Source organism: Cyrtonyx montezumae, unplaced genomic scaffold (assembly GCF_038088225.1).
Source record: "Cyrtonyx montezumae isolate F1298 unplaced genomic scaffold, pur_monq_1.0 scaffold_43, whole genome shotgun sequence".
Classification (NCBI taxonomy): domain Eukaryota; kingdom Metazoa; phylum Chordata; class Aves; order Galliformes; family Odontophoridae; genus Cyrtonyx; species Cyrtonyx montezumae.
The window spans coordinates 97,581-674,296 of record NW_027072049.1 but is presented as its reverse complement, the minus strand read 5'-3'; the positions used below and the strand labels follow the sequence as shown (position 1 = coordinate 674,296).

The 576,716-nt window shown below is 46.2% G+C and overlaps 2 protein-coding genes across 2 annotated transcripts; one reads left to right on the top strand and one right to left on the bottom strand.

Annotated features, from left to right (window-relative positions):
- Positions 1–29,561: 29,561 nt before the first annotated feature.
- LOC136055492 (corticotropin-releasing factor receptor 1) lies at positions 29,562–36,477 on the bottom strand. Its single transcript, XM_065747278.1, has 9 exons — positions 36,396–36,477; positions 35,897–36,017; positions 35,474–35,627; positions 35,122–35,182; positions 34,166–34,238; positions 32,982–33,067; positions 31,945–32,080; positions 31,719–31,760; positions 29,562–30,210 (listed from the first exon to the last, which is right to left on the bottom strand). The coding sequence occupies exons 1-9, from the start codon at positions 36,422–36,424 to the stop codon at positions 30,070–30,072; spliced, it is 843 nt and encodes a 280-aa protein (XP_065603350.1). The 5' UTR covers positions 36,425–36,477; the 3' UTR covers positions 29,562–30,069.
- A 71,181-nt stretch (positions 36,478–107,658) lies between these two features.
- LOC136055478 (acid-sensing ion channel 2) lies at positions 107,659–533,209 on the top strand. The gene is made up of 10 exons (XM_065747252.1): positions 107,659–108,237; positions 494,071–494,221; positions 516,863–516,990; positions 526,831–526,981; positions 527,413–527,469; positions 528,151–528,304; positions 528,814–528,905; positions 529,507–529,586; positions 532,123–532,191; positions 532,321–533,209. Exons 1-10 carry the CDS (start codon positions 107,674–107,676, stop codon positions 532,420–532,422), a joined length of 1,548 nt encoding a protein of 515 aa, XP_065603324.1. The 5' UTR covers positions 107,659–107,673; the 3' UTR covers positions 532,423–533,209.
- Positions 533,210–576,716: the final 43,507 nt, after the last annotated feature.

The following is a 576,716-nucleotide window of genomic DNA, read 5'->3' as shown; positions in this document are numbered from 1 at the left end:
GCCCACAGTAATTATAATTTCATCTTGAATAGGTATTATTTTAATTGCAACTGCCTTTGCAGCACTAATTGGAGAAGTCACAAAGGACCAGCCAAGCAGGAAAGCTCCTGATGGCTCTGGCCTGTTCACACACCCTGCAGACTCCCACATTGGCCAGCTTCACCATGGCTTTCTGCAGTGCAAAGCAAACCACATGGTGCCAGAACAATCAATCCTTAAGCAAGCAAGCAAAGAAACCAAACCTTTTTGTGCCCAGGACAACTGCAACCCTCAGAAAATCTGTCTCAAGACACACTCCCACTGCCTGACCCTGCAGATAGGCATCACAACCTTGGTAAGTGCTGTATCGTGGTCCTTCCCCATAGTTGGGCTTGCCCATACTGGGCTCTGCTCTGTGCCCCATGACCATTTATGCCCTCACTGATGCAAAGGAGGAGGGATCAGGAATAACAGATAGCTGTTTACTTTCCAGTGAAAGCAACCATATCACTTTGAGTGCCTTAATTCCCATTGTTTGATAGTTTCATTTCCAGCCTACAGCCTTTGGGCTGCAAATTATGCTGATTTGCTTGCTTGCTTTTCTGTGGGCACAGACAACCATTTCTCACCACCATTCCAGGGACCAGCAGCCTGCTCCCACCCTTCTCTCCATACACTCCAACTCTGTTCTTCTGAAGCTGTTCAGACCTTCCACATGTCCCTGCCTGCTGTCATCTGTCCTCTCTAATTTATTATCTTCTAAATCATAGTGCTCCAAAGTGGACACACTTCAGCCAGCAATGAGCAAAGCACTCTAATTATCTCCTGCATCTTGGCTATGAGAGTAAGGATGTCTGTTTGGAGAAGAAGGAACAGACCCAAGTTGACAGTGGTCTTTTTTTGGACTTGAAATAAATGCTACATAGAATTACACAGGAGTACTTTTAATTAATTGCCTTACACTGACAGCAGCTGGCAAGACGTCCCTTTGCCCATCAGCACTCAGACAATTAGTTTGCTCCGTGCTCCACCTGAGATGGTAGAGTGGCTCTATATTTATCCAGCTCCTGGTTCAGCTCAAAGTGAATCACTTCCATGAGCGATTTTCCACAGAGGGAAAGCTTTACATTTCATTTCTTCAAAGATCACATCCCCTCAGCTTGGGGATCAGTGTCAGGGGGACTCTGCCCTCTCAGGAGGGCTCCCTGTGGCTCCTGCCTAAAGGTACCAGGTGTGCTCAATACAGGGAATGTGGGGGCTTCTTTCTGCACTGATGCTCCCAGCTTGCTAGGTTTTCATGCTCTGGGGTGGGACATGTTGCATGAAGCATAGGAAAGCACTCTTTCCTCGCTTTGGTCATGGGTGAGTTGTGATTAAGCCCATTTTGCACCACATCGTCAGCAGAAATAGTGTGATTATCTAATTAGATCTTTGCCTGCAGGCTGCTTGCCACATGTGCACAGCTGGATCCAGCATACAGCTGGATGCAGAGAATTAACACAAGGGTGGCACCGAGGCATCTATCCATCCATCAGACCAGGCAGCTTTAACAAGAAAATCCCAAAAGCAGGGCTGGCTGAAGGCTGAGATTACACCAGCAGGCAGAGGAGTGGTGTTCAGCATTGAACTTACACTTACCTTGAAAGAGGAAGAATATTACATACAGTCTGTCACAAGCAGCAGGTATTTGCTTAGAATTGTGTTCTTCAGAAAAGCCTCTAGTGAAATCGTGCATCAAGTGGTGATGAGATTTGTTTGGGGATTGGTTTTATTGATCAATCTCTGCTGGAATTATGGAAATACAAGTCCAGGATATGGGAATGTAACAGTCAAGTAAATCTGCATGGCTTATTTTACAGCATGCCAACAGCAAAATAAACAGCACAAGCAATAGCACTGTTCAATTCAGCAGTGTGCTGTCATCTTAAGTGTGTGGGCAGACACACAAAACAAATACACTGGGAAAATAAAATAAACTAGCTTTAAACACAGCAACCAGGGAAGAGCTGGCTGTACTTAAGCAGGTAAAAGCTTGAAGACTTGTGGCTTAAGCATGTGTGTTTGAAACCTAGAAAGGAACGTAATGCATAATCTTATAATTGAATTGAGGTGGACCTAACTTTGGAAGCCATAAGTTAATGCTGTGGTGCATGATTGGAAGCAATATGTACGAGTAGCAGGAGTTTGGGCCTGCAGAATCAGAATATAATTTTAATTGACTGCTGGTTTAAGCTGGATTAAGCTAAAGCAAGTCTATGATTATAAAGCAAATAAGGATCCAGTGGATCTCAAGTATAGATGAGATCAGTCAAACCAGAACAGCATGATTTCAACTTAAATTTCTTAAGGAACTGTAACTTAAGATTATCAGTTAATAAACTCCAGAGAAGAAGAGTAAAAATACTCTTAATTAAAACCTTAATATAACCAGAAATTCCTACAGTGAATAGAGACTCTGCTGTCGATAAGTGATGCAAGAAGCATTGAGATACAGGTGTCCAAAACAATAAATGAATGGGCAGGAGCACACAGGTCTTGAGCAGCCAAGGGGAGAAGAGCCCGGAGACAAGAGTAAGGAGAAAAGGGGAGGTGAAGGAATGGGGGTGGGGGTAAAAGGAGGAGATCTGGAGAAAGATGAAGCACAGGGAGAAGGTATAATGTCACATCTTACAGCACATCCCTTCCACACAGGGTGCCTGGAAGGGCTCCATCTTTGCCCAGAGGTGGACAAGCAGAGCACAGACCACTAGAGAGCTATGTGCAGGGTCAGCAAAAATCCCTTCTCAGGTACAGGAGAACAGCCAGCTCCTCACTGTGCCTTCAGGCACCAGGCACTGTCCTCCCCTCCCACCCACATGCACTTCTCCAAGCAGCATCATATGCTAATCAAAAATCAGAGTTTTGTTTTTCCTCCTTTAAACACGTCCCAGGGTATGGAGGCAGCGAGGCAGTCCAGGGGGGCTCTCATGTTGCTCAGCAGGATTGGCTCCTCCGGCACAAATGGCTGCTTCTGAGGGTTGTGAGTTGCCCCGTTACTGGAGCTGCCATACAGCATCTCCAGAACATGTCTTGCATCCAGGAGGGCCACCTAATGAGACATCCCAGCAGTGGTCCTGCTGGCACTGAGGAAGGGAGCTGGGCTTCAAAGGATGCCACCCACTCTCTTTTGTGCAGAGGAATTATCCCCACATTTTAAAATCCCACCAATTCCTAAGTCTGTGGAGCACAGGGCTGGAAAAGCAGCCCTGCCCAGAGGGGCTCATGGCAGGGATCGATGCTGCACTGTGGGGCTTTCACATTGCCCCTATATCCTCATGGACACACGATGGTCCCTTGGTCCTCTCAGGTTCCAACAAGGGCTCTGTCCTAGCAGGGAATGCTCTGGTGCAGGAGAGCATCAGCAATCACTGCCAGCAACTAGCGGTTGTCATGGATACCGACGTGCAACTGAGGGTCCAATCCTGCTCTGCTCATCTCTGCCCCTTCAGTTGGGTGACAGCAACAAAAAGTAAAGGTGACAGGAAGGCAGAAGCTTTGCTCTGGGCTGGGTGGGGCTGAGACATCCAGAAGGTTTTACAAACACAGGCAGGTTTCACCAGGCTATTTCCAGAGAGAAACATCTCCCCAGACATAAAGCTGAGGGGTGGAGGTTTTGGATTTCCCATTTGCAGTCACTGTTTCCATTTATCTTACACTTGTCCTGGCTTTCCTTCTGGACAATGTTTTCCGTTGAGCCAATCAGTGTTGTACTTGAACTTTGTCAGAAAATAAGTTCTTGACCAGAGTATTTTCCTTTAAAAATTGGTAGTTAAAGAAGGAACTTCGAGAGATTAAACTTTGTTTCCCAGCTTACTTCTGAAAAGCTTCCCATACATGCACAGAATTGCCCTGATTTAATGTAAGACCTTTTAGGATACAGCAAAGCTGAAATCTACCACAAATAGGAATATTTTCAAGATATTGCTTGCAAACATAACATAATTAGTTATAACAATCTGGTCAAATAGCAGCGTGGGCTGATGATTACAAATGATTACACTGCTGCCATTTACTGCCTTACCACCCCACATTGACAATCCCTTTGGTTTTCCAGAAACCCAGTGACCTCTTTCTCTTAAATCTCAGTCCAGGGAAGCACCTACACGAGTGCTGACACAAACATCCTCACGTGTTGAGAATACCATGGGTGCTAAGAGACTTCAGTCTTACATGTAGTGCAGAAGCAGCATATTTTCCATGTTCCCGTGGAGAATCAGTCCCAGGATGGCAGTGAGACATGAGACTGAAGCACTGCAGAAACCCAACAGAATGGGCTTTTGACCAATCCCAGGACAGAGCATGCAAGCCAGACCTCTGTGCTTGGTGCTTGTGTGCTTGCAGCTGAACCCAAACTCCCTCCACGGGGAACTCTTTGAGTCTTGCTGAAGGAGCTGGACCTTGGCACAAGGAATTTTGCTCCCACTCTTCTTGCCCTCGATTGCAGGGTCAGCCCATCTCAAGAGGCAACTTCCCCCACTACTAGGCAACTGTGACTCCCACCCCCAGCCCACACCACAGACCTGCTAATTATGCTCATCTCAAGTTTAGTCAGAGGACATTTGTTCCCTCCAAGCTGGGCTGTGGAGCTAAGTTGGACAGAAGCAACTGCTGCCTTCTCATCCGTGACCGTGCCAAGGCAGCAACCTCCTTACATGTTGCTGGATGTTTCTGACATGTACATAGCAGCCAGTGGGCATTAGTGTTGCCTCATTAACTTGATTGTGTTTTGGACTGCAACCCTGAGGGTTCATTGGAAACAAGACTGCAAATTCTTTTAGGGTTTTGCAGAGGGAAGAAACTGAGTGTCTGTGGTGGTTGAACACGTCCAGACTCTAAGACCTTCAGTGGTCTCCAGACCCCTTGACTTAGGCAGCCACACACAGCCTTTCCCAGCACCTGCAGCCTGGCAGAGCAGCCTGTTCCCACCACCTCCTCCAGCTTTACTTCAGGTTCCTGCTCTCCCTGCCTTGCAGTCCATCACTCCTATGACTTGTTTTTTTTTCCCTTCCTTCAGCATGCTGACACTCAAGTTGTGTTCAGTCCCATAAAGGATCCTAAGAGCTGGAAAAGGGTCAAGAGGGGAACGCTGTTGAGCTTTACAGCTGACCAGTGGCCCTCCTGCCTGCACCTCTCAGCTGAATACTGTCAGCCTCTGCCCTGCAGACATCATATACACATGTGCTCTATTCTGCCTCTTTGCCCATGGGGCTTTTCTCCCCATTCTCATCTCTAAGGAAGTATTTGACATCCCTTTCCAAGGACTGCTGGGCTAACAGGTCTGCTGGCAGTGGAGCATACTTTCTGCTGAAGAAGTTTCTTGGGAAGGCTTAGTGCCCTGAAACTACTGTACAAAACACAAGACCTGGAGTGGAACCAATGCCACTGCTCCGAGTCTGATTCTCATACTCCAAGCAGCAGAGTCAGCCCCTTCTCTTGCTTGGTTTTTGAATCCAGAGCTCATTTTTATTAAAAATCATCCATTGCTGGAGTGATGCCTCTTGCACTGCATTGCTGCCCTCTCCTGGAGTCACCAACAGCTGCTGGGCTCAGGAAAGTTTTTAACTAATGATGATCTCTTCTCCGAGGCCAAGAAGCTGGGAATCCTTGCAAAAGACCTGTGCCACCTGCATGCCAAGGCTGGCTTTGAAAATGAAGAGATCTCAGGCTGAGCTTTCTCCTGTTTTAAGCCATGTAACCTTGGTCCCAGCAAATGATTGGGATTTCACAAGGGGTAAAGGGAAGCTTTGTAACCTCCAGGTTTCTCTGCATCTGGTATATCCAGTGCTGAAGAGAGATGCTAATAAGAGCCAGTATTTATAGCAAAGTGGACAGTTGTAATCAGAGTGATTTGGGAAGACAAATTCAAAGAAGAGAAATGTGTCCCTCTTCTTCATTGCTGGTACTTCAGCCTGTGTGGAGTGGGTGGAGACACAATCAAAAAGCTGTAAGTATGTTCTCCCTCAATGCTGTTGAGGCCCTTGTTTGTGGAAGGAATCTCTAAAATTGCCCATTTTGTCCTCCAGTTTCAGCACAGTGTGTGTGTCACCACTCACAGCAGCAAGGGTTGGGGTCTCGGGAGGGGAGAGCTCTCCATACATGTGCTTCTCCTCACCCTCCTGAGATGTGTCAGTGTCTCTGGTGTCACTGAGAGCTTCAGCAGAAGAGCCAGCCTTGGGGCTCTGCCTGGGGACCCCACAAAACTTGGTCACTGTCTCCATCGCCTTGGTGATTCCTGCCATCTTGGAAGTTGTTGCTGATGACAGCTGGTACTCTCATTGGAACCAGTAGCAAGAGACACTACAAAAAGACAGATCCAGAGTGATGCCATCCTGTAGCTCATATTGTAGGTTCCCACGGAGTATGATGAGCACTCCCTGTTTGTAGGAGGGCTGAACATCCCTGGTGGGCATGCAGCTGAGGAGAAGACAGATAGAAAGTTCTTTCTGAGCAGCATCACCAGCTGCTTGATACAGATAATACTCAACCAAGAGTCCAAAAACCAAGCCCTGGTGATTTATGGCTTGGAATTACCCCTTATGGCACATTCCCCAAGCTCAGTGTGCGTAGAATGACCACTGAGGACCCAGAAACACAGAGTTCTGCAGGGAATTTTTCCTGCCTCTTTCTTGCCTCATGGTAGCAGAGCCCATTGTCACTGAGGAGATAGAGGACCTTGCCTGGCCCTCACTCACTTGTAGGTGGGATTGGTCACCTCCATTTCAGTTGTATTGCAGGGCAGTGAATACAGGCTGCTGTCTGTGTGGGTGAAGATATCACCTAAGCCAGAGAAAGAGAAGCAAGAGCTGGGGCATGCTTCAGGTATTTCAGGGCACTGAGAAGAAAAGAACATGGGATGAGAAGAGAGGAGGATATGAAATCCTTTGAGAACCTGTGTGAGATCTGAGTGGACCCAACCCCACTGAGGTCCATCCTGGGGGGAGACCTGACTGTGGGCTTAGAGCAGATGGAGAAGACAGAGCCAGGCTGGGCCTGGGAAGAAGCCCCCTGGAGGGGGGCAGGGAAGTACTGCATTTGGAGATCTCACCCCTGTGGTACTCCCAGCTGGAGGTGGCATGTGGGTCCCCAGGCAGGAATGCTAACTGTCCTAGGAGTGAACAGAGGGGGTAGCACACAGCACAGGAGGTTCTCACCTCATTATGTTCTCCTCTCCAATGAGTCAGAGCAGAATACATCCACCTCCACAGCATTCATTTTCCTGAGCAGCTCCAAAGGACCAAGCTCAGGATCTCCATGGTCCCCAGCAGCCCATGTCCCCCAAAGTCTGGCCAGGAGCAAGGAGCACAGAGCATCCTGCCTGTCTACTCAGTCAGGGCATCTTGTTACCACGACAACGGAAAATCCGCCGCATCCCCCATCACCTTAGCAATGGTTCAGAGGCATGGCAGCAGGAGGTCTCCTGCCCACATTGATGACATTCTCTGTGCTTGGGATGTGTGGGGAACGTGGACCTTCTTGGGATCACCACTGAGCAAGGATCACCTGAAGAAGTACAGCTGGGAACATTCTAGGAGAAGGGTTTTCAGAGATGATCAGAGGGAAGGAGGGGATAGAAGATGAGAGTGCCATGCAAAGCTTTATTATTATTATTATTGTGTGGAAATCCTGTAAGAACAGAGGCAAGTATGACCCAGAAAGCCTAGATTGGAGTTTGTGCTGTAACTCAAGGCAATCTCTTGGTTCAGAACTGAATGCCTTGAAAGGGGTGTGTTTCCTTAATGTTCCTGTTTGTCTTGGGAATGAGATTTAATTTCCTATGATTGTACTCTGAGAACTAAAATGAGCTGTTAAACAATATGGACAGACAGAAACTAGGGAAAAATAGGGCTCAAATCTCCCATTTACTTGCAGCAGAGTTTCTGAGGGTTAAGGAGAGAAGTGTTGTTGTTGGGGAGAGAAGTGATTTTGGAAATATGTTCAGTTATTCTACTAATGTCTGAAGAAAATTGTGTTTGAGAAAACAGAAAGAGTTAAAAAAAAAAAAAAGAGAAATCAGAAACCTGAACCTCCCACTTCAGCTATGGCACAATAGAAGTACGGAGCACTCATCAATTTAAAAGCAGCAAGGAGCACTGATAATTATTATTGAGGAAAATCATGACAAGCAAAGGCAGCCCTTCCTCCCAGTCCTCCCAGAATGATGAAATCGTGAGAAAATCCTCATCCTTCCCTCCCTGTGGTTTGAGGGGTGGGGGCCAGAGCAGAGCCAAAGGGAAGGGCAGGGCTGAGTGATAGAAGCTGCTCATTTCCAGGCTGTGCCGATGGAGAAATCTGCACCCTGGCGAATAATGAGATGAATGACTCCTTAGTGTTCCTATAAAAATAAAAAATAATAAAAAAGAAAATAAAATCTTCCTACACCCCAGATCTCAACTCTCTCTGACAGTTTTAGCATAAATAAAGTCTGGCCTGAAGTCACTTGGGATAAAACCATGTCCTTGTGCAAGCAGCGGGACGAGACGAGGGAAGCTGCTTCTCCACATATGGGCCCTCGTGGCTGGGCTGAGTTGAAGCACAGCACTTCTCTCCCCCACCACATCTCCTTGGAAAACACATGAGAGCCCTCCACTGTGTCACACTGGAGCGACACTTGTGTTGTGAAGTTCTTACGAAGAGGGCAAGCAGCCAAGCCAAGCTCAGATCTTCTCTATATCTCATTTCCTGAGGAAACCAGGCTAGAAGTATGCATGATCTGAGGCAGGTGTGACATTTCTGAAATGTTCCTACTGTTTTTTTGCATTGCTCAGCTCACTGTGGGCTCTGTTTGTGAGTTCTCAGGAAACATGAATAGCAATCACAGTGGCATCAGGAGATGGGACTCATTTCTTCCATAGCAAAGAGCTTTGCTCCCTGATTGAAATGCAAAATTCAGGCTCACGGATGAATCTGAGCCTGGGTCAGACAAAAAAAAATGTCGTGAATACCACTTCCATGGGCCCTTGGAATATCCTTCCCTGCATTGTTCTGACTTAGAATTAACTCCCTCCAAAATAGAAGTACAGGACAGCCTGAGTAATTTCTGCATCCTTGCAAGGCTGGAAGAAAAGGAGCTGAGATTTGAGGGCATTTTGTATCAAGGAGCAAAAAACCCCCTTGGTTCACATGAACTGCAGCAGCACCCAGGGCTGGAGAAACATCCTACCTAGCTCTGGGATCCTTTCCTCTCTCCCTGTGTGACCCCTGCTGGCAGATTTCACAGGACCTCACTGTCTGCATGGCCCTACATCGGTCCCCTCAATTAGCTTTGCTTGGCTTGGGAGACCTGCATTACTAGGAATTAATTAAAGCTCACTAATCGTAGATCATTAAGGTTGGAAAAGACCCCTCAGATCCCCAAGTTCAACTCCAACCCACCCCCACCACACCCACCAGCCACATCCCTCAGTGCCACATCTATATCTCCATGTTCCATGAACACCTCCCCACCTCCTGAGCAGCCTGTGCTGATGCATCACCACTCTTTTGGAGAAGTTGTTTTTCCTAACCTCCAACCAGATTAAGGCTGGGAACATCCAAGTCTTAGATCCACAGAGAGAGGTGCCCAGCTTTTAACTTTGGCTGAAGATTTGGGTGAAGTCACCATCTGTAGCACTTCATGAGGAGCCCTTGTTCCCTGGGGACTCTACAGGGACAGCCAGGGAACCACAACTTTTATGATCCTGTCTGGCTTCCACTGTGCTGTTTAGCATAAAGAGAGCATGCATCTTTCTGCTGCCACTGAGGGCCTATGAAAACCAGAGCTGGATCTCTTGAACTGCCTTCTAAAAAGACACTTTGGGATCCCAGAGCATCACCTAGACATGTCACCATCCCCTTCCCATGGCACCATAGATGCTCACTTGGTGCCCTGGTTTCAGACCCGTGCTTCAGTGAGTCTTCTGCTCCAGGAATGCTGGCTTCTAAGGGTGGTGACACTGATTATTGTAGCCAATTATCTGTGTTAGCAATGCAGGGTCACATCCATCTCTCTCTGAAGCTTCTGAAATACAGCGATGCACATCTACCCAGAGGAGAACAGCATGGCTCTGCAGCTGTGGTGAGAGAAAGGAGCTCTGCACTTTAGATCTTACCTGGAGTCAGTTGAACGTGGCTCATTAGGAAGAAATTATGCCCCCACCTCTCCCTGTAATAAACAGTGTTTGTGGTGATAAATATTCAACATGGGCACCAAAGCAACACAGCTAGCATTCATCTCTTGGCTTGTTTTCTTCTGTGAAGGGTCAGGGGTTGATAATAAAGGCAGAGGCTTCTCTGATGCTACTTCTGAATTAACCCTGGTGGTGCCAGGCTGTTCTCTGAGACTTGCAGAAGGGTTTCAGTGCTTGGCAGGTCAGAGCCAAGCTCTCCCCTGAGTTCTTCCTAATCTGTGAGCAATGCAGAGAGAGGAATGGCCCAAGCTTAGGGGCAGGGGCAAAGGCAGAAAGGGCAGTGTGAAAAGCAGGCTGGGAAGTGGAGGGAAGCTCAGCTGCTGTGTGCACGAAGCTGATGATATTTGAGAGGAGGGGTTGGGGAGGCTGGGGGAGCAGAGAGATGGGGTGGGCAGCAGGCTCAACCTGAGGACACCTGGGCAGGCTCAGCATCTCCTGATGGGAAGGATAATGGTTTCTCTCTGCCACATAGAGCAGACATAAAGAAAAGGCGAAAATAGCGTTGGCTTCTGCTGGAAGGAGGTGATATAGCAGGAAGAGAACAGCAGAGGGTAGCAAATACCTGGCTTCATCTCCTGGCTCTATTTCCTGGCCTCAGGGGGCTGGGGTGAGCCATCGGCATGCTGGGTGGAGAAGATTGGCACAGGTTTTGTTTAAAAATATGACAGAGAGCAAAGCGTTTTGATAAGGTGGCTATGCTCTTATCGCAAAAGCTTGTTGTAAAAGACATTTCCTTTAGAAATTTCCTTCTGAGATATCCAGGGTGACCCCATCACCACCAGGGAGAAGGCAAGGCAGAACGAACTGCTTTGATCATGATCAGAATGGAAGGCTCCGACCAAATGAAAAGAATCTTCTCTGTGTGGGGATTTTACTTGCAAGGAGCAGGAGCATCCTTGCAACTCAGTTGCTCTTTCAGTAGGTTCTTCCTTGTTTTTCAGCTCTCAGCTTTGCCCAGCTCTGCCTTGGTATCATGTTGTGGTCATAAGGTCAGAGATCTCCAACTCCCAGCCCTGGGTGTCCTCCAAAGGCCACCTCTGTTCCCACTGGTTCAGAAGGGCATCAGGCTCTCCTCTGTGCTTGTACATATCAAGCCAAATGCAAATATCCTTTTAGAAACAATTCCCTGTGCCTGGATCCTGCTCACACTCCTGCAAACCAGCACACCTTGGTGCGTCAGGATCTTCTGCTCTAAGTATCATTAGCACTGAAGGCTAATTAGCTGGGCAAACTGTCTCCTTCTTTGCCTGCAAATGCTGATGATGTCTTATTTTCTGTACCAAAATCAGTGCCTTGATCTGCCCTTAAAGCAGCTGGAAGGCTGCCCCAGCTGCTACCCCCTGTCATCGCATCAAATGGGGTCATTTATTTTCATGAGAGAGCTGGGCTGAGAGGGCCACATGTGTCAGGCCACTCCCAGGCCCTGGCTTGGAGATGGAAGATGATGTTTAGATGATGGAGAAGGGCACAGAGCCCCGGCTGCTAGGAGAGGACATGGCCACAGTGCCTGGTATGTTGAACTCAAGGAGAAGCAAAGAAGAAACTGATAGGAAAACAGCTGGGAGATACACTTTGATCTGACAGCATCCCACTGACTCCATAACCCATTTAGACTGGAGGTTTACCACTCTGCCCTTCTTGTACAGGACCCCACAAGCCACATTCATGCCCCCCTTACCACAGGGGTTATCTTTCTTTCTTCTGCCCAAATGGAAATATGGCAGCTTGAAACACCCACCAGTGCAGGAAAATAACAGTGTGCAGGTGATCTTCAGACCTGATTTGTCTGTTCTATTGATTTACACACTGCCTTTTACACCCCTTTGTTCTGAATAACAGTACCAATTCATAGGGTGGCAGTGCCAGGATTGGGACCAGATCCTCAGGATTATTTTCTCTGCAGTTTTTATTCTGAATACCATCCAAGACTGCAGAGCTTTCAGTTCTATTTTAGAAGAGGATACATCTCTTTTTCTCCCTTGAACAAAGGAAGAGGTTTTCCCCTTAGTTTTATATTTCTGAGTCATTCCACCTTACAACAAATTTCTGGCAGAGTTGCTGTTATGGCTAAATGGTTACTTTAAACTCAGTCTCTTTTCCAACAGCTTTTTACTTTTTAAAGAAAACAATTGCTTTTCTGGGATGAAGATTTCTCTTCACTTGGTCTCATCCTGAAGTCCAGAACATGGAAAGAAAATCAGTCCAAAGCCCTGGACATGACTGATGTCACTTCGGTCCTTTCCAGCTTATTTTCCCTATTGTGAGGGTTGAAGAAACCATACTTCCTCTAATCTGAATTGTAAGTAGGGATAATGTGGCCTCTCTGAAAGCAAGAGCAAACAAAACCACAGGAGCTGGCAAACGGAGTGGGGTGTTGGATCTGCAGTGCTGGAAAGCCTGGTTTTGTATTTCTGCTTGAGAAGATCTGGATGAGTCCAGCCAAGTCCCTTCTCCTGCATTTGCATCCTTCTTCCATATGACAGGGATAAGGACAGTGACCTCTCCCAAAGCCACACACCAGATGTTGTCCTCAACATCAGTATGCCCTGTAGCAACCCCTAGGGAGCATGGGAAGAGGGAGACTTTGACCCCAGCGCGGCATGGGAGCAGTGTGACCTCTACCCATCTCAGCAGCATTGCAGTGAAGCTTTCTTCTCTTCTGCTGCTCTTTGGGAAGGAAAGCTGGCAGTGAAAGCAAAGGGCACCTTCTCTTCCACTGCTCACTGCAGACACATCAGTCAAGAGCTCAGCTCTCTCTGGGCACTGGGGCTTTCCTTCCACAAAGCTTTTTCACATCTGGTGGTGCCCAACCACTGCCAGCCTTCATGCTGCCCACCTCAGGATGGATGGTTTAATCCATCCTGTTCTTAATATTCTGGAAAAGGCTTTGGATTTTTTTCTGGCTCCCAACAGGTATCTTGCCCCAGGAGCTCTGGCTCTCCTTTACTCTCTTTCTCTTTTGTTATCCATCCCCCGATAACACCCACAGTGTCAGAGGAAGGGTGATGCCAATCTGCTTCACTAATCTTCAGACACCCGGTGACAGAGTTGGTTGCAGTCAACAGCAGCATGGTGCCCATATAACCCTCTGTGATGCAGGGGCTGAGCATCCCTCTTTCCTTCCCATATAATTCAAACAGCCCTGGGAAAAAAACAATCTGGCAGGGCCATGACAGCAACAATGGAAGGAAGGCAAGCAGCACACAGCTGCTGGGGAAATGGGTCTAATAATTTCCTTAGTGATACCCAGAGTTCTACAAGAAAATGTAGTGAAAGGTAGAGGTGGGGAGGCAGGAGAGATCTGTCTCAGCTGGTGCATGATTGCACCCTGGAGGGAATTCACTCAGATCTTCTTCAGTGTAATTCTGAGCATCCCCAAATGATGGAGCTTCCACCTCACCTACACTCAGGAGGCCAATTTCACAGGCAGATACTTCTCTATAGTGCTCATCCTGGATCATATCATCCCTGTTTTCATCTCCCACCTCTTCCACCATAAATATTTCCTTCCTTGTCCCCAATATCACTCAATATTTGTGGCTTGCAATTGCCTCCCTGAAACAAGCATACAAAGCTAGCTGGCTCTGCCTTGCCTCAGCTCCCTCCACCTCTCTGAAATTTCCCCCTGCTCTAAACTAACACTTTTCCTCAAAACAAATACATGGATGATTTTAAAACATTGCCAAATGTCACCTCAAAGGCAGAAATAGATGGTGGAGCCATCCACTCCTGGGAAAGGCTTGAATTTAGAGAGAGTAATACCACGCGTTGGAAAAACAGGCAGGGATAAGGCTGAAGAAGGGAGAGGTGGGCACCAACCCCAGCAGGTATCTGACCCCTATGTGAGAGCTACGGCATTTCTCTGGGATTGATTGGCCTTGAGCTTACAGTAGAAGTGCTGCTAATTTTCCTTCCTGTTTCATTATTGACTGAGGGGATGTTTATTACTGATCCCCAGGAAAGCATAAAGTGCAAGGTGAGTAACACTGCTGTTCAAAAAAGCCAGATGGGGTTGTGCAGCGAGCCAAAGCAAAGCAGAGAAGAAAAACAAGCCAAGGTGCTCAGTCCCATCCATTTCAGTTTCCATCCTTCCTTACACAAACTCATCTCAAATACCAGTGTCCATCTCAGGGGCTGGGCTGACAACTGGACATGGATGGCAGTGGCAGACCGAGGCAGACCTTGGGGTTCTTCTTACCATGCCCTACTGTGATGTTTGGGACCAGGTGTGCTCACAGCAGATGCCAGGTTTGTTGCTTCTGGCAAGAGTTTTTGGATAATTAACCTCAAGGTTGGCATAATTTTCATACCACAGAGGTACTCCCAGATGTTACACATTTACAAGGGATTGTCAGTTCTTTTAACTGACATAGTGATGAACACAGAGCAAGGAGTGGAGCTTGTACCTGGGACAAAGCAATCATGTATGGGCTGGACCACAGCTAGATTCCACTGGGCAACAGCAAAATGTGATGCGACTTACCCCTGCACAGTTCCTGGTGCAGTATGGGTCAGCAGGTCACAGCAAGCCACTGATGATAATGCCTTCAAGCTCTGCTACAAGGCATGACTTCCACTTCTCACTGTTCCTTCTCTGTACTCCATGAGAAAAACTTTTCAGATGCTGCTATTTTCACCTTTGCAGATGCTCCTCCACTGTATGCAAGTCACCTCTTTGTCTTCAGTGACAACTAAATTGTCTAAATGACAAAGCCTGGAACCAAAGCACTTCTGTTCACAGCACCACTTATGGAGCCATCACTCTCTGAACCTGACGAGCTCTCCCAGGGACAAGCTCTTGACAGCAGCATCATGATGTACTGGATCTGTACCTTAACCCACAGCCCTGGCTTTGCAGTCTCCCTGGGGTCTGGAAGGTCACTCAGCCCAGGCAGAACTGGTCAAACTGGGGCAGAGGAACCCTCTGTCCAATTTACTCCACTCACCTGCTAATACAGTAAAAGTCAAACAAAATATAGTATTTTCTGAACTTGGAGCGTTTTCTTGTTGTCAGTAGTTGTTACTGTATTAAGAGTGTGACCATGACAAGGAAACTAGTGTCAGACCATCATTACATTGGTCATCACTACAATGAGTAGCTCTGCTTTACTTAGTATCTGCAGACAGCTCCTCTGTCAGGCAGCACAGATTGGTAAAGGTACCTATTTTTCAGGAAAACTCCTGGTCTGTGGCTGCCAATGGTCTGTATGGGATGGATTCTTCTTGCCCATGCTGGCATCCCTAAATACAACCCAGTGCCCCTGGGCCCCCTGCAGGTGGAGGAGGTACAATTAGTGGGGTACACTCATTCCCCAGGATTTTTCCTCCACGGTAAACAGTGTTGGAGAAATCTCTTCCAGCACAAAATCACTATGGACCACAGACTGACTGTGATGGGATGAGGGGACACTGCACTGAAACTCTGAGGATCAGAGACATGCTATTTCCTCAAATCACCTTCCTTTGGCTACAGGGAAAACTTAAAGCAATGCTTTCTGCTCATCGTGATGATCCAAGGACTGCTGTGCACAGAACAGAGCCAGCTGTCAGGGCCAGGAAACACCAATAAATCAAAGCCGTGCACTGGAGGAGAGCCCAGCACCATCCATCCACCAGCATGCTCTCAGTCAATCTGCCACAGGTAGCACCCGTCAGTCCCACTGCGGGGACAGGTTGGTTGTGAATGGGATATTTTTAGCCTGCAGACACAGGATGGCACAGCTGGTGGGATGGGGAAGAAAACTTTTCTTAAACTTTGCATTTATGTTTTTCAATCATGGAATCAATAGAGGCAGGGAAAGAGAGGCCTTGTTATTAAAGAAAGCCTTGCCTAATCTCAGGTCATTTCCAGGGCATTTTTATAACCCTTTCCCGTAAATAATTGAACCAGCTTTGGTTCAGGAGGTGGTACAACAATCCACCAGTGAGAAGAAAAGAAACCAATGAACACCAAAGGAGAGAAACTGAAATCTGGAGGAGCCTAAAACTATCATTATAAGTACACTTGATCCATCCTTATGGCTACATCTTTATGGCCAATCCCCATCCTTGGTGGTTTCCTAAAACCATCACTGTACATACAATTGTCCATCCTTGTGCCTACACGCTTGTGGAAGCTCCCCAGCGTAATGCTGTAACACAATGGAAAGCACAGCAGTGACAGCAGGCAAGCAAAGACCTAGGCTACAGCAAGTGGGGACGTACTCAAATACAAGAGCTGTGGGCCTAGGAACATAAGAACCTGCTTACCTTCAGAAAGCTTCAAGCACACAAGGATCTCCAACCAAACAACCTTGCCTCCACTGCCAACCCTTAAATGAGGTATGGGGAAAAGTCGATCTTAGCTCCAGCCCTTCTGGTCACTCAGGTGCATCACATGCACCTGAGCTCCCCTGGGTTGGCCTTCCCACCAGGTGCTCAATCACTGCTTCAAGCTGTGAGTTAGCATTTCCACTACACCAGCCTTGGTGGTTCCCTAAAACCATCATAATACATACAATGGTCCATCCTTGTACCTACATACTTATGGAGGTTCCCCAATCTTGGCAATTTTTTTAAATCCTGACCCCCAAACAGAAGTGCTTGGGGGCAATTCCCCATTTCTCTCTCCTTTCCCCTCTCTGTGACTGCACGGGATCCCATCCAACTTTTTCTGTGTGCTGCGACACTTCCAACAAACACTGCTCTGCAGATGCTGGGCATCACCACACTGCCAGCAGTGGCTGTGTTCCCCCCCGGCCACTCATCCTGGTTATTGTCTGGCGGTGCAGAAGCACTGAAATCTAGATGAAGGTTTACAATCACAGCAGTGCTCAGGAGCTGATTGCATCAGTGTATTTGGTAGTGAAGAGGTACTTTGGCTCTGAGCAAGTGGTTTTTTTGTAATGAGGTGAAATATTCCTGTTAGATGTGACTTCCCTTGCTGCATACGGCTGCAGAGATCTCTGCAATCAAATGTATAGGAGAGCTCCCTGCTGTAGTTTTTGTTTGATCACCTTCAGTGTGTCCTTGCTCTGAGAAGCTGGAGAAGTTATTCTTGATGCGCACCACAAAAATCACTTTTCCCAGTAAATTCTGCCTTGATTGGATAATTGCGTCCTTCGGCAGAGGTATATTTTTGTGTTTTGTGCTGTGGAGGCAAATGCATGGGACAGGACAGATCCATAGCTGATGTGATCAGCCTTGCACCATTGGCAGTTCCTGGGAAACACTGATTTATCACCTGCAAGCTGGTGAAGTTAGAGCATTGCAAAGAGGAAAGCACACATGTAAAAATAAAGATAGGCAAATGCTGCACTTCTAACGAGAAACTGCTGCTGAACTGCTGCTGCTGAACAACCTCCAGACTTTATTGCCAAGGCAGGCAAATAAAACACAGCCTTATGGCATAAAGAGCTCAATGCTGGTCATCCATCCGTCTGTTGTAAGCAGCTCTGGGTCCGCAGGAGGGTGTTTACATCTAAATGACTCTTAGATGGAGATTGAAGATCCTGCAGCCACAAGATTTCAGTGAAGTCTTGCTTTTTCTCCTGTTGAATCAGAAGGGATGTGTTTGTTGGAAGCAGCAGGGTGAAGAGGGGCTGCAGGCAGAGGGTCAGCAGAGAGCAGTGAGGTGCAAGGTAGTGGCTGATCCCATGGGGCATGGGAAACCCTCTTCCTTCTTCCAGTACAGGCTTTGCTTGAAGCCTCTTCGCCTCTTCACTCCCTGCAGGGGAAGGATGAAACACAGCTTACAGCAAAAACAGCTGCAATCTCTCCTACGTCACCAGTGGGCTCCTTAGTGCCTCACTGCCCCCAGGACACCCACAACACAAGCCTGGGAAAGTTCTGAACAAACATCTGCCAGCATTTGTTGACACCTTTCAGGAAACATCTCTCTAGCCAAGCTGTGCATCTCCTCCTGGCTGTGATAATGCATTCGCTAGACAAGCCATTTTTAGAGACCATTATTTTGAGTACAACGTTCCCAGAAGGCAATTTCAAGAGGGTTTGGAGCACGTCGATTTCCTTGTCTTTTCATAAAGAAAATACATTTTTCTGCCTCAGTTTCCAGTGCCACCTCGGGCAGCTCCTCAAGTCACCCATGTGTCTCTGCAGAGCTGGGGATGAGAACGGTGTCACTGAGCTTTCTCCATTCAGAGCATCCCCAGAGAACTCCAGGTTTGAATCAGGTGCATTTGCTCACTTCATCCTTAGAGTCTGTTTGCTCTCTCAGGGTGTCCAGCATGATTCAGACACAACTCATTAGGCAGCCAGGAGGAGAAGCTAATTACTGTTCATTAGCATGGTACCTCCCTCTGTGCATCTCGAGCAGCATTTGGGTTTGGGTTGGCAGCGCAGTACTGGGCAGGATGCATGGATTCTATGGGTCACCAATGTACCTCACCTCTGGGGAGGATTGGGCAGTGGTTTTGGGCTGCTTCTCACAATCACACAGCTGAATTGCTTGGCTTGTGATTCATGAGCATCTCCTCCCTGCAGCTTTGTTACTACCACTGAACTATTTTCACGCATATTTGATTGATGTCAGACACAGGCTAGGGATCTTCCTGTTCCTTCTCCCCACCATTTCCAGCCACAGAAGATTGATCCTGTCTGCCTGAGTTATCACCCTGATGCCCGAAGGACTGTTAAGATCAGGAGAAGGATGCTGCTGTCGTCTGCAAGTCTAAACACAGCTGCTGGAGATGCTTCTGCACGGCATTCCTCCAGCTAACCCATGCTACTTCTCACGCTGAGCCATGAGCTCTGGTCCCTGTGTAGCAGCTGTGCTCTTGCCCAGCCTGAGAGCATCCCAATGGGTTGCACACGGGGTCCTCACTATGTAGCATGATGATGGAAACCAAAAGCAAGAGCTAGGGAAAGAGCAGGACAAGCACATAAAGGTGTGTTTTCGGTTTATGAGACAGAGGTGTGACCTTCTCTGTGTAATAACTCTCCAGATTTCCCTTCCATGAGGTTACTGAGTCCCACAACTGCAAATGAAGCTCCTTGTCACAAGCACCAAGTCCTTCCTGGCCTCACCAGCACCAAGAGACTGCTGGGACACAGCCATTGCTAGGTAAGCCCGGGCTTAACCTCTCTGCAAGCATTGGCTTTGGCCTGGGGTCCAGATAATCCCTAATATTACACCAATTCTGAGTGATGAGAATGGGAAGCAGCAGCTGCCTCCAAGCAGCAACTACCTCTATAGTGATTCAAGTGGGACAGCACTGAAGAACTTCACCCAAGAAGCACTGCAGGACTTGCAGAGCATTAGCACATACGTGTAACCACATGCTGTGAACCAGTGTGTATTTACTGCTGCAGGATCCCTCACTAAACCTTTGGGAGTTTCTCATAGCTCTGATTACACTTGTGGAATCGATTCCAATTTAATGCAATTTGTTAGCAGCTGGTGGGCTCCTTTTAGCACTAGTGGGAAAGAAACAAAAAAAAAAGGATAATAGTGGAAAAGTTAGGTAGGAGCCATGATTGCTATAGAGTAATTAACTATAGCCAGTGAAGCACAGTGATAACAGAGTAAAGATAAATTGAATCTCTGGAACCTGCTGCTGCTGATCACCTGCAGAAAAATGCAGTGCATTCAGCATTTTTGGTTCCCTTCACCTACCCCCCCCCCCTCCCCTAAGTTAATGACTGTGAACAAGGAACCCCAGGGAGATAAAACACCCATGAAAGAACATGTCACAAGAAGTTCTTGGTTGAGTCTAAATCATTTCTTGTGATGGGGAACCACTGCAATGGCCACTGTGTCTACTCTTCCTTCCTGTGTTAAAGTCTGCTTGCACAGCCCAGTGTGAGATGTTTTGAAGATAGATTAAATCTGTAAGAAATGGAGAATGAGGAATTGAAAATGAGCAGGGGTCGTGAGCTAATATACTCAGAATTACAAAGGAAGCTAGATTTAGTAGTAATATGTCCTTAGGATGATGCTGCACGTGCTGAGTCTGGCTTTCCACTCCAGCTCCTATGTATCACCTGTCCAGGAGGTGTTTTAGTGCTCTGCCATGCTCACCTGTGTATCCATACTCCCATATACCATAATTTCTAAGTGGATTTTCACAGATTTTGAGCAATGGTGTGCTTGGATTTACAGCTCTTTGCACTTTTCTTACATTTAACCTGCTGCTAGAGAGAGGAGAGACCAACAAGAACGATTCTGACAATCAACATGACACTGTCCCTCTGCAAACAACAGGACAGCTGACTGCAGTGGCGATGTCTCCAGGCTGTCAGCGAAGTTGTCACCATTCCCCTGCTGCACCCATCACTGGTGGAGTGACAAGACAATCTCTCCCTCCTTCTTGCTGCTTGTAGCCTTGCATCCCAAAGCATCCTCGGCACTGTGGTAGCTCAGGGGGATATGGATTGCTCTGCACATGATTCTGGTTTTCATACTGCAGCATTTAGCATCCCCCTGGCTTGGCAGAAAGATGTGATTCACACTCAGTGCTCAGAATCCAGCGATCATGTCTAATCCCAACTGGGAGGGAGCATGGTTGGGTTTGTCTGACAGCTTGGGGAGGTGATGTAGCAGCTTCAGCCTGGAGGTCATAGAATTCTGCCTGCCAAACCCCTGCTACTCCTGGGGAGGAAGATGGGTGGGTACAACCTCAACATATTTGCAAGTGACAACTGTGCCTGGGGTGGTGGGGTTCCCACTCTGCCCCCATCTCATCCTTCCTGAAGTCATGCCGGGGGCCCTGAAGTCATTGGTGACCTCCAAGGGCCACTGGTGGGAGCACACCCCATTGCCTGCTCTGATGTTGCTGGGCTGTGTGGAGGATTTTACACTGCATCGGACTGCTCACAGATGGAAGCATCCACATCCCCCAGCACTTGGAATTAACACGATGCCTTTAATCTTGCAGGTGTGCAAGCACAGATCCCCCAGGAGAGTGCTGCAGAGCAGGAGAGAGTTCATAGAGATTAACTTTGCATGTTAATGAAACTAGAAACCCTGATTATTCCACATGGAGTTAATGAGCTACCAGGATAAAAGCGTGGCTGGTTGCAATCCTGGTGGGAATTTCCATCTGATGCTACCTCCAGCTCTCTGCAAATCTTTTTGGCACCTCTATCCCTTCAGTGGGATGGGATTACAGTGAGAGGAAAGCCATCAGCCCACTGTACTGCTGCTCTTCTCACCCCAAACCATGGGGAGAGGCTCTGGGAGCTGCCTGAGCTCACTGAGATGTGGTGATCTGTGCAGTGGTCAGAAGAATCGAGGTCTCACTGGGCTGGCCACTCAGTCTCTCCACTGTCACTTTAAGCCCTCTGCCAGCTCTGCGGGGCTCTGACACCCAGAGGACTCCTGGCTGCAGTGAAAAGGAGTGGGAGGGAGATTTCCTGGGGCATTATTAGCAAGCAGGTAGGAATGGGAGGTGGTATAAGAAGAAAATATTTTGTTGGAATTTGATAGAAAACAGAGAAACAAATGAAAAAAAATCCACACCACCCTACAAGAGAAAACTCCTTTATGGAGAGTGATGCTTTTAGAAGTCCCTTGCATTCCAAGTTCAATAAGGACTATGAAAGCAAAGCTCACCTCTCCTCTCCTTTTCATTTTCATTAAATGAGGAGAAAAACACCAGCAAAGGTGTCATTAGTTTTCAGTTTGGGTGCATTTAAGCTCTCAGTGCTGCATGTGGAGGTGCTGAGCACGTTGAGGTGCTGGAAGATCTGGTTTCCAACCATCACCTTCTTGTTGCAGAGAAGAACTGGAGGCATGAGGATCTGGGGAAGAAAGTGTTTAAACTAAATCTCTCTTCAAAGGGAAATGGGCAGCTCTGCAGGTTTCTTTCATTCTCAGGAGTGAATGAGGTGAAGAAGGAAAGAGGATCCAGATGTGACCACAAGATCCAAGACTTCAAAGCATCTTCAGCAGCCAGGGGAAAGGCAGAAGATCCTCAGGTCTCTGCATTTCTCTCTTGTTATTTCATTCTTTGGGGATTATTTTTCACTGATGCTGCAGAGAGATTCCAAGTTGAAAGCCACTTCCTCTGACACATCACTGCTACCCAGCATGGTGCCTTGCCAATGTGTCCCACCCTGTGCTCTCTTCTTGGGCGTAGGGACACTGAATTGCCCCCAGAAGGGATTGTGCAGAAGGAATCAGGGACAGGAGAGAGATTCTGGGGGTTCTCAGCCCCAGTCCTGCTGTGGCCACGAGCACAGAGAAGGACTCAACCTGAATACAGAAATGGCAGATGTGCAGCACCTCCAGGATCACATCTGTCCCAGAGATTGTTAAAAATAGGACTTTTCCACTTGGTAAATTTCAGCCTATACAACCACAAGCAGTTTTAAGGTTTTTAAAATGTTTCTTGGAAAGGCTTCTGTGATTTTGGTTCCAGGCCAAAGTATCTTAGGTTTTCGGCAACAGCAAGCAGAAAGCTTTGCCAATAAAACAACATTTGGGGTTTCTATCTTCCAGTGGGAGAGAAAAACAAGAAAGAAATAGGTACTTTATTAAAGAAGAAAACAGCAATCAATCCTCAAATGCTTCTCAAGGAAAAAAAAACACAAAGTTTTGGACTGAGGATTTCATGAGACTTTGCTGTAGGGAGGAAATGGCAGAGAAAAGAGAGAAAGACTCTCAGCCCAGTCAGGGCATCAAAGGATATTGTGTGTATTTATATTGTACATGAATATTATTGAGCTGCTGAAAAAAAAACCCAAAATACCCACTCCTCTGGGTGAAGTAAATGGTGTAGAGGTTTTTAAAGTGCATCTCTTTGGAAACAGGAATAGCTATTGACTGGAGGGGGGAGAACACATGGAGCTGTGAGTATTAAGGACAGACACAGAGAACATCAGCCCAGCTCCGAAATCCCCATTAATAAAAGCTCATACATAAATAAGGATGACAGATATTGATTTTCCTTTGCAAGCAGCGTGCTCTGCCCTGGGTAATGAAATGCAGCCCCTTCTTCGGAGAGGTGTCAGCATGGCGTGGTCACAAAGGCTGTGACTGGGAGGGAAAATGAATGATGTTCCACTGAGAGGGAACCACGGCCGCTCTGCTCAGGCTGTGCCTGCTGGAAAAAAGGCTGCTTGGGGCTGGAAATAAGAAAGCAGAGGAAAGAATGTTGAGTTATGAACAGCGCTGGCATGGAGTGGGTTGCGTGGGGCTGCTGGAGGAATTTGTCAAACTCCCCTCAAATCCAGAATGATTTTCTCCTTCAAACCTGAAATATTTTACTGAGCTATTTCAGACGTACATGTTGAGGAACCCTCCCAAGATGCATTTGTATGGAAATCTGCTTCCAAAGCCTTTCTTTACATTCTTTTATTATTATTATAATTGTTTTTTGGTGTGTTCTAAAAGCTCAAATTGTGTTTATCACTGGGATTTGGGGCTGAAGGTGAAATTATCAGTTCTTCACCCAATTTTTCCTTTCCATCCCAAGCGTATTTCACTTTCCCAAATACTTTGCATCCAGCACGGTGTCAAAGGGGCAGAGTAATGAGTATCTGTGTTGTTTCTGTTGGCTAATGGCTATGTCTAACCATGCAAAAAGCACTTTCTGACCAATTGTAGGGTGCTACAGGAGGCTAAGCATGTTCAAACTCACCTAAATCCTAAAAGGACAGCTCATTTTCTCAAGGCTAGATTTGACACCTGGCATCTCAGCACCCAGCCCTCCTATTTCCCACCACTATTGCTGCTGGTTTGTCAACATCATCAAGTCAAAAGGCACTAATTACCTTCCAGTGAGAGGGCACAGAGCCCTTGGGAAGGAGCCTGCGTGACTGCCCTGCTTGCTGCCTGCTTAGCACTGGGCTGTGATGCTCCTGGGAAGAGGATGCGTTGTTGGGGCTGTGTGACGTTTCCAGCTCAGTTTTCATGCACCAGAGCTGGAGGATCTGAGGGATGGGTATTAGCGAGGTGCTGTGAAGTGTGGGGCCAGACGTCAGGAAGGGGAACACATCAAGAGCAAAGCTTGATGTTGGGGTAGTCCTGTGGCTCTTGAGCATCCTCTGAGCAAAGTTAGTGCTTTCCCGAAATACTCTGTGCTCCTTCCAGGCAGGAATAACCCATTCCCTGCCTTTTTATGGGGCATATCCAGGGTGGTATTATTACCTTTGTCCATTCCCAGGGTGCTAGTGGCCCTGTACTGCTGCTGCTGGATACAAGCAGCACCCTTCCTTATGAGTGCTCTTGGACACATGGTCAGAGATGACCCCATGTTAGTATTTCCAGGTGTGTGAGGACAGCTAAACACATCTTCTTGCTATTGCCACAGGGTTAACCTACCCCAGGAAGACCCAGGGAGCTATTCCTGCTGGGGGAATCGCTGTCTGCAATCACAGCAGTTATTTGCTGTGGGGCTGCCAGCAAGGTGCTCCCCAAACGGTGCTAAGACAGACAGGTGTGTGCTGAGCCCAGTGTTGTGTCAGATAATTAGCTCCCATTTTTATCTGCTAGGTGTGCAATTAGTCTCCTATTAATGCAATTAACGCCGTGGCATTAGCTTAAGTATGTAATTGGCACAGAAGGTAGCTGCAGCTCAGCTGCTGAACGTGGCGTGGCATCTACTGTGTGGTTTCTCCAAGGATGGTGAGGAAGGATGTGTGGTGGTCAGCTCCCTAAGCCAGTGAGAGGTTTTTTGATGTGGATTCCTGCAGAGTGTGAGCCTGACTGTGCACTCACTTTATCGAATCATAAAATCACAGAATATTCAGTCAGAAGGGACCCATGAGGATCTTCGCTTCAGCTGCCAAGTGAAGCAGTTCTCCATTCTTCCTCTACCTTAAAATCCCCCAGAAATGTATAGAGGAGCTCATGAGATGGAGCCCAGCCCCTTCTGAGTGCTGTGGGACTCGGGGAGATGGGGTTTGTCCTTTTAGAATGTCAGAGGGCCAGGTCTGACCTTGACAGGATGCAGGTCCTGTCCTGAAATCAGTGTGGTTCACTCCCGCCCTCCCTGGGACTATGTAGACGTCAGCAGCGCTGGTCCATCTGGCTGCCATTCCAGGGAGTGAGGAGTGATGGGGGGGAAGAAATAACACCTCCATCCTCCCTGAGCCGTTCCTGGCACCCGGCCCCTCCTGGCAGCTCTCAGACAATAAGGTCTGACAAGCACCGCGGCACAGACGGCGGACACAGTTGGCCTTTCAGGATGTCAGGGATGGAGAAGGACTGTGGGGATGGGGAGGGTTGGAGTCTTTGCTGCATCCCACCCTAATGGAAAAATCATTGCCCACGTGTCCTGCTGCCCTTTGAGTGCATGGACAAGCTGCTCGCTTTCAGACGGTGTCAGTGGTTAACGGCAGAGCAGAGTGTGGGGTCACTCCAAGCCTGGCCCCAGTGAGGGTGTTTGGCTTGGGGAAAGCTTCTGACAATCTTGATTAACAGCCTCTTCATCTGCTCACGGCGGCCGTAAGCCATGGGAGATCTGGGCTGTTGCAGCTCTATAATCAAGAGGGTTTGAACGAAGCAATTTTCTCCTCTTGCAACCCAGTTGATCCTCATTTAATTGCTGCTCATTCTGCATAGATTTCCCTGAATTGCCACAGCACTGTCTGCACTTCATCTTCTCCAGTGCTTGACTCTTTTGTTTTGCCAGGCTGGGGTGTGTGATGCTCTGGGGTCTTGAATTCTCTCCATACAGTTTTGGCACAATGCACCTGAGATGCAGCAGCTCTGAAAACTTAAAATCTCTGCGGATGGGGTCATGCTTTGCTCAATGCTATCATACAGTGTGTTGGGGAAAAAAAAAAAAGAAAGAGAAAAGCATGGAAATCAGATGCTGAAAACCTACTGTGCAGAGAGCAGGTCCCTGCTGGCCCACTTCATCTCACTGTCAGTGTCACAGTCTCTGCTCAGCGTTGGCTTGACAGGTTTTGTTGCTGGGGATGGGATGAGTTTCCCTTAGCATCGCCTTGCACAGAGGAGGAGGCCAGAAGCATCCCTGTATACACAGCCCTACAGAACACGCTGCCAATCAGGGAAAAGAAGGGTTATTTCTTATCTGCTGAGCCTGTCTGTAGGCTCTGAGCACTTCTTTAACCACATTAATGCATTAAAATATAGCTTCCCTTAGCCACCCAGATCATTTTCATCAGACTCATAAGCATTTCTATTACTCTGCCTTTGGCTTAGTGATGTATTACTGGTCAAACTTCAACATGGACATCATCATTCCAGCTTATCACACAACACTTGTCCTGTATATCTCAACCTATTTTCCTCTCTGTCCAGTAGACAAAGTCACTCTGCTTTTTTCTGACTTGTACCAAGCTCTTAGCACTGCCCTTAGAGTGCATTTCATTCACACATGCTCTCAGACTGAGGTTTCCTTCCTTGTCCAGGTCTCCTGCTTTTGCTGTGCCAACACTTCTGCAGCTGCAAATGCTACAAATGCAGCTCTAGAGGAACTCATTGGGACCATCCAGTTGCCCCACCCCAGCGGTGTTCCTGCAAGTAGACCTGCATGACAGCAAGAAAATCAGCTAGGGGGCAGGGGAGAAGGAGAGCTTAGGGTCTTGAGCAGTTGTCCCCAGTTGCTGCTTAGGGCAGTGAATCCCACAGGCATGGTGCTGAGACCCTTCCCCTGGCACACCTAAATTAGGGTCTCCCCCCCTTGTTGTATCTGCGAGCAGCTGAAAATAGATGCTCCTGTTGAGGCAGAAGGGGACGACTGTGTTTGAGGAATCATTGGTTGGGTCAGGATGGGCAGCTATTACTGCTGCTGCTTCCTCTGGGCAGAAGGATGTTGCAGGATGCTGAGTAGGGTACCAACCCCCATCACACTGCTGCTTCTTTGCCTGCTGGATGCAGGAGCAATGCAGCAGAGATTTCTGTGGGATGGCACTCAGCAGAGCCCAGCATCTGTTTTTGTGACACTGCAATCTGTGCCTCAGTGTCCCCTATGGCAGAAGGTCCAGGGTCCAGCTGGGGAAGCCCAAAAGCAGTAACTTCCCATGGAAACAATGACCCAAAGCCCCACATTTCTGGAGTTCTGTGCAGGCAGGCTCTCCGAAGGGATCAGAAGGAGCTGTGTTTGCACTGCTGCTCCTCAGATTTCCTCCAAACTGGAAAAATACAAATGAAAATGTCACGAGGTTGGGGGAGTGCTGCCTGTCTCTACCTGCCATGTGTGCTTGAGAGCCATTTCACTGGGGCTGCGGTGACAAATGTCAGCAGGAGGCTGAGCAGAGGGTGAGAGGGCATCAGAATTGAATTATTGATCAATTATTGATGGGGTTTTGGCAGCGTGAGAAGGACTGCACATCACAGAGGAGAAACATCCAGGGTGGGTGGCCACATTTTGCCCAGTTTCTCCCAGGCTAACATGAAGGGTTAATGCAGCATTATCTGAAGAGGCTGCAACCTTGTCAAGAGCACAGGAGACAGCAATTGGCAGGTCATTCATCTTGGAATTACTTGATAAGTTCAAATACAATCATGTAATCAGCAGGAACGTGTAATTATTATTTATGTGCATGATGCTTACCAAATTACAGCTCTCTCCAAGGCTCAGTGTGATGAGCAAATTAATTCTGCAGCAGGAGAGCTTGACCAGAAAAGAGGAGTTTGTGTCTCAATTTCACTAGTAAACACTGATGTATGAAATGAACTTGGGGTTTAATTGCACGTTACCTTTATTCTCAGCTCAGCTGTGAGAAGGAGTTGCATGGAAAATTTGGAGGGGTGTTTGGTTCTTCTAAGCATGGTGGTATTAGCGTGGGAGACCCATAGTGGTGCTCCTCACCTTCTTTAATGGGATGGAGCAGTATCCTCATGGAAAGCTGCATCCCACCTCTGTGCTATGGGACAGATGTGGGGAAACAAGAAGCCCCCAGATGGGAACTGAGGAGGGGCTGTGCTGGGGGTGCCTTCTCCAAACTATAAACATGCCCTCAAAGTCCTTGAGAGAGGAATCAAAGTCATTTTAATCAAAGAAGGCTGAGAACACACACACCACTCCGTATGGAAAGCAAAGTCATGTTGGTCGGAGCAAACCGAGAGAAAGGAAAAGCAGCGACGCAAACGCAGACACAGGTTTGGGTTTCTCTTTGCTCTTTTCAGTTTGCAGCTTCTTTCCCACCAGAAATGGCTGCTTTAAAGGAACCCCAAGGGGACCTGTAGCACACCACTTGTTGAAATACCTTCTGTATGTACAAATAAAATGCACTTCTTGGGGGGGGGGGTTTGGATGGCCAGGTTCTCCCTTCTCTGAATCGCCAGCAGCTCTGAGCTAGCAAAGCGCCCACCAATGTGCCCAACAGAACACAGGGAGACCCATGGGAGGTCTGTTCCTGCAGGATGTCACCCTCTGTCACTGGGCAGGGGCCTGGGATGGGCTCTGGCTGTGCCATAAGCAGGACTTTCTCAGCAGTTTCCTTGGGGTTTGCCCCATTTTTGCACATCTGCCCATATGGGATATAAAGCTGGGGCTTGCTGGTTTTCCTGTTGTGTAATTCCAGGGTGTGTTTTAACCTCACCCACAATTGGGATGAGGGGCAATTTCTGCTGGTGATGGGTGAACTTTGTTGCAAGGAGCAGCATCCGCCACACCTGCGGGGAACTGTCCCAGTGCTCAGCAGGTAACACTGGGAGCTGCTCTCCCTGCATGGTACTGGGAGCATTTCTAGGTTGGGCTACATAGTAGACATGCAAGTGGGAAATCTCTGAGGGAAAAAGAGAAATTGAAAGGATTTACTTCAAACTGTTGAATTTCATAAACGCGTAAGGAAAGATCCTGGAAGTTTTAGCCTTCCTGGTTCCCCCCCCTCCTCCCCTCTTTTCTTTAAAGTAAAAGAGATTGTGTTCCTTTCTGGTGGTGCACCTTGAGGAAATCACATCCTACAAATTCTACAGTGCTTAAACCTCCCCAGGATGGGAAATACTTACAGCTGTTCTTTACAGGGGGGAAACCGAGGCACAGAAGTGTGAAGTGACTCCTAGCAAAGCCTGTGAGACCTTGGAGGCAATGCTCCTGAGATGCAGAGAGCAGCCTAAGCCCACAGCCCCTCTGCTCAAGCATCCCATGGGGGGGGGGGAGGGGGGAGAACTTGACTCTGAGGTCAGAGCCAAATCCTCTAATGCGCACAGAGCTGCATTCTGTGACCAGGTGAAATGGGACACTGAGGATAGACCAGGGACAGGGCAGAGCCCGGGAGCTGGTGTGGGGATGGAGGCTGCCACTCCTCCAAGGCACTTAATCCCAGTGTGGGAGGGATTCGGCCCCGGTCTCTGTACAAGGGCAGGGAGCAGCTTTGGCACAGAGCTTGGGACAAGGGTGAGAGCAGGGCAGAAAGGGACAGAGCCACACACATCTCCATGGGGCTGCTCTTCCTCTCCTTTCCCCGATCAAGGACTCAGGGTCAGGCTGAGGTCCCAGGGCTCTGACTTCGTGTCCTGACCCCCTGCCCTCTGTCTTACATGGAGGGATGAGCTGACAAGAGTGGGGCTCCAATAACCCCAGTGCTTTAAAAACACAGCAGTGTAAAGCAAAGTCCACAGTCAGCCCTGGGCTCTCTGCCACCTTCATCAACTCAGAGGCTTTTGCCCACCCTGAGCAGCATTTCTAGTCACAGGATTAATCCCTGGGGTGTCCCCGCCTTGGTGTCACCTCAGAGAAGTGACAAACTTAGGCAGAGTTGGAACACACGGCATGGTACTGAGATGGATGCAGACAGAGCAGCTGCCGCAGCCTCTCCAGATTCCTCCTGCCACCCCACAGCAGGTCACACCACAGCCAAGCAGGCAATGCATCTCAGATGTCCCACATCCTACAGGTCTGTCCTGTCCGTACAGGAGCTTCTGCAGAGTTTCCCATTGCCCACTGCAAGTTTGCGCATCGTCTGCGAGCAGCACCCCGCTCCTGTACCCACACAGCAGGGTCCCATCGGGCAGCTGCCTCCTCCTGCCTCACACTGCTGAGGACTGTTTGATGCTGTGGAAGCTGACCCGGGTTGGGGAGGTGGGGATGGACATGGCTCGAGCCACACGAGCACGGATGGAATGCTTGTCCTGCCATCGGTGCCACCGCTTCCGCACAGCCGAGCGCACCTGGGGGGTGACACAGAGGAGGGGACAGTTAGTGGTTCATAGGTTCATAAGGTTGGAAAGGACCTACAAGATCATCTAGTCCAACCATCCTCCTATCACTAGCCCTACCCAACTACTAAATCAAATCCCTTAGCACCTCATCTGAACGCACCTCATCTAAAGTGTCCATCTACCCTGCGAGCACTGAGCTGTGCATGCTGCAGAGGGATTATCTGAGCTCTGCTTGCAAAGGCAAAGGGGGGTTGTGTAATTTTTCTAAAGGGGAAAACAGAGACCTCCCGATTCCTTTCATTTTCCTGGTCCTGCTATTGAAGGTTGAACAGCAAACAGGGCTCTGAAAACTGTTCAAAGACACAAAGATATCCTCGTGGAAGGACTGAGAGAGATGAGAGTGACAACTGGGGACTTCTGTGGCTTGTCTGGTCCCCACCTGGGATGGAAGCCATGGCAAGACCAAATGCTGCATAACATGAGATGCTCACCAGTGAGTCCTCATCCGATCCCTTTTTTTCTTGCATAAAATACATCAGTACCAGTGAGTTACTTAGCACATCAGATCCCGTTATGTCAGGATGCTGCCAGCTGCCTTTTGCTGCTGAAAAGCAGTTTGAAAAATAACCCACAGAGGGATCTGTGTCTTCTCTGGAGCTTTAAAATACTCATGTTGCTCTTCCCTGGGGCTTCACTGGTTGCTTTTGTGCTCAGCTGCTGCATCACAGCCAGCCAAGGTGTGAGAGCATTTAGGAGGAGAAGGAAAGGATCAGCCCCCCTGCTCTTGCCTCCTTTACTTGCTGCTGAATTTTAGTTTGGAGCCTGAGAAGTGCCACTTTTCACATTCACATGGGAATGAGGTCCTGGGCTCTCCTGCTGCACCAAATCACATGAATGCACCCCCAGAGTATCCATTCTCAGTGGTGTATTTTCCTTCCCCAAATAGGAGGAAATAGCAAGTGACTGATATTTCCTATGAGATGTTTTGTTTCAACTGAAATTCCTCCCCAGAGCTGCTGCATGTGAGATAGGCAGCAAAAATTCTCAGTTTCTCATCTTTTTTGGAGGCTGAGCATCTCTGTTAAATCCAGCACAGCGCCCAAACAAGCCACAACAAACACAAAGCCTGGGAGGAAGAATTTGTAAAGGCTGAAGACAGTCTTCCAAACAGCAAAGCCCTGGAAGCTGTCAGTTGTGTTTGATTTGCATAAGGTGCTCATGGGCAATTCTCACTGAAAACAAATTAAAAAAACAAAAAACCCACAGAACCACAGCAAACAAAACCAGAAGGAGCTGAAACGTTTTCTATTCCCTGTGTGAAGCAATTCCCATTTCCTGCCAGATCCCCCTGGCAGGACAGAGCACAGAGCCAGAGAATATCCTGTTCCCTGTCTGGGCACAACGTGGTCTATTTTAGAGGCTGTGGATGTGCCTGCAACTGGGGGTAACTGATCTTGAACCCATTCTCAAGGACAGACTCAGACCCCTCCCAATAAATACCTCAGCCTTCAGCTCACCTCACTGTTCAGGAAGCAGTAGAAGACGGAGACAAAGAAGCCCTGCAAGGAGACAAGTGCATAGTCACAGTGGAGTTACCCCAAGGCTGAGCATCCCTGAAGCAACCTCAAGGTTTGGAGAGGTCAGTTTTTGGGATGGGGAAGGAGTGGGATGAGACATCAGCCACACCACATGCTCTTCCACATCCCTTGGTGTGGGCATTGGGATGGCAGCTGAGAGTAGTACCTGGAAGGACTCCAGGAAGGAGTTGAAGTAGATGAAGACGATCCTGGAGATCTCATCCTCCCCCGGGTTGACAAAGAACAGCATGTATGTGATTCCCAGCAAGGGCAGCAGCACCAGTGTGGCCTTGACTGCTTTTCTGGAGAGAAACCATGGAGCTGAGCTGCTACAACACAACACTGAGCATAGGGACTGTCCCCATCCCACTCCCAGAACCATCCTGAGCAGAGCTGGGCTGTTTCCTAAAGCAATCCCCAAATAATTGGGCTGGTATGAGCACTTTGTTTGGCTTCTTGACTGGAATGGGTGGTGGATAACAGAGACCTGACCTTGAGCTGCTGCTAAACAACTGCTTGGCTGAGCTAGGGCTTCGTTAAAAAGGAATTAAGGAGGGTAAGATAATTTACACCCATCGAGATGGGTTTATGAAAAACTTATCTCAGCTAATTAATTTGATATCTTTTATTGATGAGATTACAAGTGCAGCTTGTAAAAAGTGATTGTGCTGATGCAAGAGAGCATGGGAAGGATAGGGGCTCACTATCTCGTTTGTTTCGATTAGGAAATGAGCCCAGTGCCAAGCTGTGTTTTTTTCTCCTGAAAAATCCTGTTGACAGATTCCACCAGTAACTTAATGCCAGAAAAGCCATCCCTGGTGGGTCTGGGCTGGGATCTGCAGGAGAGCCCCAGCCACCAGTGCAAGCTGGCACGAATGCGCTGGCAATAGCTGTGGTGCTTCATCTGGCAAACAGGAATATAGCAAAAAAACCCCACAAATTTGAGTTGAAAGCTAAAGGACACAACCTGCTCTGATTTAGCTTCCCCAAGGCAGCAGCCATGGCAATGGAGGACCCATGCTCTTTTCCTCTTCCTTTGAACAACCACAGATGTAACATCCACACGTCTTCAAAAAGCATTTGAGGTTCTCTTAGGAATGTCCATGCTCCTGTCCCCTTGTTGCTTGGCAGGTGAGGCTGTTTCTGTCCCCACTCCATTATGCTAAGGCTGTTCCTAGGTCTGCTTTTCACTCCTGCTCTTACCTGTACTGGATTGTCTCTGATGTGGTTGATGCACGGAGCTTGGTCATGAGAATTCGAACGATGTTGAACAGAAAGATGAAGTTGATCTGAAAGGCAAAAGGCAGCTGATCAGTGTCTGCTCCTCCATGTTTTCCTCTATTCCCACAGCAGATGAAATGTGCCAAGGGAACCGAGAACACCTCATGAACCTGAGCCAAACCTGGGGTGAGCCACAAAACTGAAAAGCAATGGATGCAGTGTGTGTGGACTCCGTTTCTCATGAGGATCTCCACTGCCTTCCTTACACTGGAAAAGGGCATCTATGTATATACTTTAGCAATAAGATTTAGGAGCTTATTTGCAGATCAGGAACTGAAGGGTGCACCAGAAGATGAGTGAAGAAGAGGTGTGAGTAAAAAGTGGATGGAGAGGAGGATTGTAAAGCAAACGGGGATGTGGGGAGACTGGCTGCCATCATAGCAAGGAGCTGCTCTCTTGGCTGCCAACTGCTAATGAAACCAGGGGGTGGTGCTGGGGCTGAGCACAATTGACACAGATTAGAAGTGGCCAGGCTACCTGATGGGCTGGGAAATGAAAGCAGCTCAATTATTCAGCGAAGTGCAGGGAACGCTGCTTGGTGCCAGTGATTAATGCCCCCTTGGGTTTTCCCAGCATTGGGCAGGGAAGGAGGAGAAGCTGCAGAGACCTTGTGCACAGCTTTTGACCTGCAAATGCCGATCAGACGCTGGCACTGCTACTTGGGACCTGCTAACTCTGCTCCTATTTGTCCCTTCCAGAGAAAGTGAAGTCCCAGTAAATTGTTTGACCTCCAGATCAAGCGTTGCTGCTCAGGCAGAGGCCAGGAGCAAACCACCGTAGATCAATGAATGAGGCTGAGACAGCTCCTGATGTTTAGCTGAGCACAAACCTGCACCCAAACAGTGTTTCAGCAGGGATGGGGAGACTGACCATCGCTTATGGGATTCTGCTAATGGAAGCATCCCAATGAGAATCCCTTTCCAGCCCAACTCAAGTCATCAGGATTCATACATGATGTTCTTCATCTTGGGCTGGGTGCTGTGTTAGTGGAGGGGGCCAGGCTTGCAAGGCACTGCTGCCATGGGACAGCACAGCTGGTGAGACCCAGGTCCAAGTGCAGATGGGAAGGACACGATAGAAAGCAAGCAAGGTCACTTTGTCCTTACCAGAAGCACCAGAATCATGGGACCTTGATAGATGTAGTCAGTATAAACTCCTGCTCGCTTCCCAAACCAGCACCTGCAAGGCAAAGGCAGGCAGCGTTGGAAACATGTGGTGTCAGAGACAGGAGGTGTCAGAGACAAGCCTGCAGCACAAGTGACCTGGGTTGACTATTGCATTGCCCTTACACAATGTCCACGTCATAGCACAAAGGCAGTAAGATTTAAGCCACTGTAGCTGGGAGCAGCTGCTACAAAATAGCTTGTCCTGCCCACCAGACTATGGAGGAAGGTATATACTGGTCCCAGGTGGGCATGGGAACTGGTTTTTGTGAGGCAAGGAAAGAAAGCCTTACACAGATAGGTCTAGGATGGCTCTTTCCCCAGCAAACCCCATCAGAGCTAACAGTAGTATCAGTGTCCTGAGAGCACCTGGCTGGATTTAATCATTCCTCCTCCTGTGAGCAATAAGGATACTCAAGTCATGAGGCAAAACTAGTGCTGCAAAACAAAGCGAGCTGCATTCATTGGAGCAGGCTCCTTTCTGTTCCACCATCCCCGTGATGAACTCATCAGGTTCCTGTTAAGTCCTCCATTAGCAAGTCTCTGTGAAAATGGCTCAGGTGGTGCTAGTTTATATCTCTACTGGTAGATTAAATCCCAGCTCCACTTAGCAAACACTTTGTAGGAGCTGTGGCTTAATCTAGCCTTTTCCCTTCTTAAAAATCTCACTTGCAGTTTGAAAGGAAACATGCAGCAGCAGGCAGGGCTTGTGCTGCAGTGAGCCTAAAGGTGAGATAAAAGAAAGAATGGAAGAATATCATTTTTCCTCACACCCTTTCCATGTCCCCCACCCCATGAGAACCCCTACAGGCACACCCATGGATGCTGTGTGCTGGGTCCTGGCATGACCAGAGAATCGGAACAGAGGAGGAAGGGGGAAGGAGAGTAGCAAGGCTCACTTCTCATTGTCGTAGTACAGCTTCCCAATGGCCCAGGCAACAATGATGGGAAAGGGGATACCTGCAGATGAACACACAGAGAGGTCTCAGGAGAGTAATACTGCAACCAAGTGATGTAATGAAGGCTTTCTTGCACAGGGCAAGCTGATATGGGCATGCAGCTACTGTTCTTCTGCAGCTGTTTAGAATCATAGAATCATTAAGGTTGGTAAAGACCTCCAAGATCATCTAGTCAGCCCAGTCCAGCCCCACCATGCCCACTAAACACATCCTTAAGTGCCACTTAGGTGCAGAGAGCAGAGGATAGGGGTGAGCATCACTCACTTCATGGAGGGGTGGCCCTGGTACTTACACCAGCCAATGCAGATGAACATCCACTTGCGAAGCTTGTCAGTGGAATAGGTGAGGACGATGGCTGTGTGCAGGTAGCAGCCCTCACCGAACATCCAGAAGAAGTTGGTGACATGGAAGTAATTGTAGGCAGCAGTGACCAAGCGGCACCAGACCTGACGAGGGTTTAGAGAAGACAGTGAAGAGCCAAACTACTTCAGAGACAAAAGACGGGTCACTATGGCTGCTGCTTCTTGATGCCACAGTAAAAGGTTAACATTACCTCTGTGCTACAGTGGGGAAACTGAGGCACAGAGTGACACAGACCCCAGCAGAGCAACTGAGCCAAAAGCCTTGACTGTTCTCCAGCCACCAAGCAGAATTTTTTGATCTCTCAAGTAGCTTTTGTGGCCTTGTCTCTAAGATCCTTGAGCTTTCCACCTACCACGTTGCTCTCGTGCACCTCCGGGTTCATTGTGAACTGCACCACAAACCACGTGGCATTGCGTAGGATGAAGGCTGTGATCAGGTTCCAGTGGATGATGTTCCTCAGACACCGGATGCTCCTGCAGAATTTGGGGACAAGGGACCATTAGAGTATGATTGGTGTCTGAGGACAGAGCCCAGGTGGGCTGCAGGGGAGGACAGGGCTCTTAGTGGAGTTGACTGTTTTCAAAGGGACCCAAAGCTCAACGGTGAGGGCTGTGTCCTGGGTGATATGGCCAGGGGATGGAGGGCATCAAGTAGGACCCTCTGCCTCTGTAAACCATTGCTTTAAAAAGCAGAGGGAATAAAATAACCCTGAGACACGCATTCAGACTGGAGAGGAGCTGGAGAAAAACAGCCATGGAAGGGACATGGCAAAGCACCAGGACTCCAGGCCTGTCCCCTTTGCAAGGGACCTCTGTGAGCTCATTACCCCAGCAGCAGGTCAAATCTCTCACCGCAGACGCATGAAGAGGACGAAGGCCATGAGGAGGGCCCCCAGCGAGACACAGTGCCCCAGGTAGTTGATGATGACAGCGATGTGGTAGTGCAACTTGCTCTTCTTCTATAGAGGAGGAGACAGAGAGGGTTAAGTGGAAGCCCAAACCCACCTCCTCCACCACCACATCATCTCCCAGAGCCCACCTGGTGGAGAAGCTGCTGGAAAACACAGATAGGGCTACTTCAGACAGGAGATGCACAAACTTGTCCAGGCAACAGGCTCAGGCACTTCACATCTTGCTCCTACCTCAGCCCTGCTCAGCACTGGGACATCCCTGACCCATCACCTAGGGGAAGCCCTGCTGTAACTCAGCCAAGCTTGCTAGCAGCATGGTGCCTAATGTCTCTGTTCATTCCCTTTAGCCCTGGGGGCAGTTGAGAGGCTGGGATGAATTTGGGCAATGAGAATAGGGGGATCACAGGAAGGCATGAGTGATAATTAAATTAATTGATTGCTCCTGCTGTCAGGCACTCATCCAACCTGTGAATTAGCAATTAACTGAGTGAGAAAACCATTCCTGGCAAAAGATATCAGCATCCTGAATACCAGAGGTGGTTATCAACTGTAAATGAGCAGCCTATATCTCTTCTCTTTTGCTCTGAGGGGCAGTTTGACCTACACAGGGGCTTGTAATTTTTGGTATTCCTTCCTCTCAGCTTCCTTAATTTTTCCTTCATTTCGTTGCCAGGAGAGAGGTATGGAGTTTGTGCTGCACTGTCTTTATGGTAAGGAGCTGCAGAAGCAGAAGAGTATAATAGATGTGGAGGACATGTTGATCTGCACGATGCAGCCTGGTACCAGGAGACCTCACACTGCAAGCCCTCTTGGCCTTTTAACATTGAAAGAATCAGAAATCATTTTACTTTTGCAAAGGAATGAAAATGTATGTCAAGAACAGGGTCACATATATTACCAGCAGTCTTACATAGACATAGATGCTGGTGCACAACCCAGCCCCAGAGCTCCCTTGGGCTTCTTCTGAACCTGGATATTGTTACCCTTTAAAATTCCATTATCTATCCCTTACCTTCCTGCCTGGAGCCCAAGGCACTACCAACGTCCTACCTCCTCACTGAGGATCTCCTGGCACTGGGAGTAGTTGACCCGTGCTGCCCAACTCCCGTTAGCGAGGCACTCCCTGTAGCCATTGTCTGAAAGAGAAGGTGCATATGGAGGGGTTAACAGTGCCTGGAGATGGGCATGAGCCCATGGATGTGATCTGATGATCGTCAGTGAGCAGGGGTCTCTGATACCAATTCAGAGGCATCTTTCTCTTTGAAGTTGCCTCAGATGTTGGTAGATAACACAGGATCAGGTTCCTGGGGTGCTAATCCTGCTTTATAAAGCTTGACAGAGAGAAAACAAAGGGTAGGAGTCTTTTCCAGAAAGCATCAAGGCTTAGGGAAGTGCTTTCAAGATTATCCAACTTTGGAGATCCTGCCCCAAGCACTCATGGAACCAAAATGTAATATGGTAAGGTTTAGGAGCCCATCCTCATTCTTCCAGACCTGGGCTGAACTGTTTTGGAAAGAGCCCCTTTCTCCTCATTTCAGCAATCAGGAGTAAATACAGCTTAAACCTACATGGAAATGATTCAGACCTGCTTAAGGGCTTTGGGTCTGCACCAGTGCTGTCCCTTAGTGCCCACCAAGCAATGTGAGTCCAACTCCCCCACCTGCCCCAGCAATCAACTGCAAAAGCAGTGTGGAGTTGGCTGCATTAGGAGCATTCTTTGCCTCTCACAGGGGATGGCGAGGGGAAAGGCTAATCAGGAAGGCATGGCTATGCCAGCCCTGGAGCAGCCTCCAATTAGCATCAGCACGGGGCAGTGCTGGGTTTCTGATGTTAACAAGAGAGACCACGAGCCTCATCAGGGCAATAGGATGACACAGGGATGGGATGGCTCTTGGGCAGGCATGAGTGGGAATTAATGCAAAGAGACTCCTGCAAGGAGGCACTGTGAAGCAGGACCTGTATACATGCAGTCTTCTGCAATGATAAAAAGGTGTGGGATAGAAAAATCGATGCTTTCTGCATGGAGCAAGATTTTTCTTTCACCAGAAATAGTGCTCAGGTGGTCAGAAACTCAGCTGTGTGCTACAGATTGCTCTGGGGGTTTTCCAGATGCCCTCACTTCATCCCCTCTTCCCAGCACATCATTGGCAGTGACAACTCAGCCACCTGTGCTGGAAGGAGATAACAGAGGGCTATAGACCAGCATGCCACCTCCAGCAGCAGGACAGCTCACCCTTCACTCTCTGTCACCTAGATGGGGCCCCCTTCTCCTTCCCAAGTATTCAGGAGCACATGCTTATACAACCATCTTCTCCAAAATGCAAGATGACAGATTCATTCCTTTTTAGATGACATGTCCAACAGAATGCTCAATCAAGCTCTGTACCCACTGATGTTTTGTCACTTGTGCCCCATCTACTATTCATCCCATCCCAACTGGTGCTGCTCAGCTTACTTGTGGTGTTGTACCGCACTCCGTAGAAATACTCAGGGCAGGGCCGAGCCACCAGTTGTCCCACTGCACTGCGGGGCCAGCATGTGCCGATCAAATCCACTGAGGCATTGCACTGAGGCCCTGGTGGGGAGAAGGACAGAGGTTTAGTGGAGGTCTCTGGGTAACCAAGGGCCTTCTCCAGGATCTCAAAGGTTTGTGGTCCCAGTGGAGCTGTTGGCTCCTGCTCTGCTCCTAGGAAAGCTTCAAGGCAGTCACTAAATAATTTCTGCACTGAGATTCTGAAAGAACTGGTTGATCCATCCTATTCATGGCCACTGCTCTGCACACTCAGATTAAGCTGGCAGCTCCTGGCTTCCTGACTCAGTCTTCCACCTGAGCCTGGGGTCCCCTGCTTTGGTTCTCCAAAAATGGAAGCATCTCACATTCCACATTTTGGAGGAGGTGAAGAAGGGGGTCCTTTCCTGAGCCATGACCTTGGCATCTGGACCCACAACAGCCATATTTTCCCATTATCAGTGCTAGCAGGATTCTCCTCAGAGCCCCTCCAAGCCCCTCACATCTCCTGGCTCCAACATCTCCTTCTCGACCATCCCATTTGGTCTGTTCCAGCCTTTCCCAAGAACAAAGCTCCAAATTTCAAGCAGGACTTATGTGCTTTTCCCAGCTACAAAAGTGTGCTAACGTAGACATTAGGTAGGCCAGATTGCAGGCTTTTTTATGTATAATTTGTGTATATTTAGAACAACATGTACTGTAGCTAAATATGTCCTAGCTCCATTTCAAAGCGAGGTAGGAAGTGCAGTGACTGCAATATCAACACAATGCCACCCCCACCAGGCAGCAGACGGGTGATGGGCAGCAGACCCTGGCAGAGCAGAGTTCAGTGCCAACCACTCCTGGGAATCAGAGCTGTTTGTGCTGCCAGTGCAGAATCAGACATCACCATTCCCTAAGGCAAGCTCCTCCAATTAGAAGCTTATTGGGTGTAAGAACACACTTTCCTCTCAAGCAGGGCTTGACACAATGCAGGCTGCTGTTTGGAAACCTTTCCCATGGATGGATAGAGCTGCCTAAAAAGCAACATAACGAAACAGCAAAGCATGGCATTATGATTGTGATAAAAGTATTATTTTTATGGAGGAATATTTTCTTCCATTGCTTATCTGAAGAATTGACTCTGTGGCTTCTTGGGACATTATCAGTGTAAAATTGTAGCATGAAGGAAAGGAGGGTTGTCTTCATTTCTCTTAGCTAGAGAAAGAAATTTCCTAGTGTGTGAGTTGTGAAGCATCCGAGCGTGGTGAGCACTGCCTTCTGCCTTCCATAGCTGGTAGTGAGAAATTAATTTTAACACTGACCTTTGCTTTTAGCTTTCTTCATGTGTACGGTTGCTGTAGCAACCTTTACTTTCTGTTAACTGTTTTAATGTAGCTTCTCTTAGGAAAAAAAGAAGCATTTAATCACACATGTAGAATGCATGTCTGTCTCATCTGCATCCATTAGGAACTGTTGTGCTCTTTAGGTGTTTTGACCCAAACATGACAGATAAATAGAGGGTCACAGGCAATGAAATCTTTATTTAAAATTTTATGATAATACATATCCAGATAGAGAAAAGAGAACTGGTAATTGCTTCCACTGAGGACGAAGTTAAATTGTGAGTGCTCTCCCTGTTAGTCAACTGGGAATTAACCCAAGTGAGAAGGCACACGAATACCTGGAGCAAGAAAGATGATTTTGGAATGACCCAGCATGGGAAAATGGAACTTGTACAGTGGTGATGGCAAGAATTCTCTCTGGGACCAGCAGGGCTACATACAAGTGCCATTTTCTCTTGGTCTCGTGTGCCTCAATTTCCCTTCCTGCATCTCAGGCACTGTGATGTGGCACAGGCAGCTCACAGGGCTGAACAAGGCTCAGCAATTACAAATCAGCAGAGCCAGAGGCTGGCAGCAATGTATTCCACTCAGAAAAGCAAAACCACTGCAGTACCATCAATAACAAAACCCATGACACACTCATGGAAATTACATGGTCAGACAAAAGTGGCATTGTTTGGTTACACTTTTGCTCAAGTTTGGATGTAATGCCTTCACTTTTCTCCAGAGCACTTGATTCAATGCTGCTTGTCACTCCACTTAAAGTGGGAGGCTATGATCTCTCTCCCACTTTCTGAATCTCAGAGATGCTGTTCTCTCCAGCACATAGGGAAGAAAAACTCTCAGGCTGGGGAAGGGTTAAGCGGTAAGAAGGGTGCCATGGGGGCTGTGCTGTCCCCTTTGGCCATCACACTGCTCCAGCTGTTCCCCAGCAGCACAGGACTCCCAGCATTCAGAGCACTGCTTAGCATGGAAATGATATGCATCAGTGCTAAAGGCATTCAGATTTGCTTTGCAGCCCGTCCTGTTTGCAGGGGATTATTCTCCCAGGTTCTGCCTGCTCCAGCTTCCTCAGTATTGTTGGCTTTGGTCTTTGCAGCAAAAAAAAAGGTCAATAAATATCCTATTTGCATCCAATTCCCCCCATTTGGCTCCCTTTCTTTGTATAGAAATGCAGTGTCTAGGGTAAGAGGGAGCTGGTCCTGCTTTGAGACAGAGAATGTGGCACTGGGGAAGCCACTTAAATCCCTTCACATCCTAGTTCCTTAAGGGTTTTGCTGCTTTGAAGCAGTGTAAAGCATTTTTGAAGAAAGAAGAGCTTGTCCAGGGACTTACACTGAGATGACTACTTCACAATAACTGCATCAGGATAACTATAGCAATATCCTTGCTGCTTCTGTAGAACATAGCAATATCGCTGCCTGCACTGCTCACAGAAGCCTGAGATAGCTCCAAGATAGAGCCGTGAAGACGTATGAAGCCTGGCAGCTAATCTGTCAAAAGATTTGGAACAAATGTAAAGAGGGCAAAGCACATCTACCCTGTGCCAGCACCACCAGACGCGTGGCTGCAGTGCTACAAGCCAGTGCCAGGAGGTTTGGAACAGGTTTCTACCATCAAATTATTGCTTTGCTCAAAGATGGTGCTGATAGAGTCGTGTTAGGGAACACATCCCCATCTTACACCCCAGCAAAGCTTTGCAGCCATGCAGTGCCTCAGCTTGCTGTCCCTACAGCTGCTCTGCAGATGAAGCCTTTTTCAGTTCATGCAGTGCCAAAGGGGCAGGAGAGACGATGGGAAGCTGAATCACACACTTGTCCTTATGTTGAGTGATGCAGTTATTTATCTAAGGTATCTCAGGGGGCTGAGTAAGAGCTGAGATGCGTTAACTCATCTCTCTACCAGTCTGGAAATGTTACTCAACAACAGCTATCTCTCTCCATCCCTGATGGCTTCAGTGACTGTTTCTCATGCAGGCTGAAGCCCTGAGCTCCTCAGGGATGTTTCTTCTGCAGCACTTGTATTTAGCAACCAGGGATCCATGTCCACATCTAACTGGAATGCACTCACTGCAGCCAGTATCTAGGAGTACACAGCACGATGAAGCTACACTCATCCCTCCCCAGCAGCTCCACTGTGCTGGTGCAACAGAAGGAGCAGTTCTACACTTTACTGCCTGCAAAGAAAGAGCCTTGGTGGGAATGCTCTTATTTTGCTCTGACATGTCCTTGATGGGTGGGTACCAAACGCTGGAGGCAGTGAGGGACACAGCAGTTTACTTCATTTTGCCCACTTACTGGTGGGCAATTTACTTTAACACAGGGCTGAAATCAGGGTGGTGGAGTTATGTGCCTTCCCTTTGAGTTGAGGATAAATAGCTAACCAGGCTGGGACCACTGAAATGGTCTAAAAATAACCTGATCCTTACTCACACTCTACCTCCAGCACCGACTTGGGTGGTGTTGGATGTTTCTATTTATTTCTGTAAGCATCCAGTCCTTCAAAAAAAAAAAAAATCAAAAACAAAATATCCCCAGAAATCCTCCCAAGCATTCAAGTTCCACGATCCTCAATGAAAAATAATTAACCAGGCTAATTAAGTGTTATGTTAGTAAAGTGTCTTTGTAATAAATTTTCAGCTTGTTGCTATTCATGCTCACTGACCATCCCCTTGGGTCTTTGCTGTTATTCTGGAGAAGGATAAACAGAAGGCATCACACGCAGCTTCTGCCATTGATAGGATGTATCTATGCTATGTCAGCACCTGAGACAGCTCCAATTTAAACATGCAGACTGCATGTATCTTTAATGCATAGCGGATTGAGATCATATATATATATATGGAACATGTAACACAGTGGGCTGGTTTGGGCCATATCTTTTTCTGATATGACACATGGTGTGGTTCATATCGTGTTACTTCCAAGGGTAACAGCCAGTGCTTTATTCCCTGGTATCCCTGGGCTTTTTTTGCTGGGTGAGCAAGGAAGCACAACCCCACACTGGCAGAGGTTTCCTCTGTAACATGGCTAAAATAGAGCAGAGCAGTTGGCAGGGATGTTACAGCATCCAGTCCAAAGTGCAGTTTAACTGCACTGAGATGTGCTAACACACTGCTTCCTACCAGAAAACCTCAAACTGTCACCATCTTCCCACTTCCACAATGACAAACATATGAATAAAAGCAAGTTTCTATCGACATTCCCATTTCCCAGATGATGGAGCAGAATGGCTTTATCAATACTCGCATACACTTAAAACAATGTGATTTTTCCATATAGGGGAGTACAAAATTTTCAGCTCCAGCATCGCTGCTCTCCATCAGTACTGAGTCCCTGCCAGGACTCACTGCTGCCTCTTTAGCCCTTTTATTAGTATTTCTGCATCAGTAGGAGAGATGCCAACCAGGCTGAAGGGAGAAGAGGTGCTGATGTTGTTAATTTGACCTTTATGAATTAAAATTCCAGTCTCTTCCCCTGGGGAGGCAGAGAGTGAATAGAAGAACTGCAGCGGGGCAGGGATGGCTGTCGCAGTGCTGGCAGTGTGGGGCTGAAGCAGGTGGAAGGCTCCTGGTCACACTGTCACCCACTGCAAAACTTGTCCCCATACCTGTCCCACAAAGCACACACAATGAAACGTTCACATTGCTTGCTGCTCTCCTGTGCTTCTCAGTCCCAGGCTTTTGCTAGATCTGCTCCAGCCCAATTTGTTTTATTTGAATGCAAAGCTATGCTCCTTTCTACCCTCGAAGAATGCTCAAGTATTTTAAAAACAAACAAACACACATTTTCATTCAGCTGTGCCTAGCCTTGGTGTCATTTCCTTTTGCTTTAGGTGAATGTGCAGTGGCCCAAATCACTTCTTTCCTGGAAGGAATAGCAGTGTTTCTTGCTCTCTTCTGGGCACGCACAGGGGATTAAGGATAACAATTTATTGTGATAACAATTTAACAGCTTGAAGAAGTGAATTGTGCAGCCAGAAGCACCAGAGCTATTAGCAATTGGGTGCCAACTCCTCGGGCTGATCCAAGCCTGAATGCTATGAAAGGCAAAATAACCCCTCAAGCACACACTTTTCTTGAGTGCTTTCTGCTGGACTGCTCTGGAAAATCCTCACCTATTAGTTAGGAATAAGCCTTCCCATCTACTCAGATTCCAAATTCCTTCCCAGGGAAATAGCTACAGTGAGAAGCATTCTTTTGACAGTGGGATGCTTCATCCCTGTGGGCAAAATGACCTCAACCCTCTGCAAAAGCTTTGTGGGAAGGAGAGCTGTGTACAGACTCCAGGGAACAGAAATCAGGAAGATTATTTGCTGTCTGCAGCAATCTGAAGGCTGTGAGCCCTTGGGACAGGCACCTTTCCACCCTGAACAAGGTTGATTCTCTTTGATAAAGTTTAATTAAGCTTATTTTTTTTGGCTTCCAGGTGTTTGGAGGTACAAGCTGACCTGGCTTCTAATACACCTTCTTGATCTCAAGTCCAGCTTGATACAATCTGTGCTTGAAGGAGCAAATAGACAAACAGCCTTGGCAATAGAGCAGCCAATCTGAGTGCATGGATACCCACTGAGAGGCACTGCAGATGCCAGCAGCACTAGGTTGGATCATCATGCCTATGCAGGAGCCTGTCTGAAGCTGAACACTAAGGGACATTGCCTGGTGAGCATCACCTGCATCTCTCCATACCACTTTTCTCTGAGCAGAGATCTTTCTAGCTCAGTGCATGCACCCTGGAGCACCCAGCAATAGATCTACCCATTCTTGCATCTTAAGAAGTGTGAAATTAAGTAATGAAGGTATTGGCAGTGTGAGAAAGGGGAGAACCTGGGCTGGGATGATTTCAGGAGTGATGCCACAGCAGGGCTCCTCTTTGCATCCAGCTGATGCCCAATGTGCTGCATGCTGGAGGAACCTTGGGCTCGTGTTGTCAGCATGTGCTGTTTCCCAAGGGTTATGCAGGCATAACAAATTAAGTCTTGTAGCCTTGCTGCAATTCCCATTAGCATCATCTTAACAAGTCCCCGCTTCAAATAGCCTCAAAACAAAGTTGCCAGTTTTGTGAACATCTTTTCCTCACAATTGCTGCCTAAATCAGGCAGGGCTTAAAGAGACCCCAAGGATGAGGGCTGATGCTGAGCTCCACTTATCAAACAACAGGCATAGGACATTTAGCTTCAGCTCTTGCTCTAAGCACCCTCCCTGAGCTGGGAGCAACTCTCATGTGCACCATCCCCATCCCAAATCAATGGAGTTACCCATGCATGACAGGTAGGATGGCAGTGATTTTGCAGATCTAAAGCCTGGTTTGTTGTGCTCTCCATCCCAGAGTGATGGGTGCCAAGGTACACTTGCTCCTGAATGGCTTTGCACTGGTAAATCCCAACGGAATGAAGTCCAGTGCCTGCCAAAAGCAGTGCCTGCTGCTCAGAAATGCTCCCTGCTCTCTGACCTGTGCTCAGGAGGTGACAGTAGCCACGAGCTAAGCACGAGGAGACTCTGTGCCTTGTGCCATGGACCAGCTCCTCCATCACAGGAAGGTCTGGTGGTGCTCCCCACAATGCGTGGGTCAGAGCCAGGCACACATTGCACCAAGAGAGATGAGAAAGAAGAAACACGACACCATTTATCACTGCTTAATGCAGCCAAGGACAAACACCTTGCCAGGCTGAGTAATGAAACCTTCAGGGAGAAAAGCCCATGAGCAATGGCCAGGCTTCTCCTCTGCATAGCCCCCAGGACAGAGACATGCAGACACTTCCAATTCTGCCACCAGTCTCTCGTTATCCTTAGCTTTCTACCCCCATGTCTCAGGTTGGGGATGCTCCTTGCCACAGTGCCCTGGGCTCTGCCAAACATCCAGGCACTGGAATCAGCTGGTGCCCAGCTGGAATTGTTTAAAAAGGACTTTTTAATGCTGTTGCTAATGGGAGCGGGGTGGCAGGGAGCCATCCATCACCCTGATGGAAAGATGCTCTGCTGAGCAGGGACCAGGGCAAGCTGGGCAATTGCTTGGTGCGTGCTCTGTCCTCTGTCAATTACAGGAAAATGAGTTCTGAAGCAACCCTGAACCAGGGAGGACCTTCCTCCTGCTGCCTGGAAGCTCCTCTCCTCTTGCTCAGCCACTGTTCCTCTCTTCAGATGCGTCACCAACTTGGAGCTGTCACTGCTAAGGTGACATCTAAATTGCATCTTTAATGTAGGACAAAACACAATGTTTTGTGGGCCTGACCTAGTTGGGCACAAACCCTTGCAGGGGTGTTGGATAAGAATGAGGTACCCACGACCCTGCTGGCATCACCCAGCTTGGCTGAGCCAGCCCCAGCCATGTCCCCAAGAGCTGCTTCCATGTCCCCAACACTGCTCAGTGGCACAAAATAGGGAACACTGGAGACAGAAGGCAGCTGAGCCCTGAACACATCATGGCCATGCTGCCCTGGACACACTGTGGTCGTGCTGCTTTGGTGATGTGGTATCTGCAGAAAGCCACATCCTCCCATTGTCACCCTTACACAATAGTGGTAAAGGGGTGCAGACACAGGGGACAGCAGTCCTTGGTTAGCAGAGGGCAATGCTGAGGACCACTTTGGCTCCTGATGTCCTTGGGTGCAGTAGGGAAGGGGCAGCATAGCAGCAGGCACAGGGCAGGTGTCTTTTTGCCCACCTCTCCTCCAGCCCAAAGCATATTTATTTTCCCTATTTTTAGCTCTCCCGAGCTCTGCATCTTCCACCTGCCTCAACTGACACTCTGCAAAATGCTGATGCAGTGTTCAAAGTGCTGCAGCCTCAGCACTTTCCCATCCTCAGAAAGGGGTTGGAGACATCCCTCACCTGTCCACTCCTGCCACCAGGTGCCCCGAGCATGTGCTGGGGACACAGAGCACTCACCTGTGTGGTTGGATGTGGGCAGCAGGCTCTCACAGTACTGTTCCTGGATGGAGGCTGCAACGGGGCTATCCCAGAGGAGAAACACCTGCATGGGGAGAGAGTAGATGGGAACAGCTTTACACATGCAACATGCAGCTTCCCCACACCTCTGTTCCTTCCTGGATGTGGCAGCAGGTGGACCAATCTGAGCTTGTCTTGATGGGTGTCATCCCCAAATCTGCACGCACACAGGACTGCTGTTTCCAGCCTTGGGGACTTGTATTATTTGCTCTTCTTCCCACCCATTGTTCTTCCCCAAATACTCCCCCAGCAACCCACGCTGCAGCCCTCCACGGCCCCTGCTGAGCTTCAGTTTCTCCTGTTTAGCATTTTAATCACCACTTTTAGCATCTTCGCATCCCAAGAGCAGGGAGAGGAAACATGATGAGCCTGACACCATGCTCAGATTTGTGATACCTTATTAAGATCACAGCCTTATAAGCTGTCAGCAGGAAACACATCCTTAAGGGGATCTGATCCACAGAGGCTGAATGAAGCCTTCTTTAGGAGAAGGGCTTGTCTGCAAGCATTGCCATTCCCCTTACATGGGGAAGCACTGACCACAAACAAACCCATTGGCAAGAGCTTCTCCAGAACAGCTCCTGGGTGGCTCTGCAGCTCCTCTGGAAGTGAGAACCACTGACTCCATCTGCCTGGGGAGCTATTTTGGAAAAGCTGCAGCTGAAGGATGGTTCCTGGCAGAGATTGCAATGACCTCTTCAGCCCTGCATGACAGGAGCAATGAAGTGACTCCATCTGCGATGAATGGATGGGATGAATGAGGGATGGCAGGGGCCAGGTCCTGTGCTTGGAGGATGGCCACTAGCAGTGGGTGAGGCTGAGTACCCTCCTTCCCCACGGCCAGGCTGCTCTCCAGTGTCTGATCTCCCTTCCTGAGTGCCTTTTACCTTCAAAACCACCCTGGGTAGGGAAGACAGTCTTCCCCATGTCCTGTAGTGTTGGCATGCCCAGAAATCCCCTGCACCCTACTGAAAGATCCATTCAGATGAGGAGACGAGCTCCGCACCCACTTGCTCTTTTTCAAACAACTATTTACTGCCTTGGGAAGCTGGTTTTGACAGCAAGTGAGATGTCAGGCAGACGTACAAACAGAGCTGAGAATAGCTCTCTTGTTATGACTGCTCCAGATGGCACATGGGATCCAGCAGCACAACTCTGCCCCTAATGCATGCACTGTAAGTGCTCCCATTGCTCTGCTCCCACAGTATCCCATCACCCCCAGTGATGCTCCGGGTGAAGATGAACTCTGGGATCAGTGTTGGTGAATCACGGCCCCAAATACGAGAGCTCCCAAGCTTCAAAATAGGGTGATTCTGCCTTGGTGCCTGCCAGAACCGTGGCTCACTGCATGGGCAGCTGGGACTCAAGGTTTCTTTCCAAAAGGGGCTGGGATGGTTTGTTCATCTGAACAGGCCTGCAAGTGTTAATTGGATGTGATGGTGCTGATTGCAGCCTGCTCAGCCTGGCACTGCCCATCCTCCTTTCAGACACAGGGAGAGATCTTGGCACTGGGATGCAGCATGGGCTGAGCTACAGCTCGAGAGGTGAGGATGGAGCAATGGAGCACAGGTGCCAGCTCTGGACAAGCTTTGAAAGTAGGGTAAAATGACAAATAAAAAGAACAAAAAAAATCAAGAAAACAAAAATCCTTCAAATAAAACAAAATAAGCAAACAACATTTTCTTTTTTCTACCTGCTCCCATCAATCATGCTGCTGGCATGGTTAAGGTGGTGACTCCAGGTGTACTTGCACAAGCCAAAAGCATCCTGGTACCCTGCTGGTCAGGCTCTCATGTGTGCTTTGTCCCCTGCAGGTTGCTTTAACCCCTCTACATGCTTTGCAGAAGGAATAGGTCAGAGCTCTGTCCTTGTTCAACTCTCCCTGCCATTGCATCCCCACTGTCAGCTGCCACATGGCACCCAGCAGGTCCCAGCCTGGCAGAGCCAGAGCCACACACACCCCAACGTCCCCTTCCCTCTGCCCTCCAGGTATTGCTTTGACACAGAATACAGCCAAACTTGCTCTGCAGCAAAGAAAAAACATTGTGATCTCTCCTAGGCTGCCAAAATCACAGAGCACTTCAGCTGAGTGTTCAGCTGTGCAGGGGAAGGTAAGCAATCTGCTTCTGCAGGAGATGTTGCTCTGCACAGAGGTCCTGCTCTGCCAGGGTGTGCTCCTGTGAGCACAGTGCTCTGCTGTTGTTGGAGCAACTTCTCTTTCAGCTGCAGCCATCATTGCTTGACCACTGCTCCCTCAGCCTGTGCTAATGTCTCTGTTTCACACACCTGGAGGCATCACAGCTGATGCTGAGGATACTTGGTTAAGCTTGGAGCTTGCAGGACACAGCTGAGACACCAAAAGGTGACACTGCTCCAGCATTTCCTGCCCTTGATGCATCACAAACTCTTGCTGTGGTCAGTGCATCACTCCCAACATATCCATGGGTTTTTTGGAGCCTTGGCCTGAGGATGCTCAATGCTGATATGGGTGTGAGGAGCAAATTCTGATACACACACACACGCATATGCACAGGGCATCTGTCTCTCTGACCTGCCTCTGACCTAGCAGCAAAATTCAATTAACAACAATTAGGAATTAATGTTCCCCTGCAGTGCTTTCTCTCTCCAAAGCAATCCACAGATATTAATTAATACGTTAACATCTGAGTCAAACATCACTCCCCCATCCCATATTACCCAGGGACAGGCTTGTTCCCCCTCGAGATCTCATTGCCTTAAACAAGATCGGATCTGCATGGCAGAAGGGCTGACAGACAGCTCGTAGCAGCGAGAGAGATGGTACGGAGCCTAATTAGCAATCTAAGACGGGGCTTGGGTTTTCCGTGGCTGACAGAGCTGTAATTGGAGAGCAGAGCGATTAGCAGGATGAGAGCCAGAGGCTCTAAACAGAGAGGTCAGCGAGACCAATGGATGAGTGGTGATGGCCTCCGGGACCCCTGAGAAGTCTAGAGGGTGTTTTGCAAGCAAAAAGGAGAGGAAATGGTTTGATTGTTTTGGTCAATACAGGAAATCCCTCTGGATGAGGGTGGCTGGATGGAGGGGGTGTGGAGGGTCGCATTTTCCTGTGTCTATCACTTAGAGACAGGAGCTGGGCTGGAGGGACCCCCCCCTCTGGAGACACTTTTTATGGTCTCAGCTCCTGGTCAGGTACCTCCAAAACTTGGTTTCAAGCTGCTTTGCAGGCTTCCCTCCCCCCAGAGATGTGCCCATGGTTGCTCACCCTGCAGGTGTTCCTGCTGCAGGAGCCCTTTCCACCCCCAGCACTGCTCCCCAGCACAGCTGGGCTCACTGCCAGGCTGCAGCTACAGTTCACACTCTTCAGATAATGTGGAAGAAGAAAATCCCTCCTGGAAGAATCCCTATGTACGGACAGACTGAGGCTCAAAGCAAGAACCCCAGGAGGGGTTTTCCTATGGCTGATGTTACTGCGCTAACATTTTCAACTGGCATTAAAATATGTGAATTGATGAGTTTAGCCGTGCTAAAGGGCCAGCCCCTGTCACCGTGCAGACAGAAGCATCGATGGGAGTTATTTATTACATTTGGAGTCCCCCTGAGCATGCTGGATGCAGAACTTAACAAAAGAATATCAATCAGGGTTAAGTGAGTTCCCCTAAAACCTAATTTATGGGAAACTAAAGATTTTCCCGGATTAAACTCAGGTATCTTGCTTCATGTAAATAATTCCAGCTTGGTTTATCTGTCACAGAGGACACAGATTTTTGGGGGGCAGGTGAAAAAAATAAAACCCTTCAGATGTTGGAAGCTAAAGACATAAGTAGGCTGGTGTAGGGGACACTGGGAATCAAAGCAGCTCCTAAGACATCTGAATGGGCCAGAGAAAAGGCTGCTAAAGGAGGTGGGCAGACATACACAACTGCTTTTCTAAAGTGCTTGCATCCAACTCTCCTACAGACTTTAAATAGGGGAACTCTGTGCATTCAAATATTTTCACTTTGGGGGCTGGAGACTTCTTGCTCTCAGCTGCCTCCCATGATCCAGATCCCATCTGTCCTCCCTTAACTTTTTGAGGGCCATACCCTGGGCTGAGCATCTGCCATTTAACTCACCTATAATTTTACATGTTTATCCCTGTTCACAGCTGAGGAAACCCCCAACCACATCAAAACATTCGACAAACTTCTCAGCCAGCCCTGTGCAGGATTTCTGGTGAGCAGGGCTGTATTTTGGGGCAGGATTGAGCACTCTGTGCAGGATATGCTCACTATGTTTCTACATATTCATTCTATGGCAATAGAGCAGCTATTCTGGGAACAAGCTGTGCAATTTCCGTTCAGTTTTCCATTGAAGATGTGAAACCACAGGGGTGAGCTCACACACACTATATCACTTACAGCATTTAAAGAAAGCAAGGTCCAAAGGAGATTCCCAGGGTTAGCAGCACATCCTAAAGGATGGGAAAGGGTGGGAAATTGGCTTATTGCTGCTGAAGAGGGTCAAGGAAGAGGGGAAACCACTGCCACCATCACACGTTGGCTTTCCATTATTATCAGAACCAGTAATGCTGTCTGTTCCCAAAACCAATGCAGGTGAACTCATTCTTCTCAACCACCTGTTTGGTTTGTTTAAATGATGTGCTGGATACCACAGAGTATTCTGAAGTGATTCTGGCTGCCTGTGCCATTGTCTGTCCATCACCCTTGCACAGCAAGATGGACAAATCAATCAATCATAGATTAGTTTGGGTTGGAAGGGACCTCAGTTTCCAAACCTCTTGCCACATTCAGGATTGCCAGCCACTAGAACAAGTATAGATCAGACTGCTCAGGGCCACATCCACCCTGGTCCTGAATACCTTCAAGGATGATGTAACACCCACAAGATCTCTGAGCAACCTCTTCCACCACCTCACCACCTTCTCAGTGGGGAAAAAAAAAACAACTTTCTTTAATATCTAATCTAAATCTCTTCCCTCTTTTAGTTTAAAACCATTCCCCCTCATCCTATCACTATCTACCTGTGTAAAAAGTTGATTTTCCTCGTGTTTGTAAATTCCCTTTAAATAATGGAAGGCCACAATGAGGTCTCCCTGCAGCTTTCTCTTCTCCAGGCTGCTTTTTGTGATCTCAAACTTTGGAAGGGTTTGGAGGACTCAACCCAACAAGACCAAACTCAGGGAACAAGCAGGAGCAGCTAGAGAGGCCCTTGAGCCTGGGAGGCTCTAGGAAGGCACAGAAGCCTCATCCCAATACCTTTGGGCTGGTTTGTGACATCTTTGCTTCATATTCCCCTTCTCAGACCCTTCCCCTATCAAAGCAGGGCAGTGGCTTTGCCAACACTATCACACTGGACCGAGATATGTGGGATGGGAAGAGCTCCTGCTCTATCCTGCTTTCATTACTTCTATCAGAGCCAAGCAAAACCTGCACCAGGCAACACAACTGCAGAAAGAGCTCTTATAAAACAGGATTGTGGCCATGCACTTAAAGGAGCAAGGAGCTTTGCAACACAGCAGCAGCTTGGCGGGGCACTCAGCAGGCACAGATCAGCTCTTCTCACCCAGGTGAGAACTTTTTATCCCAAAGATGCAGCTAAATTTACACGGTGAGAAACCAATCCACGGGTACAAGCTGCAGTGGTGCTAATGGGGAGAGCTGACTCTCTGTGTTTGCTGTCCTTTTAACTCTGCAGTCGCAACTGGGCCACTGAGACAGCATTCTGCAGAGAGCAAGGCACATTCATTCGTTTTTTAACCCACTTGACACAGAGGTTTAACCATAACTGTGGTCATCATGTTTAACCACCCGGTCAGGATATGACTGGAAACCTTTCCCATTTCTCATTCCCCGGGATCTGGGGTCTAACCACGCTTTGGGCTGGGAGCATTTGCTTAACAGATGAGCCCTCAGGGAGGAAAGAATATTGTTTCTGACAAAGCATTTGCATTTTGTGCAGAGCTGCAAAATTAGCAGTGGCTCCAGTTCCACAGCAAGCAATTCAGAGAGGAAAGTCTTCTGCTTTGCAGGTGGGGGGTTGGGGAGAAAGGAGCGGTTTCTTTAGGAAATCAATAAAAGAGAGGGAAGAATGAAGCTTTGCACTTGTGCTGTCCGCATCCATCACACCCCCAGCACAGCCGCCCTCTCCCAAAGGCAAAAGGAAACTGGTGGCACTGGGAACACCCGGTGCGGGTGGAACCTGGTGGCGAACCCCCGGCTCCAGCCCTCCCCCCACCGTGAGCTCCCGCAGAGAGCCCACGCTGGGCTGGGGAACCCCCAGGGGTCGTTGCGCTGCCTTTTCCCCTTTGACTTTTCCTTCAGAGAAAGGGAAAAGTCAGAGACAACAGAGTGGGTCAGGGTGCGAGGGGAGGAGGGCAGAAAGCTCCTTTCGGGATAAGGGTCAGGCGAGCACCTTACCTGCAGGAGGAGGAAGAGCGGGAGGGCAGGACGCGAGCTGGGCATCATCATCCTTAGCTCCCTCCGCTCCCAGAGACCCGGAGCATGGCCGGCTCCGCTCCCGCTGCCGTCGGGGCTCCAAATTCTCGGGCTCAGGTACCTTCGCTGTGCCCTGCTCTCCGCTCACTGCCTTTTATAACCTCCTTGCGAGCCGCACCGGCTGCCTGCCCACCCCGCAGCTCGCCCGCCGATGGGCTGCACCCCTCCCCACCGCCTCCCACTCCCCCTTCCGTCCTCCTTCTCTTCCTCCTCCCCTTTTCTTTCCTCCACCTCCCTTCAGCATCCCCCCAGGACCACGGTCACCCCTTTCTCTCCCCACCGAAGCCAGAATTCGGGGTGCTGCTGCGGGCTCTCCTGCGGAAGCTGCGGGCACCCGTGCAGAGGGGCTCGGGCTGCAGTTTGCAGAAGGGCTGATGCATTCGTAGGATTTTGTTCTGGCACACGGGTAGGGGAAAGGGAGGCTTCCCCTTCTGTCACTGCCACAGTCTGCAGTCTCTGTGCAAAGTGGTTGGTGAATCAGCCCCGTTCCCGTAGGGATGCGGGGAATGGGCTTCAGACCCTCTTTGCGATGGAGATGCTGTATGGCTGTGCTGGGGACAATTGAGTGTAACAGGAGAAACTGAGTCAAAAGGGAGAGTGCCTCCTGAGGGCGGTGTTCTGCATAGGGTGGGTGGTGGAAGGGGCAGAGGTAATGGGGCAGGAGCTGTGGGGCTTGAACAGCCAACAGGGGAATGCTGGTTTGAGGGACACATCCTGGGGAGTGGGGAAGCAGTGAGCTGATGCGAGGGAACCTGAACGAAGTTCCTGGGGCTAACAACACCCTCCAGCATAAGCCACAGTTGTGAAGGGGTCTCTGCCTTGACCCCTCTGACAGCCTCCAACCTGAGCTTCTGGAGTGATGTGTCCCCATCTTTTGGGATCCAGCTGGATCAATCTCTGTGTGGGTGAAGCTGGGACAGATTCTGGGCATCCCTTCTGCACCCACCTGGGGCCTAGGGCAGCCGTGGCCATTTTAATACCCTGGGACCTGGCAGCAGAAAGCCTGGCAGTAAGTTATGGTTTCTTCTTTCCTTGAGGGAATAACAGTGTACTGCTGGGAAGAGGACAACAGGAAACATCATTGTCAGGGTGATCATCCTTGGGGGACTAGAGACATTTCCCATTCCTGACATTGGTGAAATCTGCCTATAGCAGGACTGTGCTCCCCTCTTTCTTCCAGTCACAGCCTCCAACCCCAGCTCATCACAGGCAGATCAATAGGAGAGCAGCATCCTCTGATGGATTCACTGCCAAAGCCTGCATCCATCTTGCCTCAGCCACTTTCTGTCTCTGAATTGTGGGAGAGGGTTGGGGGGTGAACAAGGTCCTTCCTGCATCCACCAGACCACAGTGAGTGTCCAGCCAGAGCTGAGCCCTGGATCCCAAAGGGTGAATCCTTCCAGCCCAGTCATTAACGGGAATAAACAACACATGCATACGTCTTCCGGCATTAGCTGGATTTAATCAAGTGTGTCACTGCTTTGCCAAAGATGTTTGAAAATATGTAAAGCTCTGATAAACGGAGGAAACTCTTTGTCTCTTTGGTCTCTTGATGTTCTTACCCCTGACAGTGACAGGAGTAGACAAACTCCAGAGCTACCTCTGCATTACCTTTCCTTTCTAGAAGGGGCTTGAGAAAGATCCCACAGTGTGGTGGGGAGAGACAGAGCATGATCTGGAGGACAATGCAGGTTTTGAGCTGGGGCATCCACAAGAAGGAGAGCTCAGCCCTTCACTGAGAGCATTGTGGGGCTGGGGTACAGCTCCACACTTTACTTCTGGGGTCTCTTTGGGGTTTTGTGAGGCACAGGGCATACTTTGCTGGCAGGAGCACCAGGCACCATTTCTACACCAAGCTCCAAGTCAGTTCAGCTTAGGAGAAAGCACTATTTCCAGCCTCCTCAAGCCCTGGGCTAGTCCTTGTCCATCTTAGCTTGCCTAAGGCCCAGACATGTGCCATATTCACTGTGTTCTCAGGTCCCCAAAGTATAGGGCGAGAGACGAAAGGAACGTCAACTATTTTTAGTTAAGGAATTGGTTGCCAGGGACATGAAGATAATTCCTTCCCCATATATCAGGGAAATGACTGTGGTGCTGTTTTAGAGGCCTAATTGAGGGGATTTATAGTAAAATGCAACATGTCAGATGTAGTGAAGGAAAAATAAAACAGTCCCTGAGACAAGGAAATCAGTCTATTCGTCATGGTTAATCTCAAACTCCTCGGTACAGCACAGAGACAAAAGTGGGAGATGGGTATTAGGGATGGGAAGATGAAGAGAAATATCGGATCTCCGGGAAGGAGGAAGAGGAGCGATTTAGCCTGACTTTATCTGCCTTTGGTGTGTTATTATTTTATGTAACTGCACATGGTTTAACACTTCTGTTTCTAAGCTGCTCTGGGGCAGCTGCCTTTTGGGGCTGTTTGTGTGAGTTTATACGACTGCAGCACTCCTCTGTCACTCTGCAGCCACCTCTCACCCTGACTGGGGCTGCTCTACATGTCCATCCTGCATGGCAAGGCCAACAGAAATGAGACCAGGGCTGGGAAACCTGGCATGCTTGTCCCCCACTTGCTCATGGGACATTGCTTCCGAATGGGATGTAACAGTTCCTTGTGGCACAGAGATACAGGTCGAGCTGGTAGAACAGTGAAGTCTGGTTTCTTGATTGCACACAGAGCCAAGATTGGCAATGTGCCTCTGTTTCCCTTCTGCTGAGCTGGGGATGTGTTTTTCCTGTGTCAATCAAGCAAAACAAGATAGTTATAGCATGGTGCTCAGGGAAGGAAGGGCTGTCAGAGTACAGAGCTGCTTTAAAATCCAATTGCAGGCTCTGTCTCCTGTTTCTGACCCATTTTCCTCCTTCTGGAGCTGCTGTGAGGGCAAGAAGATGTCCTCAAATTCTATCTGACCAAAAAAAAAGTGGTTTCTGACACCACACTCTCCTCATTCCAAGTCACCACAATGTGCAGTTATGCCATAGATTTAAGTAGCCTTGTTTTGGGTAGCATGTTTTGTTCCTGCAAGCCTTATGGCTGCTTTACAAGGAAGAGCATCAAGCCTAACCCACAGACCTGCTGAATATGTTGCAGGAAGGGAGGGCAGTGGCTCTTTGCTCAACCAACAACATCCTTTAGTGCTTATTGCCTTAGATCTGTGATGGCAGAGAGGTTTGTTTGTCCTAAAGACCTCAATAAAGCCTTGGGTGACCTCCAGGCACTCCAGATCCTGCTCATTCCATCCATCTGGAAGAGATGCTGGAGTTGTCCATACAGTCATGCAGAGAGAGAAACAAGCATCCTACTGGGAGAAGGAAACCCAAGCAGCACACATGCTGCTCTGACTCACTCTCCATGCAGCAAAAGACTGACCCTTTCAGCACATAGATAATTTCCTCCCATGCTTTCTTTTCCTTCTCCCAGTACATCATGCTAACAAGAACCCTGAAACAGTGTCTGCAAATTAAAGCAAGTGAACTCGAAGAAGCTGGGAAACCCACGAAGGTCTGGGATCTGACTGAACATCTCATTTGATTTCTGAGTTTCTTAAAATAGCTTGTCATATTTTTCAAATTGCTTTCGGGAGGAAGTGTCAGTTTTGAATAGAACAGGAACAGAAAAGCTTTTGTTTTACAGCTAATTAAACCTCAAGGCAGAGCTCTAAACTAATCACAGTAATAGTCATAATTATTATTTTCCTTAATCAAAATGCTTTTAGTGAAGTCAACCCAAATTTGCCAATTGCCGTGTTGGCATTTCCCATTTGACAAAATGCCACCGTTTGAGATCAGGATAAAATCCCCAGTTTTATTCCAGATTCTGATCCCATCAACCCAGCAGACCGAAGAGTTCTGCCTTTGTGAGCTGTGGCTGTGTCCCCATTAGCAAAGTTGTGTAGCACTGATGGATGTGGTAGTGTTGCCCAGGTGCACATGATGCTGGAGATGCTCTGCGGACACAGGGATCTGCCTGTGTCCCCAAGGGACCTGCCAGGCATGGATGCATGACATCACAGGCAGGGATGTGCCATTGGTGATGGAAATGTCCTGTAGAGATCACAGTGAGGACTGTGGTTTCCTTGTGGTATAAATCCCTCCCTCTTCTCCAGCCCCATAAATGCCACTCAAGGCAAGTCTTTCAAATCCAGCTATTTATTCCCCTTACATTTGATGAAATATTAATCTTCTCCTCTCCAAAAGGCAATCAAATGAAACCCAGAAGGGGTGACACACAGGGCCTCTATGCAGAGAGCAAAAAGCAGCAAAATAGAAATAAAATATAAATCTAAACAGCATGTAAAATTCAATAAAAGGCATCATTATGGGGGCATGAAGCCCAGTGCCCTTGGGGGCAAGGCCAGGCCAGGAGAGTATGGGAACAACTCAAATCTTAAAATTGCTTGGGGACATGTTGGGATCCCAATGGGATTTCTTTGCAGGTGAAGTGCTGATCAGCTTTGTACCCTCTCCATCCATTCTTTTCTGTGTCTTTAGGAATGGTGGCACATCTTTTCCTTTCAATAACCTCACAAGCAATATCCTGATATTTGATGGGCCCCCATGAGTTTCCACCTTCTCTGGTTCTTCAGCCATGGCCCATGGACAGATGAGGTGGTTATTATGGGAGGTGATGGGAGAGCCCATCAGATGTGGTGATACGATAATTTGGTCACACAGGTAAGAATCTTTTTCTCATCTGAATTTTTCTCTTGGAATGTGATAACTGTGATGCTGAATTTCCCCACTGGGAAAATACAAGAAAGGCCTGTCATTTACTGGGTATTTCTTCTGGTCTGCTCTTCTGTTTTATAAAATATGTCAGTCCCTCAGGAGCATAGAGAGTACTAATACACCTCTAATGCTCCATTCATAGAGTCTAAGGTCTTAGCAGCTTGTTAACTTTATTCCTTATGAATGTTTTTATCCATCATTGCTCAACTAGGAATTTGTCTCCATTAAGTAAAATTAACTGCTGAATGGGGGTCAACCAAAGGACTGCAATCTATTTTAGGGGAAAGAAATCACAAAGGAGGTCTGCAGAAAGGGATGCAGATTGGAGAGGTGCTGCATTTCTTTCTCTGGCATCTGTTCTAGAATGTCTTTCTGGTGGACATGTTGTGTGAATGGGAAAGTTTTGTGTGGCAGCCCCCTCCTCCTTCATGCACACGGAGCATTGCTGTGGCAACTGCAGCAATTGCTTCTGCGGAGCTGTTAATAACAGGGCAAAGCTGCCTTTGGAGAAGTGCATCGCCATTTTCTGTATGCAGAAGGAAAAAAATAGAATGGAATGGAATAGAATAGGAGTAGAATCACTCACTTCACTTTTCCTCCTTCCTCACCCTTCTGCAAAGCAGTAGGCACCACATGCAGAGGATTTCTGTCACTCATAACCTCCTCCACGTCTCTGTGCATGTCCCCAGGCTGTCCAGGATGGGGCTATGTATGAAGTTGGAGGCATCCTTCACATTCAGGCTTCTTCATGGGCAGTTTTGGACCTCAAATAGCCTGCTCCCACATGTCTACTACCTGTGGTTTTGTTGCATCCTGGGATGGCTCAACCCAAACCTCTGCATTCCCATTAACTTTTGTATATGTGGCCAGATTGAATTTGTTTTGCAAGTTTTGGCTCCAGCTTCGTACCTTAGTGCACCAGTGTGCTCAGAGCTGTCTGCTGCTGGTGTCTAGTAAGACACAAGATACAATTTTTGCTCTGTTTAAGGCTGCGTGCTGCTGTCTTTGGAGGCACTCTGTGCTTCAAAGGTTTTGCTGCCACTCAGAAGCTCATTGTGGAGTTCATGAATTCCTGCCCCAGTTCTTGCTGGGAAGGTTTTATTGGCATTCCCGAAATCCAGGTCTGTGTTCAGACTCCAGCTCCTCAACCTGAAGGAGTGGTCACCTCCTGTTCAAATAGAGAAAGTAGGAAATGATGGCTAAAACTGCAGACCCCAAAGCACCAAACATAGAAGGGTACAAACCCCATTGTGATTCTTTTTTTTTTAATAAACCACCTGGAAATTTGAGCTATTTAACAGCTGAGCCCTTACAAGCAGTGCAGGTGCCTCCTTCAACACCAAGTAGGGTGCACAGCAATGCCCAGAAATGCCTTTCAGTAAGTTTGGGCAGTATTTTTCCCTGATGCTCCCAGGGCAGATCACAGGCACTGTGGCTGTGTCATGGGAAGGTAACACTTCTGCTGCCCTCAGAATCTCTCTGATATTTCCCTCTGGAAAGCTATAGGGAGGAGAGCTTCTTACAGAGCGCCTTGAGCATGCTGCAGGCTTGGCAGGCACTGAAATCCCTTTAACCTCAAATGAGCAGAGAAGCAGCAGGGAGGGGAGTGGGTCAGTCTGGGGGTGCAGTGTCTGGGGGCTGGTTCTGCTGGTGGTTTTCCTCCATTTCTGGGGTTCTTAGCACTGATTTCTCTCTCTTAGTAGCTACTGCCTGCCTAAAAGTGCACCAGAGTGCCCTATCTCCTCCACCCAATCACAGTTTCATTGATTTATTAAGGGAATAGCTCCTGATCCACAGGCACCACAGGTCAGAGTGTCCTCCACTGACTCCTTTTGCTCCTACGGACTGTGCCATGGTCATAGGGATCAGTTGAAAGAGCCACTGGGCATCTGCAGCAGAGGGGAGCATGCTCCAGCCTGAGGGAGATGCTCTAAAGCCCCGAGGAGGAAAAAGGACCAAGAAATGCCTGAGCAAGATAAAATTTCTAAAAGAACAGAGATGTGTCCTTGTCCTTGACCGATATATGGCTTCGATGTGGCTGCATCCCCAGTAAGAGGTCAGAGCTAAAGGCATCACCGATTTGTCACTGCCTCCTGGAAGCACTCGGACGTTCATTATCCCATGCGGTGCACCCAGAGGGACTGGCAATCCCTCCACTCCCCGCAGGGGGAGCGGTGCCGGTGATGTATGGGATGCTGCAAACCGCTGAGCCGGCGTTGCACCCCATCCCTTCCTGTGCATCCCCAGCAAATCTGCACGTGTGCTCTGAGGGAGGACATCTAGGACAACCTCCTGCTTTCTAGCAAGGCAATGTAGGTCACAACTTCTCCAAGGCACCTCCATCCTTTCGATAGGGCAGAGATGAGCTGAGCCATGCTGTCTGCTCCCTGACATGCAAGCACAGGATCGTAATGGTTGCTGTTACCAAACTGGAGACCCAAAGTTCTGCTCACCACCCTCCCTCCTCCAGAGCAGAGACGACGAAGCCCATGACTATTTCTAGGGTCATGCAATGTGACATTGGTGTGTTTAATGCAGCAGATGTTTGCTTCAAGGGTCTTAATTTGCCTATGATCGGTCCAAAAGCCAATCCCTACATCATGAGAGGGTCCTGGACCAGCATCACCCCAGGCAACTTTGTCCATATCTGCTGAAGATCAGGGGCCGTTGGGAAAGCAGGACATTTTCCAGTGTTTTTCATACTTGGGATCAATCTCCTTGGATCTACACCTTTGGGTAACTCAGTGCTCCTTTGTCAGTGCTTACCTCACCCATATTGCAAATGGAATGTAACCCCCCCGCTTTGTAAAGGATGTCCCAGAGACAAAGCAGAGTGTATAAATGTGAATCATTAAGCAGGATCTCAATGTGATATTCATGCAGCCATTCACAGGGTGTCTCCACAAGAAGATGCAAGCATCAGGGGAGGGGCAAAGTTTGGCCGGAGCTGATGGGGGTGTCAGTAATCCAGAAAATGAAGTCTGATGGTTTCACAGAGCTTTCACTGCAAAAACAACTCCAAACCCAGAGAGAAGAATTGTGTGGGATTTCAGAAAACGGCCCCCCAAGGAAATGCTGGGGACCGTCACGGCACAGTCTGTAGATGCCACCTAGGGGACACACACAAGACCTCACTTCTCTGCCTTCTTGTTTGCATGAGAACTGGGGGGGGGGAGGGGGGAATAAATAAATAAATATCACAGCTAGCTCAAAATAGAAGGGGCAGAAGCAATCGATGCTTCCCCTGCCATCGATCGGTTCCTGGCTGTTGGAGGAGTTACTTGCTGCTCCATGGGTCTTTCGACGAGTTTTCTTTGTTTCAGCTCAGAATGCTGCTGGGCAGGTTTCATCTGGGCTGGTTGACTGGGGCATGGTGCTGCCATGGGGTTGTGCTGCACTGAGGGGGTGGAGGAGGGCAAAGAGACTGGGGAGCAAATAGCCCCACACGAAAACTCTGATTTGACCTTGGGATGCACTGAAAAATGTTAAAATGTACAAACACTTCCTGAGTTGTAAGAATTGCCTAAACCAGAGAGGTTTGGATGTGCTGTGTTGTTTTTTTTTCCCAGCCTTCAATGTCTTTTTTCCCCTGTTCTCACTCTGTTGTCGTCATTAAACATGCTCCATTGGCCTGGCTTCGCTTGGTGGGAAGAAGGAACCTGAGCATCTTGTTAGGGATTAGCCCTTCTTTCTTGTGACTCCATCAGATGCTGGGTTTGCTCTGGTCCCTTCAAACTGCTTTTTTCTCAAGTGCATCCTGTGAGAGCTTGGTTATGACCTAGGTTTTATTCTAACACAACCTTTATTAAGGCTGCAGTTCCCATCATGGGAAACCCCACTGATGTGCACCAGGGTTTGGCCATGGGATGCCGAGCCTCTAGCGATGTCTCAGCCACATTTCCATCCCTAAATCCAATGTCTGGAAGCTGAAATCAACCCCAGCCTCTTTTGATCTTCTTTCCCAATAGCAGGATGAGCCCAGAGCCTGGATTTCACTGGGGTGGGGGAAGGAGGGGGATGCAGCTTCACCTCAAACCCCAGGAATATAGGTGCAGATTTCAGGTGATTTCTGCTCCTTAATGCCATCCCAGCCTTCTCATACTGCCGTGATGAAGGTGTGTGGGGAGCTGGAGCCACAAAAGTAATCACTGTGAAAGAAGTTTGTGTGATTAACCTCGTTATTCCAGCCAAAGGACCTGGATCAGCCCCCAGTCAGCTTAATGGCAGCGCTGCGGATATTACCCAGCCCATACATCTTCCCTGTAATCACCACACTGTGGGATGAGGCAGGCTGATCTATGGGTGTCTGCCTGCCATCTCACCAGCCCTGCGATGGCAACTGGGATTACTTAATGCAAAATGAGTCGGCGGTTGGGCTGGGAAACACTGCTTGATAGAAAAAGGCCTAAGGGCATCCCGGTGTTGGGCCTGGGAGATGCTTTAAGACTCTGAAATATACCATAAAGTAAAACCATTTCTTTCACCTTTTTCTTTCTGTTCATCTCATTTTAGCCTTAATTCGACTTGGTGGGGATGATGCTCATCTGTCATCGCAAGAGGTCTCCACACCAGGGCTGCTCACCTTAAGTTCCCTTCTTCCCACCAACATGAGACATCAGCATTAGGTCAGGTGAACTGAGCCTTCAGCAAGATAAAGCTCAAAGAGGGAAGAAAGCCATCAGATACGGGAAGATTTCAGCTCAAGACATGCATCAAAATCATCTGGTGAGGGACCAGCCTGGCTGTGTCACAGCTCTGTAAAGCAAGTCAGAGCTATTTTCTGTGTCTTGTACAACATATAGCAAAAATTCTTAAAATATTCCCAGAAAGTGAGATGTAGTTCAGCCGATGGAAGGGAATAATCCAGAGATACCCTGCTAATGTGTTGTGACAAGCTCTCTGCTGCAATGCATTAGGTCTACGTTTAAATGCAGCAGCACAGAGAGAGCGTCACAGAGAGAGTGAGAGCCACAGAAAGGTTTCCTGTGTTCAGCTGTGACACAAACAAACCTCAGAGAAGGAATAAAACAACCAGAGACGGGCTAGACCCAGGGCAGGAGGCAGCCTGGCCATGCAGGTAAATACTCTGGGGCAGCTGCTCTTGACTGGGGAGTTCGAGCCACCTTGGCTGGCTGGACTTGTGTGAAATGAGACTTGGGGAGAGGGTTAGAGAACCCAAGAAGTGACTGAAGACAGCTTCACTCGTGACAGTGCTTACACACAAGGCAGAATCCACTCTATCTCTTAGAACAGGAGAAGGCTTGGTATGTCCCATCCCTCCACACATCAGAAGTGTTGCTGGTGCAGCAGGAGAGGTCAGGGCAGGTACTCATCACTGTTTTTAGCATTTAAAGTAGTATGTGGGATTTCCAAGAACTGGACCCCACTTTCAACCTGCCAAACCCTCCCAATGATGATGGGACACCACGCTGTCCTCAGGAGGTCTGAGGCTGGATAGGCTGGAAGGCTGACCCTTCCATTCAACTGATTCAACTGGCAATCAACTTTTTACTCAGCTAGACAGTGATAAGACAAGGGGGAATGGTTTTAAGCTCAAGGAGGGAAGGTTTAGATTAGATGTCAGGGGAAAGTTCTTCACAGAGAGAGCAGTGAGGTGCTGGAGCAGGCTGCCCAGAGGGGTTGTGGATGCCCCATTCATGGAGGTGTTCAAAACCAGGTTGGATGGGGCCCTGGACAACCTGGTCTGGTACCAGATCTGGGGGGTGGTGGCCCTGCCTGTGACAGGGGGGTTGGAACTTGATAATCCTTGGGGTCCCTTCCAATCCAAGCTATTCTATGATTCTGTTATATGATTCAGCTGTGGCTGCCTTGCAAGCAGTGTGGAGCTCGCTCATCTCAGCTGTGCTGACAGCACAGCCGCTGTGCAGAGGGAATTGCCAGAGGCGAAGAGCAGATCTAAAGGATCAGCTTGAAAACCCTGAGCGGTGTCAGGGTGCAGGCAGAGTGCCCGGTCCAGGTCTGCAGAGTCCTGCCTGCCTGCGGCTCTGATAAATGCTCTGCTCCACAGGGAACTGCCTGCGGGGACCTTCTCTGGATCAGAAAGCGGAGCAATGCAGCGCCTAATTGCCTTGACAAAAACACTGCAGTGCCAGAGGACATGAGAATCCCAGGTGTAGGAGAGTGAGTGCCATCACCCCTGTGCTGCTGCTGAGCTGTCCCACACCTCCTTGCTCCAGGCAGCATTTCCAGCTGAATAATTCCTGATGGCAGCGTATGCATGGTCAGTCTGTTCACACATGCTGTCTTTCTTTGGCTTTTTGAAAAGGATGTGTGGGTTAGCACAGTGCCAGCACTAACGCTGTTCCCTCTGTTCGAGCACTTGGGGAGGGAAGCAGAGCTCTGCTCGCTGCACCCCGCTGGCACCTCCATCCATGGACCACTGCATCACCACTGATTTAAGATGCCCTCTGCTGAACACAGTGGAAACCAATACAGCAGGTTCATAACCCAGCTCTCATTATAGGAGTGGAAATATTTGCTTTAATTCATAGCAGACCCTTATGAAGCAAAAGGTCAGGATTTATTCATACACAGGTCCTCCTCCAGCACCAGTACACTCACTTCTGGGCATGAGTGAGCTGGTGTAACATCCAGCTACATAATAAGAATGACACTCCTGTAAGAATTTGGCTGCAAGCATTAAGCTAGGGCTACCACAGAATAGTTTAAGTCAGAATGAGTCTTTCACTAACTTCTAGGGCACATCTCATCTTGTCCTAGGGCTGGTGCCTGAGACAAAGCAAGAGTTCAGGCCTCCCCATCAAGAGTAATGCCTGGGGACACCCACGCTGCCCCCACTCAGCCCAGACAGAGCTGGGGTTGGGTTCATCAGCTCAACGTGCATCATGCCACCAGCAGCTGAGCAAGGAGGTCACCCCAATGTCCCCTGTGGAAAAGCCACCCTGCAGTTGCCTGCTCCCCAGCTGGAGCTGGCCCTGTCAAACCTTTGACTCTGGCTGTCTCCTCCATCCAAAAGGTCAAGGCTTCTCCTACTGCCTTTGGATTTCTATTTCTTTTCTTACTACATTGCATTTCATCTTCAAAACCTTTAGAAATTGTATTACAAGCATTTTGGAGCTTCAGTCCTCTCTTTTTCATTGCAGTCCGGTCATTTGCTATTCACACTTTGTGAAGATCTAATCTCATTGTCTCCTGACAACTTCCATTTTCACTTGCGCCAGTACAGAGCTCCGGTGAGGCTCATGCTTCAGCTTCAGACACGTTTCTGAAAAGCTCTTTCAATTGGAGGCAGATTCCTGGCTTTGCTGCCGTTTCAGATGTATTTGGAGATGAAATAAAACAGGCTTCTTTTCAGGGAGAAGTGCCAAAGGGCTGCAACTGGTTAGGGCCAAGTCCTGAAAGTTGGGAGCATGTGTTCTGAGGGAAGAAGTGAAGAAGGTATTCTGGGAAGGGGGTATAGAGAGAAAGGGAATAAGAAGGGAGAAAAAAGACATTGATATAGGAAGGTGAGAGAAAGCAGCATGCGGCAGTGCTGCCCTTCCTTCCATCTCTGTTCAGGAACCGTGGGGATGTGGCACAGAGGGACAGGATCAGTGGGCATAGTGGGATGGGTTGGAGTTGGACTTGGGGACCTTAGTGGTCTTCTCCAGCTCTCATGATCCTGTGATTCTGTGATCTCACCCTGACTGCAAGCCTGCCGAGAGCTTCCAATTTATTATTCCTTCAGACAGCATCTTCCGAATCAAGAATCAATTGCAATACATTGGAAAGGAGCAGAAATGAAAATAACCCAGGATGTGACATGGCTTGGAAGCTGCTGGAGTCTCTTGGCCCCTGCAAAGGCACCTCCATGGTTTGCATTTTGCAGGGCAGCTCTGATATCCCGTGCTCTAATGACTGTGTGTTGGGTTATAATTGCTGCTTTTGTCTTCTGCACTTTTCATGCTTTTTTCTGAACTAGACATGTAGAGCAGACAGGAGCAGCTGTAAAATAATTAAAAATAATAATAATAAAGGAAAAAGATAAAGTGCTAGAGGCAGTCCCAGCATTGTCAAAGCCCCACTGGCCTAAGTGCAGCAATTAATTATAAAACTCACTAGTATATGTATGTATATAGTGCATGTAACAGGGCTGGGATGAAGGAGAAAAGCAGCGCTGCATCCGATCTGCACATCTGAGAGTGTGACCATAAAAAACAATAAACATAAAAATATAAACAACAGATTTTGAGCCATGCACACTGCAGCCAAGAACAAAACACGTCTTATTGCCACTGACCGCAGCCCCAGCCCCAGTAGTGCCTCTCAGTGGTGAGGGCAGCTGAGTCTCCCAGCTCCTGTCAGGCATACAGAGGCTTGCGGATGTCATTTGCAGAGAAGATGAGTATCTATTACATGTTCTAGCCAGATCCTTCGTAGTGATTCTACAACTTCAGAGCAATCAATACAAATTTCTGCAGCTTTCCAAGCACAGTGTCAGTCAAATCTAAGAAAGTTCCTCCTCCTGACTCCCCCCAAGTGTCAGGCTGAAGTCTTCCTCCCATGGGGATCTATTAAATCTTAATATTATAAGCTACGCTCGGTTAATAATGTTCCTACTTCCTCATTATGCCTTATATGCATGGAAGAGAGAGAATGGCAGCACAAAGCTTCTGTTAGTGCAAATATATTGGCAGTTGTGCTCTGTGTGTGCTGGATGTGTGGGAGCAGGAGTGCATGGGGTGCATGAAGGCAGATGGGGAAGAAGCCATGTGCTTTCCAGAGAGACTGTAATCAGAATTAAATTATATTTGGTCTACTACGATTAGCTATGTGAGGCAGGCCAAGTGATGGTGCTCACGGGAGCGCCTCCTTCAGTCCCTTCTCCATGTTATTTAAGCCATCTTCAGGCTTCATTCCTTATCATTGACATACTGGACATGTCTTCCACCAGCACAAGTGTGGAAGAATGTTTCCTTAAGCCATCCCTGCACCAGAGGCAGGTTTCACTGAAGGAAGTTGTCTGGATGCAGAACAACAGCATCTCTTTATAGTTTTATTACACAAACAAAGTTCCTCAGAGGCCAAAGGGTTTCTCACCACACTGAACTTGCAGTAATGCAACACTAAAACAATCATTTTGAATCCTGAGGGAATGAACTCTTAAATAATTCAGTCAGGGAGAAAAACGATTCCAGGATGTTTATGAGATGGATGAAGGGATTTTAATTAGTTGGCAAGCTTTCATTTAAACTCCACAGCACTCCAGAAGGGGGTATATTAGCTCCTTTATGAAGTTTTTTGCTGTTCCTAGCAAACACCTGGTGAACTTGAATTCAGTGAAGGAGGGGCATTGGGCTTTTTGGGGAATGCTCAGCACTAGGAGAGGTTGTTGGGTGGTTCCTGGTGATCAGGGCAGTGCTGGGGAGCCATGGTTTCCCAGAACCACAGAGTCTGGAGCTTCCTGGGGTCAGTCCTGGACACAGGCTGCAGGAATCTTTCCATCACCATAAGTGCTGCTTGCCATGAAGCGAAGCCAGCCCTGCCCAAGGAGGGCTTCCATTCCTGCTATTTCCAATCTGGCCCACTTTTCCTTTCCATGAACGGCTGAGAAAGGTGTAAAGTTGTGCCTGATTCATATCATCCCCCAGCTCCAGGGGCTTCACATTGCTTGCTGCCTTTGGACCTGAACCCCCTGTTCCTGCACTGAGTCATTTCCCCATGCCACGCACTCAGCACGTTCTCCCACTCAGGCTGAGTCACAGTACGGTGCTGCATTCCCCTCCAGGATGGCACTCACTCAGCGGGAGTTAACATGGTGTGTGTATTATTTGAGGGGAAATCTGGGAATACAGTTGTGCTTCGGATGAGACAAAACTAATTGGCCTTCTGCTCTCTTCAAGGGGCAGATTCATTGTAGTTTTGGAGTAGGTGCACATATCTAAGTCTGCTTCTCTGTACCTGGACCTTCACAGGTCAGGCAGCCAAATCTATCACCCCTGGAGGAAAATAAAAGCACAAGCCAACCTTTTGGTTTTCCAATATTTTAAATTTTCTGCAGAAAGCCCACGTTTGGACAAAGCACGTGTACGGAGGTCCTGCCTTTCTGATGGACATACTCCAGCTCTGCGCTGCTCCATGGGCACATCCCCATAGCAGAGCCCATGATTTTCAGCCCTCCTGCTGCTGCAGAACCTGTTACATATACACCATTTGATTTTCATGTCATGAACCTGATTATTTCCACTGGATGCAGCCGATGTGCTGGAAAGGCATCCAGCCCCGCTCTGGGAATAACAGGATTGCAGTGCCTTGTTGCATGGATTAGTCATGGTCGTTGCAAATAAAATTTGTGCCTCATTTCCAATGCAAAGCTGCCTAGGTTCTGATCCTCACCACTGATTCCTTCTCCTCTATATTCAAGAGCACTTGAGTACCTTCTATTTTCTCTGCAGGGAAACACTTATTCCTTGTGATCAAATCACCTCTCAAACTGTTTCTTCTACTCCACTTCTGATCAGCTAACCAGATGGAGCTCTTTAAATCTCCCATGATACCTTGAAGCCTCCAATCACACCTGATCTTTGTTCTCAGTCTCTCCTGACTTTTTACCTTCTCTCATGGACAGGAGATATACCAACACCTGAGCTGCCCATGCGGGCACTCTGGTGGAACTGGGTAGAACAAATCTATTTGTCAGCCATTTCTGGTTGTAACATAGGCATGCACTGCCTGCAGTGTTTGCAGCCAGCCTGGTGGTCAGTACTCATGTAACCTGGTCCATTTGCTTCCAAATGTCAGGATACAAACCCCCATGGGTGAGTCTGCTTTGTTTCTGGGAAGAGCTGAAAGGAAGGAAGGGCTACAAACGTATGGATTGAAACAGGCTTGCCCAGTTAACTAGATCCTGTAATCAATTTCCCCATTATTTTGACTGTGATTGATATCCATGTAGTGAATGTGTTGTGCCCTGTGAGATCCTACTTGTTCTCTCTGCACAGTGCTCCATTAACTTCTGCAATTTCCTCCATAAGGAGATTACTCATTAGCATTTAATGTCAGGATGCTTGAGAGCCCCTTGGCCAGATTTTGGAGGAATCCTAAAGGAAAATCATCCAGGATCACCTATTTGAAATTATATAAACATCATTCTATTCACACCATACACTGCTTAACAATCTCTTTAGTTGATAATGGACTGAAAAGTATTTAATTTCTCTCAGGTCATATGGCCAAAGATATTTTTCTGCTCCTTCACGAATATGGAAAACAAATATTACTGGAGATCTTTTTAGGGCTTTCAGTATCTGTTCCTCAGATATGTACAGCAGAATGGAACCTTATCACTGAACAGGCCTGGAAATAACCCTGCTATTGTTCTTAGGGGGGGAAAAATGACCACTGTTTCTGTAAGGGAGAAAACAATTCCTTAAAAGACATCAGAAGAAAAAAACAAAGGCACCCTCTGACTCATGCTTTGTAGATAATACAATTACACAGAGTGCATTAAAGCCTCAAGAGATCCTTTGCAGTGGACAATGTGAGGACCTGAAACATCCAGGGAGAGTAAAATGCAAAGGGAGAAGGGAACAGAAGTGATGGAGTCCCCCCAGTGCTCAGGGACACAGCACCTCACAGACACCCTCCATCTGAGCTGGTGGATGGGAGCATTCCTCACATCCAAGGCTGCCAAAATAATCTCTGTGCCTGGGGACTGTGGCTCTCACTTCCTCCCTGAAAGATTTTTCTGGCAAAAATGCTGTTTGAAATAGGAACCTGAGCTGCCCCATGCACCTCAGAGCTTTCCTCCCTGCCCCTGCTGCTGACTTGGGTCAGACTGAAGGGTTGAGGGCGAGATTTGAGGGAGAGATTACAAATTCCTCTTCCCTTGCCCCTCTGCTGCCTTCTTCTCCTCTCCACTGCCCCGCTGACATCCCATCCCCATCCCCTTCTCTTCCTCCCACCTCTCCACCCTGAGCAGTGCTCCTTCATCAAGCACACACTTTGGAGCCTGGTTAGAGGAGGAAGGATGAGGGATGCACATAGTGGGGTGGGGAGGTTGGAACACAGAGGGACCTTGCACAGAGTGTGGGTTCTGGTGCACAGAGAGAGGGAGGGTAGAGACCATGCCCCTTCCTAAAATACACACACATATGGGCACAGGAATGAAACAGCTCTAAAACAAAATGGAATTTTGCCACCCAAAAAAGTGCAGCATGATGTTTCGTGGCAGGATGTCCCCTTCCAGTTCTGTAAGTTCTGACTGATTTCCACATCTGTGCAAAAAAAAAAAACCCAAACTTTTCTCCCTGTCAATGACTGCAAATGCAGTCATGGGAAGAAAGGTGCTGTTCAGAAACCCTAGGTGATGGGCACAGACATTCCCTGACCCTGCAGGTCTGCAGTGGGGAGCCCCCAGACTCACGTCCTGCTCTGTCATTGCCTGTTTTCTCCTAGACTTCTTACACACAATGATGGAATTGGGCAACAAAATGACATCTGTGTTACTTCTATTCGCAGTCCTTGGTGGTCCCACCCAAAAACAATCAGGGATGGTGCTGAAAATCCAGTTAGAGTTTAAAAGAGGGAGCTAGGATTTGTGCTTTTGGTTACAGTTTGAAATCTCTACTTTTCCAGGCTCAGAAAATTAAGAAGTAGGTTGAAAAGACACCCAGAGTTGATTACCATTTCCAAATGTTGTGATGTAAATCAGACATGTTGATTTGATGGAGCAGGTGGAGAGAGGAAGGACAAATCCCCGTTTCTCAGCTGGATGGGGGAAGGGTTCTCCTGCACTTAAGGAAACCAAAATGAGACAAGAAAGAGGTTGCATCTTTGTGAGACACGGAGCTCAGCCAATCTCTGAGTAAACTGCATCCATACATAATCCTTATTACATATTCCACAAACAACTTTCCACTCTGCATCCAGACAGCCGCCTACCAGCCACTGAGTATGAGGATGTTGCTCGCATGACAACCACCACATTTGACAGCTCAGAAGCTGTACAGCACAAACCAAAAGGACCGTGGTCACTCTGCTGGCACCTCACCTAAAGGATGCCTGAGCGTGAGGTCAGGGCATCACTGCAGATGAGGAATATGCACCCAGAACCAGGGCAATGGGTTTTGACATGCCACAGTTTGAGGTTGGGAGGGTTCCAGTTATAGAATTAGATATCTGGAAGAAAATCAAAGTACTCCAGCAAAAGCTTCAGTTGTTTTGGGTCAAGAATGCTGTCCTGGTGCCAAATGGCTTCAGTAGAGGTTGCCTAAAATAGACACCTTGAGTTCCTTTCAGCTGCCCAAACACAGGCATCTAATGCTGTCTGAGATGCTCCAAGCTATCTGCAAGGTTCCTGACACTGGAAAACAAGACAGAGTCGTAGAATCATAAAGGATGGAAAGACCTCTGAGATCCCCAAGTCCAACCCCAACTCACTCTCACCATGCCCACTAACCATGTCCCTTGGTGCCACATCTCCATGGTTCTTGAACACCTCCAGGAATGGTGAACATTACAGTCTTCAAAAGAGACAACCCAAGGGTGACAAACACCCTGTTGCATCTACTATGGGACTAAACACCTTCGTTAAGGCAACCACAAGCTGCTGTGGCTGGTGAGCTCACTCACTCCTTTTGTTCCATTCACTTTCTGCCTTTCTGCTGCTGATGGCACCAACCCCACATGTGAACATAAGCATCTTGTGCCAGCAATTGCTGTTGGGCCTGCAGTGAACGTGCCTTCTGCAGTAGGTTGCAGGAGGTATAAATATCACCAGCATCTCACTGGACAAAATCCCTTGGTGTGAGTTTGGCAGCCAAGAGGAGGATGACTCGGGTTTTCAAGTGCTTGAATTTGTGACATGAGCAAATGCAGCAAAACACAATGGGATGGAGGTCCTCGTGATCAACTGCTTTGAAATCGGCATAGCCGGAGCTGCAGAGGCTGATTGAGGTACAGGGCGGGTTTTTGGGAGGTTCCTGTCTCTCGGGATTGGAGTGAGAGTGGCCAGACCCTTAGGCTGTTGCCAAGGTTTCAGTGCCCTCGCCCACACCCCTCAGTTGAACAGGGCTCAGGGAGGGCAGCGAAGTGTCACTACCCACTGTTTGTTTGTTTGTGTTTATTTTATATATACATCTTTAATTATTATTATTTATTTATTTTTAAGTTATTGCAATTCATATCTATATATATATTATTATTAGAAACTATTATTTATTTATTTATTTACTTTCAATTTTTCATTTACTTGTTTTTATTCTTTTTTATGCCATGGTCTCTACTAGACAGAGGGCTTGCCTTAAAAAGGCTGTGACGACCCAGACAGAAGGTCTGCCTAGAACGTGGCTACACAGGTCTCTGGTTGCAAGGAGTGCCAGAGCCTGCTGCTGCTGGATGAGGGTGCTAAGCAGTTCTCCTGTGCAAGGTGTGAGCATCTTATTATCTTTACATCTGATGAGCTCTGAACATTGGGCGGTGCTACTCCCTGTGCATGAAAACTCCCTTTGCCTCATCTTCTTCCCTTAATCAGGCACCTGCAAGATAAAGAAATGGATAAGAACTCCTGCTTATCAAACCAGGACATCTTCTCATCAGGCATACTTGTCCTCGGAAAGCGAAGTCCCATACATGGACTGCAATTCCAATAGATTAATATTTACCCCTTCCTGTCCCACCTTCCTCCCACCAGAGAGCTGAAAGAGACAACCAGAAACATTTCAGGCGTGGAGAGATCAAGCAGGGAAGTTACAACGCTGTACCTAGGTGTGCTCAGATTTGCACTCGTCAAGAAACCGAAGGAGCAGCTGCCACAGGGCTCAGCTCCTGCCCACAGATGTACACCTGTAAGACTTGAGTACAAACAAAATTCTATTTCGTCTATTTGGTGAGAAGAAAAAATAAAAGAAGGACAAATAATATATAAATAAATAAATATATATATTTTTTACCTGCAAAGGAATTTCCCTGTAAACCTTCACCAGTTTCCAAAAATACCTTGATATGTTATTTTCTTTTCTCCTATTGATTCTTCCAGCTGTCACTTTGACAGACTGAGGAAAGTACTCTGCAAACACCCTTCTCCACAGAGAAATCTTTCAGCTGCCTTTTAATTTTGTGTTTAATTTTTATTTTCATACCTTCAATGTCTTTTTGGTACCGCTGCTTCAATTGAGAAGAGGGGATCATTAATCTTAAGCCTCAATCTCTGACTGTCTGATTTTCTCATTATTGTACATTTCTTAATTCTTCCCTCATATTACTCTTGAAGCAGTTTTCAACCTGAGGATTAGGTACTGAAAGCTAATAATGGGTGTTCAGAAATTAATTGTCCTCCTTCTCAGCTGAAAATAAATAAATGAATAAAACTTGCTGCTGTGCTACCAAAACATTCACATGACATATCAGCACTTGTCTGAAAGCCTGCCTGGTGAGACAGCTGTTCTGTGAGCTGCTCACATAGCTTGTAGAGGTAATTTGTCAGGTTTGCTCCATATCTCTGTTTATACACAACAGTAGAGCATGTTTCCTGAGCATCACTCACCCATCTGCAATTGGGTAAGCATGCCTATGATCCAATTGCAGAATGATCCTTGGTTTTATCTTTTAGCTCTGAAAGCTGCTTGATGCCTCTAAGTCCAAGCAATAGATGTCATGTCTGAGATGGTTGTGATTTGGGGTGCTTCACTTCAAGCCCAGAATGACAGATATTGAATACAAGCTGTGAGGAGCGCAGCAAAGAGAAGGGATGAACTGGGTGGTGGGGGCTGGCAGCATGATCCGGTGTTGATTTATTGTCTGTGTGACTGCAGCTGTTGAAGGGAACTGGATAAATTCACATGCATAGGATGAATGAGTATCATAGATGTCTTGGATGTCCTGGTTAACAGTTTGTGTCCTGTGGACTTGATCCAATGTGTGCTACAAAATGAACTGGTTTTCATTCTGGGAATAACTGCAGTTTCAGTTATATAAACTAGCAGCTTTCCTCCTTCTGTTAAGAGATAGCAGTCAGCCATTCATCCCCTCTTTACCATCCCAAAAGAGAAATAGAGTTGGCTCCTTTAGCCTCTCTTCATGGCTACTTGTGATCAGGCACTAAAGCTCCGCTGATGGCCTGTTAATGTTCTAATTTAGCTTAATTCAGTCTGGGTGAAAGACCATTCCCCTGCCTCAGCCTCAGCCCTTCTCCCCACGGAGAAGGATCCAAAAGGCAGAGTGATGGCATGGGGAGGGGTGAGAGTTGGCCATGGAGATGTCTAGAAGTGGATGGAACAGGAACAGGGCAACACACCACTGAGGCCATTCATGGCCATAAGATGCCAATGTATGTTCTTCTGGGAGCCATCCCTCAAACCAAGGATGTCCTCTAGCATCTCTCTGTCTTCTTTCCTGCAGAGCCACGCTGAATGCAGGGTAGTTCTATAAGCACAGTAAATGGAATTCTGAGGGACAGGAAAACAACAGCAATTTTGGAGATGTCAAAATATTTTAGTGTGCTTTGAGTGACACGAAAGATCTCAGCATTGTTGGAATGGAAACATCTCTTCTGTGCTCATCACAAGACCACTAAGTGTTGTTTCACCTCAGCTCAGAGGAGTAAGAACTACAAGATGACAGGTCTAGTAAGGATATTAAGGAAGAGAAATGGTTTATTACATGGGATTCTGAAATCCTCTGGATTATAATGGGGGAATACAGTGGGGGTTTAAAGAAACAGTAACTGTGGGAATTCTTTGCTGCTGCATCTTTGCACAGACTGGTCACGGTGGCCTCCAGATCACAGCTATCCAACTTGTTCTACTTTTCGCAACCATGCAAGAAAGACAGCTTTCAGAAACTGCGCCTCTGACCTTTCTGAAGCTCACTGGGTAATTGCAGAGGAGCCTAAAGGGCTCACTCAGGAACCAATGGCAAGAGCATTTGCCATGGGAAGATTTTCTGAGTGGGTTTCTTGCAGCAGATGCTTTCATGTCTGAAAGGAGATTGAGATGCTCTCCCTGCTGCCGTGCCTGTCTCTGAGAGCTCTGCAATGTAATAACCAACAAATTACAATGCACTGTCTTGGGCAGTGTGGATGTGGTGTCCTGGCACCAGCCCATGTGCTCATCCTGGTTTCAGCCCAAGAGAGAGCCTTGGAAAGCTAGACAGAGGAACCAGGAAAAATGCTGACAGCAGGAGGTGCCTATTGCTTGCGAATAAAACCAGGCAGATGGCCTGCTGAATTTCAGTCCTTAATTAAAAGTTCTTTATTCTCTAAGCTAATTATAGTATAATCTCTGCTGTGGGAGGGGCTCCTTTAACATGGAGAGGATGGTAATAACAGCTCTGTCTGCCTTCTCATCCGCCCTTTGTCTGCTGCTTTGTGGGTAAGATATCCCTGGTATTAGCTGTGAGGTGGGCCCTGCAAAGAGGAATAAAAGGAAAGAATATGAAGTTTCAGGTAGCCCTGGTGTAATGGAACAGGATCTCTGCTGTGTCTACCACAGCATGGACAACCCAGTGTCCCCATGGCAAACTGGACCTCAGATCAGTTTGTGAAGAGCAGTGAGAGCTCTGCTAAAGCAGATACATTTCCTCCATGTGTTTTCCCTGGGGTAAAACCAGTCTCTAGATTTTTTACATGATCAACATAAGTTTCAAAAAGAGGTTTCAGCCAGTGTTGTGCTTCTTTTCTTCAGGACATACACCATAAAGTAGCCCCAGCCTCCCCACATCAGGTGGGGATGGATGCAACCTCACCACACTCCCCACTGCTCCCTCCATGAGACCCTGGAGATGTCTGACTCCTGCTCCATTTGTGGACATTAGGATCCCAGTGTGACACGTGTAGAATCTCTGAGTGAGGATGGAGGCACCTTTGCATCCATATGGTCCACACACTGTTCAAGCAGGGTCACCTAGAGCCACATACCCAAGACCACACTCATGCTACTTTTTAATATCTCCAAGGAAGAGACTCACAGTCTCTCTGGGTACTCTGCTCCAGGGCTCATTCACATGCACAGCTCAGAAGTGCCTCCTGGTGCTGAGAAAGCCTCCTGTGCTCCAGCTGTGCCTGTTGCCTCTTGTAAACTCCTTGTGACCTCTTTGTCCCAGGGAGATAGCTTCTGCTGGTGACTCCTGTCTCCAATCTCATCATCCATCACTGCAATGGCTCTACTAAGCACTGAAATATACAGCAGGCTTCTGCCCTCCTTCCTCATCTGTCTCTTGTGACCCTGCCTAAAATGCAAGGCAGAGAAGTTCACCTCATCCCCTCGCATCCTTTGCTGAACACTAATTCTCCTGGACAGCCTTTGTGATTTCCCCAGGTCTTTGGGTTTATTGTCCTATCTCCAGCTCAGCTTTGCAATTAAAGAAAGAAAAAGCTGGTGCCTACAGTGTGGTGCTTGACCCCATGTGAGCATCTTGGGCTGCCTTTGGTTATCACTGCAAAAGTGGGAATTATCGGGGAGCGTCAGCAGCTCTGTGCCTTGCAGGCAGAGTTCAGGGAATGGAAATGCTGTCGATCTCTATCTGCCTGGCATTTCTCTCTCTTTTCTCCTTCCAAATCAACGTGAGGGATCTTTTCAGCCCCTCTCCAGGTTGAGGGAGACGGGGGCAGTTGGGATGGATGGAAAAATACTCAGCAGATGAGAAACTTTTCATGCGATTTCTGCTGCCCACAGCTGCTATATATAGGTTTAATTAGAAGATGAAAGGTGCCTCAGGATTATGCCGTGAGATTTGTTTCCTTAGCCCTGTAACTAATGCCCTGTGGTTTCAATAATGCTGCCTGGACTTCGTTAGCTCCCAAGCAAATATCTGCCTACGGAAACTGCAGAACTCTCCCAGGTCTGTCCGGGCTGAGAGCACCACGTGAGCTCAGGAGTGGTGGAGGCACTGCTTTAAATGCTCTCTAATTATCTCCAGCCCAGGTTATGGAGGAAGCAGTTTGGCACCTGTGAATTGAATTCTTGAGAGAGAGCATCTTGAAATGAGTTTCTTTGCCTGAGACTGGAAAGTTTTGTCTCCTGCTCCCCACAACCCTCCATGGTGGAGGCAGATTAACTCCTTCTCATCTGCCTGGAAAGTGCCTGAGCCTCTTCTGATGGGTGTGGAGGGGTTGCCAAATTATCCAGCTTCATTCTTGCTTGCTTTGCCTCTTTGTATTTGAATAATGCTAAAAAAGGGGACAGTCCCGGAGCTCAGAGCTGCTGATTGGAGGAGAGCTATCAATGCCTGCCCAGGGAGGTTCCCAGATTGCACAGTACAGCCCACAGCACACTGCCAGGGGTCCTAGAAACATGCATGGGGCTGATGCTGGGCTGAAATCCTTGCACAGGAGCCACATGTCACTGAGGCTTTCTGCCCTGCATGGCACCAAACTGTGGTCAGGCAGCATGGAGGTGGGCAGGGCTGAGCTCCCTTGCTGACATTGAGCGTGTGATGCCACTCACCAGGAAATGGGTTGGCATCTCTGGTTCTGCTGCTTGACCTCGAGGATGCTCCCTGTCACCTGCTCCAGCACTATGCATACAGATGGATGCTAGATCTAAAAGTGGGGAGGCCTTGCAAAAGACAACCAGCTCAAGGAACACAAAAAGAGCCCTCCAAGAAGGCCTTCAAGGACAAAGATATTTCAAGCTAAAACCGAACTATACTATTTTCTTTTTTGTTATTGTTTTCAAACTACAAAAGAGACCAAAATGTGAACATCACACCGTGTTACTGAGGCTTTCTGCAGTGCACTCCTGGGAGAGACAGACTTAGTTTGCATGTTTTACCAGGGAATCCTCAGAGTTTGATTCCTACCCCTACACCTTCTCAATTACTATAATCAAAACAGCGCTTTGCAGAGAGCAGGATGGGGGGAAAGAACAAAGCACATCCAGGCTGTTCCCTCCGTCAGAAAAGCACTTAGGAAAGCTTTTGGTGGAGCAGACGAGTGCACACCGCATTTCTTCCACTCCCCACCATGTTCCATTTACAGGAGCAAGCTGACAAAATTGCTGCAGCAGCTTTTTTCTCCTGTCTCCCAGGATTATTATTATTATTATTTTTTACTGCCGTTATTATTAAGGGCACAACAAGATTTATTTTCTGTAAAACAAGCCATGTTATTATGAAGACAGATTTAGAGGACTGGATTAGGAAGCAGCATTACAATACATTTTGCATGAAAATGAAATATCATGAGCAGCTTCTTGGCAGACCTAATGTCTTTCAGGGCTTCTCTTTGGGAACAGCAGTCCCAGGCAGGGACTCCGGAAAAAATACAGTGTGGTGGTATAATGAGAGACGGTATCGGGATGGATATGCATGAGCAGAGCAGATTAATATTTAATGAACTCTGAAGTCTGCGATCCCCTAAATATCGAGTGCCTGGGATTTGCAAAGTGGCTAATTTTAAAGTATTTTGTAGGAAATTATTCATGCTTTAAAAACGACATGACTCTCTTGCAGTCTATGTCACTGAAATGGAATTAAACTCAATGAAATTTAGTCATCAAGATGTCAGGCTGAGACAACAGCAGTGCAACAAGGATGTAGGTGTCTTTAAGGGACCAAATGAAGGCTGGAAAAGACAGGCTTTGGGCACACAGCTGTCACGCAGGGCGGTGATGGTCTCATCCCAACAGGGAACATTCCCAATGGGAACACATCCCTCTTTCATCTTTTCAAAGCAGGGAGGAGCCAGCAGCAGAGCAGGGCTAGCAAGGGCTAAATGGGAAGAAGATCACTTATAGGGATGAAATCAGCACAGGACTGCTGGTAGTGGGACAGGAACAAAGCTGGGTCCAAACCAATGGCCTCAGTTGAGAAGTAGTGGTGACACCACTGTCATTGTGTTGATTTTTATTTATATTTTATCTAGAAGGATTAATTCATGCCTACTTGCTGACCTGGAGTCTAATGAGACTTTACTTTGGCCTGAAGAAGTGTTTTTTGGACCTCAGCTCAGACAATTCTTCTGGCCACTCTTTCAGTCTTTTCCCCAGTTATTTCTGATAAAAACCCATGTTCCAAAGAAAATGCTGTCTTTCCTTGGAAAATTATTTTTTTTAATTGGGGGGTGGAGAGGAAAAGTTTTCTTCCCTGGCATCTTCTCCATCCCATTTCAAAGGTTTCCACTCCATCTTGCTAGACAGCAGTTCATGCAGTTAATTCGCCTTCTTGAAAGTCACTGCATGACCCAACCTCATGCTTTGTGCAAAAAGGCAGAGGAGAATGGTTTTTCACCTCACAGTCTATGAACATAATAGGATCACTGACTTAATGAGAGGAGATAAAAGAAACCAAGTTAAAAGCGTTTACAGCTATTAGAAAGCTACTAATTATGCCAAAGAGTGTTGCAGGAGAACAGTGAGAGAAAAATATGACAATAACCATAAGGGAAAGGCAGAGGAGGGAAGGGCAGAACAGCAGAAGATCCATTTTCTTCTTGTGTGCCTGCACATTTCTTCATATAGGAGATCTATGTTATCAGTGCAAACAATAATTATGACGCTGTCTCATTAGGAAGGTACAAGTAAACACCACAATCAAAATGGGAAAGTCACACCTACCTTAGCTGTGACCCTTGAAGCAAAGTGACACTTGTTAATGACGAAGGAGGAGTGCAGGATGTGTGTGTGCAGCTTCTCACTGGATCTGCACGGAAACAGTTGGAGCGTTTTATTTTGTTATTTTTGGAGCAGAATGTTGACTCAGAAATCAATTTATCCTTTCTCTGGGTAAATTAAAACAAAAGGTGAGCCTGGAAATGAGAAGATGTGCATCAGCTTGAGGAAAATGCTTTAACCAACCTAAAGTAAGCAGATTTTTTGTTGTTGCTGTTTGTTGTCTTGTGAACTGAAGAAGGATTTGGCACAGGACCTGTCCAAAGATAATTTCCTCCTTCCTCAACTTATTTGTTTGATCCCTGAAAAGATCCATTATTTGCACAGCAATTACTGTAAGTACATCTAGAGAAAGCTGTGTTAAGCCCTGGTTTGAATATTAAGCATAATTAAAAGGCTTTTCTACATTGTGAAGTGTTCTCTGATCTGAATGCCAATAAATGTCAATGTATCGGTGATCACATAATCTCAGATGTAGTAAATAGCCTTTTTTCCCAATGCCTTTTTTTAGGCAGTAGGAAAAGAAACACAGCAGATGATGCCCACGTTGCCATGCTATAAAGTTTCCAGTACAGATTTGCTTCAGCTTCAGTCAAAAAGCCAGTTCCTTCTTGCCAGCTGATTATTTCTATGTTAAAGCTAGCTATGCTATCTAGAGGCAGAAACAAGGAGAAGTTTATTTTAAAAGTTTTTATTAAACTCCAAGCCAGAAGAAGATTGGGATCAATAGTCCCTCTTCCTTTGGACAGATGGAGAGGTGGGGAGGTGGAAATGCCCCATGTTCTAGTGACATGTAGGAAAGGTTAAAATGAGCACTTGTTTGCTGCTAGATTCTTCCCTTCTTGTTCTTGACCAAAGTCTTTGGGAACACCAAACCCATCACAGCTTTCCAATTCAGAGGGCTCTTGCTCCTTGTGACTGACTTCAATGGGCTTTGCACATCATTATCAGATTGACAGCCATTTGTTATTTATTTCTTTGATTTGATTTAAAACCCAACTCTGTGGTTGACAGCTTTCTATTAGCAGTGGGTGATAGCTTTCTATTAGCATCTAAGCAATGGGATGGAAATGCCACATGCATGTTCAGTGGTTGCAACATGAGGTTTTTTGGGGGGAAAGCTGCTTCAAGAACCCAAATGCACACATTTAAAGAAGCTGAACACAAGCATGAACACTGGAATAATAATAGTAATGTAACAAGAACAATGTAATTATAATAAAGTCTTAAAGACCAAAAACTGGTGATCTAAAAAAGGGAAGAGAAAAAATAAAAGTATATGTGATTTCACTCTCCCTCAATGACATTCAAAGACGGTTTTGGGAAAACTGAACTTCAGTGTTCTTGAAAATTTGGGACAAAATATGCAAATGTTGGATCTGAGCATTGCTGTGAACCACTTGGGGACCTACGAACCTGCACAGTTTAGTTGTGCAAGATATTTACCTGGCAAGACAATTTCCCATGTAAGCAAAGGAGAGCCTTCCTCTGCTTTCCAAAGGAGTTCCTTCTTAATTTATACTGCTGGCTAAAGGCCCCCACCTGTTCAGCTTTCTAGCTGAAAATAAGGATTTAAAGAAACTAATTGACTGATCCAGAATTGACTGATCTTGTCAAGAAAAATACTGAAGTGGGAATTGAAGCCTTTCCTTCTGATTATATAAAATTCATGTGGAGAGCCGAATAGCAGCCGCTGGAATGGACCCAGCTGACCACGCTGAAGTGAAGCAGTTGAAGGTTTGTCAATACTTGTGACATTTCCCAGAATCTTCATTTACAGAGAAATTTTCTCTTGTCCTCAACACTGGAAGATTACTAGATGTGTTACAGGAGGTGTGAGCACCTGATAAAGCAGCAACCAGGATCTGAGTGAGCAGAGCTGTGCCCACAACTTGAGGTCCCCCCAGGATGATATGGTCTATCCTTTCCTCATCCCAAAAGCATTCATTGTTTTTCTTCCCTTATCCTCACATCTGTCTACTCATGTCACTGTCTTAGAATCAATAAAATTGGAAAAACACCTTTTAAGATCTCCAAGTCCAACCCCAACCCACCCCCACCATGCCCACTAAATGTGTCCCCAAGTGCCACATCTCCAGTAACGCCTTGAATACCTCCAGGGATGGTGACTCTACCACCTCCTTGGGCAGCCTGTGCTGATGCATCACCACTCTGTGAGAAGAGCTCTCCACAGATGTGGAGCTCCAGAAGAGATGGAAGTTGAGGGCTGTTCCATTGCCATGGGGCAGGGCACAGTAAGACCGTGCCAGCAGCAAAGACCTCCTCTGCTGCCTGTCCTGCAGAGCCTGCCTGCTCTCCTTCCCACCTGCCAGAGCATCTCCTCAGGAATCTGGTTCTGCACTGTCTCAGTGCTGCTGTTAGCCTGGCAGAAGCAACAAAATCACCAGGTTAATTAAAAACGTAAGAACACAATGGCAATTAAATCCAAACAAACTGCTGAATCAGTATAGCAAACAGCCTGGAGATTGGGGGAAAGGCTAGTTTGCTCATTTATTTATTTATTTATTATCATTAAGGCTGATGAGGCACAGAGCAGCCAAGCAAACCTTGCAATGTGAGACGCACCAACGGCAAAATCATTTATGCTGCTGAATAAAAGATAAAGCCGGGACTGGGAACAACGAGGCTGCTCCAGCCAATTTAGGTTGGTTTCATTCACAAGAAATCCCAGGACTCTGCACTCAGCAAACATCTTTCTGACTTGGCTGGAAAGCCTCCCTGGCTGCGGTCAGCCCAATGATGTACCCCACTCCAGGCTCCTCAGTTTGGTAATGAAAATGCACAGGGAGCAGTCTGATGGGCAATGCAACCCCACAGTTCTCACCAAAATCCACTTCAGGACAGCATTCCCAAGAGATCTACACAGAGAATGCATAATTTCATAGAAAAATAGAATCGTTGAAGTGGGAAAGGACCCTTCAAGGTCATCTCGTCCATCTGAACTTCAAGGAGAAGCTCATGGGCACATCAAGGACCACCTGAAAACGAACCCTGGAGCATCACAGTACCAGCAGTACCAACTCTAGGGTCAGTGGAGAAAGTTTTGCACCTTCCCACCTCCACTAGCTGATTTCTGCAATACTTCTTCACAGCAAGCCCATTTATTATAATCATTCTAGGGCTGTGTTGTGTTGTGCTGCTTCAGCATACCCCACTAAAGCATGAAGTTAGGCAAAGCCAGTGAATTATAGGGTCCCTGACTGTAGGACTCAGCAAGCAGGCTGCTGTTAATCTTTTCTTTGCTACTCTTTGTTCTGCTCATAATAAATCCCCACAACCTTTGCTCTTGAAATCACAGCCTTGCTACTAAAAAAAAAGGAAAAAAATCACCAGAGATGGCCACGTGCAGGAATAAAATAAGGGATTCAAGTCTTGGCTTGGACTGTACATTTGCATGTCAAGGTCTCAGCCCTTGTGCATGCACCTGATGTTCAATGTAATGCTAGAGGAACTCATGCTGGGCCACAGCAGATTGGAAAAGTTGTTGGATTAACGCAAGAAATAGGGTCCACAGTTCCGAGCATGGCAGAAGGGGCAGCAAGAGACACAATGCTGTGATGTTCCTCTCAGCTCTGGAGTTTGTAGATGGCCTTTCCCTAAATGCCAGCTCTATGGATTTAAAGATACTTGTGGGAAAAGGTCAGTTATGATGAATTGGCTATTGATAATAACAACTGGGAAAAAAAAAAAGGAGTTTCTGAAATTACTATTTGCTTTTATATGATTAAAATAGTAACTTCCATTTTGGTTCAAAATTAATGTCATGAATTTACATAGAATAAAAGTTAAAAGATATATTTAAAAATAATAATTAGAGAATTGATAGCACTCAAATTTCTGACATTTTTTGCAGGTTCTTTTTGGGTGAAGAATGTTTGCGTTTTGACAGTTTACATCAAACTGAAGCAGGAAAATGAGAAAGTATGGCCAAAAGTCACTGGAATCTATTGCAAACTCATGCTACATAGAAGAGCTGCAGTGGATCTGATGGTACAAAAAGCTGAAGCTTGGTGACAGCCCAAGCCATCCCAGTGTCCCTCCTGGTGGCACTGCTCACAAGCTGCTGAGTTTCATTTCCTGTGGCTCAACAAATCCGTAATCCCAGAGCAGATTTCATGGTCAGGGGTTTAGTTAACACGTAGCCCTGATTCCTGTTGTCAACAAGATAGTTTTATATTATTTGTCAGGCAGGGTGAATTGAAGAGGGTGCAAATTCGTATTGGCTTCCAGGCAAAAGCTGTGTAAGGTTGCCTTTGTGTTGCTAAGAATTGTATCTCTGTGGAGCAGTTGCTGGGCAGTGCACATGCCTATGATTTGGTACAGGCAGTCTCTCATAGTGAGACCACAAACACTGCGACAAAGGTGGAGTATGTAGAAAGGGGTAAAATCTTTAACTGGACCAACAAATAAAGTTAGAAAATAGAAGAACTCTTGGCACACACCCACTTCTTTGTGTCTATAAAAGTTATATAACTCTTTACAGACATATAAAGTCAAGAGAAAGGAGCAAATGCCAAGACACCACCACCCAGCAAAGCATCCAGCAAGGCTTTCACCCTCTGGGCACACCTGAAGAACTTAAGACCCCAACAGTTCTGGATTTCATAGAGCATCACAGGATGGAATCCACACACCTGGATCTGGAAAATTCCCATCAGAATTGGTGTAAAATGAGATTCTCAATGCCATGCTTTCTGTCTCGTTGTGAAACCCCAAGACCTACTTGCGTCACCACCCCGAGTGGCCCCCAAGGGGGTCATCAAATCATTTTCTCTGAGGACACCTCTGTTTTTGATCATTCATGCCTGCAAAAGCTGTGCATTGGTCTGAAAAAACCTCAAGTTTTGGAGAAGCCCGAGTAGGTTGGTTTTCACATGTTGAACTTTTCTGGAGTGAAAAACTAATTCTTTTTTGAGCATTTATACTGTTTAGCTCACAGCAGATGAGAAGTCACAATGAACTAGCCTTGAGTAGGAGTTGAATATGAAAAACAGGCTCTTGCAGAGGATGGAAAGACGTGAACTCAGTGCTTCAGTCATATAATACTGAGCAAGAGAGCAATGTCATTGCTTTGGTGACAGCTGCACTGCTGTTCCCAAATATTTTTTTTCTCATTCTAACTACACTAGCTAATCTAATAAAATATATGAATTTGCTCCCCAGAGTCTTCCCAGTTGATGACACACAAATGCAAAATTATTTTCTTCACTAAATAGAAAAATTAACTGGAATTACCCCCACTTGCAAGTGTAAATCTGTTGGAAATATTTTATAGTAACACAACGTAGCATGGGGGAAGAAGCTGAAAAAATTGTGTAGACTTTCTCCCACCAAACTGTGAAAATCCTCACCCTCTGTGTTCCGTTTACATTTTTACACTGTTTTATTGATGTTGGTATTTCAGGTACATTTTGTAGGAGGCACCAAAGTGCGTTTTAATATACTCAGATATTTGAGAGCTCTGAGGGCTTTTTTCTTCTTCTTTACTTAAACCTTTACCTTTAGATATTATTAAAACAAAACAATACAATATTGCTGAAGTAAATGCCAGGAATTATAGAATTGCAGAAATGTAATTTCAATTTAGAGTGAAAAGTCAGGGCAGAGACTTGAGACTTCTGAATGGAAGACATCTCTACTCTGAGCGTGAGCATAGGAACTGACCACAATGTCATAAGGGCACTCCTGGTAGATCACGTTGCAGGCCCATTTAGAAGCCAACATGGCACTTTCCTCCACTTCTTCCAAATGTTTGCATCTTCCCTGTATCTCAGGGATTGCTTTGGGGTCATTTTCATAAAGAGGAAGGAAACAGACTGCATTAAAGCATCAACTGCGTTGTTATGGATGCTCAGACTCTGAGGAATGTTTACACCCATTTACTGCTCAGAAAAATTCCTGCCAGTACAAACTCTGGTCTTTTCCAGATCTTCCCAGATATTTGTTTTTGGGATTCCCTCCCAGATACTTCTCTGCGGGCCAGGAAGGATACCAGGCACAGACCCACACTTCTGCCATTCATCTGTGGAGCAGCACACAAGGGTAAAATGGACAGTTTGCAAAGAGAACTGATATTTGGCAATATTATTAATTTCTGTCCTCACTGGAGGCCTCAGGGCTACAGCTGATAACAAAGTGTTGAGAAGCAGAAACTTTTTAAACTGAGTTTCAGCATTTACAGAAACAAAAAAAAGGTCATGTGGGGTGACTGGGATCCCTTTGTAAGGAAACATAGGGGAAATTTGGAAAGAAGACAATAAAATACTCTTTTCCAAGTGAATTATTAATGCTGATGTAGGAGGGGATATTTCCTGGGAATTTAGCTTTGCTGAAGCAAGTCTTGTCTCTTCTATCACCCCATGCCACAGCTCTCAGACAGGAGGGCTTGGACTGACAGGCAGCAATATCTGCTGTTGGACAGTGACTCCAGAGCAATATAGTTCACAATTTACAAGAGAATTTCTCCTTTGATCAGCTCCCAGGTCCAAAAAAACTCAGCCTGAGCTGACAGAGTCCATCTACTCTCTTCCTTTATGAGAAACAAAGGTTCATGCTGCCCTGCATGACAGCACCAATGCCCCTGAATGTTCAGCAGGGGATGAATGCCTGTATCTGAGTTTTCTGTAATTGCATTTGGAGTACACACCAGCACAGCCCAAGGGCTGCTGCTGGCCAACGCCAGCTGCATTTTTTCCACCCACAGCTCTGCTTCGAGCCCTTTCACACAAGGGGAAATCACTCTTTCCACCCAAAAATTCCCAAATTCCTGCACCGGCTCCATGAGGACCCAAAGGAGAGGCAATACAGCTCTAGATATGAGTCAAGCATTACCTTTTCAACACTTACTCCCTTGTAAAAGCTCTGCATTTCATACCACCAAGTCCGCTGGGAGCAGGAAAAACTTTCTTCTGCATCCCAGCCATCAGGCAGAGCATTTCCAGGGCAATCCAGCAGACTTTCCAAATGCATGCAAGACCAGCAAGAGTCTGCACAGATCTCCAGAGAACACACAGGATGGATTTTCACCTCCATCAGATGCTCAGAGGACTTGGTTGTGACAGTCTCCAGGTGAAAGTGCCAGGGGACTTGGCACTCTACAAAGCTGCCTTCCAACTCCTCCCTTCCTACTGCAACGCAGCCAAGCTAGATCACCAACGCAGAGCTGGTGATCTACCAGGCAAAGAAACCAGCAGGACATAGGGGAGACTCATGCCTTAATGCTGAAGGACTGTAGAAACCTTTGCTCACCAGATCCCTGCACCACAACCACAACCACATCACCACTTACATCCACCCCACCTGCCCTGCCTGTCATTGTAACACCTGCTTTGCCTTTCACTACCTGCTCTTATTCCATTAGCAGCACCTTGCAAAATGGAGCTTGGAGGGTCTGTTTAAATCGAGGGTTGATCTGTCTGTCCTCCAGGATTGTCAGCAGCAGCACGATCACATCCCATGGGGAGGTACCTCCCACACCTTCCTTTCCCATTCATGCAGTGAAGCTGATGCTCCTGAGTGCTTTCTGAAGACGTCGTAGGTGTTCTGCTGAAAAGTGCATACTTTGGTTTAGGAATGGTTATTCTGTATTTGTTTATTGCTTTGCAGGGGGAAATGTTTTGCTAGAAGGTTTCTTTTGCCTTCTCCCTAGATACACAGTGCCATTTGCTTTCTGAAAGCTGACAAATTTTTCTATAGCAGTGCAGGATCAGAAGGAGCCAAACCCCATCCCCTTGCTCACTGCAGGAACATGCCTCTCTTGCACACCTCAGATTAAATTTGGGGTAAGGACCTGGAAGTGCAAAGATGTGCTGCTTAGTGCTGAGCATCTTAGAGCTCCTCTGAGGTTTTTTCTTTGTATGCACCACCATCTAGTGCAGCACACTGGAACTTCATGTTTTCCCTGTGATTTTATTCTGCAATTGCACTCAATCATTGGTGCTGGTGGAGTAATTAGTGCTTAATAAAGTCCCCACACCACTAGGAAGCTATTTATCCTTCTTAATCATTGCAAGCTGCTCTCAGACTGGGCATGGTTCCTATACTCATGGTGATGGGAATCTCGCTGCTGGATTCAGCATCTAAAAGGGGATGTGCAAAGTGACAATGTTCACTTCCCTGGAAGGAAGGGACTATTCTGGCTCATGGAGCAGCAGGACAGCATGACCCAGATAGGATCCACTGAGAAAGGGAAGAGAAAGCCAACACCTCGGGAGGTTAATGGCTGAACCACTCTCCAGGCAAGTCAAGAGCTTGGGCATTTCTCAACAGTCTCAAGAGCATCAAATGGAAGGTGCCTTGGATCAAAGCCTTTTGCTGGGACAAGTCACTTGCGTGGGGTGGCCCTTCATCCCTGGTGGCTGCTCACAGATGAAGTCTCAAAACAGTGGAAATAAAATGACATTATTCCAGGCAGAGCTGATTTCATGAAAAATGTATCGTCTTTCTGTAGCTTCAACAAAAATGTATTGGTTTCTGCCAGATTTAATTAGAAGCCATCTATCCTCAAAACCTGGGAAGAAAAGACACGAGGGGAGGAGAGAACACAAAAGGTTTTAAATACTTCAGCTCTACATCACCAACTGAACTACCTGACTTTAACCCTTTGCTTGCAAATGAAAATAGAGCTGTTCCTTCCTCCTGAAAGCACGTTGGAAAATGACCATACAGAAACAGTTAAATGTTCATTTCTTCCTGATCTGAGTTCAAGAACTGCTGCTTTGCTGTGTTTTTGCTTTGAATGTGTTTTTGTCCTGAAGGGTGAAGCAAAGCTGTTGTTTTTGTAGAATTTATGATTAAAACTATTAACCCCATCTAAAAGAATTGCAGTGAGTCCAATAGGAAGTCACATTCAACAAATTGAAATGTTTCAGTTGAAGGCCCTTCAAATCTTGTGGATTATTTTTTTTTTGGTCATTTTTATTCGTTTTGTTTTGTGTTTCCCTGCAGTATTGTGTCGTGTCAGTCTTTGAGATGAAAGCCCTGCAATGGGTGAGCAAGATGTTTAATTTTCTAACTGTCAAGATGAACAGTTTCAACTATTCCTAAACCTTTGTCCCTGCTTTACTTTGAGCTGAACTCAGCAAATCCATTTGGCCAAGTCTGAAAAAAAAAAAAGATGGGGATTTCAGAAAGCAGTTGACTTCTCTTTTCTATTCTTCTTTCAGGAGAGAACTAAAGCCTAGAGCTCAGTTCGCACTGGGCCTGCTTTGGAAGTCATTCCCCATGCTGATGTGTTTTGGTTCAGTTGCTGAGCACACAAACAGAATTTCATTCCTATTAAGACAAGCAGGAAATTTGCTACAGGAAAAGTGCTCTTGTGAACCAAAAGAAGGAGATGCAGTTTTTAAGTCATGCTGAAGACACGCTTATCTTGTTGGCTTGCCCCCAGACCCCAGTGCTTTGGGTTCTTCTCCACTACCTTGACTCCTGCTTAAGGGATCTGAGTACCAGCCCATTCCTGGCCAGCAGCAAACATCCCTTTACCTGTCACTTGGCCCAGATCCAGTCCAGTCTGAGCCGTAGCACTGAAACTGTCTGTGCCTGCTTTGCCATTCCATTAGAAGTTGATTTGTTGCTGTATTAAAATGTGAATAACCAAGGAAGCAAGTGTTGGACTTCATTTCTTACTCGCTGTTATTAAAACTCTAAATCAGGTTGCACACTGAACCATCTCTGTTACCTTCGTAAATGAAAGCAGGGAATTGGCTCCTTTTGTATTTGACCTTGTATGCAAGCAATACTAACAGTGCACCTAGATTTTTCTGAGCCTGTTGTGTGCAGTTGCATTGCTAGAATAAACAGGATCCTGTAGGAAAAGGGCTTAGAGACTCCTCTCCTTAAGAGCATCTCCGCTGCCATTCAAGCTGCAGGGAAGGCAATGGGCAGGCAATTGTGCTGTGCATAGCCTTCCTGTGCTGCCCAGATCTCACCTAACTGTAAATCAAGTGAGGTAGATGATGATATTGTTATTAAAGAAACTTTCATCCAGATGGGCTTTCTCTATCCATAAAACCCTAATCCAGTAACGTTGCACTAGCTGGGACATGGCTGGAAGGAAGGCAGAGAAGACAGTGGGGAAAATGAGATCTTAATCTTCTGTTACATTCAAACTGATCTAATTCTCATTATTTGTCTCAAAATAATAATCCTGAAGTTTTGTTGTTGATTGGACTTTGTGGTGCTATTACACTAGGTTTATGTTTTCTGTTGCTTTATTTTTATTTGATTCTTTTGGCAGACTTTTTTGCCCAGATATCACTCACCAACAACACTACAAATAGCTCTGTCTGACCTGAAAATGCATTTTCACTGATCAGATAATTCATCTTAAATGCTCTGCCAAGTGAGAGCAGTGAGTCACTTGCATCTACAGACCTGGGAACAGCCTGCTCACCAGCCAGGACAGCAAACTCACATCCCACAGAGGGCTCAGCAACTTTTATTTTATCCATGATGCCACTAACCAGGAAAAAAACAACTCCTCTTTCATCTTCTGGAATGAACTTTCTGTCCCTCCTGCAGACAAAAGGCCAGCAAAGACACCAGGGTTGAAGCCAGAGGGTAGTAAAATGAGAATAATAAGCAGAGCATGTAGTCAGAATAACATGCCAACAACAGGCTCATCGAGGCAAGCTGATGAGCAATGCTGTCTGCTTGGGTCAGAGTAAACTGGCAAGGCCTTCTGCTGCTGGGTCATAAGCTGAGATTGCACAAGTGGAGTTATTAATAACTGACGGTAGAGGGAGTCTTTTTTCACTTTGGGATGACTGAGAAAACAGAACGATTAACTGCAGATGGAATAGAGCAAATTAGTTTAAGTCATGGGTCTTTCCCCATCTGGTTTTGCTTTGTGGCTTTATATCTTAATTTATTTTGTGAATTTGGTCATAGTGTTTGACAAGACAGAGATGAGCTTGGAAAAAAAAAAGCTATTGAGACCAGTCTGCAATAGTTTCCCTCACTGAAAACAGCTCCTAGCTATTCTGAGCCCTTCTCTGCACAATATTGCACACCACTTCAGGGAACCTCCTTGCCTTTCCATAGAAAAGGGAATGGAGAAAAACAAGCACAGTGAATGCTGAAGCTTCTCCTCAGTCACATCCCAGAGGCCATTATGTCAGTGGCCATGATGTGGTTCATCAGGTTCCATGTAGCCCTTTTCAACAGTGCTGTACGATTATGCCAACAGAAGATGAGGAATGCAAGCGCATATGATTCTTCACTGCTCTCCAGCCAACCACAACTTCTTAGCTTAAAAATTTCCTTAGGTGGATTCTGGGTATTCAGCATCCTTCAGCAGGTCTTTGTAGCACAAGCTTTTTCCATGTCCTGAATGCCCACAAACCCTCATACAATCCCAAAGGGACTCTCCCTTCGCTCATCACAGATGGAGGTCACAGTACTCACTGGGTGAACACAGCTTCCATGGTGAAGAGTTGTAGCCCCGTTTGGTGGAAGCTCAAGGTGACTTGCAATGCTCTACACTTCAGTCAGCTTACCTTTTGGTTTGCTAGCACCAGATGTTGCAACCCCAAGAAATTTCACACATGAGAGGATTTCTTCAAGGACTGTACAGAAAGCAGTGCACTGCAGTGATAGGTCTCCAAAGGAGAAAACAGATCAAGGTGAAGCCCTTTTCTATCTGTTGTGGTGTTGCGGTGTTGATGCCGGTATTCCACATCAGAGCATCACGCAGCAGTGAAGGAGTTAATGCTGTGGGAGCAGCACAGGGGCGGAGCTCCGCACCGGATGCCCCATAGCCGCCCCATAGCCGCCCCATAGATGCCAGGCGGCGCTCTGCCTGGGCGCGTTGCCCTGGGCTGCCGTGGAGGTTCAGCGCGTGTGCTTCCCCTGCAGTTCCGCCTTAACGTCAGCTCACGGCTTTTGGTTTGGAAACTTTCTCTCCCTCTCAGTTGTTCCATTTGATTCGATTTAGTAAAGTTCCCGTTCCTTCTCAGATCGTGCCGTTGTTTTTGTAGACTCATCCCTTCTCGCTGTTTTCCCCCCGGAGCGCGGCTCTGCTCGAGCGGCCACTGACGCAGTTTCTTTTTTCTCTCCTCTTTCCCTTCTCGGTTTCCCTTGGGTCACTGTCACGGATAACACCTTGACACTAATCATATACAGCATACCTGAAGGGAGTCTGAGAAGCCCCACAGAGCAGTAAAGCCTGTGCTGCTCAATTCCGCAAAGGGAAACAGTTACTGCCGCATCACTTTGCACTAACTTAAATTATATTCAAGAGTAATAAGGAAATTGCATGTGTTCTTCCCCCTTAGAAAGGGCAAGGATTTAGGATGAGAATTCTTCTGTTAGTACAGAAACAGCTCCTCTCTGGAGTGGAAATAATCTTGATGAAGAGTAAATACCATAATCTGGTGTAGTTCCTGTCCCCACTGATGCTCCGGCCTTTGAATAAGCACTAACTAAACAGCACCCCTGGGAAGATTAAGAATTAGGCCAATTCAGCACACTGGGGGCCAGAAGCAAATTAAATGACATATGTGCAAGCAGCAGCTTCAGAGCTGGGAATCAGCCACCTCGAGCAGACTTTGCCTCTTCTTAATTCCACTGCTCTGATTTCCATGATGAAGGGTTTTCTGATGCTACAGACACAGCCTGAGTGTACAAATCTGTCCGCACAAAGCACAGAGCTTTTTTAATTCACATAAACTGTGCCCTTCAAAACCCTATGTTTAACATCTCCTCTGATCTGTGGAAAAGGAACAACTTCTGCCAAATGTACTTGAAGCAGGCTGAAAACAGAACAGCCCAAGGCTGGCATGATCTCAGGCTCACACTGTCCTCCAGTGCACCACAAGTGCACCTAATCCAGGCTCCAGAACCCTCAGGAGAGTCAAAGACTCAACAAAACTCATAGCATATCCTTGGCTCAGATCCTGGCTTTGCATCCACTGAAACCAAGCATCTCTGCTAATGGTACATCAGCACAGGGAAAGTGCACTGGGTGTCTCCACTCCCTCTGCAGCCCTTGGTGATTCGGTTGACCTAGCCACAGAAGCCCACATAACAAAGCAGCTCATTCCAAAGCAGGTCCTTATGGGAGCCTCTGTGGTGTCTGTTGGGGGAGAGGACCCCCCAGACTGGTTGGGAGCTTCACACTTGGGAATGCAGTGCTGATGTACCAATACATCTTTTCAACCTATGTGTGCAAGCCAGCCTTATGCAACAGGGTTTATAACCCTTCCTTATGGGAGCTAGAAAATTCTTTCTTAAGGTGCTGAGGTTGAATAGGGATGGCACAAAGAGGTGTCACCCCACAGAGCTCCAAGGATGGGCTGTCCCAGCTCATATCACAGCTCTGCTCCTTTGGCAGCAGGACAGCAATTACTTTTTAAATTGTTTTTCTCATTTTCGCAGTTCAGCCACTTGAGGAAAAACAATCAGTGTTGCCATAGCAATGAAGGGCTGGCTTCTTAATTTGTGGGATTCTTTGTCTTAATTGTTCATGGAATTATATTCCTGTGAAAACTGCCTTCTTGGGAGAGTTTGAGTTGGGAGCCATACTAGTAATGATGGAAAAGTTAAAAGCAGGGAAAAAATAGCAAAGACATTTTTGGGTAAAGAATTAAAAGATTTATATTTCAGTGAGTTCATCCTAGCCTGTTTCATGTGCTGGCAGGAGTAAGTGCCTGCTGTTACCCAGAGAGAAGGGCCTGGAATAGGCCCTAAACTTCAATTATTTATGAATAATTCAAGGTACTTCCCTAGGCTTTCCAGTGAACAAGAGTATCAGGCAAGAACTGACACACACACAAATCAAATTAAAATTGTGTTAAGTTTAGCAGGGAACAAGTACGCTTTCAGGGTCTATTTAAAAGGGGAGGCACCAGAGGAAAAAGCTCTTCTTATATCACATTTTTCATTACCAAATCTCCTAAGACCAAGGGACACAATGGAAGCAGCATCATTTGCATTTGACATACAATGAAAAAAATGTACTGGATTGCTCAGGGTCACTCAGCACAGCAGTGGCACACAGGGCTGGAGCTGGAGGCTCTGCTACCCCCCCAGCTCACTCAGCTCACCCACTTGGAGCATCCTTAATGGGAACACCTTCAAATATCAGCTGATAACACAGCCCCAGAGAGAGGGCAGATAAATCTGAGTTATTACAGAGATGCTGGGAATGTCAGAGCAAGTGGGACAGGCTCTGACTGCAGAAAAACACTACTGCAAATCCAATACTCCCGTTCTGTAATAAAATGTGTGCATGTAACGCACTTGGTCTGCAAGCTCAGGGCAGGTTTGGACTGGGACTGATCTCTGTGCTATGGGGAAGCTTCCTCCCTTGTTGCCAGAAGATAAAATCTGCCAGGACAGGGGAGGAGGAGGAATAGGAGGAAGATAGCCCAGGAGGTCCTGTTGTTGCAGGCGATTTTCAAGGAGAGGCTGGATCAGAACCTGGGCAACCTAATCAAGCTGTGGATGTCCCTGTTCACTGCAGGAGAGATGGAACAGACGACTGTTATGGGTCCCTTACAACTGTAAGGATCCTACGATTGTATACCAGGCACAGCTACTGGAAAAATCTTCTTTTCAGAATGGTGCTTCAAAATGTTGATTCAACAGCATCTCTGTGAATATGATGTTGTTATCACCACCTTATCTGGGGCAGGGGTATTGCAGAATACAGTGTCTGAGACACGGACTCAGATGTGGACGATCCAAATCATTCATTACAGGTTTTAACATCCCTTATATACTTTCACAAGTTTTCTCTTGTAACTTTCCCACCCGCCTTTATATGTCAATAAAATACTCCCCAAAACAGTCCTTAACTGTGCATACAGGTGCTAATCCAATCAGCGTGAGTTGTTCCAAACCACACACTCTTCCTCCAATTGAGATCTGCCATCACACAGCTTACTTGAACTTGTTTGCCTTCTCTTCTGGAAGTGTCTTTTGTTCTCAGCCTTCCTTTCTCATTCTGTTTATCCAATGCTTCCACTCTAAATATACTCTCTTGTATTCCCACAGCAGAATCACACTGAATCTCTAAATAACAGGGGCTGAAAGAGGCACCTGGAGGATATCAAGTCCAACCTCCAACTAAAATAAGGTCCATAGGGTAGGTTGCACAAGGAAGTGTGAGCAAACAACCTGCTGTGATGAAATCAGTTGGTGAGAAAGACTGCTGTAAGATGAGTGCTCGGGATAGAAAGCAAGACCGACATAGACTCTGCCATCAAATTGTTCCAAAAATAAGCAGGAAAAACAAAGATGTCTGTCTAAGTTACATAAAGTGTCAACAGATTCCAGAAGATAGGTCGTTGTGGAGATGATAGTAAATGTGCAATTTTTATTTTGCCAAATCAATCAGAGAGAAAGAAGGAAGGTGACATAGGCCCAGGCAGGTGTCCAATTCCAAGCAGCCATGAACTGTGAGGTCCCCGACCAAGGAACGGGTACGGTGAAGACGGCACGGGAACCTCCACTGCTGGGATGAACAGCAAAAGTGGAAAGCTCGGGACTTGTGTGCGGTTTTATCTTTCCCTCTGAGAGGACAGCGGGAATGCAAAGTCCTCCGGAGTACGGAGTTCTTCTTCTCCTCTGAGAGCCAGGTACCCACAAATCCATCAGTTCACAGACTTAGAGCAATAACTCTTAACTCCCGGTGCCACACATGACTTTATGATACGGAATACCGACAGTAGAAATCATAAAACCATGACACCAGATCAACGCAGACCATGAAGTTAGACTGAATTGTTCCTTGCTGAAGATTTAGCAAAAGGAGCAGCTGTTTGCTGTCCCTTCTCCTCTGCAATGTAAACAACCCTGCTCCTTCCACCTTCTTCACCTCCTTCCTCATGCCACACCTAGCAGTGTGAATGCAAAACGGAACGTGGGACAACATCACAGGTGGCCCCCAAAAGACAGGTAAGATCTTCAGATGTTGCTGTGAACAGCTCTGACGGCACTGCCGTGGCAGAGGGGGAACTGCCACAAACCCAGCGATTCCTCCAGGGCCATGGGGTGAGCAGGCTCTGGCCAGGACCGCTTCTTCACACGGATGTGGCATAGCAGCACCGTAACCTCCAGCACACTGTGTTTTCATTCAAACCACGTCAGGAATCAAAGAATCGAGAAATCTCAGGGGTCAGAAGAAACCTCTGCAGACCATCCAGTCCAGCCCTCTGCTACAACAATCCCAGGGTTTTCTGCTGCCCATAGGGTTTCATGCAGTCCTGCCTACAGCTATTGGCTGGACAGAAGGTGGTTCCCCCAGTCACCTCACAAAGGAAGGCAGATGGACAGTGAAGAGTGGCTTTCCCAGCGATTCCCACAGCTATGGACTTCAACTTGGGCACGTTTCATCTCTTACATACAGACTGCTGTCAAAATAATAAAAATTATCAACTAAACAGCTGTGTCATAATTAAAACCCGCACCTCAGCACCAAAAAACTGAGGTAATTTTTCCCATTTTTCTTCAGTGTCCCAAGAGCTCCTGACCCAGATGCTCTGAAAGCACCAGAGCCGTCGAGACACTGATGAAGACCAACCTGCGTGTACCAGAAAACTGACTAATAAATACCGATAGAATAAATTAAACACCGATAACAAGAATCATAAAACCACGACAGCAGATCAACAGAGAACATGAAGCTAGTCTGATCTGCACATCATCCGGTCCAGCCCTCTGCTAAAACAATCTCGTAGAGTAGGTTGCACAGGAAAGTGCCAGCAAAGAACCTGCTGTGATATGTGTTCTTGGGATAGAAAGCAAGCCTGACGTACACCCTGCCATCAAACTGCTCCACATCCAAAAATGAACAGGCAAAACAAAGATGTCTGTCTAAGTTACGTAAAGTGTCAAGAGATTCCAGAAGATAGGTCGTTGTGGAGATGACAGTAAAAGTGCAATTTTTATTTTCCCAAATCTATCACCATTGCAAAGAAAAACACTGAAGGAGTGAGGTTGACATAGGCCCAGGCAGGTGTCCAATTACATGCAGCCATGAACTGTGAGGTCACCGACCAAGGAAGGGATTGTGACATCAGCGAGAGACCACTGTGACCTCCGTGACGTCACAGACGTCTCCGTGACCAGGAGAGTGCAGCGTGGACTCGTGTCTGGAACCCGGTCGAGCTAGTTTACGAGACTTGGAGCACCGTACGAGGACTTTGTTGGGTCGTGCTGTGGAGCTGCCGGCAGCACTTCTGTGTGCCCAGCCCACAGCATCACCAGCGTTTCCCCGGCCCTGCGTGGCTCAGGCAGCCGGGGCTCTGCCAAGTGCGCTCGTGGCAGCAGAGGTGAGCAGTGCAGGGACACGGCCCTAGGATGGCCAGCGAGGAGCAGGGGCTGGGAGGGTTTGCAGCTCAGGGACCCGGGCATCACTGCTGCCTGCCTAGGGGACTAAGAGTGACCGCGGCCTCTCTCTCTCACTCTTTTTCAGTTTGTAAAACCTTCTGCCCTTGCTGCAGCGTCAGTGAGGGGAGCAGCCTCCTGACCTTGGCTTTCCCCAGCCCAAAGCACAGTCCAGGGCCATGGAGATGCCATTGCCATTGGTCTGCACCATCTGTGGGCAGGACTGGGAGGATGTGGCCTACGTGAACCCCAGTCTACATCAGCTCTGCTTTGGCTGTCCAGTCTGGTGGGCCAAGAAAAAACCAAGCTGTGCTACATGCGGGCATGAGATCAGGACCATCCGGTTCTCCGAGAGGTCAGACAATGATTACCTCGAGTATCCCATCCTACAGCCCACAGCACGCTCAGCGTCTGGCCAGCAGGAGGAACAGGAGCCTGTAGAGTACGCACTCGTCGCCCCAGAGAACAACTTCCCTCCTGAGGTCTGGGCTCATTTCTTCCATGAGCATGCTGACCTCAGCCCACTGCTTGAGTGGATCCATTTTGAGGTCGCGGGCCGTTTTGAGAACAGGTGGTGGGAGTTGCTCTGCAGTCGAGACAGTGTTCTGGTCTGCCTTTGCACGTATGGGCTGGACGAGGCAGTCTTGGTGCAAAAGCTGCAGCCATTTCTATTGAACCGCACCAAGACCTTTGTGGGGAGGCTCATTACTGTCGCTGCGGCAACGTATGGCCCAGAACTCCGCCAGCAGCTGGACCTCAACAGCCGTGCTGCTGCTGGGGAGGAAGAGAGACCTGCAGCCACCCCCAGCCCCATTGCTGCCCAGCAGGGGCCTCCTGCCTCTGGCCCAGGCCGCTCCACCAGCCCTGCAGGCCCCAGCACTGAGGAGCTCCCTGCTGACCTCTGCGGGGGTCCCGGGCACCGCACCACCAACACTGCGCCCTCAGAGGAGGAAGCGGAGCAGGCGGCGGCAGAGGGCCCCTACACCCAGGGCAGTGACCTCTCTCCTGGGGGACCCCAGCGGCCCCCGAAGAGGAAGGCCAGCAGCAGCCCCCAGAAATTCCTCCCACCCCGCAAGAGGCAGCCCCGACGGCGACGGCGGTGATAGGCCGGGATCCCACCGGCCAGAACACGGCTCAGAGCGCTGGGAGGCCAACATCTGCCTCTCAGTCTGCGTCTGAGAAAAAACATATAGAATATTAGATAGAATATTATATACTATTATATGTATTATTAAAGAATAATAATAATAAAAAAATGTAGTTGGTGAGTTGTGGTTGCTGTCCCTCCCCATGCTGGTTTTCTCTTTTCTGGTCCCAGGGAAGGCCACAGAATCACACGTTTATCTCCACAATCAGAAAACAGCCGGTCATGACAGAGCCAATCAAACTAGTGTCGGCCCCAGCCCACACTACATGGACCTCAACGTTCTTCTAATAATAATCCAGTCCTCGGCTTCCTCTCGTACTGTGAGCTCCAGGACACTTAACAATTATCTGCTTAAAAGATTCAATCTTTGTTCTTGCTGCTGCATTTGTTGCTGTTATGATACCAGATGTCAACCGTTTACAGGCTGGTTCGGCCCAGTTCCGTGTCTAATAGGAGGCGGACCCAGGGACCCATGCCCCGGGAATGGAGAAATGGGAGAGGGCAGGGAGATGGGCCTAAAAGCAAAGCAGCAGCAAGGATCTGACAAGGAAAACTAGTTCGCTAAAGAAGAGATCAGAATGCAAAATAACACAATATAATTGGAATTGAAGTAACACATCAAATGAGAGAAAGGCAGTGTTCAAAACTGAAGGCTTAACGCTATAGCTGAAGGCGAGACGGCACGGGAGCCTCCACTGCTGGGATGAACAGCAAAAGTGGAAAGCTCGGGACTTGTGTGCGGTTTTATCTTTCCCTCTGAGAGGACAACGGGAACGCAAAGTCCTCCGGAGTACGGAGTTCTTCTTCTCCTCTGAGAGCCAGGTACCCACAAATCCATCAGTTCACAGACTTAGAGCAATAACTCTTAACTCCCGGTGCCACACATGACTTTATGATACGGAATACCGACAGTAGAAATCATAAAACCATGACACCAGATCAACGCAGACCATGAAGTTAGACTGAATTGTTCCTTGCTGAAGATTTAGCAAAAGGAGCAGCTGTTTGCTGTCCCTTCTCCTCTGCAATGTAAACAACCCTGCTCCTTCCACCTTCTTCACCTCCTTCCTCATGCCACACCTAGCAGTGTGAATGCAAAACGGAACGTGGGACAACATCACAGGTGGCCCCCAAAAGACAGGTAAAATCTTCAGACGTTGCTGTGAACAGCTCTGACGGCCCTGCCGTGGCAGAGGGGGAACTGCCACAAACCCAGCGATTCCTCCAGGGCCATGGGGTGAGCAGGCTCTGGCCAGGACCGCTTCTTCACACGGATGTGGCATAGCAGCACCGTAACCTCCAGCACACTGTGTTTTCATTCAAACCACGTCAGGAATCAAAGAACTGAGAAATCTCAGGGGTCAGAAGAAACCTCTGCAGACCATCCAGTCCAGCCCTCTGCTACAACAATCCCAGGGTTTTCTGCTGCCCATAGGGTTTCATGCAGTCCTGCCTACAGCTATTGGCTGGACAGAAGGTGGTTCCCCCAGTCACCTCACAAAGGAAGGCAGATGGACAGTGAAGAGTGGCTTTCCCAGCGATTCCCACAGCTGTGGACTTCAACTTGGGCACGTTTCATCCCTTACACACAGACTGCTGTCAAAATAATAAAAATTATCAACTAAACAGCTGTGTCATAATTAAAACCCGCACCTCAGCACCAAAAAACTGAGGTAATTTTTCCCATTTTTCTTCAGTGTCCCAAGAGCTCCTGGCCCAGATGCTCTGAAAGCACCAGAGCCATCGAGACACTCTGATGAAGACCAACCTGCGTGTACCAGAAAACCGACTAAACTAAATTCCGATAGAATAAATTAAACACCGATAACAAGAATCATAAAACCACGACAGCAGATCAACAGAGAACATGAAGCTAGTCTGATCTGCACATCATCCGGTCCAGCCCTCTGCTAAAACAATCTCGTAGAGTAGGTGGCACAGGAAAGCGCCAGCAAACAACCGGCTGTGATATGTGTTCTTGGGATAGAAAGCAAGCCTGACGTACACCCTGCCATCAAACTGCTCCACATCCAAAAATGAATAGGCAAAACAAAGATGTCTGTCTAAGTTACGTAAAGTGTCAAGAGATTCCAGAAGATAGGTCGTTGTGGAGATGACAGTAAAAGTGCAATTTTTATTTTCCCAAATCTATCACCATTGCAAAGAAAAACACTGAAGGAGTGAGGTTGACATAGGCCCAGGCAGGTGTCCAATTACATGCAGCCATGAACTGTGAGGTCACCGACCAAGGAAGGGATTGTGACATTAGCGAGAGACCACTGTGACCTCCGTGACGTCACTGTGACCTCCGTGACGTCACAGACGTCTCCGTTACCGGGAGAGTGCAGCGTGTGGAACCCGGTCGAGCTAGTTGGCGAGACTTGGAGCACCATACGAGGACTTTGTTGGGTCATGCTGTGGAGCTGCCGGCAGCACTTCTGTGTGCCCAGCCCATAGCATCGCCAGTGTTTTCCCGGCCCTGCGTGGCTCAGGCAGCCAGGGCTCTGCCAAGTGCGCTTGTGGCAGCAGAGGTGAGCAGTGCAGGGACACGGCCCTAGGACGGCCAGTGAGGAGCAGGGGCTGGGAGGGTTTGCAGCTCAGGGACCCCGACATCACTGCTGCCTGCCTAGGGGACTAAGAGTGACCACGGTCTCTCTCTCACTAGTGCTTTTTCAGTTTGTAAAACCTTCTGCCCTTGCTGCAGCGCCTGTGAGGGGAGCAGCCTCCTGACCTCGGCTCTCCCCAGCCCAAAGCACAGCTCAGGGCCATGGAGGTACCATCGCCATCGGTCCGGCCCATCTGTGGGCAGGGCTGGGACCATGTTGCCCACGTGACCCCCTGTGTACTCTGCTTTGGCTGTGCAATTTGGTGGGCCAAGAAAAAACCAAGCTGTGTTATATGCGGGCATGAGATCAGGACCATCAGGTTCTCGGTGAGGTCAGACAATGATTGCCATGAGTGGGCCATCCCGCAGCCTGCAGCACACTTAGCTTCTGGCCAGCAGGATGAGCAGGGGCCTGCAGAGCCAGTGTTTATCAGCCCGGAAAACAAATTCCCTCCTGAGGTCTGGGCTTCCTTCTTCCGTGAGCAACGAGACCTCAGACTCCTGTTCCAGTGGGTCAATGTGGAGCTCAGGGCCATGTATGAACACAGGTGGTGGCAGTTGCAGTTCTTTCAGAGCTTCGTTCTCCTCTGCCTCTGCACGCATGGGCTGGACGAGGCAGTCTTGGTGCAAAAGCTGCAGCCAAGTCTGAGGAGCAATACGAAAAGATTTGTGAGGAGGCTCATTACCACCACTGCAGCACTGTACGGCCCAGTTCTCTGCTGGCAGCTGGACCTCAACAGCCGTGCTGCTGCTGGGGAGGAAGAGAGACCTGCAGCCGCCCCCAGCCCCACCGCTGCCCAGCAGGGTCCTCCTGCCTCTGGCCCAGGCCGCTCCACCAGCCCTGCAGGCCCCAGCACTGACGAGCTCCCTGCTGACCTCCGCGTGGGTCCCGGGCACCGCACCACCAACACTGCGCCCTCAGAGGGGGAAGTGGGGCAGGCGGCGGCAGCGGGCCCCTCCACCCAGGGCAGTGACCACTCTCCTGCGGGGCCCCGGCGGCCCCTGAAGAGGAAGGCCAGCAGCAGCCCCCAGGAATTCCTCCCACCCCGCAAGAGGCGGCACTGATGGCAGCGATAGGCTGAGATCCACCACCGGCCAGAACACGGCTCAGAGCAGTGGGAGGCCAATATCTGCCCCTCAGTCTGCTCCTGAGAAGGAACATATACAAATTATTAGTATACAATATAATATATTCTTTTATTATACAATAAAAATAATTAAAGAAATTTAGTTACCTGGTCAGTTGTGGTTGCTGTCCCTCCCCATGCTGGTTTCTCCCTTTTATAGTCCCAGGGAAGGCCATAGAATTGGTAAGCATCAGAGCCATCAAGTCACTTGACCACCAACCTATGCTTACTAGAAAATTAAGACTTCATTACAACTTCCTGAGAAAGCAATAACAGCTCAGTTTCTACCAACATATGATATATTGATATTATTCTTTGATGGATGAGCCCTGCACATATTCCAATCATATCTGCTGACAACATTATCTTTTTTTTTACCTGTCAACACCACGAAGGCAACAGCTCGGGAGCCACCATGTCCTCAGCCTCAGGCACTCACAGCACTCGTGTCAGCAAGTTTCTAATCCTGGAGCATTTATTGCTAGGGCTGGGGCAGGAGAAGCAGCACAGCCTGATTCATTAGCTACCATTTGTTCAGTGCTCTGAAGGCTCCAAAGGGTTACTACTATTGTTTTTCTGATGATTTCTGAAGGGATGAGTTTCCCTTGCTGGTGGTTAGAAAAACTTAGTCATGTAATTGAACAATTCCAAATGGAATAGCAAAAATGCTCAGAGAAGGGACATGCTGGCATTCTCTCATACGCTTGCATTCCCAACCCTGCAGGCAGTTACGAAAATTGACTTCTCCCTCTCCAGATCTGTGCTGAGCCAGAGGTCGCCATCTTCTCTGCGCGTTCCTGGCCTTTCTGTGCCACTGTCCGACACAGGAGTACAAATGGAGGTGCCCACTCCTTACAACAATGCCTGCAGCAAAAGAACATATCAAAGCTCCCCCAAGGGACAATTCAGTGTAGCTGCAGCTTCCCCAAGCTGTCAGTCAGTTTGATACCTGGTGGCTGAACTGACAAGTTGATGCTTCTCATCTGTTGTATCATACAGCCTGGTACAGAAAAATTGCAAAGGTCCTTCCTAGAGGACATATCACTGTTCAGATCCGTACCCCAAGAACCCAGTGATGGGTCTAAATCTAACAAAGAGTAAATGAAGCATCAGCAAACCAGCTCTGGTACCCCACCAAAGCAGCGTGGCATCACCACGAGCTGCTGTGCCCTGAGGTCCTCAGGTCTGGCTGCAGCACCTTACACGCAGTGTACAGGTGGCAAACAGCCTGAGGAAGGAAAGATCTCTGTCCCCCCCTTACCAGCCCTGATGACTCACAAGTCCATTGTCCAAAAGATTAAACAGAATTGACAAAACCTGGTAGCACATTCAAAATATAAGTAGCTGTGGCTCTGGCACATGCAGAGCTCACAGCCTGTGTGCTGCTTTGACTTCTCAGGGTTGGTAGCAAACATGGGCAGTGTCACTGATCACATCCATCTCCTCCTATCTCTGTTCTGCCTGCAGAGTTCAGAGTTTGGTCTGTGCACCGCTAACGCTAGTGGGGACCTGGGCTTCCTTTTCTTCCCACAAAGCTCTCATCTGAGTCCCAGGATGAGACTGCAGCTGCCAGCTTTTGCTGGTTCATGGTAAATCTACTTTTCTTTTCTAGCTTTCTTGATGCTCATCTGCCAAATTATGATTCGGTCCTTGAATTCATGTAAAATTTAAATGAGCAGAGCCCAACACACTTGCGTGCTAAAATGCTCCAAGTTAATTTGATCAGACTTCTGGGTACAGAGTCCCAACAGACCAGCATAGATAGACCAGGGCTCATTTATATTCATGTGCTTCATATGGAAATAAAACAAAAATAGTACTTTGGTCCAGTAGAAGGGGCCAACAAAACCAGAATATTTGAAATATTTCCACATCTCCACAGCAGCCTGCTGAGCCCTGCCTGGCTGCAGTGGGGCTCTGGGTTGCTGGCCTAGGAAGTTGCTACACAAAGATAGAGGGCTGCAGCCCCACCACTTCCCATCAAGGAAGGGCTCCTCTTACAGCTCTGTTGCTCTTCTCTAGATATGCTCTGGGGCCTCGATGTCTTTCTTGTATTGAAGGGTCCAGAACTGAACACAGCACTGAAGTACAGCCTCACCAGGGCTGAGTACAGAGGGTCACTTCCTGCTCCTGCTGGCTGCACTACTGCTGACACAAGCCTGGATGCCGTTGGCCTTCTTGGCCTCCTGGGCACACTACTGGCTCACGTGCAGCCAAGCATTGACCAGAACCACCAGATCCTTATCCCCCATGCAGCTTTCTAGCCACTTCATTCAGCCATTTAAATATTTCATGTTTTCTTTCAGGGAGAGTTTTTATGCTCTTTAATTGCTTTCATTTTATAATCTATTAAATATCCAAACGTAATATTAAATACATCAAAATCCAATCATTTTTTTAAATTTTCTATATATATAAAAAAGCCTTTTAGCCCAGCCAAAGCTACCTTGTAACGGATCAAATTTAATTTCAGGGGAAACATCAGCATTCCACATTATGTTCCTGTTTGGAAAGGAAAGCTTGTTTAATTAGCCAAGGTCTCTCAGCTAAGTGAAGCTGTGTGTTCCCAGTAGCTTGGAGCTATTGGCAATATGCTGTTAACTGATAAGAGGGTCCAGAAAGTTTGAAGAAAGACTGAGGAACAGAGTGAGACTTAGAGGACCATGATCACTTCAAGCAAAGCCCCTGTTCCAGGTGTTATTTTGGGCCTAGAGCAGTTCAGGCTTTGACAATGCAAACTACTCACTTCAGACATCCCATAGGCTGGGACCCACACTCTGCCTCTTTTACTTCCCCCAATATAGCCCACTTCCCATGTGTTTCACGACTGGCATTGCTCTGAGCACTGCAACACGTGCTTGAGACACAAGAGGGCAGGCACAGGCTGTGCAGTGAGCCAAGGGTCAGGCTCTGTTCTCTGTGTCCCTTGTCAACCTGTCCCTGCTATCATTGTCACCACATCTCTGCAGTCTCAACTCCCCTTGCCATTCCTCCAAACTTGTGTCCTCAGCTCTGCTGGTGTCCAACCCCCCCCCCCCCCCCCATGCACAGCCCCAGGTGGGGTCAGAGCTGCCTTTCCCAGCCCTGGGGACACCTTGGCCACTGTGGTGACAACCAGACTACAGGCTGTCCACATGGCACTGCTGGGCAGCATTTGTCTCCATGCTCCATCTCCAGTCCCAGTACAGAAAGCCATGAGCAGTGCTGGTGCTATGCAGCACTGCTGGGCACGATGCTTCCTCCTCCAGACTGCACCCGCAGCATTCTGCATGGTTAACTAATAAGAGGCAGCAGATGGTATATAGTATGAATTACAGAAAACAGCACTGTAAAGGCGGAGTGCATGGTGAATAAATGAAAGCACTAATGCATCAGGCCAAACAGCACAGGCGGTGGGAGAGGAGACAGATTTGGAGCTGGGATGGTGATGGCTGGGAAAGGGAGCCTATTTCTGCCAGGCAGTTTTAGGAGGGGAAATGGCTTTATCTCTGCTCTGGAGAAGTGTTGAGTGCAGGGGGAGGCACTCATTGCTCTGGAGCTGCAAGCACTCTGCCCTGAGCTGCTTTCATTCTGGTTCAAACCTTCTTTGGCTCTGATTAGTGCTGTCCACCCCATCTGGAAAGCACAGGACAAGATGCAGGAGGCTTCTAAGGTGTCAGTGTCAGCAGCCCAGAGACCAAGTGGTGTCTTCAGCTCATGGCTGCAGTACAGACTGTTTGGGTGACTGCTCATTCGTCCTTTGGCCTTTCTTTGCTTCAGTTTCCCTGGTAGAATGGAGATAGAAGCACTACATGGCCATAGAAGTGCTGAGTTGAGTAGTTCAGCCCGAGAGATATTCCCATAGGATGCTGTAGGCTGGGGATGGCATGCTTGGATAACAGTACAAGACAAAAATCAGGCTTAGTTTGACCAAGATAATCTTCGGATCTGTTCTCAAGGTAACTTCTCAGGAGGCTGATTGTCTGTGGGCATCACACCACAGACTGTGACAGCCTGTGGCTGTTCCTTGAGCCTCTTCTCTCAGCTGACTGTCACATCCATGGTGCCACCATGGCCCCAGGGACCCTCACCTGTCATAGTGCTCTATGGAGACAGAAAGTATTTTTTCCTTCTGCATCCGTGATAAAACAGATAAAAATACTGCTGTGCACAGAGTCAGTGTGGAGGGGAGCTACCCCGGACCCCTCTCAGACCCAGGACTACACCCTTCTCATTCCTACCTCCTGCAGCATGCGGTAAAGATGCTGTCACATCTGGAGGCTTTGGTCTGCAGGATTTTGCAACACCTCTTGGCTAGGAAACCGTTCCCAGTTCACCTCCCCAACATCCCCACTCCTCCAAACCTCCCGTCTCAATGCGCAGCTGGGAGCACCTTCCCTGAACGCATCCATCGCAGCTGCCTTCCAGCGGCACCGAGCACCTGGCAGTGCTGCTCTCGCCCGCCGCGGGGCTCGGATCGATGAGTGACTCACGGCTCTCGGTGCTTTGCTTGCCAGAGTCCTGAAGTGCAGGGAGGCTGAGACAGACAGAAGGAAGGAGAGATGATGCAGCCCCTCTCCTGCTCCATCCTTTGCTGTCTGATTTTTTTTATTTTTATTTTTTGCTCCTGAGATGCTACATGGGAGAGAGGCTTCATGCTGTTGCTTTCAATGCATGGATGTGCATGCCTGGAGCTGAGAGGCTTTTTTCCTCCCTTTTCATTTTTTTTTTTCCCTCTCTTTTCCCTCCCTTCCTTTTTTCTTCCTTACTTCTCTTGCACTTTCCTGCTGGATTAGCTGCCCAGCTTTTCCTGGGAGAAACTCTTGCAAAATAACACCGGTGGAGGTTTGGGGAGGGAGCTATTTCCTAAAGCCCTGCCCAAACGAGGAGGGTGGGGAGGAGAAGAGATGCCTAAATCCAGCAGCACCTTTAGAGCACGGGAAGAATGAGTCTGGAAGCCCCACCGCCAGCCATCAGCTCTGTATAGCAGCATCCTTGGCTTCACGCACTAGTTAACAGGCTGCGAGCTGCTCCGCTTGTTTTAAGCTCTCCCTCTTGCTTAATCTCATCTCGCTCAGCCTGTGTGTGTGTGTGTGTGTGTGTGTGTGTGTGTGAGTGCATGTGTGCGTGTGTAGGGGGAGGACTTTATTTCCATTGGCTCGGCTTTTGCTTCCCACCCACATCTCTTCCACATCACCTTGGTGTCTCCCTAAATAAAACCAGCCCTTCTTATCACACCGAGGAAATCAAGAGCTAGAGTTTGAATGGATGTTTGTATAAATATTTACCCCTACGAAGCTATTGCTGAGCTGGTGGGATAAGCTTGCGGCAGCTGATCTGTGACTCATCTCTCTCTCTTCCCTAAAAGGCTCTAATTACTTTGCAGAGGGGAGGGGAGGGATCCCAGTTCCGGCTACAATCTGACCCAAAAAGCAGTGCCAGGATTTCACCAACTACTCCCAATGGATCTGAAGGACAGCACCAGCGAGGGCAGCATGGGGAGCCTGCAGCCTTCCAGCATCCAGATTTTTGCAAACACCTCCACTCTCCACGGGATCCGTCATGTCTTCGTCTACGGGCCAGTGACCATCCGGCGCCTGCTCTGGACCTTGGCCTTTGTGGGCTCTCTGGGGCTCCTCCTGGTGGAGAGCTCGGACCGGGTGGCTTTCTATTTCTCCTACCAGCACGTCACCAAAGTGGACGAGGTGGTGGCGAACAGCCTGGTGTTCCCTGCTGTCACCATCTGTAACCTCAATGAATTCCGCTTTTCCCGGCTGACCACCAATGACCTGTACCATGCTGGGGAGCTGCTGGCTCTGCTCGATGTCAACCTGCAGATCCCCAACCCTCACCTGGCTGACCCAGCCGTCTTGGCCATCCTTCAAGAGAAGGCCAACTTTAAGCAGTATAAACCTAAAGTTTTCAACATGCAGGAGTTCCTGGCACGGGTTGGCCATGACCTGAAGGATATGATGCTGTACTGCAAATTCAAAGGCCAAGAGTGCAACCATGAGGACTTCAAAACTGTGAGTATGAGCAGATGCTCTGCTTTTCTCTACTCTGGGCATGTGGATGGTGGTGGTGCAGAACCAGGACAGTCCTGGATGTCACTGTGCTGTGTGGGCAAGGTGTGAGGAGCACAGGTTGTGACTTGGCTGAGAAAAGCAGGCAGCCTGTTGAGTTTAAGTTTGCTTTCTGGAGCCCTTCCTGTATTACTTCCCAGCATGGTGTGAGATGATGTGGGGGCTGAGCAAAGGGCTGGCAGCAAGTCCAGCACCCACCCTGAATGAGGCTCCTGGAGGGTGCTTGCTGCCAGACCAAGTTGAGCAAAGGAGGGGGACCTGGGGGTCTTTTGCTACAGTCAGTGAATTTTAGCCAGCTGAAGGAAGAAGACAGGGCTGGAGAAAGGCCAGTGCAAATGCACGCATTTGGGGATGGTCTGAGCAATGTCCATCAGTCGGTTGTATCTCCCTGGGTGTTAGTAGCATTGATGAAATCGTGGCTTCTGATCAAACAGAATGGAGATTTTTCTGCTTGTTCCTGGTGGTTGTGGCTCACAAATCCTAGTTTGCTGTGTAGTGTGGTCAGCAGCTGGGTTTCTTTGTGGTGTTGTGTTAGGGGAAAGGAAAAAATAAATATAGAAGAGAGAGAGAAATGAGGCTGTGTTCTGATGCTGACAGGGAGCAGGAGCGAGCTGGGCAGCCTGAGGATTCTGTAGGAGCAGACGCTGCTCAGCTCATGGCTCCTGGCTGCCACCCCAATGGCAGCTTGGCTGGCAGACAGCATCAGTGTTAAACAGAATCAAAAAGTAGATTGCTGGAAGAAGGGATGGCACCCATGCACTGCTGGGTGATGAAGGGCTGCAAAGGGGCTAGTGACTGGAGTGCTGCCTGGGCAGAGCTGCGAGCACATGAGTTGGTATGGGGCTTAGCTGCACTTTGCTCTCAGGCCATCCTGGCACATCCCTTTCCACCAATCTGCCACCAGTCTGCTCTGGTTGGGGGCTCAGCAGCCCTGCAGTCAGCCATGCTGACAGCTCCCGGGCAGCTGTCTGTCAGAGCAGTGCTGCTCGTTCTGCAATAGGCTGGGGCTGAAGCAGACTTTGTGACGGTTTGGTTTGCCAGCAGGTTTGGGGTCTGTTTTCAGGAGTATTCTGTGCCTCTGCTGCTTGTGGGTCTCCCAGCAAATGGGTCCAACTGACTCATTCCCCATAGCCATTTCCAAAACATGGACTGTGCTCTCTTTAAATGTCTAAGCAGGAAAGTTGCATTTCATGTCAGTTGTTGCCTGTGACTGTTTTGGACTGGATACCAAGCAGACTGTTCCTTTCCTTCTACTCAGGTGAGCAGACCTGAGCAGAGGCTGTTGTAAGTTTTAGGAGCATATCAAGAAAGTAGATAGAGGAAGAGAGAACTAAAGCAGAACAGTGTGTGAGGAAGTATGGAGAATGGGATGGAAAAGAAGCAAAAGATGCTAAAATCCAGAGGGAAAGACAGGTTTGCTAATAATGCAATAAACACTTGTGAAAAGCAGAAGCACCAAAACAGCAGCTTTTGTTGTCAGGTGAATAGGGAAATCCCTGGGACATGGGGGTGTCCACTCCATGGCCTCTTTTTCTATGTAGTTTCTGGACAGACAAAACTTTCACTGACTGCTAAATAAATCCTTGCTCTCTTAAATCAAGTTGGGGCCAGCTAGAAACAGATAGGGTACTACAGGCTGACAGCACTTCTTGGTAAACACCATAGAGATTCAGAAATGGGGCAGTTAAATGCTTCAGTCAGTTATGCAGAGCAGATGCAGGTGATCCAGGAGACAGCATCTTCCCAGTGTTGCCTTCTGCTCCTAACACATAGAAATAAATCAGAGGAGGTGCTAGAGGCACAGGCAGGCGGTTCAGTATCACCAACTCCAGGCAGTCCCTCAGGATACAGAAATCTGGGCAGCAGAACTCAGAAGGGACTCAGAAGCTTTGTTTTCCTTCCAGATTTTACCTCTAGAGACAAAAGGCAGCAAAAAGTGCCTGCTTAAATGCTGAGTAGGTCTTTCCACAGGGAGCATGCTGTAAAGGTCTGTGAGATGCCTCCAGGCAGAATCAGAACCTGCAGTTCTGGAGGAATGTTGTGTTTAATCATCAGCGACCTGTTGCAGCTTTACACACAGGCTCAGTGACAGCTCGTCCATTCTGCTGCATTACCAGCTGGAAAAAGAGAAGTGTTGTCATTGAAAACTGATTTCCTCTCTCTCAGGAAGCAGAGGTGTAAATCCCAGAGCAGTTCTGTAATGCGTCATCCTGACGAAGAATTCCAGTTCTCTCTGTGCTCCTCACTCTCATGCACCTGGGAGCAGTTTTGCAGTAGGAAGCTGCATCAGTGCAGTAGAATGCAAAAAGATGCTGAAGAAGGTTGTGCAGCTGTCCTCTGGGGGTAATGTGTGTGTTGTGTGGAGTGCACCCCCCGAATAAAGCTGCTTGTACCATGTGGGAAAGCAGCAGCAGGCAGGGCAGTGTCCTGACACACTGAATACTTGACTATACCTTCTCTCCTCCTCCTCCACTTTTCCTTGCTTTATTAACAGGATTTGAACTGTGCTTCCTTGCACTCTATGTTCCTTCTCCATGGGATAATGTTGCTGTATTATGGTCCCTAAGCTATTCTGCACGGATTCATCCAGAAGAAACAGCAAAGTCTGAGTAGAATACGTGCTGATTCCTCAGCTGGCCTTGCAATGCACTGAGCAGCAGATAATGCCGACCTGTGCTGTAGGCGAGGTAATGAAGAATAGCAAATTGGCAGAACATGCTTTAGCAAACCCATTCCTTTAGAGTATTTGGAGGAGGGAAACCTGATAACAGCAGCAGAGGAAATCCTTTCCTTTTTTGTGCATCACTCCTCCCAGGAGGTCTTGCTTGAAAACGACCTCACAGATGGCATCTTTCTGGAGGAGCTGCACTCCTGCTGCTCAACATGACAGTAAGGTCTTCCCATCCTATGGCTGCTGAGCATGGAAAAGCTGTGGCTTGTAAGCCCTAAATACACTGCTGTGGTTTTTTGGGTATCTCTATGGGTGTGCTAGAGCAAAGCTCCCTCCCAAACCTGGAGCCATGGTTCATGGTCCTTGGCTGCTCCAGAATAAATGAACAGAACAGTGATAAGGAGCCTTGCAGGAGTTCTTTGTGTGTGGCACAGTAAATACCTGGAGTAACAGGGAAGGCAAGTCTCTGAGAATCATCTCAACCCATCAGACAAATATGAATGAGAACAACTGATGCGTGATGTGGGTGTAGATACCTACAATATAAGCAGAATAGGAACAGGATATCAGAGTCCCACCTTGCTGAGAAGTAACTCCAGTAGCCAAGATGAAATATTCAAGGTGTGGCAGTGGGTGCATGTTCTGCTGTCATGTCATTTGTTAATGGGAATGTGTTACATGTTTTTCCCCACATAACCAGTTAATTTCCAAGGTAACACAATAACATAGATTTTGCCTGCTCTGCTTTGGTTGCTGGATGTCTATTTACATATTTTTAGTGGCTGTGACAATCAAAGGATATAACTCATTTATTTTCAATACACATTTTTGCTGGTAGACAGTGTCCGCATAATGGAGTGCATCTCATGTGAATATTTCTATTTTGAGACACAAGTTTCTGTCAATCTATCTGCCTTTACCTATGCATATATTTTCTGCCATTCTTTCTAGTGCGCCCCAGAGGCCACTATTTGGTAAATAGCTTTTGCTTCTTGGACTGATTAGTCCATTCTCATCTCTTATTGTACAACTTCCACTTTCCTCCCCCCCAAAAAAGTAATAATCGTGATGTTAGCTGCTGGATTCAGAAATATACAGCCTCTATTTCATCATTTTTCTGGAACTCATGATTTTTTTCAAAGTTTGCTTCAGAATCTGTGAAATTTACCATAATGGGATCTACCATTTCATGCTAACTTTTGCACAAATAGGTTTCAGAGACAGTGTTCTATGATTTCCTTGCTATCTGTAGTGGACAAAGGGTAAAATCATGGGAAGCATTCATATGTGTCTGTGCTCTTTCTACATGAACCAGATTTTAACCTAGTCATGCCTTAAACTCTAAGTGAAGGAACCTACAAAAAACAATCCAACACAAACCCACAAAAATAATACCCAAAAAAGACCACCACCAATGAAGAAACATGCACATACAAAAACAAAACATGGTTTCCTCCTGGAGTGGCAAAATTGGAGCCATATAGCTTGTCCTGACCTACATCCGTACACCTCATGCAAATCGTCCTTCAAGACTTCCCAGTAAATAGAATCATAGAATCATTAAGGTTGGAAATGATCTTTGAGATCCCCAAGTCCAACCCCAACCCGTGACCATGTCCTTCAGTGCCACATCTCCACTTTCCTTGAACACCTTCAGTGACAGTGAGTCCATCACCCCTCTGGGCAGCCTGTGCCAAAGCATCCCCACTCAGAAGAAATGTTCCCTAATATCCAACCTGAGCAGAATAATAAGTAATTTCTCAGATATTCCCTTTTGCAGAGTCTTTGTGGTTATTTAACCAAGAGCAGTGATGCCATGCTAAAAAGCATATCATGGTGCTGTGAAACCATGCTGTGTGCTTATTCACAATACTCATAGCAAGGTGCCAGTGGTTATAGTTCAGTGTCTGCAATCCCTATTGAAGGCAATGGGCAAAGTGAAACTGGTGGTCATGAACTGAGGCAGGAGAAGGACTAGAAGAGAAAGCAGGTCTGACTTCAGCATGGGCTGGCTGGCCCCTTGAGGTACCTTACAACCTGAATTACTTCAGTATAAATACTACAGTATTTCAATAACTCTTTCAACTGCATAAAGTGTTCAAAAGAAATATCAAGTGGTTTGTATAATTCCATTCATCTTTCTTTTAGGATTGATGCAATATCTTATGTGGCTTTCCATAGGAAAAGCTCTTTGGGAAAACACATCCATGAAAAGCTTTCTTGCCCAAAAGCAAGCACAGCTCTGTGAGAGATGGCAATAGGCACACAGGTCCTCTCTGGCTTCAGAGGGAGGAAGGCATGAACTGTGGCTATATTTGTAGGTTGCAAATATCTGCTGATAAAAAACCCCACAATATCCCTAAATGTATTTCCTGTATTGAGGGACAAGAATAACCTGAAAAATCTTCTAAAAGCTCTTTGGGATTTCTGTACATGCAAATAGCCATGAGTAAACCACAGAAGGCTCTCAAACTCAACAGCTAGGATGTAAAATGAGTTAGATGAGGTGGACAGAGCTGCCTCCACCTCCCAGGGATCAATCCATGAGACCAGCAGCAGAAAGAAAGATTGTCCGTAGGAGGTGAAAGAGATTGCGTTGTTTAAACAGATTGACACCAGTGTGCTCAGAGCCCATCAAGAAACAATATTAATCCAGCCAATAATATTATAATGGAAGCACATTCAAAAACAAAACAACAACAAAAACAAAAACAAAAAACACAAATTGTTTTGAACATTTGTTGTCGTTGCCATTGAGGAAAGGATTTATCCTGTGTGTTAAGACTGGGAGCGTGAAGGAAAGAAGGGAGTAGTAATGGAAAATGCACATGTATTTGTCAAGGGTGGGATAGATGAAAGGTTTAATCTGCACTTGGTTAAATTTCCAGAGAGGAGCCCAGTGCAGAGGGACTTGGCCCACAGGAGTGTGTTCACATACAACAGAAGTTGCTCATTTACTGCTCTCATCACATGAGCCAGTTCTGCACAGAAATTTCCTTCCTCCTCCACAGCTGCTCAGAGAAATTTGAAAAGAAAATTAGAACCGAAAAAGGCTGAGTCAAACTCAACCTACTCACCAGGTTCTTCTACAGATCAGTTGGTCCTGAGCACAGGAAGACTCCAGGCAGAGTGAGCTTCAAGGCCAGCCCTTGGTCTTTCCCACCAGTCATGCAGGACATGCTCCGATCCAGCTTCCAGGCTTTGTCAAGAGATAGAGCTTGTCCAGAGGGAAACTGAGAGGTCTGAGTTTGTCCATGTTGCACATCTGGTTAGGAAAAAAAACCAAAAAAGCAATTGAAGGTCAAAAATTTTAGAGGTATGAAGTTTTAGTTGCTTTTAAGAAATTTAAATCTTCATAATGTAATTTCAAGGATATTAAAAACCTGGAAATATGAATGAAAGTAATAGAAATATAGGCATGAAATTAGAATATCTAAAAAAACGTGTTTGCCTTTTCAAAGCTTTTGAAAGTATTGGGGGAAGAAAGACAAAACTTAGACACTGTCTTATTTCATGTTCCATCCTGTTGCTCTCTCCAGGCTTTCTTAAATCCCACTCTCATGGTGGAGGACAGTCAGGCACTTCACCACTTCACCAGACAGCTGAATCCCACAGAAGAGATCCAAACCGTTTGTGAGCCTGAATGTTTAAGGGAAATTAATCTTGGTCCAGGAGATGAGAATAAATAAACTCAAGCAAATGCTCTCTAGTGACTTAGCTGCATGTACTGTGAACGGCATAATTTAAGGGCTCCAATTTCAGCCAGTGTGAAGAGTGTCTTACTTTTCCAGCTCAAGTAGATAAAGATGAGCTGAAACTCTGGTGCAGCAGAGGAGCAAATAACTGTCAATCATCAGGATAACTCAATGGCAGGCAAGAAAACATCTTTACAGTATGTCATGGCTTGGCAGTAAAGGCTAAATCCACTCAGGTGATTGCAGAAGAGAACTAATGAACAATGGAAAGAATTAATGGAAGCTTAACCCTTAAGTCACTGAATTTTTGAAGATGATGCTCTACTGCTCCCAAGCACCAAAATGGAGGGGATAGGTAGAGCAGCCCATTAAGCCTCTGTATTTCATCCACTGCCACCTGCTATGCTTTGGGAGAGCAGCATGTGCGATCCATCTTTGCCTACCATGCATGAAATAGCAGTGTTCGCAGCACTGTGAGCTCATCAGCAGTTTTCCAGTGATGGAGAAACCTGTGACAGCTGAACAAGCATATCCAACTTCAGTTCAACCACAAATGGGGGGCAGCATTATGTCTGGGGAGGTGGGAGGGACTCTAGGCCATCTGGAAAGTGATGATTTACATGAGGAAGTCTTGGATTAGAACAGAATTTTGCTGTTGACCTGCTTTTTTCCTGTGAAAATATGAAACAGAAATGTTATAGTGAAGTTCGCTGAGAACTGCAGTTCCAGCTCATCCTCCTTTAGACACACAGGTTGGACTGTATCTCCTAGAACATAACAAAGCCTCCTCTTTTGCTAGGGAGCTGGTGACTGGTTACAGCAGTTGTACTGTCCTGATGTATTAATGTGTTTTCTTTGAAGCACTTCATGTGTGTGGATTTTTTCCTTTTACACTGAAAAGGTACCAAACTTTTCCAGCAAAGCTTTTTGTGAAAGCTGCTACCAAGCTTGCTTCTCCAGCAATACTCCTAACAAAATTAATCTTAATGTAAAACATGGAGCCAGTTTTCATAAGCAGGATGGCCAGAGAGGATGTGGATAGCACGTTCTTGTTAGGAGAAAGAGTTGTGCCAGATGTTAGACTTCACACTTGTTGATTGAAAAACATTTTTTTTTGTACTCCACCCTGGTAATGAATCCCACTGCCACCATCCCTTCTTTAGATGCTTCAGGAACACTCTAAGTGGCCATTAACTAAGGCTAAATTATGATGGAGCATCTCCTGGAGTACATGTGACATCCACATGAATAACAAATGAATTCATTCCTGTCAAGGCAATGACAACGGACTGCAGCTGTACTAACATGAGTGCCGGTTGCTGCTCTATACCAACTGCAGCGAGTTCCTTGTAGGTTGCATGTCATTACAGGGACACACGCGATGTGACGCAGAGGGCCATCAGTGTGAAGATGCAGCACCATGGACAGCTATACTGTCAAACCAATCCAACTTCTGTTGAACCCGAGCGGAGTTTGCTTCCTAAGGATATTAGAGAGAGTGAGGTTGGTGCAATGAAAACCGAATTCAGACCAGAAGCCAGCACAGGGTTTTGAAACAGGCTGGAACAGGCTGGCAAGCCTGGAGTTGGTTAGGTTATCTCCTAACAAAATTTTCATTAGAAGATGCTCTCTGAATGAAACCAAACCAAACCAGACCAAACCAAACCAAACCAAACCAAACCAAACCAAACCAAACCAAACCAGACCAAACCAAACCAAACCAAACCAAACCAAACCAAACCAGACCAAACCAAACCAAACCAGACCAAACCAAACCAAACCAAACCAAACAAACAAACAAACAAAAAAAAACCCCTGCTTTCCTGAAGTTGCATTGACTGGAATGAGATTTCCCAGGAGAAAAATAAAGCATTTCTATTTTCCATGAAAATAATTAAAAATATATATCTCAGAGCACAACCAAATCTTGAAAGCCTGGGATGCTTCATTAAATGGAAGTTCAGATTTCCAGCTAGTTCTGAATTAAGTGATGGAAAAAGTCCCACCCCAGTGGGGGATTTGTTGCCACCTGGAGCAAAACCTGGTATCACCTGGAATTAGTGAAGGATTATGTCTGCCTTTCCCCGAAGAAGAGGATTTCAAACACTACATTCAAATGAGCCCCTATTTCAAGGGGCAGGTTTCAATGCAGGATGCCTTCTGATAGACCATTCTCTGAGCTTTCAGGAGATGGCTCACCTGTAGCCTTATTTCCTGATAGGAGAAGCTTTCAGAAAACTGAAAATTGGCTAATTCTGCCTCTATTTGAAAGACCCAGGGAATTCTCAGAGACGTTAGGTTTCTACAAGCTTCATGAAAACTGGCAGCTGCGAGAGACCCAAACTCACGTCCACTGAGGAAAATCAGGGCCACCGATGACATTATGCATTTTGTCTGACAGCAACCAGCTGTCCAACAAGCATATGTGCCCCACTTTCTCCAAAAGCAGCCTGGTAATGACAAGACAGCTTACACTTCTCTGACAGTACAGACAGCGTAACGAACTAAAAAATTAGTATACATAGGTCTGTGCTACCCACGGGACAAAGAGAAACAACCCAGAGGTAGATGTGTGAAGGTTGGTACATGGATAAGGATGTTAGCTGCTCCTGGATTACTCTGATTTTCTTGGTGGGAGTCCATAGGGGCAGAGCAGGGAGAAGTTAGAAAACAAAATACCAGCATCCTCTTGAAAGCAGGCTTCATTAATTCCACTGTTTCAAAGACAGTGATTTTGTCTTTCTTTCTCTTTCTTTCTTTTTCCCCTCCCTCCCTCCCTCCCTCCTTCCCTCCCTCCCTCCCTCCCTCCCTCCCTCCCTCCCTCCCTCCCTCCCTCCCTCCCTCCCTCCCTCCCTCCCTCCCTCCCTCCCTAACTTCTTCCTTCCTTCCTTCCTCCCTTCCTTCCTTCCTCCCTTCCTTCCTTCCTCCCTCCCTCCCTCCCTCCCTCCCTCCCTCCCTCCCTCCCTCCCTCCCTCCCTCCCTCCCTCCCTCCCTCCCTCCCTCCCTCCCTCCCTTCCTTCCTTCCTTCCTTCCTTCCTTCCTTCCTTCCTTCCTTCCTTCCTTCCTTCCTTCCTTCCTTCCTTCCTTCCTTCCTTCCTTCCTTCCTTCCTTCCTTCCTTCCTTCCTTCCTTCCTTCCTTCCTTCCTTCCTTCCTTCCTTCCTTCCTTCCTTCCTTCCTTCCTTCCTTCCTTCCTTCCTTCCTTCCTTCCTTCCTTCCTCCCTCCCTCCCTCCCTCCCTCCCTCCCTCCCTCCCTCCCTCCCTCCCTCCCTCCCTAACTTCTTCCTTCCTCCCTTCCTTCCTTCCTCCCTTCCTTCCTTCCTCCCTCCCTTCCTTCCTCCCTCCCTTCCTCCCTCCCTCCCTCCCTCCCTCCCTCCCTCCCTCCCTCCCTCCCTCCCTCCCTCCCTCTAGCCCTGGGTGTGCTACAAAGGCAGATACACCACAGCTTCACACTTGTTGAGATGTTCTTCTGCTGACGTGTGGGTAATTGAACATTAACCCTAACCCTAACCTATACACACATGTATTGACCAGAGGGGTGGCTGCTGCTGCAGTTCCTGCAGGGAGCAGCAGTCCTGCATCCTCATTTTTAGCACCCGTATTGCCCAGAAAGTCAGCAGAATTTGTATTGCTTTATTATTGTAACATGGTGTTGCACGGCTTATAGTGTCATATATATAGTATGAGCTATACTAGGGAGGACTGGTGGTAGATCAGAGCCTTGTGGTTTTGGAAGCTTTATGCAATAAATGCTCACACCTTGGTTCCTCAAAAAGAATGTGGAAGAGGGACAAGGAAAGTGGAGATATTCTTTAGTTTATAAGTGGAAGCCCAGACAAATGGTGTAGATCTTATTCCTCCTTCCCAAGCTTGGGAAAAGACATGGAGAGTGTGAGTTTTATCCTCTTCTTGCAGGGCTTTGTAACTCTGATTAGTCCACTATTCTGGTATGACTTCTTTTGCACTTTGAGTCTCACGGCTCTCCCAAAGAGAAGGGAAAAGGCAAAGAGCTCTGCTCAGAGCCCTCCAGCTTTACCATGGCTTCTTTTCCACCCACTGTACAGAAGACTGTGAGCAGAAATACTGCTGTTTCTCTTCGACTCCCTGCTTACCCACATGGTCTAATTGCATCCACAGTGCTTAGCTCTTGGGCTCCAACCTGAAGTGAGCTAGCAGCTAATGGCACAAAGCATGGGCACTGATGTATTGCCCTGCAGCATGCACAGATGGGATGGATGAGAGTTGTCCTGCATCACTTCTCCCAGGGACCAGAGCACCACCACGGGCAGGATGCATAGGACCAGCCCACCTCTAAGCCTCTGAAATTTGGTGTCAGCACAGCATTCAGATTGATGATAACGTTTGTCAGCTCCTTGGGGCAAGGACTGTCTTCCTGGTTTATGTTTATTATTAAGCATTTATTTCTAATATTGATTAAAATTTAAATATGGAGGGGATTTGTTTCAGCTTGCCTCAGAGAATGGCGTGGGCTGTGATTTTACGCAGAGACAGAAGAATATCTATCGCTCCCATTTGGAAGGCATTAAAACCAAATGCATTTTTTCTCCAAATGTCATCACTCAAAAACCATTTTGAAAGCCTGGCTTGCTATATTTGCAAGTCAGGTACGCAGTGTACCTGAGCATCCACAGCTATTCCCAGCTCTGCAAACCCCAGATAGCTTCTGCAAGAGCCTGCAGGCTAAACAGCATCCCTAAGTAAAACGCCGCCTCCCTTCCATTTTGGAGCTCTGTGAAACGTGCAGGGGTATTGCTGAGCCTAAAATTATACCTCCATTTAGTGTGCTGTTGGCTGTTTGTTGGTACAATTAATTGCAGCATATTTTCCTCCCATGTTTCTGAGCAATCTGTAATGGTCCCCCCTTGCAGGGGGTTAAAACACAGCACAGGTAAATTCACGTGGCAAACTATTTCTAGAGCTGAAGCAAGGACAATTTAGTTACCAGGGATAGGGGAATGAGGTCTACACTTATTTTGTTGCAAATCAGATAGGTATTTACACAGGCCCTATTCGCAACGTAATCGAGGAAGCTGGGAAGAGGTGGCAGTGAACTGTTTGCACTGTTACTGTTTGTTCCTTTGGCTTGTGTATTCCAGTCCTCCTGTGTTTTTCCTCTATCAAAAGGATGACTGTCTGAATTGGGAATGTTCTTGTAATCACGCTTGTCCTCCAAAAAAGGTTCTCACACATCTGTTCCATCAAACAATAAAAACAGAAAACTGAACATGTCATCTTTGGGAAGAAAACCTCCAGCCCGACTCTCCTCTCAGCTGTATGCCCATCTCACTGCAGCAGTTCTTGGTCCCACTTAGAAACACAGAATAGAACATCCCAAGTCAGAAGGGACCCTGTGTGCAGGTCCTGGGCTTAACCCAAATAGAAAATGTAGATTCCTCCTCTCCACTCAATAAAAACAAGACTCAGTGCAGCAGCATCCATATCAAGCCTTTTCTTCAGCTACCACATGTTCCTTGGATGCAGGAACATTACCCCAAATGCAGCACCACATGAATGCACCTAGACTGCTTTGAGATTCCAGGTTCTTCTCTTTCTGTGCCAGCTCGATTTGGAGTCTGTGCAAACCATATCTCATTGTGCAGCACAGGTGGCCATAGAAAAGCAAGAGCAGGAGTGTGCCTGATAGTAACAGCTCTCAGAGCTATTCTCCCATCCTCAAGGCCAGCTGCTGCTCTCCTGCCTGTGTGATCCCTCATTAGGAATACACAATTATCTTACTGCTTCTTGAAAATACTGGATAGTAGATAATTTATTTACTCTTCTTCAAAACTCTGCTTCAATGCAGAAACAAATATTCATTTCTTTTAAGGAAACCATCTCTTTGCCTTTTCACTTTGAGCTCCACCATGGATGTTGCCTTGCAATGGCAATGTTGTGGGAAAGGAGGTTAAGTGCTGAGGTTAAAACAGGTTCAAGCATAATCCAGAGTGCTCCTGGCAAAAACTGAAGTGTTACCAGGATTCATTGCCCGCCTGCTTAAAATGCTGGAGTGGATTACTATTGTTTTTATATAGTTGTGAGAGATCCAAGAGTCAAAGAGAAGTACCACATTTTTCCCCCCTCAACCCACACTCAATGGAGAACAATGACATGTAAGACCTCAGACTGTGTAGCAAAAGGTTTCCTCTGCAAAAACTGAGTTCTGCTCCATGAGCAGATCAGGCTCAGCTGTTGGCTACAGGGGTACATACCTCCATCGAAGCATTTTGGAGTTTTCACAGAAACACTGCTTGCCTCTAAGCCAACTGGTGGCTCTGGAGAGCCCCAGCTACAATGTTCTGCTGTTAATCCTATTTGCCTTTCCTCCAGCCTCCCTCACAATGGGATTGCTGCCCCAATTTCAGCACTGAGTACCAATATACCCCATCAATTTTCACCTTGTCTCAATACTTTCACACCTGGCAAGGTGTCATAGAATCACAGAATTGCTCAGGTTGGAAAAGACTTTCAAGACAATCAAGTCCAACAGCAACCAAACCACACTACCCCAACTCTAACAACCCACTGCTACGTCCCTTAGGACCACATCCAAATGGATTTAAAACACCTGTAGGGATGGTGACTCAACCACCTCCCTGGGAGCCTATTCCGTGGCTTAACAACCATTTCTGTAAAGAATTTTTTCCTTATATCCAGGTTGAACCTCCCCTGGTACAACTGGAGGCCATGTCCCCTTGTCCTGTCACTGTCACCAGTAAGAAGAGTCCAACCCTGCTCTCACTGCAGCTACACCTTTCAAGTATGTGTCAGGGAATGGCTGCCAAACCAGGACATTTCCATGGCCTCCTCCAGCAGCATGAAATTCCCAGACTACAAAATAACCCAACACATTTTTAGAAACCACCTCTAGGAAGCAATTTAACCACCACGGGTGCAAGGAAGATGTTGCAAGTATTGGTTATACATTATGGGAAGGAATGAGCTGCCAGGATCAAGGCAAAGGAGTTTGGTCAGCATTATGTATTTTCAGACCTGTCCTGCAGTGCCATCCCTGTCTGCAGTTGCACATCCCTATGCTGCCAAAGGTCTCTCCTAGGAGTGAAGGGTTGAGTAAACCTTTGGTGCACTCTGCAATGCAAGGAGAGGTCACACAACCATGGAGCAGTCCAATAATAGAGACCTGAAGTATCACAGGTCTCAAATATCATAGAGGAAAGACCTTCCTGCTCCGTTCTTGCCTACCCGTGTTGCTCCCACAGATACATGCAGCAGCTCAGAGTAGTCCATAGCTGTCACCTTTTGTGCAGGTTTGTGCAGAATCTTAATGCTGAAGTCCCGACTATATTTTTATATTAAGTCCTGCTTTAACTTTGTTCATCTTGCCAAGGATCTTTACAAAGCTGTTACCTGCTTCCTGTAGCCAACAGATGTTAATGCCATTGGAGAAAGCAGATAGTGTAGGGTGAACAGTTCCAGATGTTAAAAAGCAGCTGAACCCAAACTGGATCAGGTGAAGAGAGACACTACAGGGAGGATTAAAGAAAAATACCTGTTCTAGGAGGAAAGATTATGAGAATTTAGCTTGTTTAAGCTAGCAAGGCAAAGGCTGTACAGAGGGATGCAATTACCCTGTAGAAAATATGTCAAGGGGATAAGCGCCGAGTGCGAAATGGAGCTATTTCAACTAAATGGTGATACTGGCTTTGGAGCAAATGGTATATATTGGTCATGCTAGAAGTTGGAGGAGATTTTTTTTTCTTAATGCTTGAAGGAATAAAATCCTGAAGTAACTGCTCAGTAGGAATAATGGGGGGAAATAGCCTAGCAGGTTTTCAAACAGAATCATCACTTGCAGACGGGATTACATGATGTGGTTTCTGGTGACAGGAGGACGAGCTCATGGACCAGTTCAGTGCACAGCAGATCTCTCCCTTTACTGAAGAGGAATGGATTGGTTGTACACCTGCATCACGGGTGTTATCTGGTCTGGGTTCAGTGAGCCTTGCTCACTTATGTGCTAATGCCAGGATGAGGACAGTTGTATTGAAATAACAGCTGTGAGTATTGCTGCATTAGATTTTGTATAAAAATGGATTGGAATGATGGTCTCTACTCTCTATTGCTTAAAATAATGTAATGTTCTCTCTGATTTAAAGGATCTCTGAATAGCAAGGGGGAAAAAGGGGAGAAAACAGTGGGTAGACTGATCCTAGCCTGTGTAGCTTTTCGTCACTCACAGTGCAAGGGGGATAGAGAAATGGAAACCCTGTTTGAAAAGGCAATAACACAGTCCATCAACAGAAATGAGTTAGTTGGTCTTGACTTTATTCCCACCTGGGAACTCTGATTATCATCTCGTGAAACAAAGCACCTGGTCTGTTACCCCATAAATAAGTGAGAGCAAATGCACACTATTTTCATTACAAAGCATGGCTTCCCTGCAGGGCTGCTGCGTGTACTGAAATATGCTGCAGTAGAATGAAATTTGGAAATCTGCCCTAAGGTTTCCTAGAGAGAGAAGGCTGTAGTAGCAGTTAGAGAAAATTCTCACTCTGCCCACCAGGGTTCCCCACCCACGGCTAGAAAGTGATTGTTGTTGCTGTTAATTAGAGCTGTATGGAAACATTCACAGGCAAACCTGGAGCCACATCAGACGTGCTTCTTGGGGCTGCATTACAGGCTCAAACTGCAAATTAGCTCCCCTGAAAGGGGCACTGAGATGCCTGAAGGGTGTGGGTGAGTTCAGCTCTGGCATCAAATGCCATGGGAATAAGTTCAGGACAAACCAAGGTCCGTATGGGCACTAATTAAGACTCATTTTCTGATGACTTGGGGGATGTTATTTAGCAAATCTAGGAGTGCTGAAGGTGCAGCTCAACCTCATTTCTTCTTGATTTTAATGTCGGCACTGGGATATTGTACTGAGTCCATTTTGTCCCCTTTGGAATACTGTGCTCAAAAGATCTACCCAAAGTGAGAGACTGCCTTTGGTGCAACAGTCTGACCTTGTAGGATTGAAACCCTTTGGTTCTTTGCAAGACATAAAGGGGATGCTATGGATCAGACCGATTAGATCTCACCTGGAACTACTGCAAAAGGAAGGATGCGCTGCTCAATCAATGCATTTGATAAGAAGAGACTGAAAAGTAAATCCTTTCCTATTGCTCAGTGCAAAGTCCAATGAAGCTATTCACACGGGGGGAGGTGGCTTTGCTGGAGCTCTCTGTGATGTTGAAATCAGCTCTTGTGGTCAGCAGTAACAAAGTCATGCAGGTGAATATGCAGGAGGAGGGAAGCGTGAAGGATCTGCCCCACCCAACTGCTCAGTATCACCCCTGATACATGTCAGATTGGGATGTGAGAGTTTCCATCTCTCTCTGCTGTGTTCCAGATCATTTGTTTTGGCTGTGTGCGTATGTTGTTAATTCACCAGCACCTCTATGCAGTCAGTTGCAATCCACATTTTGCTGTATTTTTTAATGAACATTTGTTCACTGGAGCATTTTCCGTGGAGTTTGCATGGTATGCAGAGCCAGCACACAACCCACAGCCTTCAACACAATCCAAGGTGAGGAGCCAAGCTTGGAAATAAATCAAGAATATATTATGTGACACATGCCACCTGTGGTTTCAGAGGGGGACTCTGTGAATGGAGTCTTGCAAGGAAGTCCTAGCAGACACGTGGATTAAATTCTTGCCCATGCAGTGGAAAATCCCAGGGAGAAGCATGGCCAGCCGAGTCACCTGAAAAGTCAAACACAACCTCAGCTGCCACTGTACTAAAGCACCTCAAGGTTGTTATCCAAAATGTTCCAGATCCCCGGATCTTTGGAAAGAATTGAGAAACAGAAAGGATGAAGACAGAGCCAGGACTGATTGTGTAGCTTTTAAAGCTCTAAAACTCATGGAAAAATAAAAAGATGCTCATGGGCTAGGTGAATCAAATCCATAGCTACTGGAGATAAGTATGTTCAGGTTAATGACTTCTCCTCGTTGATGGCTGTGCAAATGATGCAGTGACTGTGAGACTGCTTTCCTTTCTGTGCTGCAAAAGCCAAGTCTGAAGCACATGCTTGGGAAGGACATGGCAGGAAAGCCAGGGAGCAGATAGAGGAGTGGATGTCAGCATCAGGTGGCTTTGAATCCTTCTGGGACACGAGCCTGTGGCCAAGACACTGGGCTCAGACTGCAAAGTTTTACTTCCATCTCTTTGCCCTCAGATGCCCTGGATGGACAAAATCTTGGACTTCAAGTAGGTAAGATGCTCCAGAGAGGAAGAAGTACAGGTCAGTATGACACTGCTCCACACAGCAGCTTTTAGGGGGGTTGCTCTCCATTTACTGATCCATGTGATTTAGACAGTGGGTGCAACAGAAATGCTGCATCCAGCTGGGTCAGATGGGTCACAACCACCTGTAGAGATGGACTAGAGCAGAGATGAGGACACTGCAGGAGAAACATGGGAGCAGAAGCCCAGCATCTCAAGGTACTTCTGAAAAAAAAAAAAGGACTTGGAGAAGCACCAGGGTCCCAAGCACCTTTTGAACAGATTAGGGGTCTCAAAATCTGTCTTGACCACTCATATTGAAGCATCTCATGAAGCAATCTCAGGTTTTTGGGGAGTGCTCTTTCAGCAATTCCATCTGAACTATTTTAGCAGCAGGAAAGCATCCTGGATGCTCCTTTTAGGTCTCACACACTGATTTAGTGGTTTAGAGACTGAACTGCTCATTAGCATTTTGGGAAGCAGCAAAGCTGCATCAGTGAATCACCATTTCAGGCACTTGCTCAGCACCTGTGAGCTTTGGATCCTGTTAACAGCCATAGGGAGATTCAAACCTGTTTCCAGTGAAGTATTTCCATTAGCCTAGAGAGAAATTCACAGCTTGTCTCCTGTGGTTCCCCAGCAGCCAAATGCTTCTGCTTCACTTTCCTGGGAGGGGGCAGTCCCAGGCAGCACGGCTGCTGAGCTGCAGTTTGCCGTTTGTGATGTGCTCTGAAATCATTTCGTTTAGCACATTAAGCCAAACTGTTTCCCAAACCCAGCTGCAACTGCAGTCCTCTGGGGGAGCCTGGCAACACTGCTGAGCCTGTGGACCTCAAGCAGACTTCTGGGGATGGCAGCAAAGAGGGGTGAGAGGAGGAAGAGGGGAGAAGCAGAGCAGCACAGCACCTCCAAGCTACTTACTTTCCCTTCTCCCATAGCCTCTTACCATTCAACAGAAACACAAAAGAGAATAGAAAAATAATATTTACTGACTCTCTGATGAATGCACGTCAGAGGCAAGCTCCGTGTGAGGGATCTCTGCATTATTTATGGCCCTCTGTGCTGTTTGCTATCCCTGGATGAGCAAGTTTTCTTGTTCAGAGAGATGCTTTTAACCGACAGCCACGTTTAACCCAAATCCCTCTATTCCCCACTGAGCTGGGACTGTAGGACACAAAAGCATCACTGCTTTTGCTTCATCTCCCCAGGTGAAAGCAGCCAAAAGCATTTGTCAGAGCTCCTGTTGGTGGGATGTGGTCCCAGGAGCCAGTGGAGCACATCTCACCCAGGCAGGGTTTTCTGCTGGTACCCTCATCAGCTAAATTAGAGGCAGCAGAGCAGTGCTAAGCCAGGCAGCAATTAGATCTGCATCATCTCGGTCTAGACAGATCTTGGAAATGGTGCTTCTAAGCTGAGACCTTCCAGCTGGGGAGGTTGGATTCACAGCTTCCCTGGATGGTTTCCCTTGGAAATGGTGCTGCTTCTTGATGGGCTTCTGTCCTGCTGGATCACAGCCCAGACAGACCTGTTTGTCAAAGTGTGCCAATTGATGTTTTTTTCTTTTCTCCTTGATGCAATCCATTTGTCATGAAAGCCACAGCATCAGGGCTGCTGTGATATCTGCTTCTCCCACTCTCACACCCCACATGGATCTGGGCACTCCTTCCTGCTCATCAGCAAATAGAAGAGATTGAGCGATGCTCCAGGTGAAGCCTCTGCATGGTCTGGGATGGACAGACAGATCCCCTCCAAGCAGATCTGCATCTTCCTCTTCCTGGTCCTCAGTTAAAGAGATCAGAGCAAAAATCAGAGCAATTTGACCGTGGTAACTGGAACACATACTTCCTACACTGACGTGGGTTTATTTGAGTTTTACTTCTATAATAGCATGAAATATGAAACTGTATTCTAGCATTAGTTTTTTATATTGTGTCATGCTAGGCTTCATATATTATTAAAAGTTTATGTTAAATATGATATTAAATAGCTTCCTTATGCCCATTTATTAAGTGGATATTTAGTATATATTCGATGTTTCTGTAATTACAGAATGCCATCAATATTTCAGTATTTTAAAAATAAAAGGGATTAAAGCTCTGAATTGGAGCAGTCTGTTTTACCTCCCTAAAATATAATACCTCAGCACTGCTGAAACTAAACAAGAAAGCCCATATGACTCATTCAGACCTCTGTCCTGAAGCATCAATTTGACATTTTGATGTGAAATTCTCCAGGGCTCACCTGTGTACAGCAGAGATCCCTGTGGCTCCTGAATGGAGCTGTAGTAGCTGGCAGCCACCTGAGCCTCCTGATGCACAGCCACCACCAACCATGCCATGAAATACCCAAACGTACACATGGACCCCATGGCATTAGTGGTTCTCTTTTGGGTCACATCCCCGTGCTGGAAATGGGATTCTTTGTTGTTGTTTTGAAGAGCAGAGTTTTCAACTGAATGGATCCCACTCCCAGCTGCATGTGCACATGGGGCTGGGTGAGGCTGTTCCTGCATGGAAGGCATTATATGGAGCTGGGAAGGATGTAGTAGCACTTTTTGGTCCTTAATCAGCGGACCATACACCTTCCCTTTGGTGGACTATTTTTTTTTATTATCAGTGAGGAAAGCATGACAGAGATTTCTCGGGGCTCTGCAAGTGATCTGTGATCAAACAAACTGTCCTCACATCCCAGCCTGGTTGTTTAACCATGGGGAGATCCCCTGGTAGCAGCTGCCCTAGGGATGCACAACCAGAGGGACCACTGCAGCGTGAAGCACAGACAAATGCTGGCTCAGCTGCATGGCAGGGCTCATGGGAGAGGTAGGCAGGTGTCAGATCTGAGTACCTCGAAGGTTCACTCTCCTGAACCTCTTGAGGTTCCTCAAACACAGGTGCCCCCTGGGCTTTGGGGCTGTGGATGAGTTCATTTTCCCAGGGGCATTCTGGAGGTTGGTGGCTCGAGGGGTTGGAACTTGATGATCCTTAGGGTCCCTTCCAACCCAAGCCACTCTGTGTTTTATTAAGGGCTCAGAGGCTGGTAAGAAAAGCACTGGGGATTTGTCAGCACAGCCTTGGGAAAACATAGGAAAACACAGTTCCTCCTCTCCCTCTAAGGATCCCACACTTTTAATTCTCCCTGCATCCACACAAGCCAAGGCTCAGACTTGTGGCAAAGAACACCTTCCCCATCCCTCCTAGGAGGAGCTCAGGGAGGAAGATGCACCATAAATAACCCTTCCACTCACAGCTGTGGGTTTATGTTCTGGGCTGAAGAGATTAACTGGCTCCCTGCTCACAAAAGAGAGCGTTTGTAGCAGTTATTTCCACCCCTCTCCCCACACACACCCACCTTCCTGGACAAATAAGAGGTTGTAATTCTCAGGGAGGCACGATTTATGGGAAGCAATGCATTTTACTGTCCAAGCAGCTAAATATTATGTAGAGGTGCAGTTGATATGAGGTCTGGGCAGTATATTCTTTGGCAGACTAGCCACAGTTTTCCAATTCACTGAGCTAATATGGGATGATTAAGATAAGTCTCCTATACTGGCTACTACTCTAATTTCTCCCCTGCACCATGTAATTGTTTCTCCATTTATTTTTGCACAAATTAGTCTGTTTCTTCTCTTTTCCCCATAAGCCTCCAGTTTAGATTTTCTTCCCCTTGGGCACCTACAGAAGAGGCTCAGGGGACACACTCCCATGTGTCTCAGCTCTGATCCAGTTCACTGCTCTCAAAACTGGGAAACCTGAAGAATGCAGTCCCCTGGGACTATCATTCTGTGAGGCCATTCCTGCACCACAGCACAGACTGTCCATAGGAACAAAGCCCCCAGTAACCAACACCCATTTCTTGCTTAATATTGAAGACAGCCATAATCAGTGACTGAGCTGCCCACACGGTGCTTTTAAAAAGATAAATATGCAAGTTGCATCAGAACTATGGCTCTGCACTGTTAATGCTGTTTTAAACAGTTGGATTTATTGTTTAGCTCCTCCTGCATCCTCATGCAATCTCTGCTGATCCTGGCATTTAGCTAGCTGATATTGTCGTGACATAACTTGAACACTGTCCTGCAGCTATCAGGTGATATATGCCTGTTTTGCAGTGCAGATGGAGTCCTTCTTTGGCCCTAGGAGATTACAGCTCCTGCAGGCAACACACAGCAGCCCATTCAAAAATGTACTGATGCCTTCACACTCCCTTGCTGGTGTTACTGGTATCGCCAACCCAGCACGAGCTGGCTACAGTTTTGCTTCTGGTCTCAGCAAGGCACAAGGAGCACAGTGGGACTGTATGCATATCAAAGAACAGGGAATCTGTTGTTATGATTTTATTTTATTTTATTTTTGCTCATGGGGCAGAAAGCGTTAGAGGTACTGCACTGCACTCCCAGAAAATTAAGATTAACATGGTTACTTTCTGCTGTACTTTGAAGCACAGCATCATTTAATCACATACCTTGGTTCACCTCTAGTTTTTATTCAGTGTTTACTAGAGATGCAGAGTGCAAATAACTGAAAGGGCAGGCTATGTACACAGTGTAAATTGATATGAGAGCGTAGGTCTAGGTATGAATTCCCTCTGTACTACAGGAGTAGGTTAATATTCCACACCAGTGGTAATGGTAGCTACATAACAACTGAGATATACAGCACCATATTACCAGTATAAACCTGATGACTATCACTGAATTTAGAGATTGCATTATCCTCTTCATTTGTATTTTATGACTGTGCTTACGTTAATGTTATTTCCACTATGTGATGAGAAAACATTGGTTAGAAAAGAAGAAACAGGAGCTATCACTGGCCTGGGGACAAGGGTAGGATGCTTCTTGTGATTGAACCAGGGTAAGGGCAAAGGTAGAGCAAGGTAAAACATTTCAAACAGGGATAGCAGAATAATAATGCACTCCTATACTGAGAAATTCTGGTAATGTGAACAAGAAAACACAGAGGCAGTGGATTTCCCTTGACCTTCCCTCGTCCAGAGAACATAAAATTGAGAGGAGAGGAAAAGAGTCTGAAAATGCATCAGGATGCCTCTGGAGAGAGGAAAGAGATGGTATGAATCCATAGCTGCAGTGATAGAAATCATCGCAGGAACAAGACTGAGACTCTGTGTTGGGAAAAGCAATGGAAACACATGGATGAAGCACTTCAGTAAGGTGTCTGGGAGCCTAGGAATGGAGCATCACCAGATGCCTTTAAGAACAGGGGAAGTAATGTTGGTGGAACTGACTGAAACAGAAAACTGGTCAGAAATCCCCCTGTAGGCCCTCCCATTACAGCTTGCTAACTCCCATCTAAACAAATGAGAAGCTTCTATCAGGTGCTTGCAGTAGCAGGGTCTTAGATTTGAAGTTTCCTTCATTCCTCCTTTATTTTTCCAATCTTGGTGGTGCAGGAGTACATCTGCAAACACCCAAAATACACTGCCCTGACAGCAGCAGTAAATCCTCAGCGACTGCAATGCAACACAGGCAAACAAGTTGACCACTTTTCATGGTAGCGATGGCTTTACCACGAATGGATCCGACCCAATGGCTCCTTCACACGGGCAGCTGCTGCACAGCACACTGGCCAAAACCAAAGTTTGGATGGGAAGGGAAACAGAAAAGTCAGGACAGTCCTTGAGCCTGTCTGGGGAGCTCCCAGCAGTGCTCACAAAACATCTCTGACCATTCTTTGCCCCCGATGGGTGGGAGTTCAGATGATGGATGGCAGTTCATGCAGATCCCAGATTTTGAAGAGTTTCCTCAAGGGACATCAAGCAGGGCCCTGGCAGCCATCCCATGCAATAAATGGTCATGACAACCTATCACCTAGTGATTTTGCTTCAAGGCCTTAGCTGATATTGAGGCAATTTATCTTTGCTATATACTGTTCTTGTAAATAGAGGGTCATCAACCCCTGTTATAAGTGTGAGAGTGAAGACAGGATCTCTTCAACCAAGGCCTTAAATCCAGAGAGGAGCCAAATCATACCCTGGCCTCCTGGCAGTAATTAATTTTGCTGTAGGCTGTTCTGTGTACTTGGCTCTGGGGATGCAAATTGCACCTGTTCAAGGTATTTGTAGCTCTGCCTCCTTGCAAGTCCCCAGGTACACGCATCACTCATCGCTATTTATCAGTGCACTGAAGCTTTCTCCACTTCAAAGGCATTAGACAGACTGCAGGTCTGCAATCAAAGCATTTTGTGATGGGAGATGAAGCTTGGGCTGGAGCTTCAGGAGGAAGGCTCAGTGTTTCTGTTTCCCATTTACAGTTAATCCTCTTCCACAGCACAGTGCCACAGGCCCACAGCTGCTGAATACCAGCAAGTGTTTTGGTCTGCAGTTCACAAAGGGTGCAAGGTGAGGCTTCAGCCCCTTGCTAGGGTTAAAACTTTAAAGAGAGCACATGTGAAACCTATTAAATCAGTGCAAAGGAATCCATTGCAATGGAAAAATGAAATACACAAAAGAAAGCATACCTAGCTTCCTGTAGAATAAAGAGAACTGCTGAATTTTTGCCAGTATCATGGTGGGAGAGCTAGGTGGCTCATTTCTGTCAGCTAGAAGCCATGAGAAAGCAGAGGGAGCAGGATGAAAAGGGACAACAAACCACTGGCGTAGGTTAAAAAAAAAAAGGGAGAAAAGCATCTTCTGTCCTTGGTGTCGTGCCATGTTAACAGCATCATAGCCTTAATAGGATTCAGAAAGGTATAGATAAAGATAACAGAAGAAATGAATCCCAGCCAAGACAGGACTATGATCATTAAGGGAATTTTAACTTAGCCTGAAGGGATGCACTGCAAACATCTTAAAACATAACCTCTCCATGACCTTGGAAAATATTTCTCCCTGTTTGAAAATAACATTCAGAAGGGGAGAAAGGAGAAAACTGATAGAATAAGCACTCCAGACTTTAAACACAGACATTATTGAATCCAGCTTGTGTAAAGCTTTCTCAGCCACTGCTGCATTTTCTTATGAGAAAGCTCACACATTGTTTAATGTTATTTGCATTTGAGAGAGTGACAGTTGATTAGGGGCACTTGATTAAGCACCAAGGTTTGCCATCCTTGATACAGGCAGAATGAAAAGGAGGCCTAGGATTAGGGGCTCTGCTGCTCCTTGTTTGTAATGTGGGTGCATACAATGCATTTCTTGCCAACACCTCCAAGCTAAAAATAGAAGTGTAACTTTCACAGCTGGCACGCAGGAAGAATCTTGGTCTGTGAGCAAGGACATGATGACATTTCATGGGAAAATATCATATGGCCAGTTGTACATGACCAACCAATATCAATGACAGAAGCAATGAGCAGCATCTACTACCTTGGATTGGAATGAAGAACGGTGTCGGCACAGAGTCTAGGGATATCAAGATCCAAGAGGACAAGCTGAACCTCAGAGCACAGCATCAGGCAGAAAGCACACAGTCTCTGCCACAAGGCACTGATTTCAGTTAAAACCTTGGGCAGGGTCCCTTGCAGTGTCTCCTGTTGGGAAACTCCATGGTGGCTCCAGCTGGTGGGGTCACAGAGCTGATCATCAGTCATTAGACCACTGTCTATAGACGACCAGAAGATATTAATACCACTCACCCAAGTCACTTGCTATGACCAAACATGGAAAAGGACAGATTTTGTTTTAGGGTAAGTACATGACAAGCCTCCCTGAAGAGAGGTATCCTGGGGAGGGCAAAGGGATTCCCACCCATGTGGATTAGTATAGAAAAGGGATGGTAACAAATACTAAAACCAACTTCTATCATTTATTTCACGAACAGTCCATTCAGCAGGGTCAAATCACCCATTTCTAACTCTTTGGCGTAGGATCCTGTCTCTAAGTGAGGTGGTAAATGGGCTGTTATGCTCTTGAGACAAAACTGTCTGCTCGGCATTGATAGCCACTGGCATCTAGACTGCCCTCCAACTTCCTCCGTCTCATTGCTGATGGCCACGTCAACATCTGAATCACTTTGTCTCCATCAGAGAAGAATGTTTAAGTTTCTGCACACAATCTGGAGTCTTTCATACTCTTTGGGACCTTGGCTGCCTAACAACAAACTGGATGATGTCTGCAACCCATCAGGAAGAGCAGGAAGGCAGTTTCCCCACTCCTGAAGCTAACAAGACAAAGAAAAAGCACAAGTCCCCTTCAAGCTTGTGTCAATTGGCCACAAATCCTGCTCATGGCTGATGATCCGAGAGAGTTCTCATTGCTCTGCTCCTATCTTGTGCCATAGGAACTGCTAAGATAGGTGATGGGAGCATTTTAAGGGGATTGTTCTCTACGTAGTACACACTATTACCTTGTCATGTTGATTTGGGGCAAGTAATTGGTCGGGAATAAGTTCTATCCATATTTGGTTTATTTTAGGAGAGTTCTCTTCTTTCTGCATGCATGTTGGTGAGAAGTCACCACTCCTCAATGACATTTGTAAGCAGTGCGATCATGGTGAAATGCCTATTTACAGCCAGACTTACTCTTTTTTAACAGGTCCATGCAGAGCATCTTTTGCTTCTGGCAGGAACAGCCAAACACCCCCTCAGCAAATGCTAGAGCCAGTAGGCAGCCCACCTCTCCACTTCCTTCTGAAGGTTCAGCTATTCTGCAGCTTGAGTTCCATAAGTGAGGTCCTGACGCCCACTGAGGAGGTGAAAGGCAGTGTGTGCGGTAACGTATATCCTAGGAGGAGTTGAGCCTTGTTGTGCTTGATGCTTTCTCAATGGAGCATCTCAGGGGCATGGTTAAACTCTGTTCTTGATGTGGTAGCTCAGGAAGTTGTACTAGTGACAAATCACTAATAAGATCAGCCTGAATCTTTTGAATCTGTTTGCTCCAGAGGGAAAGGGGGCGGTGAGGTAGAAGAGACAGAAGGGAAAAGTGCTAAAGCTCTTTTTTTCCAAAAAGAAAGGAGATTCTGACTCTTTATCTGTGGATACCCCACCCCAAGCCAGGCAGAAGGGGATGTTGGCATGGGAGGAGGAAGGATCATGTCAGTGTCATATGTTTCCTTTCTCCACAGCTGCCACTGGATGGGAGTAACATGAATCACCAAACACCACAGCTATTTGGTGTGGCCTTGCAGGGAGAAGGAGAAGCTTTGAACCTGATACTTGTCACCACCCCAAGCGTGGACCAGCCATCCCAAAGAGGGATGTCACTATCTATACCATAGGCAATGCCCAAGAGGTGTCACCTTCTCTGTTATTGCCCATAAGAAGAGAACAGTGGTTCAGAAATGACTGCGTGAGGAGGAGTGCACCCACACCATTGAATACCTCATGGTCTTGTGGAGGAGAGAACTTTAGATCTTGTTTTGGATTTCAAAAAGCCTTTGGATGTCACCTTCCCTTATTTTCTAAAACAGATGTCTTCTTAGTTTTAAACAGTACCTAAAAAGCACAGTGTCAAAGCGAGACCTTCTCCACCTTCTTCCAGAAGAACTGTCAGCTGCACAACAAACATAAATCCTCATTTTCCCAAGCTGTTAGAGAAGTATGCAGACAAACACACCTTCATACTCCTGGCCCATGTGCTCCTGAATATACCCCTCTGTTCCTCACTTCAGTGGTTGTAGCAGGATCTCTTGCATGCCTACCATGCACCATGTTGGTAGGGTCATAGCATATATGCTTCAGGTGAAATGCATAGGGAAAAAGAAAAAATAATCGAGCTCTCATAAGATGCCTCCTTTCTTGCTCCAAGGTTGTGATATTTGACTGATGACTGCAAGATGTGCCCGATAGTTGCAGGATTATATAGTTCTCATTTGGGTTTTCCATTTCAGAGCATCCTCCAAACAGGTTTCTGTCTGGGTTGAGCATACAGCCTGCCATATTAGCTAATAAAGGTGGCTGAGAATCCTCTTCAGACATATTAGTATGCAATCTACTTTTCATTTCTGCTCAGACACCTGTGGTATGTATTAAGATGGATCAATTTACTTTCCTTTGCTTCAGTACAGAACGGGCTGAAAGATGAGAGTATTTATCTATTTATAAATCTGAATGAACACTGATGATAGTGAGAAAGGACTTCACTAAAACTTCTCTCCCAGATGATTCTTGTATTTCAACCCACCACATGTAAGCTGCTTTTTTCCCTGAGAGCAATTAACTGGTTCCCACAGCCTGTTGCCATTTTCAGCCATACTAGAAAACGAGGAGTGTGGTGCTTCTTTGGACACATAGGTGTAATGTCCACACTACATGGGTCTTCCAGAATGTTCCTCCAGCTGCCAAACACAGAACCAAAGAAGGATGCATCTTTGACAGCAGGATGGGGAAAACAGGATATTTGCCATTACCATTGCCAGTCTCTGCAAGGCCAGACCAAGGACTACACTTGCTAGAAGGTGTTGAAGAGATCTCATGTTCCCAGAGGACGGAAAGCATTACCCCAACACTCTGCACTCAACTGTGGAAGAGATACTGCTCAGTTTCACGTCCTAATGAATTCATTATTGTCACGGAACTCACATCAAATGAGATGTCCTTTCACAGCCTCCACGTTAGCTGGACCAGATCTGGGAAGTGACCCAAAAAGAGCCACCAGCTCTTGCTACCAACTTCTGGATCTTTAGTACCTGCAGCCAGGAGATGGGAGCACCACAGACTGTTGTGCTCAATGGGATGTGAGCTGTCACTCAGTCACTGAAGTGTGCTACCTTGATCCCAGTTTCGCGGCAATCTTCCCAGTGAGGCAGGTCAGCTGAGTAACAAGAACTCATTATGTGAGTTTGCAAGCCAGATTTGTTTGGTGCTCAAAGCATTGCACAGTTTCTGTGCAGCAAGCAAGAGCCTTGGAGGGAGGCAGAGGGGTCAAATTAGCAGATGGAGGCAAGAGTTAACGTCCTCAGGCAACAACCAAGATCCTACAGCCCATCTCCTCCCTGTAGGGAAAGCATGGGCCAGACAGCCCAGCAAGACTCTGGGGACAGGACTTACCAGCTCTGCTAGGGAAGACCATATTAAAGTCACACACTGAAAGCCAGCAATCCTACAACTCAGAGGAGATCACCGTGTGCCAATAGAGAGAACGAGATGAGCTATTTGGGCTTCAGAGCTGTCATCCTGCAGAGCTTTTGTTGGCAAGGTCCTCTAGCTCACAGAGCAAAGCTGGCTCAGTTTCCCAGCTCGATTAATTGTTGTTTGTTTTATTGGAACGTTGGGCTTAAATGCCATGTGTTGTTGTTTGAGAAAAGATGCCTTTAGAAATGAAGTTTCTGTCGAGTAGGGAGAGTCTATCTGCCACTGGCAAAGCACAGCTTTGGTGGGTTTGGTTTACTTGGATATTAAACAGGCTTTCTCTCTCTAGTTGAAAACAAAACAAAACATATATACATATTTTGTGCAAAACTGTACTCAAAATAAAGCATCTCAAAGTATGGCATTCCATCACAGAACTCTCTCCCTTTCTCTGTCCCCTCCCTTCCCCCTCCTTTTATTTGTTTTTGTAATTAGGGTTTGCTTTTGCTTTGTTCAAGATCAGCAAACAGATGACATGCTGGGACTTGGGGGATGACTGTAAGGTTGTTCCAGCCAAAACACAGCAACTCTGCATGCCTGGGGAGCATCCAGCCCTGCCCTCTCCTGCTCCCCTCCTCCAGAGGCTGAACCAGAGGCTGAACATTCCTTTGCAGTACAATCCAACCATCACCCGCACTGAATACACCTATAGTTCTAGATTTATTTATTCTTTTTTTTTTGACATATTTTCAGTTAAAGTCCAATTGGAGGGTGCGTTGAAATGAAAAAATCACCTCAAATTTAAAAATAACGGGGGGAAAAAATGGTAATCAAAACTTGCTTCTTTTCAAAGTGCCAGAATGACACAGAAACTAAGGACTGAATGTTTATGTTCTTATTATTTTCCAGTTCACAGCTTAAATTTACATGTACTAGTATCAAACTATTTTTTCCTTTTCCAATGGGAAAAATAATATTAAATCTCCCCTTTTCCAAAGAGATCGAGTTCTATCTCCTACTTGCTGCAACTCAAAGCACAACACAAACTTACTGCTAGAAGGTAATTGAAAGGAAGGAGCAACCAATACGTGCTGTTGGCTTTGATTAAATGAGGTATTTGCTTCACACACAGAAGATAACTTTATAAATAAACTTGAAAGTAACATTCCTTCCTGAGAAGCATCCAGAATTGAACTTCCACCCAAGGACATCACATCTCTCTTCGATGCTGCACAGGCAGCCCTCAGCAGAGCCCCTTCAGCACTTTCATCAGTGGTTATGAGGGCTCTGCAATTAGGCATTAGGGGAAACAGAACCCTGCATTCCCCTCATCCTACCCTGAAACAAAACTACTGTACCAGAGGAGCAAAAGACCAGACACACAGGGATCTCTAGCAAGATATCCTTGCCTCCACACCCAACCCTTAAATAAGGTCTGGGAAGGGTGGCTCCTGGCCCCAGCCCTTCCAGTCACTCAGGTGTACTGCATGCACCTGAGCTCCCCTGGGTTGGCCAGGTGCTCAATCACTGCTTCAAGCCACAGCTTAGTATTTCCACCACACTCCCCAAACATAGTGCCTCTGCTTCCATCCGTTTGCTGCAGATAGTGGCAATGTTCTATTTTCCAGTGATGTTGTAAAGATAGATGTAGCCTTCAAGCACACAAGAGAATTGCAAAGAGGAAGGCAGTAAAGTATTCTCCTTGTCCATTGGGGGATGAGATGAGAAATAATGGGTTTAAGTTGTAGGAAGAAAGATTTAGGTTAGACGTTAAGAAAAACTTCCTAATGGAAAGGAGGATGAAGCCCTGCAATGGGTTGCCTGGTTTTCGACAGTGTTAGATGTATATTGCAGGAGTAAAGATTGCCTGGATGAGCTCACACATCTTCTGGGCTCTGTCCTGAGGATACTGTGCCAGCAGAAGCGGAGCAAGAGGGAAACAAAACCCAAAACTGAGGATAGGGCAGAGCCTAAACAGAGCTGCTGTGACCACAGGGAACAACCAGCTAGGAAGGAGAGGGGGTTTCCTTTGCAGGAGATGCTTAATGCTTAATTGCTTATGGCAAAGGGCTGGCTGGGAAGGCAGGGAGGTGCCAGGTTCACCTCCATACAATCCTGCCACTTCTTCGAGAGCCTACAAGCAGGAAATCCTACAAGAACACCGAGATTGGCACATGTGGGTCTTCAGCACAACGCACTCATGATCTGGGTGTGGAATGTGTTCATGTGACCATGCCCTATTGCCCCAAGCACGTGCTTGCCTGCAGATCAACTTTTCAAGGCTTTTGCAATTCGAGTTTCTCTGAATTCCCAGAGATTCTGACATTAAATCCCTTCCAAAATAGGAGGTGTCTGAGAAACACTGCAGCCCAGAGGCTGTGATCTGCACATCCATGCATGCAGAGCTCACTGACCTGACCAGACAGAGACTGGCTGCTCAGGAACACAGTCAGAGGGACTGAGGCACAGCAGGGAAGCACCAAGCAGCGCTCCCTAATCAGACCAGTGTTGCTCTGGCAGTGCTGGAGGGTGGCAGGGGGCTGAACTTCCCAGCCCACCCAGGGATCAGCCCAGGGCAGAGGCTCAAGGAAAGCTCCAGTGAGCAGGTGGATGGCTATTAGCCCTTTCCCTAGCTTTGAAGGAGGAATGGGTTAAAATCCAAAGCTGAAAGATAGCTTTACAGCAGCTCCTGAAGAACAAAGGGAGGAGAGGAAGGGTTAACCCACTGCGCTGCAGAGGCTGCAGCATGCAGCTACCTGAACAAAGACATCCAGCAACCTTTCATGGATGATTTGAGCCAGAGCAAGCACACAGCACAGCATCCAGCAGAAGCAACCAGATGTTCTGCATGCCCACAGATGTTATACCAGACACATCTGGGTGCTAATGCATCCCCACAGGAGTGGAAATGCCTTTCACTGACGGTTGAGCAGTCCAGCTCTGAAGGAGTTAAGTGCTTGATACTTACATTCTGGGCTGCTGCATTTTATTTCTGTTTCCCTCCAGTGGAAACTTGTCTCAGGGATCATTTATTGGACATTGGCAGAACATTTCTTTCCCTCCTTAACATGAAAAGATTTGGGAAGTAAGGATTAATCTCACACATAAGTCACAGGTTTGGCACAAACCCTATCTAGGTAATTTTGTACTCAAAGTGCCTTTCTCAGCATTAGTCCTTGAGCTGGAAAGCAACACATAGATAGGAGTGCTAGTTTTGAGCAAGCACACGGGAAATCTCTATGGGTCTGATCCCTCCGAATTACAGCAAAGGACAGGCAGAGGCAGCACTGGGCTTCCTGATGCAGTGGTTTTGGAAAGCTCAGAAGAAAAAACGCTGCCCAGAGAAATGGCAAACTTGGTGTCTTAAGGGTTTGGAACAGAATAATTCAATCTTGGTGCGACAGCAGCTGCCAGGTAAAGAGCTACTCAGAGAATATAAACTGTGAGGCTTAGCAGGAAAAGTGTACAGGCATAGACCACCAGGGATGCAAGAAGCAGAACAGCTTCCGATCTTCCTTCCTCAGACTCCCCCTGCACCCCTCTTTGCAACTAAATCTGGACCCAACCCTCTCTGCAGCCTTTAATAGGCTGAATCCCATTACCACCTCCTCCCCATTTTGGGGAGGGATTATCAGACCTAACAGAGCTTAGCAGAATTTACAAGGCCTCGTTCCTGCCTCAGGTCCATTTTTAAGCCTTGTTAACCATTGCACAAGCAATGCAACCACCCCTAGCCGTACTAATTTGCACAGCTATGCCTCAGTCTTGCACGGGATGCTGCCAGGCCAGGCTTGCTATGTGAACGTGGCTATGGCAAGGAGGTGCTGAGCTGCTGCAGCAAAGCCCAGCTGCAGCTCCCAGCACTGTATTAACTGTAGGATGGCAAATTGAGTGTTTTGTCCCAGTGAGGCCCCAGTGTAGCAGCAGCACCCTCAGCTGTCATGCAGCTCCATTATAACAAGGGCTGCTCTCCTTGGAGCCCATATAAAGCAGTTACTGCCTTGCAGTTCTTGTGGGGTGGGGGTGGGGGAGTGCAGTGCAGTGCAGTGCAGTGCAGTGCAGTGCAGTGCAGTGCAGTGTAGTGCAGTGCAAATGCATCTCAGTGAGTCAAAGTCTCAAACCTCCTTTTTGCAACATCTCTGAAGAGAGAGATGCTATGTGTGTTTGCAGAGCCAGGACAGATCCTCTCTCTCAGCTCAGGCTTATTGCTCTGTCACAGGTCTGCTCCCCCAGACCAGCCTGGTGCCTGAAGGAATATTCATGTCTGAGCAATGCAGAGATATTAAAACCCTTTCACTCCCAAGGGAAGCAAAAGGAAAGACTTTAATTAACAGGCAAGACCAACAATGCAAATACATCTAGGTTAATGAGCATCCCACTGGCAAGCACCTTATCTGAGCAGGAAGATGTATTCCCTGTAATTGGAAAAATAAAAAATAACAAACAACCCACAAAGCTATTCAGTAGGTAAAAATCCTCTCACTAATCCTAGGAGCTTCCTTTATGAAATTAAGCTTTCACTGTGCACTGAGACCTCTTAGCCCTGCCTACTTTTCCTTCAACATTTTCCTGGTGAAGCATGCCCTGGGTATATAAGATTCAGATGGGAGTAAGTTTCATTTCTTTGAGACAGCTGATGGGTTTGGGGCTGAGGTCCAGCAGGGAGGATGCTGGCAGGGTCCATTACCTCCTGGGACTGTAGGTTCTGATTTTTCTGCACTGCCTCTTGTACTTACAAACCCAGCTACAGTTGCTTATATCTAAGCTCTTCCTTAGAATGAACATCAGATTTTTCTGAGCTAGCTATCTCTGTTTAGGGTCATTCTTGTAGTTATCTGTGTGAGACACATAACCCTCTTCTGCCATTCTAGGATGAAAAATAAAAAAATCACTTCCTGGCATCTAAAAAGCAGAGCCAGGACTCACAGCTCAGCTGAGGTGTGTGCTTTCTGTCCCCTCTGCAGTGAACCTCTTTCTTGCTCCAAAGGTGGCACTCGGTCCTGGCTGATGGCTTTGGGGTTCTGTGGAAGTGCATGAAAGCAATTGCCATATTTTGAAAAGATCTGATGCTTGTGTGGATGTGACTAGGCTTGTAAGTAAGCTCTTTAGAGAAATTGTATGTCAAACTTGGCTGGTTTGCACCTGTAAACACTGTGTTCTAGTAATGTACTCACATGGTAGCTGCTCATAGTAATATTTAAGAGTAGGTGGATTGCAGGGGAAATAAAAGCAGAATTCACCAGTTTTGCTTTTCTGTCTCACCTCTGACTGGCAGGGAAATGCTTTGCTATCTGCTGCACCCATTGCTTGTAGTCAGCTGCTAAAGCACTGAAACAAAAGTGATGGCAACACAAAACAGCCTTGACGAGACACTATTAGGTTTGATTGCAGATCTAATTATAGGTTCCCTGATATCTGCATTAAAGTGCTGTGAAGCCCTGCTGAAGGGCAGAACACAGCTGTACTAAATACGGACCACAGCAATTTCTTGCCCAGCACCTTCCAGGCTAAGGAGAGGAGGCAAGGAAAAGATGAAGACTGATTAACTGCTGCCTGCCATGTGCTGCAGGAGGAGGATATGGACAGTGGGAGCTTGGACAAGCTGCAGGGCTGTGCCATGAGCCGAAGAAACAGCCAAGGGGAAAACCCAGCTGGATGGCTGACATGGGTTTTTGTGTTCTTTCTCATCAGGAATTGTCTTGGGATGAGTTAAACTAAAACAAGAAGCAACTCCAGGCTGGTAGATGCGTTCTCCTCCACAGCTCTGGGGAACTTTGGCTGGAAAGATGACAAACTCCCCAAAATTTGTCCACAATATTTCCAGGAGTGGATCATGCCTTACTCAGTTTTGTAGGAACTGAACACCTGCCCACTTTGCACAGTAGTTGCATCCAACTGAATGCAGAGTCCATAAAGAGATAGTGTTGACATATGCAAAGGCATGCCTGCATATGCTAATGAGTGTGCACATTTGCTAATAAGTTCCATTTAGGAAGTAGTGAGCTACTTCCATCAACCAGCCCTGGAGCTCCATGCTGCAGTCAGTTATTGCCATTGCTTTATTCACTAGAAAAGCCCATTCTGCCCTGAAAGGGAAATCTGTGCTGCTGCATTACAGCCCTAACTTGCAGCCTGTAAAGCATCTTTGTCATCTTGAATCAGAGAAGTATGAAATGCTAAGTCTGGGAAGCAGCTGCAGCTGAAGTAGGGTGAAACTCAGCTGAGCATCCGAAGCAGCAAGGAGCAAGTGTTCTAAACAATTTAAAGAGGATGAGTTCAGTTTGCTTTTACTGTTGGATTTTGACATAGGCACAAAATCTGTAGTACAAGGTGTCATCCTGGGAATGAACACAAAACAGGAGAGAAAGGAACACTTGCCCCTCGTGTCCCCCTTTGCTGTCTGAAAACATGCAGATCTCTACACTCAGGTCCCAGAGCTCAGGGCTGTGTGAAAATAGGGAACCATCACAGGTACTGACCCAAGGAAAATGATGGCAGAAAAGGATGGATGCAGGGCAGAGGAGCAGAAGGAAGCTGCTAAGGGAATCCCTTTGATAAAAATCAGCACATCAAATTGTGCACCATGGGCTTCTATCTCCTTAGCACTTCAGAGCCAGCAAATATCCTATTGATTTTTTCCATCTCACTTGTCAGGGGATGGTGCTCACTGGAGATAAGGATTCCTCCCTAGGGCTGCTCACAGGGAGGCAGGGCTCTGGTGGCTAAAGGGAAGTATCCCCTGCTCAAGGCTGCAGAAAGGCACTGCAAAAACCTTCTTATCTCGGGACTTTATTTCTACCAAGCAGTATAAGAGGAAAGACTGATCTTTGTCCTGTGCATGGACAGCTGCTTATGTTGGGGTACAGGCAGGAAAGCTCTTTGCAGAATTTCATACACTGAGTTGGCTGGATTGGGATCACAGACACTGTTATTGCATCTTTGATGTAGTTGCTCACTTCTGCTGAATAAAGTCACTTTGATTCAAGATGAGAAAAGGAGAAGGGTGGGGTTTTTTTTGTTTGTTTATAGAGCTTGAAAAAAAATTGTTTTCAGTTTAAAATAAATCCTCCCCTGTGCATCAGGCACTGCCCTTGTTATGGGAAAAAAATACCCGTGGTTGGTGATGTGACATATTTTTAATAGCAAAAAATGTTGTCAAAAAAAACTGCTCTGCATTCTACATCCCTTCGGCAAGTCCTTGTCACTGTGTGGCTGTCAGCATTCCCTCCCATGGCATTTCCACTTTGGAGTGGGAAGAGCTCCATCCATGGTCCTTGGCAACCTCACAGAGAGTTACAACGGGGGGCTTGGTGCTGTTTAGGTGACTGAAGGAGGATTATCCACCCCATATATCCTGCTCGGGGTGGGGGTGGGCAGAGGGAACATTTAGAAAAGAGGGCAGAAGGAGCAGGGCTGCCCGCAGACCTTTAGTACACATCTGATGCACCTTGCAGAAATGCCTTGCTGTGGGATGCTTGCAGCAGGAAACAAATACCATCCCTGGGATGTTTGAAGGGAGAATGGGCAGTCCTCGCTTTCCCCTTCAGCAAATGTGAGACAGAAAGCTAGAAGATGTGTGCTTAGCAGAAATTGGCTTCTCTTTAATCTTCTGTGAGAAAATGCAGGAGAGGTGCACGTTAATGACATACTAAAGCAATATATAATGGGCCATGCAATAGGTGTGATGCTTTGGCCACACTCCGAGTGCTCCCCCATGACTCAGAAGTTATTTGCAACAGCATCTTGTCCTGTTATGCAAATGGATTTTTTCTCCCATGCTTGGGTGTTCACAGCATGCCATGCTGTAAGGGGTTGGCAGAAAGGCTGCCCTGTGCTGGGCCCTACACTGGAAGGCTCTGAGTAAAGGATGGGTGAAAGTCCCATGATATTCAAATGGAATAAAACCTCACTTGTGTCACTGTTCTCACGAGTCTAACACACTTTCTAATGCATGATTGAAAGCATGAGTTCTGTTTAATCCTACTGCCAGAATTACTCATATTTACATGCCTTAAGCATGCTAGGAATAGCAAACTTGCAGTCCTCTGATTTCAGCTTTTTTTGGATTAGTGACTTGTTTGTGGATTCTCTCCTGGAGCACTTGTGTGTATTTGCTAAATAATCTGGACAAACTTTAGCTTTGGTGGTGAGCTATCAGCATGACAGCTGTCTTTGCTAGCAAAAAGCACTGGAAATTTGCACTTCAGATTATATGGTTGCCAGCTCCAGTGATATTACAAATCTTGCAAAACTTAGTGCTTTCCTTAAAGCTTCTGCTCTTCTGATAAAATGTGAACTTGAGCTCTGATGTCATTACAAAGTGTGGCTCTGGGCTCAGAGTTCTGGAAGAAAGGTCACAAATGTGACTGGAAAGGCTGAAAACCCAGCTGGTAAATGAAAGGTACTCATGTACTCTAAGGCAAAATCTCTTTATTTTGTGGCTAACTAGCTACCTTGCTTAGAGTAGAGCTTCCAGAGGGGCAGCAAGTTCAGTACCTTCCCAGGTACATGCAGACATAATTTGCTCATATGCACCTACAAATGCAAGAGTGCATGGAGCCATTAGCAGGAGAGGGGTAGGGCTAGCAGGCTGCTTGACCACAAAATCCTCAGAATATGTCAAATCCTCTGCTGCTCCTCAAGCTTCCTGCTGTTCTGCTCCTTGCAAGTTGCTTGCTGAGATCAGTTGCCCCAACAAAAGCCACTTTGCAATGCCTGTGGGGCCCTAATCTCTATGATGCAATAGCCAACGTTCATCCCTAGAGATGCTGCTTGCTCAAGGCACTCTTTTCACTCTGCGCCAGAAACTTGGAGAGCCAGACAGAGTGAATGTTTAGTGGAATAAAATGCAAACAGCTGCAAAACCCACTACCCCCAACCTCTGCCAAAGCACTGCAGCCCTCTCTAAATCATCCATGACGCTATTTAGAGAAACTGTGAGGGTTGTATGAGAAGATGGGAGGATAAGTAACAATTTGTGCTTTAATGCAGGCTAGTAATCACTGGATGTCATCTGAATGTACCTTATATGTCAGCAAAGCGAGGCTCTCCTGCCCTACACTTCCCGAAGCTGCTTCCCCATGCACTTTGAGTGAGCTTTAGCAAGCAGCAAAAATGTTTAAGCGCTGTGTTTTTGATGTGTCACATCCATCACTGGTTCAATCAGGAGAGATTGTGTAGATGCTGACAAGATGTTTTGTCTGTGAAACTATTTAGATTGATTTAAAGCGCCAGGACTTGTGCTTCCAGGATGCGTGCGTGCCTGGAAACCGTTGTTATGGCAAACACAGGCAGCCAGCGGGGCTGTCAGAAGCAATGAGTGTTGGGAACAAGGGGATTTTGGGGGGGGTCCCTTCCCAGTGGCAGGTTCAGCAGGGTCAGAATCTGTCTGCTCTGGGAGAGGCGGTGTGTGGGCAGGGATGCTGCCATCCCAGCGTGGCTACAAAGGTGACGCATTGCAGGCTCTCGTGTCAAAGAAGTGCAGTGGTGCACTCAGTTCAGACCCCGAAGTTCTTCAGTCTTAGCCCAGTGATGGGATGAAGTTGAGCTGCCATGAGGTTATGGAACTAGCTGAGATAGGGGATCTCCAGCACTGGAGAACTATGGAAGTGGCTCTTGGATTTCACCTCCTGGGAGCTGGAGGCTCTTCCTGATGCAAGTTTACCCTGCACGCATCCTGAGATGGCTGCTTGAATTCAGCTGCTGCTTTAACCTGTTGCAAAGCAAATACCAAATTGGAGCCAGGGAGAGTCCTGGATCCAGTGGGCAAACGAGCAAACAGCCCATCCAAAAGGAAGAGCTGGTCAGGAGGCAATTAGCTGTTTGAGTCTCTTCTGCTGAAGGGAGGAGCAGATATTTTTAAAAGCAGATGGGTTTCCATAGAAACCCCAGGAAAGGGTCCTGTAATCACATGGGGGAAGGGTGTGATTGTATTCCATCCAAACAGCTGCCAAGAAGTTAAACGCTGCAGGTGATGCAAAATCCCCAAACCACAGCTGAGCTGAGGTTGGGAGGGGAGAGGGGATGGTGTTGCTTTTTATCTTATTTATCCTCTTGCTGCTGAATTCGAGTTACTGTGTATTCATTTGATAGTTTTAGATTGTTTTCATTGTCTCATTCCCAAAAGCAAATAACCCACAGATGCTCTGCTGTGCCTGGTGAAACAGAGTCCTATTGTGGCCTTAATGGTGTCATCACCTGTAGTTACCTGAGTCTTCCCTATTTTTGTTAAGTCACCAGCACAGACAGTTGCAAGCAATAGACTTTTTGGGGCAGAGCACAAGGAGCAGGTACAAGGATGTACCTCACCCCCTGACCCACCACCTCTCCGCCCCCAAGTGCACACTGCAGCTGTCACCAGGCAATTGCTCAGCTCCAACCAGGAATGCTCTGAACCTCCACACTCCCCTGCAGTGCCCCAGGCTTCAGTGCACACAGCCACAACCTTTCCAGGACTCGCTGTCCCTTTGCCAGAGAGCATGCTCTGCTTTCATCTCCAGTTCTAAGCATTTGAAGCTGTGATTACCAGAAGAATTTGATGCAGAGTGCATCCAGGAATATGAATCAAAGCGTTTGCTCAGGCAGGCTGAGAGCTGGTAATTACAGAGAGGGAAGCTCAGCGCTTTGCAGCAACCACAGCTGCACAGAGGGGAGCTGACCTCTGAAGACATGTGAGGAGCTTCGTTATCAGAGATGGAGGGAGATGGGACAGAGCACAGAGGGCTGGGTTGTAAACTTCAGCTGCCAAGTGAGGGAGATCCAGATGGTACTCAGCAATAATTGCTCTTAGATCTTTGTCCATCACTTTGGTGCTCTCCAGGCACAGCTTTTGGGAAGTGGAATTGGAGGAACTATTGTCATTCTTGTCATTCCAAGGTTAAAAATGAAAATGTCCAACAATATAATATTATTATTTATGGGGTTTTTTTACATTTATATTATTATGTTATTATATATTGGTTGGACTAGATGATCTCTAGAGGCCCCTTCCAACCCCTACAATTCTGTGATTACAGAAATCATGAGAGTGCTCTGGAAGTATACTTTTTCATGATTTTTCTTCTCTTTCTGTTTTTTTTTTTTTTAATGTGCAATTTATGGCATAAGAATAAAAGAATATTCCAAGAATATTCCAGTTCTGATAAATGCGACACAGAATATTTAACTTCACTGAAACGTTCTGTGAGAATCTGCTGTCCATCTTTTCCCTGTGCAACAGTACGTGACGTATCCAAACTGACAAACTTCCCAGGAAAGTGTTGATTGCAAACACAAATATGTCTTTCCTGATGGCAAAAATTTTGTTAAGATAAGGGAAGTAGAAATATTTGCCCTCTCCATTGACAGAACAATAATATGAGGATTTCCAGGAGCTGATATACTTTGGCATTTCTCCCATGTTGGAGACATGAGGGTAGTGCAGACTATCCTTGTGCTTTTGTGAGCCTTTGTACCTTCATTAACTCTAGGGAGCTCATAAACTGCAAACCACCAGCCTTGATGCCTTGAAACCCTTAGCGTCCATTAGCTAACCAGCAATTTTACCCCACTAATTGCTAAATGTAAATGTAGTTCCTGTGTGGTGCAGCCCCAGTAAACAAGAGCTTCTACTCTCCGCTGGTCAAACCACCACAACAAGGGGTCTTGCTGAAAATCAAAGGCAGACAATCAAAGAACAGATGTGCATAGACCTCCAGGATTTCTTAAGAACAGATACATGGCAGAATCAGTGATGAGGGATTGGACAGGCAGCATTCGTCAAGGTTAAGTAATTCCCAAGTTCATTGAAATGCTTCTGCTGAAGCTCAGACATAAATAAGTCACCTGCAGGCAAACCTTGATGGGGATAGTACAGAAAATTCTTATTTCCTCTAGACTGGGAGCATTCCTCACACTTGTGCTGTTTGAGGGCTATAGCTAATAGTGCTGCTTTTCAAGCAGGCCAGGCACTCCATTCAGGCTGTAATGGAAAATAGCATCAGCCCTAAAATCAGCAACATCTTTATTGCTTTGAATTCATTGCAAGCCCAATCCATTTTTGCTGTCACTGTTTAGCATCATGAAAGCAATAGCAGGGCAGGGATGGATAATCCACTGTGCTGTACTTGACCCTAATAATGCAGTTTTCTGCTTTAATGAAGCACAAGAGTCATATATTGAAGGAAAAAAATATTATAGTCAAGCTATCTTTGGTCTGGGAGGCCAGATACATAAAGTGAAACTGCCCTAAAAATGTAAAACCCATTGGCCCTACACGACCAATTACTGAGCATAAATATGTTGCACCCAAGATCAGTGCTGGACATAGGAACAGCTTCTTGTCAATATTTTTTTAGAGATTTTGAGTTATTTTTTCCCTCTTAGAGCAGACCAGAAAACGTGGAAGTCAACATTCTTCACAAAATGAAATTTCTCTTCATCCATGACAAAGCTTTTTATTTGAATCACTGTGAAGCTTTCAATTTCAAGTTGAAACGAAGAGGGAGATGGAAGGAATTGGTTCATACTCCAAGGCACCTTGATCTCAGACTGAAATTATATTTCCAAAATGCTTCACAGAAAAGTCTTTTTAAGTTCAGAATGAAATATTTGGGTTTTAAAGGGATACTGCAAACACTCTGTTTCAGTAGTTTCCACATTCCCACTTTTGTTTTCACCACAACCTCTTCGTACATGAAAATCTGTGCTCGACCACATGCTGGCCAAGTATTTCACTGCACCCCTGGACAGGTCCCATCATTGTTAAATGGCTTTATAGGGAAGGTACGTTTGCATTACAGCCCATTGCAGAGATTTAACACTGGCAATGGTGAATAAAATCCTTTAAATACTTGTTAAATCTGGGAGAATAAATGAGTTAATCTCATTTGTCTCTTTCTCTAGATGAATTTTTCATTTTCTATTCCAAGCCAATTGACGTTTGCAAAATGACTTTCTGGCATATGTTCAGTCAATAACATTTCTGATGGATTTCAAGTCACCACAAAATAATGCCTGGCATTAGACAAGTAGAGGGGTATGTGTGTGTATAGGGATATGGCAAAAATCCTTGATTTTTTTTATCTCATTTGGATACACTTTGGGTATTGTCTTTTTTTGTCTGTCATCTTCAGAGTTGTCAGCACAGTTGGGAACTGAGGCTGATGAACTGCAATTGTCACCACCTCTGGAAAAGGCAACAAAGAGCACCGTTAGAGATGTAATGAAATCTTCACCGTCCTGATAAAAAGTAAAACTCACCTCTGTTTAAACCCAGAGCCAATAATTTATGCAAAACTCGTATTTTTGAAATCACAGCCTGAGGCACAATGACCTGGATGATGTTTGGGGTGACTGGCTTCTTAATGCTCATTGAGATTTCAGAGTTTAGTTGCCATATTGTAAAAGGGAGAAAAAGTATCTGTGCCATCTCCAGCATCCTTTTGAATGGGGAAGGTACTCTCTTCTCTTTTACGCATCTCTATCAGACACCATTGGCCTGAGATGATCACTGGTTTTTCACAACACTTTGGGTTTTGTGAATTGAGTAAAGCAGTGATTTGCCAGAGAAATAAAGCTTTATATTGGCTTGTCCTGTCAGACTGTGAAATAAATTAAATTCAAGCATTGTTCTGAAGAGCACAATGCTGAGAAGAAGTAGCATTTGTCTCTGTGGACCTTGAACAGGGAACAGGGAAAGATGAGAGGGAAATGTCCTAATGACCAGCCTAAAAATTAGTAAGCATGGATCATTTTTATTGGCCTGACCCAGAGTTCTATGGAAGTCATGGAGAAGCTCATTACTGATTTCTGAGTATGTCATCTTGGGCAGAAGAGGCATAAATTGACTTCGCAAAGTCAGTGGGGATATATTGACCTGTACCACTAAATACCTGGCTCCATCTTCTTTACTGCTTCAGGATCGTGAAGCTGTGAAGTGAGCAGTCCTTAATTAAGAAGCAAGACATTTTGAAACTCTACACTTCCATCTCCCTCTTAATTAATCCCAAGATTAATTTGAAAGCTTGTTTTCCTCTTTCGAAAAGTTCTTATGCCAGAGCTGCCCTGTGCTGCAGCCAAGGAGACCCACACAACAAACTGACTGCAAAAGGCTGCTTGGAGAAAGACAGCAGGCAGCCAAGAGAACCAAGCTGAAATTTTGATTTAAAAATAAAAAAAAATTGCTAAAGAATGAAGTAAATTTTACTTCAAGTTGTCAGCCTGCAAAGTGCTGTCTCAATGTGTATGTGGAGAGTGTTCAGGTGTTTGGGAATATATCTGTAATTAGAATGAGTAAAGCTTGCCATCTGGAGAGAAAATCTGCTTTCTTCTCAACATGGCTGGGGTCGCAGGCAGTTCCACATATGTTACCAACAGAGAATGTTCTTCAGCAGCTACCACCTGCGTGGTTATCCGTGTTTATCAATGAATGAGGGCTACATTTGTGTCCTGGGCATCAACTTGATATGACTTGGGTGAGGGGCTTACTTTTGATACAAGAGAAAACGCATGGTCATTGAAGAGTATCCAGCAATGTGTTCCAGGCAATCTAATGGCAGTCCACCCCTTGTGAACTCTCATGTTTTATTGACAACTCATAGTTGGTGATTTTCTGAACGTTTTTGTGATGCGTGAGAAACACTGCTTTTTCCAACACTGAGTTTTCCACTGCCTTGGTTGCTAGGGGAGGCCTGAAACTGAGACCCAAGAATGACCTGAAAGTTCAAAAACCATCAAACAAATACAAGAAACCAAAATTCATTCAATGGTATTGTGTATTGTGTGTGGACATGACTGTTGTTTGCTGCAGGGTCATGCTCTGCCTCTTCGTGCTGTGGCCCAGAACCTTGGGAATGAGGAAAAGATGATCCAAGTACACAAGGGGCAGGAGGGCAGGAGCTGAGCTGCCCTTGCTTGGTGCAAAAGGTTCTGAGACTTGCACCCGGAGGTTGCATACATGCTGCTCCTTGCATTCCTCCCTTGGAAAAAGGAATACACTAGCTGAAGAGCTTACACTGTGGAAAAAGGAAACCTCTTTTATAGCGAGGAGTTTTCACATTCTGATCTTGAAAGAGTAATATAAACTATAATGTGGTCTCCAACTCCTCGCCAAGTTTTGGGACTTGGCGTCATCCCCTGCCGTCAATATACAACTAATGACTCAAGTCACTAAATTATCCCTGGTGCCTTTTCTTGCTGAGTAGGAGGAAAATACTTGTAATGGCCATTTTAGGGGTATGTGCCTGTTTTTCTGAAATAACTTTGAGCTTAGACACTTTAATGCTTCCAATTAAATTACACTTGAAATTACCAGGCTGAGTTGTTGGGTGGTTTCCTTCCCTGTAATTGTGTCCTTGTGGCAGAAGTAAAGCGGTTTCCTGATTTCTCTCCTTCTTCTGACCTTATTTATCACCATGTACCATCTCTGACCTGCTGGGACATAGTGTGATACTACTGGTGTCTGCAGTGAGGCTCTTACTGAAGATGTTCAAGATTGCCATGCTTGCATCTGCAATATGGATGTGCCTACCAGAGCTGTGATCCCAGAATTACATGACAAGGACTATAACCCATCCAGGAGCTAGTGTAGGTTCTTGGTCCCCATTTAACACAGCAATGTGTGACAGTGCCTTCAGCTGCTAAAACAGCAGTATATGTCAACTGAGTCAGCGTGCTTTAACTTAGGGCTGGATTCTTGTTTCCTCTGTAGAAGGGACTCTCACTCTTTTCTTGCCTTGGTTTGGTCCCAAAGAATCACTTTTCAATTGAGAAATCTATCATGAACTTCAGTCTAGTTCTCTGGCTCTGAGGTTTCTGACACTGTTTTAGACTTCATGGTCTGAATACACCCATGTGAACCTATGTGTGAATATACATGATCACGTTCATACATTCACAGCTGCATGAATACACAGAAGATGGAGGTCTCCATCACTGTTTATCTCAGCAGAGTGCTAGGTTTTGTGGAAGCCTGATTTGATAAAGATCTGAGTGTTGTAGTTTTGTCTTTTTCAAAGAATGCTTTAAGATTTCACAATTCCATTATGAGTCTACTTCTACCCTGATCTGAAGGCGATCTCACCTTTTCATTTCTACACCTATGCATCACTCTGTATCTGGTCAAATTTTGTTTTTTTATTGATCATTCCCTGATGTCTCCATTTGAAAATAAGGAGTGTCTGGTCTGCAGGGGATTTTTTTAGAGAAAAAAGGTGGAAATTTTAAGGAAAAAAATTCTTTACTTGTTTCTCTTGTGGCTTCAGGAACAACATTTGTGTTAATGTTGAAATTCCTTTGAAAGCTTCACCAGGAGACTCATTTTCTTTCTGAGACCGTCTCTAATGTCTTTTCTAAGAAGCACCCGAATAGCTAAAGAATAATCCAGATCTCATTGAAGCATTTGAAATGGGCTCTTATGGAAAAGAAGACAAGGATTTATGGCTGGTGAGTACTTGTTGCAATGAGCGTGGAGAACTGTGGCTCTAATAACAGCAAGATTTATGGCTTCCAATCCATCAGCGCCCAAGTTGCACGAGAGATTTTTATGACAAGAACTTTGTCAAGACAATGCAGGCACCTGAAGGCTAAGTCTCTATTCTCATGAATAAAAGCTACAATTGGAGGGGTTTTGTTATCAGAAAAGATTTCTGAATCATCTGAAGATTAAACATTAAAAAATAGCTCTTACAAGGGAATTTATTGGAAGGGAAGCGGAGCTGAGGGCTGCAAGGCTGGCAGGGTATAATGAAACTGAAGGATGTGCTCAAGCTGTTCCTTGCAAAAATTCTCCTTCAGGACTGACACCCCCTTTCACTGACTGCAAAGTTTGTAGAAGTGCTGTGGTAGATTGTTTGCTCTAAGACTTTATTGGCTGTCACACTGAGCCTGACAAAGGGTGCCTTTGGGTGTGACAGGTGACACCTTCCCCCACTACAGCTCAGTCTTTTTCCAATTAGTGTCATCATCACTTGCAGCAGTGGTTAGTAATAAATGTCATGAGTGGTAAAGATCTGTCCCATTGGCTCTGCCTGTAAGTCTGCTCTCTGTCCATTTAACTTACTGTCCCTCAGTCTACTCATTTACAAAGACCAGACCTATTCTTCAATTCCTACAATGTCAAGCACAATTTCATCCTGATGATTCTCTCTTTCTACCCTGGGGGCAAGCTCCATCCCTTTTTACCTTTTGGCAAGTGTGACGGCAAAAGAAGTATTTTGCAACATTCTCTTTTGCAATATTCTCTTTCTGTCTGTTTCCCCTATGTAGATCCCCATTCAGGGATCTACTGGACAAAACAGGAAGGCTTTGAAACAAATCTAATGGTCACTTATTCTGTTTGCTAGTTGGCCAAAATCAAGTGTGAATCAGCTGGCCATAGTACATGTTAATTCCTGCCAGAGAAGATAAATGGGTAGGAAAGCAGGCTATATATCTTGTTCTTATATATATGGCTTGTATTGGTAAGAGAAATAACTGATTTTTAAACTGTATGCAAGCTAGAATCCTTGCTATTTTGTTGCTGTTGTTTTTTTTCTGCAGGCTCACTATAAACCCCCTGTTCCTCCCGACTCCATACTCTATTTATTCCTAGAGCTAGAGCTCCTTCGCTGCCCTGGATTCTGCAGGTCTCCTCCCCAACTCAAATTCAGCTTATTTTTGCCTGGAGGAGCTTCAAAGCTGCTTACTGCTCAGGTTTTGTCTCTCCAATCTATACACTCTTAGTAGAGGGAGAACTTCACTTTTATTCTAACCAAAAAACAATTCCAAGAGGCAAGGCTGTCGTGTACTACTCAAAAATACCCCCTGTGCCTGTGCTGTTTGCTCCTGCAGCAGCTCAGTGTCACTAGTGGTTCTGAAGTGGGTTATCCAGTGGTGCTGTTTCCTTTCTGCTTTGATCCTGCTTTTCTCTGTCTCGAACAGACCTTTTCTTGAGTACAGGATTCATCTAATCTAGATGCAGATGTGTAAGTCTGAATGAGTCATTCTGGGCTCATTTTGGAGTTAATGAGGAAAGAGATGCTCCTGATGAGTAATTCATCTGCCCTGTCTATCTTCCATCCACTTCCCAAGAGAGACATCTCTTGTTCTTCTGGGCTTCCCTCCTCTCTCTGCTAACTACAAAGGTGGTCCCTCGGACCTAGATGCTGTTTCTTGGCTCAATCAGAGCCCCCACCTGCACAAATATCCAAAAATGCCCCAAACATATTCATGACACTGAGTAAAAGGGGCTAAGAATGTACTAGCTGAGTTCCCAGAAGTCCAGTTCAACAGTGCACTCAACTCCACATAAAAGTCAAAAGTTATCCTAAATAATTTCTTCTGGCAGCTTAATAGTGGATATTTGACTGTAATGCTTCCTTGATGACATTTGCAGTGGCCTAGTTTGCTGTCTTTATAAATAATAGTTTGTCTTAAATTTCTCTTTAAGCTGAAAAGCAAAAAGAAAAACAAACAAACAAACAAAGAAACAAAAGTGAAATCTAGACCTGATAACCTTGTTAGATATTTTATGTCAATAAATTATCTTCATGCATAGCTTAGTATTTCAGCTTCCTACTCCAGTGGATGAGGGCTCTCTAATATTTGTTAGAATAGCAGAGATAAGTGACTGCAGTCTGAAGATGGAAAACATTATTCAATGCAAAGATCTGTGGATTTTGTGATTTTATTAGGCTAGGGGAGAAAATCCTTGGATTCCCCAAGAGCCAGAGCTAAGAAAGGCTTTCTTTTCAGCCAGGATGATCTGCTCATTTGTGCCAAACGTGGCTCTAAAGAAGTAAAAATGCTGCGAGTTTGATGGCTGGGTTATGCCAGGCTGTGGATACTTCTGTCCTGTTTAAAAATTCAGGATAGGCTGAGGATTTTCTGCATTTTTTCTCCTTGGGAATCCTAATCAGAAACACCACACAGTGCTCCCAATGCAGCAGGATCTGGATGGCATTGTGGGAAAAGTGGTGGTGAAAGCTCATTTATGCTGTGAGATGGAGACCAGGTATTAAGACATATTTCAAATCAGTACTACTTGAAGCAGAATGACATGCCTCAAGAGAAAACCAGGGCTTTTAATGAGCCAGAGATGTTCATGGAACATCACCGATGTTTCTCATTGTATTATTTTCTACAGACAAATAAAAATCTTCAAAGCCACAAACTTCCTTTTACGAGACTTCAGAAAGTTCTGGCAAGGAACTAAAAAGCTTTTAATGAAAACTAAGTTTGCTGCTTTTGTTATTTTCATTCCTCTTTACAATCTTCCACGCAGGTTGGATTCTCCAGGGCCCCTTTCAGCTCAGCCGTGGCTGATGCTCTCATTTCCTAATGGAAAATTTCCATTGATCCATTGGGGAGTTACAGCAGGAGATGGGAATAGGGCTAATTCTGCAACAGAAAATTCAGAAGTATTGTCTTAAATGAGATCTATCCTTGCAAATCTCAGTACCCTGCAACCACAGCCATGGGCTCATGTTGTTTGTACTGAGGAGCTGCTCCATTTCTCCTTTCTGATAAACAGGAATGTATTCAACATTTCTAACAGTTTATTCCTCTGTCAACAAATGAGAAAATAATAATTACACCCTGCTCTGCAGGACTGGGAATTATAATCAACACCAATGCAGGATCTGTATGTAATTAGAAGTTTATTTTAGATGCTTTTTATTGCACAAGAAATTGCTGGTGTCAGCTAGTATGGTTTTAACCAGTGAATCTAAAAGTGACATGCCACTGTTACAATTGCCACTGAAGCAGCAGATAGAATGTCCACCATCTTTTTTCCAAACCAATGAAGAACAAAAGCCGTAGAACAAGCCACCATCAGCCAGAGGCAACATCCTGCTGCAGGAGGTTTTTTTTCAACCCAGTTACAAGAGATTGTCTGCAACTTGTTCTTGTAAGGTTTAAGGCTCTTTCATAGAATCGCCGAGGTTGGAAAAGACCTCCAAGATCATTCACTCAACCATCCACCTATCACCAACATTTCCCACTAAGTCTTGTCCCCCAGTACAACATCTAAATGTTTCTTGAACACTTCCAGGGGCAGTGACTCCACCTCATTGAGCTGGCCAATCCTACTTTGAGATGGCCAGCCTTTCCTCATCATAGAATCACAGGATCACCAACGGATGGAAAAGACCTCCAAGATCATGCACTCCAACCATCCACTTATTACTGATACTTCCACAGTAAACAGCTAAATGTTTCTTGAACACCTCCAGCAGTGGTGACTCCACCACCTCCCTGGACCATCCAAGGGTGGCATTGGGAGTGCCTGGAGCTGGAGCATGCCTGGGCTTCTGCATCCGCATTCATGTAAAGGCCAGAGCTACAAAGCAGCACTCCTGGGGGTTGCACACTCTGCAGCATAGAGCAGAGAAAGGATAGGAATAACTGAGATAGTGGATTACATTCTCCTGATTGAGTAGCTGTTGGAGACTGTTGTTTATATACATGGTTAAGTGAAGTTTGGACAGGTTCCCTTCTGTACCTTGGTGCTTAAAAGGGGAAAGAAAAGCTCAGGAGTCCTCTCAGGTTTATACTGCATCTCTGTGTCTATTGTACAGTGCTAAGTCTATGAAGGAGATTTGGGGCTTCCCTGGCTCTTGCCACTTCTGTTCATAAGAATTGCTCTTGCTCATGAGGTGACTTGTGGCAAAAGTTACTGAGTGTTTCATCCGTGCTGGCCAGCAGGGAATGACCTCTGATGTACATACATTGTGCCTTCTCTTGCTGTGTGATGTCTCCAAATCCTGGCATTGCAACCTCCTGTAAATCTTGGTGCTGTGGGAGGTAGCTATGCTCTAAGCAAGCTGGGCTGAAGTCTTGGTGTGCATGGGTGTGTGCTTGCACTTCCCTAACACAGCTGCTGAGCTGAAATAAAGACGTTGGAGATCAGAAGTCTGGAGGCTCACTGTTACTGGAGGTAGAAAAGTACCTGAGATGATCCCACACAATTTATTTACAAGAAAAAGAATACATGAGAGTGCCTCAGCAGCCTTCTGCGAGCTGGATACAATATTAGGACTGAGGTCTTTTCTCTCTTGGCACATCACATATCCTCTCACTGACCTCCAGTCTTAAACTGCTGTTAATTTAAAAAGCTTCCTTGTTCACCTCTGATACAGACTTGAGAGCTTTTCAGGCTGAGATGAATTGAATCCATGTAATAGCTGTAAAATGCTTTGTACAGGAGTGTTTTAACTGGCTCCTCTGGATGTTTCTATCTGTGTGTTGCTCTGCAGCTGAGACGCAGAGGACCCAGACCCTGCAGCACTGCTCATGTGGCTGTGCTGGCTTCATTAAGTTTACACACATATTAAGTTGTCTTGATTTTTGATTTTTTTTAAGCACCTGAGAAATCTAGGTGAATGTGAGATGGCAGAAAAAGGCCTTCTAAGTGCATTATGGATCCTATTTTAACTCAGGCAGTTTAAAGTACAACATCATTAAAACATTGCCTGCAAAAGTAAGATAATCCCAGCAAAGTTCAATCCTGTGTGTATTAGCATATTGTCATCTGCAGCCTTCTGAATTGCTGTACTTTTTTATATTTAAAGCAGCCTCTTTCTGCCAGAAATACAGTGGTTGCAAAGTGCATCAGTGCTGGGCCTGTTCAGCAGAGAGGGAAACACCTCCTGTTGTTGTATACTCCTGAAACTTCTCATATTGTCTTAAAGGTAAGAAAAAAGCACGTTCAAATGTTGGCAATTACAAATCAAAATGTCACATTGGAAGAAAAATCCTTGTTACATAAAATTTCTCATTTTGTATTGATTGGAAAGTTCCAGCAGGAGGAATGAAAAATGTCGTACTCAATCTCATGAGCAAAGACTTGCTTTGTTACAAGCACCAGAACAAGCCATCATGCCTACAAAACAAATGCAACTGCTTTCTGACCAGCTCTAACTCAGTCATTCCAAGAGTAATGAATTTGCTTGAGAAAATACTATACCAAGACTTCATTAGTCATAGAAAAGCACCATATATGTCGAAGAAAGTTTGAGGTAATATATCTGAGATAAATATACTCACGTATGCCAAGCAAATTCAAGAGCAAAGTGACTGAATTACCTTGCTTAGTGGCATGGTAGATGCTTACTGCAGAGAATGAAGGGAAGGATGGATGTTTCTTCGTGTCTCTAGCTGAAGAAGCAGCACAGAGTTTGCAGGGTAGACTTCTATGTCCTACATCATGCTGGAGGTCAGGCTGGATGGTGACCGTATTTCCCTCTGGCCTTAAAAAAAAGCACCTGTGGAAATAAACACATAGCTTATGGGCCACTGAAGCATCTACGTGCTCAGAAATTATTTCATTTTTAGTGGTATAAATGACATTACCTTCAAGAATGAATAAGCTGCATGTACCGGAGTCAGCACTTGAGCTCAAAAATGGGAAAAGCATGAAGAGAGAATCCCAATCTCCTTAATCACCTCACAAATCAAACATATGGGCAGTAACTCTTGTTTAGAGAAAACTCAGCTGGGAAATATGCTCCCTGCTCTCTGCAGGGGAAAGACAGCAGTTTGACACAAAGAGCACTGCTGTTGTTTTTTTTTTCTTTTTCTCAAGTGATCCAAGTGCCAGAGCTTGACTTGCCAGAGCTACTGGGGAAGGTCAAAGCTTTCCCACATTTCTGCACTTTCATGCAGGTCATGGTGTGTCTGCCAGGGAGGGCTTGAGCCCATCCGCCTTTCCCTGAGTATTTGTTTCAGTATGAGAGAAGGCATGTTTTGCTCAACCTGAATATCATGAGGCTTGCATGAATCCACTGCCTGCTGACCTGGGCAGATTCAGAGTGACAAAGAATCATAAAATCATAGAATGGCTTGGGTTGGAAGGGATCATCAAGTTCCAACCCCATTGCCACAGGCAGGGCCACCAACCTCCAGATCCGGGGTAGACCAGGTTGCCCAGGCCTCTATCCAACGTGGTCTTGAACACCTCCAGGGATGAGGCATCCACAGCCTCTCTGGGCAGCCTGCTCCAGCACCTCACCACTCTGTGAAGAACTTTCCCCTGAACATCCAATCTAAACCTTCCCTCCTTGAGCTTAAAACCATTCTCCCTTGTCCTATCACTGTAAACTGTTTACCCTTGTAAAAAGTTGATTCTCCTCCTGTTTATAATCCCCTTTTAAATACTGGAATGTTGCAGTGAGGTCTCCTTGTAGTCTTCCCCAGCTCCCTCAGTCTGTCCTTGAAGGGGAGGTGCTCCAGCCCTCTGATCACGTTCACGGCCCTCCTCTGGACCCTCTCCAGCAGCTCTGCATCTTTCCTATATTGGGAGCCCCAGACCTGTATGCAGTACTCCAGATGGGGCCTCACGAGAGCAGAGCAGAGAGGGACAATCACCTCGCTGTCCCTGCTGGCCACCCCTCTTCTGCTGGAGCCCAAGGACATGAATGACATTTTATGTCATGGTCCAGGCTTTGTAAAGAAGACTTTAAAGGTTAAGTCTGTACCAAGACAATCCTTTATACAAATATAGAGCTTAAATGCTTGCATGTGTGCAGGTTTTATGTATTATATGGACATCAAGGTTTGGTTTTGTCTTCTCTTGTCTTTGTCTCTACACTCATTTCAGAATCCATTTGTATCTGTTCAATGCTCCCATGAATGTAAGACCACACCATGATGGAAACTCAAGTGGTGCACATGCAATAATTAGTCTGCAGCTGTGGGTGGAAGCAGGAGCTCCACAGACCATGTGTATGTGTCAGCTCTCCATCCATTTTGCTGTCTCATGCCTCTTCTTTTTTTTTTTCCCCCATTCTGAGCCCCAGAGTTATTTTCCTGCTGCCAGAGAAGGAAAATGCTCTATAGCTGTCAGCACTCTGAACATGAGAACAGGCTTGTCTGATGGGCAGGACAGGGTGGATTCAGCCTGAGCCATGAGCGTGGCAGAGTGGCTGCTCCAGGACCATCATTTCTTAATTGGTGGGGCTGGCCCATCTGAACGGCACAGGCAGAGGTGAAGCTGGCTTTTGAGCAGAGGCTGGGAGGTAGCTGTGAGAGGCTAAAAGTGATGGATGGCTGCAGAGCATGAAGGACAGGACTCAAATCCCCCCAGCAAGGCGCATAGTGAAAGAGTGCCACTGCTTAGTTGGTGTTCTTTTTTTTTTTCTTTCTTTCTTATTATTATTAGAGGGATTAAGTGGAATTTAATTGGTACTTTAGCCTTGAGCTGCCCTCAGCGTGGGAGCTGCTGAGCAGACAGAGCCAGTGCTGACTGCAAAGCCACTGAACTCCGGCCTCTCACCTTCCCTGTCCTCCCAAAAGCAAACAAACAAACACTCAGCTAATTAACTGCAGCCACCCTGGCTGCAATGAGCAATGCTGGGAGACCCAGGAGAGAGAAGGCAGGAAAAGGAGGAGGATGAAAAAGTCAAAGGACCAGAATAATAAACTCCTCCCAGGTACAAGGATGCAAAATAATTCTGAGTCGTAAATTCCTCGTTCATCATCAGCCAGCCAGCGTGGGCAAGGGACAGGCTGGCAGGAAGGGCTCCTGCTTGGATTACACACAGGAGGGCTTTCCTGCATTTTTTTCTATTCCAACAACTGAGCTATGGAGTTACAAGAAACTCCCCTGGGCAAAAGGACTCCAATGTAGCCAGTGGCAGGCAGTTTTAAACTGGTCTCTGGCTTACTTTTGCACCAATTCCAGTGGGGCTTTCTCATAGAAATACCTAGTGCAGTTGGAGGAACAAAGCTCACTGTACTGTGGGGAGAAAAAGCTTCATTTTAGTGACCTGAGCTGCTGCTTGTCACCTGCCTTCAGTGTGAGAGGATGAGCTGGGACATAATGGCTTTGCTAGCACCATGTAGCCATGGAGTAGTGCAGGGTAAGGACCACTCAGTGGAGCTTTGCACAGCACTAAGAGCCAGAACATGCTTGGGTCATCCTGCCAGAGCAGCACAGAAAGTCGTTCTTCTCTGAGCATCCCTTCAGCTGAGTAATTGCTGTGTGTGAGTTTGTCTGCTGCTGCTGCATGAAGTGAGACAGGGCGAGCAGCCACTGAGGTGACTTCTGTTCCTAAATCTGCCATGTGCTGAACTCGATGGCTTGAACTGATGCCTCTATTGCTCCATCTGTGAAACTGAGATTAGTGCTATGCTCCTCTATGACTTTCCAGGAGATGCAGCCATGAAATGTGTTACATGAGAGTTGCTGTTGTCGTCTGGGCACACATTAGGCTGGGAGTCTGTTAGTCCCTGGTTCCAGGATGCAAACCATCAGAAGGTACAGCCAGGTAAAGCTCTCCTTGAGAGAGGCATATGCATGAGCTTCTTCATTTGCTGTTCTGTGCTTGTCAGCAGACTTTGTCTGTGCAGAATACTTGAAGTCCACCTAGCATAGGATACATCTCCTGCATATTAAAAGCAGGGTATGTGTATGTTCCTTTCTATGCACAGGATACAGAGAGATGCTAAAGCTATACAAGTTATGCTGAGTTCTCCCATAGAGAAACACCCCAACATGCTCTGTGAGCATGAGTTTCCCAGTTAATGTATTAATATGGGAACTCAAACATACTCTTTCATACAGGCATTTGGGTACACGTGCTTAGATTTTCTGGAACCTAGAATTGAAATAATTCCTGAGCCCTTTGCAAGACCAGCATAAGCAGCATCTGAAGCAGGCGGCCCCTGGATGCTTTTATAACATTTCTACAATTATGTCATATTTTTTTCTGCTGCTGAAGTATGTCAGCTATATAGATCCACTGAACAAAAGAGGTTTTACAGAGTACCTGATTATTAGAGCTATTATTTTTATTCCCAATTTTGCCATCATGAAATCAATTTCAAGGTCAGCGGGAGCTGATGAGAAATGTCAACTGCCATTATACCCCTCTGGGCTTATTTTCTCAATGAGACTCACATGGCACAACATTATTAAAGGAAACACCAAAGGTACAGAGACAAGTGATACATTTAAGAGACTTCACGGGAAATACAGCAGCCTTGTGTGGTCACAGAATTACAGATCAAGAAATGCAAGAGCTCGGTTGCCTGCAGTGTCACACCAGTCCTACTTTTAAGTCTTCTTCAAGTTTGCTAAATGTTAACAGAGCTGCTGAGGGTTAAAAGCCATGGAAACACTGTGCTGAGAAAGATACACAGCCCTGTGGACTGGTCACAGTGGTTCTTGAATTCAGAGTGTCTCATGAGTTGGACTAGATGATCTTGTAGGTCCTTTCCAACCTAATGTACCTATGAACCTATGAGTGAAGTCCTGTTAATGAAAGTGAGACTAAATGTGCAGCTGTCAGGGCGATGGCAGCTTCATCATTAGGATAAATAAGGACATCTTTTTCAAACATGCAGTTCTTATAGACTGTCTCTGAGTTTCTTGATGTCCTCACTATAAGAATATATCGTGCCCGTTGCTATTTTTGAATTCACTCCAAACTGCAGGGTGTTGGTTCATGCATGCTCCAAAGAAATTTTGCCTCACATTCCCATAAGTGATTCTGAAGGGGGCTTCCATCACCAGTGAAGACCTGGAAATCACTGACAGTTCCCTAGGGAGCAATGGAGAAATGGCACTGAGCTGTCAGCAGTCAATAAAACATCAGCTGAAACAAGTTACTGGCTGCAGGCCTTGAAGGGTAGGTCTGGGATTTGTGCAAATAGAAAAACAATCGAAGATTTACCTCTTGACCGCTTGCATCTCCTCTGGGTTGTATCCAGCAGTTATCCTTCAGGGGACAGATCAGACAGAGATTCAGAATTCATCTGACTTTCCTCTGCACGCTGTTACAACAGCCTATTGAGGTGACAGGGTGTTGTTTAGATGGCTCACATGGAGAGTGATTTCTTCAGCACTGAGAAGCTGTACGTGGGTTTTATCAAGAGAAGTCAACTGTTGTTGAGTTTGTAAAGAGCTCTGGACAGAGTGAAGCAGTTTTGCCAAGGTAGCAATAATCTTTCTCCCAAACGTTTATTAGAGGGCTATTGCAAATGCTATAGGTGAATTGTGGTGCAGAAGGTCAAGGGACAATTGCTTTCATCTGTCTGAAATATACTCTGAGAGCCTATTAGTACATCGTGTTTAGTGTTGTCCTGGCTCAGTTAATTCAGTCCAGCTCTGGCCAAGTGCCACTATATAAACCTCGCTGACATTTTCATTTCCATTTCCAGCAGCCTTTGCTGTCAGCAGACCCTTAGATTGCCTCCCACTCAAATTCTTAAAACTTGGAAGAATCTCTTCTTTGTTCAAAATTGATCTTCCTTCACCTCCCAGAGAAACATATTCTGGCAGGAACATCACTAAAAAAGCTGATGGTACTAACTGAAAAGTGACTTTGGGCATTTATTCTGTGTCCCCAGCACCTCCTGCAGATGGAGACCAAAGCAGCAGGAATGAGAAGTGAGCTCGTAAGAGGACTTGACTCCTTCTTTGTATAACTCCAAAGTTTGGTCACCCCAAGCTATAGGAAGGATCCTTGTATGTCTGTGGAAGCTGCTGTAATCTCTTCTCTTATACAAGTGGACCATCAGCTTCTGTCTGTGGCCCATACCACTGCTAAGTTCTCTGGAAGTCCAACTCTCTTCCTTCAGTTCTTCCCCCAGTGCAGAACACCTTCATCAGCTAGGCTTGGCTCCTATCTTCTCTTCATCTCCTATGCAAACACTGTGTCCATTCTCATTTTAATAGACTGGAAACTGAGGCAAAGAGTGGAATTTCTCTCCATTCACTTCAGGGATCTGTGATGATGATGATGTCTTTTGAAAGAGGTGTCCTCACTCTTCATGCTCTATGGTGAGAGGCAAACATTTCTTGCCTGACTGTCTAACCCATTTTCACACATTTCCCTTGCGCTGTGATGAATTGTGTTCTGTGGATGCTGTTTTTTGTCCATTAACTATTAAGGGAGGCCAGGTAGCTTGTTCAGACAGAGATGTCAACACTGAGGGCATATACATTTGGGCAAAATATATCAGTCCAGAATGTGTAAGGGGTGAGATTCATCTCATTGCATACTAGGTGTCCAGAGTATGGATGTGAACAGCTGAGCCAGGCATCTAGGCTTTTTTCTTCCTCAACAGAAACAACTCATCCTCAGATGTCAGAAACACTGGATGACTAATCTATCCTTTGGCTATAAAAGGAGTCAGTGTGGCTAGCTGAGATGTCAATACATATTTTACAGATGACTCAGGGTGGGATCTATCTGAAGTGCCTCATGCAGTTGCAGAGCCCACATACCAGCATTCAGCAGCAGTTTGTCCAGCTCTGCTCTGCTATAGTGATGCTTAAGGGAAGAAACATCATATGAGGCAGGCCCTTCAAAACTTGATGACTGCATTTCCCTAAATTCCAGCAATAGTAATACCAAAATCCATCACCTTGCTTGACTCTAATTTTCCATCAGAATAGTTTAGCAGCCAAAAGATCACTCACTTTGGGCATCAATATCTCCAGACATGCAAATAGCTTCATCAGAAAGAAATAAGCCTCCAACTATGCTGCTGGAGTGAGGAGAGACAGACCACTGAAACAGAGGGAGCTGAAGCTGACTGTTCCCTAGCAGCAATCTCCATCTAGTAAGGAATTTGAAGTAGGCAGTCTGACATTTGGCAAAAAAATGATAAAAGCTTTAATAAGTTAAACAGCAGATTAATTCTATGCTGTTACGAAAGAGAGTAGCACATAGCCACAGCTGAGCATCTCTTGTAACCAGAACCGGTGAAGCAAACCTGGTCTCCATTTCCACATGCTTAGACTTTGGCAAAGGATGTGATATGAAAAAAACAGCAATTCACTGTATTTTAAAGAAAATAGGCCTGATTTTGCACTTATATCAAACATGTTATTGTAATGTCATGGGGAATTGAGACAGTATTTCTTTCTAAAAGGAGACAGCAAGTTTTAGGAGGTAATACAATAATACCAAGATGTTATACAGCATTGTTAATCCACAGATTTCCAACCCATTAATGACACAAAAGGTGAGGCTACAATTCCACTTGCATTTCACCTAATAACTTATTTAAAATCACATTTGTGTTGGCTTGTTTTTCTCTTATTGTGTGTTTTGGTGAGGCTGAATACTAGATTGATGCCCTGGAGTTTGTATTACCCTTGAGCTTGCTCCACTGACAGTTTGTAAGAGCTCTTTTGGCTGAAGCCTTGCTAAGAAGTAATAGAAAAGGACTATACAGGTCTGCCTGCTAAAAATGCACAAGATTTATGAGATAATCTAGAGTACCATCTGTTGTTTCTCTACCTGCAATTAACTTAAAGAAAGATTTAGTTTGCAAGGCCACTTTGGAGATCCATCTGGTCTGACCTCCTGCAGAAAGTAGGACTCAAAGCAGGACCTACAGACAAGCAAAAGCTCTTGCCATAGGCATTCTTTTAAAGTTCTTCTACCTGAACCAAAGAGCTAGCAATCCCTGTTTCATTTATAACCCTGATAAAACTCTCCAAGATTTCAATAATCACTGGCAAAATAAATAAAAGCACAACTCCAGTTGGGAGAAGAAGGTTACTACCCCCTCTACTCCACCCTTGTGAGGCCCCATCTGGAGTCTATGGGGCTTCCAGTGCAGAAGGGATGCAGAGCTGCTGGAGCAGGTCCAGAGGAAGGCCACGAAGATGATTAAATGGCTGAACACCTCTCCTATGAACAAAACTGAGTGAGTTGGGCTTGGTTAGCCTGGAGATGAGGAGGGTTTGGGGAGACCTCGTGCAGCCATCCAGTACTTGAAAGGAGCTTACAAGCAAGAGAAGGATGACTTTTCACACAGTCTGACAGTGATTGGACAATCAGGAATGGCTTTAAACTGAAAGGAAGTAGACTTAGATTAAATGTTAGAAAGAAATTTTGTCCTTGGAGGATGGTGAGGTGTTGGCACAGATGCCCAGAGAGGTTGTGGATGCCTCTTCTCTGACTCATTTGCAGCCAGGTTGGATGGGATCCTGCGCAGTGTGACCTAGTGGCTGGCAGCCCTGCTCATGGCAGGGGGGGTTGGAACCTGGTGATCTTCAAGGTCCCCTCCAAACTAAGCCACGAAGTTAGGCTGTAATACCTATTTCCCTTTGCTAATCCTCAACAGAACCCAGGATAACTAGCCCACAAGCAAGGCCCTGCATTTAACAACCATTTAATGCTGTGTGTCATGGAAATGGTTTCTTGCAGGACACTTTAAACTGCCTCAAAGACTCCTGGCTCTGGAGCTGCCAGTGATAACTGTAGTGCTTCTAGGGATCAAAAGCATTGGGGCAATGTGAATAAAAATATACAAGTGAGTCAAGCTATTCCCTGACCTCCTTTCTGTTCTGCAGTTTGCAAAAGGTGAGAAGACCAAAAATCTTAAACTAGGAGCAACAGCCAGCTGCCCACCCATCTTGATTTCCTCTATGATTTCTTTGCACTGGTGGATCAGAAGCCCTTATTGGTCCTCATTCATTCACCAGTGAGGTGTGTGGCATTCCTCTCACCAGTACCCAAGCTCCAGGAAGATTATGTAATTTGTAGTAGCTGAAATATCTCATTTGTTCACAGGAAGTTTGCTTTTCCATTTAATAGTTCTTTAAGTCAAGCGTGATTTATATGCAAGGACAGAATAATATATGTTATGTTTTAATGGAAAAGTTAAATGGCAGAGCCATTCCTTGCCCACCCCATATATCCAGAAATTCCTTGGAGCTTCATCAGCTACTGATGGCAAAAGAAGGGAGGGGAGAGGCAAGGACAGCTAAATGAGGATCTCAGGATATATTCAAAGATGGCCATGTAGGGGCCTGCTTCTGCATGTCATGACTGTATGAAAGACAGAAGCTGACTGTCCAGGGACCACTGGCCACCTCCAGGCAGCTGCCTACCTTAAAGCTGGTGTTTGGGAATGCTGGTGCCTGCAGTATCTCACTTGCACAGACGAACTCTGGCCTGAATCGCTCAGTTCAGATTTACTCCTCTCATGCTATTTATGTAGCTTTCAATTTTCTGCCACAGGTCGGTGGGAAAATTCAGGCTCTCTGCTGGTATCTGCACAAAGGAGAAAAATTAGGTGAAAATCCAGATATTATAAAGATCTTGTGACATGGAAAACCTTTATAAGAGTGTCTCCAGGAAAAAAAAATAAAAAATGCCTCAGTGTAATACAGGTTTCACATTTATATAAGAATCAGAAAATTGAGACTTCTTTGCAGCAGGCAAATAGATGACTGTGTGGAGACAGATATAAAGGCAGAGATAAGCTGAAAAGAGATACATTTACTAAAAGCCTGGATCTTGTATGAGCTCTAGAGAAAGTTCCTTTGATTAAAATGAAATAATTCTTTGCAACGTTTATTCTCACTAAACCTACTCTTGGAATTAGATTTTGGTCAAAATGCCACATCTATATAATAAATATTTCAGCATTTAGGGCTTGAAGCTGAGAGGGGATAGTGATGCATTCTAAACACTCAGTGGTCCGGACTCTGTTTTCTCAATGTATCCAGGAGCAAGGATCTGAAGTGGTATCTCCCATACCCCAGCTGAGTGAGCTGAGACTGTCTGTCATTCTAGGATGGATTGATCATTTCCTGTTCTTAGTGAAACTTTACAAAAGACTCTGATTGTTCTGATGCAAAATGAAAACAAATGTGCAAATCTCCAAGAGTTTCACAATTGATCTCTTCCAGCCATGCCAAATGCTTACGATTCAAATGAGTTAGTCATTTATCTTTTCTTACTAGGGATTTGCTTCTTGCTTCCTTTCAACCTATATATCTCCTACCTTCTCCCACACTCTCCAGTGATAAATAAGAAGCAGCTCAAAGACTGTGCTTGTGATCCAACTGTGCTGCTGCTCCTTCTGGATAGGTCCTGCCTGCCTGGTTCCTGGTGATGCTTAAGGATAATTAAGGATCCTTTCCCAGACTTGTGCAGCCTCATGGCTTTCGCTATCTTGTTCCTGAAGGGCTGCAGATGCAGCTTTCTAAATAAGAAGAGGTTTCAATCCTCAGCTGGACACGACTTTTGCTCTCTATCCGTTCATCCTGCTTCATAAAGATTCATGTACTTGTCTAGTTAAAATACTATTCCAAGAGCCAAGAGGTTATTCCATATTTGCCATTATTACACGACCAGACAAAATATCCTAATGGGAATTGAAATATTCCATGTGTATTTGTGTTACTAGTACAGCTGTGGTCTTTGTCCAATAAAAGGAGAAATACAGTGGACATGAATTAAATCCATTAGCTCGGCTCCATGGTTACCAAGAAACAGAAGGATGCTGGTACACCAGTTATTTAATTCCCACATAATGAGGGGATGCTCAGACCAAGCTTCCCTTTTTTACATGGTTGTATTTCTGTATTGCAAGAGCAAGAACCTCTATTTAACCTGCACAGCCAGTAAATACTCCTCTATTTTTTCCACGCTGTGCCCTTTCAGCACAAGTTGAGATGCATCTTTGCTTATTTAATTAGTTTTTCTCTCCCTCCATTTGGTATTAAACCACATTGCCTTCAGCAGATCATGTTTTATTCTCAGTAGGAAAAAAAAATAATGGAGAGAAATTATTCTAGATGAAGCAAAAGTTCCCACCTTCTTTGCAGCTGAGCTTCAGAAAAACAGCAGCACAAGTCAAAAACAGAAGCAAAGGGAGGAATCAGATCTGGCAACTGTGTTTGCCAGCAAGGATTGAGCAGTTTTTCAGCCACTCTCTCTGCTGTGAGCACCAGTTCCATTAGGCAGCAAAGGGAGAGGAGAAGAAATCACACTGCCTTGTCCTTCTATCCCTCAGACAAGCAGCAGGAAGCATCCTTGGAGGGAAGCCTCCTGCTCCAGCTAACAGAGCTCCTTGCTGCCTCAGTCATCTCTCCCACCTGCTGGTCTTCATCTGATCCTTCTTGCTTTCAGACACATTTCTTTCTCTGTGCTGAGCCGTGGCAGGGATTTCATCCCATTCAGCTGTTAATATCTGATTCCGCCTCTAGTGAAGTGAGCACTTATTAAGTTAATTTCAGCAACAATATAAATATCAAAGGACTGAATTAGTCGTAATAGCAGTATGTGATGGGTTGGTATCAATATTTATTTATTGCTCTCGGCCGCTTCCTAAAGCTGCTGCTGTCTAGGACAGGGATGGTACTGGGGAACATTTGGTGCTGCCTTTTGACCTGACTTAGCAATTCTCTTACACCAATAATGACACCATTCATAGTAGATGTTTGCAAGACCTGGCATGAGTGCAGGGACTGACTGCCCCAAAACACATCAGCTATGGAAAATAATGGACCTGCATAAGAGTTATATTTCACCGGGTTCCTTATATCTCTCTAGGAGACAGCTCTCAGCTGCTTTGTACTCACAGGTTCAGACAAGCTCTGGAAGATCTGGGGTAATTTCAGCATACCGGGAGTCTACTGTTTCTAATGGGAAGCCATGTTGTTTTGTTTTACTTTGTTTTGCTTTCCTTTTAAAATCCATCCAATCGATTTCCATGAGAATTATCACAATAATAACAACTAGTTTGGATGTTTCATTTCTGTCCCTTTGCTGCATACTGAAATGTGCACTCCGACCTTTTGGTTTCCTCTTGTTGCTGTTTCACTGCAACCACCTACAAGGGTTCATTCTTATTTCACTGAAATGACTTGCATTCGGTTGAAGCCTGCTATTGTTAATGGTGAATGCTGCATAGTCATCACAGGTACTGACAATGGAAAGCAATACCATAATATGTAAATGTTGCCATAAGGCTTTCCTGTGTAAAAATGTTTGAAAAGAAAAACTTGTTTATGCAGCTCCTGTTCCACAGGAAATGAGAAATCTTGAATTTTCAAATTTTCAAAGCTTATTTTCATCCCAAGTTTGAACAAATATTAATTACCCCTGAAGATACTATAGTTTCTGGCCAGTCTTGTTATCTTCCCCTAAATAACAAACCTCTCTGTGCTTTCTCATGCTGCTTTTACTGGATTTCCCATTTGTTCATTTAGTGTCAATACCTGCTGCTATCCACACCTGAGCAACCATTGGTTGTTCAGATTTCCAGTAGCACTATTACTCTCTTCATTTGCACAGCAGGGCATAGGAGGACTCTGCAATTGGCAGGAGTCGGTTAATTGATTGTCTCATTTAGCTCTTTGAAGACTGAAACAATTGCACAAAGTCTGGAGTTCAGTAATAGATGAGGATTTGGAAGCCAATCAAGGTCTTTGCTTGTGTTGGGCATGACATATAGATATAAAAACCGTTGTTTTATCTCCTGTAAATATAATTACCTAGTCAGATGAGCGATTATAGCACTCATAGCCTTTGCTGTGAAATTAAAGCACTTGGAGGGCTATGAAGCATTATACGTGCTCTGGTAAATCAAATCAACCTAAAAATGACATCATGTATTATAATGCCAAGAGCAACAGGAGGCAGGGGCCCTGATTTACAAAAGATTTCAGTGGAACGTATCTCCCTTGTTGTTTTCATTGGTCTTTTCCTTGATAAGTCCCTCTCCTTGGATTTTGGTTCATTCTCATTCTTTCCAAGTTGGTATAGATTCCACGATTAGGTCCTGTGATTTGCACGGGAGAATGGTGACATAATCACTCTGCTTGGGCAACACGTTGCTCCCCTTGTTGCCTTGGTCTGATTAGATGTTAGGGATTTCTGTTCCTTGTTTCACATCTGAGATAAGGCACAACAAACAAAGAGGCAGGGAGAGTGCTGCTTTGAGCTGATAAGGTGCTTACCATTAAATTCAGTTAACACAAAGGAAGGTGGTCACCTGGGACAGAGTGATCAGGTGGATGAAGGAAGGTGTAACCACACAGTCCAACCCTCCTGTGCAACCCCTCCTTGTGATGCCACCGAGATCTAGCTCTGAGACTTGGCAACAACATCCAATTCCTCCTGCATGTTTCCCATGCTGCATACACCTCTGTTCAGGCACTGGGGATGGGAAACCACCAGTATCACCAGTCTCTGCATTGCAGAGGGGCCCCAACCTGGCTGATGTCTGTTACAGTTGTAAACTCATTACTCAAATCAAAAATCCAACTGAAGGGCAAGTTGGAGTGGGGAAAGATACTATTTACTCCCCTTTTCTTACAAATGTCTCTTTATATTTTCATTCTCCTTGAATGCATAGCAGCAATTCTTTAGAGACACTCAAAACATTGCTGGCTGCTCCAGGTATCAAGACAAGTGCTAATGCCTTACAAATGGAACTGCCTGCTTTCTTTTGCCATCTGTAGGGAATGCCAGGAAGAATGCCTGAATGAGGGGCTGACAGTGACTTGTGTATGGCTCATGTTCCCTCTATCAGGTTATTTCCATTTCAAGTCTCCTGACATTCTAACAAGCCTTCATAAAATGGTCACGCACTTGCTATAGTCATCTCTCCTGCTCATAGAACACATGTACAGAACAGCATTTTGTAATCACTGGCTTTACGGTAGACAAGCATTAAATCTCTGTTAATATGTGAACTGTTGTATTCTTGACATCTCAGAAATCCCCTAAGAATGCCTGGCTCCACTGGAAAACGCTCTGAGGCAACAGCATGAGACTGGGAACTGCACCTTGGGTCATAGTCTTCACTTAATCTGTCTTCAGTTTCTTGATGCCTCAGTTTACCCATTGGATCATTAATGTATTCCTGACAATACAATGGGATACTTTGGTTATGAAGTCCTGCACAGAAGAAGAGATGGTTTTCTTCAGTCTCTGACTAGCTAAGATCCTACAAAGCTGACCAAATCACTGCTTAATTATTTTCTCATTGCCTGAGGTGTTAGGTTTTTCTAAGGGTTTTTTGTTTGTTTTTCTGAGTGAGAGATAATACAATAAAGATGGTCGTAAAGATACATTAACTGACCCACTGTCATTAATTAAGGTCCAGCATAAGTGGAAAGTTTGTCAGCTGAATTAACTAAAGCAGGTGCCATAAAAAGCACGTATTTGATTTATTCTTCCTCCTCTTCCTTCCCATCAACTATTTAACAGCAGACAGCAGGTAAGAGTGAATGCACGCTGTTTGTCTCCGCTTTCCAAAACATGCTCGAGGCTTTTGGATGTGCTCTGAAGTGTTAATGCTGAACTTGGCTTGATAAATGAATAAGCCTTGCTAGCTGGGGGCTGCCTCCTTGTTCCCCTGATCTGGCATGGTTCCCCAGGTGCTGACTGATGGGGAAGAACGGCCCCTGTTCGTTCATGTGAGTAAGTGCTAAGCCAAGGGACCTCATCAGCACTCCCACGCTGGCACTGGGATGCTGGCTGCAGAAGAAAAGCAGTTGTCACCATGGACACCAAAACAGTGAGGACTCATCAGAAAATATCGATAGGGTAAAATGTCATTGACTCAAATCTAGACTGGGATGTGATCTTTAAAGGAGAAGAGTGAATCATCTCTTAGTTGTGATAGGTGAGGTGATCCCTGACTGCAGAGAAGCTTTGGCTCTGGGAAATTCAAAGGGTAATTTGCATATTTATTGTCATTAATAGTGGTGTTATGGTACTGGGGCAGCATCCCACTGTGTTCAGATGCTGGATAAACACAAATCAAAGAAGGCGTCAGGTCCTACCAGCATAATGGAAGTGTGCCAGGCAGGAACCAGGTGGGCTGAAAAGGCAGAGCTGAAACCCAGGACATCTGGAACCAACTGAAATTGGAACCAATTGGACACTGGAAGTGCCAAGCCCTGATGCATTCTTTGCCAACCAAAACCTGGGCAAGCGCACATCCCTGGGTCTCTCTGAGCAGTGCCTAGTTTGATGCAACAAGAGAAGGTTGCAGTTTTAGGTCCTGCCTCATGTAGTCCATGCTTACAGCACTTAATGCAAGTGTAATATTTCACCCCTGTTCAATGGAAGTTAAAACACTTGACAAGATCTCTGGCCCCTATCCACCACCATGGAACAGCTGTGATCACTATAGTTTTGGGAAGATAATACAGTCTGCTTTCCCAAAAAGCAAAGACCTTTACCCATTTATCATTCCAGAGGGCAATTTTCTCATCAGTTTTCAAATCAGACCTTCCTCAAATCCCAGAGCTAATCAGACACTGATTTACTGCTTCGTTTTGCTACGTAATTTGCAAAAATATATCCACAGGCTTGGCTGTAATGGCAGTGCCTTTGCATTCTATACTTCTCAGAGTATATCTGATTACATTAGTCAGACTACTGAAGCAGTGTCAAATGGAAAGGATGACTTCAATAGACTCAAGTTTGCTGCTTAGAGAAACTGTATTAAGAGAAAAGGAATGCCAGTAATTCAGCAGCTAATGCAATTTTAGATTGTATGTATGCCAGGCATAAATAGCTACTTTGCAAACACACTTTAATGTGTTTCTGCTTCTCTCGTAATATTTAAACGGTCTTAATTTTTTTTCAGATCATACACTGTCACAGTGAAATCTGTCTCTTATGTGACCGAGTGCCTCAGAATTGGCTTTCCTGTGACATGAGCTGTAATTGAATGGAGACAGGATCTGATGGGTTTAAAGGCCTTACCTTGGCAAGAAAGGCAGGATGTCTTTGAGGACCCTCTTAGCCCATGTGAATGAACTTGGAGGTGCAGTCAGATGCTCTCTCAGTGTGTCAGGTGTGAATGATGGGGAAGGAGCTGACTGCTAAAGTAGAGATCAGTTTTAGATCGCTTCTTCCAGAGAAAAACACACTGAAAGGATTTATCATGCCTTTGGTTGAGGACAAGAGCAGAACCTGTACATTTGTAGCACTAGGTTAGTCCCTCTTCTGAAACCTCCAGGATGAAAATAGGCATTCCTGAACTTGGAAAAGCTAAGATGTTTTGGTTGAGATTTTTATGAAGTACCAAACTTTCTGTGCAGTTCTGATGCTGTCAGGGGAGAGATGAGGGAAAGGGAAATAGCAAGGAGAGAGAGGGAATGTGAGCCATCAAATAGTTTGCCAACAGCCTCTGAGACAACTGGCCACTTAGAGACCTGTGGTGTGCAGTTTGCAACCTGACAGGCTCACTAGGCAAAGCAAACACAAAGCATTTTATTCCTCCTACGATGCTGTTTCAGTAACTTGCTGTTGCTCATTACCACACGGTTAAGAAAGTGTGGCAGACAGGATGGCTATTTATGGTTAGACACTTGTGCTAGGATTCCAAGCCATTAATGACTTCAGCTCCAATTCTTATGCAGAAAAGTTGGACATTTAATCATATTGATAGAGTTTTTTTTCTTCCCATTTACTTTAATTTGGGGAGATTTTCAGACCTGTTCTTCAAATTTATAATGTACGCATTAAAACAATAGTAATCATTCTGCCTGCCAGACAGACTCTGAAATAACCCTTGAATTGCTTTAGGATTGTTGCATTATTATTGCTGCATGTTATGAAGATTATTTTTTAGAAATAATTAAAGCAGTGAATAGGAAGTTAGTTGCCACTAGAATATAATTAATGCAGAATACATCTGACTGTAATCAGGATGTTCTGATTGCAGTCTAGTGGGATTTCTGGATGTCCTTTTTAGCTATGACATCATGCAAAGCTGATTTTGACACCATTAGGAGTGAGGAACTGAGACAGGAACTCATGTGCTACTAAGTTCAGTGCAAGAAAGCTCAAACCCATTTCAGTTCATCTCTCCAGAAATGCAGAAGTCAAGCAACTGATGAGCCATTAGGGGACAATTTCCAGACTCAGATTGCTAGTTACTGAATTTACATTAAAGGTCAGAATGAAATGTCCAAAGGGATCTGGACAGGCTTGAGAAGTGGGCCCATGCTGACCTCATCAAGTTCAACAAGACCAAGTGCGAGGTCCTGCATTTGGGTCATGGAAGTCCCAAGCACAGACATAGGCTGGGTGGAGAATGGCTTGAGAGCAGCCCTGTAGAGAAGGATCTGAAGGTTCTGGTTGATGAAAGACACAACATGAACCAGCAAAGCGTGCTTGCAGCCCAGAAGGCCAACAGTGTGTTGGGATGCAACAAGAGAAGTGTGACCAGCAGGGTGAGGGAGGTGATCCTGCCCCTCTGCTCTGCTCTTGTGAGATCCCACCTGGAGTACTGTGACTAGTTCTGGGGCCCCAATACAAGAAGGACATGGAGCTGCTGGAGTGGGTCCAGAGGAGAGCCACGAAGATGATCAGAGGGCTGAAGCACCTACCCTATGAGGACAGCTTGGGAGAGCTGGGGCTCTTCAGCCTGGAGAAGAGAAGGCCCCAGGGGGACCTTATAGCCCTTCCAGAACCTGAAAGGGGCCTACAGGAAAGCTGAGGAGGAACTTTTTAGAAGAGCATGTAGTGAGAGGACAAGGAGAAATGGTTTTAAACTGTAAGAGGGTAGGTTTAGACTAGGTACTAGTGAGGTTGTGGATTCCCGCTCCCTGGAAGCACTCGAGGCCAGGCTGGATGGGGCTGTGAGCAACCTAGCCTAGAGGAAGATGTCCCTGCCTAGGGCAGGGAGGTTGGAACTAGATGATCATAAAGATCCCTTCCAACCCAAACCATTACATGAGTCTACGAACTTTCTCTGATAGCATTTCCAGCACAGAACCCTAAGAGCCCTTGTCGGTGTCAGAAAAGTTTCACAGGTTTGGTGGACCATTCTTTGTTGCCTTAAAACTCCAAGCTTTCTCCTTTAGTGAAGCCTACGCTGAAGAGATTGCTCTAGGATGTTTCTCAAAATCTTTGTCATCAGTTCTTAACTGTTGCAAAGGAATGAAGAGTCCAAATTACTTCCAAATTACTGGTGAAATTGTTCTGAAAGACACTCCGTTTTGGCATGAAAAAAGGCAGGCTAATTAATCAACACACTGACAAGAAAATAAATGGTTGAGTTTTTTTTTAATAAATGTAGGTCTGAGCAAAAATCTAGAATGTTTATTCAAGTCTTTTCTTCAATAATCTCTCCTCTCATCTTAAAAATGTCAGCAGGTTCTCCAGTTCTTTGTTCCTGAAGGCTTTCAAAGGACTTTTCCCCTGACAGCCAACAAACACACGGATGAAACACTAACTCTGCTTTGCTCCTTTACAACAAATACTCCTGGCAGCTTAATGCACCTACACATTTTTTTGACGCGTCAACCAGCAGGACTCAGGACATAGGAGAAATCTACATTGTTGCTACAGACTTATTTCTGATGGATAGCACAGTAGTGTCTGGATAATTTTCAATACAAACTTTCCTAAAGGAGTAATACAATTGTTCCACCTAACAGCAGAGGCAGGTGCCCCAGCTATACAAACAGCAGAATTTGGTTCAGCTTTTCATTCCCATTGCCACATATTCAACCAGTTCACTTCTTCAGCCAAATCCTGGCCTCTAGTGTGAGGGAAATGAGGTGGGCAGGAGCTCAGCTTTTGCTGAAATATCATTTAGAGGCAAGTAGCCCAATTTGCCTCAAGTACAAGAAGAAATTACTCTCATGCAGTGATTGGCAATGGAATAGCAGCATAGCCATGGCAAATGGCACGTTCCTTCTCAGGATGGTGATTTATCAACCAACTCTGGGCTGCCAACTTTCCCCTCCAGGGGTGGCTGATCTGCTAATCAAAAGGTTGCAGAACTCCTGTAGCTCACAGCCCCCCCTCCTAACATCAGGTTAATACTAGGGGCTCTGAAGTGGAGGTCCAGGAGCAGCTCCCTGAACAGCTCACAGTGCTGAGAGCATTGTAAGCATGCAGTGGGGATGTGCAGCTGTAGGCTGAACCTCATCTGTCAGTATTCATGAGCCTGTGGCCCCCTACCCTGCTAAAGGAAAGCAAATCTACAAGCTAGCTCATTCCTTACGGCAAGAAAGCCACCAATATCTGCAGCAATAGCTGACAATTTCTGCCACTACTTTTCTGCTGTCTGGAGAAAAGCATTTTCCACAGGGACAGAAAGAAGGATATTTCACCTAAAGCCTCCCTCAATGACTTCAGTCCCTCAGTGATTTTTGTTTAGTCTTCGAAAAACAAGGACTGCTGCACTGACAAGGAATTCTGTCTTATGTATTGCAGCATCAGAGCATAAATGAGATATGACAGAACATCTTTGTGTTGCCTTTGGCATAGTTGTTTGTTAAATACTGCTGTAAAATGAAGGTTTTCTGCATGGCAGTGGCAGGACACACCAAGTCTACCCTCTATTTCTGTGAAGGGGACATTCTTTTTTACCAATTTGGGTTGAATTCCTTCCTGAATGTCTTCTGTTCTATTTTATTTGGAAGTGCTAAGTTAAACAAGCAAGATTTAGATGACAAGAATCCCCAGGTGCACAGATGTATCACAGAGAACCATCAAGGGTGCATAAGAACTTTGGATTCTGAGCTCCTGTGTATGTAGAGCTTTATACCATTGCTCGGACGTGTGCTCATGTTCCTGCACCGAGCAACGTGAGTTGCACCCATCTCTGGTGCACTGGCCTACTGTCACATTTGCTTATTAGGGAAAAGACTTGCTGCCATTAGAACTGTGTCATTAATGAGGTTTCCCGAGACCATGGAGGACTATCCCAATCAAGGAATTTGGCTTACGGGAAAATGAGGAATTTAGTTTCCAAACTACACCTCTCCTCAGGCAAGGCATCACAGTACAGAAAACTCACAGTACTATTATTTTGCATGCTTGATAATCTTGACATCTATATCTTTTTTTCACGTGAAGTCTCTGTGAAATGTATTAAGAATGCTGTACAAAGGCAACATCATTTAAACAAAGCTCCTGGAGTACAATGCCTTTTTTAAAAAGCAAAGACAACCATTGAGGCCACAGCTAAGAGAAGGATCTGCAACTTCTTACCAATTAACAAAGGCAATCATGTTCTTATAATAAAGACTTTTAAAAAAAAACCAAACTCTGTGGTTATAATTATAATTAGGCAATCATACACACACATTTTCGCAGCACGCTGAATTGAACTGAACACTTGCAGTAACCTTTTCTGAATGCTTATGTGCAAAATGTGTGAAATCATGTTCCCGAATAATGACAGAATTAATTTTCTTTGCTTGATTCAGTGACTTCCTTGTTGCGCAACAGACCCAAAATTTATGTCTGAAACCAGAACCTTGTAAGAAAATAAACAGAGTTTCTGATTTGACCCTGTACTGGAGGATCTGACTGCAGTGGGGAACTGCACACTCCTGTCGGAGTTCATTCACAGGTTCAAGAGTTGCTCTGAATGAGAGATCTATGTGGGGTGTTTGTGGAGGTTGCTATCTTGGGAATCATATCACTGTTGTATGGGGAGTGGCATAAGGAAAAGAACACAATGGCCACTGTTGACTCCTTTTCCACTTGCTTGAAAATGTAACTTCAAAGGAAATTGAGCTCATTTTTAGGGACAGTGTACTGCGAAAGAAAGACTCTGAACTTAGGCATTTCCAGGGAAGAAGTTCCTCCAATTGCATAGGCTGTGATTTCTTTCTATAGCTTTGACCTACACAGGTACCAAACACCCAATGGGGAACAACTCCAGCTAAGTTGGTGAGCAGAGGGATGCTCTTCAGATACCTGCATGTTTTTCCAATGGGTACTGCTTTATGTGCTTCACAGTTGTTTTTGCCATGGATGAAATCAGTCAGACAAAGCTCTGCCTGCTGCACTGCCTTCCACAGGCAATGAGCTGAAGGATTTCTTTTTCTCTCCCTGTCTCCATTTTCCCTTCCTCAGCCTCCAAGTCCCCAGGTCTCTGGCAACTTTAAGTACTGACCTGGTCTCAAAGCATCTCACCTGGTAGTATGGATGTGCCTGGGCACAATTATTGGCCTAGCTTTCTTGTATTCAAAAGGATAGTGGTATATTTCTGCAGACATCACTGCACAACAAGGATTCCCTTCAGAATCCCAAGGAAAAGGCAGAATCTCCCGGATTCACAGCAGAGGGATGAAAAGAGATGAAAAGATCTCTGGACTGAGAAGCATGCCTCACTGTCATTCCTTCTTGCTCATCTGATGGCAGGGTCACTCACTGGGCTAACCCTCTTCATCACAGCTCCGGGCTGTTGAAGGGAGAAATAAATGACAGTTGGTTTTACAGTCATCTGCCAGAGCTGGCTGTACAGAGAAGCCATGAGACTAATGAATATTCAGTAGCAGGCAGCCTTGTGAAATCCAATTCATCCTCTTCAAGTTGTCCCAGAGATGAACTTTGCTCACATTTCCAGACATCCAGGAGTGACTGCACCACAGTGAGTACATGATGAGATGGACAAACCAACTGGCTTAATTAAAAACACGTGTCATTTGAGATCTGACATGCAGGATTTATAGCTCTGATCTCAATTGTTCACATGGCATGCTGGCTTGTTGTATCCCTTGAGAAGCAAGCCTAGCACCCAGCTGCTCTGCTCCTCATAATACTTCCTTCATATCTCACCTCGGTGGCCCTTTTTAGTGCTGTTTTTTTTTTTGTTGTTGTTATTTTTTTTACCAGGTGCTGATTCTGCACTTAGATTTGTTAATTGTAATTCAAGTTATTCATTACAGTTCAGACAAAGGCAACAGATTAATCCATTAGGATGTGAGAGATCAAAGTACGTCATCCCTTGTTCACTTTGCAAGGGAAAGAGGCAACTCAGGAGCATGCCTGAAAGGCAGCAGGAGCAGCTGATTTATAGTTGGGATTTTCCTCTCTCTGGAAGCATCAGTATTTTGGCCCTTGTGAAAGGACTTGAATTTAAGAAGCCTTGTTGACTCTACCACAAAGAAAACTCTACTTAATAACCAGTTTAATTTTTTTTGTGTTTTCTTCTAAAATTGATACCTTATTACCAGATGTTCCTGCCTTGAACTCATGATCTTCTTTGGGGTGATTCGTCAGCCCTATACTGTCATGGTACAGAGAACGAAGCACATAGTAGCCATGCTGCAATTTGTGAGGTATCTGATGGATTCTGCATCAGCTCAAGAGCCCCCTGTCTATACTGTTTTGCTTCAGCTTCCTCAGACAAAAATGAGAAATGCAGCATTTCCCCTAGAAAAATGTTGAAACGCGAAAATGGAGCAAAACCACATTTTCAGACAGACATTTTTTCTCCTGGAATGCAAATCTATTTTGACACACAATCCCCATCCACTTCTAAGTACTGGACTGGAAGCTGTGGAAAAGAATCCCTCTGGTTTTAAGCAGAGCATTAATGGTCACAAGAGAGAAAAGAATTCCTTCGTATCACCACCTGTATCACCCTTATTGGAGACAGCCTCCTTACACACTGGCTGAACAGGACTCTCAGATGATTCTCAGCAAGGCTGTGGATGCCTGCACTGTAGACATGTAGTTAGATGAGTCTGTATGCAAACTCTCCAGCTGAGTGTGCTAGTGAGAAGATGCCAGACATCACTTTTGGGGGTGTCTGTGGCAAGGTTTACAGCATGACTGAACACAAGCATGCCAATCTCTAGTGCTCCTTCTAAAGGTTTACATTACTGGACTGAAATGATGTAGAATTATCTTGTCTGTCCATGAGACCACCCCTATAACTGCTTGGTCATACATGTCCTGGCAGCAGTAACACTAAGAGCCAATCCCAAGCTGCTGGGAGCAGGTGACTGTTGACAAAACAACTCCAGCAGCCCAGGAATCTGTTATTTTATTGGAATAAAACAATTGTGGCAGCAAAGTGAGCCATTTTATCATGGGCCACTGAAGCTCACCATCCCTGCCAATAAATGCCTACTTGCATGCAAGAAGGAGGGCAAATAGGAATTGGCTTTTGGCAGTATATAACACTATTTTTATCCACTGTTTGTGTAGTTTGCAGCAAGGCTGATGGTTTAACAAAGCATATGACTATAATCTATCTGTTGTGAAGCAGATTGTTTGTTCTTAGCCTCTGAATTGACTGTACCTGGCCTCAAAAAACCTTCTGAAAGGCAAAAACCATTCCCTGGAGGATCAGAGGGTGGATAAAAGTTAGATAGTTACTCTCTGTGTTTGCTTTCACTCACTTTCTTAATAGCAATATCGTGCCTTTCAGAAATATAACTGGCTAATGAAAGATGCACATGAAAATATCTGTCATAGAGGACTTTTACCACTACCCATCAAAACATCTAAGCTAACCCCACTGAAAACGAAGAGAAATATCTCCTGAACTAGATTCTGTCATCTATCCTTCCTCAGATCAGTTGAGCTCTTTGTCTCCAGCAAAAGACTAATATCACTCAGCCAGGCTGCTCTGAGCCAAGGTCAAGTAAGCACAGCTGAGGGCTGGCAGTAAGAATGATGAAAGTCTGAAAGGCTGAAATTGTGAGTCTTGGAAGACAACAAAATAAAGGAGTGCATGAAATAATCCCCACGTAAAGAAGTCAGATGAGCCACTCCTGTTTATGAAAGCTGCTCCAAAAGTAACGCTTCCTGTTTTATTATGTTGGTTCACAGCAGCAGAGGAGGATGTTGGTAGTATGGCAGCAGAGGCTGAATCTTCCCAACAATATTCTGTTACATTTTGTTGCTGTGCAACGAGAGATGGCAGCAGAGGGGCAATCCAACAAAATGGTGTCTGACATGGAAGCACAGATGAAGCAAAAGTGTGGAGCTGAATTCCTCCATGCAGAAAACATTGCACCCATTGACATTCATCAGTGCTTCCTGCGTGTTTACGAAGACCAATTGGTGGATGTGGGCACAGAGAGGGGTGGGTGGTGCATTTCAGGAGTGTCAACAGCGACAGTGTGTCACCTCTGCTGGTGCAGATTTTGCAGGTTCTAGTTCATTGCTGATCATAATGCATAGCTAGTGAGAGTGACTATATTGCAAAATTGTGTTTTGTAGCTGAGAATTTGCTCTATCAAATAGTGTTATTGTGCTCTTTGTTATTGTTTCTAAGGAAATAAATATAAGGCATTACTTTTGGAGCAACCCATATATTTTTCTGTGCTACTGGGTGGAGTTGAGAAGCACTACACCCAAAAGATCACTGTGAAATTCAAAGAAGTGGCAGGGAAGTGTTTTTTAGCCATCTTTTATCTGATGGTTGAGGAGTTTAAGGGTAAAATGTGAAAAACTAGAGAAAATACAACAAAAAAAAAGGGATGAATATTTACCTGACTCTTGAGACCATCTGGATCTACTCACACAGGTCTTATTACTTTCATGGGGATACCCATTACTGTAGTTTCACTTAAATGCCACTGTCTAGTGGCTTCCTATACACCAGATATTTCTTACTCCACTATCCTAATGCAAATTGCCACAGTAAATGTTTTCCTGCAGCTGCAACCAGGGAACAGCTTGCATGTCATGGCCTTGGAGGGCCCTGAGGACAGATGGACCCACAGTAAGCTGCTGCTGTCCTTACCATAGTGGTAACTCGTCTTCCCCTCTTCTCTGCTTCTTAAATTAAGGATTAGACCCCATAGTACAGCATGGATACCTCTGAGTTTACTTTCACTGTCACCAAAAGTGATTGGTGATTCTGGTCAGTGATATTCTTTCTTCTGAGGATAAAGACCCTTGGCAGTGAGAAGGACTGGAAATAAGGACGCTGTACCCTTGTAAGTCTATCTGCTGCATATCATCCTCACAGCTGCTTTCTGCTGCAACCTTGAATTGCTCAGCAGGCTGTTTACTGATGCTAGGCTTGCTGAGATGGGCTGCCTCATACCTTTCAGCTGGGGAATTGTGCAGGGAAGAAAAGAGGTTGCCTTGTTTCTTTGGTCTGGGAAATCTCACACTTCAGATGCCATAAGGGAATGTATATCTCTGCTTGGCTGACTCATCTGTCATCCCAGTAAAACGGCTCGACAGCACATGCCTGCGTGCAGACATGGTCACCAGATCAAGGCACAGAAGGTCATTTAGCACAGGAATATCCCAGGCTGCTTGCTGCTTCTCCCAGCAGAGCTTTACCAAAGAGCTCTTTCTTTATATTTTTTCCTTGCTTCTCTGGATTTACTTGGATATTCCTGAGAAAGGACGTGGCAAAATAAATGCACTGTCAAGACAAGTAACTGCAAAAGCAAAGCTTGGATCACTGAGACGATAGGTGAGAACTTGACAGAGGAATAAAGAAAGAAAAGGTCTCAAGGGCCAGATACTTATCCCAGTGCTGCACCAGTACAAATCTACAGCAGGTTCCTCAGCTCCAAATGATGTGCAATACATCTCTCAGCAAATCAAGTGGGCTGGAGAACTGCTGCTCTACCAGCAGCCTAGTGCTGGCAATGCACATCCAGTGAGCAAGACTGCTCACAAGGGAGAGAGAGGCAGAGAAGGTTTGGGGGTGAACTGGGTCCTCACCATTGCACAGGATGGTAACAGGCAGAAAGTGAAGGTAATAATGTTCCTTTTTTTTGGACTTTTTTTTAAACCTAAGTGAAGACCGCTGAGTGTATTGGCCCTGAGATACAAAATGTAGCAGCAAGCAAACTTCAGTTCATCTAGCTGGACATTTGATTAATCTTTATATACTGACCACATAATTTCACTAGTCAACTAACCAAGTGGGGAGGGGAGGAAGAATAATAAAGCATTGCATTTTTGTGCCTGAAGAAAAGGCAATCCCATGTCTCTAAGAGATGTTAATGACAGCATTCTGTCTGGGGAAGGCTCCTGCAGTGAAGCCTCCTCAAGTGCTTCAATTACTCTCTTCCTTGCCTTGTCCATCACACCAGCCTTTATCAGGTACTTAATTGGCTCTCTCACAAAGTGACAGGTGTCTCTCACCACAAGTTCAGCGTTTTCAAGTTTTTAAGAGTCCCTGGACTTGGGTGCACTGCTAATTTTTCTCATTTTTAGCTCAGCAATTTGACTTCCCAAAGAACAGCAATGAATCAAGAAGTCCCACCTTACCTACTGCAGGCCCCACAGCTCCTGCCTTTATACTATGGGATTTAAAAGGGCTTCACTTAACTACTATGAAATGCTGAATGTGATCCTCAGCATGAAGCAGATGCTGGAGTGTGTGTCTTGTCTGTCTGTCTGTACTGTGAGCACATGGTATCTCATCCCAACCATCTACAACCTGAACCCAGGGGATGGGCACCACAAAGACACAAACATAGAACTGTGATGATAATCGTGCTGAAATACTAGGTGGATCAAGAGAAAATCCAAACTTTTGTGTTCCATCTGTGGCTACTACCAGAATTTACCCTTATCCCCAGTGCCTGGCAGCAGGCAATGCTTTCCTTCCACACTTCTGGACACTTGTGTTCGCTCCTGTGTCTGCATGGGGCAATTCAACTGAAGAAGCACTTCTGTATATGCACACTATTGATCTTTAGGGTCCTTTCCCACAAGACACTCAGAAGCTTCTCATCTAGTATGCCCTTAAGAACATTTTATCTCCTTTATTTGCCCTCTCTCTTACCAAAGCTTCATTAAATATCATCATGAGCTATTTCATTCTGGTGGAAATGTAGTGCCTACCCAAGACAGAAATCTTGCTGCAATGCAATTAGTTGAAAATTGCACATGAAATAAGTGTATAATTGAATTTTTATTATACACTTTGCTTGCATTTTTAATTTCTTTGCACAATTCTTTTTTCTCACCAGAGAACCAGAGTCACGTTTTGTTTTTCAAAGGCAGCGACTGTCACACTTCTACTAGGAAAACTTAAAATGTAAAATTTTGCAACCATCTAATTAACTTTCTTTTGCTCTGTAGTTAAAAGGTAGTTAAACCCCTAAGCATTCATTCAACTTTAATGAGGATGGGAAAGTAATTGCATATGTATTCCTGTATAATTATGACTTAATTGCATTACTAGTAGATTTATCTTCTGCTTATTTAGCCAAGCTCAGAAAATAATGTATTAAGTATGTGTTGATGTTTGTTTGGACTGTACCAAAAAACAACATGATTAGGAACAGAGTACTCTCACACAGTATTACATACAAGAGATGTATGCAACACAGTTTTTGACAGTTAGGACAGTCTTTCTAAAGGCCAACTATGCATGCTTATTCTCATTTGTGGAGGTGATAAATCTCTCCAAAGATCAGCAGGAATCCAAGACACAGATCTTTCTAGTGTCCATTTTTTCTGACTCTTCTAGAAAATCTCAGACAGCTTTGCAAAAGGATCTTGATATTTATTCAAGCATCAAGGAAGTTAATTTTGTCAGGCTAAGGAAAAGCACTTTGTGTTTGAAGTAGCTGTGGGCTGCTGAAAAACATTACCTTCTTGCATGGGTAGACAGTGATAGGACAAGGGGGAATGGTTTTAAGCTCAGGGAAGGAAGGTTTAGATTGGATGTCGGGGAATTTCTTTACAGCGGTGAGGTGCTGAAGCAGGCTGTCCAGAAATGCTGTGGATGCCCCATTCCTCGAGCTGGTCAAGACCAGGTTGGATGGGCCCCTGGGCAACCTGGTCCAGTCCCAGATCTGGAGGTTGGTGGCCCTGCCTGTGGCAGGGGTTTGGAACTTGATGATCCTTCCAACCCAAGTCATTCTATGATTCCCTCATTCTATGATCTGTGCTCCTTTTTCACTGTGGTTCCATCCTGCTGTCAAATGCATGTTTCTTTCAGGCCCAGGAAGACACTGCATCTGTCTTGTTTAACATAGAAGTCTGAAAGTCAGGGAGACAGATATGGTCATGCTTTACAACTGAGCATACAAATCAAGGTGAACAGAAGCAGCTGTTTTAGAGGGAGATTTCTAGGGGCAATAAAAGCTGTTTCCTGAGGAAGCAGGGCTGTATCCATACTGATACATTCAAGCGACTCACAGAACAAAGACAACTGTTATTAAACTCATGGAACAGTCTCTGGAACAAATTTGTTCCATGTTTACTGATACTCTTTATCTCTTGTGTGCTCTTCTGGTAATGATATTGATATTTCCTAATGTTCTTCATTATAACCCCAAGCCTTGAGCTGTTTGGGAACGTGTCTGATTCTGCACTTCAGCGTGGATTTTTCATGTTAGATGACTACCTCACAGCTGGGCTAGTGCTTGAGGCTCTATAGGCTGACTCCCACCCAAATGCTAAGCATTTTTGCATAGCCAGGGGAAGGCAACAGGCAGCTCCAGAAGAAAATGAATCCCTCCTATCTCAAGTACCTTCAGGAGAGTCATGTTTTTTATTTCCCTCTCCTATTAAAACCATAAAAAAAAGGAGAACAGTTGTGCGTTGTGAGGAGTTGCACAGAATTCCTTTGGAGAATAATTGTCTTCTATTTTCTTGCCAGTTGTCAGTCCTTCTCAGCACATTTGTGTGATATTTTCCTACTTTCTTTGCAATACAAAGCTACAAATACCCTTCTAAGTGTAAACTGAGATTCTCACAGTTATGTGATTTGAAGAGCTGTGGCTGGAAAAAAAAAGCACCCGCTTTAGGCATTGTGAGTCTTATTTAAATAAGTGAAGAGTGGTAGAGACATCAAGTCAACACGACTGAAATCTGAATACTGATTTAGAAACTATTTATAGACTGAGAAAAAACAAAAAAAGGAAAGAGAAAAAACTGAAATCCAAACGCTTTGAGCGAAAGGCAAAGTTTGCACATTGGATTACCCCTGGGGGAAATAATGAAGGAAAAAAGTTCTATCTGAGAGAAAAAAAAATCTCTGCAGCAAATCCTGGAACTTGACTCTTAGCAAAACTCATCAGCTTGCTGAGAGCCAGAACAAGGCCATTGTGTCACAGAGTCCTCATGCTGGGGGTGGGGTGTCAGTGATCACACAGCTCCTGAGTTAGACCCCAGCAAAGATGGATTTCCCTCTCACTGAGCAGATGACTCCTGGCGTCCTTTTGTCTGTGCAATTTAACAATTTTTTTTTTCCTGATTATGATTATCAGCCACCTATTTTCGTTGAAAATGGATACTGAAGTGTGACAGCAGTTATCAGCCTGGCTGAATAGCTGTTCGCTCCCAGCTCTCTATAAATACAGAATTTCTGAAATAATCTCTGGCACACGTTGCTTAAAAATTCAAGGGCAGATGAATAATGAATATCAATGGACACTCCTGCATTAAAATTTAATACTAGCCAAGGAAAATGGAAATAAGGCGTTTTCCAGGATTCTGCAGAACAATTACAAGCACTATCATTTCTGTCTGGAGCAGGCATCCTTGCTGAAGACTCATGGATTTTAGTGAGCAAAGTGAAAGCAGGCATCTCAGTAGAAAAAGGGGTAGAGTGCTTGGAGCAAAGCCATCTTTTCTATGTGGACTTCCTAACAGTACAATGTAGAGTGAATCAGATTTAGAGAATTAAATATTTTAAAGCCAGCAAAGAATATCAGAGGAATACTGAATAACAGCAAATGCCAATCCATTACTCCTCTTCTAGGCCAAAGAGCTTTTACATCAACACTTGAACTTGATGTCAAAACCTCATACAGTAACAAGCTGAGAGATCAAAAGCAGCTGCTTGGTAGTGGCTCTGCAAATCCATGCTCCAATCAAAACTGGAACTAATTCAAGGAATTTCTCTGCCATGGGAAAAGGCCCACTGGTTCACCCAGCAGAAGGAATCCCCATTCAGCAAATGTAAGCCCACCTGACAAAAGGCTTGCTGTCCTTAATACGTTTCTGATGCTCTATTTGGAGGTAGTTACAAGTTCACAGGAGTCTCCTGGAAATCTGGACATCTTTAAAGAGCTCCCAAAGCAATTGCATCACTAAGGAGCATTCTTGCTTAACCCAAGCAACAAGAGGAAATGAGTCAAATTCTGAGATCAAGGACTAACTAAAGTTAAAGTAGAGATGTACTGACTCCAGTTTATTATGTAAAAGCACAAGTTAAGATTATGACAAGAAACAGCTTAATTCCCTTTTCAGTTCCTTTCTGCTGCTTGGAGGAGCAGTGGGAAATCAGGAATTTCAGTGTTACAGCTCACTTGGAAAATTTTTCTGTTCACCATCTTTAACTCTTTGAAGGAAAATTTCCATTTATCCTCTCCCTCTTTGCCTAAGAAGTTTGATTCCAGCTGCCTCTCAGAGCTGTTAGTACTTTTAGCTATGGATCCTAAGAAGCCTGAATGTGCCTTAATGACATCAGCATTGTCTAGCAGAGTAGATCAAAGGAATGGCTATAACTGATTGGAATAATAATATTCAAATCTCCTACTTACAACAAATGAGCCTATTCATTGCCTTCACTTTATTATAGCCTCCTGGTAGTTGTAGCTGGTTGTACTGAGTCCCGCGGAGGTGATCTAATATGGGAGGTACAGAAGTAATTACTTCCATGCACCAGGTCAGTTGGACACAGTTGACAGTTTTATCTGTGTACAGTACATTTCACTGTGTCCTTGTCCTATAACTTTCAAGCATCACTGATATGTTCTCTCCATGCTCTGTAATAGCAGTGACTTTGGTGCACAGGTAAGCAATACAATTCTTGCACGTGGGTAAGAAGAGCAGGTCCTAAGAGCCTCACTAAGCATTTAATTGGTCCTCAGTATGGGTTTTGATGCATGAATTAAGAGGAATATGACCTTGCTGTCATTTTAGCCCCTCACTTCCCTTGGGAATTTCTAACCCTGTTGCAAGGATAGCTGATTTTGAGACAAGACACTAAACACCACAATATTCAGCTCAGTACTAAGGTAACTTTTCTGTAATGCTTTAGAGAGACCAGCTATGAGATTTGAGCCAGCATTATGAACAGATGTTATCTAACAAAAAGTAAAAATTTAGGCATCTGGGATTGTATTTGGAAAGGGTCAAGAGGCAACCTCACCTCCTCCTGTCTTTCACTAATAGCTGGATGTCTGTTCTGCTGAAGTGTCTCTGGGTAAAGGCAGTAAGATTTTTTTTTTCCTAGATCAGTGTTGTTTTTTTTTTTTTTTGAGACCTCCTAATGTGGAAGAATGAAAATGCATCAACAGAGGATTTAATTTGGCTGAATTTCTCAGGGAACCCAGTCTTGCTCTGGCTGTTGGACAGCCTGTCTTTCTGGGGCTGCCCACTTCTGCAGGCTGACAGCACACCTTTGAGGCACTTTGAATCAGAGATTCAAAGGAAGGTTAAGCTATCAAGAGGCAGAGGAGTCTCTGAAATTTACAAAAAGACTGTGGCAGAATAAGTTTCAACTCATCTCAAAAGGAGAAATTCAGTACTGCTCTGTGCTGTCTCAAGGAGTAATAGAGATGCAAGAGACTAACAGCACCCAGTGCTGAGGCATGGCATCAGCTGGGTATGAGGGAAAACAGGATTCTGGGCTTCATTAACTCAGTGACTTCAACAGTATGACACTGAAATCCAGGGAGAAAAAAAAACCGCTTTAACTTGGCAGCAACTTGTTTTGTTAGTAAAATATTTTCAAGGGACTCTGGTTACTAAATGAGAAAGTAGATTGGGTGGGCGTGAAGGGGAAGGTGGGAAATGAAGTATTTCAGCAATTATACACACAAAATCAGAGACTGGCTGGATATGATGCAACACAGTCCAGCTGCCTGACTGTAATTAAACTCCTGCCTGTCTGGCTGGAATGCAGGTGGCATTTCTGCAGTGAGGTTAAATTAAGGGTTGGTGATGACAAGCAGACATTATGAAAATGTCAAAATTAGCATCTGCTGAATGAGAGTGCTGGATGGCCCTAGCTACAGTCCAGAGGCTCAGAAGAAGGGAAGAGGAAGTTTGAAGAAATAAATAGTCTCATTACTGTGGCTGCTCCTATCTGCCTTCTGCAGAGCAGTTACTCCACGAGGACAATTTTATCCTGTTTTAGTGCTTTTTCCAGAGGGATGACATGAGAAGACCTAGACCAAAAGTTGGCTCCTACTCTGAACTGCTCTGTGGCAGTGTCCTCTTTCCCCATTAGGTGATAGGGAGAGAAACATCCCCTTAAGGAAGGATAGACTCCTGCAACAGTTAGCTCCTCAATAAAATACTACCATCTTGAGTTCTCCCTCAATTAGCAACACTTCTGGAGATAGAGCTGTAATCTCCAGTCTTGAGAAGAGACTTCTGAAGAAGAGAAGGCAGTCTCAACACAGACTTCTTCAAGTCACATTACAGAGCCTCAGGGAGCACCATCATGAAAGCAAACCGCTCTTGTAGAGATATGGTTGCAGTCATATACAGTCAAACAAGAAGGCACCAGTAGTGCTTCCTCCCACATATCTCCAAGATCATCTCCTTCATGCTAATATGGCCAAAATAAACCCAAAAGGGGGATTTTTTTTTTAAAGTAAGTTAAAAGCCTGCCTTTACTCACAGAAATTGCAATGATCTGAGATAGTAGGAGTAGGCTAAACTCTGTGCAGATACATCTATTCCCTTAATTCTGTATTGTATTAATTTGTTTGCTACCTTCCATCATGGGCAGAAGTGAAAGTGAAGGAAGCCAGACTGATGCCTGTGGGAGGGAGATCAGTAGCAGGCTTTCAGTAAACACCTGCATGCGTCCCAAACACAAACTGTCTTGCTATTTCTGAATTTGGTAAACTTTTCTGTTGAGAAGATTGGGTACAAAAAGATGCAGTTAAAACAGGCCTTTTCCATTGAGAAGATATCCAGCTAAGCTAATATGAATTCAAGGCTGAAGTAGGAAAGCGATAAGCAAGGGATACAGCTAATTTAGCTAATTTGCCTGATGAAGTGCTAAAGGGATGAAAGGGATTTTTTTTCTTGCTTTCCACCACTCTCCTTGAATCTGGATTAACATCATTAATTTCTTTATACAGCTACATTTCCCACGTGGGGCTGAAAAAGGAAGCATGGTTCTCCTCCTCCACGGCTCACTTGGGAGGGGCTGGGAAATTAATTCCTGCATGCTGCAAATTCTGAACCTTGCTGGAGGCACGAAAGGAAAAAGGAGAGGGAGAGATTAGTCAGGGAGCCCAGCATGAGGATCTGCCTCTTGATATTACAGGGAAGTCACTGAGCATTTTTTAATAAGACTTTTTAACAAACTAATCAGCAGTATTGGATTTTCAAGGATTTCAGAGGGAATTCTTGCTAATTGAAGTGTTTTTTTCCATTAGCATCTCCCAGCAGGAGCCTCACATACAGGTAGAAGAGCATCACATATCTTGTAAAATCAATAGTGCAGCCAATTAAAAAAAAACACAATTAGTGTGGCTGTTTCAAATTAGAATTGCTAACTCCTGATGGATTCAGATGTCAAGGCAAGGCAAAAATGCAGGAGACCAGTGTGGTTTAATTCAGTGAAAACACTGGCACAGTGTCTGCAATATGAATTCCCACTCCATAACCCAAAACAAAGCAACCCCACTTACGAAAAAGTCACTCATGCTCCTATTGCAGTGCATTTCAAGAGGGTTTAATTACAGCCCAACTTCCTGCACTGCTGATAATACCATCCTCTCTCACTCAGATGAAGGGAATAGTCAAATGTGTGATGGTGTTCTTTCTTGAGAACAATTAAATGGTAATGTGTGACTGAAAAATGAGTCTCCTTGGTTCAGTTGTGTCACAGCAACCCTCTGAGCTCCAGTGACACCATCCTAGGGGTTGGACTAGATGATCTCTAGAGGTCCCTTCCAACTCCTACAATTCTGTGATTCTGTGTGATTCCTTCCCTTTCCAATCTGTCCTTTGGTGTGTAATGAGATCAAACCTGATCTCTCAGCTGGGGAGGTTGTTCAGGGGAAATTCTGTAGGCCTAGGTTTCCTAAGGAAGGACACTGCTGATGAGAACAGAGTGTGACCTTGGCTGTCAGTGTTTGTCAAGCTGTTGTTTCAGTACAGTCAGTACAGGTTTTTGTATTGTGGAATGCAGGAAGCCTGGAGCATCACAGGCACTTCCAGATGCTGTAGCCAAACTCATGCCTGGCCAGAAAATGCAAGTGACTAACAGCACAGCACAGGTACCACTGGCATATAAATTCTAGCATTGCTGGAAAAATGGTATGAATCACAGAAAAGAGAACAGGGAAGCACATCGAGAGATGATCTGCTGTGCTGCACAGAGAGCTACAAGAGGCAGGAAGAGTACGTGTGTTGACTTCTTGAAGTTGTACGAGGTTCATGTTTATGCTACAATCTCCTGTTGGCCTGACAAATCTTCCTTGCAGGGAGTGAAAGCGCCTTTCTGCACTGTAACACTGAACAAATCAAACTGTTTCTCAGGTAAAATGAACAGCATTGTTATATCTAATGCAACAATTGCAGTTATACCTACGGTCATGTATGATTTTATCCTCATTCACCATGAATAAAACTTGTAGCATTTTGTAGCTCCAATCTACAACATCTGGCTAATACTACCAAGGATTCAGCAAAAGTAGCTAAATACAGAGTTCAGCCTTTTAGATGATGTTCATTTGCTCCTCTGAGTATCTGGCAGTGCCACTATAGCAGCTTGGTTTCAAGTTGAATCAGAACCCAGTGTTGAATTTTGGAGACCTGGCCCTGTATTTTCAAAGAGGATGTAAGGCAGCAACAGGAGCAATGCCACATCTGTGATTCTGCAGCAGGTTAGGATTTGCCATTACTTCTATTTGCCCTGTGGATGAGCTGCAATAAAATAGCTACAGAAGCAGAAATTAAGGACTCTAAGTTTGTGCTGATCATACACTCTCTTTGCGCAGTGCAAGGGGAAGAAATGTGAAGATGGCCACACAATCACAGAATCACAGAATTGTAGGGGTTGGAAGGGACCTCTAGAGATCATCGAGTCCAACCCCCCTGCCAAAGCAGTTCCCTAGACCAGGATGCACAGGTAGCATCTCTTTATTCTATACATTTTTACCATTTATTACATTTGCCCAAAGATCAGCACAGCACAGTCATAAGGTCTCACTTCAGCCCTCTGCATTAATTATTGATGTCAGAGGTGCTGAAAAACACTGACAAAACTGTTTTCCTCAAAAACAGATTCAGTGAAATCAAAGCATTTCATGGCAACACATTATTTTTTGATAACCAATTGTCAGAAAAAAAATCAGTATAAATTATTTCACCTTATCTTTTTGATGTTACAGTATAAAAATGTTGAGTTTAAACACAGTAAAATTGCCATGTGCTTTTTGTTTGTTTGTTTGACTTTTACCCTGTACTTAATTACTTTAACCTTAGATAAATTCTGCTGCAAAATTACTTTGTTGTTAGCCTGTTTTTTATACTAGGCTAATAACATAGTATCTTGTCTTTTTATGACTGCTTGAATTCAAAATCCTTACCTTTCTGGAAAAGTTGCTCTTGGGAGACTCCCAGTCTAGCAAGCACCAGAAGTGCAGCATGTGTAGTGCCAAACTACGCTCCTCTCCCTGGTGACATTCAATCCTTTAAATGTCCAAGCAGGGCTCCTGCAGGCAGGGAGGCTTTTATGCTGCTGGGCTGAAAATGACAGATGACCGCAAATCAGAGTGTGGAGGATGAACAGAGTCAGGTACCAAACTCATACTGCAGGAATTCAAGGTGATGGGAGTATTAAGGTGTTTTTCAGCTTCTATCGAGTGACAATAAACGTTTTCTGCAGGCAGTCAGAGATGGCACCAGAGCAGCTCTGTTGACAGATATGAGCAAACAACACATTCCCCTTCCAGCAAGGGAGTTAGAACTGAGAGATGAGCTCCTGTTTGTTTTCCTAATCCACTTGCTCATCCTGCTGGGCTGCACAGCTCCCTCTCTGCTCACGTAAGTGCTATGCCTGTCAGCACAGGCTCCTTACCACAGCCCTGGTTTTGCCAATGGCCAGCTCCATGGGAGCTTCTGTCCTGAGGACTCAACCCAACACTTCCAGAATTTGGAGGCTTGACTTCCTTTCTGGATTCTTTCTACATTTTCCAGTCCCTTTTCTCTCTGCCCTTCCTGCCTCCCCACTTTTTCCAATTTCTGTTGTGCTTCTCAAGTTGCTTTTGAAGTGGCAGCAGCCTGCTGACATGCACACTGCTCATTGCACTGGCTTTTATTGCTTATATAATTATGCAATTGCTGTAGTAATTTGGGACTGTGACCAAGAAAATATAATCCATGCTACAAACTTGGGTCTGAATTCAAGAAATAAAAGAAGATTGTAGTGAAATGGGAACCGATAAGAAGGAGAAAAGGATCTTTCTTTCCAAATATTATTCTTTTACTGGTACTTCTTGATCTGGTGCCTTCTGTGAGCTGCATGAGTAAATACATAAGCAGGCAGCGAAAAGTCTGAATGGTGACCATTGCAAATGTCATTCTTACAGCTAATGAAGCAGTAGGAGATTGACACTGAGGATTGCCCATCTAGTATAGTTATTTAGTGTGCAGTGTTGTTGTTCCTTTAAGTTTGTTCTCTCTGCTCCTCCATGAACAAAAAGGACTAACCTGATGGAGACAGTTAACAGAAGCAATCTTCCAATGAGTGGAATAGCTAAGGTAGTAAAATGTTTATTATAAAGCCTTGCCAATTTTATTTTGGCTCTGAAGGGCTTGTGCCTTGTCACACTGATCCCACCCATCTTTCCAAACTCTCCTTTTCAAGAAATAAATTGCTTCCTTCACCAAGGATCAATCTCACTTTTACCAAAGAGAGTTTTCTTATGAACCTGAAGAACAGGATTTCATAAAACTGTTTTGTTTTTCTTCTTTGTTTCCCAGTTGGAGGAAGTTTAGCTGAAATGTTTTTCTATCAGCACTCAACTTACTCTCAACTTCTTCACTGTACAGGTCACCAGCAGAGGCAGCCTTTCCTCTCTCTGTGGAGAGCTGCAGAGCCTGTTAATTTCATTTTAAATGATACCCTGCAATGTCTGGCAGTCACTGATGGTCCTCACAGCTTCCCAAAGTCTTGTTAGATCAGAGGTGTGAGACTGGCTATACAGCAAACTTCCAGGGCAGGCCAGAGGCATTTAAAGCTGCAGAATGAGAAGCAGAATGCCAGTCTATTCCCAGAGGTACATGCTCAAAGAGCTTTTTTCAGAGAGTATTGCTGTGGCAGTCCCTTTAGTGTTTCTGCTATAAACATCACTCAGGGTTCTTCAAAAATGCCCATAAAGCACTTCCCTCATGTCCACAGCTGCAACATTCCCTTACTGCCTTCATTCTAGGGAGCATAAAGAAGGGCAGTGCTGGTATCGATTTTGAATTTAGGACTGATTACTGTATAAATAGCCATGGGCCACTGCACTGCATCATACTGCACCTTACAGGGGGACAGATCCACAGTCACTGCCATAGTGAATCTTAAAGAATGTTCTAGAAGATGGGGATGCAGGAAAGGGCCTTAGGTTTAGCTCTCCAAGGGCAGTGTGAGTACAGCCATGCTATCCTCACCGGCTCAGAAGTGCTTAGAACATTCTGGTAACAGCAAGGCACTACATAAGCCCTCCCTGTTTCCAATCTCACACATCCCACTTGTTAGACATGTGATGAAATCCTTCTGGATCTTTCTCCAAAGAAACATAGCTAGCTAGCTTAGACTAGATTCCTAGATTTCATAAGTTAGTATCAAGTAAGATCATTGCTGCTCTATATCGGTGTTAAGCATCATCACAGAACTTTTTCCTACAATTATCTTCTACTAAGGTGAGGGTAAGAGCATCGCTGTGCAGCAAGGTTGAAAGAATACACAGATCAGCGTGTAATTGCTGCCTGAGCATTCAGGATACATCAGACAAACACAGCATTGCCTGTGCTTGACTATCTTTTATCAAGAATCCTGGATACTTTGTAGTAACCTCATTTCCTATTTGTCTCAAATTCCTGTTTACTCAACACATAATTAACCCATAAGCCAATTATTTTTGACCAGACAATAAGCTAACCAGATATGCTGCTTAAAATAGACAAGGTAATCTTATGGTGCCATTTCTCAGAGAGCCATTGAACACAATCCTCTTTGAAAATTCCTACAATAACCATCTACAAAGAATGTTACAGTCGTCTCAGGGCTGTGTTCTCAAACAACAGAACAAATAACCCAGGATTAAGGCAACGGTCTACTTCTGAATCTGAATTTATACTGCATGCTCCTGGAGCATTTGATTATCTGGGGAGATGGGGCTCATGCAGCGTATGCATGGGTAACCTATTAGTTCAAGTAGGAGGGAGTTGGTGAGTCATGTACACAGATTTATTTTAGGTAACATTACCCTGAGTTGTACAGATGTGGTATCGTGCATTACAATAACTTCACTTCTTTTAAATCAGAGCCTTTGGGGCATTCATCATTTAAAAACCTCCTTTGGTGGCATTACATATTTACTGTTGATTTCTGGCACTTTGGGCCACAGATTGCTACAGACAGATCTATTCTCTTAGTGCCTTTGGGCTCAATGCAAAAGCTGCAAAGGAAAAAGAAAACTTTCCACTAAATATAGAACTGTTTCAAATTCTTATTACACATGCTGATTTTCAGCTTTTTGCTAGCTGATTTAATTACATTCACAAGCTGTCCTCCATTTTCCCTTACCACTGAAGTGAAATACAACACCTGGGCTTTTTTAGTGGCTTTTTTTTTCTTTGTCATCATTATGTTTGTTTTTTTGTTTGTTTGTTCGTTTTTAAGCACAGCATACAGAAAAGGAATGACCAGGATAGAAACCTCAAAGATCTTATTGTTCAGTATTTCTTTTCAGATTGTTAAGAAACACAAAACAATTGAGTGAGTTGAGTCAAGTTATAAGAGCTTTCCTTCCTTCTCATGTAAATAGTGAAAAGAAAACAGAACTCAAGAGAGCAACTGTTCTTGGAATTGTAAAGAATTGAAAACATCCCTTTTTCTGACACAAACAACTTTTAGCAGCTCTTTACATTAAATCTGATCAAGTCTCGGGCGTGGGGTTCTGATCCAGATCTTTTCTTATGACCGGAATTGATACGTACAACAGAATTTTACTTGCACAATTATATTAGCTAAAAAATGTGAAACTACAAACAAAAAAAGTCAACCTCCTGATACCAGCAAATCTCCTAGCATGGATGTTGCTATACTGGCAACAGACCACTTTTGTCAGTTCAACTAATGGCACTTAGGAGCACTGTGTAATGAAGCTGGCAACAGCCGTGCTACGTGACAAGAGTATGACTGCGTGGTTGTGCCAGAGAAAATCTGTTATACAGGAGCCACTATCTACTTTCCCCATCTATTCTGATCTTCAAGTGTTTCCTACTATTTACAGCCACACAATGTGCCCCCCATGAGTGGATTATCCAGCTTTAGCACAGCACGCTCTGAGGCCATGAAGAATTTGGCCACTGGCTTCTTATGCTGCTGCTGGAGCAGCACGAGGCAGCAAGCCCATTATAAATTTCACCCTCTGAAAATCTATCCATGGGAGCAGTGTCTGTCCAAAGCAAAATGCTCATAACAGAGGGCACAAGCACATGACCCCATAAATTAGCATTTCCAGGCTGTGCAGAGACTCACTGCACATCTATTGACTCAAAAGGGTCAAGGCTGTCTTTGATTTCTAGCTAATTGATTTCTGGGGAATACATGGAGCCAGCATTCCCATCAGCAGGCAACACTTCTGGCACTGTCTTGGAAAGGTCTCCTTTGTGTGTTATGTGATTATTAGAGCTGGTACCATCAGCTCCAGCCCCTTCAGTATGAGCCACTAGGGGTAGGAGAGTAGCAAGAGCCTGTCTTCCTTGAGAAAGCCCTGGAAAAGACTTTCACCACATTGCAACTGCTGCTAGTTCCATCCGAGATCTCCTGCAACCTCCCTGCTCAGCATCAGTGTGTATAACTGATGATGACTGCTCACATTTATGATTCATTTTGCAGCTAGCTGCCGTATCTGCTAATGCTTGCAGGGAGTCACCCATGGGAATATACAGCTCTCCATTTCTGCCCAGTTATTAATTGCTTAAGCAATTAAATGTCCCAGCAGTTACTCAGCAATGACTCTTAGCACAGGGATGTTGACAATTAACCTGCAACCTGCAATAATACTGACTTCATCCTGCAGCCACGTTAAGGACAGTTCAGCAGCTCTGTAAATACATGACTTCCCATGCAACTATACTCATTACATGGAATCCTTTATGCAGCTGAATAGCAATGTGCATGAAAACATAGCTAGCCTCCACTCTTCAACACAAACCACATCGCTCATCTCAGATGTGAAGTTGATCTAAGAATCTGATCTAACAAGATGTGAAGAATTGGGGGATAAATACTCAAGTTTTTTCCAGGTAGAGCCAACAGTGCAGAGCTCAGCAGCTACTACATTCTCATCTCGCTTCTCTCTCTCGCAGTGTCCGTTCAGGAGATTTTCAGACCACACAGAAGGTGTGAAGCACCTCTCCTGTAAACACTCCTATCAGTGGCGTGTTTACATTGTAGACAATTTAAGGCTTTTATTTGGGTTTTACATGACTTACTGTGCTCACTAGAAACCCCCTGCCCTATACTCAGTTTCCTAAGGACCAGCTTCCTCACAGAATCCCCAGCGTCACACAGCACCCAATGGCTGAGAGCAATGCCCCGGTGCTCCCTGAGCTCTGGCAGCTTTGGCAGCTCAGGCCTTCCCCCCCTCTCCCCCGACATATCACTACTCCATTCCCTCTGATTCTATTGCTGGTCACTCACTTTAACTAGCAGAGGTGATAGGCACTAAAAAAGATTCCTAACAGCGCTCCGGACCGCTCTGAGCACAGAACACAGAGGAAAAACTGAGCTCAGTCCCAACACGGCCCCAACGCACGCGCGCGAAGGCCGCGCTCCTGCTCCAGCAGCCCGCCAGTCGCCCAACGGCTCCGCCTTTCACAGCGCTTCTCTTTCAGCGGCCCCGCCAATCACTGGGCGGCTTCTTGAGCCGCCACGAGGCTGTGGTGCAGTCCGTTGGCAGTCGGGCTGGTGACGTTGGGCGGTAACGTGGCTTCAGGCAGTCGTGCCGAGGCTGCAAGCCCGCCCTAACGCCCAGTTTTGTTTTGTGTCGTGCTGGCTGAGATCCTGTGATGTGAAGCTTGGTAAAATCCTTCTGTTTCAGTTCTCGTCTCTCAGCCTTTTCTCTGTTGAGTGGAAGTGGGAGTCCAGGCTGAGTTTGCTGTCAGAACTGCAGTGCCTCTCAGCGACCAGTGAATGTTTTCTGAGGCAACGTAAGACGCTTGGGGACGGACAGCTTAGTCAGGTGCTCCTGCTGTCCTTAGTAAAGTTTTTTTTCACCGCTGCAGCATCACCAGAAGGACATCCACCCCGTACATCACCTCCCTGCTACTAAATGGTGTTTTGTGAAAGACTTAATTCTCTTTTTTCCTTCTGACTTCACACTGAACAACAGAAACTGGAAGAGCCTAAATGGTAAAAGAGCCCAGCAAGTATTCAGGACGCTGACCCCAAATCTGCAGCTCTGATGGATGGCATCAGGGAGGTGAAGGGGCCGTGGAGATACCGATGCCTGAAGTACTCTGATACTAAATAGAATCATAAAATCACCAAGGTTGGGAAAGACCTAAGATAGATCTATGATTGAATAAATTGAACTGAAGAAATTGATGCAAAGAGACTTAATAGCGAAAGCTTTATTACTGTTAAGAAGGAATTCTTATTGGCAGTGCTGGATGCATGGAGGTAGTCCTCCTATCATGCATTGCTTACACAAAAGATCTTCAGTTTATATACATGAGTTGCGTTACACATGCAAAAGTTTTCAGAGTTATGTTAGATATGCAAGTTTTCCCAGAAGTATGTTACATACACAGTGATTTCAAGCAGGACCTCCTGTTTCCTTGGTATGAGAACTCAGCAGAACTTCCTTATCTCCTTGGTTCAGAGACTCAGCTGTTTCTCTTATCTAAACAAATTGCAGGGCAGATAAATCCATCAGTGAATACTAGCAACCTTTGCTGTATTGTGTCTTGATAAAAGAGTCTTAAAACATGCCTCCACATCTGCAATGCTACAGCTCAATTATTTATATCACAGTCATGACGTTGAAGGGCTACTATGGTGTTGCAAGCTTGTACAACAATTCAGTGACTCCACTTATAAGGATATATTAACAGAATATTTTCTGTAATTACTTCTTCAAATCAAAATCTTTGGTTTTTGTCTCTATCCTAGAGTTAATTAGAATGTGTAATGAACTTTGGTTTGATTCACTTTCTGAGATGCTTAATTTATCACTCCTGGTCCTGTAGCTAGAGGTCAGGGGGAACCTGGGGTACAATGTGTTCAGATCAGAGAGTGTCTGAACATCTCAACCTGATGGTTTCTTTGTTTGAAGTGGGCTGTATAGCCATGGTGCTAACTCAGTGTTGCAGCAACGTAAGGCACAGTTTTAATGTGAATGCCTCACAGATTAAGAACAGGCCAGCTACAGCAAGAGGGGGCAAGCTCCAGGCTGGGGCTTTAGTAAGGAGCAGCCTCCAGGCTGAATGCAAATGCATAGAAAATCCCAGGAAAAAAAGCCTGAAGTGGTACGAAATTACAGTAATCAAATAAAAAGTAGGCTGGTGTATCCCCACTGCATTCTGCACTGGAGGTTTACTGTGTGCTCTGTGGGAAAAAAGATTCATCCTCCCATGGAGAGTTATCTGAAGGTGAAAAGCTGGAACTGGGGACACTTCGGCAGCTTCCTCTGTGCTGTTTCTTCAAGAGTTAGGGTGTTTGGATTCGTGTGAAGAACAGTGTCTGCTGAACAAGGAAAATGGGCATTTTCCACATCTAAAACTCATGTCTCAAATGTGTAAGCTAATCTCCTGTATATTTAAAGTGCTCAGCAATGATTTAAGAGGGCAGCAATTACTTGACACGTCTCTGAAGGCTAAATGGAGTAATGCGCTGGTGCTTTAAGTCTGATCCAGAGCTCATCATCTCATGTAAAGAGCAGGAGACCTAGCTCTGAAGGTTGCCAGCTGCAGGAGCCTCAGGACCAGTTAAAGCTACAGGCTGTAACCTTTATTCATCCAGTCACTGACTGTTCGTGCGAGGATCTGGAGCTGACACAGGAGGATGGCTGGATTCCTGGTTAGTATTCTGGGCAGGGAGTGAAAGGGTGGAGGGAAAGAACAGTCTTGGGTATAGAGCTCTTCTGATGTAAACCTTTCCCTAGTGTATAGTTTACGAGTGTTGGTGTTGGGGGATTGCGTTTTCTGAATTTATGCATTCATCTGGGTGTTTCCAGCGCATGCTGGAGGTTCACTTTGGGGCTTGAGAAATTGTTATTCAAAGATGCTATTATGCTAAACGTCTGAGAGCTTTCCAAACAGCACAGCCACTTAGTCAAATTCATTCAGGCAGTGAAAGTCTATTCAAAGTCTGACAACTTCATTTTCCCCAATAACCATTAAGTAATGGTATAAAGTGCCAGATGAGCAGAGTAACTGAGAGGCTGGCAGAAGGTTTGTCTGAAGGAGAACAACGTTAACAGAGATTAACACACTAATAGGCTTGTGATTTGATTGCAATCTGAGAAGCCTGTGTGACCTTTGGTAAGTGACTTGGGATCCCAGGTGTTGGCCAAATTAGTTATATCTCAAACAGCTGAAATTGTATGGGAGGAGCACATACACAATGAAGAGGGTGTGAAGCTTCCAGAATTCAACTTGAAAAGTATACGTGCTAGGAAGGGGTGTAATCCCTTCTGATGTGGCTGAGAGTGATATGTTATTGTTGTAAATGATAATGAGAGCACCTCCAAGAACTTTTCCTTGAAACAGAGTATTAGTGACATGGTGTGGTGCCTCAGTGCTTGGATGATGTAGATTCAGATGTTCTCGGTTGCTCATACCTGCTGAAAAGAGCTGCAATGGTGCTATTTCAAGTCTAGCTCCACAGCCATATGTTGTATTTTCCAGACTCCAGTATCTTGAAACTTTAATGCTTGAAGGGCTTGAAATATTTAGTTTGTGTCTGTAGAGATGTATCACGTAAAAATGTGGCCTTTAGCTGATTCTCTCTGTTTACAAAAAACTTCTATTGTAATCTGGAACCTGAGGCTTCAGTGCCATGGTTTCAGGTTCTGGGCAGGTCACCTGGAAACCCATAGAGGTGCTGTCTCTTGCACTTCTCAGCTGATCACATTCTGTGCTTGCTCTTCTGAGTCTGACTCACATAAGGTGAACAGTTGATCCCAAGGAGCTCATCTAGGACATACCACTGTGAATGCTGAGCTTGGTAGTGTCTGCACAGAGAGTGCTACTTTTATTGTCCTCTGCCAAGATGAGGGTTTTTTTCAGCACCCACCACTGTTGGTAGAGCTTCTGGGTGCAGAGTCACATTGGTGCTTCACTTGGATGATGCAGGTTCAGTCTGGATGTGAAAGAGGAGCATGCAGGGATGAAGGAGGGAAGGCAACCAAGGGGAAGTGATGAAATATTTGCAAAAGAAATGAAAGAAATGGGTTGGTGTCCGTAATATTACAGTGGCTGTAACTGCAATTGTTTCTCAGAGAAGGAAGATTGTTTTTTTCTGGTTACACAAGTGAGCTTAAAAAGAATGAGATCTTGACTGGATGGTGAGTATTAAGTAGCTCTTATTGATTCAGGCTGGATTGTGGGGGGTACTCTAGTCATAAATGATAGGTATGTTGCAGTTTTTCTAGCCTTATTCTGAAAGCAGATAAGCAGACCCCTCTTGACTAAGGCTGGCTTTGTGTTTTACCCTCCTTCCTTCAGAAATTTCTGCAGCAGATGTTCTCTAACTTGCAATTTAAAAATAAGAAATATTGTCTCTAATATTTTCTCAGCTTTTTTTTTTTAATTTTGAAATAAAGTGACAGAAATTAAATTACACGTATTCTGAGTCCCAGCTGCAAAGCTCCTTCAATATTTAATTTAGAAATGTTCTCCATAGGGCCTTACAACGATAAAGCTTTGTGCTACCTGCAGAAAGAGTATTGATGCTGGCTATCTGAAATAGCACAATAAATGCCTTTTTATTTTCTTTCAAATCTCAGCTCTGGAATATAGGAATTGGCAAGACTGAAACTAGAGCTATGGTTGGGAGGCAGTGGGGGGGAATGAGGCTTCTGCCTTCTGCAAGTTTCATGATGGCTTTCAGTGATGTAAGACCTGTCCATTACTAGGAGGTATAAGAAAGGCAAGTTCTGGCTAAAAGAAAATGTACTCCAAAGCTTCAACACAGATGGAAAGCCAAAGGGAAGGGCAACATCATCCACACCACCCCATGGTTTTTGCAGATGATTTTTGCAGTCATTCCAAACTGTCCTGGGAGCAGATACTATAAACTTTGTTCTATAAAAATTCAACTTTGTTTGCCTTATGATGAGAAAATAGCAGAGTAAATACCCTCTTGTACCATCAGTAATTGCTGAATGCTTGGATTTAATGCAGTGTCTTGGACTTTGATTGACCTTTGGAAGTCAGTTGAAGCAAGGTTTTCAAAAGCGTACAGTTCAAGTGATGCAGCCTCTCAAAAATACTGTAGGTCCAAATTCCTGTTGCTACTGATGGAGTGCGAATGTGGGCAAGGCTCCATAAAGTACATTTCAAGGCTGCCTTTTTGCTTTGAACTTACAGACAATGGGGAAAAAAAAGTGAACTGAGATGGACCAGGGCTGATTTAATCAGCTTAGTGAAAAATGTACTCTGTGGGTAGAACTTTTATCTAGGAAGGGCATAGCTTGATATTCAGCTGTGAACTTTTAGGAATTCCATGAAAAAAGCTTCTCAACTGCACGATCTTCTTGCCCATAGATTTGATGTTTTTTGGTTAATGTTTCTTCTTAATGTTATGCTCTGGTTTATGGAAAAAATTCCTGATGTGTAATCATGTAGTTTACACTCTGCAGGTGGTTGTAATGATCCCCGCTAACCTCACATTCTGCTTTTACATGCTCCTTCCCTGTCAATTCACATTTTAGGGCTGTTAAGTTTTTAAGGTTTTATTTGGAATTTGGATAAAACTGTAATTAAAAAAATCCTTTTTTTATCACATTTTGCTTGTTACTGTACACAAATAAAGTTGGGAGCTGCTACTTGAATCTTCTGTTACAATGCTCAGTCCCAGAGCAAACTTAATCTTTCTTACACACGTTTCAGAACCAGCTAGCTCTGAGCAGTAAGCTGGTGGTGGAACTAATCTTTCCAAAGACATGCTTCTGAGAACAGGGCAAAGCTGCAGAGAGTGCAAAAAGTATCTTGAGCAGATCTCTTCTCAGTAGACTTTCTAATAGACCTAGAATGAAAATAGAAGCTCGAGATAGTTCTTGCTAATAGGAGGATAAGTGTTTTAGGTGAAGATTAAGTCTGTCACACCACTTCCAAAGTGTGATCTTGAGGCTGGTGGTGAACCCAAAACTGCATACCAGAGCTGCAGCTCTTCTTTCAGTGCTGGGAAGCCACTTCACTGGTGGAAGTATTTCTTTCTGCTTTGCACACTGATCACTGTTTCCTTTTCCCATTTTGCTCGGATTATTTTCTGGGGTCCCTACCATTCTGGATCATATTGAGGAGAACTACCATGTCTAGCAAGTTCTTTCCCTGCAATGCCTGCTGTAATTATTCTGCTAACTTAGCTTTGCAATGGTGGTAGATTTGGAAAAATAAAAATGGCACGTTTACGATCTGCACTATAATCTATTCTGTAATCTTTTGACACTTTCTGAAACTTAGAGGGACCCTGTTCAGTTTTGGATGTGATACAGTTTGATGGCAATCTGTACATCAGGCTTGCTTCTTATACCAAGTGCTCATATCACAGCAGGTTGTTTGCACTTTCCTGTACAACCTACTCTACAGAACTTTGCTTCAGCAGAGGGCTAGACTGGATGATCTCCAGAGGTCCCTTTCCAACCTCTACTATGTGAATCTGTGTGATTCTGTGTCATACAGAGAAATCTGAGCCTCAGAATTTTTAATGGGAGAAACTGCTGGAACTGTGCCCTCTCTGCTGAGAAAACTGTCAACAAATGAGGCAGAGTATCCTGTGCCAAACATCAGTCCAAGGGAAATGATGGCTCTTCTCAGTGTAATTAAAGTACCATAGGAAGCTGAATTTGAGTGGTCTGAAATAAGCGGTAGGCCTGATTATCTTAGAGAATTTCTTGGATCAGAAGGGGTCTCTGGATATTTCTATGTGATCTATGACAATTAGGATTGAAACCACATAGCCTCAATTCTTGGTGACCTACTATGGTACTTTAGCAGCCTCCATAGGTATCCCAGGCACCACAAGGGGAGGACAGAGTCCCACTGATGTGAGGCTGATTATCCCAGTAATCTCAGGGGAGTGGCAAACTTGAGCTGTCACCCCCAAAGCCATCTGTGTTTGCAACTCTCTTAAGGACAAGCGCTGCAATGAAAGCATATGTGTTTTCAATTGGTGAGACAGCTCATGGTGAAAATAGACGGGCTGTTAACGAGACGGGCAGATGGCAAATTTGCTGCAATATCATGATTACTGTACTTCAAAGAGATAATCAATAATCAGGCAATTAGGTTCTTGTTAAATCAGAAGCAGACTTTGAGACACTCCTAAGGATGCATTTTCAAAGCATCCTCTTCTGTACAGCAACAAAAGGAGGTTTTGGAGGATCCTACAGATCACTTAACACCTCTTAATCATAGCTAATTGTTCACAACCATAGCTGACGTTAACATTTTATGAACTATAGCTTTATATTGCTGAGTGAATGTTTAAACCTTATGTTTTTTTCTCTTTTTTCTTTTTTTGTAAGTTTCTCTAATTTGTGTTTTTAACTTTTAAAGTTAGTGATTGACTCTCAAGTGACAAGTGCTGGAACATGAGGCAACAGCCTTACGTTGTGACAGGGAGGTGGATGGTTGGACTTTATGATCTTAATCTGTTGCACTGTCATTTCAAGAAAATTACTTTTACAGACAGTTGATTAAGGATAGCAACTGTTTGTAGTAGAGGAATCTGGTTCTGGGAAAGGGAGTGTTTATTACAAAGAGCGTGCTGTAAATGTCTCCAAAAATTGGACTATGACAATAGTAGAGGGCAGGAGGGAGTGAGAAGAAAAACCTTCATGCAGAATGAAATGTTAAAAGCCTTGGAGCTCAATCCTCATTCACGCAAAGAAAGAAAAAGGAGGAGCCAGGACTTTGACACTTATACTTAGATGCTTCAAATGTTTGCTTATATTTAAGTGTTGGGAGTGTAAAACTTCAGGCTTTGGAATGGTTCACTGAGAGAAGCTTTGCATTCACAATCACTAGCAATTTTTAAGTTAAAAAGGACTTTTTTTCCATTAAGATACTTTGCAGTTCAAATATAAATTAATTCAGGCATATCCAATGAGTTGTATTATACAGAAAATCAGATCTGATCAGATATGATTCTTTTTTGCCTTAATGTCTGTGACTTGCTTTGACCCAACTTAGAGTGTATTTCCCTGCCAGCTGTTACCTCTGAGATTTTTAGTTTGAATTATTTATCTCCCTGGCTACTTAACTATAGGAACTGTGTTTTGTATGGACTTTCTTCTTCCAGTTTATTATGCATTCTGTGCATTTAAAAACTTCAGACCAGTGAGAAAAAAAATCAAGGCATCTGGATTTTGAACAGTGTCTCATAAGCAACAAGGATTCCAGGAAGATAGCACAGATCACTGCTGGACTCATTCAGACCATGGCACGTGAGGCAGAGAAGCCTCACTTGTCTTTTTTGTTATGTGGATAGTCTGTGGACACACAGGCATGGAATAGGGCTGATCTCCAGTTCTGGGATTAAAGCAAATCTTAAAGACGTCTGAGTTTTTGTCTGAGTAGGTGCTCATATATTGCTTCATGGCAAAATAAGCTCACCCATGGCAATATTTTCAGACATAAACTCTGGCCCTTTTCATCTAAGTTGATGTTTTGAAAGATGTCAATCTGGATTTTGTTGAATTCCATCAAGGATATTCCTACAAACTTGGAAATGAAAATCTGTAAGTCTTTGGCTTGTTATGAGAGTCAAGGAGCAGTTCTTCTAAGTCCATTAACTCATTGCTGACAAGGATTTTTCTCTGTAATACAACACATGGTCCATAATAGCAGGTTTTTGGTTTAATACTCTGTGCCATCTTAAACCTGCCATTTCCTGAGTTCAGCTTGCATTTACTTTTATGAAACGTGTAATATACCAGTCAGAAAATACATTAACCCTCTTGGCCCAATTATATACACCATAGGTGTGTTAGAGGGAAAGCAAATGGATGGTGAACTTTGCATCCCCAAAGAAGCCTCTCTTCTGTCAAGTGCTCCCGATTCTTCCATATTCATCATGGATAATGTGCTCTCTCACTGAGCCACGTTTAAACAGACTACTTGTAAGTCCACAGGCAGAGTGTATGTTGCTCTTCAGCCTTTAAAAAGCAATTCAGAGACTCATTGCAAAACAGCTTTTCAGGTTCTGTGCACCCTGTATCAGCTGCAGTAAAACTCCATATTACAAACTGTGTGTTGAGTGGGTTGAATACTTCAGACAGAAAATGCTTACTCATGAATGTGAATCACTTCAGGCAGAGATGCTGATTTTGCTAACAATGATAAATGACAATCTGTTTTCATTAAAGAGATTTCCTAGCCCTGGAAAGAGGCTACTTCTATGCATACATCATTGCTTTTCTCTCTTCATGTGCAGAGATGCTCCTGTCCCTTTTGGGTGATCAACAGTTCTCTTCCAACAGTTGCTGATGACTTTGGGAGTGGCTTAGAGCTGCCTTTGTACTGTCCCTCCTGCTGCAGATGATTAAGGTGTCTTTGTAAATGCTTCTTGCTTGCTTTCAAAAATCCTTCCCTCCCCAAATTAAATTCTCATCGTACCCTGTGTTTCATGACTCCAGGGACCTGACTGCTAAGACTTCTAGGTGCAGCATGTGTCATGCTTTTATGATTTTTATTGGTATTCCATGTCATAACATCATGTAGTGCAGTGGGAGTTAAAGAGTTAATGCACCAGCTCTTAACAGAGATGTGGTTTTCTGGAAACATTTTTCTTCGGTGTGAGGGGAAAATAAATCAACTGAAGCTGTTGATTTTACCTCTGTTGCCTCTGTTTAATATGCTGATTTCAAGATCCCTGAAATAGAGAAGGTAATGGGTGTTCAAAGAAAGTGTGACCATGACCAGCAGTGGGATAGAGCTTGAAGAGATGTCTGGTTGTTTGGTGCTGAAGTAGTCTGGGATCTCCACCAGTTACTCAGTGAGCAGAGGGGTTCTTGCTTTGGGGCCAGTTCTGACAGCTTTGGGACCTCCCAGAACAGACCTAGCTGAACCTGTAGTTATTCACACAGCTTATATGTCTGCAGATCCTTTATGAATTTCCTTTTAGGCTCCTTAGATTCATAGGGCACAAATGAATCTATCAAATAGGTAGCTTCTTTAATGTTGAACATGTATTGACTAATGACCTGGCACTGAGTTTGAGGTGTTACGCTGATGTTTACTGTCTCTGGGGGACATTCCTCTTTTAGACGTCTGATTTAATTATTTCCTTGATCTTTTGTTCCTGTCAGCTTCCACTGTAGTCAGTGAAGCCCATGCTCCAGATGGTTCTTGGGGTTTCCCATGAGTGCAGGAAGGGCTGAGGTCACCTAGCTGAGTATTTTCTCTCATACAGTTTCCCAATTTAGAGTGTAATGCCGTGTTTCATGCAGCAGTAACTAGCTGAGTGCTTTCTCCCAGTGTAAAAAGCTCATTCTGATCTGGAGGAAAAAATCCTGAGAAAATACTTTATGAATATATAGATTTATATAAGCACTGACAGCTTCACTTTTCTAGAATTTATATTGTGCATTTTTACTGATATTTTCCATTTCATTGTTTATCAATAGTAGATCTCAACAGATGCTATCGTTAATGAATATGTAATACAACTATTAAAAAGTGTGTAACACTTGAGATTATAAGTGCAGCAGTTACTTAGCACTGATTGAAAATCTCTTCTAAATCCAAATATCTCCTGTTTGTACTGTAAAGTGTCAAACTGTTTGATTACATCAAGCTGCAGCCATTTTCATCTAGAAAGAAATGAGACTTTTCAATCGGTGCTGAATAGAAGCAGCACTTAATGATGTGAAAAGATAAAAAAAAAACAAACCAACTCAAAACAACTACCAGACTACATTAACTCTTACATGATGTCATATTATCTGTGCCAATAGAAGCGTCGTGTTTCATGAAATAATGGGGAAATTATAAAAATAATAAAAGATGGAGTGTAATTGCTATTCTGAAGCTGGGGGATATTTTTAGAAAGCTAGTATCTTAGAAAATTTCTGTTTAATGAAGTATTCTATCTTCAAAATGAAATGTCAAATGTTATTTTCTTGTGAAATAGGGATTCTCTTCATAAGACTGCAAATTCTTTAGCCTAGTTTTCTGAGGAAAAGAGACTGATGTGTTGGGGTTGAGTTCTCATATGCCTGTCTGCTTCTTTCCATCAGTGTGTTTTGAACCCATTAGTAAAGTTCAGTTGAATTTAGTGTGAAATTAGAGATCTCAAAGATGATAAAGGTCCCATGAACTTTGTGAAAATCAGAAGCCAGATAAAGACAGGAGATTCCTAATGTGTCTTTCCACTGAGGAGATGGCATAGATGTAAATTCATTTTTTATTAGATGTAAGAAGATGCTAAAGGGGAGCAAGCTTGCATCTAGGTATGCTCTGTGATTGCTAGAAAGCTCCACTTGTAGGATGCATATCTACAGAGAAGAAGGCTTAAATTGTTAATCTGCTCTTGAAATGGTTTTCTGCTGGAATTTAAATGTGGGGAAGGGATTCACCTTATCTTGCTTGAGATTGCATTAGTAAGGCATCTACCTCAGAAAGATGTGGAAATAGGCACTTCCAAATCCAACAGTCCTTAAAACATGTTCTGGATGTATAATTAAGGAGGAGGTGATAGAATCAAGAAGTAAATGTCTAGGTCTTGGCACATGTTATGAAAGGTTTTGATGCTCTGAAGAAATGAATGTCTTGGTATGTCTAGAATGACAGCTTCCTTGTTTGCAGTTTTCAAGATACCTGGTTCCATCTTCCAGCACATCTCAGCAAAAATCACTCATAGATCTCAAGCACATCTTCCAATCTGAAGCCTAGCACGAGACTTGGTTTTTCTGATGCCTGTAGATAATAATAAGGAAAAGTTTAATTCTTTTTTCCCCCAATGAAAACACTAAGCCTAGTCCTGGCAAGATCTTCATATTAAGAGATCTCTTGGCTTCCATCTGTTCATTCAGGGGGGAGACATTGTAGCTCCAGAGATGGTAAGCTTCACTTTCCTCAGGTTGCCTAGCAGAAACAAGTTTGTAGAAAGATGTGCAAAAAATATTCCACTGGGGCAATTTTCTGTGAGTGAAAACACTATATCTGTGCTTCATGGCACGATGTTGACATTTGTCAGCTGCTTTGGGAAATCATGAGAACATGTTTTGGCTTTATCACATGGTGTCCACGTTCTCTGTGTAGGAGGAAACAAACCATGCATAATTTAGAACATTTGTATGGAACCTGTCCTGCACTGAGATTGGAGAGCTTTAAATTTCAGGAAATAAATCCCACTGTTTGAAGAGGTTTACTTCAAAACCACAGTTCTTGCATTCTGGCTGTGGGATCCAAAGAAACAGATGCTGGCTCCTCTCCAGCAGTGGGCAGAGACAGTCAGGAATTAATTACATAATGCGATGTTATAGATGTCCATCCACTGGAAGTGTGGATGTCAAGGCATATATCTGAGCACTGGAACAACCCACAAACACAACAGCTATTCTTTAAATGATGGATAATAGCATGCATTTTTTTTCATTTGCAGTCCCTCCAGGAAGAAGACATTAGTGTGATTTATAACTAACCTTCAGGGGAAGGAACTGCATCCTTTAAAGGGGAGGCAGCAAACAGCAAGGCAGGCAGCTGTTCAAAGCATATGTAGCTGCAATGCCTCTTCACATCTGAGATCCTGGGTGTGTGTGGGAGGACACGCATGCATGTGTGAAGCTATTTTGCACTTTGCCATGTTGTTTCTCAAAAGTGACTTCATGCGTTCAACAACTGGAGGAATGTCTCCTGCCACACCATGGCTTTAAGGGTCATCTCTTGTGAATAGCTTCTGCATCCGTGGAGCATGGATGATGATCATTCAAAGTGACAGGAGCGTCTTCTAGCCCATGGCATTGTCAGCAAGCCAAACTGCTCAGAGATGACAACCCCGCTTCCTCAACAGACTCTGAGCTGTCACTCCCCGTTTGGATTAAACCAGTGAGCGCTTTGATGAACTGATTTCAGTGAGAATGCACAAAGTGCAACTAGTGCAAAGGGCACAATGGTAGTGAGGTTTGAATCTGAAAATAATTTGGAGGTGGGAAGGGACTGAAGGAACCTCATAAGTCAAAACCAAAGCAAACTGCTGGGTCATGAAACAGACCCAGCTCACTTGCAGCTGTGAAGTTACAGCACTGGGATGCTGACTGGAAGTCCTGTTGGTGAAGGCATACCAAGAGATTGTTGTTCACAGATTCTGCTCTTGTCTACAGGCTGTTTGCAGCCACGAAGTACATTCTCACTATAGTGCCCTTCCAAATGGATGTCAGCAGCTATAAGCTAGGGCCTCCTGTTCTAGGGTGTTAACCAGTTAGTTGGGCTTCTGAGACCACATGCCTGGATTCATCCAGTGTCTGTTCTGTGTTCAGGCAGATTTCCAGGTGTGAAGATGGGCTATGCACAGTCATGTAAAAAGGAACCTGTGCCAGGTACAGAGTTACATAAAGATGGTCCATCTCTTGTATTTGGTTCATGGAACAGGGAAGATGCATCTCTGTAATGGGAGATGCAGCCTTTGTATCTTGATTGTTGGGTCCACAGTCTTTGAGCTTTTGGACGTTTTACTTCTGGGCAACATTTCCCTAAGGAGAATGTTGGGTATTAAACATTTTCTGCTTAGGTCATCTTCTGAGAATGCAGCCCAAGGATGTGGACTTGTGTCACAAACTGGAATGGTAGCTACAAGGTTGGATGAATATCCAAGCAGCTGTCAGGTGGATAATGAGAAGGAAGATAAGTCCCATATAAACAGGCACTTCTAATGCACAGATATGCTTGCTTGCCTGTTCTTCATTCTGACACTTGAAACTCTGTATAGAGATTTTGTAAATAAACAGCTTTACTTTCATTTGACTGTGTGCTTAGGGGGATTTTGAGTGACTATCCAATGCTTGTATAGTCAATACAGCTCAGAGTGAGAATCATTTTCACATAAAGTCTATCTCTGTATTCAGTGAGTCATGTCCCACAACCTTGTTTGATGGATCCCACCTTACTGATCAAACTCAGTTGTTGATAGTCTTTGAAAGAAGCACGCTAATTTTTTTCTTTTGCTATTTTGAGCTTCCTATATCAATGTTATGTGAGGTAAGACAACGTGCTGTAGAGAAAATATGCTTCAATAGCAAAGAAAGCAAGTGGAACTCTTGGCTGGAAGTTCTGCAGAAGTCAGAAAATCTATTCTGGTCTTAACATTTCTCACATAACTGGGGGATTTTTTTTTTTGCTTGAGAAAATCACATATTTTGTGTGTTTGCTCAGTCAGTGTCTGGCTCTTTGGGAATCACTCAAGGCAGATGTTTCAAGCAGAGAGAAAAACTATTGTGAAGACCTGAGTGTCGAGCTAGGTTACCCTTGCTCTGCATTCCACAGAGGAAGGTCAAACACACAGCATTAAACCAAAGAGCACAAAAACTCTTATGGGTCTAACAGTTGCCTGAGATGTCTGGGGGATTTATCTCTGTTGGTTTCTGCAAGAATGTTAACACTTCTACTTGTCAAGTTTACCTGCCTCCCCGAGAGCTATGCTGAAACTTATTAATTAGTCTTTTGCAAAGCGCTTTGAGGTATTCAGATGAAAGGCAGTAAAAAAGTCTGAAGGATGTAGAGTGTACATTACCAGCTGAGAGCTACACAGAGAGCTGAAGAGCACTGAAAGGAGTTCTGCCAATTAATTTACACTTAAACAGAAGGTTTTGGTTTTTTGAGCATTAATAAAAAATAAATAAATAAGCACTCGAAGTTTTGAGGTCCCCTGTGTAAAGTGATTGTATTTCTGTTTGGTTTTGTACAGTTTTGCTCATCAAAGCAGTACGACTTGAAAAATTAGTCATTTTCTGATGTTCAAGAAAAATACACATAAAATAAGTGAGGACTTGCTTCTGTGGAAGCTAGGTGAAAGAAAGCTCTGTTAAGAACCTGAGCTTAATACAGTGAAAGAGACTGTAAATACGAAAAGTGCTTTTTTTTGTTTGTTTGCTTTTGTTTATCATCTGAGCTGGCTAAAATACAAGAAGTAACCAGACAGCTTAACCCAGAAAAACATCCTTAGACTTTATAAGATGTGCTAATGCAGTGCTACTTAAAGGTGGGGAAGTAAAAAAGGAGTGATAAAGGCAAGGGAAAGAAGTTGAGGTTTAAAAAAAACAATGAAACCTCAGAATGATTGTCAATTCTTGTGTCTTTATCAAGAAAAGTTGAAATTAAAGAAAAGACAGTTGAGTTGTTGCTATCAGATCTGAGGTGGGACTGGCATCTGCCATTGCGTTTATATCATGTCCTTTTTTCTTTAAGACTTTTTGATATCTCCTGTGACGTGACAACTTTGAGGCTGATGATGAGAACATGTAAAGTTTCAGCCTTGTGCATAGCTAGAGTGTGTGGTCTCAGCATCCAGGTGTTGATGGAGACTTTTTCTGCCTGCATACCTCAGCAGCTGCTGGGTGATAGTTCTGAGAGCCATGTCCAGCCAAGAGCCCCACACAGAGGAGGTACTGGTTGCCCCAGGTGCAGAGAAGCAAGGAGCAGGGTGCTGGGCAGAGACCAGCTGATGAGGAGGAAGACTACATAGATCAGCCCAAGTGAAGAAAGAACAGAGGGGCCATAAACACCTGAACTCATGAATTTGGACTGTGCAAATAAAAATATAGGCCAAGCTTGGTGTTGTTAGCTGGTGAACTGCTGTTGATCTTAATCACAGAATCACAGTATTGTAGGGTTGGAAGGGACCTCTAGTCCTGTAGACCACTGTTGGACAATTAACCAACTGTCCAGAGAGACAGGTAAGCAGTTTGTGATCAGATCAGCAACAGTCTAAAGTATGCACACAGTGCCCTTTCTTGCCTGTTTTCTGTTCTTAAAAAGCAAAATTCACATCATCTGCATGTATAAATACAATGATATATGTGGGGGAAGAGATTTTTTTTTCTTATTTGCAGTTTCTTTTTGAAAACAAAAAAATAACTGAATCATCTGAAGCCTCTGGCTAACCAGACCTCCTGGTTCCAGATGTATCGTGCCTTTGTTTGGATGCTGAGGGGCTTAAGAAAATTAGGTCTATTTGTCAGTAAATGTTAAGTCTGGGAATAAGCATGTGACTCTTTCCAAAGTTTCTGTACCCACTGGTTCTACCCACCTCCTAATGCTGAATGTTTTGTGGGTATCCTCAAATACAATTTGGTGTTTTTCATCACCGAAAAAGTATATAGTTCCAAGGCAGTGATTTTTCATGATTTTTTTTTTCTGCAGAATGACTTTCTTGAAGCCCCTCTGGTGAAGTTTCTTATTTCTAAGAAATCTTAAAAATAGGATAGAAGGTTTTATTGTTTCTCTACACATGAATTTGTGTATGATAAATTTGCAGGACAGGCTTGACTTCTGCCTGTTTCTTACTTTGTGGTTGTTGTTACCAGTGGGAAACCATGAAACACACGGAAAGCAAGAGATGGGAAATCATGGGAAATGCTGGGAAACAGATTAGCAGAATCATAATATGATTTGGGTTGGAAGGGACCTCAGTCACTATGGCAGGGACCTCTTCCATTAGACCAGGTTGCTGAAAGCCCTGCTGTTGGCAAACCTGAGGTTGCACTCAATCCTGCTGTCCATATCACTGACAAATTTCTAAGTAGTGGTGTCCTAATACAGACCCCTGTGGTTCACCATTCATTGCTGATCTCCACCTGTGCATTGGGCTGTTGTATATAACTCTGAGTGCAAGCATGCAGCCAATTCTTTATCCACTGAGTGGTCTATCCTTCACCTCCATGCCTCTCCAATGTAGAGACAAGGATGTCAGTGGACAGTGGACATAGGACAGTGTTGAATGCTTTGCATAAGTTTGGATAAGGTATACTTTGTGTATAAAGAAGCCCATCTCATCAACAAGAATTAAACAAGGGAAGTGTCCTGTTTTCTTTGTGACTTGATGGCAAGAAATTTACTTGAAAATTAAGTGCTTTTATCCTAAATTCATATATTCAAGCTTTCATATCAGCTCATAATTACAGCAAAAGCCTTTCTTCTGATAAATAAATTCTGATCTGAGGAAATACTGATTTTTGCTCCCCTCTTCTCAACGGCCATCTGAAAAGTCTGAGTTACATTCTGTTTCCAGGTATGTCTCATTGAAAGATCTCTCTCCTGTGCTAGGTCAGCTCCTACATCTATAGTGCAGATGATGTTATGCCCACTGACATTTTCCACCAGGTTTCAAAGTCTTGAAAGTATCCGTCAGCCCTGACCTGAAGTGTGATAGGGATCAGGTTTTTAAAAAAACATGTAGGTCACTCTGAAAGTAATGCTTCCTCCTTATTTCTATGGAAACTACAACAGGTACAAAGAGCACAGTTGTGCTTTCTGATAGAGCAAATCCTACAAAACACTATAAGTACTAATAGTCACTACCTTTAGCTACACATTATCACCATCAATGAGCAAGGGCCTGCATGCTGCACTTGCCAAAATCTGTGCCAGTAAAAGCACTGTTGCTGTAGGCACTGTACCACCCACTGCTTTGCTGCACTCACATTCGCTGTTTGGTGTCCATCAAAATTCAGCAAGTGTTGATGAAGGTCAGTGGGTGCATTTTTTTGCTGCATGGAGGAATTGATTTCCACACCTTTACTCCATTCACACTTCTGTGTAAGATGCCACTGTGTCAGCCCACCCCTCCGCTGTCATCTGTCACACAGCAACAAAATGTAATGGAATATTTTTGGGAAGGCTCAACCTCTACTGCTGACACCCTCTGATGTCATGGGCCAACATGTTAAAATAGGAGGCACTACTTTCAGTGCAGCCCTCGTAGCTCTCTTCTGACCTTTGTAATTCCTGAAGAGCTGGACAGTGGAGCTGAATTAAGCAGTCTTCTAATGCAGTGAATTCTGAAGGTTTGTGAAACAGCTGTTCAGCAGAAGGGACAGCAAGTGTCACACCACAAAGAAGTGTGAAATGGCCTGTTAACCCATTTAGCACTGGTGAAGCAATCGTGGACACACATGTTCAGTAGATTTCTGGAGCAGGCTGGGATTTTAAAAGTTGCACAGAATTACACAGACAGCTGTGCTTCGGCTGACTGGTCCTCACTCATTGTGAATTTTGGGTGGTTATTTTGTTTGCATGCCAGCACTGCTGCCCTGAGAGGGAACAGCACAGAAGGGCCCTATGAGTAAATGGGCTGAAGCAGGATTTACCAACCCAATTTTAATTGACTTTAAGTCTTTTATAAAATAGTTAAGAAATTTTTTTTTTCTTTCCTGTAAATGTTTTTTCATTTTGGCTTTTTTAACAGAACGTTTCCTGATTTACTTTTTTCAGTTGCAAGTCTGAGCTGTTTACCTGGGATTTACTGTAAAAGAGGTGATTTGATTATGGTACCTTATCAGCTTCTTCCACTTAATCATCAATATTGTCAATTAAAATGCTGTCTGTCTCATTCAGTATCTTTATTCCCCATCTGTGTGGCTGAGGATTTGGGGAAACAGTGCTTCTTGGCAGTGACACTCAGCTGCAGAGCCTGAGGCTGTCTCAGTCCAGCAGCCTCAGTAACCCCCTAGCTTCCATTTGTTACCATTATTATACAGTTCCATCCTATTTTTACTCTTGTGTTGGACAGATTAATAAACATAATCTGATTAGCTATGACAGAATTTGAGCAGGTTTAATCCCAGAGTTCATACAGGTGCTGCCACGGGCCATAACAAACGAAAACAAAGCAGACCTTGTTTTTATGTATTGTCTGAGCAGCAGTGTCTGTAACAGCACAGTACCTTTCAGCTCCATGTCATACTGTCGATCCAGCATGGATTCAGAAAAAGTGAATACCTGCTTGTTCTTGTAAGTCCATTCTGTGGCAGTTAGAATGACCTCTTCCTACAGTACAGCCACATCCAGTCTGGTCCTATTTAATATAGTTTCAAAGAGCTGAAAATGCTTTGAATAAAGGTAGAAAATGTGCTGCTAAAATTGATCTTGCAAGGCAGAAGTTTAATTCATTTAAGCTCCATTCCTAGTATTGCCTGACTTCTTTGTAGTTGTGAGATATTTACCACACTAACACAGTCAGAGCAGTTTCCTGTAGAGAAGAAGTGAGGGACAGGTGCACAGAGCCTTAAGCATCATTGTGCACACCTCTGCCAAAGCTGGATTTTAAAGCAAAGCTCTGACTTCATTGTGTGCTCCGCTGTCTTCCTGTGGATGCCTGTTATAAACCCTGTGCAGAGCTGAGGAATACCTGATTTTTCAACATGAAACCTCCCTCTGTCTACTCGGAAATCTGCTTAAGATGTCAGGTTGACCAAGAAAATGGTACTTAAAGAATGGTGGTATCAGATTATTTTGGTTCTGTTTTCTGCAGATACTGAGACTTTTGGTGGATCCTCCCTTTGTAGTCACTGGTGGGAGCCCTTTCTGTTCCAGTGGATTTATGCTAATTGAAAAGTGGAGTTTTACTGCAAACAGAATGAAAATATTTAGAAAACGTTTTGTGCGAATTCTGACATCGAGTAGAAATACCAGGAGGAAAGACAATTTGTCTTTTCAAATACAAGCAATTGTATCTCCCAAAGAAAGAAGATGTCATGTTTTATCTTAATTTATTAGGAGAGTTGAGTTAATGTTATTTTTGAAGGAGATGTAGGATGTTGATTTCCTTTTTAAGAAACAATATTTTCACTTCTTAATCTGCAAATTGTGACTGGTATTGAGTAGTGAAAGTGTGAGAAATAACACTTGCAATTGCTGTTGAGTGTTTTCAGCTCAGGGCAAATGCAGGCTTGACGTGAGTAACTAGGGAAGAGAGAAATGAATCCTTGCCCTTTCAGAGAAAGGGGAGGCTTCTGCCCTCACCACTTTTCCCATCTCCTGCCCTTACGCCATGCAGCTGGTACAGTTTGTGGTCCTGGGAATGGTGCCAGTTCTGTTGTAAAATGAGTGGGAGAAGGGAAAAAAAAAAAAAGCAGAGACAAGAAGCCAATGGAGAGTCCACATTTGTGAGCTCCAGGTCGGTAAAAGGGTGTGCTCCTCTCTTGCTCCAGGTTTCATCCACTGGAAACCCAGCTGGACGTGGTGGCCTGAAAGCAAGTTAAGCAACCACTTGTTAGCATTCAGTGCTGTGTTCCAGCTGGCAAGAAACTGGAAAAAAAAAATAGCAAGAAAAGTATGGAGGATGGGTATATGCTTTCTCTGTGCTTTTGTCATTGACATTTCAAGTGGGATTTTGTTTCCCAGTGAGAAAATTTGGATGATAATTTCCCTGTGAGAACTTGAGGGAGAAAAGAATAACACCCCCAATCTTCAACCCAGCAATAATTCTGACTATCTAGGTTCCAGGCATGATGTTCTGCTGTTTCCTAAGGGAACTGAATTAATTTTGATAAGCGGTATTTCAACTTTTAAGAGAGGTTTTATTTTTTTAACATCTGATTGATATCTTTTATTTTTCCTTATTGTTTCACTGAATTACTTCAAAGGCTTCCTTGATTTTCACCAGAGCATGTCGTATGGAGTGCATCCCCTTGATCAGATTAAACTTTAAATTGTGATTTGCAGATATAATCAGCAAATTGCACAAGTCAACAGCAAAAGTCCATGACAAATTGCAGGTTCCCTTAATAGTGAATCATTGCCAAGCATCCAGATGCTGGAGCATGCAAGCTCTTGAGTGAAACAACTTGTAAATCTTTGCAGTCAGACTGAACTTTGCCGTTTTTTCACTGTATATTCATGGTCAGAGAAAAATGTTCTGTTAACAGACAACATCAGATTGTATGTGAATAAGTAAATTAAGATATTTAATCGAGGTAGGAGGATAACTGCATTGCAAGGAAGAGCCAAAGTTCGCATACATAAACACACTTGAAGCAGCTTGCTTGCAGACAAAGGCAGTGGTAGGATGCAATGCTGAGGTGCTCAAGTTTATTTGGAAGACTTCTGAGAAGATAAGGCATTGAAATGGATCTGTTTCCTTACAAAAGTTTTGTCTTATTCACACACATTCCTTCCCCACAGGGAACTTGAATACCTCTTAGGTTAGTTCAAGCAGTGGACTGAAATCCTGATTCTGGACTGTATGCCTGTTCTGAGGCACTAACAGCAACCCCTTAAAGCCATCACAAAAGCCCTCCTCCTAAACTGGAGGAGCATGAGGACTGGATGAATTCATGGACTTTGAGAGATGTGATACTATGGCAGAAGACTACAAGGGCCAGGTAAAAGGAAGGCATCTGGACTGAGCACCCTGCTCAACTCACCATCCAGACAATCACGGTCTGACATCTCAGGTTCTGGGAGTAAACTCAGAGCTCTGATTATGATTTTAGCCCGACTGACCTTTGTTGGTGTCTTCATTTCACCTTACAAAGAAAGCCACCTCCCTACACCGTGCTTCACAATGGCAGAATGCCATCCAGGAAACAGGAATTTCTTTTACTCAAAGGAAGTGCCTCTTTGGTGTGTGTTTTGTTCACATTGAAGCACGATTTGTTGGCAGAGGGGCAGTGTTTTAGTTCTCAGTTCTTGGCATCTCTCTGGTTAACTTCTGCCCTGTGAGTGAATGAAACCAGTGCTTTATCCCCCATCTACAATATGCTGTTTCTTTGGAAGCTGGAGTGTAATGAACTTTCTGTTTATTGTAATTAACAACAACAAAAAAATCCCTATACTTTTAAATTAGATTATAAATCTTTCAGTGCAATTCAATACTGCAGTGATTATGTTTTCTTTCCCATAAGAGATTCTTCGGTGATAGGAGCCAGGCAACTCCTGTTCCAAATAATATGACCCTGAGGACTTATGCAGTTATATTTTTGGCCTTTTTTCTGTGACTTCTTTTTTTCATAATTATCTGAGAAGAAGCTTAAACACAGCAGTGCTGAGTAGTGAATTATAAAACAACTGATATTTGGAGAGAAAATTGCTTCCTTCTGTTTCAAAATCTGCTTGTCTTTGGGGGTGTTAGGGAGTACAGGGACTCCAAGAATGTAATGATATGAGTACAGTTGAAGACAAGTCACACAGAAGCTTTATTAAATATAATTCTATACATCAGAGGTCTTATCCTGGGGACTTTCCTCAGACTTGTTCTTTTAACCACCTTGTTTTCATCTGCTTCCCAAGTAGCCATTTTATATGCTGAAATATGCCTCAGTCATTTGAACTATGTTATCCGTGCTTCTTGCAGATCTTTAAATTCTTTGGGTCAGGTGCCCTGGCAAGGTGATGTTTTGAACCTGGCAAAGGCTTTCAGCAACCTTCTATTTCCCTTTACCCCTCTAATGCTCCTTCAGTTTCCCTTCCTCCCTCCCACCCAACTAAAATTGTTTCCTGGCTTTAATTGGCAAACAAGACCGACACCTCCAGGGCAGAAAAAAGCTGAGATATTGCCAGCTCATAAGGAAAAAGAACAGTGCTATCCCAGTAGATGAAAAAAGAGTTTCTAAAGATTAGGCTGCAAAGGCAGCTAGCTTGTCTTCCCTGAAGAAGATTTTCCATTGGAACACCAATGAATGGCTGAGCACTGTACCTCTGCTTTGCGCTTCCCATCCTACCTGGTGGTGATTTAGGAGTTAGTGTTTGTCATGCTTCTTTTTCTTTGCCCACTGTTCAAGTATATAAGTGATGCTGTTTGCCATAAAAGCCAGTCTTTTGCATTGCAGTATTGGATGTGAAGGCAGGAGTTTAAAAGAAAAAAAATACAGCATTCACTCAGATTCTCTTATTTTACTGTCTTCTGTGAACTGGGTTGTCTGGTGGAAGCTAGTGAGACACATGGGAAGCACAGAGCAGCTCTGCAGGCAGAGGAGCTGCTTGTGGGAAGTTCAGCACGTGGAGAACTCTCCCCTGTGACTTGGCTCTCCACTGCTGACTAATCTGGAGCATGCAGAGATGAAATTCAGACCTCATCAGTACAACAGAACAAAGGATGTTTCCTTCCTTCTAAGAGCTAACCTGGCAGAATGGGGATTTGTCTCTTTCAATTCCAAATAATTAAACATTTGTAGGAGAGTGAATCTTCAGTTTAGGTGTTTGCTCTCTTCTCCCACACCACCTTGTGACCTAACTGGAAACTATGCTGTACTCTCCTCCTGAAACAATAGCTCTGAGAAAACATCTTTCAAGTCAGTGAAGAGGAAGTGGTCCACCTACTTCCAGTCATGTCTGCATTTATCATAACTCAATTCTCATTTGCTTGTGTGAGCCCAGGAGCTGGAGCTTTGATAAAGCACCCAACACCACTCATGGATTGAAGAAGTTTTACAGTGCTGAGCACAACCCCAGGGCCCTGCACGGGCTTTGGGTACACAGCTGACTCATGCTTTATATGACAGGAGCAAGCACAGAGAATTCTTGATCAGGTATTTTAAAAGCATACGTGGAGGCAGCAGCTGATGTTAGCAGAAGGAAAATTCAGGATCTTCTAAAAAGGATAGATGTCTTTTTTCTTCGAAGTGATTCTAGTGCACATTTCCTCACAGGGTAGAGCTGGCCTTGTTCCATCCTGTTTGTCTGGATTTCAAACCTCCTACATACCACATCTCCACTTCCAGTAATGCTCAATCTGCTCAAAACTGGGCCAAACCCTTTCACTTCCATTATGCGAATGTTCCAGTTCAGATGCACAGAAGTTTAAATATGAATGATGCAATTGTGAAAAGCATTTCCACTCCCAAATGTAACAGCAGTATAAAGGGCTAAACTTTACCTCCACACCTTCACTACAGCTAAGAATTTGTCCTCCTTTGCTGTGCCATAAGCAGCTCACATGCTCTTAATTGTGATGACTTTTCAGTATTGCTGTTACTCTCCCAGTGTCATTCACTGGATGTCTTTCCGCTTTCCCCCAGTGCCAGCTTCACCATTACCTCCTCCCATGATGTCCAGCAAGATAATCACATGAGAATCGGTTTGCAAATGGTTAGAGCAACTTGAATTCAAAGTAATCATAAATGCCACTGATTAGCTACAGAGCCAGTTAAATAGTTGATCACAACAATAACTCAAAACAATTAAACAGTTACTGCTGGAGTTATTTAAATTGCAATGAAGTGAGCCTGCTCTCCAGCAAGCATTCAGCTCCTAGTATGTGTTTTCCTGAAAAAAAAAAAGACAAAACAACAGCAAAAAAACCCAACTCGATTCTATATAGGAAAAAATCAATAAAAGATCATTTGCAACTTGCAACCCCCGGAAGGTTTGCAGAGTTGGGCAGGAATACTAGATTGTATTTAAAAGAGCTTCAAGGAGTGATGTGTTCACAAGGTGAAATTTGAAACAACCTAGATTGAGGTTTTCAGAACAGTCCGAGGGAACTTTGATTTAGAACAAAGTCAATGTTTAGAAACATGGTGCCTTCTTTCTCTCCATCTCCTTGTATAGTACTAATATTTGGCAGACATTCCTAACTGAAAGGCTTCAGCAGAAAGGTTAGTTTTGCTTTAAATGCATAGAAGCTTTCAAGATTACAAGTTTTATCCATTTCACAGTAAGATCAGAAATTTTCCAGTGACAGAATGGAGTCAGAAATGGGCCAGGAGGGGTGTATGCACTGTTTTCCTACTGGCTGCAATTCTGTTTCACCTCTATCATTCACATCTGAAGAAGTCCCTGTCCTGTGTGCTAGACTGCTTTGAAACCTTACACAGTTCTTCCTTTGTACTTGCCTTAGAAGCAGGTAAGCGAGCTTGGCGGGAGGTATAAGAGCAATTTACACTTTCCTTGCTTTCTGATTTTCCTGGATATACATTTGTGATCTCAACGTTGCAGCAGCTGGAGGTGCCAGCCTTTGTCACTGCCACTTTGGTCATTCTGTCTGAACGCTGCCTTTTAAACCTGCTCTGGGAATTGCTTAAAGATGGTTGATTTTTGCCATATTGCAAACAATTGTCTTTGTTCTTTGAAGGAATATATATGGAAAAAATTTAAAAAAAGGCACTGTGACTTATTGTGATGTGCAAGGCTGTAGGCCTAGAAATCTTGTAAGATCCAAGAGGTGGAGGAAGTTTTCTTCTTTGTTTGGTTATGAAAGGTCATAGTTGTTATACTTAAGTCTTTGACCTTCAGTTTTATGAAGAATCTATTTAAGATTTTATAAAGAAGTCACTGAAGCATGGTGCTCAGAAGAGGCTTGAAGGCTGTGTTGGAGCTTTCCATACCCCACAATCCTTCTCATCTGGTTCCTGCAAAATGGAAACTGGAAATCCATCTGCCTCCTCAGGGAATGGGTGTTGGGCTGAAATGTCTCAGTTGGGAAGCTTCTTCTCTCCCTGTGGAGGCATCACAGTAACAGAAATGTGCTACTTTTGTTGACCATTTCTTTTTGTCATTAATGTATGGGTCTTCTTTCACCTTTCAACTTGTCAGGCTTTCATCTTGACTCAGTGAGTCATCAGACATGACTTCATCCCGACCCAGTGCTACCTCTTTGTGCAAGTGGTCTCACAGCTGTTTGATTTCTTTTTCAAAGATCTAACAACTTCGCATTGGACAGCAAGTGTGAGATAGGGACCTAAGAGGTGAGGGAAGTGAGGTGATAAAATATTCTATAGCCATTCTGTGGTTCTTTGATTGTAAAAGTCCAGTTGTAGAAGGCCCTGGGAGACAGGCACACACACCTTCCCCTCACCTTGCTTGCATTTTTGCTCAGAGCTGGGTTTTTTGCAAGTTGAGAGACAGAGGTGAAGACCTTGTTGTGTTATTAAAAACACTGCTACCAAAACCAATTTAAAAACGCCTTGTCTATCAAAATATATACTCTAGGGGAACTAAAAGAAAGGTGGATGAAGTAAAGGAGAACTTCACATTTCCTGGAGGTGACTGCATTTTTTATGAGTGGATTAACTGATAACAAAATCCTTTGTAGGTAGTTCAGACTGCTCTCTATCAGTACTGTATCATCTCCCTGCACATGTGAAGATGCGGAGGTCATGAAATGGCAAAAATTCATATCTGATTGCTTAGAAGTTGTTTGGGTAATAGGTGAGAAAGACTGAGATCAAAGCTTTTCCATCACTTTTTAAATAAATTATTCACAAATGAATGTGTTCTGTTTGTCTGCTCTTACAAGACAGGTAAATACTGTCTGCTGAGAGACGTTTGCTGTTTCCTATCTAAGCTACCATTATGTTTGCTCAGAACTGTGTTCCAGACAGTGATTTTTGAGGGGAAATTCACATTGTCGTGTGGTAATACTTAAAATCTACTAGAGGATTTTAAATCCAAATGTTATAGCATTGTGAGTTTACTGCTTGAGTCAAAAACATGGAAGGAACCAGTGTCAGTGGAAACTATGTCAAAGAACTGAAATTTATCTATAAAGGGGGGAGACAAGGCTCATGGTTACCTGGATGTTACTCATATCAGTTGCAAAATGGGAGTGTGTTGTGTTGTGGTGTATTGGTGAGTAAGGGGTACTGCATCACTCTGAACTACACAGTTGATCAGTAGATTATATGGCAAGACTAAACTGCTGAAGAACCATCCATTGAGAAATGAGTGTGTATGGGTATTGTGGTGATTACTGCAGCTCTTTTCCAGCCCTGCAGCAGTGCCCAGAGATGATCAGAAAGAATGTACACTCCCGTGGAACAACCTCAGCCATGACATGGAGCAGAGAGGCAAATTCAGTCCCCAAATCCAGACTGCAGTAGCATATTGCAGTGGATAAGGGATACCCTGAAATGTACAGCATATTCCTGCCCTTGCTGTGAGTCACATCACTGCTGCAGGCATATGTTTTCCTGCCTGCTAAATGGAAATAATGATCTTTCACCACAGACCTTGGGAGGTCTGGAGGAAAGGTGCAAATCAAAGCTGTAAGAGGAGAGTTTTGCAGTGAGAGTAACTGATAATACTGAAAGAAGGCTTGCACGCTTTCAGACACACAGCCCTTGAAGGCTGTGGGGGAGAGAATATCTTTTATTACTTCAACTGATACAGCTGGAAGGAAACAAATCCTTGAAGGTTTGTGAACCTGAAAGTTAGTCTGATATCCTCTCCCTCTCAAAATACATTCAAATAAGAAGTGTTACCTCTCCCTGCAAAACTTTTCTCTCTCATACCCTAAGAATATCACAGCCAGCATTGCTATGAGTGTTCAGTATTACAATGCTAATGAATAACATCTTTATCGCCTACTATCTTTGGATGAAAGATGAAGGTGAAGGTGCCAGGGAGGATCTGATTTGAGTTGGAAGCAGCACCCCCTGAAGTTCCAGGCCTCTCAGCAGTCCTCTTGTAAATTGGTGTCTCACCATCTTGGTTTTCTGAATCAGTGGCATATGGTGCCAGTTCATTTTGTAGTTGTCATAAAAGATGCTGCTGGTGCTATGCTCTCACTCCAGGTGAAACAGCGTGGCACATGTTGCCAAAGAATTACTTGTAGTGAAATTGCTATATAATGAATATACTAATTAATCTAAGAGTCTATGTTAATGAGACCAGTGCAGAGGCATCTGGAATCCCAGAGGGTCTGCCATTCTACTTCAATATGTACCGTTTTTATACTAGGGAAGGAGAAATTTTACTAGCAGAGGGAAGCATGAATAATGTATTGCTGTGGATAATGGTAAATAGTCATTACATATTCCTCCTTTCCTTTAGATGTACTGTGCATATGTTAAAGACTTTGTTCAGTGGAAAGGATTATTTTAAACTGGGAGGTGATGTAGAATGTCTTGCAAATTACAATCATGTGAACATGGCAGATGGTACCATGGGGTCTGACAGTTGCCTATGACATCAAATTTGTTACCAGAGTCATGATGGCCAATTTTTGCTGGATGTGTCTGGTTTGCAAATATACATACATACAGCCATATAGGGTCTTGAGTAGAGACCCCCCACACCAGCCTACCTCTTTGAAAATGCTGAAATAGCTATCAGGGTAAGGAGCTTTGGGAACACATTTGCTATTGCCAGACAACAGCAGAGATGTGCTGCTGTCTACAGAGCTCAGCCTCAAAGCCAAGAATCCCCTTAAAAGTCTTGTTACTCCTGGTGAGATTAGCACTGGCCTAGAATGAGGTCAGCAGAAGAAGAGTGCTGAAGGAATCATCTTGTGGAACACAGATATTTCTTGCACTCAGCTAGGGCTGGCTGTGAGCACAGTGTGCGCAACCACTCTCGAGTCAAAGCCAAAAGGATTTTATCCAAGTCTGGCAATATCTCAGCAAGGACTCTGCAGTGCACTGAGATCACACTAACTGAACATGTTCTGCAGCCGGTCTGAATGGCAGTTGCTATTAGTTAAGAGTCACTTGAGGATATGCAGATAGAGGCCTACACTGACATGCCAAGTAGTAACGGACTTGAAATCTGTCCATAACTGATTGTAAGTGCAGCTGCTGGAAAATTGTCACTTTAAAAAAGTAAAATAATAATCTGTCCTCACTTCTGGTTATGCATGGCCAGAAATCTGCTCCTTAAAGTCTGTGTGCTTCAGTGTTCCATCTGCAAATAAGAAAATATCCCCTCCACATTTTCTCCTACATAGATGGTTAATTGGGTCAAGGATGTTCTGTAATACAGCCAAATTATTATTAGTTATGGTGGTGGGAGAGGCTGAGCTTGCAGTGCAGTGTTGCCTAGCTGGAGGTCCCCCATCATGGCTGGGGAGCTGAGTCCACTGTCACAGTCCTGGGGAGTATGAGCTGATAGACTTGGACTTCCATGTGGGTATCACTGAAATATTAAATTATTCAGCCTCGTGGACAAAGGGTGAATCATAACCAGAATGCTGCTGTCACCCTGATAATATCTTATAAACCTTACATTAGAATAACGTCTGTGGCGTTGTTCACTGCCTTGTCACAACCATACATTCATCTCCTTGTGCTCGTTCCTGGACCATCCAGGGCAGATCTGTGGAGCAGCTGCAATTCCTGGCTGGCTGAAGATGACTGGGCACTGGCTTGAGGAGCAAAGCAAGGTGTATGACCTGTACTGACTTCATCATATATGGATGCAGTCATTCTATGCTTAATTTACATACAGTCCAGGTTTGACCCTCTTTGTGGAATACACTTTGCAGTAAACTGGGCAGCCTAGGGTATGGAAACAGACTGTCTGAGCAGCCTAGTCAATTGAGTGAGAAGTTGGAGATCTCTGCCCCCTCCACCTGTTCACTGCTGTGTTGCTTGCCAAAGGTTAGCACATCTAGTTGATCTGACAGCTAGAATTGTTCACTAGCCCAATTCTATCAAAATGATCTGGATTATCTTAAAACATTGCTAATAGTAGTTTTTTGTTTGTTGAATTTTTAAACCCATTTTGACAGAACCAGGTTAGACAGCAACTCTGCGATCAATTATGCCAGCTAATGTCAGAGGCTGGTAAGCTCTTAACGTACCTTAGCTGAACCCAGAACAAGCATATATGATGGCAACCACAGTGCCCACTGTATGTCAGTGTGTGGAGCGAGCAAACATGGCATGGAGGTAAGCAGATGTGTTTGGCATCAGCTGACATCCTCCTTCAGGAAGACCACAGGGGAGATGTGTTTGAAAGGAGAGGGGGCTGATAGGAGAGAAAAAGCAGTCCAGGAGAATTCAGGCCTGCTCTCTGCTGGCTTTGCAGCTCTGTCATCACAGCCTGCTCTGCAATAACTTGTCCTCATGCAGGATTTATTCCTTCTGTTTACCTTCTTGGAGCAGAAGGGATTCCTCTGGCTCTGTTCATACAGGGTAATATGGAAAATGGAAAAGGTGTACTCAGTGGCATGGTGAAGTGCTGTGGCTTTAAAGCTGAAAGGAGTCTCAGTGGAGGACATTAAAAGGCTGGGTTGAAGTGCTTTCATTCAGCTGTGCTTTCCTGCTCAAAAAAATTGGACTGACAAGAAAAGGGCAATCACAAGGGAGGGACTGGATAGAAGAAAAAACATCCACCTGAAAGCTGAATTCTTCCTGAAAGGTCAGCGGGATTAACTTTTTACTTTTGAGAAGGACTAATGCATCACAGGTAAAAAACCTGCAGCAATGTGTCAAAGGTGGAAGGGAAGGGAACGTAGGTATTTTTGTAGGGGCATTCTGGTTCATTAAATGCTTGATGAAACTTCTGAGAAAGAAATACACCACCCTCCAGGATGTCTCTTATTGAACAATTTGATTGTCAGGGTACCCACGCTCCAGAGGCATGATCAAAACCAGATTTAAGTTATTAAATTCCTACCTTTGAGCACTTTTAAAAATGCCTTCAGTTATTAGATTCCCAGCCCCGGGCACTCATGGGTTGATTTTTCTGTAGTAAATTTTATAACTGAAGGACATTGTTCAAGAAGTTTAAAGATGAGAACCAAGGCTCAAGTTTTGTTGAACAACTTTGCTCAGTTCTTTTAAGACGGATCTTCTTGAAGGGAACTTTGTGAGCAGGCACAGTGCTCAACATGAATTTGCACTTATTCTGCAGCTCAAGACAGCTATCTTCCAGGATGCCTGTCCCCAGGGCTGATAAGCTACATCTTCTAAAACTTCAGATTTGGGCACAGCAGCCAGTGGACTGAAGCCTTGTTTCCTAATCTCCAGCCCTTGGGCTGATCTGACAAGACTACCAGACATTTGTAATTAAACTTTCTGGATTCAGTGAACTTCTGAAGCTGTATTTCTTCCCCTTATTTATTTATTTTTGGCAGTGTTACCTACTGTTTTCTTTCTCCACTCACCATTTGCTCAGGTGGGGCTGGATTTGGTGCTAAAAATGTGTCAGGGCTGTGGTGCTGGCACACTAAATAAATAATGTCAACAAGATGTTTCTTCTCTGTGGAGCTGGTAAGAACCCTCCCTGTTTGAAGCTGTGCCAAGTTTGTTTGTCTTGTCCAAACCCCAGCACGGAAAAGCCAACTCCTTTGGCTTGTTTATTCCCTTTCAGCATCTAGCTGCTACTCCCAAAGTCTCTGATGTGGGGTTTCTAGAGCACAAGGAATACAGACAAATTCAAACAGCTAAAAAAATAGAGAAAAAAGATGCATGGCAGCAAAACTCAAAGCAACGGAGAGTGGAATCTCCTCAACTGGCACTGGTCATCTGTGCTTTAGAGATTATTTTTAAGCTGGTGAATCTAAAACTCCTCATTAGAAGTCAATGGTAGATAAAGGAGATTGTGCTTCTAATCTATATACAGGGAGATCATTTCAACCGTGACCCTCTTCTATCCACTTGATGTAACATTTACTTCAATCAAAGAGGTAATTAAGCTCCTGAGATGAGCAGTCCCCATGGTTCACGTCCCAGATTAAGTGCAACAGAAGTTCTTCAGTAATAAAAAGACAGAACCTGCAGTTATTGCTGAACCAGACAATACCTAATGCATAAATATAAGGGAATAATTTTGGTCAAGGTGTTTCTTCTTGCCCTATAGCACAGTGTAGGAGTCCAGGTGTGTAGGAGCCCAAGCTTTTACTTCCATGCTATTCAAGAATACTATATGTAGTTGATAAATGGTAGAGAAGACCATAACGATGGGCATAAAATTGAACCAACTTACAGGAACTGCATGTTGGTTTGGATGTTACAGAGCTGGTTACAGATGATGACAAAGGAGCCAGAAGGAAAAATCTCAGTAGTAGGTGTTCAGATCTATGTAACGATTTAGAGAAGGAAAAAATACCCACATTTTTCATCCCATTCATTTTTATCATCTGAGATTTCCAAGAAAAAATATCAGCTTCCACAGAAGTGAGCAACACTGTACCTAATCCTTTCATCCTCTCAAAAATTGGCTGGTCTCTATTGTCCTGCCTCTGTCAATAAGCCCTGTTGTTTCTCATATCTTAGCTTCCTGGTACAGCTCTTCCTGGGGCTGTCTACTCATGAACTTCCAGTTTGCTATGGGTAAAACGATTACTTTCAAGTGAATCGCAGTCTGATGCATTCATTATTTGATTGTTTTTTTTCCAGTCCACACAGGCAGGAATAAATGGCTGGGTCATCAGTCCCTTGCTGCTCTCCATTCAAGCATGGTTGTGTTTGTACAGTTTTCTCTTGCAATCAGGTTTTCAGCATCAGAAAATGTCGCTTGTCTCCAGGGCTGCTCTGACTGCCAGGCTTATGTCAGAGACATTCATGCCCTGGCTAGTTGTGCTGTGTGCCACCAGAAGGGTGGCATCCTTTGGATGCCATCTGGTGATCAGCTTACACCTCAGAGCAGAAAAACGGGGTGCTCATTATGATCCTGACTCCTGCCATAGCACATGCTCTGATTGTTTTCTGTTAATGGCTGATCCCTTCTCAGTATGCATAAAATGTTGATTGTTGCATTCTCCTCCACCCCAGGCGAGGGATTTTATGCTGCCACTGGAGGTTTCCCAGGATTTCCTGGCTGTTGAATCAGGGTCAAGTTACAGATCACAGGGTTTCAGTGTCTGTTGTTTCTCTTAGCAGTATGTTTGTTCTTCCCTTGGCAAACAGGGCCTTAAAGGGAGAGTGTCCATTTAAGGGAAAGTGTATGAGCTTCTTTATTAAGTAAAATTGTGTTTTACCAAACCACCAAGCTATGGGCTGTGCTGTGTCTGCCTGTTCCCTCGCTCCACTGAGCATTTTTCTACTCACAGTGCCAGGTAAGGGAGAGGTATTAAAAGGTTCTGTTTCTTCCTTCTTTCACTTGGATGAGGAAATTTCTGCGGGGCATGCAACACTGTGCTATGGTGAGTGCAGCTCAGAGAGGTCTTAAAGCATCCCTAGGGTTTCTGGATTAGAGCCAGGCTGGAACAAAGATAGGTCAGGCTGGCTGGAGTCGCAGTTAAACTTGACGTTAGGTATTTAACACATCATGATCAGGTTCTGCTTTCCACTGCTGCTGCCCTGGCTTCACAAAGAAGCATCCTTTGCAGACTTGGCTCTGCAGTCTCTTCCTCCTTTCTTTCCTTCTCTCAAGCTCAGAAATCACCAGAAGCACCCCTGTGTCCTTCTCAGGATATCTTTCTACAACCAACTCGCTGGAAGCACATATGATTCCTTCTTTTAGCCTCAATGTAAACCTTCCTGTGATGCTGTTAGGTAATATACATGCTAATACCATAACCACGCCCATGCAACAAATATAACTGGGTTCATTTGCCTCACAGGGCAATGGAGCCTGAGCTCTGCTGTCATACACTGTCAGCACTCAGCTTCGTGCACTTTCTGTCAGACCTACATCTCTTCAGGCCTGCCATACGAACATTAAATAGTGCCGCTCCTTTTTGTGAGTTTAAAAACACGTAGAAGTGGTGCTGCCTGGATTAGTGGAGATGTGGGCAGTCTTGGTAAACAGCCAGCTGTCTGTGGAGCCCCGTTCCCCTAGACAGGGAAGGGGGAGCTAAGCCTGAAGTGCTGTTGGCTTCCCTGTGAACCTGCAGCAGAGTGTAGCAGTCAGAGGACCAACTATTGGCTGCTTTCAAAGCAAGAACTGAGAGCTGCCTCTGCAGTCAGCAGGCCACTGCTTTCTCCTTGAGTTTCCACCATATGCTAAAGTGTAATTACAATGAAAAAAAAGCATGAAATGCAGGACTCAGAGCTTAGCCTGTCACATCCATCCTTCAAAACCGAACTCTCCTATTTTGAGAAAGAGTACTCTAGCTTGGCCTCTGTATACAACCATTTACCTGCAGAAGAGTCTTTATCCCCCACGATGACCACTTGGCTGTGCTTCTCAGACATTACTTACATGTTTGAAGACTGCTCTCTCTGTTTACACAATAGAGGAGGACTCCAAGGTTGTTTAAAACATGGAGCTTGCTTCCACAAACCAAAACCAGTGAAGATGGTCTAAGGACTTGTTGAAAAAGTAGAATTGCTTCTAAGACAGAGAAAAAAAATGAAGCCTGAAATAGGAATCTTGGAATCTCTGAGGATGGCTCCAGGTACTTTTGATGCCTGCTGTGCCTGGCTCATGCATACCAGGCTGTGCCATCAGATGAAAGTTCAGGAAGGAATTTTTTTCTTGGGAAATAAAATGTCTCTATTTTCATGCATTTCTCTTTCAAATTTCAAGCTAAAGCAACCAGCAACTCATCCTCCACACTGGTAACACAAGGAGGAAATGTACTTCTTACAAACACAGGCACTGCTGCACCTAGTGGAAATCTGGATGGGATTTATTTAACATCTTACACGCTTGGATCAAATGCACATAGCTCAGAATCATCATCACATCACCCCATTCAGAATTAACTTTGTGTCAGCTGAGTTGTGGTAGCTGCAAATGGTCTTCTGCAGCAGATACCAGGTCATGCAGTGCAATTTAATCCCTTTTCATTGTGTATGAAGGTACATTTTTTCATTTTGTCTTTCCTGTGGTTTGAGAGGAGTCATGGAGGACTCCAACAGTGCTGAGCAGGTAGAGGGTCTCCTGCCTATCAGCTTGGGCTACAGAACTGAAGTGGCCTTGATTTGCTTTATCTTAATTTGCTTTGGATAAACTCACTTCAAAAATTTGTTTTTAATAGTCGTTGCGAGCGTTGCATCAAAGAAGAACCCACAGTGTATTAAATATGCTTTGGTTCACCCTCTAAAAGAATTTTATTTTGTAATGGATCAGCAAAGAGAAATCTGTTGAGAGTGGGTAACAGAACTTTATTCCAAAGCTCCATCTAATTTGTTTCCTCAGCTTCGATCCGACAGCAGTTGGGCTTCTGTAGCTGTTTACATTTAGCTCCAATAACATAAGATAATGTACTATTAACTGCTAAACTAATGATCCTAGACCTAGCATTTTTATCGGGACCTTACCCCATTGAGCTGACACTCCTCAGATCATTTTCTCTCTCATTAAAGTAATTAAAGTCAACATTGTTGGAAAGGCCTTCAGGCAATCAAGGACAGAGCTGATACTAATAAGCAAAGCAACATCCACATTTATGTTTCCTTTGATCTGCAGTTTAATTGCTGGGAAGCCAGGCGCACAGCATTTCCAGAGAGGTTTTTCTGTGTGTGTGTGTGTGTGTGTGTGTGTGTGTGTGTGTGTGTGTGTGTGTGTAACCCCCCCTGGGGGGAGGGCGGCAGGCAGCTGGAGCAGAGCTGTTCCCCTCCAGCCATCGTGATGCTCTGGGGGAGGCAATTCTGCCCGACAGTGCATGCCCCCAGTCTCCCATTTGCCTCTGGACCTTCTTGTTCCTGCCCTGCAACAGCCAAAGGCTTCTGAGTAATTTTTTCTTCACTGCAGTAAATGATTTTTATGGTGAAAGAGGCAGAAATTGAAAGAAATTCTTTTCAGTGTCTGCTGTGAAGAAGTTCCACGAGCATATTTATACTGGTGATCAAGGGCTGTATGACGGTGGGTGAGGGAAGAGCCTTGCCTGAATTGAGTCCAAACCTGGCTCTGCTGAGGGATATCACCTACCTTGACCACATTTCCCCATTAATGAATTCTGTTTTATAGGACTTTGTGATCAGAGTACAGTTCCAATCAGATAATGACACCATACAAACATGTGGTAGGGCTGCTTCATATTTCCACGTCCATTTCCCTCCTGACTAGCTACAAACACCATTGTGTCCCTTGAGTAACAGCAGTCCTTCTGGTCTTTGCCTTTCTCACAGCCCAGCCACAAAGATCTTGCTTCTGAGTAGTAAACTTAACCACTCATCTGCAGTTCAGAGATACAAACTGGAGGTGATGATTAAGACCTGTCTTCCATAAACATAAAACCAAGTTTTGAGCTGTAATAACTGCTGATGTTGAACAGTAGCCTCCTGCCTTCCATGTCTGATCTCTCAGTTGCCTTTCAGTTTGCATTCCTCACCTCCTCCCTGCCTGTGCACCTTGCACAGGGCTGTGCTTCACAATCATGTGGGCTGAGGTCATGATTCCTTACTGACACATGGGAGTTCTGTGAGGCTCATCCTTTTTTTGTGCTGCTTCTGGTGGTGCTCATTGATTGTTCGAAGGGTCAGTTCAGCCAGAAGCTTCTTATTGCTGGGTTGTGAGCCGAGCTTGCTCAGGGAAGGACTGCACCAGTTTTGGAGTTGGCTCGAGGTAAGGGAGAGAGCTTGGAGCAAAGGGAGATGGGGAAGCAGCACTGTTGTTCCGAGCTGTTAGATCAGCTCAGTCCCCATCTGGTGAAGCTGAGATTTTCAAAGCTTTCAAGCTAAGTACTGCAATGCTGTGTTTTTCCCTGCTGTTCTTAGAAACTGTGTCTGTTCTGCTACTTCTGGATCTCTTCTCTGCTATCTCTTCTGCATGCTGTTCTGTGCAGAGTAGCAGTGCTATACTGCACTCTGTTTCAAACACCTCAGCTCTTGACTATCAGTTTCCTGCAGCACAGGTAAATGATTGCTATGGGCACCAGGGAGATTTGAAAATTAGGTCATGCCTCTATGCAAAAGCACTTGACTGACTTTACTCACCCTGTACTGTTAGAGAAGTAATACCCATGACGAAGCCAGAGGATCCAGCAGCATTGAATACACTTTTAGGCATGAGCAGACATTTTGAAGTGTAGTGTTACATCCTTGTCTTCCCAGAAAGTGCACAGATTTTAATAAGAGTATTGTCCTTTTGTCTGTTTCCACTTGCTCACCTCTCCATTGAACCTGAAAGCCCAGGAGAAGTTCAGTTAATTATTTCCAGTTGTTCTTTAAGGCAGCTGATTAAAAGTGACTAAGGCCATAATGAAAGCCAACCAGCTTTCCAAACTCCATATGAAAACCATTTGGCTTTTATTCCCTTAGGCTGGAGAGGGAAAATTGGAGTTAAAGTTAGGGGGGAGAGGGAGGAAACAAAATATTCCTCAAGAGGGGCAATTAAGGAAATAAAGCAGGTACTCTTGCTCGCAAAATAGTTATCTAAAGAGAGCGTGGCACAGTTCATGCTGCAAAGCAATCTGGTTTAAGGAGTGGGAAGAATAAAAAAAACATCTTATTGTTGCCATTGTTTTAAAAGCAGCTTCAGAGGTAAAAGGCACTGTTCAAAAGCTCTGTTCTCAGTGGATGCTGCCTGCTTAACCTGGAAAAATGGAACTGACAGATCTGCTGTTTTGTGACAAAAGTTTAAATCAAGTGATTTCAAGTTACACAGAGGAAACCCTGCTCAAGGTAGTTGGTACTTCTTATCATTGCAGATTATGTGTCTACTGAATAATTCTTTCTGAATCTTTTGCAACTGTCTGAAGTCATGGCTCAAAGACGAGCTGCTGTCTTCTATCAAATATTACAGGAGTTCATGGTATTTATGATAAACATCTACAGATGTCTCCCAAACACTGCTTGTTATCACTCACGCACAACTGACTTCTGCAGCGATGTGGAAAGCATACAGCTTCACATCCTACATATGGGGGGCAATGAGAAAATAGACTGTGGCCGTGCTGGCTTCAGGAAGCAGAGAGCAAGACCACCTTGACCTTGAAAGTTTGTCCTGATGTGAACTACCCTCTCAAATCTGCTGTGTTTCATTTCACTTAAATCCCGTGGCTGCTGTTTACAGCAGTGACCCTATGTCAGACCTGCCTTTCCTCTCCAGGTTGGCCATGGCTGTCCCCTGTGGAAAGCAGGAGAAAAGTGATGCAGGTCTGGAGGTGATGGTGACCTCTCTGCCCAGCTGCTTATTCTGCTGGTTCATTATTCTTCACATTTAGGGAGATGTTAACTGTTCTCTGGGATATTTCTGTTAGTTAATGGGGCCTTTTGCAGGGGTATTTTTCTAATAGCTGATATTTTTATCCTTTCTTTTTCTAGCTGCTCCATAGAAATCCCTCTCTTATTTTAGGAGCTTGCCTTTCCAAGACCTGTGGAAAAGGAAGGTGCACTCAGTGTTTTGTGGAGGATTGAGAATCAGAATTACTGTACTTTGCTTTCTGTGTTACAATAGGAAAATTACTTAAATGCTCTGTACTTCAGTTTACCAATGGGAGAGTCAATGACCTCTGCAGTAATTACTTTCAGTAGCTGGAATTGGTGGATATTGAAGACAGAATTTGTACTACACGATGACACTTGATTTACACTTCTGAGTGTTTCATTTATCACTCTGCCTAATGGTTTTGGGTTAAAACTGTGTATGTGCTGATTTCCGTCCGAGCTATTTTCAAAAGTTTCAGTCATTTCAGAATGAGACATAGGGAAAACGTATCGTTATGTGTCTGGAGACCACAGTAACCACAGTAACCTTACTGCTGGCATCTCTCAACTTTCAGTGTTCTGTTTTGAAATATTAATGGTCCCACAGTGTACTGGCTAATATGGAATTATCTTTGTAGTGTACTGAGAACACATCAGAAATATTCTTTGCACGGATGCGTGACATGTGACAATAAACATGAAGTGATGTCTTAAAATATCACTACGTGTTCATATATTTTAGGATTTTGCATGAATTGGGTGCTCTTCCCATCTCTGCAATGACTGTTCTTGTGGGGGGGAGGATATTCGACTCTTTTATGGTCCAGGAAAAAAAAAAAAAAGAGAAAAAAAAGCAGCTCAGTTCTGCTAGGATTGGATGTGGGAAGGTAAGTGTTGATTGGCATATTGTAGCCGATGTTGTGGGCGACTACTAACAATTTATTGGCACACCAAAGGCAAAGTCAGTATGTCCTTAAAGGTACAATAAATCTCTTTGTTCACTGGAGCAGAATCTACTGCTCCATCTACTCAGCATTACATTAATTCCAGGAATGTGTGGACAGGAGGATTTCTGTCTAACCACACTAATTCCCACTGGCACCTGGCAGAGGAGGAAGAAAGAAGAGACAGGTAGATGGTGAGGGAGGTTAGGAGAGCAACTGAACTTCTTGGAGCCTGTGGCAGCCAAATTGGATAAATTATTAGTATAGCTAGAAAGAAACAAATGAAAAATAATCCTTTGAAAAGGTCTGTGGTGCCCAGGATATTGCATTTTGCTAAGCAAAGCAGAGAAGTACTGCAATAGCAGAGACTGTGTTGTTTTTCTAGGTAAGATGTTTTGTTTCCTGGGGTTAGAAGTGAGCAGTGCAGGGTTCAGAGTATGCATTAAAAAACAGAGTAACTCAGTCCTTTAGTAGAAAAATTGCAAGGGCTGCCATTTTTCTATCTTACTGTTTTCTGAGGGGTAGTGATTAGTCTGTTAAGGACTCGTGATTCTCTCAACCAGTCGTAAAGTAGACTTTCTCCTTTGATGACTATAACAGTGCTGAGCTCTCAACATGGATGTTAAGCTCAATTAATTTGCTAAGTGCTTCGCTGTAAGGATGAAAACTGAATTTTAAGTATTGTTCTGTCAAATTCCATCTTCCTTTGCTATGGGTGCAGAAGGTATGCAGATGTGTTTCATGCTGGTATATTCTCAGGGTGTTCCTTGCTGTGCTGTTCTGTATGGATTATTTTTACATCCTCTTAATTCCAGCACTCCATGTGCCTCTTATACAGCGTGTCCACAAAAGCTGTGGAGCTAAAAGAAGAGATTTCCTGGCTAAGTGCTGGCCTTAATTAAGGTGCCAGGGTTCTGTTTCAGTTATTCAGGAGTTGGGAGGTGGCAAATTATAGCAGTGGAAGAGGAAGGGTGTCAAGCTGTTAGCAAATGAAGTTTGGGAGGCTAAGCCTGTGCAATACCCCAGCCTGTGCAATACCTCTGGTCTGATAGTGGGCAAGTAACTTATTCAGCCTGTAATCCTCATTATACCCAGGGGAATCTCCTGCTGTTTGTTCAGATGATGTAAAGCTTTAGAGAAGTGCCATATATTTGCTATTAAGATGAAATTGGTTATTTAGTTCTGATGTTGCCTTACAAACAGGAACAGTTTTGGCAGCATTGAGGGGCTGGGGCTGCTGCAGAGGTGTACAGGCAGCTCACCTTGCATTCTCATCTTACCCCCAGTTTTGGTGATGAAATTATTGGATGTCTCAGGTTGATGAAGAGAAATAGCCTATTTGGGGAGACCTTCCAACACCTCTGGACTGCCTGTTTCTTTTGACTGACTAATTGTAAGACTTCTGTGACTAGCTTAGACCTATATCTGTACAGCTATAGAACAGATATAGAACATATATCTCTATAGTGACAGGAATCTGACTTCTTGTCCTCATTAAGACCTCTGTTAAGTTCAAGGTGAGCCAGTGCCTGGCTTAGTCCAACAGCTGGCCTTCTTCCACGAAGACACAGGGTTGTGATGTTAACAAGTAACAGGGAACAGGGGAGAGATGCTCTTCCAGACTTGTCTGCCCAATGCAGACATCTCTGTTCCCAGAGATGCTGTAGCTCCTGCTGTGCTCCCTGCATGTACTGTGCAGGGTGTTTGCTTGGCAGACCTTATATCCTGCTATGATATTTGATTGGAGTCTGCCAACAGACTGTCATCCTCATGCTAACAGATAGGACCATTCTTTTAAAACCCATTAGGTAGACTGTCAGTTGTTCCCTTTCCCCACTGAGGCTCTGTTGGAACAGTGCAGTTTCTGGGCAAAATTTCCTGAGTATTTCTTCCAGCAAGTGAGGGCTTGACAATATGGGGAGAATCTGAATAGAGTCATCTTTTGAGAACAGTAGCAATACTTAGCATCCCTGCACCAGCTGTGCCATTCTGCTGCCTGCTGGTGCTTGTAGTGCTGTGAGGCCTTAGCATCTGGCACTTCTCTAAATACTCAGATCCCCAGCACATCACCAACTGGAGAGTAGAGATGACCCATATCTCTGTGCATGGTAGGTGGATTTCCATACATTTGTTGGCCATTAGGGATTTCAGACTCACTTTGTAATGTTAGGATTGACAAATCTAATCTAAGCAGCAGTGTTGTGCATCTGTATTTTCTGCCATGCTGGGCTTCATGCCCAAGGAGACAGAACTGGCACGTTTACACAAGGCCTTTATCTTTTTTACTGGACACAAACAGGAGAGAAATTCCCCCAAGTTTAGGTGTCTGAGTTGTCATGGGAACATCTCCTTTCAAATACTCCTAGAATATCTTAATTGCAGTGGAGGGACTGGGTGTGGTAGGTGATGCAGTTTGCAGCTCATCTGCCCCATTGCAGCATAAGCTGCTCAGAAGCACTTTTCCCTTCACTAAGGATCATTGTGGATGTATAAAATTGAGTGAGATCAGCCCTGCCCTAAGGGTAGCAAGCAATCACTACCTGACATCTTGCATGTTCTCTCCCATCCCCAGGAGCAATTTGTAACCATGGCTCTAATTCTGCTCACTGCTGAGTGACTCTGCTGATCTCATTAGAAACAGCATGTGGAAAATCTCATCCTTTGGGACTCTGATTCCTTCTACTTTTGAAGAGGGAGATGGAAACAATGGGAATAAAGAGTAATAAGACATAGATGTCAGAATTACAGTGCTCTTGTTCAAGACCAGAACCTTGCTAGGGTACATACTTTGTAGAGAAAGTTAGGTGGTCACAGGAACACAGGTTAAATGGAACAGTCCTGAATGGAATTCCATGGAAGGAAGATATCAGATTTCTACACCTCCATAGAGAAGTGAATTATTCTGAGAACAGATATTCCACTCCCCTCCTCTCTTTACTGCTTCCTTCACTTTATCTCACTCCATTAATGATGTCGTGTGCCTGGGGAAAATGGGATAAATATTCTCTTTGAGATAACAGATATTGCCAGATCAGGGATCAATCTGAAATGCACTGGGTGGGTGAAGGAATGATTATGTTTGAAAGGTGTAAAGGGAGGCAGCATTCATAGCATTGATGGGCATATGGTTCCCCCTAATGGGCTGAAAGGGGCCTTTGGTTGTCATTGAGGGAATTGGTAGTTTGCTTCACAATTCTTTCTTATTCTTGAACAGCAGGCTTTATTTCTTGTCTCATGCTCTCATCTCATACGTATTCCTAAAGGTGAGCAGACAAAGGGGAAAGAGTTATGATCCCTGGTCATAAGCTTAACATAAGCTTACTTCAGCAACTTAGCTTAAGGATGTTGTGAAGCCTTAGTGACCCTTTGAAACTCAGAGGAGGGTTGCTCATAAACTGGTTTCTTTGCAGCCAGCAGGCAGACTGAAAGCATCACCCAGAAAACTGTCTCCCCATGCCCACTGGAAAGATGTGTAATGGAGGTCCAGCAGCTCAGTACGGATGATACAGATGATGTGTTAGTAATTTGATGCTTTCTTTTGCTTAATGACATGTAGCTTCTACCTCCCCTACATCTTCTGAGATGTAATTCCTTGTATCCAGCTTCCTAATCAAGTTCTTTCTGGATGGGAATCCTTACGCTGTTACTGAAGTAATGCACTGCTTTTCTTCTCTTTCTCCAAGGGAAGCACTTGAATAAACCAGTGAAAAAGTTGCCAGTTTGAACAAAAAACTCCTGCTTGTGAGATGTCTTACTTCCAAAAGTTGACATGAAATCTGTGCTCACTTGAAAACATGCATGGGAATTCTATCAGTGGAGATTCTAGGGAGCAGCTGCCATGCGCTGCACAGATTAATTTTACACAGAACTGTTTGGGTTTCTAACTGCTCAGCTGGTGCTAGAGTTACTCTAAAGACAGAAGTTCAACAAAAGCAGATGCCTTGATCAGTTTCTGAAGTTTCTGCTTCCTGAAGGACTGTTTTTACCATGCTGATGAGCAGGAACTGAAGGTGCATTTTATTAAATAAATTGTCCATTTACTCCTCCTTGGTGAGGAAAGTTAACTCCTGAGGTCAGCTGTGCTTTTTTTCGTGGTATCTTTGTTGCTGGTGGATGCCAGGCAATTGATTTGTGTGTGCTATGAAAACACCAAAATGAGTAGAAAATATTTATTATTGTTTTAAGTGACAAAAATTTACTTGGTTGTAGGAGAAATGAAATGAAGGCAGCACCTGAGCAGAATAGGTTACTTGGTAATAAATAAAAGAGCACATTCTAGGAATTCAAACAAGGACTTCAGTGGAGATGAAATGCCTCATACCAAGTATGGAAGTTCATATTTCTGCTGAAAGGGGACAGGAAAGGGTCTGTCTCTTCTACTCGTTGCTCTGTATTCAGCACAAACAGAACATGGCCAGGAAACGTAACTCCTTTGCTAAGGCCGCTTACCAGATGGCCTGTTAGCGGCACGGCTGGATCTGCTGCTGCACACTTCAGACAGATCAAAGATCTGGGAAATGAATTTCCTATCCTCTGCACAGGGAGACAAATTCAGGGAGCAGGTCAGAGGGAGCAGGCAAGGGTGGGGAACAAAGAACATGTTCCAGTGTCTGTCACTGGGACATAACAGGTCTGGGGGATTGCAGTGGTACTGAAACCAACCTGCTGAGTACGGACAGTTTAAAGAAATGAAAAATAGGTGGTTGGATGCTTCGCTGCAAATGACTACTTGATTTCTCCAAGAGGGCTCTTTGCTTCCTTTGAAACAAAGGCATTAGGATTGCTGCTTTGAATGTTGATGCTTTCAAAGTGGGCCCAGCAAATGAAAGCTTCTGGGAACATGCCTTAAATACAAAGATGAATGAGGAGTCAGAAGGGGCCAACTAATGCCTGCTGGGAGGAGACTGACTTGAAGCAGTGGAGCCCTGTCACATAAAGGATGTAAAACATAGCTGTAGAATATGCACTGTTTTACTTAGTCTTCCCATGACTGCTTCTTAGTGGCAGATGGCCCTGTAGTTCTGGGCCAGTTTTATCTTGCACAGATAGACTTATGTTGTAGGCCGGGCTTCCGAAGAACATAACACTTGCCAAAAAGAGTCAGTGAAGTGTTCTGAAACTTCATAAGTGATGAGGCTGACTTCTGAATGAAAATCTGTGAATGACAGTCAGAGCTAGCTCTGATCTTTAAGCTGTTTAACCAGAGTCCCTGGTCTTGCCCTTTGTCATGTCAAGGAGTTCCTTTGGGAGTATCATCTTCACTTTACTGTCTACGCTTTGTGTCATCTGATATTTGAAAAGAACTTAGGGGATAATTCATTCAGTAGTTCAGGTTATTTTAAGCTTACAAAGCTTTCATGAGAATTAGGACTGAGTACTTTGGTTCAAGTATAAATAAGTCACTGAGTTCTTATTGCAAATATCTACTGCTACAATGCTGTGTAGAGAGTGATAGATTCAATTCTTTAAACTCTCAGTACAGGTAGTTTAGACCCCAACCTAAATTGGCCTTGGCATATTGAGAGTACTGGGAGATGGTGAAGCCACGAAAATGTTGTTGTCTTTGTTTTTATTAAAAGAAAAATTTGGAGATTACAGGTGTTTTTTTTTGTGTCAAGGGAGCAAGACAGACAAGAATAAACCCTTTATTCTGATCTTCATCATTGAAAATGAATTCTAAAGGTCAGAATATTACTCACTATTGGAGTTGAAAATATTTTTTTTTCCAGTTAAAAATCTTTTAAACTAGAGAATTGCTCTATGTAAATACAAAATGACAAAAGAGGAGGATAAAGGACGAGAGGAAGAAAAAGGTGCACTGGGGAATTCTTGTTTTGGGGAGGGGAGTGTGGTTTCTTTTGATCTGGAGATAAAATTCTGTTTTTAAATCAAGTCAGACCAGAACATTCAAGAAGTCCATAACCTGTTCCTAAATTGCCACCAGCAGTGATCCATTCAAGCACAGCAGCTTGTGTGCTGGGGCTGGTGGGAATGCAGGCAGCAGGCAGAGCTGGGACTTGCTCTGAGAGACATGGGCTCAGAATCCAACTGCAACTGATCCAAGCACACACAGGCATGGAGGCCCCTGGATGTGAGATGTGTGTCTTTTTTCCCTAGTTTGGAGCACAAAGCTCACAAAATATAACTGTCTGTCAGGACAGTAATGTCTTGCAATTGCTTTCCCTAATCCCTGGAGTACTGGTGACAAGGACAGCCTTCTTCTACTTGGCACAACAAACCATTTTTAAAAGAGGCATTGCACTAAGTTTCTTGAAAGGAAGCTTAGCATTAACATTTTCCTTATTAAATACTCCATATTCGAGGTGAAATAAGATGTTGTGGAAGTAGGAAGCAGTTGCATAACAAATGGATGTACATGAGCTTCCAATTCTAAGTAGCTTCCCATTCTTTAGGAGAAAAGTTATTAGAAGACCTATTTTAGTCTCCTGAAGGTTTATTGGAAATTTCTTGTAATGGCTGGGAATTTCCCTGGGCTTGTCAGTCTGCTTTGAGCAAAGCCATTTCAAAACCATCACAGTGATGTGGCACAGCATAAACTGTAACAAAGAATAAAACCTCTTTTTTTTTTTCCCCATATGCAGTGATGTATATAGTTCCTGAGATTTTTTTTTTTTACTTTTAACAACTTCAGGTTCCTCAGTTCCTTCCCTAAAAACAGAACCCAACAAACAAAACCAAAACAAAACCATGAACCAACGCACCAGTTCCTGAAAACATTTGTACTGTGCAGGATGCTGAACACACACTGCTCTTTACATCCAGTCTTTTTTTACTCTTTTTTTGATAAGTAGTTTTGCTAGAGGGGAGAAATCAAAGATGGGTAGAAAATCAAACTTAAAAATGTAGAAAACATAACTTCCCTGTTTTGTGGAAATGATGGAGGGGTAAAAAAAAAAAAAAAGAAGAAGAAAAAAGCAATGAAAACCTTCCATTTATAAACTGGAACTGCTTGTCAGAGACTCTTCAAGATGCTTTTAGACATGCTAGTTCCCTGGCAGCAAGAATTCCCACACAAATATATATGATGAGAGGGTAAAATGCTATGAAAGCCATTCTTTTATTCTTACACATTGTTCCATGTGCATCGTTCCTTGCATGTCATTCACTATTTAAAAATCAGAAATTTATTCAGATACTTCAGGCTGTTATTGCTGTGTGTAAATTGTACCTGTTGCTGAATATCTTGGAGAAAGGTCCAGAATCCAAGCTGGGATGTGTTGCACTTCCATGTCAACTCCACGAAGCCGCTGAGTCCTCCTCTTCAGCTTTGTTACAGAAGCAGAAAGGAATTGTCTGGGGAGAATGTCACAGAGTTGGTCTTTCCAACCATGCAGCCCTGAGCAGAAGTCCTGGATGTGTCCTGCTAGTGAAGTAGATGCAAGGAGGACAGTGACACTGGCCATCCCCCCAACCTTTCTTGGCTCCTAAACTAAACTGTTTAAAGAGGCAGAACCGAAAATAAACAAAAAGGAAAATCATAATGAGTTTAGTGTACTGATTCTATTCTATGATTGAATAAGGAGCAAATCTCACCTCCCTTTTTCCAAATAACAGCATTTACAGGAGCACTGGGGGTATCTTTTGCATCCCTGCCCATGAACTCAGTCCTCAGACAGTTCTTCCAACCCCCTGGCCCCTTCTGAACTGCGTTACATGCTGGAAAAACAGTTCTCGAAAGTGCTGAACCAACACAGTTCAGGTAAGGGATGAAGCAGCAAATTCATCCTGCTGGAAACCTGCTCCATCTTAGAGCAGCTCTCAGGCACCACAGGGCTCCTGCTTCCACAGCCAGGGGCTGCTGGAGTCATTAGCTCCAATTCAAACTCCCTTGCCTCAGGTTAAATTTCAGAAGCATCTTACACCTGCTGGATGTTCATCGTAGTTTTGATTGCTTCTAGGAAGAATGATGCCATAACTTGGCACTGGGAGAAAGAGACCTTTCCTTAATATTCTACTCTGTCAGCTAATGAGGATAAATAGAGCTAGGAAGACTTCACTGCTTTCTTTTCTGTGTCTCATAGCCCAGCTACTCTTCTTACTTACTCCAAGTGTAATTGGAAATGGTAAGTCATGGCTTGAAATAGGATTGAGCACCTGGTGGGAAAGCAGGGCCAAGCCAGGGGAGCTCAGGGGCATGCTATGCACCCGAGTGACAGGAAGAGGTGGATCCTGGCTCCAGCCCTTCCCAGACTTCATTTAAGTGTTGGCAGTGGGGGTAAAGCTCTTTCACTAGAGATCCCTTCATTCTTTAGGCCTTCTAAAAGTAAGCAGCTTCTTTACCTGGTTTCTGTGCCTACAGCTGTTGTATTTGAACAAATCTACACTTGCTGTAGCCTAGGACCTTTCTGCTCTGCTTGTCCTTGCTGTGCTTTCCATCATGTTATACCAAGCATAAACACATGTAGATTACTTTGTGCTGAGTTCTTGCTTGGATCGAGATGTAAGAACAAGTGGCATGGTAGGCAGGAGTGTAGTGAGCTGCTGTAAGCCAGAAACTCATGAATTATGCTGTGTCCTTCCTTGCCACAGTAGCAGAAACATGAGGGAGTTTCAGGCATCCTTATAGAGGGGAGAAGAGGGATAATTTCAAGTCACAGCTACGCTTCTCTGTGCTGTGGGTTCTGGCCCTCTGCTATGACTCTCAGCTCTTAGTCATGAAATTGAGCATAACATGTAATGTTTATGTTGGTTAATTGAAAGCACTTTTCCCTAGAGGCTGCAAACCATTACATCACAATTAAGATTTGTCTGAATATCCAAGCCTTTATGAATATTATAGGCATTTCTGAAAGAAAGAATTCCTACTCGTGGCTGATTGTGCAAGAGTCTGGTTGTTTTTCTCAGCCAGTGACCTGGCCTAGCACATCCAATATCTACCACCAGCTGTGGCTGATACCTGATACTTCTGAGCTACGTGATGCTTCTGAGAAAGTCATTTCATTCTCTTGAAGATCGCACATTCCTAAGTACTGAAGTAGTAAGTGCACTGATGGAAAACAATAGATTTTTTTTGTCTGCTGAAACCAACTGATTCTTCAAAGGATAATGCTTTAAGAAAAGCATTTCTGATGCTACATTCTGGTGCTATGTAAGGCCACTGGCCTTGCATCAGTATTCATATGACTTGACGGTGGAGAGGAAGTTGTCCTGCAGTGCATAACACTGCAGTTTGACGATCCTTTATTTCCTCAGTATAAAAGTGGTCTGACATAGAAGTGCACTTGGTTAGCGTGGGTCATGCAGCTGGTGCAAAATGGGTTGGGTTGCACCAGTAATGAACCAGCACCTCAGGTGCTGCCGCAGTTGGCTTTGCTTCCACTGTAACAGGAACGCAGTGAACTTTTCTTGGAGTTTTCTAGAAAGGAGCATTAATGAGTTCCAAAGCCTGAAACTCTGACTTGAATTGCAACCAACTTTTCTGTTTGTGTGCTCTGCTGATGACTGTAATTCTCTTTTCTTCTTTGTGTGTGAAGGGATAATTTGATGGTTGAGTATAGAAAGTTACTTGTGACATGCTAAAGAGGTAAATAGTGGGAGTGGTGATACTGCAAGCTCATTTTGCAGGAGCTGATGAATGCAGGGCTTCAGTGCAAAGGGCAGTCCTTCTCTATATGTCTGTAATTTTTTGAATGCAAGCTGTAGCTGTAAAAAGCTGCTAGTGACCTGTAGAACACTTTGAAACAATCTGAGCCTTGTATGTATGTATATCTGACTATAGTCATAAACTGTAGAATGGTTTGGGTTGAAAGGGACATTATAGACCATCCAATTCCAACTCCTGCCATGAGTAGGGACGCCACTCCACAACAGACCAGGCTGCCCAGGGCCCCAGCCAGTGCCCCAGATCTTGAGCACCTCTGTGGATGGTGCACTCACAGCTCTGTGGGCATCCTCACCACTCTCATATTGAGTAATTTCTTCCTCGTATCTACTGTAAAGCTCTTCTCTGTTTTAAAGTTGTTATCCCTTGTCCTATCACTGCTGTGCCTGACAACCCCAATTCATTGCAGAATAGTAGCTGAGGACCAGGACTGTTTATGCTTCCAGTGGCAGTAGAAAGTAAATTGTTCCATTGAACCCAGCTAGATTTCCTGGATGGGCTCTTAGTGAATGTCAAATTGGGATTTGATTTTAATTTTCCCTGAGTAACTAACTATACTGCTCTATCACAGTGATTGCTATTAGCCAGGTAATTACAAGCACATTATGTAAAAACAGCATCTTAAATCTAGTTTAATATTAATCTATGTCAAATTTACAGTGACAGCCTGCTTGTCTTACTAAGGAATATTGATGTAATGATCCCCTTGAAAGAATACAGCCTAAAACAGAGCAAGCAGACATTTCCTTTAGAGGAAAAGAAGGATGTAGTTGGCTGTCAGAGCCACTGCTATTTCTGTAACTTTTGTTTTAAGGTGCTCCTTGCTGGCAATCATGTTCCTTTAGTTTTCCTTTTGATGACAGAGAGATTCAAATTTGAGAAAGAATTTGGAAGAACATATGGAGCTCTCAGGGATGTACTTCAAATACCAGGATTTGAGGAATTTAATCCTTGGATCTGCTCTGAGCAAAAGGGAAGAGCTCAAGTGGAAATCAGTGGAACTGCCTGTATCCCCCTTCCTCTGTTTTCTGTCTTAACCCCTTTGGGGTTTCCTTGCTTCCCTTTGACATGGAGGGGGGAGGTTGCTGGGGCCCTGCACACAGGAACCTGTGTGGTGGGGCTGAAGGGAACTCCTCTGCTCAGTCCGGTTCTGAACAGGATTTAGTTCTTGCAAAATGAAAGTTTGGGAAACAATAAAAATTTGAGGGAAGTAATACAGCCCAAACCTAATACAGCTTTGATTTCCTTTCCCTTTCCCTCTTCCTTTGCCTTTCTTCTGTTAGAAAACCATTCAGCAAATTGTATCGTGTTGATTTCAGCATCAGTCTGGACCTGAATTGTCTCCGTAGTGCATGGGAGTCGTGGGTTTTTTTGTTGTGACTCCACATTCCTGCTGAAAGCAGCCTCCTGCACTGTGGACATGAGATATCCATGATGCCATTTGGTCACCAAAAACATGGTGGTGACTGCTACAGAATGTGAGCAGTTCTGCTGCTGTGTTTGGCAAGGGGACAGGAGGAGACCTCAAAGCTGATACACTACGCACCAACAACCCCAGAGAGAAATTCTCATTTTGAGCTTCTCAACGTGCCAGGAGTTTTTGCATTTTAAAAATGTTAAAATACCACTGCTGTTTCTGCAGGAAGGTTTTTTGTCTCTCAATTTACAGCTGCTTTCATGTTAGTTTCTTGAAACTTTCCCACTTGCGGGTGGAATTTTCTTACTGTTTTCTTTTCTGCTGTACATGAGATATATAACAGTAAGCCAACATGAAAAGCTGGAAATCAGCCCTTATGCTATCAAATGTCCAGCCTGTATATCCAGAGTTTGCTCAGATGCAAAGCTTAAATACTTCATGACCATAATTGCTTCTTCCTCTCCTGAGAATTTGATCTCAGTTTGTAAAAACACAGCTCAATAACAACCACAGTTCTTGATGGCCTCAACAAAAATTAGGTATATATCGCTGTCTTTATTCTTTGATATATAACCTTTCTTTTTTCTTTAATATTTTAAAGTTGAGTTAGTCTTCATTCACACAGTGATCCAGGTTGCTCTGTATTGGAAACTTGGAGTCATCAATATTTACGACTTCATGGGCTGCTGTGTTTTTGCCAAGTTAGCAATTATTGTGATTTTTCCTCTCAGGCAGTGATAGAGTTACTGACTGATGCTTGACAAAACCTGGGTGTGAGGAGGTTTGGGATACAAGGGGAATTAGAAACATGCTGGATTTAGTTTCTCAGACCCCTTATGCTTCAATGCCTCGTGCAGCACACTGGGTTTGTACTGTTACTGATCAGTAAATGTAATTTCTGATCAACTACCTTTATAGAAATATAGCTATATTACTTTTGTTGCCCTGCTGGACCTTTAGCCTCAGCAAAGAGAAAAATAAACATACATTTGCTTGACAAGAGTGAGACCAAAGCCATGGTCTAGGTAATGATGAGTATTAATGCATGTATTATTTGTGTTATGAATCCAGCTGCTCTTTCTTGTCATAAGGACATTATTTTCCATAAGAGCTCCATTGGCAGTCCTGGTGTCTGCTGAGATTCATCCTAAGTATGATTAATTTTCATTATGTTTCTGTCTAGTTCATAATGGGGCATGGAGCATTCTGACTCGTGCAGTTATTTAGTGTTTCAAAATAAAAGGTATGAAATGCAATGCAGATGTTACAGCAAGTCAGTCTCTATTTCGATGTCTGCCAGAAGAGAAGGCAATGATGAATGATGGTAGAAAGTTAGGGTGCTAAAAAAGTTGTCAACAGAAGTATTGTCAGTGATCTTTAAGGTAACTGGAACCAAGGGACTGCAAATTGTGCAGGGGGCAGAGGTAGGTGAGGGAAGGAGTACCAGAGACCTCAGGAGCAGCGATTTGTGTGTTGGGGTGGAATAACCAGTGTACTGTCTCATTCTAATAACATTAAGTCAGCATAAGCTTTCTCTGTAGGTAGGCTAACGGGGTAGTAGTGCAGGTTTAAGAGAAAAGGAGCGTGTAGGGCTTCTGATTGAGTCTTGAAGCATATAAAAAAATGAGTCTACATCTTAGCTCAGCTGTTCTTCATTGAGTTAAACCTGAAATGAGATCCACTGCATTGAAGCCATTATCTGCTAAGCTTATCCATTGTTTATAACGGAAATTTAAGGGACATAAGGGGCTTTTAAAGATAATACCATTGGGTTAACACACTGTATAGTATTATCATGCTTTAGAAGGATGCTTCCTGGTCTGATTTTATGATACTGCAGTTAAATGAAAATGAGTTAGCCTGCCAGCTTCCCTGAATTGGGTTTCCTTTTTTTTATTTTTTTTATTTTATGCTTTTAAAAAGAATGCCTTCTCAAAAGCAAGCAGCATCTGCCTCATGGTAACTTCTGCAGTGGATGCTAAAGAAAACTAGGTGTTCCTATCCAACAAAGAAATGAGGTCACCCAGGGCAAAGCAAATTCATGCTGTTGAATTATTACATGGCATTATTTTCATTAGCAGAGTCTGAGCTACACGGTGCTCTACTTTAAGCTTTGCTAAAGACAAGATACGTCGGGAAGTCATAAATATTTTCAGTTTCAGGTTTAAAGGGATCCAGGTTCAGTGCCTGCCACTAGAAGTCTGGTCTCAGTCTGCATCTCTGCCATCACAGGTCAGTGCAGTAGCCCACCAAAGATCTTCAGTGGCACTCAGCCTCCTGTTTGGATTGTTGCCCACTTCCCAGACTTAACCTTTTAGTTTCAAAGATATTGTGCTGAATCTACCTGCCTTGTGGGCAGCTGTGTTGACCCTGAAAAAATCAGGCGGCTTCCTCTAGAAGATCACAATCTCTGCACCTTGATCCATGTGATGCATGCAAAAGAGTGAAACATTACTGTTGCTTTGCGTTCCTATTGATTCGATGAATAAATAATAGGCTCCTTGTAATGATGAAGTGGTAACTGTAGTTTCCTTAAGGGTGTAAGTGCCAAGCTAAATATTTAAACCCTGTGTAAATAATTGAGTATCAGTCCCTCTTCAAGGAAAGGCGATAGGGGTTATAATTTCACCTCTCCCTGAAAGATCTGCTTCTTGGTGCAATACACCCATCTGGGAACCACAAGCTATATAGGAGATTGGCTACAGTGTTTTTGTACCCAAACCAGATTTTTCTTACTTCTGCCAGTGTGTCAGCAAATCATTTTAGTGTGCTCTGACAGATAGTAGCACGGGTGGGCTGCGCTCATACTCCAAGGAATACGTTGCTAAGGTTTGAAAACCCAAATCCTTAATGCCTTGCCACTTGGCCTTTTTATTCTTTTATAGATTTTATCGACAGTGAGATAATCTGGGGGTTATGAGAGTCTCATCTTTATGAAACAAAAGGTTGCTGCAGGATTTGGGAGACCTTGGAAGGTGAAGGTTGGGACAAGTACAGAAAGGAGTAAAATCATATTTTCCACCAGGAAAAGCTGAGTTTGGCTGTGAGGAAGGAGTTAAGAGGAGAGGCAGAGCTCAGTAGAGAGCAGGATGTGGAGGAGGGTAATCTGGGAAATGGGTTTAGAGGTAAATCTCATCTAGGTCTCCAGTTATATAAGGTCTGTGGGCAGGGAGCTCTGGAAGGCAGGCTTCTTGTCTCCTTCTTTCTCTTATGATATCTCTGGGATCTCTGCGAGGAGGAGTGACACAGCATCATTGAGAAGACAAAAATGCAAGTGTCATCATCACAGGTGATTCCCCCATCTCCTGTGAGTCACTCCTCTGGCTCCCACATGCTTTTAAAGCTACATACTTCTGGACAAGGCAAGCATTAAAAAAAGGGAAAAGGCCTGGACAAGGGCTGTTTGTTTTATTGCTTTTTTTTTTTCCACCCCTCCCAGTCCTCCAGCGTTTTCTGGACTGGCACTGAGTTCTCAACAGCTGAGCCACAAAAAAAATTCCACTAAGAACTTTTTCCCTGTCAGTTTGTGGGATGTCACTTGCTGCATTTGTAGAAGGGGCTTTCTCAGGTGGTTTGCTGCCAGGTCAGGTACACTGGAGCATAAATACCATTACGAGGTTACCATTTTGCAGCACTTTGCCAAGGACAGCAAGATAGCTTATATTTTGTTGTAATGGGCATAGGAAAAAGTGTAGATCCCTCCTTAGCAATTTGTGTAAATTCTGCAAAGGAAGCAAGAGAGTTTACACCTCTGGGTAAGGAAGCGTAGTAAACCTGTAGCAGTTTGCTGTGGCAAGAAATCAGATTGTTCTTCCTAACAAAGCACTTGCCTTTGCAGCTCATTGGTTTGTGAGCTGATTTATGTGTAACGTGGGTGATAGCAGTGCTTTGGTGTCTCATGTCCTCGTGAGATGTTAATGAAGCCAGGCTGTGTTTTCCAAGATGTTTACTGTGTTAATCTGTAGAGTGAGTTCCTCTAGTGATACTGTAATGCAGGATAGATAGAGCCACTAGAGGAAGATAGATGAGAAATACTGCCAGCAGATAGTGTTTACTGATGTGTATATAAATCCCCATACTCTGGGAGTAGTTAGAGACTGGAAAACCATTCTGTTGAGATTTCTGAAATTCATCCCTTAAACAATTTCTGTCAAGTCAGGGAAGTAGATTAGAAACAGCTAAATGCATAGCTTGGTTGAGAAACTGGTGGTGAATAGTACTGAGGGGTACAAATGATGTATTTGGAAATTTTGAACTGTGGGAGTGTATAATATTCCTTTTAATAATTATAATAATTTTCATATAACTCTGAAGGATGAGTCTAATTAAAGAACAGATGTTTAAATTCTTTATCATTTTCTTCACATATACGGATGTGAAAGTCATCAGGGAAAACTGATTCACATCTAAATTCGTGTGTTGTTATTCGATCTGTGACTGCGTAGCAAGGGAAGAAGAGGTTATAAGATATTTCTTACCTTAGATGAAGCAGGCTTAATAAACCTTTAATAAGAAACAGTGGCAATTTATATAAATGCCCTGAGTTGTGAACTGAGAAGCTGTGCAGTGGGTAAGCTCTGTGAGCTTCACTTCTCTGTGGGGCAGATGTGTATATGGGCGGGGGGATGTTGCTGGAGGTGGTGAGGGGCTGCACAGTCCCACCTAAATTTGCTGGTGAACCTGAACTGGAGGTACAAACTGTTGCTCCAGATGGAACTAAGTGGCCTCGAGAAATGACTGAATGACAGAGGGACCCAGCTTTTATGTGCCAAAGGAGATAATCCTAGCACAAAGCAAGCAGAGCCTCCCGCGTGGACAGCATAAGCCTGCTCTGTGATCCTTTGAATGTGCAGAGAAAATTATGCAGTCCATGATGAAAACCTTGAAGCTATACCTGCATTGGCAATGACAGCCGAGGCATCCAGATGCAATCTAATCTGGGTTTAGCTAGTTGTACTCATACTTCAAGGAGCTTGTCTACAGGTAAAGCTATTTTTGGTTAGCTAATTTGGACAAGCTGTATGTGATCTCCCTTATGTCCCTCTTTAAAAAACAACAACAACAAACAAAAAATTTCTAAACATTTCTAGTTTAGAAATGGTGCTTAATAAATAAAACCAACACTTCTGGTGTTGGTAAACTAAAAATTACCATGCAACAGTTTCTGGGTGATGGGGTTTTCCTTTGCAGTATCTTTCCATTTTATTGCATTTTCTGATCTTCTGAGCCCTCCTGTATAAAAATCAGCTGTGATGAGTTCTCAGTAGTACCTACCTAACATGGAGCACAAGGTCTAAATGAATAGCACAGAGCAGTAGCTTAGGCAAGCTGTGGAGTCTAGTCCCTTGGATCATCTTAGGCCTTCAAAGTACAATGCTAATGATGTGTAATTTGTTTCTGAATTGGTGTTTTGGAGAGAGTAGTTGTATTACAGGAGCTGCAGGACCTCACTACTTATTCTTGCAAAGAAATGCTAAGTGGATAGATTACCTTCTGTGAAGTGCTCTCATCACTGAGTGTGCTATTGCAGCATGCCCTTCTTAGGCAAGGCTCTCGCTTTTAACACTGCACTGCTGCACTACCAATCACCTTTTCTTACATGTTGGAGTTTAACTCTAGATCTCCATATCTCCAACTTCAGGTACAGCTACAGTATGAGCAGTTTTCCTGCCAACAGCCTCTTTTCTAAGAAATACTACGTTTTCTTACTTTGAACTGCTCAGTAAAGCATATGGTGGCAAACTTGACAGATTTCTCTGTTATTCAAATGATTTATTGACTGTCAGAAATGAGCAGCCTCCTCTTAGTAATACTGAGCTCAGGAACACAATCTAGAAGCCCTTGGATAACCGATTTTACTCATGGAAGTTCTGCATGCTGTGGAAATGCAACCCTTTTTTTCCTGCATGTTCTTGACCAATGTCTTACAGGTTTACTGCTGGTGGGTGTGGAGCCCTGTCCCGCTGGGGAGAGCCACCACAGAGCCCAGTGTGGTTTTAAGATGTGTTCAGCTCCTTTACATCTTTTCATCCATGGACTATAGTGAGCAGGTTTAGATTTTTCTGATGAGCTGGGGCAGAATTTATATCCAAAATGTATGTGATGCACTCTATTCCAAGCAGGATTTATCAGGTGCTGTGCTCCTTTGCTTTTGATTGTCTGCCATTATTGTCTGTATGTGTATTTTTATGTTGCTTTGATTTGATTATTCCAGCTGATGTAGAGCTTGGAGCTTCTTTATTGCTCTGATTGCATGATGTTGTGTTTTCTCTTGCTTTAATAAGAAGCTTGCCAATTTGTTTTTCATGATTCATCTCTGTATGTCTTGAGGCTTCTTATTTTTGATGAGAATTTTGCAGCTTATGTTTTCGCAGTGTTTAGGATGAATGCTTATTAAGCTTATCATGATCCTCAGGCATCAGCTCAACAAGATACCAAAGTTTGTGCTTCATTCTTAGCATGTGAATAGTTCCCAGTGATTTTGAGGGAATTTGCTACGCGTCTTCTAATGTAGACTTAACCATATGTGAAGCACTGAACTGGGGCCTTTGTTCTTAATAGAACAGCTTCTGAAATAACTACTTACAGCTTTGGCACTGTCTCAGGAATGGTGTCTTCTTCAGTTGAGATTTGCCAGATGACTTCAGAAATCATGGGTTTGCACTCTTCTGCCATTCAAGATGTGGACTGAACAATCGGAATATATATTTTAAAGGTAAATTGTTGGACTTTCTCTTTGGTTGAAAAGCTCTGATTCTCAACAGAATGAATTTCATTCAGGTCTCAGCTCCACAGGGGCTTAGGGCTTTTGAGTGGGATCCTGAGTTGTTGAAGATGAATGTTTCCCAAAAGTGTACCCATTTTAGTGAAAGATCTTCAACTCAGAGAATTGGTTGCCAATGAGTTAGGGAGCTGGCTTGAGTATGTTTGTGCTATCATTAAACAGAAAGGCACTGAGATCAAACTTTCCAAGCATCCAGACTCTTGAACCTCAGAGATATCTTCAGAAGGGATTTTGGGGAGCAAAATGGGCATCCGAAGGGAAACTAAAGGCAAAACATCCAGGTGCACTTAACTGTGTTTCTGCCTGTGTGTAAATGTGTTTTCTCTCCATCTTAGATACAGTATCAGGTAGTTGACAAGTTTGGCATGGATATGATCTAGGAGGGACCATGTACCTCATGGGGCTAGAGATGTATGCAACTTCAAGGTGGAGCAGTGTGATCTCAGCTGAATCCACACCTCCCAAAACCATTGGTCACCAGGACAGCATGGCACATTTCCAGGTTCTCAAGTGCCTGTGCCATTATAAACACTCATGCTTGCTATACTCATGCACAAGTGTCCTCTGGCTTTGTAATAGGGTAGAAAATACTTTTCCATCCTCTGGGGGGAGCTCAAAAATTGCCTTTTTTTCTGTTGGAATGTACCCAAGTCTTTTTGTTTCTTTTTCTCTTAATAGTGAAAAGTGTTCACTGATCCCAAAATATAAAAAGTTTCTTGGAGATGTGGAAAATAAAAATCTAGGTCCAGAGTATTTTAACAACTCATACCCTAGTTATTTTACAATAATTTCCTGTCGTGTCTACTAGACAAGCAATTAGTGGTGGCATTTGTTTGTGGTTCTTTCATGTTGACAGTCAGTGTCTCAGTCAGTAGACTCGTGGGTTTCCTCTAGTTTTCTGCAGAGAATTATCAGCTAGCCAAATGCTTTTCTAGGTGCACTGAATATGCCTTTGTTTAAAAAATTGCTTATACTTCTGTAGGCAGATGTTGAATTTCTTACTGTCCTTTGTGACTTGTGAAGGCTCTGGTTTCATTTATGCTATAGAGGGAGAAAGAAAGGGAAAAAATGTAATTTACAGAGATAAAATAATTCATGTGATATAAATTTAAGGGAAATAAAGGAAAACAAAAAAGCCAGTGGCTAAATTGCCAGTTGACTGACACCAATTAGCTATATCTTCAGTAAATGAGAAACAATTCAGTGTATTGGGTTTAATTCAAATCCCCTTGGCTTGGCCTTTCTACAGATGAAGTGGTTGGAACAACCACATCACAATAGCAGTAATAAGAAAAGATGAATCAAAACAGCTCCCCCATGGCAGTTCAGGAAATGTAGGGCTGGCAGATACAAGCATACCTGAGATGTTTCTGCTGGTGGCACACAAAACATGTTCTGTGGAAGTATTCAAAATATAATTCAAACTGATGCTGCAAACATAGGCATAGTTGGGGCATCTGTGCATTTCCAGAGGTTATTTCTGTCAGCATACACTGATTTATCTGTTGTCCCCCCCAGTCTCATCCAAAATGAAACAAAGCCTCCTGGGGAAGCGTGTGGCAGCGATCAAAGGGAGGCTCCATCATAAGAATTCCAGAGCTAATGAGAAGGTGATTGTGGTTTAAATAAATACCAGCTGATTGCTGCATATGTACTGGAGGCAATGACAACTGCTAAGCTATAGCCTGCGACTTACCAGCTGGACCCAGGACTAGCCCAGGTAGCAAAATTCTGGTAGTTTAATTTGTTCAGACTTAAAGCATCCTGTTCTGATTAGCTGTCCAGTAGTCTGGACATCTTAAGTGATTCCCAACAACACTGAGGTGTTGAGATTCTGGAAGACAAAAACTATTGGAAACTACTCTTTATAATCAGCTTCAGGCCTCCTGGCATATAGGAAACTGAAGTTCAGTTGTAGGAGCACTGAAGAACTTGGGAATTAGGGCTGCTTTTTCTCTTGTTCTCCTCGTGATGCAGCTCTTTCTTTAATGGCTAGCTGCCATCAGCTTGCTGCATGCCGAAGCTGGCTAAGCAGCCTGGAAGTACTTGGTGAGCTTTAGGGTCATGCTGCCCAACTACTCTAATGAAAACTGTGGGATTTCCTTGAACTAACCCTCATTGGAATTAGAGCAGATCTGGCTGAGAAGCTTCCCAGCTTTATTTTAAGAATCAGTGGTGAGGAATCCACTGCACTTCATTGGAACTCCCTAATAAATTAATTCATTATCTTATCCCTTTATCTAGTAAGGAGAACTTCTCTAGTATCACGTCTTTCTTGCCTAAATTGTATGTCATTTATTATTAAGGAGTCCCCTGTGAGCCTTGTCATCCTGAAGGTGAGCCATCCTCTCTTTTGTATTATTTGTATCCTATCTATATAGAACTACTCAAAATATACCATCATCTATACTGTTTCTTTGCGGAGTACCATCCTTGGGAGTTATTTACTCCACAGAGCCTGAGCCAGGAATCCTTCCTCCTGTCATGCTGTTCAGACTGCTCTGAGATGAAGATACTTGGTGAGATGGGACAAATGACTTTCTTCCTAGATGTCTTCCCCATCTAGAGTTAGAACTCTTTTACACTTATGTGGAGTCCTGTCTTACATTTACAGGACAGCCTGGGTCTAGTTCTGCTGCTGTACAGTCTGGATTTTCATAGTCCAGCACAGGTCAGTCTTCTCCCCTCTCAAGTACTGCTCAATATGGAACATTTCTCTACTGAAAAAGCCTTTCCCATTCTCTGCTGTTTTTCTACCTCATTAAACACAGATAATCGATAAACAACAGTGGCACTCAGGAAGAGGCAGAGTGGCTTGGAAGTAATTGATCTCTATTCAGTCTTGGTGGAAGAAGTCATAATCCTTAGAGGTGATTTATTAGTCTTCCCATGTGTTTCTTTTTGCAGGGAACACAAAACTGCCCTAAATTTTAGGACTTGTGCATTTCAGAACATATTTGAAAACAGTTCCTTGTCTGATTAAAAATAATGAATTTGTTGCTAAGCTACAGAATATGAAAATTTTCGAACATCAAATTTCATTTCTGAGAGAAAAAAGGAGTCCTGTTTCTTCAAGCAGAGTCAATTTTCACAGTACAATCATGGGAGGAGTCTTATGCGCATACATTCTAGGCTGGGTTTTTTTTTTGCCATTTCTCAGCTCTGTTAGGGCTCAGTAGGGCTGGCCGTGTTACAGTGTTGTGGCATTTTTAATCCCATCTGCTGTAATACCAGTGTGTGGAGAAAATCCTCCTCTCAGGTGTGTCTGCATCAGAGTACATTAGTCGTGTTGGCTCTTTCTTGAGCTGGACCCGTTGGAAGGGAATTTAATGTCAGTGTGAAGTGGTGGGATGGTATGAAGGCTTTTCTGGCACTGAAAACTTATCCTTTGTGGCAATTACAGAGAGAAAGTGAAGATGTGGTAACAGAGCAGGGTGCAAGGATGGGAGTACAGGGGAAGACGAGGTGTGAGTATGGACGGCAGTGCTGGAGAATGATGTAAAAGGGTCATGAGAAGGAGAACAGAGTGCTCGGTAAAATAAAAGATTCTTCAGGAGTAAAAGTAAAAACAATTGTAAAGAAGACCTAATGTTTGCAAAATCATTACTTGCTACATGACACAACCTGGAGATCACAGGCCAGTATGTAGCTGTGTGAACTTAACCCTGGGACGAGCTTTTCTGACATGTTACGGTTCAGGCATTGTAAACAAGTGTCTGTTTGGGCACTTGAATCTGTCAGGGAACACGGGTCCTTTCTCCTGCTACATGGGCTCTCCTGCTGCCCTCTGGGGGCTGTTATCTCAGTCACTGCATTGGAAATGAGATGCATGTACAGAGCCCCCCTAGAATCATCAATGTTAGGTGAACAGCAGTGGTACAGACTGAAAGGTAGATTGTGGCCGTGCTGTTAGTAGCTGCTGTTGCAAAGAGCAGGAAAATAAACAGTCCCCCAACCTGAGAAGATCAGAAGTGATAGTTGATTTGCAGCAGGCAGGAAAGAAAGGCAAAATCAAACTCAAGAAACAGTGGTGATCTGGAGAGAAATATAGAGTCTGAGTTTGTGGGAACTGACAGGAAAAATATGAAATCTTGCAGAATAAGAAAAGAAGCTGCTCTGCAGAGGTGTGCAATCAGTTACTGGAATAGGTGAGTAAGAAGCAGTAGCTGAAACTACTTCAGTGAAATGGCTTTTTGATACTGTGCTGGATTTGTGGCTGAGCAGATGCCTTTGAGGAAAAAATGGCTGCTTTTTCCAGAAAAAAACACCCATACCCCTTTTCTTTTTGTGAAAAACAAATGTTTCATGTACATCTTTTAACACCAGAAATTCTGCCAAGAAAACTTCAAACATTTTTTCTGTGGCAACTCAAGGCGAAACAACTAAATTTTTTCTTCCTTTCTTTCTTGTTTTCTGTGAGAATAATGACCAGTGTCACTGCTGACTCTTAGAAAGAAGGATGAGCAGGTTGCATCTCTGCAGAGAGCAGCTCCTTCCTGCTGATGGGCTGCTGCTGTGAGGAGGTAGAGAAGATAATTTGTGGAACTGAAACTCTGACTGTCATGAAGACCGGTGGCTCAAATGTTCCTTGTCAAACTGACAAGCTCTGTTTGAAAGACAAGCAATGTTAAAGGCTTCTGCAAAATTCGACAGGGTAGCTGTCCCTAAATCACTGGAGAGCAAATTGAGATAAAAAAAAATCTGTGCTAGCTTATTAGCATAGAATCATAGAATGACTTGGGATGGGAGAGACCCCAAGGATTATCAAGTTCCAACCCCATTGCCACAGGCAGGGCCACCAACCTCCAGATCTGGGATAAACCAGGTTGCCCAGGCCTCTATCCAACGTGGTCTTCAACACCTCCAGGGATGGGGCATCCGCAGCCACTCTGGGCAGCCTGCTCCAGCACCTCACTTCTCTCTCTGTGAAGAACTTTCCCCTGAACATCCAATCTAAACCTTCCCTCCTTGAGCTTAAAACCATTCTCCCTTGTCCTATCACTGTCTACCCTTGTAAAAAGTTGATTCTCCTCCTGTTTGTAATCTCCTCTAAAATACTGGAAGGCTGCAGTGAGGTCTCCTCGCAGCCTTCTCTTCCCCAGGCTGAACAATCCCAGCTCCCTCAGCCTGTCTTTGTATGGGACGTGCTCCAGCCCTCTGATCACGTTCATGGCCCTCCTCTGGACCCTATCCAGTAGCTCTGCATCTTTCCTATATTGGAGCCCCAGACCTGTATGCAGTACTCCAGATGGGGCCTCACGAGGGCAGAGCAGAGAGGGGCAATCACCTCGCTGACCCTGCTGGCCACCCCTCTTCTGATGGAGCCCAGGACACCATTGGCCTTTGAACTGCAAGAACACACTGCTGGCTCATGGTCCAATTTTCATCCACCAGGACCCGTAGGTCCTTCTCCACAGGGCTGCTCTAAGGCGTACTTCTTCCAGTCTGTGTACATATCTGGGGTTACTCCAACAAAAATGTAATACCTTGTACTTCGCTATGTTGAGCCACATTTGGTTCACATAGGCCCACCTGTGTTAGCATCTCCTGGGAGTGTGAAGTAGTAGAGTAACAGAGGTGGAAAGGAGAGGTTAAGGGACCTTGGGAAAGGGTCTTTTCCACCCCCAGCTCCAAGCACACTCAGCATTGGATTCAGAGCAGATTGTACTCCAATCGGATCTTGAAAATCTCCAAAGTGGCACAGTGCAAATCTAAGAGAGGATGTAGTCGTGTGCAATGCCAGGGCTACTCTTTGCCAGCCATGTGCTTCCTGCAAAAAAGCAAATACTCCATCCACTATGGGGTGTGTTTTAGATAACTCTGATGGCAGCCACAGAAGCAAAGAAATAATAGTAATGCTTAGTGTTAAAACTGGTTTCTTTATAAAAAAGAAACTTGAGAAGAGGTTGAACAGGTTGTGGATTAAACTCGAGACTGACAGAATAAAACAGCTAGAAAAAGAACTATTGTAAAGTGGAAAAATTCTGCCTATTGGTTGATGGAGCGCATTAGAACTGGAGAAGAGTATATTTCCAATGAAGGAAAATTCCTGACAAAATCCACAATGTCTTTCTCAGCTATAGCTGGCAAAAGTCAACTAGTGACAAGCGAAGGAAGATGATTAAGAGGTACGTGAGGGCAGTAGCCTCCAATCTTTTTTCATAGGTTCATAAGGTTGGAAAGGACCTACGAGATCATCTAGTCCAACCATCCTCCTGTCACTATCCCTACCCAACTACTCAATCAAATCCCTCAGCACCTCATCTAAACGCTTCTTGAACAGCGCTAGGGATGGTGCCTCACCCACCTCCCTAGGCAGGCCATCCCAGTGCCTGACCACTCTTGCAGGAAAAAAAATGTTTCCTCAGCTCTCATCTCAATCTTCCCCGGCGCAACTTGTGGCCATTCCCTCTCGTCCTGTCGTTATTTATCAGGGAGAAGAGGCCCACCCCCTCCTCACCACAACCCCCCTTCAGGAAGTGGTAGAGTGCAATAAGGTCTCCTCTGAGCCTCCTCTTCTCCAGACTGAACAATCCCAGCTCCCTCAGCCGCTCCTCGTAAGACTTGTGCTCCAGGCCCCTCACCAGTTTTGTTGCCCTTCTCTGAACACGCTCCAGGGCCTCAATGTCCTTCTTGTAGTGAGGGGCCCAAAACTGAACACAGTACTCGAGGTGCGGCCGTACCAGCGCTGAGTACAGGGGGATGATCACCTCCCTGCTCCTGCTGGCTACACTATTTCTAATACAGGTCAGGATGCTGTTGGCCTTCTTAGCCACCTGGGCACACTGCCGGCAACTTCCTAGGCCAGCAACCCAGAGCCCCACTGCAGCCAGGCAGGGGCTCAGCAGGCTGCTGTGGAGATGTGGAAATATTTCAAATATTCTGGTTTTGTTGGCCCCTTCTACTGGACCAAAGTACTATTTTTGTTTTATTTCCATATGAAGCACATGAATATAAATGAGCCCTGGTCTATCTATGCTGGTCTGTTGGGACTCTGTACCCAGAAGTCTGATCAAATTAACTTGGAGCATTTTAGCACACGAGTGTGTTGGGTTCTGCTCATTTAAATTTTACATAAATTGAAGCACCGAATCATAATTTGGCAGATGAGCATCAAGAAAACTAGAGAAGTAGATTTACCATGAACCAGCAAAAGCTGGCAGCTGCAGTCTCATCCTGGGACTCAGATGAGAGCTTTGTGGGAAGAAAAGGAAGCCCAGGTCCCCACAAGCGTTAGGGGTGCACAGACCAACCTCTGAACTCTGCAGGCAGAACAGAGATAGGAGGAGATGGATGTGATCAGTGACACTGCCCATGTTTGCTACCAACCCTGAGAAGTCAAAGCAGCACACAGGCTGTGAGCTCTGCATGTGCCAGAGCCACAGCTACTTATATTTTGAATGTGCTACCAGGTTTTGTCAATTCTGTTTAATCTTTTGGACAATGGACTTGTGAGTCATCAGGGCTGGTAAGGGGGGGACAGAGATCTTTCCTTCCTCAGGCTGTTTGCCACCTGTACACTGCGTGTAAGGTGCTGCAGCCAGACCTGAGGACCTCAGGGCACAGCAGCTCGTGGTGATGCCACGCTGCTTTGGTGGGGTACCAGAGCTGGTTTGCTGATGCTTCATTTACTCTTTGTTAGATTTAGACCCATCACTGGGTTCTTGGGGTACGGATCTGAACAGTGATATGTCCTCTAGGAAGGACCTTTGCAATTTTTCTGTACCAGGCTGTATGATACAACAGATGAGAAGCATCAACTTGTCAGTTCAGCCACCAGGTATCAAACTGACTGACAGCTTGGGGAAGCTGCAGCTACACTGAATTGTCCCTTGGGGGAGCTTTGATATGTTCTTTTGCTGCAGGCATTGTTGTAAGGAGTGGGCACCTCCATTTGTACTCCTGTGTCGGACAGTGGCACAGAAAGGCCAGGAACGCGCAGAGAAGATGGCGACCTCTGGCTCAGCACAGATCTGGAGAGGGAGAAGTCAATTTTCGTAACTGCCTGCAGGGTTGGGAATGCAAGCGTATGAGAGAATGCCAGCATGTCCCTTCTCTGAGCATTTTTGCTATTCCATTTGGAATTGTTCAATTACATGACTAAGTTTTTCTAACCACCAGCAAGGGAAACTCATCCCTTCAGAAATCATCAGAAAAACAATAGTAGTAACCCTTTGGAGCCTTCAGAGCACTGAACAAATGGTAGCTAATGAATCAGGCTGTGCTGCTTCTCCTGCCCCAGCCCTAGCAATAAATGCTCCAGGATTAGAAACTTGCTGACACGAGTGCTGTGAGTGCCTGAGGCTTAGGACATGGTGGCTCCCGAGCTGTTGCCTTCGTGGTGCTGATAGATAAAAAAAAAGATAATGTTGTCAGCAGATATGATTGGAATATGTGCAGGGCTCATCCATCAAAGAATAATATCAATTTATCCTGTTGGAAGAAACTGAGCTGTTATTGCTATCTCAGAAAGTTGTAATTAAGTCTTAATTTTCTGGTAAACGTAGGTTGGTCTTCATCAGAGTGACTTGATGGCTCTGATGCTTACCAATTCTATGGCCTTCTCTGGGACCAGAAAAGGGAGAAACCAGCATGGGGAGGGACAGCAACCACAACTGACCAGGTAATTGAATTTCATTAATTATTTTTATTGTATAATAAAAAAATATATTGTATAATAATAATTTGTATACGTTCTTTCACAGAAGCAGACTGGGAGGCAGATGTTGGCCTCCCAGCGCTCTGATCCGTGTTCTGGCCGGTGGTGGGATCCCGGCCTATCGCCGCCGTCGCCGTCGGGGCCACCTCTTGCCGGGTGGGAGGAATTCCTGGGGGCTGCTGCTGGTCTTCATCTTCAGGGGCCGCCGGGGCCCCCCAGGAGAGTGGTCCCTGCCCTGGGGGAAGGGGCCTGCTGATGCCACCTGCTCCACTTCCCCCTCTGAGGGCGCAGTGTTGGTGGTGGGGTGCCTGGGACCCCCACGGAGGTCAGCAGGGAGCTCCTCAGTGCTGGGGCCTGCAGGGCTGGTGGAGCGGCCTGGGCCAGAGGCAGGAGGCCCCTGCTGGGCAGCGGTGGGGCTGGGGGTGGCTGCAGGTCTCTCTTCCTCCCCAGCAGCAGCGTGGCTGTTGTGGTGGTCCAGCTGCCAGCAGAGAACTGGGCCGTACAGTGCTGCAGTGGTGGTAATGAGCCTCCTCACAAATCTTTCTGTATGGGTCTTCAGACTTGGCTGCAGCCTCTGCACCAAGACTGCCTCATCCAGCCCATACGTGCAGAGGCAGAGGTGAATGAGGCTCTGAAAGAATTGCAGAATCCACCACCTGCTCTCGGACATGGCCCTGAGCTCCACATTGACCCAATGGAACAATGGTCTGAGGTCTCGGTGCTCATGGAAGAAGGCAGCCCAGACCTCAGGAGGGAATTTGTTTTCCGGGCTGATAAACACTGGCTCTGCAGGCCCCTGCTCATCCTGCTGGCCAGAAGCTGAGTGTGCTGCAGGCTGATGGATGGCATACTCAAGGTAATCATAGTCTGACCTCACCGAGTACCAGATGGTCCTGATCTCATGCCCGCATATAACACAGCTTGGTTTTTTACTGGCCCACCAGACTGCACAGCCAAAGCAGAGCTGATGTAGACAGGGGGCTACGTAGGCAACATCGTCCCGGTCCTGCCTGCAGATGGGGCAGATCCATGGCATTGGCTCCTCCATGGCCCCAAGCTGTGCTTTGAGCTGGAGAGACCGGAAGTCAGGAGGCTGCTCCCATCACTGACGCTGCAGCAACGGCAGAAGGTTTTACAAACTGCAAAAGAGTGAGAGAGAGAGGCCACGGTCACTCTGTATCCCCTAGGCAGGCAGCAGTGATGCCCGGGTCCCTGAGCTGCAAACCCTCCCAGCCCCTGCTCCCCTCTGGCCCCCCTAGGGCCGTGTCCCTGCACTGCTCACCTCTGCTGCCACAAGCGCACTTGGCAGAGCCCCGGCTGCCTGAGCCACGCAGGGCCGGGGAAACACTGGCGATGCTGTGGGCTGGGCACACAGAAGTGCTGCCGGCAGCTCCACAGCACGACCCAACAAAGTCCTCGTACGGTGCTCCAAGTGTCGCCAACTAGCTCGACCGGGTTCCAGACACGAGTCCACGCTGCACTCCAGCGGTGCCCCAATGTATAGGCGAGTGTCACGGAGGTCACAGTGGTCTCTCGCTGATGTCACAATCCCTTCCTTGGTCGGTGACCTCACCGTTCATGGCTGCATGTAATTGGGCACCAGCCTGGGCCTATGTCACTCTCCCTCTTTCACTGTGATAGATTTGGGAAAATAAAAACTGCACTTTTACTGTCATCTCCACAACGACCTATCTTCTGGAATCTCTTGACACTTTACGTAACTTAGACAGACATCTTTGTTTTGCCTGTTCATTTTTGGATGTGGAGCAGTTTGATGGCAGGGTGTACGTCAGGCTTGCTTTCTATCCCAAGAACACATATCACAGCCGGTTCTTTGCTGGCACTTTCCTGTGCAACCTACTCTACGAGATTGTTTTAGCAGAGGGCTGGACCGGATGATGTGCAGATCAGACTAGCTTCATGTTCTCTGTTGATCTGGTGTTGTGGTTTTATGATTCTTGTTATCGGTGTTTAATTTATTCTATCGGTATTTACTTTATTTGGTTTTCTGGTACACGCAGGTTGGTCTTCATCAGAGTGTCTCGATGGCTCTGGTGCTTTCAGAGCATCTGGGCCAGGAGCTCTTGGGACACTGAAGAAAAATGGGAAAAATTACCTCAGTTTTTCGGTGCTGAGGTGCGGGTTTTAATTATGACACAGCTGTTTAGTTGATAATTTTTATTATTTTGACAGCAGTCTGTATGTAAGAGATGAAACGTGCCCAAGTTGAAATCCACAGCTGTGGGAATCGCTGGGAAAGCCACTCTTCACTGTCCATCTGCCTTCCTTTGTGAGGTGACTGGGGAAACCACCTTCTGTCCAGCCAATAGCTGTAGGCAGGACTGCATGAAACCCTATGGGCAGCAGAAAACCCTGGGATTGTTGTAGCAGAGGGCTGGACTGGATGGTCTGCAGAGGTTTCTTCTGACCCCTGAGATTTCTCGATTCTTTGATTCCTGACGTGGTTTGAATGAAAACACAGTGTGCTGGAGGTTACGGTGCTGCTATGCCACATCCGTGTGAAGAAGCGGTCCTGGCCAGAGCCTGCTCACCCCATGGCCCTGGAGGAATCGCTGGGTTTGTGGCAGTTCCCCCTCTGCCACGGCAGTGCCGTCAGAGCTGTTCACAGCAACATCTGAAGATCTTACCTGTCTTTTTGGAGGCACCTGTGATGCACTGGTTGTTGTCTCATGTTCTGTTTTTTCTGATCGCCTCTTGTTGTTCTTTTCTCTTCCTCTCCCCAGGACGGAGCAGATTGTCAGTTGCAGTACTTCATGGCAGGTGCCAAAGAACTGCCAAACTGTTGTCAGTGATAATGGTTTTGTTGTGATATGGAGATTATTTCATTTCTTTCCCCACAGTTGAGGCTGATGTTTGCTGTGAAATCCTGAGGCACAGCCTGAGGGGACCACTGGGGGGGAATGAAAAGACAGAACTGAGTTTTACATCCATCTTTAATCTCGTTTATTGAAGCTTTTTGTGGCTTGAAGGACTTACTGTGTAATTACAGCAAGATTAAATGCTTGGGGTACTGAACTGTTATTAAACAGGCAATACCTAAATGCTACCAAAAGTACATAACATCATTTATTTCTACTCTTCCTCACTTTTTTTCTCTACTGATTGCTCATATGTATAAATAGCATAGCATGTTATTGCATCTCTAAGATTTCTTTGCTGCAGCTGGAGTAGATGAATGGAAAGGCTTACCCTTGTAAACACTGTAGTCATGACTTACAGGCTCTTTCCAGGAGGAGTAATTCCCTTGACTGCAGAAATGCAGTGAAGAATTTACGTTGGCCAAAACAAAGCTCATCTGGCTGTGCCAGACCGCTACCTGTGTGCTCATAGCCCTCATTTAAGTATTCCCCTGATGTCCCTTAATATGAATAAGTGATGTTGAGAAAGAGAAATATCGCTTAAGGTAATTATTATATTGTGCTCTCGGGGATTTAGCAATGGGTTTTTAGCTACATGCTGTTTGAATTTTCAATTGGGACAAGAGGGAAGGGTGGGGTAATAGGAGGAAATTATATTTTAATGGGGGTGGGTTGGTCAGTGAATTATTTCCCAGCTGTTAATACTTGACAGATTTGGAGCTCAGAGCTAAACTTGAAATGTATAGAGGCAGGGTTGGCATCAGAGACATTCAGCATGTCTTTCCAGCTGCTCACGTGGCAGTCATTCAGGTGACCCAGGTCCTTGTTGCAGTGTGATGGGCTTAATTGTGCCCTGCTGGGTACAATGGATTTCTTATCCTCCCTTACTCCAGCCTCTTCTAGGAGTGGCATGAGGAAGGAGGTTTAGAAGGAGGAAGATGCACAGTTGTGTGCATTGCAGAAGATTCTCTGGCCCATTCGCTGGCTTGACAGTTCTGGGAGAAAGAGGAGGAAAGACAGCAAACAGCTGCTCCTTTTGCCATGTCTTCATCATGGAACAAATCAGAATAGCTTCATCTTCTGTGTTGATCTAATTCATTATTTTCTTATAACAAGGGCAACAAAGGCAGAAGAAAGAAAAATTTTGCATCCTTAAAGTAGATTAGTTAATTATTAGTGGCCAGGAGCTGTCAGTACGAGAGGATGCTGAAGACTGGATTTTATATTCGAAGAACATGAGGCCCGTCCTGTATGTGTTGGTGCTCACGCTTGTTTTGTTGGTACTGTCATGCGTGACCGGCTGTTTTCTTATTGTGGAGATAAATGTGTAATTCTGTAGCCTTCCCTGGGACCAGAGAAGTGAGAAACCATAGTGGGTAGGGGACAGCAAACATTACTGACCAACTGTGTTTCTTTTATTTTTTCAATATATTACATAGTATAAAAATAATATTGTATTGTTCTTTCTCAGAAGCAGACTGGGAGGCAGATGTTGGCCTCCCAGCGCTCTGAGCCGTGTTCTGGCTGGTGGGATCCCGGCCTATCGCCGCCGTCGCCATTGGGGCCGCCTCTCGTGGGGTGGGAGGGATTCCTGGGGGCTGCTGCTGGCCTTCATCTTCGGGGGCCGCCGGGGCACCCAGGAGAGTGGTCCCTGCCCTGGGGGAAGGGGCCCGCTGCCGCCTGCCCTGCTTCCTCCTCTGTGGGCGCAGTGTTGGTGGTGCGGTGCCCGGGACCCCCACAGAGGTCAGCAGGGAGCTCCTCAGTGCTGGGGCATGCAGGGCTGGTGGAGCGGCCTGGGCCAGAGGCAGGAGGCCCCTGCTGGGCAGCGGTGGGGCTGGGGGCGGCTGCAGGTCTCTCTTCCTCCCCAGCAGCAGCGTGGCTGTTGTAGTGGTCCAGCTGCCAGCGGAGAACTGGGCCGTACAGTGCTGCAGTGGTGGTAATGAGCCTCCTCACAAATCTTTCTGTATGGTTCCAAAGATTTCGCTGCAGCTTCTGCACCAAGACTGCCTCATCCAGCCCATACGTGCAGAGGCAGATGTGAACGAGGGTTTGCAATGATAGCAGAATCCACCACCTGCTCTCGGACATGGCCCTGAACTCTCTATCGAGCCACTGGAACAAGGGTCTGAGGTCTCGTTGCTCACAGAAGAAGGCAGCCCAGACCTCAGGAGGGAAGTTGTTCTCCGGGGTGACGAACACCGGCTCTGCAGGCCACTGCTCATCCTGCAGAACAGAAGCAGAGCGTGCGTTGGGCTGATGGATGGCATACTCAAGGTAATCATTGTCTGACCTCACCGAGTAACGGATGGTACTGATCTCATGCCCACATATAGCACAGCTCATATTTTTCTCCACGCACCCGACTGCACAGCCAAAGCAGAGCTGATGTAGACAGGGGGCTACGTAGGCCACTTCGTCCCGGTCCTGCCCACAGATGGGGCAGATCCATGGCGTTGGCTCCTCCATGGACGCGAGCTGTGCTTTGAGGTGGAGAGACCCGAAGTCAGGAGGCTGCTCCCCTCACTGACGCTGCAGCAACGGCAGAAGGTTTTACAAACTGCAAAAGAGTGAGAGAGAGAGGCCGCGGTCACTCTGTATCCCCTAGGCAGGCAACAGTGATGCCCGGGTCCCTGAGCTGCAAACCCTCCCAGCCCCTGCTCCCCTCTGGCCCCCCTAGGGCCGTGTCCCCGCACTGCTCACCTCTGCTGCCACAAGCGCACTTGGCAGAGCCCCGGCTGCCTGAGCCACGCAGGGCCGGGGAAACACTGGCGATGCTGTGGGCTGGGCACACAGAAGTGCTGCCGGCAGCTCCACAGCACGACCCAACAAAGTCCTCGTACGGTGCTCCAAGTGTCGCCAACTAGCTCGACCGGGTTCCAGACATGAGTCCACACTGCACTCTCCCGGTGCCCCAGTGTATAGGCGAGTGTCACGGAGGTCACAGTGGTCTCTCGCTGATGTCACAATCCCTTCCTTGGTCGGTGACCTCACAGTTCATGGCTGCATGTAATTGGGCACCAGCCTGGGCCTATGTCACCCTCCCTCTTTCACTGTGATAGATTTGGGAAAATAAAAATTGCACTTTTACTGTCATCTCCACAACGACCTATCTTCTGGAATCTCTTGACACTTTACGTAACTTAGACAGACATTTTTGGATGTGGAGCAGTTTGATGGCAGGGTGTACGTCAGGCTTGCTTTCTATCCCAAGCACACATATCACAGCAGGTTCTTTGCTGGCACTTTCCTGTGCAACCTACTCTACAAGATTGTTTTAGCAGAGGGCTGGACCGGATGATGTGCAGATCAGACTAGCTTCATGTTCTCTGTTGATCTGGTGTTGTGGTTTTATGATTCTTGTTATCGGTGTTTAATTTATTCTATCGGTATTTAGTTTAGTCGGTTTTCTGGTACACGCAGGTTGGTCTTCATCAGTGTCTCGATGGCTCTGGTGCTTTCAGAGCATCTGGGCCAGGAGCTCTTGGGACACTGAAGAAAAATGGGAAAAATTACCTCAGTTTTTCGGTGCTGAGGTGTGGGTTTGAATTACGACACAGCTGTTTAGTTGATAATTTTTATTATTTTGACAGCAGTCTGTGTGTAAGGGATGAAACATGCCCAAGTTGACGTCCATAGCTGTGGGAATCGCTGGGAAAGCCACTCTTCACTGTCCATCTGCCTTCCTTTGTGAGGTGACTGGGGAAACCACCTTCTGTCCAGCCAATAGCTGTAGGCAGGACTGCATGAAACCCTATGGGCAGCAGAAAACCCTGGGATTGTTGTAGCAGAGGGCTGGACTGGATGGTCTGCAGAGGTTTCTTCTGACCCCTGAGATTTCTCGATTCTTTGATTCCTGACGTGGTTTGAATGAAAACACAGTGTGCTGGAGGTTACGGTGCTGCTATGCCACATCCGTGTGAAGAAGCGGTCCTGGCCAGAGCCTGCTCACCCCATGGCCCTGGAGGAATCGCTGGGTTTGTGGCAGTTCCCCCTCTGCCACGGCAGTGCCGTCAGAGCTGTTCACAGCAATGTCTGAAGATTTTACCTGTCTTTTGGGGGCCACCTGTGATGTTGTCCCACGTTCCGTTTTGCATTCACACTGCTAGGTGTGGCATGAGGAAGGAGGTGAAGAAGGTGGAAGGAGCAGGGTTGTTTACATTGCAGAGGAGAAGGGACAGCAAACAGCTGCTCCTTTTGCTAAATCTTCAGCAAGGAACAATTCAGACTAACTTCATGGTCTGCGTTGATCTGGTGTCATGGTTTTATGATTTCTACTGTCGGTATTCCGTATCATAAAGTCATGTGTGGCACCGGGAGTTAAGAGTTATTGCTCTAAGTCTGTGAACTGATGGATTTGTGGGTACCTGGCTCTCAGAGGAGAAGAAGAACTCCGTACTCCAGAGGACTTTGCGTTCCCATTGTCCTCTCAGAGGGAAAGATAAAACCGCACACAAGTCCCGAGCTTTCCACTTTTGCTGTTCATCCCAGCCGTGGAGGTTCCCGTGCCGTCTCGCCTTCAGCTATAGCGTTAAGCCTTCGGTTTTGAACACTGCCTTTCTCTCATTTGATGTGTTACTTCAATTCCAATTATGTGTTATTTTGCATTCTGATCTCTTCTTTAGCGAACTAGTTTTCCTTGTCAGATCCTTGCTGCTGCTTTGCTTTTAGGCCCATCTCCCTGCCCTCTTCCATTTCTCCATTCCCAGGGCATGGTTCCCTGGGTCCGCCTCCTATTAGACACGGAACTGGGCCGAACCAGCTTGTAAACGGTTGACATCTGGTATCATAACAGCAACAAATGCAGCAGCAAGAACAAAGATTGAATCTTTTAAGAAGAAAGTTGTTAGTGGCATTTAGCTCAGAATACGAGAGGAGGCCGAGGACTGGATTATTATTAGAAGAACGTTGAGGTCCATGTAGTGTGGGCTGGGGCCGACACTAGTTTGATTGGCTCTGTCATGACCGGCTATTTTCTGATTGTGGAGATAAACGTGTGATTCCATGGCCTTCCCTGGGACCAGAAAAGGGAAAACCAGCATGGGGAGGGACAGCAACCACAACTGACCAACTATATTTATTTTTTTCATATACTATTAAATGTACTATTAAAGAATAGCAATAATAAAATATTCTATCTAATATTCTATATGTTCTTTCACAGAAGCAGACTGAGAGGCAGATGTTGGCCTCCCAGCGCTCTGAGCCGTGTTCTGGCCGGTGGTGGGATCCCGGCCTATCATCGTCGTCGCCGTCGGGGCCACCTCTTGCCGGGTGGGAGGGATTCCTGGGGGCTGCTGCTGGCCTTCCTCTTCCGGGGCCGCCGGGGTCCCCCAGGAAAGCGGTCCCTGCCCTGGGGGAAGGGGCCCGCTGCCGCCACCTGCTCCACATCTCCCTCTGAGGGCGCAGTGTTGGTGGTGGGGTGCCCGGGACCCCCACGGAGGTCAGCAGGGAGCTCCTCAGTGCTGGGGCATGCAGGGCTGGTGGAGCGGCCTGGGCCAGAGGCAGGAGGCCCCTGCTGGGCAGCGGTGGGGCTGGGGGCGGCTGCAGGTCTCTCTTCCTCCCCAGCAGCAGCATGGCTGTTGAGGTCCAGCTGCTGGCGGAGTTCTGGGTCGTACATTGCCACAGCGACAGTAATGAGCCTCCTCACAAAGCTCTCGGTGCGGTTCTGTAGAAATGGCTGCAGCTTCTGCACCAAGACTGCCTCGTCCAGCCCATACGTGCAGATGCAGACCAGAACACTTGTTTGCCTGCGGAGCAACTCCCACCACGTGTTCTCAGAAGGGTCTGCAACCTCAAAATAGACCCACTCAAGCAGTGGGCTGAGGTCAGCATGCTCTTGGAAAAACTGAACCCAGACCTCAGGAGGGAAGTTGTTCTCTGGGGCGACGAGTGCAAACTCTACAGGATCCTGTTCCTCCTGCTGGCCAGACGCTGAGCGTTCTGTGGGCTGTATGATGGCATACTCGAGATAATCGTCGTGTGACCTCACGGAAAATCGGATGGTCCTGATCTCATGCCCGCATATAGAACAGCTTGTTTTTTTCTTGGCCCACCAGACTGCACAGCCAAAGCAGAGCTGATGTAGACAGGGGGTTACGTAGGCAACATCGTCCCGGTTCTGCCCACAGATGGGGCAGATCCATGGTGATGGCCTCTCCATGGCCCTGGGCTGTGCTTTGAGGTGGGGAGAGCCGAGATCAGAAGGCTGCTCCCGTCACTGATGCTGCAGCAAGGGCAGAAGGTGTCACAGACTGCGAAAGAGTGAGAGAGAGAGAGGCCGCGGTCACTCTGTATCCCCTAGGCAGGCAGCAGTGATGCCCGGGTCCCTGAGCTGCAAACCCTCCCAGCCCCTGCTTCCCTCTGGCCCCCCTAGGGCCGTGTCCCTGCACAGCTCACCTCTGCTGCCACAAGCGCACTTGGCAGAGCCCCGGCTGCCTGAGCCACGCAGGGCCGGGGAAACACTGGCAATGCTGTGGGCTGGGCACACAGAAGTGCTGCCGGCAGCTCCACAGCACGACCCAACAAAGTCCTCGTACGGTGCTCCAAGTCTCGCCAACTAGCTCGAACGGGTTCCAGACACGAGTCCACACTGCACTCTCCCGGTGCCCCCAATGTATAGGCGAGTGTCACGGAGGTCACAGTGGTCTCTCGTTGATGTCACAATCCCTTCCTTGGTCGGTGACCTCACCGTTCATGGCTACATGTAATTGGGCACCAGCCTGGGCCTATGTCACCCTCCCTCTTTCACTGTGATAGATTTGGGGAAATAAAAATTGCACTTTTACTGTCATCTCCACAACGACCTATCTTCTGGAATCTCTTGACACTTTACGTAACTTAGACAGACATCATTGTTTTGCCTGTTCATTTTTGGATGTGGAGCAGTTTGATGGCAGGGTGTACGTCAGGCTTGCTTTCTATCCCAAGAACACATATCACAGCCGGTTCTTTGCTGGCGCTTTCCTGTGCAACCTACTCTACGAGATTGTTTTAGCAGAGGGCTGGACCGGATGATGTGCAGATCAGACTAGCTTCATGTTCTCTGTTGATCCGGTGTTGTGGTTTTATGATTCTTGTTATCGGTGTTTAATTTATTCTATCGGTATTTACTTTATTTGGTTTTCTGGTACACGCAGGTTGGTCTTCATCAGAGTGTCTCGATGGCTCTGGTGCTTTCAGAGCATCTGGGCCAGGAGCTCTTGGGACACTGAAGAAAAATGGGAAAAATTACCTCAGTTTTTCAGTGCTGAGGTGCGGGTTTTAATTATGACACAGCTGTTTAGTTGATAATTTTTATTATTTTGACAGCAGTCTGTGTGTAAGGGATGAAACGTGCCCAAGTTGAAGTCCACAGCTGTGGGAATCGCTGGGAAAGCCACTCTTCACTGTCCATCTGCCTTCCTTTGTGAGGTGACTGGGGGAACCACCTTCTGTCCAGCCAATAGCTGTAGGCAGGACTGCATGAAACCCTATGGGCAGCAGAAAACCCTGGGATTGTTGTAGCAGAGGGCTGGACTGGATGGTCTGCAGAGGTTTCTTCTGACCCCTGAGATTTCTCGATTCTTTGATTCCTGACGTGGTTTGAATGAAAACACAGTGTGCTGGAGGTTACGGTGCTGCTATGCCACATCCGTGTGAAGAAGCGGTCCTGGCCAGAGCCTGCTCACCCCATGGCCCTGGAGGAATCGCTGGGTTTGTTCATAAGTTCATAAGTTCATAAGGTTGGAAAGGACCTATAAGATCATCTAGTCCAACCATCCTCCTATCACTATCTCTACCCAACTACTAAATTAAGTCCTTTAGCACCTCATCTAAACGCTTCTTGAACAGCGCTAGGGATGGTGCCTCACCCACCTCCCTAGGCAGGCCATTCCAGTGCCTGACCACTCTTTCAGAAAAGAAGTGCTTCCTCAGGTCTAATCTAAATCTTCCCCGGCGCAACTTGTGGCCATTCCCTCTCGTCCTGTAATTACTTATCAGGGAGAAGAGGCCCACCCCCTCCTCACCACAACCCCCCTTCAGGAAGTGGGAGAGTGCAATAAGGTCTCCTCTGAGCCTCCTCTTCTCCAGACTGAACAATCCCAGCTCCCTCAGCCGCTCCTCATAAGACTTGTGCTCCAGGCCCCTCCCCAGTTTTGTTGCCCTTCTCTGAACACGCTCCAGGGCCTCAATGTCCTTCTTGTAGTGAGGGGCCCAAAACTGAACACAGTACTCGAGGTGCGGCCGTACCAGAGCTGAGTACAGGGGGATGATCACCTCCCTGCTCCTGCTGGCTACACTATTTCTAATACAGGCCAGGATGCTGTTGGCCTTCTTAGCCACCTGGGCGCACTGCCGGCTCATGTTGAGCCGAGCATCAACCAACACCCCCAGGTCCTTTTCCTCACTACATTCTTCAAGCCATTCTGCCCCAAGCCTATAGCATTGCATGGGGTTATTGTGGCCAAAGTGCAGGACCCAGCACTTGGTCTTATTGAACCTCATCCCATTGAGCTCAGCCCAGCTGTTCAGCCTATCCAAATCCCTCTGAAGGGCCTCCCTACCCTCAGGCAGTTTGACACATCCTCCCAGCTTTGTGTCATCTGCAAACTTACTGAGCGTACACTCAATTCCCTCATCTAGGTCATCAATAAAGATATTAAACAAGATGGGCGCCAAAACTGACCCTTGGGGGACACCACTCATAACAGGACGCCAGCTGGACTTAACTCCATTAACCACTACCCTCTGGGCACGGCCCTCCAGCCAGTTCTCCACCCAGAGAAGAGTGAACCTGTCCACACCACGGGCTGCCAGTTTCCTTAGGAGAATACTGTGGGAGACCGTGTCAAAGGCCTTGCTGAAGTCCAGGTAGACTACATCAACAGCCTTTCCCTCATCTACCTGTCTGGTCACCCAGTCATAGAAGGAGATGAGGTTGGACAAGCACGACCTGCCCCTGGTGAACCCGTGCTGGCTGGGTCTGATCCCTTTATTGCTATGCACGTGTCGTGTGATCTCCCTCAATATCATCTGTTCCATAACTTTCCCTGATACCGAGGTCAGGCTGACAGGCCTGTAGTTCCCCGGGTCTTCCTTACGGCCTTTCTTGAAGATGGGAGTCACATTGGCAAGCCTCCAATCTTGTGGGACCTCTCCAGATAACCAGGAATGCTGATAGATGGCAGAAAGTGGCTCGGCAATCACCTCTGCTAGCTCCCTCAGCACCCTTGGGTGGATCCCATCTGGCCCCATGGACTTGTGGCAGTTCAGATGGAGGAGAAGATCTCTGACCGTCTCTGCTTGAATCACAGGGGGTGCATTATGCACCCCGTCCCGGACTTCCAGGTCAGGGCAATTACCATGTAGATAACTGTCCTGTCTATTAAAGACAGATGTGAAGAAGGCATTGAGAACCTCAGCCTTTTCCTTATCATCTGTGGTTATATTGCCTGCCTTGTTGAGTAAAGGAGGGAAATTTTCCTTAGTTTTTCTCCTGCTGTTAATATATTTGTAAAAGGGTTTCCTGTTCTCCTTTACAGCAGTAGCCAGCCTAATTTCAAGCTGGGCTTTAGCATTTCTAATTTTCTGCCTGCAGATCTTGGCCAGTTCTCTGTAGTCACCCCAAGTAGCCTGACCCATCTTCCAGAGGACATAGACTCTCTTTTTCTCTCGGAGTCTCAACAAAAGATCCCGGTTCATCCACACTGGTCTTTTGCTCCTCCAGCTTGACTTACAGGACTCCGGGACTGCCTGCTCCTGTGCCTTTAAGATTTCCATCTTGAAGAGCATCCAGGCTTCCTGGACCCCTTTACCCTTCAGGAGCAAGTCCCAAGGGACCCTTGCAACAAGTGTCCTGAACAGGTCAAAGTCTGCCCTCTGGAAGTCCAAGGTAATAGTTTTGCTAGTCACCCTCTTGACGGCACCCAGAATAGCAAACTCCACCATTTCATGGTCACTCTGGCCAAGGCAATCTCCAACCTTCACATCCCCTACTAGTCCTTCCCTGTTAGTGAAAAGTAGGTCAAGCAAGGCATCTCCCCTGGTAGGCTCTTGCACCAGCTGTGTCAGGAAGCAATCATCCACACATTCTAGAAATCTCAAGGACTGCTTCCTCTGCGCAGTATTGTATTTCCAGCATATATCAGGGAAGTTGAAGTCCCCCATGAGAACGAGTGCTGGCCATCGTGCAACATCTACGAGTTGTTTATAGAACATCTCATCTATTTCTTCATCGTTCATCTTCATTCTTCATCCTGATTGTGGCAGTTCCCCCTCTGCCACGGCAGTGCCGTCAGAGCTGTTCACAGCAACATATGAAGATTTTACCTGTCTTTTGGGGGCCACCTGTGATGTTGTCCCACGTTCCGTTTTGCATTCACACTGCTAGGTGTGGCATGAGGAAGGAGGTGAAGAAGGTGGAAGGAGCAGGGTTGTTTACATTGCAGAGGAGAAGGGACAGCAAACAGCTGCTCCTTTTGCTAAATCTTCAGCAAGGAACAATTCAGACTAGCTTCATGGTCTGCCTTGATCTGGTGTCATGGTTTTATGATTTCTACTGTCGGTATTCCGTATCATAAAGTCATGTGTGGCACTGGGAGTTAAGTGTTATTGCTCTAAGTCTGTGAACTGATGGATTTGTGGGTACCTGGCTCTCAGAGGAGTAGTAGAACTCCGTACTCCAGAGGACTTTGCGTTCCCGTTGTCCTCTCAGAGGGAAAGATAAAACCGCACACAAGTCCCGAGCTTTCCACTTTTGCTGTTCATCCCAGCAGTGGAGGTTCCCGTGCCGTCTCACCTTCAGCTATAGCGTTAAGCCTTCGGTTTTGAACACTGTCTTTCTCTCATTTGATGTGTTACTTCAATTCCAATTATGTGTTATTTTGCATTCTGATCTCTTCTTTAGCGAACTAGTTTTCCTTGTCAGATCCTTGCTGCTGCTTTGCTTTTAGGCCCATCTCCCTGCCCTCTTCCATTTCTCCATTCCCAGGGCATGGTTCCCTGGGTCCGCCTCCTATTAGACACGGAACTGGGCCAAACCAGCCTGTAAACGGTTGACATCTGGTATCATAACAGCAACAAATGCAGCAGCAAGAACAAAGATTGAATCTTTTAAGAAGAAAGTTGTTAGTGGCATTTAGCTCAGAATACGAGAGGAGGCCGAGGACTGGATTATTATTAGAAGAACGTTGAGGTCCATGTAGTGTGGGCTGGGGCCGACACTAGTTTGATTGGCTCTGTCATGACCGGCTATTTTCTGATTGTGGAGATAAACGTGTGATTCCATGGCCTTCCCTGGGACCAGAAAAGGGAAAACCAGCATGGGGAGGGACAGCAACCACAACTGACCAACTATATTTATTTTTTTTAAATACTATTAAATGTACTATTAAAGAATAGTAATAATAAAATATTCTATCTAATATTCTATATGTTCTTTCTCAGAAGCAGACTGGGAGGCAGATGTTGGCCTCCCAGCGCTCTGAGCCGTGTTCTGGCCGGTGGTGGGATCCCGGCCTATCACCGCCGTCGCCGTCGGGGCCACCTCTTGCCGGGTGGGAGGGATTCCTGGGGGCTGCTGCTGGCCTTCATCTTCGGGGGCCGCCGGGGTACCCCAGAAGAGCAGTCCCTGCCCTGGGTGGAGGGGCCCGCTGCCGCCACCAGCTCCACTTCCACCTCTGAGGGCGCAGTGTTGTTGGTGGGGTGCCCGGCACCTACACGGAGGTCAGCAGGGAGCTCCTCAGTGCTGGGGCCTGCAGGGCTGGTGGAGCGGCCTGGGCCAGAGGCAGGAGGCCCCTGCTGGGCAGCGGTGGGGCTGGGGGCGGCTGCAGGTCTCTCTTCCTCCCCAGCAGCAGCATGGCTGTTGAGGTCCAGCTGCTGGCGGAGTTCTGGGTCGTACATTGCCACAGCGACAGTAATGAGCCTCCTCACAAAGCTCTCGGTGCGGTTCCGTAGAAATGGCTGCAGCTTCTGCACCAAGACTGCCTCGTCCAGCCCATACGTGCAGATGCAGACCAGAACACTTGTTTGCCTGCAGAGCAACTCCCACCACCTGTTCTCAGAAGGGTCCGCAACCTCAAAATGGATCCACTCAAGCAGTGGGCTGAGGTCAGCATGCTCTCGGAAAAACTGAACCCAGACCTCAGGAGGGAAGTTGTTCTCTGGGGCGTCAAGTGCATACTCTACAGGCTCCTGTTCCTCCTGCTGGCCAGACGCTGAGTGTGCTGCGGGCCGTGGGATGGCATACTCGAGATAATCGTCATCTGACCTCACGGAAAACCGGATGGTCCTGATCTCATGCCCGCATATAGAACAGCTTGTTTTCTTCCCAGCCCACCAGACTGCACAGCCAAAGCAGAGCTGATGTAGACAGGGGGTTACGTAGGCAACATCGTCCCGGTTCTGCCCACAGATGGGGCAGATCCATGGTGATGGCCTCTCCATGGCCCTGGGCTGTGCTTTGAGGTGGGGAGAGCCGAGATCAGAAGGCTGCTCCCGTCACTGATGCTGCAGCAAGGGCAGAAGGTGTCACAGACTGCGAAAGTGAGAGAGAGAGAGGCCACAGTCACTCTGTATCCCCTAGGCAGGCAGCAGTGATGCCCGGGTCCCTGAGCTGCAAACCCTCCCAGCCCCTGCTTCCCGCTGGCCCCCCTGGGGCCGTGTCCCCGCACTGCTCACCTCTGCTGCCGCGAGCGCACTTGGCAGAGCCCCGGCTGCCTGAGCCACGCAGGGCCGGGGAAACACTGGCAATGCTGTGGGCTGGGCACACAGAAGTGCTGCCGGCAGCTCCACAGCACGACCCAACAAAGTCCTCGTACGGTGCTCCAAGTCTCGCCAACTAGCTCGAACGGGTTCCAGACACGGTGCCCCAGTGTATAGGCGAGTCACAGAGGTCACAGTGGTCTCTCGCTGATGTCACAATCCCTTCCTTGGTCGGTGACCTCACAGTTCATGGCTGCATGTAATTGGACACCTGCCTGGGCCTATGTCAACCTCACTCCTTCAGTGTTTTTCTTTGCAATGGTGATAGATTTGGGAAAATAAAAACTGCACGTTTACTGTCATCTCCACAACGACCTATCTTCTGGAATCTCTTGACACTTTACGTAACTTAGACAGACATCTTTGTTTTGCCTTTTCATTTTTGGATGTGGAGCAGTTTGATGGCAGGGTGTACGTCAGGCTTGCTTTCTATCCCAAGAACACATATCACAGCCGGTTCTTTGCTGGCACTTTCCTGTGCAACCTACTCTACGAGATTGTTTTAGCAGAGGGCTGGACCGGATGATGTGCAGATCAGACTAGCTTCATGTTCTCTGTTGATCTGCTGTCGTGGTTTTATGATTCTTGTTATCGGTGTTTAATTTATTCTATCGGTATTTACTTTATTTGGTTTTCTGGTACACGCAGGTTGGTCTTCATCAGTGTCTCGATGGCTCTGGTGCTTTCAGAGCATCTGGGCCAGGAGCTCTTGGGACACTGAAGAAAAATGGGAAAAATTACCTCAGTTTTTCGGTGCTGAGGTGCGGGTTTTAATTATGACACAGCTGTTTAGTTGATAATTTTTGTTATTTTGACAGCAGTCTGTATGTAAGAGATGAAACGTGCCCAAGTTGAAATCCACAGCTGTGGGAATCGCTGGGAAAGCCACTCTTCACTGTCCATCTGCCTTCCTTTTTGAGGTGACTGGGGAAACCACCTTCTGTCCAGCCAGTAGCTGTAGGCAGGACTGCATGGAAACCCTATGGGCAGCAGAAAACCCTGGGATTGTTGTAGCAGAGGGCTGGACTGGATGGTCTGCAGAGGTTTCTTCTGACCCCTGAGATTTCTCGATTCTTTGATTCCTGACGTGGTTTGAATGAAAACACAGTGTGCTGGAGGTTACGGTGCTGCTATGCCACATCCGTGTGAAGAAGCGGTCCTGGCCAGAGCCTGCTCACCCCATGGCCCTGGAGGAATCGCTGGGTTTGTGGCAGTTCCCCCTCTGCCACGGCAGTGCCGTCAGAGCTGTTCACAGCAACATATGAAGATTTTACCTGTCTTTTGGGGGCCACCTGTGATGTTGTCCCACGTTCCGTTTTGCATTCACACTGCTAGGTGTGGCATGAGGAAGGAGGTGAAGAAGGTGGAAGGAGCAGGGTTGTTTACATTGCAGAGGAGAAGGGACAGCAAACAGCTGCTCCTTTTGCTAAATCTTCAGCAAGGAACAATTCAGACTAACTTCATGGTCTGCATTGATCTGGTGTCATGGTTTTATGATTTCTACTGTCGGTATTCCGTATCATAAAGTCATGTGTGGCACTGGGAGTTAAGTGTTATTGCTCTAAGTCTGTGAACTGATGGATTTGTGGGTACCTGGCTCTCAGAGGAGAAGAAGAACTCCGTACTCCGGAGGACTTTGCGTTCCCGTTGTCCTCTCAGAGGGAAAGATAAAACCGCACACAAGTCCCGAGCTTTCCACTTTTGCTGTTCATCCCAGCCGTGGAGGTTCCCATGCCGTCTCGCCTTCAGCTATAGCGTTAAGCCTTCGGTTTTGAACACTGTCTTTCTCTCATTTGATGTGTTACTTCAATTCCAATTATGTGTTATTTTGCATTCTGATCTCTTCTTTAGCGAACTAGTTTTCCTTGTCAGATCCTTGCTGCTGCTTTGCTTTTAGGCCCATCTCCCTGCCCTCTTCCATTTCTCCATTCCCAGGGCATGGTTCCCTGGGTCCGCCTCCTATTAGACACGGAACTGGGCCGAACCAGCCTGTAAACGGTTGACATCTGGTATCATAACAGCAACAAATGCAGCAGCAAGAACAAAGATTGAATCTTTTAAGAGCACTTTGCGGAGCCCCGGCTGCCTGAGCCACGCAAGGCCGGGGGTAATAGGAGGAAATTATGTTTTAATGGGGGTGGGTTGGTCAGTGAATTATTTCCCAGCTGTTATACTTGACAGATTTTGGAGCTCAGAGCTAAACTTGAAATGTATAGAGGCAGGGTTGGCAGCAGAGACATTCAGTATGTCTTTCCAGCTGCTCATGTGGCAGTCATTCAGGTGACCCAGGTCTGGGCTGGTGCAGTGAAAGAGAGCTGTGCAGAGAAACTGCCCACCCAGGGACCTGCGTTCTTTGCTGAAAGCTGCCAAACCCACTCTGCTCTGTCAGATGGGATCTATTCTGTCCGCAGCAGGATCAGAGATGTGTTAGTGGAGGTGCACTGCTGGAGATAAACCCACCAGGATAGTATCCAATCAGAAAATCTATGTAGGTCTTCTGCAGCCCATCTCCATGAGCGGGAGGACACCGACTGAAACAAGTTAAATCGGAGACTGAACAATTCTGATACACAAGGAAGTTTTCTTTAGATATTAATGAGCTGGCGCTTCTCATTATTTCAGTTCAAGAGAGCTTTTCACTCTGAAAATTATTCCAGTTTAATTGAGAAATAATAAGCTAAAAGCATTTTCAAGTGAACGCAAAGTTTCTGTTGAACCTTGAAAGAATTGCTGCTTCCAATTTGCAAAAAGTAAATAAAACCCAAAATGCTTCTTTTTAGGCTAAGCAGAATTATAAGCAGCTTTCTCCTCACCCTCTCCATGTCTCTGTCCATCCATTTGAGACACAGCTATGAATCAAAATTGCTTTCATTCACTGTGCTGCCCAGATATGAGCTCTTCATCTGTACACAGCAAAAGGTCTTTTGAGCTACTCAGAGAGGTCGAGCAGAGAAAAGCCTTTAGTGAGAACAGAAAGCAGGAGAGGCTGTGTTGGCCAGGCTGGAATAGGGGATCTATAAGGAGGAGCTGTAAGCCCAGTGTTTCTCTGATCCCTGTCCCGGTGCTGACAAGGTCACTGACTTCCATGTTGTGACGATAGCTGATTCTCTACAGTTTGGGCCCTGGCCATTTCTTTTGCACAAGCGATCCTGTCGACAGTAGCCCAGAGGCAGCCTGCAGGTTGCAGCAGGGGCAAGATGAGTGCTTTCTGTTGTCTGGGCACTCTCTGTTGCTCCAGGCAGGGCAGCAAACCTGCGTGTGTGAGGAGCTGTTATTCAGTGGGTATGTACCAGAGCAGAGGGATCGGGAATTTCTCTGCATGATTGCAGGCTGAGATGTAGGACACCAACAAAGAACTCCTGGGGATTTACCAAGCTCTTCTGATGTCTGCAACCCACCATGAAAAAACCTGTCAAGAGACTTACAGTGCCTAAGAATAGGCTTATGTCACTCCTAGTTGTCTGTGTAACCAGCTTGTGGTGGGGCTCACAGCTCCCACCAACGTGTCTGCACTACGAGGCAACCCACAAGGATGTCAGTTAGAAACTGCAGACATGAGGCTTTAGATTTTTTATGCAAGCTGCATGTGTTTTCAGCTCTGGAGATCTCCACTTGAACTCCTTCTAGGGTAACCGTCACAAGCAGTGTGTAGTTCAGCCAGCGCTGAGCTACCCCACCTCAAACTGCATCAGGCAAACCTTTGGGATAAATGAGCAGGGTAGATCTAAATATCAAAGAGCAATATATAACCAACGTAACACTGCGTAGATAGCCTGGGATGTGCACATTCCTCTAATTTCTAGGAAATGAGACATAATTTTATGCTAGTTTGCATGTCATGCAGTACCAGGAGCATAGGTTCATTGAGTGCAAGAACCACAGCTTGTGGTAAGCTGCACTTCCATCTTGGTGGCTTTGGCCCACGGATTGCCAAGCTTTCTCCATCACCACAACAGCCTTGGCTGGTTTGTTGTTCACTTAATTCCTGTCATGATGTCTGGAAGCCGCTGAGAAAATCCACACCCGTCACCAGGTTTGAGAGGTCTTTTCAACCCTTTCCATATCATCGAAATGCACAACACCTGCAGAATCCACTTGCATAAAGTTTCCAGCTGAAGAAAGAGGATGTTTCTGGGAAAGGCTGGCCACATGTGTGCCTTCAGTGTGAGCTGTACAAGAGGGATGCTTTTAGAAGTCAAGGAACAGAGAAGTGATATTGACAGTTCATTGGAGAGACTTAAGTTTTTGAAGCATATTAAGGAAACATTTTGCATTGGTTGGCTATTAAATAGATTTCATACGCAGTGCACCTTAGCTTGGGAGCCAGGCAAGCCCTTGGTATTCAAGTTTTTCACCTCTTGGTGAACAGTAGAGAGAAGCGTGCCCCCTGCTCCACCCTCTTCATTTTCCCACGTGCCTGTGCCTGGGCACTGCTGCTGAAACGCGAAGTAGTGCAGTCCAGAGAGGGCTCTGTGAGGAGCTGCTGATCTGCTGCTACACCTGAGCTGCAGACACTGCCTGGGCTGGGAGGCTGAGCTCAGCCTGCCGTGCTGCCCTGTGCCGTTGTAGTCAGCTTTAATGCCATCAGGGCCCCCTAAAACAGCTGCCCTTACAGAACCCTCACACCTCTTAATACTCTTCCACTGCAGCCGGCGCAGAAAGTAGCTCCGTGGCACGGCACTGGTGTATACAGCAAATACCACTTCCCACGGCTGCACTGAGGGAAGGAAGGTGTTTTCCTTGAGAAGTTTAACTGACTGAGAAATTATTCATTTCAGCAGCTTTACTGCAAAGCTCGTTTTGTCTCTGTTCAAGTTTTAGCTGAGAGAAGCTTGAACACTTTAGAACCAGGAGTGTAGGGATTATTTGTATTTGTTCTCTCATTTTCTTCCTTTCTCTCCCATCTCACTGCAGTCCTATATCTTTAAACTCAAATCCACTTTTCTGTTATGAGTATGGTCTTGCTTTCCGTGGGAGAAATATCTGTTACTTGGGTGGAATTCATCTCTTTTAACTGTAGTCACCTGAAGTTAATGGGAGAGAGCAGCACCATTGAGGGGAGAAAATTTCACCAGATATAGGTTGGTATCTTGGGGTGGATAAAAATTCACCTGAAGAAGCTGTTCTGTTTCCATTTCCTGTGGATAAATCCTAAACAAGGGACTTGGATGTGATGCTTTCTAGACAGATGTATCACAGAATCATTAAGGTTGGAAAAGGACACTAAGATCCCTAAGTCCAACCCCAACACATCCCCTGCTTGCCCACTAAACATGCCCCTCAGGGCAACATCTCCACTGTTCTTGAACACCGCCAGGGGTGGTGTATCCACCACTTCTCTGGGCAGCCTGTGCCCATGCCTGACCACTCTTCTGGAGAGTAAATTTTTCCTAATATTCCAACCTGAGCATCTCCTGGTGCAACTTGAGGCCATTGCCTCTGATCCTATCAGAATTACCTGGGAGAAGAGGCCAACTCCCACCTTGCCACATTCTCCTTTCAGTTGTAGAGAGCAATAAAGTCGCCCATGAGCCTCCTTTTCTCCAGACTAAGCAATCCCAGGGGTGTACCCACTTATCCACTCCACAATATCAGTATAATCACAGAACTCAGAGACTCTCAGAACAGGGACATAGAGCTTTGTGGGTAAGGGTGGAGGCAGAAGTGGTCTTCATTGCAGTGTGATGGGCTTAATTGTGCCCTGCTGGGTACGATGGATCTCTTATCCTCCCTTACTCCAGCCTCTTCTAGGAGTGGCATGAGGAAGGAGGTGCAGAAGGAGGAAGATGCACAGTTGTGTGCATTGCAGAAGAGTCCCCGGCCCATTCCCTGGCTTGACAGTTCTGGGAGAAAGAGGAGAAAGGACAGCAAACAGCTGCTCCTTTTGCCATGTCTTCATCATGGAACAAATCAGAATAGCTTCATCTTCTGTGTTGATCTGATTATTTTCTTATAACACTTTGCAGAGCCCCGGCTGCCTGAGCCACGCAGGGCCGGGGAAACACTGGCGATGCTGTGGGCTGGGCACACAGAAGTGCTGCCGGCAGCTCCACAGCACGACCCAACAAAGTCCTCGTACGGTGCTCCAAGTCTCGCCAACTAGCTCGACCGGGTTCCAGACACGAGTCCACGCTGCACTCCAGCGGTGCCCCAATGTATAGGCGAGTGTCACGGAGGTCACAGTGGTCTCTCGTTGATGTCACAATCCCTTCCTTGGTCGGTGACCTCACCGTTCATGGCTGCATGTAATTGGGCACCAGCCTGGGCCTATGTCCCCCTCTCTCGTTCAGTGATTTTCCTTTACAGTGGTGATTTGGGATTTGGGAAAATAAAAATTGTACGTTTACTGTCATCTCCACAATGACCTATCTTCTGGAGTCTGTTTTCTTGGCCTGGTTTAAGCGAAAACACTGTGTGCTGTATGCTAGTGTTGTTATGCCACGCCCACGTGAAGAAGCAGTCGTGGCTAAAACCTGCTCACTCCGTGGTTTTGGGGAGATCAGTGAATTTGTGGCAGTTCCCCACTGCATTGGCTGTGCAGTAGCAGCTGTTCAGATCAATATCTGAAGATTTTGCCTGTCTTTCGAGGGTCACCTCTTATTTACCTGATGTTGTCCCGCATTCTGATTTGCCTTTCACACTGGTAGGAGTGGCATGAGAAAGGAGGTCAAGAAGGAGGATGGTCCATGGTTGTTTGCATTGCAGAAGAGTACCTGGCCCATTACCAGTCTTAACAGTTCTGGGAAGATGATGATAAGGGACAGCAAACATCTGCTCCTTCTGCTCAGTATTTGCAGGAATATGAGCAGCAGTGCTTCCCTGAGCTGCTGGGTAGTTTTGCTTCTCTCTGCTGCTGTCCCAGGGAAATGAGGGGGACGATACCAGCCCCTCTCCTCCAGCAGTCAGGGAGCAAGTTGAACATCTGAGCAGAGCTCCTTCATACAGGAGGGAATGCAGATGGGTGTTGCAGCCAGAACCAAACCTGTCACTCAGAGATAGGAGCAAGCACCAGAGCATCACAGAATCACTGCCAAAATCGATCTAGGTAAATCTGATGTGTTTTCCCCCATGTTGTACTGTGTTTATGTGAGTGACTGTTTTTCCATTAGATGGTAATAATACACGTTTCAACTCAACAGACAGCAGCCAGTGGTTTTGCTGCTGTAGGTCACAGACTCTAGGCCAGCTAAGTCTTTACATTTGATCCTCCAGCATAGGGACACATTCTCAAGAGCTGAGCATGCTATTGTAAAGCAGGCACTGTGAGTACTTTCTGCTTGGCCTGGATGTGTCTACTCATGGGTCTGTTACTCAAGGTGATATGTTTAGAATGGTGGCACAGATTAGTAAACTTCATTATTCCAAGCTCGTGTGTGACAAAAGATCTTGGCCTTAAAAACTGAAGAAATGATTTGCTGGGGAGAATCATTTTTCCTAAGAGGCCTAAGAAGCAACCAGTCCTTGCAGCTGTTCAGCCCAGCCACACACACAGCTGTCTGGGTGTGGGGGTCTGTGCACAAGTAGAGCTGAACATCCTCTTTCTGGCTGTGCACTGCCATACCATGGCTGCTTCTTTTACTCCAGCAGTTCTTGTATATGAAGGCTGCAACAGCACTGCACTGGATGGTGCCTTGTGCATCTTTGGGATGAAAGGCACAAGAGAAATGTAAGCCTTGTTCCCTGCCTGCCACGATCTTGTCTCTACATAAATACAGAGTGTACACACAGACCTATCAGAAGACATTTAGGTTTCAACACCTGGCTTGGGGCTTTTAATCAGATTCTTAGATACTGATATGCAATGGTAAATGATTGAATTGCTCCTGCTTATCAGCTAAACCAGAGGAATTGACCCCATAGATTTAACTTCAACTGCAAGCCAGACTGCATTAGCTTGTTCAAGTAATTAATCTACCTTCTTCTTCAGAAGTTGGTGGTTCACTTGGGCAGCCTCTGGGATCACAGACTGTTGCATTTAAATTGCAGGTTGATAATGAAAGCTCTTTCATTTTATCACACTGATGTTTTATATACCCCAGACCATTCACATTCTTTCCCTAAATGTATAACTTCAGGGCTAAGTGACTTTTTTGTAGGTCTGATTCTGGTTCTTTCAGGCTTCGTCCATGCAGATAAATCCATTCATGAATTCATCCTCGTCCTATCCCAAAAACACGAGTGGTGCCAGCATGCTGGGGCACTGCAGCTCAGCCCACATGGTCACCCAAGCTCTTAGGTTTCTGTACTCTTATTGGAACCAGCTGTGTTCCAAAATATAAAATATATAATAAGATATGTAAAAAGCTTTTAGAATGGTAGCACAATGGTCAGGAAACACAGTTTGCAACACTTGCAGAAACAAGCTTTTACTTGCTTTTAGAGGTATAAACAACTGCAGTGTCTGAGGCAGGGACTCAGATATGGACGATTCCTTTCCTTCTGGAGTGCCCCTGGTTCTCAACCTTCCTTTCTCATGCCATTTATCTTGCTCCACAGCTTCTACTCTGAATATACTTTTTTTGTATTCCCACAAACAACTATTATGTTTCATAACATCTATTACACTGTACTACATTAATTTGACTGCTCCTATGTGTTTGGTTTAATATTTAAAACACATGCTTTTCTGACAATATGCCCTTAGCTGTAGCCACAGATTATCTCACTATGGATATTGATTGAGAAGTTTTCTCTCAAGCCCTGAGATTTGAAACTTGATGGCAAATACATCCTAAGCCAAGCAGCCACTGGTAAAGCAGTTTGTCACTCTTGCAGGCCAAGTACACCAAACACTGGAGTCTGTTTGAAAACAAACAAAATATGTCTTCCAGCAAAACTCAGGGTTATATTCTCCATTTCTAGGAAACAGAAGTACTTTGAACTTTGGATATAACCTGCCTTCAATCTCTCCCAGGTCCTCAGTAAGAATTCCTCTTAACCTTTTCAGTGCAGGAAGTCCTGAAGGAACTCACTTAGCAGCACTTTACCGCTTGAAAAATGTCTTCTTTTACTGTTCCTTTTTTGCCTCTTGGCTACTCCAGTTGTACCTGTCAGTTAGCTGAATATTGCTGTGTGCAAATAAATAATGAGTGTACTTCGGTAGGACAACCTTCCCTCCCTCTCTATTACTTAAGGGAGAAGACTTATTGCATGGTTGCTTCAACTTCTCTTTGTCTGCAAGAGAGCACATAAAACAATGGTAATTTGCCTGAGAATGATTCACATAAATACAAAAATATCCTTCAGTATGGGTGTTTCCCTCTTCAGATTTATCCTTCTGCTTAGAAAGTACACTGAAATAGCTTTATGACTCCATCCTATAGCATGAAAAAATGTCATTAGCTTTGTAAGACCTTGCAAATCACAGTGAATATATTTTATGACACAGCAGTCTGTGTCTCAGTGTTTTTCAGCGCCTGGAAATACAGATATGACTGAGTTGGCATGTTTTGACTGTAAGTTTTCTGTCTGGGGAACTCAAGCTATCAGTTTTAATATGTTATTTCACCAAAATGAAAACACTTTATCAAAAGGAATAAACTACTGTCTGTTGGTTTGGGAAAGTTCATTCTGTGAAACTTTTAAATTTTGGTTGCTGTTTTTTACTTTGAATTAAATTATTATAGAAGGTCAGTATTTCCCAGGGAATGTAAATGAAGTTGTGCAGTGGACTCAAGTCTGTGCTTCTTCTGAAAATAAGAGGCATCTGATAGGAAGTACCTGACCCCGAATGCTGAAAAGGCAGTCTTGATAACCTGAAAAAAATTACATTTCCAGTTAAAAAGTTGACATAAATGTAGTAGCTGAAAAAGCAATAAGGCATAACCATAGCAGCCACAGTTAAGCTTGACTAAGTATAAACAATAGCAGCTGTAGAAGGAAGCAAAAGGAGAAAATGTGGCGATACGGCGTTGGTAGATAAGGTAGGGACAGACCCTAAGAGGTGTAGCCATGGATGAAGATATAAGGAGATGTACGGGACAATAAAAGTAGAACTTTTGCCACACCGCATTGGTGCAGTTTCTTTACGTCAGGCAGCACCAGCACCGTGTAGTTCCCAGGCTTGTCAGCGCGACGACACATAAATCATGCTGTTTTTAAAACACTTCATTTGTGAGAAATATAATGCATTTCGATTTCTTCCTTACCACTGCTAAAGAAACCCTAGTTTTCCTTCAAATAAGAGAACAAGAAGCAATTATTTAGTTCCTGACTTTACGCAAGTTTTAAGTTCCAGAATGGGACTGGAAGTGGGTACATTTATAACTATTCAAGAATGGGAATAAATCTTTTGCCTGGAGTGAAACAACTCCATTAAGGGCTTCTTACTGGATAGTTTAATTGAAATATTAGATTATAGATTGCATTGATATACTGGAGTGCTGTTTGCTAGAGCATATTTAAACTCATGGCTGGATGGTACCGAGCACTATGTGTACAAAAACGTAATGACTTTGTGAGCAGCCCTTTGGCATCGTGCACAGAGCCCATGTGCCACCGGGAAGAGCCAGAGATTGTTGTTCCCTTTGCTACCCAGGTTGTAATTTAGGACCCTCATGTCTAATCCTGTTGTATTTGCTTTATCTGATCATTTGATTTCTGTTTGTCTCTTGTTTTCTTGCTGCTCCCACTACTTCTGTTCTTTGTAAGGGTTTGCTTACGCCACAGGTATTGAGTGAAAATAAAGAGTGGAAGCAGCACTTATTTGAAATATTTGGGTTAGCTTGAAAAATGAATGTGCACTGTCCTCTGAAGCATGTGAATAAAGCGTGGCACTGAGCAGGCTGCACTGTACATTGCTCACATGGCAGCAACCTTCAGTCCTCAGTCAGGTGCGCAGAAATCCTCTATTCATGGCACTGCTGTAAGGGTCACAGAGGCCATTCCTGCCTTCTTATTTCAACTCTTGCTTTCCCCTAATAGAAAGAGAAGGTGGATAAGAAGGATAGAAATGAGATTTTAGCCACAGAAACATTTAGGAAAGGAAAAGTGCAGAAAACTGATGCAAGACCACTTTCCTGGGGCATACTAGTGGAGATGCTTTGTGGCACAGAGAGGAAGAAGCAGACCAGGAGGAAGGTGGATTCCCAAGAACAGACAAAAGAACTGGTGAGAGTGAAGACCAAGGACAGCTGGGTACATTTCGTATACAAGGAAGAAGGAATAACATTGGAATAGTGATAGCTGTCAGTAACTCGGAAGCGGCAGTGAGATATATGGGAGGCAGCTGCATCAGATTGGAAACTAAGGAGGGGTCAGAGTTTTTAATTTGATAGAAGAGCTGTGAGCACAAATCATCTCAGCTTAGAGGAAGAATGGAAAATTCAATTAGAGTCAGCTTGACAAGATGTAAGCTCTTCCATTGATCTCTTGTTTCCTTATTGCATGCGCAGAAATGCAAATTAGATTGGAAAAGCTGTGCTTTAAGGATGATCAGTGTGTGGAGGGTCACAGTCAGAAGGGGTAGGACAGCACAGGACATGGGAAACGAAAGAAATCCCAGGTTAAATAAAATGACACAAAGGACGCTTCGAGAGGCCTCAGAAAATGCTCTTCAATCCTTAACAAAGAAGTTTGTCTATCCTATGCTGCTTAGCACTGATACTCTGCCAGGATTGTATTAAAACCAATCCCTTTCTATTGACACAGTTTCCAGGAGCAGTCTGTGTCGGGCAGAGGGCTAGAGCACAACATTCAGTGTGGAAAAGGACAAGCTGTCAGGAGATGTTAGCTGGACCAAAGGTACTTTACTTCTAAAAGACTTCTGTTAGGAAGGAGAGTCATGGTTTTGACTTGGCTTTGTTATCTGGAAAATACTAAGCAGCCCTAAATATTTGTTGAGCATATGAGAGGGAGCAAGAGGATGAGTTGCAGCCGATATGGATTAGCAAAGCATAAATCGTGTCAAGTAAATTGAATTTACTCTTAAAACACAGAAAGACCTTCTGGAGAGTAGAAAAGCATATGTCATGGAAGGCAGTGTACTTAAGTGCAAGAAATATGACATTTCCATAAGCGTGTTAAAAAAATCTAGTCTAGATGAAAGTACAGTAGGGCTATCCAGGGGAGCTTGGAAGAATTAAATGAGTCAGGTTTCATTAGGAATTGTCCTGTGTCCAGTTCTGCACAGTGCTCTCATTAACCATCCAAAGCACGCCCCAGCAGATGCATTTGCTACAGTTTCAGAGAGCTGGAAGGATGTATGCTCTCCACAAATTGAGTGTTGGGGCATGTTTTCATTAGAATGCAAACGTGCAGCTAAGCAAAACAGCCAGCACTCATCAGACACACACATACAGAGAATAGAAAGGGGATGGGGTTTTATGTTAACCCAGCACTGTGTCTTAAGTAGAAGAAATCAAATCTTCCTTCATCTCTGGGAGAGATCCCAGTATCAAGAGAAGCTGTCAGAGCAACAGCATCTCTGCGCAGAGACTAATCGTGTTTGACTGCTGATTGCAGCTGCAGAAATGCCAGTTTAGCAGGCGATACATCAGCTGCAGTGCCTGCCCAGGCTCCAGTTTTATTGCCTTCTAGCCACCTAATTGCATGTCTTGTCGTTAATGGAGATCAAACTGCTCTGTGTCAGAAGTTCAGCTTCAAACATCTGCTTGCATAAATCACCTTCGTTATTTTACGATCCTCATGTATAATTTTTTTTGTGTATATTCTGTCCCTGCTTATGCAAAAAAAATTTTATAGCCTTCCTGTGGTCTTCACATGAAACAAATCTCTTCTCCATGCCCCTGAAACACAGGATAAACAGTAATGACACAAAATTGCAGCAAGATTCTGCTTAAACAGGAGTGAAATCTTTCCAATACTAGGAGTGGTGATGTGCTGAAATGGATTACTTGACAAATTTTCTCATCATTACAATGGCGAATTGGTTTTGCCCTTAATGCCTCCCTACAGAGACAGGCAGCTGGCTTCCTGTTCAGCACAGGCTGTCAGAAGTTGTAAACATACACTGCTCTCTCTGCTGGAGACTACTTTTGTTACTTGTTTCCATCTATTTTTGAAACAGCCATTCATGCTAAGAGGGTCTGTTGTTTGTACAGTGGAGCAATTATGCTAATAATAATGTGGAGTTATGTTTTATTTTGATGTTAATTTTAATGACTTGGATACAGCAGTAATATGAGTGTATGAATGACTGAAAAAAAAGGCAAAATATTTATAGAAATCCATAAAATTAATGTTATGCACTCCATTTTACAAGTAGCTTGAAATGGGCTTTGAATAAGCATTTAAAATGATGTATTCCTGTCTATAAAAAATGTCATATCTCATCTTAGGAAAAGTGATTTTAAATGGCTCTTGTAATTAACTATTTATTATTATTAAATTATTTACAGTGGTATGTTATTGGAAGCATTAAATGCTTTTACATCTGAGTGTGTGACACTACTCCTGTGGTTATTCTTCACTGTAGACTGTGGCTGCACTAAGACGGACCCTGTTAGAGATGAGGAGCTGTGTGTCTGTGTTGGCAGCTTTACACCCCTCCTTGGCTTCTTGTTAGCGTCTGTTGGCCTTGGTGATGGTGACCATTGATTGTGGTCACAGATCCTCACCTTGCCATGCTGTTGTCTGGAGCTATGAGGTGTGAGGTTATTCTCATTTAAGGAAATCCTAGAAATGGTGACCTTTCCCAAACTTTCCAACGGATTGTTTCTTCGGTAGGTGCAAAGCAGGATTAGACCATACATTAATCTCTGGTAGTATTTTGTTGTTGTCATTCATCTAAAACTTCCAAGAAGATAAGCCTGGAAGAAGCCTTGAGAAGTCATTTAATCCATTCTGCTCTAAATTCTAATCTCTACCCAAACATGTCTGTATGGTTAAACTCCCCCAGCATCATAGGCTAGTGCTGTCCTATCCTTAGCATTGGATCTGAAGTTTAATTCAGCACTGAAGCTGAACCTCCTTATGTCAGATCTGGGCCAGTTTTTGCTAACTCTTGGGAAGGAGCACCAGAGATTTTGCCTAAATCTTTGCAAAGCTCTGCTTTGGCACTTTGAGGAATTCAGGTCTTGTTGATGGCTGACATGGGAGGAAGGTCTGGTGCTTGCAGGGGGGTCTGAGCAGCAGTACTGAAGCTGCAACCCTTCAGCACTATTCTCCTGCTGTGCTGGAGGTGGATAAAGGTGAAAGATAAGCATGCATGCCACCCCTGAGAGTATTATTGAAGCAATTAAGGACAGCAATAGATATTTAGTTTTTTAAATGTGTGCAGTGGTTGCCTGTGTTACCATCTAGATGTTGGCTGTAGCACTGGTTCCCTGCTGACAGGCTGTGAACATACCCCCAGCAAAGCCACAGTAGGTAAGAGAGAGGAAGAGTTTGCCCTCTGGAGCTCTGCTTCCTCTGGGAAGAGGAATTAATTCATTTTTACCTGCACCTCTTTGTGTTTCCTAGTCAGGAACAAAGCACGATAAACACAAGATGTCTCAGAGCACGGGCTTTGGAGACACTCTGAGTAGGACAGAAAGCTTCTTGGACAGGTGATTTCGGCACCTTGTAATGCTCATGCTCTTATTTCACTTTGCTTGCCACGTTCAGTGTGCATTGACTCTGGTGGGGGTTATTTTGTTTGTTTTTATTTAAGAATTCCCAGTGGCACAACATAGACTCCTAATGAGCAATATCTTTCAGACCTTGAAGGTCTGTTCAAAACCTTTCGACCTTAACCAGCACAGGGTTTTCCAACCCATAACAAATCAGGGGGAAGAAGCTGAGCTGTACAGAGCTTCCTTTAGCATAGAGAATCAGAGCCTTAGCTGCTGCCTCTACATCTGACACGGACCCAAGAGGGAGAGCAGGCACAGTCAGTGTAAGGCAGTCAGGAGTTGGATGTAATGGCCAATGTAAAACCCAATAAATGTATTGATTATTCCATGACTTCTTGCACCCACTGATGGTGGGCAGTCCACTTTATTTTTGCTGTCACGTCTTCACAAGTCGCACCTGACTTGCAAATAAGCCTCTGTAATTCTAATAATCTGTGTTTCTTTGCCTTTTGTGGTTTTCTAACTGAATTGCACCATCTAGGGTTAGCAAGAGAACTGCAGGGCTCTACTCCACAGCTCATTTTGGAGGAGACAAAAGGAAAGTAGATACAAGAAGTCTTTCTGGTGAATCATGGAGACTGGAGGAGCTTAATGCATTCACTCACATCTGCAGATTCAAGGACAAGCAGCTGTGAATGGAATAAGCCCAGGGCAAACTGGGAACTGTAGTGTCACAGGGCTATTCCAGCTCTCTGTAATCATTTCACCAGTGCTTATCTGTGCAGCCCTGCCTTGTTTGCCTCTGCAGGTTCTCCTTTAGGCTTTCTAATCCATTGCATTCCTTGCAGGGCACTGGTCTACATCAGCAAAGCCCTCATGCACTGCCAGGCATGTGACAGAGCATCGAGCATCTTGCTGAGAGCACATTCAGGTGGGCCCTCCTTCGTTGCGTATGCCTCGATCCTCCTTCCCTTACATACTGCAGCAGGAGGCGGGGAATGAACCTGCTGGTGCTTGGTGAGAAAGCTTCCTGGCTGGGCTTCGTGTTGGAATGAGATTTTCTGATTAATCAGCAGACTCCTGTTGGAGCATCTCCTGTCATGTTGGCAGGCTGTCTCGTCCTCAGGCAAGGTTGATGGGAACTGATCTAAGCTGAGCTGGCAGCCACTGACTCACAGACACATCTCATCCTTCTCTGCTTTGAGTCAGAGGAGTCCAGTGGCCCCAAGTGTGCCAAAGTCACAGAGCTGAACTCTGTAGGAGAGGGTTCAGACCCAAAGTGAGACATCACTTCAGCCTGCATGTTTCTTTTTCTTTTTTTCCTTTTGATCACCAAGAACTTTGTGTCACTCTTAGTAGCCGTAGAAACTGCTCCTTTTAGAGCCCTGTTGCTGTCTTGGTCAGGGCTGTGCCATATCCCTGGGGAAGAGGTCCAGCTCTGGGACTGACAGCTGCTTTCCCACTTGCACTTGGAGCTGATGAAACATTTGGTAAAGCAAGAATCTAAATCCGCATCTTCCTGTAGTTTGTGACCTAACCAGAAACATATTGGATTTCCAGCTTGGGAAGCCTTTCACCATCTCTGAAGTGATGGTGGAGCATCAGTCTGGAGAGTTAATCCCCATTGAGGGGTCACTTTCCTCAGAAGCTGTGGTGTGAGGATGTTCTCCTTTGTTCCCAGTCCTGACTGAGCTTTGGTCCTTCCTGCCTCAGAGCTTGGTCTAGAATGAAAAGGTTTATTTTATTAGAGAAGAAAGGGAGTGATGAAGCCTTTCAGCTTCTCTTTTCATGGGCAACAGAAAGAAATGAGTATTTTTATGGCAAGTTTTACTTCATCCCAAATTGTCTGAATTAAGCCAATTTGTCTGTCCTGTCTCCCTCCATTGCCTCTGAGATGAAACTTCGCTCACTCTGAATACCTGCAGTGCTTGTGTCTCTCCAGTCAAGTCAGGTGAGATTAATCCAGTGCACATCTCGCTTTCCTACTGCAGATCATTTTCTACCAGTGGCATTATCAGGAAGGAAGCTGGATCTGGTGGAGCCAAATTCCTGCAGTGTCTGCTGTGTGAATTTCCTAAGAAGTCTGCCTGGAAGCATTCAAGGCCAGGCTGGATGGGGCTGTGAGAAATCTGGTCTAGTGTGTGGCATCCCTGCCTATAGCTGGGGTTGGAACTAGAGTATCTTAAAGGCCCCTTCCAACCCAAGCCATTCTATGATTCTGTGCAGGATGGCAATGGATCACAAGACCAGGAAAATAAACCCCAAACTTGAGAATCTGCTACCTGAGAAAGGAGAGCAGAGGCAGGTAGATAGGCCATGTTTTCCTTGGCTGTGCTAAAAGGATCATTACTTTGAATCGATGTTATCCCCATTCTGCAGTTTCCTGCAAAGCAGCAGCGCATTTCTTGCAGAACTCTTGAAATCATTTTTTAAAGCATCTCTAGGGATGGGTTCAGCTTGGAGATTCTCCTCTATGACAAGCACAGGGCTCCCAGACTTTGTGGGAAGGCTGAGAGGAGCAGGAGGTGCATGGATGGATGGAGAGGGTGGAGAATGAAAGCATCCAAGTGTCTTTCCTCTGCTCAGCTGCCAAACACACAGGAGAAGTGATAAACTAAAGAACCCCACAGCTGGGTCTTTGAAAAAATGATGAGCAGGTCGGGTCTTCATTCATTCTTTTCAATCATGTATAAATTATTCATTATATCAGAAAGAAGACCCCCATACACACACACCAAGTTCATTAGCTGTGATATAAGACTTTGATAAGCTTAACAGCTCATTCCGAGCTTTCTGTCTCTCCTGCTGTGCAGGACTGCTGGCAAGTGATGAGCATCTGCCATGCAGACACTAATTGCAGAAGGGCTGCAGTAACTGAGCACACTGAGAGCTGTGGGGACCCCAGAACACACATGGACTGATCTGTACAGCAGCTGGATGCAGATGTACAGGCAGGGTTGTGCTCTGGGGATAGTTGTCTCTTTTTCTGTTTTCCCTTCTGCTCTCTCTGCCTCCTTTGCAGCAAATTGGCCATCTCGGGTGAATATGACTGCAGAAGAGACGCATAAAGATAATTACGTTGCTGCAACTGGGGAAATGAGTGTTTGAGCAAGAGGCAGAGACCTTATACTTGCCGTAGCTTTGGGACTAACTACTCCCTGCTTCTGCTATGAGCACAGGGAATCCAACCTCTATTCGGTACAGGGAGCAGAAGAGACAAAGCACTGATCACAGCTCTCAGGTGTTTGATGAAGAACTCAAAGGACCACACAGCAGAGGAAACCAGGCTGCTGCATGAGGGGTTTTTTTTTTTTTTTCCAGCTAAATTTTCTGCAACAAAAAGCTGAGTTTTTCAGAAAACAAAGTTCTGTTCTGCTTGGAAACTTGGTGTTTTGTGATGGGAAGTGGAAAATACTAGTGGGTTTGGAGTTCGAAGTCAGCATCTGACAGAAAAGTAGATGAATGAGTCTGCCCACCTGGTCAAGGACAGTCCCAATCTCTGTTATACTGTTATAGGCTCAGCAAAGGCTGTTCTCTCAATTTTGGTCACAGATTACCACGAAAAGCCACAGTCTCTGAGCTCAAAATAAACCAGGATGCTCCTGAATCTGACACTGCTTCTCCTGCTGGACTGCGGAGTCCAACAATCTGTTTAGTACAAAATGACCCATCAGTTCCAGCAAGCAGTGCTTCCTGGCACCTGCTCAGTGTGACGCTGTCTGCTCGGTGTTTGCTCTTTGTGCAGCCCTCGGGGATCCAGGAATTGATCTGTTACCATGCAGCAGGCGCATGACCTTTAATACAGAGCAGCAGATAAAAAGACTTGGTGGTTCTACTAATAGAAATCGCCCTGTGTTGCATGTATCTACTTGTCAAGCTGCTACTAAAGGATATTGTTCCTGGCTGTGCATTCTCTGTGGATGCAGGGCTCCAGGTGAAGGAGCCCAGGGCAGAGCTGCCACTAGAGCTGACAGTGGCATTGCAGGATGCAGAGCAAAGAACAGTCCCCCTCTGTCTGCTTCTCTGTGCGTACAGCAGGTTCCTTTCATCAGCAGGAGTCTTTTATTCATAACTTGTTGATTCTCTTTAAAGACAGATTTGAATGGAGGTTATTTGCAGCAAGGAAAATTACTTTATTACGTAATTTGCATCAAAATATCTGTCCAGGCTGCAAACCTCAGACCAGGTAGAGCTGACAGACAATAGCCAAGCAACGAGATGAGTTTAAAATCAACCTGTGTCCTTTTTCCTCTCCTTTTGTGTGAAAAATGGGGGGGAAAAAAAGTTTCTTTGCAGAAGGCTTCTGAGATTTGCCTTACCTAAATGTCACAGATGTTGCAGGCTCAGAGGCTGCTGGATCCACTGCCTCTGCCTGGGGGATCCATGGCCAAAGAGGAAACCCAGGGTGCAGGAAATGCTTTTTGTCCTGGAAGGGAGAATGGAAGGTGCCAGGGAGTGCGATGCTGTGGGGAATACGGGATCAGTGCTGCAGTGCATCACATATTCACACTCTGAAGTGAATATTGGGCTCTGTCTTTTATCTTGGCTGTGCGGTACTTCTTTGAATGCAAAACTGAAATGGAGCAGATTTGTGTCACCAAACTGCTGTTTTCTGTTTGCTGGCTTTTGTTTTCTTTTGCAGGAAAGTATTTCCAAGTCTGTTTTGCTCAGATGTGGAATTGAGTTTTCTGGGAAGATTTGATTTTGATCTTTGTATCTTTTCTTGAAGCAAGAGCTCCAGCTCCACTTACTGTCCCACTCCACTGCTCCACTTCTTGCCCAGCTCCACTTACTGCTCCTTTCCTATAGAAGTGCGAAAAGACCTCCTGGCAGGCCCTTAAGCCCTTCTTCACTTGTATAACTCCTTTCTGACAGACAGTATGGCACTGGAAGTCTGCAGCTCTCAGCTCATCCTGCCTGGTGACCCAGCAATTCCTGTTTCTAGCAAGATGAAATCCCCAAGGTGAGAAATCACGGATTTCTGGTGCTGAGCTGCCTGGTTGTATGGGAACTGCTGAATCACGGCCTGAACCACTGATTGGTCACCTGAGGTGAGTACTGAGTCAGCCATGGGGGCACAGGTGAAGGTGATATACCTGTGTGAGTGGAAGGGGTGGAGCCTGGTTCCACCTCTCCCAAACCCCATTTAAGGGCTGACCACCACCAGGGTAGGATCTCTTTTTGGAGATCCCTCCCATGTGGAGTCTCCTGCGAGCCTTGTCATCCTAAAGGTGAGCCATCTTCTCTTTTGTATTATCTGTATACTGTTTATATAGAACTACTTAAAATATACCATCCTCTATACTATCTCCTTGTAGAGTACCATCATGGGGAGTTATTTACCTTACACTGGTCCATAAATCTCAGCATCCAGACAGATTGCTGTCTTCCAGCTTTACCTCCTCTGATGCTTTCCCAGCTCTTTTCACTTTTTTTTCACATCAGATTGCAAAGCCTGTACTGTTCACCCAGCAGCAAATGTACTGCTCACCCAGCAGCAAACCCAGCTGCTAAACAATAGCACCATCCAGGGGCCGGCAGGGCTCCTTTCCATTCGTGTCTGCAGAGCTCCCTGCAGAGAGATGGATCCTCTGGGCCAACTTCCCAGTCGGCCTTTAATTTTACTTGCAGTAAAGAACGGAACATGAGAAACTCAGCTTCTTTGCACTGCTGTGTTTGCTTCCTTTGTGCCATGCAGTCAGGAAAAGAATCCCTGTATCATAACTCCTGAGGGATTTGCTATGATGCAGGCATCTTAAGTGGCTGTGTTTTCATGGAGAGATAGTATGCTCGGAGGCTCATTTACCCATCTCTTTAAGCAAGTATAAGTAATGCTCATGCTAAAAGTTATGCATGGCTCTACGTGTCCTGTTTTATCCTCAAGCTGAGGAAATAGTCCCCCTTTTCTGAGCCACACAGTTTCTAAATGAGGGTGACAGGCTATAACAAGAGTTAAGATGCAAAGGAAAAACACATCCATATGATCAGATGGGAGTCTTTGAACACATGTAAAGAGCAGAAAATTAACAAATCCATACCGTGTTTGTTTGTTTAATTTTTATTTTTTATAAGTGAAGTGTGTCTCAGAAGAACTTCTTTGCATCTTTTTGAAGTGTCTGGTCCTGACCATAGCTGGAGATGAGAGTATGGCATTCCAAGTGAGATAAAAGTGGAGCTCTAATCTGGTCTGCCTATGAACCAGTCAGGCAGGGACTGGAGGTAAAATGGAGATAGTAAATGGGTTGGGTTGACTTCTGCTCCTTCTGTATCTGGGCTACACCTCTCCACTTACCAGAATTTCACTGGTGGGTGTTCAGTGCTTGTGTAGCTATGTTGGGACTGTGAAGGAGAATTGGAGAAGTGATGAAAACAGCAGCAATTCCTATTACAGAATCTAGTTGTGTCTTACGATCACAGTATTAAAATTAGCATACACTTCTTCCCCTACTTTCTGAAATTTGGGAAATTACTTTGATTTTAGTTTCCTAAAGAGCACTGGAACTTTTGGCCGAAAGACTTCTTCAGTTAAAAAACCGTGGTTCCTAATGAAAACCAGTTTGTGTGGTAATTTTCTGTTCCACTTTGTTCTATGGCACTGCCTGAGCACAAGCATTCCTGTCAGCTAATGCATTCGTGTATGGTATTAATGAGCTGGATGCTTTACAGCAAGATGTATGTCTCTACATGACCTGCTGCTATAGAAGTGCTTACCCTGGTGTCCTGCAGATACAAATTAAGTGTGTCTGTCACTGCAGCGAATTGTGCCCTCCACAGTGACACCAAGCCCCTAGTGCCCTGTGTTTCCTGCTATGAGCCAGAACAGTCTCCTGCACTTATTAAGTTGAAAACCACACTTCCTTCTCCCAGCCTGGGATGCACGAGGGCTGAATGGTGGTGCAGGAGCTGTGTGCTTGTAATGTACAGAGCCCTATTAGAATGCAGCCCCAATGTAGAACTTCTTAAGACACTGAATAAACCCCGTTCATTTTCACAACACCATAAATAAATGTCAGGATGCATTTGAGAAACCAATGAACAGAACTGACTCCACATATCAAAGCCAGCAATGCTCCCAGAGACCTTAAGGTGCCACGTGTTCATGCCTTACTTTGATCAGCTCGCATTAACTTTGCTTTTAACCACCATCATTCTACAGAAATCAGTCTGAGTGCACATTCAGGTAGAGAAGTACCTTTAAAAGCATTTAGGTGCCCAACTTAGGTGTTGTCAAGGGCTGCTGGGGGCTGAATTTCTCTTTGGCTGGGTGCTTTGTGCAGGAGGGGCTAGAGAACCAAGACAGGCTGAACTGCCTTGTTTCTAGAAGGGATAGATTGACCTCCTCCCTTCTGAAATCACAGCTGTCATGGTGACATTGGAAAGGGAACTGCCTCAACAAAGCAAGCCGAAACAAACCAGGGGCATAATGGGCAGCAGGAGGATGATCAAATTAAATCTCAGGAGGCAGTGGGCAAACTGGGTTCCAACACCCAAAGGAAGTATTTCTTATCTGGCTTGATCTGAAGGAAGGATTTCTGTGAGTTTCCGAGTGGATAATTCGTAGGAAAGAGCAAAATCATCTTTGATCTTGTTGAAATAACCCCATTATGGCAACATATGGGAAGATTTTGCCTGACAATTCTGGTCCTGTTTAGATCTGAAGAAAGGCCCCTGAGAGCATTTTAGAAACAGACATTGGAATAAAGGTTTTTTTCCTATAAAGAGAATTTCTGCTGTTGTCAGCACTGCAAGGCCTCTAGCATGCCCATGTGGGCTACGTGAGTTAAGATTTGAAAAGAACTTTTAGAGACACTTGTAAAAGCTGCTTTATAAAGCTATGATTGCTCTTGATTCTCAGTTCCTCTTGGAAAGGTGTCATTGAGATGCAGTTTATTTTCAGACAACTCCCTCAGTCACCAGAGCTGTGGCTAGCACATACTTCACTGCTCTGGGCCCCAAACCAAACCAAGCACTCAGTGGCCGTGATTTGTCCCTGTTCCCCAGTGACTGGTGCTTGCCCCCGTACCAGGTTGGTCTCGAGTTTCTGAAGGGTTTGGGGATTGGAGTAACCTCAACACTGAGGTGTCTAAGCTTCATTTGCGGGGTGGCTCAGGTCTTGAGATTCTCATGTAATGGTTTCAGGCTGCGTGCTGCTGATTGGCATCCTTGAAGCAATCAATCATGATGTTTTTAAGATCTTCCTGCCCTCCCCTGTCTTTTGTACATCCAAGGCAGAAATCACTGTGCTCTTATCTTCATCACAGAGCTGGCAGATGTGACATTGCTTTAAGTCTATCTGAAATATTTGCATCAACTCCTTTTCTTCAGCAGTTTAAGCTAACACAGTGGGCTGAGAACAGCAAAGCCTGAAGTGGACAGATGTGCTCCTGCTGGCAGCTCTGCTCTGGGATGGGAGAAAAGCCTCAAGCTGACCACAGCAGAATTGCCAGAGCTCATCAGCCACATCCTGCAGTCACTGCAGGGCCAGACTCGGGGACCCAGCACAGCCACCATGAGTACTCGTGACATCTGGAGCTGTGGGATCAATGGGGATTCGTGGGGATGCTTTTCCTAGGCTAGTAGCCATGACCTTGTACAGCTGCAGGAGGGCTGTGGTGACAACATGTTGGGCATCTTTGCTGGGCTGAACTGTACTGCTGCTGTCTAGGGTGGAAGTGAGGCCAAGAACTGCTTTTATAGGTAATGGGGCTTCAAAAACTAAGTTGTCACATCTGCTCTGCACACATTTCTCTCTGGAGGTCTCCAGCTCCAATCCTCGTGTGTGCTAATATAGTGTCTGTGTTGGAAGCTCCCAACCTCTCTATTGGGCCTGCAAGCATAGAGAAAAGAAGCACCCAGTTCTCTGCTAAGACCAAAACAGAGCTGAGCTTGCTTCTCCCTGGGAAATGCCTTTGGCATTTGTGTTTCATTTTGTTTTTTGCCTCCCACCCTGCAGCTGTAGGACCTCCCTTGGAGCTCTGGCCACCCTCAAGGAAAGTTTGTCCTCTCTGGCAGCTCTTTCAGCTCCATAACCAAAAAAAGAAATTTCATCTAACTAGGAATTCCTTTATTTCTGAATTCATTTTTGTCTGCTGACTGAATGAAAAGCCAACATACCACCATTTCAGTGGCATTAAACATTCAGAAAAACGGTTTGAAAACATCAACCTGAAAGATGTTGTCTGTTTTGAGCAAAACAGATACCGAGTTTATGAGAAATGTCATTTTCGACAGATTGAAATTTCAAAATGTTGATTCAGAAGCTTTAGTTTTAGAGTCTTCTCATAGGCAATAGCCGTTTTGACAATATTGTATGTTTTGTCATGTAAACTTGTCAAAAGATTTCCATCATATCTACTGCTTTCCCTATGTTGTTCATATCTAAGCGGCCCTCTATGGAGAGCAGCACTCAAACCACCAAAACACAAGCTTGTAAAACCTCCAGAATGGATATGACTCTTTGGGCAGTCCTGGATGGGGTTTTTAATGTGGCCGTGCAAATTCCTGATTGGATTGGTTTTCAAGCTGCTAGAGAGGCAGAAAATAGACAGTGGAATTTGGTGGTAAAAGTAGCACTCAAAAGTTCCACGTTCTAACATGGTATGGATTTCTGCATGAACTGGAACCTTCTGGCTCCTACTGTTGTGCCCCAACTTTCGTGTCTCCCTTTAAGGCAGAACTGTTCATTTCCTCTCCATCTATGGTGAGGATTTCTGAAGATAACACCATCGTCTTTCAGAGGATACTTAGAATTGCTCTTTAAGCAACAAGATTCCAGACTGCATAGGGAGTGAAAGTGATGTTTTCTCTTTGGGCTGAAGCACCCTTTGTACTACGTGAGTTTTTCTCATGATTTCCAGACCAAATGCATCCACACTTCCAAAATCACTTTCATCCTCAGATTTTGTTTCCAGCCTTCAGTTCATTTTACATTTTATGTTTCTGCTTTTCCTACTGCAAATCAAGAATAAGCCCTCTCAGTTTCCACCTCCAGACCAAAGCAATTATCTGAGGTATGATCCGAGAGCTTTTTGCTTTTCACCTTCATCACTATTGCATTTAATTTTAGGTGCACAAGCATTACTGAGCTCTAACAGCGCCAGGTGTTTTTAGGCACTTGTCTTACCCAAATCTCCCACTAGATGGTATAAAGAGACTAAAAGAAAATTCACTTCAGAAAGGGAATTCACACCTACCCTCCACCCAAGCCCTGAAATAACTATATAATACTTGAGGAGCTAAGAATGGCAGAAATAAGTTTGTGTTTGCCTCATGGAAGTAATGCTAACTGATCTTAATGTGTTCACCCAAGGTGTGTCATTTTCTAATGAGAGTGCTTGATGGGACTTCAGGAGTGCCCATCTCCAGAGGATGATCTCAGTGCAAATTTGGGTTTTACCCTCAGTTTAAAGACCCTTGGAAGATCAGTCATCTACTCTTAAATTCCTTCAGCTGAATTAGGAGCCAGGGCTTTTGTGAACACCAACATTGTCAGCTCCTTGGCATGCATATCTCTAGGCCACATTAGGAGGCAGCTGTAGAATTGCACAGCTCACTAAAGTTAGGGCAGGATTGGAGTTTGGCTTGTTAGCTAGCAGGCATCAGATCCAACAGGAACACTTGGTGCTTTGGTGGGGACCAGCCTATTGCTGGGGATATGGGCATTTATCTTCCAGGTCTCTGGAGAAAAACAAGTGCTCATTTTTCACGAGGTCTTCAGACACAGACACAGATGGAAAGGACGAAAGGAACAGCTGGACAGCAGATGGGCTCCTTTCCCCACAAGTCACCCAGAAGAGCTTCTCTATCTCTGAAGCCCCATTTTTAGAGCCTGGGAAGTATTTGTTCTGTATCTAAAATACTCTGAACTGAGCGCTCTGGGCGCAGATCTAGAAAAGAGGAGAATAAGTGGTCTGAGGAAGGACAAAAAGAAATAACTTCCTCTGATCACCAAAGTAAAGGTGTGAGATTAGCTTTCAGCTCTCCTATCTCTCACTTATTCTTTTTCCTTATGAAAAATAGAGGAAGTGGAAATATGAGATGAAGGAGGGACAGCTAAAAGGAAAGAATTCGAAGAAAAGAAGAAGAGAGCATCTTTAAGTGAAGTGTAAAATACTAAAACAGAGAAAGGAAATAAGAGGTGAGAAAATTCCATTTCTTTATACTGAAAATGTTCCCTGCGCTAGTTTCCAGGGTGGAGATAAGATGCTGCTTTGCACCTTGTGGCAAAAACACAGTACTTCCATGTGCTGAATTCAGTACCTGACAGTAAGTGCAAATTGCCTGTGAAGACAGGAATTTATAGCCTCTACCATGGGCTTGGCCATCTGGTGATTAGCTGGCCTGTCGCCTGTGGCTTCTTCTGGACTCCTGGCCAGACACCCAGCTGGCTCCCGTGCTGGAAAGTGCCCCATCATTGCTGCTAGGCAGCAGATTGTGTCCCACTTAGCCAGGGTGGTGATCACCTTCACATCCCTCATTCTGGCTGGGAAAAATGACATAAGCCTTGAGATATGGCATAGAGGCCCCATCTTCCCCTCTTCTGCCAGGAGGTCCAGCGCTCTGCCAGCACATCGAGATGGATGGTCCAGGGTTATCCTACAGCTTCCTGGAAAATTCTCCTTATACAAAGATCTTTCATTCCCCCTGGCCCTCCTCATCCTCCCCTGATGGCCTCTGTCTGGAGGCTCTTGTGAAGTACCTTTAGTTTAGAAGGAAAATGACCTTGGGAAGTTGGAGTCTTGCAGTGTGTCATGTAGCAGTCACAGGAAAGCCTGGGGGCAGAACCAGATCCTGGCTTCGCTCTGCTCTCGGGGACACACCTAAAGAGGGCAGGAGATCCATTCAGCCAGATCCCTTGGTTGGGAAAACCTTCCCTCTCCTAGAGTTTAGACACCCTGGAAAATTTGTCTTGCTTTTCCCTTGTCATTTGTTATATGGTCTGAAGGAACACTTCCCAGAGTCCTGCTGCTGGATCCACAGATGGAACCAGGGAGGAATTATCATGGCCATTAATTCAAAGAGCAGTTAAAAATTTCTCAGTTCAAGGCTTCGATTTCAGCTTTGTGCTGCCTGGACAATTCAGTCTGAAGGAGAGCTGCATCCAGGTTAACACATCTCAGCACTTTGCTGTCAGGACTTCCCTGTGCCTCAGCAGTTTTTCTAAGGTCTGAGAGCACATCCTACATGGCTGCTGAAGGAGAAAAGCAGGTCGTCTCTCAAATCCTCTTCTCCTTTGTCAGGCCTCCCAAAGTTTGTTCCTGGAGAGAGTTTTAGTGTTTAGAGAGCAAACTGAGAGACACTGTGCTAATTAAACAAGAGGTTCAATGATGGACAGGCCTAGTACAGAGGTTGTATGGGACAACATGTAAAATGGACCCAGGCAGAAATGTCACACTTCAGCAGCAAAACCAGGTGGCAAAGAAAGAACCCTATCTCCAAACCCACCACACCTCTAAACATGAAAACATGCATCGTTAATTTCTTCATAATGTGTAAGAGACAGACAGCTTTCTTGCTGTGTGAGCATCCATGTTAGCTACAGCAAATAACCTAAAAAGAAGGGAAAGGAGGGGATGTGAAAGACAGACAGGCTGCAAGTGTGTGTGTGCACATGGGTGTGTGTGTGCCAAACTGTGTCTCATTCGTGAGATTGTGTGTATGGAAAAATGCTTTCCAGTATAATTCAAATCTGCAGCTATACTTAGTGCTGTGATAGAGATGAGCAATTTGAGATTTTAAGCGCAGCTTTCCAACCGAGCATGGTGCTGCTTGAGATCTGTTGATTCTTCCAGGACATCCTTCTGGCACGTATCTGCCCAGAGAACCCATCCAGGTCAGAACTCACCCAGTGCAACACGAACTGACGGATGAATAGGAGCAATCCCCACATCCCTGCAGTGCACGGCCACCTCTGATGCACTGGTGCTGGTGGAGGTGTGTACCGGTGGGAGAGGACGAGCAGTGGGAGCATGGTTCTTTTCAGCATTGCCATGTGGCTGCTTGTTGTGACTCAGGAATGCACAGATTGTGCTTTTGTTAGCAGAGCTGAGCTGCGGCCCTATCTGGCATTAATATACATAAACTTGAATGTACGTACGCATGTTTTGGTTTGGAAATGGAGAAGAGAGAGGCTGCAGGATCTGTTCAGCAGGTGCTGGTGTTGAAAAACAGGCGTACAGTTACCATGTCCCTCACTCCTCTGGTCCTCTTGTGTAGACAAGGCAAACCCACTGCATTCAGTGTAGGGTGCTGCTGCATCTCCAGAGTTTTGGCCCTCCTTGTCTTCCAGAGGATGAGGCCCAGAGGGTCTCCCTGTCACTTGCTTGTAGGAGAATGGGGTTACATTCTTCATTGGTGGCATTTTCCAAACCATTCAAGGGAACTCCCTAAAAACTTCCCTTAAAATCTCAGGGTCCAGTGCCAGGAGTCTCTTGTAGCTCTGCTATTAGCACCAAGGAAGCCACATAACAGGGTGGCACCTTGAGCTCCTGCAGGGCCACAGTCCTCAGCAGATGTAGGATTTGGAGCTGAAGGGAGATGTTCAGGGAGAGATGTTTTCTTGTCTGGGCTGTCTACCCCTCCTTTATTCCAATCACAGAAGATGCTTATCTCCAAAAAAAAAAGTGAAGTACATCACATTGTTGTTTGTGCTGCAGGAGATGACAGAGCTCTTGTCCCCAGCAACAGCAGTCACCAAGAAGATGCGTTTCTTTCAGGGATTCAGTGCAGGACATAGAACTATACTGTGGCAATTTTTCTCTGTCTGTTGGCTTTTCAGTCTGTCTGGGATGCTCCCTCTTAGATCCTTTGTTCAAGATTACTATGAAGTGAACACTTCGAACAGTGAGCTGGAAGCGTTCCTCTTAGTGCCGTGAACAAGGAGGTCACAGAGCCAGGATTACAAACATTTCCTGGAGAAACAGGCAGGGTTTCAGCCAAGTTTCTATGGCCCTTGACATTCCTTCAGCTTTGAGCCACTCATGAAGAGAAAAAAGAAGGGATAGAGAAACCCTTCTGTGAGACACCCAGTGCTTGTGTGTGTGTGAGAAGGTAATCTCAATGAGATTCCCAAGAAACTTTTTCCTTCCATACATTTCTATGTGGAGAAAGGTTTGACACTGTGAAATATGCATCCTCTAGATGTCCAGAAAGCAGATAGCAAATGAGTGGAGTCCAAAATTTGTTATTAAATATCCCCTAAATCCTCATGTTTTGTTTTTTTTTTTTCTGGGAATATCCTGGTTGCTGGGGAAGAGCTAGGTCACTTTATTCCATGTATTTATGCTTGACACTGGTAGTTCTTAAACAAACCCATCCGCAACAGCAATTTCTGGTGCAATCTAATCTGTGTGCCTGGGTACTTATCTCTTATTTACCTCTGAAGTCTCAGAGTGTGTATTTGCTCCTCAGGATCCGGCCTCCGAGTGGTAATTGTCCTTTGGAAGCTGAGGGACATGTTTTCTAGCTATAGCCTCCTCCAATTTCAAATCCCCAGCTGGGCAAGGAACTGAAATCAATGAGAAACAATTTGTTGCTCCTGCAGCGAAGCTCTGACAAGTCATCTGCTTGGGCAGCTGCCGGGTGCCAGCTCTGGTGAGTCTGTGTTTGAAGCCTGCAGAAGCAAATTGCGTTGTCTGTCATTGTCAGCATTATCAAGAGCAGTCAGAAAACAAAACATATTTGACGATGTTAGATAGATAATTCTTTGGAGTGGAGAAGCAGTAGATAAAGCTGGATGTTAGAGCAGAAGAGCCAACATTATACATCATTACTGTCATCAGCATTACCTTCTCATTATGTTGTTTGACTTATCAGGGAGTCATCAGCTCAAGGGTGCTGGGTATGAAATCTGAAGGATTGATTAGAATGGAGAAAAAAAAGAGAAGAAAATGATATGCAACTGGAAACTGAAGGATGGTCTGTGGGAATGCGTGGGGAGCTGTTTGAATGCAGCCATGTGGGTGATCCATGGGAAAACAGAGTTGTGTGCTCTGGAAATCTGTGTGGGTCCCAGCATACAGTAGAGTCTGGATCTCCCAGTGAACCCACAGCAAGTATCCACATCAGGACTTCTCCTTTATCAGGGCACAGTGTCATCTCTTACAGCGTCCTCAGCATCCAAACCCATTCTGCTAAGCAAAGAATCTGGGAGACAGAGGTGTGGGTGTAAAAGTCCAGACTGCCTTCACAACCACTGGAAAGCAGAGGTGATGAGCCACAGGTACTCTGCCTGCACCCTTACCAACATTGGTGTGCTCTCCATCTCATGGAAAGGAAATGAGATGTGAAGTGGCATATAGAAGAGAAAAGGTGATAGCACAGCCAGCCTTTGGCAAATGCTGATGGCAAGTGGCTCCCCACTGTGATATTTGGGTTTGTTCAGGCAGAACCAAAGTCCCTTTCTTGGTACCTCTATCTGTTATTGTCAGGGTGTGTTTCCTGTGTCTCTAGTTCTGCCTGCTGGGTGAAATGCAGCTTGGAAAAGAAATTGGCATTATCAACATCTATTTAAGCTCTTCAAAACTGAGCTTCACCTGAAAAATGTCAGCATTGGTAGCATGGATGAAAACCTGGGAGCTGACCCAGGCCCAGAGTGCAAAACATCTTGGATCATGGGGATACTCCCTGATACCTTCTGAACTCTGCTACCAGGGGATGGACACAGCACTGGGGATGGATGCAACCAACTGCATCCATGGTTCATTCAGGTGTGAGCAGAATTGTCACTGGTACACTGCCACAGCTTTAATTAAGGCAGCAACTTCTTTGTAACAAAAATAAGGGCAGGAGCTGGTCTCTCCCTTCCACTTCCACACCTGCTACCCTTAATTTCAGGTGTGCTTTGAAAGTAGATGAGCCCCTTATTAACACTTTGGGAAAGAAAAAAAAGAAGTGAATTATTTTCTTTCAAATGCTGGAAGTGAATTACAGAGCTGCACATTACACCTCAGCATGCTGTCTCTGAGACAAACAGGCAGGTGTTCATTAGGGCTGCTTGACTTGTCCAGTGCCAAAGCTGAGAACATTTCTGTGAATAAAAAGCAATGAGTTTGCTTTTTTTTTTTTTCTTTCTTTATTTCTTTCTTTTTTTCCCCCTTTTCTATGCCTGGAGCCCTGCAACCTGCAAAGATTGGCGACAGTCTCAAGAGAGGGGAGTCATTGAATCTAAGTTTAGATGTCTATAGTGTGGGAGTTCAGGCTGCAGCAATTGTCTGGACTTAGTTGAAAGCTGAAAGGGAGAAATAGACACGTCTGCTTTCCTCTCTTGGGGTCACTGTCTGAATGTGAGGAGTAAATCATGCTTTAGAGCTGCTTGTCTCTTCCAGAGGAGCAGAGATAATTAGTTCAGAGGAGAGCATTTACATTTTTGGTCTGCCACAACAAGGACTTCTTACGACAACAGGTCGTAAGGAAAGTCCCTAATCTGGATTATTTCATACATGAATAAATATGGAAAATTTGCCTTGCACTTCTAACAAAGACTGGCTAAAACATTTTTAAAACCTGGCCACATAACCACGGGCCTGCATTTAAAATAATTGTAAGGCACAATGGTGGAGGATCTGTTATCATGATGGAAAATGGAAGTGAAAGACTTCAGTCCACCTGGCTGAAGCATTCCTTCACTAATAGAGTTAAACACTTCTGCGCTGGGATAATTGACTTACTCGGGCTGTAAGCAAAAACCTTTTAACTTTCACCACAAAATGTTTTCCTTTCCTATAAATAGTCCATTTTCAAACATCTCTGTTACTCTTTTACATCTGTTCTCCAGTGGATAAAAACAAATGCTCGAACACAGCTTCTCCAGCAGTCCGACACGTTTTCCTTGCTACTCATCTCATATCCATCCCCTGGGCTGTAAGCAGAGCAGCCCCAGGTCTGCTCTTGCTCAGCACCCAGATCTGCTTTTGCTCAGCATCATTCAGTGGGGCCCACGGGGCAGCAAGGAGCAGTACACTGGAGAGGACAGATGGACATAGCATGTGACGATCGCTGGCGCCCAGGTAGAGCACTCTGAGCTATCACACCTCTCCTCCAGCTTCCTGCCAGCGGGGCTCACAAAGACTGCTCAGCAGCCTTGTTACTACTGTCAGTTCTGTTCCCTCCCTCATCATTTCTGGACCACTGAGAGGCTAAAATATGAACTGGGACGCTGATGAATTTGAGGCTGAATTCTTCTAATTCGTTCCTGGCTGTGTTCCTACTTGCATCCACAACTCCACTCAAGTTAATTCAGAGAATGTATAGCTTTAGCCCTGTCAGCTGCTTTGAAAAGTCTCTATTGGCTCCTCATTAATGGGACATTTTTCCCCCTTCTGGAGCCTATTACCTATTTTTTAATAGGTAGAAAATACATTGAAGTAAGCGGCCTCACTGCCTTCCTCTGGGCATTCATCAGCAACAGCAGTGGGTCACCCACAGTCACTCCTGCAAGAGAAGGTGACACCATGCTGCATGCAACCTGGGGCTTTTTTTAGCCACCAGCCCTCCCGAGAGCTCGAGCTGGTGATCTGAGCAAGCTTTGCTTCTTTTATCTCCATCTTCCTCTGCTGCTCATCTATCAGCAGATTTGACCTTGCAGCTCCTTGTCGGAGCCTCTCTGTTGCTGTCAGGGGAAGAGCCTGCTTTTATTTCTTCTCCAGGTTAATAGGAATCTACATCTTGTTTTATTTTATAACTTTAACATCTCTCACTCTATCTCATCTTGTTTTTTTCTCTGTATGTCTACCTGCAGTTAAACGCTTCTCTGCTATCGTATCTGAGCATCTCTCTGTTATAGGCAAAAGGAGTAAAATAAACTTTCACACTGGCAAAGAAAATATCATTGCCAGTTGAGTGTGCTCTGAGCCAGGAGTGTTTTGCCGTCCTGTAGTTTAAAGATATGACAAACTCAGGCTGCAGGGCTGAGATAGAAGTGGGACTCTGTGGGCAGTGTGGGCAGCAATTTCCTAATGCACAAATTCCTGCTCACGTTGTTGCTCTTCTTCCTCTCTTGAGAGGTGGCCCTGCTTGTGAAAGGTCATGGCTAGGGTACTGAGTATTGACTTGATTCAGTGCTGGGAGAGGATGCTTATTCTCTATGTCTTTTCCTCCTCTTACCTGCCAGGTGTGCCATTTGTACACAAACATGTCTGTCTGTGTATTTTTCAGGAATCAATGAAGAGTACATCTCCAGTTTCAGAAATATTTCTGACCATTAAAAGTACGTACAGGAATATAGCTTCTTTTTGAGAGGCTGAAATTATTTTGTTTTGATGTTTTCCTACTGAAGGATTTTTAATTCCTCTTAAGAACTGTTCTGTCTGGAAATTCAGCTTTTCCTAGCGATTTTCAATGACCTTAAAGAGACAAAAATTACCTGTGTAGCTTAACTCAAGCATTGGCAGGAAGGACAGAAGAGCAAGAATGAGCAGCAGAAAGGGTCTCAGGAGATGTTGCTTCCCTTAAGAGACACAATAACCAAGCAAACAGCAGTGCTGACAGCAGTATTCTCAGGGGTGACAGGACAGCCACAGAATCACCGGATGGTGCATCTTGGCGAGGCAGGAGCACGGAGCACAGAGCTCGTGTCCCTGCCAGTGGTGTGCCCTCATTCTGAGGCTGAAATTCAAAGTAAATAATGATTTAATAGAAGAGGGTTTCATTTAAACCATTCTTTGTATTCTGAATAAAAACTGTGGAGCATTTTGTTTGAAGCATTTGGGAGCAGCAGCCATGTGGGCCATTTATTCTGTTAAGGAATCAAAACGAGCCTCTTACCTTTTCATCTTGGCTTCCTTCCCCTTTTTAATTCTTTTGTCCTCAGTGCTTTTTATTGATCCTTTCAATCCTGGAGAACGAAGCAGCACTTGAAGTATGTTTTTCCTCGCCTTCTTCAATGGCCATCGCGACACTTTGCAGAGACGCACAGGAGGCAGAAATTGTTCAATTCCTCCCATCTCAATGGCTTTACCCCCGAGTCCCAGCAGGTTGCCTGACTCTTTGGATATATTTGTATTGATCGGAACAGGGAGTTTAACCAACAAATGCCAAACATCAAATACACAGCAGTAAATAATACTGAGAATCAAGACACCATTGCAGGATAGGGCAAAGTCACCGGTGGTTCTGATGTCCTGTCCAGGGTGGGCTGCTGTGAGCAGGCAGTGCCGGGTCACACTGCTCAAATTGCTGGAGCTACTTGGACAGCAGGGCTGGTTTTCAATGGAACTTATAAAAAAAAAAGTGACCAACTCCTGCCACGCTCAGTGGGAAGGTGGACACGCAGTGGAGAGCTGGGCACAAAGCAGGAGGGTGGACATGAGCTCATGCCCAAGGTGCACCTTCCCCATGGTAACGCCATGCGTTTTCACTAGGAGGATTCCATTTCATGTTTGAGTTATTTCTTTACTTTCAGAGAATACATGTCTTTGTTGAGAATTGCTTCTTGGCAGTAAAGGGCAGGAGAAAGAAAGAGAGCAAAATCGTATGTGGGAAGAAGACACATTTTGTAAAGATTTTCTTTAAGCACTTCCAAGTAAATATTTCCAAGCACACCCAAAGATAAGTTGGGAAAAAATAGAACTGCATTAAAAACAAAAGAGAGAATTTTCTAGTCCCCAGATACATTTCCTTCATGGTTTCCTAGTCTCCCACGTACACATCCTTCATGACTTCAATCAGTAGGAATCAGAATTCCCTACTTCAGATCAACAGCTCTGGGGGACTGCTCATCCCCATGTACTATGTACAAACAGCCCCAAGTTCTGTACTGCTGCTTCCCACCTCCTCCTTGGTCAGCCCCTTCTCCAAAGCTTCTTTCACTTCTCCAAAGCAAATTTGTCTGATTATGTCTGGCCTCTTGTTGAAGCGTCCTGTAGAGGAGGATGATTGATTATTGCTGTTAGTGGTGAGGTGTACCTACAGCCTGAACTGAGCCCCAAATGGGTTTTGCTTGAGCATGCACGGGCTGTCCCAGCTCTCTGCAGTCACCCAGGGGAAGTGATAGCTGCATGAGGGAGTTAATCCCTTAAATCTAACGGTGACAAAGAGACAGAAAGGACTGAAAGGCTGAGACCAATCAGCTGTCTGTGAGGCTCCCTTCCAGGAATGCACGTGGGCCAGACCTATCTGCCAGCAAAAGTTTCTTTGAAGCAATTTTACATCGTTCGTGGTTATTGATTCGGTCATCAGAATGAAAAATAATGTTTTGATTTTTGGCAACACAAAGCTGTTCTCTTTATTCTGGCTTTATTGATCTATTTGTGCCCCTCCCTCTCTCCTCTTAATGTAGCAGATCAGATGAAGATATAAAAGAATGGGGAGTTTAATGGATAGGAAAGCGATCATTTTTTAGTCCATTAGGAAGTTTGAAATTGTTGCGATTTGGAAGGAAAAGGGAGGGCCAATCTCACTCTGTTCCTCTCGGACTGTTCTAATTCTGCAAGACTGTGGGATGAGAGAAACCTTTGTCTACGGAGAAGAATGACATCGGACAGAGCGAAGCCCGTGGCTCTAATTAGCGCTTCTGTCAGGGCAGCAATCAGCACATCAGTGGCTCACGGTTGGATGTGCTCTGCAGATCATCACACAACGAAAGCAGCTGTGATACCTGAGTGTAGCAGGAGGTGTGCGAGGCGGTCCCAGTTCTGCTCAATCCTGTGCTGGAAACCTCTAAGGGAAATAGCCATTATGTATTACGATAGCACAAGTTTAAGTGATCATTAAACAGTGGGAGTTACTATTTGAAATCTATATCCTCCCTAACCGGAGCATTCTGTTTCACTCCAGGTGAAATCTGCTCCTGAGAAGAACAAGACCAAAGCATAATTTAAGCTCTAAGCCTTCAAAAAATAACTTCACCAATTCTGAACACATAAATCAATTTTTTTTGGTTTTTATTTTTTAAGTGGAACATGAAACCTAACAAATCGTAACAAGGCTCCCATCACTATCGGTCCCCCCTGATATCTAAGCCTGTATATCACTGCTGATAGCAAGCTCGAAAATACAGCACAAACAGAACAAAAACAGGAAAATAAACACATCCTGAAGTATTCACATAATAAGAAAATCTCACTTCCATGGCTGTGAGTTGCTTTGAAAGGAGAACGATAACACCATCCCTGGTTTGGAGATTGAGAACAGAATGGGATTTTCCAGTGTCCCAGAGGAGGTCAGTGGCTGCACTGACAGCTGAGCCCCCATCCACTGTCCTGTTTCTTGGCTGGCAGGTCCTGCATGCTTCACTTACAGAGAGGACCGAGTTAGAAATGGGGGGCAACCTCCCACATATCAAACCATCAGAGAAAAAGGGAAATTTTGTAGTAAAAAGCACCTCTCAGTCATCTCTGTCTGCAGCCAAGATCTCCAGTGATTTAGAGTAATTAATTAGCTACTCTGTCTTGTTTGTAAAGGAAAGCATGGCCTGGGCTATGGATTAATACATGCAAATTTATCAAAGTAATTTGCTTGCCTGGAGGACAGGAGCCAGAGCATATGCAAATCCCTGCAAACATTGTGACAGACACACAGCCCAAATTTGGGAACTTTGACAATCTTTGATGGTTTGCACCAGTTGAATACGAGCTGATAGTGAAGCAGTGTGGGAGGCTGTGCAAGCTTTGCCAGCTGACTTCACTCATTGCCTTTGTTGGCAGCCAGGGAGGAGCAGCCTGCCCCATGCCCTGAGCTGCTCACCATGAGTGACCAGAGAAGGAATTGTGGAAAAACCAACTGCTTCCATTGGCACCTGGGCTGCCGTGCTCAGCCAGGACCAGCACCAGCTCTGCAGGAGACTGAGGGCTTCATTTCTGGGTAAGAGCTTTGTGTTGTACAGACCTGGCAGGATGCAAGATCTGAGTCCATCCTAGGCTGGGATTTGCTTGTCTGTGTCTGAGCAGTAAAAAAGGGCTGAGAGGACAGAGAGCAGGATCTTGATTTCTTTGCTCATAGGGTAATGGTGTGACACTGTTCTGTGAGCAGCTGTTGGGCAACCTATGGCTGGAAAGAGCAGTCTATAAACTCCCCACATTGAATTTGTCCCTCTCTCAGACTAATTTTAGAATTCAATTATGATGAAGAAAAGATCTTAAAAGAAAAATAACAATGAGAATTCACTCCTGATATCTGGAGAAGATAGAGCATGAAGAGCAGCTGGGACAGGCTTGGCTTAATTGTGGAAAAGCAGTTTATCTTGATTTGCCTCATGTGAGGACTTGGGGACGAGAAGGAAGAACTACTTGCAAAAAGCAGGAAACTTTGTTTCTTCTTCAAGATCTAATAATTCTGACAAGTACATGGAAAATATATCAGAGGAGAAGATCTTACTGTCCCCAGATGGAATAAGAGAGAAATTAGCAAATGGCACATTAACATATTTCTGATTATATTCCAGCCTTCCTGCAAAGGGAAATGTTAGGGGGAATTATTGAATTAATTTGTGCAGTTTATGAGTTACTTAATCGTTGCTGGAGTTTAAAGACAGCGATCTGCATCTGAGACAGAACCCTTTCAAAGGAAGGGGCCTTCACCTTTCTGTTTGATGTGAGCCTGAACATCAGGGCTGTCACCCGGTGTCCTCAGTCACCTTGGGGAAACAATTGCAGCAATCAGGTGAGAAGTGGCTTTTGCATCCTGACTGAAGTTGTGCTTTCTTCCCCGAGGAGTAGTTATCCTGCATGCAAAGTGCAGGGAAGCAGACAGGCACCTGGTCCTCTGGCTGCAGATGGCACAGGCAGCTCCAGCCGGCCGTGTTGGATTGAAGAGCTGCTTCGAGGCAGTGATCTGAAACGTTCAGCCAAAGGGTTCTGAGACATGAGCGAGACTGAAGGTTGCTGATTTAGTAGTTGGGTAGGGATAGTGATAGGAGGATGGTTGGACTAGATGATTTTATAGGTCCTTTCCAACCTTATGAACTTAGGAACTTATGGAATTGTCGAAGGTGCTACACAGCCAGCCAGCTCTGGACCACCATGGCACCGGGCCAGCTGGATCTCACTCCTAAAAACTTGATGTGTCCCAGAGAATTTTAAGAGTAGATTAACACAGTGCTACCATGGACAGTCTCATCCCCAGTGAGAACAGACTGAGTTTCCTTATTGTCTGCTCAAAGCTGTGCCTTCGAAGAATTTTAACCAGGAATTCCATATGGAGCTTCAGAAAGTTTTTTTCTAGGAAAAAAAAAAGTCACTGGAAGCTCAGTTTCTGCATAATGGCTTCTCAAAAAGAACTATTTTTAAAGTGGATCAAAAATACTTACCTAGCTCTGGTGGCTATAAAGCTTAGTGAATCATTAACGTGAGTCTAACAGAAGTAATACATGAAACCTGTTTCGGTAGTGAATTACAGAAGCGTTTATGAGTATGGCTGTCTTTGTGAAGTAGAGAGAGATGGACATAGAAAACCATCACCTGACTCATTTTGGGAGCTTAAGTTTCCAAAGTACCGTAAGGATATGTATTCCTTCTTGAGTACAGTACAGACAAAACCTCAGAGTAAAGAGAATTAAAATATGGGTTTTGTCTGCAAAGGTGATGGAAAATGTCTGAAATAAACATTTAAATATCATTATTTCAAACGTGCCCTGAAGTTTGTCTCTGGAGGAAAACTAAACTGCAGAAGTCCTGTTTTACAGCAAGCCAGACCAGATGTGCTGCTTCTGGACAGCTGCTTCAAACCAAAGAAAAGAGCTAATGAGATACCTAACGAGGCTCAGATGGAGCTTTGGAAACCACTGAGTGCCATTGCAGATCAGAGGAGATCTTCAGATAGTCATTACTACAACACCCACCATCCTGTCCCTGTCTGCCCAGAGCACACTTCTTCCAGTAGCTGCTCCTGGCCATTTCCAGTGTTTCCATTTGTTCAGCCTTTTGCAGTCCTGACCTTCCAGGTCAATGGAAAAGAGAATGCATTACATGTGCTGAATTTGGCATGCCAGAGAAGATCACCTTTCCCTTGTGTAGCGTGGTGTGTGATATTCTCATTAGCCGTTACTTAGAGGCAGACAGAGTCCTAACAGAATTAAGTCACACATTTCTAAAAGTCAGACATATTAACCTAGATTGAACAAATTAACGAGGGCGGATGTAGTCAGCGTGCCCTGAAGTTCCTCCATTAGAACTTTGTGCACTGAAAATAAAAGTGGTTCGCAATTAATGTTTTTCAAAGGGAAGAATCATTTTTTCTCTTTTGTGAGAAAGTGGAAAAAAAACCCTATAATGTTCTCAAAAACAAAATCCATGTTTTCCATTCAAAAGATTTTTTTTCTTTGATACATACGATGCATTAGTAGACAAAAGCTTTTCAGAATGCTCAGAAGTTAAATGGAGCTTTTTGACATCTTTGGTTATAGAACCATATATAGAATCATTTAGGTTGGAAAGGACTTCTAAGAGCATTAGTCTAAATGTTCACTTACCACTGATGTTGCCCACTAGCCACGTCCTTTGGTACCACATCTGCATGTTTCTCGAACACCACCAGGGACGGTGACTCCACCACCACCTCCATGGACAGCCCATTCCAGTGCCTGGCCAATCTTTTGAAGAAGTTCTTCCTAATATCCAACCTGAAGCTCCCCTGGCTCATCTTGAGTCCATTCCCTCTCATCCAATTGTTGTTACTTGGGAGAAAATGCTGACCTGCCACCTTGCCACAACCTCCTTTCTGGGAGCTGTAGAGGGCAATAATGTCTCCCCTGAGCCTCCTCCAGACTAAACAGTCCCAGTTTCCTCAATCACGTAAGACTTGTACTCCAGTCCCCTCACAACATGCCCCATCTCTGGACACACTCTGGGGCCTCGGTGTCTTTCTTGCAGTGAGGGGCCCAGAACTGAACACAGCACTGAGGTGTGGCCTCACTAGAGCTGAGTGCAGAGGGATGATCACCTCTTGCTCCTGCTGGCTGCACTACTGCTGACACAACCAGGGTGCCATTGGTTTTCTTGGCCACCTGGGCACACTGCTGGCTCATGTGCAGCCAAGTGTTGATGAGCACCCCCAGATCCTTCCCTCCTGCACAGCTTCCAGCCACTCTGCCCCAAGCCTATAGCACTGCCTGGAGTTGTTGTGACCAAAGTGCAGGACCTGGCACTTGGTCTTACTAAACTTCATTCCATTTGCCTGAGCCCAACAATTGGCCTGTCCAGAGCCCTCAGTAGGGTCTTCCTACCCTCAAGCAGGTCAACACTCCATCCCATCTGTTAACTTATTGAAGGTGAGCTCAATCCCCTCACTCAGATAGTTGATAAAGATGGATTGCCCCAGTACTGTCCCCTGGGTTATGTCTGAATAAATAGTATATTTGAGAGGGATATTTTATCATTTCCCCTATCTATCCATAAATTCTCTTTTTTCCTTTCTATTTTGAAGAATCATTTTTATTTGCTTCTTCGATCTTGTTTTTTTTCCCCTGGAATTAAAAAATAATCATCATTTTAAGTGACACCTTCATCATCTTACACAATTCTCTGAATGAGGACTAAAATAAATGCTTCTGTCAGGCTTTCATGGTATCTCACTCAATGCTGGAGTGTAACACATGGGCATGTGTTACACATGAACACATGTTCTTTATCTCATGGTAGGAACCTTATCTGTCATTTGTCCCTCCTGCTGGGCATGAGTTTCAGCAAATTCACCACCATTTTCCCAGATAGAAGTGTCCTATCTTCTGTCTGTCCTCCATCCAAGCAATCTGTGCCCCAAGGAATTATATTATGATAACTGAGATTTGGGACATCATCTCATGATCGTGGTTTCGTGCTTTTGGAAACGCTCTCTGCACAAATCTGGGATATCTCTGCCCCAACTACAACTCCCCTAAAAAGGTCATGGTGTGACTCATTATGGCAAATGCACCCAAGTTGGTTGTGAATCAAAATGTGAATTCTTCCTTCTTCTGTTAGAAACCTTAAATTATATGTGCTGTGTTAATGAAGTTCATCTAGATCACCTGAACTGTCTCTCAGTTGTTTAATAAATGACTCACTGAGGGATTGAATTGAGTGAAGGTATGGGATTATTTAAACATGCTGGTGGCCAAGCAAGAAATGATTCAATGCAGCAGATAAGGAGGACACAGGAGAGATGGGGTAGGATAGTGGGGAGCCTGGAGGTATGTGGCAGGAGTGTGGGGAAGGACACGGGAAGCATGACAGCCCAGCACTTGCAGTGAGCCCTTGAGCAGAGTGAGAGCATTTGGAATGTCTCTGGATTTTTGTGAATTAGGTCTTGAGGCCACCGGGGCTGGTAGAAATGGTCAGTTTTCTTCTGGAAACATGTTCTTAGAAGTGGAGTTATCTGTGAAGTGAGTACACGCTGGCACTTCAGTTTTCTAATGGCTTCTGGCAGTAACCTCAGCTGGAAGTGCTGAAATGGATGATCTGGGTCAGCCAGTTGGGGGTCAGCTGCAAGTGCAGAACTGGAGCAGAGTTGGGACATTCATTAACCTGAAGGAAATCTGGATGAGCCAAGTGTTGCTGTGGTGTTGGGTAAAAGACTTTGCTTTCCCTGGGCTAGGCAGGGAAACGCAATGCTGGGGTCCTGGTCTGGTTTTCCAGTGCTTCCCCATGTGGACATGCCTTCGTCCAGAAACAACCTGCCCTTGGTGTTCCCAGCTTCTGGATGTGGATGTGTTGTGCCCTTCCAGCATCTCCCTGGAGTAAGCTCAGCCCAGGCTGCTTTGCAGGTTCCCTCCTTCCCCTGTTCTTTGAGCAGTTATCCTGCCTCTGTCCTCAGCATCCCAGATTCTTCCCTAGAGGATGCCCAGTTGGTGCAAGTACACAGCCAATGAAATGGTCTATTTTGTCTGAGATACAGCCCAGTCCTTTAGAAATCTACTGAGGTGCTGAAGAAAGGAGGGGAAAAAAAGTGATAGAAAACAGAAAGACTGTGTCAGCATTGCACCAGGAGAGCCAAGCATCTGCTGATTAGGGCATTCCCTTAGGAGGCTGAAAATTCAGCTTTAAATGCATCTTGTGTCTGAATCACATCTCTTTCATATACAGTTTCTCAAAAATTGTAGCAAGTTCTGGAGTGTTCTGAAAATGCTTTGCTTAATGCTGCTGTATGTGGATGATCGGGAGCTGCAGGTTTTTAAATGTTTGACTTGAGTAGCTGTTGTTCAACATCCTCTTTAATTATATTGAACTCTTTCTTTGCAATCAAACATTGCTTAGGGCCATTGGAAAGCAAAGTATTTCATTATCTGTGTAGGATATGAATACATCATATGATTTCTTTTCCAAATGCAGAACTGAAATATTTATTGACACTTCTGCTTGCTCTGTGTTGCAGGGCTCATTTTCCATTCTGTCTGGTACTGGACCCACTGGAACTGATTCAATCTGAAATGTTTAGGCACAAGTCAGCGTGCTCTTAGCAGCAAAACAAATGTGTTTTCTCTTTGTGCTGCACGCTTTCTTCCCTAGGAAGGAGGTATGGTTGAGAAAACCCAGGGATTTATGGATGTTTTTTTTATCATTTTGCTGAAAATGCCAAACTTTATTTTTTGGGGTTTCAGACTGATGAATTGGGTAGGTAAAAGCAAAAATAAAATAAAAATGAAAATAGAAGCTTATGGAGTTTTTATGACAAATAATGGTTAAACAAAACTCACAGGCTTTAGGCTTAGAAGGGCCTTGGGAACGTCTTGTCTGTGCAGGTGTTACCACTTCTGCATGGGCTTTGCTGCCATTTACCTGCAAAACAAGAGCCGTTCCCACACTTTCCTGCTCTGAAAATCACAAACTGCATTGTGATGATGTTGCCCCCTCCTTTAACAGTAGATTTTTCCACTCATTGCTTCAAGCTTTGTCCCTGCCCTTCTATTGGGTGTAAGAAGAGGAAAAACAAACACTTGGTATTTGCTTGTGATGTCTCTTTGACACTGATTTCAGAAGAGCCTCAGAGCTGTCAGAACCATAACAGGCAACATCAAATTAACATTATTTTTTTTCTGAAATGGTAATTACACCCTTTTGTACTGTGCTCAGTGTGCGTTTATTGAAGCGTAAACGCAGCAGTGGCGTCGAAGTTGTATTGCTGAGACATGGGCACGGGGCATTTGCCCAGGTGCTCTGTGCAAAGGATTCTGGAGGTGCATGAGTGAACATGGACCAGTTTGTGTCCTTGCAGTAGAGAAGGCCAACAGCATCCTGGATTCATTACAAAGGACGTTGCCAGTGGGTCCATGGAGGTATTTTTTTCCTGCATGACACTGCAAACACTTGGTGCACTGCCCTCATGTGCAGTGGGGTCCCAACAAAGGCAGCTCAGTGCCTTGCTCTGCACAAGTTCTGCTGCACTGCATCCAAGGGAATGTATGGAAACAGCAGTGAGACCCTGAGCCTCAAAGCAATTTTCTCAGAGAAAAAGCACACAAAACTGGCTGCTCTGCCCTGCAGGAGACAGAAATGAAATAGTTAAAGGGTGCCACCTCTATTGTTCGCACTTGATAGCATGCTCTGCTGCTGTACCCTGCTGTGGTGTGGTCATTTAGGTGTTGCATTAATGAAGTCAGAAAGGGATGGGGCAGACATCAGTGTTGGCTGAGGAGGATTTCTCAGCCCTCAGCAGATCTGTACAGTGGCACAGAGGTGCTGCTCCTCACAGGAGTGCTGTGCTCACAGCCAGCTGCTGGCAGGCATGGGCATTCTGCACATCAAACTCTCCTTCCTAAATGCTGCCCTGTTATTTAGTAGCGTTTTATTTCAGGTAATTGCTTCCATTAGGATGTTTTTAAAGCATTTTTATGAGACGAAGCAGTGTTTAAAATTAGAAGCCATACTTAGATAATAACAATGATCGCTCCAAACCACTGAATGAAAGGGCCAGTGGGGAGGTAAGAGGCACTCTGGGGCTGCTCCTTTCCATCAGAACTCCCTGGATCCTTCTGGACACTCTCCTCACACCCCCATCCCTTACCTCACACGTGGCTTAATCTATTCCACTTTCCCATTGCCAGCTCAGGGACACAGCAACTCTGTGTTTTTTGTCACCATCTCTGTGGGCCTGGACTACACTTCATCCTAAGCTCCCCTACCACCAAGACCCCAAATTTGTTCTGTGCAGTGCTGCTTACATCCAGAAGCCAGCATCAGCTTTAGGCAGAGAGAAGCATACCTGCAAGGAGCGCTCAGGCTCAGAGAGGAGCAGACCTGGCTGCTGAGTGCACTCTGTAACCTTTGGGGCTGTGAGAGCAGAGCTCAGCCATGTTCCTCTCACAAGGCTTGGCACGAGGCTGCTGTGGTTCGTGGGCAGCTGCAGCTCTGAAATCAATGGCCCTTCAAAAACAACTTGAAGCAGCTGATGGACTGCAGGGTATGGCTCTTGGCACAGCATGAGTGAGTCTGGAAGCCAAATACTGAAGCCTGGGTGTGATAAATGGACTGATATGGCACATTGCCTGCAGGAGCAGGAGGCTGCGTGCTGGACATGAATGCTTCTCTTCAGGCTTTGGTTTCATTAACAAGTGAGCATTGGCCCAAAATCCATCATCCGTTCCAGAAGGTGATAGGGGACACCTGATAAGGTGAGCAGGCGAAGCCATTAACCTGAAAAAACAGATTGATGTTCTCTTCCTGCTGAAGTCCATCAGGACAGATGACAAGTGGCATGGACATATCCAGGCTGCAGTCACTAATCACGCAGAAGGGAAACAACATTACACAGCACAGGACTGGTTATTTCAGTAGCACAAGGCTTGGAGGAGAGCACTCTGCCTACCTGCTGTCCCCATAAGGCCTCCATCACCTTCATCTCCCATAGTGCTGCACTCCCAGCAGCCCTGGGAAGCTGAGCAGTGCTGTCAGTCCTGCATCACAGCACATAAATGAGGTGCCTGCACACCTGCAGACATCTGCTGCACTGAACACACAATGTCATGGCAGAGGCCCCATGGTGTGAGCCTGCAGCTAGAATCAAAGAGGTGGGAAAACCTCTTATGTGCCACATGGTGGCAGAGAGCTGCACCTTGACCAAAGCCAGTTGCTGGGCAGGAAGCTGAAGAGCTCAATATATCCTTCACCTGGACCCTGGTGTGCAGATCATGACCAGACTTTGAGGCATCTGCTTCTTTATATGTGCTGAGCATGTAGCAGGTCTGCAAAGCAATTCACAGTTTTCTTTCAGGCTCTTTGCATCAGTGTAAATGTTACTGTCCAAATGCATCCAAAAATTTCATCTACCATTCTGGAGTTCATCACAGGATTTATGAGCTGTTGGACTTCTACCCACAGAGGATATTGCCATAGCTACTAATAATTATTAACACCCTGCAGTGAAGGCTGACAGCATGCCTCTGGAAGGAGGGGAGGGGCGTTGGGTGGTTTTTGGCTCTGTCTGCACTGGAATTTAGCATCAAACCTGAGGTCTCTTGGTCAGCCTGCAACGGAGCCAGGTGGGTCAGCTCAGGAGTGTCTGTCACCACCTCTTGTACCCCTGCCCCACTCTCTTCCTTTTCTTATGGAAGGAGTTCAGCTAGTGCCTGACGATGCCTTTCAGTGCTCCCAGGGGCTGAAGTGTTCAATCTGCTTCCTCATTAGGTGCAAAAAAAAGTAATTAAGGAATAGAGATGTCTGTTCATTGCAGAGGTCCCCTCGGTGATGCAGACAGAGCAGAGGGCTGCACAGATCCTTGCAGCTCTGTCTGCATGGACCTGCAGAGGGAATCTGTTCTTTCTGACTTTCAATGATCAATGCAACAATAGAACAAGGTGCATATGGGAGTTGTAAGAAACTAGCATGGTTCAGAGAGAAAATATTGTAAAATAATTTGCCCAAGGCTGAAAGGAAAAACATCTATTGTGAGTACAGAGTAGTGATCAAACGTTTTCTGTTGAGTTGCACTTCTGACCCATCCCGTCCTCTCTCTTTCTCTCCGTTGCACCATGATTACAGCATCCCTGGTTCAGTGCTGTCATGTCGCAGCGAGCCCGTGATGTGACACAGGGGAATAAGAGGTGACAGGGCAGGAACAGCCTGATGGGCTGTGAGGCTGCAAGCAGAGGTGAAGTGAGTTATTTTAGGACGGGATGCCAGCAATTGACAGCTGATATAAAACAGAGCTGACAGATGAAAGGGCCAAGCTGCTGCTTTCAGCCCTGGCAGAGGAACTCGCTGACCTTTGGAGGTGGTTTGGCACTTCCCCTCTGCTGAGTCACAGAGACCAGCAGTGAACAGGTTCCTCACTGCCTGACGAGGAGCGATGCTCTCCCATTTAGGGCACAGCATGCCAGAGACATGGCTCAAACATGGGCTCCAACTGGACCAGGAGCAGCGTGCTTCGGGCTGCAGTCACCTCGGTGTAGGTGATGGGAGGATATCTCAGGCAGGAATCTCAGCTCCTAGTTAGTTGAGAGAGACAAGCATGCCCAGGGGTGGCCCAGCCCAGCACATGACAGACATCTGAGACACCTGGAGATGAGCTGCCCTCTGGGGCTCCCAGCTCTGTACAAGAATGGGGGCTGGAGAGGGGTTGGCTGGCACAGATGCAGGCTTTTCACGATGTAAAAGTTAAGTGGGGTGAGTCCCACTTGTTGTGTCTATGTGCCATCACCAAAGAGGCAGGAATAAGCTCTCCTTTCTCAGTTTCTTATAAAAACTCACCTGGTGTGTCTTGTATGATGCTTGTTTGGAAGCATGGACTGAGCTGTAGCTTTCAGCTGATTTTTTTACTTCAAGGTGGAACTTTAAGGCTTCAGATGTCTGAAGTAAATCTCTACGATCCTGGCTTGTCCCTCCTCCATCCTCCACTGTCCCAGTGTCAAACCAGCACCGTGTGACCCAGGGATCCAGCTCTCTGCCTCGAGGAGCAGGAATTCCTCTGCATCAGTGGTGAAGCAAAGATTGCATCTGGCTCAGAAAGCTCCAAAGCCTGGGATATCCAGGAGAAATGGGAGGAAACTTGAGTAAAGCAAAGGCACGCAGGGCCTTTATGACTTGTGCTTCAGAAAGGATTGCTGTCTAACACGAGCTACTCAGAACCATGGAGAATTGCCGGAAGACTTTGTGAATCTATTTGCCTTCTGGCATGAAACAATGCCTTGAGCTGTGTTTCCTGTAGAATTATAGCCATTATACAACCTCAGCAATGCTAGTGGGATGGTACGTAATGCTCAAGCCTGCACTGGTAAAAAAGGGTTTTTCCTAGATTGACAGTTTTTGGTCTTCGCTCTGGTGTTACTGCTAACCATGGCATTTTATTGACACATTTCCTTTCAGCTGTCATCTTATAAACCAAAATAACAGTGAGGATTCCACCTTTGCCATTGTCCTTTTAGCCAGGGCAGAAGGTCCCATCAAATCAGCTTTGCATACCAAATAGATTCTGTTTTGTTGTCTTCTTCATACAGAATGATAAGGAAAGGTGAAAGAATCCGGAGCTTTCAAGGGATAGCTTTCTTTGCTTGGTTTGAACTCAATCCTGTTTTGAACTCGGACATCAGAGGAGATTCAAGCAGTTGTCAGAGTTTACTTTCCCCTTCTTGTTGAGAACCAGCTTCTTACAAAGTGAGAGCTCCAGGTACTTCCCACATGGAAGAACCCATTCTCTGATCTTGGAGAGGGATGCTCCATGCATCATTCCCAGCCTAGCCCATATGCTGTAACATATCTCCTGTAACAGCAAAGCAGAAACACAGATGGAGACCCCTGCAGCCTTTCTCCCTGCTGTCTCTTCCTCAGACATTGCCCAGTTTAGTGGTCCAAATGCAGTTCACTGGATATTTATTGTTGCTGCACTTCTGGTTTTACTGGGAGATGGCATTGTGCTTTCTCTTTGAAAGATGACTGAGAAGCATTTATGCCTCTCTGTAGAGATCCACATGGGATGAACCCAGGTTACCATGCAGTTAATATGTGTTCTAGAAAGACAAAGCTTCCCATGGGCTTCAGCAAATATTTGAAATGAGGTGGAGGAGATTCAAGGGTGTAATATTAGCTATGTTATATTAGCTTTGTTGTATTGCTGATGGAGGAGGCAGGACTCTTGTTCTAATGTGTGAGTGGGAAAAAAAAAAACAATAATGATGGAGAAACCTCTGCTTGGGCTGTGCCATGCTGGGACCCAGGGCTGAGAGTGCATCTATCCAGGCTCTACATCTCTGGCATTGATTCAGCTCTGATCCTGGAGTTCCTTCATCCTCAGTATGGAATTTAGGTCAGTCCTTCTCACAGGCTCCAGAAGATCTGCCTTGGGATCAAGACTTTCAGCCTTTGCTCTCTGTTACAGCGTGTGATTCTTCAGCACCAAATCCCTGCTGACCAATGGAAGATGCCTTCAGCATCCCAGAAAATACTGCTCTGGCAGAGGGGTTCTTAACAATTGCTTACTTACTTAGAAGAAAAACAATGCTGGAAGCAGTGGATTTTTAAGTCCTGAGTTTTCTTCTTGATTAAACATTTAAAAGATTGCATAGGTTCAGCAGAAGACCTGACTACCTATTAGCTTGCAATTGCTCTGAATGTATCAGCTAATTTAGCCCTGGCAGCCTGCCAGGAACAAGCACGTGATTTGCTTTAGAGAAAACCTAAAACAAGGATTTCTGAATAAAAATTCATAATACTTAACTCTAGCTGTTGTTTCTTGTAAAGAAAATGGAGAAGTTATTTATTTTTTCTAATTTATACCGTATTGAGTGAATAGAAAGCAAACACCATCTCTGATGTTTCCGTTCTGTCTCTGCCTCTCCCATTCTAAGAGAAAATAATGTGTGGAAATGTTTTTCTCAGAGCTGTAAGGGAACTTGAGCTAGCTGAATGGGGGCTTGAGCTAATTGATGGGAACACTGGAAAGGCAGGGGATGGAGATGTGTTTTTGTTCAGAAAGCAGCACTGTGGTTTGGGCTAAATGGGAGGCTGCCCTGGTGCCCAGCTGTGCAGCTGCAGGCTGCTAGAAGCCCCACTCCTGCCTTGCAGGCCTTCCAGCATCCATTGCAGAAGGATGGACAGCGTGTTGCTTGGCCTGAATCCTGAGAGTATAATGCCTACTTGTTGGCATTTGCACTTTGATATATTCTGAATGCAATTTCTAGGGAGCTGCACCGTGCTCTGTGGTGATGTGTCAACGGTTTACGGGCAGGTTCGGCCCGGTTCGGTGACGATTGGTGCGGGGGACCCACGGATCCACGCCCCAGGAAAGGGGAAGGGGGAAAGAGAGTGTGTCTCGTGACCGCAGACAGTTTTTATCTTTCCCTCTGAGCGTAAACACGTAAGAACGCAAAGCATCGCAAAGTCCTCTGGGGAATGGAGTTCTTCTTCTCTTCTGAGACAGGGATACCTGGAACTATCGATGATCCACGGAGCTGGAGCATTAACTCTTTAACTCCAAATGCACTACATGATGTTATGATGTGGAATATCAGTACCAAAAATCATAAAACCATGACATGATGCCTGGAAGGGGTGGGAAGTTTTGCTGCACTTCACTGTGTCCAGGTGCTGGAGTGTTTTCCCATGGCTCTCACAGTGGAGGTGTTTCTGCGCTGACCTGTGACAAACTGCCAAGCACTCTGTGCCAAGCACCCAAGGAAAGCAGAGCACACACTGCTGAAAAACACTGCATGTTTGCAGCAGCTCCTCTCTCTTGTCACACATAAGTCTCAGCCACCGACATGAATGTAAGGCAGAGGTCTCAGGCTGTGTCCCAGCAGCTGGCTGATCAGTTCAGCAGAAATGGGAATCTTGTAGCAGAACTTCTTCCTAAGGTATCATTTTCCATTTAGCTTTCATGCAAAGGAGATCAAGTGTGAGGTGCTTTTGCAGCCAGAGCAGCTCTCCTGACCACTCTGCACACAGACCTGATGCAGTTCCCTGCTCCTGGAAGGCTGATAGTGCATTGCCTTCACTGCGTGCTGCCTGTTTGCTGCAGGAGCCAGAGGCAGCTGCCAGGAAAATTTAAAGGAAGGAACCGTTTGGGTAATGATCACAGAAAAAGGCTGAAATTAGTCAATAAATAAAGCACAAGTTTCCATCCTTCCTCCACTTCCATTAGATTACACACACTTTGAGACCATCTTCTCTGGACATAGCAGTGCCCATGGAGAGCAGCTGGGAGGCTGCACCCTCCTGGGCTACGTGGGGCACCTGAGCAGCATGGCTGTGGCAGAGGCTGCCCTGCAACAGATGCTCTTCTTACGCACTGGCTGCTCAGGAATTCATTCTAGAAAAATCATTCTCCTCACAGCTGAAATAAAGAAATAATATTAACTGACCTTTGCTGGTGGGGCCAGCAACAAACTGAAGCTATGTCTGGTTATTTCTAATCTCATTGTACCGATGGAAGTAATTTGTGGAACAGATGAGTGAGATGAACTGCTTCAAGGTGGTGGCAGGTATGGGCTGGAAACCTCAAATTTCCCAGGGAACCCTTCCATCGCTGTGCCACGCTCTCAGCACTACATCTGCTTGGGAGAGGGTACCAGGAGCATGGGGAAGGTGTATAAGAAACATGCTGTCGCACTGTGAATCACCTCGGGACATATCCACCTTCAGGCTCAATTAGAGCTATAGGAAATCAATATTTAATACAGTTCATTTAAAATTCACAGACACTGGTGTGTTAGGAAAGGAATAGATTAACATTCACTATATGTCAAAATCACTATTCTCCAAGATCTTTAACTCCACATCCTCTGGAGATGGCAATTTATTATGTCAAGTATATGAAAGGGAAGGAGGAAGAGGTAGGAGCTGGAGACTTTAAGATTTTTCAATTTTTTATTCGATTTATTTAAGGACTGTGGACCTTCTTCTCCATGTAGCACATGGCACCATGAAGTTTTCCAGGTGCCACACTGGTAGTGTTCGAACAGATGTGAGCTCAGATCATAGAATCAAAGAATGGTTTGGGTTGGAAGAATGGTTTAAGATCATCTGGTTCCAATCCCCTGCCATAGGCAGGGACACCTCCCTCTAGACCAGGTTGCTCACAGCCCATCCAACCTGGCCTTGGACACCTCCAGGGCATCCAAAACCTCAATGGCTTCCAGTGTCTCACCACCCTCACAGCAAATAATTTCTTCCTAATATCTAGACTAAGTCTACCTTCTTCCAGTTTAATGAATTCTGCTTGTTTTGTTCTGCTGGGCATGAAGAGTTGGCAGTGACAGCCAATGTCATCTGCTCTTTGAATCCCAAATGTGAAGTGACCAGCAGCACAACTGCTCCTGGTGCAGGGCTGGGAACACCCAGTTCCAGCATCCCAAAGGTACTAATGAGTTCTGCCATGTCCAAAAGGACCCAGAGAGTGGGGGGCACATTGCCCAAAGCAGGTGCTGGGAAGCTGAGGCATTTTTCAAAGGGAAGAATGAGACCTGGCTTTATTTTAGAATTGGGCGATATTTATAGATATTTTTTTCTCTCTCATATTTAGGTTAAGTAAAGCACTGTAAAAAAATACTGTCAGCTTAAAAAGTCAGTAATGAATCATCAGGTTAAAAAAATCCCCAACAATGAAATAGAAAGGATTAAAGAAGATGCGATATTTTCTGTTGACATTTTAAAAACAAGAAGTTTCAATTTCTCTGTTTCCATTCAAAAAAGACTTTAACTTTGCAGAAGAAAAGACAAAAAAAAAAAACAAAAAAAAAAAACCAAAAAACCTTGAAAAGCTGAAAGCTGAAATGAAACATTTCAGTTTGGACAATGTGAAATCAAATGCTTCTCTTTCTTGTTTTCTTTCTGCTGTGCTTTACTTTTCTATACTGGTTTTGCCAGGAACTTCACAACTTACTTCCAATTGTAAGTAATGACCCCACCCACAAACAACAATTTTATATCTGCTTTTTTTGTAGGAAGAAAAACTACCCAAAACAAAGCAGGTGTTAATCTGGCTTTGTTTAAATGCTTGACCCAGCAGGTTTTTCAAAATGGATTGCATCTGCAAATGCAGAGATCCCTTTACAAGAACAGCTCTTCTCATTGATGAAACCATTGACAAAACCATTGGGGGTTGTGCATATATATGTCCCTTCTGCTGAACTTTTCTCCCCTATTTTCTCATTCCCTTTGGAAGCCCTTTATCAGTGTCTCTCTAATACAAGCTGCGTGGCTGAGCAGTGCATTAAAGCAAGTTGCCTCCATTTGCCTTACAAGTCTTATTGAAGCATGGACCATATGGCAGCTCCTTGGGGTCTTTGGGGGTAATGTGGAGGGGATCTGCTTCTTGCCATGGCAGTGGTGATCCCCCTGAATCCCTGCCTCTTGCAGTAGGGCCACTGGTGATGCAGTTGGAAGTCGAGCAGTTCTGACCCATGGTTGCTGCCTGTTTGTCTCCCATCCATCAGTCTTTAGCCAGGGATGGACATGGCTCATGGAGAGCAGCAGGGTTCTGGGCCAGCTGCAGAGCTCCTGGATGTGACTTGTAACAGCACGAAGCAAGAGAAAACCTGAACTTCCCAGTTTCCCGTTATGTTAGCAGCTAATTTTATTGGGTTTTGTTCTCAGCGGAGCACTGTTGTCTCCCCTGAAAAGACTTGGCCCCCATTCTGTTATCTCTTTGATATATTACTGGAACCATTTTGACGTTTTTGTTCAAACAGTAACGCTGAAGTTGTTCTCAGTCCTACCAGTGGTCAAATAGCAGCCACTGTTCAGCTCAGCCAAAGCATGTCTCTTTCACTTGCCAAATGTGTTACACACAAATCTGTTCTTGTCCCTCCACCTCTGGTGTTGCTGGTGATGGAAGGAAACTTTTTTAACTCATGGCACGCTGGTTGCTGTCAACTTGGCCACACTCTGTGCAGTGCACCCCGAAGTCCCATTGGCCTTTCTGGCCAGAGTTCACACTGCTTTACTGACACATTTCCTTTAAGTCTGGACACTTCTCGTACACTTCTGAATCCCATCCATTTCCCATCCATGGCAGCCCAGAGAGCTTTCCATGCTTGTCCCTATACCAGCCCTGCCATGCTGCGTGCAGAATGAAGGCAGCAATGTGTTTCATCTTCCTTCACCTCTGGCAGTTGAGAATAATGTTCAAAAGCATTGTCACTAGCACTGCCTGTGTGAGGCTTTGGCCTCGAGTTTAATTTGTAACCAATTAACTGAAGGTGGTCATTAACAGCTTTACAAAGGTTAGTTTGATCACAGCCCTCCCTCTCACTTTTTGTTCAAATAGGGAACATTGGTGTCTGGGTGCAGGGCATTGTGCATTTATACACTTCTATTAATGTACCGGGAGTGACCAGGTTTGCAAATTAATTGGCAGTCAATTAATGGCAGGTCAACAAGAGATCAAGCAAAAAGAAGAAGACTTTGCAGGGCGGTGTGGCCTCGTCCTGGCTGACTTTTGCATTTAATAGAGACTCCTTAGTTAGAGACAAAGTAATGAAGCTGACAGAGACTCTGTGCTGCAAAATGCCACCTGGTCCTGGTGAGAAATGCTCCATGGAGAAATCGGGGCTTTGTGCTGATTTCTTTGCTTGTCTCTTAACAGAACTATAGACCATGCAAGGAGGTAAACACCCTGAGCCCATCCAGTGTCTCTTTTCTCCCTTTAAGGCCACAGCAGGAAGAAGCAAGGGTGAGCCCAGCTGCTTCCAGCTGAAGAAGGTGAGATCAGCTCCATAAACACCCAGCAGGACTCGTCCCAGAGGGGCAGAGAACTCCTGTTGTGATGGATAGCCAGACAAATAGACTGAGAAATGAGAGGCAGGCATGGGTCCTGACCAAAGCAGTAGGGATTAAGAAATAGTCTAATTTTCAAATGAATTTTGGGAGACTCATAAAATGGTATTAATGGTTCTCAGGGGGCACTCAGCCAGAATGTCCTTTCCAGTCCTGCATTAATCATCTTTTGTACTGCTCCCTTGAGACAGATGGTCCCTAGAACAGGTGGCTTTGTTATTTTTTATTGTGCTAGAATAATGTCATCATCTTGAAAACTCCAGGCTCTGAGCCAACTCAGAGTCACAAAGGTCTGATCACCTGAAGGAATGTCCTCCATCAAAACTCCTCAGTCAGAAGCTTGATGAAGATAAGGGGCCACAAATCACTGTACAGCTCACGGATGGAGTGTGGCTCTTCATGTCTGGGCTGAAGGCACTATGGAAGGACCTCACTCTACAGTCTATAGCTACAGCCCAGACACCAACTCTGAACAAGGCTCCTCAATTATACACTTCAGTTAATGGTCTAATTCTCTGCTGGATGCATCTAGATCAAAACACCCTTCATCCTAAGGTGGAGTAGTCATGCAGTGGGCTCTCTGTGCCCTGTTTTCCTCTTGCACTCATGGCTACGGAGAGCTTCAAAGCAGCTGTGATGTTGAGCATGGTTAATTTACTCCAGCTCTTGCTCTGCTGACTGGTCTTTAAAGTGATTCCTGCTTGCCATTGTTAATGCCTTCAGAAGTTTTTCAAAAGTGGTTGTGCTCCATCTGTTGCTGTGACCTAATTTGCATATGTTTTGCATAGCATAAATATTTTGCTTTGGGTGTTTTGATCCACCCCTCATTACTTGAACCAAATGTGAGTTGTCTGTATCCAACCTCTTATGCGGAGACCCCTGAAAAATACCAGGCTGTAAGATATATACCCATGAAGACGACAGGCTATGGAGCATGGAAAGCGTTCAGAGGAAAAGGCAGCATGAGGAAATGGCAAATTATGACTGTTCAATCAAAGATTTGCAGGGAAACCATTGAGGTTGTGTAGTTCTTCTTCCTACCTCACACAGGACTGACTGTGGTGATCATGCGTTTGTCTCGTTCATCTCCCCAGGCAATCTACTCCAGTGCTTACTGGTACAATGATTTAATGCTTTCTTCACGTTTGACTTCATATTTTTAGCTGCAATTTTTCCTCCTGATCACTGTCCACATATAGCAGCTTGCTCCTGTCCTCTCTGCAGCAGCTCCCTATATATTTGTCAAATGTTATTAGCTCTCCCCTTCTCTTTTTATTACGTTAGACAATCTCATTCCTTTTTTTTATACTGTAGATTGGTTTGTAGAGTCCCAATAACTCATGCAATGCTCTTCAGGATCTTCTCCAGCCTCTCCAGCTTTCACAGGGCTAGGAACTTAGGTGGGACTCCAGCTCAGACCTCTTTGGTGCTGATGGACTCCTCTGATCTGCCGCAGGACAGATGGATTTCCCTTTGCCTTGCTCATCTGTTGGTGCATCCCAGGAGGGTTTATGTCTTTTGTACAACAGCATAGCATTGTTCATTTATGTTCCTCTTGGGATGCACTACAGCATTCAGATCTTTCTGTGCAGAACTGCTGCCTGGCAAGTTTTATCTAATGCATCCTTATGCAGTTGGTATTCTGCTGTAAGTGCAAGTAGAAGCTCAGCAAACACAGTTGATGCATCCTTCCATTTGAAAACTGTCACTGAAAGCTGTGGCTTAAGTGTGTTTAACCATGTCACCCTTCTGCTTTGGTTTGTCCTACACCACCATCTGTAGTTTGCTTCTGAGAGGTGGGAAAGCATTTCAGAAATTAATTCTTGGAACATTTTCTAGTTCAGAGTTTTGCAACCTGCTGTATGCAAGGGACATGATTCCCCAGGGTTGAATAACACAGAGAAATGTCCATATCAAAGAAAGGATTCCTTTTTCTTCAGTTCCTTGGATGGCCAAGTTCACTGTTAGTGTAAAATGCTTTGAAGTTATATGGTTAAATCAGGGGAGAATTTAGAAATATTTGAAGTGAAAAATGGTATTTCATGAGTGATTTCCAAAGGGCTTGGGATATAACTTTAAAAGGAAATAATGATCCAATCAGCTTGTGATATAGAATTTGAAACATTGCTTTGTCTTTTACTTTTTTTTCTTTTTCCTTGAACAATATTCCAAATTAGTTAATGTCCCATAAAAGAAAGCCATTAATGAAATCACAGAAGCTCCTGAAACCTGAACAGGGCATTCCTGCCAAAATCTCTGGCAGTAATTAGCTCGTTACAACTCCAAACCATTGGAAGAATCTTGAGATATTCTGAAAAAAAGAGCTTTGGTCTGCAGACCTCCAATCTCATCATCTAGGATCGGTTCAATCTTTTTATTTGAACACAATGGATTAAAGTGCCAAAATTAAAAAAAAAAAAAAAAAAAGGCAGCCATCGTGGCACAGGAGCAGTCCCAGGGCTGAGCTGGGAGTCCTGGCTTTGCTCAGAGGAGAGCATCCCTGCCAGCCCTTGTTCATGGGAACGTTGGCATTAAATTAGCTTCACAGAACAAACGATTTAAAAATGGAAGCATCGGCCAATTGATCATAGTACCCAGAATGCACAATCACATTTTGCTGCCAGTGAGCCCTCAACAGGGTAACGTTTAAACTGCTGCTAATTTAAATTGTGTTTCAGACTTAGACAGCTTCTTCCCCTAATTCCCCAAATGATGGATCGCAGTGGGCAGGCAGTGCTCTGCAGCCTTGTGTTGGCTTCCCTGGGTTTCCTGCGACTGTAAAACACTGGTTGTATGGCCACAACAGGTTGATAAATTAAATTAAATTAATCAGTTAAATAATATAAACATATACAATTAAACGATAATTAAATATAAAGCCACATTGTGCGATCGCAGTATGTTAAACCTAATATATTCCTGACTTAAGACTTAAAGTAAACACTGTTGGTTTCATCCCAGTGTGGAAATGTCACCTTTGTGTGCTGATGTGACCACTGCCAGCTGTGTGCTGAGGGCATGGTCCTATGGATGAAACCCACCAAGGGTCCTGGCTCACCCAGGGGATGAAGTAGCAGTAGGGCTGAACAACAATCATTAAACACACGCAAAGCAACAACCAGATATCGAGGGGTGGCCCCAGCTGCTCCCCACATCCTTGAGCAGATCTCCCCTGCCCTCTGCACCAGAGCAGCCCTTGCAGTGCTGGAGGTGCAGCAGTGGCTGCTGGGGGACATTCTGCTTTTCCAGCCAACTTACTGCTAAGGATTTGAAGTCTGGGAGGTTGTTTGCAGCAAATTATCCGTTAGAAAACAATACCAGAGGGGCAGGGGAAGGGGGGTGAACAAACAACTAATTGGGAAGCTGCTTGGGGCCTGGAGCAGCTGCTTTAATTGGTTGTTCAGCTCTGGTTGGTTTAGTGGCTCACTTAGAGACTTAGCAAAATAAATAAGGTGGGGTGGAACACAGAGGAGACCACGAGCTGCTGGAGAGGAACCATTCCTCGCATCTCTGAACAAGCATTGGTATGATTTTTAGGGAGGACTTACTCATTTCTCAGTGCCTACAGAGATTAGGGCTTGTTCAAGGAGGGGATGCACTCATATCTGCCTCCAAACCTACTCCTTGTGATGCTGCTCTTTGCAGCCAGAGAACAGCTCTGAGGTTAGCATGGCTTTGGGATCACAGAATAACAGAATCACGGAACTGTAGGGGTTGGAAGGGACCTCCAGAGCCTGGAAGTACAGCTGCTCTTCTTTCCTTTCTCCCTGCATGCTCCTCCTATGGCACATGTCCTCGGGGTTTGCTTGCTTGGCTGCTGTGGGGTTGGGCTGGCTGTGCCTGTCAGCAGGAGTACCCTTAGCAGCAAAGCATTATCAAACCAATGTGATGTTCTCATGAGGGATCTTTCCAAGGCGTCACTGCTGGAAATGGTGATACATCAGGAAACATCTGGCAGCAAATGTAAGAAAATGGTGCTCATAAAGAGGATCTGGATGCGCTCTAGATGCCTTTGTCTCCTGAGACCTCATCCTCAGAATGGGTCTGCTGCTCTGGGAGAACAAGGCTGCCTAAGAGGAGCATGGACGTGACCTCACAGAGAGCAACTCCTGCTCTTTCAACACCTCCACCCCATAAAAATGCAAAATCTGTCATAAAACATTTCCTTGGAATGCTCCCAAGGTTCAGGTATGTTCTGAATTTTCCTTGCAGCACATTAAGCAAACTGCTTTTTCTTAATTACACAGGCATCCTCTTGCTGCAAGCGCACCATTTTTCATAGGGAACATTTACTTCAGAGTGATAGCGGTGATTCACGGTCACTTGTTGGCAATCTGATGGTGAGGTGAGCCCCTGGGGTAAAGGCACAACTGAGGAACGTTGGCTGCAGCCAGCACAGGAGAGGGCAGGCATGGAAATGGAGAGACTAAATGCGAAGTATAATGCAGAACGCAAGAATCAAGATAAAAGGAATGCAGCAAAAAGGAGAGAGCTGCGACAAGTTTCACCAGAGGCGGTGTGTTAAATATAGCCCTTGGATTTTCTCATTATTCGAATTGGTAGCTGAGCTAAAGACAATCAAATCTCATGCTTCAGTACATAAACTGCTGCAGGCATCTGGGATGGGCCCCCTTTCCATCTTCCGTGGCACCATGCAATTAATCAGAAATGTTAGCAACAAGAAAGCAATTTCCAATAGTTAAATCCAGGAGACCTGGCTTCCGTTCCCTGTCCATCAGCGATCCCTGCCCCAGGCAGCTTGCTCCCCGCTGCGTGACCTTCCCCTCCTACAAAAGCAGACAGTGCTGCCCATTTGCTTGGAAAAAGCACCAGGAGCTGAGAGATGGGGAGAAGCATTGCATGTTAGAGCCAGAGGTGTGTTCCCTGGGAAGCTGCTGGGCCATGGAGGACCTGGTGCTGTGATATCCCAATTCCCCTTCTTGCGTGGAAGGGAGAATTCCCCTGGAGCAGCTGCTTGTCTACAGCTGTGCCCTCATCTTTTTGCCTGTAATCATTTGAATTGAGGAGAAAAAAAAAAAAAGAAAAAAAAAAAAAGGAGGTAAACTCGTGCTGAATGAGTTGTGTCAGTTTGGTGAAGGGATAATAGTGTTCTTCATTGGTCAGAAAGAGCTGACACTGGGATTTACGTGCACTGACTCCATTTTCACCCCATAATGGTGCAGTTCACTATTCCTGGCTTCCCAGCGGCCCTTCCCGTAGCTGTGTTCCTCCCTTGAAGGATGAGCTGTACCTGATGTGATTGTGCCATTAGCCCTGGACCCGAGCTGCAGACGGCGACTGGCTTCTCATTAGGAGTGAAACCTCAAATCGGTTCCCACTCTTTGCCCTAAATGATGGCAGGTGACATTACTGTGCTTTAAAGGAAATGAATACAGTCAGCAAAGCCTGCAAGATCTGAGGCAAGGATATTGGGTCTGGCCCCTGTGAATGCAGGATGCAGAGATCACAGGACACTGCTGGGCAGGCAGCAGCAGATCCAGGGCTCAGTGGAGTCCAAGTAATCCTTCACCATTGAGCTGAGCACAGGGAAAGGTTGCAAATCCTTCAATCGATGCAGCTTTGTTGCAGGGTTCCCTAATGCTCTCCTGTGGAAAAGGGTGAGGCAGTGCAGAGCAGGGAGAGGAACCCACAGGCAGGCAGAAGGTACACGAGAGGAAATTGAGTTCTGCAGAATCTTTCTCAATAGGTGGGTGAATTCATTACAGAAAACCTTCAGAGAGCAATTGTAAGTGGCTAATAGAGTTTGAATGAAGATGATAGCCCTGCTATGGAGTGCGTGGGAATAACAGACTCATTATGTTTCACAGGGCATTCCTTATATTCAAAGGGTGATACACTGAGTGCAGAGGGGTGGAGGAGTCACTGATTGAAGTGAGACAAGAAAGACTAACAGGAGAAACTTTGTGGAGTATAATTGCAAGGGAAATAACTTCACAGAGAGAGCAATTACACCAAGTATAACAGAAAATGCAGGAGCACTGCTGATCCATGGTGAACTGGGGAGCAGGATGCATGCAGTGGTCCTGCACCCCCACCTTATGCCTTCAGTGTCACAACTGCTGTCCCATTGCCATCTGGATTTTAGTAGGTACAAGCTTGCTAGCTAAAGCCCCAGGAACAAATAGAATGCTTCTTATGAAGGGTCTGATATTCTACAGTGAGAGTGGCTTTCAGGTGGAAGCATTGTCCTTTATTAGACAGTGTCACTGGAAAAAGGAGAGAATCTCTCAGGCATGCTTACCATTCTTCAGGTCTGAAATAGAAGCATCAGATTTGAAAGCTTAATGCAAGTTGAAGATGATTGCTGAGAGTTTAATTAGAGATGTATCGGTTAGTTCATCCCTAAAAGAGAAGGGAGGTGGTTTGGAAGCACAGAGCCAGGAGAGGTGGCAGCATGCCTATGTGCTGGGAGAAATATGGACATAGCTCATGGCCTGGGTGACGTAGAAACATTACTGTGAGGACAGACTTGCTGCAAATCAGTATTTCCATTTGATTGCATGTGTGGTCAAGATTTTCTGCTGCTGCTATGGGCTGGAGACTTCATTTCCCATCCTTCAGATGGTTTGGAGAAAGAGGAAACCCAATTTCTGCACTACTTGGTTTGTTCACACACTAGTGTCCTGCTTTATTTCATGTTGCTGCTTTGCAGGAAACGTTTCACTGCTGCCTTTGTGCTGCCTTAAGTACTGTTTTCTCCCTGCAGTTTCACAAGCACACCTCTTCGTTTATCAGCTTTGCAGTAAGACAATAACCTTCCCACCGCCTGTGCCTCAGCAATGCATATTTTGGGAACAGGGATTGATGGACTGTCTCTAGAAAAGAGTGACATATCCTTGAATCCTCCAAAATGTTTCATACGAACTCTCAGATGTTCTGTTCCAACTATCTCACAGTGATTGTTGCTAATGCTGCTCAGAAAGAAAAAACATAACATAATCTGTTTGCCATGCTATGATTTGTGGAGAAAGTTTTTCTTTGTAGGGGATGCATTCCCCTGGAGCTCATGGACGAGACATGCACTGCTCCAAGCATTGAGCTCCGATCCACCGAATCCCAGGGGTAACATGGAGAGAAGAGCTTCGGATGTGATTAAAGCAAACCTCTCACATCTAAAGAAGTATTTGTTTGCGTGAGGCCCAGCTCTTGCTGGCCATTAGCTGTTTGCTTTGCATTAGACTTGCTTTCTTTGAGCACCAAGCTTCTGGCTTGGCTGTAAAAATTCAAAGAATTCTGATGCATTTTTTAGCATCGTTTGGAATCTGTTGCTGAATTAAAAATGACTCCTAGGTTACTGGCTTCTCTCCTCCCTAGCATAATGAGAATGGCATGTATTTTTCGATGTTTTCTTATTCATCATTTTCTGCCTGATTTTTAGCAAGTCACTTCACCTTTTGTTCTCAGATTTCTCTTCTATTGCCTCTTCAGAGGATAATCTGCCACCCTGGGAGCTGAGCTCCCTGATGAGTTCTTTTCCATATTACATCTTCATCTGCCCTGAACCCAAGCCTGATTCTGGGCTTATCCCTGGAATGCTGAATACGGCTCCACTAACACAGTTCTTCATCATGGTGGGTTTGGGGGGAGGATTATTATTAGTTTTTGCTTTATACTTGTTTTCTTCATTACCTTAAGAGCATTTTCCCCAGCTTGACATCCTTTAACATCTGTTTGCAGACTGCTTCTGGTATTTAACTTCATCTCTGATCATAAAGGTGTCTTTTTCTTCTACTATATCTTTCTCTGTATCCCAGACTTTCACTAAACTGCACCGTGACTTCAAGTCCTCTGCGTCAGACCCCAGCATGCAGCTCTCTCATACATCAAACATCCATTGATGGAGCTGATGGGGAATGTGAGGTGTCCACTGCTGGGTTAACTCCCAGCTCTTCAACATCTCAGTACCATCATGTGGTTCTTACCTGTCATTGTGTGATCCTTGGGCTTGCTTTTCCCCATGGAACCCATTGAGCTGCCTGCTCTAGTGCTGCCTTGGGTTCTGCCATACAACTCTGAAGACTGAGTGCAGTCAGACAGGACTGGGTATCCTTTGGGAATTTTGCCATCCTTTGCTATTGTATATTTGAGACTGCCATTGTTCATGGAGCCTCCAAAACACTGAGCCAAACCAAGCAGCTACCTGCTCCCTCCCCTGCCCAGCCTGCTGGGCCCAGCAGCAGCACCAGGGCTGAGTACAGAACAGCGAGCATGATCGTGTGTGCTGGCTGAAAAGCAAGGGCTGAGTGGGGTTGGGTAAGCCTCAAGGTGACAGATCAGGGTAAATTCATTAAGATGGAGAATATAGTGCAGGATGCTGTCAGCTCATCAATTAGTTCATGCGATCCATATGGTCATGATATAAGGGATACCAAGCATGCCTGCAGTAACTGAGGTTGAGGAAAAGTGAGGCAGGGTTAAATTGCAGAGGAAAACAACAACCATTTAAAAAGACAGCTGATAGTCTGGCTTGCTTCATGTTTAAATTTAAATCTTTTTCTTCTGACTCCAGCATGTGCTTTAAACATTTATTATGAGTTGATGATGGTTTGCAATTTTCATTTGCGCTTTATTTCCCTGAGGAAAGCTCAAATACAGGCACGGCATGTGGCTTGCTCTAAGTTGCCTGCTGGTTGGTTTTGTGCAAAGTTTTCCAGCTGGGCTCACAAAGACATAAGAAGTTAAATGATTTGTTTAAGGTCACCCAACGAACCAAGCACCGTCGTGGTAATAAAACACAGTGGTCCTTGGCTGGAACAATATCAGCTCTGTCCTATAAGGGGAAACTCTGCAGTACCTTCAGTTACAGCATGTGCTCAGAACCCAGGAGGTGCATTTATTGGAGATTAAAGGTAGATGGTGATGGGATTAGATTACCCATTTGCATATCCAGGGTTGTAAATCTTGTTTGGATGCACAGTGGCCTTAAGTGACCAAGAGAAATAGTCTCAGTAAGAACTGCATTGGCATTGGAAACCCACACTCAGCTGTTCAGGCCTCTCTGTTTAAATGGTTTAAGGTACAAAAAAGCAAAACAGAAATTCCATCTTTCCACTCTCTAAGGCAAGAATTTGCAGGATCAAGTTTGCACGAAGTCTTTGAACTTTTGAAGAAAATGGATATAAGTCCTTGGTCCTTGTCCCGTGAAAATGCCCCAATCCTGAATGCTCCTCAAAGGCTAGGTCTGAAGTTATTGCTGGTATTAATTGTGTATCTCACAACCACCAGCAGTGGTGACCATGTTCCTCACTGCCACATCTCCAAGGCTCTGGAGCACCTCCAAGGACAGTGAGTCCCCTACCTCTCTGCACAGCCTGTTGGTGCTTTGAGAGTCCCAGCTGCCCCTCAAGGGCAAGGAGTGCCTGGGTCAGTGGTGAAAGAGCGTAACCCAGGGGCTGTTCAGTGGAGTTAAGCAGTAGGACAGGTAGAGAGAAAGGAATGAGGTCTGTGTTCCAGACACCACGCAATAGGAACCTGATGGTGTGGGGTAAATAGCTCCCAAGGATGGTACTCCGCAAAGAGATAGTATAGGGGATGGGATATTTTAAGTAGTTCTATATAAACAGTATACAAATAATACAAAAAAGAAGATGGCTCACCTTTAGGATGATAAGGCTTGCAGGGGACTCCATGTGGGAGGGATCTCCAAGAAGAGATCCTACCCTGGTGGTGGTCAGCCCTTAAATGGGGTTTGGGAGAGGTGGAACCAGGCTCCACCCCTTCCACTCACACAGGTATATCACCTTCACCTGTGCGCCCATGGCTGACTCAGTGCTCACCTCAGGTGACCAATCAGTGGTTCAGGCCGTGATTCAGCAGTTCCCATACAGGTGGTCATCATGTTTTTATCATTCCTTCAGAATGTTCAGCGTGGCGATGTGTCCTGAGGTGAAAGTCTTCATCTGGAAATACAAATAATTCAGACATTTTGCAGAGATCAGTCAGAAATGAAGGCAGAGAGCAAAGCTGAATGCAAGGCTCAAGTGTTTTGTATGTTAACCATTCAGGAATTAGAACGATTAAGTATATTTGCAGGTTGCTGTTAAATTCATCAAGACCATTTCAGCAAAAAAGAAACTTAGAAGTAGAAGCTTTTCATTTCTGCCTTTTCTAAACAGCATTTTGCATGCGTGAGGTCCAAGATGCTACCATTCATACACGAGAAAACAAAAAACAAGCAACAAAACTGCAATTTGAAAGCCAAATGAAATAATTCATTGCAGACAATACAGAACATTTAATCTGACTTCAAAGAAATGCATGGTGAAGTACTTATCATCCTGAAAAAAAAATCAGAAAAGAAAAAAGAAGAAATATTTGAATATTTGTTCCCTATTTTGGGACTTCAGTGAACTGAAATATCAGTTATTTATGCAGCTCTAATCACGGTGCTGCAGACAGCTGGTTGCCTCAATCACAGTGATTCGCTCTTTCACAGGTGATGTTACTCCCTTGTATGAAAGAGTGATCCACTTAACAGCTCAAGGTGTTGAGCAGATGTAGTTAAAATCTTGATGCCAAGTGGAAATAATGAGCCCACTCCTGGATGCATTAGCTGCTCCTCTTACTGAAGTCAAAGGGATCGTTTTGACTCGTATTTGCTGCTTCATATTATTGCCCAATTACTGTAATCTTGGCTTGGTTTTTAAAGGTCATCTCTGCCTTTTCTTTCAGGTTGGTGGGCAGGGATTGAGAAGGGTTTAGCCGTGAGTAATCAAGGTAGTGTAATGGTCACTGATTAGAAACCATCTCAGTTCATTTCCCATTCAGGTGCTGTGTGCCGTGTGGAAGGCATTGCTCCGTATCAGCAGTTTCTTAGGGTGTATTTAACACAGAATAAAGGCATCCAGATCAGGCTGTAATTGGGTCAATTCAGGAAGTGGAGCAAAATGGCCCTTTTTCTTCCTGTTCCTTGATCCAGCAGATCCTATGCTAAGTGGCATCTGGTGGCTTCAGGCACAGCAGGCCTTGCCCCAGCACACCCACCATGGCTGTAGCTGAAGGTCCCTGGTAGAGTTTGTACCAGCATGCACTGACTTACAAGAAGGGTGAGATTTCTCCCTCATTCTCAGGAAGACCTTGGTATTTGCACTCTCTTGGGAAAGGAGGTGGTAGGAGGAAGCTGTTCTCCGTTCCCAAATCATTCTGAAGCACTTTGTGTTTGCAACAGCTTTCTACTCCTTCAAGCAGAATTAATAGAGAGACGGCAGTAAAAACAATTTGAAGAATTTTTGACTGTAGGTAGAAGAGAACAGGTGGCTCAGACTGGTGGATAGCAGTCCTTATTTTGTCCAACCCAGAGCAGACCATGTGAGTTCTCCTTCACTTACCACTATCCATAACACAGTTGCTCATTGAAAGCAAAAGGCTAGAGGAGCCCCTGGAGAGGTTGAGGATGCTTCCTTCCTATCCTATCTTTTACAAATGGACTGTAGGGCTGAGATTTCAAGGTCAGGTTGGACTTTCTGGACCTGTTAGACCTTCCACAGCCTGAACTTCTTCTGAGTTAGCAAACTGCCTTTATGCTGTTCCTCAATCGTGCCACATCCATGAGCAGCTAAAATGTCTCCACGTTATTGTTCAGTGGAGTACCTTTGAAAGTGGAGAAGAAGCGTTAGGGTTGCTTTTTAGGCTCCATGTCTCATGGAGTGGTTGAACTGCCTTAGAAACCATGATTTATGACAGCTTTGTCAGTATGAGGTTGGTTTGAAAGACATTACGCAGTGTTGAATATGCTGTCTGTACAGAAATTATTCAACTAAAATGTTGCAGCTTCCGTAGGACTATGCATTTATCTCATAAAACATCCAGCAAAGAGCCATCATAACTCACAGAACTCATAGTTTTTAGCTATAGAAAGAAAGGCTTTGCAACAAGAAAAAGATAAAGCATATCAGTTAGAAATTATTGTAGAAATGTGTCTCTTTAAAGGAGATGACAATAATATGGGTTTGATTATTTCTGAAGGAGCTTAACTGTCCATTATACCCAGATTTCATTTAAAATGGGTGATTTTCCTTTTAAAAACATATTTTTTCCCACAGTGAGTAGGAAACTAGACAACTCTATATCCTTAAAAATGTATTATCCAGATTATCTTGGGGAAATGTAAAGAAAGAATCTCTTTGCAGGAGTGAAATTTCAAAGTCTGCTAATTTTATTGCGATGCCTTAAAATAAAGAGACAATTTAATTCTTCTGATGTAGCAGCGTTGTTTGGTCCTTGCTTTATCTCAGGTGCTTCTGAAAGGCGCTGGAAAATAATGATCATGTTCCTTTGTAGATACATAAATCAGACTCTTCAGCAATATAATTTTAGTTTACACACATAAAAGTTGAGGAGGAATTTCATCTTGTTTCTTCCAGCCTGTCTGTCCAGTGAAGATCTCCCTCCAGTGATGTTTTATCCACCTCTGAGCTCACAGTTTCTTCCCCCACTTTGTGTTTTCTGGGGCTGACCCTGGGCCAAAGCAAACTAGTGATAAATCATAAAATCACAGAAAAGTGGGGTTTGGAAGGGACCTTTCAGATCATCTGGTTTCAACCCCCTGCTATAGGCAGAGACACTTCCCTCTAGACCAGGTTGCTCAAAATCCCATCCAGCCTGGGCTTGACTGCTTCCAGGGAGGGGCATCAACAACCTCACTGGGCAACCTTTTCCAGTGTCTTACAAGCCCCACAGTAAATAATTTCTTCCTAATATCTAGTCTAAATCTCCCCTCTTCCAGTTTAAAACCATTTCACCTTGTCCTGTCACTACATGCCCTTCTAAAAAGTCCCTCCTCAGTTTTCCTGTAGACACCTTTCAGATACTGGAAGACCACTATAAGTCCCCCAGAGAGCATTCTCCAGTCTGAAGGACCCCAGCTTTCTCAGCCTGTCCTCATAGGTGCTCTGGCCTTCTGATCATAGCACTCCTCTAGACTCACTCTAGCAGCTCCATGTCCTTGTCTTGGAGACCCCAGAAATGAACACAGTACTCCAGATGTGGTCTCACAAGAGCAGAGCAGAGGGGCAGAATCACCCCCTTTGCCCTACTGGTCACGCTTCTCTTGGTGCAGCCCAGGATAGGGTTGGCCAGCTGGGCTGCAAGTGCACACTGCTGGTTCATGTTGCATCCTTCATCAACCAGCACCCCCAAATCCTTCTCCTCAGAGCTGCTCTCAAGCCATTCTCCGCCCAATACAACAGGAAAATTATTTTCTCAGCAGGGAAAAGGAAATAAACCCTTCTCTCTATGGAATCCTTCTGGCTTACTAGGAATACCAAGATCAGCAGGTTGCTTACAAAACAGGTCAGGTGAGGACAAGAGCAGTTCCCTACTTCCTGCCCGGCTGAGGTGAACAGTTCTCTGATTCCCACAGAAAAAAACTAATCAGCAGAGATCATCACATTGAAAAAAAAAAAAAAACCCAAAAAACGGATGCAGAAAAGTTGCAGCTGTTCTTATATAACATACGCTCCTTTCTGCTTCATGACTGAAAATTTGTATTTCACCTACTTTTTTTTATTGCTATCTGTATATGTTAATATATATTTCAATATATATGTATTTATAAATTGATATATTCCTTTGGCATCCTCTCTAAGATAGTAAGATTTCCTTGATCACTGCAGAACCCATCAGGACCTGCATTACTCTGGACTCCTAGTGACAGAAATATAGTAGAATCATGAAATCATATAACAGCTTGGGTTGGAAGGGACTTCAAGAATCACCCCCCTGCCACAGGCAGGGTTGCAAGTCACTAGACCAAGCACTAGATCAGATTGCCCAGGGCCCCATCCAGATGGCCTTAAATGGGAATATGGGCATCTTGTTTCCTGAAGGAAATAAAGCATCTATCCTGAAATCAGCTTCTCTGGACTGTGTGGAGGGAATGGCACTATGGCATTTTGTACACTCAGTTTACAAAGAAAACAACATGTACTTCTTAGGTCATGGTAAAATTGGCAATAAAATCAATTGTAGGGAATCTGTGAGGAAATTTTGAATTGACATTATTGGCATCCTCGTGGTTTTTATGGGAGCATAATGATTCAAAATTTGAGACCAGTGACCAGTCTCATAGTTAATGGGTCTGGATGGATTTTGGCTTGGAGTAGCACCTCTCTGGTGTCTCAGAAAGTGAGATAACACTTCAGTGATTTACTTTTCGCCTGCAATGACAAAGAGTTTTGTTCAAGTCCTTGTTCTTCCCAGGGCAGAGCAGGGACTTGATTTAGGGCTTTCATGTCTTAACCCTCTGCTCTCTTCATGGAGGTACCAGAAAAGCCTTGAAAAAAAAATTATCACATCTCATAGATGTGCTGTGCTCTGAGTTCCTCCTTCCCATTCTTAGAATTTCCGAATTGCAGTGATTTCTTCAATGTGCCTCCTTTTACAATTTATAACCAAGCACTATACACAGCAGTCAGAGAATCACTGTTCAGTTCCACTTGGAATTATGCTCACACAAAGAATTTAATAAGTAATCCCAAGTAATGAAAAAACTCAGAGCACAGCTGAGGTGCAGATCGAGCAGAATCTGTAAAAAAAAATAAAATGCTTTTAACTGGCAGGTTGTGCAAAGAGAAAACTTGGAGACTATTGCTTTGAGTTTATAGTGATCTTAAAAGTTTCAATCTTTCACAGTCTGCGAGTGTAGATACAGGAATTCTCACTAAGGGCTGTAGCTTGAGGCCATTCATTGTTTGTATTTGTTTGCTGTAGTTTCTGCTATTTTGCAAATAGCACATTGGCTAAAGCCAAATGCTTCCCAGACATGGATAGAAACTCCTGTTCTGAGGCACAGTTTGGCTCACATCTATTAATAATTGCCCTCTGAGCACAATTTGTTCCATCACCACTCCTTGTGGTCTTTCTTTTCCAAAGAATGAAAGAACAGCTGCTATGAAGTGATGCTAGATGACCCACCCACCTAAAATATGTTTCTACTTGAGTGGAATAGGACTGACAGATTCTCCCCACTCTTGCACCCCGGTTTCACCTCCCTCATGCAGTCATGTCTCCTGTTTGCTGCATATTCTTGAACCCTCCCATCCTTGGGCACCTGGAGAAGATTGCACAAAGGAGATCATTGTGCTGCTCCTTTTCCTGAATGGGAAAACTGGTGAACCCGGGAGAACTGTGCAAAAAAAAGTCCACATGCTCAGAAGTATCTTTGCTTCTCTGCCTTGTTATTCAAGCTGCAGAGCAATCTCCCTTCTCTCTCCTTTCTCTCATGAATACCTTTCAAAGCTGCCTCAGTTGAAGCATCTTCCATCCCATGCACCCCATAGGGGTGAAATCATTCTCTGAGCTTTCCAGCATCCCAGTTTGCCACTATGGTGTCAGGGCCAGCATTGCTTTGCACAGAATAAACGCTACTTTGTCTGGACAATCCATTACAACACTGGCTGCCACCCAACGCTAGAGTAATTGCATTACAATTAATGGCTTTTCCAGCATAAGGCTTAGAACAACATGATTAAGGCTAATACTTAATTTTCAAAATTCCCTTTACCTTATGGAGAACTAACTGAACTGACTCCTTTACTCCTCTTTTTAATGAATTGATCAAGATGTTTTGGGTTGGTGTATATGTCCAGCTCTGTTCTGAAAAATAAAATAAAATAAAATAAAATAAAATAAAATAAAATAAAATAAAATAAAATAAAATAAAATAAAATAAAATAAAATAAAATAAAATAAAATAAAATAAAATAAAATAAAATTAAAATAAAATAAAAAAAAAAGCAAAAGAATCCCAACCTCAGTACTTCATTGGAGCAGTTAGAAAATCATAACGAAAGAAATGTGGATGGCCAGGACCACTTGCATTAAGCTAACAGTGTGATTTCCTTGAGGCTTTGATCCTTTATTTCTCTCTCTGAATTCACAAATGATGGACTTCATCTCAGGAAATATCTCAGTGCCATCTCCAACGGAATGAGTTGTCCTGGGTTCCCTGGTAGTCACAGAATTCATGAAATGGAGATCAGCACATGATCCATCTATTTAAATGTAGGTGTCAGTTTTAGAAAGAGATGAAATGCGCTCATCATTGTGTCTGACATTCGTTCAGGTGAACCCCAACCCCATTCTGCATGAGATGAACTCCCCTCTTCGTGTGTATATTAGAAATTCTTTGGTGCAGAATAGGTGGGTTCAGCCCCCAAGAGGGGACACCCAAATGCATACTGACCACATGTGAGCTGTATTTGGTCACTCAGCTAACACTGAGCCTAATGAAACCCAGGGCTTGTTTGGGTTGCCCTGATAGTGCCATGTGGGACCAGGACATCTGCATGAGGCTGCCAGCTGGGCCCTAAGAGCTGGGGGAGAGGAGTGTGGATACTGGAAACCAGAAGGTTTACTGGCCATATCCAGCATAGTACCCGAGTTCAGCAATTCAGCCAACCCCCCAGCTCACATGTAGACAGTTGCATTTAAGTGATGTAATCTTAAAGAGAAGCACACCCCAGATGCCCTGTGTGTTTTGTAGTTCTTCAGGGCACGCTGCCACAGGGCTGTGCTCTGTGTCAGGGACATGTAGGTGGTGCTGCAATACAAGTGAAAATTAATAGCAAGCAACTTTGGCTGCCTTCCTGCTAGCTGGTTAGCTGCCATTTCTCCGTTAGTGTTTTACCTGCTGTATTGTGGTTCCTGGTGGTTGTCACTGCAGTCCTGATCAGCAAGCCTGGAGAATTAGTTTCCATCATATTCAGCAAAATTTCCTTCAGGCTGTTTCGGTTTTGCATCACAGGGGAAAAACTGACACATCAGACATAGCACAGCTTTGCTCAAGATAGCGATGCAAGAGAATGCAGAAAAAAAGGATATACAGCCTTGCTGAAAAGAATTTGGGGATACTGCTGGAAAGCTGGACATGAGCCAGGAATGTGCCTAGAATACCAGTTGTATCCTGAGCTGCACCCAAAGCAGCATGGTCAGCACAGTAAGGGATGAGATTTTCCCCTCTGGTCTGCACCTGTGAGATCTCATCTGAACCACTGCAGGGGAGTTGGACTAAATGGCCTTTGAAGGTCCTTTCCAGCTCAAACAATTCTATAGTTCTATGAAAAGAGCTCCTGGTGGCAGTATCTTTCACCAGGCAAGGGAAACAGCCCTCCATCCCCACCTCCACCTTAGCCCTGTTGGTAAGTGAGAGGTGAAAAGGAGAGAGGACAGAGGGTGTTGGGTTGGCACGGATGGGAGTGCAGGTGGTATTCCTGCCTTTTCCATGTTGGTTTGTAATGCTGCTTTCTGGCAAATTAGTTCTCTGTGAATAGGACATGTCTAAAATTTAAGAATATTTGTTTGTTCTTTGGATTTTTCCCCTTACCAGTTGTTTCTGTATCACCCATAAGATCTGATGGCTTTGGTGGTAGTAGTATGCTTTATTCACTGAAAATGTTGGTTCATCACCAAGAAGTAAACACCTTTATAGGTCTGAAACTACTTTTTAGCCAATAAATGTCTTTTCATTTTACAACAGAACCTTTTCTTGGATAGAACTCATGTTTTGTGAACATCTTTCTTAGTCTATAAAGCTCTGCTTATTTGCAAGAAATCGTTTTGCTAGATAAACTTGTTTTGCCTAACCTCCTCCTTTGGCTCGTCTTTTTTCTTCGGGGTCTTTGGAAAGCACCATTTAGTGGTCTCACATCTTTAATGAAGGCATGACAGAAGCACAGATCAAGCAGACACATCCTTTCTTCTGTTTGTCAGATACTGAAATATAAATCTTTTTCTATGTCTCTTCAAAAGCTTTTAGCGACACCGTATTTGGAAAAGCTGTTAATTCCTACCTAGCCTCCTTCACTTATATCTCCCAGAATGAAATGGAACACCGCTCCCATTTTAGATAAAGAAACTGAGATGTGGAGAAATGAGGCTGAAGTCGATAGCAGACATGAGTCATCTCCGGACCCCAGCCCTTGCTGTGCCCTCCCACCCTCCCTGTGTGTGATGCTATGGTCCCCAAGGAGGCTGCTAGCTCTGGCGTTACACATGATGCCATATTCACACCAGCAGCAATTCACAGGTTTTGGGACAGTCTGAGGACGCTGCTTTCAGCTGACAGCTAAAGATTGCATTCACAGGCAGGCAGGAAAAGAAGAAAGAATGATGCAAGCCTGGCAGCTTCACCAGAGAACTTTGGAAGCACGTGGCAGTCCCTGCTCCCTGCACCCCGTCTGCCTGGCCCTGCATGCAGCAGGCACATGGGGACACGTGTGGGAACAGGGGACGTCCAGAGTCACCCAGATCAAGGAGCCTTTGAAGTGGGATTATGCAGTTTATCTTGTTTCTTCTTTCTCTTTTCTTCTGTCTGCATTCAGGTGTTTTTGCTCTTGAAGCCACATGAGAAAGAAAGTGGAGGCAGAGGGAAGAGTTCTGCATGAGACACTGCACTGGTCCCATTGTCCACAGCTGAAAAGAGGGTTGCTGGCCTGATAAAGGGCATTAGCTCTCCCCAGGAGTCTTGCTTTGAAAAGAAAACAACAGATGTGACAAACCTATGTAGCCTGAAGGTCAGCCTCAGCTTCTATTTGCTGTTCCTCTCTCCTGAGAACTTTTTCTCTGCCCAGAGTAACTAAGTGATAGCTTTAGGGCACAGAACACACACACTTCCTGCCTGCCTGCTGTCATCCTTGAGCAAGCAACAAATGAAAGGTTTCCCCAAAATCACTTTGCTTCCACCACACCAGAAACCCTGGCTGTGAAGTCCCATCCCCAGGAATGATGCTCAGAAACATGGGCTGGGTGTCAAAGCCCCAAAATGGGCTCAGTCGATATAAATATATTTTGGTGTTTTTTATGAGCATCCTGTGAAAAGAGCACAGGTTGCCCATGTTAAAGCATAGGGTCAGCTGCAGCTGGGAGCATCATCAGGAGCATGCTGCACATGGGGTGTCCCTTAGCATGTAAGATCTCTTATCTCTTGTTCAAACTGCAAAGGATGTGGCCATATATTGAGAAGAAAAATACCACTTAGCGAAAGGGCATTTTCTGGCAGATACAACTTCTCCCTCCAGCTACAGGAAAAATGTCACATGATAAATGGTAAGCACACTGTTTAATGCACTGATGAGAGCTGTGGGGATCCTGCAGTGATGAGGAAAGAGCAAAGTGTTAGTAGAGCAGCTTGTGCTCCCTTTAGACCTGTGCTGAAAGAGCTTATCAGCCTATCTTGCAGGATTAAGCTTTACTGGGGACTGTCCAGCTGGAACTTCCAGTTCAAAGCTGCAAGGACTCAGGTCTGGAGCTCTCATCCTGTGCTGCATTGGGTTTTTGATGCATCTTTAATTGTGTCTATGGCTTTCTCTTCCAACAACTGCTCCTTTTTACTGGCCTGATATTTGAGAGTCCTCAAAAGCCAGACTGATGTGTTCCCAGCACTGCTTTTCTCCCAGTCATTGCCTCCATTTTGCAGGAGCTGCAAAGAACAAGCTGACATCTTGTGGTGATTCACCATTGAGTTCCTGGCCTTCCCAGTTTAGGAAATCTAGGCTGAAACTGAAAACTGGTGTTTTAAAGGCATCAGATCTGTTGCCTTCTCTTGGTTTGTTTTCTCAGTTTCTTGTATCTGCAGGCTGGTGGACATTGCAGAACACACAGATAATTTTGGAAGAGACACGTAGTACCTTGGTCTTCATCTGACTGTGCTGTCTAGTGACCTGTCTCCCATAAAGAGAGGCAATTAAAAAGGATTTTCTCATCATCTGAAATTAAACTTCACACTGTTAAAATAACTCTAGAAATGCTTGCTTCCTGCACTTGATTTCTCTCTCCTCATCTTCTCCAGACTGAAATGTGTTATCTGATGGGCTGCAGCCTTGCAGGGCTCCAAATTTCACGTCATTACCACCTCCAGAGCCAGTGCTGCTGCTTAGTTCCCTTAAGCAGCCACTTCCCTTGGACTGAGAGCAATATGTGGTTAATGTGTGCAGCTCAGTGTCTTCATGGAAATTCTCTGGAGATACTGCCCTTCTCAGGACCTGTTAATTTAATTTGCCCATTCTGTAAGCATGAAAGCTCATAATGTAAAATAGGAGGCATAGTCTTACACTCCTTTATTAAACTGTCCCTCATCTGGGGCAAAAAACCTTTCCTTCCTCCTCCCTCCCAAAGTGTCTGCAATTGAAGATCTCCCATAAATTCTCACCAGGTGTTGTGTATCTTGCTTGGGGCCCTCCTATGTATACAAATATTTCTTGCCTTCTTACCAACATGGTCCTTTCCTCTTCTGTTTCCCTTAACGTGCTGATGGGACAAGCAGTCTGGTAACTTCCCTAAAGCCTTTGCATCACAGTGCTCTTTGTCTGGGGTGACTACACAGAGCCAAAGACACTGAGATCCCTGCCACTAGCTTTGCAGACAGCTGAGAAGAGAGAGGATAAGGCTAAGAAGCCAAGGAGATTTGGCCTGAATCAGAGAACCTGGTGTTTTATGCCTGCAGCATTGGTAGGAGCAATTAGGTTGGGTCAATAGCAAGCCCCAGATTGTTTGATTACCCTAACCAGACTGTGCAAAGGAAACAAAACAGGAGGAAATTGGTCCACAGGGGCTCTGAGAGTCTTCTAGTGATGTTCCTGCTTTTATTATTTGTGTGTTGTGCTTAGAGGAAGGTTTAAACACAGTCAAGTGGGAAACATTGGTTACAGCAGTGGGACTGGATCCAGCTGAATTTAGTGCACGTCCACAGCATAAAATTGGATAATGCTAAGCTAATGGGAAATAGGGGGAGACAAAAGGAAAAGGTGTTTGGTTGCTTCCCCGTCTCTTAGGACCATCACACCCTCTCTCTCCACAGTGTTCAGTAACATTTCCCAGCTTTATGGTGGTCTGGATCCAGCGTATCTCCAATCCAGCTCTTGCCCAGAGGTTTTCTGAGCAGTTAGAGCCAGTGTAAGCAGCGGATTTCAGATGAGAGTTATTGAATATCAGGAAAAAACCAAAGCAAATACAAATAAGGCTTTCAGTCAGGTCGAATAATTGGGAACTCACAGCAATCACATTCCATTGTGATGTCTGAAACCACAAGCATTGTATCTTTGCACTCTAGAAACAGGAGAGAGACAAAGCTGATTTTGGTTTGGACTATACCACCACACTGGGTTGGGTTAATGCTAATGTAAGAAGAATTGAGGATTTTATTTTGCACTGAGCCCTGTTATCATTTTGTAAAGGAACAGAATTTAATCACATCTGGCAGACCTGCTGGGCATAATGTGTCCCAATATCCCATTACATTTTCAATTTACATGTATTACCTTTCCCTGGAAAAGTTCCCCACACTTCTTCCCATGGAACTAAATGGCTGTAATGAAAACAGAGTGGGACATTTTAGTGGTCTGAATGTTTGATGTTACCCTGGGAGGCAATTAGTGCTAATAGGTCCCACAGCCAATGCCTCTCTTGGATTTGTCTCGAAGTAGAGCATGTGAAGAGCCTGAAGTAGAGAAGTGGAACAAAAGTTTAATGTGGCAGCTCCCTTTCCACCAACGCCTTCAGTACTGAAGGACAGAGAGGTTATGTCTCTGTTCAGGAATCAAATCCTATAATTCTTACACTGGATGACTTACCTACAATTACTTCTAAATGAAGATGAAACATTCAAAATCAATGCTAGTTTGATCCGTGTCTTGTAGCACAAACAAATGCCACCCAAGACATGCTTGGGAACTAATGATGTTAGTGTGGTAAATAATTAAAACAGAAGGAAAAAGGCAGGCATTTAAAGGCTCAGTGAAAGTAAAGGAAATGCATTACAGCCCAGATTTGAAAGAAGATGAAGACTTGATCCTGTAATCTGCATTGATCAAGGCATTTCCAATATGCACATTGCCAGCAGGGAAAGGCAACGAGGAAAGTGTCATTAATCACACCACGGCTCTGCCTCAGGGCTCTCAATCCCTTCTGCGTTTCCCAGGCGCAGCGTTCACATGCAGGAGGACACGTTTTACAGCCTGACTACGTTTTTTACAGGTGATATCACAACACCTTTGATTCCAGGCTTTAGGATTTAATAGCTGAGTTGGGCTGATGCTCAGCATAGAGGTGCCATGAGGAAAGTGGGAAGAGCCGTCCGGGGACGGAACGGAGCTGAAGTGGAGCTGTCCGCGTCTCGTGGTGCTGAACACGGAGCGCCGAGCTCAGCCGTCCCCGCGCTGAAGCTGTGCTCAGAAACGGCTCCCGAGCTCCTGGCACTCTGATAGAAAGCAGCAAGGTCTGAAATAAGAGGATCCCGCCAGGCCTGTTTCTCTTTCACGAGAAACAGCAGCCCTGTGGGGGGATGTGGTGGCTGTGAGCCGCTCATGGGAAAGGTTCTGCCCAGGAGCAGTGCTGTCCGTTGCACTAACACCAACAAAAGTATTCCCACATTTTTTAATTACTATGGACATCTGTTCCAGAAGCGTATTCATCACCTGTAGTTTTTATAATAATTGTAGCTTCAAAATGTGATACCACACTAGGGACATAAGCAATAAAACCTTATTTTCATGCAAATACAGCTAGCAAGAGGAACAGCAATCAGGAGGAAGAAACCAAGAAGGAGGAGGAGAATATTTTTCAGTGAAATAATGCCCAAAGCCTTCTGCAGCAGCACCTTGATTGGTATTTAATGCTAAGGAAAAGAAGAAATGAAACAAAGACGATAGCTAAGCCTGTGGCTTCATACCCAAAAGCACAGAGCTGCACAACAGTCTGGAGATGCTTGGTTGCTGTTCCACACCAGGTCTGCTAATATGGCAAAACAGCACCAGGAAAGGTGCATATGGAGTGAATGTCAGGTTATGCACTGTGTTCTGCAGGTTTTTGTCTTTCCTAGGGCATTTTCCAATGGCAATTTTTCAGTGTGTTTATTTTTGTTTGTTTCTTTGTTCGATTTTGTAGAGACTCCTTTAGAGAGCATACCTTGAGGTCAGTTCCTCATGTGTTCCAAAATCCCTCAAGGTTTTGCTATGTGAGTATTACAAATGAAATCAGCATTCTGTACAGAGTGGGGAGTAGAGGGGGGGGATGGAATAGCACAGCTGGGTTCACCCTGTGTGTGCTACCGGCTGCAGCCCAAGGGCAGTGTCCATATATGTGGGTATCAGGGGCATAGTGCCTCCTCTGCACCTTGCCTACAAGCTCTGCTCACTCTCCTCATCTCAGAAAAGGTTTCTGACACCTGTGAATTGTTTTCAGTTTCAAACTGCTGCAGAAAGCAGTTGACATATTCATCTATACAGATGCTGCACATGAGTACAGTACCTTCATGTGACTTAGTGCACATCCTCTCCCTCCTTTCCTTTCCGAAGGTGTCATTAAGCATTGACCTTAGGACATGGAGGATTCCATCATAAACACAACTTGATTTCCTCACATCAACCACAGCCATGGACTTGCAGAAATCTCTGGCATGCCCCAGGAGGCTGCTGATGCTCACAGCTGCACCACCACACAGCCAACAGCATTGGGTACCACCTGGAGACTTTGCTAACAGCATTTCTGCAAAATCTGTTCCTATGCCTGGAATTTATTTATTTATTGCCTTCTGCTCTGTGCATGAGCAAAGTGATTTCTTCGAGGGCTGTATGGATTTTTTCTTGGGCTGAAGAGAAGAAGCATTTTCTCAGATTTAAACAACAGCAACAAAAAACTTGAGGATGTTTATGTATTAATAAATTTGTACTGAAAAACTGACATGCCCGTAGGTTTTCAGCTTTAGATTAATAAAATCATCTGCAAACAGAGGCAGCATGGGAGAGGCAAGTGTGAAAGAGGGTACAGAGAGAAGCCCTCCTTCTCTTGCTGCTCAATTTATGTAATGTAAACTGTTTTCCAGCCTTATTCAGACAGTTCCTTCTAACTGAGGTAGGTCATCATGTCTTAACTCTCCTCTTCAAGCGAACTCTCCCACCAGCTTCTATTGCTACTCGAGCTGTTTGCTCAGCAGGAGGAATTTGGGCAGAGCTGGTCTGTCAGGGGCTCAGAATCAGCGTTAAAACCATGGTGTGCATTTGTGCTGCTTTGTTGCTGTGAAGCAGTAAATAGAGTCCAATCTGATCTGTGCTAGGCTGAGGAAGAAACAATGGACTCTCATGGAACTGAGGATGGTGTACTGTGGTTAGGGAGGCAACACTTGTCATGGATACTGAAGTAAAAAGGAGTTTTGCCATCACAAATATGTTTTGGCTGTCCTCGCCCATGTTCTCTCCCATGTCTGAGTTCCTCCTCTCATCCCAAGCATGCAGTAAGTACTTATTTGAGCTTTGCAGGCCTCTGACACCCACCTGGGGATCTTTGCCATCCCCTTTCCACTTCAGACATCCCTGCTCTGCCCTCCCCATAGCCCTCCTGCAAAGCCTCCATCCCTCCATCCTCATTCTGTAGTTTGTACCACACCTGGCACAATTGGGTCATAGGCTCTCAGCCCTTGGTCTTATAAATAACAGGAAATGTAATAACTCTGGTACCAGTACCAAGCTGCTCCTTCTGGCTCTCAAAGCTCTGAGTCCTGCTGCTTTGGGCCTCATTCTTTTTGAGCACTGCCTGTCTGCAGCATGCGGGTCCAGTGCTGCTCCAGTATTGATCCCACCTCTCTTCTCTATTGAATTTCTCTCCAGGCAAACAAATGAATTAGATTCTCTATCCAAATAGCAGAGCCCAGCAGCAAATAGAGTACATCTGGGGAAAGATCCTTCTCTGTTGTTTTGCAGCAAGCAAACAAAACTGTGAATCTTTTGCACTTGTTTTAAAAACAAAAGTCCTGGAACTGTTGTGGATGTAACAGTCTGTATTTTCATCTTGTTTTTTTTTTATCAGTTTGTTGGCTGCTCAAACTTGTCTCCATTTGTCAGAGACAGCTGACTCTTGGGGTGGCTGTTATATGTTCCCAAGACCCGAGGTCGTATTCAGACACACAGTTCCCAGTCACACACTGGTCCCACTCTTAGACTTGTCCTGGAAGGGACAAGAGGGTAAGGAAGATAACTTCCTTCTCTCCAGCTATCTGTAAAGCCAATTAATTGCCTCCAGCAGCCTCAACCTTCCAGTCTGCAAGACTGGAGCCTAGACCAATCTGGAAGGGGAATTTCAACCCAGATCCCATTGCAATATAGAACAGATCTTGGGTTCCCATGCCAACCTCATGCTGTAAGCCCACAGTCTGTAACTCCTTTACACTTGCCCACAGTTTGTCTTTCATAATGGTGAAGTTCTTTTTTTCTCCACTAGTGAAGACCATTCAGGAGAAAGAAGAATTTTCTGTGCTGCTGTTTTCTGATGAAAATATTTCCACTGAAATCTGAGATGAAAAAAACTCAATTCTCACCCAGACAGAGGTGCAGGATTCAAACAGATGCTAAAATAAAACCTTTTCAATTTTATCATCTGTTGCATTTTTTTTCCACTGTTGCTTTTCAGGAAATGCTTCTCTCTCCACTGAAATGTCAAAAAACCTCCTATTTCTAAATAGGAAAAAAAAACAAAACAAAAAAACCAACAGAAGCACACTGAATGACATTTTAAAGGCATGGTCTTTGGTAGTACCCTTGTGAATTCTCAACAACTGTTCAGCAGGTTCCTGCTCAGCATGGAGTAAGCTGCTGAACTCCCTCCAGAGAAGAAGGCTTTGCATCTTTGGCTTTTATAGGCTGCCTGGTAAAAAAATTCATTCTCCCAAAGGAAAGATGCGGCAACACTCTACACCACATAACACAACTTGTATTTCAGGCAGGGTGGAAGCAAACTCTTCTGGGTTATTTTCTGCTTAGGGCTGTGGGTACTAAGAGCCTCTTGAAGTAGAAAGTGAGCAGCAACTTCACATGAGAAGGAAGTTATTGGGGGCTTTGCTGGGGAGAGCACAGCCACCCTTGGGAGATCTGCACAAACCTCCTGGGTTTCCTTTAACAAGTCATCAACAAGGGGGGAAAAAAGGCAACAGCAAAACAGGGAGAGGATGTGGAAGTTGCGGAGCTATGTTTGGCTCTGTATTCTGAATGGGACTGGTGTCACCCACCAAGGATGTGGAGGCATGTCCCCAGCCTGGGACCAGCAGGGCTGGGAACTTAGAAGACAGAGGGAAGAGAAGTGCTCTGCAAGTGGTTAGGAGAAATCCTACCTAACTGTAGCTCAGTTTCCCAATGGCTAATTATTGCAGAGCTTTGTAGCCAATGTTTCGCTGTGGCACTGTTTAGTGAATCTCCTTTTGTTTTCTTGTCATTAATATTTAAAGTACATTCTCTACTCTTTGGAGCTCTTTGCCATCATAAAGGGACTGCTCTCAGAGATCAGGGTGAATTCTCTCTTACTGAGGGCAGAAATATTTGCCCATGGACAGACATGTGGAAGAATCAGCTGATTGAAGGGGGAAAAAGGAAATAAAAGATGCTGGTTAGGAACCTCATTGTATTAAGCAGAATGACTCTGATTGAGAGCTCCAGGCAATGTGGGCAGGGAATGCTTCACTCTGGGGCTGAGGTTTTATGCTTCATGCCACAATCAAGTGAGCAAAAACCTGGGAGCCCAGGCAATATTTCTGTCTTAGTCGGTGATTTGTCACCATTCATATGGCTTCCCATTCAGGATATATGCATGTGTGTTCATGGGCTACGGAGATAAAACTGCAGTTTCTAGGAGGCCTTGTTCTCTCCAAGGGTTTGGAAAATGTCCCACCTGCTCCGTGCCCGCCCTGTGGATTGGAGAGATGGTGCTGTCCAAACAATGTTTGACATTCCTCTGGAAAGGCTGTGTCTCCGTAGCAATGATCTTGGAAAAAAGGCAATGAGCTTTGTTAAAGGGATGTCTCCCAGGCAATGCTGTTTGGAGAGGAGAAGCCAGCACCTCGTCTGGAATAAAGGAGTGCCGGAGCATGGGAACACTGACCTTGAACTCCAAAACATTGCTGGGACCCCAAGCTGCCATCCTGCATCCCCTGGGGCTCGTGGGAAAGTACCGGGGGGAAATCTGATCTAAAGATAGTAAAAAACCCTCAAACACACATGAAAATGAAAATACATACATACCCACAGGAAGATGAGATAGTGGAAGCAGAGCCATTCCTGGGATGCTTGTGATCCCCAGAGATGCTGTAGCACTTGGCCCTTGCACAGAACCCTGCAGCACTGCATTTCTCAGCAGACCACCACTGAACGATCACCATCCTTTCTTCTTTATGTGTTTCTTTGCCCTAAAATAAAATTCAGGTGGGATTTGGGCTGCATAGGAGCTGTCCTTTCATCTTAAGAGAATCTTTATATAGTTTTCCCATTTCGAACTGGAAGCAAGAATCAAAAATCTCAGGTCTTTTATCACTGACTGAGGAATGAAAAACTTGAACCAGTCAAAACATTGGGTCTTCAAGCTGCTTATTTCCATCTGACCTTTAAAAAACACTCGTAGCATAAACTAAGTTATGTTTATAAGCTAAAAGTTATTCCAAACAAAAAATACTGTTTCTGTTGGAAATGACAAAATGGGCTTTCAGCGGTTTTTCAACAATTGTTTTTCCTTCAGGAAGAGATTCATCAAACTGAGTCTTTTCACAGATATTTTTGGCTTTGGCAAATTGAAATTGTCTCTGAGGAAGAGACATTTTGTTAGAAAGAAAGGCAGATGGGAGTTTTAGAAACAACCTCATGTGGCTGATCCACTGGACAGAGACATAGAGAGGTCAGGTGGACCAGGGGTACAGGAGCACGGCCTCTGCCATGAACCCTTCATCATCTGGGCAGAGAACACTGGGTTAATGCCATTTACATGGTGATATCTCATTACCAGGTTGCTGATTTCCTGCAATGGTTGGTGCTCCCCATCCATCTCCCCTCGCCACGGTGCAGACCTGGGCACTGATGTGCTCAGGAATGCTGTCTGCATGCCAGAACACATCTACTTCTTGCTTTCCCAGGCTCCATCTGTTGACATGAATGCATTACTGACACATTTCCTCCAAAATTTCTGACTGCAGCTTTATCTACTAATCAGTAATTAATTTTTCTTTTATAAAATGTGCGTGAGCAGCATCCTAATTTATACTCTGGGCCAGTTCCTATCTCTCTATCTTTCTGTCTATGGGCCTGCCCTATCAGCATGTATCACCTGGAGCCCCTGGCTCTTCCCTTTCTGCTCCATGTTTGCCTCTCAAGCTGTGGAGTCACCTGCAGGTGTTCAAGAAGCACATTGATGTGGCACTTATTAGGCATGGCCGGGATGGGTTTGAGTTGGACTTAATGACCTTAATGATTCTGTGATCTCTTGAACCCACCTTTCATCACACTCAGGTCCTCATCTTTCCAGCTCTGCTGTTCACACTGACCTGTCACAATCTCTTCATGTGGTGCCTGTATTTTGGTCCTCTATTCTCTTTCCCTTCTAACAGTGTATTTAAGCTCACCACCTCTTGTTTCCTGCCACCCTCAGCCACTTGTATGCTCTGTGCTGCTGATCTGTGTCTGTAAGCAGGCCTGCAAAAAGAGAGTGCATTTAGTGCACAGAGCACAAGGCGATGCTGGAGAAATCAGTGTGATATCCAAACCCCCCATTTGCAGCAAAGATGTGAGCTGAAACCTGTTCTGTGCACACAGCACAGGGTTACAGGGTGCAGGACACCCATCTACCAACAGAACGGGCAGAAGTGAGGAGAGAAGGCAAGACACTTATTTATTTGTGGGATGCAATGAGGGAGCTTCAGGTACAGGTCTGAAAAATCTGTCTTGAGGCTGACAAATGGGATGACAGCTCTCTCAAGCATTTGCTTTATTGCTGCTATTAGTTATTTTAGAAAAACCATTGTAATCTGCCATTTCTCTCATGCATTATTCAGTGCACTTGTTCATTTTCCATCCTGTACACACGTATTCACACCCCCAAACACGCTTAAGTGTGTATATTTATACACACATATGAATAAGTGGGCCTCTAAAATGATTTCAGGAGAATACTGGGAACCAGCAAGCCCCAGCCCTTTATTTCCACTGTACTTTGCCAATGTTTGGCCATTAAGCAGTTCCATATTGAAGAGTATGAGTGCAGGGATGGAGCAGGGAGAACATGAGATCAGAGAAATCACAGTCATTTGAACTGGAAGGGATTCTTAAAGGTCCAAATCCCCTGCAATGAACAGAGACACTCACAACTCCATCATCCAGCCTGACCTTGAATGTCTCCAAGGATGGGGCTTCCACCACTTCTCTGGGCAGCTCATGCCAGAACCTCCCCACCTTATCGTAAAGAACTGACCTCAGACCCTAACTGCTGTCCTGCAGTGACCAGAGCACTGCAGCAGAAATACACAGAGGGAGGCAGTGGCAAGATGTGATGCCCCCTCTGCCCCCAGTTCGTGGTGCAGGGCTGATGCTCTGCACTCCTGGATGGGTGTCCCAGCGCAAGCGAGTCCTTGTTAGCTCTGTGATTCCAGGGGATTGCTCCTGCTGCAAGGAAAAGCCATAGCTTGGAGATGAGCTGACAGCAGTGACAGCTGCTTTGAAAGGCAGGAGCAAAAGTGAATGCTTCTGGAAACGGAACTGCTGGAGGAATCAGCAAAGATGTGGACAGAAGCTTGGAAGCACCTTAGAGGCAAGGGAAGGTCAGACTCTGGGTGCCTTTCTGCATCAACACTGGCACAGTGGGAGGGAGCACAGCACAGACATTGACATGGTGACAGCATGGTCCCAGAGGCCAATGGCAGCCCTGTGCATGTCCCAGGAGTGGGACCCTGTTGTGTGATGTGATTCCATGAACCAGGAGGTGTCACACCATCTGCAGGAGCCAGCTGGGCACCCGTGGAGAAGTGTCAAGGCAGAGCTGGCCAGCACCAGTCACAGCACAAAGCCAAGCTATTGAAAGCACTGCAGATGCTGAGAGATGCTTGATCGCCATATGGCTGAAGGAATAAATTGAACCTCAGCAGATACCCTGCAGAGAAGAACAAACCTCTGCCAGCATTAAAGCACCCCGAGTACATGGAAGACCACTGTCAGGCACTGAAACAACTCCTCTTCTGCTTTCAGTGAATACTAGATGCCAGCAGAAAGGCAGGAAGGCAGGAGCCTTGTCTCTGGCTCTGAAGCACTTAATGTGTGCAGAGGTTCCCTGCTCAGGCAGGCAGGGAAAGTTGAACTACCAGGTAACACATAGAGGCTTTGATGCCTACTGCACTCCATGGAAAAGGAAAACATTTCTGAGAGCTGCACTGGGACATTGCTTGGCGGAGTGTGTTCCTTCCCATGTCTGCCCTTGCCAGCAATTACAAGCTTCCATTCAGGCTAGAAATCATTAGTACTGATGATTTAAAGGAGATGTTGTCATCACGATCCATTCCGATGGCTGAAAAATGACTCGGGTAGCACTTAGAGAAAGGGAGAGGAATCCATCAGAGGAACCTGGTCTCATCTTCCCTTTCATTTGCTTTCATGAGCCTGGCTGTGCTTGGCAGAGAGATGTGCACAAGAGAACAGGGATGCAGAGCGAACGGCAGCCTGTCTGACTAATTGTCCTCGTTCGTAATGCACTGCCTTGTGCCAGCTCACTATGGGGAGAAAGATCAGTGGCAAAGGATCCTTTGCTCCCTGACTCCTCCCAGCTCCAAAATGTTTCCTCCCCTCTAAGTCAGAGGGTGCCAGCAAATGCCTCTTCAGAGCAGGATTGTTCGTTACTGGTGCACACAAGAAGGAGCAGGACAGGCATGCAGCATGCCAAGGGCTGTATGCATCCTCTGGCCTTTGCATGTCGGAAGGACACAAATACCATTAGGTGGGAATTCTTTTCTAGAAGAAAAGTATCTGAAGATCAAGAAGCTCTCCAGCCCCAACCTGTTGTGCTCTTCTGAGAGCTCAGCCTCAGTTTCCCACTTCAGTGGGTGAGGAAAGCTGGCAGCCAGGTGCTGTGGGGTAGGTCGGCTTTCAGGAGTGACCTAAGCATCACATTGATCACATACATTATTTATCTGAGTTAACATTTCCTGCACAATGGAAAAAGTGATTTGTGAATACCTCGGTGATTCCCAGGCTGTGTTGTGCTGAGCTTCCTTTGCAGGATCTCTTAATTCAGCCTTGCAGAAGTGCTGGCAGCAATGGATGTTTTTTCTGGTTGGTGGTTTTTGCAGGATGTGACCTACAGCCTGTGAGACAAGCTTCATTTAATCGCAAAATGAGATTTGTTTTAGCTAGAAATAAAATCAGGTTGAAAATCTTTTCCAGTCCCCATCCAAAACAAGAGTAAAATTATTGAATTGGAAGTGAGGTTGAATGCAAAATGCAATAATCTACACAGAAAGCGTTGGGGGAGAGTGCTGCAGGGATGAATGGAGCTAACGTGCGCTGCTCCGGGAAATTCGGAGTGTGGTTAGATCTACAAGAAAGCTAACAATCTGAATGCATGGGAATCAAATTTAAGACCTTCTACAACCTTTTTCTGCCTTTGAAAATCTGTGAGACAGCAGACTTTCCCCATTTGTTCCTTTAGTGCAATCACTTTCTGATTTCCATGTATTTTGAAGTCTGGCGAGACCGCACAGTGAGAGAGAAAAATAACAGCAGATGACTATGGGGAGAAGTACTGCCTTATGAATGTAGAGGATGCATGATGCCCAGTTCAAGAGTTATACCTAAACTGAAATATATGTTGAGCAACAAGAGTTTTCAGCAGTAAATTTAGAAATTCTTGTGTTTCTTTCTTTCATGGCCACTTTCCCCAGGAAAAAGGCCTAATCCACAAACTCCAGAGCTGGTTGGGAGCTCTTTGCCTGGTTCTGTTTGTCATTAATTGGAATCACTACAAAAATCTGTGCTATCAGTTGCAGATTGTGGCCTTATAGAGAAAATAATGAAGGGGGGGGAAACATAAAGCTCCTCAAACTGCAACAGAAGCTCAGATTGTGATATAAGATGTTGCTAATAAGAGCAAAATCTCTTTGTTTGTGCCAAGAAGTGGCACAGCAGAGGCGTGGACATGTATACCGCCTGTGCATATATTAACACATTCAACTTCCACCAACCATGAAAGACCTAGGCTTTTACAGATGGCAGTTTGAATATCAAGAGCTTTTTTGGAATCTTCTGCCAGTTTCAAGAAGTTTCTCATCCGCTCAAGTGAGGCCAGATTTTAGAAGGACTGGTTTTGAAGCCCAACTTCCAAAGGAGGATGGGTGTGTGTGCACCTGGCAGTTCTGCTCCTCGCTGCTGATCACGTTGCCCAGTCCTGGGGAATGTTGACCTTGTGGTTGGGGACTCAATGCTACTCTGGTTCAGTTGAAACAGTATTCAAGTGGATGGGCCCATTCATGCAGTCACAGAATTAAAGATACCCCGAGCTGACTTCCTCATAGACATCAGAGAGCCCTCACAAGAAGTACCTTTGAAAACCAGGTTTTATTCTGCTGCTTTAGGAACTCATTGCTTTCTAATCAAGATCTGATGTCTTGAAGAGTGTAGCATCTTCCTAGAAACCACTACCTGCTTATATTAATAGGTTGTATTTTTAGCATAAGAATAATGTTCTGCTCAGTGAGCATCCATTCCTGCAGTGCGTGAGATTATGTATCCTCAGAATAAAAGGTGAAATATAACAAAGAAAATCTTTCTTTTTTATTTATTTTTTTTTTGGGGGGGGGGGGAGAGGGTTCACCACTCAGTGTGATTGGTGAAGGATTGGACAAAGATTTTTTTTGCATGAAACTTCTCCTAATTCCTTAGATAAAATTTGAGTGAAATGTGGGATCGCCTCAGAAATATTCAGATTTTGTCCACAAACTAAAGCCACAGTATATTCTTCTTATATGTGGACCTCCAATTTTTCCATTTCTTCAGGATTTCATTTCCAAAACTGGATTGCAGCCAAAAAATGTTTGCTTTCAGTTACTGAGATTCAATTTATTCTCTCTCTGAGCACTTGGCTTAATCCAGCGCAAAAAGGTGCAGTAATGAACTCTCTTACGGATAAAAACAGGGAACAATACTTTGCATTTCATTAGCTCTTAGAAGAAAGCTGAGCAAGTTAAGCGGGGGCCAGCAATATTTTAATTAGCCTTCCAGAGATTGTCTTCTGCAGAGCTGGTCTCTCTTAATTACATTTGCTAAAACATCCCGTAGCACGTTGGCTCCGTGCTTAAAGGTCTCTCTGCAGTGTGGTTTCAGCACAGTGGGCACATAAAGAAATAAATCCCAGTGTTTTCCCCCACTTTGCAGTCTTTGTTGAGCACCTGTGGCTGAACGTGCTCCTCGCACAAGGTTACCTCGGTCTGGGCTGCTGAGCTCACAGGAAGAAGTGTTAATTAGCACTGGTTGCCTTGTTGGGAGGTTTGTAGACACTGTATGGCCTTGCTGTTTGTTGGGGAAATTACAACTGGTTATGCTGGCAAAAGCAAGCCTGGCACTGGGTAAAATATATGGAGAGATTTATGGTGCAAGGCAGCAGTTGTTTCACAGTCTGTGCCTTCGTGACAATGCCACCATCAGTCCCCATATCCATCACCAGTGCTTCACGAGAGTCAGCTCGCTGCACTGGGTTGCTGCAGGCAGCCTGCTTGCAGTTGGGCTCTTCTCAAGCTGTTGTCTGGGGATCTGGAAGGGATCTGGAGGTTACACTAGTGTGAGCAGAAAACCCACATCCCCATCCAGCTGTGTGCAGGTGATGGAGAAAAGAGTAAAGATTAATTTAAACTCTGAAGGGCAAGGAGTTAATCAAGGGGCCAGGTTCATCCTGCCATGCAGGAATGGCCCCTTTCCTGCCTTCTTGCCAGATTTGCTGAGTTATAGTCACAATGCCACATTCATCCCTTTGCCTCTGTGTCTCACATCTCCCTTAACACAGCACCATTTCCTACCTTGCAGAAAGCAAAGGGAGATTTCTTGGGCATGCTGCATCCCAGCAAGCACAGCATGGGCATTGGTCACATTCCTATTTGCAGAGTTTGCAAAGCTCCTCATCAGACTTTCAGTCTTTCACAGATCTTGTGTTAAACTCATCTCCTTTTTCCCTGCATTCCCAAGTGGTAAGAGTCAGAGATACTTGGTATTCACCAATGCAGAGCTCTTCAAGGCCACGTCAGCTCATTTGCAGACAGATGTTGGCTGCGTTGCTGAAGGCAGCAGGGCAGGAGTGCTTGGACTCAGCAATGAGGACAGAGTGACAGCAGAACTGCAGCGAGTTATGCAGAATTTTTGCTAGGAGAAGCAGACAGGAGTCGGTGCTGGCTGCCAGACACTGCATCGGAGCAGCTTTTGCATAAAGCTGGGTCTTAAAGTTTCTGGCCCCTGAGTTGAAGACTACTCGTAGCCCTTTGGATGCTGTCAGGAGCAACATTTCATCCTTCTGTGAGTCATGCATGCATGGGATGTCAGCAAACAAACGGTGCTGGAGATGTCAAAAATGGTGGTGTGAAAACTGTGTAGTGAGATGTGGCAACGCCGATACTTGTATCATAGTAAAATCTATCTCCCCCATCCAGACAATGTATTTACCCTTGAACTTAGCAAAAGAGCATCTTTGGACCAGGAAGAATCTGTGGGATGTGTTTAAAGCTGTTGTTCCCATGCTATCAAAGTACCCTGATATGGAATCCAGAGGTTTTCAGCAGCTGTTGCAAAGCTCTGTCTGGACACCTGCTGCCATTACTTCTGGTCATTAAAAAATCTAGTAGAATTTAATCTAGATTTTGTAAATCACAGCTGAAGCTCTCTGAGGGAAATCGTCTGAGCTCCCTTTGTGGAAGGAGGTGATTGTATTGCTGGGGGGAGAGATGAGTTGCAATAAAAGACAATGACAGCATGTTCTGTACCAGGAAGCAGTTTGAAATATGTTGGACTTACTCTGTTGTCAGGATCTCATATGCCATTAATTTTCCCTAAGAAAAGTAAATATTGTAAGTGACATAATAGTAGAGAAAATGTCACTGTGAAATGCAGTTAATAGTCATAATCCATTCTGCTAAAGAAGCACTAATCAAGCTTGGTTCCCATTGCTGCAGACTTTGGAAGTGTGGCATAAGAGATGTCTCTGCTTCTAAAACCTCGTAATAAAAGCCCTGGTGTCTCTGTGTGATTTCCTTGCAGCAGGGAGCCCTGGCCAGCCCTAATGCCTGCTTTGACTGAATCCTCACTATTGCTGTTCCCAAATCCCAGTGGAGTCTAAACAAAAATTAAAATCTGTATTGATATGTAAGGCTCCAAGTAACTGAGGAGGGGGCTGGACTGCCCAGATAAAGCAACACAGATTCAGGAAAGTTTGGCACAACAACAGCCTCTGAACCAAAGCACCACTTTTCCTAGGACTCAAAATACTATTTTATGCTTGGCATCCAAAGGACCAAGTGTTAATTTCAATGCATGGAAGTGGCAGATCTCAGACAGTGCTCATCAAAGGACCTTCATTTCTGTTTTTCACTTTTTCAACAATGGGAAACTTTTAACAAGCAGAGATTTTTATCATATTTCTTCAGTTCTGATATGGGTTTGGGGTTTTTTTTTGTATTTTTATTTTATTTTATTTTAATGGGGAAGCGTGTTGCTTTTCCTTTAAGGTTCTGTGTGGTTTATTTTCACAGCCCCTGACTCTTTGCATAACAAGCTTGCAACGAGTATGTGATAGAACTACAATATGCTGCTAAGACTGTGACGGCTTCCAAAGCAAGGTTTAAATTTAATCCATGGTCTAATTTACTGTGTGCCTTGATTCCCAGCCACATCAGTGGCTTCCTTGGTGTTTTAGTCCATGGTTAAAAATATTCCATCATCAACCGATGTCCGTTTGCAGCCTGGAAATACCAGCAAGCATTTTGCAAAAGAGCACGAGCGCAGTGTCAGTTTTGTTTTCTTTCTCGTGGCTAATGCTCACTTCCCCCACCACCCACAAAAAGGCAAGAGGATCCTCTCTGCCTTAAATGGCTTTTTGCTGCGTTTGGAAAGATGAGCAGATGAAAAAGTGCAAGAGGAAAGTCTTCAGCAGAACGGAGTAATACCGCACAACAAAACCTTGGTGTAGAAGAGATGCTCAGCATTGTATCTGGTGCCCTTGCGAATGGGTTAAAATCTGATGCGGAGCCAAGGGGATGAGATTGGCTGTACATGAAAGAGAGGAAACTGATATCCCCCCTCTCCTCCATTTAGAGAGCTGCACAGCTCCTGGAAACAGACCCAGGCCAACTGTCTTTCCTCTTTCCAGGGCAGTACTGCAGTTGGAAGCAAGCAGCTCCGTTTGCACTTTTTTCAAATCAGATTTTTCAGGTGCCTTTGTGTCTTCTTCCTATTTTGTCTTGGAAACAGGGCTGAGCTTTGAGTTTTACTCAGTGTGTTTCTGTAACACATGAATAAAATTCATTAATGTGTCCTTGAGGAAGGAGATCATTAAAAATTAAGCCACTTTGAATCCCTGGATTTTTGTCTGTTTTTTCCCCTTCCAGCTCAGAAAAAATTTTCTCTTGTTTTCCAGAAACTTTCCCCAGAGTCATATCCCCTTGAAACCTCCTCTGAGAAGCATCCATGGAAAATGCTGATTGTCCAAAGTGGGCACTTTCAACTCACAACCCCATCCAGTGGAAAAGTCTTGATCCATCCTACACCACTGGTCTAAATCTGGAGGAGTTGTGCTCTGCTAGTATCTGAGCTGTCCCACAATGGAGCACGCAACATTTTGGGATGACTTTGACCCTCTCTTACAATTAAGAGTTGCAGTTGGCTTTGAGTAAAATCCACTTTCCAAGGACAAGAAGAGAATAAGACAAGGGGAAACTTCCCCAAAGGGCTCGTGTCGTGTTAACAGGATATTGTCACCGGTTTGCGGGACAGTTCGACCCGGTACCGTGACAATTGAGGCAGGGGACCCACGGGCCCACACCCCGGGGAAGGGGAAGGGGAAAGGGAAAAAGGAGAAGGGAGATGGGCCCAGGAACAAAACAGTGGCAACGATCTGAGGAGGAAAGCTAATTTACTAAATAAGATATCAGAAAGGAAAATAACACAATATAATATAATATAATTGGAATTGAGGCAAATGAATCAAATAAAATGAGCAAGAGAGAGAGTGTCCGATAAACCGAAGTCCTTACGCTAACGCTGAAGGCGGACGGCTGCAACAAACACCCACTGCCGAGCTCGGTCCCGAAGGGAAGAGAGAGTCCCGTGACTGCAGACAGTTTTTATCTTTCCCTCTGAGCGTAAACACGTAAGAACGCAAAGCATCGCAAAGTCCTCTGGGGAATGGAGTTCTTCTTCTCTTCTGAGACAGGCATACCTGGAACTATCGATGGTCCACGGAGCTGGAACATTAACTCTTCAACTCCAAATGCACTACATGATGTTATGATGTGGAATACCAGTACCAAAAATCACAAAACCATGACAGATATATAGCTTTTTGCTAGAAGCGGAGGTGTGAATGCAACCTTCATTTTGACTCAAGGTCAGCAAAAGGAAAAAAAGTGAAAAAAAGAACACACAGATTATGCATGCAGACAGTGGTGCTTAGCAGCAGGGCTGGACCTGACTCCCCGAGCTGCTCTCATTTCCCCATGCACAGCTCTCTCCACCTGAGCACCCCCACCTCACCAGGCAACGCTGTGTGGTGCAGCCAGGGATATCCAAGACCTGACGGGTCATAGAACTGCAGAACATCCCAAGTTGTAAGGGACCCGCAAGGACCACCGAATCCAACCCATGACTCCACATAGCACCACCCAAACCTAAACCCAATGACAAGAGTTGTGTCCCAAAGCTCCCTGAGCTCCAGCAGCTCTGGTCCATGCCCACTGCCCTGGGCAGCCTGTTCCATGCCCACCAAGGGCCCTCAGCTACTCCTCACAGCCCTCAAACCTTTCCCATCTCCGCAGCCCTGAATGGAGCTGATGCTCTCCTGCCCATCTCCTGCACTGCCCGGCTGGCAGCTGGCTGGCTGCCTAAAATGTAGGGGTGTGGAGCAGTTGGTGCTCCCCACTGGGACCAAAGCACCGTACTAACCAGGGTTTTACAGAGTGCTGAAGGACAGAGGCAGCTCGAGAAGGTGCCTCACTCACCCATACCCTGCAGATGCACTCTAAGACTCTGAAAATCCTCTTTTCTATTATTGGGCCAGATCATAGACTTTTCTTTTGTTAACTTTTTAACAAGAAAAGGTTTCAGTAAAAAAAGCCCGGTGTATTTGATGCTCTGCATCCTCTCTCCGTGACACTAGATACTGCATGGTTATAACTGAGAAGATCTCAGTGGGAGCAGAGATGTTCCCAGTGCGCATCATTTCCAGTGGGCTGGGAATTTGTACAGAAGCAAATCTCCAGAGAACTCCTGCTTAATAAATGATCTCTGGTGAGGAATGCGGGCTGCTCCCAGAGCCATCCTGGTGCAGGAACCTCTGCATTTGTTCCAGCTGAACAGCCCACGAGGGCGGGGGGAGATTCCCAGTAACTCTGCTAATGAAGAAGGAACAGATGAGCACTCCATGTATCTGTTGCCTGATTAGAAAGAAATGAATCAGGGAAGCACGCTGAAGAGTCAATTCTCTCTTATTCAGAAAGCAGCACAATTTAATTAAGCCTAAATAGCACTTAGAATGGTGAATTCCAAATCGATTGAGGGCCGAACGTTCCTCAGAGTGTTTTATCGGGAGCTCAGATTCCCTGGATGCTAGAGCAAGAATTAAGAAAGAGAGATCTTTTGAAAAACCCATTCCTCTCAAGGCTGGAGGCTGTTAGGTTCATTTCCAAAAGTGATTTTGCTTCCAAGAGTTAATTGGTCTCTAGACTTTCCAGAGAAATGAATATTTACTGCGTCTTGAGCCCCAGTCTGTTTCTGTTCACCATGGTATAAATCAGCAGTGACCGCAATAAAGTCAGAGAGTGCACAGGAAAAGGAATGAGCCTTATAGACTGGAGGTGATGGTGTGTCTTAAAGAGCATCTCCATGTGAGCATCTCAGCCTGGTGACGTCTTTACACCACCCTGAAGAGAAGGACCTTTGTCTCATCCAGCAGACACACAGCCTTGAACACGCTGTGTCATGACCAGATGAAAAGAGCTGCTGGTGATGGTGGTGGGGCTGGGACTGAGCAGTGGGGGCCCCGCTTAGTTCTGCCCTCCTTGCTCTGCAGGAACTCTGCTGGGTCAGAGGGTTCTCAAAGTTGGGAGTGGAGATTCAGTGTCATAATGGGTTTTGTGTCCGTCCCTGTGCTGCTGCACCTCATACGGGTGTGTTGAGGTTATCTCCTCAGCCCCATGCACTGTGGGAACAGCTTCTATAAGCGGATGCTCTCTGGCGCAGCTGCTGAATGCTGATGTTACCCAGCCTGCCTCCCCTTCTTCCCCTCCTGGCGTTTCCAAATAGCCCTGACTGCAGCAAAGCACACGAAAGCCCGAGTTAACAGATTTCAGCAAAAATCCCAAAGTAAAGAAGTTCTTTGCAAGGGATTATAGGAAGATAAGCGTGACGCCCTTCAAAGAAATCCTAACAAGCGAGGCAGTGCCTGGTTCCACTGCTTCACCTGAGCCCTGTGCCAGCACAGCCTCCCTGCCCTGAGCCAGCCGTGTTCTCCCATGATTTGCCTCTGCAGGAACACAGGGTTTTATAGACGGGTTGAGAACGGGTCTCCCCATGCAATGTCATTGCAATTGAATGCAGTGTGGGCTCATAAGGGGAAATCAGTGAGTTAAGTCCAAAGCTTTTGGGCTATTCTATTGTCTGTCTGTCCTGGATGGACGGTGCATCCAGCTCTGTGCCAAGATCTAAACTCTGGGTTTGTTTCAGGCTGTGGCTTTCAGCCTTCCACAAACCTTTGCATGCACAACATGGGCAACCTGGAGTCCTGATGATGCTCTTTCCCTTGGGGGGGCCCTTTAGGGACACTGGAGATGAATGGCTGGGTCCTAAAGCACAGCCTGGGGGGATCCCACGTCTGGATTAGAGCTAAGTCACCATGTCAGCGTTGTGACACTTCTGCACAGACCCAGATCCACACGGAGCTGAGAGCAGACAGACATTTTGGAGGAAGAAGTGCCATTCGCACATCGGGGCTGCTGGGATATCACTGTCACTGCATTGTTCACTCCTGACTCTTCAAAGCTCTTGCAAGAGTTCAGCTGAACTCTCTGCATCTCCCAGCTGCTCCTATTTATCTTACAATAATGAGATTTTTTTTTCCTGTTGCTCTTTAGTTTTGGCCAGGGCAATAGTAATGAGCATTACCAAGGGCAATTGATGGAGAGGGAGCTCCTGAGATAGCAATTTCTTTTTTAATTAGAGTATTCGATAGATCCCCTTGGAAGAAAGTCCGTTAATCAGTTTTTAAACGGTGCAGTGGAGAGCTACAGCAAACACAAGTAGTGCTGATGGTGATTTTCTGAAGGGCAGGGTTTGAGTTGTGCAGGAACAAGTGCTGTGTTTGGAGACTGCATAGATGTTTGTGACTGTGATGGGAAGCCACGAAACAAAGAGCAATTCCAACAGGATCCGATTTGTATTTTAAAGCTTAAAAGGAACAGAAGTGTTTCTAAGACTTCTTTTTCCTTCCTCTCTGGGGAAATTAAGTTGCACATTATGCCAATGACTTATTCATAACAGAAGAAAATGAATTTTTTGAAGTAGCGCTTTTGGTGATTCCTTTTTGAAATCCCAGCATCAGATCCTCTTGTCCCTACTTCTCAGGTGCAGAATTGGTGGCAATATTGTGTTTTCATAAACTACATACTGGTTCCTAGCTGGTAATTATGCTTGTTTCTCACACACTAATCCTATTGTTCAGTCATTCAACTTTTAGCTACCACTTCTTCCTGTGCCTGTGTTGGTTTGTTCTTCGTTACAGCAGAAATCTCTGTGTTACCCTGCAGTGCTGTGATGCTCCAAGCCACAGGTCAACAAGTTGCTTTCCATGGCATTTAGCAGAGTTCCCTAATTTCTAACCCACTTTTCTAAGTTTTAGGGAATGCTGATGCTCTGCTAACTTTAGCATTACCAATGGGGAATATTGAGGCACTGAATGCTCCTCATCCTTACCCCAGCAAGATTTGCTAGAGCAGGGCTGCATGGAAGCACTGCAGGCTCAGGATGCCACGGTGCCTGGAGATCTCTCTCTTGCACATCAGCTATTGTAGGTGCTCCCACGGTGCCTGAGTTTAATGCACAGCTTTTAAAAACGGTTCTAATGAAGAGTTTGTTTTAATAATGTATGTAATCCTGCCCGCATGAAATACTGGTTGAAAAATAAAGATGGAAGTGAAACTGTAGTAGGGGGAAGTATTTAAAAAGGTCATGTGAGGAAGCATTTCTGCTGCCTCCATCACAAGAATAAGCAGAGAAAGGGCCATCTGAACTGGACATTAATTCTGGAGTTTATTCAACGCTTACCACCTGCTTACTGCAGGGCAAGGCATGGATGAGGAAAATCCAACACAGTGTAGCAAGAGTTGAGGTGGATGGTGAAGTCCTACTGAATATTTGCCAGCAGTGCCCAGCAATGCCCCGCTGGGGAAGGAGGCAGAGGTCAAATTCATAAAGTGATATTTTTCCCAACTTTCCAGAGATTTCACATGGGATCACAAAAAATGTTGTTTTGGGTTAGACCTGAGATGCATCTAAACTATTTCTGCATCTTCACTCTCAAGAAAGAGATGGGAAATAATCTGCTTCCCACTTTTTTAACTCTTTATAACCGGTAACAAATTTGAGATGTGGAGCCTGGGGTTTATTCTGCCTTCTGAGCTTTTTTTTTGACCACTGTTACCATTCTGGTTATTCCCATCTCTGCTAAAAGGATCGGTGTCCCTCTGGTTTCCCACAACTTCCTGGAGCAGTGGGGACATACTCACGTGGGAATCTTTGTTCCCTTTGGGATCTCTCCTTGCAGCACCTCAACCACAACACTGCTTGCTAAAATCGTTTCCCCAGCAGAGGTAATAGACTCATCCCAGTCTCCTCTTTTATTTACATCACCTACTTTCTTGAAATAATGTAGGAAATCCATCATCTGTTGTAGGGTTGTTGGGAGTTTGAGGCTTATTCTTATTAATAGGACCGTGTTTTACCTTCCTGCAAGCTAAGCAATGGCTGAGTGCAACTTGGAGGGCCTGGAGAGCAGAGAGGAAAATGGAAGTGATAAATGCTGGGAATTAAAAGTGATCTAAGGTTGCTGTCACATTATAATGCAATTTTCAGGTCCAATATCTCATATTCTGCAAGATTTGGACATAGATTGCATGCACCATTGGAAAGTGAGTACTCACCCCCGATCCTTGGCACATAAAGCACCGGCAGCGTGTGGGGAGTGTTTGCAAGATCCAATAATAAATAATAATAATGGGATCTTAAATATGTCGCTAAGCAGGGCTGAATAATGCCGATCACATATTGCAGACCAGGGCCACCAGAGAGCTTCCTCCCAGGTCATGGAAGGTGAGATTTCACACAGGCTATTGAGGAGTAACAGAGGGGAACTGGCTGCGTGCTGCTGGGCCCATCAGTGCAGGTGTGGAGCCCAAGGATCCAGTAGGACATCCTATAACTCCCATCACACAAGCAGGCAGTGTGGGCTCTGGAAAAGGAGCCAAGCTGCAGTCTTCAGCTTCACTCTCTCTCCTTCCTTGATGTACTCGCTGTACCCACTTTTTTTTTTCCGCAAGGGAAAGCTTAACATAACAGTGTGTGTCTTGGGCATGGAAAATTGGCTGCTTGCATCGCTCTCCCTGATCACTCAAGCTAATGATCACTGTGCAGTGCATAATATTTTTTCAATCTGATTTAGAAGGAAATTCAATTGATCATTGCTTTCTGCCCAGACTTCTTAGTTCTCCACAAAACTCGGGGCTGCTTTGCATTCCAGACAGGCTCGCACTGCACTGACGGGAAATTAATTCAGTACCATTTTTAAAGTGCACTAGGTTAAGGCTGACAAGCCTTTCGTCTCGTAGGACACAATGTGCAGCATCTCACATGTCACCCTTACAGAGACAAAGAGGGGTTGAGGCAATGTATAGCTGGGAAAATAGGGTAATTACTGGCACGTGCTTTGGGCTTATTCATCTAGATCTCATTATCGAGGTATTGTGAGCTATTGATAGCAAGACAGGGAAACAACCGTGCAGATGCACTGTTTGCAGATTAAGAGGATATGGCAGTCCTGCTGGTGAGCTATTTGCTGGGGAGCTGCTGAAACCTCTCCCTGGAGATGTGCAAGAAGATGAAGATGTGTCACTGATTGGTGGGCATGGTGGGATGGGTTGGACTTGGGGATCTGAGAGGTCTTTTCTGACCTTAATGGTTCTGTGAATCTGTGAAACTTGAGTGAGCTCAGCCTGGCTCTGTGCAGGCACTACAGATAAAGTGTGCAAGGAGGGCAAAGATGGACAAGCAGGACAGGAGGGAGCAATCCCCAGGTGCTGGAGGAAAGAGCCAGCAAAACTCCTGTAGCAAAATGTCCTGCCATGATTGTGCCCATTGCCTGCAGAAAATCCAGTGTGGCAATTGTCCTTTTCCAACAACAATCCCCAAATGGTTCCACACAGCCCAGCCAGAGCTGCAGAGGAAATGAATGCTCCATAATGCTACGAGCTCCAAAGCCAAGTTATTCAGGGAAAATTTCCCAGCAGACTGTGAATCTTGAACCTGTCAGAGGGACTTGCCTGAGACTAAATAGGTGGGTAAAATACAGAGCCCTTGGTTCACCTATGCTGTCAAGACAAGAAAATCAATATGTTGACAGCACTAGTGGCTGTGAACTGAGCGGAGACCCGTCCCCTGCTCTGTGTGCTGAGGTGGATGCCAGCACTCTGAATTGCATTAGGGAGCAGCTTGAGAGTCAGGGAAGATTTGAGTGTACCCAACTATTGCAAAATGCTGAAAGTTTTTCATGCCTCTGTGCATTACAAGTCCCACAACACTTCCCCACTCTGCTTCAGATTATTTCCTTAGGTGTTTGCAGCTGAATTTGTACTGAAATGCAGTCTCTACTCACCTCCTCCCCCCCCTCCAAAAAAAAAAAATATACCCACACCAAAACAGATATCTATTGGGCTGAAAGCTATTGAAAGTGAATGATTTCAGAGGTGAGTGGGAGAAGTCAATTTTCCATCAGGAAGAAATTCCCACTGGTCTGAGGGAGGACTGCACTGTGTGGAAACATATGAACATGTTTGCTCTTTTTGTTGTTTTCCTCTTTAATTCCATCAAAAATAAAACAAATCAACAAATCCGTATGTCCTACTAAGACATGTTTCTTATTAAAGTGACAGCTGAACTCTCAAGCCTGAAGGGCAAAGGAGGGAAGGGTTTGGCAAGGAAGGACTGCAGCTGAGTGAGCTCTGGGGCTCTCAGGGCGCAGATGTCTTTCCAAAGGTCCACGACCCTCAGCTGAAGTTGAAGCACTAAAACCTTTCCTTGCAGTAATTCAGCTGGCAGGTAACAAAAACAAGGAGAGCCAAATGTACTGAATGCAGAGGGGAAATGCTGCTCAAGTGCTTTCTCCCCAGCGAGCACGGAGCACTCAGGGCTCTGTGGATCTGTCAGCCCCAGGGATGGTGCATAACTCACAGCAATGATTTCTCTGGTAGCTGAAATTTGCTCTGGACAGCAATTTCTTCCAGTTCATGCCTTCCTTGCGTTTGAATCGTGTTTGCAGTCTGCAGTATTCAAAACCCGAGCTTTGCCTCTGAGCTGTGATTGCTCAGATAAGCCCAGGGTATCATTGCCGATCCGTGCCTGGCGGTGCACATTATCCACTCGCAGAGGGAATATTTGCCTGCAAAGATTTGGAATATGTTGTTTGCACATGCTGGTTTCCAGCATCACCAAACCCTTCAGCCCAGAGCTTCAACTCCCAGTGAAGTGTGAGCAGCTCCACACTGGGGCAGGGAATGGGGAGAGGCAGTGGCACCAACCTTGGGATCACAGGTGGGGAAACTGAGGCACAGAGTGGTGTGTTGGAAATCTGGAAGATCTACGGGGAATTGGGTCTGGAATCATTGTTGGTAGCCTGACTCTACATGCCAAGGCTGCCCTGCTCCTTGCTGGGCTATCCAGAAGCAGAACCACTGCAGCAACCACAAAGATATGTTAGGGCTTTTTGTTCCCACAAAAGCAGGCACTATCTCCTTGCCACTCCTGAGGACGCATACCAATAGGTAATGGCAGAGCCTGTGCTGGTGAGTGATGTGGAGCAAGCTCTGCCCATCAGGCATGAACACTTCTGTTTGCCAGCACAGAGGCTGCACCTGGCACCCTGCAGTGACAAATCACTGTCACTGGGATAATCAAGATGCAGAGCCAGGGCCATTTATCATGGCTCTTTGCTATAGAAAGCACCTTCCTCCTCCTGCAAGTCCTGTGAGGCTCAGAGGGCACAAGTCCCTGTGTTCCCATTGCTGTCCATCAGAGTCCACATTACCAGGGATGCTGGAGGTGAGATATGTACATGAGCCTGCAGCATCCTTCCAGGCAACTTTTGCCAAGGAAATGGGAATGTGCCAGCAGAAGGGCACCTGTTGCTTTCTGCCTCTCCCAGATGCTGAGCTGGGTCACAGCATTTGCCAAACCCACATCCATGAGCTGGGCAGCTCCCTTTTCTGGTGCTTAAAATGGGAAACACTTGATTGGAACTGGCTGCTTTGCTACCAGCCTGCAGTGTTATGGCTTTGAGAGTGGAGCTCATCTCCGTGATACCCAACTTTGCACAAGGTTCAACAAATGGGAATGCACACAGCTGACTTCAGTGCCCAAATCCCTCAACCACAGGAGGTTCAGATTCCTTGAGTATAAGTCTTGACAACTTGCAGGCCAGGCAGCAGCCAGGAGCTCATATTTCTTCAAGCTAGATCAAAGTTTTGCAAGGAGCCTGAGCGCTCCCAGCAGTTCAGCTCTAAGTGGTAACTCGTTAAAACCCAGTTTGCTGCTTTCAACCTTATACATAAAGGGGCAGAACACGGGGCTGAATTTCCTTCTGGCTAGTTCACAGCAGTGGTGACTGTCCCGTGCAGAGATGCAGGAGGTCTCCTTGGCCAGCTGCAAAGCAGGGAGCATGGAGCTGAACGGCTCTGCTTCTCCCAGGTCAGCACAGCTGCTGGAGGGAGAATTCAGCCTCAGGCAGGAGGCTGGGGATGGAAAGTGATGCTATAAATTGTTTTCTCTCCTTAATAGAGTGAGGTGAGCTCGTTGAAGCAAAGTGCTTATTGAGTCCTTTCTGCCACTTACTCTGAGCACAGCAAATGACTTCTCCTTTCACTGACTTGCTCACAAGCTGCTGTTATTTTGAAGTGTGGCTGATGGCAATGCATTTCAGGTTGTGCGTTTCAGTCTTTGCATTTGCTTGTGGTTCCTTTCTGGTGGCTTCCACTTCTGCTTACCTCTCCATGGTTCCCATGGCGTGATCGATCTCTCAAATCAATGTGAGATTGTTTCTCCCCGGTGACTCGCAAGCTCCTGTACAAGAGTATATAGACAGTGAAGATGAATAGGCTGGCTACTCAGCTGGGTAAAAATAGTGATTTTGATTTGAGTCATGATTTTCTATGCCTAAGTGATTCAGAACTGAAGGTAAATGTTTGTTTACAAGCTGCCTGCTCTTTGTTTTCACTTTCTTAGTTGAAAACCACTGGGGTGCATGCACACTTGGTCAGATCTTAAATCCTAGAGAGAGGTGAGAACCAAGTTCCAGAACCAAGTTCACTTTCCTGCAGAGTCTCTGACTGCCTACACACAAACATTTCACACATGAAGTGTTGCTCCTCTCAGTGATACCAACTGCTGGTGGACTCACAGCTTTCACAGAGCCTTGTCCTGGCTCCTGTCCCATGGCTGGGGCTCTGTGCAGCTCACAGCTGGGACCTGTGGCAGACAGTGAGAGAAAGGAGCACACCTCCAACCCCCAGTAGCACTGACTAGGGAGGGAAAATAGAGGAAGGTGAGCCCATTCCTTATGGTTTTAATGATTAGCTCAGTTCTGATTGGACACAACCTGGAAGATGCCCTCTCTGCCCTGGATCAGGGACATAGCAGTGACCCTAAAGATGCTCTCCCTCCCATGGACCACCCCACTGTGGGGTTGGGGTCCTTCTCTGAAGCCTGTCACTGCCCGATGCTGATTCTGTGGAGAGATCCTGGATCTGAGCCATTCTGAACACCTGTAATTAGTCAAAGTATGAAGGTGAATTATCTCCTGACAAAAGATGTGGGCAGGCAGGGTTTGAAGGCTTCATTAGTCCCAACCCTGACAGGGTCGCTCTTTTCAGCTCAGTGGCCGCAGTGTGTGATGGAGAGCAAACTCCACCATGTATAATTAACAAGCACTGAATAATTTGACAGATTGGAGAAACATTTCAATATGTGTTCCAGGAGGGGAGGTGAGTGGCATGTGCCTTATTTCTGTGCCAAGAAACTTTGCAAGAGAGATATCAGCCGTGCTCGCAGTAAACCCAAGGAGATCAGGGAGACACTGCCAAACGTTCTGTGCATGGCTGAGGTTAACCCGTTGGGTTTAATGCTGCTGCTGCATGTTGGTGTGGGGTGGTTATAGCTGGCTGTGTGCTCAAAGTCCCTGCAACCTCTAAGGGTCTGGCTCTCTATAAGTCCTTGGGTCTTACCCTGCCCCATTTGTCTGATGCCATCTGAGCAGTGGTGATGCTACCAGTGTGCTTCACCTTCCAGACCAAATTCACTGCACACTCCAGACTTAAGACATCATCACAAATCGAATGGAAGGTCAGGAGCAGGTGTGAATTGTCCCACTTCTGCCTTTCTACCCCTGCTCTCCTCTCTTTTACCCCAGAACATATCTGGAAGTGATCCATAGCTTTGCACTGAGCTCATCTTTGTGCATTGGAGATCAGCAGTAATAACCATCAGCCACTCACTTGTTTTCCTGCATATACCACAGCGATGCATTTGTGCTTTGTCAGAAGGATGATGAGGCGGTCTTCCTGGCAAGGAAGGACCCATTAATGATCCTGGCAGAGTGGGGAGGCACCTCAGGATGGCTTCCCCCTCTCATCACTCCAGCACAAGGCGACAGCTGTGCCAATCCCTCACTGCTTTCATCGCTGTGATGAAAACCTGCAGCCCCGAGTGCGTGTGCCTGGGCCGTGCTAATTGTGTTGGAGGACAGTGAGCAATGGGGCTGCTGAAAGGAGAGGTCAGCGGGGAAATTACAACCCTGAGAGTTCTGAATGCTCCTTGCTGCTGAGGAGGAGAGAGCTGGCATTGCAAAAAGGGTAGGAGTTTCTCACTGAGAACACTCTTTACTTCTCTGTGGCCATTAGCAACTTCGGGATGAGAAAGAGAAGAGGAGATTGCTCAGAGCCATGGAAGAAGGGGAGAGGAGTTGTTTTCCTCGCTTACTGATGAGTTCACACTGTTAGCTTCTGCAAGAGGCTGTGCTGCTCCCTGGCTTGTGAAGGCTGGGTTGTGATGGAGTCTATGCTCAGAGCTTTCTGGCTTTCCTAAGCAGCCTATGTAGCCAATTGCCCCCAGATCCTGTGCTATATGATCAGTGAACATTTCCATGGGTGCTGCTTGCATGCCCCATAGGAGGGGTCCCACTCATTTTTGATGCACAAGGACTATGGGGAAATAGAGATGCTCTTAGTGCTCAGCTGCCTCCAGAGCCAATCTCCTGGTCCCACTGGAGCAGTTGTCCCAGAGGACACGCTGTGCTCAGGGCCAGCACTTAATCCCTGCCAGTTTCCTTCACTACGCTGATTGTTCCAGCACAGATCCCTGCTGGATCCCATTTGAGCTAAAGGTTATTCTCACACCTCACTCAGTGTGCAGAGGGGTCCCTGGTTGAGGCTGGCACCCCAGGGGACATGGGAGAGTCACTCCAACAGAGCCAAGTGCAGAAGCGAAGGTTTGGATGGAGCAAAGAGCATCATCACTGATGTAAAGACTCCAATGAACAGACAAAAGTCACTTTTGAAAATGAGGATAATTATCTTTAATGGTTTATTATTTACCACTAATGATCTGTCCTCCTCCTAAAGTTGGAGAAATCAAATAGAAAAGCAGGAATAATACCAGAGGAAATGGATGACAAATTGCAGTGAAGATTAATGATTAGAAATTAAGTGAAGAGCACTGTAGTGCTTGTGTGGCCTGGTTAACAAGTAATGAGCAAACTCGTAAGAATCAAACTATGAATTGTTTGCGACACAATAATTAAAAAAAGAAGAGTCAAACAGTTGGTTAATTTACATGCAATGAATAAATGAATCTGTTCTGTTTTCTCCGGTGGAATAAAAGCAAACAAGAGAAAGAAGCTCTATCCGTGCACATAGCATTGTTTTCAAACCTCAGCTGTTACAAAGCAGAAAATATTTTCAATGGAGAGAGTGATTTGAGAAATTAAATCTGAGTAGGAGGAGGACCCTGTACTGCTGTTCTCCCAATGCTGTAAAGGAAAGCATGAAGGAAAGCACCTCGAGAGAAAGCAATTGCTTCATTGGCTTCAAATGTTCCCACTGGGAATGGGGAATGGGAGCCACAAAACTGACCATGATTGCCTGGTCTGCAATCCCCAGCTGTGCAGAGAGGAACTGGGGAGACATCATTTGTAAGACCCAGCTGCCCCCCATAAGGTTTTGGTGCTGAACGCTGAAGTGGTAATCCTGGATTCTTGTGTTCCAAAGGTCCTGTGGGAAGAGAGCTGAGCAGGACATTGAGCTGTGCTGCTTTGTTTGCCTTAAGCATGGGGGATCTGATGGAAAAGGGGTTTGGGAAGCACCTCTTTGCCAGGGCGATCTGTGATGTTTCCTATGAAGCAGCAGCAGATTTTAATCAGCGGACAGCAGCTGACAGCTATTTCAACTGTCTCGTTTTGTCCAGGAAAACAAGCAGTAATTGCTCATCTCTTCTAACAGACTGAAAACTGAATGCTTTTTTATCTTAAAAACTCTGCTGTGAAAGGAAGACGCGTTAGAGGTTATTGTTCATAATGAAGCCTTAATGCTCTGCTACGTGCCTGTGCATGTTTGGCACCTTCTGTGTCTTTAATCAAAGACTGTGGCTTGTAGCAGTGCATTCTGCCTTGGATCTAAGTGGGTTGGAGCCTTTGGATGGGGATGCTCAGTGTCTCACCATTTGGGTCCAGCCCTTCAAGCCTCGGTGCTGCAGAGCTGCATTACCTGGCACAGGGGTAGGAGCCTTGAGGCTGGAACAAAATGAGCACTGCCCTCAGCCTCTCTCAGGGGGGCTCCCCAAAGTCCACAAGAGCAGCACACAGTGAGTTCCCCTCTGATATACTCTGGTACTCCAAAGCTCCATCCTCTTCCTTGGCAGCCATCCGATTCAGGGCATGGAGAGCCCCAAACCCAACCTCAAGAATGCTGTGCATAAAGGAGCAGTTCCTACAAAGCATCTTTTTCCAAACCCTTGCCTACAAATGATGTGGATTTGCTCAGCTCCTTTGCTCCCAAAAGCAGCAGCATAACCCTTCGCATCCAGCCACGTGGTGCCCATCCTCCTGCCTTCTGCTACAGCACAGGACCTGCAGGCAGCCTCGTGTGGCTGCACATGTGGCTGAAAGGCCGAGCACTTCCATTCTGGGGCAGAGAAATTCTCCTTGTGTGCTGTGTATGTCCTCTGTGCCCCCAATCCCCATTCTTGCCCCGTGTGAGAGGCAAGAGGAGCTGGACAAGTGTTCAAGAGCCCAGCATAGGAGAAGGTGCTTCAAACGTGAAAAGATGGAGACTAATTAAAACGAAGGAATTATTTTATCTCTTTAAACAATGGTGCAATCACAGTTTAATTAAAATAATTTTAAAGTGTGCAGGGTTTTTTTTTTTTTTTTTTGTAACTTTGCTAATGTATGGACTTGTGCAATTATCAAAAATAGACAAAGGGACTGGAACAACTTCATTTTCTGAAAGGCTTTTAGTGTCAGTGAATTAAGATGTATATATATATATATATATATATATAAGATTTAAAGGCATAAAGACAGCACTGAGGAAGCTCTGTTGGGGTGAGGTGGTTTTTTTTCCTCCTATCATTTAACTAGATTTTGATGTTGTTAAGACATTCCTATGTATAATGTACTTTGCAGCTCACAGAAACCTTTATTGAGAAATAACTGGGAGTCTTGATATGTATGGGGGAGATCACTGGGTGTGCCGGATGCTCTTGGCACTTATCCTGGCTCTTTTTATGCATTTTGATGCCCTGTGTGGAGGCTGAAACTATGCTCCTGTTTCTTCTCCATTTAGATAGTGCAAGGGTCTATTGGAAGTCTGGAGTTTGGGGTGGAAAGAGTAGTGCAGAGAGGATGAATGGGGAGAAAGGGCTGGTGGAAGAAGCCGGACTTGGACAACATGAACAAAAGACCATATGTGTTGGGACTGAGATGGGAGAAGTCTCTGTCCAGGTATGGAGTTCAGGGAAGCATTTTCCACGCCAGCAGCCATTGTGATGTAGTTTTCAGTTCCTTTTTTGGGCCACTGACCTACCAACCTGCCCCACTGCCACAGCCCATCCCAATCCACACCAGGGCTGTGGGCAAACCCAAAGTGCCAACTTTTCCCATGCCCATAGGTGTACTGGGATGACTGGGATTGGGTGGTTGGTGTGCTGATGGGTTCCATGCAATCAGAGCTGCCAAGTCATTTGCTGTGTCCTGACAGATCCCAGCATAAATGTATTGAATGCTGGTGGCTGATGATGCTTTTAAGGGACTTGAGAAGTATTTGGAAATGTCATATGACGCATGTGTAGTTTATCACTAGCATGCATAGCTTGGCACGATTATTTTGCTCATTACACATTCAATTAAGTCAGTTGGAAATTATGTTACTTAAATAAAAAGGCACTACTAGAGAGGAGAATATTGCTGCTTTTATGAAGACGATAGGATTTAGAAATGTGAAATCGCTGTGCCCACGAGGAACTAGGAGTTGAAGGAAGTGCAAACTTAAAGAATGCTTCAAGAGGTTTGAAAATAAGAGGCTGCAATGAAGACTCGGTGGTTTACTTATTTATTTGGTGGTTGTTGTAGCTAAAAAATAGAAACGTTTCCATTTGATTTCTTTTCCTCCCCCAAAGGAAACTCTGTCTGAGCTTGAGATAAGATCATTTCTGTAAATAAAGCTGCATGACTTCAGCCACTCACACATGTGACAGTGGGTATTTATGTCAAACCTTGTGATAATTGCAGTGATGCCTCTCTCCAGGAAGGAAAAACACGGAAGTTTCTTCTAGCAGCCAACATAATCATCCCCTTTCTGCTGCCTGAGCTGCTCCTGGATGCAGCAACATTCATCTCCTCTGTGCCACATTTCCTATCACGTCCTCGTGTAATCTGCAGAGCCATATGTTGTAATAAAAAGATGGGAAGAGAGCAGGAACAATAAGCAGAGATGATAAATGGCACAAGAGGAAGAGCTTCTTCAGGTGGTGGCTGTGGCTTCAGGATGGAGTAGGCATCAGCAGGAAGGTTTGGAGCTGAGCAGAAGGAAGAAATATTTGGTCTGTTTGAGTTTTAAGGCTCAATCAAAACTAATTTAGGAGGAGGAGGGTGTGTGTGTGTGTGTCATTTCTGGGAATGTTTCTCTCTCACACCTGCATCCATCCCTGTGTGCTGGTTCCATGGCAGGAGCAGTTCAACTGCGGGTGATGCTGAGCTGTCTCCCAGCACATCTTAGCAGGACATCTATAAAATGGTGTTCAAGGGGACAGATCCTTAGGGCAGAGCACAGGGCTCCTGCTCCCTGTGAAGTGGAAGCTGAGCAGAAAACAATCCAAATTTTGCTCCATCACTACAGCTGCTGTACTAATAAATACCACCTGAAAGATGCTCATGCTCCCAATGAGCAAATGAGCAGCACACGAAGCTTTGTGATGTTCCAGTTCCCTACTGACAGCACTTTGCAGGTCTCACTGAAAACCTCCCAGAATGTTTTTCATCAAATCTGCCTCATTTGCTTCCCGTAGATAAACTTTTTCCTAACAACAGCACATCTAGCAGGGCACCATGGGCCTCGTGCCCCTCTTTCTCCCTTAAGCCTGGTTGCTTTCTGAGAGCATGCCCCACAGTCCAGAGACAAATGTATTGTGTGTCCCTATTGAAATCCCCAGCAGTGTGGGGAGAGATTTAGAACTGATCTTTCCCAAATTCCCCGATGGATGTAAACTCTTTTGACCTGGTGTGCAGTGGCTCTCTGTGGAAACCACTCTTGAGCTGCTTGCATGGCATCCCCTGGAAGAGCTGAATCCTTGTCAGCTTTCCCAGCTCTGAATTCACCTCCTTGCCAGAGGGTAAAAGGAGAAATAGTTCTTGTAAACTTTTGGAAGAATCAAAAAACAACCAGAAAAAATACAAAAAATAAACAGGGAAAGGCCCAAACTTTCCTCTGCTGCTGACCATTGCCTATCCCAGTCCCTGCAGTCCATACTCCAAATCAGACAGCTTCTAAACAGTGAACCTGAACAGTGCTCCCCTTACATCACTCCACTGATTAACACTGAGTTCACTGAAAAGTAAAAGGACAGGAGAGAGCGATCTCATTTGGATCAGCAGAATGTGAAGGGCTCCAAGGCCGTGTGAACCAATTTTATTAATTGCTGTCTCCCATGTCAGTCTGATTTCAGTTCTTCATCACTTTTCTTCACTATATTACTGTTGATGAGGATAGGGGAAAGAAGGGATTGTTACTGTCAATGATAGGATATTTCCTGGCACAAATGAGCTCATCAGCCATGGAAAAGAAGTGACTCTGCCTTTAGATCTCCCCTCCTGGATGCTCAGTGGGTTTCCCCACTGTGTTGGTGATTTTCCTGGCCACGCATCCAGGACTCTTAGGTCCCAGCAGCCATGTGGAACATTGCATCTGAGAGCCACAGAGGGAGAAGGCAGTGGGGCATGAATTAAGGGAGAATTATTGGATTGCTGTTACTTGTATCGACTCTATAGCTGTGGCAGCTGTGGGCCTTAATTACAAAGATTAAAGGCAAAAAAATCGCATAGCTGCGCATCGAAGATACATAAAGGAAGTTGGCATTGCGCCTGCTGAGACATTGAAGCAGGGCTGTGCCAGTAAGTGTGAGCAAGGAATTTAAGGTGAGCTCTGGTCCTGCTGCGGATGACCATGGTACCAGCCTGAGCTTCAGCAGTGGGCAGAAAGCAAAGGGAGTTGGGTACAGTCTCGAGGTGAGAAGAGATTCTGCTCCAGCTCTTCCTCCCAGTTCTCCCAGTGCAACCAGCCTGAGAGCTTGGGCATGCAGCAAAAGTCAGAAGAAGAGGCTGCCAGGGTGTGATGGCTGAGCCTCTTTGTCATGAAGCAGATCGGCTAACGAAGAGCCCTTTCATCAGAGCAGAACACTGGTTTCCACTGCTGCTGCCAGGCAGGCTTGCTGTATGCAGCTTACCTGGCCCTTGGGGTAGACCCAGACCTCTGGGCCCATCTCCTGTCTGGCAGGAGCTGTGTGCTCCCTTCTGAGAGGAAGGAAAGGACGAAGAAAGAATCAATTTGTCCAAAACCTCCTAATGAGCTGTTGAAAACGTCTCAGGCAAGGTACTGATGACCTCGCAGGTTAATTAACCTGCAATAAAACCTGATACCTTTTTTCATTCTCCCCATCTAATTCTACTTGTACAGCCAGCCAAGCTCTCCCTCAAGCTCTGCTCATTGCATGATACCCCTGGGTGCATTGGTGCTGCCTTCATCTTTGGCCAACAGTGGAGCAACAGAACCAGCGTCCCTCCAGCTCTGTGCTCCATCTTTCATCCATCCTGTCTCAAAGAGTGGCCCTCTTGGGCTCAAATGCTGCCCAAAAGTCACACCAGGAGGGCTTTTACCTTGGGAAGAGGCTGTGCCATCCTGGTGAATCTAGCACCTGAGGGAACACCTCTTTGCCAGGGGCACACTGCTATTTTTAAGCTGCACGTGTGAATGGGAATGGAGAGGAATGTGTGCTGCAAGGAGCAGGGCTGCGCCAACCACTTCCCATCAACAATTTATCTGGCAGCTCCCTCCTCCACCTCCTCTGTTGCATTGACTGAAAGCTTTCCAGCACCCAGGAGTTTGTACACGCCTCGCTGCACTCCAGGTCCTGTGTTTGCACAGAAACACCATGCATGATCAGCACTTTTTTACTTTTTTTGTTCTCCCAATAGCACTGAAGGAACAACTTCAGTGATCAGAACCAAAATGGATTGGTTGTTCTTGCAGATTTATCCTGCAAGATGCAGAGTTCCTGCAGATATGTTCCAAAGCTGCTGAAGCCTTCCGTGCAGAGCTTGAAAAACACTGAATTTTTTTTACCTTGAAGAAGTGAGACTTTCTGAGCTTCCTCACAAAGGGAGAGATCTGTCCTGGAAGTGAGGGCTGTCATTTATTTTCAGCTTAAAGCAAACAAGATCTCTAACAGAGGTCCAGGACCATTCTGAAAAATGGACGTTTCTGAGATGTTCTTTCTTTGGTAATGACCTAGTGAAGATGACATGTTAATTTTCTACATGTTTTGCACGGGGACTGTGTTGCAAATATTTTTTACATTAGTTATATATATGTTATGTATATATGTAAATATTATTGTTATCTTATTTAGAAAGAAGGGTTGGACATCTGTGGTTATAATTATATGAGGGATCATTAGATTATAATTACTGTTATTATCCTTTACAAAACAGTGCCAAATATTGTCCTCGTTGGAATGGGTTCATCTTCTTTTACACCAAAAGCTGATGCATCTCTAGTTCCTCTTATTAATTTGTTCTGAATCTGGGGTGGGGGCTGCAGGCTGTTCCCAACTCCTGTTTCCCCCACTCAAGCAGCTGCTCCCTGGTGACATCCCCTCCAGCATTCTCCCTGCAGTCTCCCTGCTGTTTCCCTGCACAGGGGACTCAGTCCAACCCAACAAATCTCCTGAGGAGGTTTGCAAGGCCAAAAAAAACACTTTTGGGGCTATGAAATGCCCTGACATTAACCAGCCTTGCCCTTTGGACTGCAGTTTATGCTGATCTCTCTGCACCTTCTGTTGCTATGTAAATTACAGAAATGACAAGGAAAAATTGCTTCAGCCATCCAAGGAGGAGTATTTCTCTTTTTCTTTTGTTGTTTGAGGTCACAGTGTGCACAAACCTTTCCAGGACTCTCGTTCTGCAAGCTTCAGTTAACATGGAAATTGTTTTATTTGTATTTGGGTTTTGAATCACAGCCTAACGACATGCAGGGCTTTGGGTTTTCCATTCTGTTTTATTTTATTAGTGAGGAGCTGAACATTGCTCATCCCTGCTCAGGACAAAGCACACTCTCAGAATCGCAGGGCCACCAACCTCCACATCTGATACTAGACCAGGTTGCTCAGAGCCCCATACAACCTGCTCTTGAATACTTCTCTTTTCTAGGGAGGGGGACTCTGTTTTGTTCCTTTGTCCTACACAAGGTCCAGCACCAATGTCTGCTCATGTCATGGTGACGTGTAGACCACAGAATGGGTTGGGATGGAAAAAAACCTCTACCATCAGTGAGTTCCATCCCTTCTCCCTGCCTTAGGATGTTTGCCTTTGTTCAGGGACAGGATCCAGGCTTGATGGGAGCATGAGAAGGAGAACCCATTGGGTTTCTGCAAACCTACAGGTAGACAAACCTGTACGGTCCAGAACTGCACAGTGGAAAGCCACCTGCAAGATACTATGACCTCCACTTCATCTCAAGCTGTATCCTAAGAAAAGTCTGGAGACTGTCTTTGAAGCACGTGGCTTTTAAGTGGAAAATTTGCCAGGTTCTCATGTTTTATCTTATTCTGTGGTATCTAAAGCTGGAAGGGAGGCGTTATTTTTAAGTCACTGTTTTTTATCGGCAGCTCTGAAGGATCCTGAACTGAAAGCAGAATCTCCTCACATGCCTTTGGGTCTTGAAGCTTTCATAGAAACGCAGCTACTGACAGCTCCCTATGAAACACCTTCACCTAAATTCCCAAATGGTACATTTCTGCCAACTTTATTTTCTGGATACTGGGTGCAGTTATAATCAATAATACTGAGTTTTGTTGGGTGATCGTTTAATCTGCCCCTTTTATAAGGAATTTACAGGACTGTAAGTAATGTGAGGACTGCAGTATAGCCTTGGAAAGCTGTCATTCTCCCACTCTATGAGGAATGTGCAGTATTCTAGGTTTCCTGGTATGCTCATAAGGAAAATTGAAGTGATGAGACAAGACAGTGTAATTACAGGGCTTTAAAAATTCTTGTCTGTAATTTAAAGTAGTTACACTTGAAGATGGTATTATCTTCATTTTACTGTAGGGAAGCCAAGGCACTTGCCACATTTTCTCCATGGCCTTCCTCTCTATCTCACAACACCCCAGAGTCCTGAGATCTTATGCACAGCTCCTTGGACACCAGACAGAAAGCAGTGTGAGCTGTAGCACAGATGTGTTCATGTATGTGGTACTGCTGGAGGACGGCCGGACCAATTTGCATGCTTGATGCTCACTGTTGAAACACTGCATCCAAATAATACTTTGCAATTCCCAACCTGCTTTCATCTGGGGATTTCAAAGCCCTCTGCAGACATCAAACACACCTTGCCAGCCCACTTCAATTGGTGACTGCTTGAGATGATCTCAGCCAAGTCTTTTGCTTTCTCCCCTCGAGAGACAGCGATCTGACTGGAGCTGCACTCATGGCTTCCTGCAGCCATGAGCTCTGTAGGACCTTCTGCTGGGGGACAGCTGCTCTGGTTCCCCATTCCTGTCTCTTGGAGTCTGAAAGTGGAGCTGGTGCTGATTGTTCAGGACAGGACATGAAACTAGATGGTCTTTAAAGTCCCTTCCAGCCCAACCATGCTGTGGTTCTGTGGTTCTGTGATGTCCTCCTAGGGCAGGCTACTTCTGCTCATGGCCTGATGTGTCCTCTGCGACTCCGGCCTGGGTGGCCACATGTCACCTCTGTTCCCCTGGGAAATATCATGGCCAGGCAGGTGCTTGCTTGGCTGTTCCTAATTCTTCAGAAACTTGGAGGAAAGGAGGGCAAGGAAATATCAAGGAAAGAAAGAGAGAAAGAAGATGAAAGATGGCATTTCTCTCTTGAGGCAGTGCAAGAAATAAACCAGTGTCCTCTTTCTTTTTCTTTTTCCTTGAATTAGCATATTTGTTTCCTTTCATGGCCTAGAAGAGGGTTTTGTGGCCAAGAAAAAGTATAATAAACTTCTTCATTTCTAACTGACAGCTTCCGAGGAGAGCTGGGGAGCTCTTCCTCCCATCTCCAGTGTTGATGAGTGATGCTGGAAGGTACAGCGAGGTGAGGTTAAGGCAGGGCTTCTTCTCTACCTGAAAGGAAATTGTGGCAAGGTGAGGGTTGGCCTCTTCTCCCAGATAAGAGTGATAGGATGTGAGGGAATGGCCTCAAGTTGTGCCAGGGGAGATTCAGGTTGGACATTAGGAAAAATTTCTTCTCTGAAACAGAGGTCAGACACTGGAATGGACTCCTAAGGGAGGTGGTTGAGTCACCATCCCTGTTCAAGAAACATTTAAGATGTGGTAAAGGACATAGTTTAATGGGGAAATATTGGTGGTAGGTGGATAGTTGGACTGGATGATCTTGGAGGTGTTTTCCAGCCTTTGTGATTCTAAAATTTTATGATTCTGTGATCCTAAGCATTCCCTTGGAATAGGGTATTTTGGGGAAAATAATAATGGGATCTTGGAGAGAAACTTGTCTGAGGATAAAAGCTGTTTCAGTTGGTGCTGCAACTGATGCTCTTATTTAATTTCATGATCACAAATACAGCCATGTATATTTTAGAGCCTCAGTTTGCTTTGGAATAAAGTACAAGCTATTGTGTACCCCTTGCTTCCACATAGTGGAGTGAAGATGCTCCAGCATCATCCCAAAACCAAGGGTTAGGCAAGCACCCAGTGTCAGGACTGCTCTCACAGCTCCTCCATGGGCTTTCTCCTAATGTCAAGTGCAACTGCATTAAAATCTTTAATATCACCATTTCCTGAAATGGATTCAGCTCAGGGTTGAGCCAACTGGCTAAATCTATATTCACTGGCAGTTGTGGCAGCAAACTCAGAAGGATGGGACTAAATATATCTCAGCCCTGCAGCCTCCTTCCAGTGAAGGGAGGAAAAAATAAATAAGATGGAATGAGTGGGGGGCCTGAGTGTTCCCAAAAGTCATTGCTTCTCTCCTTATGAAATACAGGCGACATTTACGAGTCTGATACCAACATTGATGTTTGCAGAAACATTTATTCAGTGCTTGAAGTAAATACCATCATGATCAATGTAAGTAAATGCAGCTGAATTTTGGTAGTATTTGGAGAGCTGGAATTGCCTTTTCTTTTTTATTTCTTGCCTCTTCTGAAAAAGTGTAAGGTATTGAACTGCGAGCGAACCATGGGAGGGGCAGATGACAGATGAGACAAAGACAAGAACCAATGTTTGCAAAGATTTTATTGAACATCCTGTAGGGCTTTTTTTTCTGCAAATCCTCCCCATGCCAATTATAATTATAGATCAATACAGTTAGGCTCATAATAGGGAAAATATGGGTTGGGCACTGACACTAAAATATGAGGTTCTCTAAGTTAGGATGAAAAAATCTACCACCTTGTTGCTGCACAAATAAGTGGTCCTTTTCCCTCAAACACTCATCCTTTGGGTATTGGACTCAGATCCCTGAATGGGCAGAAAAATAACCCACTAACAAAAAAAAATGGAGAGCAGAGAGGAGCTGGGTGCAGTGCTGCCTTTTTTGAAGGCAGACAGATGTTCGTGGCTGGAGCCATGATTTAATAGAGTTCACCAGGTGTGGACTCTTATAGAAATCTGAGCTCCTCCGTAATAATACAAATCAATGAGAGTTAGGATGAAGGCTCGAAACTGTTGGCTGAAAAATTCAAGAGTGCTGCTTGAATACTCTGCATTTGTATGGGTTCAGATATGAGGATCCTGACTCTGAAATTCTGCAAAGCTCAGCTGGTGAACCTGAGATGCAGCCTCTCCTTAAGGGCATTACTGTGCTTATGAATATTGCTTGAGGGAAAGCAAATGGGAGTTTGGGTAGGACAGGGGAAATAAAACTCTGCTTGCTCACATCAGTTGGCCACACAGCTTTCCCAAGGTGCTGGCGAGGTAGATGGGACCTCATTTTTCAAACTCTTCCTTACAAAAAGTCTTAAAACCAAACTGGACTTTCCTGCTAAGTCAGCTAAAACAAAAACAAAAAAACCAAGAGAGCCTATTCTACTGAATTTCAGATCAGTAGTCCAAGAGGTGGAGTTTGTGTTTAGGTTGCTGAAATCTTTTCTTTAGTTTAGTTTTAAGCTTGGATTTAGCCTGTCCTAATGGGAGAGAACTAAATGAGACCAGGCTGGCTCAGTGCTGCTCAGCTTGGTCTGAGTCTATCCATCATCTGAAGCTGTCACACAGGGAGACCTCTGGGCTGAAGAGCCCTCGAATGAGAAATTGGACCTGAGGTTATTTTATATGCTGCTCCTGTTTGCCAGAAAGCTGGTTTTACATGACCAGCATATTTGTGATAAAGAGCAAAAGGCCATCAGAATCCCAACAGTCTATTTCTTGGTCTGAGCTTGGTCTTCCATTTGGTACAGACAGTGCACTGGATAGCACGATCAGGGGATTTTGAAGCAATCACAGAAGGAGACCGAGAGCATAAAAAGCAGAGATGTTTGCAGTCTACTGTACTTTGTTATTAATGGGAATTGAACAAATGGAAAAAAATCTATAGTTTTCAGGAGCTGCCATAGCCAGGGCTTTCCAGGCAGTGAGAAACAGCATATCCTACCCTTTATGTTTATAATGTAAAGATTAATCAAATGCATAATCCTGGGTGTTTCCTTTGTATCACAGTTTTAAGGTCTGCATATTGTCAGCCTTGTAAAAGGGCATGACTTTGTGATAGCAGAAGAAAGAGGCTGAGAACAACTCTTTGATCATGAAAGTCCCCTAACAGCATAGGACTGCTCTACAACTCCTGGCAGGGGATATGGAGCACTGGAGCACTTTCTTTGTTTTTTTTTCTTCTTCTTTTTTCCCTCTTTTTTTTTTTCCCTTTTTAAAAACTGTCTGTCTGGATGACTCTTGACTGACACTGGGCTTTTCTGTGGAGCAGCCTCAGCCAAGCTCTGCTCCATCCCCATCCTTTCTGCTCCCTGGTGGCTGTGACCAAATCAAAGCTCCTTGGTTTCAACACATGGTGCTTGGAGGAGACCATCAATGACAGCACTGCTCCACGGGAGCTCTCATGGAGCCCCTTGCTTTGGGATCAGCCTGCTAAGCTCTGCCCTGCAGACCTCCTGCTACAGTGGATTAATTAACTGTAAACCAGCAAGAGCTGCAGTGATTGTCTTGTAGGTTTTCTACTGGGGAAATCGTCTCTCTCTATGATGTACTTACAGCATTCTCGTAGCCATAGTAACTAGGGGAATTTATAGGAAGCCACATAGTTTCTTTGGCTAAATCTGTATTGGTAAATAACACTGTGACAGGGAAGGTTCTTGGTGCCAACACATTCTCATCCCCATTATGGTGCCATCACTACCATGGCACCATTGGGCAGCACCAAGTGGAGTTGGCCCTGTGCTCACATCCCATAGCAGCATCCCAGCATGATGATACAGCCCTATTGTGTGCAAGAACATGTGCACACAGTTCCCCTTGCAGGAAATCTTCTTTATTTTCAAGCTACTGTTCCATTTGTGCAATTTGCCAAACACGGAAGTCTGATTTCACATGAGAGGGAGAGGCTTTGTTTCAGTTTGTGGGGATGAAAAAGGAGTTTGGAAGTGATTTATAGGCTGAAATGTCAGCAGGGTCTAAAGGGAGTTTGAGTTCAAAAGCAAGATAGACCCCAGAAAAAAACCAAGCCCTATAAATACCTGAATTTTTTAAATGGAAAATCAAGTTCGGGATTTTCCTGGACAAAGCACCTGCTCCTCTTACACTATTCCATATTCATCAAAAAGCCCTAAATTCAGAAACCAGGCAACTCTTAACAGTAAGGCAAAATTCTACAGTGACAAAAATAAAAGGGGAGGCATGAGGGGAACATCTGAGAAGCAGCACTATCCAAAACAAAGAACGTTTTAGTTACTTGATCACAAAAAAAAAAGGATGCACAAAAGAGTTAAAAGTTGTAGATATTTTTTTATGATCCCATAACTCAAGAAGAGCTGATTAAGTTCTTCCAAAACGCAGCAAACATCTGAGAAATGTCAAACCAATAAAGGTAGTTATGGTGTGACTGTTTTAAGCAAGTGACAACAAAGGTTCTGAGCTGAAGTGCTGTCTCAGTGGTGTGATGTATCACCACATTGCATCGGGAGTACAAAAAGAGAACAAGCAGAGAGCTGGTTTTCCATGGCTGGCAGTCATTTGGACACATACTTTTCTCTGCCTGAGAAGCTAGAAAGAGAGGTGATTGATCTATCTAGGTTCAGTGGGTTTTTAATTCTGGAGTCTCTGTGAGCCTGCTCTCCTGGATGGGCAGTGTGATGGCATCTGAAGGCCATGCCCTAGCTTGTCATCCAAGGACACCTCACGAGCCCACGGTGTTGAACATTTTGGAATAAAAGAAACAGATTTTCCATTCAAAACTGCTCTTTTAAACCATGTCTTTCTTTTTCCTTAAAACACATCATCTTAAGTAGCCACACCTCATTACTACACTGGCTTTGCCAAAAAGAAAACAGCATTGAAACCAGATCAGTGGGAGAGGCTTTGCTCATCCTGGGCATCTGCAAACTGAGCCCATGCCCCTACATGTGTCAGTCCCTGGAAGTGTTTGGATTTACTGGTGTAGCTATGCAGTGAAGAGATCAGTAAAAGAAGAGTTTGAATGCAGGGAAGAAGTTCAATTAGTTATTTCTCAGTAAGGTATAAAGGGAGGGGATGCTCTGTTTCTACTTCTCATTGCTATTTTATTTTCTACTCTGAATTTCTGTCCTTGGTCCTCTGCTGTCCCTTAGGTTATTGGTGTGCTGTGTGTATAACTCATCTCGTCCTAAAATAGGTGGTTACATTTGGTTTGATGTCCTTGAAAATGGATTTTTTGGCCTTCTGCATAAAGTGTTTCTTCACATCCTCATGCCCTGCCCAGCCATGCTGCAGTGCTGGGATCTGGGGGGATCTCTACAATCATATATATAAGATCTGAGGCCATTTGAATCAGTGCAAAGCTGACTGCTCCTTCCTGCTGACAGCTTTTCCCTCTTGAATTAATTTTTCTCTGGTTCTCCAGGTGCTTTGTGCACAGAGAAGGCGGGGATGGGTTAAACTCTTTGGAATAAGAAATGCAGTATTTGCTGTAGCCAGGAGAGCAGAGCTGAAGTTTTGAGACCTGAGCCACTGGATGCCACTTACCTTTCCACATTCTGCACCTTAGGGCTGAAATACAGATTTTTTTTCCTTCTGGATTTCCATAACAGCTTCTCAAGAGCAGAACAGTGGCTTTGGCAGAGCAATGCCCAGCCCTTCTGGCAAGCTCAGCTCCGTGGCTGCCTACAGGACACACCTGCTTGGCCCAGAGCATCGCACAGCTGTGTTTGCAGGTAGGATCCCTGTGTGTTCTTTCTGTGCAATTTTGCACAGCTGCTGATGCAGAAATCGCTCTCGTCTATGCTATGAAACGTGCAAGGTCAGTGCCTTCAAATGGCCAGGCTGACGTCGTGGTCTGCAGGTTCGTGCTCCTCAGGGATCACTTTTAGTTGCTTGGCATTAGGCACTTGCTGAATCCAGATGTTCAGCAACCCTGCAAATTCATCAGCCCATTAACCGTCATAAATTCTGACCTGGTCATTTCTTCTGCAACAGAAAAACCAGGGGATTTTAAAGCCACCCTGGTGCTTATTGCCATGCTGGAGTGGTGGCATACCCTTCCTGTGGCTGTGGTGCAGAGAATGGAGCATCCCAGCACAGGAACACGAAGAAGAGGAGCTCAGACTGATTATTTTTGCAAATATGTGTGAGATGTGTGTTGTGCCACCAGGTTTTTGCCACTAAACATTGATGGGTTTGTCCATGGACATCCAGTGAAGAGACAGGGTTGGGGCTGAGTTTTTCTCCAGCATGGTCTGGCACACAGGTATAAGAAAGCAGGCCATAAGCATTCAACAGGATCTGCTCAATACACTGCAGAGGCAGCAAAGCCATGAGGTTTGGGCTGTATTGCTCCATGGGGAGACACACAGAGAAAGGTGGAGATGGCTTTGCTGAGCCTGGCTACTTCTCAATGTCAGAAAGCCAGGGCAAAAGAGTTGGTTGTTCCTAACAGTCATAAAACTCTTAGAAAGCCTTGACTGGAAGGGCCTTCAGGTGGCCACTGCCTTGCCAATGGATGGAGCAATTCGTCCCACCCAACTCCACCAATGGCAGTACTGCTCCTTTTCAGGCAGTTCATTTTGGTATTTAATTGACCTCATTACCAAAACAGTTCTCCCCAACTTGTAACCAAGGTCTCCCTTGTTTGACATTAAGGCCAAGTGCTTCTTGTCCTACCTCGAAGCTCTTCCATGCAGCTTGGGCCGCTAGGAATGCACAATGTATTGCTGCAGTACCCATTCCTACAGCTCTGTGCTCATATTGCTCTGAGCACAACAGAAACGTAACCCTGACTGATCCTTAGATGTTCTTGAAATAAACATGATTAATAACAATACAATCAATTTTTTTTCCTGCTTTCTTCTGGGGAAACAAACAAACAAACAAACAAAAGAAAACTCAAAGCACAGGAAAGAAAAGGAGTCGGTGTTGACTGTGGCTAGTTGCAGGCAGTTGGGCAGCCCTGAGCCAGCTACATCCAGCAGCAGATTCTTTGGTCTAGAAATGCTGAAACATCCCTTTTCTATCAAGAAAACTATAGAAAATATCCTAAAGCATGTATTCAGGCTTGAAAAGGGAAGGATTGGTTTCTACTTTCTGCACTTAGAAATAAGAAAAGCTGAGTCCCAAATTCATGATTGACGTTATCCTCCCTTTATGCCTATCTCTCACTTGCCTGGAAACTGATGAATATAAAACTCTTCAAAACACCACAAAACATCCAAAAAATAGATAAACACAAATGAGCTCTCTTCCGGCACAACCGGGATCTGTATCAGCTCCTAAATGCAGTTTTGTCATTCCCGTTCTCTGAGCACGCCCATCCATTTACTGCTCCATTGTGGTCCTCCCCTATCTTCTCCCACATGTGCTAATGCATTTTGTTGCCTCTCAAAAGAAAGAAATCAAATATTTGCCTGACGTAAATCGAGATAAAAGACTTTCAAAGAGCATTTACTTCCAGAGACCATGAACTGCTTATGGCAAAGGGGAGTGAGCAGCGCCTGCGAACAGATGTGTGATTCCAGCCATGGAAGTAAACCTATTTTCTTCAGGAAGAATTGTAAAGCATCTCTAAGCAAACCCTGTTACTGACATTTCCATTGCTGGACCCCAGATTTGGCTAATTCCTGTATTTATTTCTTTTCTTTTCTTTTTCTTCATAAATCAATCTACTATTGCTAGCTGTTGGTGAAATCCTTTGAGGCCATTCACAAAGAGGATCCCAATCTCCCTGAGTTTTTGGTGCCTTCAGAACACACACTCAGGTGTTCGTTGTACAGAAGGCCCTTCCAATTCAATCATGCTGAGATTCTGTGATTTACAGTGACCATCAACTGCTCTGGTGCTGATGGTGAGTGCAGGGAATGACAGAGCAGGGTTGCTGGAAAGGGACAGCCAGGCCAGAGGGTGAGAGGGAGCTGGTGCTGCTGTGGGGCAGAGTTAAGGGTATTTGGGTGCTGTCTGTGTTGTGCAGCTTCACATACACGTTTGTTCAGTGGTGGGATGTTGCACTTCATCTACATCCTCCTGAGTTGTGATCCCAAAGTGAGGGCAGTCAAGCTGCTTTGGGGACAGTGATCATGGTGTGGAATTGCCTTTCAGGTTGGATATCAAGAACAATTTCTTCTCAGAAAGAGTGGTGATGCATCAACACATACTGCCTGGGGGGGGGGTGGGGTCACCATCCCTGGAAGTGTTCATGAACTGTGGAGATGTGGCACTTGGGGACACGATCTCACATGGTGGAAGTGGGTTGGGGATGGACTTGGGGATGTGAGAGGTTTTTGCTAGCCTTACTGACTCTATGATTCCACCACGCAGCTGCAGCATGAAGCAGCCCCAGTCCCCAAACTCACACTGTAATGGTAAGGCAACACCAATGGTGAGTTTCACCTTGGTGACAGCAGCTGATGGGGAGAGGGGGATGCTCAAAACGCCCAAGAGCTGCTGCCCCAGGTGGCCAGGCCCCGGCTGTGAGCTGGTTCCCAGCAGAGGGTGGCAAAGCTCTGTGCTGAGAGGTTGCAAACCCTCCTGCTTCCTTCAGCTGCACAACACAAACCCTGGGGGCCAATAAAACCAGCGCTGCCCTCATCTCATCACTCTGTGCTAGCATCGCCCCAAAATGTTGCTGAGCTTCTTCATATTGAAAAGTAGAGGAGCTGAAATGCAAACCTTATGTCTCCAGGGCTAAAATATCTAAATATCTTCTGGCTCAGCCCTCCAGAGGTACTCATGGCACCCTGATCATGTGGAGAGCAGCCTCAAAGGCTGCCAGAAAAGGTGAGAGTTAAAAAAACAAGAGAGAAAATCATCCTCCTGTCTTTGGGGATGCTCAGGGTGTTCAAATTCATTTTCCCTTCACATCTGAATGAAAGGCAGAGTTGAGAAATATTTCACCAAGCGGAAATTTCATTTTGGAAATGTCAGATCCTCCTCCTGGAAGTACTTCATTCTGTTAATACTAAAGCAGAATTATTTGAAAAAAGCAAATGTAATATATAAATATTAAAAACCTCTAAAATATTTATCACATTCTATATAATTTAAATTCTTATTACACCTCTCTGTGCTCCATTAAAACAATAGGGAAAAAACAGAGTTAAATCAACCACGAAACTGGAAATTAACCCACATTTTGACTTCAGAGTATTCCCATTTCTGAGTGTTCCACATTCCCATTCGGTCTTCCCATTTTGCAGAGAGAAGCTTCTTTTCCTGAAATGCTTTTTCAAGCCACATCTCTCTGTGCTATAGCAATAGGCACAGTTCTCGGTGCATTCAGCAAGAGGTGCTGGAAATGCTGGGCAGTTTGGCTGAATGGAGAAGAATCACTCAAATTTAGAGCTGAAAAGGATATTTAAGATTCCAAATCAGTAACGCTGCTCCTGCTCAGCCTGAGAAGGGCATTTACATCCTTTAAAAACAAGTGTTTTGATTGTGTTTTATGTCGAGTACACATAACCAATTGAAATATAACAGCCTCCGTGTTACTGAGCTCATTTCTGCGTCGCTGTGGCTTATGTCTTTATGTCTTTAGGACATTAAATCATCCCAAGGGTCTCATGTTTTCTTACATCCCCCAGCACTGTTTCTTTTATGATAGACTAAGTCTCTATATGGGAGATTAAGTTTTACAGTGCGATGCCTCGATCCAATTTTTTGTTCTCGCTGTTTGTTCTGCACACTTCCACTTGCACCTGGTGCAGAGTTTGGCTCTCAGGAAGTGCTGACATTGCTCCCTGTGGTCACGCACTGGCTCCCATCACTCTGAATGGGACTTTTAGCTATGAATTTCCAAAGGCATCTCATAGCATGAAGCAGGGCATCAGGAGGAAATGGGAAGATAAGGGCATTTTTATCTATAATTCGCATTTCTTTAGTCATTTAAATGCCAGAACATTCAATAATCAGTGGCTGGAAATGGAGGAGTGCCCACCTGGGAATGAGGGCAGTGGCCACCAGGATTTTTTCAGTGAACTTCCCTTTGTTTGTTTGGTCAGCACTGACAAATGCCAGCTTGGACACCCCAGGCAGGCAGATCTGGAGCTTTGCATGACTTGAAACCTGTTTTGAGAAAAACACTGACGTGCTTCAAGCATTTCATCTCATAAATGACGGGAATCTGGATGTTGAACTGGAAGCTTTCTGGTCCAATATCTCAGTTTATTTAGGTGAAGCAAAAGCAGAAGTCGCAACCAAAATGAACTGCAGCCTTTTAATGGTGCAGTGTCCCTACACCTCATCAGGAAGAAATGCATTTTATTTAATTCACATTTTTGCTATTGCTCAAGACAGGAAGATGTGTCACTGTTCTGCAGACCTTTGTTCTGCAGCTCTCTTTTGGATCAGGTTAATTGCACCAAGGCCCCTGTGAGTTCATTAGTGATCAGGAGATGCTCAGGCATCATAGTAATGTGGCCAGCGAGGTATGGCAGGTTGGTGTGACCTCCTGTGATCGTTAGGGGTACAGATACGAGAGGACATCGCTTTCTTCCAGTCCAGCAAGGATGCTGCTCATTGATCCATTCTCTTTTTATATCTCTTTGCCTCATTGCTTTTCACTACCTGACTGCCGTGCCAACGAGCTCCTCATTATACCAGCCCCCAAACATATCCCTTAGAAAACAAAACTAAGGAAGAAAACATATTTAGCGCTAATGATGCACACACTCTCTTTGTGTTTGAATCAACAGCAGTTTAATGAGCAAAGGGGCTGCAGCAGCACTGGGAGCTTTCTGCCTGAATGCTGGTGCCTATGGGCAGAAGCAGAAAGGTGCTGGCCCTTCTTTCCAGGGCTGCTGATGAGCTGACCCTAAATTCTTCCTCTCACATATCCTTGGAACCTAGTGCATCCTGCAGACCCCAGCAAGAGCCAGCAACTGCTGCAATCTGTCGCTGTGTGGTTGCTATTGTTTGACCTAGATAGGACCCAGTGTTAGCAAGGACAGCCCCCTTACATTGTTCACCCCTTTCCTCCTCTCCCATCCCAAATAAATCTTCCCTCTGAGTACATGCAGCCTTCAAACACTCACAGAGATGTCTCTTTCCTCGCCTTTCCACACTACCTGTTCCTGAAGCATGCTATAGATTTTCCACTCTTTTAATCTTCCCTCCTAACTCACTCCCACCAATTCTTAAATTATTTTTTTCCTTCCTCTTTTTCTGAACATGCTCCAATCTTTCCAGTAATGAGGTGCTTTGAGCAGCTTCTCAAAGACCAGTTTAGTCTTGTCACAGCTGTCCACAACAGAACCAGTCAAAAACTCTCCAGAGGAAACAAGCATCCTCATGAAAATCTCCATTTCATGCAGCACTAATTACCTCACTTAACACTTCTGAGCTTCAAATTGGTTTGGCCAAGCCCAGGGCCGGGTTCTGTGAAAGCTGGAGCCAGGTGGGGATGGGATTTGGGGCTGGAGTGGTGTGCGGGATCTTCTCCACTGTGTGCCAGTGCCATCCTCACTTCTACCAACAAGGATCGTGGCTTCATGGGAATGACTTCAAAACCGTGGGAGTTACTACTCAGTGATATATTTAAAAAGATAGTATTGGTTTCAGTTCAATTTGGACCAAGATCAACAAGCAAAAGAGTTAAAAAAAAAGGAATTTCTTACAAACTTGCTTTTTGGCCATCCCCAGCTACTGTCTCTCTGCTTGAAGACGTGAAGAGTTTGTAAATGCTTGCTTTTACACTCACTGATGTAGCACATTCCTCCAAGCCAAGAAAAAGGTCTGCAGAAGGAGTCTGTAAAGCAAACAAGTTTTTTTAGAGAAATCTAAGTGGTGTGGGAGTGATGTGAAGTGCTTGATTAAATGCCCAAGTGGCAGGCTGTCTCCTAGTGAAAACTGCTTATTTTGGAGTGGATCATGAAAATAACGTGTTCTTCAGGTATGGACTAACCTAGAGGATGAGAAATGTTGATGGTTTTATTACTTTCCTGTGCCATCTCCACATTCTGATCACACACTGTGTTACATATCCCTGTGACATGATAGAGCCGCAGTTACAACCTCTCCTTTCTCAGGTCCTGGCTGCTTCCATGCTCACTTTTACATCCTGATGTCTGTTCTGTTTTGATGAGGACATCTGAACCTGCTCAGCTAGCCTGCAGGCGTGGCTGTGGCTGGCTCTGTTGATCATCAGCTCCCCACTGATTTCACATGTCCCCTGCTGCGTGCATCCAGCAACTCCAGACATGCTTGCTTTGAAGTAAACTCAGCATCGCAAACACATTTTGAGCAAACTGCTTAGTATGGCCCTTTAAAATCCATACTTCAAACACTCTGAAGTCGCTAGAGCATTTCAGCAGATTTTGGGAGGACCTAAGTCTGATCAGCTCCTCTCCTAATCTCTCATGCCATTATGTGCAATGAGATGTGCAAACAGATTGGAGCAGTAAACTCAAACAAAAGGGAAAATGTCAGTGTATTAAATTCTCAGCTGCAGCCTAGTGAAGGGAAGTGGATTGCAAGGAGGAAAACGAAACAGGGAGAGGTTGGAAGGGGTTGTCCATATAATCCTGTGGCCAGCATCCCTGCAAGGGATGTGTCAGTAAGGAAAGAAGGTAAAGTAATTCTCCAAGCATGAAGGAGGAACAGAAGGATGTTTCCTGCCAACCCATCCTCCTGCTCCCCTTTCTGCAGAAAGCAATTGGGAGACCTGAGACACTGAACCTGGACTGAAATGCTGCACTTCAGCAACGTGAGTGTCCTTAGTGCACCACTGTGTTACACCGAAGTTGGATTCAGGTTGTTCCTTACTTCTGTTCTTATGGAATAGAGCTTCTAGAATAGAGTAGAACTGGAACAGAATAGGATTTTTAGGATAGGATAGAGTAGACAGAGTGGAATAGAGTAGGGTAGGGTAGAGTAGGGTAGGGTTGAGTAGTGCAGGGTAGGGCAGGTAGAGCAGAGCAGAGCAGAGTAGAGTAGAGTAGAGTAGAGTAGAGTAAGCAATTGTAGAATAGAAAGCCCATTCATTCTCTTCACCATCTTCCTGCCCCGGTAGTCCTGACATCTGTGTTGTCTCCGTCTGCCAGGGCCACTGGGCCACCTGCCTAGGGCAGAGGCAAAAGCAGCAGAGTGCATCCTCATCAGAAGGGGATTTCTCCCAAGCAAGGTTATCAGCCCAACCAGACAGTACTGAGTGGGAAAATAAACAAAATGACAATGCTCTGCCATAGGGAAAACAATGGGAAAAATTTCAGAGGGAAATTATTTATGTTTTCCTATTCTCTAAATAATAGTCTTGCCCTAATTATTGTATGAGCTCTGCTAGAACAGTATTTCTGAAGCCTTTACCCAGGCTCCTATAAATGCCGATCACTTCATTCCCAGTATTCTTTGTATTTTAACTTCTTCTGTTAGAAAAAAAAAATCAATAAGTAACAGACTTCACTACATTTTGGTTTCCTCTTTTTGTGCTGTCAGGTAAATCATTCGGTTGAATATTTTTAATTGACTGCTTCTACTAAACCTACAAAGAGTGTGCATCTATGCTGTCCAGTGGGGAGAGCTGGCTTATGGGAAGGGATGGCAGTGAAGAATGCTCCCATCATAAGAAATATGCTTTCTTTTTATTATTATTATTTTTTCTGAAGGTCAAAGAAAGCTGGCATGGTCCTGCATCTGCAGCTCAGGAAGACAATGCTGCTTTCTCTGACAAACTGCTGTACCGTAAACTATGCACCAGGGTGTGTTTTGGCACAAGAATGCTCCTGTGAACTGCACAGGGAGTCATTCCCGCAAGGAAAACTGCACTCAGTGGTATTATTCTGATCTGTTCCAGAAGCTCTGGGGAGATGTTCTCATATATTCCCCTCCCATCTCTGCCTTTTACCGTCCTGCAGTTTGCTTAACCCAGCTCCACAGTCCCTGCACAGCAAAAGCTTGGGGATGATGCATCCCTGGGTGGCTTTGTGCGCTCTGGGGCTTTTCTTGGCAGCACTCAGAGCCATTTCTGCCTCTGATAGCAGGAGCACTCAGGCCCTAGTAGACCTGGGGCTGTGTTATTTGTGGGCACTTCTGGACTCCTGGTCCCTAGGGGCTTGTAGAGCTGCATGTGCCAGTGGGGAAAAAGAGTCTGCACTCACTTGCAGGAGAGAGGTGAGATCTGTGAGACAGCTCAGGCACTCAGTGCTCCATGCTTCTATTGGATGGGCCTGGGAGATGTGTACTGAGGAGTGATGTGTCCTAGTCCCAAACATCCCTCTGTGCAAGCTGTACACAGCTCAGAGCTGCAGCCAGCCCTTTGCTCCTTCCTTGGAGCCTCAAACTGCACACTAGGGCTCCTGTGTTCCTCTGCCATGCACCCCTCTCTCCTCACACATTCATGCCATGTCCAGGTGGGATCAGGGCCCTCCATGTGGGCTTCCAGCTCCTGAGCCCCACTGGTGCAGAGCCACAGCATCTCCACATCTTCTGCAGTGGACCAGTTGTGGGATCAGGTCATGGTCTCCAAGGGATTCAGGCAAGAGCTGGGTGGGCTTTAAGGACTGTCATGACAAGAACCCTTTCAACCCAAGTCATTTTAAAATGGTTCTATGATTCTGCAATTCTGTGTCAGGCTGGGGGCTGGTTGTTGGGGAGGTCCTTCCATGGGAAGGGGTGACTGAAAGAGCAGTGTCTGCACACAGAGATGGCTCTGAGATTCCATCTCAAAGGAAGGTTTTCTTCCAGTTTCATCGTGAAAAATAATGAATAACAGGAACAAAGAAAATGTATATTTGGTTTAAGAAATTCGTCAAGATCAATCAATTACCCAGAAGGTTTATTCCCTGTGGAGAGGGGAGGAAGGCTGTAAGCTGGGAGGTGACTGACACATCTCCAGCCACGCAGGTTGCTGCAGACGTACCCAGAAACATTTCACACACTCAAAGTCAGATCAAAACCAAATGGAGTGGACATAAGAAATGACAAGGGTCAGCTCGGTGGCCGTGCTGTGTGACTCTTCTTTTCACAGCATTTGATCCCAATTCAGTGATGTCGTTTTCCCTATTTAATATAAAAATAGATCGCCTTCTGCCTCTGTCTGAAAAACAAAAGGTAAAACGCACAGCCATTAGTTTCAGCAGGACTCACTCTGCTTTCACCATCCATTTGTTGGAGGAAGCACATTTATCATGCATAGAGTGGCGAGAGGAAGCAGGGGAGAACATTGTCTGCACTCGCTCAAAAATATCTCCTCCATTTCAAATGTGTCTTTTTTTACTTCTTTTTTTTTTCCTTTATTTTTTCTTTTAATGCAAGAGAATCCTGCGGGCAGCAGCCTCCGTCACTGCCCAGGGCTCATCTTGTGCTCTGAGTCAGAGTATGCAAGGAAAAAATAGCAGATGATGATATAATTAACGACTATCTGCTGCAATAGGTACAGAGGGCCTCGGATGAAGTCACTGGACCCGGTGGCTCTTCATTTGCTTCATTTGTTTTGTTATGATAACACAGGATTTTGTGCTGGGTGGAAGAAGTGCAGGCTGGGGCTTGGGGCTGCAGGAGGAGGAGCCCCCGAGGTGGGACCTCGTAACACCTTGAAAATATTTAAGAGGATGCTTCAAAGGGCAAAGGGGCACTCACATCCATCACTGTGGTGCTAGGACAGAACGTTCAAGGGCTTTGTTCAGACTGCAGCTCAGCATTAGCAACAATGCTGGGGTTTATTGTGTAGCTACCAGTTTAGCAGCTTGGGGCATCTACTCAACAGTACTTTTTAAAGGACTGCTCATAAGGTGGGATTCAAAAGAATCCTTTGCACTTTCCAAGTAGAAACATCCTTTCCGTCTCTCTAGAGTTGGCTTCATCCAGAGCAAAGAAATCCGAAAGAAAACAAAGCCACTTTTGTCAAGTTTTCTCTGTAAGAAAAGCATCCAGCTCTCTTTAAGTGACCCTGGAAAACTGCTGTCGTGGGACTTTGCTGATGGAAAAAGCAAACCATCAGTTTGAACTGACAGTGTGGCTTTTTCATCTTTCTAAAGCTACCTGCAGGCTAAAATTTTCTGGTGCCAATCACTACAAAGAGTTTTGCAAACCATCCAGGTTAGGCAATGAGCTTTTAATGTTTGAAATGAGGTGGCTTGATCCTCTCGCTGCCTCACTCAGCATTTGGGGGGGATTCTCCTCAAGATTTTTCATAGCTGTTTGCAAAAAACTCCCTATCAAGGGAAGCTCCCCCAAGCACTGTAGCAGCAGGTGAGCATGGGGGTCTGATGGGGCCAGGACAACCTTGCACTGCTAATTCCCAGGCTTTTAGTGAGTTGTAGGGAATCTCCTATAGCACAGACTCCTTCCTCAAGGCATCACATCCCTGCATGCTGGACTCCTGCACTGATTTAATTTCCATGGGGCAGCAGCAGCCACCTGGGATTTAGAGGAGGATGGAACTGAGCCCTCCTGGTTGCTCTACCTCTGTTTGCTCCACTTGAGCAGCTGACCATCTGAAGGGCAAGGACACGACCGTCCCGGGTTTGGTCCCAAAATGGTTCAGCTTGTTCTTACTCAGCACACCATCTGTCTTGCTGAGCTTTGGGCAGCTGAGGGCCAGCAGCTCCCCAAGCTCATCCATCACTGTTCCAGTGCTGTTAGATTTGTCTTATTGGGGGCTGTTGCTTTTTCGACACGTATCCTCCCTCAAACACTGCGAAGCCTGAATGAATCAAGAGTGAACTCACTCCTCTGCACTGCCAAGTAAACATTGCCCACAGAAACAGATGGGTCACTCAGTTCCTCAAACCAGCTCAGACAGACCCCCCACTAATTTTTTGTACTGAAGAACCACTGCAATTAATTCCTTAACCTTCTTTCAAGAGAACTGTAATTGCTGCTGAGGCAACATAACAAGAGCTGCTATTTTCCACCCAATGCTTCATTAACTTGACCTTAATTGGCCAAGTAAACAAAAACAAATTGCTGCTCAATCATGGCTTGGGCTGCCTCTCTTCGAGGAACCCAGATAAGATGTGTAAGGGAGGACATAGTGCTTCAGAGGTTGTACAATAAGCAGGAAATCCTCTAGTCAAAAATAATCCTGCCCCTAGTGAGAATAATAAATCGTATGCTTTCATGTCATGACCAGAGACATTAAGCAAACACTTGCTTAAATTATACAGGGGCATTCCCCCCCCCCCTCTTCTTTTATTAATGATGATTGGAACTGAATTAATGTTTGCATGGCTGCTCATTTTTCATCCCCTGCACTCTCAGACTTTCCCAACAGCACAATGGCAGGTAGAGTGTGGTTGGCCATGATGGGCACACAGTGAGCTGCCGAGACCTCCAATGGTCTGAAAATCCTCGAAAGCCTGGGGAGGGATGAGAGCTGCACCCAGTGAGGCTCTGCTGAGGGCTGGGACTTCTGGCCAAGGCCAAGGAGAGCTTTTCCATGTGGCTGGTGGCATGATCAGTGGCACAGCCCGTTCATCTGCAGATTACCTCTCTGACTGTAGGGAAAAAAGAGGCATGACAAATTAAAGTACCCTCTAAATTCTCCCCCACTTCCATCCAAAGTATCTGTTTCCTCTGAGATTCTCCACTTTTTAGTACAAAATGCCTGACAAATAATTTACTTCAGATGTTATGTCTTAATGTAACTGCAAGTTGGGTGTCTTGGGCATCATGACCTGGTGAGATAATCCAATAACAGCTATGTTTCTGTCCTTGATACTTTCCTCATTTCTTTTCTCCCCAAATGTCTCAAGATGATGACACAAGTCCCACTGACTTTAATGGGGCCAGCACTTTTCCCTTGAAGCCCTTAAAAGCTTTCTTGACAGCTCCTGAACCTTGATTTGCAAGGGTTAAAGTTACATTAAGCTTTGGAGATGAGAAATAAAATGCTTACATCTTGGATCATTAGCTTCTTTCTGGTGGAGTGCATAGCATGAAATTCAAGGGCAATATTTATCAGAGGTCAAAAATGGATAGGAGAGACTGAATTTGTCACCTTTGTTTATTAAACCTCTTTCTTGGCCCAACTTCTGGAAGTCCTCAGTGAGTCCACACAGGGGTAAGTCAGACTCATGTCCAGCATTTCATCCACCAGAACAACCAAGTACTCCTCTGCAGGGATTTCACCAAGCCATCACTTTGCACATGACCTTGTTGAACCTCATCAGGTTGGACCCTATTGTAAACCCATTCTTATGGACCCACTTTTCAAGCCCGTCCTTTAGATTGCATCCCTTCCTTCTACTATATTCTATTTCTACAGAGCAGCATTGCTCCAGCAATGGGGAATGTAGCACCCTCTGCCCTGCTGGATATGGTCAGAAATACAGTAGGAATTTCATTGAAATGGTCTTGGGTTTTATTCTGCAGCTGTTCATAGCTGTAGGGTACCCTGAGAAAAGAGGACAGCTGTCTCTCCAGCTGTTTTCCTATGTGTACTAAGGAGAGGCTGCAGTGAGCTCTGAGCTAATACTGGAGCACAGAGGCACAACTTCAGCTGCCCAGGGAGCATCGTGGTCCAGCACACTGAGGGTTGAGCTGAACACCTGGCATTTTGTAATGTCAGGTTTGTGTTTGCAGGTCTACATGTCACCAGGCTCCTCCCCAGGCCCATACACTCAGCAGGAACTCTGGCTGTAAATTCCAGTTTGGCACAAACCCCTCTCATGGGTTCTGTGGGTGTTGGATCAGGCTTTGTGTGCAGACCACACTGGAGCAAGGAAGCGCATAATGATTTGGTGAAAAACGATGTGTTTATGAGCATCATTTATTCCTTTAGAGATAGGCCTCTGAAGCAGCATGGATGCACTGGCCAGACTTCCTCTGCACTAAACTGCTTAATCTCTCCACGCTGTCAACAGCCGTCTGTGGCTTCCCATCATTTACCCATAAAAACCCGTTCTGGAGTGGCGTTGAAAGCTCTCAGTTCCCACAGCATTAATCCCAGGTCCAGGTTTTAACGACCCAGAGCCACTAGCAGCATGATGGATGGTCTGCTTGGAGTCATCTGCAAGTGAAGGGAAGGTGAGATGGGGGGAGTGATGGAGGGAGGTTTTATAATGCCCTCATTACTGAGGAACTTTATAGGGAGAGTAAACAGTCAGAAGAGCCTGGGAAGAGCCAGTGGTAGAAGGGCTGTGTATTTTTTTCCGAATATAAGGGAGAAGAAGAGAGAAAGAAAATGGCTGGGAGTTTATTTAAAAGGGCTTTGAAAGCCGCTGGTAAAACAGAGGAGCCTGTGTTAGATCACTGGTTTCTAGATAAATATTTGATTGCTCTTTCCCTCTCCCATGCTCAGCAAGAGGAAAGGGTGAAAGATATTTAGGATGAGCTCCCTGGTCTGGGTGTACTGAGTCCAAAGACTGAGTGTATATAAATTCAGAGTGGTGGAGTGAACATGTTTTACATCAGAAATCTCTTTTGATGTACAAGCAAGCTGTCATTTGGGAAAACACTGAATCCTGGAGATGAAATCTTAGAAAGAGAAAAAAAAAAAAAAAGAAAGAAAGAAAGAAAACAACCCCCCAGCACAAACAAGCAAAAACCCCAGCTCATCGCTGGAGTTCAGACCCAATGAACATTCAACAAACAAACAAACCACTGCAAGAGAGAGGAGATAGCCAGGCTTGGGATGGCAACTGCCCAGCCCAGGCAGCATCCTGAGCACTGAGCTTGTTGGCTGTGCTGCAAATGGGAAGCACTAGCTGGAAAATGCCATGTAATTGTTAGCAGATCCCATTTCTACCCTTGCCAGTAGCCCCTAAGGATGGGTTTTCATCTTGTTTGGATGGAAGCAAAATTACAGCAGTCGTAACCAAAGTGTATCTGACTGCATCTCAGGCAGGGGAAAGGAGGAGAAGGAAGCGGGGAACCCACATCAAGCTCTTCCAGGCAGGCACCTGCTATATACATGCTAATCCTAACAGAAAATTAAAGTTATTAGGCAGAAATATAGATATTCTTCTTCTATGAAAAAGCAAAACCACATTGGCAGTTCTGCTGTACTGCACAGGCATCACCACTGAGGCTGAAACAGCTGAGATGCTCCTGGGGTCGATGGTGTGATCCAGAGGGCAGCAGTGCCTGGAGCTGGGGCTGCTCCCAGAGCTGTTTTGTTGTTCCTGTGTCTGACAAGAAGAGCAAATCTGTCAGCCCCGTGCAAAAATCGTGTTTGAGGGAAATCTGCTAAAACAGCTGCCTGCAGTGATCATGCATGTTCTTCCTCACCAGACATTTCATAGAATCATAGCACCGTTAAGGTTAAAAAAGCTCTCTAAGATCACCAAGTCCAACCCCAAGCCATCCCCATCATGCCCCCCGACCATGTCCCTAAGCTGAGCCTACAGTTGTGTTTGCCTTTAGGATTCAGCAGTCTAACAGCACCACTCTCCTGCCCAGCCCTGCCTCCTCCTGCCTCTTCCTCTCCCCAGTTCATTCACTCAGAAGAGTGCAGCAAATACAAGGTGATTTGTTTTCATCTCCTGCTGAAATAACTGATTTCCCTCCCCTTGCCTCTAATATCCCCACACTGAAGGCCAGCTCTTCCAAGTCATTGTGGAGCCAGAACATCTTTTGAAAGTCTCCGTTTTAATATTTGAAAGGCAGATAAACCCCCTAAACAGTACAAGGAGCAGAGAAGATCCTTAGTAGTGCCCCTAGCAGGCACCAGGGTGGGTGTGGGTCTCAAGCCTTCATTCTTATTGCAGCTGAAGGTCTCTGCAGCATCACTCGCGTGAGCTCAGACACAGATGTGGGGGTGAATCCCCTTTCAGCCTTTGCCCCTGCTCTTTTGCACACCTGCAGCCTAGTGCTGCCCCTTCCACCTGTGGGACACGTTCAGATGTCCTCTCCTGCCAGCAGGGATAATGGCCTCAAGTTACTCCAAGGGGAGGTTCAGGCTGGATATTCAGAATTCTGTCTTGGGAAGAGTGATGATGCACTGGCACAGACTGCCCAGGGAGGTGGGGGAGTGACTGTCCCTGGAAGTGTTCAAGGAATGTGGAGATGTGGCACTGAAGGACGTGGTAGGTGGGCATGGTGGAGGTGGATTGGGCTTGGACTCGATGATCTTAGAGATCTTTTCCAGCCTTAATGATTCTATGGAAACACAAATCACTGTGCATCAGCAGAGAGTCTGTTTCCAGCATCCCCGCAGGTTCTGCATGCTCCCAGACCCTCAGCAAATTCCTTCTGTGTCAGGCAGCAACAGGCTCTGTGCATAATTAAAGAAATAGTTAATGCAGAGAAATGGTACTTCAGATGGGAGATATGGGACCTTCCTTTGGGGGTTTGTAGGAAAACTTGATGCAGACTTTTTAACTTACCTGTGGTAATGCCTTCATTTTGCAATTGCAAAACCCAAAGGAGAAGTTTCACTCCTGGCAGCATGATGCAAAGCTGACCAGGTACTACCACCTCTGCCAGCCAGGGTCAGCACCTGAACAACAACCCCATGCTTGTCCCAACTGCAGCTTTTCCTTATTTAACAGGACCCAAAGCAGCACAGGGTTGTAAAGGTGCTGCCTCTCCAGCTCCTCGTTCATCCACAAAGGTGCAACCCTGGAGGGCTGATTTCTCCTTAACAAAGGTAAATTACTCTTTTCCCTCTTCGATTTGCATAGTGATGGCTTTGAGGTTGCTTTCTTTGTAAGGGAGTAGTGTGGTAGCCTGCTTGGTGCTAACTCATTGGAGGACATTAGAAGTGCAGTAATAGAAAGAGGCAGAAATTAGAATTTCTCTAGTTCCTTCATAAAAGCATTCTAGTACATTTTAATAGGGCTAAAAGATGCAATAAAAAAAGAAAGTAGGGCTGCAGAAGAGCGCTGCTGACCTTGAGATGTTTGCAGTACTCCTCTTAGGTCTCTCAGCTGCACAAGTTTACAGAAGGGTTGGCCAGTTTGGACTGTGTTTGTTCCACAAGTTGAGGACATAACTCTTGCTTCAAGGTTTATCACTAAATCAGCCTCTGAAAGATGATAGTTTGTGTAGGGACTGATGCAGAGCATCTGTCATCCACCTGAGCTGGATTTCTGGGGATTCTCTGACTGAGGGAAACCCTGAGTTAAAAAAAAAACAAAACCAAACAGCTTCGTGTCTGCAAACAGCGTTGGCTGTGGGAGCAGCGTTCCCATCCCTCACCCCTGGGTCACTGTGGCTTTGCTTCTGCTGAGATCTCAGCATCAATCACCATATACCAACCTAAAAGAACCAGCAGCCACACTGACTGTCAGGGCTTGCAAAAAGGGAGAACAACCAACCTCCTTGGACCAAAAACCTGAGTTAACAGGGTGGATTTGTGACTTGTTCAGCTGCAAAAGCAGCAGTCAGCTCCCATCCTGTTTGTGCCAGGGTCGGGGGCTGCTCACTGGCCCTGCTCGCACCAGGTTCAGTGGAAGCTGTGATTTATTCAGTCTGTCCACTGTTTGTAAAGGGATCTTCTCCTGCTGCTTGGGGCCTCCTGAATGTCAGCTTACAGCTGCTGTTGTAAGCAGAGGGGACTTGTGTTGCCTGAAGGCTTTTTGCAGGAAACATTGACCTTTCTTTTTTTTTTTTTTTCTCCTTGTTTATCCTTTGTTTCTTGCCCATTGCGCTGGCTTTTTGGTTTTGGGGTTTTTTTTTTTTTCTTTTTTTTCTTTTAGGATTGTGAATGTCAAAAAAAAAAGAAAAAAAGAAAAAGAAGCTCTGTCATTGATGGTTCTTGGCCCTGTGTTATCAAAGACAGTAGGCTCCAAAGCTTGGCACAATGTCAGCTGCTTCATGAGCACTGATGCAGACTGCTCGGGTGCCCTATGTGTGGCTGTCTGGTAGGAGCAGCACCGAGAGGCTGCAGAGTGAAGGATGCAGATTTCTTCTCTTGCTGGGAAGAAGCTGGCTCTCCCCCAGCACAAGGGACTGGGGAGCACTTCGGTTTGCTCCAGTATCATTACAGATGGGCAGTAGGCTGTGGGCAGTGCGTCTGCCCGGGGGCATTTTGCTTTGATTCCTGCAAGGTGGGAAGGCAGCAAGGTGCCTGGGGATGGAGCTGAGTTCTCCTGTTAGATGCCACGGGAGGTTGCTGGGTGATGTGGCCACGCTGTCGGGACAAAGCCAACCACTGGAGACCGAGAAGAGCAAGCTGTTCTTTGTTTGCAGCTGCAGTTTGCTTCACTCAATGCTGCAGCTAATGACAGGGCTAAGTGATGGTCATTGTGCGCTCTGTGACTGCCGATAATTCCTCTTTTATGCCGTGGAAACCATATGGCATGATGGATCCTGAAGCCATTTTAATGTCCTTTATACGCTAAAGAAGGGCTTTCAAACCCAACTTAATGGCAGCTAGTGATATTCACTTTCCTTTGTCCATTGGAAATTATTAGCTGATTAGTATCTCATTCTCATGCAGAACTGCCTCCTTTCTTCACTTTCCAGGTTGGGGGCCAAACCTGGAGATGTGATATTGCGCATGGCTGTTGAAAATGGCATTTCCTTCAGTGAAATAGCATCAAATGTCAGCTGGACGTGAGCAGGCAAGTGTACAGTCATCCCAGGTGTCATTTAAGCAGCCTGTCGTGTTCCTGGAACAGTCCTGTTTGTGCAAGGTTGATAAATAATAGTTATGTCCACAGCATCAGAGGCTCTGCATTCCTTTTCATGTTGCCCCAAGAGGCTGAGACTGTCAGAAATGTAGAGCTGACTACAAGAAAATTTTAAATAAAGCATCATCTCAGCAACAAAATATTTAGTACAACAATAACGAATGGTTTCTGACATGCCCATGTGGATATGTGAGTGGCATCGGGAAAGAAGAAAGGACCTGCCAGATGCTGGGGGGGATGGGGCTGTTGTAGACTGGGTTTGGGGTGGTCTTGCATTGAGCAGTGGGATGCTTGTGCTAAGGAAGGAAGACCAGGTTGCTAGCAGCATCCTCATAGATCTTCTTTGAGGCAAAGTCTGTTCTCTTCAATCTAAGAACTAAGCTGGAGAGACAGCTATGCAGACTCAGCATCCTGTCTCCAGCACTGGCCACCAGTGGGATAAAATCCTTCCCAGTTATCCTCTGCCCACTCCCAGTGGTTGGTGTTTCAGAAGCTGTGAAGCAGCAGATGCTGGAACTGATCTTCCCAAAAGCTCTGGGGCTGCTGACATCGTTGAAGGCTTCAAACTCAAATTCACTAACAGTTCTAATAGACCCCAAACTGCGTTTGTTCAAGACGAGCGTACTCCAAAGCAAATTTGCCCAACACTGAATTGGTGTTAGCGAAGCTGTCAGCAAGGCTGTTATCAATCTCAGTCCCAGCAGCTGAGAAGAATTCTTAAGCACAGGTGCGTGTGGGGGAAAAGGAAAAAGGATATTTAACACTTACATTTCCCTGCATTACAGCAAATGTCTTTTTATGTGCAATAGATGAAATATATAGCACCACTTAAACTTGCTGTTTGGAGTAACATCCATTATGAACTCAGCCCTGTTTCTGTTTAGTAAATCATTTGCAAGTTGATCCTGATGGCGTTGTGTACAATTCATAAATCTTTGCTGAATAGCTTCTTTCCAGGGAATCAGTTCTCGCAAGCAACTTCATCTTTGTGTGCGCAGGTTGGCGGACACAATACAGGAAGGTTTTGTGCAACCTGATTTATATGGGAGGCTGTACTGCAGGTCCAGGGGTGACTGGTAGCTTGGGTTCAGTACGTGAGCCCAGGAACGTGTGCTGTTCCATAGCACTGAGCTTGAGGAGGAGGTTGAGAAGAGGTTTTCTGGCTTGTAGTAACATTGCAGTGCTGTGGGTGACGTTCTGCTTAGGGTTTTTAATTATATGTTTTTTAATTTTTGAAATTTCTTGTCTTTGATTGTTCGATGTTTTTGTGAATTGGTCATAATGTGCATTCTCCTAAGAGTGAAGGTGTCAAGTAGTGTGGCTGGTTCATTTATATCCAATGTGACCACAGGTTTTCACGACCCTTAAGGTATAAATAGGTGGAAAATGTGTAAACCTCACAGACTTCAGACTGAATGAGATAGGGATGGATGGAAAAGTGGCTTTCTGCAGCTTTGGAGAGTGTAAAGAGTTCAGGAGATTTGGAAGCCGTGCGTTCCTGTTTGATTTCTCTCTGGGGCTTTGGGAAGAGTGGCACCTTCTATAAAAGAGATTTGAAAAGAGTTCTGTCTTTCATTTTTTGAGGACTTGTGATCTCAAAAGAGCAGAGGGGAAAAAAGCAGAAGAGATGGATCAAAGGCAATGGGCTGAAGCTGTCTCACAGAAGGTGTCCTAGAGAGGTTTCCTGACCTCCCCAGTGTGTTGGGGAGGGGACAGTGCTGCTGCACAGGGACTGTCCCAGTCCTGGGCTTGTGAAGCTTTAAACTGGGACCTGGGCAAAGGACTCGAGCCCTGAGGCTGCAAAGAGTCCCTAATGCCGTGGGTAAGAAGCAGCCCTGATACAGCTCTGAGCTTTCTGACCTCCTCCTGTGACCCCACACTCAGAGAAAGGAAGAATCCAATGGACAAATAACTGACAGAAGGTTCAGTGCTGTGGCAGAGAAGGGACACAAAGGAGTTCACATACTGCGACCTGAGTGTGTGCACTCAGTGCGTGGGAAAGGGGATGGGCATGTACTTTTGGATCAAATTATAAAAGGGCCATTGGCTTAGGAGGGAGGGAATGAGGAGAGGTGAGGGAATAACCAATTTTTTGGTTCACCAGCTCTTCTGGTTGGAAAAGTCATTTGGGATTGAATGAGGTGTTGTATTTCTTCTGACATGAAACACTTCACTGGAGTGGCCAAGGGGTATTTTGCTTCAAAGTGAAGAAAACAGGAGGTGGTTTTGAAACCAAATGTTTTTCTTCCTCATCCCAGTGCTGAAAAGGGACTTAACATTACTGAGGATGGCTGATGGATGTGGCACTGTCCCAAAAAGACACCCCAGGTCCCCTCTGTCCACCCTGACTACTGCAAGTCACCAAAGGATAGGGACCTCCAACCACTTCTCCATCAAACCCATCTCCCCCAAACGCTATCTGCAAAGACTGTTTATTAAAAAACGTTGCAGCCAATTTGTTGAGCTTTTAATTAAGCTGTCATGTTGGAACAGAATTGTCTCTTGGGAGGTGAATGCAGATTTTATGGTCACTTAGTTTTTGCTTAGGATTTAAAAATTTACTTCTGGTGTACTTAGAATTACTAATAAGACAGAGGGATTCTTGACCACTTGTGGTTATTACAAGGCATAAATCATTAAGCTGAACAAGGGTAGGAAGAAAATTGCAAAGTTGGCTTATCCTGAAGAATTTGGTCTTACCGTGATGCATTTTATTTTATTTTGGTACAAGTATAGAAATAGGTGAGTTTAGTTTGGGTTGGAGCTGGCAATGGAAATGCCCACATCTGTGGGCACACAGCCCCACAGCACCAGGGGAAAATAGGTTTGTTTGTAGAGGCCAAGTTTGGTTTAATGATTGTTTTCTTTCTAGGCTTTCTCCACTATAGTGTTTGATACATTTGCCATCCCAAAGGCATGTGTCTACGCTTAACCATAGTCTCCCAGTACAGAGTACTGGGAATACTAAAGCATTCTATTCTATAGTTACAAAACTGTCAGCTCTTCCATCCAGCGACCTCTCTGTCATCCCCATGCCCTGCAGATACCCATCACCGTTCGCATACTTGCACTTCTTTTACTCTTCAGCCTTCTGGCTGATGGAAGAGGTGTACTCTGCCCCCCACTCTCAGCGTGCCAATGGGCACAGGGAAGAGTCACTTAGGGCAGCCCAGTTTCAGGAAATGGCCTTTTTACCCAAACTTGAAGATCTGAATTGCATCGAAGGTGAATCATTTGGTGCTTCTGTGTTGGGAGAGCTCGTAGCTTGGAAGAGCAAAATGTTGGGAGCAGCCTCAGTCAGGACTCATGCAAAAATTGCTAACTGGATGCATTGATGGAGGAAGAAATGCAGGACTAATTCCCTTACCTGTGTTTCATATCATGGTGACCTCAGGGTTGCTGATCCATGTTCTTCTCTGGCTTGCTTCCACAGTGCAAAAGTAATTAAACTGTTTTACTTTTTTTGTTGTTGTTGCAGGGGGCTTCTTATGAGCTGTTCTTGTGTAATGAACATAAACAGCTGTGAGAGCTTCTTGTAAAAGAACACATTTGAAAGAGATAGCAAAATTACTGACGCATTCCTCTGTATCCTGCTACGAGCAGTGCTATAAGATCACTTTGTTTCCCTGGTCCCAGTTGGATGTAATCATTGTCATTATAATCCCCTTCTAGATAACACGAGTGAGATTCAGATGCTCCTGAACATAAAAGGTGCTGTCAGTCCCCAGGCAGCCCTATTGCTGAGAAGCCTGCTCCAGGTGTTTGTGTTATTTTATCAGATAATCAGAAGCAGAGACTGCAAATCCAGGCTATCAATAGCATGGAATTATTTTCTTTGCCTGGTAGGATTAAGTATCCAGCTCTCAATGAAAGAGCACAGTCCCAAGGGCAGGACATTGCTGGGGTGGCAAAATCCTATGTGCTGCAAGGACCTGGAACTCCTTCCAGGAGTTGTCGGTTACATTACACAAGCCCTAGAGGCTGGGAATGAGATCTCTCCTCATTGGCATCAGAAGTGAGAAAATATTTCGCCTGACAAGTGACACTTGACATTTCCAAATTGAAATTGTTTTTGGGACTCTGTTCCACAAAGGGAAAATAAAACAGTGCAATTTCAATTCCCCACCTCACTGTTTGGGACAAACCCAATACTGAAATGTCTAGATTCGTCCCAAGGTGCAAATGCATGAGTAGTTGGCTCTCGTATTAAGAAACTTTTTGCTCTTATATTTTCCATCTATCAAGTGGAGAACAGAGCGCAGCCCAAGAATGACTCTGACGCTGCTGCAAAGGGATGAAGCAGCAGATCTTGTGACAAGCACAGAGTAAATCCTGAGAATATCAACACAGGACAAGTACAGCTATCCAGAATGTTCACTTTGGTGTTCCTGCAGCAGGAGGAAGTGATGTCGATGGTTGCATGTGGTCTGGTGATCTCTGCTCATGGAGGTGTTTCTTGCATTTTAGCACCCTTTACTCAGGTGTGATGGGATTGTTTTGGAAATCAGGACCCTATGACAGCACAGAAATTATGCATGGTACAAACCAGCCTTGAAAACAGTTCCTTGCAGGAAGTCAGGGCTGTTCTGAAGGCAGGAATGTGAGAGGAGAAATGGTTGCTCCTTGCAGGTTCTCCATCCAGTGGCAAACAAATAACAGGCTGCACTTACATATAGAATCACAGAATTCTCAAGGCTGAGGAAGACCCCACAGATCCCCAAGTCCAATTCAAACCCATCCCAGCATGCTCAATGACCATGTCCCTCAGTGCCACACCTCTGTGGTTCTTGAACACCTCCATGGATGGTGAATCTTCCACCTCCATGTGCAGTAGCTTGTAGAGAAAGAGGAGACGTGGGGGAGGGCTGCATGCATCTAAGCACCCAGAGCAGGAAAAAGCCAAGGCAGCTTCATTTTCTATAAGCATGCAAGAAAAAAAAAGTCAGAAAAGTTGCAAAACATAGGCCAGTTTCAGAAAATACCAATTTGGATGACAGCTCCATGGTAGGATTAATCTCAGCAGATCTCTTTTATAAATTAAAAAAATATATATTAAAAATTGCCTGCTGATATTTACTGCTAATCATTCTTTTAGTGGTATGTGTTTATAAAATGGCTTAGCGAAATAAGAGCATTTCAAAATGAGAAATTGAAATGTTCCATTATGATATTGTCATAATGTTTCGACATCATCGAAGTGCTTTGCCTTCCTCTCTAAAAACCCCAACAGATAGTATATAATGATACCTTTCCCCAAAGCATTTCAGTGAAATTCAGTTTTCAACAGATAAACACTCAGCCTGTCTATTTCTTACCCAGTTCTCCCACTTAGTTAGTTCTGGGGGTGGATTTATTTTGAGCATTGTGGAAGTAGCATCTCCACTCCAGCACCTACCCCCCAAAACATTGGCTTTGTCACATGTTGGGCCATCAACAACAACCTCCCATTCCAGATGCGTACAATGCTCCAGGAGTGCCCAGCCCAGGCACTCAGAGATGGATTTGGCTCTACTGCCGTGAAGCTGTGAGTGTCCAAGAGGTTTGAAATTGCATCTAGAACAGATCTCTCAACTACTTTGCTCTGAATTTTCACCCTCTTCAGGATCACTGTAAATGCTAGTAAAAAACTAAAAATAAAAAAAATCTGTTTTTAGAATTTTTGAATATCCAGCAACTTAGCCAGTAGATATTCCATGGTTTCAGCTTGGAGATTGTCACAGTTTAGCACCCTATGTAGGATCTTCACTGCAGCAACCTGGGCACCCTCCATCCAGCAGCAGCAGTTTCCAGAATGGAGGCATCTTCAGAACAGGTGGAGGGCCTGAAAGAAGATTGAGATCAGATTAACTCCGCCAATTAACATGCCATTCAAGTCCCTTCCACCACTAACATGTAAGTTTTTGATCTGGCACTTGAATTTGTCCATCCTTGTTAGTCGCATGGGGTTGGAGACCTCTACTGAAGTTCCTTGCTGTCTTATATCCAGAAATTCCTTCTGTTACCGTGGGCTGGGATGCTCTGCGGTCTTTTCCCAATGGTATCAAAGCTTCAGAACTGTCCTAGAAGGACTTTGAGGTGACCTTACTCCAAAAAAGTGTGTCTTTTCATCAGGTTCCCTCCATGTCCCTAAGCTCATAGACAGGCTCAGGTTCATGCGTAGCCTGGTGGTGGAGGGCTTTGAATAAATGGAGCTGGCAGAGAGAGAAGTGATAAAGCATATGTGGACACACAAGTGAAGCCTTCAGTGTAGGCACACTGGGAAGGCAGCTTGGGGACACAGTGATGAAGTGTCTTTCACAAGCAGTCTGCTCCAACAAAGCTTAAATCAGGCAGTTCTGGAGTTCACGCCGCGAGACCCCGAGCTGCGTTTGTCAGGGAATGTAATGCTTCTAAGGGTGTCTGACTTGAAAAATGGGAACACTTATTGTGATTCAGGCCTGGTGTGGCATGGTAGCTGAGCTCTTCTCCATATCTCTGAGGCATTTTGAGCTGTGCAGAAAGCACGTCTACTTCAGAAGGTTTTCCCCGTTCCCAGGAAAGTCAGGCTGGATTATTTTGCAGACAGTGAGTAGCTACCCACAGAGTTCTTCAAAGAGTAGGGCATGGTTTCTTCTAGTGAAATCATTGCATTAAACATTGGGTTGTTCCTTTTTGCTTCTGAGTTACTCTAAAGAACATTTCCAGCTTCTGCACGAGCTTGCAGATGGACAGAGCCTCTGATTTCTCTGTAAATGAGCTATTGACATGAGGGACAGTGCCATTAAATAAGAATTAAGAACACACTCCCTACCTTTGAGGGAGTTGATGATAGATTCCCCTCCTTATCTATTTCACTGCCATGTTCTGTCTTCACTTCTTTTCCCTGCATCTCAATTGAGATTCTGGTGACTCATAAAATTAATCCTTTCTTAGCAGCAAATCTCTTCCCTTCCGAGCTCAGGGAGCTGTTGGCTGGGACCACGTGCCCGTGTTGTTCCTCTGTAGGGCTGCGTGGGTAGAGCCCAGCCCCACATTTCAGTAGAGCTGAGGGTAATCACACTGAGCTTGATTCCTTGACCAGGATGACAGCAGAGCCACCCTGAGCCACAAGGAATAAGGATTATTCATCTCCAAATTTTCTATTAAAAAAAATAAAGCTGATTTTAATTCCTTTCTGTGAAACTTAGTGACAGCAACATCTAAGGAACCTTCGAGAATAGCTGCACAAATGCTTTTTAAGTGACGTGGATCTCCAAAGCCATTTCGAAGGAGGTGATTTTGGCTTTAAGGCAGCACCAGCTCCTCTGGGTTGAAACAGCCCTGAACATGAAAGGTTCTCTCCAATATTCTGCTTTCTCATTAAAAATAATATATGGTTTGTGAAAGTGGTAATTAGGCAAATTAGTGGCCACTGGTCGTGTTGATCACTCAGACAATGGCTTTGTTACTGGGAGGTGCTGATTACTGTCATGTGCTGAGGATGGATTGTTTGTCTGCTTTAAACCACTTCTCAAATTCCAGTGGTGTCTTTTCAAGTGTTGTGTGAGAAAAGGCTTTCATAATGCTATTTGTTATGTAGCTAGCTGTGTAATAGGGAGAGTTGTGTTTTGGATACAGGCGCATCCACGTGTTTGATTTAATAAGAGTTTAATTAGAATCTTAGAATTTGGCAAAGTTTTAGGGACAAGTAATGTCCTGTTTATTTTTTAACTTGTTTTCTTCCTTTAATTCATTTTCTCCCCTCCTTCTGTAAATTAATTCATTGTTTTATTGGCAATATTTGTTCAAGAGAGTCCCTGGAGACTGACTACCTGGCTATCACCATTTAGTAGCAGACATTTAATTTCCTTCCATGGAGTTATCCTTGATCCAAGTAAACCAGGACAGAATTTGGTTCCATACAGAACACAGAACTTAGCAAAAGCGCTCATGTGAGTCACAAGTCTTAAAGTCATTGAGTGGTTGGGTTGGAAGGGATCTTTAAGATCTGAGCCAAGTCTCTGCCATGCTTATGCCTGAAGTATAAGAAATAAGACTCGGGAATGATGATCTTCATCCCCATGTGCTGCTCTGGCTCTGATTCGTAGAATTGTGAAGGTTGGAAAAGATGTCTCAGATCCCCAAATCCAGCCCCAATCCCACCGTGTCCATGGACCACAGATCCCCACTGTTCTGAAACACCTCCAGGGTCAGTGATTCCCCCCCCCCAACCCCCCATGCCAGTGCATCACCACTGCTTTGGAGAAGAAACATTTCCTAATACCAACCCAACCCACCCATCACCTCTCATCCCAGTGTTGAAAGATGTGACTAAGAGCTCTTCTTCCTCCTATCTAGATGAGCTGCTGTTTCCCAGTGCTCCTGAAACACAGCATCCAGGAAAACTAACAATGATACAGTAGTCTAAAGGCAGTAATATTTCATCGACTAACCCAAAATAGTAAAGCATATGCAAGGGGAAAAAGCTCTAAATAAACAAAACCACAATCTGCTCTTATAAAAATACATTTGAATAGTGTGTGCACAACAGACTGGGTTCCCCTCAGGGCGTTTCCAATGTTTCTGAGGGTTCGAATGGGTAACAATTCTGAAATGTGACATATTTTCAGTCCTAAAAAGCTCAGGCACAGTCATTATTAACTCTTTTCTTTAAGTAGGGCTGTATTGGCATCACATTATTTTATATTACTTTTAAATGGCAGTAAGCACAACGACAGTTTCAGCTGGTTTTATTTTGGTTTATTTTTAGAGAGGAGAGTTGAAAGGAAGTGATGGAAGTGATGCTGGTGCTTGTGGTGTCATGGAGCACCTGGTGGCTGATAACCTCTGCATAAAACCAAACATGCTGGGCAATCCCCAGTCCTTCAGGCCTACACAGTATTATGTAAGGGTAACATAAATATTAGAATTAACCTGTGAAATATCCCTCCAAGAATGCTGTTTGCAATAGCAGTGTAACCCAGTGTTTGCAGTCCAAGGAACTGCAGTAAGGGCTGATTAATTAGGAGGGGAAAAAAATAAAACAACAAACCAGAAAACAGAGAAATGGAGTCTGATGCTTTAGGGACGTGTTCAGTTATGACTAAATTACAATACTAATTTTTTAATAGGTATGCGAAGTGTGCAAGCTCCAAGGAGGGAAAGGAAAGCTAATTCCAGCAGCTCTAACTAGGGATAATGCAGTAATGTTAAGAAAAGGAGCGTCTGAGCACCAGGGAGATCTGCTTAACAGTGAACTGTATTTCCATAAATTAATTGCTCATGGGAAACCATAAAAACTCCATTACTTGAGTCGCTGAGAATGAGCTGAGGCCGAACAAACTGCCCTGTGCTGAGCTCATTGCTGCAGCCCCAGCCCTAGCTGGTGGGGCCTTGAGAGGGGATTGGGGCAGTAATGGGAAGTGTTGACTTGCCAAATGCAGGAACTTCACCTTTATTTTTCCTTTCAACATGAAATACGTTGGTTTTGCATGCAGCTTGGCAGGAAAATATCAAAGCAGAAATGTTGTGTGCTCTGGGCTTGCACTGGGAGTACATGAAGCAACCCCTGGCACGATCTCATTTGGACCAACAGTCCCTCCAATGCAAAATTAACAATATTTAGGATGCTGAAAGTTGTCTGCAGATCCCAGCCTTTTTTCTTATGATGCACTCTTGACAGTGCAAAGGAGTTCCTGCCAATTACCAGCAGGGCTGTTGTCTTTTGGTAGCATCCAGCATCCACCCCACGGGTGAGGATTAGGATCGTACAGCAGCTTGGCCTTATGAAAGCCATCATCTTGGGTTAGTGACCTGCAGCCAGGCTGCACTGCATGCAGGGGTGGTGTGGAGGGCACAGCAATGGGCACTGGACACAAATCACAGCAGTTCACTTCCTCAGGTGCCTCCTCTCTTCATTAAGAGATGAGTTTAATTAGCAAAGAAGACAGAGTGCTTGCTGAAGAACAAAGGCAGCAGTGTGGCTGGCAGCACCACAGGCTCCACTATGCTCAAGCCTTTCCTTCCTGGGGATTTTCACTCCAGGTCTGCCTCAGAGAAGGAGAGGAGACAGACCACATAAAAAATGGATTAAACGGTTCCTATTTCCATGCCCTCCTCTGGTTTTGTAAGCTGAAGGTTCTATCAAGGTCCTATCAAGTGAGTGGAGTCTTTCCTGTAGCAGAATTTGATTCTTTTTTCCTGTCCACCCACTGCTTAATGCCTCAGAAAGCTGCTATGGCATTGATGTGCTTTGAACACTCCCAGAACCTGCTTTGAGGGGAGAGGTCAGGAAGGGAACATCGGTAATACGCAGTGGAAATCATGAGAATTTGAATCTTATTTTTCCTTGTTGAGATTATTGCAAGGCACAGAGCTTTGGGGAGATGGAATGCAAATCCCCAGCTGAGCAGGGAAGGCACAAAACCAGCACAGAGATCAGGGAAGCACCTGCTGCTGGAGGAGAGACCAGTGCCAGGCAGGAGGTGCTCACAGGGAAGGCACGGGCAGGACAGATGGTGCCAAGCACAGAGCTGGAAGCCCAGAGGAGGGATAGCACCATATGGGAGCAGTGGGTGAGCAGGGAAAGAAGTGGCACTGTTTTCAGTTCTTCATGGCAGCCCAGAAGCTGTGGAATACTCACAGTGGTTCCCAGGGATTTGTTTTTTAGCACTGGATTGTAGCACCGTGTGCTTTGTTCCGCCTTAAATCTCTGCTTCCTGGTGCCACACGAACGTGGATCATTCAGGCAATCAATCTCAGTGAGTTTCGAGTGATGTGCTACAGATCTAGCAGCAGATTTATTTACTCTCTCTTATTTACTAGGGAGCTGGACACTCTCCAGCTGCCTGTTTTCTGGTCAAGTGTTGTTTTGTTGAAGCTTTGCACTGAGTTTTTTGCAGCACCCAAGATAAAACTTCTCAAGCAAGTCTCCACACTGCTAAAGCATCCCACTCCATGATATTACCTGGGGCTCATAGGAAGGTGCAGCAGGAAGCCCAAGGTACCAACAGAGCCCCATGAACACACACAATTAAGCAACTCAAACAGCCAAGCAGTGTTCCCAAGATGAAATTTGGCAGGCGGACCCTTTCTTCTCATTCTTGGGCTGTTTCAAACCCCTGGCTACCCCCAGGTGAGGGGTTTGGCTGCTTTAATGCCCAGGGAAGCTCAGAGGTCACCAACCTGCCCCTAGAAAACACATGTTGGGAAGCTCAGACTTTTCAGACTGCTGTGTTTTGCTTGGATCATGATTCAGGCATTCATCTGTCCAGGCTGTGTGCAGCCAGCTTGGGTTTGCACCATCATTCCATCATTCAGAACAGCATCTGTTGGTTGGATATTAAGAAAAATTTCTTACTAGAAAGAGTGGCAATGCGTTGGCACAGCTGCCCATGGGGGTGGTGGGGTCACCATCCCCAAAGGTGTTCAAGAACCATGGAGATGTGGCACTCAGGGACATGGTTAGTGGACGTGGTGTGGGTGGGTAGGGGTTTGAGAGGGCTTTTCCAACTTTAATGATTCTATGATCTTGTATTTGGGATGGAGCTGAATCAGAGTGAGGATCCACGCTGCTACAGCCCCATGCAGACCCCACACACTCGTGGTTTGGGTGGCTTTCAACTTCTTTCTGATTGCTCTGCAGGTCCAATCAATGTGTGGATTAGAGAGATTATCCTGGTCTGTCTCCTCTGATCCAAGGCCTTGTGAAATTCAGTGAGGAGGAAAGAACCCCAGCCCTGAGAGTCTTTTTAAAGAAGCACTTAATCACTTAGCACTGAATAATGCCTCGATTTAAGCACAGATTAATTACAGGACTTCATCTTTCTTGCAGTTGTCTTTTGGCACTTGCATAGTAACTTTTACAATGAGATCTCATTCCATGACAGGACTCCAATATGCTATTAAAACACCATCATCTATGGCTATTGAAAAAGCAAGAGCAATTGTGCTGGAAGCAATGATTCCAACACTTACAGCTGCTGCTAAGGCATCCTCCAACTGCAAGGAAAAGCTTGTATCACATTCTCTGCCAAGAAGGCTGGAAACAGCCATGTTTTGGGTTTGTTTTTTTTGTTTGTTTTTGTTTTTCCAGTTCCACTGCAACTTTTTGCACAACCTCACTGTGAGATGCAGCACTGAGCGATCCCACGTTGCTGAGTCTGTGCTCCTCCAAGATGCTTGACAACAACCATGCTCCTACAATGCAAAGACTATGCTGTACTTATATCACCAATTCATCTCAGTTCATGGGGGAAGACCATTAGATGCACGCTGTTATGCTGATTTCTAAGATAATTGTGGGATTACTGAAGTGTTTGTTTTCCTCACTGCTGCACTTAGTAAAACTCCACCACCATTGTTGACATGCAGCAGCAAGCGAGGGGTGCTGCAGCCTTTGCAGGGAAATTCATGTAGTTTAAAAGTTGTCCTTAGAATCCCAAGGTGTTCGTGTTTCTTTTGTTAGAAAGTCATTTGTGCAGTCAATTATCTAACAAATATCTTTGAATAATGAATGTCCCCCTAGCAAGCACAGTATGCAAAGCACTATGTGCTCATGTATTCAAAGCTCCTGATTGTGAAGTATGGACAAAAAGCAATGTGATTCAGTTTAGGGGATGTCTGTTACATTTACAAACTGTCTTGAGTGAGATGGTGTGAGGCTGAAGGCAACACTTCAGAAGTGCCTGAGGAGGCTGTGACAATGGGACAAATACGCTTTGAGAAGTGGATCCACTTTTGTCAGCACTGCATGGAGAATCTGCAGTGAAAGGAAAATAGTGCTGGGCAGGAGTAGAAGTACGTGTTTAAGAGCCCAGTGTAGTGGCTTGTGGTTGGGCATGGGAGATAGGTTTGGGAATCTCATCTTGCTGCTGTGCAGGCAGCTTTGATCCAATCTTTGCTGATACAAAGGAGATGCATGGGCTGCAAGTTTTGGGGAGTGACTGATGTACTTGTCCTGCAGGACAGATAAATAAACTGGTAATGATATGCATACAGAAATACCTTGCTGGGAGCTGCTTGTCTTGCCCTGGGGAGCCTTCATACTGCAGGGTGCAGGCGGTATCTGTGGGACAGAGGCTTTGCAAGCTTATCCAGTGCATTCAGTGGACAGAGAGCTGGGTCAGCAGTGTTCAGGACCATGCAGTGTCCCCAAAATTCGGCTTCAGCTGAGGACTAAGCAAAGCATTTTCCAGGCCATGTTGATGTGACACGGCTTGATGCCATCGTCCTCCTTGCAACCTCTCAGCAGCTTTTCTGTCTTTCCAAAAGAATCTTTCCATGGTGCCAATGTCAGGGGCATCCACTGGGGAATGTCACTGTCCCCAAACGGAAGCCAGGAGCTGGCTCAGGGTGGGAGGTGTAAAAGAGAGGGTGTGATGCTTGGGTTCTTGGTTGTGCCTAAGTCGGCACATATTTTAAAGAAGGAAGAGTCAATAGGATAGGGCAAAGGACCCCAGAAGGCTCTTTGCAGAAAGTGGTGTTTTATTCTTTCACCTCCGAGCTGCTTTTCTTCAACTGTAACAAAAGTTGCCCAAATTCTGCAGTAAGAAGAGGAAAAAAGCAGGAATTTGTCTTGACATTTGTTGCTGAATGAAAGAATAAACCAAATTCAAAGATCTTGAGGCAAAATAGCCATACCTGGAGGATAGGTTGAAAGCACTACCTTCAAAAAAGGTTGGATGTGGTGTGGCAAAGCTGTAGGAACAGCATGGTCTCCCATTGCCAGCTCTTCACCAGAGGCATCCTCCTTTTTTTTTTTTATTTTATTTATTTCTGGGCTACATCCCTCTGCGGTGTCGTGACTTGGTTTCCCCAGCCTGCTGGGAAGTGTTGCCATCAGACAGAGCTGAAAAAAGCAAAACCGTGAGTGTTTGATGGCCGTGAGATCTGTAAACACAAATGCTCTCTGCAGGATGAGTGCATTCTTCACCAGGAGACAGTTGTGCTGTAATGTCCTCCTTGAATGGAGTTGAATTCAATCCTGATGGGCATTCTCACAAAGCAAACAAAATACAGATTTTCTACCCGCTGAAATTTTGTCTCAATGTATACAAAACCAAATATGCTTCCCGTGGGAAATGAGCACCAAGCTGTGACTGTACAGAACAAATGAGAGGTTTTATTCTTTGCAATCTTGCAGGAGTTTGCATAGGAGGAGGTGGAAATCCTCTTTTGGGGCAGAGCAATAGACAGGCGGATTGAGAGGTAACAAAAAGCTCTTGCAGTGTTGTGTTTGGATTCCTGTATACCAAACTCTCTTTGCAAAGGCTGAGACCCTGGTAATGAGAAACTCTTTCCTCATACCCCCAGGGTCTGTTTTAAAGCCAGTCATCATCAGCATCAGCCACATCTCCAGGGTAAAGAAATGGCTGTTTGGGATGTGTGGGCAGCAGTAGTCTCTTGAGGGCTTTGGTCTACTCCAAGCTTCTGGTTCCCTCTGCAGCTCTTCTCTTTATTTCTTCCTCATCGGCTGCTGCTTAGTGCAAGGAGATTCATCTTGGCTAGGCTGAGCTGTAAGATCTAATGAGAGCACTCTGCACGCACACAATGGTGATCATGCACAGACAGAGGCATCCAAAAATGTATACGTACACCAAAGTACGTACTCCAACTTGGAAGTATGGTGAACACGTTTCTTTGTCTTTGCTACTTTGCAGTCTGACTTCATCCTCAATGGCAGGAGCTGGAGGAGGAATGTGTCGCCTGTACCATCAGAGTTGGGGAAAAGAAACCCGTGTCTGATACAGCAGGTCTTGTGTCCATTTGCAAAAATGGGCTTTGTGTATAGGTGCAAGATTATTTACTCTCATTGCTTTGTCAAGGAGGGAAGATGACAAAGGACTCCTTCAAAAGGCAAAGCCCATCGTTACCAGATACAATACAGAACCTGAGCTCTGAGAAAGGAAATAAGGAACAATGGCGATTCAGGAGAGCTCCTTCTGTTTGAGATTTAATGCAGATGGAGGAAGGCCAACCAGCATTCAATTCCAGGGTTAACTTCTATGATATTTGACAGGAGGAAGAGGATCCTAAGGCACGTGCTCTGAGACATGCTGTCACCTATGGATTAAGACCCAGCACTGTCTTAATTCTTGAGTCTGATCTGCTGGGCTCACACATGGGACTCCTGCTGTTCATTTCCTACCTGGAACAGAAAGCTCTGAGGAGGAACATGGCTCAGTTGGCATGGTGAGGATGCGTTGGTGGTTGTATTGATGATCTTAGAGGTCTTTCCCAACCTTAACAACTATGAAGATGAGAATATGTGGTATTAAAGAATATGAAAAAATGTTACAGAAGCAAGACCTGAGCCAGGTGCATGATGAAGAGGTGCAGAATTACCTGCAAGGCCATGTATAGTTGCAATGTCTACAAAAGGATTCATGATTTGATTATTTCTTCTTGAAGCATGGAGTCCTTCCTGCTATAGCCTCAACAGCAGTATAGGGAACAAACCTGAGCTCATCATCTTTGACATAAATTGACTCCTCTGTATTGACAAGACAGGAGTTCAGACCAAGAGAAAAACAACAATCAATCATCAGGCAAGGGAAAGGAGCAGCTGAGACAAGCAAAATAATTATTCTGGAATGGGGTAAAGGCCTGGATACTGAAGAATGAGTGCAAGAGAAAATATGCTCTGCTGCCAGCTGAGCTGAACTCTGGAGAACACAAGGGGGTGTTGTGGCCTGGATTTCTTGTCAACCAAGTTAAGCCCATGAAGGAAATGCAGGCTCAACCACAGCCCCAAGAAACATGCTTGGGTTCTTTTGCATCAGGACCTTCCAGTGAATGAAGAGTGAGTGCAGTGGGGCTCTCCACTGTTGGTGGGAGAGAAGTTGGAGCTCTCACAGTGGAGAAATGCAGGATGGCAGCTGGAATGATGCCTGGAATTGGTAACAGGCTGTCTGGGTTAGGGAGGTTGCAGAAGCTGGGCCATGTTCTCCATAAATGTCTGTTGTTACGGCGAAATGCTGAAATCTTGAAATACTCCCCTTTAGAAACAGGGCTTTTCCAACCTTGAAAAGCCAAGTTGTCACGGGAAAACGCTGTTGTCATAGCAAGAATTTTGCCAATACATCATTTACTGCTGAAAGCAAACACAAACTGACTTGAAAAAGAACCACATGTTTTGAGCTGAAATGCTTGTTTTTTGTGCTCAGAACACCAGCACCTCATGCTTGCTGCTTTTCCCCACTGAATGGGAAGCACCGGGTGCTGGGGCACAGTAAGGGGTAGGCAAGGATTGCCACATCTTCTTCATCTTTTTGCTCTCTGTTTCCTGAGCTATCACATGTGGATAAAGGACGGATGTGATGTGGGGTGGGGACCATACATCCCTCTTTGTGGTGGTTTTCACAGGTCCCATACTCAAGCACCTCCTCCAGGAGCCTGGATCCAACCTGGGATGGCTCATTAAACCTTCAGCGAGCTGAGGGTAAAGCAGAAGCTTTTCCAGCCTGGAGAATGGGACTTGCTGCCTTTAAATAAGCAAGAAGGGGGAGTGGTCTCATCCCACACAGGCAGCTGGCAGAAAACAATTACAGCACGAGGAGAGCTGAGTGCTCCAGCTCAGAGGTAGCTCCCATCAGCACTCACATCCTTTTTTGCCACTCACAGCTCAGCCATAATACGTATGCCCAAGAACACAAGTCGCTGGAGCAGAAACAAATGCTCAGTAAGAGGAAGCCAGGAGCCACTTACCAAGCGAAATACTTGTAATTATCATATGCAAATGAGCTGAACTAGAGGTTGCACTGGGTGTGTGTGCATCGCCTGGTTAATTCGGAAACGGTGCAGTAGTTAAAAGCAACTATAAGGTTCTCATTACACCATTAGGACTTCAGTTGAAGACTCATTAATCTGGTTTGCAATTATTCAGGCTGCTGCTACGCAGAGTTCAAAAGGGGTTGTGCTGGTGGTGACTTTGCTGTTCATGTAGCATAGGGTGAAGTATCTTTGAATGCTTTGATATTTAGGAGTCTATGTAAGCCTTCCCATTTAAGGCTTACATAGACTCAACTTGCATTGGTACAAACACAACAAGAATGGGGATTTTGTTCATTTGAAACTGCCAGCTGCTCTCCTACATCTGAATTTTCTGTTGCTTCTAATCTCTGCTATTTTCCCCCATGGAGAAGATTTATATCTAGTGCTTAGAAACAAAGGCTGATGTAATTGTGTTCAGATATCACTGTAACAAGGGAAAATGTTATTTCTAAGAAAAATATAACCAGTTGGGGCTCGTGGGCTCTGTTATCAATGCTACCAGCAGCTCTTTGTGTGAGCAGTGAAGCCAGCACCCGAGTTGCATCTCAGCATCCTGAGGTATGGGGAAGGTGTGGAAATGTCAGCATGGCCCTTTCGTAAGTCACTCTTCCTACCCCAAAAACTGAGTGACAGGCACAAAATAGATTATAAGAAACTGGGTATTATCTTCAATTTTACAGTGTTGTTGAGGTAAATCATTCAATTTAGGGCTTCCAGGAGTTCTATTTGGAAGCTGAAGCTGCTCAAAATCTCCATATCATGCTCTAAGGCCTTTCCTACAAGAAGAAAATGAAGCTTCCCATTACTTCTATCCCAGCTTATCCCCAGGATAAGCTCTTGCTCCTGCCGTGGCTTCCTGCCCAGGGTAAGCTTCACCTACTTTGCTCCCAGGTAAAACAAACATTTGAATATGTCTCAAATGTAAGGGATAAAAGATAATTAAAGAATAGAAAAGAATAGCAAACTTCACCTGGATGAAAGGGTTTGCCTAATCTTGGTGTCTCAAGACAGCAAGCTGCTCCCTGGACAAAGTTCAGTCTTACAGAATTGCCCATGAGAATCACACAAAACATCAGAAAAAAAATATCAAAATGTAATAAAGAAAACTCTTCAGTTCAAAACCTTCTTAGCTTGTATCTGCAGAGTGATTAAAGAAAACACTTACTTCAAAATGAAGCATTTTATATCAGGGCGAACAAAATGTTCCGCTTATCCCAAACTTTATTGTTTTTCCAGTGTTCCGATGGAGCAAAAACAAAAGAAATAAAATTCAAGGAATAGAATTTCACGTTGACCCAAAGTGATCATTTGTTTGGAAATGCCAGTGGGGCAAAAAAAAATCAATTATTTACTCTGCTCCACCTAGGATGTTCTTACCTAAAGTATGTGAGAAACAATTTGCTTGAGTAGCTCCTGCCAGGAAATGCAAAGCTCTGCTGCAAAAGGGGAGCAATGGTGGGGCTGAGGGAAGGACAAGCCACAGTTGTTCAGGATGAGACCACCAAAGGGTCACCAACCCCTGCTTGTAGTACTGTGGATCTCTTGGTTTTAGGTTCAGATATAAAGAAATCAGATTCAGTCCAACTGTAATGAGCTTCAGGTATCGAAAACCTGGATCCCTTCTCTGGCAATGGACAGTAAAGGATGCTTAAGCACAGGTCGATGTATAAAAATGCTAATATTTCCCTCCCTGGGCAGATGCAACTCAAAGATGTTCTGAGCGAAAGGTGGTGGAGGTTGTGGAGGTCAGTGCAAAATAAAGTGGGCTGTCTTTGATCACCATCTGCGGAGATTTAATTAATCTGTCGATTCTGTGCTGAAATGCTTTGGGAAAATGCATGCATCTCATTCAGCAGAACATGTGGCTTCCCATAACTGAGAGCAGAGAAATGCAAACTAGGAGAGTCATTTCTTATATTACTTCAGCTCGGTGTACCAGAACACAAATGCACATATATACCTTAGCTCCCTGGTAGCAGAGGTGATGTCTATGCAGTTATGTGTGCAAAAAAGACCTCTTGGGGCAGCCTGGTGTGGTGGGAGGTGTCCCTGGCAAGACAGAGATTGGAACTGGATTGGTTGTAAGGTCTCCTCCAACCCAAACCATTCCGTGACTCTGTAACCAACAGCCAAAGCCATTTCTCTCATTTCTCTCCAATGACTTCCAACATGCAGTTGCCCCCTGGGGACACCTCAAAGCCCAGCAAATCCCCTTTGCTTTCCTAATCTGCATTTGTGTGTGGCCATCCCTTTAGATGGACCATCCTTCTGTTACAGGCAGCTGCAGTTGAGCCTTGAGGAGATGTTATTTCATGTCGTATTATTTCCATAACACCTTGGAGCTACAAGAAGATTGAAATTGCCTTTATGTTTCCTCCTCAAGTGTCAGGCACCTCAATGCACGAGGAGCAGCTGTGAGCCCTGGGGAGAACTGATGGGATAAAAAGGGCAGTGGGATTGCTGGGGAGAGTTCACAACGTGAGAGCTGCTTCTGCAGCAGGTCAGGGATCTGGGCCTCACAGAGACCTCGTAAAGCTGCCTGGCATGTTGGCATCACCTCCTGGAGAGTGGGGATCTTTTCTTAAAATGTGAAGCTGTTGAATGAAGGCTTAATACTGGTGAGGGGAAGAGCCCTCTTCTCTGAGACACTTCCAAGACTGACATCAGGCACAGATTTAGAGGAAAAGCATCTTGCCTTTAGCACCCATGTGCCAGTGGGGTCACCCAGTCCCATTTCAGGCTGCCTGTAGGCTTTCTGCTGGGCAATGAATGCTACTGCTCTGGGGACCACAGCAGTACATCATCAGCTTTGATAAAATCCACGCCACAAAATAGAAACAGCCTCAGAGGGCTGGAAAGAGCAGAGACAGAGCAAGCAATGCAACGAGAGCATCTGGAACTTCTCCAGCGCTCTTTGCTCGCCCTTCTCTGTGTCATTGCACCTCTCTCAGAATGTGTTTAGCTTATCCATCCCTGCCTCTGGAGCCACAGGGCAAGATCTCTCGCTTTCCTCTTTTCTTCTGTATTAAGCACCTGATCCTCTAGATTGTGCAGGCGTGACCTCTGTGCATCCTCTGAGGTTCAGAAGCCAGATGAAAAAGAAGTGAGTGTTTATGCATATTTATATGCACGTCTGATGATAGCATTGTAACATTTGGCCAGTATCACTACCCATGGGGCAAAGGGAGCTGACTCACCACCTTCTAACTCTTGTATTTGGCTTTACCATACATGGATCATCCGCAATTGCTTATGGGAGGTTTTTTAAGAGTCTTCTAATTGAGCGTTCTTTCCCTCATTATTTAACAATCTCCTCATTTTGCGCTCCTTCCAAATTATCTCTTTATTGATAATGTTCCCCACTTTTCCCTGGAGATGCTTTGCTCTTTGCAAATGGCAGTTTTGCTCTTGCTCTTTACATCAATGTCATTTTTGCTTTGCTAGTGTCCCTTTTTGCTTTTATTGCAGCACCCCTCCCTTTCCCTCTTCCATTCCAGTAGCTCTCCTCATGCTATACCCAGTGGGGACACAATGTGTGTCACTGACTGGTGGATGTTAAAATTCAGGGTTTCTTATTGCTGAGGCAAATGCAAATTGCCTATTGCCACCTCTTGGTAGGAGTAAAGAACAACAAGTGCATCTTTTCCCCTTGGGAAGGATAAGCGTGTGCTTTGGAGACAGCCCTTTTCTATTTCCTTCACCTCCCCTGATGGCAGCAGTGAGGCCTGGTGGTGCATTTTGAGACACTGCTCTTCTTGGCTATAGAGAGATCCATAGCACTACTGTCTGAAGTTGTCTGGTGATGTACACAGAGCTATGGACCGTTGAATATAGCATTGGTATCCACCATCATGTGCTCCCTGCACCCTGAGATCCTCCTGCCATGCACCCTGGGAGGATCCTGGGGACTGTCCCCACGTCACAGGGGTCTTGAGTGGGTGGGCAGCGTGTTCCCACCCTGCTGGTGCAGCCCCTGCCTGATGCTGAGCCAAATAACTTCACTCAATATGCAACAACCTCTCCTCATGGGCTTCCTCAGCACCATTTTCTTAAAGACATTAAGTTGAGTCAAGGGACCTGGAGCACGGGGCGAATGTTTAGTTGCAGTTTATCAGCCTAAATAAATTCACTTTTCTGCTTAAAGCTGCCGAAGCACTGAACTAAACCTTTTCCTGAAACATCCCACATGAGTATTTAGGAATGAATAAATCATAGAGTGTTTGTGAGGGGTGAAAAAAAGAGCTCTGTCTGTGTATACCTGTGCAAATAAGGGTTGATTCAGTGGAGCTCCTTCCTTGTGGCACTCACCCACTGTGCTTTACTCCTTTGGCCAAGCATGACAAAACAAAAGGAGCAGCAGGGAAGATCTTGCTCACTTTGGAAGACCTTGCACACTGCTGATGAAGAGCTGTTCAGTGTTTCCAGCCCTCAAGAAATGGTACGTGGTAATATACAGAAATTCCCAAGGAAATATTCCTTTCACTTCTTTTTCTGCCTTTGAGCTCAAAAAGTCTGCCTTAAGATATCAGTCTCTGCAGCTTCAGGCTCTTCAGAGGGTGTGGAATGGTGATCCTTTCACCTGCATGCAGGGTCAGGGTTTGCTCTGGCTGCATCGTGACCATCAGCAGCAAAATCTGCTCCAAGGGCTGTGCCTAAGGCCTTCATGACCCATCATGAGGCAGTTGCTCACGCGGGTGAGATTTTCCCCAGTGCCAAAGATTCTCGTGGTTCTGCATGCCTTTAAAAGATCAGACCCACGGGACTTTATCTGCATAAAAACTTGTGGGCTTTGAGAGTCCCGTTCCCCCAGAAAGAGTCAGATCAGCCGAGTGTTGTTGGGAGCAACTTCATTTCTTATTAAGAGTTGCCAAGCTGTTAAAATTCTTTTTTTAGAATGGCTGGATGATGTACCTCCAAAATGGACCCTTGCCCACGTAATGCAAATTCACCTGAAAAGATGAATGAACATTTGTGGAGAAGTCATTGCCTTCTCCCCACCCACCCCTTGCTCCTCTTCTGCCTCTCAGTGCACACAGACACACACATGTCTGCAGCTGATTTTATTTAAGGAGACATTGAGCAGTTCATTTTATATCGGGTTACACAGAGAGTGAAGCAGCAGCAGCAATCTCCCATTCCTGCTTTTACAGAGAAAACATGTTCCTCAAGCACTCTGATTTCTGAACCTTTGTTTGAAGGGTGCGTGTTCCCTCCACATCACAGCCCCCTTCCCCTCTTTATCTCATGATCCATTATTCATTCGTCTGCAGTTCTGGGTTTGATTCTCAGAAGTTTTTGAGTTCTTGGACTTAAGCAATAGCAGTCCAACCACATCTGGAGCCCTTCTCCTCCTCCTGCTGGATCCCCTCCCCATTATGTTATGGATGAGAGAGACCCAAGGGGAAATAGCAATTCTTCCAGTGTGCCTAGTGGAGATTTCCTGCCCCTGTATCATTCCTGGGCAGCTTTTATGTTCCTGGATCATCTGGCTGGGATTCAATAGCTCTTTCTGTCATTTTGGATATCCAGGGTCCACTTCAGATCCCATCTGTGATGTTGTCCCCTCTCAGCAGGATCTCCTAACAATTCCTACCTGGTTTTTTGGAAGCTGTGTCTACCCTCAGCCAAAATATCTCTGGTGCCAAGTGCCAGGCGTGGGCACAAGTGGCAGCCCCAGGTTCATCCCACAACAGCCAGCAGAACAGGTTAGCACAAGATGTTAATTGTGCGATTTTAATTGGAATGAGCAGCGCCAGTCATGCCCACCAAAGGGCTCTGCTCACTGCAGTGAAGTTCATTAGCAGCAGACAGGGAGATAATGGCCATTCCCCCCACGAGCAGTGAGAAGTGTCACTTTGATGAAGATGTGTAACCATGGGCACAGTGGGCTGCAATCAGCGGTGCTCTGCACGGTGCAGCCCCACTGGCTTCAGAGATCAATGACGCCCAAATCCACCCTGAGCTAATTGTTAATGAGTTATAGCAGAGCTGGGGAACCCAAGCTGAGAGCGTCAGCAGAGAAATGGGGGTACACTGGAAAGCAAAGCAGCCCTGTGCCCTGCCTTCGGCTGGTGCCCCCAGTTCTGCAACCCAAGTGAGCAAGCAGCTCCAGCTGGGACTGTTCCAACAGATCTAACGCAAGCACTGTGCCCCAGGCTTGTACACCAAGGACAGGACAGGAGAATGGAGCCAAGTGCTGAGGTTCAGGGTAATATTTACTACAAGTCTCTCTGCTTGGATCTCTCCCAGGTCGCTCCTCATCATTTCCAGACTTGTTTGTGCTACGCTCCCATTGCTGTGCATGAGTTGGCTGTGTGTTTGCAGGGCTCTGAGCTGTCAGTGAGGGGGATTTACCTGTTGGATGCACAGTCTGCACTTCTTTCTAGTCCCTAGGTAAAGATGTAGGGGCTGCAGATATACTTCCAGCCCCCCAGGCCTCTCTTTTTTATAAATAGTACAAGTAAAAGAAAGTCCCATTAATGATCTGACATCTATCAAACAAATCAAATGCATTCTCTTTCTTTGCATGACTGATAGAAGGAGGACCGACCTTCTTCTTTCTCTTTTCTTGGTGATACCCTGCATGCTTATTAGGCAGTTAAATGTTGTATTTACAAGGAGATACATCTGCCTGTGATACCTCTGCTTCTGCCTCCCATTCTGTTTTTAATTACAGTGGTTATTTTTAGCCCAGACTCCTGGAAATAGTGGATTTCCATTATAGATGTGAGCTGTTGGAAGGTCCTCATCTTGGGCTGTCTGGAAATGAGGACATCCAATCTGCTGTCAGCCATGCTCCCCAGTTACCACAGCTTGATGCAGACTTATTATTGCATGCTTCTGAATAGTATCCAGAGACATCTCCTGAGCCAAACCCAGCGCAGCACTACATGAGGATGGGTACAGACATAGGCAGAGGGTTTTGGAGGCTGAGAGAGACACACAGGTGAGAGTGGGATTGAAGAGCAAGGACTAAAACAGGGGATGAAATGCTGGGTATGGGGTTGGAAAGCTCAACCTCATGCCCCTGAAGAGCATACTGCCCAATGTCACAACAAGTTTGGATGCAGAAGGGGAGGGCTCTTTGTTGGTGCAGAATTCAGAACCTGAGCGAGGTGGACTGGAAGGGACTGATTCTTGGGAATGTGATGAAGGGAGAGGTGTGAACGGGGATGAAGTTCCTCAAAAGAGCAATGGAATTGCCTCCCCTGGGCTCGCTTCCCTTCTGCCTCTCTCCTTCACCCATCAGCACAGTTTAGCAGGCATCTGGCTCGTGTTATTTACCCTTTATATCTTTCTAAGCATCTAAACTCACAGTGCTGTGGCAGCATGCTTTAACAAGACTGCAGCAAGCGAAGGCTCCAAGACATGAGGCTAATTGGGGGCTTCCAGAGCCAGCAGTGAATGGCACCAGCAGCCTTCGTCCTGTGGTTATACTGCTTTGCATTCTTTGTTTTGTCAGCTGGGGGGGGGGACTTTAGGGGCTGCTCTGGGTTTTGTTAACCCACTGCAGCTTGCAGCCCATGTGCATGCTTTGCATGTGCAGCAGGAGTTGGCGGCTGGATTGTGCAGCTGCAGTATTTCCAGGAGGATTCCCTTTGTTCAGTGTGGCACAGCACATCACTTTGTTCTCTGCAAGCTGCAACTCTGTTCCTTCTACTTGAAGCACCAGTCATGTCCCAGCTGGCCCTGCTAAGGAGAAAGGCAAACATGCCTGCATTTATAGCCGTGTGTTAGCGCAGAGCAAGGCCATATCCCCAAGGAGTATATACAAATATTTCTAAAAGCTGAGCTTGCATCAAACCCTTCTGTGTCCCATTGCAAGCTGCCCAACGTGAGGGCACTTCAGTGGAGGACACTGAGAAATCACTGACAGCAGCAAATCCCCTACGGCCCCAACAGTACAAGGCTCTGGAGAACAGGATAAAAATATTGCAGAAGATGTGCATGTTGTTTCTTCTGAGATATTTATATCACTCAGAAGAACTCAGGAGGAAACACGGTTGCCTGCTGTATTTGTTACTGGAGGATCTTCGTAATAAAACATTTTGCTGGAGGAGATTTGGAGAGGGAAGTGCTCAGACCTCATAACAAACTGCACTGGAGCTGCAATGATGCAGTTCTTCCACTCCTGACATGACCTTGGGGGGAACGTGGGTTGGATCAGGGGTGGATATGCCAGAGAAATACATTTGCAGGTCAGTGAAACCGAATTAAGTTGATTAAAAAAAAAATTAGGAGATAAAAAGAAATTAATCATGGTCTTAGAAAGTATTTAATTGAATCTCACTGCCAATACCTCATCCTCTCCTCAATCCTTTCTTATTTCCTGCTTAGCCTACAAATAAGTCAATATTATTTAAGCCTTGGGCATCCCATGGTTTTATATGTAATATAGATCAGTGCTGCTTTGCTGTTTATTAGCTTCTCTCTACAGCTGACAGCGAGTAGCTGTTATTTTCTACCTGATGCTCACTGGAGACACTTGGCTCAGCCCTGGCTGATTTTTGGCATTTGGGTAGCACCCAGCAAGTGCTTAGGGCATAGTGCAGGTGCCTAAAAAGCAGCCATTAGATGAGGGACAGCAGAATTTGTCCACATTCATCTGACAGTGTTGTGTTGCAAAGGCAATTGCAGGTGCTCTGGAGTAGATGTTTTGAAGGGCTCTACTGATGTCATCAGTGTTTTCAGCAAACTTACAGCAGTGCTTAATTCCAAAGTGGCTGCATCACCTGGATGTGGCACAGAGGAGGAAACAGAGAATCATTACAGTTGGAAAAGACCTCTCAGATCACCAAGTCCAACCTCAACCCATCCCACGGTAGCCACCAACCATGTCCCTCAGATCACATCCCTATAGGAGCACCCCCAGGGATGATGTCTCCCCCACCTCCCTGGCAGCCTGTGCCAATGCATCACCACTCTTTTGGAGAAGAAATGTTTACTAATATCCAAGTTGAACCTTCCCTGGTGCAACTTATGGCCATCACCTATCGTCCCATCACTGTTACAGGCGAGAGGAAACCAACCCCCACCTCACCACAGCTTCCTCTCAGGATGCTGTAAGAGCTCTGGAAAAATGCAATATTTTGTCCAACTCATGGCCAATCCCTGTTCCTTGTGTCAAATGAATCCCTGAAACAGAAGCAGAAAGCTCCCTGGGTTGCAGTTGTCTTTTCTGCACCATCACTTTTTGGGACAGGCAGAGTTATTCTTCCAATCCGGGTGTTTCTAGCACATTGGCAACAAGCCCAAAAACATGTAATTAAAAGGAAAAAAAACACCCTGGTGTTAAATTAACATGGACTACCTTATAATTAATTTATGATTAATGGGAACAACTGAGTTAAGATTCTTTAACGATAATTAAAAAGCAAATTACAAGAAAAGAGAAGGGAGCAACTAGAAGTAATTATAGTGTACATACATTGTGATCCCACGCTGCCTAGCAAAATAATGCATGTGTATGGAGCTAACTGCAGTGCCTCCAGCCCATGTGTACCAATGCAGCCAGCAGGGCATGAGGTTCCTCTGGCAGCTCTGCTGTTGTCTCGTGGTTCTGCATCTGATCGTGGTTACTACTTGTACCGTTAAATAGAAACCAGAGTGTGGTATGCATCCGTAGTACAAAGTTGTGGGAAAAAAAAGAAGGGGGGCAGGTGGGGAGGATTGTATTGAAGCTGCAAAGTGACAGTGTTCTGGGTATGGGGAACAGAAGATATGCTTTGGCTCAGAACTCTTCATTCATCATTTCCACTCTTCACTTCTCGTGTGAGTGACGACGCTGTCTTTAATTTCATGATTTCACACTGCTTTCAGGAGTTCTCCTGTCTGCACTGCTCAAGGATGGACACAGCTCATCCAAGGGGAGAATATTTATTATATTTATGGCCTTGGCTCAGCCTCTAGGCTCAGTGCTGCTCCACAGCCATGAGGTGCTCCTTGTGGGGCACAAAAGTGTCTGCAATCTTCTGAATTTATCTTACAATTCTCTTGCCAGCCTTGCATCCAGCATTTCACAAACAAGGAGACATACTGTGCAATGAGATGACATCCTTATCCCTGTAGGATGGTGGGAGATGAGAGGTGGAGGAAGAGAGCAGTTTGGAGCCATCTCAGGTGGCTCCATCTTCTGATCTGGGGACAGTTTTGTGTTGTTGTGTTGTGTTGTGTTGTGTTGTGTTGTGTTGTGTTGTGTGTGATGGATGCTCCCTCTCCCTTGTGTTTGTTGCAGCCTCCTGGCTTCTGCTGTGTTTTTCAGTCTTGAGGATCCTGACCTTCAGCAGCGCAAAGAAAATGACAACTTACAAAGACAGAGCAATGACTCAAGGTCTAAACAAGAAGGACTTGGGAGGGGTCAGTGAGAGCAAAGGTTGGAGCGAGAGCCGGGTTGGATGGGGCCCTGGGCAGCCCAACCTAGGGCTTGATTTAATGCTTGGCAACCCTGTCCATGGAGGGGGTTGGAACTTGATGATCTTTGTGGTCCCTTCCAACCCAAGCTATTCTGATTCTATGAAATGGTTCACCCACGGGATGGAAAGAAACCTGTGATGCTGCTCCAGGCTTTGCATTGGGTTGAATTTGGGTTAGGAACTTCAGCAAATCCCTTTGCTTCTTTCGACACTTCCCAGTTGGAAAAAAAAAACAAACCCAAACCTGCTTGGTGCTTACCCTCCCTTGCAAAATCCCCCCAAACCCAAAGAGCTGTGGGATCACCTGGAGCCCTTTCAGCAGCACGGCCCCACTGCGATGGGAGAGCTGGGGAAGGCAGCAGGGAGCACTGCTCCTGTCCCCTCCCACAGATGACAAAGCATCACACTGCATTCAGATTTGCAAATTACCACTTTTGGTGCTGCTGAGCAGAACCACGTTGCTTTGACAAATGACTAAAGTGGCTGACGTTCCAGCACGGGTCATTTGTTAGGAAATGAGGTGTCAATCCCCCTTCCTCCCCCCGTGTTTTTTTTTTTTTTTGTTGTTGTTCGTTTTGATTTTTTTCTGTTTTTTAATATATATTTTGGTTTAGCATTTCCAATCTTTGATTCATCGACTCAGACCACTTGGAGTACAGACAGTGGCGAGAGGCGCATTTTAACAAGGCAAACAGAGCTGGTTTGGGAGTGGCCTCTTTTGAGAGGTTAATGTTATAAATGCATCTTAAATGTCTAATACATAATCAAATGCCATAAAAATGGAAATGTTATGAGTATTGAAACCCAGAGAACAAAAATCATTGCTCATTGCTCTTGCCACCAAAGAATTCAACTGTGAATACAAGCTGCAAACTTGCCTGGAGTCATATTCCTGGAAATTTCATTACGGAGTGAAAAAAATGATCGAGCCATGCCTAGTTTTAATCCACTTTAGAACCACCACTAAGTGCAGAGCAAAGTCTTTGCATCTTGATCTCAAACCCCACAGGTTTTTACAAACAGAAGTTGCAGGATATCTCCTAAGGACATGCTGTAACCTTCTTTCCAGCTCCTTGCAACACTGGCTGCTTCCCTGCCCATAGAAACACAGCATGATTGGGTTGGAAGGGGCACTGAAGACCCCAGCTCCACTGCTTTTGTGTGCAGGTTGCCCCCCACCAGAGCAAAAAGTCTCTCTCCATCTTTTTAACAATTTTCCTATTAGTACCAGAAGGTCTCAATGAGATCTCCCCAGTGTCTTCTGCTCCCCAGGTAGAACATCCGCAAGCTCTTGGCAGTTCTCCATAGCAGAAATGCCACAGCCTCTGAGCATCCTCAGGGCCTCCCCTGACCCTGCTTTCACAGTTCTAATCTCTCTTGTGCTGTGGGCACCATAGAGTGCCCTTCAGTACAGGAAAAGGGTTTGGCATCAATCAGGAACACGACAGGTCCCACCAAGAGGAAGAAAATCTGCCTTATGTGTGCATAAGTGATGAACTGTCTAGAGAGTGCAGGACAGAAGATGATAACCAGTGAAAGCATGATGTAGTGCTTAAGGAGCTGATTACAGCTCTGTGGGGGAGAGCTGTAGCCAGGATAACAGAGTTTCAAGCTGATGGGCAGCTGCTCCTGCTGTGCTTCCTTCTGATCAATGGCAAAGCACGGTTATGCCTGCATTTGTTCTCCTGCTCTCATAAAGAAATGTGACTGATGGATTGAGCATTGGCACTGAGCTCTCCAACATGACAGTGCCACACTGCTGCTGAGCCCTGTGACAGCCCAAGGCTTCTGTTAGCAGGGCCCCAACCTTAGGGCATGTACCTGATGTGTCGATGTGTATCAGTGGTTTATGGGCTGGTTCAGCCTGGCTTCGTGACAAATTGGGGGTGGGGGGGAGTGGGGGAGAGATCCACAGACCTACGGCCCAGGAAAGGGGAAAGAGGAAGAGGGGAAAGGGCGGGGAGATGGGCCTAAAAACAAAACAGAGGCAATGATCTGAGGACAAAAGCTGATTTATTAAATAAGATAGTGGAATGCAAAATAACACAATATAGTACAGTATGATTAGAATTGAAGTGAATAAATCAAACAAAATGAGAGAGTGTCCAAAAACCAAAGGTCTTACTCTAATGCTGAAAGCGAGATGGCTAGGAGCACACAAGCCGCCAGGATGAGCAGAAAGGGAAAAAAGAGAGCGCATCTCATGACTTGCCAATAGTTTTATATTTCCCTCTGAATGGAAAATGGAAAAGGGAACTCCTCTGGGGTACGTAGTTCTCTTCTAAGACAGGTATACCCAGAACTATCAGCGATGCACAGAACTGGAGCATTAACTCTGTAGCTCCCAGTGCACTACATGATGTGATGATGTGAAATACCGATAACAAAAAATCATAAAACAGTGTGGTACCCAACATGTTGATGCTGTACTTACTGTGTCCGTGGGGTACCCCACATGTCCATGGGGTATTCAGCATGCCCATGGAATACCCCCACACATCCGTGTGGTACCCAACAGGTCTGTGCTGTACCCAAGTGGCACTGAACACATCCGTAGGGTACCCAAAACGTTGATGGTGTACCCCAAGGAGTTCCCCACATGTCAATGTAGGACACATCATATCCATGCAGTACTTGTCCATGTGGAACATCCAGACCATCTCCAGCTCGTCGTTTCTTTGCTTGGCAGAGCCAACCAAGTGGTGGGTCTCACTGTGGCATGATTTGCCAAGCAATGAAAGACTTAATGCTCTCATTTATTAATTTATTAACTGATTGCATTTTTGCCTTTTGTCCTGCCACTTCACACCACACACGAACATTTCTGTAGCATCTCGCAATGGCAACAAATAACTTGGAGGCAGCAAGGAGTTCTAAACGAGACGAGTCAATCCTGACTTATTGTTATTATCTCCTAATAGTTTGCCTGGTATTATTCTGTAATTACTCAGTGAATCACGCTGGCAGTTTGCATGTTTTCTGTTCCTGTGCACTGCTCCCATGCCTCGTGTTACCAGCAATGCTGCTCCTGCAAACAGGGATGCTGCCCATAGCTCGTGCCACCCTGCATCCCAGCACTGAGACAACACAGACATGCTGTTCGCTTGGGATTGGTAACAGCTCCTTATCTCTGTAAATAATTCCTTGCTAATTAAGCTCCTACTGGCTGGTACTTATTGCCCAGCCCTATGAATAATAGAACAGGGAGTAAATCCTTATTTTAATAAACCCAAGAAATATTCAATTCAGCCACAGTGCACTAAATTGAGCGAGCCCTTACCAAGTGTCTGAGAGGCTGAGCTGCGTTCCTGCAGGGATTGCTTTGTCACCGTATTTCTGTAGGACACGACGTTTTTGTTGGGCTGATGTGGAGTTTCCTGGGGCCGTTCCCAGCGCTTTGCTCTGGGAATCCGTTAGGTTCAGATGCTGAAGGAAAGGACTGCTTCCCTGATGCCCTCTGAAAGTCACGATCACGTTGATAAAGAACAGAGTGCCCAGAAACACTCCTTTTGCTCTCTGCCCATCCCTGACTTATTTCAGTGACACTGGCTTGTTTCCCAAGCAAAGCGAGTTTTGCCTTGTAGGGCACACCACAGCAGGGCAGCACTTTGCTTCATGTTGTTGCAGCTGCTTTTTTTTCTTGCTACGATTCCCAAGCCACACTTCACCAAGTGCTACAAGGCACTGCTCTAAAACTCCCAGCTGGATCTTACCCCTCCAGCTGCTAAGATGCGTGACAGCTTTGGGTACACGTGCAGAGCATCCCCCTGCCTGCTGCCCTCTGTCTGTTACTGGAGAAACTGATAGCAAATCGCTCTGGGGACATGGGTGGCATCTGAGAGCCTGGTATACATTGCCAGCTCTCTGCCAGCTCTCTGCTGCTGTTGCATCACCACCAACCACTTTTCTTCATCGATATTTTTTGTTTCATTGGAGCTTTTCCTATGTGCACACAAGCATCCTTCTTCTTTTCTTTTGCACCAGGTTTTTGCTGCCTTGTCAGAGGGTTTTGCTGCAGTTGTTAAACAGCTCAACCAGAACGACCCAGCAGTGCCCTGCTAATTGCATGCACTTTCCTTGGATAATTGGGTCTGCTCTGACATCACACTGAGCTCCTGCTCGGCCGTGCTGTGGAGTCAGTGCTCCGTGTGTGGTGTGAACCATTTGGCCTCAGCATTCCTGAGCTTCTCACCCCAGTGTAATTGGGACAGCTGCATGCTCCGTGCTGTTAATCAAAGCCATCAGTGATCCATGCTCTGGTCTGGGTACTCCCTGCAGAACCAGGACATTCAGTTCTCTGAGCTATAATTCCCCTTTTGCCAGCACCAGCAAAGCTGCGAGGAGGTCCAGCTTGGGCCATGCCCATAGCAAACCCACCTCTCACTGCTGTCCCAGGCTCAGTGCCTTACATCTATCCCCATTCCCTGCCCAAACCTTCTTTCTTTGACAGCACAACCCCATCTAAAATGATGTAACTGCGAGTCCGCAGCCAATTTTATTAGCAGCAAAATCAGTGCACGGTGGGAAGCAGCTCACTTTCAAGCCAGACAGAATGTTGCAGTGTTTGATCTTGGCATCTCGTTTCCCGGTAGCAGCACTGCCTTCTCTTCCCATTGTGGATCTGGAAATACCAATCTAGCCCATGCCAGCCACAGTTCTCAGCAGGGGTTTCTCACTGAAAGCGGCATGCATGCGAACACAATACAGTTATATAAAAGCTCACGTTTGAGGAGACTTACATCTATTTATTTAAGACGTTTCGAGTAGGAAGCACTTGGGGAGATAATGATTATTTATGACCACGTGTCACACCTTCTTCAAACACTGAGGGTCCCTAAACACACGCAGGAAAACAAGAAAATGACGAAGTGTTGGAAGCAGAGGAAATCTTTGATTTCCATCCATCTCGTTCCTATCTCCTGCAGCTAACAGCTCCTGGAAGCAGGCAGTGCAGGAGCAGCTCAATGCATCCAGCTCACAAGAGCCCAAAGCCATGCTGCTGCTGGTGCTTGGGTGCATGCGAACACATTAATCCCAAAGCCAAACATTTCTAACAATAATTCCAGCATGGGGCTGTGCTTTTCCATCTGGACCTGCCTGCTCTTCTCCCTCAGCAGTGGTGGACTTCTTGTTGATGCCCAACATGAGGACATAGCTCTTGGCTGCAGAATGGACAAGCCACCAAATCACCTTGGGGTCTTGGGGTGCTTAGGACTGGGCTGAGTGTGATTTGATGTCTGGTATTTAAAAGGCTGAAAGCCCAACAGTTTCATCATGCACTCCACAAGGGCAGGGTGGGATCCTTATCGCTCCTCTCAAGCAGCAATCTGGAAGTCCTCCCAGCATTGTGCAATTGGAAATGAGACCAAAAAGAACCCTTTGGATGATTTCAGCACTTGCATTTCTGTGTTGTTCTGCAGGTCTCACAGCCTCAGGTGTTCCAGATTGCCCCAGCCCTCCAGCACAGAGTAGTGGGCAGCAAGTTGTTAATTCCCAGAGAAGTTAATTTCCTTTTGTCAAGGTGCTACTTTAGGGTTCATCCTGGAAAATGATGAAAAATGCATTGTCACTTTCCAGCCTTTCTTCTTATCACTCTCCCCACTGGTTTAGCATCTGTGGAACACCCTTGAAAGCAGTGGATTTATCTGGGTTAGCAGTAGGTGCATTTCAGCCTGAATCAGGCCCACGTTGTTTTCTTAACAAACAAGGGAATTTGCTCAGGGTATCACCCTTAAGGCAACCAATGTTTGTGAGACAACGAGAGATTACAATTACAAAAGCAAGCACAGTGTATGTACATAGAGCTTGTGATGGATCTGGGGAGGTATGGGAAGTGTCTGCCTGGATAGAGATGCCCCAAGTTATTCTGGTGGTTGGTTCTGTCCCTTTCAGGATGTGTGAAGCTGTTACTCACCATAGTAGCTCTGAGCCATGTGCTCAGCTGCATTTCCCCAGCAGAGTGGGTGCAGACCCCCAAGGGGTCACGGGTGGGCACTACTGCACCATGACGTGCTCTGCTCACAGCAAATTCAGTACAGCAGAAGGCTTTGGGATTGCTCTGGATGCTGCTGAGTTATAAGCAAGCAGCTGCTCCTTGGCACTTCCCAAAAATTCATTACTATGGATCTTCATATAACATCAATTTTAAAGGATGCAGGTCTTTATAATGCTTGCACAGTGTAATCGATAGTGGGTTATTCGTGAGCACTCTTTTTGCAGTCATGCCTATGAATCCTTTGCCAAACAGTGCAACATGAATTGTGATTGTAGAGACAGTGGGGTGCACTCACAGTGCACTCACAGAAGGTGACCAAAACCATAGGATCGTGGCATCAGAGAATCCTAGAGTCACGGCATATGGATCATAGGATCATATAGCATCATAGATGGAGTTGAGTTGGAAGGGGCTGTCATGCATTTCCATATGTTCTGTGCCTTCAGGGAAAGCTGTGCAGTGCCAAAAAATGCAATGTGCATTGTATTTCCTTCACTATCGCTGAGCCAGGTTTGTTTTTGGAGCTGCTTGGCTTGAGGATGCCCTGCTTAGAAAAGTCAGGAGGTCAGCAGCAGCATAACATAGTTCTGTAAGGGCAGCAGTAGTGAGTGGGATGGCTCCACCCTCCCCAGCATTCTTCTGTGGTCACAACATGAGCCTAGGGAAGAGGATAAGAGCAGGGGGAGGGCAGAACACTGCTTCCCCAAATACTCTGCTCATCTCCATCCATCTATCGAAGGCAGAGGTGATATTCAATATTAATAACCATTTTCTCCCAGTAGCACAATGTTACATTGCCTCCATCCCAGGCCGAGCTTTCCAAGTGCGGGATGCCCATTCTCTCTCACAGTTGGCTCTAAGTTCAGTACTTTCAGTTCCTCCCCCTTTTCCTAAGGTCAGCATCAGGCGTTTGCCATTATCACAGAGAAACCTCACACAGCTTCATCCGGAAGAGCAGGAGAAAAACGAATTGGAAATAGTGATTATTTGCTTTGTGCAATCATTCTGAGAACGGTGCCCTGGGGACTCACTGTATAATGCAATGTCAGTGAACGTGAGAAAAAAATGCCCATTGCCATGGAAAACCCCCACCCCGAGGAGTCTTAGCATCCACATAAAAACATCTCATCTCAATCCCTTCCCATCCCTTCTGGGACTTCACATCCCCATCCCCAGGGGCTCAGCATGGAATGTGGGAGGATGCTGCAGTAATCCTTAGGGGTAGTGAGGACAATCAGCCGTCCTGCTTTTCCTCTGGAAGGTTTGAAGCATGCTTTGCAAAACAGCAGATTCCAGCTGCTGCTTCCTGCTTTGCTGCCATCACCTTTCTTTACACCAACATACCTGGTGAAGGGAAGAAGGAAGATGGGAGCTGTGCACTGCCCAGATTTTAAAGCCAGGTCCATTGGCAGAAAAGAAATTGCTTCCTAGGAGCATCTTGTTTACAAGATAAATGGCAAAATTAAAGCAGCTCACGCAGCGCAGGAGGAATTTCTCACTGACTGCTCCAGAGGAGGACACACAGCAGCTCTGCATTTTCCTTCTGGAAGTGTTTGGTAAATTCCTTTCCAATTCAAACCATACACCACTAAACCATACACTCACCCAAGCGCATCTGACAGCTTCAGGACAAGTATTAGGAACATATACGTGTGTGATATATAATGGGGATTGCCATACAGGGAAAAAAAAAGAAAAGGAAAAAGAAGAGGAAAACCAGGAATCTTCACCTTTGTGCAGACCTGGAGCAAAAGTGCTCTTCTTGGAGGGGTAAGAAAACCGACTCAGAAAAAGCATTGAGGACGTTTCTTCATGTGAAGTGAATTCTGACAACGTCTTTTCATGTCAAGGCAGAGTCAGCCCCTGGAGGAAATTTCTTTCTGCTGTGATTTTGTGTCTTTGGGGCTTCTCCCATCACAGGGCTCCCTTTGGTTTAGCATCCCATGGGATTGTATTGAAGAAGAAAAGAAGGAGGTAAGAATAGCACAAAATGGCACTGAGAGCTGGAGTGCATCTCAGTGCTCAGAGCCCCATGAGAACACTGGGGCTGCAGGGGAGCTCCCATCTCCCATCCCCCACCACTCCTCAACTTCAGTTCCAGGGTGAGGACCCAAACTTCACAGTGGGCACAGACTTCAAAGCAGTGCTCTTTTTTTTTTTTTTTCCCCTTAAATCAAAGTCACCACAAAATTATATAACTGCAAAAAAGCAACATCGGGGTAAAAAAAAAATAAAATAACCTCAGAGATGGCACTTCTATTTCATCAAACCTTTTCTCCATTAGTCTGCCCACGCAACTGCTGTCACCCATTAGCTGCCAGAGAGATGTCGCATGGATCCCTTCTGCCTGGAGCTGCACAGGTAGCACTCACCTGTCCCCCAGGGAAAGGACAGAGGACACTGTTGGGACCATCGTGGCCAAAGCACAGCAAGGAGGTGAGAGCCCGAGATGCAGAAAAGCTCTACAGGAACTGTGGTTTGCAGTAGGGAGGGTTTGAAGGCAGCGGTGATTTCCTCCGCTGGGGAATCACTGCACTGAAATTCCTGATGAGTTTGCACTGAGTTGGAGCAGCTTTGGGGCCATCAAAACGTTTCCTAACGGGAATGCAGTGTTGTGTTTTGATGAAGTGAGGGGAAGCTTTTCATCCTACAGAAAAGGGTCATTTCCCTGTGGAAATGCCCCTTGATACCCACTGACACCGGGCGGCTTTTCTACCTTGCCAACTGCTTCACCCAAGGATTGTGTTATCCCCATGATACCAGGAGCAGTTAGGTCACAGCTGAGCTGCTGGAGCTTTGCCCTTTGCAGCTTCCAGACGCATCCCTCATATAGAGCAACAATTTTTATAATAATTGCATTTATTGATTTCTTCCAATGTGACCCCTGCGCTCAGCTAGAAGCACACAGGGAGGGTTTACATCCATTCCCAGCACACGGGCAGTGGGCACAAGCACTCCCTCCTGGTCCCCAAGAGAAGCAAAGAGATCTGGGGACTCTTGGGGACTCAGATCCTGGCTGTGTGACCAGTCCAAGAACAAAAACTGTTCCGTTTTCCAGTGGGAAAAAGTGCAGCAAATGATGCAGATGCCAAGCAGGAGGAAAGGCTGTGCTGCTTCCAGCAAGGGCTGACTGTCTGCTTGGGGCTGGGCTATGAAGATCTGCTCCTGTTGCATTGGTTGAGGAATGACTTTTTCCCTCGTCCCTTACTGTTGCCATAAGGCTGTGACATCCCTTTGGCTTCGGGTTGTGTTTGGAATAGCAGCAACAGGTTTAAGGGGAGGAAGAGCTGCTTCTCACCTGGCTTCCAGAAGCATCTTCAAATACATCAGCAAGACAAAGAATAAATATTAACTTAAGAAATTGCTCCTTTGAATTGATTTAGAAACAAAACTCCCTGGGAGAGTTTTCAGTCCCCTTCAGCATCTAAACACAGAGCAGCTCTCTCTGTTTGCCAGGTCCTGTGCATTTAACCTGAGCAAAAGGTGTTTGGTGGAGGGGAGTGAGAACAATAGCAGATTTTCTCTCCAGACAGAGGAGGCAACATGAAATACTCACCATGATCCCCTGATAAGCCCATCCCTGCCCTGGCTCAGGCTTTGCAGTGCCCTGTTCAGCCCCACATTTCCACTGGAAGCCCCAGGCTGCCATTCTCCAGGTGCTTGAAGGTGCAAAGGTTGGAGTCCACATGGACCCGCTCACATTGCTCACAGCCCCACACCAAAGCCCCAAGTTACACAGGTTTCAGTAGCAAGGAGAGCTTCACCTTTTGTTTTGGTTTGGGTTTTTTAATTCTGTTGTTGGTGGGGTTTTATTCCCCTCGATTCTTTTTTAATTAAGCCAGAACAACTCCTGTGGCGGTGCACACGGAGCACTGAAAAGCTCTGGAGCTTGATTAAACGCCCGAGCGAAGCGGCGGCAGCATCGCTCCTGTGCTGCACAGCCCATCAGGAACAAAGACAGCAGCTCAGTAGTGGGAGCTCACCCAGCAAAACAGCTCCAAGGAAACTTCAGCCCTTTATAGACCAAGAGGGAAAAAAAAAGTCAACACAAATACACAGCTGCAGAACTGCAGTGTGAAAAAGCATCCCCAAGGCTCAAAGTTCAGGGACACAAGCTCTGTCCCTCTGAAAAGGAGATGATATTCCATTTTCTTTTTCATCCCCCTGGATGTGTCTCATGCATCCTCCTCCCCCCGCAGCCCTGCAGTGCTTCTTTGTGAAGGTGCTGCTTTCTGTTCTCTGCCATCTGTGCTTCACGTTGCACTGGGTGGACCCTGAGTACCTCCAGCAGGGACATGGGGAAGCATCCCAAAGCTTCAAACATTGGTTGTCCATGTTCTTTTCTCAATGTTTCATCATGGCTGGGCTGAAACTTTGCAACCCAGAGGTGGAGGGGAGGCTCCAGCTTGTCCCTGGCCAGCAGGAAGGTGGCCACAGGACCACCAAAGTGCACAAAGGGCATTGCAGCAGGATGGGTGCCCAGAGCTGATGGCAAAGTGCCACCAAAAGGGAAAGGGACTCGTTGATGTTCAGAGGCTGTGAGATCTTGGATATGGGATCTGCTCAGAAGGATTCATGTTATAATTAGTTCTGAAGAAAGACAGAGGTATTTTCATTTGTTTCACTCCCTCTCCTCTTTTCATCAGTGGTGAAATGGAAAATAGGGGGAGAAAAGAATGTGAGATAACTGGGAGAGTGCCAGCTGAGGAGTTTAAACAGATTAAAATCATTCCTTCTTTCCACCTGCACGTGTATACACATATACATGGTGTGTATTGTTACTGTTTTGCTCCTTCCATGAAAGTTCATGAGTAACAGTTGTGTTGCAAGCACACGTTTAACTTCACCCTTGGAGGCCACGGGACAGCCCTACAACACATGGCATCATGCAGGACCTTTGCAAATGCATTTCCAAATGGATTTGAAGCCTATTTTCAGCCATGTGGCTCAGCATGCCCTCCAAAAACATGGGCAGAAGGAGCTCAGCCCGCCCTGTGCATCCTTCCCATGCACCAGCTGCTGTAAGGCCAATGTGACACCTCTGCAGGGCTGACCCAGCCACGTCCCCACACCAGCAGGGATGTGCCACCTCCTAAAGTCTTTCTAATTAATCCTTAGCAGCTTGCTGTCACCTAGAAAATCCCACTTCTCTCTACTTTTTGACAAGTCCCAGCATAATCCCTGAAAGAACAGAGGCATCACCGCTCTCTTGGGCATTTGTTTAATTTCTGTTGGGTTTTGAGTTTGGTGCCTTTTTGTTTTTAGGGTTTTTATTATTGTTGTTATTATTTATACACACAAGGCAAAGAAAATGAGATATCAGAGTATTCCCATTGTTCTGTATCTGAAAAGCTCTTGTAAATTCAGGCAGTTTTACTACTCTACTCGTGCCATAATGCACGCAGCAGATGAAGAAAGAGCTTACTGACATGCTATTTATGTGCCTTCAATATTTTATTATGGATCAAATATCTTACCTCCCCGTGTTGAAACCACACACAGCCCCATAACACTGCAAACCCCACAAAAATCCCTGTAGCAGACATAGGGCTGCACCTAGATCTGCTCCAAGCATCCTCAGTTAATTTGGATAATCTCATAGCTGGCAGCTCAGTGATTTGCTTGCAAGACAACTGAAACAAAACATCATCCCAAAGATAATGAAACCAGCTCAGAACAAGAGCAGCGTTTTCGGGTTGGTGGCACCATGCAGGCTCCTCCGAGCTGTGCTGGTCTCAGATAGCACCAGAGTGGGTTTGTTTTATGCTACAGGATTTGAGGCAGCAGTAATAGAATTAACTCCGAGATGGCAGCTTCCATGGAAACCCCTATTTCCAAGTGTTTTATGACTTTTCTCATAACATGGTGGCTTCAGCATGAATTTTTTTTTTTGCAGCAGCAGCAGTTAGGCAAAGCAGTGCATTATTCTAGAGATGAGTGCTTACCAAACATGAAATGAGAGCACGCTGATTTTTCTTAGGCATGCCACGCTGGTCCATCAAATCTGCCCCGTGGTGCTCAGCTATTCCATCCAGCAGAGCCCAGATGTGCTCAGCCTCCTCCTTCCAGAGGTGCCCAGATGTGCCCATCCTCTTCCAATCCAGCCGTGCCCAGATGTGCTCAGCCTCCTCCATCCAGTGGTGCCCAGATGTGTGCAGCCTCTCACATCCAGCGGTGCCCAGCTGTACTCAGCCTCCTCTACCCAGCAGTGTCCAGATGTGCCCAGCTCCCACATCTACCAGTACCCAGCTGTGCTTGGCCTCTTGCATCCAGCTGTGCCCAGCTGTGCACAGCCTCATTCCCCCTGGGGGCTGCAGGGCCCTGGGCATGGTTTTGTTGGTTTTCCAGCTATCCAGGGTAAATCATTTGTGCTGGAGACTTCCCTCCTTCTGCTCCCTTATGTGTTAAATTAAAGCACAGTGCTCAGAAAGTTCAGGTGGAAGAAAGCATTATGATTTACTCTGCAGGGCTTTTAAAGCTTTTATTTAATCTTTTTGTCTTAACTCGAGTTGATGTTTGAAATGAAAATGAAGTTTCAAAAGAAAGCAATGCTTTTGGTTTCTAAAGATGTCAAGACTATTCATCTTTTGTGTATCTTTGGAGGACATGCAAGTTATGACCCAAGGGAGAACGATGGGATTCACCTGAATGGATGTTTGAATTCCTCCAATGTCATTTTGTTTCCACCCAAATTGTGGTTTTCAACAGAAGTAGAGGTCTTTTCCAAACTTAATGAGTCTGTGATTCTGTCCTTCCGTGCGTGGATCCCAGTGGGCTTTTTAAGCCTCTCTGGCTGTGTCAAGAACCAGGACTCACACACGAGTGACTTGAGAATGGGAAAATAAATGGTTTCCAGTGGGAAAGGGGAAGTGCTGTGCCAGGGCAGCTGATGGAGGCTTTGCATTTCATGGTCAGGTTTTGTATCGAGAATGTTTTCACAAGGAGAACAGCTGCAGGATAGCGGCGATGCTGGGGCAGAAGTCGTTTGGAGATGTTTATAGTCCAACACTTTTTTTTCTCCTTGGGTTTGTGTCAATATATCACAGGAATAACAATCTCAGACTGCCTCACAGCAAAGCTCTTTGGATCTTTATTATCCTGTGAGTGAGCCAAGGGAAAGAACTCCCACTGATTTCAACAGGCAGGAGGAGAAAGCTGAGATGCAGGCCGAGAGGCTTAAAGGGAGCTACTAGATAGCACATTATTACAAACATACTAACTTCTGGCCTTTCTTCATTTCATTTAAGAAAGATCACGGCCACCTTCCCAGGTTTGAAAGGGATTTCAGATCTATGGGAAGTGACAAAGAAAAAAAGGGGAAAAAAAAGAGACTGAAGGTAAAACTGCAGTGTGTGGACAGGAGAGGAGTACACTGTGAGCTGGGGCACTGCAAAACACCAGGGTTGGAAATCTGAGCCCGTGGATGTGTGCTTGTGTGTGCATGGTCGTGCAAATCCCTGCTGCAGCAACTGCAGCATGGGGTACACGAACTTGGGGTCCCAAAAAATAGTTTCCCTGCACGGTCCTATAGCAGGGAGCAGGGTTTTCTGAGGAAGGGTGGGGGTTAGGGGAGGGGAGCTGTGTGTTTGTGGCTCTTCCCACAGTGGGAAGAAACTCTGCAAAAGGGGCTGGAGACAGCCGGGCTCTAACGGCACCATCTATCGGGTAAAAATGCACAGCAGATCAAAATGCACATGGCAAATGAATGGAAAGCAGAAATATCAGACGGGATTCAAAGCAGTTATCGCCACTTAGAGCTTAATTGGACACAATGATAGCAATGCTTCTTAGTACGATTCTAAATCAAAATAAAGGCAGCAGTGAGCTGCTTTTCAGTGATCCAAGCTAAGCAAACCCACTGAGGTGACAATGTGCATCACAAGCATTTCTTTCTCCCCCAGGGTATCGGGGAAAGGGTTTTTGCTTTTGTGTCCGGGCAAGATGTGGTGCAAAAGTAAACGGGTACAGGAGACGGGGAGGTGATGGGGAGGGGATGCGTTGGGGTTGCGCTTTTCCATGTAGTGGTGGAACAGACAGCATTTTGCCACAAGCTGCGAGCCTCGCCTGCGCTTCCAGAGTCTGTGCCGGTGTCAGTGCGATCATGTTTTCCCCCGGGGCCGCTGAAAACCAGAAAAACAAACTCCGGCTGAAGGAGGAGGAGGGTGGGAGGCAACCCGCAATCCCACCTCCACGCCCAGAGCCCGGCGGGTCCCGGGAGCTGCCAGCCGGGCCGTGCTCACCCTGCTCGGCCCGGAATAAAGCCCGGGAGGAGGAGGGGGCTCCGGCGGGCGGCGGGGCCGAGCGGAGCTCCGTCCCTCCCCCCCTCCCTCCGCCTCCCGAGCGCGGCTGGCGCCGAGCGGCGCGGCTGCCGCCAGCGCAGCCCCGGAACCGGGACACGAACCGCGGGGAAGCGTCTCCCTTCTCTTCCACCTTCTCCTCCTCTTCATCATCCGCCCAGCGGGGTGCGGACGGCTTTTCCCTGGGAGAACGGGCATGAGAACGGCGCGGGGCCGGCGCTGAGCGGCTGCACAGTGCGGGGCTGAGACCAGGACCGGGACCGGGACCGGGACCGGAGGGAGTGGTGGTGGCGGCGGTGGTGGCGGCAGCGCTCGCCCAGCATCTCGGAGCCGCCGGCCGGTCACGGAGCGCGGAGCTCGGAGGTGCCGGATCGCGGAACTGATCGCGGAGCTCGGAGGTCCCGCGGGCGGAGCGGCAGCAGGAGCACACCCAGCAGCGGGCCATGCCGGCTCGGTACCGCCGCGCGTGAGCGGCACCCCCAACCTCACAGCAGCCTCTCCGAGCCGCCCCGTTGCCGGTCGCGGCGGGGAGGAGGCGGCGGCGGCATCACCACCACCACCACCACCACCATCAGCGGCGGCGGGGCCCGGCATGCAGCTCTCCCCGAGCACCGCGAGCTCGGGGCCGGTGCGGCGGGCCGCCCGCTGCGGCTCCCCCCGCCGCTCGGGGCCGCTGCGGGCCGCGGCGCGGGGGCCGGGCATGGCGCGGGGCTGCTCGCACTGAGCCCGCGGCGGCGGCGGCGGCGGCGGCGGCGGAGGGGAGCGGCGGGAAGCGCCCATGGCGCGGGGGCGCCGGGTGCCGGCGCTGCGCACGCGGCTGCACGGGCTGCGGCACATGTGCTCGCGGCGGGCGGCGCTGCCGCGGCGGGCGCTCTGGGTGCTCGCCTTCTGCACGGCGCTGGGTTTGCTGCTGTCGTGGTCCTCCAACCGCCTGCTGCACTGGCTCTCCTTCCCGTCGCACACGCAGGTGCGCACCGAGTGGAGCCGGCAGTTGGCTTTCCCCGCCGTTACCGTGTGTAACAACAACCCGCTGCGCTTCCCCCGCCTCTCCAAGGGGGATTTGTACTACGCGGGGCATTGGTTGGGGTTGCTGCTGCCCAACCGCACCGCCCGGCCGCTGCTCACCGAGCTGCTGCGGGGCGACGAGGCGCGGTTGCGGTGGTTCGCCAAGCTGGCCGATTTCCGCCTCTTCCTGCCGCCCCGCCACTACGAGGGCATCAGCGCCGACTTCATGGACCGCCTGGGCCACCAGCTGGAGGACATGCTGCTCTCCTGCAAGTACCGCGGCGAGCTCTGCGGGCCCCACAACTTCTCCGCGGTGAGTGCGCCCCGGGACCCCCTCCCCCCGGACCCCCTCCTCCCACCCATGCCCGGGGTGTGCTTCATCGACGCGCGCATCCCTTCCCGCTGTTTCCGTGTTTTTCCCACGATCGGTGCGGGTTTTTTTTCCCACGCTGTGGCCGTGTTTTCTCCACGCTTCGTATGTTTTTTTTTCCCCTCAGTCTGTGTGTTTTCCCCATGGTGTGTGTGCGTCTTTTTCCCACGCTCTGCACGTCGCGTTTGTGCCGGTTTGGAGGGGGAATGGGGGGGGCACAGACACCGTTTGTGGGCATCGCAGCAGCGTGGGACACGCAGTGCGAGTGGGATGCGTGGGACAGCGGTTCCCAGCGCGGGCACTGCTGAGGTGCAGCGTTTCAAACACCAAATAGCAGCGGCGGCCGCGAAGTTCCCATTGCGGAGCACTCGGGTGTCCTCAGCAGATCTCAGCCGTTTTCCCTCAGTGCTTCTTCCTCCTCCGGAGCGGAGCTGATGCTTTCTGTTTTAAAGGCTACCTCAGGCCATCAGCAGTGGGAAGCGGAGGCTCACGCTCGCTGCTGCTATTTTTAATTGAGAATAGAGAAAAAAAGAAAAGAGAAAAACAAACAAACAAAAAAACCCTAACAGACCAACATCACTGCTGTCTGAGGTGCTTCGTGACATTTCCCCTGTTGCTTCCAGCACTGTGGCATCTCGACTCTTTGCATCCCCAGCTGGGAAGCAAAGTTTCCTCAGGTGAACTCTGCCTGCAGCCGCAGGCTGAGGCTCAGCTCAGCTCCCTGATATGGGGGGGAGCTGGTGGCTGGGTCCCCCCCACCCCAGGGCAGCCTTTGCTTGCTGGGTGCAGCTGCATGCTGTTCTGCAGCTTGATTTGCTTTGTAAATGATGAGCTTCTGTGACAGGAATCAGCATGTGGGCTTTGCTGTGGATCAAGCCCTGAAAGTTAAGGCTGTGCTTTGCAAGCAAGCCATCACCAGTGTACCCCTGCTTAAATTTTCCCTGCTGGGCTCTTTGCAGGATAGAGTGCAGTGAGAGGAGGCAGTGGGTTGCAGTAGTTCTACAAGAAAGCTCAGTCGACTTTTAATCGAGCATCGTTGATGGAAGCTGGATGTTTATTGTGCTGGTATATTGTGCTGGATTATTCTCCTTTTCCCGTTTCTGTAGATACACAGGAGAGAGGGAGATGTGCTGTGTTTGCTGTTGGTAGTGTGGCTGCAGGGAGAGGAGTTCTGAGCCTCTGCTGCTCTGCACACAGGAGAGGAGCTGAATTCCCACTCTGGGAGACACAGCACACGAAATCAAAGTGGTCTCTTTGGAGCTGTCCCCCCAACTTGTCAGCTGCTGGGATGTGGAGGGAGGGGAGAAAATCCACCGGGACGGAGCGCCCAGGGCTGCTGTTAGCAGATGCTGCTGCAAAGTCAAGCAACAGGGGGTGATGTGGGAGCAAAGGCAGGCTCTGGATGTGAGTTTCAATGGGTAAAAAAAAGTGAAAAGCCCCAAACCAAGGTGCTTTCGAGCCAACAGATCTTCCCTTAGATCCGAAGCAGAAGAAAGAAAGCTCAGTGTGAGAACTGCAGCTCGAGCTGCTCCTCTTTTCCTTTCCAGCTCTGTACATCTCACGCACGAGGTTACCACCTCTCCTTTCAAACCTCACTTGGTGTGATGCTGGAGCACCGTGGTGGCTGCGCTTCTGCAGCACCAAAGGGAAAGGATTGCGTGAGAATAAGTGCAGCAAAAGCACCGTGTGGCTGTGATGTCACTTCTTTTTTTTCCCCCAATTTATGCTCCTATGGAGAGGGTTGCAGTGATCTGTGGAACTTGCTGCTGCGGGACGGGGTGGGGGAAGAAGAGTTGAGTTGGACAAATGGAGCTTATTTATGGTGAAAATCATTTAGTTGGGCACGTTGAGGTTACATGTGAGCACTTGGTTTTTGCTCTACCTGTGCTAGTTGTCCTTTGTCACCCATAGGTGGGATTTTGGGGCATCGAGGTGTGTAAGGTGATCACGTGCCCTGGGGTCAGGGTGTTCAGTTCCCCTATTTCCATGAGCTGGACCTGGAAGCTCAGCCACAAGACATGGTGATGGCAGTGCCTGAGCTGGCTCTGACGCAGAGCTCCAAGGGAAGCAGCTGTTGAGCAGTTGGTGTCCTTCAGAAACGTCTTCCAAGCTGTGATGTGGAACTGTCAGAACTGGGCAGTGTGATGATTCAAGGCAGCATTTGCTCTGCCTTGCAGGAACGGGCCCCTCTGTAACAGCATCAGGATTAAGCAGACAGTCCCTTTGCTCTGCATCACTTCAGTTCGGGTGTTGACTTATTTCAATGACTTCCTTTGTCCCCAAGATTTGTCTTGATTGCCCTTTTCTCTGCATATGGACTTTATATTATTTTATTTGAATTTTAACATGAATGCTCTTAACACACCCCCATGAGCTGGGATTTACAGGCTGATGAACTCGTCCTGATTGAAGAACCCCCAGAACAAAACCTGCCCATGGCAGAGGGGAGGGACAGCAGAGGGAGGCTCTGATTTACAGGGCTGTTTTGGAGGCTCCTTGTCCGTACCCCTCTGAGTGCATCTGTGTTCTCACTGTTTTGTTTTGAATCATTTTTGTTTGTTCCCAGAAAATGTGGTTTTGCTTGCTGTGCTGCAAACTGTTTTACCTAGTCCCCTTTCGCACTGATATTCTGCTATATGTATATATACATTTCTTTTTTTTCGTACCATAAATCTGCTCGCTGCCACTGTCCTTTTGGAAGGGGATCAGGTTGAGTTAATTATGCTGATGTGGAGCTGAAGACTTTAAAGTTCCCAGTTTGTCTGGGTGCCATGGAAGAGCTGATGTGTTGAGCCAGCTGGACTTGGTCTTGCTCATTAAATCCCATGCTCTCGTCACCAGGCTGCAGTGAAATTAATATCACTAATTGTATGTTAGTTAGCATCAGAGGACCCAAGGTGAATTTCAGGCTGTGCTAGGTGCTGCCTGAGTACAACATGCAGTGAAATTTGCTGGGAAGATGGGCTTGCTCTCTCCTTCAGGAGCGTCCATCAGGAGCTGTGGAGCTCCTCCAGGGGTGGCCAGCAGCTCCACAGGGCTTTTCATTATCAAAGAAGACTGATTTCAGACTGTGAAATGGGATGAGGCTGGATGTAGGAACCCAGGACACTTTTATTACTTCTGGTGTGGGGTTTTTGAACGTGTGTGTTTGTGTTTTGGTTGGTTGGTTTGGTTTTGCTTTATTAGGTGCTCACTGACAAAGGGACGTGCTACTGCAGGTAATTCTGGCAGTGTAGGATGGGTTCAAGGCAGCCCAGAGACCACAGTCTGCACAGTTAATTTATTTAAAAATGGGACATTCGCAGTAATTAATGCTTTTAGCACCTCCTTGATAATTTTTCTGCATAGTGCTGTCCCACGACAACTTACCAAGGAAGGTGTCTCTGGATGCTAAATGTCAGTTCCAGGGTTGGCTTGCATTTGGGTTGCTTTTTCTCTTAAGTGTGAGACCAGAAGTCATGCAACAGGAGGCAGCCGTGGCATTGGAGATCCTTGCTGGGCACAGCTGAGTGGGCTGAGTGCCAGGCAAGGGGACACAGTGGGTTTTAATGTGATGGGCTGAGCACTCAAGGGAAAAATCAGCGGGGACTTACTTCATGCAGGAAGGAAAGAAATGTGCTCAACACTTCAGCCAAGATCTTCCCACTACCACCACACCTGAGCTTCTCCTGGTCCTATTTCATCCCAGGTCCAAAGCACTGTGTGTTGGATGTACAGATGTAGTGTTCCTCAAGAGGAGGGGCAAGTGCATTTGGAGAGGGGAATCTGCCAGAAGAGCAGTTGGTGTGCCCATTAATTGCAGGGGAGTTGGACTAGGCGGCCTCAAGGGTTCCTTCCAACTCAAACGATCCTGTGATGGAGAAGAGCTTTGGGCAGGGCTTTCTTGCACATTTTTTTCCCCACAAGATGCTCTTTTTTTCCTTTTCTTTCCTTTTTTTTTTACTATTTGCTTATGCCAAAGCCATCAGTGAGGAGATGGAATACCAGTTAGTTGTATGCTAAATGTGTAATCATCAACATAGGTTTGTTTTACTTATGTAATAGATTCTAACTAATTGCCTGCTGCCCTGCAGCAGAATTAGTATAATTAGGGGCATAATTTTGGTTACCTACCACTCAGGAATTCTGCTAAGGCTTAATTAATATTTGCAAATTGCTTCGGGATCCTCCAACCATCTATTAATGTGTACCGAAGGCAAAGAATAACAATCCTTGTGTTGTTATGTAGGTGTAGAACCAAATGGGGTGGGGAGGTGGAATAAATCTGGTGGGAATCCAGGAGGGGAATAAGTCAGGGATGCTGAAGCTTGCTCTGGAGCTATGAGGACAGGGTGCTGTTCCCTAGAAAGGTATTGCTCTGCACCGACGCTGTCTGCAGGGCAGGGGGGATGCAGGGGTCTCATTTCTTACTGCAGGGACAGAGATTGCCATGGCTGTGATGGATTGCACATGGCAGAAAAAAAAAATAGAAGTTTAAGAGGAAATGGCTTCAGAAAGCTTCAGAGCACAGAGATAGGCTTGGCTGGGCTTTACAGTGGAACACCTCTGCATGTTTTGCCTTCCTCTGCCCATTTGCGTGAAGGCAGTTCCTTTGTTTCCCTGTGCATTTCTGCTCTGTCTCACCCTTGCAGTTTTCACCAGTTTAATCCTTTTTCCTAATTTCCTTTATTTCCCCCCCACACACCATTTTTCTCTCTCTGCCGCACATTCCTCTCAGGCAGCTGTGGGAATTCTTCCCCATGTTTTACCATCACCTCGAGTGCTGTAATTTCAGTGGGAGCAGGTATTTGCCATTTGTTCCCCATCGCTCCTCTCTCTTCTCCCCAGTTCTGTGATTTACTTCTGAAATCATAAAAACTCCAGCAAAACGTCCCCATCAGCACCCTTGAGCTTTAATTATATATTTTTTTCATTAATAAAATGAAAACATAAATTAAGAACTAGAGCTGTTACTAATCTGATGACCACACTCGCTCACATAGGGATTTTCTTATGGTGGTATTAAATCAAGAAGAATAGCCCATTATAATATAATTAGCTGTGATTCACAATCAGGAATTACTGTTGCCAGTGTGTGTGTGTGGATGGGGGGGGGAGGGTTGAGAATTGCAGAGTACAGTTGGAAAAGATTGAAACCTTCATGGTTTGGGTTTCTTTTTGTTCCTTTTTGCCTTTTGGGAACTGGAATGGAGGAGAAGCTGCTCTAGGGAACTCACAATGAATTTTGTATTAAATTTGTGTAATGAGCGAAAGTGTCTCATTGTGGGCATGTAAATCTTCATATGCTCCCAACATATGTTCCCGACAGAAATAAATAACCTTGTCCCATGGCTTTATTAAACTTAATGCATCAGTGCTTTCCAGCCCACTCTTGCAGAAGGACCTCAATCTGTCTGAGCACTGGGCAGGAGGAACAGCAGCTTCACTGTAGAGCTGGACTCCCGTGGCTACAGACCTCTCTAAAATATGCATCGATTCAATTTGAGGCTTAATTATTTTTCTTTTGCAAGCATTTGGAGCAATGGGGAAGTTGGGTTGAGGATGCTTGCATGGATGGAGATGGAAGATGGAAGCATCTCCATGATAGAGCTGTGCATCTGCACTGGGTTTGGGTTTTGTAGTCTTGTGCAGGTGTTGCTTGGGGCTGTGGGCCCTATGCTGTGTTTCTGGTGGGAGGATGCTTCAAGTTTCATCCAAAATACGAAGGATCATGAGGTTCTCTGGGCTCTGAGAGGGCTTTTGCTCTTTCAAGTCTTATTGTTCCAGAAAGAATTCTTCAGTTTTCTCCATCCAGGTGGCCACATCAGTGAGAGATGCTTCAAATACATCCTCGGGGTTCTGCATCTCTCGTTTTCAGCTGAGGTGGCTGAACGTTTCCTTCAGCATGTCCCTCCTTCTGTCCTGCACTCGGGCCAAGGGAAGTGATGGAGCTACCACGGCTTGCCTGGAGTGACTCTGATACCAGAAGAACGGGGCTGAAATCCCTAATGAAATTACAAAGTAAAATATAAATGGATGTTTCTCGCCAGTGCTTTCTCAAGATGCTGTGAGGGAGGCATCCCATTATGTAGAGGACAAATCTTGAGGGCAAGGTTGAAATAATGGAGGTGCAAGCACCCGGGCTGCACAAGCACTATTAGGGGAGGAAGCACCTGATTTTTTTTTAGTCTAAATCCAGGTGCATCACACTGATGTGGCTCTGTTTTCTTAGCAGAACCACTGAGAGGTTTTTCTGGAATAGTTCTGATAATGCCTGAAGCCGATTAATGCAAAACTGCACTTTGCTGGGGGCTGCCAGTAAAAGGATGCGGCATAGAGCCCCATCTCTTGTGTCAGCCAGCACTGTGTCACCTTATCCACAGCAGCTCTTCTAGGGATGCTCCATCCTTTGACACCTCCAAAGTTCCACGCTGCTTTCTCACTCCCTTCTCTGGGATCCCCCTGGTGCCTATGGTGCTGTAACAAGAAGTTCCCACCTGCGATGGGACAAAGCTGTTAGTGCCCTCGCTGCTCTTCCTGCTATGTTCCCACCCCCTAGGCACAAAGCATGGATGTGTGGGGTGGGTTTGGGGTCTTCAGTTCATGGCCATCTCCTGTGCCTGTCCCAGGGACAGTGACAGTTCCTGGGGAGCCACTGAAGTTGCCTAAACTGTTTGATGCTCAACTTAATGTGTCATTCTGGCATACAAATGCAGAAAATCCTTCCTTCCAGGAGGATATTTTCAGCGTGAGGTATTACTCTGCCTTGAGGCATTCACTGCAAAACAACATTTAAAATATTTACTGTGTACTCTGACAAATCCAGACGTAGCATGCACACAGTGCCAGATACCTAAACCACCCTGCAATCAGCACGCACTGTAATATCAGACACATCCATCATTCAGTTTCTAATGATGCTTGCATTCCTATCCTCCCTCTGTGAAAGCCTCCTGTGGGTCTTGGGTGACTTACAGCATCCCGGATTGGGATGCTGTACCAACACTTGCATCCAGCAGCAGGTTTCAGCTAGCAGCCAGCTGAGGAGGGACAGCTGGGTCTGGCGTGAGCCATGCATGCAAAGCTGATGGTTTTCTTCTGAAAAATACAATTACTTCTTGTCTCTGCAAGCTTTGCTTCCTCTTCATTGCACTGATTTCCCTTATATTTGCTTATATTCTCCCTCTATCCAGGTTTATTGATCTCCAGATGTGGTTGGAATTGATTCCCCATTGCCCTCTCTACTCTCATCCGCCCTTTCAGCTCAGTGCTGGGGCTGAGGACACAAATGTCCGCGACCTTTTGATGAGATGATGGCCCCGTGCCTCCTGGGGTGGCCTTGTGACTGCAGGAAGCCATCCACCTGCCATGGTTTCTGCTTGCTTCTCTTGCATCAAATAATTAAAGTGCCATTCTCGGGCATTAAGTGCATGCTCTCCTTGACTCTCAAATCGTTTGTTCCACGGGGTGCTGGAGGGCCAGGACTTCACTGTGGTTTTATTGCTCCCTCACAAGCTCCCAGCCCCGTGTACTGGGAGCTGGAGAAGGTTCTGCAGTGCCCTGTGTGGCTGCAGGTCTTGTCCCTGTCCTGTTTCTATTGGTGTCCTTTGCCTTTGATTTCCCAATGGATGGGCAATTACCCATTGCTTGTCTTGATTCACTCATCTTCCCATTCGAGCTAATTTAACTTTTCCATGAGCTAAAATAAAGCGTGTGTGGCACATGATGTTCTGGAATTAAACCATTGTTGCCGGGTTGTTGCATTGGCCATGCAGTGTAATCACAGCTCCATCTTCCTATCACACCTTGCCCTTCCCAAGGCCCAGGAGGTGTATCACAGTGCCTCCAGGATTTGGAGTAGCTCTTCCACTTTTTGCATAAGATAGCATCCGTGCAGCTGAGAACATGACACGAGAACACTTAATTGCAGGTTTTGTGTCACTGTGCAGGCTTGCATACCACACAGAAGCAATTCAGTTGCAATTGTTTTGCATGAGTACAGGAGAGGGCATTGCTCCACATGTCAGTGCACCAGAAGGATCAGCAGGGAAGAATCCCGATACTTGGCTGGAAAAAAAATACCATTTCAAGGGGGTTAAAGTTTTGTTGTGTTTCTATGCTTTGCTTTCTGGCTTGGGCAGTACTAAAGATGAGATTTCCAAGCTTTCCTTTGTGATCGTAAGGCAATTCAATTACAAGAACCCCAGAACAGAGGTTTGCATGGGTGCCCTTAGTGCTTGCTGCCTTTAAACATCACATACCATGAGATGGCCTAGGTACACACGGTTGGAAAGGACCTACAAGATCATCTAGTCCAAGGACATGGTCCAAGGGTTTGTCTCAGGGGGATTTTATGATGCCTGAATGTGTTGTTAATGATGTGGTCGCATCATTAACACTCACTGATTTTAGGACTGAATATGAGAAGGGTAGGAGTTGGTAAGAAATTATAGACAATATATTTGTCTTACTAGAAGGGAGAGTATGCATTGGATGATCTGATCTGTTGGGACATCTCTCCCAGTGCTGGAAACATCTGGGGAGGTTTGCAGATGGGCAGACAGAAAGATGCCAAGTGCTGGGGAAAGCTCAGAGTTCGCAGTAGGTGTCTGTGGAGATGTGGGCGGTGGGACTTGTGCTATCCAGGCATTAAATATAGTGCAGGATGCATCCTCTTTGCATTTCTTAGCCTCCTTGAGTCATCAGTCTGCCTTTCTATTAGCATCACAGGCACCTCTGGTTTTGGGGTTTTCCTCATTGTCTTCTTCTGTCTTGGATGGCGATGGAGATGAGGCGATGGTGCCCTCCAGTCCCTGCACTCCTGGATCCAGCCATGGAAAGGAGGCTTGGGGAAGGGAGGGATTTTTCTGTACAGCACCCTACACATCATAATGACAAATATGTATATAGGGGAAATGGAAAATGACCCCCTGTGGGGAGCTGGTAGTTGCATAGGGTTGATGCAGATGTTTGCTTTTACCAAAACTCCTGCTGGTTCAAAGTGAACATTTACACTGACTTTTAGGGGTGTTCCCCCCTCCCTGCAGCTGACAGAGCTCAGCACCGGGCTGAATCCTCCATGACAATGTTAAAAAGGAGTGGACTGGGGAAAAGGAGTGTATAAAAGGAAGAAAAACAGAGATAAAGCATGAGAGCAACTTTGTAATGTGCACATGTCCTGGAGTGACTCTAGGCAGGTCATGCAAGGGGCAGGGAATGAGCTGAAGGGTTTTCATCTGTATGATAAAGGTGCATGGAGGTTTTGTGCCCTGCTAACCCAAAACACTTAAAATGTCATTTCCAGGAGGAGGATTTTGAGGAGGTAAAATAAAAAGCTCGAGGACAGCTCTTTTGTCTCGTAAAGCTGTTATTAGTGGCTGTGGCACTGCCACGAGGGATGCTCGGGGGCAGGAATGGAGCTACCAGATAGATCATGTGAAGAAATAGTGAAAAATGAATAAATAAAGCAGAAACCCCCCCACAGGGGGTGGAGATATCGGCTTTCCCGAACTGGTGCAAGCTCCTTCCCTGGGAAATCCTGCCTTTTGTTTGGGTTTGCCTGCACTTCTTCAAAGCCTTTTTGCCTTTTTACCCTCTGTTGCTTTCCTGCCTCATTAGAGATGGGCTCCATGGGAGATGAAGGGATGATTTAACCTCCGGTGCCAAGCACGAGCCCTCCATTCAGGCAGGTTATTAGCGGGGCCGCCGACGTTGGGTCTTACAAAGCGCCGAGGGGATGCTCGGGGCTGCGGCCCCTCTCCTCCTCACTGCTGGGGGGATGCAAGCGCAGCACTCCGACCTCTGTCGGGGAGCACGCAACAAGTGTAGGGAGCGAGAGCTGCCTCGCAGAGGTGGTTTCCCAGCAACTAGACAGGAGAGAGAGACAAAACACAGACCCAACACTTGCTATCTGGCAACCTGTTTGTTTTAGAAGTGGTTCCTGAGACATCGGGGCTTGTTAGCATGAGGCTGACACTTGCTCGGTTTTCATCTTGCTCTCCTCCAGGTTTGTGAAATGCGATGCCCTTTTTTGATGTTAGACGTCAGGAAAATAGGCTGCGGGCGCTGATGCTGAGCTGCAGCGAGGGGATGCAGCCCGCCTGCTGCAGGCTGATTGCATTATGCACTCCACTCTGCCGCTAATTGCTGATCTTTTGAATATGTACAAAGCAGCAGCGACTGAATAATAGGTGGGTGGAGCTCATGCACAATGCTGGTGTGAAGACTTTGGAGCGGGATGTTGTCCCTTTGCGTGGACGGGAAGGGAGCTGCAGGACTTAAGTGTGAGGGGCACAGAAGCTGAGCAGAAGCCAGCTGCAAGCTGCTAGCAATGCAGCCTGCAAAATCCTGGTTAAACAAACGTCGTAAAACCCGGCCCTGGAGGGAACGGCCATAAACTTTGCAAAACAAATTGCTTGCAGTGTGTTAAAGCAGGTGAATTCCTGGCTGCTCATGAACGGTAACGAGGGATCAGGGATGCTGCAAAGCTCTCTCTCGGGTGCTGCAGGCGGTGGGGTTGCACAGTGGCTCAGCTCAGCTCAGTTTGATGAGCTGTATATTCACCCATGGTTTTCTTGTGTTGTTTCTGCTCTGCCTTTTCATACTTGGAGTTGGAGGAGCTGCTCTCGAGCTCCTTCTCACCCTACATGCATCCATCATGCAGTACAGAGATGCATGGGTGGGACATGACCCCCGGGTCCTCACCCCACACACAGGGACCCTTCCCCAGATGTGCTGTGCTCAGTGGCTGCAGCCTCACATCCCCTTCCTTCTCTTAGGCAGGGGGTGCTGGGGGTAAAAGGAAAGCAAACAGCAAATAAATGGCAAAGGTTTGAGCAAGAGGGCTTACAAACAGAAGGAGCTGTATTTCAAACACCAGATAGCATTGTGCAGTCCCTGTATTTTCTGGCAGCCTTCATCCAGAACAGCACTTCACGGCAACCCACCTCATCTCCGTGTCCTTGCAGCAAAGTTACCTTGGCAGCATTTGCTGTTCCTCAGCCCTCACCTCTCCTGTGTGCAGCACGGATCTGGCTTCCCATCCTGCATCCTCCATCCCACCCTGAGTGCAGTGCTTGGGGACACCTTCAGAACGGGGACAAAGTTCTGATGAACTTTGGGGAGGGACCATTTTGAACCCACGTGGTGGTTTTCCACCACTGATGTTGGTTGTTTTTTGCTACCCTTTAATTAGATTACTCTTCTAAGATTGGTGGCCAGCTGTTTGCTTTGCAGACAGGCAGAAAAAAAATCCAGCATTGCACTCCTCCTGCTTTCTTCTTGTAATGAGCTTGTTAGCAATTAGTTGCTATTGGAGCAGGCTGCCATGTGTGGAGCAGCAACGCAATGAGCTCAGCACTGTGGGACTGGCTTTAAGGTGGGAACTGGCTGGAGAAGGGGACTGGGATGGGTGGTTTCAGGGCTGAAGGGCTGGGAGCATTGGTGCAGTTGTCCTTGTTTCTTTGTGGATAATTCAGCTGAGTTTGGGATTATTATTATTAGATATAATATTAAAGAAATTATACTTTGAGCTTAGGAATTTTCCCTTCTCTCCTAGTAGAGAATTCATTGGAGAAACTCTCTCTAAGGCTTCTTTTTTCTTTTCCTCTTTGGCTATCACTCATCCCTGCCCCCACCAGCAAGAAAACGTGGATGGCACAGCATGTCTTGAGCAGAGCAGGGACAGAGTCTGCTTTTGGCTTCAGTGGAGATGCGGCTGAGCCCTGGGGGAGCAGGGGGGTACCCACAGCATGGAGCTTTTCCCAGTTGTTGACTCAGAGCCTGGATCTCTGCCAGCCCAGTGGGTGGGAACGGAGCCCCAGGCTGCAGATTTCGGCTGCTGTCTCATGGATCTCAGCCTGCAGATGGGCTGATCCAGGGGTCTTGGAGTTCACACATCTAGTTTTCTAGCTTGCAGAAGATTGGCCATGCATTGTTGCTGATATTTTTGATGGCTTTGCCTCACAGCCCCAGCACTGGGGCTCCTTGCTCCATTTTTCTTAGTTGGATTAATAGCTGTGGCTGTGGGATTTGAACCCTCACAATTCAGCTGAGGAAGACCCAGCTTCTCTCAAGGCAACTTTGGGCATCTATGCTTAAATAACCTATTACTTGTCCAGACAGCATGCTTCAGAGCTGAGCTGTGTCCCTGTCAGCCCTTTTAAAATGGGTCTTTTTGGTTAAAAAAAAAAAAAAGCAAAGAAAATCTGGGAGAAGGGTCTGTGCTTTTGCAGTTTCTGTCACTCCCTCCCCCCTCTGTGTATCATTCTTCTTCCTTTCCAGAAGCCACCAAGCTATAATGACTCAAATACTCCACACTAATTAATCCTTGGAAAGCCCACAAGTGAAGAAAAAAAAAATAAAAGAGGGAATTGGCTTTTATGAATGTCCTAAGGAAAGGACAAACTGAGGACTGGAGGAAGCTCATTTTTGCCAGCTGCCCTGCCTCTGCCTGCAGAGCAGGGGGAAAGTAGCGAGCTCCCAGCTCCAGCCCTTCAAACAAGGTGCTTCCCACATCCTTCCTCCATCCATACTTGCATGTGCCACACGTGTGCAGGTCTGGTTTCTTTGCCACCGTCCCCAATTGCAGAGAGGAATTGCTGTTTGCTTTCCTTGGTGGGTAATAGGCACGAAATGAATCTGGAGGCTGTGCTGACATCTGAGCCTGCATGCAAAAGAGAGCAATGGGAAATCACTGAGGTTTGCACGGTGCGTGGCACAGAAGCAGTGCGTTTGGACCAGGGATGGATTTTCCTGCAGGCTCTGCTCTTTGTAGCTGAGGGTTAATGGGGCTACAGGGGCTATAAGGGCTGTGAGGGTCTTCTTTTGCTACTGCCTGTGCAAAGAAATAGCTCTCAGCCCCTCTGTGCCTGGTGAGTAACACGAACAGAATACACCGTCTCTGGGGAAACAGCTCCAGGTTCTTCCACTTAAGTGTGTCATTTGATCTGCTCTTACATCTACTTTGCACATTCACATCCTTCAATCCTTTAAACAAGCCCTCTGGTTTACATAGCTGTTCTGTAGCGCTGGGATGTTGTTATAACCCAGCCTTGCAGACTCCTTATCCAACATGCCAAAGTGAGCGGGGATTTAATCTAGCAGCAATCAAACAAAACACCTGTGCATCTGCTCCCTGGTCGCCTTGAGGTCGGCTGCTATTTCGTTGTTAACACAAGGCTGTGCAGCATTTGCCTTTCCAAGCAAACTCCTACACTCATCATGTGCACCAGCCCTCACTGATGCTGAGTGCCAGAGCCACAGACTGGCTCCATCCCCTGTTGTCTCCACTGCCCCCATCCTCTCTTACTGTCCCCGTTGTCTAAATCCTCTCTCTGCCATCCCATCATTGTCACCCCCTCTCCACTGTCCCTGTTGTCCCTGTCCTCTTTCCACTGTCACCATTCTCTCTCCAGCATCCCAGTCATCCTCATCTTCTCCCTGCTGTCCCCATCCTCTCTCCAGTGTCTTCCTTGTTGTTCTCATCCCCTCTCCACGGATCCCATACTCTCTCCACTGTCCCAGTCATCTCTTATCTCCTTCCCACCCTCTCTCCACTGTCCACATCCTCTGTCTCCCATCCCTATTGTCCCTGTTTTCTCTTCACTGTCCTCATCCTCTCTTGCTGTCCCCATCACCCCTGACCTCTCTCTGCTATCCCCACTGTCCCCATCAGCTTTTGCTGTCTCCATCCTTTCTCACTGTCCCATTCCTCCCTCCCCATCCTCACTGTCCCCATCTTCTCACCATCTCTCCCCCTGCCCTGAGCTGGGAGCAGCGCTTCTGGAAGACCCCTGAGGCCGTGGGCTGGGAGGGGGCTGCAGGCTGCACAGAGCCCTAGGAGCACACACAGCTCCAGGGATGTTGCACCATTGCTTCATCACCCCACAACAACGTAGCTGCAAGAAGCCAAATCAAAATGCATTTTCCCATGTATATAATAAATATAGTACATCACTCTTTGTTTCCCCTTCACTTCTCTCACCTGTCTATGAGAAGAAAAAAAAAATAAATCATTTTCCTTGCAAGGAAGAGTGACATTTCTATTTTTAAAGGGCCATTTATAAATAGTGGCATTACTTCAGTCTTTTGCAGCGTGAGGGTGCAAGCTGCCTCCCCGCAGAGCCCGGAGCTGTACTGCAGCCCGCAGCCTGCAGCCCCGTTTGTGCTGCTCAGCCATGTTTCCTCCTGACCTATTTCTGTGCATGTCTGATAAGCCCCAGATGTAACAGTGCTCCGACGAGCTGCCAGAGTAATAGATTTGCAAGGGAGGTTTTGACTTGTTTGCTAATAGCTCACCTGCGTCGTTGTTTGATACCTCCGTGAGCTCACCCTGTGCTGTGTGCAGCTGGGAATTCACTGCTTTTAACAACAGCAGGCTGAGAGCTGCTGCTTTGAGTCCCCCAAAGCCTTCCCCTTGCCCTTGCTGCTGGGATGGAGCTGCTGTTGGCTCCGTGCACCGCGGTGCTGCTGTGGGGTGGATTTATGGCAATGCTGGATGCTCCACAAGCTGCTGCCCAGGAGCTATGGGATGCAGCTCTGGGTGATGGGTGGCAGTGCTGGGGGCTGGGGACATGGTGGGGGGCACACAGAGCATCGCCCTCCCACATCTTCTGCCACCACCCACAGCTGGATGTCTTCTTTCTGACTGCTGTGAGGTCTCAGTGCAATTTATTTGGCTGATTAAAAAGCACGGCACTGAGCGCATGTCTGAGCTGGAGAAATACAGAGCTGAGCATGCTGTAGTGTTGGCTGTGCTGCCAGCTCCTGCTGGCCAGAGGGAGATGGGCGTCTGGGCCAGATTCTGCCTGAGGGATGAGGTCACTGGGCATGGTGAAGGTGGGCTCAGGTTGGACCTGGGGACCTTGGAGGTCTTTCCCAACCTTAATGATTCTGTGGTTTTCTGCTCAGACAGGGTGAGGTGTCAGGCTGGCAGGAATAACATCTGGGCAAGGCCCAAACGTTACCCCTTTTTGTATAGCAGAGCAAAAACTCCCTCTCTGTAGCATTGATTTCCTATGGGAGAGAAAAGCCTGCAGTTGGACCTGGGCATGTCTGGCACATTGATGTGCCACAAGCTGTGGTTTGCTGGGAGCATCGGATGGATCAATGGACAAAAGGATGTCCTGAACCTCAGCTGCTGGCTGAGCTTTGTGTGCTTTCCTTAAATTATTTTGGCCATTGTTAAAGTAAAAATAACCACATCCCTGTCTTTATCAGTCCTCACAGATGCCAGAAGTCTCCTGCAGGTTGTGATTGTGTCATGGCTTAACCTGCCTTAATAACAGGCTGCTGTGATAAGGGAGAAAATTCCTGCCATTTGTTTGTTTTCTTTCTCTCTTTGGCTTCTTTTCTGCCTGCTCTGTGTCTGAGCTTAACCCAGGTGGGTGACTGAGTGCTGTGACTTATACTGAAACCATGTGCTGCAAGAGCAGATAATTGATTCCCATCATTTCTGGCTCTTCTGGAAAGTCATTTCCATTTTGGGGTATTGTTGTAGGGTCACAGAGAAGCTCTTCTGGAACAATAGGGAATGACCAGGAGAATGGGATGCAAATCACTGGGAGCAACATGGGGGGGATTTGCATTCGTGCATAGCAGAATGTCAGAGAGAGAGGGCAAAGTGGAGAAAAAATGCAGTATAAGTCTAGGAGAGGCTTTTGTAATTACAGACTGAGCTAAAGGTATTGCTTGAGCGTGGAAACGGGAAGTTTGGGCCCTTGAACACATCACAGTGAGGGTTTGGGAGTGTCACAGACACGATGGGCACTGGATCACCAAACATGGTCTTCCCTCTCCATCAGTCCATGGACAGCAGCTCCCTCCTGGGCTGGACTCTGAGCCATCACGCATGATCCTAAATGCAAGGTGATTTCAGGGCATTGCCCAAAATACACTTATGCTATTGTTTTTTATTCTGGGCTGGGTGGTGCACGTTGAGCCATATTTGCTTTCCCGACATCATTTCCTACCCCTGAGCTGCTGCTTGGTGCTGGTTGCCCATTAACCACATCCCATGGTAATTGATGTAATGCAGATGTGCTCATCCCACTGCAGGGTTGAGGGTGGGTGAGAAGGAGCAGCCCAGCCCTACACTGCAGTTTTTGGGGTTTCAGTGAGAAAATGGTGCTGCTTTGAGCTTATTGACCTACTGAAGTTGTGATTTCCTATTAAATCATGTTGAACAACATTGATCAGCAGCTCTATTTTATATTGAAAAAACTTTGTCCCATCCAGAAGACTGCAGCTCCATTCTTCCTTTTGGTTTTTTTTCAGAGCATCTGTGTGGTTTAGAGTGTACTTACTAATTTTCATTTGCTTTTGCATCATATAATCATCAGTACTTAGAACAGCAAACACAAACACGGACGTGGCTAAGTGACTCAATTAATCATGGGTTTCCTGTCTGGCTGTGGTTTACCAACATGACTTTCTTCACCTGAATTAAAAAATACATTTGTTTTGAGGCAGTTTTCGGATGGAGACTTGTTGAAGATTGGGCTGAAGGGAGGAGGTTGTGTCCTAATGATGCTAATACAGCTCGTTAGCCTCCTTGGTCACAGAATCATAGAACCATGGAATAGTTGGCTTGGAAGGGGTGCTCAGAACAGGGATGTGATGGAGAAGAAAACTTTGAGCTGCAGATAGCAGAATTCACTCTTTTCATTGCAAGAGCTTGCAAGTGTGCTTATCCTTTAATAAGCAGGAAACAAAACTTGATTCAGCGCAGCAAGCTGAAATGTTGCACTGTGGAGTCATGGTGTGGTTTGGGATAAACCGTTCATGGTTACGTCTTTCAAAATTCTCTTTGCAAAGGAAAAGAAGAAGAAAAATGCCAGCTGCTCCTCCAATGCCTTACATAGTGCTGAAACATTCTGCTTCTCCTCTGCGAGCCAAAAAGAAGAGCTTTTCTTCACTGCCAGGTTTTATCATTGCCCAAATAAAGTAACCCCATGATATCCCTGGTGTCCATGTGGGATTAGGGATGAGAGATGGGCAAACTGTCATTTGTTTCATTTTCATTTTAAAAAGAAAAGGAAAAAAAAAGAAAAAAATGCAAGTTCCCCTCATCTGCCAGCTCTGATGCACCCCAGTACTGCTCAAACGTTTCGCCCCGAGGTGCTGCAGAGTTGGGTGCATCATGTTTTATGGCTGTGGTTGCATGGGGAGGTGTGGGCAAAAAGAGACTCTGCCTCAGAGTGTGGGAGAGAAAAGGGAGACATCATTACAAACAGAAAGCAGGAGTGGGAGCAGCTTGGGCAGAGCTGCTCGTGTTCTCCTGAGTTACAGAAATTGCCATAATGTTTCACAGTAAGGAGTCACTGTCCTGTATGGCAAAGACAAAGAAAGACCTGACTCCATCCAAAAGCCATCCCATACCTGCAGGGCTTGGCATGCTGCAGAGGGGAACAGTCCCGTGAGGCAATTCTTGATAACACACGTGTTCAGACCAGGGCAAAGTATGGCTTTATGGAGCTGCAGAAAAACTTTTACTCTCTGCACATTTCTTTGCATCGCATTTCTTGCTTGTTGTGCCAAACCTGACATCTTGTTGTGCATGGGGAAAGGCCAAAACGTTGATGTTGCAAGGGTGAATCTTTACAACTCAAAGCATGAGAGCATCCTCATTTTGCTTTGTGCCATTGGCAGCAGCAGTGTACATTGAGTTATGGGGTATCCTGGTCGCTTTTCAAGATGATACATGACCTTCCTGTCCCTGGAGGTAATCATCTCTCTGGCCTCATTACATGAGAATTTTGTCTGGGTTCCATTAAGAGGTGATTAGTGGGAGCACTGGGGATGCTCTCCTCTGGGAACCTGCGGTGCTTCTTCTGCACAGAGCCCAGGAAACTCTTGAATATGAAATTTGCCTTAATCTCAATGTAATGGGACAACTCTCCCTTCCTTTGACCTCTCATTCCCAAACTTGCAGCTCAGCTGCCTTAGACCCTTCTGCAACCCTAAGCCAGGTCGCACAAACCTTTGGGTTTGCATTTGGAAGAACCCAGAGGAGCCACTGCCTGGGGTGCTCTGGGATGCTCTGGGATGCTCTGGTTTCCTCCAGGCTCCAAAATCCCACTCAAAAAATTTTTTTCCTTACTGAGAGTCTGAGTAACTCGTGCAGAGTTCTTTTTTTTTATATTTTATTTTTTGCCTTCATCACTACCTTTTGATTGCATTAAACGCTGCAAGAAAGGAAAGGGAAAAGCACACATCACTCATTCATTGCATTCTGAGTTGGCACCTCTTTGAATTTTGTCCAAAAATCGTGGCTGCAACGACACTCCAGCCTTGCCATTAGAAAGAAATGTGACGTTTTGAGGAAAACCCTCTTTGGACCCTTGATAATTTCCAATGAGGGGTTTGTAAGAGGCTCCCTTACGTACAGGAGGTTTGGGGCACCAAATATCTGTCTGAACTGTCGGCGATGCTGCGAGACAGAAAGAAAATTAACAGCAAGAAAGTGCAAATCCAGCAGGTGTTGCAGGTGCAGGCTCTGCAGGTGTGTGTGTTGGTTGGGAAAAAATCAGTGCCTTAATTTTGGAGCAGTGCTGGGGAAGGTTTTGGGCTTCAGAGAGGAGGATGCAGAAAGCTGCGGATGCCAGAGGTTGTTTGCATTTGGAAGCCAACGCTTTAATCATCTCTGGTGTTCTCCTCTGAATTCTGATTTAAACTCAGTGCTGAGGGAACTGGCAGCTACAGTGCTGAATAGAGGAAGGGGTTAGGGTTTGTGGCATGAAAATGGGGTTATTTCCTTTTGAAGGTTTCTTTTTTGGGACAGCATCAGACTTTTCTTAGTGGGAGGAACATGCATACTTTGACCAGACTTGTTAAAGCATTTCTTGAGAAATCTCAGCTGTAGGGAAATGACAGTGTCAGGCTGGGAAATGAAAGCTGGCTTTGGGACTGGGGTGTGGAAATGCAATGGTTTGTGATGATTTGGGGATCAAGTGGAATACCACCTTCACTAACAGATTCTGAGGAGCTGAATGTAAAGGGTTTGTAAAGCAGAGAGCTTGAGGGGCTTAAGGAGGGTCAGGAGATCAGCTCGAGTATAGAGAGGGGATTGTCAGACAGTCATGGCATATCCCAGGTTGGAATGGTCCCGAAAGCATCATTGAGTTCAACTCCTTCTCAATGGACTCCTTGTCAATGGTCTTAAAGGCAGGATGGCAAGAAGCAGGGGTGGGAGGTGAAGCACAATTAGGTACTTTGATATCAAGTTTGGGGTCAAAGTGACATTTTTTGGTGCAACCATGCCAGGGTTTGGCTTCAGGAAGGGACTGAGGGAGTTGCTGGCATCCAGGGGGATCTGCAGCCCAATGCAGACTGTGCTTCAGGGCTGTGGACATGTTGAGGCTGTGGATCTCAGACTGTCCTCAGGACTTATCCTTGGAGGGCAGTCACAGATGAGAAATTCCCAGTGCCCTCACCCATCTCTCAGCCTTGCTGCTATAGGGAGACCTCCCTGTCCTGTAAGGCCTATAGGTCCAAACCTATTTTGGGGTGGGAAAATGAATATTTTCCTTCAGCTGTGGGGTCCTGAAGCTGGGAGCAAAATGTGCTCCTCCTGCAGGTTGGAGCTCGGATGCTGGGGAGGAAAATTGCTTATCCTCCGACAGTCCCACTTCTCCCCTCCTCACCCTCTCCCGTGGGAAGCTGTTGCTTGCTCAGTGAGTTTTGGTGCTGATTTTTCTTCCTTTTTTTGCCCCCAACGCATCTTTCACTCATGCAAAAATCTATCACCTTGTTTTCCCACAACAGCTTTCCATGCAGCTTTCAATCACCCCAAAGACAAGCTGCGGTATTAATATACCTCGGCAGACTTCGTGGATCCACGTCTCATGCAGGGAAATGAATTTACTCAGCCTCTTGCCCTGCTCGTGCTTTTAAACTGCAGATTAAATGCAGAGATGTCGCGGATCCGACCTGATACGTGCCCGGCCCAGGGTGGGAATTTTGGCTGCTTCTGTTGCGTGTTTTGCCGGGACTGTTGACAACTCAAGATAATAATAATAAGCTTCATTTTTGGACCATATTCTCTCCCATCCACAGGGCAATTTCTTGCATGATTATGACTTCAATGTTTGAGTTTATGCCGCAAGTGGAGAATTATGTTAGGATTCAGAGAAGCTCATTAGAGCGCATTAAAGCTCTCTGCGAGATGGTTCTCCGGAATTAGAGGTTTTAACCTTGTTTAGTTAAAATTCAGAGCCAGGGGTGGCCATTGCCGGACTGGAGGGGATGGTTCACTCCGAGGTTAATGTACTTTATCAATTCACTCCAAATTCCCATCACCGCTTTGCTGGCTGATGGAGCTGTGCATGATGGAGCAACGGGGTGCTGTCACCAGGGATGGGACCAAGAGCTGCTTGGAGGAGTTTAGCCATCCTGTACCTGTATCCTATATTCTGTCTCCACCCTACAATCTCTTTAAAACCTGTATCTCCACCCCAGGCAATGTCTTGAGCTCTGTCACTTCTCATTTTGTGGTTATGCCCAGCTTTTGGCTTTGGGGAGTTAGAACATTTGTTTCCTTAGCAATCAGCCTTTAAAGACCCTTTAAAGACCCTATAAATCACAGCTGGAGAGCAGCGATGATGCCACATCCTTGGAGGCAGACATTGGTCCCATCCAAGCTCATGCAGTCAAACCCACAAGGCCCCTTTCCATCATGGAATTATTATTTGCAGAGATGGCTTGGCTGTTGGGCAGTGATACATCCCCAGCACCACCCAGGGGCTGCACCACTGAGCATCACTTGTGCTGCCAGGAACATAACTGGTGTATGAATATAAGCAGATTTAGGCAGTGCTTGTAGTTGCTGTATTTTTAGCATACAATGAAAAGGGATTTGGGATTAGGAGCCATGTCCCATGGGCACCCAGGCAGCAGCAGATGGGGGTGACTGGAGCTGTAGCAGAAGGTCACTGTGTGGATGGGATCACGTGAGATGAGTGACATGTCTGAGGTCACGGGGAGGCAGGAGATGGAGATAGGTGACTGTCTCCTGGCTTTTAAGCTCCTGTTCACGTGGATTAGGGTGACATCAGGTGTCTTTGTGTCAGTTGGGTTCAATTTCCAAGGTTGCTTTGAATGAGCTCAAGAGTCCCTGCCTGGCTGCTGCCCCAAGGGGAAGCTGGCAGTAGTCTCACTCCTATGTTTGAAGGAGGAGAAAGAATTCAAAAAGAAGCAAACCAACTTGTTTTTGCCCAATGGGAAAGAACAGCAGGGCTTGAGTTTGCTTTAAGGGGCTGAAATGAATATCTGAGGTTTGGCAAGGAAAATAATGGAAAGAAAACGATGCAGCCCCAAGAGACCTGTCTTCAGAGGAGCAAACCAGAGAGCTTCTGAGAGGCTCCTGCTGGTGTGTGGGTGGTGGGACAGCAGGAAGGCTCCATGTGCTCATGTTCCTGAGCTTTGGGGCTTTGTTTTGGGACTGCTTCCCAGCAGTGTGCGTACAAAACGTCGGCAACCCTGCTTGTCACCTTATTTAGAGAAATCTCAGGTGAGGAATGAAGAAAAGCAAGAAAGCTACTCATCTGAAGCATTCATCACAGCTGTGCCTGAAGGGATGATTTGTCAGGAGGCTGAGCAGCCATGGAGAGGAGCCCTGTGCTCACCTGCACGGGAGAACATCAGTTCTTGGACTCAAGTTGCTGTCAAGACCTATAGGGACAGTGGTGTTGGTGCTTTTTGGGATCCTGTCTGCCCCCACACTGCTTGAGGCAGGGTGGTTTGGTCTCACAGGCCTTCCCACAGCTGTAGATCCCATCCAGAATGGGGATAAATATGGATTAATAGGTGCTGGTGAGAGGGACGGGGCATGTAGCAGCCTAGGGGTGGCATTGGAGTGGGGAAAATGCAAAAGCAATTGCTTCAAATATCTCCTATAAAAGCTTCAAGATGTATTAAGGTTTTATATTGTAAATGGTATCATATTATTTATGTTATTAGATTTTTATTAGGATGTAATACTACATCTCAAAGAAAGCCTCAGATGCACTGAATGTTGGAGTGTGGTTACACCCCACCTTTCCTTGTGTGGGCAGTAAATTCCCTATGCTCAGAAGGAAAAGTAAGCTCACCATTTCATCTGCACCTGGGAATTGCTACTGGGGTGCTTGCATGGCCACAGTGTGCAAAATCACTTCCTAAGGGAATAGCAGCAGAGGACAGGGAGCCAGTGCTCTTAGTTATCTTTCTGCATGAACTCACTGGTGCATGGGGTTAGCACAAGAGCTGAGAGTTGAGTTCTAAAGCTGGTTGACTCATTCCCAATGCTCCTGGAAATAATTTGGTGGACAAAAGCCAAGCATTGCCTTGGCAGAGGGTCCAGCTCTGAGGTTTCCACCCTATGGCTCAGTGCTGGGCCTTAGTTCAAGCCAGGGGCAGTGGAAATAATAGAAGCAGAGCATGGGCATGGAGGGGATGGGTTGGGGTTGGACTTGGTGATCTTTGAGCTCTTTTCCAACCTGAATGATTCGATGATTCTGTGGTTTCCTTGCTCGTATCTGGATGAAGAGCTTCATGTTGTGTGTCCTCCAGCTGCAGGCAAGAGTGGTGGCCATGAGGGACCTACACATTGTGGGAATATAGGGCAGCAAGCGCTCAAGGTTTGTGGTTCTTGATTATAACACAGTAGAACTCTGAATCTATTCCATGCCTGCCCAGTGCATGCATATGTGGTTTATGAGAAGACCTGGAGGTCCTTGCACATCAACATGCTTATCTCAAAATCTACTGACCCGGATAAGGTGGTCATTAACACTGATTAGCTAATGGGATCTGTCTGAGCTCATCAGTGTCACAAAGAATGGGCAGTGTGACTGCAACCCCAAGGAGTAGTGCGTGGGGGCCCTCTGGCAGCAAGCATCCTGTTATTAAAATGAAAACACCAAGTCAAACTTTCTGGACAGAGAGCCTCCTAATTAGTAGCCTTATTTTTAATTATTATTATTATTATTAATCAATAGGTGAATGATAATGAAGATGTTAATTTTTTCCCTGTAAGGCAGCAACTGTGGATGAACTGAAACGCAGTATCAGGGGCACCAAGTTGGAAGGGATTGCTTCTTCCATAAAGGACAGCAAAAAGCCTTTAAAGCAATTGCAAGTTCATAAACCTCACAGAGTCTGATCCCAGCCCTGTAGGAGAGCTCATAAGTTCATAAGTTCATAAGTTCATAAGGTTGGAAAGGACCTATAAGATCATCTAGTCCAACCATCCTCCTATCACTATCTCTACCCAACTACTAAATTAAGTCCTTTAGCACCTCATCTAAACGCTTCTTGAACAGCGCTAGGGATGGTGCCTCAACCACCTCCCTAGGCAGGCCATTCCAGTGCCTGACCACTCTTTCAGAAAAGAAATGCTTCCTGAGGTCTAATCTAAATCTTCCCTGGCGCAACTTGTGGCCATTCCCTCTCGTCCTGTCATTACTTATCAGGGAGAAGAGGCCTACCCCCTCCTCACCACAACCCCCCTTCAGGAAGTGGTAGAGTGCAATAAGGTCTCCTCTGAGCCTCCTCTTCTCCAGACTAAACAATCCCAGCTCCCTCAGCCGCTCCTCATAAGACTTGTGCTCCAGGCCCCTCACCAGTTTTGTTGCCCTTCTCTGAACACGCTCCAGGGCCTCAATGTCCTTCTTGTAGTGAGGGGCCCAAAACTGAACACAGTACTCGAGGTGCGGCCGTACCAGAGCTGAGTACAGGGGGATGATCACCTCCCTGCTCCTGCTGGCTACACTATTTCTAATACAGGCCAGGATGCTGTTGGCCTTCTTAGCCACCTGGGCACACTGCCGGCTCATGTTGAGCCGAGCATCAACCAACACCCCCAGGTCCTTTTCCTCTCTACATTCTTCAAGCCATTCTGCCCCAAGCCTATAGCATTGCATGGGGTTATTGTGGCCAAAGTGCAGGACCCGGCACTTGGTCTTATTGAACCTCATCCCATTTTGCTCAGCCCAGCTGTTCAGCCTATCCAAATCCCTCTGAAGGGCCTCCCTACCCTCAGGCAGTTTGACACATCCTCCCAGCTTTGTGTCATCTGCAAACTTACTGAGGGTACACTCAATTCCCTCGTCTAGGTCATCAATAAAGATATTAAACAAGATGGGCCCCAAAACTGACCCTTGGGGGACACCACTCGTAACAGGAGCTGTGGTTTTCATGGCGGTTGCATGGTTTGGGGGGATCCTTTCCTATGGGCTGGCTATGTTGTGCTGAGGACACAACCTACAGGATCATCTCTGCAAGGAGCTGCTGCTTTAGGTGTGGGGCTGTTGGGCACTTCTAGGGAGAGGAACTGCTGCAGGAGCTGAAGGCTTGCACATCCCTGACCATAGAAGTGCAGATTTTGAGGAAGGGAAACTAGAAGAAGCAGCATTAGCACTGCTAGGCCTCTGTTCCCTCGTTGTGTGTTGAAATATCTCCTTTCCCTGCAACTTGGCATTCTTCCTCAGGGACGATGCAGCGCTGAGCGGCGTTGATCACAGAACTTGACGTGAGATGAAGGTGCAGGATTTCACACTTGTTGTGCTTGCTTGAAGTCTCACGAGATTGCCACACCGAAAAGCAAGTAAAATAAATGTGAAAGCAGAGATTTCTTCAACAGGGAGCCCCTGTGAGCCCCATCTCAGCTGCAATAGGGCTGTGGCTGCTGAAACATCACAGCCTGTGTTGCCATCATCCTGCAGCCTGCTGGAAAGCAGATGGTGATGGAGCACTGATAAAGCCAGCAGCAAGCCCAGCAATGGGATGGGTTGTATGTTTTCTGGTCCAATCAAACCATCACTACAGCCCTAGCTGACAAGGCAGAGGGGTAAAATACAGCTCTGAACCATCCCAACAGGCTCTTGAAATCATATTGCTTTTATGGCATATGGCAGTTCTGCAGGTTGCACCAGAGAGGCTGATGTCTGATGTCCCCACACTGTCCCCATCCTGTCTGCTGCTGGTTGTCTGATTGATTCCCTCCAAGTTGTGTGTTGTTCTCTGCTTGTGTTTAGCTTGCATTGCACTGCATTGTGGCAGAAACTGGAGCCTGAGTCCTCCTGAGCTGAGGTCTCGGTTAATTTCCCCGTCCTTAGTTAAAGGGTGGTGCTGAAAAAAAGAAAGAAAAACAGAAATCATAGAGAGGCAAGCATCATTATCATGTCCTCTGTTAATTTAAATTGCATGTTTCACTTCCGAGCATCAGTCAGTTCAGCTGCTTGATTGAGATGGGTTTGGAGCTGCTGTGCATCGTGTCCATGAAGTGTCTGCTGCCTTTTGGTGCTGTAGTAGCGAGTAAAAAGAACAATTTGCATTTGTTTCTGGAGTTTTCTTCCCCCTTGGCTTCTAGTCTCCCACAGTTGTCGATTTTTACTGTTTTTTTACCCACCTTAATGAACTGATTTAGACTTAGGAGAGAAACCCGTGCTTCACCCCCCTGCTTGAGTCGCAGTCTCCCTGTGTCCCAGCATGTGCCAGACAAGCAGGCAGGGGCTCAGTTCTGCTTCTTTCCCTGCTCAGGTTTGCTCGTGTGTGCTTGACTGGCTGCCTCTGCAATTTGTAATTTGCCTCAGCGCCGACTCTGTTATCACGTTACCAACAATAAGCTTTCAAGCTGTCAGCCCCTGCTTTGCTGGTAATAAAATATGTTGCAAATAAGGCAGCCTTGCAGGGCGGCCGTGCAGCCTGGGAAATAACCCGATGCGATGCCTAACAGAATTACAAGGTGTGGAGGGAATACTGACCCAAGGTGTTGCTCTGGGGAAGCTTTCTTTTAGCATTTGAAATGGCTATGGTTGCTCTTGCCTCGTGCTGCTTTACTTTTAACTGGCTAATTATTATCAATCCCTGAAGATGGCGATGATAGGGGATACAAGACATACTCTTCTACTCAAACACTAAGGGGAGTTCCCAGTTGGCTTCATCTCCAAGAATCCCTCTTTCCTGCATTGCTTTTGGCTCACTCTGTTGTTGATGAGCAGGACACTTGTCCTCTGTGCCCTGGAGCTGTTGTGTTTGCAGTGTGTGTTGATGTGCCTGTGTGTTACTTGGGGCAGCTCGTCTCTTAGCGGCACCTGGCTGGGGCTGGACACAAATCCTGCTCAGAGGGAGTGAGACAGATTTTTTCTCCAAAAGAGTGATGATGCGTTGGCACAGGCTGCCCAAGGGGGTTGGGGGAGTCTCCATCCCTAGAGATGTTCAACGAATGTGGAGATGTGGCAATGAGAGACATGGTCAGTGGACATGGTGGGGTGGGATTGGTGATCTTGGAGGTCTCTTCCAACCTTCATGGTTCTGTGACATGTTGGCCAAGGCCCACAAAGCTGCTGAGGTCCTCCTGGATGAGATATTCAGTGTGAAATGAGGAGGTGATCTGAGACAGCTAGCACAGCTTCACCGAGGGCAGAGTGTGCCTGATCAATCCGGTCACCTTCTGGTGACACTGTGATGGAGTGACAGCATCGGTGGACAAAGGAAGAACAACTGATGTCATCTACCTGGACGTCTTCCAGGCCTTTGCCACGGTCCTGCCCCACATCCTCATCTCTTATCTCAGCTTGCAGTAAAGCTCTGCAGGTGGCTGTGAATACACATGGTGATAGAAGCAAGTGGTTTGGGATGAAAGAGCAAGCTGTCTTGGTGCAGCCCACAGCCAGATTAATGAAGCTGCCTCAATGGAGAATTATCTCTAGGTAAGCAAAGGGCCATTCTTAAAATGTGACTTCAAGAGGAAACCTCCTGAAGGTTTGTGGGGTTTAACCACTTGGGTGAGGCTCATTTTTCCTCTCATTTTCTCTGTTCTGGGACTGGGTTGTCTTGCTGGGATTCACTTTGTCAATGGTGCAATGTTCCTGAAAAGTTTTCTCTTTAAGTCACATTTCAAGTTTCCCATTCCTCATCATTATCCCAGCATGTGGGTTGGGTGATAGCTCTTTACTTCCAAGTGCAGCATCCCTTGGAGCCCTCCTTTCATTCCCGTTTTCCTCCCAAAAGCATTTCTGCTGCAGCCAAGCATCGCTCTCTTCTTTACCTCCTGCAGGAAACCCCTTGCTGCAGCAGCTTTGCAACCCAGGAGTGCCAGACACCACAGATGCAAACCTTGTACCCTGCAAGGTTGGAAACCCTGCAGCACATCTGCTGCTTGCAGCTGCCAGCCCTTCGGTTGCTGCTTCTAAGCACTGCATGGCTCAGCTCCATATCCCCTTCTTGGTGGGTCTGATGTAAAAATACCTCGAAGTGCACTGAAAATAGATGTGGAATAGCCTTTCTTATTGGTGCTGCTAAGGAAATAGACCTGCCTGCATTTATATGATGTCGTCAGGAATGCAAAGTGCTTTGGATAAGATCCGGAATGGTGAGAAGAAAAGTCTTTATCCCATGAGTACTGAAGATCCAGGCCTTTTAGTAGTTAGTGTCAAATTAATTACAAAGTAAAGCCTTTACATTTCGGAACTGCTGGTTTTTACATTTTTAGAGCTGAATTTTGTTCCTGATTACTGTAGGCTTACTCCTGCGAAGCGAACCATAAAATAAGACCAGGGGAAAGTTGTGAAGGGAGTCATGATAATTCCAGGCGTTGTGCGCACTGAAAGGGTTGTTCCTTTTCTAGTTTTTTCCATAGTTTCTATTTCCTCCTAGTTGAAACTTTTCTCTTGTGCTTTAGGAGGACAAGAGCCAGCGCATGCTGTGAATGCGAAGAGAAGGTCGATGTGGAGGTTTCATGTCATGGAGTTGCTTTCAGAAGCCTTTGCACTGTGCTTTTGGGCTCATTCACGCTTGGCTCAATGGGTGCTCCCATCGTTGGGATGGGCTTTGTCAGAGCACCTTTGATTGCTGTGCTGGGGACTGATGCTGAGCTAAACTGGAGTGAGGCCAAAGTGATGCTGCCGAGGGGCATCCCAGGAAATGTTTGAGTATAAAATATATACTGAATGTGAGTTCTCAAAATTGTGCATTATTGCCATCTTCTGCCTCTGCGGGCTGGTGGGTTTTTGCCATGGATTATACTGCAGCATTTGTTAAAATTAATGACTGGTAAATTTGAAACAAATGAAAAGCCACGATCTCCGACTGTAGTCAGCCTCCAAAATTCACCTCCACAGCAGGTTGAACCCGTGTGTGGATGTGGATTGATATTGCTCTCAGTGTGCAGTTCAATAAGGTGATGCCATTTGCCTCACACTGAAACAAGAAGTCCCTGCAGGCACTTGGGTGCAAGTTGGCACAGGGAATGAATGAGGCTGCAAGCTTGGTCCTCGATCCACATCTTTCATACCATGAATCAAATCCAGGCTTTGAATACCTCTGGAGGATATTACAAGCTCAAAGCACTGAAACTGGTCCCATTGGCTTCATACTCACAATTGAAAAGTCAGAGCGCACCAAATCATTGTGCATGGACCCTCCTTGAGGGAGCCCAGAGCTGTGGGCTGGGAAATGTGTATTTGGGTGTTTCCCATCCCTTGGTCTGGGAAATTGTATGTGAGCTTTGAGTCCCCCATTGATTTGCTGTAAAACCATAAAGAATTAGCTGTCGGACACTGAAGCCTTGTTGGTAGCAAGTGAGCATAAATAGACTCCTTGGAGCTGCACCATAAATATCTGTGTGTTGTTAATGGACGCAGAGCAAGCTGCCTGGCCCCGTGTGCCCTGTCACACAGTGTGTTGGCTGTGATGGTGTTCTCTCCCTGCCTTCCTCCTGCCCTGCTGCACTGATGGAGCTGGATGGCTCTGAAACAGTGCTTACAACTTCTGCAGTTGCAGTTCTGTTGCATCCACTTTCCTTGTCTTCTAAGGCATCGCACTGCTTGATTTTCATTTGTCTTTTCTCTTTTTTAACCTTCTTTTTATCACTGGCATTGTTTTTTGTTTCCTTTAATATGGCCCAGATCGTTGCTGCAGCTGCATGCACGTGATCAGGGGGGTTTGATCAATTCCCTGGGTGATGGTTACCGGAGATCGCATGGCCCCACACAGTGCTGTGCTTGGACAAATACAAATAGTGGCTATCAAACCTCTCACTGAGTCAGCTGTTTCAGCAGTAATTTAAATTAATGTCCTAAATGAGGTTAATCCTGGTGCCAAAGGATGCTTACAGAGTGCCTGCACAGGGGATGTTGAGTGAGGTTGGAGGATATGGAATAGAAAACAATTTCTTTGCTGTTGAATTTTTGAAGCAATGGCGCTAAGGCAGAATTGCAGTTGTGTCCCTGGTTGTGTTGGCTCTGCCAAACGCCTTAGAACTTCAGAGCAGAAAGATTTGACTTCTTGTAAGAAGAGTGGAAAGATTTGACTTCCTACAGACAATAAAGCGAAGTGATGGTTACTAATTTTATTTTGTGCAGTAAGTTTCACTCTGGGTTTCAAGAATGGGATTTTGTATGTCTTTCTAGCAGCAAGTGGCAGTGCAGTGCTGTGCCTCTCTGCATTGTCCCGTGCAGCTTAGATGGACAGATCCATCCCTGAGAAGTAGATGTTTGGGTGGAATAAGTCTTGTTCATGGCCAACCTCAGGCTTCAAACGAACTTAATCTCACACTGTGTCTGTCTGCACCAATACACACGTCAAGATGTGGCAATGGCCACAGAGATTGCATTTGCATTGATTGCACGTTGAAAGCAATCATATTTTGCCTAATTACTGTCCCAATTCTTCTCACTCATAACCCTGTTTTACTGATCCACATGCTATGTCTTCCTATGGAAGGCAAGGCACAAGGACTGCCCGTCCTGCTCATCACTGCACATGAGCGATGGGAGTTGCTTTGCTTCCATGAGTGATAGGTAATGGTTTTGTGTGCATCCGTGATAGAAAATGACTTTGCTCACTGTGTTTATCTGCACTGGAGAGCACTGGGGCATTTGCTAGTAGGTCTGCATGCAGGCAGTGAGCGTGGCAAAAAAGCACACCATGTGTACAGCCATTCCAAAGTTTGCCCTTCTGAATAATGCAGCCATCACAAGGGAGCCAAAAAGAGCGCTTGTGCTAACTTTTGAGTATTACTAACTAAAGTGCTTGGGATTGCATGGGGGAAGCATCTTTCCCAATTGACTGCAGAGGAAATTTGAGATCCTAAAACAGTTGTGCTCTGAATTACAGCTTGATTGTACTCCAGAGAAAACTTACGGGGTAGACCCCTTGGTGCCTGGTGTGCATCAAGTGATGTGGGGCCCAGAGCCATGCGACCACGAAAGGTCTTTATCCTTACCTCAGCCCCAGATGGGGATACATTGCTTTTCCTCATGCCCCACATACTTCACTTTAGGCAGAAGTTGTAAATACTCAGGGCTGTAAGTGGTAGATTCCTCCCGGGGTTTTAATCTTCACTGGTACAGAGAAATGCTGTTTTCAGTTCAGTGTTTAGTGCTTATCTCCTTTGCCTGGACACGAGGGAGTGGTTTCTACTTTTTCTTCAGAAGAAGCATGATATGAAGCAGTGCCACCAGCAGCATTTGGAGCTTTTCGTCCTTCTCATGTGTCTGGCACTTTCCTTACATGCGCTGTGCAGAGAGAAGTTATAAATGGGTGATCCTTAAGATCCCTTCCAACCCAACCATGCCATGATTGTGTGGTTCTGTGATCCTTAAGGTCCCTTCCAACCCAACCATGCCATGATCGTATGGTTCTATAATCCTTAATGTCCCTTCCAACCCAACCATGCCATGATTGTATGGTTCTGTGATCCTTAAAGTCCCTTCCAGCCCAACCATATTCTGTGGTTCTATGATTGCCATTGGTGGTAGCTGCACTTCAGTGCTGGAGCTGCAGCTGTATCCGTACTGGGGACTGAGTTGTGCTCAGGAGGGAGTTCAGCAAGGGTAATGAAGAACAATTCATTAAATGAATCAGTGGGGAGAAATTAGGAAGACAGATTGCAATTATTATCCAAATGAATCCTGGCCTTCAAGCCATCTGCTGGCACCTGCTGAAAGACCCTGGGGCTCCCGGTGCTGAGCTGCTGGTGCAGGAACGGACAGCACTGCTGAGATGGTGCTCCCAAGGAGGAGCGGGTGCACTGAGGCATCTGCTTTTCTCCTCTTTCCACACCATCTGCTGCTTCCTGAGGGCACTGGCCAGGTTTTTCCTGTTGTCTGACCTCGCTCAACCCGAATCCAACACTATCACCATCCCAGTCTGGCATGTCTCAGGCTGCTGACCTCGATTCACCCACGCATTCCTGCACACTGATGGCCCCATGGCTCTGCTGGGGCATTGATATTCATAAGATGAGAAAATTGTATTTTTTTCAGTAGAAATCAAATAATACTGCAGTTTTTTCAAACAGAGCTGAAGACCTGGTGCTATGCAGGGGGAATCCCTGGATGTTGTTCAGCAAAATGTGTTTCAGAAAATGGGATTTAAGAGAGATTCATGGCCTGATCGGTGCTCATGTGGGAGATGAGCCTTTCTAGAAGCATGCAAATGTTGTTCTCTACTACTGAAAAATTACGCTCTGGTGGGACATAGCTCCTCTCACATTGTTGTGCTTTGGTTTGTTAGGGTGGAAGTAATCAGGGCTTGATGGGAATCAGAGAGAGGGTAACAGTCTCCTCAGTTTATGGACCAGCATAATTCTCAAATATTTGGAGCTTCACCGTTATAGTTTATTACAGCGCTATATTTCTTTTTAAATACCCACTCAACTAGTGCTAAATTGCAGTGATTGCTGTGGAGGTGATTTATGCCAGCTATAAGGACCCTCCATAAGTACTCACCATTCAAACAAATGCTTGCACCAATATGCCACTACAGGGAGAGGCTGATTGCACAAATATGACAGAAATGTCAATATCTCTCAAGTGAACACAATGTGCCAGCCTGCCATGCCTCTGTTTAACTGTTCTTGAAGGGTAGAATATGGGGATATGAACTGTCATCCACTGGGTAACAGGTAATGCCTTCCTATAAAATAAATTTAAAAAAGAACTGGTCCTGCCCAGTAGCAAAAACTGGTTTTGAAAGCAGAAATCTTTGCATTTGGAGTGTTATATGTTGTATAGTAGCTTGTCAGCAACTATTACATTTGGGATGCTGGCTCCTAGTTTGTAAAAGGAATAGCACTAATGCTCACACAAGACCATCATAGCCTCAGGCAGTATCTAGGACTTCAATAACTTCTTCTTTTAAAAACAGCAGCCTTGTAGAAGAGCAGAGCTGACATCCCTGCTGCTCCTGTACAGCTGGATGGGAGCAGCGCCCAGAGGGGTGTGGGCAGACATCGAACCCATTTCCACAGCGCATCTCCCTGCCTCGCCTGGCAGAGCTGCTTGACAGCCCCGCTGGGATGTCACAGTCTTGGAGGCCGAAAGGAAAACCCTGTCCTTGTAAACACGTCGCTGACAACTTCTATGGCACTGCTTCCCAGAGCTCTGTCCCCATCACTCTTCTCTGCTGCGAGATTAAACCTGACACCGCGAAGGATGGATGATATTTTTGCTTGTCTGACATACTTCTCTGCCAGCTTTCTGATAATACAAAACAAACACAGATTTAAAGAGAAATCCACGTCAGCTCTTAGAAGGGGAGAAGAGGCCAAAATATTTAATTATTTTTCTTTCCCCCCCCTCCTGGTTTGTGTTAATCTTTCAGCTGCGCCCTGTGGTTGACCAACTGAATCATATTCTGAATACGTGGTTCTGTGTTGTTTTTGTATTCCCCCAGAGTTTTCATAAAGCTGAGATGCTTCATCCACTGCCTCCACGCAGTGAAGAGGGTGCTGAAATTTGTCCCCAGCTGAAATGAGGCTCACGTGTCCCCTGTCCTCCTGGCAAATTCAGGACCCGAAGGTTTCACTGCAGGTCACTGAGACACAGCAGGAGACATTGCTGTAGAGCCCAATATTTAGAGCACAGTTTGTTGTGGGCTGTAATGGTGCAAGCTTGTGTCTTCCTGCTGCATCCCAGTGCTGTGTGCAGCTGTAGGGCCATGCTTTTGGCGTGGGGGTTGAGGTACCCTGAAGCACTCCTTGGAGATACCACCAAGGACAAGAGGGCCTTACATTGCCAGGGCAGGGTCACGTTGAATATTAGGAAAAGTTTCTTCTCCTGAAGAGTGGTAATGCATTGGCACAGGCTGCCCAGGGAGGTGGGGAAGTCACACTGTCCCAGGTGGTGTACAAGGATGTGGCACTGACAGATATGGTTAGTGGACATCGTGGGGTGGGTTGGAATTGGACTATGGGATTTTAGTGGTCTTTTCCAACCTATTGATGAAGCATGGAGGAGCCCAAGGTGCCTAAAAGTGTGTGCAGTTCACCACTTGAGACCTTAAGGTGCTTTCTGGGATGGACTTTGACCTCTTGGCCAGGCACAGAACTGTGATGGAGCTTTTCCCACTCTGTGATGGTGTGATTCCCTCCTTCTGTCTCTGTCCTTAGAGAGATTCACAAACCATCTGGATGTGGTCCTGGGCAGCCTGCTCCAAGTGACCCTGCTCAAACAGGGAGTTGAATGGGACCCAGTGGTTTTCCCATCAGGACCCTTTGGGGTTGTGTGTCCTGCTCTGGGAAAGTGCATAGGGCTGTTTGGATGTTGAGGCTGGATGCTGCCTTGTCCTTGTGGCTTTCGTCTGTTTGTTGAGTAACACCTACACACACTGCACCAAATTTGCCCATTTCACCTTCCTCTATCAGTAACTGCTCTTTTTTTTGTTGTGGTATAGGAAATATTCCAAGTGAAATTTAGGGCAGCTTTAAGGACCTCATTTAATTTTTTTTTCCTAGCAAAAAATGTTGTCTCTGCACAGGATAGCGATTTTATTCCTTCAGTCTTTCTGCACTTAGGGCTGGAAGGGAAATGAAGTCTTTTCTGTCCCCTCGGTGGTAGTTACCTCCATACGGAGCTGTCACTGCAGTCCTTCCTTTGGAAGGAGGTCCTCTTGGGATGTGACGCTTCAGAAGCCTGTTTAACAGAGGCATCCCTTGCAATTTGCTCTTTGCAGCCTCACTGTTTCATTTTAAATAATGCACTGCAGCCTCCTGCCAGAGTGTGAACAAATGGACCATTGCAAGGCACCTTCACAGAGCCCACTGGGTCGTGCTGTTCCTCACACCTCCAGTGACATGTTGATGTGGATTGGTGGTGCCACAGGAGAGCAGCACTGTGTGTGTGGACCAAAAGATCAGAAATCAAGTCATCTTTCCTCCTAAACGTGATCTTTTCCACCATCTGTTGCAGGTTCCTGCCCAATCCCATCCCCTGCTCCCCTTTCAGTTTGGTGTTCCTGTTCTCCTGGACCTGTGTGGAAAGTCCTTTTGTTTTTCTTTCCTCTCTGTTGTCTGTTGTGCTGTTAGATGAGACTTGAGAAGATATGTTTCTAAATCTTTGTGTCCCACAGTTGCAGAGAAAATGGTTGTGAAGGATGCTAATTTGCCATCCTTTCAGTGGTTAGTGGCTTAATCTAACAAATAACATCTTGCCTTGTCAGTGAGCTCTTGACTGCCTCTTTGTCTGATGTAGAAAAGTAATTTACAGACTTCAAATTACTTGCTTTTACCATCATTTTGCTCCATATTGAAAGGATAATTTATCAGCAGATATGCTTGTTCTGTCTGTGCTGATTATAAACTACGAAATACCTTTTTCTCTATTACTCCAGTCAGGCTTGCTTGCGTTTTGGATATGAGTCCTTTTTGGACTGCTGGTTTGACACGCAGCAGGATATACATTGGTGCCTCTGAGCTCTTGATTGTGTCTTCTTTTTTGTACATGGAGTGAGTTTGAGTTGTCCACGCTCTGCCTTTTAATTCCACAAGAGATAAGGTTTTCTCCTTTGATGTGTCAGCACGAGGGAGGGATCCTTATGCCACTCAAATACTGTTTCACATTTTTGAACTGTGCTTACACGGGTGCAGGGGAGCTGGCAAAAAGTCAAAGTGATCCGTCAGAGGGAAAATTTGGTGTTTTCAGAGATAAATCTCAAAGCACACATCTGTGTTGGGTTGTTTTTTTCCTGATTTGTGCTGGGTTTCCTTTTCCTTTTCAGTTAAAACATTAAGAACAGAAAGAACCACTGCTTTCCCCTAAGACAAATACACCGAGGTTAAATCATTCTGGTTTGCCTCGTGTTTTCTGTCTCAGATGTACCACAGCAGCTAGTAAACACTGATGTTACCCTTTGCAAACAGCTCCATCCTTTTATCTTGATGATTTGATACTGATCTGACTCCTCCCAAACCCATGCCCTGTTATCAGGGAGCCCAAAAGATCCTGAAACTGAGGAAATGTACTGAAAAAGCTTTATCTTCCTGAACAATCATTCATAGCAGAAGTGAGAAGGTCGGGAACAGCACAGCCTCGCTGAACATGAATTGAAATGAATGTGCATGGTTTTTGCAACTTGGCAATGCTTTTTAAAATGCTGTTATAAATAGAGTTTTATAGCTGCTTAGGAAAAGATGGAAGGCCTTGTGGTACGGGTGGCGGAAAGCAGGAGCCAGTAGTGGGATATGGGCATCAATCAGAGCTGTACCACAGAGGAAAATAAACCCTCGGAGGCTCTATTTAATGTCTGCTGTCCTCCACAGTTCCCTCCCCAGGAGAGCTGTTGGCCTCAAGGCCTTCATTGCTCAGAAACCAGTGAGGTGTTCAAGCTGAGGTTCCACACAGTGCCTGTGCTTGGGCTTGTCAACCACAGCTTAGGGCTGCCTTTCCCTGTGAGTACCTTAACTTGCAGGGAAAAGCTTTCAGTTCTCCATTCTCACTTTTTCCTCTTTGATTTTCAGTTCTCTCTGGTGCTCTCCCAGTGATGGCTGCTGGATGTCAACAGTGGGAGCAGCGTGAGCCAGCCCAAATCCCCAGTGGAGGCATCCTCATGGGGTTCAGTTGGATCAGGAGGGAGCTGTGGGGGTAAATCTCCCAGTTGTCCCCACTTAGCATGGTTTGCTTTGCACTAAGGAGCTATCTGCTCCTTGTGGAGGAAATTAGTGGGAAGAGGTGCTGCAGCTCAAAGTGGGCACCTGGTCCCAAGGAGTAAAGTCTTAGCATCAACTCCTCCAGTTCTTCTGCTCTGTGTATCTCCTGGCTCATGCTGTTTGCTCGTGTATCCTTGTTGCTGTCTTCCTGAGCATCAGTTCCTTGCTTAGCTGCTAAGCCTGGTGGTGACCCTAAGGTTTTCACGTTCTAGGACTTCAGCAGAGATGCATGATTCCTTGTTGGGGTGGATTCATACTACTACTACTTCCCCAGTGCACTCTTTAGCTATACAAAACCACACATAACTGCCAGATTTGCAGAGATGGGAGGACAGACACACACCAGGATCCTTCACGAGGTTTGATGCTTTATGGTGGCCCTAAAGAGCAGCAGAAAATAACCAGTCTTCCTGGGAAAACATTTCCTTGCAGAGTCCCAGGGGGTACACAGATGATGGAGGTAAGGTTGGCCCCTGGACTCACTTTTTCTCATCTTCTGCTCTGCAAGAAAATGTCTGCTAAGGCCATGGTTGTGTCCTATTATTCACAGAATTGGGCCAAACCAGCCCATAGACCACTGACAGGTAGGCAGACCTGTGGCCGTGGCCATCAGCCTTCAGTGGTCCCTTGCTGAGGATGGAGAGGAGGTCCCTCCCTTTGCAGCTCACTGTTTGATTGAGTTTCCTGGGGTGGGGATCCCTGAAGTGCACCCAAAGTGAGCCTCGGACCCCTGCCACTTGTTTATTGGGTAAAAATGTCCTAAGTGGAGGTTTTACACTTGAAGTTTTACAGCTGCAAAGGGCAATATAAAAAGCCCTATAAAATTGCCTGGATTTATTTGGCTAAAGTCTGCACTGGGTGCATCAGCATCTAAATCCTTATTTGGCATTTACAGCGTGCTGTTGCTTTATATATGAGCTTACTTGTTTTCCCATGATTTTCACTAATGTAGCTTCTCTTCTTGCCACATTTTAAACTATCCTAATTAGACATTTTTTGACTTCTGCTTTCAAAGCCTATCTGGAAAACCCATCTACAGGCACTGGCTGCTAACACAGGCTTACTGTTGTTCAGATTATCTTTCCAGCCTGAATGGTTTAATAGGTCAGTCAAGTATTAAAAAGGGATTTTCACTTGGATAAAATCTTTTTTAAAAGGACATCGTTTTTCCTGCAAGCGCTTTGTATGCTCTGTGTCTCTTTTCCACCAATTGGAGGTTCTTAACTCAAATATGATTTCCTGCCCCAGAATATTCTTTTATTTTATTTTATTTTATTTTATTTTATTTTATTTTACTTCACCTGCTTCCCTGATACTGTGCTTTATAAAGCATATGTCAATATTTGATAGGAATAAATTGCTGATGACTCTGGCTTTTGTGTTGCTTTATGAATCATCTCAGGGTCGTGTGATCTCAGCAAACGTGTTAGCGCCTGGCGATTTGTGCCGGTGGGACTGCAGCCAGCTCCTGTGCTCCCTTCGCTCTGAATATTCATTTGTGCTGTTTGCCAGTTGCTTACTGATTGCCAAGGCTGATTCTCTGTGACCACAGAGAGCGACTCGAGGCACTTCGTGCTCCCTGTTAGAATTGTAGAAACGTAGAATGGTTGGGTTGTAAGGAAACAAAGTCCTGTCACTATCAGAGCATATCCCAGCTGTGGGGATGTCCCTTGCAGCTCTAGACAAGCCAGGAGCAGTCTCTGGGTGATAAGTGGATCCAGAAAAGCAAAAGCTTGTGATACTGTCCTGGTGGATATTTGCTTTTTGAATTTGTGGTTCCTCATCCCTAGAGGTGCCCAAGGCTGTGAAGAGGGAGGCAGCCTCGGCTGGTGGGGGGGTACCCAGCCCATGGCTGGGGTTGGAACTAGGTGGGATTAAGCTCCCTCCCAACCCAACTGTGCTGTGACTCCATGGCTCTACAGTCTTCAACGTCCCTTCCAACTCAACCATGCTGTGATTTCACGGCTCTACAATCTTTAAGGTCCCTTCCAACCCAACCGTGCTGTGACTCCATGGCTCTACAGTCTTTAAGGTCCCTTCCAACCCAACCATGCTGTGACTCCATGGCTCTACAATCTTCAACGTCCCTTCCAACCCAACCATGCGGTGATTTCATGGCTCTACAGTCTTTAAGGTCCCTTCTAACCCAACCATGTTGTGACTCCATGGCTCTACAATCTTTAAGGTCCCTTCCAACCCAACCGTGCTGTGATTCCATGGCTCTACAGTCTTTAAGATCCCTTCCAACCCAACCGTGCTGTGATTTCATGGTTCTGCAATCTTTTAATGTCCCTTCCAACCCAACCATGTTGTACTTCTATGATTCTATGACTTTGCAGTAAAATGAGCTTCAGTGCCAATGCACAATGAGAACATCGCACTGAATTTCACAAGCTCAAGTACAGCCTGTACCTGTGTTTCTTGGAGAGTGAACACTGCGAGCAAGCTGCTAAAGACGTTTGTTAACTGCTTTGAAACACCTTTCCTTCCCTTTTCTCTGTCTTTTATTTTCTGTAAGGAGAAAGCAATATGCTGAATTATTAAACCGGATTAGATTTATCTGCAGACATTTCCCTGCAACACATGGGTGTTTCTCATCTCTCTACCTCTATTCAGGTGCAAAGAAGCTTTTGTTACATGGCACTTTCTCTATTTTCTCCTCACAGGTGTTTACAAAATATGGGAAATGCTACATGTTTAACTCAGGAGAAGAAGGACGGCCTCTTCTTACCACAGTTAAGGGTGGGACAGGCAATGGACTGGAAATCATGCTGGACATCCAGCAGGATGAATATTTACCAATATGGGGAGAAACAGGTAAGAAAATCCTTTTTCCTCCTGCAAATATGAATGTAGTGTTTTCTTGGTTTTATTTTTGGAGAGGTTGTCCCATCCCATCGTCTTCGGCCAATGTCCCTTGTGCCTAGAAAGGTGTTTGTGGGCAGCCACATTTCGAGGTGGACCTCCAGGTTCTTTGGTTTCTTCTTTGACATTTAGGGTCGTTTGTTGCCATTTGTGTGGGGGTTTCTGCTGCATGGGTGAACCAAGAGACTGTGATCTCTCGCAAGTCTCCCTCTGATCACTTTTCAATCTCCTGTTGAGATCTGGCTCCATTTGTTCCTAACTTAAGATTTATTTGTGTGATGCAGTCACACAGTCCTATGTAGCATGAGCATTGCCTTCCACTTTGCAGCTCACACTGAAAGTCAGTTGCTCTGCCCTGAATGGAGATGATGATTTGGAGATTCGTTTCTGACTTGGTGCATTTGTCCTTTCAAAGGCTAAACAGGGAAGATGAAGTACATCTCCCACCTGTGATGCTTTGTTGCTCACAGTCTGACTGCCTTGGGGCAGGAGACAACTGATTTAATGTCTCACAGATGTAGCAGGGTTGGAGAAGCACACAATGAGCTCTGTATCTTGAACCTTGTTGGGTTTTTGTACCCATCTGAAGTTCCCAAGGTGACACCGACCATGTGCTCGTGTTAGGGTTGCTTTTGGTAGCTGCCTTTATGACTGTGCTTTCCTAATGCTGCGGTGCTGGGAAAGGTGGATTAGTCCCAGCTGGGTAGTGCAAGCTGTCAATACAAAGAAGGTGAAGAAAAGAAAGAGAAATGCAAGTGGAGAAAGAAACTGGGAGGATAAAGGAATGAGGGAAGCCCGCAGGAGAGCCTGTGGTGGTAGGGATGTTTCTAGCCTGGTTCCTCCACATCTGCAAGCATCTCCATCATCCTGAGGTTAGGAGGGGTGATAGCTTTTGCTCTGATTGCTCTTCAGGAAAGTTTGGGCAGAGGTGCTTGTCATCTGGATGTGGTTGCAGACTTGAAATGTGAAGGAGGAAAAAAAACCCAAACCCACACAGGTGTATTAATTTTTTCCCAAAATCTTGTGGGATTTAGGGTCTCTTGAGTACATCCTTGACTTTTGATCGTGTGTGGATCAGAGCAAGGTACTCTGCTGTTGTTCAAGACACCCCAGTGATGTCCTGCCCCACTGCTGCTCTCAGACATATTTAACATGAATTCATACTCAGCTAAAGACCAGAGACTTAGGGAAGACTTATGCCCTTGGAACTGGACTGATGTTGGAGGTGCTGGGTTGAGTTGGATTATCAATCAAGTCAATACCTGACCCAAAATGCGGTGTGATTCAGAACAATATAAATAGGGCTCTTCATTTAATTAAATGGTGTGGATGAAGCTCCTGGACTTGTTTGCAAGCCCATTTGGCCATGTTGTAACAGGTCCAGGTAGAACTGGTTCTTGTCATTGGAGCTCATAAAACATCTTTGCCTTTCAGCAAGGGACTTTTTTCATCCTCCTCATTCATGTAGCACCTTGTACAAGCTGTCTTCAATCTTCATTGGGCTCTCTGGACACTACCAGAATAAAAATATTAACTGTAGTGGTTAATAGTTGCTGTTCCCATGGAAACATTTAACTCAGCTCTTAGCAGGTAAGTGAAAGAGTTGATGATTTCCAAATATTTGCATAATAACATAAATGTGTTTGGAATTAAATCTCTTCAGCTGCTACCACTGGATCTGTACAAACTTGGCTCTCCAGTGGAAAGCATTGTCAAGGACTCAGCTCATGACAGTGGGCTTCAGCTCTTACCAAGGAGAGGGACAAGGATGGTCGTGGAGTGGAATCTCTGCACTGCAGTGCCATAGCAATAGGTAGAGGTGAGGATACCTCTGGGATTGAAGGAGTTGAGTTTCTTCTTCCCAGTGAGTTATTACCTCTGTTACAACCTAAACTTTCCTACTCAGTCCTTATGTTCAACTACTCACCTGTTTCTACAGACTGGTTTTGCTGCTCCATTTCCCCCATAGCCCTGTCCCATATTCAGCAGCTGATCTTTTTGTTGCCTCTTCAGCAATTATTTTTGTGAGGTTGAGATCCTCAACCTTTTATCTCCAGATTTCAACCTCTGCAGCATCCCTCCAGTGGGGTTCTGAAACCCAAAGCCATCAGCACCTGCAGCCCCCCAAGCTGCTCCTTGTTGCAGACATGGAGTTGGCATTTCTTGAAGGCTTTTTGGCTGCTGGAGGTTGGCCATCTTCCATCACGTCAAGGAGATCTCTACCTTGAAAAAGATGTGGTTATCTTGCCCATTGTAGTGGCCTTGGTTTGTGCTTCTTGTGATTGTCTGCCCCATAGAAAACAGCCCCCCAAAAGACTCCCACTTCATCCAAACCACGGCCAGAGCACCCTGCAGAACCTTTCCCATGCACCTCAGGTGCCTCAAACCCTCATTGACACGGGGAGTTCAGGTCCCCTTGGGTGCTGGGCTGATCCTTATCAAAGCAAACTTCTGACAGTGGTGTCTTATTTGTATTTGGTCGTGTAGCCGCTCTGGTTTTGGCTCCAGATTTAGAGGTGCCATAAAAATGCATTCTTTGTCACAGCCCCACATGAAAATAGCTGGTGTGCGGAGTCAAAAACCCTCATTTTGCTGCTGGCTGCGTGCCTCGGGATCTCTGTTTTTTTTCCATAACCATCAATCTTTGCAATTCAAATAAGAAACTAAGATGGAAAATATTGCTTCATAGCTTGGGATAGGGCTGCTCCGGGAGCTGCCGCTGCTGTGTCACATTGGCGTATGCTTTGTAATCCAAAAAGTGATTTAATTGTTACCGACTTGGCAAACAAAGTGAAGTGTATTATCATTCTAAAAAGACCTTTGCTGAGTATCCATTAATATCTTGGGAAGCTGAAATATCCTGTCTAACAAGTTCCTTGTGTTGGAATAATACACCTTTTGCTTGACTGTGTGCATATGCAAGCCCATTATTTGAGCATGTTAAATTTATGTGCAGTCTAATTTTGGAATAGCGAGTGCACAGACTGCTTCAGTCTTGTTTTTCCAGTGCAAAGAAAGGGTATTTTGACTGCCTGGGTGCCATGGTATCAAGCAGCTTTGGGGGTGCAAAATACTGTGTCAGGACTGTCAAAATCATGGGATAGGTGGAAAAAAACAACGATGATAAAGAAGAAAAAAGGGCTGGAAGGAAAAGAGCTGGAAATCCTCGTCTTCTGAATTTTGCCCCTCTGGGATTTATATTTTCTAGCATTTTACTTCAGTCATGAAAAGAGTAGGAAAATAATGAGTGTCTGAAGCCTTCACATCACCCATGTGCTTTGCAGAAGGCTTTAAACGTTCCAGGTGTCACAATATCCGCGTGGGAATTATGATCCAAACAGACAAAACCTGCAACACAACAGCTTGCATAGCTGTGCAACAAGAGATGGAAGAATATTTACCAGGGAAAACTCGTTCCACTAACCGATGGGGAAGCAGCAAGCTACAGGCTGCAAGTGGCATGGGGGGCAGCTCCCCGAGCCCGAGCCTAACCCCAACCCATCCCACCGTGCCCCCTGGCCATGTCCTTCAGTGCCACATCTCCACTTTCCTTCAGCACCTCCAGAGACGGTGACCCCCACCTCCCTGGGCCTGTGCCAATTCATCACCACTCTTCTGGATAAGTTTTTCCTAGTATCCAACCTGCCCCTCCCCTGGTGCAACTTAAGGCTGTTCCCTCTCATCCTTCTGCAGTTATCTGGGAGGAAAGACTGACCCCCACCTCGGTACAACCTCCCTTCAGGCAGCTATAGAGAGCAAAATGACACCGAGTCCCCCAAATTCTGCAGTTACCCATCTTTATCACCATGCAGAATGGCAGGGACACAGGAGATGTTCGTTTTATTGCACTTTGTGAGGAAAGTGGCAGAAATGCAATCAAACGTAGTAAAGGAAACTGTAATTTACAGCAGGGACTATTTGATTGGAAAGGGAATCCACTTGTGGTTAATCTTTCTGGAGTGGCCCAAGGTGTTATGTATTGACCTAATATAACGGCGCAGTAAATTGGAAATCACTCAGGCTACAGGGCTGTAAATAAGAAATACAATCAGAGAGTTCTGCATTTGTGTTTCAGGAATTGTCAGATAACGATGAACATTTCATACCAATTAATCAAGCAACACGCTGAATAAAAAAAAAAGCGATGAGAAATGCGCTATAAAATTGCACTAAAAAGAAGCATGAAATCTATAAACCTTGAGGCTTCAATCCACTTAGGAGATGTACACATTGTGTTATGAGCTGCCTTTATTTAATTCAGCAAAAAACACAGGCTACAAGCGAGACGTTGGATCTAGGTCACGCAGAGGGAGGACCTCAAGCCTGCTTCCCTGCACATCCAACAGCACTGCAATGCATTTTTGGCTTCCCAGTGGGGTCTTCTGTTGCTCTTATGGACCAGAGGATGCCTGGTTTAAAGCCCCTGACATCCAGGGATGGATGGATGTTTGGATGCTCTGCATTCAGTGCTCATTATGTGAATTGTCCTAAGATCCATCCAGGTTGGACAGAAGTGCTGGTGATTTCAGTGGCATCAAATTTCCATGCCTCTGCTTTTTCTGCTTCATTCAGGCCATCTTATTTCAGCAGATCTCTTTCTACTGCCCAATTGAACTTCAATAAATTAATGATTTAATAATTTAATTTTGAATTAGGGTCTTCATGCAAGCCTGGATACTTTAGGAGGTGGTTCAGATGCGTTTTCTGCCTCTGGCTGTTCTCAGAAGAGCCGCTTTGGTCCCCATGGAGTTGCTAAAGGGGGGAAAACAGGATGGGAAAAATGTTCCATGCTGTGACAAGCAGCAGCACTTACCTTCCTCTGCCAGAGGTTTGGGATGCTCCAGGCATCTGCCCAAAGGAGTGCCCAGCAGAAATTACTCACATTTCAAGCAGCACCACAGTGATGCTTTTGGCCTTGCTCTCAGCTCACATGCATCATCCTTCATGCATCGTCCTGGTGCAGGTGGGTTGAGGGCAGCCCTGAGTTCTGAAGGCCTCTGCTGCCAGCCCTGAAAAATCCCTCCTGCAAAGTTCACTGAAGCTGGCGCAATAGGAGGGCGTTTCCATGGTTTCTCTGATTTTCCTGCCCCTCTGGATTTCCTGCCAGGCTCCTCAGATGTAAGCAGCTCTGTGCTGCAGAGGACAGCCTGTGGAGCACTGCTGCTGTGCTGCAAAGTTTTCTGCAGCAAGGAGGGGATGCTGGCAGCACACTTCCAGGGGTGGATGTCCCCCTGCCCTCTCCTCCAACCCCTGACACTTGGCCTCCAGCCGTGCAACCTCTGCGTGGCACATCAACAAGCCCGAGCCCTGCAGCACTGCATTTGCCAGCCGTGCAGAGGCACAAAGCAATCACTGTTATTTACTTCTGCATATTAATATGGTTAACGGCGGTTCCTGGTTCATTCAGCCCGCTTTGCTTGCAGAGATGTCTGAAGTCAGGCGTGCTGCAGGAGGAGGCAGCCCGTGCAGCCCCCAGGTCACACTGCAGACTGCACTATCATGGATTTACACCGTGGGGAATCGTCTGCGGGCTCTGAGCCAGCAGCGTGCACCGCAGGGTTTGGGGGAAGGGAGCAAGCAAAGGGTTTGTGCATCGTTCGTGGCTTGGGGAGTTTGAATTGGAGTGGTTATTAGCAATATGGAGCGGATCTGTAAGTGCAGAGTGAGCAGGAGATGGCTCCACAGTGGGGGGGTAGCAGCAGGTGTGCACCGTGGGAGGAAGGAGAGCTCTGGTACTGCGTGGGCTGCATTGCACAGGGTTATCGAGTAGGTGCGTGCATGCCAAACCTTTGGTGCATTTTAAAACAGGAATGCTCTTCCTAAAAGCCCGTGGTTAGTGCTGAGCACAGCACTTCCCTGAGCATTCCTCATTTCCTTTGCATTGTGGGGTGCTGCAGGTGGTCATGCCCTGGGGCAGCTTTGTTGCAGGTGTAACTTGGCCGTGGAAGGGTGATTCTCAATATGAATTAGTTATCAATTAGAAAATTAAAAGAAAAGAGAAGGAGGAAGGCACAGCAAGCTGCACACAGGGGTAACTTGCCTACTTCCAGAACTTGGCAGCTTTTTCCAGTAAACCCTGCATGTGCAGGTGACCCTTCCACATGGGCAGATGAAAAGTGCTCCCTCTGAGAGTAGAAAAGAACAAAAAGGCATTTAAAATTCACACCGGTTTGAGATGAGTGAATGATACTGAATTCATTTGGAAAAAAAAAAACCAAACAACTCCAGGAGGGACTCAGGGTTTGGAGGGGGATGGCTTTGCTCAGAGGCTGACCAGGTTAATGCAGTGTTAGTGCAGTGAGAGCATCCCAGGACCCTGCAGTAGCACAGCCCCTTGCAACGTGTTTTCCATCTCATGCAGAATGCCTCCTCGGAGCTGCTGGGGCTGAGACATGTGATAGAAACTTCTGGCAAGCGGCACAGCAGGAGCTCACCGAGCAGCTCAGAGGTGCTCATAGTGCTGCTCCTGATTCTGGCTTTTCCTCTGCATCCTAGGGGAGTGGAGAGGTTTGTTCCTAATGTGAGAGCGTTGAGCCCACGAAAGGCACAAAATCAAAAGCTGGATACTGCCGCAAATGGGTGCAGAGGCTGCAAGCTTGAAATCCACCCATCACTGAGGGAGAGCCTTGTCTGTCGGCTCCGTATGGAGCAAGTGGGGTTGACTGCTCCTGCAAAGTGATGTTCAGAGCCTACAGACACGTCTCTGTGCCAGAAGTACTTCAGATTATGACCTGCATGTAAATGCAGTGGGGAAGACAGAGCAAGGGAGCACCACCTGTGCTGGGACCATCACTGGTGGTGTGACACCAGGTCCTTGGGGAGTCGAGTTGCCCTGGATGCTCCAAAGCCTTCCTGCTGAATGAGGTAGAGCACACAAATCTCACATTGTTACGTGTGATCGATTGAATGCTGCCATAAAACTACTGCTGCAGTTGGGGGAATGCTGCTTTCTGTGAAGCTGTGATGGGGATTTGGCTGCACCAGGAGGCAGTATGGAGCCAAGGCAATAGAAGAGCACCCCAAACTCCAGTGGCACAAAGCTGGTTCATCCTCATGCACATTCAAACACAGAATCATAAAACGATGAAGGTTGGAAAAGACCTCTGAGATCCCCAAGTCCAACCCCAGCCCACCATGCCATTCACCGTGTCTCTCAGTGCCACATCTCCACTGTTCTTTTACACCTCCAGGGATGGTGACTCCCACCTCCCAGCATCCAAAGAAATAGATGATACTTATAAGAAGCAATGGCCTTTAGCATAAAGAACAATGAGGATTTGGGCCAGAACTTGCTGCAATAGGAAACAAGCTCGGATCCAATGTTACATCAGCTCAAGAGGCAGCTTGACCTTTAGGAGGCAGTTGGTGTCACCTGGAGGGTGGTGTAAATGTGCTGTGTTTGGCTGCATCCTGGGACCTTTTGCTAATGAGAGCGAGAACTCATTCAATTAGCCAGGTTTCCCAGGGAGAAAAGGTCAGTGTTATTTCCATCTGCGCCAGCCCCCTGACAACCAGAGCATCCACGAAATTAGGCTGCCACTAAAAATTAATTACGTTTGCCTGAGCACCCTTATCAATAGTGCAGGAGCAGAGAGGGGAAGCTCAAAGGTTGCTTGGCTCCTATGGTGTCATTAAAGCTGTCGCGTCCACAGTGTGCTCCAGTTTGTTCTGAGCTGCTCTTTAGGACATCTCAGTGTTTCTGTGGTGCTGGAGAGATCAATCACAGCTGGTAAAAATGCTGTTTTTTAATCTCATGCAGTGGAGCAGGTTCTGCTGTTTCCCAGCAGGTTGTCCGGAGGCTGATCCAGCTCGATTTGCCCCAAGCATTGTTGCTGGCCATGCAAGATAGCTAGAGGAGAGAGGAAACTATTTTGGGTAGGAGAGATTTCAACTTGATGTTAAAATCAAGTGCTTGTTAGCTTTGACACTTGGGAGAAATGTTTATTGGTAGCCAGTCTAGAACTGTGGAGCCAAAACCAGTGCTTTGCACTTGTCAAGAAGAACATTTTAGCTGCTTGGCTGCCAGTGAGCAAGCATGAGCTTGAAATGTGTGAGCTGTTTGTAAAGGATTTTCTCACTGGGCAATGCAGGAGAGTGTGGAGCATCCCTGTGCTTTGTCCGTCTGTCCCTCTGGTCCCCAGTGTGAGCCTGGTGCTGAGGTCCTAGCTCGTAAGCGTGATTTTAGCACATCACACAGTGTCCTCGAGGTCCAGCTTGTGCTGGTGTGGCAGTTGGGGTTACCCTGAGACACCCAGAATTACAAAAATAAAATCACAGTGCAAGGTAAAGTGCATATATGCTTCAGGTATTGCCTCCCTTCCTTCCCCAGCACCAAGTCCCCAATACGGACTCGTATATGCAGAGTTCAGATGTGGATGAGAAAGCTGCTGCTGTCGCTGTGCTCCTGCTTAAAAAGAGGAGAAGTGTTTGTCCTCAGTGGGACTGGAGTCTGCAGAGCACACTCGGTTGTCCCCAAACGCATCATGAAGACTTTAAATGCATCTCAGTGACTTAATAAGGAAATCCTTCAAGGAATGGGGGTCCTTCAAAAGCTTCTCTTTAAAAGGAAACGAGAAAACACCCCAGAGTCTGAAAGTGTTTGTTTAAGGCAAAGCTAAAGGAATAAGACTAGAAGCTGGCTTTGGGAAGTCTGGCAGAGCAGAGATAAGGCACCTCGAGTCGCCAGCTCCGTGTTACAAAGCAGTGTCACACGGCGTTACAATTAAACACCCATTTCATGCCGCTGCTTTCATGTGAGCCCTTGTGGCTGGCATGTGAAGTTAAGTGTCCTTAGCCCAGAGAGATGCTCAGAATAACAAGAATTTGTTAGTGGGGGTGAGGCTACAGGAGAAGGGCTGGGAATGTGCAGCCCTGTGGCTGTGGGCAGTGCCCGTAGCTCCCACCAAGGCAGCAGGGTTTGGGGGCTGCTGTCTGCAGGCTGAGCCCCAGCAGCCACAGAAGTGCCTACCAACATCCTCTTTGGTTATTATTATTTTTCTCTGCTCTGGTCCTGTGATATCAGTGACTCTGGTGAGGTTAGGGGTTACTAGTTTTTGATGAGGGTAATCCATGTCATTACCTCTGGGTGATTTCCTCTTCTTTGGGCTTGACCGTTGCCTGAGTATCTTCATTTCCCTCCTGGAAGATGAAGGGCTCAGCACATGTTAATCAATCTCATGGAGGCACCGGGAGACTTTGTGTCTATAAAGCACTTTGAAGATAAAAATCTCTTGCAAGTGCTAATTAAATTTAATTTCATTAATCTCTTTGGTGCGGGGATCATCCTCTTGCTCCAGCTTTGTCCATCCCATAGCAGCAGGGGCTCTGTCAACGTTTGAGACCTCCCAGGCACTTCCTGAGAGCAATTTTAGTAATCTCTACATGGTGGATAGCAGCAGGAGGGTTTTTCCCCTCCTGTAGAAGCATTTCCCTCATTCTAAGGATTTCTTCCAATTATTGGTTTCCATACCTAGCTCTCCATTTCATCATCATCACACTTTCATTGTCCAGCATCACCATATTTTCACTGCCTTTCTGTGGCAGCTCCCTCCTCGCTCATTTACAAAACAAAACAGCCAGCCGTCCATGCTGAGCATCTCTAAGAGCACGGCTGTCTCTGGCTGTGCTGTGTCTCATTGCAAGAATACAAAGTGCTCGGGGGAGTCACGGATGGCAAAGAGCATTCAGAGCGCGGTGCTGGGTGGCTGGAGAGCAGGCACAGACTGAGCAGAACAGGAGAGTGGAAGAAGAAAGCATGATCAATTATTCAGCTTTGATAGAGGTTAAAAGGAGGGCAGAGAGAGTCAGAGCTGGTTGCTATCAGCTGGCAGGGCATCATTTGTAGCTCTGCATTCATGGATCCCTAATGGTCGAATGTGCAGAAGGATGATGAAATGGGAGAGAGAATCTTGAGTGTTGCACGGTCTTCGTTCGCTCAGCTGGGTCTTGGGGGGCTTTGGTTGGAGCTCCAGCCATCACAATGGCATGGCCATGACCCCTTACTGCCATGTGAGGTGTTCTGCTGGATGTCTTCTCCTCCCGCTGTCCCTTGTGTCCACGAAGAAGTGAGGGAATCCAAACCCATCTCCACTGGAGTGTTAGGAACAGAGTAGAGGACAGTCCCATGGAGTCTGGCAATGGCTTGGTGCAGCCCTGGGGTTTGGTGGGTTTGGGTCTCCCAGGCGAGGTGTCCCCACCTGTGATGGGGATGGATGACTTTCCTGCTCAGTGGACAGCAAAATGAGGTTGTGAAGCTGTGTAGCAATACAAATGAGCTGTTAGAGAGCTGTGTGACACGCAGAGCCATCACTACCAGTGAAAAAAAAAAACAAAACAACAGAGCATTTTGGGGCTATTTAGGGTTGTTTTTGGCATGCAGCCACTGCGATGTATAGTTTGCTACCAAATATGCTGGAAAACTGGGGAGCTTTATGGGAGAGGGCTGCGTCTGTGTTTTGTTTTATCAGATTTAATATTTTTGTTGTAGTTATTACTTCCACTACTACTATTTAAGTGGAAGCTTATAAAGATTAGAAAGGGAAATGCCATCTGCGAAACTTGGCCGGGTGACAAATTATATTACATGATGTCGTTACTCAAATATTTTGGAGAGTGTGAACAGCGGAGAAGGGAAGCGATTGCCATTGCCTTCTGTCAGATGTGTGTGTACACATGGGAAAGTCTCTTCCCTTTCCAGTGCAAGGTCAGCATGAGAAAAGCCAGGCAGCAATCCCTCTGGGATTGGCCTTGTGCTCTGCTGTGGTTCACTTTTGGGGGTCGTCCTGCCAGAGGCCCCAAATTGGGGTGCAGTGCTCCTTGCTTTTCTTCAGTCTCCTTTTTCCTCGGAGCCAGGGATCTCTCTCCACCTCTTTCCAACCTCCAGGACATCCAGGTCACATAGGTCTCACTCAAGTGTAGTTCAAGAGTAGAGCTAAACCAGCTCCAGCAGCCCCAGCACGAGTGGTATCAGAGCCAATTCTGCATGAGAGAAGACAGAAAAAAGTCTTGCTTATTTCAGTGATATCCTGATGGAGATGCATTTATCACTCTGCAAACTCTTATCTGAGCGTGTCCCCAAGGGAAAAATTGACACATTTAAAGGATACACAGCAGTTTGTTATACTCTGTCCCAGGAGCCAGCAATAATTTATCTTCAGTGTCTCATATTCATGCCCTCTGGTGCGGGTATTTATTTCTGTAGATAGCAATGGCCTCGTGGGCTTGTTAGTATGGATGTTCTGTGGGCTGCCATAAATACTGCAATAGTAAAAGCAGTAATTAAGCATTATTGCAGCAGTACAAGTTCATAGTGAACTTAGGAAAGCCACAAGCGTGTAAGCAGGATCCCTCTCACCTCTGGCTCTTGGCTCCAACCCATCCCATTGAGGCTGAGGGAGGGGACCAAGGTGCTGGGGGCTGGGTTTGGCCATTTTGCTGCCCCACAATGGGATATGGATGTGCAGGAACCCATGTGAGCTGTTGCTGTAAGAATAGTGAGCATGGGTCCAAGGACTCTCCTTCTGTACCCTAGTACAGGGCTGGAATTAAGGTTTTCAGGGGCAAAATTTTCCTCTGGCGTTGGAATTGGGGTCTGTAAGACACTGTCATGGCACAGATCATTGGGGCCAGGTGAGACAGCGGGATGAGGAAGGCAGCTTTTGCATCCTTATAACCCAGGGGTCTTCTCAACCACTTGGCTTGGCTTACCAGGAGCTGCCTCTCTATACCTGCAAAGCCCTATTGCCTCCAGACCATTTGATTTCCAGATTGAGCTTATTCAACATCAGTTTATCTAGCATGTATTTCACTTTATTATTTATACAGGGTTTTTTGCAAATATTTTCCTGTTGATGGAAGTGCTCCCTTCTGGTGTTTGCCTTGAGTGTATTTATGGAGAGGATTCATGTCTACATCTACCCCTCGTCTCACCAGATGCTGCACAACCCAAGCTGTGCTGGACCCCTCCCAAACCCCAGACTCTGCCCCATCCCAGCTTCTTTGGTGTGCTCCCCTCTCCATCCCCATCCATCAGGCTTCTGCAAACCAGAACCCGTGGTGGTATTTCTGATGTACTTTCACTACCAGAGCTCTCTTAGAAACATAGGATCATTTTGGTTGGAAAAGACCTTTGAGATCATCAGTTCCAGCCATCATCCAGACCTGCCAGCTCACCATGCTTTGTGGTCCATCCCAATCCAACCATGCTGTAATTCTGTGATTTTATGAACCCTGGCTGTTGTGGTCAGCTCTGAGATGGACAAAAAAACAGGGAGCCGAGTATTCTTCTTGCTCTGCCTCTTTTCAAACCCCACCTCACCTCCCCAAAATGGGGTTGCATCTCATGCTCCATCCAGCTGCTCTAATTCACCTCTCTCCTGCTGCTCCTTCCTCACCATGCCTTGTGAAGAGCTCAGAAGTAACCTCTGACATCAACCCATCATTTGTCAACTTAAACCTCCAGGTTAGCACTGATGGATTTTCCTTTTCCAGCCCCCTCCAGCAGAATTCCTGGCAGGCACTGTGGCCTGCTCCGCTTCCCCAGCAGTGCCTCACTAGATGTGATTTTCACAGGTTATTTTTATCAGAGGGAAATATTAGACTGCCTGCTGCCATACGAGATCCATCCATGCCCCACCGGCCTCGCCGTGGGCAGCAACACAATACAAATATTGTTATATATAGCATCCTCCATATGTGGCGGTGCAAGAGGAGAGGGCTGGGGGCTGGTGGGGGCACGGCAGTTTGGGGGCTGGGGGTGCTGATGTTGCAAGGAAGCAGCAAGGCTTTGTCTGCAAGATGGGACAAGCCTGGGCTGTGCAGAAATAAGGAAGAATTGTTGTCTGAACAGCAAGGGCTCGGTGGAGTCTGAATGATGGGAGTGGGGAACGTGTGCAAGTGAGGGGCTGAGGTTGGAGGAGCCCCCATCCTGACAAACTGTCGGGGTAAAAACTGCTGTGTGCTCTAAGGAAATGGGGAAGAAGCAGAACTTGGCGTGGAAATGTATGGGGCAGTGTCTCGAATTCAAGTGCAGGGTTGAAAAGCAAAATCCGAAATCTCTCTAGCATGTCCTGCAGTTGAAGCATTGCTTTAGATGTGAGACCTACACTTGCCTGCTTTTCTCCCTGTTTTCAAGCAGGGATTTAGGGGTTCTTTTATTTTTATGCCTCCTCCTAACCTCTGGAAAAGTCACCTGTTGATTTCGGGTCCTTCCTGGCCAACACTCACACAAATGCACGAGCAGGGGAGGCATTTCTTTCTCTGATGCACCTTAAATACTTAGTTGCTCTGGTTATTTTTTCCCCACTCGGTCTGATAGAGTATCTCTTTCCTGACATTTTGTAATCAAAAACCACGTCTGATGCGCATCCTTTTCCATTAAAAGAAGTGTTTACTTAGTCACTGAGTTCACTGAGGTGCTTGAAAATTACATCACTGAAAACACTGACATTTATAGGCAATGCAAATTAAACAGACATAACCAGAGATGTCAGAGTATGCGGAGTCAAGGTTTCTCCAGGCACCAAGACCTGCTCTTCCTGTGTCTTTCTTCAAATATCCTTGCTCCTGTGGTGGTTTTATTAAATTGCTCTCTAATTCTGGAGCCTTCCCACCCAGCCTGGCTCTGTCTTGATAAATCGCTTCTCTCCAAAACGATGCAAAGTGAATACTGCTGTCCCCAGAGTAGGGATGTGGCCTCAGGGTGGTGGTGGGGAGTTTCTTCCCAGCGAGGAGCTGGTAAAAAATAAATAGTTGTAAGTGGTTGTTACTCATCAGAGCAGCTGCAAAGCGATAAAACCAGGCAGGTGCAGGGGAGGTGCACGCTTGGCCTGAGAGGGAAACCACATCCATGCAGGATGAAGGAGCAGCAGGAGCACATCCCAGCTGGGTGCCTCTGGTGCCAGCCTGGCACGAGCTGTGCAGCATCCTCTGGCAAGGAAAATTCAGCACCAATGCTATGCATCAGTCCAACAACCTCTGTAGATGTGCTGGCATGCACCTGATAGATCCTCGCTGCAGATGAGGGTGTCCCTTGCTTACATCCACCCCCCATTCCCCTATTTCTTCTTATTCAATCCTAATTGCTTCTTCCCATGGGACCACACTCCTGAGGAGGTGTTCCCACCCCATCTGGGTTGTGGAGGGGTTGCCCACGAACCAGTGATGCTCAAGGCTGGCAGATCTCCCTGGCACCTCCCAGAACCTCCAGCTTGCTGTATCACATCTTGCAACAGCACTGTCACATGCAGCTGGGATGGCATCTCTTTCCCATGCACTCGGGGACAGCAGCATTGCCAGGACCCAGCCTGGGCACTGGGATACCTGCTTCCATCTGGCTCCCCATGAGCTGAAATTAACAGCAGCTTTCTGACTGTTTAATATTTCAAGATGTTCTGGGCAAAGCAGCGAGACTCCTGGGGAGGGGGATGGAGGGATGTGTGAGAACTCTTTCTGTGCCTTTAAAATGTGATCTTTGTTATTATTATTTTGTTATATATATATTTATGTATATATTTAGTACCTTTCTGTTCCTTGCCAGGTGCAACTGGCAGATGGGAAGCCCTGGGGGGAGCTCCCTTGGTATGGGATGTGGGCAGCAACAGGAGTGAGCAGTTCTCCACTCCTCACTTTGCCTTTCAGGCAGCATCTCAACTCTGGGGACCCCTACCCATTTTCAGCTCTCCTCCTTCTTGTGATCTCCCATCCTTGCAACATGCAAATCCTATAAGATTTGAAGGTGGGAAGGGAGCATTTATCCCTTCCCCCCCAAAAAAGGTCCTAAAAGCAGCATCGCCCACAAGGTCTGACCCTCCCTGCTGTGACCCCACAGTGAGGATACAAGTCAGGAGACGTTTGTTTGTTTTGTTTGTTAAACTTAACAGGGGTTGAAACGAGGAACTGAAATATTCATTTCAGGCTCCACGCCGTCCACTGAAACCGTTTTAACATCCCCGGTCTCGGCTTGCTCCTTATATTATGTAAGAGGCTTTTTAATAATATACTTTGAGACATATGGCCCCTCAGATTTAGTATGCAAATGCAATATGCTTAACTAAAAATAGCTGCTGTGGTTAATGTAGTTTATTATAACACCTTCTGTTACTTGGTGAGTAATGGAGCGCGGCTGCGCGGTGCCGAGCTCGTAATGGAGCGAGGAGGGAGCAGCCCCAGCCCCAAGCTCCTGCCCTGCCCCCACCATGGACACCGGTCACAGAGCAGAAATCACCCCAATATGTGTTCACTGGGGGGTAGGGTAAAGAATGGCAGGGAAAGTTTTGCCTCCCACCAAGATAGAATGTTCCCTTATATCCCAGAGTGTTGTCTCGTGTTTTTGAGTATATATCCTGCATAAATTCTTATCCCAGTTCATCGTGTAGGAACCATGCAGTGACCAAATCCCAGGTGACCACAGTGTTGGTTTTGCACAGTCTCATGTGGGATGCTGTGCTCCTCTCACAGGCACACGGCTCCTTTCCCTTCTTTCCCTTTCCCTTTCCCTTTCCCTTTCCCTTTCCCTTTCCCTTTCCCTTTCCCTTTCCCTTTCCCTTTCCCTTTCCCTTTCCCTTTCCCTTTCCCTTCCCCTTCCCCTTTCCCTTTCCCTTCCCCTTCCCCTTCCCCTTCCCCTTCCCCTTCCCCTTCCCCTTCCCCTTCCCCTTCCCCTTCCCCTTTCCCTTCCCCTTCCCCTTCCCCTTCCCCTTCCCCTTCCCCTCCTTAGGGTAGTATGGTTAGGTTGTGGTTGGACTCAACGATCTTTAAGGTCTTTTCCAACCTGAGTGATTCTGTGATTCCCCTTCCCTCTCCCTTCTCCTTCCCATCACCTTTAAAGGTCCTTTCCAACTCAGACCATTCCATGATTCTGTGATTATTTTGGCCTCTCTCTGTGCAGTCCCCTTCTCACTGAAGCTAAGAGCAGCACCAACCAAGGTCATCTCATGGTGATGAACATCTGGATCTCAGTGGTGCTCCTGTCCCCTCCACAAAGGCATTGAGGACAGTGATCCCTCTGTGCTTCCATCACAGCCCCAGGAACCTTCCAGATGCAGGGAGATGATTTCTAAATGCATTCACCAAAGGTGTGATATCTTCGGTGGGGGGATGGTTTCTTAGAGGTGCTGTTGGTTCCTCGGCTCTGGAAGGGAACACCTGAATTTCCCATTGGGTTTTTGCAGTGTCTTTCAGCTCACATTGTGGCTGCTGGTGGGGATAAAGGAGTTGCCTGGCTCAGTGGGCTGTGGGAAGCTGCAGTGTGTTGGCCGTGACTCATCTTGTTGTAGGCATCGCCTGGGGATGGGATGAATCACTCTGGGGCTGTCACTTCACTCCTGCAAAGGAGGGAGATTCAGCGGGGCACAAGCCGTGCCCAGATCGGTGCAGCAGCCATGCCTCCAAGAAAAGAAAGCAGAGAAAACAGCCCCATTCCTCAAGGGGCTGCCTGGGAGGGAGCAGAGGGTGAAGCTGGAGGTGATCTCCTTGTCCCAGCAGAGGGAATAACGTTGGGGAACTTGTGGCAATAACCAAAGGGCTGAGTGGTCTCCATCAGTCCTTTGTATAGGACCCATTGAATGCAACACCATCCTGTCCCATCACACTCCCCCTGAGCACCACATGCAGGTGGTTGGGTTCCCCTCTCCTCCAGCCCCCACAGGGACATTTTTCTCTTCTCCAGCATCACCCACTTCTCACCCAGCCCCACCAGACAAGACCTTGATGACTTCTCAATCCCATACAGATGTGGACTCCATCATCTGTAAGGTGGATATCAGCCCCCCACCCCCCCCCCCCAAAAAAAAAAAAGCCCTGCTGCAAATACTCTTATTTCAGCCTCACTTCATCCTGTTACCAAGCAACTTTAACTGCAGCAAAACACAACACATCCACGGGAACGAGAGCATTCACAAGGGATTGGGACTGGTTTCACTGTACTTAAATGAGTTTCTGTGTAATTCCATAGTTGTTCCCGTTGAGCTCAGCTGTACAGCTTTCCAGTAGTCACCTTCCCATGACTTTCTGTTTAAGTATATGTAATCAATACATTTTTGCCTAACAACAACAGAAAAAATGAGTGTTACGCATTTGCCAGAGTTTTATGTGCAAGCACAGTGTGGTTGTAGCAGAACCCCTACAAGCTGCTCCATGGGTGCAATGAGCCCGGTGTGCTCAGCCAGTGCCTCCCAGGTGCATTTGGCCTTTCACCTCTATGCCATCACTGTGCCATCAACCTGACCAGAAATGCAACAACCCAACACTTGCACAAGTAATCAGCATCTTTGCTCCAACCCATCCCAGCAATCAGGTTTATGGGCTGCTCTGCTCCGTCCAAGAAGCTCTTGAGCAAAATGACTCCCTGTGCACATAATCCCTTTCTGTTTTTCTTTTCTCCTCCTTTTCCCACTGCCGTGTTTCTGTGTGGTCTGAAGAAGGCTTGCAGCCCTTGGAGGGATTTAGAGGGACACCAGGATGGTGGTGATGGGGACATGGCCGTGCAGCATGAACTGTGCTTTAGAGAGTGTAGAAGAGGTACCAGTGAATCTTCCAGCCCATCGACTTACAGAGTGGAGAGCTGGGCAGAGAAGAACCTGTTGAGGTTTAACCAGAGGAAGCATAGGGTCTTGTACTTCTCTTGGGGAGAAATATCTTCATGCATCAGTACAGGTTAGGGATGAGGTTAGAGAGGAGCTTTGGGGGTCCTGGTTTACAGCAGGTTGGACATGAGCAAGCAGTGTGTCTTTGTGGCCAAGAAGGCCAATGGGATTCTGGGGTGCATTCAAAAGAGTGTGGCCAGGAGGTCAAGAGAGTTGATCCTCCTCCTTTGTTCTGTCCTGGTGAGGCCACAATGAGATTACTGTGTCCAGTTTGGGGCTCCCCAGTTCCAAAAAGACAGGGATCTCCTAGAAGGAGATGGTAAAGAGCCTGGAGCTTCGTCGGTAGGAGGAATGGCTGAGTGACCTGGGTCTGTTCGGCCTGGGAGAATGAAGAGGAGATCTGATTTATAAATATCTGAAGAGAGGTGGGAGGCAAATGGACGAGGCCAAGCTCTTCTTGATGGTGCATAGTGGTAGGACAAGGAGTAATGGCCTCAAATTTGAACACAGGAAGTTCCAGATTAACACATGGAAGAATTTCTTTATGGTAAAGGTGATGGAACACAGAAACAGGTTCCCCAGAGAGGTGGTGGAGTCTCCTTCTGTGGACAGAAGGACCCCTCTGGACACCAACCTGTGTGACCTACTGTAGGGAACCTGCTTTGGCAGGGGGGTTGGACTCAATGATCTCTTTGAGACCCCTTCCAACCCCTACGATTCTGTGATTCTGTGACTTCAGTGGCAACATTGCAAAAGTTTTACAGATGGAGAAACTGAGGCAAAGGATGAGGAGAATTAGAGGATGAACCAAACCTCCCAGCTCTGTGCTCAACCCGAACTAAACCTCCAGGTCACCTAATGCGGCTGTGGCTGTGAAACCATTGACCAGGCTGAGCCATGTAGGATCTGCTTTGTTTTTCTCCAAGCAAGAGTCACTTCCAGAGTGCTGCTGCTCCCTGCTGAATTCACAGCAATGAACTTTGCAGCCCACACATGAACATAAGATCAGGTGGAGCTTGGTGAAGGTATTTGAGCAGTGCTCTGAGCAGAAAGTCCCATTGAAGTCCCAGGCAGACAGTGCCAGGAATGCAAAGCTGTGCACTCAGCAGCACAGTGCTCCACAGCCAGCTTGAGGCACGTGCTGAATTCATCTCCACTTTAATTAACACGACTGTAATCTTTCAGTGAAAAGAGCAGCTCAGGATTTGTTTGGAAACACTGTCCTGTGTACATTAATATGTATCAGTGTATTTTAAAAGGCAATCATTTAGGGGATTTTCTCTATTCCCCATCTGGGCTGTATGAAGAAATAAATGTATGCATGCTGGTCTCTGAAAAGCAGGATTGAAGACTGGATGAATATCTGTGGTTGGGCTCCCAAAATCACAAAATTGGTCTAAAAATACTATGCTATGAACGAAACCCAAATTCCCTTGAATTTATCTTTAAAATCTTTCTGGCATCTGAGCCAGCCAGAGGTTTTTTGGGGTTATTTTGTCTCCGTGGATGAATGTTTGTAGGACAAAAGCAGTGACAGCCTGAATTGGTGCACAGCCTCCAGGAGGTGCCACAGAAGACAATGTTCAAAGGGATGCTGTGTTCCCCCAAAGGGATTCGTGGAGTTAGACTTTTCATTTTGTAAAAAACATGGAAAATGGCATTTGTAGTTTCATCTCACCTGTGTTTCCTACAGAAGGAGCAATGAAGGAACATGGATTAGTGGGGAAATCTTGGGCATAGGTGGACGGTTGGCTTCGGTGATCTTGGAGGTCTTTTCCAACCTTGGTGATGCTGTGATTTTATGATTCTGTGAATGCTCCCTTGCTTCTGGCAGCCTTTCTAAACAGGGCTGTTTATTTTTTTCTTGTTTTTATCAGTGACGAAAATTAATAGCTGTTTGTTTTAAAACCAGACTTTGTTCTACAATGTAGTAAATCCATTCCCTTCCCCGTGCATGATTACACATGGTTTCCAGCCAGGATCTTCTGTGTAAAATTGCAGAGCCTGTCACATTTAAGTCTTTTGCAGATACTTGCAGGCTGTATCTTGTTTGCTTGCTCACGTTCTGGACACACAGTGGTTTGCCCACGGAGACAGAGCACTTGGTGAGACATGTGGAATTAAGTCGGGGCTGACCCAGAGAAATGTGAGGCAGATGCAGAAATGGGCAGAATAATTTTGGACCGAAAGTGTTTTGGCAAAACAATTCCCGTTGCCCAACAAGTGCAGCTAAATACGAGCTTTCTCCTCCAGCTTGTCAGGTAATTAGTGAAGGAAGCATATGGCATTGCCTGGAAGTGTTGGAAGGGGATCAACACCAGACAAAGCGGCGGAGCCGGGGAGGGTTGGGTGAGTGGGCATCACATGGAAGTAATGGGATTGGGAGGAGTGGGAGGCAGCGATGGGAAGGGGAAGGAAACCCATGGTTCTGGCACATGGCAGCGATGGGGGGGATGAGGATGCTGGGTGTTCCCAGAGGCTTGGTGGGAGTGCTGCCTTCCTCTCATCATTTTGGGGAGCTGCTGCTGAGGAGGTGGTGATGTGGAGGGGATCTTCCATAAGGACCATGTGTGTGGGCAAGTGCAGGGCTTGAGCAGGCAGAGAGGGAGCTTGGGCCTGCCAACGTCCACCCAATGTCTCTTGGAGGGAGAGGAGCCAAATTATGGGTGAACAAGGCAAAGACAAACACAACAGCTTTTTACTGTGGTTCCTGGTAGTAGGGTTCGTAGAAGCACAGGATGATTGGGTTGGAAAGGACCTCAGAAGCCCCCACAGCCTTACCCCTGATGTGGAGTGGCTGCCCCAAACCAGCTCAGGCTGCCCAGGGTCCCACCCATGGCCATGGGAACCTCCAGGGATAAGGCACCTGCAGCTCTGGGGAGCAGTCCCTGGGCATCAGTAAAGAATTTCTTCCTAAATCACCCATCTTTTAGTTTAAAACCATTCTCCCTTATCCTTTCCTATCCTGTCCTTGCCTTGACTTCTTAATAGGGCTGTGCTCTTTGCAACAACACCCATCACACAAGAGCATGGCAGAGATCAATTCAGATCACAGTCACTGGGTCTTGAGCAAAAGCAGAGGCAAGGGTGGTCACTGCCAATCTCCATGAGACTTCAGTTCAGCAACATCCAAAACAAACTCATTCTTTCTGTGCCATTGTCCCACTGATGTGGGATTGCACCGGGGAAACGCATGCAGCCTGCTCATCCACCACAGCATGCCATGCCCCAGTCATGACACTGTTTATCTACCTAAAGCCTTTTTGTCACATGGAAATGAAAATACACAATTACTTCTCAAGGAGTGTTGTAAAGCCGATGCCAGGATTAGCACAAGTGCTGGAGGCGTTGATCAATGGGAGCGTGTGTTCAAGAATGAGTGGTGCAGATAAAACACCTCCAGCTGGTTCGAAGTCCAACCCCAAAAGGTTGCAGCCGGGCACACGGGCAGCTTGCTGACCGCCTGGGTTTAGCAGAGGTATACGAGACCTGGGGAGGTAACTGCTGTAATAAATCTTATTCGTCTCCAAATTGCTTTGGAGGTAGGAAAGCTGAGCATTAAAAAGGTTAAATGCTAATAAATACTAATAGCCTGTTCCAGCTGCTCAGCCAGTGAAGGATGCAGAGATAAAATGCCAGAGAGCAGAGATGTGGTGCTGGACGCTGCGGGCATGGAGTGTGAATTTTCAAGTGGCCAATGAGTAAAGTGACCTCACAGTCACAGTGAGGCTTTTTGATGCTGATTGTTCCCAAAAGCTGAATGAAGTGTGCATGTTGGTTTGTGTTTGGAGGGGCAACGCAACTGGGTGGGGGGCTCTGGAGGGCTCTTCTTGGATCAGTTTGGCCATGGTGTTGCATAGCTGAGTGCTGAAACCTTGAGGGATGGGCACCTGTCAAAGAGGTCTGGGGCTGACATTCCTTCCTGTTGGGTTTCTTGTGGTGTTTTGGATCAAATACTGTGCTGGTAAAAAATGGAAAAGCATAATAAAATAGTAGAAAAACACCAAGAAATAGTAAGCAGGGAAAATAAAGAGTGACTCATCGTCAAACAGAAGTTTCTTCAGATGTTTAGGCTGCATTTGTTGGCCCTAGGCGTGGATTCCTATTAGTGGGTTGCTATGTGTTTAGACCATACTATGCGTATCTAATGAGCTCCTTTGCCAGTGAGCCCCCACCCCTTAAACCCATGTGCTCCCTGCAGTTGGTATGGATGTGAGATTGTAGCAGCAAAGCTAAAGAGAGAGATGTTCTGTGCCTCTGTGATGCCTGTGTGATAGAGGAGCCTGAACTGCTTGGTGAGCTCAGGTCTGACTTGCATCCATTAACTCAGCTTCAGAAAGCCTGTTATCAGTTGTTTTAGTGGAAGAGGAGCTCAAGATGTGAGGATGTTGCATCAGCCAAAGTGAGGAAAGCTGTAACAGGGTCATGAGTTTGAGCCCGTGAGCTGCAAAGAGCCTTTGTGCTTGGAGCCACCTGAGCAACTGAAGCCACAGGCAGCTTGGGATTTACACTTCTTTCATTTCTGCACGGCCCATGTTATGTTCCAGGTGGCTTCAGGTGTGTCAGTGCCACAGATGAAGCTGTGGGGCAGCAGAGGTGGGTGTCAGAGGCCGTATGGATACTAGAATTGACTTTTTGGGAAGGAGAAGTGTATTTATTTTAGTCATATGGGAGCGCATTTAAAATTCTACAACTAAGGAGCTAGAAAATGGATGTCACCTCCTGTGTTTTGTCTTGAAAGCATGGAGAAATCATAGATCTCTAACACATGCGGACATCAAGCCCTTGGGATAAGACAGCAGCCAAGGACCAGGAGCCAGCAGATGTTCTTGATCCCAATGAGGAGAAGCATCCCCTGGTGCTGGGCTTCCCTCCATCATATCCAGCCCCTCATCAGCCAAGTGATGCTCTCCTGACTGCCTATCTCCTTTTGAGCAGCGCATATTGACCAGACTGAAGTCCTCAATGGACACCATCCCACCGACGCAGCTTAACCCCTGCCTTCTTCTTCCAGAAGAGACGACGTTCGAGGCCGGAGTCAAAGTTCAGATCCACAGCCAGTCGGAGCCGCCGTTTGTCCAGGAGCTCGGCTTCGGGGTGGCCCCTGGATTTCAGACCTTTGTGGCCACACAAGAGCAAAGGGTAAGTCCCAGATTTCCTTTGCACACCACGGTGCCTCCTGTGGGCCGTATCTATGTACCAAAGCACCTTGGGAGGTGGTTTTATTTTTTCACTCCTTGCTTCAAACTGGTTGGGAAGGGGACAGCTCTTGTTGTTTCCAGTAGACTTCCCACAGCCCTCACAGTTTTGGCCACAGAAGGGATTCTGTCCCTGGTAATATCCCTGATTGGCTTTTTCGTGTTTGTGGTTCGCATATGGCAGTCTGTAAATGTGCTGGGTGCCATCCAACCCACTGTGACAGGTTGCTGCTTTCCAAAAAGCTCTCACGCTCCAAGGGCATATTAAACGAGACCAGAGGAGTGTGTTTCATTAGGCAGAGCAGCATGAATCCTTCCAGGCAGCACCGGAGCAGTCACATTATTTATGATGACCAGCAGTGGGAAGCTCGTGGCCCAGGATGCATCACCGTCCCCGCATCCCAACAGTGGCACTTCACAGTGTATATGGATGTGATGTGACACACTATCTGATCTTGGATAGGTATTTAGACAGCTGGGGAGCAGAATGACTATTTTCCCGACTGATTTTGGCCACAGTACCTTTGCTCCTAGCCTTCCTGCCTCATTGCCTCTCCTTTTCCTCCCTGTTCTTGTGCCTACTCTCAATGCAGCATGATGGGTCGATGGCTGGAGTAGATCATCTCAGTGCTCTTTTCCAGCATTTGTGATCATGTGAATCAAATTGAGGGAAGTGAGCAGACATGCATGGAGGAACCTGCTTTGGCAGGGGGGTTGGACTCGATGATCTCTTGAGGTCCCTTCCAACCCCTATGATGATGTGATTCTGTGAGGGTTTGCAGGGATCAAACCTCCACAGAGATCAGGGCTGCAGAACTTCAGCTCTGAGCAGCTCAGTGAAGTCACCACCAAATATATCTCTAAGCCAAGGCGTCTCTCCATTGCCCCGGGTACCAAAATGCACCTGAGGCTGCAGGCATTTCAGCAAGGCTCATTCATTACGACATGCTTCTGTGTGCTCATCCCAGAGATAACGAAGGGTGTGGGTTCCTGGTGGGTGGGTGCCAGGTGGAGACTTCTCAATTAAAGCAGAGCAGTGTTTTGCTGTTGTCGATATGTGTCTTGTGAGAAGTCTGGTGGGCTGTGGAAAATGAGCAGCTCTATTAGCACTCGCTTGGAGCGTAACACCTCGATGACAGTGAAGGCAGAGGGATCTTCAAGGGCAGAGTGAGCACCTGCTGAAGTCCAGAACAGCTCCTGCCCCATCCGTGTCCCATCCACCAGCCAAGCCCTGTCCTCGTGCTTGTCAGCCTCCCCTCTCCTGCTCTTGAATTCTGCATGGCCCAGGCACACCTTGCTGGTGGGGTTGGGCTCATCATCTCTTGGAAGAAATGGCCTTGGAGACCCATGGTGGGCATTCTTCATCCCATTCCCTTCCATAAATCTGTTGGCAGCCGCTTTGTGCCACCCCAGAGGACCCATTGGGTAACAGCCAGCAGCCAGTTGCTTGGGTGAGCCCACTCACAGCCTGCAGCAAGGACCTTGGGGACTTTATTTTAGGTAGGAAGGAGCATAAATGCTGAGACTTGCTCTGAATCTTCCTTAATGCCTCCCTTCGTACTGCCAACCTTAATTATTTTTCATTCTTCCTATTATAGAAAGCAATTGCAAGGGATGCTTTTAGGAAGACAACTAGCTGTGAGAAAAGAAATAAAAACCCTCCCTCCTTAAATCCCTCCTTCAGGAAGGAAGGTGACAATGAAGCAGAATTTGAGGGGCTTTTAGCTGGAGTGTGTGTCCCCTTCTGCGTGTTGTCTCAATTTTGGTGCTGGCAGAGGGCAGGGCACATTGCTGCTCAGTGCCAGCTGCTCTGGAGCAGGTTTAAAGTTGTACCACAAAGCCTTCACCCATGAGATGCACTAAGGTCACTTTATAGACTAATTACAACTGCTAATTACAACCAGTACAGCATAGGCATGTTACTGCCTTGTCTAATTACCCTACAGGGCACACCCACCTCGTCCCACCCCAAATGCCTATCTCTGATTCAGGGCCCTGGCTGAGTCTTAATACCTCATCTCCATGCCTGGGGTGGGTATGTGCTGTTCCTTCCATAATACAGAGCAAAAGGAGGAAAAATGCTGTGAACATCACCCAGAGGACTTAATCCAACCCATTACTGTGGTCCTAAACTGCATGTTTCATACCACCATGGTTGAAGGCAAACCATGATGGTGCACCATCTCCTTAAATGTCACTTGAAAATGAGCTGTCAGTCAAAGAAAGTGACCAAAAAATCACTTTTTCTCCTCCTTCTGCAGCAGCTGAGCCCTCCAGCAGAGTGACTTTTAAGAAACATTTGCCAGTTTGGTGGTGTTAGTGCAGTAGTAGTGTCAGAAGCAACCAGGTAGCACTGCAGATGGGGATGCTGCAAGCTTGCTGAGTCAGCAAAAGCAAAGGCAGTGTAAGCAGGGACTTCTCTGTAAAAGCTGTTTGTGCTGTGTTTTTCTGCTGTGGACATCTCAGACTGAAGCAGTTCCCTCTTGTTCCTTGGAATTAGGAGCTCGGACAGAGCTCCCCAAAGCTCAGGCACTGCTGGAGGCAGTGTGGTCGCAATTAAAATGGGAGTGGTTTGATGGGGGACATCAAAAATCGTCTCTGAGTGATTTAGGAAGGGAGCTGGAGCAGTTCGCAGAGAGGCATGAGACTGTGGCTGCTGTTCTCTCGGTGTCTCACACCAATGTCGCGTGAGGAGGGGAGCTGGAGGAGCTGGGGCAGAGCAGAGATGCTCCGACCACACAGGAGAGCCGTTTCTATGGCAATCAGTGAGCCTAATGAGTAAGGATTGTTTTCTCATGAATGAGCCAAACGTGTAGCAGCAGCAGAGGAGCTGGCTGCAGGCATGGGCAGGCTGGTCCTGAGCAGGGCAGGAGCACCCTGCTCAGGGCTGTGCCTTCCAGGTCCTTGCTACTGGTTTCTTGGAGGTACATCCACAGCTTTCCCTTTTCTCAGCACTTCTAGGTGAGCCTGGTGCTGCAAGAAACCTTGCACTGTGCGTAGAAGCAAGGGATCATTAAGGTTGCAAAAGACCTCTAATATCATACGGTCCAACCGTCCATCTACCCCCAGTGTTACCCACTAAACCCTGTGCTGAAGTACCATTATGAATAATAGCATTGGAGAGGCTGCAACCCATGCTGGCATTCGTATTTTGGAAGGCTGATCCCCTCCAAAAGACAGATTCTTCCCAGATTTGCCATCTTTTCATTTCATTTTCCCAGCTGTGCTTTATGACATCGCCACTGCTTGGGAGCCCCCACTGCATCACCCACAGAGGATGGGATGGGTAACAGCTGCTCCCTACCGTGCCACTGGCTCTGCACATTAGGGAAGATGAAAAGCTCACTAAAATGGCAATTTCTGCCAACTTGGCAATAAAAATTTAAGGGGCTTCAATTAAGCAACAGGTTCGAAGACGGAGCAATATTGTTTTATAGGGCTCTAGTGTGCCTTGGAGACTCATCCCCTCGTAACGTTTGCACGGGACAGAGAGCATCAGCTACCAACAACTGCAGGATCACAAACTGTAATTACAGAGCCAGGGAAACAGGGCTCAGGGTCTGGCAGCCATCGCTCCTATTTTCAAACAAGGCGTAGGCAGTTGCGTTTGAAAATCGGGAGCAATTAAGCGACGTTCCCCCGGTTTGCCAACGCTCACTCAGAGCATCTTCTACCTACGGTCTTACACCTCCTTCTGGAAATCTTCACTCTCTGTTTCCCTCGATCCCACACACTCTCCCTGTTGATTTCCTTCGATCTGTCATTAATTAAACAGCAGGAAGGCAGCCAGCGGTGGCGAAAACTCAAGCACACGGGTTCAAAGGAGATGCATGCATGCCACTGTAAGCATGTTTTCGTAGGGCAGCAGTGTGGTTTTGCTTGGAAAATGGCATTTGGAGTCGGCCTAAAAAGGTACAAGGGGAAATGGGTCTGGAGCAAGCGGTGGGAATGAGTCTGACTGAGGAGCAATGGGGATGGGGAGAGATTGGAAAGGGCTCCTTTGGGATGGAGGGTGGTAAGAGAAACACATGGAGCACATTGTGGGTGTGCATGGGATGATGGTCAGGGTGTTCTGTTAACCATTTGCTTTGTGACAGGGATAGTAGGATTTTATTTTAAAAGATGGAAAGCCACTTGCTGAGGATAGCAGAGCTCCAAAAAATCCAGCTCCCCCCAACACACCCCAGCTTGGACGCTTATGTGAGGTTGGCCAGCGTGGATCAACAAGCAGAGCCCACACTGACCAGCAGAATGTGAGACAGTACTTATTCTGACTGTGGAGGTATCCAAGGGGGAAAAGGCAGAGCGTTTTTCTGCATTTAATGGCAGAGTTAATTGCCATCCCATCCCTGGAGGGTTTCAGGGCTGGATGGGATCCTGCACAGGCTGATCTGATTGGGGGGCAGCCAGCCCATGGCATGGGTTTGGAACCTGATTGTCTTTAAGGTCGGTTCCAACTCAACCATTCTAGGATTCTGTGATGGAAAATATAAGCAGAAGGCACAGCTCATTGAGCACGGGAGAAAAACACAGGGAGCAGCCATCCAATAACTTCTGCTTTGCAAAATCATTCCCAGGGAAAAGGGAACCTGGAGGGGCTCACAAATCACTGTGTGCCCAAATGCATGTTTTCTCCCAGTGACCATTCAAGTCCAGGGCTGTGTACCCTCCGAGCACCACAGGCTGCCGGGAGGGTTAAGTTCTTGTCAATCAAGGCAGTTTTAGTCATGCAAACAGAAGGAACAACTGCATGACACACAGCACACCCTGCCTGGGCAGATAGGCAATAAATAGAGAAATTCCAGCATCATTAACTGGGAGATGGTGACAGGAACCACAAGCAGCATGTACGCTGAGCTTCTTAAGCATTTTACAAGTGCTAAAGCTGTCTGGGATTGAAAATCTATTAAGATGATGCCATTTGATGTCTCATTAAAGAACGTAGGTTTCTGGTTATTATTTCATTTGCAGCTAAAGCAGACACACCTCGCCTTGGGACTGCGAGCTTCAGTGCGGGGTTGGTGGCTCTGAGTGTACCTGGAGCACAGAGACATTGGGTAGTGTTGAGCCAAAGCAGATTTATGGCAGAGCGCAGCTGCAGACAGGGCTGGAAGCAGCTTCACCACTTCCCCATGTTGTAACTGCTCATCATAATCCCCTAATAAGCAGGAATCAAGGCAATCTAACGAGCACTTAATTAATTAATTAGGTATTAATGGTGGTGAATGCGAGGGGATGCGCGTTTGTCGACCTCAATTAGGGGCTGATACTGAACTTGGTTAAGCGTCGGATCATGTGGTGTGCAGGCTGCTATTGGGAAAGTGGAGCAAAAATGATGGATCAGTGCCACTGAACCGAGGGCAGAAACTGCCCCTGCTTTGCCTTTTTCATTATTTCCATCCAGCAACCAAGGTGCATAGCTCACCGCTGGCGGGAGGGAGCAGCTCAGCATCCTCGGGCAGCTTCTGGTGCCCAACACCAAATCCCACTGCTCGGTGCAGATGGAGCAAAAGTTAGCATTGTCCAAACGAGGGGAAAGCAAGGCAGGTGAGGCAGGCAGTGTGATGCCACGGCCTCGTTAGCTTCATTAGCTCTGCAGGCTGGAGATCCAGGCGGATGCAGTGCATCCCCCAGGGCCAAGTGCTGTGCATATGAAGGCTTTGCATGAGTTTGCAGCCCTGAGAGTGCACCGTTTGCATTGCTGAGAGGGTTACAGTGGCTTGCAGGGATGGACACTCTTGCAGACAGGTTCACCGTTTTATTAACCCCAGAGTTTGCATTAACCCCATGGCTTGCAGTGCTCACAGAAGCACGGATGGGGCCATGCAATAGAAGAAGCTCCGGGTTTTGCTCCGTTGCCCTTTAGTCCAGGGATCCAGCTGTGGGCTGCAGAAGAGTTTGGCCCCTTGCTCTGAGCCTTCCCCTGCAAGATGCACTCTTGCAAAGGCATAGTGTGGCTGTGGAGCCCGGCGGGCTCCTCTCTAAGGACCACAGGGAACATTTCTGAAGGTGTGCCTTGCCTGGGAGCAGCACAGAGCCAGGGATGCACCTGCCCCCTCCAGAAAGGTCTCACACCCATGAATGCTTCTGATCAGTCGAGGATTCACTTCTGATTACAAATTACAGAGCACAAGGGAAGCAGTGTGCCTCTGAAGCTGTAATTACAATGGAAGCTCCACTAATAGCCCTTGATGAGTCCCTCGGAGAGAGAAGAGTTCGTTGACTTGCACAAGGGAGGGAGAGTCTTCCACAGTGTGAAAAATCAAGTGCGTGATGGCTGGAAAGGAGTGAATATTGGGCAAAGCAAACGCAACTCCGCGATTGATGGGAGGAGCAAGCTGGCTTTGCTCCTCCACATGGGGTCTGTGCTAGTGCAGGTCATGGGTGGATAGTGCTTGTGGTCCTGGCTCTGAAACAAGACCTAATTCTGTTAATGAAGCTGGCTTTAATTAAGCATTCAGCCCGTGCACCTCCTGCAGACATGGTGCTGGTTCACAAGCACTGTGGCTCAAATCCAGTGCTGGCTGAGCAAACGCTGTGTAAGCTCAGTGTCTGGTGGTGACTCCATCATCTCCTGATCCTGTCACCTACGTTTCAGAATAAAATTTAAAGGCTTAAAAGATTTGTGTGTAGCGGTGCTCGGAAGAGATCTGATTCCATCTGAGCCTGTGATTATTTATTCTCCTTTATCATACAACGTGCAACATATGGGCTCCTTTCTCTGTTGTGGATGACTAAATGATGGCATCTGGTACTCTATTATGCTGCAAGTGTAAAGCAAATGAGAAAAGATCCTCTTCAAACAACATTTTGCTATTGTTGCAGAGACGCTCTCAGTACTTTCATTCAAAGGTGTTGCTTTGCAGACTTCCAATACCACCTGGTTCGGAGCCAGCCCCGTTTCTTGGAGATGCTGCAAAGCCTGAGAGCTGCTTTTATTCTCAGTTTCTCTGCTGGTCCCACAGATGGGAACAGCCTTCACCAGCTGCACCTTCGCACCTGGGAGCTGTCTGTGGCTCAGATGGGACCTACAGTGTGCAGAGATCACTGTGTGTTGTGCTGAGCTGCTCACACTGCTGTTGCCCTGAAGTGAGCAGCAATGGGATCTGTGTGGATTTGGGGAACTCCAGGCAGGGCTCATGGGTGATGCTGCAAAGTTATTTTTTTAACAGCACTTGAATAGCAGCATCAATGCTCACAGGAGAGGGTGGAGGGAGCTGGTGATTCTGTGCTTGCCTGGCTAGAGCCTCGGAGGGTTTGCTGTTACACCAAGGCCCTTTCACTCCTGTTCTGAGCTTTTATAGGGTCTCTCCGTGGTCTCGTGCAAGGAAAGACCTGGAACTGTCATCTTATTATGACTGGGGCCCATGGCTTGGCTGGGAGATGGATGAGCTGCAGGGATGCCTTGAGTGTGGTTCCAGCTGGTCCTGTAAACCTGGAGCAGGTTAGAGACAGAAACAACTGGGAACCATTGAAGTGGTGAGCAAAGCAGCTCTGTGTTCCTGGGTGGGAACTGTTGGAAGCAAAATAGTTCACAGAGAAGGAATTAATTCAGCTTGGCTGTTCTGTGAGCCCATGGGCCCAGGGGCATAGGGCAGGGTTGGATTTGGAGAGGGCAGGATTCCCCCTCCAAAGCCTGGCCTCTTCTCCAAGCTCCTTACTTCCACCCTCACCACCAGTCAAGTTCTTCAGAACATCTCCTCTTTCTCTTCCTAGCTGCAATTGAAGCCCAGTATAGAATATAGCTGCTGATTGGTTATTAAATTAAAACCACGGGCATTTTACCAGCTCCCAAGCACTACAGACTCATGCACAAAGGGAGCAAATGTTCAGAAGGAGCATTGGAGTTGACTTGGAGCTCTGCTCTCACCAGAGTTCTCATGAATCATAGACTCATTACAGTTGGGAAGGACCACTAAGATCATCTGGTCCAACAAAAGGGCCCTGGAGCACAGTGTGGGCTCCAAATAGCTCATGTCACATCAGTTTTGTTGTAATCACCCCAGGTTCATGCCTGAAGAACTCCTGGGCTCATTATTCATCCTGCAGGGTCCAAAATGTGCCTCCACTTCGTGGCTCACCCCTTTTCAGGTTCCTCAGAGAAGTGTGGGGGCCCCATCCCTGGAGATCCCAAGGATGTGGGCTTGGGCAGCCTGAACTGGTGGGGGGCATCCAGCCCAAGGCAGAGAGTGGGACTGGGGGGGCTCTGAGATCCCTTCCAACCCAACCATGCTGTGGTTCTGTGGTTCTGCGATCATTGAGGTCCTTTCCAACCCAACCTTGCTGTTGTATGATCTTTGAGGTTACTTGCAACCCAACCAAGCTGTGATTTCATGGTCCTGTGATCTTTGAGTTCCTTTCCAACCCAGACCAATCTGCGATTCTGTGATTCTCCTCTCTTTCCCCTACATCTCCAGAAGACCCCCAGACAGCCCCAAAGGAAGCACCTCACATCTAGCCCCTAGGTCCTAGGCTCGAGGGCCATTGCCATATGTTTACGTATCTATTTTAGAACATGATTAATGTTACTACATATTTAAACAAATTTTTCTCTTCAGCCAGTGTGCTCTGCCAGTACAAAGCGTTCAGTGTTTCGAGCAAAGCACAGCAAATTGGATGCTGCTTTAAAACACAGAGGAGGGGCTAGGGAAGTGCTATTTTCTACTCTCTAGCAAAAAGTATTGCAGAGCATTTAGTGAAGATAAAGAGAAATAGGAAAGCCTGCCAAGCTTCAGACAGAAGGCAAACAAGGTAGATTTGGCCGTGGGGGCCAGAGAGTGACTGTTTTTCCTCCAGCATGTTCTGGGCTCGTAATTAAGGTTTCTGTGATGGATTGTGACGTTCTGCTTTTCTTATCTTTGCCTTTATGCTAAATAAAGTGGTAGCAGCAGGAGGGTTTGCATTGCACTAGTACTGAGCAGTCTGGGTTACTCTGTGCAAGGTGATGTGCAAAGATGGATCCTCAGCACCACGGGTGCGAGGGGAGCAGATAACTGGTGCAGGGGTGTTTGGAAAGGGCACCACTCTATTGTCACCTTCTCAAGGCTGGTGCTGGTGTCCGAGGGCTGTCACTTGGTGCATTTTGTGTCAGTGAGAAAAGTGCCTCAGTGAGGAAGGGAACAGCACAAACCTGGGTTTGCTCACACCACAGCAGTCACATTACCTTTGCTGGAATCTTGGTGTTTCCTCTGTCTGCTCCTTAATGTCACCAGCACCACCGGTGTTGTCCCTGTGAGATTAGAATAAGCATGAGCCAGGTGCTGTCACACACCGGTGCTGATTACCCTACATTTGTTCTCACTGAATTGGAGCCCATTTGCAAGTCACAGCCTCCCCAGCAGTCTCTGCATGAGCAGAATTTTCCCAGTGGTGCAAGAGAAAGGACCACGTGCTCCTTCACACTGGTCCTGCAGAGTGCCTGGTGCTGCACATGCCCTGTTCACCATCCTGCTGGGCTGGAGGAGAGCTCTGCAGCACAAGGACTTGCTTACGACAAAAAAGAGTCGCTGGGAGAGTGAGGATGGGCGTGAGAAGTTGGTCTGTGCAACTGCTTAATGCCATCTCCAAGGTGATGATGAAGGGTTGGACCATTAGGCATCACTGTTTCTCTGGGCAGGGTTGGGAACCGAAGCTGAGAGTGACTTGTGTTGGGAGTTTTTGGGGTTGGGTTGGAACAGACGAGCTGAGCTGCCCCTCTCCCCAACCAGCGTGGTCCCTTTCCTTCCTATCAGCAGGGGGGAGGAGATGTTGCATCCCCTGACACCCCCTCCTCCCTCTCTTGCAGCTGACGTACCTGCCTCCGCCGTGGGGTGAATGTCGCTCGTCAGACATGGGCTTAGACTTCTTTCCCGTTTACAGCATCACGGCTTGCAGGATCGACTGCGAGACGCGGTATATTGTGGAAAACTGCAACTGCAAAATGGTTCACATGCCAGGTCAGTGCTCCCCTCCCTCCACCCAACCTCCTCCAGCCAAGGGACCTGGGACTAGAGGAGATGGGAATAGCTTGCCCTAAAGGGAAATGCTAAAAATGCTTGCAGAATGCCTTGAAATAGGGGCAGGACTGGCGGAGGGCCATGGTTCTGGTAACACCTTTTTGTCCCTGGCTTAGCACCCTTGGGTGATTTTTCCCTGTGACTCTGATTTGGAAGAAAAGGCGCCCAGAGTCAGCAGAGGTGGGGTGGGTGCTACAGTCCCTCCATTGCCCACCCCATCCTTGGATCACTTTGCAAGTGGGGACATTTCCTTGTTGTCCCCACACTGCCCTCAGCTCATTCTGGAACTGAAAACGGGGATGGGACAGGGCTGAAAAGTTTCCATGTCACCAGTCCCTAGCAACAATGGTGGATGTGTCCTTTCCCTACAGGGGATGCTCCCTTCTGTACCCCAGAGCAGTACAAGGAATGTGCAGAGCCTGCACTTGGTGAGTACCAGGAGATATCTCTGGGTGCCACAGGCATCCCAAGTTGGGGGGACTTCCAGCAGCCTGTGTCCTCCTGGGTGGGATCATCAGGAGCAGCTGCAGCCCAGCAATGGCTTTTGATAAGACCCGAAGTGTTGGGGAAGACAGGATATTCCCTGGGATAAAAGTTCCTCTGGTCCTATCGTGGGTACATAGTTCCATCAGAGCAGCACAAATCAGGACAGCAGGCACCCTTAGATGTCTGTGAGGGGACACCTCTAGGTGTGGGTCTGGGTTTGGATTTGGAGCTGGATTTGAGTTTGGATTTGGGATTGGATTTGCATTTGCATTTGGGTTTGGATTTGAAGTTGGAGTTGGGATAGAGAGGGAGAACCCATTCTAGTTTGGGATTTAGGAGACTCCAGGGTTGAGTGCTGTTGGCAGGATCACATGTATGCAAAGAGTTTACACGTTACCAGCATCAGACAAGCTGCAACCCCAAGCAGATGCTGGTAACAGCATGGACTCCAGAGAGGGTCTGTCTTCAATCTGCTGTGAATGGCCATGCAATAAAATGGTTGAGAAATGGCTCTTCTCTTTTGAGATCTGACTGCTTGGCTCCTCTCTGGGCTCTGTGACCTCCGGGTCCACATCTGCTGCATGTCCCCAGCTCTTGAGATCGAACTCTGTCACCTTCTCCAGGTTTGCTTGCTGAAAAAGACAGCAATTACTGCATCTGCAGGACACCCTGTAACCTGACCAGGTACAACAAAGAGCTCTCCATGGTCAAGATCCCCAGCAAGACTTCAGCCAAGTACCTGGAGAAGAAGTTTAACAAATCAGAAAAATATATCTCGTGAGTGCTGAAGAAAACTGCTTTGTTTGGAAGGGGGGAATGAAAAGTAAAGCCCATTTAAACAACCAGCACTTAGACCTTGTCAATAGAGGCATATGTCTTCCATATTATTATCGCCCTCATATTAGGGTGAGCCCTCTGAGAATGAGCTGTGGGTTGCTTTCATCTCAGGAAAGCAATTTCAGAACAGCTTGGGCCTCTACCAGCTCTGGACTCATTGTTATCTTTGTGGAGTCAGCAATAGTTAATCCTTTTTAATCATCATTCAGACTTCTGCTCTTACAGTACAAGTGAGATCCAGAGCTCACATCCTGAGCAGAGATCTTGGAGAAAAGATCTCCAGTTTGTGCTGAGGCTCCCAGAGTGTGGCCTTGGCCTCCAAGAGGTCCAAGTGTCTATAGATCACTGAGAACCCCAGAAAGAGTGATGAAGACAGCCCCCAAATCCCTTTTGTTTTATCTTGTCCCAAACTGGTGGCTGATGGGCTGATGGTGTTGTCCTTTCTGCAGAGAAAATATTCTTGTCTTGGACATATTTTTTGAAGCACTCAACTATGAGACAATTGAGCAGAAGAAAGCCTATGAAGTGGCAGCCTTACTTGGTAAGGAGGTGGCGGGGTATGTTATCGGGTCTGTGTGAGCCAGGTGTATTTATGGGACAGGCAGATGCCACGAACAAGTGCATCCCAGCAAAATCCAACCACATTTCTGTCCACCATACCTTCAATCCCTTATTTTCCTTCTAACACCAGATCTGAGGGACCACATATAGTCCATGTGACACCCATGAGAGGTTAATGTGAGCTGCTCCATCTTTGCTGGATACCAGAGCCCTGATATTTGGGGTGAGCAGGCAGTGGATGCTCTCAATGGTGCTCCCCATTCTGGAAGGCAGTGTATGGAGAAAATCATCTCTTGAAACCTTCTATCCATCACCTTTTACCTGCTCCAAATCCATCTTGATTTCCAGCAGGGCCAGCCAGGACCCTGGGCTCTTTGCCTTTGGGGTTGCTCGATGGGGTTGCTTAGCTCTTTGCTCGATGGGGTTGCTTAGCTTCAAATTGGGTCAAGCTTTGTGGCAGATGGTTAAAAATTCAGGTGCTTAAAACCCATTGGGTTGGGGAGTAGAGGTGTTCGATCGAGGATGAAGCTGGTGATGAAGGTGCTCTGGTAAAAGCACTGTCGTGTTGTTCTCTCTCCTAGGTGACATTGGAGGCCAAATGGGGCTATTTATTGGTGCTAGTATCCTCACTATACTAGAGCTCTTCGATTATATATACGAGGTGAGTGCCTCGCCTTCGCCTCATTCCTGGCAGGGGGTGGGCTTGTAAGCCTTGATGCCAGCTGGGGCCATCACAACCCTCCATGCCCAATGTGCTCAACTGATGCTATAATTAATTATAAATTACTATAATATATGAATTATAAGTTAATTACACCATGTAATTCACCTCCAGTGGGCCTCAAGCCAAACAAACCCTTCCTGGAGCATCCTCTTCCAGGATCTCATTCCCCAGTCTTTGTCATATTGCAGAAGGGTTAATGTTGCAGATCAGGCTCACAGCTTTAGATTGTAAGGAAGAAACTGAGAACCTGGGGGGAGAGAGGGGGAACTGCAGCAAGCCCCTGGGATTTAGCTCCCTGTTTGCGATGAGATGACCCCAAGAACCCAAACGTGCAGGCCCTATTTTATAGCAGGAAAGAATGTGTTTATGGCAGTTACAAGTGGGATGTGACACCTTCAGGGAGAGGCAGTTCCCGGCAGATCTGTCACTTCTCACCCCAAGGTGAGGGGGTTTTAAAGCAGTGGTTTAAGCCTCTCTGCACCTCCATCATCCAACTCCTCATTGTGATGGCACCAGGGATTTTTAATCCCATGGGATATTGTAGTTCGGGGTTGTTAGTGGCAGTGGCATCAGTGTGTGCCAGCTGGGTGCACAGGAATTTGGCTGTTTCGATCTTGCTGGAATATCCTTAAGAAAGCCTCTTCTATTTTATTAAAGTATAGATGCTGGCTTTGCATTTTAAGACAGTCACTCCCCAACGCAGCCCCATCTGTGCGGCTGTTAGCAGTTGGTGGTGTTATCCTGCAGTAAAATAGATTGAAAATTACAAGCATAAAGCTAATAATGGCTTGGGAGTGCAAACAGAGCCAGTGCCTCGCTTTATATCTCACTCTGAATTCACACCGTATTTCATTAAAATCTCCTATTCTCAGCTATCTTGGGCTTCTTTCATAAGAAGGTAATAAGAAACCTTGCACAGTCTGGACTTCTTTCTTCTCTTTTTCTTTCCTTTGCTTGATATCTGCTTATAGAACTTGGCAGGTAGTTCCCTCGTGGTGTATTTTCTTTCCTCCCTCCCTCCCTCCCTCCCTCCCTCCCTCCCTCCCTCCCTCCCTCCCTCCCTCCCTCCCTCCCTCCCTCCCTCCCTCCCTCCCTCCCTCCCTCCCTCCCTCCCTCCCTCCCTCCCATTTCATTTTATTTATTTTATTTTATTTTATTTTATTTTATTTTATTTTATTTTATTTTATTTTATTTTATTTTATTTTATTTTATTTTATTTTATTTTATTTTATTTTATTTTATTTTATTTTATTTTATTTTATTTTATTTCTTCTTTTTCGGCAAATGTGGCTTAAGAGAGCACCCCATCTCTTCACGCACACCTGGGGTTGCACAGCGAATTCACCTTCACGGTCAGGATGGATCTTTGACCCACACTGGGCAGGGAGAGCAGGAATAAAATGCCTCGAATAGCTCTGATCTGCTCAGGGCTTCACCAGGGCAGGGCTCAAGGCACCTTAAACTCATTGCATTCCCAACCAAAGCATCTGCAAACTCTCTGGGATTGCCAGCAAATGGACGTGCTTGTTGTTCTCTATTAGCTTACCCAAAATAGTAAGGGTGATGGAGCACTGGAGCTGCACGGAGAGGTGGTGGAGTCTCCTCTGGAGGTGTCCAAGACCCTCCTGGAGGCATTCCTGTGCAACCTGGTCTAGGGAGCTGCTTTGGCAGGGGGTTGGGCTCGATGATCTCTGGAGGTCCCTTCCAACCCCTACAGTTCTGTGACTGTGAAAATGAGAGGAAATGTTGAACCTAGAAATGATGTTTTACATTTGGTCACACTGCTCGGTCCTGGACCAGCTCAGAACGTGCAGCTGATCCTACATGCCACCAAGCGTCTCCTGCCAGCATCAGCCATGCTTCCTTAGGAACTGACCCAGTTGCTCACATTTTTAGCTTGCTTCTTTTGGTTTATTCTTTTTTGTCTTTCTTCCCAGTGAAAGGTTTTCAGAAAAATAAATAAATAAATGCCCTCACTTCTCAACCTTTGTGGGATTTCCCTTGAAAATCAAATCTGCTTTTCAGCAGCAGCTGCCAAGGAGCCGTGGCTTCAAGGGGAAGCTGTGTTTGCATAGCTGATTTTTTCAATAAACTCCCAAATAGATATCTTTAAATTGAGGGGTTTTTTATTTTTATTTTTTGTTCTTTTTTCTTGTGAAAAATTCAGGTTTGACACATGAAGTGGTTTTCACTGGAAGATTTTCTCCTTCCTTCCCATTGAGTCTGGGTCCTCCAAGCCCAGTGCCCTTCCAGCTCTGGAGGTGGTTTAGATGTTGGACTGAGGGTCATGGTTTGGTGGAGAAATATTGGTGGTAGGTGCACGATTGGACTGGATGGTCTTGGAGGTCTTTTCCAGCCTTGGTGATGCTGTGATTCCATGTCTTGCAGACGTCAGAGGGCAGTGTGCTCTCCTCCTCCTGCCCAGCTTAGAATCACAGAATCCTATGATTAACCAACCCTCCCTCTTTTGCAGCTGATCAAGGAGAAATTATTAGACCTACTTGGGAAGGAGGAAGAGGAAGGGAGCCACGATGAAAACGTGGTAAGGAGCCCCATCACTGCGTTATTTCCCAAGGATTGATCGTGCTGCCATAGAGAAGGAATTAGCGGTGCCAACGAGGAGAGGCAGGGGGTGGCCCCGGGGTAACCCCGTCCCGTTTCTCCATCGCAGAGCACTTGTGACCCCATGCCAAACCATTCGGAAACCATCAGCCACACTGTGAACGTGCCACTGCAGGCCACCCTGGGAACGCTGGAGGAGATCGCCTGCTGACACCGCCCGACCGCTCCACAGTGCCAACACCTAAGGAAGGGAAACTGCACGGGAAAGCAGGGACCCAGCTCAGGTTTGCAACGGGGGCAAAATAAATAAATAAATAAATAAATATTAAAAAATTAAAAAAAAAAAGGAAGAAAATCGCTATGCATTCAAAAAAAAATAATAAATATATATATATATTATATATATACTCTGCCAAAACCAAGCGAGAGGCGCCTTGGACTTGACTTGTGTTGTCCTTTCCTCTGGGGGGGTTGTCTCCAAGCTGTGAAGGCAGCAGCTCCTTTTTGAACTGTACAAAACACAGAGACCAGCACCACAAACACAGAGAAGCCCCGCCACCTCACATACTGCCAAATGTACAAAGCACTTGCATGCCAGTTCTTTTTACGGCAATATATCCCTAGCTGTCTTTATAAGCTCTGTTCCTCTTTACAGTCTCTGATTTTCACTACAAGAAGGAACTCGCGGGCCCAGCCATCCCCTGAAATCACCATTACTAACGTCGTAGGCTGAATTAGAATAAAGAAACAAAAAGTCGCAGCTCTCGGATTCTTCTTACGTTCTTGTCCTTCGTGTCAGTCTGTGATGAATCTTAAGCTAAGCCAGGTCCCCGAGGCCGGGCCACCTCAGCGCTGCCCAGCACCCCCAGGTGAGCATCCCTGCGGAGGGGCCGGACCAGGTGGCTCTCGGTGGATCGTCCCCACCCGACTGCTGTGTCGTGCTCCTCCATCTGCAGTGCCTGGACAGTCCATGGGGGGAAGTGGGCACAGGGCGGTGGGTTTCTGAAGTTTTTTTTTTTTAATTATTATAATTTTTGTTCTGTTTTGTGTTTCATTTTTTTTTTATGATTATGATTATTTTTTTTTCCCGTTAATGGATTCTGTGCTTTCTCCTCGTTCTCATGACTGATATTAAAGCTGGTCTTGTGGAAGTGGCCGGGCTGTGTCATTTCTGCCTTGCCCCCACCCCCGAGTTGGAGCCCCCAGCACAGCCTGGGAGAGGGGCAGGCGCTAGGATGAGCCCACCCCCACTCCTTCACTCCTTCCTCCCCCATCCTAGTGCATGGTGGGCACAGTGCCCCGGCTGTGCTCTGCCTCTTGTCCCCCACTACATTCCCATCTGCACTGACTGTTCATTGTTCTCATCTCTTGGAGTGTCATGTATCAGTGACCAAGAGGTGAAAGGGAGCAGAGTCAAAATGATGTAGTGCTCCCCTCAAAAAAAGAGAGAAAGCGAATCTTGGGAAGCTCCTCATCATGGTGGTTTTGTAGCCAGGAGGTGTGGTTGGTTGGGTCTGCAGCTGGCTGTGGGATGGACAGCATCGCTTTGCTCTGGAAAAAGAGCAGAGCCATTGCAGAATCAAAGAATCAAGAAGGATGGAAAAGACTTCTCAGATCCCCAAGTCCAACCCCGATTCATCCCACCGTGCCCACAGACCATGTCCCCAGCTGCCACATCTCCACAGTTCTGTAACACCTCCAGGGACCGTGACTCCTCCAACCCCTGGGCAGCCTGTGCCAGTGCATCGCCACTTTTTGAGAGAAGAAATTGCTGCTAATATCCAACCACCTCACAAGCAAGCAAGAAACCAGCCAAGGGTGCTCAAGGTGGGTCTGTCCTGGGGATAAGTGTGTGTCCCCTTCATCCAGCCCCATCATCTGTCCTGGCTGTGTGGGACCAACATGAAGATCTGACACGGGCTGGGCAGCTCTCCTGGCTGATGGTGATCACTATTGCAAGGCCACAGGAGATATGAAAACCTCCGTGTTATCTCTAAAATCTGCTGTGATGAGCGTACACCTAGCAAGGATTGAAGACAGCTGGTGCCCAGCCCAGGTCTCCAACCCCTGTGTTGACACTGATATCAGCGCAGTGACTCAGGAAGGTCAAGTCCTGTGTCTCCAAACCCTGAACCACATTCTCCCATCACACCCCACAAAACTTGGCACCATTTTGACTCCTCCCTGATTTTGGTGTGGCTTTGGCCGGTTGCATGGTAAGGGGAGACTTGTTTGAGTGAGAACAGGGACGGGATTACATCTCAGACCCTTGCCCTACTCACTAGCCAGTACTCCTTCAAGTAACCCCAAGTCATGGCACCAAGGATCCTTATAGCACATCTCACACAATACTGGGCTGCATTCTGCTCCACCTTCCTTGCCCTACAGCTAAAGGTAGGCTCCAGTCCCCTCGATATTTTGCTCCCATACACAAAAATAAGGTTCCTGACAAAATATCCGGCTTGTGAGTTCGAGCACCCCTAAAAACAATATCACCAAGCAAAGGGGCAGGCAAAGTCCTTTCGAACCAGGAGATTTCAATTCAATCTCCTCCAGCCTGCCAGGCAAGTCTTCAGAGGATATTTCCTTCAAAGGGTTAAGGGCATCTGTGACTCCTATAGTCGTTCGGATGGATATAAATATCCCCACTTGGCAATTTTAATCTCTTTTATGAGTTTTTGGTAAAATGCCATTGGAGGTCGTTGTTGAAGCTTGATGAGCTTGGACACCACAGTGGTGCCCAGAGGTGCTGTGAAGAGTTTTGCTGATACACCCTAGAAAGGAAAGCCACTTGTGGGGGCAGGCTGGTGTGGAACAGCAGCTGATTGCTCCCAAACAGCACAACCTCAGAGGGGTTTGCTGACGAGCCAATTTCATACAATCATAGAATGGCCTGGGTTGAAAAAAGACCTCAAAGTCATCTACTTTGGTCTTACCAGTTTTATTATCTCCAGAGACTTCGATTCAGTCCACACAGTCATTATCCATTAACTCCTAACAAGTGCTCAACAACAGCGCGACTGAAGCTGTGGAGATGCCAAGCTCCATCTCCTGTTGTAAAACCCCAGTCCCCCGTGGCCCCTTCCAGGCCAGCAGAGGGAATCTGTGACTCGTTGCAGTATTTCCAGGCCCTTATACATGCATAGGGTTGAAGCTGCCAGTATAGCCCTGTCTGGTCTGGTCTCCTTGTACAAACTGGTCTTTCTGTCCCTTACGTTTGTTAATGGCTGGGAAGAGGGTTGGCCATAGTGGTCTTACATCCATGGTGGCCTTACATCTATGGTGGCCTTAGAATCATGGTGCCCTTACATCCGTGGTGGACATATCCATGGTGACCTTCCAACCATGGTGACATTACTTCCATGGAAGCCTTATATCCACATTGATCTTATGTCCATGGTGGCCCTTCTGAATCTCTGCACTTGAAGGCTCAGGGGCATCTCCTGCTTTGGTTTGGAGTCCACAAGAGAAGCGGGAACAATATAGGATCCAGACCCCAAAGGCAAAGCCAACGTATCTCAAATGGAAGAGCTTCATTCTGAGCTAGGTTCCTGCAGAATGCAGCAGTTCCACACAACAAGCCTTGGTTGGGCAGCAGCTCAGAGGGAGAATGGTGAATTGCGAAGCCTTGGTCCGAGGGCTGCAGGGGAGGGCTATGCCTTGGCAAGCTGCCTGCCAGGAGGCAAAAGTTCAAGTCATTTCGTTTAACAGAGGGAAGGTGAAGAGGTGGCTCCCTCACTCCATAAATTCCACTGTGGTGAGATTTCTAATAAAAGGTTCTTTAATTTGTCAGACAAAGCCACAACAGGAGGTCATGGCAAAGGGGAAGCTAAATGCAATCAAATAAGAGCTTGCCAGGGAGCGAGGGTGCTCCCTCAGCCCCTCCAGTCTTTCAATCCTTTCCCAGCACAACATTCCCAGAGCACTGCCCCATCCCTGCAGCACTCAGGGCTGGCTGATGGAGAGGACCATGCAAACAGCGATCAAGTGTTCCCACTTAGAAGTGAAGGCCCCCACACCTTGCTGGTGTCACCCCGGCCCCCTGGCAAGCTGGTCTGGTACTCAGTTCTCCCACCCTTAGACACCCACAAACCCTTTTCACCTTCAGGGCATTCACACCAGATATTGGCCAGGTCTTTGCAGCAGTGTCACTCCTCCACTTACGGCTGTTTCGCTGTTTGATGGCTTTGACTCTCAGCCACTGAGGGATAGTTCTTAAAAAAAAAAAACCTCCTGCATTTCATCTGCTTATCACACTAAAAACGCTGTGATCTCCAAGACAGGCAGGGAACAAATAATTACCACTGGGTACAAAGTGTTTTTCTGTCAAGGATCTAGCATGTCAATTGATTAAAGGCAATGCACATCGTGTTGACTCTGATGGTCTTATCTATCAGCTGCAAAGCCAAATTCATATTGGAAGAAAGAGAACGTTCTGCCATGTCCCAGGGTGGCTGAGGACGTAACTGCCTGCTCTCTGCAGTATTATTAAGCACTAATAAAGAGCTTGGCTTTTAGGTGATGCTGTGCTCAGTGGCATCTCAATGGCAGCAGGTAGGATGGCATCACAGGGTGCTGGCTTGACCTGAGCCTGGCATTGCTTCAGGAGCCCATGGGGGTTTGTGAGTGATGCCCATCCACCCACAGCTCTCATCCAAGTTGTGAAACAGGAATCCACCCCTCCTGTGAAGCTTCCAACAGGAGCTGCCTTCAGGAGGTGACTCAGGACCCACAGGGCTTGGGTGCTGCTAAAGGGAAAATTAACTTCAGTCCTGTTTTAAATCTCAGACTGAGTGTTGGCATCATGCTGGAAGTATCCTTTGCCCTCTCTTTGCTCTTCCCATCCTCCTCCTTCCTCTTCACTTATCCTATTCTTACCCGCTTTTCTCCTGGGACAGTGCCCAATCTGCCATTCACTGATGGTGTTGGGAAATTCAAGAGCCCTTTCGTTCCTGTGGGTTCTCAGCAGATTCATGGTTGTGCTCCATGTGAAAAATCCACCATTAGCACTCCCAGTGGCACCAGTCATTCCTATTTAGGACCAAAATCCCCATCCCTGCCCAGAAGGTGAGGTCAAGTGGCTGGGGACACCTATTTGTCCTGGGTCTCCACTCTGCAGAGAGGACATTGCATTGGTCCATCTGCTGCAGAAGCGTGGGACACAGAATGATGCTCTCACCTTCACCCTGATGCTTTCACCAATCTCCTGATGTTCTCACCCACCTCCTGATTCTGTCATCCACCTCCTGGTCTGTAAACCACCTCCTGATGCTCTCACCCTTCTCCTAATGCTCTCTATGACATCCTGATGCTCTCCTCCATATCCCCTCTCCTGCCTCCCCAGTGTTTCTTTACACAGACCTTGGAGTCCCAAAACAAGTGACAGGAGAGGAATTCCAAGAGGAATCATCCCATGAGGGTTCAGAAACTTCCATGGGAGAGCTCTCAGAAGGAACCCAGTGCCCTCCCCAGGATTTGCTTTGGGTGCTGTTCTGCCAGGTGGGGTCTGACCTGCCTGGTTTCTCATCGCAACCCACCTCAACGATGCCTTCCATGAGGGAGATGCTTCACATCATCCACATTTCTCCCCAGCTGCTCAACACTTGGGCATTCTTCCATGCTCACCACTGCTCTGCCCCCCAGCAGCAAGCTTCCCTGAAAACACAAGATCGCCTTTAACAGTCACCAGATTTTTCTTCTTACATACCCCTCCATACCGGGTTCCTCCTGTTCCTCCCACCTCCAAAGCAAGGAAGGTGACATTCGTTTCACAGCTTCGAACTCTCAGGAGGAAGCCTGGAAACGTGCAAAGAAAACTGCGATTCGCACGCAGATCTTCTGCTCCCACCCACCTGCACAGCAAGGAGCTGGAGAGACACAGGATCCACTCACTGGAGATTCTACCATGGTCCTACCACTTGAAAAGCCCCAAGGGACATCCCCAGGAGGGGATCCCCACTGGAGGATGCTCTAAACCCAACAAGCAGCCTCTTGCTCTCTCCTCTAGCTCTAACTCTCAACCCCACTGAGCTCTGTAAGCAGATATGGCACACACAGATGTGCTGCGCCTGGATGGAACGAGAAAGCCAGGAATCATTGCTGTACTATTATTTTTTTAGGATGCAATAGAAACTCATGAGTTTGACCCCCCCTCTCTGGAGGAAAGATGAGTTGTGAGAGCTTGTTGTCTGTTCATGCATCACCCCTGGCAGCTTTCAAATTCATGAGCCACTTCCACTTCCAAGATAATCTGCAGTGGGCTCTCAGAAATAACTCAGTTCGCTGCACAAGAGCTGCCCATTGAGTAGAGAAGAGGAGACCAAGTTTGAGGCTGAGCTGGGATGAAGAGAGGCAAACCAGCAGGGCTGAAGGGCTATGTGTGTGGCTCCATGCAGCCCATACCTGTACCTGGGAGCTTGTCCTAGGACATGGCAGATGCTTGTACATTGCTGGAGGCAAAGGGGGTTTAGGGGGCTAGAGGGCAGCAAGCAGAAAAATATCGTTCTTCTTTCATTAATGCTGCTCAAGGAGCAGCTATTTCCCACTGTGAGGCAGGTTCCAGCAGACAAGGAGAGCAGCTTTGTGAAACTACATGCAGATGGGGCTGGGAGTTATGAAGAAGTGCTACACCATCGCCTCATTCCACCTTATCCTCCACTGATCATTTTGAACTGGGTCAAAAGGGTAATGAAAGAATAAAGTGAGCACCAAGCCAAGCCCTCCCTTAACAGGGACACTGGCAGTGTCTTCATCCCTAGGTCCAGAAGCAAGTGGTAGTTCTCAGCAGAAGAGAGCTGCAAACCTTCACACGAGCAGCTCAATGAGCCAGCTGAGCGCTCAAGGATGTCCGTGGAGAAAGGACCAGGGGAGAGGTTGCAGGACCAATGCAAAGCCCCATTACCCCACTGCATGGGGCTCACAGGTGATTAAAAACCAGGAAAAGCAATGAGGATTATTTGAGGTTTCAGGAAAAGAATGCAACATCAAAGCTGCTGAGCAAGCTCAGACAGCAGCGATGCTGAAGTACAAGAGGATCTGCCAAGCAGAACAGGCAGCTCTAAGCACTTGGTAAATTATTTGCTGTAAATTATCCCTGTGCTGGCTTGGAGCACATTTCAACAAGAGGGGAAAAAAAAGGATGTGAAAGACATGGCCCCACTGTCTGTCTGTGATGCAAGACAATGTGCATGTGCAAAAAAAAATGCAATCTGCAGAGCAGGGCAAGGCGTGATGGCCACATACAGCAGCTCCACACGTGCAATCATTCTGCAGATTTCTATTCTGGGTTTCTGAGCCTTTTTTGACAATCTTATCCTTTCCATGAAAAACAGCTTTCCTGATTATTTATTAATAGTTGCTACAGCATAGAAAAAACTCCACTGGGAAAGTCTGTGGGCACCAGCATCCTGCTGCCTGGACCCAGTAAAATTTTCCTGGGCACATTTTTGGTTTGAAGAGCGTGGGGATTTAGTAACATTTTTAGGCTCTGCTTCTTCCTGAGCTGATCCATCAGCACCATTTCTATGGGCTCTTCTCATCTGTTGGCTCTCCATGGAAGAGCGGGCACTGCAGCCAGCAGAAGGTTTGGTTGTGGAAAGGGAGTTTGTTTCAATACCAACCTCCTTAGCACCCACCCTACAATGCAGTGTTCTCATGGATTGAGTGTAGACTTTGCAAGGTACTCCATCAGCCATGAAGAAGGCTTTGAAAACCACCTTGAAGCCACTTGGGGACTTGAAATAGCCCACCAAGTTCCCACCTCTGCCATGGGTAGAGGTGCTGCTTGCTGTAGCTGCTATCCCCTGATGCTTTGCATGAGTTGCTTCCTCTGGACTGAGTCTGGCCTCCGATGTACAGCTCCCTCAGATGCTGCAGCATGAGATGGGGCTGGTTTGCTCTCTGCTTGTTCATGCTTTGGGGGTATTTCAGGCCAGAATGATCTGCTCTCTCCTGAAGGATACGTCCCACCTTTAATCACCACTTTCTGAGCTATATCTCCTTCCTCTGAAATTCCCCTTGCATCTAGACAGTGTCCCTTACTCCAGGAGCAACTTGGGCAACATAAAAAGAAAAAAAAAAAAAAAAGACATCCTTTCTTTAAAAAGGGAATATTGAAATCTGATAGACATCTGAATAAATGCCTGGTGTCTTTGTGATCCCTCAAAGGCATGAGGTCAGTGGTAGGATCACACATAGAAAGGGAGAAGAGCAGGATTGTCAGTTCTCCAGACACCTCACCAACTTTGTTGCCCTTCTCTGAACATGCTCCAGGCCACTGATGTCTTTCTTGCAGTGAGGGGCTCAAAACTGTACACCGTACTCAAGGAGGTTTGGTTTTCAGAGCAGCCCGTACTTGGAGGCAGCATGTATGAGTCAGTTTAGCTTATGGTGGCAACCAGAGCCATGAAAAGAGCTGCATTCCCCAGAAGTGTTTGCCCAGCTTCTTCTGGATGGGATCAGACAGTGAAAAGATGATTTAGGGCTTTCGTATGGTCTCAGGCCCATGGGGTCAGGGCCTGATGCATGCCCATTGGGATGCCAAGGCACTCAACATGCTTGCAGTCCCTGTGCAATCCTTTCCTGGGAGCCCTGATGCAGAATTCTGAAAGCAGGGACAACGCAGAGATGATAAACCCTCATTATTCCCACAGTGAGGGGAAGGATGCATTTAAAACAGTCAAAATGAAAAAAAAATAAATAAATGAAGAAGGAATTGCCCTGAATGGCCCAGCTGAGGCAGACAGAGCTCACACTCTGGGCAGACACCTGGGGTTGCAGCCCAGCAGAGCCAAGTTTTGTACACCCAGCTGCTCACACGAGGTCTGCTTTCCACACAGCAAGCAAAGATCTTTCTTCTTGCCTTACAGCAGCAGAAACAAAGGTACAGCGAGCAGGTTGCAGGCAGCCTCAGTGCTTACCAGGGGGAATTTCTTATTGAGGGATACTCAGGGATTGGAATTGATGGAAGAAGAGCTCTAGAGGTAGGAATTGAAACACAAAAATAGCTTTCTTCTCGGCTCATCCCATGGCTAGGGCCGTCAGGTTGTGAATGTCTGAGGATTGCTGGTGATGGAGGTGGCACAAGGACACAGGGTGCACCAACAGCACTGATAACAAGGCTCAAAGCAACGGGGTCAATCAGCAGAAAACCTTTGGGGCTGCAGTAAGAGCTCCTAAGGAAAACAATTCTGAAAAGAGGAATTGTGCACTATTCTTCTGATAGCATTTCTTGGGGCTTTTGAGTGATGCTAAGGGGGATGGGGGAGGGGGATTGATTTGCCCCCTAGCAGAGGGTGTATCGCTTTTTGCACAGTTCTTGCAAGAATGCAAACAAGAACTTAAAAAACCCTCTGTCTTCTCCCATCAGGATCAAAATTTAACACGTGTATGTAGATCTCTGCATGCACTGTTCTTGTGGCTGAGAGCTGAACCCTGCAATGCTGCGCCCTGATCCAGCTGTTTGCTGGCAGCAGGGATGCTGCTGCAGCTCCCCAGGGCTGTGGGAGGAGAGGGAACAGGAGGTGAAGAACTACTGGAAAAAAAAAAAAAAGAGAGAGGAGGACATAAATTGAACTGCAGAATTGAAGTTGCACCCAGCTGCGACCTGCAAATACCCTGAAAGCACCGGGATGTGGCAGGATTTCCCATTCCCTTTTATAACTGTGGTACTGTAAAAGTAATGAAAACCCCTCCCTGCATGGCTTCCTCTCCAGCAAGACGAAGAAATGGATGTCATCAGCGTGCTGAGCTGCTCATCCAAACACATTGCAATGCAATGGCAACCCATCAGAAAGCCTCTTCACCAGCTCAGCCCTGCTGGGAAGGCACACTGGTGGGTCTCAGCTTTGCCAAGCCCAGCACCTGCTGTTGCATGCAGTCACGTCTTCCAGCAGCGCATCTCCCAGGGGATGTCCCTTCTGCAGCCAGCTTGTCTGCTCACATGCAGCCTTCTCCGCTGCATGAAAGCAGAACCAGCTCCTCTTGGGACACAGCGTGCGATGGAGATACGCTGTTTGGCTGATGCAAAAGAGGGGGTCACTGCTGTGGGTTTGATAAGAGAACATGACGGGGCTGTTACATCTCCCAGCCTTCCCTTCAAAGCTGACAAGTCCTGAAAAAGTAAAAAGCACACGCGCACACATGTGGCTGTCACGTCTTTCCCTCCGGTGTGTGTGTGTGCAAGGCAGAGCTCAGCACCGCAAAGCGATGGCACCCAGCTCCAGACAGCTGTGATGACACCCCAACCACACAAAGCACAGAGTGACACCTCTCTCAGCGTGTTCAGGTTTGTTGTTCCCCTCTGGTTTTCCCTTCCCTGACTCACGGCAGCGCTGTGAGGTTCTGAGTGCACCAAATCAAAATGGGCTCCACTTTGGAGTCTCTTTTGTGATGGAGGGGACACCAAAGGGGTCACAGCTGTTCCTGTTGCTCTCTACCACCGTGGCCATTCAAAGGAGTTAAGCCCAGTAAAACCACAGTGATGAGCAGTGTCCTGGGGTCTGTCATGGTACTGGGTGCTCCTCAACATCTTCATCAACCATGTAGAGGAGAGCACTGTCAGCAGTTTGCACCAAGCTGAGTGGTGCAGCTGTTCCAGCAGAAGGAGGGGACAGCATCCAGAGGGACCTGGTGGGTGGCAACCCTGCCCACGGCGACGGGGTCAGAACTGGGTGATCTTTGAGTCCCTCTCCATCCTAAACCATTTTGGGACTCAGTGATTCTATGTTCGCTACGAGCAGCCATCCAAGCTGCCTCTTTTTCTTCCACACTCTTCTGTCTTGAAAAGAACCCACAGAGCACTTCCTTCACCATTTATCTCCAGCAAACCTTCAGAGAGCATTTTATCTCCCTCCCTCCAACAGCCAGCCCTGCGGGTGCTCCCATCCCATCCCTCTGTCAGCACTGCTTTTGTAATACCCGCCAAAAAGACAAGTGATTTTCCAGGAGAGGTGAATCCTCTCCCTATCTCGCACAACCAGCTTGTCTACAGGAAGCCGAAGGTTTCCTCCCGTTAATTTCAGTTGCTGGAACTTTTTTTCTCGCATTGTAAAAAGTCTTAATTCGTTTTGATCCTGATCATACCCATCCAGTCAAATTCAGCTCTCCTCTCATCTTTTTAATATCCTCTGCTGCTGCTGTCTCTCCTTCTGCTTCGATAGCATCAAAAAGCCTCATCCTTGTCACCGTCGCACTCACGCTTCCTCCCGGCACATCGCTTTTATTAATTTGTGCTTTCAGAGGTCTTCTCGTCTCCGCGTCGGGAGGCATTAACTTCAAGCACTGCATGGCATGGGGGCTGACAGGCGGCTGCCAGCTTCTCAGGAACCCTCAATGCTAAATGCACATCTGACATTTTCCCCGGTGAGGGTTTTTCTGTGGTGTGTTTGCTTCCTGAGGCGGGAGGGACTGGGAAACGTTGCTGTCTTGGTCCTGGAGGAGCTGATGTGAGTGCTTGCAGCAGCCAGACCCCAAGGCCCAGATGGTGTTCCACCATGAGGATGGAAGGGCTGGTGCATAAAAACCTGGGAGCAGTGGCTCCAATGCACAGCTCTGCTCCATGCTCCAGCATCCTGCTCAGCAGTAACCCCGGTGCAGACGCTCACACAGGCAGCATCTCTCTGCTGTCCACTGTGGAGGGCTCTGTGCATTTGGCAGTGCCATCTCCGAGCAACGTCTGGTGTTGGTGCCTGCACAGATGGCGGGGAGCAGGCAGGGGGGTGGCACGTGCCCAGGTTCATCCAGGTCACCTCACCCACGCTCACACAAAGCCCTGCCAGGTCCTGATGCTCTGCTGCAGTGCAGCATGAGCAGCTTGCACCGCCCAGCTCGCTCCAGGCTCTATTTGCTAATGATACGCGGCCACGTTCCTACCATAAAACGCCTTTATGGGCACATTAATGCAGCAGGCAGCAGCTCCAGCACACACTATCCAGCATCACCACCATGTTTACCCACACATTCAATAAATAGATGGATATCAGGAATTGGAAATGGCCATTAGTCCCACCAACACTCATCAGTTCCCATATCCTTCTTCCCCGAGGACAGTCCCTAATTGCTTCCTGAGCAATCCCAGTGTTCTCTTCATGGCTTTGCCTCCTAGGTCCACAGAAACAATTAATTGCAGAAGCAAAAAGCGCATCTCCGTGTTTGCTTGTGTTCATGTCTCTTGGTCTCCCAGTCAAAGGCTGATTGAGGACACTACAGACAACAGTGGGGGTGGCTGAAGCAAATGCTTTTTCAGCACTCTGAGTGGAGACGGCACCTCCTGAAAAGCAGGAGAGGACTCACTGCACCCAATTCTTCTCTTGTAGAAGTCCAGCATCTAGTTTTGAGGCTGTCATGTTGTGAGGTCCAGAGATGTCTCTGTGAAGATTCTCTAGTAGAATCACAGAATAGAATCATAGACCAGTTGGATTTGGAAGGGATCCTTAAAGACCATCTGATCCAAGCTCCTGCGATGTAGAGGGACAACCACAGCTCCATCAGCTGCTCGGAGCCCCGCCAAGCCTGATCTTGATCGTCTCCAGGGGTTACGCCATTTTCTAATGAACAGTTGGTCCAACTGACTGTTTGAAGTGCTGCTCTTCATAAGCCAGGTGGGAGGGCATCTCAGAAAGACCTGAACTGAAAATAAAGTTATTGGCTTGTAGCAGGTGTAATTACTGCTGGAAATAACCTTGGCTTGCCCTGAAGACAAAAATAAAGATAAATTCTCTGTATTTCTTGAGCCAACAGCCAGAACCAAATGAAAGAGCATCACAGGGAGACCCACCACCTCACACCCAAATATCTCTGCCCTGCGTGGAGCTCAGCGCAGCAGTCATCCAGTTCCAGGTCTGCTGAGGGCTTGGCTGTGGCTGCTGCATCTGTTTGTGTCAAAGTTCTCAAACCACAGAGGCCGTTCCACTTCCGTAGTAAGTGGTGAAGGGAAAACCATCCTGCCAAAGAAGAGGCCCTGGCAGTTCACCCCAGCACGAGTGCCCAGTAAAACCAGTAAGCAGCAGTGCCCATCAAACCAGCAGGAGAGCAGAGCCCTCCATTTGAACGCCGACAACGACCTGCACAGGTGAGCTTCTTCCATCTGCCGTCTTCCTTGCTCCAGCTGAGCTCATCATCAAGTTGCAATGTTTGGGACAAATCTATCAGAGGTTGATCGGTTCTCTCACAGTAGAAAAGAGTGAGAAATGTGCCAAGGGACAGCCAGGGCTGATTCACAGCTGACCTGTTGGCCACCAGGACACCCAGGTCTATCCCCGCAGAGCTTTCCATCAGGTCAACCCATTGCTTGTACAGATGTGTGTGGTTATTGCTCCTCAGCTGGAGGACCCTGCTCTTGCCCTTGCTGTCCAGGTTTGGCTGAATGGCAGCACAGCCCTCTGCTGTGTCCACCACTCCTCACAACTTCCCACCATCACCAAAGTTGGATCATGAGCCTGCTTTCATCCCAACAAACCCCACTCAACTCCTGAAGACAACAGAGGGCACTGCTGGGTGACAAAGACAAGGCGCTCAAGTAGCAGCACTCCACTCCATCCAAAATGAGAATCCATCCATCAGAATGAAGGATGGAGCGTGGACTCATCCTTCAACAGCACGTGAATCACATTTTCCTACAGCCTTTTCAGCACAGGCTTGCAGAGCCCTGACTGTATGTAGGTCTTCTTCGACAGATCAGGTGAGTCAGCATTGGGGTTTTGTTTTCTTCCTCAAAATTTCATGTCTGAGGGAGAAGCTGGGTGAAAGAGAGAGGAACAGCAGCAAGTGTTTTGTCTGCAGGGCTGTCCCAGGTCTCTTGCTGTCCTTGATAAATTATGCAGACTCTGTGCACTGCATTTCAAATGAGGAGCTGCCCGTCTGGTTTCCACTCAGAAAGAAGATTTCAGAAGGTGACAGCCTTTGCGCACAAGCTCAGCGCTAAGCTTGCATCTGTAATTTTTTTCTTCTACTTTGTGAGGCTACGTATGAGACACCCCAGGGAGAGCAAAGTGGAGAGACCCTGCCAAGCAGCTCTGCAAAACTGTGGCTCCTGAGACACCTGAGATCTTGTCAGAAATGACAGGCTCCTCTCAGCAAGCGTGGTCGTGGGAGATGGAACTCCCATGCAAGAGATGGGGACAGCTGAAGTTTGGTGGGACTGACATGGGGGTTGGCCATGTTGGAGCTCAGCGATGCCATCCTCAAGGCAAAGGTGCAGAAAGCAACGTCAGAATTGGCATCCAAGGGGGACAGCTCTCCACAGAGCCCACAGGGAGAGGGATTGCTGTCAGCTCCGTTTGACAGCCGCTCACCCCAGGTCACCCACCCACACAGGACCAAAATGGGGAGAAGTGCACCTCCGAACACCAGCTGGGCTTCCAGCATGCTCAGAGCTCCTCTGCCCCATCGATGTGCTGAGGACCAACGCTTTATTATCCCTCCTGATCATCACAAACTGCAAAGAATGCATTCATGGTCCATTCAACACGAGCCTCCCTCCAGCGACTGCCAGCAAGGAGATCAATTAGAAGCAATTAGGCTGATGTTTTTAACAGAATGATCGTCCTTCTTTTGTGTTTGGTTGGACAGAAAGAGCTAGTGCCTAATTCCAATGCTCATTACACTGCTTCTCCCACAGTCTGGTGGCTTCTGAGGGTACCATTGCTTTCTCCTCCCCACAGTGGCTGTCAGCAGTCCTGGAGCTCTGAGCATTGCTGGAGAACAGCACTGTTGCTTTTTTTGCTGAATCTGAGCATGAATATTAATGTGTTTCATGTTTGACTTGAGGTTTGCTCTATCAGAAGCTGCTATTTTCCCTCTCCTCCTGTGTGTGTGCGTGTGTTTTCCTTCCTCTCTGCCTCTGCATTATTATTCCAGATTTAGAAATATGTCTCACCCTTCTTAAATATATATATATATTCATGCTGTGCAGAGTTCCTGCTCTTCCCCAAGCCAAGAAGCAGCGAGTTGCCACAAGGATGCTGAGAGCACATATGCTGCCTTTTCCATGGCCCAGGGCTGGCCAGCACCACTGCATTGCATCTGAAAACATTGCAGAGGGGTTTTAGCACTGCTACAGCCCAGAAATCTGATTGTCCCTGAAGGGCCATAGCATCAAAGAGGTTTTTGGGAAGAGCCCTCGGGTTTGCTCTGGGGTAAGCAGTGATAGTGGGTCCTGTGTGGGGAAGATGAACTCTCACTAGACACTTTTTTTTTTCTCTCCCTTTAGTCTTCTAGAGACCTCAGCAACTGTGATTTGGCACTGTTCTTCCTGACAGCACTGCAGATGCTTGCTGCCTGCTTGGCCCTCCACGATGCACCCAGAGCAGCTGGGCCAGGGGCTTCCCTGAGCCCCAGTGGGGACACAAAGTGCCAGCAGAGGGACACTTGGCCCTGGCACCACACACGGCCATCTGGCAGAGAGAAAGGGATTTCCCACTGCAACACCAGCAGAGACTCCTCAGCTTCTGCTCTTCTGTGTCAAGTGCCCGTGTCCTACACTGAAGACCCCCGGTGCTGGTGGCTGTGTCAATCCAGGGACTGTACAAAGAGCAGAGGAAGCACAACCAAAGCAGAGAGGCTCTCTAGGACCAGAAATCCATCTTTTCCTACTAAACCTTTCCATGAATACAGTGCAGAAGAGCAAACTGAAACCCGACCGGTGTGCAAATGCATGTGGTTGCCAACCAGTCCCAGGCAGTGCTTGCAGCTGCCGTGCCCAAGCTCACCCACCCAGCACAGCAGAGCAGGTCAGTCCCACATGGCAATGTCCCCGGCTGGGATCTGTCAGTCCATCTGTCAAGTGAAATGTTCAAAGCATTCAGATGTGATGGGCTCACACAGCGTGGCTGGCAGAAAAACCCAGTGCGAGGCACCAACCTGTGCCCATAAAAACAAGGGACATGGAGCATGTCACACGGGGGGGGTGGGCTTTGCTGCAAGATCTGGACTGACCAAATGAACAAGCCAGGATGGATGGGGCTGCTGGAGGGTCTGGGATGTTACAGGAATGTAAGTGGGTGCAAAACAATGCTGGGATCTGTGGGATGGTGGGAAAGGGTCATGGATGCCAGCTCCTTTACTCTTCCCATCTGAAAAAGCAAAAGTGCTTTCATGAGAGGTTCATACGAACACCAGCACTGGGAGATCTCTGTTCTTGGCTGATGTCTTAGCCCATTTGCAGGGCAGGGACCTGGCAGGCACAGGTTGTTGTGATGCTGCCACAGAGGTAGAGGATAACTGTCACCCTAAGGCTTCTCTGTGCTTTGGTGAGCCACCCTGGTGGATCCCTGGGTGGATTTTTCTCATCAGAATGACTAAGAGCAGTGCCGCAATGCCTGAATGACATACCTGTGCACACACGTGGTTGTTACTCTCCTCCAAACCTCTGCAAACCCCTGGGGTGTACCTCTGAGTCTCCCCAGGGCTCTGGCACTTCATGCAGAGTGAGGTGACCCCACTTGAGCTTGGTGTAGTTCCAACAAAGACCCTGATAACACGTAAGTGAAATTAAAAGTATTCCTTCCAACACTCTCTATTTTCACTCGGCAAGCACAAATTTCATTTTCCTTCCCCCTTTTTCGTGCCTTGAGAAAGCACTTCCCAACCTCCCCAGAGCCTATTTCAGTTATGATTCATGTAAATCTGTGATTGCAGATATGAAGCTTTCCACCTTCCTGCTCACCTCCTCTTGCTCATTAACGAACAAAGGACTGAGCTGCCAGTGGCAAGTGACCCACCACTGGCCCCAGAAAGCACTCAGGATGCCAAGGTGTCCTACAGAGTTGAGAGGAGGAACGCTGAAGCTCATTTCTGCAGTGAAACAACAGAGAGGGGATGGGGCAGCAGCTCAGAAACGGGAGGTGCCACGGGCGGTGGGGTTGCCTTGGTTGCAAACTCAGGCACAGAGCTTTGAGCAGGGTTTATTCTTAGTGCAGTCATGTTCATTTGCAAAAAATAAAAGCAAGAGAGCAGCTCCAGGCCTTGGTGAGTGGATGTGGGAGGCAGAAGCAGGGAGGAATAGGAGCGGGACCCTGGGAGAAGGGCAGAGCCTGGGGGGGGAGGGGGAGAGGGGGGAGATACACCAACAGATGGCTCCAAAGGGAACTTCCTAATGGGGACTCCACCATTTCCCACCTATGGAGACAGAAGATGGTATGGGGCCTGGATGGATGCAGAGGAAACCATGCCTGTAATCTGTGTGTTTGTTTTCTGCTTGCAGATCCAGCAATTCAATTATGCATAACGAATAAAGCATAATAGCTACATTTGACAAAGCAGCACTTTGTCACATTGGTCACAGATTGAAAATTTAGAAGCAAAATAACCTCCTTTTCACCTGGACAGGATTTCTGGCCTTCCACCTCACCCTCAAGTTTACAAATGCTGAGATGGGGCCTGGGAAAAGCATTAAAACTCCATGATGGCACCCAGCTTGAAGCTAAGTGACACTTTAAATGTCCCTTTCCATCTGTACTTTATTTAACTTTATTTACTAAACTTTAGGGTTTATGGCAGGGCATGCCTATGTGGGGCTGCAGAAGGGCAGTGGGAGCAGCACCCATGGGTGACAGCACGCTGGGGCTTCTCCTTCCTCCCAGCAGGACGGTGCTTTGCGCTCCAAGCTTTAAGATGCATAAACAGCAATGAGTGGCACATTAGGGAAGATGAATCTTGTCCGGGCCGATACGATCCATCTCTCAGAGTGTGCTCCGTGTGAAATTTCATTAGCATCTGGAGGGGAGTTGCTCTGTTTACAATAATTGATAATTACCCCCCATGACGCATGGCTTAGCAGCACTGAAGGATTGCTCCCCTCCGCACCAGTGACTTCATCATTTTGCTTGCTTTAAGACTCGTTTTTATGCTCACATCATTTTTAAGGGAGAATTTTTGGAGGGTAATTCAGGCTTTTATGGCTTCCATTCATTGCGGCTTATGGCAGTGTCCGGTGTATTAAATGGGACCTGGTTGGCAGGATTTCCCTGACTGTCCCACTCACAGAGCAATGAAGGTCATCAACCTACAGCAGAAGTCATTTGTCTTCCTTTGTTTGCCTCAGGGACAAGCTCTAAAGCCCTCCCTTGTGCCCACAGGGTAGAAGAGGGAAAGTCCCATAAGGTCGGGAATCCCTCCATGCATTTACTCCCCAGTGAAACCATAGGACTGGTCCTTGTGTCCCTGACCTATGTAGAAGGACGTGCTGCGAGGCAGAGCTGTGCAAAGTGAGAGTGGTTGGATGCGATGTTAGGTGTATGCAGAAGAAGAGACCACATCACTAGGTCAGACAGAAAGATTTTGTAGGTGCCCCCACATTAACCTGCCCAGTTCTGACCCTACTGTGCCAAGACCTGCCCTGAGTGTCAACCTGGGACCAGTGACTGGAGATCGTTAGTTAAAACCAGGGAAATCATTTACATCACTGGGATCACTGGAGGGAGCTTCTCAGCTTTGAGTCCTGCCAAGGAGAAGTTAAATATATAAATTAAATCCAGTTCTGTCCCTCTCCTCCCGAGCCCCAGTGCAAATAGAATAAATCAGATTCATTTAGAAGATCAAGCCAGGCATCACTCACAGACGGGTTTAAAAATAAACTCCTTCACTGCATGCATTAAAAAACAACAAGCAATTTATCTTCCCCATCACTCTTCAATTCGTTTCTTGCGAGTGGAGCGGGCAGTTACGGAGAGCACCGCATTTCTTCGGTGCCTTGGATACGGGATCGGATGAGAGCGGCTGTGGAAAGGTGTGAAGAAGTGGTGCTTCTCAAACTTATCATAATGCCATAGAATCCCAGAGCAGCTCAGGCTGGGAGGGACCTCCAGAGATCATCCACCATCCCTGTTAGCCCTGAAATCCCCACAGTCCCCTCTATAAACACAAACGAATGCCATCCCACCTTCTCCTGAGCTGCTTGAAGAGGACTGGGGACCAAGCCTCGAGGTGAAAGCTCAGAACCCCAAATTGCATCAGGAGCCTCAGTCCCTCTGCAAGCAGGAGAAAGGATCACCCTAAGGTCCCCAAAGACCCATTGGCCACCTCCCAGAATCACAAACCGCCTCCTGATCCCACAGCACCCCATGGCCAGGGTGGAGGAGCCCCTCTATGGAGGTGAGGACAGGAACAGAGGACACAGATTTGGGGAAAAACAGAGAAGAGACGTTGTAGGAGAGCCCTTGGCCATGCTCAGCCATTACCTGTCCCCACGCTGTGACAGCCACCATGGTGGCACGGAGGGCCCCACGTGCAGGACTCTCCCCATCACCCCACAGAGGTCGGCTCCGAGCAAAGCAGGGCCTTCTGATTTGCTTTTAATGACATTGTTTACTGCTAGCTAAACCTCCCGGAGCCAAAACTTGTCTTTCCTAATAATAAACAAGCAAATAACAATGAGAGGGAGAAGGAAGCACATTTTTAAGCCATCAGGGTCTGCTTTGATTGATCCTGGTAATAAACAGCAGCAAAAAGAAGTTGTTAAGCTAGAATGGAGGCTGTAGATCTCCATCAATAATTTAAGTAGGGAAGCAGGAATGAGAGCAGTGCATTTAAGCGCGCAAAAGCCCCACCAGCTTCTGAGAGCCCAGAAGGCAGAGACGAGGCTGGAAAATGTGGAAGAGCCCAAGTGGAAGGTTTCCTGGATGCTGAGGAGCCCACAAGCTGGAGAAACGCACACAAGGCACCCCAGTCCCTGTGGGATGGTACAATTCCAGGGGCTGAAATCCTTCTTTCTGCTCACGAGAACTCACCTGCATCTGCTCATCCTCCTTGGCTATAATTGTGTGTTTTCTTGCTCTCTCTTCCTTGCCTGCGCATCACCAGCCCACACACGACTGAGCCGACAGGGGAAGGGATGAACATGTAAGAGCTGTGGGCACGGCACCAAGCCTGCACCATCCTCGGGGCCTTTCTCCTGCACAGAAGAGGATGAGGGGACGTGGGGAGGGAGGAAACCTTGCTCTCACCATTCACCTGTCTGCAGGGGGGCCTTCATGCAAACTGTGCTTTATAAACAGGGGACACAGGAGGCAAAGCTGCTCTTTACAGACTGCAGGGGAAGAGGTGAGATGAAAACTTAATCCTTTAAAGGCAAGCTGGGTAGCAGAGAAGCCGAAACGCTGTGCAGGGAACACTCCATCAGCCTGATTCTTATTTAAAACTGTAAATGGAAGATGCTTCTGCTACTGTAGGATCTAAAGGCAATAAGGCGTGACTAATACCCCCTCGCTGAGCTCCAGCAACGGCACGTCAACAGCCGTGCAGATGGGAGAAACTGGAAGGGGCTCTTGGATTTGCTCTCTCTCCAAAGGTGATGTTTCGTGCACTTTGGAGAAGAAATGCTCGCAGCTCTGTGTTCCTGGTAAGGAAGACTTGCAGCCTGGGCCATGGTCATAGACAAATCCCACTTTCCAGCTCTTGCATGTCCGTCCTTCCAGGTGGTGTTGGTCCATCACCATTTTCGCCGGGTGGCACAGGGTAGCCCGAGGACTGATTGCTGCAGAGCATGCATGAGCTTGCTGCAGGACATCATTTGCAGAGCCACAGGAGGGATTCCCTGAGGCTCGTGTGGTTCTTCTGGACATGGCCACCCTAGGGCATGTCATAGCTCCTTTGAGGCAGACTTTGGTATCCCAGGACCATGGGATCATAAAGAGCAGGATTGGTTGGTTCTACCAGCCCACCCTTCGTTCATGTGGGTCCAGATCAATCTGAGCTTTTTTGTTCTATGGGGACCAAAAAATTCCACTCTTCCTACCAGGGCCTGCAGGAAGCCAGGGGCAGCTTAACTGTCCAGGAGCTCGCTTCAGAGTCCTCCACCAAACAGCAGTGAAATCAGAGAGCAGACTCCATCAACCACCACCCTGTACACTTTTCCACTCCTAATTATCACATTTCAAGCAAGCAATGTCATCTGTGAGAGCATCCCCCTTCCCTATTCCGGTCACATTAGGGACCAGAGTAAATGTGGGACAGAGGTTAAATGAGGAAGAATTTGTGTTGGCTTCAACCACCCTGCCAGGATTTGGGCATGGACAGCAGGAGCAGCACGGGTTGCAGCTGAGCACTGTGAGGACACGCTGGTCCCTGCCAGCTCTGCAAGTGCTCCTCATTTAATTGCATTATCTGTCCTTGAGTGCCATGCAAGGCCACCGCTGGGACAAGGGACAGGTGCAGTGCCATCCGTGTCACTGCTCCAGAGCTGCAGCAGGAGCACAGTCCATGGAAATCTGAAATGCAGAGCCACGCTGCTTTCCAGGAACAGCTGTGTTGCCGTCACCGGCATGAATTATGGTTAATGATAAGTTATGCTTATTAAAAATGTCAATAATTCACCCTCTAACAGACAGGAAGGACGTGTTTTATCTCAGGCTTGGAAACTGCTGTAAGGCTAATGAGGCAGAGGGTAAGTCTGCAGAAAGCAGAAGGTTGCAGAGCAAAACAACCCCGTGGTGCAAAGTGCCCCAGGGCAGTGCAGAGCCATGCAAAACCCACATCCCCACTACCTGGGGATACAGCAGTCTGTGAGCTGCTGCTCCTAGAGAGCACGCCAGGTGCAAGGCACAGGTTGAGTGTGTAAAAACACCTCTAGAAGCACAGGAAAATCACAATGTGCAGCTTTAAAAATACACTTTCTGAATAGAGATAGGTTTCATTTTTTGTAAAAAAAAAAACAGAGGGTTTGATGACACAAAGAATGTCTGCCCCGAATATCTGCTCTTCTCCGACACACTGTGCCCTGAGAACAGCATTCCCATTGCTCCCTGCAGTGCTGTGGGCAGGACGTGTCCTTCCCTCTCTCTGAAGGATTTGCTCTGCAGCTCTGCCCTCACCCACGTCCCCCTCTGTCTCCTGAAGGCCCAGGATTGCCCCGGCTCCTTTCCCAGATGGATGGGGTTTTCCTCTTCCAACACATCCACAAACCTCTCTTGCATCTTCCAGGACGCTCCCTACTAACGCAAGACCAAAGGGATGGGCTTGGAGGGAAATAAAAGAGCTGCTATTTCTCCACTTCCTTGTGTTCTGAATACGTTCCTCCCAAGAAATAATGGCTTTTTACTGTGATGTTGAGTGATGGCAGCTATCTCCTTCTCCAGACTATCTCACAGAATCATAGAGTGGCCTGAGTTGAAAAGGACCTCAAAGATCATCTCGTTTCAACCTTCCTGATGTGGGCAGATTCTCCCACCACTGGAGCAGGCTGCCCAGAGCCACATCCAGCCTTGAATGCCTCCAGAGATGGAGCATCCACAGCCTCTCTGGGCAACCTGTTCCAGAATGAAAGAATGGAAAGAAATTTCTCCATTGACAGAATGAAAGAAACTTCTCTTTCTTAAAACATTATATGTTGGTTTTTGGTTTTGTTTTGTTTTGTTTTTTTTTCTTTGGACTTGGGCATTTTCCATGAGCATCTTGTGTTTCTCCAAGCTCTCCACCCAGACATCCCGCTGTGAAGCCAGCCGGTTTCTCACTGTCAGCCACACACCTCTTGCTGACTTCAAAGCCATTGATATTCTAGAGCTCTGCAAGGTTTAATTTGGATGCAAACAATAGCAGGCAGCTCCCTCCATCCTCCTGCAGGCTGGGAGAGCCCCGGTGATGCTGACTGAGAGCCCTGGGTCTGCGTGCTTCTTCCTTGCTACCTCACAGGTCAACGAGAACAAGCTACACGTGGCCCCATTGCAGGTCATTAGCGCTGCATTGATCCTCCCAGGCTTTATGCTTTTTTAATTAAACTCCTTTAAAGGTTTATTGAAGTCTCGGAGGATCCGACTTCATTTCAGGAAGAATCATGTTCTGCTGTAGTGAAGAATCGATGCTTAATGTGGGTATGCACACAAGCAGGATTTGCCAGTGGTTGGGTGGCAGTCGTGCAGAAATCAGGAGCATCCTTTGGTGGGGATGGGGAACATGCTCTGCCAACCCTCTGGGGGTGACTCAGAGTGCAGTTCTGGGCTCCTCAGTGCAAGATGGAAGTGGAGTTATGAGAGCATTTCTACAAGGAGGAAAATTGGAGAGCTGGGGCTGCTTGGCCTGGACATGGGAGGTCCCATCTGTGGCCACGAATCCCTGCAGGGTGGTGCCAGGGGAGGGAGCAGTGGTGCCCAGAGTCAGCACCAGAGGGAATGGGTGCAAACTGGAACACAAGCCCTGAACATCAGCAATCACTTTTTTACTGGTGCAGGAACCCAGAGAGGTGTGGGGTCTCCTCCTTGGAGATCCTCAAACCCCACCTGAATGTGGCCCTGGGCACCAGCTCTGGCTGGCCCTACTAAGGCCCTTTCATCTTCATCCATCCCATAGAATCACAGAATGGATTGGGTTGGAAGGGAACCAAGGACCACCAATTTCCAGCCCCCTGCCACAGGCATGGCCATCAACCTCCAGATTTGGTACCAGACCAGGTTGCCAAGGCCTCTATCCAACATGGTCTTAAACATCTCCTTGGATGGGGCATCCACAGCCTCTCTGGGCAGCCTGCTCCAGCACCTCACCACTCTCTCTGTGGAGAAATTCCTCGACATCCAATGTAAACTTTCTCTCCTTGAGCTTAAGAGGTTCTGTATGGTTAAAGGGCTTTGCATTGGGGTCAGACAGCTCCCTGCTCAGCAGCAATGGGATTTGCACTCATCTGAGCCCAGTGGTGGTTCCCTGCTCCTGGACGGGCTGCTGGAGTATCACTATCACCAGTCACACCCCAGCTGCCGTGGAGGTTTTCTTGGCAAGCAAGGATGGCATGAGACCTGGCAGATCATAATGGCTGGTATGTAATTGATTTTACAAGGAAAACAGAGTTTCCAGAACATCTACTCAACAATAAGGAGATGCAAGGGCAGTAATTGGGAGAAGGTACAGGCATGACTCACTGTATTATTAAATCACAAGCAAACACATTCCCAGCACTCAAACACAGCCCATATGCTTGGCTCCAAAAGCAGCTCAATCTGCATTCACTTCCAAACACCACAAACACAGAGCTTTGTTTACTAGGGACAGCTGGGTGAGCTACAGAGAATCTCCATCGTGGGGAAGCTGCAGAGCTTTCAACGCACAAACTTGTTGCAGGTGGGTGCAAATATTCCTATCTTGAACTCCAGGGGGGAACACGACCCAGAAACCACTCTGTTATCACTGCTGTTGGGTTTATTAGTACAAGAGGTAATGGCTTAAGCTGCACCGGGGGAGGATCAGGGTCAGGTTGGATATTAGGAATCATTTCTTCGACGAAAGAGTTGTGATGCATTGGCACAGGCTGCCCTGGGGGTGGGGGAGTCGCCATCCGTGGAGGTGTGCAAGAAATGTGTAGATGTGGCACTGAGGGACGTGGTTATGGGCATGGTGGGGTGGGATGGGCTTGGGCTTGGGGGTCTCGAAGGTCTTTTACAACCTTAATGAGTCTACAGTTAGTGAGAGGTGGTTTGTGAGAGAGGGATAAAAGTGGATAGAGTACACCAAGCCACAAACAGCACAGAAAAATGAAAATTGGTAAAAAAAAAAATAAAGAAGAAGAAAAGAAAAAAAAAGCAGAAAACAATTCCTTATTGTTTGTTCTGAGGCAGAAAAACACACAAAAAATGTCTGGCAAAATCCAGGCTCTTTGTGGGCAGGAGCGTGGTGCTCACACTGCCTGCAGTGCCCAGTGCTGCAAGGTGCGTAACCTCAAGAAGTGATGGACAAATTCATGGGGAAAAAAAATACACCAGAAACATCCAAATGCAGAGAGAGCAGGTCTGCCCTGAAAAGCACATGTGCTGCAAGTTGGAAAGTATGTCAGAAAGACATCCCAGATTGCTTTACAATCATTACACACTTCCTGAAGATGTTCACACTGGTCCAAGCAGCTTGGGCTGTCCCAAGTACACATCCCAGCCCTTCTCCCCACCCACTCTGCCATGTACCTCCTGTACACCTCTCAGTTACAGCACGTCCTGCCCACCAAGGGACTGTTCCATGTGATTCACTGCCCTTGCTTTCCATACCAGCTGAGATTAACAAGGAAATGCAGCATCTGGGTTAAAAGCCAAGAGTGGGGATCCCAGAGTTTGGGATCCCAGAGCTCTGCAAGTGCACTGAGGTGGGAATCTCCAAGATGCAGAGCCTCAAGAGTATTTGGAGACCTGTAAAGAAGTCCTTGGGTGGTGCTTAGCTTGACCCATAAGTCCTGGATCTCACCCTCAGCTTCTCTCCCATCTGCATTAGAGCAGGACTGGTGCACCCCATAACCCACGCAAGGGCACAAGATGAAGCACACGGAGTACAGGGGAGAAGTGTGGGTACATCACAAAATGATGATTGAGCTCTAAACTCATTACGTTTTCTCATAGAGCAGAGATGACAACGGTTATTACCTGCGCCGGATCATAGCAGAAGAGCAATCGTGCAGCTGGAAATAGATAAAATCCTAAGTCATTATATTAGCAAATTATCTGTTTGGGTCTGTTTCCTATTGACAGCATTAAGCCTGTTCCCATTAATATTTCACTCTTCGGGGAAATTAAACTTTAATGAAAGTATGGCACTTACAAAGCTAGTGTGACGACTCAGAAGGAAAATAGCAGCCAGGCTGACTGAGTTAGCCCGTGCAAGTAAGTCATCGAGGAATGGAATCCTTCCTTAGCCAAAAATTAGGCACAAGCCCAGACCCAGCTGCTGAGGTGAGGCTCAGTGACAACGCGGTGGCCTCAAGGGGGTCAACATAAGGAAATGCACAGTGGTTGTGTCCCCCTCGAGCAAAGCTCAGTGCTCAGCCCTCCATCCATCACCCCAGGGTCATCTTCCCAAATTCAGACCTGGTTCCTTTGGGGCAGGATGTCCTTGCTTTTCTCCCTGCACCTTCCACCTCCTGAATTCCCTATCCAAAATACAACGTTCACCCCATCCCCATGTCCAGCGTGGAGCCAACAAACCCCACACCCCGATGTCCGCGTGACAGTGATGTATGGTGCAACACACAGTGTGTGAAGCCTCATTTGGAGCCTGAATTAATCTTATGTGGTCCCAGCTGCTTGGCTCCCATCTTTCCCCATTACCCAGAGCTCTGGAAACCCAGTTACTGCTCAGCATTAAAAGAATATTTTTCTCTGTCTCCGCTTGACATTTCATTTTTGCTAAGACAAAGTAACTATCACTGTAACTCAGGGGGAGCTGCTGCAGCAAAACAGCAGTGCTCTCCCCTCTCCTCCAGACTCTGCTTGCTGGCACAACGGCTGCTGATCAGAGAAAATTAATTAACTTCTTGGACGACAGCAGCAATGAAAGCCTTGCAGAGCACGTGGCGAGCCCGGCTCTGCCCTCTGCCTCTCCTCCCAGCAGCACCCCTCCTCTCCTGCAGCACTGGCTCCCAGGCAGGCTGACCCCTGCCCAACCTTCTGCAGCAGCAAGAGGAGGACTTTTTCCCCTTTACCATGATATGTTGAAGCTCTGGGCCCGTGTGATTGACAGCACCAGAGCAAGCTCAGAGGTCAGTCTTTGCTGCGTGCTGATAGAGGGAGCAACGTGCTGAAGGATGAGCTGCTTGTGCTGGGTGGGAGCAGGAGGTCTTTGCTTGCAGCACAGAGACTGAAAGTACTCACAGCTGCGGAGCAGAGGGCAGTGCTCCTTCTCTGCCCCATGCAGCCCTGCCAGCACCCACTGTGCCCTTGGGATGTGCTGCATCTCTCCATCCCACTGGGGCTGCACTGAGGTTTCTGCGCAGGGCAAAGGCAAAGGCAAAAAATCTTGAAATCTCATCCCCAGTATGGAAACCCATTTCCCCGCCCCTGTCCCTCCACCACAGGGGCACCTGCAGAAGCCAATGCTGGGGCTGGGGCTGCAAATCCCCCCTGGTTCCCCCACCCCAGCAGCACTGCTGAAACCCAGGAGGGCTTCCAAGGGAAAAGTTCTTCTACTTGCAGATTTTACACAAATATTTGTCAAAAAAGAGGAGGGGGGAACAAATCTCAGTTGGCAAGACACCTGAGAGCTGATGAAAGTTCAACTAAGAGGGGATGGGACGCTGCCAGCCCCACAGCTACAGCCCACAGCTGGAAAGGAAGGGACCAGACAATAGTGGGTGGCAGCAGCCTCGGGGGAAAAGAGGAAAGAAAAGGAGAAAAAGCAGAAAGAAAAAAAGAAAACAAAGAAAGAAGAAAATATGAAAAGAAAGAAAGAAAGAAAGAAAGAAAGAAAGAAAGAAAGAAAGAAAGAAAGAAAGAAAGAAAGAAAGAAAGAAAGAAAGAAAGAAAGAAAGAAAGAAAGAAAGAAAGAAAGAAAGAAAGAAAGAAAGAAAGAAAGAAAGAAAGAAAGAAAGAAAGAAAGAAAGAAAGAAAGAAAGAAAGAAAGAAAGAAAGAAAGAAAGAAAGAAAGAAAGAAAGAAAGAAAGAAAGAAAGAAAGAAAGAAAGAAAGAAAGAAAGAAAGAAAGAAAGAAAGAAAGAAAGAGAAAGAGGAAAAAGAGAAAGAAAAGGAAAAAGAAAAAAAGAGAAAAGAAAAAAGTAAAAAGAAAAAGAGAAAAGGAGAAAGAAACAAAGGGAAAAAAAGAAATAGAGGGGAGAAAAGAAATAAAGGAAAAAAGAAAAAAAGGGAAAGAGATGGGAACAAAAACAGAAAGAAAAAAAGAGAGAGAGAAAAAGGAAGAAAAAAGCTATTACTTTTGTCACCTAAGAACACGAAGTATGTTGTTGGCATGTCAAAGACGTGCAATGAAACGCAGCCAGCTCCTCCTGGAAATCCACCGGTGCGCGTATCCTTCCCTCTAGTGACCGATCCCAGCACTTACACCCTCCGGTCGCAGGATTACTCCTGCGGAGCTGAGCCGGGAAGCACTGCCCTGGCTGACGGTCAACAGATGGGGGAACGCGGGCACCGTGGGTCTTCCTCCCACCATGGGGGCTTTGGGTGCTCGGCGGCAGCCCTCAGACCTGGAATCCGAAATAAAGACCTTAACCAGAGATCCTCCACTTGAACTGTCCTGTTGCAGAGTACTCAGGCCAAGAATCTGCAGCCTGATCTGCCTGATGCTCACATCTCCTTGCCCCCACATCCAGAGCCCAGCACAGCTAAATCCTCAGTCATTCACAGCCTCCGAGACACAAGCTTGTGTTGTTCATCCGCCGTGCCCAGCTGCAGAGCAAGGCTGCCTTGGACAGCAGTTCTGTGGGATGAAACAGATTTAGCATCGTGTCCCCATCTCAGCTGGCACCCTCTCAGGGACCCCCACTGCAGCACTGAGTTTGAGCACTGCCATGGGGGGAGCATCGATGCACGGCCTGCTTTGTGATAAGGGTTTGATAAAGGGGCAAAAGAGAAGACGGACCTCCCCCACACCACCCCAAAATCCATGCAGTCCCTTAACTGAGCTCATGAGTACAGCAGGGATGGCACAGATCAAAGCAGCTCTGCATGGGGAGATTGGTGCACGGAGCAGAAGGGGATCACTAGGAGTATATCTCATTTCTTGGCTCGATCTCCAAACCAATGGCCCAGGTCACTGCTGAGTCAGGAAGAGAAAATCCCAGCATGGGAAGGGTGAGGGCAGAGTGCTCATCATCATCATTTGCAATAGAGATCCATTCTCGGAAGCAGCACTGCAAAAACACACCTCATTACACCTTGTAATCAGCACCGCTCTTCTCATCCCTCACAGGCGAGGGGCTCCGAGCTAAAACAGCACTGTCACAGCCCTGCAACAGCACCAAACCCCAAACCATGGGCTGGAAACTTCCCCCGGCAAAAAAAAATGAAGCATGTTTTGTTCAAGAAATGTCTCACGAAGAGCTTTCAGCTCCCTGAGGGAGGTGTTGGTTTCTGTTGTAAGAGAGATAGCCATGTGGCAAGCCCCCTAAAACAAACTTCGGGTAGGAAGAAGGTGGTCCTCACTTCTTTCAGTTCAGTCCTCTTTTTGGGGTCAGCAGCTGCAGGGTGATGGATGCCAATGGAAGCTCAGCGTGGGCACAGCGATGGCCACGAACCCATTCCCAGAGTCCAAGCACGGAGCTCCCCAAGGGCTTGTTTGGCCTGAAACTTCAGAATATAAAAAGACCAAGAAAATCAAACTTAATTTGTTATTATTGTTTGCCAATCAAAGTGGGGCAGCTTCCAAGGAAATAGGAGCGCCAATGGGGACTGTCACGGGAGCGCTCGCATCAGTGCCTCTACCCAAAATGAGGAAAGTTGGAGCTGAAATTCATGCTTCAGCTGGGGGTGGTGGTTTGGGATGCTCACTGTGCATACCCCACTGCTGGGAACTCACCACGCAATGTCCCACCGGAGTGCCAGGTATCCCCTTCATCACGGCTCACATGAAGAAGGATGAAGCAGCTTCCTGCTTGGTTTGAGTCCCAGCTCTGCCTGCCCTGTGTGCCACAGCCAAAGCCATCCTGGAGCTCCCTTCACAGAGACAAGCAACGCCAAAAATGTAGGCAAAAAACATTCAGACAGGAGCACTTCAAGCACCAGCTTCCTAAAGGGAACACAAGTCACAGCATCCAACCTCGAGCAGCTCTGCTGGTCCCCGTTTCCCAAAACCTCTCTCCCCCTGGATAAAGCAAAAAGGTTCTCAGCAGAGAAGCAAATGCCTTTCCAGCAGTGAGCTCAAAGCTCACAGAAACATCAGCCACTTGTTGTAGCTAATTAGTTGTGTTTTGTGGGGAAGAGCAGGTCAATATTTTAGCTTTCTATGGCCAACTTGACACCACTGAGACAACTTTATGGCTCCGACAAGATTTCCATCTGCCTTGGGAAGGATTCGCTGCCAGAGCAGAGCTCTCCATTTGCCATCTGTGGCAGGGGAGGAGGGAAAAGTCTTCCATCCATTAAACATGAAGGCAGCTCTGGAGGCATGAGCAGGAAAATGAGCGTGACCACCAACAGAGTGCGTGTGTGGGCAATCAGCCTCCCTCACTGCGACTGGGACCAAGAAACCCTCCCGAGCTCTGCTTGGGGGATGCATGCTCAGGTACACAGCAAGCAAGTTCCCACTTCGGAGGTGCCCATTCTGGATCCTCAGCGCTGGCTCAGACCCTACAGCCCAACCCAGTGATGGATAATGAACCTCCCCCTTCCAGCCCCAAGGCAGCACCGCCTCTGCAGTCACTTCTGTTAAACCAATAACTTGTGTTAACCTCCCTGTTCCCCAGCAAAGTTTTATTACAGACCATAATCAACTCAAAGCAACGCCACGCAGGCTTCAATGGGGATTGAATCTGAATTATTTAAGAGGGTCTAATGGGCTGGGAAGTTTAAATGCAAGGAAGTTATCCACAACTCTTTGCTGGCTTTAAAAAAAGCTAAGAATGTTTAAGCTCCTTCGTACCCTGCGTTTGCCACGTGGTGATTTGCTGAAAGGAAAAGAGCAGCAGCGTTTGGGAGTGCCATCTAAACAGGGGGTCTGATAGAGGGGTTGGAGCTGTCGGGATGAGCAGCTTGAGGGAGGCTGCTCTGCTAAAAGGGAAATTAAAGGCAGAGTGGAAAAGCAAAGCCACCCCTGGTCCGAGTGCGGAGGGGTTTTTGCAGTGGGTGAGGTTTCCCTTCAAGTTTCAGCTCCCTAACCCTAGGGATTCATCTTCCTGCAGATGGGAGGGATTCGGCGTGAGGAAGAGGTCCACATTTTTCATCGTGAAGGAGGAGAGGCTGAAAACGAGGGAAGTAAATAATGGAGCACCACTCCAGCAACACGCAGCGAGTGTTCTGTGGTGCTCGTGGTGTGGTCATGCTTACTCAGACAGGTTATGCAGGCAAAAAAGCACCTGAAAGCCCTGAACTTGACCCATTCAGAGCTGACAGCGGCCCGGGAACGGTGACACAACTCTGAGCTGCCCATGTGGGCTGTGCCATGTGCTCCCATGAGCTGCAAGCCCCAAAACATAATGGTTTGCAAAGCCAGACTGTGGTCAGAGCACAGAGCTGCTGCTCTAATGGGCCACTACAGCAGGAGATTGCATGCAAGGGATCAGATGTGGGGACAAAATAGTACTGGGTGATGGGGGGGGTGGGGGAGGGTGGGGTCTATGAGAGAGAAGCAGAGAGATGTGCTCCCCAGAAGCAGTTCAGAAACCATGCACAGATGCTACAGCAACATTTCAGACCTCTTCCTCCCCAAAAACAAATGTCTGAACACAACGAGGGGGGGAAAATAAAGCAAGCAGAGCCGTTGCTTCTCTCCGAGCGACAGGAGTACGATGCTGATGGAGGTTTGGATTATCTCCCCCTCCTTCCCACAGCATAGCTTATGAGTCAGGATTTTTAGGGTTTCTCTCTGACAGCAGCGGATGTTTATTCCCCTCCAGCTCCAAGCGATCAGTCCTTGCAGGGCTCTCCCATTTACGTGCCATGTCACACCCAAGTGGGCCCAGCAGCACTTTGCAGATCTGTGATCCATCCCATGTACAGTGCTTCTGCCCACCACTGGAACAGCCAAGAAGCAAATAAAAGGGAAGAGCTGCTACTCGCTTCTGTTTGAATCTGATTAAGGACAGAACGCTTCATTTCCTCCACAAACAGCTATGAATCTCCTGCTCCCAAATAGTCCAGCACCGCAAGCTGTGTAATAACTCTGGGTTTAAGAGATGCAAAACGAGGCAATAACGGGCAAACCATCACCCAGCAACGACAGCAGGCTGCATTTGCACACTGTGGCATTTGCACACTGTGGCTTTTGCACGCCGTGGCATTTGCATGCAGGAGCATTTGCATGCTGTGCCATTTGCACACTGTGGCATTTGTATGCAATTCTGTCGCATGCCGTGGCATTGGTATGCTAAGGCATTTGCTCATCAGGACCCACGTGTGATGGAGGATGCTGTGCTGCTCATTGCCACTCAGGAGCTGTGGCATTAGTGCTACAAGTTAACCCCCGTGTCACATTGAAATGCAGTTTGCCCCCACTGTGCAGCAGAGCAGCGTTTGCCCTTAGCCCCCATCGCCTCCCTCTGTGCTGTCCCCTTGTCACAGCCATGCCATGCGTTGCACTGACTTCAAAATCCAGTGGGGACAGCAATCGATGGCTCTTGTTGGAGAAGATAATTAGCTGAGCATGTTAACAACATCCCCTGTGCCAGCCAGGGTGATGCTACAGGGAGCTGTGAGCAGGGAGAGCTTTCTCCTATAGTGGAGAGGGGCTGACCTTTAGGGCAAAAACCCACTGAACCCCACAGCTTCTCCTGAAGTTTTAAAGCCCTGCAGCTGTCCCACTTCGCCAGCTCCCCCAGCAGCCAGCACGGCTGGCAAGGGAAGCAGCAAATGAAATAAGATGCTCTGCAGGGTTTATGTGCTACTGCTTTTGCCATAAAGCAAGGCTTAAATTTCACTTCACCCGTTTTCTTGCTTAAATGAAGCCTCATCTTCAGCTTCAATCTGCTTAACTGCTCCTTTCCCACTTTATTTTTTACTGCCTCCAACACTTCTGTCACCTTTGCTTATTGACTGCCAGTAAAAGTGCTGGAGAAGCACCTTCAGGGGAAACTTTCTCCACTTAAAGAGGTGGATTTGAACCAAGCAGAAGCTGCAGGCATTTCTGCAGCAGCTCACCTCCAGGTGAGATGGGGCTTTGCTCCCCATGGTCACAAGCTGGTTGCAATGTGCTGCACCCCCAGCTCTGACCATCTCAACCCCAACCCCTCCACGTGGGTTCCCCCTCTCTTCCCCTATGGCCACATTTAATCCCCTCAGCCCGGTCCTTCAGGGCCCATCTCACATCACATGTCTGCTAATGAGCTTCCAGGTGTACAGCTATGTGCAGAGAGCCATTAGCAAACAGCCCTAATTACCACGCGGATGCCATATGCCACCTGGGGCTGGTGGCAAAAACACAGAAACCAAAGCCAAGCTTTGCAGGGCACACCGAGATGGTGAGCAGGATGGTATTTATCCCCCAAAATTGGGCCAGCAGTTTGCAGCACTGTGAAAATTGTTTTGTTTTGTTGGTGGCTTTTTTTTTTTTTTTTTGCTACAGCAAGGAGGACAGAGCTAAAATCCATGAGCAGCAGCCAGGCTCACGAGGCACTCTGTCTCCTGGTTCAAGGCAGGATTTGCTGTTCACAAAGCAAACCTGGTGCTCGAATGCTGTGTTTGCTGCATACCCCCAGGGCCCACGAGCCCCCTTGGCCAAGGCTGGGCTCACCCAGGAGGGGCAGGACGCCTCATGCTGAGGTGTATTCCCCATCTCCTTCTTGCACAGCTTCCACCCACCCTCAGTGCTCAGGGCTGTGCACATCACCAGCAACGTTTCTTTGTGCTGTGGCATTGCAAATCCTCTTTTCCTATCTTGCTGCCACATCAGCCTTGGATTAATCCTCGTCTGCTTACGGAGGGATGCTGTAAGCACCCCTGGGGCCGTGCCCCTCACAGCAATGCTCCAACCCTCCTCCAGCCCTCAAGGATTTGCACCGTACCCGCTGTCCTGCCCAGGCAAGGCACCATGACTGAGCATCAGTGAGTGTTAGGTATTCCATTGGGGCCGTGCAATGGGCTTGGGGTCACACCTAAGAATGGTGGAAGCCCACCAGACCCCCATGACCACAGAGTGACGACCATTCTTGGGACACTGTTGGGGTTTTTGCACCTTTTTATTGTTTTAAAAGGCCCGTGAGTTTTCAGCCAGGTTTTGCCCTGACTATCCCCCTGACAGGTTTTCCCATTGCCCAAGGGGGTGTGGATTCCCATCCCTGGAGGTGATTAAGGTTGGATGTTGGATGGGGCAGTGGCAAACTGATCTAGTGTTTCATCTACTGGTTGGCAACCCGGTGTGTGGCAGGGGGGTTAGAGCCTGATAATCCCTGAGGTCCCTTCCAACCCAACCCATTCTAGGGCTCTGTGACTCTGTGACACACATGCTATTTTTCCACCCAAAATGTCATGATCTTTCCTGCAGAAAGCCATGCTTTTTAAGAAAACATCTCCCCAGGAACTCCCCACGGCCCTGACCTGAGATCATGTTTGTTTTCTCTACAAGAAGTGCCCCATAAACTTACTCTGGCTGAGCTGGATATGCTCGATGTCACCTTTCCCATTTTCTTCCCACAACCAGTAATCAATTGCTGCCTACAGCACCGGCTCCTCGCAGGGAGGGCTCACCATGCCCTTGCACTAGCAACTTGAGTTAAGGGAGAATTGAGGCTTTTTGCTGAGGGGTGTTGGGTGGAAATTTGGTGATGTGTTAATTCTGCGAGTTTCAAGCTGGCAGCCCTCACCCGGGCAGATCTTCCTTGAGGAAGGGATTCTCTCTATCTGCGATGCCACAGCAACACACACTTTATGACTGCCTCCTCCACGAGGAAGGTGATTTCAGCCATTAGGCGAAACCCCTGAACACCTGATGAATTTTTACGTGCCTCCAGGACCACAGCAAAGCCTCCTTTCACAGTATTTCCGCTCCTTTATTTTCCTTCATTTTATTTCCTTGGGAGGGAAAAAATAATAACACGGCTGAGCTGTATTAGTTTTGCTGTTACCAAACAAGACATTCAGTGCTTGCGTTTGTCTGACTACTTTTTTAATCAAGCTAAGCCCAAGAGCCAGCAAACCTGCCGGCAGCCTGCCTTGGGTTCAGTCGGTATAAATTAGTCGAGGCTAAAGGAAGATTAACATGACAAAAGTACGTGTCGTTTTTGAAAATCACAGGTTGAGCAAGAGCAGCAGAGCCTTGCAGAGTCTCTGAGCAGAAATTCCAGCGGAGTGGGGCTGTTTTTAATTAGACACTCTCATCTGTATTTACTGAGAGGAGGAAAAAAGTGGTTGTCTCATATAAAGACTGTGCAACACTGGGCAAGCAATGTGGGCATCCCAGCACCTTTCTCTGCTTTTGCCACGGCCAGTGATCAAGGTGATGCAAGACCTACAGGGACTCCTCCAACACATCCACAAAGCAAATTCCTCCAGGAGTTGGTGCAGAGATTGCACTGCAGCTGGCAAAGATGGGCACAGCTCAGTGGGCATAGGCAGAGCTGGGAAATGTGGGCACAGACAGAGCTGGGCACAATGGGTGGAGGTATGGACAGGGACAGAGCTGGGCACGATGGGTGGAGGTATGGACAGAGCTGGGCACGATGGTGTGGAGGTATGGACAGAGCTGGGCACGATGGGTGGAGGTATGGACAGAGCTGGGCACGATGGTGTGGACAGAGATGCTGGGCAGTGGGTAGGGATGGAGTTAGGCACAATAGATATGGATGGAGATGGGCACAGCACCATGGGTACAGATGAAGCTGGGCACAGTGGGCACGGACAGAGCTGGGCACAGCTCAATGAGCATGAACGGAGATGGATGTGGAGTGAGCTGGACACAGAGGGCATGGAAGCAGCTGGTGTAGGAGAAAGAGTTGAAGAAATAATGGAAGATTTGAGGATAGCTCTGCTCCCTAAGAAGGTTTTACTTGAAAGGAAGAACAGATGGAGGGAGAGGCAGGGAAGGTTGTTGTAAGAGATTTAAAAGTAAGCCAGTCTTGTGAATTCAGGTTTTACAAGGCTCTTTAATAAAAACCAGAATGCCTTGAGATGTAGCAATAAAAAAAAGACCACATAACCTACAAATAGCTTCTGGGGGAGATGATTATAGTGCCAGGAAAAGTAATGTCTATATGCCGATGGATAGAAATCCCAGAAAGACAAATAAAAGCCTCAGAGAATAACCCAGGGATTGTTTATGAACTGAAAAGGAAGAGAGTCTGGGGTCATCCATGCTTAGACGTGAGCCTGCTTAGCTGGGCACTCAGCAAAACCCCACATGCAGCCACTCTGAGGCTAAAACACTCCTCAGGGAGAGACCAAAAAGGTCTGGGCAGGAACGGGACTAATTGGAAGCAGATGGGATTGAGCAGCACTGCCTGAGAGCATCTCCACGCTCAAAGCTGCGTAGCCCAAAGGTGGTGGGAAAGTTCCATGCAAATCCTACAGCACAACCGTGTTTGAACCCAGACCTCCTGCAAAGACCTTGCACCTCCCCACTCCCATCTGGAAACCAAAAAGCTTTTCTTCTGCCCCACAGAATTAGTTCCTCTCAGCAAGGGGGGATACAATAAATAGCCACGTTCTCATTGACATTCAACCAGAGATCTTTTTTCTCCCTGATATTTCAACCAGAAAAGCCATTGTTCTTCCAGAACAATGTGTGTGTTTATGGATTCCAGGAAGAGGGAGCAGCAGAGCTATGGGGGGACAGAAATACAAGCATTGCAGAACAGCAGCAGGCTGTGGGAAGTCAGAAGGTGCCCAGCATTGAGAGGGATGTTCCAAAGCTCTCCCAGTATGGGACGGTGAAGCTGAAGGCTCAGATGTGGTCTGCCTGGTGTCATCAAACCTCAAACAGCTGTGGTAGCAAGCTGAAGGACTGCTTGGGGAGGGAGAAAAAGCACAGGGAACAGTGGTAGGAGGGTGGGAAGACGCTGAGGAGAAAGGGAAGTGGGAGCACAAGAGTTTGTGGCCACACAAAGAAGGAAAATAAAACATCAGCTCTACACTCACGATGGATTTCCTCTTGGAGCCAGTCTACTTCGTCATCCACAGCCATGGTTGGTGCCACATGCCCTGGTGTCATGGAGAAGCTCAAAAGCTCTCTGATTCCACAGGAGAGGTGGAAATCTTCTGGGGGAATAACGATGCTGCCCATTGAGGATCCTGGAAATGGAGATCCTCAATGGAAAAAAGGAAATCCTCCTTTTTTCTGTTAGAGGATTAGAAAGTTGTGTTATTTGGTATTGGTTTCACCAACACAAGTCAGCTCCAACCGAGGGTTGGGATGCACAAATTTCAGGGTGAAAAAGGTTATGGGATTTAAGTGAGTTCAATGCAAAATATCATCGTTTTCTGTCATCATCCAGAAGAATTTGTCACTTCTTTGATACGACTTACACAGCCAGCCCTCTATGCTAAAGGAACACTGTATTGCTCTCCCATCCCACTGAGTGTCTTCACATCCTCACACAAAGCATGAATTCCTCAGAAGACCTGAGTCAGGTCACAGATTCGTTTCATTATTATGCATCTTTATCAAAAAGTTCACTGCAGACAGGAGCTCAGTCGCTGGGGAGATCTCATGCAATTAACTGTTTTTGCTGAGCATTTAATCAGTTTTGCTCCACAAACTGACTCCCGAGGTTAGACCTCTCCAGTTTGATCTATACGACTCAGCATTTGGAGACCCCTTTGTGGGCCTTTGGGAAACAACTTGTTTTCATTTTTATGACACACGCCAATCTGTAACGGTGCTAAAACACTTGACACACTCCTTTCCTTAGTTAGTGCCCAATGCCATCCCTCTGCTGTTTGATTGAGCTGCTCTGAGGGCACTCAACAACCAGAGGATGCTCCTCCAGGGGCAGAGGCACCTCTGAAGGTTCCTCCAAGTTTTTTGTCCCATCACCACTCTATCTGCATGTGGAGATGGTTTTTCCTTGACGAGAATATCTGAGCTGTGACATTTTGGATCCAGCTGGTGATGCTTTGGTTGATGGTACTCGAGGTACAGAGGTTATGGTCCTCACCTGCTGCGTTATCAGACGGCAGATCCAAAATCTCTTTGTGTAAGAAATATTCTTTCTTATGTTTATAGACACAGAAATGTCCAGTCCTGATGGACGTGCATGAAACCAGCAGAAGGCAGAGCTCTGGTCCCACCCTGTGATCCCACTCCACTGACCTGAAACATCTCAATGTCCACAACATCAAGGTGCAACTGCTCAAAAACAGCTAAATGTTCTCATTCCTGGATGAACTTCATCCAGATGCTCAGCAAAGCTGCAGTAATCATGATGAACACGATTGAAATTTGGTGAAGAAACACTTCATAAGCCAATTAAAAAAGAGAGAAGAACAAGAAAGCATTCAAAGCACAAGTAACCCAAATTTTAAACCACTTTTCTTTTAGGCTGTTTGTTTGCAAGCATCCTGAGGACAATAGCACTAAACGACATTAATTTTCATTACAAAGCTCCAGGCAGTGAATCAATTTTACCTGGGTTACATTCAGCTTCAACAGAATAATAATAATAATAATAAAAAATTAAAAGGAGCAGCAGTGCAAAACTTGACTGCTGCAGGGGCAGGTGGTGCAGAGCTGCCTGGCTCATCACATCACCAAGCCCCTTCACACACGCTTATTTTGCAAGCAGCTGCTCTCAGGTGCTAAAATCCCTGTTGTCCAGTGGGTTTTCCCTGGGAAGGGACGGTGTGTTTTGCATCTGCTGTTGGGAAAGGCTGAGACCACACAGAGCTGCTTCACACCCTGGGGGGAGATGTGAGCTCCCAGCTCCCTCAGCCACCCCTCATAGCCCTGTGCTCCAGACCCCTCTCAACTTCACTGCCCTTTTCTGGACACACTCCAGGGCCTCCATGTCTTTCTTGCAGTGCAGGGCCCAAAACTGATCACAGTATTCGAGGTGCGGCCTCACCAGAATCATTCTGTGGTCCTATCATCCCACGGCTCTGTGATTAAAGGATTCTGTGGATTTATGGTTCTGTTGTTCTATGATTCTACGGATCTGTGTTTCTGTCATTCTATGGTTCCACTTTCTATGTCTTCGTGTTTCTGTGGTTCTGTTTCTGTGACCTGTCCCTTTGCCCTGACCCTGGGTACACTCGAGGCTATCACCAGCTCAACATAAACCCAAATAATTCATATATCCTGAGATACAAAAACCAAGTGCAGAAGTGAGCTGCGGATGTCTAGGCTTGACCACATGGCTCATGCTGATGGATAAAATCAAGGAAGGGAGAGAGATGATTGATGATTTTGCCCCATCTCCAGGGCACCCACTCCTTTTCCAGGATGGTAATGATGGGAGAGTAGAGACTGGCTTCGGTAACTCCCATGCTAGTAATTCTAGGAGAGGAAATCCCCCAAACAGGGTAAGAAGCACAAGGCATTAACAGTATTCCCCTCTTTCAGTATAAAAGGGGGAAAAAATATTCAGTGTCTGCATTTCCATTCCTGTAATGGAAATAGAGATTTTTTCAAAGGCACCCAGGCTGCAGTAACACTGCATAAACACACAGATCCCAGGGAAATCCCAGCGCAGCATGCAGAGCTCCCCCTCCCTTTCAAACCCATCTGTCTTTGAGCGCAGGGAAGGCTGCTCCAGGTGATCAGATGCTTTTCTGGGCCAGGAACAAAGCAGATTGGGCTGAGCAATGCAGCTGGCGTGCTTCTGAGCTGTGAGAAAGCAGTGAGGACACAGCAAGGTGTGAGGCACCCGACGTGCTGCGGGGATGGTTCCCAAGCCTACAGCATCCTGGGGCTGTCACCCCCTGGCATAGCAGCAAAGCAGCCAGTCCCATTGGGTCAGATCTGGGCGTGGCATCCACCTTTCCAAAGCAGGGTCCAGCTGTGGGGAAATGGTTTTCTCCACTTGTAGCTGATCCAAGGCCATGCAAAGCGATGCTATTTTTGCAAGGCCTTTGCTCGCATGGAAATACCCCAAAAGCATCCTGCTACAGAACGGTGCTGCTCTCACACCAGGTGCCTGGAGCAGGTTTGGTGGCATATCCCCGTCTGCTGCTCCACCGGTGTCCCACGTGGCTGCACCATGCCCACAGAGGGCTGAGGGTGCTCCAGTGCAGCTGGGGGGAGCACAGGAGCCCCAGGAGCCCAAACTGCCCCATGGAAATGGGAATGACTCTGGCTGTCATCCCGAGTCAGTGAGCCCTCCCTGAGCCCCTGAGGGACCACTGATCCGAGCTGAGCTCCAAGAGCAGGAAAACCAACACAAAAACCCATCAACCTCTGAACTGATCCCTGGATTGAAAAGAAAAGAAAAAAAAAGAAAAAGAAAAAGAGCTGGGATTAAGGGCTTAATGAGGGCGAGTGCTGATTGCAGTATCTCCTATCCTCTTTGAAACAGTCGTGCTGGCAGAGCTGCTGCAGAGTTACTCTGATATTAACACTACAGACTATCCCCCGCAGCAGCGGTAGCAGTCCCAGGGGCTGCATTAAGCTCCAGTCTCTCCGGATGATGGCAAGGCTCTGCCACACACCAAACTGCAGCAAGCAACCCATGCACGAGGTGAGCAGAGCAGCAAGCCTGCTGCCAGCACAGCACTGCATCCCCGTGAGCATCCTCCAGCACCAACCCCCACTTGCATCCAAGCAAGCTTTAGGGAAATAAACTCTTGGCCAGAATGCAAACCTGCAACACAGCCCCAGCACTCTCCCTCCTGGGGACAGGTCCCGTATTCAAGCTCTGCAGTTTTAGCTGCCTTCACTTTATCTCCTAATATAGTGGTTCCATCAGAAATGTAATTAAGTTTGTCTGGTGTGATTTGCTCTTAATAAACCTGAGCTGCTCATTGTTCTGTTATCCTCTTGGTGTTTATAGCGGTTAATATTTGCCCAGCAAATTTGCTGGGATTTGAAGCGAGATTTATATAAACTTGTGTATATTATCTAATTAATAAACAATACCAGCGCGCAAGAGGAGGAAAATGAGCAATGCCTGGCACTCAGGCTTTGTGAACTCATTAATTCTGCCATCACTCCGCTCTGTGGGGGTGGGATCCCATGGCCTGGGCTCACCAATCTCCTCCTGCACCACTGCACAGATCACAGCATCCCTGCACGCGCTGCCTGGAAGTCTCCGTGAGCATCTTCAGAGCTGCAGAAGGTCACTGGCTCTTTTAGAGATTGATTTCTGGAGAAACCACGTGGCCAAAAAGCCCTGGTTTGTGAAAATCATTTGTTCCGTGGTACGTTCAAATTAATGTCAATATCGGGTGACCGCACATCGTGAGAGGAGATGAAAAGACCCAAAAATAAAAAGCCAAAAATGACAACAAATGAGAGGATGCCCTTCAGAAATGTCAGAAATTCGGGTTATATCCTGTTCTGATTGAATGGTGACACTCATGTGGGTGCCCTCCACGCCCAGCCTGGTGCTCACTGTGGGTTCAGATGTGGGGTGGGCATGGGGACACAGAGAGGTGAGCAAAGCGTGGAGCCAGGCTTCAAGGCGGAGCTGTAAGAGCAAGGGTACCTCTCCACTAAGAACAACTTCTAACCCGTGAGCTCCTCCACGCAGCAGCACAACGGCCACCCCAAAATGATGAGGGTTTGCCCCCAAATCCCAGAGAACCAGCGATCCCCTGCAGCCCCCTTCCCCATCACCTGTCCCAGGGGACTCTGCTCCACTGATTCCTGGCAGCCCCTGCATGCCGTTCCCACTCTGCTGCATTTAGAGGTGCGTTCCTCGCACAACGTAGATGTTCACAATTTGTAATAGTGTTCCAATTATGAGCTGGGAAAGCACCTGGAATCGAGCCTGTCTCTGTTATTTATGGCCAATATAATCCTAACCCAATAGATACCTCTCATGAAGAAAGCTAACATTTTTCACCAAAGCACTGAAAGCAATACCTCACACTAATAGAGTCTGTTAGCAGAGGGAAGGAAGCCTGCACAGCCACTCACTGCCTCCCCAGAGAAGAGCATCTCACAGCACAGGGATCCAGAGGTCTCGATCATAAAGCAGCATCCTCCCCGTGCTAACAGCATTTCCCTCATGCTGCACTCGGCTCAGCTGGGAGAATCTGCGACTGGAAACTGTTTCACACCTCCGGGATACCCCAGCCTCACTGCCTGCTTCTCCAGGGGGAGCTGCTCTTTGTGCTGCAGCCACGAAGGATGCTCAGACCAACTGAAGCAGGTGGCTCCTGGGACACCGAGGGTGCCCAAAATGTAAGACATCACCTGGCTGCCTGCAGTGCTCCCCATCTGTGGGGTGCCTGCTGGATGGCGACACCAGATCTCACAGAATCATAAAGGCCTGAAAACACCTCTAAGGTCATCAAGCCCAACCCCCAGCCCATGGTCACCATGCCCACTGATCTCGTCCCTCAGTGCCACATCCACCAGTGGGTGGGCAGTTTGCCTCATCTCGATCTGCCTGCACAGACTGGTCCAGGGCAGAGTGCTCCAAGCATCTTCTCCAGGATGCACAGACTGATGGGCCTCCAGCAGAGGATATCTCTATATATAAAGTGTTATTACAGCTCATGAAGGTCCACTGGGAGCTGAACGCTTGAGCAAACCCACCCCACTGTCCTCACCTCTTTCCCACTGCGAGAGGAGCAGCGCTGGCGGGGCAGCTGGCTTCATCTCTCTCTTGGTGACCTTGATTTTGCTTGACAAGCTGCATACTTAATTAATTTAAGAAAAAAAAACGCTCTCTGTTCCATCTAAAAGGCCATTATTTTAATTTTGGCAGGTAATTACGAGAGAAGAAATGATAAATCTTCCTGAACGCTGTTTGTCTTTAGCAGAGGCATTAATTATGGATGCTCGAACGCTACGGCTGAAGACGTGTCCATGGGTGGAGGACTCGGGACCACCTCAAGCACGGCAGCCCCATTGCTGTGCTTTTGTTTTCTGCACTGAAGAAAGGATATTGCTCTTCTGAAGCTCTGTAGCAAGAGCGAGGGATTGAGACAGCCGAATAAGACTCTCTAGGAGCTCATATTAGTGTGACACACTTGGCCTCCAGAACTCATTGCCATCATAGATCATCTGGCAGCTTTTAAAAGGGGTTGTCATTTTAGGCAGATAAGAAAATCCAGATTTGTATCCAAGGGAAAAAAAGAAGGAACCAGAACCAGTCTGCGTGCTGTCTGATCTCTCGTGGATTAGTGTGCTCAGCCCCATAAGTCCGCAGAGCCCATGGTGACATCAGCTTCCCACCATGTCCTCTGGAAGACATCCCCACCTTGCTCGTTGGCCACGGGCCTGGTCCCAAACTCAGCATCCAACGACCAGCTGCTGCCAGCTGTGCATGCAACGACCCTTGGACCAGGCATTAATCCAGGTCACTGTTCCCTACCCAACAAACCTCTGTAGAAGCTGTAGGATCTCCATCAGACCACTCCGCACTTTGATGGGGTTTGATGAGGAGAAGTTGCACGTCAGCCAAGGAGTCCCACTGCAGCATGACCTGCGTGGGGGGGGAGGTGGAAATCACTGCCCCTTCTGTCTCGGTGCTGTCAGTCTGTTGCTCGCAAAGACTCCACGCAAAAAAACCATGGGATCTTGTTGTGTTTCTCCTGGTAAAACTGTTAAACTTCAGAGTTAATGATAAATCCTGGAGCCAGAAAGCAAGCAAAGTGCTCAAACTCCCAACCTGGGCACCCCAGCTTCAGTGCACAGGAATCCCTTTGCTCCCCATTGAACTTCAACCAACTGGAGATGAGACACCATTGTCCTCATGCCCCCATGCCCCGAGGCTCGCCAAAACTCTGGCACACCATCAAAAAGTGGTTTTGAGCTGCTGTGGTGCACCTATTAGCTGCTTATCACATCCTGAGCGATGGGATGAGCCCCAGCACCAGGCGTGGCGACAGCAGGGCACTGGGGACAGACTCCTGCAGCAGCTGCTGGGCAGTGGTATCCCACCCCGCTGTCATTCCCAACCTTTTTAGCTTTCAGAGATTTCCTGCCTCTCTCTGAGTAAGGGAAAGCACTGGGTGCGTCTGGAATTGTCATTAGCAGGGTCGTTTGCCCGCGCTGGAGTTGCAGCTGCCATTAAGAGGGCGATTTGTGAAGACGAGCGATAAGTCAATTAGGTATGATGGGACGTTAAAGGCAGTGCCTGTCTGCAGAGGGGAGCTGTCAAGCAGCTCGCATCTCCAGTGCTGGCTGTCTCCTGCTTTGGCCCATCTGCCCACATTCAGCAGGAGGATTTAGGTTGTTTCCAGCTACCCAAGCTGGCAGCTGCTCCAGTAATTATGCAGTGCTAGACTGAAGCACGTGGCAGGGACCTTGGTGCTCCGAGGAGATGTTGGCACTGGGATAAAGAACCCAGCAGCATCCCATTGCCATTGAGTGATGGAGAGGAGCTCAGCTGGGAGGGATCTGCTGGACATAGACAGGAGCCTAGAGCTGGCTGCCAGAGCATGAGACATCAGCATTCATCCCTGCTGCACAATGAGGGGGGGGGGGGTTATCTCCTCCTGGAGAAAGCTGGAGAGAGGAGCCAGCTTGTCAGGCTGACCACAGCTTTGGGTGCACTCCAGGGGAATCCAAGCTGGAGGAACAGGGAGCACAGCACTCTAAGAGGGTACTGCACCCCTTCAGCATCTGCTGAAGACCTGTCCTCGTATGCCATTGCCACAGAGGGTTTTGCCTCCTGGTTTGGAGCTCCAAATTCCCATTTCTACCAGAAAGCTGAGCTCCCAGCCACCCCAAATGGAGCTTCCTTGCCCCTCCAGGAGCTGTGCAACATCAGGTTTCCATGCTTTCCTTGCCAGAGGGCAAGCACAGCATGAAGGCAGCAAGCTGGGCTGGAGCATGAAGGCTGGAGCATGAAGGCTGGAGCATGAAGGCTGGAGCATGAAGGCTGGAGCATGAAGGCTGGAGCCAGGCTCCCGCACGAAACACAAACCCTGCCACCAAGCAAACTGCAGAGCACTGAGGTCTCCAGAGCACAGCTGTCACACACACACATCTCCTGTGCACTCACCCAAAGGAAACCACATCCCAAATATGCTGACAGTGGCCGAGCAGACTTTGTACGTGCCCAGGAGAAGCCCCCACTGTTATTAACACAGCAAAGGATGCGCTGCCAAAAGGAAGTGTCCCCAGC

Coding starts and splice junctions, on each gene's coding strand:
- LOC136055492 (XM_065747278.1), bottom strand. CDS start 36,424: ATGGCCTTCGTCCTCTTCATGCGTCTGCG. Junction 35,628..35,896: donor AGGTGCACGAGAGCAACGTG/GTAGGTGGAAAG, acceptor AACCCTCGTCAG/GTCTGGTGCCGCTTGGTCAC. Junction 35,183..35,473: donor GTTCATCTGCATTGGCTGGT/GTAAGTACCAGG, acceptor GTTCATCTGCAG/GTATCCCCTTTCCCATCATT.
- LOC136055478 (XM_065747252.1), top strand. CDS start 107,674: ATGGATCTGAAGGACAGCACCAGCGAGGGCAGCATGGGGAGCCTGCAG. Junction 494,222..516,862: donor ACCAATATGGGGAGAAACAG/GTAAGAAAATCC, acceptor TTCTTCTTCCAG/AAGAGACGACGTTCGAGGCC. Junction 527,470..528,150: donor ATGTGCAGAGCCTGCACTTG/GTGAGTACCAGG, acceptor CACCTTCTCCAG/GTTTGCTTGCTGAAAAAGAC.